Source organism: Pristiophorus japonicus, chromosome 5 (assembly GCF_044704955.1).
Source record: "Pristiophorus japonicus isolate sPriJap1 chromosome 5, sPriJap1.hap1, whole genome shotgun sequence".
NCBI classification, from domain to species: Eukaryota; Metazoa; Chordata; class Chondrichthyes; family Pristiophoridae; genus Pristiophorus; species Pristiophorus japonicus.
Window position 1 is genome coordinate 35,930,713 of NC_091981.1, and position 576,716 is coordinate 36,507,428.

A 576,716-nucleotide genomic window follows, 5' to 3' on the forward strand; every position below is an offset into this window, starting at 1 on the left:
TTATTCGATTCGTCAGGACACTAGCAATCCCTTACCTCTCTTAACAGCCTGGGATACATTCCATCCAGCCTGGTGATTTATCTACTTTCAAAGATGCTAAATCTCTTAATACTGCTTCTCTCTCTCTATGTTTATCCCATCTAATGTTTCACATCCCCTCTCCTGCTGCCACTCTCGTAGGCTCCTCTTTAGATGCTGCTACTCTCGCTGGCCTCCTGCCTCACTTGTGCTGCTCTCGCTGTCTGCCATTCTCAGGCCTCATTGTCTCTCTGCTCTTCTGGTCAGAGCCGAGATAGCTGCCAACTGAGCCAAGGCTGACACCAAATATGTGTCCAATTATTTTTGCTCAGGCTAAATCTGTATATATTTTAATTTGTTGCAGGAGTGCTCTCCTCAGTATCCTGAACAATATTTATCCCTTAACCAACATCATTAAAACAGATTATCTGCTCATTATCACATTGCTGTTTGTGGGAGCTTGCTGTGAGCAAATTGGCTGTCCCGTTTCCTACATTATAACAGTGACTACACTTCAAAAAGTACTTCATTGCCTGTAATATGCTTTGCGACGTCCTGAAGTCATGAAAGGCGCTATATAATTGCAAGTCTTTCTTCCTTTATTAATTCTGACGCGGTTTAAGATCAATATCAATTAATTGCAAAGTTGGGGTAAAGCGCATCATATGTTACAAAGTATCTTCACTCAAATTATTTTTAGGATTGTACTTTTAGTGAAATGCCATACATTTTTAAATTTTAATATGAATGTTTTAACATAAGCACATAAGAAATAGGAGCAAGTGTAGGCCATTTGGCCTCTGAAGCCTGCTTTGCCATTCAATAAGATCATGGCACAGGAAAATAAAGAGAAATGAAACATAAATATAACAAAGAATGAAATATCAACACTAAAGAAAAATGTATTTTTGTAGAATTTGGTGGATCCGCAAAAGCTTCAAATTTCCGATATTAATAAAATAAGAGGGGAAATGGAAGGAAAGTGGAAGTGTTACTTTTGAAAAAAAAAGTTAATTAATGGGAAGGGATTACTTTGGTATGGGTACTGGTTTGCTTTCAGTTGTCCTTCCTACAGTGCAAGGGGCCGGGCGATGGGAGCTCTGTGTGTTGGGGCTGGGTGGAGCTGGGTGATATTTGACCCGGGGGCTGTCTGTCTGTCTGTCTGTTCGTTTCCTGGACTTAGGCTTGTGGCTGGTTTTATTCACGCATTTGGGGGCCACTCGGTGAAGTCGCCAGCCCCGGTCCACCGGAGCACCCGCTCCTCCCTATTCTGAAGAAGAAGAAGCTGCGAGGTAAGAGGAGAGCGAAGCGCCGGGGAAGGAGAGTGAGGAGCGGCAGTGGCAGTGCGAGCCGGAGCCCGAGGTCAAAGCCCCAGCCCGGCCCCTCTGCCCAGACTTGTGCCGGCCGCCGGCTGGTGGGCAAGCTTTCTCTCTCTCCCGCCGGCCGCCGAAAGTTGTTACTTTTACTGAATGGGTTACATTGTTACAAGTAGCAGCTCAGAGACACCTCGGGCACACAGGGTGAGTGGGAGTCAAGTGTGCAGCGTTTTTCATTTTCATTGAACACTTTCATTTATTGGTTATACAAATATTGGAGATGGGGGAACAAAGGCTGCTTGACCTGTTGGAGGCGGGACATCATGTGTTGAAATCTCCAAGAAAATGCCAGAGATGGCTGCGCAAGATGTGTGTGTATGTGTGGGTGTAGGTGGGGATGGTGGTGGTGCCAGCGGGACAGAGAGCTGTGGGGAGTGGGTGTAGTGATAGCATTGAGGAGGGGGAATAGAAACATAGAAAATAGGTGCAGGATGGGGTGGGCGTAGTGATATCTGTGGGAAGGGGAATGCGGATGGGTGGTTGTAACGATAGCTGTGGGGAGGGGGAATGGGGGGGGGTGTAGTGATATCTGAAGGAAGGGGAATGGGGGGGTGGTGATAGCTGTGAAGAGGGGAATGGGGCGGGTGGGTGTAGCGATCGCTATGGGGGTTAATGATAGCTGTGGGGGGGTTGTAATGATAGCAGGGGGAGGGGGAATGGGGTGGGTGTAGTGATAGCTGTACGAGGGGGAATGGGGGAGTGGTGATAGCTGTGGAAGCGGGAATAGGGGGGGTGTAGCAATCACTGTTGGAGGGGGAATGGGGGATGTAGTGATAGCTGTAGGAATGGGGGTGGGTGTAGGGATCATTGTGGGGAGGGGAATAGCGATAGCTGTGGGGAGGGGGAAATTCGGGGGTGTAGCGATCGCTGTAGGAGGGGGAATGAGGGGGTGTAGTGATCACTGTTGGAGGGGGAATGGGGGTGGGTATAGTGATAGCGGGGAAGGGGGAATGGGGGTGCGTGTAGTGATCGCTATGGGAGGGGTGTAGGGATAGCTGTGGGAGTGGGATTGGGGGTGGGTGTAGCGATAGCGGGGGATTGGGGGTGGATGTAGCGATAGCAGGGGAAGGGGGAATGGGGATGGGTGTAGTGATAGCTGTGGGAGGGGGAATGGCGAGGGGTGTAGGGATAGCTGTGGGGAAGGGGAATGGGGGGGGGGGTGGTGTAGTGATCGCTGTGGGGAGAGCTGAGATAGCCCTGGAGAGTGGGGTTTGCTTATTCGAAATACTACTCCAAGCACAACTTATTTCAGTTGGCAAAATTAATCTTGTCCTAGTCTCTCGGGAGGTTGATTCCATATTATTGATGGCTGTTTTTGTGATCTAAACTTAAGGTTTTAACGATCAGGAATAATTAATGGACTGTTGGTCCTAAGTGCACGTGGAGCATTCTCCAAACCCAGTGATTTATGGTCCTCTTTAAGAGCCCTAGAACCTGGTGGGTAATTCATGTGGACAGTAATGACATGAAATGAAACACGCTGCTGGTATCAATGTAAATATGTGGATTGTACTTTCACAGGCAGAGCATTAGAGGTAGCACTGAAAAATTACCCTGACTAATTAAGCCAACTGTTAGACCTGCTGCCATTCAGATGAGACATTAAACTCAGGCCCTGTCTGCCTGCTTGGGTAGATGCAAAAAATCCCGTGGCTTTATTCAAAGAAGAGCATGGGAATTCTCCTGATGACCTGGCTAACATCTATGTCTCAACCAACGCCTGGGCATTTTTCTCATTGCTGTTTGTGAGATCTTACTGTGTACAAATTGGAAGCTGTGTTTCCCACAAAAGAGAGGTATTTTCCAGAGTACTTTTTCCCTTATTGTCCCTGGGTTTTTTCCTCTGCCGTTTGCCTCTCCCAGGAGATTACATAGCTGTAGCGAGGGGGGTGGGGGAGGGTTGGACTTGTCCAGCCATGATGCTCCACCAGTGTTCCCTTTAAGCTGTGTGGCCGTGCAGCTGTCTGGAACTCACGCACAGGCCACTTGCCAGTTTTACAATATGGAAAACCCTGCAAGTGCGGGAATTTGAATGGGTTGCACAGCCCCCCCCCCCTCAAAATTAAAGGGGCATTGATTCCCACCCAACTGGATATTACTGGCCCCCTCTGGTGGGTGTATCCTGCCAGTGGGGCAGGGATGGTGATGGAGATAGGAGATATGATTCTGCGAGGATGACTATGCCCAGAATTTTCTGGGGTGATAGCGGGCACGATTGGAGGCGGGCCGGGTGGGAATGTTAATTTTGGGAGCGGGCCGGGATCCAGCTGTCAACCCGCTCCCACCCGCCCTTCCCACAGGCCCATCTGACAGCGCAAACGATCACGACCAGCAGCAGTGGCAACCCAATTTAAATTATGGTCACATAGAAACATAGAAAATAGGTGCAGGAGTAGGCCATTCGGCTCTTTGAGCCTGCACCGCCATTCAAAATGATCATGGCTGATCATGCAACTTCAGTACCCCATTCCTGCTTTCTCTCCATACCCCTTGATCCCTTTAGCCGTAAGGGCCACATCTAACTCCCTTTTGAATATATCTAACGACAGGCCTCAACAACTTTCTGTGGTAGAGAATTCCACAGGTTCACAATTCTCTGAGTGAAGAAGTTTCTCCTCATCTTGGTCCTAAATGACTTACCCCTTATCCTTAGGCTGTGACCCCTGGTTCTGGACTTCCCCAATATTGGGAACATTCTTCCTGCATCTAACCTGTCCAATCCCGTCAGAATTTTATATGTCTCTATGAGATCCTCTCTCATTCTTCTAAATTCCAGTGAATATATGCCTAGTCGATCCAGTCTTTCTTCATATGTCAGTCCTGCCATCCCAGGAATCAGTCTGGTGAACCTTCGCTGCACTTCCTCAAGAGCAAGAATGTCCTTCCTCAGATTAGGAGATCAAAACTGTACACAATATGAGGTGTGGCCTCACCAAGGCCCTGTACAACTGTAGTAAGACCTCCCTGCTCCTATACTCAATTCCCCTCGTTATGAAGGCCAACATGCCATTTGCTTTCTTAACCACCTGCTGTACCTGCATGCCAACCTTCAATGACTGATGTACCATGACCCCCAGGTCTCGTTGCACCTGCCCTTTTCCTAATCTGTCACCATTCAGATAATATTCTGCCTTCCTGTTTTTGCCACCAAAGTGGATGACCTCACATTTATCCACATTATACTGCAACTGCCATGCACTTGCCCACTCACCTAACCTGTCCAAGTCACCCTGCAGCCTCTTAGCATCCTCCTCACAGCTCACACCGCCACCCAGCTCAGTGTCATCTGCAAACTTAAAGATATTACATTCAATTCCATTGTTTAAATCATTAATGTATATTGTAAATAGCTGGGGTCCCAGCACTGAACCTTGTGGCACCCCACTAGTCACTGCCTGCCATTCTGAAAAGGACCCGTTTATTCCAACTCCTTGCTTCCTGTCTGCCAACCAGTTCTCTATCCACATCAATATATTACCCCCAATACCATGTGCCTTAATTTTGCACACTAATCTCTTGTGTGAGACCTTGTCAAAAGCCTTTTGAATGTCCAGATACACTACATCCACTGATTCTCCCTTGTCCACTCTACTAGTTTCATCCTCAAAAAATTGTAGAAGATTTGCCAAGCATGATTTCCCTTTCATAAATCCATGCTGACTTGGACCAATCCTGTCACTGCTTTCTAAATGTGCTGCTATTACATCTTTAATAATTGATTCCAACATTTTCCCCACTATCAATGTCAGGCTAACCGGTCTATAGTTCCCTGTTATCTCTCTTCCTCCTTTTTTAAAAAGTGGGGTTACATTAGCTACCCTCCAATCCATAGGAACTGATCCAGAGTCAATAGAATATTGGAAAATGACTGTCAATGCATCCACTATTTCTAGGGCCACTTCCTTAAGTACTCTGGGATGCAGACTATCAGGCCCTGGGGATTTATCGGCCTTCAATCCCATCAATTTCTCTAACACAATTTCCTGACTAATAAGGATTTCCTTCAGTTCCTCCTTCTTGCTAGATCCTCAGTCCCTTAGCATTTCCGGAAGGTTATTTTTGTCTTCCTTAGTGAAGACAGAACCGAAGTATTTGTTCAATTGGTCTGCCATTTCTTTGTTCCCCATTATAAATTCACCTGATTCTGACTGCAAGGGACCTACATTTGTCTTCACTAATCTTTTTCTCTTCACATATCCATAGAAGCTTTTGCAGTCAGTTTGTACCTTCCCTGCAAGCTTACTCTCATGCTCTATTTTTCCCCTCCTAATTAAACCCTTTGTTCTTCTCTGCTGAATTCTAAATTTCTCCCAGTCCTCAGGTTTGCCGCTTTTTCTGGCCAATTTATATGCCTCTTCCTTGGATTTAACACTATCCCTAATTTCCCTTGTTAGCCACGGTTGAACCATCTTCCCTGTTTTATTTTTACGCCTGACAGGGATATACAATTGTTGAAGTTCATCGATGTGATCTTTAAATGTCTGCCATTGCCTATCCGCCGTCAACCCTTTAAGTATCATTCGCCGGTCTATCCTAGCCAATTCATGTCTCATACCATCGAAGTAATCTTTCTTTAAGTTCAGAACCCTAGTCTCTGAATTAACTGTGTCACTCTCCACCTTAATGAATAATTCTACCATATTATGGTCACTCTTCCCCAAGGGACCTTGCACAACAAGATTGCTAATTAATCCTCTCTCATTACACAACACCCAGTCTAGGATGGCTAGCTCTCTATTTGGTTCCTCAACATATTGGTCTAGAAAACCATCCCTAATAAACTCCAGGAAATCCTCCTCCACCGTATTGCTACCAGTTTGGTTAGCCCAATCTATATGTAGGTTAAAGTCATCCATGATAACTGCTGTACCTTTATTGCACACATCCCTAATTTCCTGTTTGAGGCCATCCCCAACCTCACTACTACTGTTTGGTGGTTTGTTCACAACTCCCACTAGCGTTTTCTGCCCTTTGGTGTTCTGCAGCTCTACCCATACAGATTCCACATCATCCAAGCTAATGTTCTTGCTTACTATTGCGTTAATCTCCTCTTTAACCAGCAACGCTACCCCACCTCCTTTTCCTTTCTGCCTATCCTTCCTGAATATTGAATACCCCTGGATGTTGAGTTCCCAGCCCTGGTCACCCTGGAGCCTGTCCCCGTAATCCCAATTACATCATATCCGTTAACAGCTAGTTAGTAGCTGGTTGCCAGACCCTTAAGAGAGGTTTTAGTTTATCTTTTAAAGGCCATAGGAAACACGCTGCTTAGGAACCACACCTGTCAACCTGAGGCAGGGTTCAGTGGTCACTACTCCAGTTGATTAGTTGACAACATCAAATGTACAGTAAAAGCTCCCACCTGGCAGATGATCACTTTCCTCGGCAGAAGCTGATTCTTACTACATTCCCAGCACAGATTCTGCAGGCTGCAGTCTTTCCAGCAAAGTCTCCATCTAGTCTCACCTCATTGAAAGAACCTCTCATACTATTGACAGATTGCTTCTGTCATCTCAACTTCTCCTGCCATTTGTTCCATCAGCTGTTTATACTGTCTCATCTTAGACCTCAGTCTGATCACAATGAGCCCAAACACCAGCAGCACCAGGCACACCAGCAGCAACAACAACAACACCAACCTTTTCCGCAGCCACCAGTTGCTGCACAGGACAGAGAGCATCAGCATCCAAGCACATTGCTGCCTGGGAAGCCAGGGATGGCCTCATCATAGCCAGATTTACTTTACCCTGGCTGCCACATAATACATCAGGTTGGCACTTATGTATGGCGAAAGAGTCAGACTGAACACTGTGAGCTCAAAGTAAAGTGTGACCGTAGTCTTTTACTGCAGGTCTCCAGAGTGCCTCTCCAACCTGTGAGGCCTCCTTAAATACCTGTGCTCCCAAGGGATTATGGGATCACTTGGGGATGAGCACTCTGGTGGCTGTAGAGAGTAAATACATGTTTACATATATAACAGGCACCACCCTACACCAACACCATAAAGCATCCCTACAATGTCCAAGCCATTCCTTTCACACTCACCACCATTGCGGGGGGTACCGTTATGTCTCACCATTCAGCAAAACTCACTAAGCCACTTACAAAAGTGCACACAAATCTGTCCAAGACTGGAAAGTGTTGAAAATAAAGATTTTTATATTTGACACCACATTAACGGAAACGTTACAAAAACATTGGATAAAACACCCAAGTGGATGCCCTTGTGAATCTGCTTGTGTGACATCTTTCTCTTCCGTGTGCCTCTACGAGGTGCTACCCCTGTGACTTCAGCAGAGGTAGAGGCAGCCTGTTCACTGCAACCAGGGAGCTGGAGAGCACCTTGCTGCACATCAGTGGGGCCATCCCTCTTCGAGAGGAGTCTCCACTGCTGTCCCTGTCTCCGGCATCTGCGCTTGCACATTTGTGAAGTGTGAGACACCAGGTGACAACACTACTTTACCTCGCGTGACACCCACTGAGGTGTGTGTATCTGCGCTGCTGCTGGGTGTGCTTATGTCTGGTGGCGGTGCAACCCTCAGAGGCTGGAGGCTCCTCTAAGGAGTCGTCTTCCTCCTCCTCCTGGACAGTGGGGGTGGGAGGGGTGGGGTGGGGCTGCTGTTGATGGATTTGTGGGAGAGTAAAGAGATAAGTTAGATAATGTCATACCAAGAATGGGTACAGATACCATTATGCACAAGATGACCATTCAGTGGCTGATGACATCAGTCCCCATGAGTGACTGCTGTATGCCATGTGGCTGTATGATATGTAATTCTGTCACCAGGTTGCTGAGATGGCCCCCTCTCTCTGGTCTCCCACCTCCAGCTTTTCGGTGACTCCAGATATTTCCAAAGCAGCCTCCCCTTCTGCTGTAAGGTTTGCAAATGATGGAGGGCAACTGCCAGTTCGCCCCCTCTCCCCCTTATTTTGGTATCTCTTCCTGTAAGGAGGGAAAGAAGAGAAGGTTGAGTGAGAGTGATGGAATGAATGCAAGGAATCGATGGGTTAGATCTTTAGAGGGTGTTTATAATGGAGTGGTGTGGCAATGCCAAGTGGCCTTGTGTGTTGTTAGGATGTGCAGGGATAGGCTTGGGAATGCAGGGTGATGGTAATTTGATGAGAGGCACAGCAGGTTGAAGCTGAGTGTGGCTTTGTACTTGCGTTTCCTGATCTATTGAAATCATTGAAACGTTTGCGGCACTACACCCAGGTCCTCCTGATCACATCCCTGCTGATGACCCCCTCTGCGATCTCCAAGTGGTTGGCTGTTTTGGTGTCCTGGGGAGGTGTCTTCCGCCCATTGGAAGGGAAGAGGACCTCCCTGTGTGCTTCGACTCCCTGCATAAGCATCTGGAGGGAGTCATTGGAGAACCTGGGTGCAGCTCTCTGCCTCTGTGCAGTCATTGTCAGTGTTTGCAGCACTCGAATGCTGCAGTGCACTGACAGCACTGTTACATTGACACTCAAATCCAATGTGGTCATGGCCCCTTTAAAGAACCTGGATTAAAACGCATCATCGATGACGTCATAAGACCCGCACCATTTAATTATGTTGGGTAATGTGCAGGGCGGGCTTAATAGGTAATATTGAGGAAAAGTCATTTTCAGCAGCGGGATGGAGCTAGCAGTGAGGTCATGACCCGCCATGTCCGTCGACTGCATCTGGCCCACCCAGGTAGGCAAAATTCCGCCCTATGTGTGGACCTTAGCCCCAACCCCCAGATGTTAGAGAGGAGCACCTTGCAGGGTCGATTGCCTCAGTTGTCATTCTGCTGTGTTAGCCATGGCTCAGTTAGTAGCACGCTAACCTCTGAATCAGAAGGTCGTGGGTTCAAGTTTCACTCCAGAGATTTGAGCACAAATTCTAGGCTGATACTCCAGTGCACCACTGAGGGAGTGCAGCTCTGTCGGAGGTGCTGTCTTTCGGAGGAGACATTAATTCGATATTTCGACTGGTCTTTGAGGGATGTAAAAGATTCCGTGACACTATTTTGAAGAAGAGCCACTAAAACAAATGATCTGGTCATTATCACATTGCTGTTTGTGGGATTTTGTGCAATTTGGCTGCCGCGTTTCCTACATTACAACAGTGGCTGTAAAGGGCATTGGGACATCGTGAGGTTGTGAAAAGCGCTCTGGAAATACAGGTTGTTCCTCTCAAGTCCGGGACGCTCTGATCCAGAACCACCCGTGTTTCGGCATCAGTTGAGTGCCTGGAGCGGGTACGGCGTGGCGGCGAGGCCGGCAACGGTGCCGCGGGTCTGGGGGTGGGGGGGGAGGAGTGGCGGTGCAGCAGGTCCGGGGGGCGGGGGGGATGGGGGGCGGTGCAGCGGGTCTGGGGGGGGCGCGGAGCGGTGCAGCGGGTCCGGGGGGGTGGGGTGAGGGGGCGGTGCTGCGGGTCCGGGGTAGGGGGGGTGGAGGTGGCGGTGCTGCGGGTCCAGGGGGGTCGGTGCTGCAGATCCGGGGGGGTGGGGGGTGTTGGGGGTTGGTGCTGCGGGTCCAGGCGGGGAATGGGGTCGGTGCTGCGGGTCCTGGGGGGTGGGATGGGGGTCGGTGCTGCGGATCCGGGGGGTGGGGGTTTGTGCTGCAGATCCGGGGGGGGGTGGCGGTCGGTCCTGCCGGTCCAGGGTTGGTCGGGGATGGGGGCGGTGCTGCGGGTCCGGGGGCGCGGATGGGGGTCAGTGCTGCGGGTCCGGGGGGAGGGGGGGTGGGGGTCGGTGCTGCGGGTCCGGGGGGGGGGGGTGTGGGGGTCAGTCCTGCCGGTCCACGGTTGGTGGGGGGGGGGGCGTTGCTGCGGGCCTGGGGGGTGGGGTGAGGGTCAGTGCTGCGGGGTTGGGAGGGGAGGGGGGGGTGTGTTGCGGTTCCGGGTGTGGGGGCGGGGGGCGGCGGTGCAACGGGTCCGGGGGAGGGCAGTGCTGCGGGTCCGGGGTGTGGGGGGGAGGGTGGAGGGGGCAGTGCTGCGGGTCCGGGGTGCGGGGGGGAGGGTGGAGGGGGCAGTGCTGCGGGTCCGGGGTGTGGGGTGGAGGGTGGAGGGGGCAGTGCTGCAGGTCCGGGGTGTGGGGGGGGAGGGTGGAGGGGGCAGTGCTGCGGGTCCGGGGTGTGGGGGGGAGGGTGGAGGGGGCAGTGCTGCAGGTCCGGCGGGGGTGGGTTAGAGTCGGTTCTGCAGGTCCGGGGTTGGTGGGGGAGGGGGAGGGTGGTGCTGCAGGTCTGGGGTGGAAAGGTGGGGGCGCTACTGCGGATATGAAGGTGGGGGGCAGTGCTGCAGGAGTGATTGGGGGGGGGCAGTGCTGCAGGTCCGGGCGGGGGCAGTGCTGCGGGTTTGGAGTGGGGGAGGGGTGGGAGGGGGGGGGGGAAAGAGGGGGCAGTGCTGCGGGTTTGGAGTGGGGGGGTGGGGGGTGCGAGAGGGGGCAGTGCTGCGGGTTTGGAGTGGGGTAGAGGGGGCAGTGCTGCGGGTTTGGAGTGTGGTGGTGGGGGGTGGGAGAGGGGGCAGTGCTGCGGGGTTGGAGTGGGGTGGGTGAGGGGGCGTTGCTGCGGGTTTGGAGTCGGGTGGTGGGGGGGGAGAGGGGGCAGTGATGCGGGTCTGGGCGGGGGTAGTGCTGCGGGTTTGGAGTGGAGGGGTGGGGGGTGGGAGAGGGGGCAGTGCTGCAGGTTTGGAGTGGGGGGGGTGGGGGGGAGAGGGGGCGTTGCTGCGGGTTTGGAGTGGGGGGGGTGGGGGGTGGGAGAGGGGGCAGTGCTGCAGGTTTGGAGTGGGGGTGGTGGGGGAGGGAGAGGGGGCAGTGCTGCAGGTTTGGAGTGGGGGGGGTGGGGGGGAGAGGGGGCAGTGCTGCAGGTTTGGAGTGGGGGGGGTGGGGGGCGGAGAGGGGGCGGTGCTGCAGGTTTGGAGTGGGGGGATGGGGGGGGGAGAGGGGGCGTTGCTGCAGGTTTGGAGTGGGGGGGTGGGGGGGGAGGGGGGGCGTTGCTGCGGGTTTGGAGTGGGGGGGTGGGGGGCGGAGAGGGGGCGGTGCTGCAGGTTTGGAGTGCGGGGGTGGGGGGGGAGAGGGGGCGGTGCTGCAGGTTTGGAGTGGGGGGGTGGTGGGGGAGAGGGGGCGGTGCTGCAGGTTTGGAGTGGGGGGGGTGGGGGGGGAGAGGGGGCGGTGCTGCAGGTTTGGAGTGGGGGGGTGGGGGGGGAGAGGGGGCGGTGCTGCAGGTTTGGAGTGGGGGGGGTGGGGGGGGAGAGGGGGCGGTGCTGCAGGTTTGGAGTGGAGGTGGTGGGGGAGGGAGAGGGGGCAGTGTTGCAGGTTTGGAGTGGGGGGGGTGGGGGGGGAGAGGGGGCGATGCTGCAGGTTTGGAGTGGAGGTGGTGGGGGAGGGAGAGGGGGCAGTGCTGCAGGTTTGGAGTGGGGGGGGTGGGGGGGGAGAGGGGGCGGTGCTGCAGGTTTGGAGTGGAGGTGGTGGGGGAGGGAGAGGGGGCAGTGCTGCAGGTTTGGAGTGGGGGGGGAGAGGGGGCGGTGCTGCAGGTTTGGAGTGGGGGGGTGGGGGGGAGAGGGGGCGGTGCTGCAGGTTTGGAGTGGGGGGGGTGGGGGGGGAGAGGGGGCGGTGCTGCAGGTTTGGAGTGGGGGGGTGGGGGGGGAGAGGGGGCGGTGCTGCAGGTTTGGAGTGGGGGTGGTGGGGGAGGGAGAGGGGGCGGTGCTGCAGGTTTGGAGTGGGGGGGGTGGGGGGGGAGAGGGGGCGGTGCTGCGGGTTTAGAGTGGGGGGGGTGGGAGAGCGGGCAATGCTGCAGGTTTGGAGTGGGGGGGTGGGGGGTGAGAGGGGGCGATGCTGCGGGTTTGGAGTGGGGGGGTGGGGGGGGAGAGGGGGCGGTGCTGCAGGTTTGGAGTGGGGAGGTGGGGGGGGAGAGGGGGCGGTGCTGCAGGTTTGGAGTGGGGGGGGAGAGGGGGCGGTGCTGCAGGTTTGGAGTGGGGGTGGTGGGGGAGGGAGAGGGGGCGGTGCTGCAGGTTTGGAGTGGGGGGGGTGGGGGGGAGAGGGGGCGTTGCTGCGGGTTTGGAGTGGGGGGGGTGGGGGGGGGAGAGGGGGCGGTGCTGCAGGTTTGGAGTGGGGGGGGTGGGGGGGGAGAGGGGGCGGTGCTGCAGGTTTGGAGTGGGGGGGGTGGGGGGGGAGAGGGGGCAATGCTGCGGGTTTAGAGTGGGGGGGGTGGGAGAGCGGGCAATGCTGCAGGTTTGGAGTGGGGGGGTGGGGGGGGAGAGGGGGCGATGCTGCGGGTTTGGAGTCGGGTGGTGGGGGGGGGAGAGGGGGCAGTGCTGCGGGTTTGGAGTGGGGGGGGTGGGGGGGAGAGGGGGCGTTGCTGCGGGTTTGGAGTGGGGGGGGTGGGGGGTGGGAGAGGGGGCAGTGCTGCAGGTTTGGAGTGGGGGTGGTGGGGGAGGGAGAGGGGGCAGTGCTGCAGGTTTGGAGTGGGGGGGGTGGGGGGGAGAGGGGGCAGTGCTGCAGGTTTGGAGTGGGGGTGGGGGGGGGAGAGGGGGCGTTGCTGCAGGTTTGGAGTGGGGGGGTGGGGGGGGGTGAGGGGGCGGTGCTGCAGGTTTGGAGTGGGGGTGGTGGGGGAGGGAGAGGGGGCAGTGCTGCAGGTTTGGAGTGGGGGGGTGGGGGGCGGAGAGGGGGCGGTGCTGCAGGTTTGGAGTGGGGGGATGGGGGGGGAGAGGGGGCGTTGCTGCAGGTTTGGAGTGGGGGGGTGGGGGGGGAGGGGGGGCGTTGCTGCGGGTTTGGAGTGGGGGGGTGGGGGGCGGAGAGGGGGCGGTGCTGCAGGTTTGGAGTGCGGGGGTGGGGGGGGAGAGGGGGCGGTGCTGCAGGTTTGGAGTGGGGGGGGTGGTGGGGGAGAGGGGGCGGTGCTGCAGGTTTGGAGTGGAGGTGGTGGGGGAGGGAGAGGGGGCAGTGCTGCAGGTTTGGAGTGGGGGGGGTGGGGGGGGAGAGGGGGCGGTGCTGCAGGTTTGGAGTGGGGGGGTGGGGGGGGAGAGGGGGCAGTGCTGCAGGTTTGGAGTGGGGGTGGTGGGGGAGGGAGAGGGGGCGGTGCTGCAGGTTTGGAGTGGGGGGGGTGGGGGGGGAGAGGGGGCGGTGCTGCGGGTTTAGAGTGGGGGGGGTGGGAGAGCGGGCAATGCTGCAGGTTTGGAGTGGGGGGGTGGGGGGTGAGAGGGGGCGATGCTGCGGGTTTGGAGTGGGGGGGTGGGGGGGGAGAGGGGGCGGTGCTGCAGGTTTGGAGTGGGGGGGTGGGGGGGGAGAGGGGGCGGTGCTGCAGGTTTGGAGTGGGGGGGGAGAGGGGGCGGTGCTGCAGGTTTGGAGTGGGGGTGGTGGGGGAGGGAGAGGGGGCGGTGCTGCAGGTTTGGAGTGGGGGGGGTGGGGGGGGAGAGGGGGCGGTGCTGCGGGTTTAGAGTGGGGGGGGTGGGAGAGCGGGCAATGCTGCAGGTTTGGAGTGGGGGGGTGGGGGGGGAGAGGGGGCGATGCTGCGGGTTTGGAGTGGGTGGGGGGGGGAGAGGGGGCGGTGCTGCGGGTTTGGAGTGGGTGGGGGGGGAGAGGGGGCAGTACTGCGGGTCCGGGGTGGGGAGGGGGGAGCGGTGCTGCGGGTCCGGACGGTGCTTCGGGTCCGGAGTGGGGGCGGTGCTGCCGGTCCGGGATGGGGCTGGGGCTGGCGGGACTGGGGTGGGGGGGGGTGGGGGGATGGCGATGCTATGGGCCCGGGAACGGCGTGGGGTGGGAGACACAACCTTCAAAAAGAGCCGGAGCGTGGCGAAGGCGTTCAGGAGCCTAGGCACTGTCATCGGGTACCGGTATGCCTGGGCTAGATGTGACCTCCCGTGGTTCGGCAAATTCTATGTTCCAGTACTGGTCAGGTCCTGAGGGTGCCAGACCAGGGAGGTCCAACTGTACTGTACAAGTCTCTCTTTCTTTGATACAATGGCTGGATCATTGCTGATAGGTCTGCCCGATTATCTTCCTGTTACTGAACTTAGTGGCTATTTCAGAAAGCTTTGAGTTAAACATTGTCACGTGTTGACCAGATAAGAGAGGAATGGTGAGCCCTTCTCCCTGGAAGGCTTTCGTGAACTAATTGGGTTTTAACATTAATCCAAAAGTATTCATGCTTAGGCCACAGATTAGCAGACTTAATTTAGTTTCACAATTTGCCCAAGATGAGATTTGAACTCTCAACCTCTAGCATCACTGGGCCTTTACTATTACCCAAGGCTACCAAAGCTATAGAAAGTACAGGTTTTCATTTGCACTCGCACAGATTAAACTACCTGTCTGCGCAGTACAGCTGGGAAAAAACTCAGGTTATCTATCCTTTAGCATGACTGAGTCAGTCATCATGAGATTTTTTCCCACAGGTTGAGTCAGTCTGTTACAAATTAAGTAAATCGAAGACCAATAAGAAAAACAAGTTCTCAACACTTTACATAGCTACTGTATGAGGAAATTCCAGCGGAAATGCAATACTTGCTTCACAGCGAGGGCATTGTCTAATTATATGAGTGGAGTGTGTTTTGCAGATGCTTGTGGCTTTTCAATACATTACAGTGTACTAGAATACTTGGTTCATGTATTCCTTGTTGAAGCGAAGGTACACTCACAAGGTACGTTAGTATGGGGCTCAGTGAATGTCTACAACGAAGGCTCGGTATTATTTATCTTCTCATCTTAGATATTGGATGTATACTCGAATAGAATTACATAGAAATTACAGCACAGAAGCAGGCCATTCAACAAGAACTTGAATTTATATAACACCTTTAACGTAGTAAAATGTCCCAAGGCCCAATAGGTCTGTGCCACTGTTTATGCTCCACACAAGCCTTCTCCCATCTTGCTTCATCTGATGCATTCAGCATATCCTTCTATTTCTTTCTCCCTCATGTACTTATCTAATTCCCCTTAAACGCATCTATGCTGTTTGCTTCAACTACTCCTTGTGGTAGCGAGTTCCACATTCTAACCACTCTCTGGGTAAAGAAGTTTCTTCTGAATTTATTATTGGATTAATTAGTGACTATCTTAAAATGATGACCCCTAATTTTGGAATTGCCCACAAGTGGACACATGAACCAGGTGCTCCCTATCCAACAGCACTGTGGGAGCATCTTCACCACACGGACTGCAGTGGTTCAAGAAGGTGGTTTACAACCACAATCTCAAGGGCAAGCAGGGAGAGGCAATAAATGCCGGCCTTGCCAGTCATGCCCACATCCTGAGAATGAATTTAAAAAAGCCGAAGGCAAGAAGGCAGATGGAGATGATACATTGAGCCCACTGCAACCCTCAGATGCTTTACACATTCCACTGCTAGAGACACCATGACCAGAAGGACACGCTATTACGCACACTCTGATCGTACCCCTGCAATCAGCCATTCTGGGCAGCCTATCGGGAGGCCTCAGTGAGCATACCGGGCCTCGCAGTCTCTACAGACCCAAGCTTGTACTCCCTGGCTCTGCACACTGAAGAGTCTCCTATCCCCCACCACACGCAGGCTGGAACAACTGCCACTGGTGCCTGCAAGAAGGTGCATCGCCTCCCCACCCACTGTGACAAAGAGCAAATCCTCCCCTCACCAAACAGACGGATGAAAGGTCTGAGGCAGATATGTCAATCAGAGGAGGTAATGTATGGACCGTGTCTGGCCGACCATGTGCGACAGCTTCAGCACACACCCAAACCATCTTCCAAAAAAGTTAGAATGAGACCACAAACTCACAATGTGCTTTCATTACCCACAAAGGGCACCTGATATTTATTGCAGCCAGAACCCCAGGGAACTGTCATCAAATTATCTTGATCCCCCAGAACAGTGCGTTGTTCCTATCAAACTGACGACTCCAACTCTGCCACTGCAACACTAAAGAAGCTCGACACTTGATCAGCAGTCCATCCATCGCCTTAAACATCCATTACCGGCGCACTGTGACTGCAATGTGTACTAGCTGCAGGATGCACTGCCGCAACTCGCCAAGGCTTCCTTGACAGCATCTCCCAAACCCACGACTTCCACCACCTAGAAGGACAAGGGTAGTAAGTGCATGGGAACACCAACACCTCTACATTCCTTTCCAAGTCACACACCATCCTGACTTGGACATATATCACTGTTCCCTCATTTTTGCTGGGTCAAATTCCTGGAACTCCCTACCAAACAGCAATGTGCGAGCACTTTCACCACTGCAGCGGTTCAAGAAGAAGGCCCACCACTATCTTCTCGAGGGCAACTAGGGATGGGCTTTGCTAACAACGCCCATATCCTGTGAATTATCGCATGACAAAACTGTTCAGTGATTTCACTAAATATTCTCATGGAAAAACATGTTTGTCAGAACTTGTTACAACAGCACTAAGATGCAAGTGTCACACCTGCAATGAGCAGGAAGGTAGCAGATGTACACCAAGTTTGCTACTCATATATAGATGTGCCTGTTTCTTTAATGGGAGAAAAAAAGCTGAATTCATGTTTTCAGACTTAAAGTTCAATTTTTTAACGTAGTGAAATGTCCCAGGGCAGTTCACAGGAGTATTATGAGACAAGAAAATTTGACACCGAGCCACATAAGGGGAAATTAGGGCAGGTGACCAAAAGATTGGTCAAAGAGGTAGGTTTTAGGGAGCGTCTTGAAGGAGGAAAGAGAGATAAAGAGGCGGAGAGGTTTAGGCAGGTTAGTCCAGAGCTTTGGACGTCAGCAACAGAAGGCATGACCACCAATGGTTGAGCGATTATAATCAGGGATGCTCAAGAGGGCAGCATTAGATGAGCACAGACATCTCGGTGGTGGTGGGGGGCGGGAGGTGAAGTGGTTGGAGGGGATCACAGAGATAGGGAGGGAGGGGCGAGGTCATGAAGGGATTTGAAATCAAGGATGAGAATTTTGAAATCCAGGTGTTGCTTAACCAGGAGGCAACAGTTATAGTTATTTTTGTTTCTTTAAGGCATTTTCTGCAGCACTGAGATACGTTAAATCTTTGTGCAGAATTCCACATTTGGTGTCAAATGAAAGGATTCTAATATCTATTCTATGACGTGGACTGCAATCTGTATAAGAAATTGCAATAATATCCTGTTAAGATAAAGAATTCAGTTACAGAATTATTTTGTGTCTGTGTGATGGGCGTGGAATGCTACAGTAATCGCTGGCTCCCTGTAAGATATATCTTCACTTGGCAACTGCGTCATCGGTGCTTCAGAAAGACGTACAGTAAGTTTTGCGGCAGCTTTGCTGGCAGGCGTCCATGTTTTACTGGGCATTGGTACAAGTCAGCCCTCAGTTCCCGTAAATGGCTGCAATAGAGTCACACTGTAGTCAGTCAGAAGAACAAGGCAGATAGATGCAAGTCTGTCACTGGCAGTCTTGTTAAGGACTGTTTGTCGAAAATGCTGTGTAAGTACAGGAGTTTATTGTAAATCATGTCAGTTTGTACAATTTACGCTCTATAGCATTTTGTAATTGGGGATGTGGGTGTTGATGTAAAACAGGTTTCAATGTGTGCTGCCTACTCACTCTGTTAGAAAGTTTTGTGCAGGAAGCTTTGAAACGATTACTGGGCGGGCCTGGTGCCTCCAATGTGTCAGATTTCTGACGCGGTGAGTTGTAACATCAGCTGCACTATTGGGGAAGGGGCTGAGAGGGGGTGATTCCATCCCCGGGTGTTGTGAGGGAAATCAAAGAGTGAATTAACTAACAACTGGTTCAGGAGCAGGAGAGTCTGTGCCATGATATGTCCCCATCCCCTGGAGTCTGGCACTGGGAGACTGTAAGCTCCTTCAGCCCTACAACACCCTGTGAACTCTGGGTTCCTTCAATTCTAGCTTCTAGCACATTCCCACCTCTTCCTTCGCCCCACCATCGGTGGCCGTGTCTTCAGCTGGCTAGACCCTAAACTCTGGAATCCCCTCCCTAAACCTATCTGCCGCTCTAGCTCTCCTCCTCCTCCGATGATCCGTAAACCCTCCCTCTCTGACCAAGCTTCTGCTCACCTGGCCTAATATCTCCTCTGTGACATGGTGTAAAATTTCAGTCTGATAACATTTCTGTGATTTTACTATTATGTTAAAGGCGTTGTATCAATGCAGTTTATTGTTGTTGAGCGAAAACTTCATTTAAAAAAAAAAATAATTCTCTGAATGCATGTGTCATTGGCAAGACGGGCATTTATTGCCCATCCTATTTGCCTTGAGAAGGTGGTGGTGGGCCGCCTTCTTAAACTGCTGCAGTCCATGTGGTTATTCTATGTAGTGGTTTGATATAACTGTGGCTTGCTAGACTACTTCAGAGGGAAGTTAGGAGTCAGGGTAAAGGCGGCAGGTTTCCTTCCTTAAAGGATATTCGTTAACTAGTTGTGTTTTTACGATAATCTGACAGTTTCATGACAATGTCCCCTCTAATTTGTTTCTGGTGCGTGGTCCCTTTAAATTTGCTGTGGTATGGGTGGTATCTTTTCCAGTGGCATTAGCTGATGAGTGGCCTGCACGAGAACTCCGATTGGTGCGCAGCCACGCACCTTAAGGGAACATTGGGCCCAAGTTTCCACATGATTCGCGCCTGATTTTTAGGAGCAACTGGTGGAGAACGGACTATTTTAGAAATCGCAATTCTCCACATTTTTTTTTCTGCAGTTCTAGTCAGGTAGAACAGTTCTAGTTTAGAACAGAATTTTTTCTTCAAAAGGGGGCGTGTCCGGCCACTGACGCCTGATTTGAAAGTTTCCACAGTGAAAATGTACTCCTAACTAAAGTAGAATGGAGCCAGTGAAGATTTTTGTAGAACTGAAAAAACCTGTTCTACACATTAAAAAATCAGGCGCAGGTTACAAATTAGGCGTCCAGAACGAGGTGTGGGGGAGGGGGGGGGAAGGGAACTCATTAAATTCTACAATAAATCCTTATTTATACTTCTACAAATATTATACAAATAAATCCAACCTGAATAAACATTTATAAGCCAAGAAAAGATTAAATAAACCATCTTCCTACCTGTGTGAAAGTGCTTCAGCCAGCGAGAATTCTGCAGCCGTTCGTGCGCTGAGCGGGAGGGGGAGAGAGAGAGAGAGAGAGAGAGAGAGAGAGAGGGAGAGGGAGGGGGAGGGGGAGGGAGGGAGAGGGAGAGGGAGGGAGAGAGAGAGAGAGAGGGGGGGAGGGAGAGAGAGAGAGGGGGGGGAGGGAGAGAGAGAGAGGGGGGGGAGGGAGAGAGAGAGAGGGAGGGAGGGAGAGGGAGGGAGGAGGGAGGGAGAGAGAGGGAGGAGGGAGGGAGAGAGAGGGGGTAGGGAGGGAGTGAGAGAGAGGGGGGGGAGGGAGGGAGAGAGAGAGAGGGGGGGGAGGGAGGGAGAGAGAGAGGGAGGGGGAGAGAGAGAGAGAGAGAGAAGGGGAGGGAGAGAGAGAGAGGGGAGAGAGAGAGAGAGAGAGAGAGAGAGAGGAGGGAGGGAGGGAGAGAGAGAGAGAGAGAGAGAGAGAGAGAGGAGGGAGAGAGAGAGGAGAGGGAGGGAGGGAGAGAGAGAGAGAGAGCGGGGGGGGCGGGGAGAGAGAGGGGGGGTGGGGGGGGAAGGGAGAGGTCAGGTCGGATCGGATCCAGTCCGGGAGTCGGGTCCAGTGGGGGGGGTCGGGTTGGGGAACAGGAGCGCGGGTCGGGTCAGTCGGGGGGGTGGGGGGGGGAGCGGGTGTCGGGTCTCGGGTTGGGGCGGGGGGGAGGGAGCGGGTGTCGGGTCGGGGCGGGGGGGGAGGGAGCGGGTGTCGGGTCGGGTCTGGTCAGCGGGGGGGGGGGGAGCGGGTGTCGGGTCGGGTCTGGTCGGCGGGGGGGGGGGGGGGAGCGGGTGTCGGGTCGGGGCGGGGGGGGAGGGAGCGGGTGTCGGGTCGGGTCTGGTCAGCGGGGGGGGGGGGGAGCGGGTGTCGGGTCGGGTCTGGTCGGCGGGGGGGGCGGGTGTCGGTCTTGGCGGGGGCGGGGAGCAGGAGCTGGCCATGGGAGGAGCCTTCTTCACGCAGCACCAGTGAGGCCATTGAGCCAGGGCTAGGGGCTGCGTGCTTCGGGCCCCTCCCACACAGTTCGGCGCCTGGAGCTACTGCACTTGCGTGCCGACTGTAGCGCATGTGCAGAGGTCCCGGCACTGTTTTCAGCGCCGGGACCTGGCTCCGCCCCCCCCCCCACAGCTCGCGCTGGCTGCGCCGAGGGCCAGAGGACCTGTAAGTAGGTGGAGAATACCGAGGATTTTTTTAGGCGCCGTTTTAGGCGCGAAAAACGGGGCGCCCGTTTTTTTTCTTGTGGAAACTTGGGCCCATTGTTTCATGTTTATGTTTACTGATAGCAGCTTTTTATTTCCCAATTTTTAAAAACTGAATTCAAAAATTGCCATGGTGAGATTTGAACTCATTCAAATTATTTGTTCAGGTTCTGCATTATTAGTCCGGTACTATAATCATTGCAGTAATAATATGAAGAATTGTTTAATTTTTCTTGGAAAAAAAAAGAATGAAAGGCTTACATTTATATATAACCTTTTCATGACCCCAGGACGTCCTAAAGTGCTTTACAGCCAATGAAGTACTTTTGAAGTGTAATCACTGTGACAATGTAGGAAATGCTTTTCTGAAAGGTTTACTATACTGATCTTACCTTTTAATATTGATCTTACAGTGTATCTGTTCTGTGGGTTATTGCATTCCAATTTCACATTCATCCTATTGATATGCTCAACATTTACTGTCGAGTAATATAAACTGCACTGACTGTAATAAACGGTGATAAAATGATGCCCAGCTGAGCCCTGTAGTGGCTGTATTGTGGGACAGTCTGCAAACTCTCAGGAAAGTGTGGAACTCTGTTTTGTGAGTATTAAAGACATAGCTGTAATAATCCAGAGGACTCTTCCTCAAGTGGGGCAGGATGGGGCAATGTTGCATTTCAAAATATTTTTTGTGAGTAATTGGTTCTGATGTGTCATGATAATTGCACTGATACAGTGATCTCGGGAGATTCAAAAGCACTTTATAATTGCTTTTGAAGTGTAGTCACTGTTGTAATGCAGGAAACACGGCAGCCAATTTGCGCACAGCAAGCTCCCACCTGTTGAATTAAAATGAAAAAGATTGCACTGATACAGAGACCTCGGGAGATTTGAAAGCACTTTACAATTGCTTTTGAAGTGTAGTCACTGTTGTAATGGTGGAAACACACATATTATAAAAAGGATATTGAGGCACTGGAGAGGGTGCAAAAAAGATTTACGAGGGTGATACCTGAACTGCGAGCGTATACCTATCAGGAAAGGATGAACAGGCTGGGTCTCTTTTCTCTTGAAAAAAGAAGGGTGAGGGGTGATGTAATAGAGGTCTTTAAAATTATGAAAGGTTTTGATAAAGCAGACCACGAAAGTGTGTTTCCACTTGTGGGGAAGAGCAAAACTAGAGACCATCATTATGAGATAGTCACCAAGAAATCCAATAGGGAATTCAGAAGAAACTTCTTTACCCAGAGAGTGGTGAGAATGTGGACATCGCTACCACAGGGAGTGGTTGAAGCGAATAGTATAGATGCGTGACGGAGGAATGGCAAGAGATCGTGGCGGAGGTGCGGTGAATGTTTGTGGTGGAGGAGCGGCGGGAGATCGCGGTGGAGGTGCGGCAAATGAGGGTATGGGGTCCAGATTCCCCGGATTCTGGGGAGGTCCCAGCAGATTGGAAAATTGCAAATGCAACACCCCTATTTAAAAAAGGAGGCAGACAAAAAGCAGGAAACTATAGACCAGTTAGCCTAAAATCAGTGATTGGGAAAATATTGGAGTCCATTATTAAAGAAGCAGTAGCAGGACATTTGGAAAAGCAAAATTCGGTCAGGCAGATTCAGCGGATTTATGAAGGGGAAGTCATGTTTGACAAATTTGTTGGAGTTCTTTGAGGATGTAATGAACATTAAGGGGAACCAGTGGTTGTGGTGTATTTGGACTTCCAGAAGGCATTTGACAAGGTGCCACATAAAAGGTTACTGCACAAGATGAAAGTTCACGGGGTTGGGGGTAATATATTAGCATGGATAGAGGATTGGCTAACTAACAGAGAACAGAGAGTCGGATAAATGGTTCATTCTCTGGTTGGCAACCAGTAACTAGTGGGATGCCGCAGGGATCAATGCTGGGACCCCAACTATTTACAATCTATATTAAAGACTTGGAAGAAAGGACTGAGTGTAACATAGCCAAGTTTACTGACAATACAAAGATGGGAGGAAAAGCAATGTGTGAGAAAAAATCTGCAAAAGGACATAGACAGGCTAAGTGGGTGGGCAAAAATTTGGCAGATGGAGTATAATGTTGGAAAGTGTGAGGTCATGCACTTTGGCAGAAAAAAATCAAAGAGCAAGTTATTATTTAAATGGCAAAAGATTGCAAAGTGCTGCAGTACAGCGGGACCTGGGGGTACTTGTGCATGAAACACAGAAGGATAGAATGCAGGTACAGCAAGTGATCAGGAAGGCCAATGGTATCTTGGCCTTTATTGCAAAGGGGATGGAGTAAAAAAGCAGGGAAGTCTTGCTACAGTTATACAAGGTATTGGTGAGGTCACACCTGGAATACTGTGTGCAGTTTTGGTTTCCATATTTACGAAAGGATATACTTGGTTTGGAGGCAGTTCAGAGAAGGTTCACTAGGTTTATTCCGGTGATGAGGGGGTTGACTTATGAGGAAAGGTTGAGTAGGTTGGGTCTCTACTCATTGGAATTCAGAAGAATGAGAGGTGATCTTATCGAAACGTATAAGATTATGAGAGGGCTTGACAAGGTGGATGCAGAGAGGATGTTTCCACTGATGGGGGAGACTAGAACTAGAGGGTATAATCTTAGAATAAGGGGCCGCCCATTTAAAACTGAGATGAGGAGGAATTTCTTCTCAGAGGGTTGTAAATCTGTGGAATTTGCGGCCTCAGAGAGCGGTGGAAGCTGGGACATTGAATAAATTTACGACAGAAATAGACAGTTTCTTGAATGATAAGGGGTTATGGGGAGCGGGTGGGAAAGTGGAGCTGAGTCCATGATCAGATCAGCCATGATCTTATTGAATGGCGGAGCAGGCTCGAGGGGCCTATGGCCTACTCCTGCTCCTATTTTTTATGTTGTTATGTTCTTATGTAAGAGCCGAGGGCCCAGGGGCAGCACGGGCCAGCCCACACTGCGCACTAGGTCTGTGCAGCAGAGCAGGTCTCCAGTCATCCTAGTTAACTCTTGCCACTGGATAAAGGCCTAGCTCTGTCGAGCCCGTGTGGTGGCTGATGTGCAACGGTCACCACACGTTAAAAAAAATCCATGCACAGGCATCGTCCACCCTTTCAACTGGAGTTCAGGACTGGAATATCGGGTCCTTCATTGAAACATCTGTGAACTCATGTGGAAGCAAGTCATCCTCGTTCGAGGGACCGCCTATGATGATGATGGCAGGAAACACGGCAGCCAATTTGCGCACAGCAAGGTCCCACAAACAGCAACGAGATAAATGACCAGATAATCTGCTTTAGTGATGTTGGTTGAGGGACAAATATTGAGCAGAACAACATGAAGAATTACCCTGCTCTTCCTCAGATTGGTGGCATGGGATTTTTGACATCCGTTTGAGAGGACAGATGGGGCCTCGGTTTAATGTCTCATCCAAAAGACAGCACTTCCAACAGTGCAACCCTACCTCAGTGCTGCACTGAAGTGTCAGCCTAGATTTGTGCTCAAGTCTCTGGAGTGGGACTTGAACTCATGACCTTCTGACTCAGAGGAGAGAGTGCTACCACTGAGCCATGGCTGACACCTGAGAGACATCTCTGCAGTGGAAATTGAGACTCCATATCTGACCGTTGTTCTAGCAAATAAAATGGTGGGCTAACGATCTCTTGGTCCAATGAAATGGGGGAATTAATTTATGTAAAAAAACTCCACATGAATGCAAAGAGAATGGTCCAATCGGAATCTGGATCAAAAGTAGCTGCTCTACAATGAGAGCTTTCTCTTACTAACTCCATGAGTTGACGTCCCACATTAAGAATGAGATATGTGCGATTCAAAACATTGCCAGTGGAAAAAAAAGCAAGGGGCAGAAATGCTTTGCTGCACAGAGCTGTAAAACAATCTATTATACCAGCTTCTTTCTGTTCCGGTTATGAGAAAGAAATACAAATTCAAAGGGCTGTTGGCACGCTCTTGCCATTATTTCCTTTCTCTCTACATTCATAGAGATTTGAAATGCCTTCCCTATTTTGTTAGCTGCGTGTCATGGTCCAGGAATACATCAGCTGTCTGACTGGCCATAACTTTCATAGTCACTCTGCAAGCAGTTGCTTCTGTGCCAGTTCCAATTTCATCAGCAATCTGTGCATGTTTATTTGTAGTATTGGGGTTACAAATTAATCCTCGGATGGAAAACGGGGCAAAACTAACCAATTTCACTGGGCTATGTCCTCCTGTGCCCCAGGGATGTGTGGAAAAACATCTGATGCCATATTGGTCTTGGTTGATTTTCAGACGTCCGAGGCGACTGCCTAAAACAGACGTTAGGCCCCGTGCATGTGCGAATGAGGGGCCTACCGCCTGAATCAGTCCCCTCCGAAGGATTGGGCGTCCCTGTTGGAGTAGGTACTGGGCCTGTTCCGCTCGTGTTTGCTATAGATGCTATATAAATGCAAGTTGTTGTAGCGTCTGGCTGCCAACAAAAAGGTTGATTTTTAAGGGTTGATCTGGAGGCGGGGGAGCAGGAATGCACCTCCCGGTTCCACAGCACTGCAGAGAGCCACTGCCGACCTGTGATCGGTCCCCACACTCGTTGTCCTTGTTCCTACCCCCCCAGGACTTACCTGAGGGCTGCTGTTGGCAAGGCAAGCACCCTGAAATTAAGCTGCGCCAAATAGGCGATCTGCCCATAGAGGTACAGTTTGCTTCTATTTATTGAATTGAGGCCTGAGGCCCAATTTCAAGCCTCCTGGTTAGATGCGTGTGCACCATCAGCAGTCCATAACCAATTTCCACCCCCTCATCTGCTCCCTGGGTCTTTTATACATTTCAGTGTTACCATTGCTCATAATTGAGAGGGCAAATGGGGCCTCAGTGTAAGGTCTCATCTGAAAGACGGCTCCTCCAATTGTGCAATGCTCCCTCAGTACTGCACTGGAGTGTCAGCTTTGATTATGTGCTCCAGTCTCTCAAGTGGAACTTGAATCCTCAATCTCTGACTCAGAGCCAAGAGCGCTACCACTGAGCCATGGCTGACACTAAAGTAATAATTTTGGAAGGGTCGGATAGGGACATTCACCTTCGAGCAGATGGGGATAGGATTGAGACTTAACTGAGTGTACTCCAAGCATCAAGGTGGCTGAGCCCTTTGATTATTGAAAGGATTCATGAATCCATGCAGTCAATTGCACAGCCTAAAGTGGGATAGGGGTGGAATTTCTTTTTATAATAAAGTATTCACTTTGGGGCCACACTACACTGTGGCAGGCGTCCAAGGCCTACGGCAGCCATTTTAGGGTCTTGCCCAGGTGAGTTCCCTTACGGGGCTGGCCAACAATATGGCCCTGGAGAATCAGTCGGACAGGATTAATGGAGCAGGCCCAAAAGCCCACTGCACCCACTGCACCCTGAGATTTCGGCAAAGCAGAAATTCATGGCCATATCACAGTTTTCCAACTTTGATGGGTTTCGCATATCAAATAGCTTTTTGTCTTGAGAGCAACTCTTATTGACCCTTGTGCATCTGCAAAGTTGACACGCAACCCACATTCAAAAGACAAGCGAGTACTTCTAATGTAATCAACATATAACATCTGGTTAGGGGCTGTGAAATCTCCACACAGATGTCAATATTTTGTGTATTCGTTCTACACCAGTCAAAGGCAACAGAATTCTTTTTTTTAAAAAAAACAGCAAACAAGCGTCTAATTTTAAATTTGCAATACTTGGCCCAGCTATTTGATGAGAATACTATGATTGGAAGCAAGTTGAAGCTTTGCATGTCACATTTGGCTTCAAGTAGGGCGGAATTGGTAAATTAATATTTCTGGTTGTGAAATCTTCAGAAGAGATGGAGAAAGGAAGGAGTGGTGATATGACTAACCAACGATACAAGTAGCTGCAATGCAATAGAAGGAAAGGTAATTGTTGAAGGTGATGTTCAGACTGAGTCACTGGATTCAACTGAGAATTAATAAGGAGTCTGCAGCAATACGGGGCGCCCATTATGGACTGTCAAATAGTAAAGAAAGAAAGACTTGCATTTATATGGTTTCTTTTACAATCTCAGGATGTCCCAAAGCAATTTACAGCCAATGAAGAACTTTGAAGTGTAGTCGCTGTTGCAATGTAGGAAATGTGAACGAGTGAGAAAGAAATATAGAAATTTGCAGACAATTCAAGGGAGGTTGTAAAGAATTAGCATTGTAATAATGGCTGTTTTCATTATCCAGATGTAAAGAAAGAACTTGCATTTATATAGCTCTGGGATGTCTCAAAGCACTTCACAGCCAATGAAGTACAGTCTCCACTGCTTATAGCAGGCTCGTTGGCGCGAACACAATTTACCCGCTATCCGCGTTGGGTGGTTTAAAAGGGTAGTGCTATTACACTACTCCACTATTGAACACGAACGTAGTAGATCATTGTTGAATAAGCTACTGCAGTCAGTGCTTAGTGTAAACTGCAACCACACACCACTTAAACAGGATTAAGTGTACAAGATACAAGCCTGACACCTGAAGGTTGGGATAACACTAACCATGATGGTCAGAATGAGGAGAGGTTAACAGAGTGCATTCAGGACCCCTTACTAAATTAATACATTAAAATTCAACAAGGAACAATTCAGTGCGATAGTTTGTAAATGACCAGAAGCTAGGCAAACACTCAGAGTGAGATGGAGTCTCTTCATAACATAAAGAGGTTTAGAGTTAAAATAGAGAACTAAATAACAAGTGAAACACAAAGGTACGTAGAGTGTAAAGAAAAATCACATTTGAGAGGGATGGAAAGCGATCAGATAAATTGGACAGGGAAAGTTGGTACATGAGTGTCCCAGAGACCCAGCATATTCATTTATTGGCTGTTTGCCCATCAAATATACATGCATTTAAAGTGGCTGCTTTTCTCAGCTACCTCCAATGGGCCAGTGGTAAAGTAGTACAGGTGTTGGAGCACCATTGTGTCACAGTGCTGAGGCCTGGTGTTAGCCACAGTGTTGTGAGTTCCCTCACAGCTTCCATGCCCCCTCATACATACAGAGGGAGCATCATCACTGGGCTGTGATGGCAGTGCAGTCAGATGTCAATACCATTGGATAGATTGGCATTGTTTGTACAAGCCAAGAGAAAGGGTTTGAACACAACTATGATATGGTCGCGTGGACATGGTCTTCTCCCTGTCTGAAAGTCAGAACAACGGGCTGTTTCTACATTCACAACTTATCCATTCTCTTCGGGCAAGTTGCATCCTATTCCCATCTGTCAAAGTGAAGGCAGTCCTGCGCATGCACTCAACATATCTGTCTGAGCCCACTTCCTGCACATGAAACATTTTAAAAAAACATAATCAGGGTCTCAGATTGGTGCCGTTGCAGAAACATAAGTACTTCCTCCACAGGAACAGCAGTTGATTTTTGTTTTCGGGGATTCAGTACTGAAATAACTTGGGTTACAATATTGCTCTGCGGAGTGCGATATATAAGGAGCGTGGTTGGTCTGCAATGACTTGGGGCAACAGAATACTTTTGGAGCATGTCCAATGCCGGAGGTTGGTGTCAAGAGGACTAGTATATGTCGAGAGAGGCTGAGCACAGGCCATTTGTTTCATTTGCTAAATGGTAGCCTTTTAATATTTACCAGTGCAATACCTTAATCTTTCTTGAAGCTCTTTTGAAGCTGGATTGCTTTCGTTTATCTTCCAAATTCCAAAATTAGTTAATCTCTCTGCAACTGCACTGATCTGAGCCCCTGATCATGTTTTTTTGTAAAGTGTTTCATGTGCAGGAAGTGGGCTCACAGACAGATATGTCAAGTGCTGATGAAGACTGTCTTTACTTTGACAGATGCGAATAGGATGCAATTTGCCCCGAAGAGAATGGATAAGTACAAGATAGTGGCCTAGAAATTGGTTATTGGCCGTTTTTGGGCACATGGCCAGTAGCGCGCACACAACACATGTCCCAACCAGGATGCCCCGAGGCCTGCCCAAAATTGGGCCTCGGGCGTCATTAACATTAATTGGATGAGTGTTGCACCTCTACAGACAGCTCGCCCATTTTTACATGTTGAATATTAGACCTCAACCAATACTTACAACAGATTATCTGGTCATTATCACATTGCCGTTTGTGAAAGCTTGCTGTGTGCAAATTGTCTGCGGTGTTTCCTACATTACAACAGTGACTACACTTCAAAAGTACTTCATTGGCTGTAAAACACATTGGGACATCCTAAAGTCGTGAAATGCACAATATAAATGCAAGTTCTCTCTTTCTAATCTCTCCGATCAGTGCACACCATCTGTTTTGCCCTGGTGAAGGCACTATATAAATGTAAGTTGTTGCAGTCTAAACCATCAGGAGGCCCACGAGAAAATGTATTTCCTCCTGATTTTTTTCTAGCGATTTACATGTTGTTTCCTGCTCTTCATCAAATAGTGCTATGGGATCTTATACATCCACCTTAGGGAGCAGACAGAGCCTTGGATTAACATCTCATCCAAAAGACAGTGGGGCCGAAATTCACTGTCCCCGAAGGGACGGCTACCGTGGAGTTTGACCGAAAAAAATCGATGGGCCTCCGCAGTCGGGTACTTTTCCCTCCCCGAGCCATATTCAGCTCAGGGAGGATTTGAGCGGTGTTCACTTCCGCCGGAAACGGTGCGGTGAAGCTGCTGTAAAGGAGGGTTTCCAGCGGTGAGCTCTGCAGCGTGCGAGGGACTACCACAGCGACATTCACCGAGGAAAAGGTAGGACTTTTCTCGGCAGTGCCCCCGCGAGGTTTTCGATGTGGAGCTCGAACGCGACATCGCTGGGGTCCTGTGGTAGTTAAATAGTTTTATTACTTATTATTGTTTTTATTTCATTTTCCAGCATGCATCTGCAGTATTTGTCTTTTGAAAAAGTTTTATTAATTATTCGTGTTTTTATTTCATTTTCCATGGTCCGCAGTATTTATCTCTTGATATAGTTTTATTAATTGTTTTGGCTCCATTAAACTTGCTGAGTGCTGCTCAGAGGTTTTCACATACCCCTGTACTTTTGTACAACTTTCAGGTCTGTCTCTTTAGTGGGCTGCAGAGACCTGCTTGGCAGGGTTCACCCTGAGGATGGGAGGAATGTTGGGAGGGTGACAACTGGTCAGAAGCAGGGTGGCACACAGGAGAAGGTGTCGCCATCAGCACTGTGCAGACAGGCAGCGGGCAAGGGAGGCAGCAGCCATGATATGTTCATTCTGCACCAGAGCAGTGTGCCCGCCATCTTCACCGGCCCGAATCAGGATTGCGGTTGGCTGCTTGAGGACAAGGGATGTCCCCTGTACACTTGGCTGCTCATTCCTCTGCGGAACTGCAGGGCAGCGCCAGAGCATGCCTACAATGACGCTCATTGTGCCACCAGGTGCATCATCGAGCAGTGCATTGGCATCCTTAAGCAGAGATTCTGGTGCCCGGACCACTCTGGTGGCACCTTGCAATACTCTCCTCAACGGGTCTCCATCATCGTCATGGTCTGCTGCATGCTGCACAACCTGGCCATCATGAGGGGTCAGCCGCTGGAGGTCAAGCCAGCAGTACCACCTGAGGAGGAGGAAGAGGAGGAGGTGCAGGAGGAGGAGGAGGATCCCCGTCGCCCCAGAGCTAGGAGGCGTCGACCCATCGCCACTCTGAAAGGGCTGGGTGCAGACTGGCCAGCACCTGACTGGGAGGGTGTGCCCTCACATATATGGAGGTGCCTGATACCTCCCCTGCAATCTCCCTCCATGCATTATGTACTGCCTGTCTGCCAGATTTCCCCATATCAGGAAACAGTATTCTTCTACTGTCCTCCACACCGTCCATCAGTGTCTCCAGCTCCATATCAGTTAACCTGTTGGCTCTCCTTGCACCTCTTACACCAGCCATTCTTCCAAACTGCTTCCCCCTCCTGGGCCTTGCTGCAAACTCCGGCCTTTAAAAAGGCCATGGAGCAGCTGACTCATTAGAAACCCTACCCTGCATGCTGAATTTCTCAGTGGTGATAACGCTCAAATGAAAACAGCCACACCACTGAAAAATCCACTTTGGAAGGGTTCATTAGCGCTGGAACCTATTTGTTCACTTTTGGAGCTGAATTTGGGGTGGCCCAGCCACGAAAGAATTTTGGCGCTAATGGCCACAAAAAGGTGGGGGGAGCACCAGCTTTCCAGCAGTACTGAATTTCGAGCCCAGCATTTCCTACAGCCCAGCACTCCCTCGAGAATGTCAGCCCTGGACTATGTGCTCAGGTCTCTGGAGTGGGACTTGAACCCACAAGATTTTACACTGTTGAATATTGGGGCTCAGCCAACATCTACAACAGATTGGGGGAGATAACCTGCTGGGGCCGGGACTTCCTGCACCCGGGCAGAGGTCCCGCCCCAGCTGCTGAATTGGGTCTGCTGCCCCTCAAAGGAAGTGGAGCGCAATCTCACACACTCCACTTCCTGTAGGGGCGGGTTCCTGGGCGATGCTGGGGCGAGTAGTGCAGCACGCTGAGGCGCTTCAACGCCCCTCCCCTTTGCTTAAAGGCGTCTGATAGCCTCCACTACACCACCAGGGCAATGTGGGACCGGGCCTGCAGCCCAGCACCCAAAACGGAGTGCCGGGCTGCATGATGGCGGCCGGCATCGCACAAAAATGCACGTAGGGAAGCCGACCCGAGAGTCGGCAAAAAAAAACAAGATACTGGCGGGCGGCGGGGGGCACAAGCGACATCCCCTTTAACTTACGCCCGTGAGCGGCTGTCGGCCAGGCCACGGGGCAATTTCCCCCACTGGCCGGTAGTGGGTCGACGCATGGTGCTGAGCGTTCGCTGTGCAAGGCGATGACATCATCGGCGGTTATGCGGCGGCCCAGAGCGCTGCCTGCAAACTCCCGGGTAATTTCCCGGGAGCCGGTAGCGCCCATTTCGCCCCTCCCCTGGAGGATCGAATGGGCCTCTGAAAAACGGCAATTTGGCTCCCATTATCTGACTCCGAGGCAAGAGTGCTACAGGTACCACTGAACCAAGGCCTCTGCACCCAGGCATGATGATTCAAAGCTGGATCATAATGGTAGTTTTGTGGAGCCCTTTAAAGACAAGTAGGGATGTAGCAGGGCAGAGAGATATAGCGCCAGATCAAAAAAGGAACAGTGAAAGAAGTATTCCTGATGACTAGAGCAGATCTGTAAAGTTTAAAGGAGTTTACCCTGCATCCTATTGATGGAAGATGATGCTTGCCTCTTCAAGTTTGTGTTTGAAAGTAGAATATCTAGCTAGTTGAGGTCTATCGTACAAAAGCAAAATACTGCGGATGCTAGAATCTGGTATAAAAACAGAAAATGCTGGAAATCTCAGCAGGTCAGGCAGCATCTGTGGAGAGGAAGCAGAGTTAACATTTCGGGTTGATGACCCTTCATCATCGAATACTGCTAGAATTTTCAGGGAAACAATGTGTGGTGTTGGAGGGGAGCCACAGTACTGAGGAACCAATGCTATCCATTCTGTGGAGCTGGTCTTGTAACTTTGCTGGTGCTTTGGTTTAGGAACTGATACTTGGAACTTTAATGATGAAACCAGCAAATTAAAACTGACCAAAGGGTTTCAAGCTGTTTCTTAAACTTACTTTCAAGCATAATGGCCTAGATCAGTGTTGTTCAATATGTTAGCCACGAGCCACATGTGGCCAATTGGGAAACCAAATGTGGCAAATTTCTGATTAGTAAATAAAAAATAAGGTATAGACACTGTGGTTTTTATGTGATCTCAATAATTATATTCATATGGTGTATGCATGTGAACTTTAACCTTTCTATGCGTTTGTTGGTAAAATGGTAAGAGGAAAAGCAGAGTGTGCGAGTGTCTTCTGATTGTTGGGACTGCTTTACTGCTTTGATTACTGAATGTTGGTAGATGCTTGTTAAGTAAATATATACATGTGAAATACGTTTTCCTGTGTTATGTGTAAGGTGTGTACCAGTAAAATTAGTGCATGTAGCTAAAACAGTGTCACCGTAGCCACATCTGTGGCTAGTCAGTGATTTCTATTGGACAGCGCTGGCCTGGGTAAATTGGAAGTGCTGAAATAGAAAATAGAAGTACTGTGGAAAGCAAATGTTAAGATAGCATAAAATCCAGCACTCGAATTGCTGAGAACTATTTCAAAACTAACTTCCAGAGTAGCTGTTGATCACTGGTGGGGGAATGCCGTGGACTGAAGTGTGAAAGAGGCTCAAAATAGGATATTGGACAAAGCAGTAGTTCTGTAATCCATAGTGGGCCTCAGAAGCCAATTAAAGAGCTGTGTAGATATTCTGGAAGGTGCAGGGGTTATAAGAGGAGGAAGTCATTTTTCAAGTAGAGTTGCCCTGGCAGATTTTGATTGACAACCTGCAGTGTGGTCTGTGGGGTGAATATGATCTCTCACATCCTCGCTGGTCTGCGAGGAGCTGGAGATGTTGCTCTGTATGATACTCAATATTTTAATGTCTTTATGCAATGTAACCCTTGGTCAGCTGTAGGCAGCCTGCTGCACGTATTGTGCAGGGTAATTGTGGTGGGGCTCTGTGCTTCCTGTGCTGTTTGCCAGTTCCGTTTCCATGTTTTATTTAACTGCTGTTGCTTTGTGCAACCATTTTCAGCACCCTACCAAACTTGGTATTGAGAAGGGGGTGGGGTGGGAGGTGGCACAGGTCTGGCTTTTCTGAGAAAGTTGGGCTGTGAGATTTAATGCACCTGTGTTAGAGCCCTTTCTCATTGCTTATATTTTCTGTCAGCCGCGCTCTTTAAAAAGATTTATCTCAGGATATTTATCAGGCTTATTTGCAAGAACAACCATCCTGGGATCCTCTGATTTTCTATTAATACTTCATGGCAATTAAAAAAAAAAATCTGACACCCTTAGAGATTCGCAGATTCCAGCTAAAAAGAGAGCCTCTCACTTGAGAAACAGCAGAAGAGATTGTGCCTAGTTATGTGTCAGCTATGGCTCAGTGGGTAGCACTCTTGCCTCTTGAGTCAGAAGGTTGTGGGTTCTAGTCCCACTCCAGGAACTTGAGCACATAAATCTAGGCTGACACTCTAGTGCAGTACTGAGGGAGCACTGCATTGTTGGCGGTGCCATCTTTCAGATGAGACGTTAAACCGAGGCCCTATCTGCTCTCTCAAGTGGAAGTAAAAGATCCCATGGCACTATTTCGAAGAAGAGCAGGAGAGTTATCCCCAGTGTCCTGGCCAATATTTATCCCCTAATCAACATAACAAAAAAACAGATTATCTGGTCATTATCACATTGTTGTTTGTGGGAGCTTGCTGTGTGCAAATGGGCTGCCGTGTTTCCTACATTACAACAGTGACTACACTCCAAAAGTACTTCATTGGCTATAAAGCGCTTTGAGACATCCGGTGGTTGTGAAAGGCGCTATATAATTCAAGTCTTTCTTTCTATGTGAATGTATATAAGCAAGAGGTGAGCACAGCATGCTGCTATATGAAACAGCTTGACTTGTAGAATCATAGAGCCCAACATTGCCCAAGCTGTTTTTTTCGGTGTAGTGACTGAAGTGCGCCGACTTTGCACACTGGAAAGGGCGGTAGAAAAAAGGGGCCCCATTCTGGCCGCTCTTCGTAATCCCCTGAGTCGTGGCGTGGCGTGCACTCTGAAGGGAGGGGTGGAGCCACAGGCCAGCACAGAAAGCACTGCTGGCACCTGCGCGCATGCTCCTGTCCTCCTGTGAGCAGGACCCGATGCTCACAGCCCCTATCCCCGGCCGAAGGGACGCCCGATCTCGCCGCATCCTATCCCTGGCCGAGTGGCGTCCTGCACCGGCCGGCTGGCCCGGCTGTGTTCCCGGGCAAGGTAGGACTTTGTTTTTATTTTTTATTTAGTGGCTATGCTTATGTTGCTGTGCTTGAGACTTTTGATTGGGGCGGGGGGGGGGGGGGCGGAGGAGGAGAGTTTTGGGGAGGGAGGGAGGAGAGTTTTGGGGGGTGGGAGAGAATGAGTGTATTGCGGGGGGGGGAGGAGGAGAGTTTGAGGGGGGAGAAAGAGTATTTTGGGGGAGAAAGAATGTCTCTCTGGCTAAACCCTCCCCCCCCGCCTCCCGTGGCATCGCAGCCAGCAGCTCGCATTTCTCCGGTAGGATTTACTTCATTTTTATTAGTATTTTAATTGTTTGAGCTTTTCCTTGCAATGTTTGGTGCTTGGTTGTTGAGGTCCTCTCTAGTTCCCTTCCCTCCCCTAATGTCTGCTGAATGTGCACTGCTTTTTCTTCACTGCCCGCAAGGTTTTTCAGAGCTGGCCACATACGCTGACCTAAGTCGATTTGGAGTAAGTTTTTGCTGGCCAAAGTGGCATAAATGGCCAAAACTGGCGTAAGTGTCTCGGAACGACCCCTTTTGGGAAAAAAAAACTGACCTAAAAAAATCGTACCTAACTGACTTACTCTGGAGCAAATTTTGGGGGGAAAATGGCATTTTTTAAACTTACGCCAGAAAAAGCAACTTACTCCGAAAAAAACTGATGCAAGTCATGGCAAGGATTGGGCCCTTAGAATCACACAGCACAGGAGGCCATTCAGCCCATCGTGCCTGTGCTGGCTATCTAATTAGTCCCACTCCCTTGCTCTTTCCACATCGCCCTGCAAATTCTTCTTTTCAAGTATATATTCAATTCCCTTTTAAAAGTTATTATTGAACCTGCATCCCTAACCCTAACCTTTCAGGCAGTGCATTCCAGATCTTAACCACTCGCTGCATAAAAACATTCTCCTCATCTCCCCTCGGGTTCTTTTGCCAATTACCTTCAATCGGTGTCCTCTGATTACCGGCCCAGCTGCCAGTAGAAACAGCTTCTCCTTATTTACTCTATCAAAACCCTTGTGATTATAAAGTAGATCTATAAGTAAGAGAACATTCTCCTTGTTGACAAGCACTTCAAATGTAGAACCCTATAGCCTTGACAGCACAGCTATGGTTCAAGGTAATGAAGGATTTTGGACTTTTCAATATAAAACCAAAAAAACAGTTTTAAGGAAACTGAAGGATTGACTAGAACCCTGGATTAATTACCTGGTAAAAACGCTGAATTTGGCTAAAAGAACGGTTAAACTAACTCTTCAATAAGGCATGCTGAGAAAGTTGACCACATTCTTATTCAGAGCACTGTCTGGAAGGTTAAAGATAAGACAACAGCGAGGCATTGAAAGTCTGAGAAGCTGCTGTAAACATCAGGGGCTGTAGTAAACAATGGAGAAGTACTAGAAGCTTGTTTTGCACCAGCTAGCATGGTATAAAACCAGCCATTTTAATAAATTTGGGGAGACAGCCAAGAAACCGACCAGAGACAACCCATTAAAACACCTCTCAAGATGTCGATCTTAGTCTCGTGAAGCAGAAGAATTCTGAGTTTTGCATTGTACTACTGACTTAAAGGTTGTATGGATCTCTATTTGTAAAACCTGTTGTATTTTAATAATAACACCAATAGTTAGAAAAGTAATAAACCTTGGTCGATTCTTAGCTCTCATTATCCTAAAGAGTTAAGCGGGTTGAAACGATACCTTACAGTAGGACCGTCTGAAGCAGAATGTTCTGTTTCCAGCATCATCATAGCGGTCTGGATTAAGCATAGCTCTATTGCTGCTGTATACAGAATCATGTAGAGAAATTAGAGCCCAATAGCATCTCTCTGCTTCTGTATGGGACAGACACTAGCATGGACATCTCATTTTGGTCAACATAGCTTTGGAATTGCTAGTCCTGTTAAGAAAAAAACGAGTGGGTTTTCGGTCAGCAAAAGAGATAGATAAGATCGCTTAAAAGCGACTCTGAAAATGTGCCAAACAGATGTCCATAAGTGGGGACAACTTGCTCAAGATAAGAAAGCATGGTGAAAAAAACATCCACGAAGACACCTCCGACGAGGCCTGTCGCATTGCCGATGCTAAATGTAAATGCCAGCTGAAGAAGTCTCGCTTGAAGAATCCAGATTCCCAACCTGGTGCGTCTGGGATCCACTGTTCAATCTGTGGATGCTCGTTCCCAGAAAAAAATAGGTCGCATCATTCAAGAAAGAACTCACTACAGAAAACAAGATGATATTCTGGCTGTCTTATTCGATATCAAAGGACGAATGATGATTCCATCACTGGGTGACTGCAACTGCATTGTTCTGCAAAACCCTTTGTGACATTCACTGAATTCATCTAAATAAAATGACTTAACTTTGAGTTTCCTGCCCCCTTCAAATGGCAAAAGTCAAAATGATCTTTTCGGAGGGGAAAGACCTACAAAATTGTATTATCTTTGAAAAGAAGTCCTTGGTCAGCTTTTTGACACAGAAACCAGCCATTCAGCCCAACCAGTTTGTGTGATCCAGTGGGAGATAATGCATTTTGAAAGGAAGAACAAGGAATGGGAGTAAATGACTGAAGGAAAGACACTGATAGGTGTGGATGAACAGAGTGAGCTAGAGGATCAAGTACTTAATTCCCTGAAAGTGAGTGCAGGTAGATGGGGCTATAAGATATGCCAACGACCTTATGGATTTCATAAATAGAGGCAAAGGGTTCAAGAGGAGAGAGATAATGATGATGAGAGAAAAGTGCACAAGCCTTTAAAATAGAAGATGCAGGCCCACGAGGAGAGAGTGGGGCAGTGGGATTGCTCTGACAAAGCTGGCACGGACAGGAGGGGCGAAATGGCCTCCTTCCATTCTGTAAATGTCTGTGGTTCTACAATCTGACTGTTTTGCATTGTCATTACAGCATTGGTATGTTGTGATCGTTATTAATTGATTGAATTTTATGTTTTTGGTATATTATGATTTATATAGATGCATGATGTAGAATCCAAAAATGAACTGCTGCATTTCCGTGACCAGCCTGGCAGGGGAAGATGGTAGAAGTCTCTGATTCCAGTGCAGAGGATGTTTGTGCAAGAATGGATGGCGTGTGTCAGCCTGGGTCCCAGCAGCAAGTACCATTCACATCGACTCACTCATTCATCAAGGTGCTGAAGTTACACCGCGAGGTCTTAGTTGGTCGTATCAAGAACACAGAGTGTGTGCTGGACAACTTGATGAAACATGAATACATTTCCAATGAAGAGGCTGAGCTGTCACAGCAGTATCCGACAAAAGCAGCCAAGGTAATGACTCAACGCTCTACACCTCTCAATGTTTGAATCTTTTTGCAGATCTCCCGCGGCTTTGCTCCTGATAAGTAGGAGGTTGTTTATTGAGAATGGATTTTTTTTTTAGTCACTCTCCTGTCTATTAGAAGTGTTCTATCAAGTTGTGTTACCAGGAAGCATTACGCATCTACATCGGGGTGTTCCTTGGATCTGAAAGCACCCGGGAGAGGGCCCAGGTCTGGCAGTCCTGGGATGGGTGATGTCAAGGTCCTGCAATGTTTTGAGAGGGCACCCGGAATCTTGGAGCATGGGGGAGGGTTTAAGCAACACCAGTGAGGGAGGTTGTGGAGCAGGTGCTGGGATTACTGGGATCGGGGTACAGGGATCTGTGAGCAGTGGGGAGGATGATCTGAGGGTCTGGGGTTATTTGGCGCAGTTCCGGAATCAGAGAGCACAGGGAGTATGAGTTAGGAATTTGTGAGCACTGAGGGGAGTGAGGGGCTTGGAGTTGACTTCACTGGGGCATAAAATCGGATGGGCTGTAAACCTGGCACCGACCGAAACACTCTCCATTCCCACCGTGCTGATTAAGTTAAAATTAGTCCCATCATGCCAGGTGTAAGCCAGAAATAAAGCATTAAGAATTCAGTCTATAGTTTCTTTCAAAGCAAAGAACCTCTCTGATCCTCATAGAATGAGAGGACAAACCCTTGTAATAGCCTTCACTGCAAAAATTGAATGGTGGGAAATTCTGCAAATTGCACATACTTAGAATACACAGATATAATTAGTAGCTCTGGTTTACTGCTGTGAGGTAAAAATATCCATTTGAGGTCCAGTCATTTGAAATAGTCAGAGGCCTTCAAGAAAGATATTTGGTGAAGGATTTAAAATCCGGAAAAGACAAGTCAGTACGCAAAACTTATTCATGTTGATATATAGAAGCACTGTGGTGCTCAGGACGTCTTGGGTTTCCAGTCTTGGTATCACTGAAAGAAAAGTAAGATCTTCTTGTACTTGGCCATAACGGGAATGACTAATACGCCTTTTCTTTTAAGCTAAGGCCCCAAATGCCTCATGGGTAAAGACGCCATCAGATGTAGCACTAAGAAAGAAAGACGTGGATGTACGTAGCGCCTTTCACGACCACCGGATGTCTCCAAGCATTTTACAGCCAGTGAAGTACTTTTGAAGTGCAGTCACTGTTGTAACTAAACCATGCAGACCAGGCTATTCCAGGCTTGGCTGATTTAGCTGATCTAAATCAGTTCTACTCCCAGCAATGTGCCTCAGCCTCAACCTCAGATAAGCACTCACTCCTGTACTAGTGCAACATTTTCCATTTCCCACAACAAAAAAGATTGCCAAGTTGGGTCAAATTAGGGACAGCTTTGAGCTGTCGATATAAGCCCACTGGGAATTGGATCGAGACTGTCCAAAACTGACCGTATATAGCACCTGTATTGTCAGATTGACTTATGACTCCTGGTGAAAGTATGCGTCAACCATTACACTGTAACTTGCTTTCTTTTAGGTTCGGAACATATTGGATTTGGTTGAGAGCAAGGGAGAAGAAACAGCAGAGTATTTCCTACACATTCTGTACCAGGCCAGTGAGGTTTACACCGACCTTAGCCCATGGTTGAAAGAAATAGAGTACCAGCCGTCAGAACACATACACACCAAATCAGTAATTATTACAGACGCTGGTAAGTATTTCCTGCACATATCCAATCAATTAATTTATTCAAAATCTTGCACCTATTCATGCTTCCCTTGAGCTTTTTCCATTGTAGATCCTGATGAAAACCTGCCACTCTGTAATTACACCTTGTTCCTGGTTGTGGCACTGTAGGAACACCACTGGCAGGAAAGTGTAATTGTAATTACAGCCTGACAAGTTTACATGGGCAGCTTGCTATAAATGTGGATATAGAAATTTATAATGCAAATACAAAAATAAGGACAGAATATACGATTTTTAAAATGGACCCTGGTCCAATTACCGTTGCTCTCGAATTGCCCCCTCCCCCACTCACCCGAAGACTACACTTGGGCTTCGCTCTTCCTGTGCAACACAATGGGCGATCGACCAGTTTATTAATTATACAACACTTTGAACTGTTAGTGATCTAACCTGCTGGATTGTACGCATCATTCTTTTTTCTCCATAGTTGTCTTCTTGCCATCACCTATGTAAAAGGCAGAAACAAAATTTACAATTTGTGTCTTATTAACATTTCATTATAATTTCCCCACCCCCTGCCCCCCTCCTCCCTGTGAGCTTGTCATGTGCCTGTGCTCTTGATCATATTTGGAGAGTGGCTCAGAAAGACCAAGAGAGAATGGTGAACATAGATGGGTCTGTCCATGAACAATACTCTTATCAAAACGGTAGCCTTAAGATGATATTTGGGAGATATATCGAATTTACTGCACAGAGACAAACCATTCGACCCAACTGGTCTATGCCGCCATTTATGTTCCACACGAGACTGCTCCGTTTATCTAACACTATCATCATATCCTTCTATTTCTTTTCCCCTCATCTGCTTATCTAGCTTGCCCTAAAATGCATCTATGCTATTTGCCTCAACTACTCCTTATGGTTGCGAGCTCCACATTCTTGCCACCCTTTGGGTAAAGAAGTTTCTCTGAATTTTCTATTGGATTTATTAGTGACTATCTTATATTTAAGGCCTCAAGTTTTGGTCTCCCCCACAAGTGGAAACATCTCTAGATCTGCCCTATAAACCCCCTTAGGTCACCACTCAGCTTTTTCACTCAGAGCCCCAGCCTGATCGTTTTTACCTCTCCGATCTGGTATCTATATCAACAGTTGACCAAAGTGGTATACAGGCCTGCTTGGATGTTTATGATTGACAGATTTAAAAATCGATTGTAATAACTTTTCATTTCTGTTTCTAGTGTGCCAGTACATTCAAAAGATTAAACATGATCTATGGCAGGACACAAAGTTCGTCACTTCGTATGTCCAGAAAGAGGACACCTTGCTGGATGATACTTACACTGAGACTCTGATGGAATTAATCAACGCAGTTAATGAAACCCAAGGAAACATCTCCCACCTGGAGGATCTGTTCAGTGACACTGGAGTCATCAATGAAGATGCAGAAACGGTGTTTGTAACTGGAGATGCTGGGGTTGGTAAGACCATACTGCTCCAGAGACTTCAGAACTTGTGGTCCAAAGGGGAGCTGTCCATTGATGTTAAGTTCTTCTTCAAATTTAGATGCCGACTATTCAACAGCTTTAAGGAGGAAGACAAGATCTCACTCAGAGATCTACTGTTCAAGTACAACTGTTACCCTGACAAAGACGCCAATGAGATATTCAGTTACATCCGGCAACACCCAGCTTCTGTTCTCTTCACACTGGATGGGTTTGATGAACTTAATGTGGACTGTGACCTAAATGATATCCCTGACATCTCATCGCCTTTTGACCCCACGCATCCTGTGGCTCTGTTGATGAACCTTCTCAGAGGAAAGTTATTAAAAGGTTCTAAAAAAATATTGACAGCAAGGACTGGCACAAACCTACCTCTGAGAATGGTGAGAAAGAGAGTGACACTGAAGGGCTTTTCCAAGGACCATTTGCTGCGGTATTTGAAGAAGTTCTTCAAAAACGAGACCCATCAAACTTTGGTTTTAACCCAGCTGGAGGCAAACCCTCACCTGTGCAGTCTATGTTCAGTGCCGTTGTTTTGCTGGATTATATTTAAATGTTACGAACACTTTCAGTCCACGTGTAGCTCCCAGGGCTTGTCGGATTATGTTACGCTGACTGACATCTACCTGTTGATGTTAGAGGTTTTCCTAAACCGTTCATTCAAGGTGGGATTTAACAAAAGAAATAACAGTCAAAGTGAGACCTTCAAAGCAAAGAGGGATGCATTAATGAGACTGGGCAAATTGGCAAAAGAGGGGATTGAAAACAGCAACTTCATCTTCAGTCAGGAGCAAATCTCAGCGGCCTACATCTCAGAGGAGGATTTACAGTTGGGCTTTGTCAAACCTGCAGGCCATTATGACGGATGTGGGAACCAATCGACTTATGAGTTCCTTCATTTGACCCTGCAGTCATTTTTCACTGCATTCTCCTTGGTGGTAGACGAGGAAATCAGTGCGAGGGAAACCATTAAGTTTTTTGCCAAATGTGATAGCCACATGACTGGAGCCCGGGTCAATGTTATTTTGTTACGATGCTTTGGCTATAACACGCACCACAGAAAGGCCCCATTTGAAACAAATGAGCATTTGCAGTTCACGACTCTTTTCCTTTGCGGACTATTGTCTAAAACTAAGAGGGACTTCTTCAAACATTTGGCTTCCGCGGGAAGTGTCCAAAGGAAGAGGTCGGCGCTCAAGGATTACCTTGCCGACTGTGTAAAGACACACTTAAAAAATCTTCCTCAGTCACCATTCCAGGAAATCCGTAAAGTGCAGGCCTTGCCCCGTTTTGTCTGGTTGATGCGCTACATTTTTGAAACCCAAAGCGAAGAGGTAGCCAATCTCGCAGCTAAGGGGATTTGCGCTGATTATATCAAACTTACCTTCTGCAATGCCTTCTCTGCCGACTGCAGTGCAATCGCAAATATCTTGCGCCATCGTAAAAAACCAATTGCACTTGAACTGGACAATAACAATATCAATGACCATGGAGTGAAAGAACTAATTCCTTGTTTCGATAAGCTCACAGTGGTTAGGTATGTTTTCATACATTTTCTTTCATTCTTCATGAAAAGGTTCTAACTCCCTGTATCAAAGTATTTGTTGTGTCATGTATATAGAAAGAAATGAAAGAAAGATCTTGCATTTATATAGCACCGTTCACGATCTCAATATAATCCCAACACTTTACAGCCAATTAAATAATGTTGACGTGTAGCCACTGTGTTAATGTAGGGAAATGTGGCAGCCAATTTGCACCCAGCAAAGTCCCACAAACAGCAATGTGATAAATGACCAGATAATCTGTTTTATTAAGTGATGTTAGTTGAGGGATAAATATTAGCAAGAAGCCAGGGGGAGAACTCCACTGCTCTATTTCAAAATAGTGCCGTGTGAACTTTTATGTCCACCTGAGAGGGCAGCCAGGGCATCGATTTAATATCTAATCTGAAAGATGGCATATCTGAAAGTGCAGCATTCCCTGAAAGAATTGCATTTATAGAGCACCTTTTGCATCCCCCAAGACATTCCAGAGTCCTTTACAGCCAATGAATTACTTTTGAACTGTAGCCACTGTTGTTATGTAGGTTAATATGGCACTCAATGTCATACACCAAGATCCCGCAAACAGTAGTTAGATCAATGCCAAGTTAATCTGTTTTGGTTTAGGGAAGAATGTTGGCCATCTGAACAGGCAAATGGAAGTTCAGTTTAATATTTTGTCAAAGTTGATGATGTACAACTCCATCAGTACTGCAGTGAAGTGTCAGATTAGATGATGTGTTGAAGTCTCTGGAATGGGGCTTGAACCCACAAGTTACTGACTCAGAAGAGAGAGTGCTACCAACTGAGCCAAGTTGATAGACAAAGATTCTGTCCATCTCGCATGTTAAAAGTGCGCCCTATAAAAAGCAAAGAAAATAGAAAGACTTGGATTTATATAGCGCCTTTCATGACCACGGGATGTCTCAAAGCGCTTTACAGCCAATGAAGTACTTTTGTAGTGTAGTCACTGTTGGAATGTGGGAAACACGGCACCCAATTTGTGCATAAGCAAGCTCTCACAAACAGCAATGTTTCATGACTAGATAAGAACTGAAATATCACCTTTTAACAAAATAGATACTTATTCCCCAATGCCCTACAAATGATTCCTTTTCCAGCATATATCCAGTTCCCTTTTGAAAATTACTATTGAATCAAGGATCAGTGCTTGGGACTCAGCCAGTTACCATCTATATCAATGACTTAGATGAGGGGACCGAGTGTAATGTATCCAAGTTTGCTGACGATACAAAGTTAGGAGGAAAAGTAAGCTGTGAGGAGGACACAAAGAGGCAGCAAAGGGATATAGACAGGTTAAGTGAGTGGGCAAGAACATGGCAGATGGAATATAATGTAGAGAAGTGTGAAGTTAGCCACTTTAGTAGGAAAAATAGAAAATCTGAATATTTTTTAAATGGGGAAAGAAATGGTGGGAAATATTGTTATTCAGAGGGACCTGGGTGTCCTTGTACATGAATCACAACAGGTTAATATGCAGGTACAGCCAGCAATTAGGAAAGCAAATGGTATGTTTGCCTTTATTAAAGGGCTGGAACCAGTGTCCTGGCGAATCGAATAACTGGGGCAGTGGACAGAGCTTTAAACTAATGAAGGGTGTGGGCAGAGGCGGTGGGAGGATTCAGGAAAGAGTAAATTTAAAAGCAGCAAGAGAAATGCCAAGGCTCCAGAGCAGAGTTTTGGGTAAAAATAAGCAGAGTGGGTCAGGAAGGAACAGAGAGAGTAACAAGGGTAATAGGGCATTATTGACTGAGGTGACATCAGGGAAAAATAGAAAAAAAGCCAAAGCTAAAGGCACTATATCTGAATGCGCGAAGCATTCGCAACAAAATGGATGAATTAATAGCAGAGATAGAAATTAATAGGTTTGATCTAATAGCCATTATGGAGACGTGGTTGCAAATTGACCAAGGTTGGGAACTAAATATTCCAGAATACTTAACTTTTAGAAGAGATAGGCAAAATGGAAAAGGAGGAGGGGTAGCCCTGATAATAAAGGATGGGATAAAGACAGTGGAGAGAAAGGATCTTAGCTCCAAAAATCAAGAAGTAGAATCAGTTTGGGTGGAGTTAAGAAACAGCAAGGGGCAGAAAACATTGGTGGGAGTTGTTTATAGGCCCCCAAACAGTAGTGGTAATGTAGGGCAGAGTATAAATCAGGAAATTAGAGGTGCATACAACAAAGGTAATATGGTAATCATGGGTTTAATCTACATATAGACTGGGCAAACCAAATTTGCAGTAATAGTGTGATGGACAAATTCATGGAATGTAATACAAGCTGGTTTTCTAAACCAGTACGCTGCGGAACCAACTAGAGAACAGGCTATTTTAGATCTAGTATTGTGCAATGAGAAAGGGTTAATTAATAACCTTGTAGGGAAGAGGGACCATAATATGATAGAATTTTACATTAAGTTTGAAAGTGATTTAGCTAAATCTGAAACTAGGGTCTTCAATCTAAACAAAGGAAACTACGTAGGTATGAGGGGAGAGTTGGCTAAGGTAAATCGGGAAACTACATTAAAAGGTATAATGGTAGACAAGCAATGGCTAGCATTTAAAGAATTAATACATAATTTACAACATACATACATTCCTTTAAGGCACAAAAACCCCACAAGAAAAGTGGTCCAACCGTGGCTAACAAGAGAAGTTAAAGATAATATTAGATCAAAGGAAGAGACTTATAATGTTGCCAAAAAGAGCAGTAAGCCTGAGGATTGGAAGGATTTTAGAATTCAGCAAAGGAGGATCAATAAATTGATAAAGTAAGGGAAAATAGAATATGAGAGTAAACTAGCGAGAGACATAAAAACAGACTGTCAAAGCTTCTCTAGGTATGTAAAAATAAATGTGGCTCTCCTACAGGCTGAGACAGGAGAAATTATAATGGGGAATAAGGAAATGATAGAGAAATTAAACAAATAATTTGTGTTTGTCTTCACGGAAGAAGATACGAAAAACATCCCAGAAATAGTGGAGTATCAGGATTCTAGCGAAAATGAGGAACTAAAAGAAATTAGTATGAGTAAAAAAAAAAGTATTGGAGAAGTTAATGGGACTGAAAGCTGATAAATCCCCTGGACCTGATGGCCTGCATTCTAGGATTTTGAAAGAGGTGGCTATAGAGATAATGGATGCTTGGTTGTCATCTTCCAAAATTTCATAGATTCTAGAACGGTTCCTGCAGATTGAAAGGTAACGAATGTAGGCCCACCATTAAGGAAAGGAGGGAGAGAGAAAACAGGGAATTAGAAACATAGAAACATGAAAAATAGGTGCAGGAGTAGGCCATTAGGCCCTTCGAGCCTGCACCGCCATTCAATAAGATGATGGCTGATCATTCACCTCAGTACCCATTTCCTGCTTTCTCTCCATATCCCTTGATCCCTTTAGCCATAAGGGCCATATCTAACTCCCTCTTGAATATATCTAACAAACTGGCATCAACAACTCTCTGCGATAGAGAATGCCAGAGGTTAACAACTGTCTGAGTGAAGAAGTTTCTCCTCATCTCTGTCCTAAATGGCTTACCCCTTATCCTTAGACTGTGACCCCTGGCTCTGGACTTCCCCAACATCGGGAACATTCTTCCTGCATCTAACCTGTCCAGTCCCGTCAGAATTTTATATGTTTCTATGAGATCCCCTCTCATTCTTCTAAACTTCAGTGAATACAGGCCCAGTCGATCCAGTCTCTCCTCATATGTCAGTCTTGCCATCCCGGGAATCAGTCTGGTGAACCTTCGCTGCACTCCCTCAATAGCAAGAACGTCTTTCCTCAGATTAGGAGACCAAAACTGAACATAATATTCCAGATGAGGCCTCACCAAGACCCTGTACAACTGCAGTATGACCTCCCTGCTCCTATACTCAAATCCCCTAGCTATGAAGGCCAACATGCCATTTGTCGCCTTCACCGCCTGCTGTACCTGCATGCCAACCTTCAATGACTGATGTACCATGACACCCAGGTCTCGTTGTACCTCCCCTTTTCCTAATCTGCCACCATTCAGATAATATTCTGCCTTTGTGTTTTTGCCCCCAAAGTGGATAACCTCACATTTATCCACATTATACTGCATCTGCCATGCATTGGCCCACTCACCTAACCTGTCCAAGTCACCCTGAAGTCTTTTAGTATCCTCCTCACAGCTCACACTGCCACCCAGTTTAGTGTCATCTGCAAACTTGGAGATATTACACTCAATTCCTTCATCTAAATCATTAATGTATATTGTAAAGAGCTGTGGTCCCAGCACTGAGCCCTGCGGCATCCCACTAGTCACTGCCTGCCATTCTGAAAAGGACCTGTTTATTCCTACTCTCTGCTTCCTGTCTGCCAACCAGTTCTCTATCCACGTCAATACATTACCCCCAATACCATGTGCTTTAATTTTGCACACCAATCTCTTGTGTGGGACCTTGTCAAAAGCTTTTTGAAAGTCCAAATACACCACATCCACTGATTCTCCCTTGTCCACTCTGCTAGTTACATCCTCAAAAAATTCTAGAAGATTTGTCAAGCATGATTTCCCTTTCATAAATCCATGCTGACTTGGACCGATCCTGTCACTGCTTTCCAAATGCGCTGCTATTTCATCTTTAATAATTGATTCCAACATTTTCCCCACTGTCAGGCTAACCAGTCTATAATTCTCTGTTTTTTCTCTCCCTCCTTTTTTAAAAAAGTGGTGTTACATTAGCTACCCTCCAGTCCAGAGGAACTGATCCAGAGTCGATAGACTGTTGGAAAATGATCACCAATGCATCCACTATTTCTAGGGCCACTTCCTTAAGTACTCTGAGATGCAGAGGATCCTGGGGATTTATCGGCCTTCAATCCCATCAATTTCCCTAACACAATTTCCTGACTAATAAGGATTTCCTTCAGTTCCTCGTTCTCGCTAGACCCTCGGTCCCCTAGTATTTCCGGAAAGTTATTTGTGTCTTCCTTCGTGAAGACAGAACCAAAGTATTTGTTCATTTGGTCTGCCATTTCTTTGTTCCCCATTATAAATTCACCTGATTCTGACTGCAAGGGACCTACATTTATCTTCACTAATCTTTTTCTCTTCACATATCTATAGATGCTTTTGCACTCAGTTTTTATGTTCCCAGCAAGCTTCCTCTCATACTCTATTCCCCCCTCCTAATTAGACCCTTTGTCCTCCTCTGCTGAATTCTAAATTTCTCCTAGTGCTGAGGTTTACCGCTTTCTCTGGCCAATTTATATGCCTCTTCCTTGGATTTAACACTATCCCTAATTTCCCTTGTTAGCCACGGTTGAGCCACCTTCCCCGTTTTATTTTTACTCCTGACAGGGATGTACAATTGCTGAAGTTCATCCATGTAATCTTTAAATGTTTACCATCAATCCTTTAAGTATCATTCGCCAGTCTATTCTAGCCAATTTACGTCTCATACCATTGAAGTTACCTTTCCTTAAGTTCAGGACCCTAGTCTCTGAATTAACTGTGTCACTCTCCATTTTAATAAAGAATGCTACCATATTATGGTCACTCTTCCCCAAGGGGCCTCGCACAACAAGATTGCTAATTAGTCCTTTCTCATTACACATCACTCAGTCTAGGATGGCCAAACCTCGAGTTGGTTCCTTGACATTTTGGTCTAGAAAACCACCCTTAATACACTCCAGGAAATCCTCCTCCACCATATTGCTACCAGCTTGGTTAGCCCAATCTATATGTAGATTAAAGTCGCCCATGATAACTGCTGTACCTTTATTGCACGCATCCCTAATTTCTTGTTTGATGCTGTCCCCAACCTCACTACTACTGTTTGGTGTATGTGCACAACTCCCACTAGCGTTTTCTGCCCTTTGGTATTCCACAGTTCTACCCATTCGGATTCCACATCATCCAAGCTAATGTCCTTTCTTACTATTGCGTTAATTTCCTCTTTAAACAGCAACACTACCCCACCTCCTTTTCATTTCTGTCTATCCTTCCTGAATGTTGAATACCCATGGATGTTGAGTTCCCAGCCTTGGTCATGCTGGAGCCATGTCTCCGTGATGCCAATTACATCATATCCGTTAACTGCTGTCTGCGCAGTTAATTCGTCCACCTTATTCCGAATACTCTTCGCATTGAGGCACAGAGCCTTCAGGCTTGTCTTTCTAACACACTTTGCCCCTTTAGAATTTTGCAGTAATGTGGCCCTTTTTGCTTTTTGCCTTAGGTTTCTCTGCCCTCCACTTTTACTTTTCTTCTTTCTTTTGCTTCTACCCCCATTCTACTTTCCTCTGTCTCCCTGCATAGGTTCCCATCCCCCTGCCGTATTAGTTTAACTCCTCCCCAACAGCAATAGCAAACACTCCCCCTAGGGCATTGGTTCCGGTCCTGCCCAGGTGCAGACCATCCGGTTTGTACTGGTCCCACCTCCCCCAGAACCGGTTCCAATGTCCCAGGAATTTGAATCCCTCCCTGCTGCAGCACTCCTCAAGCCACGTATTCTTCTGAGCTATCCTGCGATTCCTGCTCTGACTAGCACATGGCACTGATAGCAATCCTGAGATTACTACTTTTGAGGTCCTGCTTTTTAATTTAGCTCCTAGCTTCCTAAATTTGTCTTGTAGGACCTCATCCCTTTTTTTACCAATATCTTTGGTACCTATATGCACCACGACAACTGGCTGTTCACCCTCCCTTTTCAGAATGCCCTGCACCCGCTCCGAGACATTCTTGACCCTTGCACCAGGGAGGCAACATACCATCCTGGAATCTTGGTTGCGGCCGCAGAAATGTCTATCAATTCCCCTTACAATTGAATCCCCTATCACTATAGCTCTCCCAGTCTTTTTCCTGCCCTCCTCTGCAGCAGAGCCACCCACGGTGCCATGAACTTGGCTGCTGTTGCCCTTCCCTGGTGAGTCATCCCCCTCAATGGTACCCAAAGCGGTGTATCTGTTTTGCAGGGGGATGACTGCAGGGGACCCCTGCACTACCTTCCTTGCACTGCTCTTCCTGATGGTCATCCATTCACTATCTGGCTGTACCCTTTTCCTGCGGTAAGACCAACTCACTAAACGTGCTATTCACATCATTCTCAGCATTGTGCATGCTCCAGAGTGAATCCACCCGCAGCTCCAGTGCTGCAATGCGGTCCGTCAGGTGCTGCAATGCGGTCCGTCAGGAGCTGCAGCCGGATACACTTCCCGCACACGTAGTTTTCAGGGACATGACTTCCCACATAGTACAGGAGGAGCATAAGACGTGTCCGAGCTGTCCTGACATGACTTAACCTCTAGATAAACTTAGTTTGGCAACAACAAGGCTAAAAGGTTACTTACTGATATAGAAAAGAAAAAGAAAAACTACTTACCAATCACCAGCCAATCACTTACCCCCTTGGCTGTGACGTCACCTTTCAATTTCTTTCTCCTTTTTTGCCTTCTCGCCCTGCTGCAGCTGCACCAGCTGGCCTCCTCGATCTCCTGCTGGGCCCTTTTATAGGCCTCGAACGCTGCCCCGGACTCCCGCCTCCTCAACTGCCTCCTCGATCTCCTGCTGGGCCTTTTTATAGGCCTCAGTCATTGCCCCGGACTCCCGCCTCCTCGACTGCCTCCTCGACGAACGCTGGGCCCTTTTATAGGCCTCGGACGCTGCCCCGGACTTCCGCCTCCTCGACTGCCTCCTCGACGAATGCTGGGCCTTTTTATAGGCCTCAGTCACTGCCCCGGACTTCCGCCTCCTCGACTGCCTCCTCGATCTCCTGCTGGGCCTTTTTATAGGCCTCAGTCATTGCCCCGGACTCCCGCCTCCTCGACTGCCTCCTCGACGAACGCTGGGCCTTTTTATAGGCCTCGGACGCTGCCCCGGACTCCCGCCTTCTCGATGAATGCTGGGCCTTTTTATAGGCCTCAGTCACTGCCCCGGACTCCCGCCTCCTCGACTGCCTCCTCGATGAATGCTGGGCCTTTTTATAGGCCTCAGTCACTGCCCCGGACTCCCGCCTTCTCACCTGCCTCCTCGACGAACGGCCGAATGGCCATACTTCTTTTGTTCTCATGTTCTTGTGCTTCCACCACATTTTCAGGCAGTGCTTTGCAGATCATAACAACTCTCTGTGTAAAACAAATTCTCCTCATTTTCCCCTGGTTCTTTTGCCAATTATCTTAAATGTATGTCCTCTGGTTTTCGACCCTCCTGCCAATGGAAACAGTTTCTCCCTATCAACTCTATTAAAATTCTGCATAATTTTGAACACCTATTAAATCTCCTCTTAACCTTCTCTGTTCTAAGATGAACAATACCATCGTCTTTCTATTCTGCTCTTCCTGAGGAAATCAAGAATAGGATTACAAAGGTGGGTTTGAGCTGCTGGGTCCTCACTGTAAAGCAGAAGACACAATATTTGAAATCCAGGATAACCTTTGACTTGAGCACGATGCCGCAGTTGAGCGAAAGAGTGGCATATGTTTTTGTGATGTTCCCGCCGCTGCAGTCATCAATACACACTCACTTTCTGGAGTGCGTCTGCTACCCATTTCCTAACTTCTACTTAGTCCGCTTCACCCATCACATCACCCCTGTGCTCGCTGATCTATATTGGCTCCCAGTCCAGCAACTGCTTGATTTTAAAATTCTCAGCCTCGTGTTGAAATCCCTCCATAGTCTCTCCCCTCCCGATCTTTGGAACCTTCTTGAGCCCTCCAACCTTCCGAGAACTCTGTTTCTTCCAACTCTGGCTTCTTGCGCATCTCCGATGTCATTTCCCCCCACCATTGGCAACCATGCCTTCAGCTGTCTCGGCCCTAAGCTCTGAAATTACCTCCCAAAACCTCTCCTCCTCTCCACCTTTTCTTCCTCCATTAAGAAGCTCCTCCCAGTACAGCTCTCTCCTTTGGCATACTGCCAATTTTTGTTTGATTCCACTCTTGTGAAGTGCCTTGGGTGGTTTTACTACAATAAAGGCGTGTTAGAAATACAAGTTGTTATTATGAAAGATCAGCAACAAAATGAGAAGGATCTATGAACGTGTGCATCCTGTGACTCCTTTCACTTCTCTCGCACTACACTGTTATTTTGCATATAGATGTATGCAGAAAAGTATTTTGGTAGCTGTTATTCAAAAAGAAAATAGTTGGAAAGATGTGAAGGATATACAGAATGCTAAAGGCAAGGCTTGCGGATTGGATAGATATGTTTACAAACCACTTTAATTCAAAACAGAATTTTATATTCCACTGAATTGCCCATAATTCTATGCATTATAAGAGGGAGGTGCCTGTAAACTTAACAATGTTTCTCATCACCACCAGTTCTGTTGTTTTCCTGTTGCCTGGGAGCAGACATTTTATGTAGAACTCCCTCCTGTAACATTGTGAAGTTCAATCCACAGGCAGCAAGAATGGTATAATGTATTTGCTTCATGGGTTCTTGGCTTAAGAATTCATAGCAACACATTGCTATTAAGAACTAGTTGCATTATTATCAAAGGTTTAGCAATCAAACTGCACATTAGCGGCTCATATCTCATTGTGGATGACCTAGACTCAATTGACTGGGGATTTATTGAGTCTTGTGAGCATCACGTGATTGGCTAAGCCACTCACAATGCAACAGCTCTACAACGGTTTTAAATTAACAAATAAAGCTGTGTGGCACTAGAACCCACAAATGACCAAATATAACTTCGGGAACCTTAACCGATGCAACAGCTCTACAAACCTGTGAGCATGCTCACAGATGCATACATTACAAATGGGAACATTGGAGGGTGAATCTTTAAAGATCAGTTAACATGAAGGAAACATTGCAGTTGTTCTCTGACACGCTGAGTAACAAATTGGCTCAGAATTCCTTCATGCACAAACTTACTTATGGAATACATTCACAGGGCCCTTTCTTAAAGAATATAATCGATACACCCTCAGACCCCTACAAAAAGCGACTGCGATTTGGGAAGTCGAGTTGTTGGAGCATCGGCGTTTTTCTGCAGAATGGGCTCAAGAATTGAGAGATGAAAAACGGAGGTGATATCGCCCTACCACTGGCAGGAGGGTGTCATTACAACATGACAAGTTTACAGAGGCAAATTCCATTGTAAATATGTGCATAGGAATTTATTTATAAAAAAAAAAAATTGACACAAAAATATGACAAAAAGGTCACTTTGCTGTTTGTGGGAACTTCCTGTGTGAAAATTGGCTGCTGCGTGTCCTACATTACAACAATAATAACAATTTGCATTTATATAGCCCCTTTAACGTAGTAAAACATCCCAAGGCACTTCACAGGAGTGTTATAAGACAAAGCAAATAAATACAACAGTGACTACACTTCAAAAGTACTTAAAACACAAGAAAGAAATAGGAGCAGGAGTAGGCCATATGGCCCCTCGAGTCTGCTCCGCCATTCAATAAGATCATGGCTGTACTTCATTGGCTCGAAAGCACTTTGGGATGCCCTGAGGTCGTGAAAGGTGCAATATAAATGCAAGTCTTTCTTTCTTTACATTCCTATCCTATACATCATCAGACTATTATTTTTTTATTGTTACATGGAATATTTGCCCACATAAATACATGTGCCATTGCAGTAAAGTTTGAAGATAACTCTTCGGCTGTATGTCTATCTTTACCCAAAATGCAAAAATAACCAAATTGAGTACTTTTCAAGTACAAAATGGCCAGTAATTCGCCTTAATTCTGGCTGTATTATGACGAATAATCAATATGTGCATCTGCTTCTTTGGTCCAATTATCGCCCAGCCCTCTAACCCCACTTCACCTGAAGTCTACACTACTTCTCATGTGCAATGCCACAAGAGCTCGGCTCGCAACCATGTTTGTATTTTGTACGTGGTGTATAATTGCGATTGGTCATTCTAATGAGTTCTTTGTCATTAAACTCAGGTTGAGTGTAAACCAGGTCACAGATGATGGAGTTAAGGTACTGGCTGAAGAACTCACAAAGTACAAGATTATTAAAATCCTTGGGTAAGTCGAGAGTAAATATACTTGTGTACAATTAATGTGCAATGTTATGTGAGATCAATCTGAATTATAGCTGTAAACCCTCAGCCTACCGAGCTGCCACAGAACTGAATCCCTTTCAGCTGCTCCTGACTCTGTTGGAGTATCTGGGGTTGGGGTGAGATTACCGGGAAAAGGTGGGGCTGTGGGTTCCGTGGACCTTCTGGGCTGAGACCCAGATTTTCATGCCTCTTGCTCCAGCTTTACCTCCTCCTAGTGCCCTAGGCCCCGATGGGCTACACATTGGGCTGGTAGAAAATCGCTGCACATTTGTACGATAAGCACCGGTTTTGAAATGGTGGCTGTGATTGTTGACTTGTGTGCTGTCCCCTCCCCCAACCCATTTCATTTCAATACAAACAGTGACAAACAGGAACACACCCTTTGGTCCATTCAGCCTCTGGAGTACACCCCCGACCCGCAAAATATTTCTGAACTTACCTCCAGGCCCCCAGGCTGCTAGGGTCTCTAGGTGAACGCCTGCGTAAAGGCTCACGGATCCCAAGGACGCAGGCGGTTCGGAAGAGTCCCTGGGATCACATGGGCCAGGTCCTCCAATCACAAAGGAGGATTCCATTGCCGTCATTTCCGAACGGAATCCCCAAATAATTAAACAAGTTAGATAATTCAAATAATTATAAATGTTCTGATTTTCAAATTCAAATTAAAGTCCCTTCATTATAAGAAATAAAATAAAAATTATATTTTTTGAAAATAATTTGTAACACTTTAATCTGGGCCAATATTTGCATAAACTAATTTTAAGTGTTTGTGCATCATTTTTTATTTAAATTTTTTTAATTTAAGATTTATAATAACCCTTATGCTGTTGAAAGCAGGCCCTATGCCTGCTTTTACCAACCGTAAGAGTTTCATGGGCAATTGTTGGGCTGTTATTGGGCGATTAGCCCAACTCTGCCCCAACAAAAGCGATTTTCCAGTCAGTTCGTATGATCTGTCAAGGCATATCTTGACAGATTGCAAGTTCTGGATTTTCGCGCAAGTGCATGCGGAAACCCGGAAGTTGCGGGGCCTTTAAGAAGTATTAGGATGGCGTACGCTGAAGACACTGCAATTTCTGTCTCCATGTGATCTCCTGGGTGAGGTAAAACACCAGGTAAAAACTCAGGCCAATTTGTCGTGGGAAAATCTGAGACATTTCTCTCCGAGCCTTTTAGGCGATCAACACTAGTCCAGATCACTCTGGCCCTGATGTATGAGGTGATCTGCACCCAGGCAGAAACAGGTCCAGATCTCTCTAGAAGGAATTCAGCAAATCAGCAGCCATCGTGATCAGGATTATTGAGTATGCAAACGGAGAACCCGGCCAGTAATTCTGCTTTAACCGTAAAAAAGAAAGACTTGCAATGGCTTTCCTGACTTCATGACGTCCTAGAGTGCTTTACAGCCAATAAAATACTTTTGAAGTGTAGTCACTGTTGTAGGAAAGGCAGAAGCCAAACACAGCAAGGTCCCAGAAACGGCAAGGGGAAAAATGACCAAATAATCTGTTTTAGTGACGTTGATTGAGGGATAAATATTGGCCAGGACACTGGGGAGATTTCCCCTGCTCTTCTTTGAAATAGTGCCACGGGATCTTTTATGCCCACCCTGAGAGAGCAGACTCATCCAAAAGATGCCACCTCCCACAGTACTGCGCTCCCTCACTACAGCACTGAATTCTCAGCCTTTGATTTTCTGCTTCAGTCTCTGGAGCAGGACTTGAACTCATAACCTTCTGACTCAAAGGCAAGAGTGCTAACCACTGAGCCACAGCTAACACAAAAGTTTCATAATAGCTTTGATTACAGTTATCTCTGCAGCTGCAATAAACCAGACTAGATGTGGGGCTAACTTTCTTGGAAACATTGACCAGGTCAATGTGGGAAGTGTGAGGACATCCACTTTGAATCCAATAAAGACAGATAAAAATATTTTCTTAACGGTGAGAAACTACGAACTGTGGAGGAGCAGAGAGATTTGGGAATCCATATACACAAATCACAAAGCTAGTGCACAAATAGCAATCAAAACGGCTAATGGAATGTTGGCCTTTATCTAAAGAGATCTGGAATACAAAGTTATGCTTCATTTGAACCGAGCCTTGGTCAAACCCCATCTGGAGTACTGCAGTCAGCTCTGGGCACTGTATCTCAGGATGGATATATTGGCCTTGGAGGAGATTAAGCACAGATTCACTAGAATAATACTGGGACATAAAGAGCTAAATCATGAGAACAGGTTGCATTAAGTTGGTTTGTATTCCCTTGACTGTAGAAGGTTGAGTGGTGACCTGATCAAGGTGTTCAAAATGATAAAGGGATTTGACAGGGTAGATGCAGAGAAACTCCTCTAGTGGGGGAATCCAGAACAAATGGGCAAATCTTAAAATTAGAGCTAGGCCATTTAGGAGTGAAACCAGGAAGCAGTTTTTAACACACACTACTGGAAATCTGGAACTCTCCCAAAACGCTGTGGTTACTGGGTCAATTGAAAATTTCAAGACCGGTCAAAAGTTTTTGTTAGGTAAACATATCGAGGGGTATAGAGATAAGGCTGGTAAATGGAATTGAGGTACAGATCAGCCATGATCTAACTGAATGGTGGAACAGGCTCGAAGGTCTGAATGGCCTACTCCTGTTCCCATGTTCTGAATAGCTCACTCTGTCTCTAGTGGTGAAAAGCCTGTACTTCAGCATTGGGTTCACAGCTGCTCACTTGTTAGATACTTTGACAGTGTTGGGTCCTGCTTTGTTGTCCTGGTATGTTCAAAATCAAATGAATTTCGACCCTTAATTTTTACTTGCATTCACAGGATCTCAGTAAATATATAACAATTACTCCATATATAATAATTTTTCCTGAAGTAAAATCACAGAACAGCAAAGAATTGAAATTCAAACACAAGTGTCGGAACCTATTTCTATGACAACAAAATCCATGCGACGGGAGTCTTTTTTGTATTAGAAAATACATTGAGAATGTTACTTATTGTATCTCTGTCACTTGTGTTGACTGTCACTGGTAAGATTACTAGTAGTGATTATACCTGTCACTATGGGGCATAATCTTAAAATTAGAGCTAGGCCATTTATGAGTGAAATCAGGAAGCATTTTCTAACACAAACTGCAGTGAAAATCTGGAACTACGGGGCACTTCATGACCATCATGTCAATGCACTCTGTGAAAAGCATAACCGAGGCAATCATTCTGCAGAGAATGAATCTGTTTTTGAAGGGCCAGTGGGCAGGTTCTTGTCTCTATCGACTGGGCATTGAGTTTTGCCTAGGCCAGGCGCAGAGAGAAAAATCAGACGGGTGGAGATGAGGTTGTGGGGGGCGGGGGGGTTGGGTGGTGGTGAGTGGGAATAATGCTTGTCCAACAGAACCCAGCGGCTGTTCTTTCTGGCAATTGCAATTGCAGTGATCCTTTCCTGTCAGATTTTCCTCTCTGCGCTCCGCCCAGGCTCAACGCCCAGTCGATAAGAGACAAAAATCTATGTTTATGAAAAAGCGCTTTGAAAACATTTTTCTTTATTTTGCAGAAACACCTCACCACACCAGAGAATGCACATTTAATGCATGGCGTTAGATCAACCAAGTTTATGTATTTAAATTATATAGATTCAGATGCCAAAGATAAATCAACTTGTTGGTTTTATTAATAGCAACAGAAAGTGCAAACACATCTATCTACTTACTAGCAGGATATCCCTTGGGTCCACCTTTAATTCTACCCAATCCAGATGCATTCTCAGCACGGAATACCAAAGAATTATTGAAAGTGAGCCTATTTATACACCTAGATGGACAATGCCAGCTGACTTACTCTAATCCTATCAATTCTGAGATTATCATGTGATCATTATGTGCTATATGTCAATACACCTGTATATGGCAGTGTGTCACCACACATACACTCCATTCTCACTGGAATGTAGGCTTTGTTTAAGTAGAATTTTGCTTAGATATAAAATCATACCTTAACAGCTGAAACATACACATGTTGGCTCCAAACTAACGATAATACATACGCAAGTATTGGAAGGCAGACACCTTGGGCTGGATTTTTGGTTGGAGGCTTTTTCGGACGATAATGACGAGGGGGCGGTAAAGTTTGTGCCGGGAAATGGTTTGTGTCTGCAGCCACAAAATTCAGCAGCTGGGCCCTGAGTGTGGAGTGGAGCACTAAGGGAGGCATTCCACACCTCTCTTAGGGCACTAGGCCGGCTGAGCAACTGAAAATCCGTTGCTAAAGAGCCGGCCTTGGAGAGCTCTAAGAGAGACTTCTCTGAAGAAAAAGAAAATTGCCAAAAAAGCAAAAAAACATTCCCAATGCCTTGCTCACTCCACATATAGATAAATCGCAAAAATAAACTAATCACACTTACCTCATGTAGTCATTCCTTCCCTTGCTACGGCCGGAACAGCTCAGACTGCCAGCTTTCCCAGACGATCCCACTATGGTGCTCTACAGGGTGCTATGGGTCCCGCTCCAAACAAAAATCATAGCGCTGTCGAAACTGGGGGCGTTGCACATCGGCTCGACGCTCCCGGGCAGTACTGCTCAGCGCCCCCGCAAAACCGGCAGCTAATTTCTCGAAGGGGCGCTGGAGGTTGGCCGCCTGGCCGGAACTAATTTGCATACCCATTACTGCCCCTCTGGGGCGTCAATAAAGGCACAAGCCCAAAGAAAACCTAGCCCCATGTACTTAACATTCCCCAGCAGAATCCTAACAACCTAATCTAAACCATGTGTTAGCCACTATCACACTGAACACATTCTCACAATACAAAGATATTAATACTGACATCTGTAATGTTACAATATGTTTCCTGTTATATTATACACTATCCTATACATGGGTGCTCACTGAGTAAGTCCATGATTTATACCTGCAGACCAGCTTGTTCTCGAAGATGGTTATGGAGGGGATGGGTACCTTTTAGTTCTACCATTTTTTTCATTTGAGCCAGTCATAAACAATATTATTAAAAAAACTTGCATTTATATAGTGCCTTTCACGACCTCAGGACATTCCATCACATTACCCCTGTTCACAAACTCAAGGTAGTGAATGATGATGCCAGGGCAGATTGCAATTAATTGCCAGTATATGGTTTGCTCCACTGTTAAGTCACCTCTCTTAAACAAGGCGTGTTATTTTTCCAGCCTGTACAGGAATCAGATCACTGATGTTGGTGCCCTGTTTGTCGCCCGAATCATTGAAGAATGCCCAAATCTTCGAATGTTAAAGTAAGAAATGTGTTCAAAATTTACGCAAATTACTTGTGCTGTGTTTAATGTTAATGGTGACATTGAGGACAACCAATAGCAAACTGAAACTACAAAAACATTATATAAACACCAGGGAATGTTTGTAACTTTAGAAATGTAATTGGTTAATATTATAGCATCTCATAAACATCGCAAAACCCATTAAAGAAAAGAAAGAACTTGCACTTATATAGCAAGGATCTCCCAAAGTTCTTTACAGCCAATGAGGTATTTTTTGAAGTGTAGTCACTGTTGTAATGTAGCAACGAGGTCATGCCCAAATAATCTATTTTAGTGATATTGGTTGAGCGATCGATATTGATTGAGAAATCAATACTGGCCAGTACATCAGGGAGAACTCCCCTGCTCTTCTTCGAATAGTGCCACAGGATCTTTTAGAGAAGGCAGATGGGGCCTTGGTCATCTGAAAGACAACATCTCCGACAGTGCGGCACTCCCTCGGTACTGCACCGGAGTGTCAGCCTGGATGTTATGGGCTTAAGTCTATGAAGTTGGATTTACAACCACAACCTTCTGACTCAAAGACGAGAGTGCCACCACTGAGCCACAGCTGAAGTGTCGTTACCAAACAGCAGGTTAGTTTGATCATATAAAAGTTATATCAGTGCTACAGAATAATAGGACGTAGGTTTGTTCCTTTAACCGACTAGATGGGAAGTCCTTGTGTTCGTTCAGCAGCTGCTCTTAGGGAGGGAGAAACATTATTCAAATCCATTTTAATCTAACGGGAGTTGTCTTTCAAAGTCCTAAATCTGCTTAAAAAGACTATGAATTTCTCCAATAGCTGAGTGTGTTTCTCCAATGAGTCTCTGAGCCATTCTGACCATGAAGGTCACAATGTGAACTTCAGTCTTTACTGAGCTGCCTGACCCCAACCAGGGTACACATGGGGGAAATTACAATTGGCCTTAGCACCCCTAGATTAAGAAGATGAAAATTAGCCAAGGTTGCCACTTCCTGCTGCGATCCAGCAAGCATCCAGTGGAATCTGTGTCCGTTGCAGACTACCCACTGATAGTGTCATCTGTGGCTCAGTGGGTAGCACGCTTGCCTCTGAGTCACAGAGTTGTGGGTTCAAGTCCCACTCCAGGGACTTAAGCACAAAAAAAATCTAGGCTGACGCTCCAGTGCTGTGCTGAGGGCGCACTGCAGTGTTGGCAGTGCTGTCTTTCAGATGAGAGGTTAAACCAAGGCCCTTTCTGCTCTCTCTCAAGTGGATGTAAAAGATCCCATGGCACTATTTCAAACAAGCGCAGGGAAGTTATTCCCCGTGTCCTGGCCAATATTTATCCCTCGATCAAAAAAACAGATTATGTGGTCATTATCACATTGTGGTTTGAGGGAGCTTGGTTGTGCGCAAATTGCATTTCCTACATTACAACAGTGACTACTCCAAAAGTACTTCATTGGCTGTAAAGCGCTTTGAGATGTCCGGTGGTTGTGAAAGGCGCTATATAAATCCAAGTCTTTCTTTTTTATTATTTGATAGATATTGATTGGTATGATTGGTCAACAACTCCATTATTATTGTACCATGCGACTGCCAGGTTGGTAGAAGGTGAATAGATGGACCTTGCCCTCTTGTTGTCCAACAGTTCTTTAAAGAGAGGGGTGAAAACTGGCAAGAGCGAAATCAATATTGGGATAGAATTTCCGCAGGGTTCTCCCAATCTCTTTCCATAGCTTTGGCGAGAGATCAGAGGAAACCCTGGATAAATTGCATAAAGAGCCGGGTATGCCGTTTTTCCAGGGTTTCTGCTGAAGTTACGATGGGAGCTCATGAGAGCCCCACTGTAATTCTACACCAGGGATACTATCTCTCGAGGAAGAGGAAGACTAAGGGGCTGACCTTGGTGGACTCACTGCCCGCTGCCGGCGAGTTTTCTGAGCAGTCTCCCCTCCGAGCGAGTTTGGCGGAGGCCTCCCGCCGGTGGGGAGGGAAGACCACTGGGAACCGCTTGCCGACGACCGCTGGCGCGCAACGTGCGTAAGTGTCCTCCCGCCCGCCAAGCTGCCAGTTTGGTCCGAGCGCGAGTCCGATGCAGCAGGAAGGAAGCAGGTCTAACCTCAATGGTAAGTAAAAAGACCTGCAAAAAAAGATTAGTAACCTTCTTTTCTTAATTTTTTTCCCCAGTGATTCTGGTGGATGGGGTCCCCTGAAGGTTGTTCAGTGTTTCTTTTTTTATTTTTTGAGAATTTTTAATTTTTTATGTTCCACCCCCCCCCCAACCCCCCCAGCCCACCCTGGGCCCGAATCAATCCTCGGCGGTACTTTGCCGAGGATTGTATTTGCCGCCAAGATTGGGAGCTCCCACCCGCTGCCGCCCACATTCAGAGCGTAAGTCGCTTTTTTGCCGCCAGGCGGTCTTTCCAGGACTTTTCCATCAAACTCCCGACCAAAGTACCGTCAGGTAACTCAGCGGTCCTTTAGATGGCACTTGGGCGGAACTTAGCTTCCACCAAGTTCAGGGCCTAAGAATTTAAGAACATAGGAATTAGGAGCAGGAGCAGGCCATACGGCCCCTTCAGCCTATTCAACAAGATCTCCATATCCCTTGATTCCCCTGGAGTCCAAAAATCTATCTCTGCCTTGAATATACTCAACGATTCAGCATCCACAGCCCTTTGGGGTAGAGAATTCCAAAGATTCACAGTGAAGAAATTCCTCCTCATCTCAGTCTTAAATGGCCGACCCCTTATCCTGAGACTATAACCCCCTAGTTCGAGATTCCCAGCCCAGGGAAACAACCTCTCAGCATCTACCCTGTCAATCCCCCTCCGAATCTTATATGTTTCAATGAGGTCACCTACTCACTTCTCATTCTTCTACACTCCAGAGAATATAGGCCCAATCTACTCAATCTTTCCTCTTACGACAACCCTCTCATCCCAGAAGAGTCAAAGTGAGAATTGCTGAGACTGAGGACGGAATTTTGTTCGGGGGTGGGGGAGGGGGGGTCCCAAGGTGGGCAGGAAACCCAGAAGGCTGGGTTTCCCGCAGGCCCTGCCGATTTTACCAGCAGGGCCTAACTTGAATATGAGGCCTCGGTTTCCTGCCCGCAGCCACCCAGCTTGAGGGGCTGGCTGGTTGCGGGTAGGTAAGCCTCAGTTGTGAGGAGTTGATCTAGTAGAGGGATCGGCAGGAGGTGGGTCATGGGAGGGGGTGGGAAAGAGGATTGGCGGGAGGAGGGGGAAGAGAGGATCGGGCCCGGCCTCATTATCATCGTTGGAGGTGCGGGGGGAGGCCTCACAGTGGGGGTCGGAAGCCTGGGAAGGTGATCGGAGGCCTCCTGGGTCGGGAACTTGGATCTAGGAGGTAGGTATAAAGCTATTTATCTCCTGGATGGATGCAGCAGTCCCCTGTCTCTGTTTAACTGCCGGGTTTCACGAATGTATGAAACCTGTCCACAAGCAGTTAAAATCAAAATGGACGGGGAAAATAAAGGCTTCCAGCCTCATTACAATATTTAAATTGAGGTAACGCCCCCTGGCAGCGGGTTGGCTGCCCGCCCCCCGCCGTCCCGCCTCTGGCAAAGCCGGAAATGGGCGGGTTAAAGGCAGGATCAGGTCGGGATTCACATTTTTAACAATTTGACTGCCCCCAAGCTCCAAAGCCACCCATATTTTGATGGGAAAATTCCGGCCTTTTCCCCTCCGTGATTGTGATGACCCAGCACAAACCGGAGATCAAAATGTCTATTTACACAGTTCTTCGAGAATTTCACAGCCAATAATCCAGATCTGTCAAAGCAGAAGCTAGTTGAGAATGGAGAATTGAAGTGGCAGAACTGGGAAGAGGAGAAATCTTTCTGAAGCAAAGTGTTAGTTGAATTGGGCAAAGTTGAAAAACCTAACCATTGTCAGTGCCCATCATGGGTACATCGGAGCAGAGCAGGCCATTCAGTCCCTTGAGCCTGTTCCGTCATTCAATGGGATCATGGCTGATGTGATGTTACTCCATATACCCACCTTTGCCCCTCTTAATACCTTTGGTTAACAGAAATCTATCAATCTCAGATTTAAAATTAACAATTGATCTATTGATCAGCTGCCATTTGCAGAAGCGGCCATTTCCAAACTTCTACCAGCCTAGAGACAAGTCCTCTTCTAACTCTCTGCTGTATGGATACATTTTGTGAGCGGTGAAGAGTCAGGGGAAGGAAAAGAGGAAACTTCAGGTTTGATATTTGAGGCTGAAATAAAATACTTTACAAAATATTTAATATGAAAGTTTCCATCAATCTGCTTTTGTAGAATTGGACTCAACAAACTCACAAGCGAAGGAGGGAAATTATTAGCACAAGCAATTCAGAAAAACAAGGCCATTGAAGACGTAGGGTGAGTATAGAATATGGTCTTAATGCTCTTCTTGGTGTTCATAAAATAACAAGATAATTATGGATGTGGAAAACCACTCTGCTCATTTACGTTTGACCACCCTGAACAACCTCCGATTCACCCCATTGCAGCATCCAAATGTTTTTTAAATGGTTGTTTTTTTTTCTCTCTCCACCTTTCTATCTGAAAGTCCATTCCATGTGTGAATCACACTTTGTGCAGAGAAGATCTTGTTGACTTAGGGCCCAAGCTTGCCTTTTAAGAGGGTAGCTAGAGATAAACTATTTCCTCTGGTGGATGAGTTGAGAACAAGGAGGTACAACCTTAAAATTAGAGCTAGAGCATTCAGTGTGATGGCAGGCAGCACTTCTTCACGCAAAGGACAATGGAAATCATAGACTCATAGAAAGATAGAGCACTGAAGGAGGCCATTCGGCCCATCATGCCTGTGCTTGCTCTTTAAAAGAGCTATTCCACTTTAGTCTCACTCCCCTGCTCTTTCCCCATAGCCCTGCAAATTTCCCCCCTTCAAGTATTTTTCAATTCCCTTTTGAAAGTTCTTACTGAATCTGCTTCCACCACCCTTTCAGGCAGTGCATGACAAGTCATAACAGCTTTTTCCTCACGTTGCTTCTGGTTTTTTTGCCAATTACCTTAAATCTGTGTCATTGGTTACTGATCCTTAAGGAAGTGGCCCTAGAAATAGTGGATGCATTGGTGATCATTTTCCAACAGTCTATCAACTCTGGATCAGTTCCTATGGACTGGAGGGTAGCTAATGTAACACACTTTTTAAAAAAGGAGGGAGAGAAAACGGGTAATTATAGACCAGTTAGCCTGACATCAGTAGTGGGGAAAATGTTGGAATCAATTAATAAAGATGAAATAGCAGTGCCTTTGGAAAGCAGTGACAGGATGGGTCCAAGTCAGCATAGATTTATGAAAGGGAAATCATGCTTGATAAATCTTCTAGAATTTTTTGAGGATGTAACTAGTAGAGTGGACAAGGGAGAACCAGTGAGTGTGGTGTATTTGGACTTTCAAAACGCTTTTGACAAGGTCCCACACAAGAAATTGGTCTGCAAAATTAAAGCACATGGTAGTGGGGGTAATGTATTGACGTGGATAGAGAACTGGTTGGCAGACAGGAAGCAGAGAGTAGGGATAAACGGGTCCCTCTCAGAATGGCAGGCAGTGACTAGTGGGGTGCCGCAGGGCTCAGTGCTGGGTCCCCAGCTATTTACAATATACATCAATGATTTAGATGAAGGAATTGAGTGTAATATCTCCAAGTTTGCAGATGACACTAAGCTGGGTGGCGGTGTGAGCTGCGAGGAGGATGCTAAGAGGCTGCAGTGTGACTTGGACAGGTTAGGTGAGTGGGTAAATGCATGCCAGACGCAGTATAACGTGGATAAATGTGAGGTTATCCACTTTGGTGGCAAAAACATGAAGGCAGAATATTATCGAATGGCGGCAGATTAGGAAAAGGGGAGGTGCAACGAGACCTGGGTGTCATGGTACATCAGTCATTGAAAGTTGGCATGCAGGTACAGCAGGCAGTGAAGAAGGCAAGTGGCATGTGGGCCTTCTTAATTAGGGGATTTGAGTATAGGAGCAGGGAGGTCTTATTGCAGTTGTACAGGGCCTTGGTGAAACATAGAAACATAGAAAATAGGTGCAGGAGTAGGCCATTTGGCCCTTCGAGCCTGCACTGCCATTCAATGAGTTCATGGCTGAACATGCAACTTCAGTACCCCATTCCTGATTTCTCGCCATACCCCTTGATCCCCCGAGTAGTAAGGACTATATCTAACTCCTTTTTGAATATATTTAGTGAATTGGTCTCAACAACTTTCTGTGGTAGAGAATTCCACAGGTTCACCACTCTGGGTGAAGAAGTTTCTCCTCATCTCGGTCCTAAATGGCTTACCCCTTATGCTTAGACTTTGACCCCTGGTTCTGGGCTTCCCCAACATTGGGAACATTCTTCCTGCATCTAACCTGTCTAAACCCGTCAGAATTTTAAACGTTTCTATGAGATCCCCTCTCATTCTTCTGAACTCCAGTGAATACAAGCACAGTTGATCCAGTCTTTCTTGATATGTCAGTCCCGCCATCCCGGGAATCAGTCTGGTGAACCTTCGCTGCACTCCCTCAATAGCAAGAATGTCCTTCCTCAAGTTAGGAGACCAAAACTGTACACAATACTCCAGGTGTGGCCTCACCAAGGCCCTGTACAACTGTAGTAACACCTCCCTGCCCCTGTACTCAAATCCCCTCGCTATGAAGGCCAACATGCCATTTGCTTTCTTAACCACCTGCTGTATCTGCATGCCAACCTTCAATGACTGATGTACCATGACACCCAGGTCTCGTTGCACCTCCCCTTTTCCTAATCTGTCACCATTCAGATAATAGTCTGTCTCTCTGTTTTTACCTCCAAAGTGGATAACCTCACATTTATCCAAATTATACTTCATCTGCCATGCATTTGCCCACTCACCTAACCTATCCAAGTCACTCTGCAGCCTCATAACATCCTCCTCGCAGCTCACACTGCCACCCAACTTAGTGTCATCCGCAAATTTGGAGATACTACATTTAATCCCCTCGTCTAAATCATTAATATACAATGTAAACAGCTGGGACCCCAGCACAGAACCTTGCGGTACCCCACTAGTCACTGCCTGCCATTCTGAAAAGTACCCATTTACTCCTACTCTTTGCTTCCTGTCTGCCAACCAGTTCTCAATCCACGTCAGCATACTACCCCCAATCCCATGTGCTTGAACTTTGCACATTAATCTCTTGTGTGGGACCTTGTCAAAAGCCTTCTGAAAGTCCAAATGCACCACATCAACTGGTTCTCCCTTGTCTACTCTACTGGAAGCATCCTCAAAAAATTCCAGAAGATTTGTCAAGCATGATTTCCCTTTCACAAATCCATGCTGACTTGGACCTATCATGTCACCTCTTTCCAAATGCACTGCTATGACATCCTTAATAATTGATTCCATCATTTTACCTACTACAGATGTCAGGGTGACCGGTCTATAATTCTCTGTTTTCTCTCTCCCTCCTTTTTAAAAAAGTGGGGTTACATTAGCTACCCTCCACTCCATAGGAACTGATCCAGAGTCAATGGAATGTTGGAAAATGACTGTCAATGCATCCGCTATTTCCAAGGCCACCTCCTTAAGTACTCTGGGATGCAGTCCATTAGGTCCTGGGGATTTATCGGCCTTCAATCCCATCAACTTCCCCAACACAATTTCCCGACTAATAAGGATTTCCCTCAGTTCCTCCTCCTTAACTAGACCCTCTATCCCCTTTTATATCTGGAAGGTTGTTTGTGTCCTCCTTAGTGAATACCGAACCAAAGTACTTGTTCCATTGGTCTGCCATTTCTTTGTTCCCCGTTATGACTTCCCCTGATTCTGACTGCAGGGGACCTACGTTTTTCTTTACTAACCTTTTTCTCTTTACATATCTATAGAAGCTTTTGCAGTCCGTCTTAATGTTCCCTGCAAGCTTCTTCTCGTACTCCATTTTCCCTGCCCTAATCAAACCCTTTGTCCTCCTCTGCTGAGTTCTAAATTTCTCCCAGTCTCTGGGTTTGCTGCTATTTCTGGCCAATTTGTATGCCACTTTCTTACCTTTAATACTATCCCTGATTTCCCTTGATAGCCACGGTTGAGCCACCTTCCCTTTTTTATTTTTACGCCAGATGTAAAATTGTTGTCGTTCATCCATGTGGTCTCTAAATGTCTGCCATTGCCCATCCACTGTCAACCCCTTAAGTATCATTCATCAATCTATCCTAGCCAATTCACGCCTCATACCTTCAAAATTACCCTTCTTTAAGTTCTGGACCATGGTCTCTGAATTAACTGTTTCATTCCCCATCCCAATGTAGAATTCCACCATATTATGGTCACTCTTCCCCAAGGGGCCTCACACAACAAAATTGCTAATTAATCCTCTCTCATTACACAACACCCAGTCTAAGATGGCCTCCTCCCTAGTTGGTTCCTCGACATATTGGTCTAGAAAACCATCCCTTATGCACTCCAGGAAATCCTCCTCCACTGTATTGCTTCCAGTTTGGTTAGCCCAATCTATATGCATATTAAAGTCACCCATGATAACTGCTGCACCTTTATTGCAGTCTCGCCTGGAATAATGTGTTCAGTTTTGGTCTCCTAATCTGAGGAAGGACATTCTTGCTATTGAGGGAGTGCAGCCAAGGTTCACCAGACTGATTCCCAGGATGGCGGGACTGACGTATGAGGAGAGACTGGATCGACTGGGCCTGTATTCACTGGAGTTTAGAAGAATGAGAGGGGATCTCATAGAAACATATAAAATTATGATGGGACTAGACAGGTTAGATGAACGAAGAATGTTCCCGATGTTGGGGAAGTCCAGAACCAGGGGTCACAGTATAAGGATAAGGGGTAAGCCATTTAGGACCGAGATAAGGAGAAACTTCTTCCCTTAGAGAGTTGTTAACCTCTAGAATTCTCTACTGCAGAGAGTTGTTGATGCCAGTTCGTTAGATATATTCAAGAGGGAGTTAGATATGGCTCTGATGGCTAAAGGGATCAAGGGGTATGGAGAGAAAGCAGGAAAGGGGTACTGAGGCGAATGATCAGCCATGATCTTATTGAATGGTGTTGCAGGCTCAAAGGGCCGAATGGTTTACTCCTGCACCTATTTTCTATGTTTCTATGTTTCTGACACTAGAAGCAGCTTCTCCTTCATTACTCTATCAAATCCCTTCATGATTTTGAACATCTCTTATCAAATCTCCGCTTAACCTTTTCTGCTCTAAGGAGAACAACCCCAGTTTCTCTAGTCTCTCCACGTAACTAAAGTCTTTCATCCCTGGTTCCAGTAAATCCCCTCTGCACCTGCTCTAAGGCCTTGATATCCTTCCTAAAGTGTGGTGCCCACAATTGGCCACAAATCTGGAAAAAAAAAGAAAAGAAAGACTTACATTTACCTTTCACTACCACCGGACGTCTCGAGGCGCTTTACAACCAATGAAGTACTTTTGGAATGTAGTCACTGTTGTAATGTAGGCAACTAATTTACGCACAGCAAGCTCCCACAAACAGCAATGTGATAATGACTAGATAAACTTCATTTTTGTTATGTTGATTGAGGGATAAATATTGGTTCAGGTCACCGGGGATGACTCCCCTGCTCTTCTTTGAAATAGTGCCATGGGATCTTTTAGGTCCACCTGAGAGCAGATGGGGCCTCGGTTTAACGTCTCATCTGAAAGACAGCACCTCCGACAGTGCAGCACTCCCTCAGCACTACACTGGAGTTTCAGCCGAGATTTTTGTGCTCAAGTCCCTAAAGTGGAACTTGTACCACAACCTTCTGATTCAGAGGCAGTGTGCTACCCACTGAGTCACAGCTGACTCTGTCTCTTCCCCCAAAAAGCTGTCGCGGCTAGGTCAATTGAAAATTTGCTATTGGAGCACAGCAGAAGGAACATTATTCACACAAAGGGTAGTGGAAATCTGGAACTCTTTCCCATAAAATGCTGTTGAGGTTAGGGGTCAATTGAAAATTTCAAGTCTGAGATTGATAGATTTTTTATTAGATAAGGGAATTAAGGGATATAGAACCAAGGCAGGTAATTGGAGTTAAGATACAGATCAGCCATGATCCAATTGAATGACGGAACAGGCTTGAGGGACTTACTGGCCTACTCCTGTTCCTATGATCCTAGTAGCCTATACTTTACACCCTTTGTCCAACTTTTTACCTATTCCCAAGATTTATGCTTGAAACCCAACACATTGAACTTAACTAGTGGGCTTTTGTGCCAAACTTTGTCAGATGTCCTTTTGGAAGCCGAGTTTACCACATTGGCAGGCTTTCCACAGTTGTTGCCTCAAAAAAGTCACAGAAGTTGTTTGGACAGCACCTTGACCTTCTGACTGCTGCTATTCCTGATCAGATAATCTTCCAGTTTACTCCACTATTTTACACAGAGTTGAAACATAATTCAGGTTGAACCACCCCGTTGTTTTTTAAAGACAGTTCTGAAATGATTTAATTTCATTCCTTCAGCACAATAAAAAGATGAGAGATTTGAGATTCCGGGTCCAAACCTCACACAGGCACAAATTAGCAGCCAGTGACTGAATTCACAAATATGAGCAGCACAGTGACATCAAATGATTACATTGTCCTTTCTTTCTTATTTAGCTTGTGCCCCTTCGCTGAGCAGATTTAACCCTTGAACTGGCAGCAAATCTTTCATTCTGCTGCGGTTTGTTGAGTGGAACCTAGGCAAAACGATCTGGGTTGAATAGGAACAGGGATTCAGCCCCTCGAGCCTGCTCCGCCATTCAGTCAGATCATGGCTGATCTGTCCCTCAACTTCATCTACCCACCTTTGCTCTATATTCCTTGATACCCTTACCCAACAAAAATTGCCCGATCTCAGTATTGAAAGACCCAATTGGCCCCCAGCATTCACAGGCTTTTAGGGGAAAGAATTCAAGATTTCCTTTATCATTTGTGTAAAAAAAAAACTGCTTCCTGATTTCCCTCCTGAGTGGCCTAGCTCTAATTTTAAGATTATGTCCTCTTGTTCCTGATTCTCCCACTGGAGGAAATTGTTTCTCCATATGTACCCTATCAAATCCTTTTACCATTTCAAATACCTCGATCAGATCACCCATCAATCCTGGAGATAGTTGGTATGAAACCAATTTTACGTTCCATGTCTCCCCTCCTGTCCTTTTGTTGATTTATATTCTGCACTATCCTCTTTACTCGTCTTTGAAGGTCTCTGCTTGTGGAGCTTGGAGCCTTCGACTTAGTACTGCAAATTTGTCTGTACCTCATGGCCAACACCACTTTTCAACATTCACTTCTGTTCAGCAGTTTTCACACCAACTTCCTCCAATTTTTAAAATGCAGCTTTAAAAGAACACCCATTTAAAGTTGCATTTTGCCACAAGTTTTCTGGTTTTTTTCCAGCAGAAAATCTCCTTAAACAAACCAGCTCTGGAATTTTCTTTGTATCGAAATGAATGCAAAAAGAAAATCAAAGTCTCTCAGTTACATGAATCTAGCGCAAGTAATCTGCTGAACACTATCTATTTTGAAAGAAAAATGTGGAAGTATTTTCTACCCCTTATTTTCTTCCGTATATAATAAATAAATCATGGTAAAACACCTTGCAAGTCAGAACGATATCTTGCTTATCTGTGCTAATCAAAACTTGTAGGATCTGATAAGCTCATAATAAAGAATGAAACTGAGTCCTGTGTACAATGAGCAAGTGTGACCTTAGCTCCTTTAATGAGACTCCAGAGTGCAGGTACCTCGTGGGTGGCCTGCTTATATACCGTGCTCCCAAGGGATGCTGGGATGCCTTGGGATTGTAACAGGTAGGCCCTCTGGTGGTAGTGTAATACAGGTTGCAAGGGGTTAAATACATAACATCACTCCCCCGTGAAGTCAATAGTACACTTATTTACAGGGTGAGACGATCTGGGGCTTTTCGCTCCCTTGTCGATCGTCTCGGTACAAATGCGGGTGTGGGTGAGTTGGTTACTTCTTCACTGGGCTGCTGGGCAGCCGGCCTTGCTGGGCTGCTGGGGATGGTGAGGTCGGCTTCATGGTCAACCATGATGTCAGTTGCCACTTGTGTGTGTGTGTTGGAAGGTCAAAGTTGGTGGTGTCTTCTTCGGTTTGTTCGTAGCTGTTGGTGAACCGCAAATGTTTTCTGTACGTTATTGGTCAATTTGACCTGAAACACCCTACTCCCCTCTTTGGCTATGACCGTGCCAGCAAGTCATTTGGGACCATGTCCATAATTGAGTACAAACACAGGATCATTGATCTCAATATCGCGTGACAAATTTGCGCGGTCATGGTACACACTTTGTTGATGCCGCCTGCCCTCCACGTGATCATGGAGATCATGGTGGACAAGAGAAAGCTTTGTTTTGAGCACCCTTTTCATGAGCAGCTCAGCTGGGGGAACTCTGGTGAGTGAGTGGGGTCTGGTGCAGTAGCTGAGCAGCACTCGGGACAGCTGGGTCTGCAGGGAGCCTTCCGACACACGGTTCAAGCTTTGCTTGATGGTCTGAACTACCCGTTCTGCCTGGCCGTTGGATGCGGGCTTGAATGGGGCATATGTGACGTGCTTGATCCCGTTGCAGGTCATGAATTCATTGAATTCAGCACTGGTGAAACACAGCCCATTGTCGCTGACCAGGAAATCAAGCAGGCCGTGCATGGCAAACTTGGCTCGTAGGCTTTCAATAGTGGCCGTGGACGCACTTACAGACATTATCGCACATTCAATCCATTTTGAGTAAGCGTCCACGACAACCAAAAATGTTTTGCCTAGAAATGGGCCCGCATAGTCCACGTGGATCCTCGACCATGGTTTGGAGGGCCACGACCACAAACTTAGCGGTGCCTCTCTGGGTGCATTGCTTAACTGAGAGCAAGTGTTGCACTGGTTGCAATCTGACTCTATGCCAGGCCACCATACATGGGATCTGACTATGACTTTCATCATTACTATGCCTCGGTGGGTGCTGTGCAGTTCACAAATGAACGTATCTCTGCCTTTCTTGGGCAAGACCACGTGATTGCCCCACAACAGACAGTCCGCCTGCAGGGACATTCTGTCTTTGCGCCTGTGGAACGGCTAAATCACCTCCTGCATCTCCGCTGGGACGCTGGACCAGCTCCCACGGAGGAAACAGATTTTTACCAAGGACAGTAAAGGATCCTGGCTGAGCCAGGTCCTGATCTGGCAGGCCGTGACGGGGGAGTTTTCGTTCTCGAATGCATCCATTACCAAGAGCAAGTCCGCTGGCTATGCCATTTCCACCCCAGTGGTAAGCAATGGCAGCTGCATGTGCCCGGTCTGTGGCGGGATTACATAGTTGTATGCCGATAGCGTGAGCGCCCATCTTTGGATGCGTGCAGAGGCATTGGTGTTAATCCCTTTGCTCTCAGAGAACAGCAATATGAGCGGTTTGTGGTCAGTTTCAAGCTCAAACTTGAGGCCAAATAAGTACTGGTGCATTTTTTTTACCCCGTAAATGCATGCCAGAGCCTCTTTTTTCAATCATGCTGTAGGCCCTTTCGGCCTTATTCAAATTCCTGGACGCATAACCGACCGGTTTCAAAATCCCCGATTTATTAACCTGTTGTAACACACACCCGACCCCACATGACGACATATCGCAAGCTGGCACAAATCTTTTACAAGGGTTATACAGGACAAGCAGTTTGTTTGAACACAATAGATTTCTGGCTTTCTTAAAGGCAACCTCTTGTGAATTCCCCCATACCCAGTCGTCTCCCTTGCGCATGTAGGGGTTCTAGCAGGGTGCTTAACCCAGGTAGAAAATTACCGAAATAGTTAAGGAGTCCCAGGAACGACCGCAGCTCCGTCACGTTCTGTGGTCTCGGCGCGTTCTTGATGGCCTCCATCTTGGTGTCGGTGGGTCTGATGCCATCTGCTGCGATTCTTCTTCCTAAGAATTCGACCTCTGGCGCCAGGAAAATACACTTCGAGCATTTCAACCTGAGTCCCACGCGATCTAGCCCACTTAGAACCTCTTCCAGATTCTTCAGGTGTTCGATGGTGTCCCGACCTGTGACCAGTATGTCATCCTGGAAACCATGGTGCGTGGAACCGACTTTAGCAGGCTCTACATGTTCCGTTGGAAAATTGCCGCAGCCGAACGAATCCCAAATGGGCATCTATCATAGATGAACAGATTTTTGTGCGTGTTATATAAGAACATAAGAATTAGGAACAGGAGTAGGCCATCTAGCCCCTCGAACCTGCTCCGCCATTCAAAAAGATCATGGCTGATCTGGCCGTGGACTCAGCTCCACTTACCCGCCCGCTCCCCATAACCCGTAATTCCCTTATTGGTTAAAAATCTATCTATCTGTGATTTGAATGCATTCAATGAGCTAGCCTCAACTGCTTCCTTGGGCAGAGAATTCCACAGATTTACAACCCTCTGGGAGAAGAAATTCCTTCTCAACTCGGTTTTAAATTGGCTACCCCATATTTTGAGGCTGTGCCCCCTAGTTCTAGTCTCCCCGACCAATGGAAACAACCTCTCTGCCTCTATCTTGTCTATCCCTTTCATTATTTTAAATGTTTCTATAAGATCACCCCTCATCCTTCTGAACTCCAACGGGTAAAGACCCAGTCTACTCAATCTATCATCATAAAGTAACCCCCTCATCTCCCCATTCAAATAATATTCCCTTTTACTGTTTTTTTTTCCCAAGGTGGATGACCTCACATTTTCCGACATTGTATTCCATCTGCCAAACCTTAGTCCATTCGCTTAACCTATCTAAATCTCTTTGCAGCCTCTCTGTGTCCTCTACACAACCCGCTTTCCCACTAATCTTTGTGTCATCTGCAAATTCTGTTACACTACACTCTGTCCCCTCTTCCAGGTCATCTATGTATATTGTAAACAGTTGTGGTCCCAGCACCGATCCCTGTGGCACACCACTAACCACCGAATTCCAACCCGAAAAGGACCCATTTATCCCGACTCTCTGCTTTCTGTTCGCCAGCCAATTCTCTATCCATGCTAATACATTTCCTCTGACTCCGCGTACCTTTATCTTCTGCAGTATCCTTTTGTGTGGCACCTTATCGAATGCCTTTTGGAAATCTAAATGCACCATATCCATCGGTACACCTCTATCCACCATGCTCGCTATATCCTCAAAGAATTCCAGTAAATTAGTTAAACATGATTTCCCCTTCATGAATCCATGTTGTTGATGCAGGTGAGACCTTTCGAAGATTCCTCCAGCTCCTGCGTCATGTAGGCCGAGGTCAGGTCCAACTTGGTGAACGTCTTTCCTCCAGCCAGGGTCGCAAATAGGTCGTCTGCCTTGGGTAGCGGGTACTGGTCCTGTAGCAAAAAACGGTTAATTGTTACTTTATAGTCCCCACAAATTCTGACCGTGTCATCACCTTTGAGTACCGAGACAGTTGGACTGGCCCACTCGTTGAATTCCACCGGCACGATGATACCTTCTTGCTGCAGCCTGTCTAGCTCAATTTCCATTTTCTGTCGCATCATATCCGGTACCGCCTTGTGGTGGATGGGTCGTGTACCGGGAACCAAGTGGATCTGCACCTCCGCCCCCGAGAAGCTTCTAATGCCTGGTTCGAACAACAAAGGGAATCTGCTCAGAACTTGGGCATGAGGCGTCGTCAACGGACGAAAGCGCTCGGATGTCGTCCCAGTTCCAACGGATTTTTCCCAGCCAGCTTCTGCCAAACAGTGTGGGGCCATCCCCTGGCACGATCCATAGTGGGAGTTCGTGCACTGCTCCATCATAGGAGACTTTTACTTCTGCGCTGCCAATTACAGGGATCATCTTTTTGGTGTAAGCTTGGTGTGAATGGGGCTGAGCTTGGGCCTGTGTGCCTTGTTGCACCACAGCCTGTCGAAGGCCTTTTTGCTCATTATAGACTGACTCTCACCCATTTCCAGTTCCATGGATACTGGAATTCCGTTCAGTTCAACTTTCAGCATTATTGGTGGACATTTCGTGATGAATGTGTGTACCCCGTACACTTTTGCCTCCTCGGTTCGAGTCTCCGATTCAGTCTGATCCACAGTGGATCGATCTTCCTCTGCAATGTGGTGGTTTGCAGGGTTTGCAGCTCACCTGCACATTTGCTGGAGGTGTCCCATTGTTCTGCAACCATTGCACGCATCGTGCTTGAAGCGGCATTGATGGGGCCGATGATCACCTCCACAGCGCCAACAAGGTGTTAACTGCCTGGCATTAACGATTGATGGCGGACTATGTGTCATCTGAGGTCAGGCAGCAGCAGCCGGCGTGTACGTTCTGCCATGTATATTCCTGCTTGAAAACGATGTTACTTTATTCACAGTACTGGCCAAAACTTCTTTACTCTGCGAAATCTGTTTGGTATTGTCGCTGGTGGACATAAATGCCTGGGCTATCGTTACGGCTTTACTTAGATTCGGAGTATCAACGGTTAACAGTTTGCAAAGGATTGCCTCATGGCCAATGCCCAGTTCAAAAAAGTCTCTAAACATTTGTTCTAGAGACTTGCAAGACGCCTTAGTTCGGCGACATAGCTCGTCACTTCCTGGCCTTCCGACCTTTGACATGTGGAGAACCGATATCTCGCCATCAAAACGTTTTCCTTCGGATTTAGGTGCTCCCGGACCAGCGTACACAATTCTTCATAGGATTTAGCTGTTGGTTTTGCCGGGGCTAGGAGGTTCTTCATGAGGCCACAGGTTGTTGCCTTACAGACGGTAAGGAGGATCGCCCTTCGTTTGGCAGCGTTCTCGTCCCCTTCCAACTCGTTGGCCACAAAGTATTGGTCGAGTCTCTCCATGAAGGCCTCTCAATTGTCCCCTTCTGAGAACTTCTCCAGGATACCAACTGTTCTTTGCATTATTGCGCAGTTGATCGTTACCTTGTCGCCAATTGATAAGCTCATAATAAAGGATGAAACTGAGTACTGTGTATAATGAGCAAGTGTGACCTTAGCTCCTTTAATGAGACTCCAGAGTGCAGGTACCTCGAGGGTGGCCTGCTTTTATACCGTGTTCCCAAGGGATGCTGGGATCCCTTGGGACTCCAACAGGTAGGCCCCCTGGTGGTAGTGTAATACAGGTTGCAAGGAGTTAAATACATAACAGGATCCCAAAAGACTTTACGGTCATGTCCCCATTAAACCACCACTCTCTGCAGTGTATACAGCACTGAACCGATCATCTCACCACATTGTTAAATTCAAGTTTCTGATGATTTTTTGGGGTACTTACGAAGGGAAGGGATCTCAATGCTGGGGAATGGAACACTTGTCCCCTACTTGTCCACTGTGGGGGAGGGGGAGAATAAAAGATTTTTTACTAATCTCCAGTTTAACTGAATGTCAGTATCGGGTGCTCCTGAGGCAGATGTAGAACCTCTAGTCGCAAAATAAATAGCTCTCTGTTCTAAGCCCGGTGTCGGATGGGCAGACATAGAAACAAAGAAAGAGCGTGCATTTATATAGCGCCTTTCACAACCTCAGGATGTCTTAAAGCGCTTTATACCCAAAGAAGTGCTTTTGCAGTGTAGTCACTGTTATAATGTGGGAAACGCCGTAGGAAATTTGCATACAGTAAGCTCCCACAAACAGCGGGGAGATAAATCTGTTTTTAGTGATTTTGGTTGAGCGATAAATATTGGCCAGGACACCGAGGAGAACTCCACTGCTTTTCTGCAAAATAATGCTTTAGGATCTTTTATGTCCACCTGGTTTAATGACTTATCCAAAAGACGGCACCTCCGACAGTGCAGCACTCCCTCAGTGCACTGGAGTGTCAGCCTAGATTATATGCTCAAGTCTCTAGAGTGGAGCTTGAGCCCGAGACCTTCTGACTCAGAGGTGAGTGTGCTTCCAACTGAGTCACAGGTGACCCACCCACCCCCCCAACTGCACGCGTTTTTCTGTTTCCCACAATAATGACCCTGAGAGTGAGATTGTCAGTGGCCACCAGTACAAAACATCCTCACTGACACCTGGGAGTCCCTGGCCCAAGACCGCCCTAAGTGCATCCGAGAGGGCGCTGAGCACCTCGAGTCTCAACGGCGAGAGCACGGAGAAATCAAGCGCAGACAGCAGAAAGAGCGTGCGGCAAACCGGTCCCACCCACCCCTTCCCTCAACGACTATCTGTCCCACCTGTTACAGGGTCTGTGGCTCTTGTATTGGACTGTTCAGCCACCAAAGAACTCACTTCAGGAGTGGAAGCAAGGCTTCCTTGATTCCGGGGGACTGCCTATGATGATGAAAGCAAAAGTGAATCTTTGATACTACTGAAATGATCCTTGCTATACCATAACCTCATCACTACAGCAGTTAGAGCCCTTCAACCCAAATGTGGCTGCCAGGTACCAGCTCTTGGCAACAAAAAAGCAATCTTCTCAGATGTATCGTAGAATCTTGGATCACAGAAAGATGGCAGTCAGCCCATCGTGCCTCTGCTGATTCTTTGAAAGACCTAACTAATTAGTCCAACCCCACCCAATTCCCTTTTGAAACATATTGTTGAATCTGCTGCTACTACTCTTTCAGGCAGTGCACACCAGATCATAACAACTCGCTGCTTCAAAAAAATTCTCATCACCTCCCCCTGGTTATTTAATTTTAAATCTGTGTCCTCTGGTTACTGAGCCTCCTACCAGTGGAAATAGTTCCTCCTTGTTTACTCGATCAAAACACTCCATAATTTTGAACACCTCTATCAAATCTCCTTTCTTCTACAAGAAGAACAATCCAGGCTTCTCCAGTCTCTCCACATAACTGAAGTCGCTCATCGCTGCTACTATTCGAGTAAATCTCCTCTGCACTCTCTCCAAGGCTTTCACATCCTTCCCAAGTGTGCTGCTCAGAAGTGGACACAATACTCCAGCTGAGACCTAACCAGGGCTTTACAATAGTTGCTTTGAAGAACAGATACCGCGTTTAAACTCCAACACACTACACCTCAAAATGGTTCGCACTCACGGTGAACTTCCAGTTTCAGCAGTGCCAAAGTGGGAAGGCATCAATCAGAGGTCAGACGCTTGTTCTGAGGAAGAGGAAGAGAGAGAGAGAGAGAGAGAGAGCGAGAGAGAAAATCGGAAGAGTCACCCAAGGCTATCCCTATGAACCAGGTCATCGAGTAGTACTGCCATTGTTTTTTTATTCATTCCTGGATGTAGGCGTCGCTGACAAGGCCAGGATTTATTGCCCATCCCTAATTGCCCTTGAGAAGGTGGCGGCAAGCCTCCTTCTTCAAGTGCTGCAGTCCTTATGGTGAAAATACTCCCACAGTGCTGTTCGGGAGGGAGTTCCAGCATTTTGACCCAGCCACGATGAAGGAATAGCAATATATTTCCAAGTCAGGATGGTGTGTAACTTGGAGGGGAACTTGCAGGTGATGGTGCTCCCATGCGCCTGCTGCTCTTGTCCTTGCGGGTTTGGGAAGTGCTGCTGAAGAAGCCGTGGCGAGTTGCTGCAGTGCATCTTGTAGATGGTACACACTGCAGCCACGGTGCGCCAGTGGTGGAGGGAATGAATGTTTAAGATGATGGATGGGGTGCCAATTACGCGGGCTGCTTTGCTTTGGATGGTGTTGAGCTTCTTCAATGTTGTTGGAGCTGCACACATCCAGGCAAGTGGAGAATATTCCATCACACTCCTGACTTGTGCCTTGTAGATGGTGGAAAGGCTTTGGGGAGTCAGGAGGTGAGGCACTCACCACAGAATACCCAGCCTCTGACCTGCTCTTGTCGCCACAGTATTTTTGTGGCTACAAAACGACTGTCTGTCCCACCTGTGACAGAGACTGTAATTCCAGTATTGGACTGCACAGTCACCTGAGAACTCACTTTTAGAGTGTAAGCAAGTCTTCCTCGATTTCGAGGGACTGCCTATGATGATGATGATTTTTGTGGTTGGTCCATTTAGGTTTCTGGTCAATAGTGACTCCCAAGATTGATAGTAGGAGATTTGGTGATGGTAATGCCATTGGATCTCAAGAGGCGGTGGTTAGACTCTCACTTGTTGGAGATAGTCATTGCCTCGCACTTGTGTGGAGCAAATGTTACTTGCCACTTATCAGCCCAAGCCTGAATATCGTCCAGGTCTTGCATCATGCGGGCATGGACTGCTTCCCATTGTGCAATCATCAGCGAACATCCCCACTTCTGACCTTATGATGGAGGGTAGGTCATTGATGAAGCAGCTGAAGATGGTTGGGCCTAGGACACTGCCCTGAGAAACTCCTGCAGTGATATCCTGGGGCTGGGATGATTGCCGTCCAACAACCACAACCATTTTCCTTTGTGCTCGATATGATGCCAGCCATTGGAGAGTTTTCCCCCTGATCCCTATTGACTTCAATTTTACTAGGGCTCCTTGATGCCACTTTCGGTCAAATGCTGCCTTGATGTCAAGGGAAGTAACTCTCACCTCACCTCTGGAATTCAGTTCTTCTGTCCATGTTTGGACCAAGGCTTTAATGAGGTCTGGAGCCAAGTGGTCCTGGCAGCACCCAAACTGAGCATCGGTGAGCAGGTTATTGGTGAGGAAGTGCTGCTTGATAGCCCTGTCAACGACACCTTCCATCACTTCGCTAATGACTGAGAGTAGACTGATGGGGCGGTGATCGGCCCGATTGGATTTGTCCTGCTTTTGTGGACAGGACATACCTGGGTACTTTTCCACATTGTCGGGTGGATGCCTGTGTTGTAGCTGTACTGGGATAGCTGGGCTAGAGGCACGATAGTCGTGAGCAGGTCATCAACCCTTCCTTTTCATCAAAGAAAAAAAAGACACATTTAAATAGCCCCTTTCATGACCACCAGACATCTCAAAGCGCTTTTCAGCCAATTAAGTACTTTTTTAAAGTGAGTCACTGTTGTAATGTAAACATAGAAAATAGGTGCAGGAGTAGGCCTTTCGGCCCTTCGAGCCTGCACCACCATTCAATATGATCATGGCTGATCATGCATTTCAGTACCCCATTCCTGCTTTCTCTCCCTACCCCTTGATCCATTTAGCCGTGAGGGCCACATCTAACTCCCTTTTGAATATATCTAACAAACTGGCCCCAACACCTTTCTGTGGTAGAGAATTCCACAGGTTCACAGCCCTCTGAGTGAAGAAGTTTCTCCTCATCTCGGTCCTAAATGGCTTACCCCTTATCATTAGATTGTGACCCCTGGTTCTGGACTTCCCCAACATCGGGAACATTCTTCCTGCATCTAACCTGTCCAATCCCGTCAGAATTTTATATGTTTCTATGAGATCCCCTCTCACTCTTCTAAATTCCATTGAATACAAGCCTAGTCGACCCAATCTTTCTTCATATGTCAGTCCTGTCATCCCGGGAATGAGTCTGGTAAACCTTCGCTGCACTCCCTCAATAGCAAGAATGTCCTTCCTCAGATTAGGAGACCAAAACTGTACACAATAGTCAAGGTGTGGCCTTACCAAGGCCCTGTACAACTGTAGATCTTCCTGTTCCTATACTCAAATACTCTCGCTATGAAGGCCAACATGTCATTTGCCTTCTTCACCACCTGCTGCACCTGTATGTCAACCTTCACTGACTGCTGTACCGTGACACCCAGGTCTCCTTGCACCTCCCCCATACCAATCTGTTACCATTCAGATAATAATCAGCCCTCCTGTTTTTACCACCAACATTTATCCACATTATACCGCATCTGCCATGTATTTGCCCACTCACCTAACCTGTCCAAGTCACCCTGCAGCCTCTTAGCATCCTCCTCACAGCTCACACTGCCACCCAGCTTAGTGTCATCTGCAAACTTGGAGATATTACATTCAATTTCTTCGTCTAAATCATTAATGTATATTGTAAATAGCTGGGGTCCCAGCACTGAACCTTGCTGTAGCCCACTAGTCACTGCCTGCCATTCTGAAAAGGACCTGTTTATTCCTACTCTCTGCTTCCTGTTGCCAACCAGTTCTCTATCCACGTCAGTACATTACCCCCAATACCATGTGCTTTAATTTTGCACACTAATCTGTTATGTGGGACCTTGTCAAAAGCCTTTTGAAAATCTAAATACACTACATCCACTGGCTCCCCCTTGTCCACTCTACTAGTTACATCCTCAAAAAATTCTAGAAGATTTGTCAAGCATGATTTCCCTTTCATAAACCCATGCTGACTTGTACCGATCCTGTCACTGCTTTCCAAATGCGCTGCTATTGATTCCAACATTTTCCCCACCACCGATGTCAGGCTGACCGGTCTATAATTCCCTGCTTTCTCTCTCCCTCCTTTTTTTTTTAAAAGTGCGGTTAATGTAGGAAATGCAGCAGCCAATTTGCGCACAGCAAGCTCCCAAAAACAACAATGTTTTACTGATGTTGATTGAGGGATAAATATTGGCCAGTACACCGGGATAACTCCCTTGCTCTTCCTCAAAATAGTGCCTTGGAATCTTCGACATCCACGTGAGAGAGCAGACAAGGCCTCTGTTTAACATCGCATCTGAAAGATGGCAGTTCTGATAGTACAGCACTCCCTCAGTACTGCAGTGGAGAGTCAGCCTAGATGTTTGTGCTCAAGTATCTGAGTGAGTTTTGAACCCACAATCTTTTGACTCCAAGGTGAGGGTGCTATCCACTGAGCCATGGCTGATATAATCAGAGATAGTTCATGGCACAAGGAGAGGGGAAGGAAAAAGTTTTGATTTTTTAAAACATTCTTGTCTTGTACCCTCACAATTGTCGATTTCCAAAGTGCAGCTTAGATTCTGAATCCCAACAGTTAGTGAGAGGTGACTGCATTCATTTATTCACTGTTTAATCGTAGAGGGGTCTTTCTCTACAGCAATTACACGTAAAAAGAAAATGTTATTCGGCCCTGGGATTTGAAACTTGTTTGTAAGATAATGATTCTGTTATTTAATGTAGCAATTGATTAATGATGAAATGGTCACTTTGTACTCACACATTGTTTTGGCTCGAATCTGCAGTGAATGCCAATCTGATAACATTTGGATTGTATTACAGGATGTGGGGGAATCAGATCGGAGACTCGGGCGCTATCGCCTTTGCTGACGCTATAAGAAACCATCCTTCTTTAAAAGAACTCAGGTAATTACATTTTGATGACAAATACCTGCTTGCTCAGCACAGTTAACCCCGTGAGGACTGTAACCTTGCTGTAATGGTGATAGAATGTTGTTGAGCAGCCCAACCCAACTAGTGCTCTTGGCTGTGTGTGTGTGTGTGTGTGTGTGTGTGTGTGCTGCCCAGACCCCTCACCCAGCCCTCCTGGCTCAAGGAGGGCTTGTGGTGGATAAGACTCCATGTATTCTTTTCTAGAAACATGAGTGTCTTCTTTGGGAGGAGAGGAAGGGTCTCCTAGCCATTTCTAAGGTCCACTTCATGTCATGCACTGTTTACAAATACTAGAGATGCCAGCTGTGGCTCTGTGATTTGAACACGAGGATGAAAATTTTAGCTGTTCGGGGACCAAGAGGTCAGTGAGCACAGGGCGGATGGGTGACTAAAAGCTTGTTCCAACAGATAGGTTTTAAGGAACAGCTTAAAAGAGGAGAGAGAGAGACGTGCAGATTTAGGGAGGGAATTCCAGAGCTTAAGGCCTAGGGAGCTGAAGGCACGGCTTGCAACCCGCATCAAATGAGTGTGTGATGTGGGGGATTGGACCATTCTTTTACTACGCTGTCTAACATTAGATTCTTCAATCTGTCATTATGGTTCTTTAACGTGTATTAACAGCATTTGTGTCCTTTCTCCAGCCTGGCAGCCAATGGCATTTCCACAGAGGGCGGGAGAAGTTTGGCGGAAGCACTGCGAGAGAACCGTTCCCTGGAGGTATTTTGGTAAGAACAGTACAGCATCAGGAAACCCGGCTTTATCTGGTGAATAGCAGCATTTTGTCAAAGCTTTGTTCCAGTATCCACAAACTTTCTGATTATCCTTCTTAGCTCTTCGAAAGAAAGAATTTATATAGCGCCTTTCACAACCTCAGGACATCCCAAAATGCTTTCCAGCCAATGAAGTACTTTTGCAGCCACTGTTATAATGTAAGGAAATGCGGCAAGCTCTCACAAACAGCAATGAATTAATGATCAGATAATCTGTTTTAGTGATGTTGATTAAGGCACAAAATATTGTCCAGCGCACCATGGATAACTCACTGCTCTTCTTCGAAATAGTGGGATCTATTACCAGAGGGGGCAGATGGGACCTTGATTTAACGTCTCATCTGAAAGGCAGTACCTCCAATAGTGCAGTGTTCCCTCAGTACTGCACTGATGTGTCAGCCTAGACTGTGTGCTCAAGTCTATGGAGTGGAGCTTGAACCCACAACCTCTGACACCATGACAGTAGGACACGGGTTGGAACTAGCAAAATGCAAATTTAAGACTAATGCCAGAAAGTTATTCACACAGACTGATCAACGCATGGAATGGTTTTACCATACAATGGGGGAACAAGCACTGTTGTGTTTACTGTAACAAAGACAGAGAAAACTGGCAACATACTAAGGAATAGAATACACCCGAATTGTAGACCGTTCTCACCACCAGTTCTGATTGACTGGTTCTGTGTTTCCAGCTGTTCTCTGTTTTTATTCAAGGTTGCCACCATTTTGCTTCTAACTTGTTGTGTTTACTGTGTTTGGGCAACAATCGACTTCAGAGGCTTTTCACCTTTTCAACTTTTTCTTTGGTAAAATAGGTTGACAGAAAATCTGTTGAATGATGAAGTAGCAGGAATATTCGCAGAAGCACTCCGAGTGAACAAAAGCCTGCTTCATTTATGGTAAGTGTCAATGTGCATTCTTCAATACATTTGCTTTGTCCCCCATGTCCCTGTTAGCCAGGACTGCATTTTGTATCCAAGATGGGGTTGCACTTTTCCTGGAGATTTCATCACATGAACTCCCACCTCCAACCACCCCACCTGGTCAAGTAGCCTTTTTTCCCCATCTCCAATGTTGTTATAACTAATAAATTAAAGTGTTAAAAGAAAAAGGGGACAAAAACACACACTTTTTTTAATGACCCTATGATTTTTCTCCCAGGTCTCTCTCAGCAGTGTACAGGAGATTAATCTTTAATTCCTGGAGACTCGAGGACTTTCAGAGCTCAAGGCCTAGATGACTAAAGGCATGACCACCAATTGTGGGCAAAGGAAGTGGGAGATGCATAAGAGGACAGAGTTCTCTGAGGATTGTAGGGCTGGAGGAGGTTACAGAGATAGGGAAGAGATTTACAAGAATAGTTCCAAGGATGAGGGCCCTCAGTTATGTGGATAAACTGGAGAAGCTGGGATTGTTCTCCTTAGAGCAGAAAAGGTTAAGAGGAGATTTGATAGAGGTGTTCAAAATCATGAGGGGTCTGGGCAGAGTAGATAGAGAGAAACTGATCCCATTAGCAGAAGGGTTGAGAACCAGAGGACACAGAGTTAAGGTGATTGGCAGAAGAACCAAAGGCAACATGAGGGAAAACTTTTTTATGCAGCGAGTGGTTAGGATCTGGAATGCACTGCCTGGAAGGGTGGTGGAGGCAGATTCATTCGTGGCTTTCAAAAGGGAGTAGGATAAGTACCTGAAGGAAAAAAAATTGCAGGGTTACTGGGAAAGGGCAGGGGGGTGGGACTAGCTGAAGTGCTCTTGCAGAGAGCCGACACGGGCTTGATGGGCCGAATGGCCTCTTTCTCTGCTGCAATCATTCTATGATTCTATGAAGAGCAAGACCATGGAGGGATTTGAACACAAGAATGAGAATTTTGAAATTGAGGTGTTGTTGGACCGGGAGCCAATGTAGGTCAGCGAGCACAGGAATGATGGATGAATAGGACTTGGTGCGAGTTAGGATATGGGTAGCAAATTTGCATTGAGCTTCAGTTTACGAAGGATGAAAGATGGGAGGCCAACCAGGAGAGCATTGGAATAGTTGAGTCCAGAAGTAACAAAGATGGGCGATATTCCAGAGGTGGATGGAGACAGTCTTTGTGATGCAGTTGTAATGGACAACCCATTAGCCAATGTAATTACTTTCACTGACCTTCACATTTCGCAAAATGGAATTGAAATGCATTGTATGTTGATTTAATGAAGAAAATATTATTCAGAGACAATATTTAAATATACTATTTTGTTCACAGGCTGATAAACAACAAAATTACAGTGGTGGGAGCAAATCATTTCTTTGAGGTACTCAAAGAAAATGCAGAAATAAAAGAGATATGGTAAGGAAAATCACATTACCTGGGAATATCATAACATCTTACAGCACAGAAGGAGGCAATTTGGCCCATTGTGCAGTGTTGTGCTGGCTCTTTGGAAGAGCTATCCAATTAGCCCCATTCCCCATAGCCCTGCAAATGTTTCCATTTCAAGTATACATCCAATCCCTGGATTATCCGTATTGTCCTCCCTTTGAACTTGTAACATGGTGATTCTCTGTGCTGTGCACCAGTCCGTATCGGAGAGATTGGAAACGATTTTGCTCCCAGGCGAAATCATTTTGATAAAAAAAAAATGTTCCTGCTATATCAACTGGCCATTAGAGACTCTGGAGTACTTGTGTCCCCCAAAATGGGTGGGTTGGGAAAATTTTAAACTCTTAAACCTGGCCCCAACCTGCCCATTTCTGGGTGTAACAGAAGCGAGACGGGGCGGGCAGCTAACCCACTCCCAGGAGGCTGGTTGGCCATATAAATATTATAATGAGCTCAAGGGAGGCGAGGACAACTTCGGGGAAAGGTAAGTGCCTTTAAAGCACTACTTGCAGGCCAGGAGGAGCAGGAGTGTTCCACCCAGCTCAGCAAATTACCTACTTCCCTGCCATTGGACCCATTCCCCCCCACTCCCCATCCAACAAAGATCCCCGCCCCGATGGGTGATTCAACAACCCCCCCCCCTCCCCTGGGGATGGGGGATTGGACTTTCCCAAGATCCGGACCACCCCACACTCACACTAATGCAGCAGCAGGATCCTTACTTGCTCCTGCAGCCTCTGGAATGCTCTCCGCCCGAAAAGGAGCCAAGCCCGTCAGTCAGGCGGGGAACCTGAAGGACAAAAAGGCGCCACTACGGAGCATGTGGGGAAACTCCGTCTTCGGCCAAAACTCCTCCCTGCACCCCCACCCCCACCGCTCACTGAACCTGCCCCTGTCAATATTGGGGTCTCTGTTTTTTAATAAAATCCCTTTATTTTGCCGTAATCAGCAACTGAACCAGATGACGAGGTCAACGGTAAATGCTGCTGTGACTACAAGTCTATTGTTACGAATGAGTCAGCTTTAGATTTTAGCACCAGTTTTCACAGCTGCTTTACTGCTGTGCTGGTGTTTAGTAGTCTGCCCGACAACATTAAAGGGGTATCCACGCAACTCCGACAGTCTCAGGCAGTCATAAAGTGCTTTGAAAGGGTTCTGCAGCATAAATAGGTCATGATCCCTTGTATGTACCGAGCCTTTGGCTCAGTGGTAGCATTCCTGCCTATGAGTCAGAAGGGTACAGGGTTCAAACTCCAGACAGTCCCAGCGTGTGGAGACCAGAGCTCTGGCTCTGAAATCTGGGTTGACGTCCAGCGGGATTATCATGCCTGGTTGGAGGGGGGTTGTGTGGGAAGCTGCCCCTCATTGTACAGGTTATAGGAGTCCAAAAAACGCTCCCTCCATGTCTAAGTGGTTAGGGCCATGGAAGGAGTGTTCACGTTGCAGCTTGTCAGACAATTAATCAACCTGCAAATCCTTCCACTATTTCACACTGTTCTCCCAAGAGTGTGAAGATTCAAACATTGTTTTATCAGTAAAAGTAGTGTAGATCTATGTTCTGTCGCAAAGTCTTGTAAATAAGAAGTGTTTTGCGGTACTTTGTGGTTTTGTGGCTCTCTGGGACAGACGTTAACCTGTCTTCATTCCTTTCTAACCAGCTTGAACGGCAATGGCATATCTGCTGAAGAAGCCAAAAGGTTTGAGGAAGAAAAGCGGATTTTGCTGTGATTGACATTTTCTGTGCGATTAATGTACAGGAGACAACATACACTGTGAAGCTGAAAAATGCTCAGCCGTCGTAACGCTACCGATAGAACGGAAATAAAACTGCCAAGTGTTTTCTACGTGGGTTGCAGTGATTGAAACAATTGGACAATCTCACGGGACTGAAATTGTGCTGGAAAACCAGCATGTAAACCATGATATTTTCAATTGGCCCTTGAAGATATACTGAAAGTGACTTCAGGATTCATTGGATGCGAGCAGCCTGTAGTTTCTGACAGCAGTCCCAAGGTTTCATTGCAAAGGCCTGTGCAGAACCATGACATCTACCATTGAAAACTACTCTTCCACCACAGATTCAAATAATTTATACTGAAGCAATGTCGAATTGGCATTTCTGTCATTCAGACTCATGCCGGCAGCGGTTATTTATGGTTATTTCTGGTATAACATACTGGTGGATAATAAAATATAATTGTGGGAACGAATGGACTTAAATCTGTAATTTTTTTAAATATATAACTGCATTTTATACTTTATCTCCTTTTTAACACAGGAGAGGATACCTTAAAACTCTAACATTAGTACAGCAAAATGGCACAGAAAATTCGACGTGTTTTACCTGTTTTATATTAAAGTCACCAGTTTAGACTTGTAATAAGATTGAGCTGCACACATTTGGACTTGTTGCTAACAGCATCCCATTGACCGATCACTGAAAATATCCAGTCAATGATCGTCCACAAATCATCTTCCTTTCCCTCACTGGATGACTCTTGCGACCGGGATCGCTGCAGGCGTTATTGCTCCCGAAATTCTTCGTGCTGCGATCCCGGAAGTGCCTGCCTGTCACTGCACTAAGGGACTATTCCCAGCACTGGGCTTCCAAAGGAAGCCTCCATTCTGCTGTTGAAAATAAACTTCTCTTAATGGGGCCTATTAAGACCACTCAGCGTGTTAACCGGCCCAGTTAGATGAAGTGGGTCTGGTGACGTCATTCATGATGCATTTTCAGCGAGGATCTTTAAAGGGACCATGGCCACATTATACTTGAAGTTTAATCTAACATAGTGATGTCAATGCACTGCAGCAGTGGAGTGCTGCAAAAACTGACAATGACTGCTCAGAGGCAGAGGGCTGCATCCAGGTTCTCCGATGACTCTATCCATATTCTTATGGAGGGAGTCGGAGTATGCAGGGAGGTCCTCTTCCCTTCCGACGGGCAGAAGAGACCTCCCCAGGAGATGGTTGCAGATTGCAGAGGAGATCACAAGCAGGGATGTGCCCAGGAGGACTTCGATGCAGTGCCATAAACATTTCAATGATCTCATTAGATCAGGAAACGTTAGTACAAAGTCACTCTCAACTGCATCCTGCTGTGCCTCTCAACACATCCCCATCACTCTGTCTTCCCAACCTTACTCCTGCACATCCTTACTCACACCAACATACCTTGCACCTCCACCCATCCCTCTCTATCTATATTATCATATCCCCATCTCACTGGCCACCCCTCACATTCACCCTCATCTTAGTGCAATCATACCAATTAACAACACACTTGTGTGTTTTATCCAATGTTTATGTTAAATTTCTGTTAGCGTGGTGTCAAACATAAAAATCTTTATTTTTAGCATTTTCCGGTCTTAGACAGATTTGTGTGCACCTTTGGAAGTGGCTTAGTGAGTTGCAGTAAATGGTGAGACATAACGGTACCCCCCGCAATGGTGATGAATGTGAAAGGAATGGCTTGGTCATTGTAGGGATGCTTTATGGTGTTGGTGTGGGGTGATGCCAACCTGGTGCATCATGTGGTGGCCAGAGTGTACAGCGTCAAGTGAAGTAAATCTGGCCATGGTGAGACCATTCCTGTTCTCCCGGGCAGCAATGTGTTCGGGTGCTGTTGCCCTCTGTCCTGTGCAGCATCAGGTGATTGCGGAGAAGGTTGGTGTTGGTGGTGGTGCTGCTGGTGTTGGGGCTCATTGTGGTTCAATTCTGAAAACCAAGGTGAGACAGTATAAACGGTTGGTGGAATAGCTGGCAGGTGAAGTACAGATGACAGAGGCATTCTGTCAATGGTGAGAATTCTTCCAGTGAGGTGACACTGGATGGCGACTTTGCTGGATACACTTGCAGCCTGCACAATCTGTGCTGGAAATGGACTGAACAACAGCTTCTGCCTGAGGAAAGTGATCATCGGTCAGGTGGGTGCTTTTACTGTACATTTGATGCTGTCAAGTAATCAGCTGGGGTAATGACCATGGAACTCCCGCCTCAGGCTGACTGACGTAGTTCCCGAGCTGCGTGAATCCCGTGGCCTTGTAGGGAAATTTAAAAGTAATGAAAAATGGCTTTTCAGTGCCTGTCAGCTACACGATAATGATTTAAATTGGGTCCAGTTGGAACAGGTTGGCTCTGCGATAACCAACGCCCCTGGGGTAAAGCAGCATGGGAGTGAGATGACAGCGGGTTCCTGACCCGCTGTCAAAAATAACAACTTTCCCACCCGACCTACCACTGATCTCGTTTGCTACGACCCCAGAAATTTTGGCCCAGGTCCTCCCTGCCCACGTAGAAGGAAATAAAATGCATGCAAACACTTTAAAAAAAAATACAAATTGTGCCCTTTCCATCCAGGCCAAGATTTTTGGCCTGAAACCTGAACCCCCATAATGGCCTCAACATGGCATGATCCATCCCTCAACAAAGTATCAGATTGGATTAACCGCCCCTTCCTGCTAAAGAGAACTTGATAATATGTTGCATAAATGTTGTATTTTATCTTCCATCAAACTGCAGCTCAGTGGGTAGCACTTGCGCCAGTGAGTAAGAAGGTTGTGGGTTCCAGTCCCGCTCCAGAGACTTAAGCACGTGATCTAGGCATTCATTCCAATGCAGTACTGAGGGAGTTCTGCACTGTTACAGGTGCTGACTTTTGGATGAGACGTTAAATCATACTCCGTCTGCCCTCTCAGATATACGTAAAAGATCCCGTGGCACTATTTCGAAGAAGATAAATGTAGTCACTGTTGTAATATAAAAAATGCAGCTACCAATTTGCACACAGCCGTGTCCCACAAAGAGTGGGCCCATATCCTGGGCCAATATTTATCCCTCAATCAACATCACTAAAACAGATTATCTGGTCATTATCCCATTGCTGTTTGCTGTGTTGCCTATATTACAAGTGACTACATTTGCCTTCGAAATAGTGCCATGTGATATTTTCCATCCACCTGAAAGGGCAGATGGGGCCTTGGTTTTACGCCTCATCTGAAAGATGACACCTCCCACAGTGCAGCGCTCCCTCTTTACAGCACTGGAGAGTCAATCTGGATTATGTGCTCAAGTTCCTGAACACAGTAAGTTGTGTAACAGCGTGGTATTACTGTGCCGGAAGTGAGTCGACCCATTGAGGAAGTCTCTGATTATCTATAAGGAGATGGGAAGTTTTGTAGTTGGGTAGAAGCTTAGCTGTTTGGTGGAGGTTTGGTTTGATTTGAGGATTCAGTGCATCGTGACTGCTTATGGTGCCTCTGCAAAAAGTCAGCTTTTTAAGAGTTAAGAAGGATATCGGTCTGCTGTTTCAAATACCAGGGAAGAAGAAAATGAAGCAGATCAGCATTTAATATGGAGGAGACAGCTGTCCAGAAACAGCCGGTTGCCTCTTGCCTCGATCTCCTCACGGTGCATCGGGTGGAGTTAGTAAATGGAATTAAAAACACTGAGTGCATCCTGGATAACCTGCTCCAGTCTGGATACTTCACGTCGGAAGATAAGGAACTTGTACAGGAGAATAGAATTCGATATGACAAGGTACAAAGGCTGGCAAATCAGCGAGCCTCCACTCGAACAGAGCAGTTTCCTTTCATGTGACACTGTGGACTCGGCCAAAATTTCCCATTTCCCATTTCTCTCTTTCGCAGCAACCGTCTCTGTTGTATAGAGCGGTGTTGTATAGAGCGGTGTTGTATAGAGTCGTGTTGTATAGAGTCGTGTTGTATAGAGTCGTGTTGTATAGAGTCGTGTTGTATAGAGTCGTGTTGTATAGAGTCGTGTTGTATAGAGTCGTGTTGTATAGAGTCGTGTTGTATAGAGTCGTGTTGTATAGAGTCGTGTTGTATAGAGCGTGTTGTATAGAGCCGTGTTGTATAGAGTCGTGTTGTATAGAGCGTGTTGTATAGAACATGTTGTATAGAGCCGTGTTGTATAGAGTCATGTTGTATAGAACATGTTGTATAGAGCCGTGTTGTATAGAACATGCTGCATAGAGCCGTGTTGTATAGAACATGTATAGAACATGTTGTATAGAACATGTTGTATAGAGCCGTGTTGTATAAGAACATGTTGTAGCGTGTTGTATAGAACATGTTGTATAGAGCCGTGTTGTATAGAACATGTTGTCTAGAGCCGTGTTGTATAGAACATGTATAGAACATGTTGTATAGAACATGTTGTATAGAGCCGTGTTGTATAAGAACATGTTGTAGCGTGTTGTATAGAACATGTTGTATAGAGCCGTGTTGTATGGAACATGTTGTATAGAGCCGTGTTGTATAGAACATGTTGTGTAGAGTCGTGTCATATAGAACCGTGTTGTTTAGAGTCGTGTCGTATAGAGCCGTGTTGTATAGAACCGTGTTGTATAGAGCTGTGTTGTATAGAACATGTTGTATAGAGCCGTGTTGTATAGAACATGTTGTATAGAGCCGTGTTGTATAGAACATGTTGTATAGAGTCGTGTTTTGTCGAGCCATGCTGTATAGAGCCATGTCGTGTAGAGCCATGTCATATAGAACATGTTGTATAGAGCCGTGTTGTATAGAACATGTTGTATAGAACATGTTGTATAGAGTTGTGTTGTATAGAGCCGTGTTGTATAGAACATGTAGAGAGACGTGTTGTATAGAACATGTTGTATAGAGCCGTGTTGTATAGAACATGTTGTATAGAACCATGTTGTATAGAGTGTGTTGTATAGAACCGTGTTGTACAGAGTCGTGTCGTATAGAACATGTATAGAGCCATGTTGTATAAGAACATGGTGTATAGAACATGTTGTATAGAGTCGTGTTGTATAGAACATGTTGTATAGAGCGTGTTGTATAGAACCATGTTGTATAGAGCGTGTTGTATAGAGTCGTGTTGTATAGAGTCGTGTCGTATAGAACATGTTGTATAGAGCCGTGTTGTATAGAACATGTTGTATAGAGCCGTGCTGTATAGAACATGTTGTATAGAGCCGTGTTGTATAGAGCCGTGTTGTTTAGAACATGTTGTATAGAGCCATGTCGTATAGAACATGTTGTATAGAGTCATGTTGTATAGAGTCGTGTTGTATAGAGCTGTGTTGTATAGAGCCATGTTGTATAGAACATGTTGTATAGAGTCGTGTTGTATAGAGCCATGTCGTATAGAACATGTTGTATGGAGCCGTGTCGTATAGAACATGTTGTATAGAGCCATGTCGTATAGAACATGTTGTATAGAGCCGTGTTGTATAGAGCCGTGTTGTATAGAGCCATGTTGTATAGCGCCGTGTTGTATAGAACATGTTGTATAGAGTCATGTTGTGTCGAGCGATGCTGTATAGAGCCATGTCGTGTAGAGCCATGTCGTATAGAACATGTTGTATAGAGCCGTGTCGTATAGAGCCGTGTTGTATAGAGCCGTGTTGTATAGAACATGTTGTATAGAGTTGTTGTATAGAGCCATGTTGTATAGAACATGTAGAGAGGCGTGTTGTATAGAGCCGTGTTGTATAGAACATGTTGTATAGAGCCGTGTTGTATAGAACATGTTGTATAGAACCATGTTGTATAGAGCGTGTTGTACAAAACCGTGTTGTATAGAGTCGCGTCATATAGAACATGTTGTATAGAGCCGTGTTGTATAAGAACATGTTGTATAGAACATGTTGTATAGAGCCGTGTTGCATAGAACATGTTGTATAGAGCCGTGTTGTATAGAACATGTTGTATAGAGTTGTGTTGTATAGAGCCGTGTTGTATAGAGCCGTGTCGTTTAGAACATGTATAGAGCTGTGTCGTATAGAACATGTTGTATAGAGCCGTGTTGTATAGAACATGTTGTATAGAGCCGTGTCGTATAGAGTCGTGTTGTGTTGAGCCATGTCGTATAGAGCCATGTCGTGTAGAGCCATGTCATATAGAACATGTTGTATAGAGCCGTGTTGTATAGAACATGTTGTATAGAGTTGTGTTGTATAGAGCCGTATTGTATAGAACATGTAGAGAGGCGTGTTGTATAGAGCCGTGTTGTATAGAACATGTTGTATAGAGCGTGTTGTATAGAACCATGTTGTATAGAGCCATGTCATGTAGAGCCATGTCGTATAGAACATGTTGTATAGAGTCGTGTTGTATAGAGTCGTGTTGTATAGAGCCGTGTTGTATAGAACATGTTGTATAGAGTTGGTTGTATAGAGCCGTATTGTATAGAATATGTAGAGAGGTGTGTTGTATAGAGCCGTGTTGTATAGAATATGTTGTATAGAGCTGTGTTGTATAGAACATGTTGTATAGAGCGTGTTGTATAGAACCATGTTGTATAGAGCGTGTTGTACAGAACCGTGTTGTATAGAGCCGTGTCGTATAGAACATGTTGTATAGAGCCGTGTTGTATAGAGCCGTGTTGTATAGAACATGTTGTATAGAGCCGTGTCGTATAGAACATGTTGTATAGAGCCGTGTTGTATAGAACATGTTGTATAGAGCCGTGTTGTATAGAGTCGTGTTGTGTCGAGCCATGTTGTATAGAGCCGTGTTGTGTCGAGCCTTGTTGTATAGAGCCGTCGTGTCGAGCCTTGTTGTATAGAGCCGTCGTGTAGAGCCGTCGTATAGAACATGTTGTACAGAGCCGCGTTGTATAGAGTCGTGTTGAATAGAGCCGTGTTGTATAGAGCCGTGTTGTATAGAACATGTTGTATAGAGCCGTGTTGTATAGAGCCGTGTTGTATAGAGTCGTGTTGTATAGAGCCGTATTGTATAGAACATGTTGTATAGAACATGTTGTATAGAGTCGTGTTGTGTCGAGCCGTGTTGTATAGAGCCGTGTTGTATAGAACATGTTGTATAGAACATGTTGTATAGAGCCGTGTTGTATAGAACATGTTGTATAGAACATGCTGTATAGAGCCATGTCATGTAGAGCCATGTCGTATAGAACATGTTGTATAGAGCCGTGTTGTATAGAGTCGTGTTGTATAGAGCCGTGTTGTATAGTACATGTATACAGTTGTGTTGTATAGAGCCGTGTTGTATAGAACATGTAGAGAGGCGTGTTGTATAGAGCCGTGTTGTATAGAGCCGTGTTGTATAGAACATGTTGTATAGAGCGTGTTGTATAGGACCGTGTTGTATAGAGTCGTGTCATATAGAACATGTTGTATAGAGCCGTGTTGTATAAGAACATGTTGTATAGAACATGTTGTATAGAGTCATGTTGTATAGAGCCGTGTTGTATAGAACATGTTGTATAGAGCCGTGTTGTATAGAACATGTTGTATAGAACATGTATAGAGTCGTGTTGTATAGAGCCGTGTCGTATAGAACATGTTGTATAGAGTCGTGTTGTATAGAGTCGTGTTGTATAGAGCCATGTTGTATAGAACATGTTGTATAGAGTCGTGTTGTGTCGAGCCGTGTTGTATAGAGCCGTGTTGTATAGAACATGTTGTATAGAACATGTTGTATAGAGCCGTGTTGTATAGAACATGTTGTATAGAACATGCTGTATAGAGCCATGTCATGTAGAGCCATGTCGTATAGAACATGTTGTATAGAGCCGTGTTGTATAGAGTCGTGTTGTATAGAGCCGTGTTGTATAGAACATGTTGTATAGAGTTGTGTTGTATAGAGCCGTGTTGTATAGAACATGTAGAGAGGTGTGTTGTATAGAGCCGTGTTGTATAGAACATGTTGTATATAGCGTGTTGTATAGGACCGTGTTGTATAGAGTCGTGTCATATAGAACATGTTGTATCGAGCCGTGTTGTATAAGAACATGTTGTATAGAACATGTTGTATAGAGTCATGTTGTATAGAGCCGTGTTGTATAGAACATGTTGTATAGAGCCGTGTTGTATAGAACATGTTGTATAGAACATGTATAGAGTCGTGTTGTATAGAGCCGTGTCGTATAGAACATGTTGTATAGAGCCATGTTGTATAGAGCCGTGTCGTATAGAACATGTTGTATAGAGCCGTGTTGTATAGAGCCATGTTGTATAGAGCTGTGTTGTATAGAACATGCTGTATAGAGTCGTGTTGTGTCGAGCCATGCTGTATAGAGCCATGTCATGTAGAGCCATGTCGTATAGAACATGTTGTATAGAGTCGTGTTGTATAGAGTCGTGTTGTATAGAGCTGTGTTGTATAGAGCCGTGTTGTATAGAACATGTTGTATAGAACATGTTGTGTAGAGTTGTGTTGTATAGAGCCGTATTGTATAGAACATGTAGAGTGGCGTGTTGTATAGAGCCGTGTTGTATAGAACATGTTGTATAGAGCCGTGTTGTATCGAACATGTTGTATAGAGCGTGTTGTATAGAACCATGTTGTATAGAGCGTGTTGTACAGAACCGTGTTGTATAGAGTCGTGTCATATAGAACATGTTGTATAGAGCCGTGTTGTATAAGAACATGTTGTATAGAACATGTTGTATAGAGCCGTGTTACATAGAACATGTTGTATCGAGCCGTGTTGTATAGAACATGTTGTATAGAGTTGTGTTGTATAGAGCCGTGTTGTATAGAGCCGTGTCGTTTAGAACATGTTGTATAGAGCCGTGTTGTATAGAACATGTTGTATAGAGCCGTGTCGTATAGAACATGTTGTATAGAGCCGTGTTGTATAGAACATGTTGTATAGAGTCGTTGTGTCGAGCCATGTTGTCTAGAGCCATGTCTTGTAGAGCCATGTTGTATAGAACATGTTGTATAGAGCCGTGTTGAATAGAGCCGTGTTGTATAGAGCCGTGATGTATAGAACATGTTGTATAGAACATGTTGTATAGAGCCGTGTTGTATAGAGCCGTGTTGTATAGAACATGTTGTATAGAACATGTTGTATAGAGTCGTGTTGTATAGAACATGTATAGAGCCATGTTGTATAGAGCCGTGTCGTACAGAACATGTTGTATAGAGCCGTGTTGTATAGAACATGTTGTATAGAGCCATGTTGTATAGAGCCGTGTTGTATAGAACATGTTGTATAGAGTCGTGTTGTGTCGAGCCATGCTGTATAGAGCCATGTCGTGTAGAGCCATGTCGTATAGAACATGTTGTATAGAGTCGTGTTGTATAGAGTCGTGTTGTATAGAGTCGTGTTGTATAGAGTCATGTTGTATAGAACATGTTGTATAGAGTCGTGTTGTGTCGAGCCATGCTGTATAGAGCCATGTCGTATAGAACATGTTGTATAAAACATGTTGTATAGAGTTGTGTTGTATAGAACATGTTGTATAGAACATGTTGTATAGAGTTGTGTTGTATAGAGCCGTGTTGTATAGAACATGTAGAGAGGCGTGTTGTATAGAGCCGTGTTGTATAGAACATGTAGAGAGGCGTGTTGTATAGAGCCGTGTTGTATAGAACATGTTGTATAGAGCCGTGTTGTATAGAACATTTTGTATAGAGCGTGTTGTATAGAACCACGTTGTATAGAGCGTGTTGTATAGAACCATGTTGTATAGAGTCGTGTTGTATAGAACATGTGGCATAGAGCCATGTTGTATAGAGCCGTGTCGTATAGAACGTGTTGTATAGAGCCATGTTGTATAGAGCTGTGTTGTATAGAACATGTTGTATAGAGTCGTGTTGTGTCGAGCCATGCTGTATAGAGCCATGTCATGTAGAGCCATGTCGTATGGAACATGTTGTATAGAGCCGTGTTGTATAGAGTCGTGTTGTATAGAACATGTTGTATAGAACATGTTGTATAGAGTTGTGTTGTATAGAGCCGTATTGTATAGAACATGTAGAGAGGCGTGTTATATAGAGCCGTGTTGTATAGAACATGGTGTATAGAGCCGTGTTGTGTAGAACATGTTGTATAGAGCGTGTTGTATAGAACCATGTTGTATAGAGCCATGTCATGTAGAGCCATGTCGTATAGAACATGTTGTATAGAGCCGTGTTGTATAGAGTCGTGTTGTATAGAGCCGTGTTGTATAGAACATGTTGTATAGAACATGTTGTATAGAGTTGTGTTGTATAGAGCCGTATTGTATAGAACATGTAGAGAGGTGTGTTGTATAGAGCCGTGTTGTATAGAATATGTTGTATAGAGCCGTGTTGTATAGAACATGTTGTATAGAGCGTGTTGTATAGAACCATGTTGTATAGAGCCGTGTCGTATAGAACATGTATAGAGCCGTGTTGTATAGAACATGTTGTATAGAGCCGTGTTGTATAGAGTCGTGTTGTGTCGAGCCATGTTGTATAGAGCCGTGTTGTATAGAACATGTTGTATAGAGCCGTGTTGTATAGAGTCGTGTTGTGTCGAGCCATGTTGTATAAAGCCGTGTTGTGTCGAGCCTTGTTGTACAGAGTCGTGTCGTATAGAACATGTTGTATAAAGCCGTGTTGTATAAGAACATGTTGTATAGAACATGTTGTATAGAACATGTTGTATAGAGCCGTGTTGTTTAGAACATGTTGTATAGAGCCATGTCGTATAGAACATGTTGTATAGAACATGTTGTATAGAGCCGTGTTGTATAGAACATGTTGTATAGAGCCGTGTTGTATAGAACATGTTGTATAGAACATGTTGTATAGAGTCGTGTTGTATAGAACATGTGGTATAGAGCCATGTTGTATAGAACATGTTGTATAGAGCCGTGTCGTATAGAACATGTATAGAGCCGTGTTGTATAGAACATGTTGTATAGAGCCGTGTTGTATAGAGTCGTGTTGTGTCGAGCCATGTTGTATAGAGCCGTGTTGTTTCGAGCCTTGTTGTATAGAGCCATGTCGTATAGAACATGTTGTATAGAGCCGTGTTGCATAGAACATGTTGTATAGACCCGTGTTGTATAGAACTTGTTGTATAGAGTTGTGTTGTATAGAGCCGTGTTGTATAGAGCCGTGTTGTTTAGAACATGTTGTATAGAGCCGTGTCGTATAGAACATGTTGTATAGAGCCGTGTTGTATAGAACATGTTGTATAGAGCCGTGTCGTATAGAACATGTATAGAGCCGTGTTGTATAGAACATGTTGTATAGAGCCGTGTTGTATAGAGTCGTGTTGTGTCGAGCCATGTTGTATAGAGCCGTGTTGTGTCGAGCCTTGTTGTATAGAGCCATGTCGTATAGAACATGTTGTATAGAGCTGTGTTGAATAGAGCCGTGTTGTATAGAGCCGTGTTGTATAGAACATGTTGTATAGAGCCGTGTTGTATAGAACATGTTGTATAGAACATGTTGTATAGAGTCGTGTTGTATAGAACATGTATAGAGCCATGTTGTATAGAGCCGTGTCGTACAGAACATGTTGTATAGAGCCGTGTTGTATAGAACATGTTGTATAGAGTCGTGTTGTATAGAACATGTTGTATAGAGTCGTGTTGTGTCGAGCCATGCTGTATAGAGCCATGTCGTGTAGAGCCATGTCGTATAGAACATGTTGTATAGAGCCGTGTTGTATAGAGTCGTGTTGTATAGAGTCGTGTTGTATAGAGTCGTGTTGTATAGAGTCGTGTTGTATAGAGTCGTGTTGTATAGAGCCGTGTTGTATAGAACATGTTGTATAGAGTCGTGTTGTGTCGAGCCATGCTGTATAGAGCCATGTCGTATAGAACATGTTGTCTTGAACATGTTGTATAGAGTTGTGTTGTATAGAACATGTTGTATAGAACATGTTGTATAGAGTTGTGTTGTATAGAGCCGTGTTGTATAGAACATGTAGAGAGGCGTGTTGTATAAAGCCGTGTTGTATAGAACATGTTGTATAGAGCCGTGTTGTATAGAACCACGTTGTATAGAGCGTGTTGTATAGAACCACGTTGTATAGAGCGTGTTGTATAGAACCGTGTTGTATAGAGTCTTGTCGTATAGAACATGTTGTATAAAGCCGTGTTGTATAAGAACATGTTGTATAGAACATGTTGTATAGAACATGTTGTATAGAGCCGTGTTGTTTAGAACATGTTGTATAGAGCCATGTCGTATAGAACATGTTGTATAGAGTCATGTTGTATAGAGCCGTGTTGTATAGAACATGTTGTATAGAGCCGTGTTGTATAGAACATGTTGTATAGAGTCGTGTTGTATAGAGCCGTGTCGTATAGAACAGGTTGTATAGAGCCATGTTGTATAGAGCCGTGTCGTATAGAACGTGTTGTATAGAGCCATGTTGTATAGAGCTGTGTTGTATAGAACATGTTGTATAGAGTCGTGTTGTGTCGAGCCATGCCGTATAGAGCCATGTCATGTAGAGCCATGTCGTATGGAACATGTTGTATAGAGCTGTGTTGTATAGAGTCGTGTTGTATAGAGTCGTGTTGTATAGAGTCGTGTTGTATAGAGTCGTGTTGTATAGAGCCGTGTTGTATAGAGCCGTGTTGTATAGAACATGTTGTATAGAGTTGTGTTGTATAGAGCCGTATTGTATAGAACATGTAGAGAGGCGTGTTGTATAGAGCCGTGTTGTATAGAGCCGTGTTGTATAGAACATGTTGTATAGAGCCATGTTGTATAGAACATGTTGTATAGAGCGTGTTGTATAGAACCATGTTGTATAGAGCCATGTCATGTAGAGCCATGTCGTATAGAACATGTTGTATAGAGCCGTGTTGTATAGAGTCGTGTTGTATAGAGTCGTGTTGTATAGAGCCGTGTTGTATAGAACATGTTGTATAGAACATGTTGTATAGAGTTGTGTTGTATAGAGCCGTGTTGTATATAACATGTAGAGAGGCGTGTTGTATAGAGCCGTGTTGTATAGAACATGTTGTATAGAGCCGTGTTGTATAGAACATGTTGTATAGAGCGTGTTGTATAGAACCACGTTGTATAGAGCGTGTTGTATAGAACCATGTTGTATAGAGTCGTGTCGTATAGAACATGTTGTATAAAGCCGTGTTGTATAAGAACATGTTGTATAGAACATGTTGTATAGAACATGTTGTATAGAGCCGTGTTGTTTAGAACATGTTGTATAGAGCCATGTCGTATAGAACATGTTGTATAGAGTCATGTTGTATAGAGCCGTGTTGTATAGAACATGTTGTATAGAGCCGTGTTGTATCGAACATGTTGTATAGAACATGTTGTATAGAGTCGTGTTGTATAGAACATGTGGTATAGAGCCATGTTGTATAGAGCCGTGTCGTATAGAACGTGTTGTATAGAGCCATGTTGTATAGAGCTGTGTTGTATAGAACATGTTGTATAGAATCGTGTTGTGTCGAGCCATGCTGTATAGAGCCATGTCATGTAGAGCCATGTCGTATGGAACATGATGTATAGAGCCATGTTGTATAGAGTCGTGTTGTATAGAACATGTTGTATAGAACATGTTGTATAGAGTTGTGTTGTATAGAGCCGTATTGTATAGAACCTGTAAAGAGGTGTGTTGTATAGAGCCGTGTTGTATGGAATATGTTGTATAGAGCCGTGTTGTATAGAACATGTTGTATAGAGCGTGTTGTATAGAACCATATTGTATAGAGCGTGTTGTACAGAACCCTGTTGTATAGAGTCGTGTCATATAGAACATGTTGTATAGAGCCGTGTTGCATAGAACATGTTGTATAGACCCGTGTTGTATAGAACTTGTTGTATAGAGTTGTGTTGTATAGAGCCGTGTTGTATAGAGCCGTGTCGTATAGAACATGTTGTATAGAGCCGTGTTGTATAGAACATGTTGTATAGAGCCGTGTCGTATAGAACATGTATAGAGCCGTGTTGTATAGAACATGTTGTATAGAGCCGTGTTGTATAGAGTCGTGTTGTGTCGAGCCATGTTGTATAGAGCCGTGTTGTATAGAACATGTTGTATAGAGCCGTGTTGTATAGAGTCGTGTTGTGTCGAGCCATGTTGTATAAAGCCGTGTTGTGTCGAGCCTTGTTGTATAGAGCCATGTCGTATAGAACATGTTGTATAGAGCCGTGTTGTATAGAGCCGTGTTGAATAGAGCCGTGTTGTATAGAGCCGTGTTGTATAGAACATGTTGTATAGAGCCGTGTTGTATAGAGCCGTGTTGTATAGAATATGTTGTATAGAACATGTTGTATAGAGTCGTGTTGTATAGAACATGTATAGAGCCATGCTGTATAGAGCCGTGTCGTACAGAACATGTTGTATAGAACATGTTGTATAGAGCCATGTTGTATAGAGCCGTATTGTATAGAACATGTTGTATAGAGTCGTGTTGTGTCGAGCCATGCTGTATAGAGCCATGTCGTGTAGAGCCATGTCATATAGAACATGTTGTATAGAACATTTTGTATAGAGTTGTGTTGTATAGAGCCGTGTTGTTTAGAACATGTTGTATAGAGCCGTGTCGTATAGAACATGTTGTAGAGAGCCGTGTTGTATAGAGCCGTGTTGTATAGAGCCGTGTTGTATAGAACATGTTGTATAGAACATGTTGTATAGAGTCGTGTTGTATAGAGCCGTGTCGTATAGAACATGTTGTATAGAGCCATGTTGTATAGAGCCGTGTCGTATAGAACATGTTGTATAGAGCCGTGTTGTATAGAGCCATGTTGTATAGAGCCGTGTTGTATAGAACATGTTGTATAGAACATGTTGTATAGAACATGTTGTATAGAGCCGTGTCGTATAGAACATGTTGTATAGAGCCATGTTGTATAGAGCCGTGTCGTACAGAACATGTTGTATAGAGCCGTGTCGTATAAGAACATGTTGTATCGAACATGTTGTATAGAGTTGTGTTGTATAGAGCCGTGTTGTATAGAACATGTAGAGAGGTGTGTTGTATAGAGCCGTGTCGTATAGAACATGTTGTATAGAGCCGTGTTGTATAGAGCCGTGTCGTATAGGACATGTTGTATAGAGCCATGTTGTATAGAGCCGTGTCGTATAGAACATGTTGTATAGAGCCGTGTTGTATAGAACATGTTGTATAGAACATGTTGTATAGAGCGTGTTGTATAGAACCATGTTGTATAGAGCGTGTTGTATAGAACCGTGTTGTATAGAGTTGTGTCGTATAGAACATGTTGTATAGAGCCGTGTTGTATAAGAACATGTTGTATAGAGCGTGTTGTATAGAACATATTGTATAGAGCCGTGTTGTATAGAACATGTTGTATAGAGCCGTGTTGTATAGAGCCGTGTTGTATAGAGCCGTGTTGTTTAGAACATGTTGTATCGAGCCGTGTCGTATAGAACATGTTGTATAGAGTCGTGTTGTATAGAGCCGTGTTGTATAGAACATGTTGTATAGAGCCGTGTTGTATAGAACACGTTGTATAGAACATGTTGTATAGAACATGTACAGAGCTGTGTTGTATAGAGCCGTGTCGTATAGAACATGTTGTATAGAACATGTTGTATAGAGGCGTGTTGTATAGAACACGTTGTATAGAGCCGTGTTGTATAGAACATGTTGTATAGAGTCGTGTTGTGTCGAGCCATGCTGTATAGAGCCATGTCGTGTAGAGCCATGTCGTATAGAACATGTTGTATAGAGTTGTGTTGTATAGAGCCGTGTTGTATAGAACATGTAGAGAGGTGTGTTGTATAGAGCCGTGTTGTATAGAACATGTTGTATAGAGCCGTGTTGTATAGAACATGTATAGAACCATGTTGTATAGAACCATGTTGTATAGAGCGTGTTGTATAGAACATGTTGTATAGAGCCGTGTTGTATAAGAACATGTTGTATAGAACATGTTGTATCGAACATTTTGTATAGAGCCGTGTTGTATAGAACATGTTGTATAGAACATGTTGTATAGAGTCGTGTTGTATAGAGTCGTGTTGTATAGAGTCGTGTTGTATAGAGCCGTGTTGTATAGAGCCGTGTTGTTTAGAACATGTATAGAGGCGTGTTGTATAGAACATGTTGTATAGAGCCGTGTTGTATAGAACATGTATAGAGCCGTGTTGTATAGAACATGTTGTATAGAACATGTTGTATAGAGCCGTGTTGTATAGAACATGTTGTATAGAGCCATGTTGTATAGAGCCGTGTTGTATAGAACATGTTGTATAGAGTCGTGTTGTGTCGAGCCATGTTGTATAGAGCCATGTCATGTAGAGCCATGTCATATAGAACATGTTGTATAGAGTCGCGTTGTATAGAGTCGTGTTGAATAGAGCCGTGTTGTATAGAGCCGTGTTGTATAGAACATGTTGTATAGAACATTTTGTATAGAGTTGTGTTGTATAGAGCCGTGTTGTTTAGAACATGTTGTATAGAGCCGTGTCGTATAGAACATGTTGTAGAGAGCCGTGTTGTATAGAGCCGTGTTGTATAGAGCCGTGTTGTATAGAACATGTTGTATAGAACATGTTGTATAGAGTCGTGTTGTATAGAGCCGTGTCGTATAGAACATGTTGTATAGAGCCATGTTGTATAGAGCCGTGTCGTATAGAACATGTTGTATAGAGCCGTGTTGTATAGAGCCGTGTTGTATAGAGCCGTGTTGTATAGAACATGTTGTATAGAACATGTTGTATAGAACATGTTGTATAGAGCCGTGTCGTATAGAACATGTTGTATAGAGCCATGTTGTATAGAGCCGTGTCGTACAGAACATGTTGTATAGAGCCGTGTCGTATAAGAACATGTTGTATCGAACATGTTGTATAGAGTTGTGTTGTATAGAGCCGTGTTGTATAGAACATGTAGAGAGGTGTGTTGTATAGAGCCGTGTCGTATAGAACATGTTGTATAGAGCCGTGTTGTATAGAGCCGTGTCGTATAGGACATGTTGTATAGAGCCATGTTGTATAGAGCCGTGTCGTATAGAACATGTTGTATAGAGCCGTGTTGTATAGAACATGTTGTATAGAACATGTTGTATAGAGCGTGTTGTATAGAACCATGTTGTATAGAGCGTGTTGTATAGAACCGTGTTGTATAGAGTTGTGTCGTATAGAACATGTTGTATAGAGCCGTGTTGTATAAGAACATGTTGTATAGAGCCGTGTTGTATAGAGCCGTGTTGTATAGAGCCGTGTTGTATAGAGCCGTGTTGTTTAGAACATGTTGTGTCGAGCCGTGTCGTATAGAACATGTATAGAGTCGTGTTGTATAGAGCCGTGTTGTATAGAACATGTTGTATAGAGCCGTGTTGTATAGAACACGTTGTATAGAACATGTTGTATAGAACATGTACAGAGCTGTGTTGTATAGAGCCGTGTCGTATAGAACATGTTGTATAGAACATGTTGTATAGAGGCGTGTTGTATAGAACACGTTGTATAGAGCCGTGTTGTATAGAACATGTTGTATAGAGTCGTGTTGTGTCGAGCCATGCTGTATAGAGCCATGTCGTGTAGAGCCATGTCGTATAGAACATGTTGTATAGAGTTGTGTTGTATAGAGCCGTGTTGTATAGAACATGTAGAGAGGTGTGTTGTATAGAGCCGTGTTGTATAGAACATGTTGTATAGAGCCGTGTTGTATAGAACATGTATAGAACCATGTTGTATAGAACCATGTTGTATAGAGCGTGTTGTATAGAACATGTTGTATAGAGCCGTGTTGTATAAGAACATGTTGTATAGAACATGTTGTATAGAACATTTTGTATAGAGCCGTGTTGTATAGAACATGTTGTATAGAGCCGTGTTGTATAGAACATGTTGTATAGAGTCGTGTTGTATAGAGTCGTGTTGTATAGAGTCGTGTTGTATAGAGTCGTGTTGTATAGAGCCGTGTTGTATAGAGCCGTGTTGTTTAGAACATGTATAGAGGCGTGTTGTATAGAACATGTTGTATAGAGCCGTGTTGTATAGAACATGTATAGAGCCGTGTTGTATAGAACATGTTGTATAGAACATGTTGTATAGAGCCGTGTTGTATAGAACATGTTGTATAGAGCCATGTTGTATAGAGCCGTGTTGTATAGAACATGTTGTATAGAGTCGTGTTGTGTCGAGCCATGTTGTATAGAGCCATGTCATGTAGAGCCATGTCATATAGAACATGTTGTATAGAGTCGTGTTGTATAGAGTCGTGTTGTATAGAGCCGTGTTGTATAGAGTCGTGTTGTATAGAGCCGTGTTGTATAGAACATGTTCTATAGAGCCATGTTGTATAGAGCCGTGTTGTATAGAACATGTTGTATAGAGTCGTGTTGTGTTGAGCCATGTTGTATAGAGCCATGTCGTGTAGAGCCATGTCGTATAGAACATGTTGTATAGAGCCGTGTTGTATAGAGCCGTGTTGTATAGAGTCGTGTTGTATAGAGCCGTGTTGTATAGAACATGTTGTATAGAGCCGTGTTGTATAGAACATGTTGTATAGAACATGTTGTATAGAGTCGTGTTGTATAGAACCGTGTCGTATAGAACATGTTGTATAGAGCCATGTTATATAGAACATGTTGTATAGAGTCGTGTTGTGTCGAGCCATGCTGTATAGAGCCATGTCGTGTAGAGCCATGTCGTATAGAACATGTTGTATAGAGTTGTGTTGTATAGAGCCGTGTTGTATAGAACATGTAGAGAGGTGTGTTGTATAGAGCCGTGTTGTATAGAACATGTTGTATAGAGCCGTGTTGTATAGAACATGTTGTATAAGAACATGTTGTATCGAACATGTTGTATAGAACATTTTGTATAGAGCCGTGTTGCATAGAACATGTTGTATAGAGCCGTGTTGTATAGAACATGTTGTATAGAACATGTTGTATAGAGTCGTGTTGTATAGAACATGTATAGAGCCATGTTGTATAGAGCCGTGTCGTACAGAACATGTTGTATAGAACATGTTGTATAGAGCCATGTTGTATAGAGCCGTGTTGTATAGAACATGTTGTATAGAGTCGTGTTGTGTCGAGCCATGCTGTATAGAGCCATGTCGTGTAGAGCCATGTCGTATAGAACATGTTGTATAGAGCCGTGTTGTACAGAGTCGTGTTGTATAGAGTCGTGTTGTATAGAGTCGTGTTGTATAGAGTCGTGTTGTATAGAGTCGTGTTGTATAGAGTCGTGTTGTATAGAGTCGTGTTGTATAGAGTCGTGTTGTATAGAGTCGTGTTGTATAGAGTCGTGTTGTATAGAGTCGTGTTGTATAGAGTCGTGTTGTATAGAGTCGTGTTGTATAGAGTCGTGTTGTATAGAGTCGTGTTGTATAGAGTCGTGTTGTATAGAGTCATGTTGTATAGAGCCGTGTTGTATAGAACATGTTGTATAGAGTCGTGTTGTGTCGAGCCATGCTGTATAGAGCCATGTCGTATAGAACATGTTGTATAGAACATGTTGTATAGAGTTGTGTTGTACAGAACATGTTGTATAGAACATGTTGTATAGAGTTGTGTTGTATAGAGCCGTGTTGTATAGAACATGTAGAGAGGCGTGTTGTATAGAGCCGTGTTGTATAGAACATGTTGTATAGAGCCGTGTTGTATAGAACCACGTTTTATAGAGCGTGTTGTATAGAACCGTGTTGTATAGAGTCTTGTCGTATAGAACATGTTGTATAAAGCCGTGTTGTATAAGAACATGTTGTATAGAGTCGTGTTGTATAGAGCCGTGTTGTTTAGAACATGTTGTATAGAGCCATGTCGTATAGAACATGTTGTATAGAGTCATGTTGTATAGAGCCGTGTTGTATAGAACATGTTGTATAGAGCCGTGTTGTATAGAACATGTTGTATAGAGTCGTGTTGTATAGAGCCATGTCGTATAGAACATGTTGTATAGAGCCATGTTGTATAGAGCCGTGTCGTATAGAACGTGTTGTATAGAGCCGTGTCGTATAGAACATTTTGTATAGAGCCGTGTTGTATAGAGCCGTGTTATATAGAACATGTTGTATCGAGTCGTGTTGTGTCGAGCCATGCTGTATAGAGCCATGTCATGTAGAACCATGTCGTATAGAACATGTATAGAGCCGTGTTGTATAGAACATGTTGTATCGAACATGTTGTATAGAGTTGTGTTGTATAGAGCCGTGTTGTATAGAACATGTAGAGAGGTGTGTTGTATAGAGCCGTGTTGTATAGAACATGTTGTATACAGCCGTGTTGTATAGAACATGTTGTATAGAGCGTGTTGTATAGAACCATGTTGTTTCGAGCCTTGTTGTATAGAGCCATGTCGTGTAGAGCCATGTCGTATAGAAAATGTTGTACAGAGCCGTGTTGTATAGAGTCGCGTTGTATAGAGCCGTGTTGTATAGAACATGGTGTATAGAGCCGTGTCGTATAGAACATGTTGTATAGAGCCGTGTTGCATAGAACATGTTGTATAGAGCCGTGTTGTATAGAGTCGTGTTGTGTCGAGCCATATTGTATAGAGCCGTGCTGTGTCGAGCCTTGTTGTATAGAGCCATGTCGTGTAGAGCCATGTCGTATAGAACATTTTGTACAGAGCCGTGTTGTATAGAGTCGCGTTGTATAGAGTCGCGTTGTATAGAGTCGTGTTGAATAGAGCCGTGTTGTATAGAGCCGTGTTGTATAGAACATGTTGTATAGAACATTTTGTATAGAGTTGTGTTGTATAGAGCCGTGTTGTTTAGAACATGTTGTATAGAGCCGTGTCGTATAGAACATGTTGTATAGAGCCGTGTTGTATAGAGCCGTGTTGTATAGAGCCGTGTTGTATAGAGCCGTGTTGTATAGAACATGTTGTATAGAACATGTTGTATAGAACATGTTGTATAGAGTCGTGTTGTATAGAGCCGTGTCGTATAGAACATGTTGTATAGAGCCATGTTGTATAGAGCCGTGTCGTACAGAACATGTTGTATAGAGCCGTGTCGTATAGAACATTTTGTATAGAGCCGTGTTGTATAGAGCCGTGTTATATAGAACATGTTGTATCGAGCCGTGTTGTGTCGAGCCATGCTGTATAGAGCCATGTCATGTAGAACCATGTCGTATAGAACATGTATAGAGCCGTGTTGTATAGAGTCGTGTTGTATAGAGCCGTGTTGTATAGAACATGTTGTATCGAACATGTTGTATAGAGTTGTGTTGTATAGAGCCGTGTTGTATAGAACATGTAGAGAGGTGTGTTGTATAGAGCCGTGTCGTATAGAACATGTTGTATAGAGCCGTGTTGTATAGAGCCGTGTCGTATAGGACATGTTGTATACAGCCGTGTTGTATAGAGCCGTGTCGTATAGAACATGTTGTATAGAGCCGTGTTGTATAGAACATGTTGTATAGAACATGTTGTATAGAGCGTGTTGTATAGAACCATGTTGTATAGAGCGTGTTGTATAGAACCGTGTTGTATAGAGTCGTGTCGTATAGAACATGTTGTATAGAGCCGTGTTGTATAAGAACATGTTGTATAGAGCGTGTTGTATAGAACATATTGTATAGAGCCGTGTTGTATAGAGTCGTGTTGTATAGAGCCGTGTTGTATAGAGCCGTGTTGTTTAGAACATGTTGTATCGAGCCGTGTCGTATAGAACATGTTGTATAGAGTCGTGTTGTATAGAGCCATGTTGTATAGAACATGTTGCATAGAGCCGTGTTGTATAGAACACGTTGTATAGAACATGTTGTATAGAACATGTACAGAGCCATGTTGTATAGAGCCGTGTCGTATAGAACGTGTTGTATAGAACATGTTGTATAGAGGCGTGTTGTATAGAACACGTTGTATAGAGCCGTGTTGTATAGAACATGTTGTATAGAGTCGTGTTGTGTCGAGCCATGCTGTATAGAGCCATGTCGTGTAGAGCCATGTCGTATAGAACATGTTGTATAGAGTTGTGTTGTATAGAGCCGTGTTGTATAGAACATGTAGAGAGGTGTGTTGTATAGAGCCGTGTTGTATAGAACATGTTGTATAGAGCCGTGTTGTATAGAACATGTTGTATAGAACCATGTTGTATAGAACCATGTTGTATAGAGCGTGTTGTATAGAACATGTTGTATAGAGCCGTGTTGTATAAGAACATGTTGTATAGAACATGTTGTATAGAACATTTTGTATAGAGCCGTGTTGTATAGAACATGTTGTATAGAGCCGTGTTGTATAGAACGTGTTGTATAGAGTCGTGTTGTATAGAGTCGTGTTGTATAGAGTCGTGTTGTATAGAGTCGTGTTGTATAGAGCCGTGTTGTATAGAGCCGTGTTGTTTAGAACATGTATAGAGGCGTGTTGTATAGAACATGTTGTATAGAGCCGTGTTGTATAGAACATGTATAGAGCCATGTTGTCTAGAACATGTTGTATAGAACATGTTGTATAGAGCCGTGTTGTATAGAACATGTTGTATAGAGCCATGTTGTATAGAGCCGTGTTGTATAGAACATGTTGTATAGAGTCGTGTTGTGTCGAGCCATGTTGTATAGAGCCATGTCATGTAGAGCCATGTCATATAGAACATGTTGTATAGAGTCGTGTTGTATAGAGTCGTGTTGTATAGAGTCGTGTTGTATAGAGTCGTGTTGTATAGAGCCGTGTTGTATAGAGCCGTGTTGTATAGAGTCGTGTTGTATAGAGCTGTGTTGTATAGAGTCGTGTTGTATAGAGCCGTGTTCTGTAGAACATGTTGTATAGAGTTGTGTTGTATAGAGCCGTGTTGTATAGAACATGTATAGAGCCGTGTTGTATAGAGCGTGTTGTATAGAGCCGTGTTGTATAGAACATGTTGTATAGAGCCATGTTGTATAGAACATGTTGTATAGAGTTGTGTTGTATAGAGCCGTGTTGTATAGAACATGTAGAGAGGTGTGTTGTATAGAGCCGTGTTGTATAGAACATGTTGTATACAGCCGTGTTGTATAGAACATGTTGTATAGAGCGTGTTGTATAGAACCATGTTGTTTCGAGCCTTGTTGTATAGAGCCATGTCGTGTAGAGCCATGTCGTATAGAAAATGTTGTACAGAGCCGTGTTGTATAGAGTCGCGTTGTATAGAGCCGTGTTGTATAGAACATGGTGTATAGAGCCGTGTCGTATAGAACATGTTGTATAGAGCCGTGTTGCATAGAACATGTTGTATAGAGCCGTGTTGTATAGAGTCGTGTTGTGTCGAGCCATATTGTATAGAGCCGTGCTGTGTCGAGCCTTGTTGTATAGAGCCATGTCGTGTAGAGCCATGTCGTATAGAACATTTTGTACAGAGCCGTGTTGTATAGAGTCGCGTTGTATAGAGTCGCGTTGTATAGAGTCGTGTTGAATAGAGTCGTGTTGAATAGAGCCGTGTTGTATAGAGCCGTGTTGTATAGAACATGTTGTATAGAACATTTTGTATAGAGTTGTGTTGTATAGAGCCGTGTTGTTTAGAACATGTTGTATAGAGCCGTGTCGTATAGAACATGTTGTATAGAGCCGTGTTGTATAGAGCCGTGTTGTATAGAGCCGTGTTGTATAGAACATGTTGTATAGAACATGTTGTATAGAACATGTTGTATAGAGTCGTGTTGTATAGAGCCGTGTCGTATAGAACATGTTGTATAGAGCCATGTTGTATAGAGCCGTGTCGTACAGAACATGTTGTATAGAGCCGTGTCGTATAGAACATTTTGTATAGAGCCGTGTTGTATAGAGCCGTGTTATATAGGTCGTGTTGTGTCGAGCCATGCTGTATAGAGCCATGTCATGTAGAACCATGTCGTATAGAACATGTATAGAGCCGTGTTGTATAGAGTCGTGTTGTATAGAGCCGTGTTGTATAGAACATGTTGTATCGAACATGTTGTATAGAGTTGTGTTGTATAGAGCCGTGTTGTATAGAACATGTAGAGAGGTGTGTTGTATAGAGCCGTGTCGTATAGAACATGTTGTATAGAGCCGTGTTGTATAGAGCCGTGTCGTATAGGACATGTTGTATACAGCCGTGTTGTATAGAGCCGTGTCGTATAGAACATGTTGTATAGAGCCGTGTTGTATAGAACATGTTGTATAGAACATGTTGTATAGAGCGTGTTGTATAGAACCATGTTGTATAGAGCGTGTTGTATAGAACCGTGTTGTATAGAGTCGTGTCGTATAGAACATGTTGTATAGAGCCGTGTTGTTTAGAACATGTTGTATCGAGCCGTGTCGTATAGAACATGTTGCATAGAGTCGTGTTGTATAGAGCCATGTTGTATAGAACATGTTGTATAGAGCCGTGTTGTATAGAACACGTTGTATAGAACATGTTGTATAGAACATGTACAGAGCCATGTTGTATAGAGCCGTGTCGTATAGAACATGTTGTATAGAACATGTTGTATAGAGCCGTGTTGTATAGAACATGTATAGAGCCGTGTTGTATAGAGCGTGTTGTATAGAGCCGTGTTGTATAGAACATGTTGTATAGAGCCGTGTTGTATAGAACATGTTGTATAGAGTCGTGTTGTATAGAGTCGCGTTGTATAGAGTCGTGTTGTATAGAGTCGTGTTGTATAGAGTCGTGTTGTATAGAGTCGTGTTGTATAGAGCCGTGTTGTATAGAGCCGTGTTGTTTAGAACATGTATAGAGGCGTGTTGTATAGAACATGTTGTATAGAGCCGTGTTGTATAGAACATGTATAGAGCCATGTTGTATAGAACATGTTGTATAGAACATGTTGTATAGAGCCGTGTTGTATAGAACATGTTGTATAGAGCCATGTTGTATAGAGCCGTGTTGTATAGAACATGTTGTATAGAGTCGTGTTGTGTCGAGCCATGTTGTATAGAGCCATGTCATGTAGAGCCATGTCATATAGAACATGTTGTATAGAGTCGTGTTGTATAGAGTCGTGTTGTATAGAGCCGTGTTGTATAGAGCCGTGTTGTATAGAGTCGTGTTGTATTGAGCCGTGTTGTATAGAGTCGTGTTGTATAGAGCCGTGTTCTATAGAACATGTTGTATAGAGTTGTGTTGTATAGAGCCGTGTTGTATAGAACATGTATAGAGCCGTGTTGTATAGAGCGTGTTGTATAGAGCCGTGTTGTATAGAACATGTTGTATAGAGCCATGTTGTATAGAGCCGTGTTGTATAGAACATGTTGTATAGAGTCGTGTTGTGTTGAGCCATGTTGTATAGAGCCATGTCGTGTAGAGCCATGTCGTATAGAACATGTTGTATAGAGCCGTGTTGTATAGAGACGTGTTGTATAGAGTCGTGTTGTATAGAGCCGTGTTGTATAGAGCGTGTTGTATAGAGCCGTGTTGTATGGAACATGTTGTATAGAGCCATGTTGTATAGAGCCATGTTGTATAGAACATGTTGTATAGAGTCGTGTTGTGTTGAGCCATGTTGTATAGAGCCATGTCGTGTAGAGCCATGTCGTATAGAACATGTTGTATAGAGCCGTGTTGTATAGAGTCGTGTTGTATAGAGCCGTGTTGTATAGAACATGTAGAGAGGCGTGTTGTATAGAGCCGTGTTGTATAGAACATGTTGTATAGAGCCATGTTGTATAGAACATGTTGTATAGAGCGTGTTGTATAGAACCATGTTGTATAGAGCCATGTCATGTAGAGCCATGTCGTATAGAACATGTTGTATAGAGTCGTGTTGTATAGAGTCGTGTTGTATAGAGTCGTGTTGTATAGAGCCGTGTTGTATAGAACATGTTGTATAGAACATGTTGTATAGAGTTGTGTTGTATAGAGCCGTATTGTATAGAAAATGTAGAGAGGTGTGTTGTATAGAGCCGTGTTGTATAGAATATGTTGTATAGAGCCGTGTTGTATAGAACATGTTGTATAGAGCGTGTTGTATAGAACCATGTTGTATAGAGCGTGTTGTACAGAACCGTGTTGTATAGAGTCGTGTCATATAGAACATGTTGTATAGAGCCGTGTTGTATAAGAACATGTTGTATAGAACATGTTGTATAGAGCCATGTTGCATAGAACATGTTGTATAGACCCGTGTTGTATAGAACTTGTTGTATAGAGTTGTGTTGTATAGAGCCGTGTTGTATAGAGCCGTGTTGTTTAGAACATGTTGTATAGAGCCGTGTCGTATAGAACATGTTGTATAGAGCCGTGTTGTATAGAACATGTTGTATAGAGCCGTGTCGTATAGAACATGTATAGAGCCGTGTTGTATAGAACATGTTGTATAGAGCCGTGTTGTATAGAGTCGTGTTGTGTCGAGCCATGTTGTATAGAGCCGTGTTGTATAGAACATGTTGTATAGAGCCGTGTTGTATAGAGTCGTGTTGTGTCGAGCTATGTTGTATAAAGCCGTGTTGTGTCGAGCCTTGTTGTATAGAGCCATGTCGTATAGAACATGTTGTATAGAGCCGTGTTGAATAGAGCCGTGTTGTATAGAACATGTTGTATAGAGCCGTTTTGTATAGAGCCGTGTTGTATAGAACATGTTGTATAGAACATGTTGTATAGAGTCGTGTTGTATAGAACATGTAGAGAGCCATGTTGTATAGAGCCGTGTCGTACAGAACATGTTGTATAGAGCCGTGTTGTATAGAACATGTTGTATAGAGCCATGTTGTATAGAGCCGTGTTGTATAGAGTCGTGTTGTGTCGAGCCATGCTGTATAGAGCCATGTCGTGTAGAGCCATGTCGTATAGAACATGTTGTATAGAGCCGTGTTGTATAGAGTCGTGTTGTATAGAGTCGTGTTGTATAGAGTCGTGTTGTATAGAGTCGTGTTGTATAGAACCATGTTGTATAGAGCCGTGTTGTATAGAACATGTTGTATAGAGCCGTGTTGTATAGAACATGTTGTATAGAACATGTTGTATAGAGTCGTGTTGTATAGAGTCATGTTGTATAGAGCCGTGTTGTATAGAACATGTTGTATAGAGTCGTGTTGTGTCGAGCCATGCTGTATAGAGCCATGTCGTATAGAACATGTTGTATAGAACATGTATAGAGTTGTGTTGTATAGAGCCGTGTTGTATAGAACATGTAGAGAGGCGTGTTGTATAGAGCCGTGTTGTATAGAACATGTTGTATAGAGCCGTGTTGTATAGAACATGTTGTATAGAGCGTGTTGTATAGAACCACGTTGTATAGAGCGTGTTGTATAGAACCATGTTGTATAGAGTCGTGTCGTATAGAACATGTTGTATAAAGCCGTGTTGTATAAGAACATGTTGTATAGAACATGTTGTATAGAACATGTTGTATAGAGCCGTGTTGTTTAGAACATGTTGTATAGAGCCATGTCGTATAGAACATGTTGTATAGAGTCATGTTGTATAGAGCCGTGTTGTATAGAACATGTTGTATAGAGCCGTGTTGTATCGAACATGTTGTATAGAACATGTTGTATAGAGTCGTGTTGTATAGAACATGTGGTATAGAGCCATGTTGTATAGAGCCGTGTCGTATAGAACGTGTTGTATAGAGCCATGTTGTATAGAGCTGTGTTGTATAGAACATGTTGTATAGAATCGTGTTGTGTCGAGCCATGCTGTATAGAGCCATGTCATGTAGAGCCATGTCGTATGGAACATGATGTATAGAGCCATGTTGTATAGAGTCGTGTTGTATAGAACATGTTGTATAGAACATGTTGTATAGAGTTGTGTTGTATAGAGCCGTATTGTATAGAACCTGTAGAGAGGTGTGTTGTATAGAGCCGTGTTGTATGGAATATGTTGTATAGAGCCGTGTTGTATAGAACATGTTGTATAGAGCGTGTTGTATAGAACCATATTGTATAGACCGTGTTGTACAGAACCCTGTTGTATAGAGTCGTGTCATATAGAACATGTTGAATAGAGCCGTGTTGTATAAGAACATGTTGTATAGAACATGTTGTATAGAGCCGTGTTGCATAGAACATGTTGTATAGACCCGTGTTGTATAGAACTTGTTGTATAGAGTTGTGTTGTATAGAGCCGTGTTGTATAGAGCCGTGTTGTTTAGAACATGTTGTATAGAGCCGTGTCGTATAGAACATGTTGTATAGAGCCGTGTTGTATAGAACATGTTGTATAGAGCCGTGTCGTATAGAACATGTATAGAGCCGTGTTGTATAGAACATGTTGTATAGAGCCGTGTTGTATAGAGTCGTGTTGTGTCGAGCCATGTTGTATAGAGCCGTGTTGCATAGAACATGTTGTATAGAGCCGTGTTGTATAGAGTCGTGTTGTGTCGAGCCATGTTGTATAAAGCCGTGTTGTGTCGAGCCTTGTTGTATAGAGCCATGTCGTATAGAACATGTTGTATAGAACATGTTGTATAGAGCCGTGTTGAATAGAGCCGTGTTGTATAGAGCCGTGTTGTATAGAACATGTTGTATAGAGCCGTGTTGTATAGAGCCGTGTTGTATAGAATATGTTGTATAGAACATGTTGTATAGAGTCGTGTTGTATAGAACATGTATAGAGCCATGTTGTATAGAGCCGTGTCGTACAGAACATGTTGTATAGAACATGTTGTATAGAGCCGTATTGTATAGAACATGTTGTATAGAGTCGTGTTGTGTCGAGCCATGCTGTATAGAGCCATGTCGTGTAGAGCCATGTCATATAGAACATGTTGTATAGAGCCGTGTTGTATAGAGTCGTGTTGTATAGAGTCGTGTTGTATAGAGTCGTGTTGTATAGAGTCATGTTGTATAGAGCCGTGTTGTATAGAACATGTTGTATAGAGTCGTGTTGTGTCGAGCCATGCTGTATAGAGCCATGTCGTATAGAACGTGTTGTATAGAGCCATGTTGTATAGAGCTGTGTTGTATAGAACATGTTGTATAGAGTCGTGTTGTGTCGAGCCATGCTGTATAGAGCCATGTCATGTAGAGCCATGTCGTATGGAACATGTTGTATAGAGCCGTGTTGTATAGAGTCGTGTTGTATAGAGCCGTGTTGTATAGAGCCGTGTTGTATAGAACATGTTGTATAGAACATGTTGTATAGAGTTGTGTTGTATAGAGCCGTATTGTATAGAACATGTAGAGAGGCGTGTTGTATAGAGCCGTGTTGTATAGAACATGTTGTATAGAGCCGTGTTGTATAGAACATGTTGTATAGAGCGTGTTGTATAGAACCAAGTTGTATAGAGCCATGTCATGTAGAGCCATGTCATATAGAACATGTTGTATAGAGTCGTGTTGTATAGAGTCGTGTTGTATAGAACATGTTGTATAGAACATGTTGTATAGAGTTGTGTTGTATAGAGCCGTATTGTATAGAACATGTAGAGAGGTGTGTTGTATAGAGCCGTGTTGTATAGAATATGTTGTATAGAGCCGTGTTGTATAGAACATGTTGTATAGAGCGTGTTGTATAGAACCATATTGTATAGAGCGTGTTGTACAGAACCGTGTTGTATAGAGTCGTGTCATATAGAACATGTTGTATAGAGCCGTGTGTATAAGAACATGTTGTATAGAACATGTTGTATAGAGCCATGTTGCATAGAACATGTTGTATAGACCCGTGTTGTATAGAACTTGTTGTATAGAGTTGTGTTGTATAGAGCCGTGTTGTATAGAGCCGTGTTGTTTAGAACATGTTGTATAGAGCCGTGTCGTATAGAACATGTTGTATAGAGCCGTGTTGTATAGAACATGTTGTATAGAGCCGTGTCGTATAGAACATGTATAGAGCCGTGTTGTATAGAACATGTTGTATAGAGCCGTGTTGTATAGAGTCGTGTTGTGTCGAGCCATGTTGTATAGAGCCGTGTTGTTTCGAGCCTTGTTGTATAGAGCCATGTCGTGTAGAGCCATGTCGTATAGAACATGTTGTACAGAGCCGTGTTGTATAGAGTCGCGTTGTATAGAGCCGTGTTGTATAGAACATGTTATATAGAGCCGTGTCGTATAGAACATGTTGTATAGAGCCGTGTTGCATAGAACATGTTGTATAGAGCCGTGTTGTATAGAGTCGTGTTGTGTCGGGCCATATTGTATAGAGCCGTGTTGTGTCGAGCCTTGTTGTATAGAGCCATGTCGTGTAGAGCCATGTCGTATAGAACATGTTGTACAGAGCCGTGTTGTATAGAGTCGCGTTGTATAGAGTCGTGTTGAATAGAGCCGTGTTGTATAGAGCCGTGTTGTATAGAACATGTTGTATAGAACATTTTGTATAGAGTTGTGTTGTATAGAGCCGTGTTGTTTAGAACATGTTGTATAGAGCCGTGTCGTATAGAACATGTTGTAGAGAGCCGTGTTGTATAGAGCCGTGTTGTATAGAGCCGTGTTGTATCGAGCCGTGTTGTATAGAACATGTTGTATAGAACATGTTGTATAGAACATGTTGTATAGAGTCGTGTTGTATAGAGCCGTGTCGTATAGAACATGTTGTATAGAGCCATGTTGTATAGAGCCGTGTCGTATAGAACATGTTGTATAGAGCCGTGTTGTATAGAGCCGTGTTGTATAGAGCCGTGTTGTATAGAACATGTTGTATAGAACATGTTGTATAGAGTTGTGTTGTATAGAGCCGTGTCGTATAGAACATGTTGTATAGAGCCATGTTGTATAGAGCCGTGTCGTATAGAACATGTTGTATAGAGCCGTGTTGTATAGAGCCGTGTTGTATAGAGCCGTGTTGTATAGAACATGTTGTATAGAACATGTTGTATAGAGTTGTGTTGTATAGAGCCGTGTTGTATAGAACATGTAGAGAGGTGTGTTGTATAGAGCCGTGTCGTATAGAACATGTTGTATAGAGCCGTGTTGTATAGAGCCGTGTCGTATAGGACATGTTGTATAGAGCCATGTTGTATAGAGCCGTGTCGTATAGAACATGTTGTATAGAGCCGTGTTGTATAGAACATGTTGTATAGAACATGTTGTATAGAGCGTGTTGTATAGAACCATGTTGTATAGAGCGTGTTGTATAGAACCGTGTTGTATAGAGTTGTGTCGTATAGAACATGTTGTATAGAGCCGTGTTGTATAAGAACATGTTGTATAGAGCGTGTTGTATAGAACATATTGTATAGAGCCGTGTTGTATAGAACATGTTGTATAGAGCCGTGTTGTATAGAGCCGTGTTGTATAGAGCCGTGTTGTTTAGAACATGTTGTATCGAGCCGTGTCGTATAGAACATGTTGTATAGAGTCGTGTTGTATAGAGCCGTGTTGTATAGAACATGTTGTATAGAGCCGTGTTGTATAGAACACGTTGTATAGAACATGTTGTATAGAACATGTACAGAGCCGTGTTGTATAGAGCCGTGTCGTATAGAACATGTTGTATAGAACATGTTGTATAGAGGCGTGTTGTATAGAACACGTTGTATAGAGCCGTGTTGTATAGAACATGTTGTATAGAGTCGTGTTGTGTCGAGCCATGCTGTATAGAGCCATGTCGTGTAGAGCCATGTCGTATAGAACATGTTGTATAGAGTTGTGTTGTATAGAGCCGTGTTGTATAGAACATGTAGAGAGGTGTGTTGTATAGAGCCGTGTTGTATAGAACATGTTGTATAGAGCCGTGTTGTATAGAACATGTATAGAATCATGTTGTATAGAACCATGTTGTATAGAGCGTGTTGTATAGAACATGTTGTATAGAGCCGTGTTGTATAAGAACATGTTGTATAGAACATGTTGTATAGAACATTTTGTATAGAGCCGTGTTGTATAGAACATGTTGTATAGAGCCGTGTTGTATAGAACATGTTGTATAGAATCGTGTTGTATAGTCGTGTTGTATAGAGTCGTGTTGTATAGAGTCGTGTTGTATAGAGTCGTGTTGTATAGAGCCGTGTTGTATAGAGCCGTGTTGTTTAGAACATGTATAGAGGCGTGTTGTATAGAACATGTTGTATAGAGCCGTGTTGTATAGAACATGTATAGAGCCGTGTTGTATAGAACATGTTGTATAGAATATGTTGTATAGAGCCGTGTTGTATAGAACATGTTGTATAGAGCCATGTTGTATAGAGCCGTGTTGTATAGAACATGTTGTATAGAGTCGTGTTGTGTCGAGCCATGTTGTATAGAGCCATGTCATGTAGAGCCATGTCATATAGAACATGTTGTATAGAGTCGTGTTGTATAGAGTCGTGTTGTATAGAGCCGTGTTGTATAGAGTCGTGTTGTATAGAGCCGTGTTGTATAGAACATGTTCTATAGAGCCATGTTGTATAGAGCCGTGTTGTATAGAACATGTTGTATAGAGTCGTGTTGTGTTGAGCCATGTTGTATAGAGCCATGTCGTGTAGAGCCATGTCGTATAGAACATGTTGTATAGAGCCGTGTTGTATAGAGCCGTGTTGTATAGAGTCGTGTTGTATAGAGCCGTGTTGTATAGAACATGTTGTATAGAGCCGTGTTGTATAGAACATGTTGTATAGAACATGTTGTATAGAGTCGTGTTGTATAGAACCGTGTCGTATAGAACATGTTGTATAGAGCCATGTTATATAGAACATGTTGTATAGAGTCGTGTTGTGTCGAGCCATGCTGTATAGAGCCATGTCGTGTAGAGCCATGTCGTATAGAACATGTTGTATAGAGTTGTGTTGTATAGAGCCGTGTTGTATAGAACATGTAGAGAGGTGTGTTGTATAGAGCCGTGTTGTATAGAACATGTTGTATAGAGCCGTGTTGTATAGAACATGTTGTATAAGAACATGTTGTATCGAACATGTTGTATAGAACATTTTGTATAGAGCCGTGTTGCATAGAACATGTTGTATAGAGCCGTGTTGTATAGAACATGTTGTATAGAACATGTTGTATAGAGTCGTGTTGTATAGAACATGTATAGAGCCGTGTCGTACAGAACATGTTGTATAGAACATGTTGTATAGAGCCATGTTGTATAGAGCCGTGTTGTATAGAACATGTTGTATAGAGTCGTGTTGTGTCGAGCCATGCTGTATAGAGCCATGTCGTGTAGAGCCATGTCGTATAGAACATGTTGTATAGAGCCGTGTTGTATAGAGTCGTGTTGTATAGAGTCGTGTTGTATAGAGTCGTGTTGTATAGAGTCATGTTGTATAGAGCCGTGTTGTATAGAACATGTTGTATAGAGTCGTGTTGTGTCGAGCCATGCTGTATAGAGCCATGTCGTATAGAACATGTTGTATAGAACATGTTGTATAGAGTTGTGTTGTACAGAACATGTTGTATAGAACATGTTGTATAGAGTTGTGTTGTATAGAGCCGTGTTGTATAGAACATGTAGAGAGGCGTGTTGTATAGAGCCGTGTTGTATAGAACATGTTGTATAGAGCCGTGTTGTATAGAACCACGTTGTATAGAGCGTGTTGTATAGAACCACGTTTTATAGAGCGTGTTGTATAGAACCGTGTTGTATAGAGTCTTGTCGTATAGAACATGTTGTATAAAGCCGTGTTGTATAAGAACATGTTGTATAGAGTCGTGTTGTATAGAGCCGTGTTGTTTAGAACATGTTGTATAGAGCCATGTCGTATAGAACATGTTGTATAGAGTCATGTTGTATAGAGCCGTGTTGTATAGAACATGTTGTATAGAGCCGTGTTGTATAGAGCCGTGTTATATAGAACATGTTGTATCGAGTCGTGTTGTGTCGAGCCATGCTGTATAGAGCCATGTCATGCAGAACCATGTCGTATAGAACATGTATAGAGCCGTGTTGTATAGAGTCGTGTTGTATAGAGCCGTGTTGTATAGAACATGTATCGAACATGTTGTATAGAGTTGTGTTGTATAGAGCCGTGTTGTATAGAACATGTAGAGAGGTGTGTTGTATAGAGCCGTGTTGTATAGAACATGTTGTATACAGCCGTGTTGTATAGAACATGTTGTATAGAGCGTGTTGTATAGAACCATGTTGTTTCGAGCCTTGTTGTATAGAGCCATGTCGTGTAGAGCCATGTCGTATAGAAAATGTTGTACAGAGCCGTGTTGTATAGAGTCGCGTTGTATAGAGCCGTGTTGTATAGAACATGGTGTATAGAGCCGTGTCGTATAGAACATGTTGTATAGAGCCGTGTTGCATAGAACATGTTGTATAGAGCCGTGTTGTATAGAGTCGTGTTGTGTCGAGCCATATTGTATAGAGCCGTGCTGTGTCGAGCCTTGTTGTATAGAGCCATGTCGTGTAGAGCCATGTCGTATAGAACATTTTGTACAGAGCCGTGTTGTATAGAGTCGCGTTGTATAGAGTCGCGTTGTATAGACTCGTGTTGAATAGAGCCGTGTTGTATAGAGCCGTGTTGTATAGAACATGTTGTATAGAACATTTTGTATAGAGTTGTGTTGTATAGAGCCGTGTTGTTTAGAACATGTTGTATAGAGCCGTGTCGTATAGAACATGTTGTATAGAGCCGTGTTGTATAGAGCCGTGTTGTATAGAGCCGTGTTGTATAGAACATGTTGTATAGAACATGTTGTATAGAACATGTTCTATAGAGTCGTGTTGTATAGAGCCGTGTCGTATAGAACATGTTGTATAGAGCCATGTTGTATAGAGCCGTGTCGTACAGAACATGTTGTATAGAGCCGTGTCGTATAGAACATTTTGTATAGAGCCGTGTTGTATAGAGCCGTGTTATATAGAACATGTTGTATCGAGTCGTGTTGTGTCGAGCCATGCTGTATAGAGCCATGTCATGTAGAACCATGTCGTATAGAACATGTATAGAGCCGTGTTGTATAGAGTCGTGTTGTATAGAGCCGTGTTGTATAGAACATGTTGTATCGAACATGTTGTATAGAGTTGTGTTGTATAGAGCCGTGTTGTATAGAACATGTAGAGAGGTGTGTTGTATAGAGCCGTGTCGTATAGAACATGTCGTATAGAGCCGTGTTGTATAGAGCCGTGTCGTATAGGACATGTTGTATACAGCCGTGTTGTATAGAGCCGTGTCGTATAGAACATGTTGTATAGAGCCGTGTTGTATAGAACATGTTGTATAGAACATGTTGTATAGAGCGTGTTGTATAGAACCATGTTGTATAGAGCGTGTTGTATAGAACCGTGTTGTATAGAGTCGTGTCGTATAGAACATGTTGTATAGAGCCGTGTTGTATAAGAACATGTTGTATAGAGCGTGTTGTATAGAACATATTGTATAGAGCCGTGTTGTATAGAGTCGTGTTGTATAGAGCCGTGTTGTATAGAGCCGTGTTGTTTAGAACATGTTGTATCGAGCCGTGTCGTATAGAACATGTTGTATAGAGTCGTGTTGTATAGAGCCATGTTGTATAGAACATGTTGTATAGAGCCGTGTTGTATAGAACACGTTGTATAGAACATGTTGTATAGAACATGTACAGAGCCATGTTGTATAGAGCCGTGTCGTATAGAACATGTTGTATAGAACATGTTGTATAGAGGCGTGTTGTATAGAACACGTTGTATAGAGCCGTGTTGTATAGAACATGTTGTATAGAGTCGTGTTGTGTCGAGCCATGCTGTATAGAGCCATGTCGTGTAGAGCCATGTCGTATAGAACATGTTGTATAGAGTTGTGTTGTATAGAGCCGTGTTGTATAGAACATGTAGAGAGGTGTGTTGTATAGAGCCGTGTTGTATAGAACATGTTGTATAGAGCCGTGTTGTATAGAACATGTTGTATAGAACCATGTTGTATAGAACCATGTTGTATAGAGCGTGTTGTATAGAACATGTTGTATAGAGCCGTGTTGTATAAGAACATGTTGTGTAGAACATGTTGTATAGAACATTTTGTATAGAGCCGTGTTGTATAGAACATGTTGTATAGAGCCGTGTTGTATAGAACATGTTGTATAGAGTCGTGTTGTATAGAGTCGTGTTGTATAGAGTCGTGTTGTATAGAGTCGTGTTGTATAGAGCCGTGTTGTATAGAGCCGTGTTGTTTAGAACATGTATAGAGGTGTGTTGTATGGAACATGTTGTATAGAGCCGTGTTGTATAGAACATGTATAGAGCCATGTTGTATAGAACATGTTGTATAGAACATGTTGTATAGAGCCGTGTTGTATAGAACATGTTGTATAGAGCCATGTTGTATAGAGCTGTGTTGTATAGAACATGTTGTATAGAGTCGTGTTGTGTCGAGCCATGTTGTATAGAGCCATGTCATGTAGAGCCATGTCATATAGAACATGTTGTATAGAGTCGTGTTGTATAGAGTCGTGTTGTATAGAGCCGTGTTGTATAGTGTCGTGTTGTATAGAGCCGTGTTGTATAGAGTCGTGTTGTATAGAGCCGTGTTCTATAGAACATGTTGTATAGAGTTGTGTTGTATAGAGCCGTGTTGTATAGAACATGTATAGAGCCGTGTTGTATAGAGCGTGTTGTATAGAGCCGTGTTGTATAGAACATGTTGTATAGAGCCATGTTGTATAGAGCCGTGTTGTATAGAACATGTTGTATAGAACATGTTGTATAGAGTCGTGTTGTGTTGAGCCATGTTGTATAGAGCCATGTCGTGTAGAGCCATGTCGTATAGAACATGTTGTATAGAGCCGTGTTGTATAGAGACGTGTTGTATAGAGTCGTGTTGTATAGAGCCGTGTTGTATAGAGCGTGTTGTATAGAGCCGTGTTGTATAGAACATGTTGTATAGAGCCATGTTGTATAGAGCCGTGTTGTATAGAACATGTTGTATAGAGTCGTGTTGTGTTGAGCCATGTTGTATAGAGCCATGTCGTGTAGAGCCATGTCGTATAGAACATGTTGTATAGAGCCGTGTTGTATAGAGACGTGTTGTATAGAGTCGTGTTGTATAGAGCCGTGTTGTATAGAACATGTTGTATAGAGCCGTGTTGTATAGAACATGTTGTATAGAACATGTTGTATCGAGTCGTGTTGTATAGAACCGTGTCGTATAGAACATGTTGTATAGAGCCATGTTATATAGAACATGTTGTATAGAGTCGTGTTGTGTCGAGCCATGCTGTATAGAGCCATGTCGTGTAGAGCCATGTCGTATAGAACATGTATAGAGTTGTGTTGTATAGAGCCGTGTTGTATAGAACATGTAGAGAGGTGTGTTGTATAGAGCCGTGTTGTATAGAACATGTTGTATAGAGCCGTGTTGTATAGAACATGTTGTATAAGAACATGTTGTATCGAACATGTTGTATAGAACATGTTGTATAGAGCCGTGTTGCATAGAACATGTATAGAGCCGTGTTGTATAGAACATGTTGTATAGAGTCGTGTCGTATAGAGCCGTGTTGTATAGAGCCGTGTTGTTTAGAACATGTATAGAGCCGTGTTGTATAGAACATGTTGTATAGAGCCGTGTTGTATAGAACATGTTGTATAGAACATGTTGTATAGAGCCGTGTTGTATAGAACATGTTGTATAGAGCCATGTTGTATAGAGCCGTGTTGTATAGAACATGTTGTATAGAGTCGTGTTGTGTCGAGCCATGTTGTATAGAGCCATGTCATGTAGAGCCATGTCGTATAGAACATGTATAGAGTCGTGTTGTATAGAGTCATGTTGTATAGAGTCGTGTTGTATAGAACATGTTGTATAGAACATGTTGTATAGAGTTGTGTTGTATAGAGCCGTGTTGTATAGAACATGTATAGAGCCGTGTTGTATAGAACATGTTGTATAGAGCCGTGTTGTATAGAACATGTTGTATAGAGCCATGTTGTATAGAGCCGTGTTGTATAGAACATGTTGTATAGAGTCGTGTTGTGTCGAGCCATGTTGTATAGAGCCATGTCGTGTAGAGCCATGTAGTATAGAACATGTTGTATAGAGTCGTGTTGTATAGAGGTCGTGTTGTATAGAGCCGTGTTGTATAGAACATGTTGTATAGAACATGTTGTATAGAGTTGTGTTGTATCGAGCCGTGTTGTATAGAACATGTAGAGAGGCGTGTTGTATAGAGCCGTGTTGTATAGAGCGTGTTGTATAGAGCCGTGTTGTATAGAACATGTTGTATAGAGCTGTGTTGTATAGAACATGTTGTATAGAGCCATGTTGTATAGAGCCATGTTGTATAGAACATGTTGTATAGAGTCGTGTTGTATAGAGTCGTGTCGTATAGAACATGTCGTATAGAGCTGTGTCATATAGAGTGTGTTGTATAGAGCCGTGTTGTATAAGAACATGTTGTATAGAACATGTTGTATAGAACATGTTGTATAGAGCCGTGTTGTATAGAGTCATGTTGTATAGAACCGTGATGTATAGAGTCGTGTTGTATAGAGCCATGTCGTATAGAACATGTTGTATAGAGCCGTGTTGTATAGAGTCGTGTCGTATAGAACATGTTGTATAGAGCTGTGTTGTATAGAACATGTATAGAGTCGTGTCGTATAGAACATGTTGTATAGAGCCGTGTTGTATAGAGTCGTGTTGTATAGAGCCGTGTTGTATAGAGCGTGTTGTATAGAGCCGTGTTGTATAGGGCCTTGTTGTATAGAGCCGTGTTGTTTAGAACATGTTGTATAAAGCCGTGTCGTATAGAACATGTTGTATAGAGCCGTGTTGTATAGAGCCGTGTTGTATAGAACATGTTGTATAGAGCCGTGTTGTATAGAACATGTTGTATAGAACATGTTGTATAGAACATGTTGTATAGAGTCGTGTTGTATAGAACCGTGTCGTATAGAACATGTTGTATAGAGCCATGTTGTATAGAACATGTTGTATAGAGCCGTGTTGTATAGAACATGTTGTATAGAGCCGTGTTGTATAGAACATGTTGTATAGAGTCGTGTTGTGTCGAGCCATGCTGTATAGAGCCATGTCGTGTAGAGCCATGTCGTATAGAACATGTTGTATAGAGTTGTGTTGTATAGAGCCGTGTTGTATAGAACATGTAGAGAGGTGTGTTGTATAGAGCCGTGTTGTATAGAACATGTTGTATAGAGCCGTGTTGTATAGAACATGTTGTATAAGCACATGTTGTATAGAACATGTTGTATAGAACATTTTGTATAGAGCCGTGTTGTATAGAACATGTTGTATACAGCCGTGTTGTATAGAACATGTTGCATTGAGTCGTGTTGTATAGAGTCGTGTTGTATAGAGCCGTGTTGTTTAGAACATGTATAGAGCCGTGTTGTATAGAACATGTTGTATAGAACATGTATCGAGCCGTGTTGTATAGAACATGTTGTATAGAGCCATGTTGTATAGAACATGTTGTATAGAGCCGTGTTGTATAGAACATGTTGTATAGAGCCATGTTGTATAGAGCCGTGTTGTATAGAACATGTTGTATAGAACTTGTTGTATAGAGTTGTGTTGTATAGAGCCGTATTGTATAGAACTTGTAGAAAGGCGTGTTGTATAGAGCCGTGTTGTATAGAACATGTTGTATAGAGCTGTGTTGTATAGAACATGTATAGAGTCGTGTCGTATAGAACATGTTGTATAGAGCCGTGTTGTATAGAGTCGTGTTGTATAGAGTCGTGTTGTATAGAGCGTGTTGTATAGAGCCGTGTTGTATAGGGCCTTGTTGTATAGAGCCGTGTTGTTTAGAACATGTTGTATAAAGCCGTGTCGTATAGAACATGTTGTATAGAGTCATGTTGTATAGAGCCGTGTTGTATAGAACATGTTGTATAGAGCCGTGTTGTATAGAACATGTTGTATAGAACATGTTGTAAAGAACATGTTGTATAGAATCGTGTTGTATAGAACCGTGTCGTATAGAACATGTTGTATAGAGCCATGTTGTATAGAACATGTTGTATAGAGCCGTGTTGTATAGAACATGTTGTATAGAGCCGTGTTGTATAGAACATGTTGTATAGAGTCGTGTTTTGTCGAGCCATGCTGTATAGAGCCATGTCGTGTAGAGCCATGTCGTATAGAACATGTTGTATAGAGTTGTGTTGTATAGAGCCGTGTTGTATAGAACATGTAGAGAGCCGTGTTGTATAGAACATGTTGTATAGAGTCGTGTTGTATAGAACATGTTGTATAAGCACATGTTGTATAGAACATGTTGTATAGAACATTTTGTATAGAGCCGTGTTGTATAGAACATGTTGTATACAGCCGTGTTGTATAGAACATGTTGTATTGAGTTGTGTTGTATAGAGTCGTGTTGTATAGAGCCGTGTTGTTTAGAACATGTATAGAGCCGTGTTGTATAGAACATGTTGTATAGAACATGTTGTATCGAGCCGTGTTGTATAGAACATGTTGTATAGAGCCATGTTGTATAGAACATGTTGTATGGAGCCGTGTTGTATAGAACATGTTGTATAGAGCCATGTTGTATAGAGCCGTGTTGTATAGAACATGTTGTATAGAGCCGTGTCATGTAGAGCCATGTCGTATAGAACATGTTGTATAGAGTCGTGTTGTATAGAGTCGTGTTGTATAGAGCCGTGTTGTATAGAACATGTTGTATAGAACTTGTTGTATAGAGTTGTGTTGTATAGAGCCGTATTGTATAGAACTTGTAGAAAGGCGTGTTGTATAGAGCCGTGTTGTATAGAACATGTTGTATAGAGCCGTGTTGTATCGAACATGTTGTATAGAGCGTGTTGTATAGAACCATGTTGTATAGAGCGTGTTGTACAGAACCGTGTTGTATAGAGTCGTGTCATATAGAACATGTTGTATAGAGCCGTGTTGTATAAGAACATGTTGTATAGAACATGTTGTATAGAGCCGTGTTACATAGAACCTGTTGTATCGAGCCGTGTTGTATAGAACATGTTGTATAGAGTTGTGTTGTATAGAGCCGTGTCGTTTAGAACATGTTGTATAGAGCTGTGTTGTATAGAACTTGTTGTATAGAGCCGTGTCGTATAGAACATGTTGTATAGAGCCGTGTTGTATAGAACATGTTGTATAGAGTCGTGTTGTGTCGAGCCATGTTGTCTAGAGCCATGTCGTGTAGAGCCATGTCATATAGAACATGTTGTATAGAGCCGTGTTGTATAGAGCCGTGTTGTATAGAGCCGTGTTGTATAGAACATGTTGTATAGAGCCGTGTTGTATAGAACATGTTGTATAGAACATGTTGTATAGAGTCGTGTTGTATAGAACATGTATAGAGCCATGTTGTATAGAGCCGTGTCGTACAGAACATGTTGTATAGAGCCGTGTTGTATAGAGCCGTGTTGTATAGAACATGTTGTATAGAGTCGTGTTGTGTCGAGCCATGCTGTATAGAGCCATGTCGTGTAGAGCCATGTCGTATAGAACATGTTGTATAGAACCGTGTTGTATAGAGTCATGTTGTATAGAGTCGTGTTGTATAGAGTCGTGTTGTATAGAGTCGTGTTGTATAGAGTCGTGTTGTATAGAGTCATTTTGTATAGAGCCGTGTTGTATAGAACATGTTGTATAGAGTCGTGTTGTGTCGAGCCATGCTGTATAGAGCCATGTCGTATAGAACATGTTGTATAGAACATGTTGTATAGAGTTGTGTTGTATAAAACATGTTGTATAGAACATGTTGTATAGAGTTGTGTTGTATAGAGCCGTGTTGTATAGAACATGTTGTATAGAGCCGTGTTGTATAGAACCACGTTGTATAGAGCGTGTTGTATAGAACCACGTTGTATAGAGCGTGTTGTATAGAACCGTGTTGTATAGAGTCTTGTCGTATAGAACAGGTTGTATAAAGCCGTGTTGTATAAGAACATGTCGTATAGAACATGTTGTATAGAACATGTTGTATAGAGTTGTGTTGTATAAAACATGTTGTTTAGAACATGTTGTATAGAGCCATGTCGTATAGAACATGTTGTATAGAGTCATGTTGTATAGAGCCGTGTTGTATAGAACATGTTGTATAGAGCCGTGTTGTATAGAACATGTTGTATAGAGTCGTGTTGTATAGAGCCGTGTCGTATAGAACATGTTGTAGAGCCATGTTGTATAGAGCCGTGTCGTATAGAACGTGTTGTATAGAGCCATGTTGTATAGAGCTGTGTTGTATAGAACATGTTGTATAGAGTCGTGTTGTATAGAACATGTTGTATAAGCACATGTTGTATAGAACATGTTGTATAGAACATTTTGTATAGAGCCGTGTTGTATAGAACATGTTGTATACAGCCGTGTTGTATAGAACATGTTGTATTGAGTTGTGTTGTATAGAGTCGTGTTGTATAGAGCCGTGTTGTTTAGAACATGTATAGAGCCGTGTTGTATAGAACATGTTGTATAGAACATGTTGTATCGAGCCGTGTTGTATAGAACATGTTGTATAGAGCCATGTTGTATAGAACATGTTGTATGGAGCCGTGTTGTATAGAACATGTTGTATAGAGCCATGTTGTATAGAGCCGTGTTGTATAGAACATGTTGTATAGAGCCGTGTCATGTAGAGCCATGTCATATAGAACATGTTGTATAGAGTCGTGTTGTATAGAGTCGTGTTGTATAGAGCCGTGTTGTATAGAACATGTTGTATAGAACTTGTTGTATAGAGTTGTGTTGTATAGAGCCGTATTGTATAGAACTTGTAGAAAGGCGTGTTGTATAGAGCCGTGTTGTATAGAACATGTTGTATAGAGCCGTGTTGTATCGAACATGTTGTATAGAGCGTGTTGTATAGAACCATGTTGTATAGAGCGTGTTGTACAGAACCGTGTTGTATAGAGTCGTGTCATATAGAACATGTTGTATAGAGCCGTGTTGTATAAGAACATGTTGTATAGAACATGTTGTATAGAGCCGTGTTACATAGAACCTGTTGTATCGAGCCGTGTTGTATAGAACATGTTGTATAGAGTTGTGTTGTATAGAGCCGTGTCGTTTAGAACATGTTGTATAGAGCTGTGTTGTATAGAACTTGTTGTATAGAGCCGTGTCGTATAGAACATGTTGTATAGAGCCGTGTTGTATAGAACATGTTGTATAGAGTCGTGTTGTGTCGAGCCATGTTGTCTAGAGCCATGTCGTGTAGAGCCATGTCATATAGAACATGTTGTATAGAGCCGTGTTGTATAGAGCCGTGTTGTTTAGAACATGTATAGAGCCGTGTTGTATAGAACATGTTGTATAGAGCCGTGTTGTATAGAACATGTTGTATAGAACATGTTGTATAGAGCCGTGTTGTATAGAACATGTTGTATAGAGCCATGTTGTATAGAGCCGTGTTGTATAGAACATGTTGTATAGAGTCGTGTTGTGTCGAGCCATGTTGTATAGAGCCATGTCATGTAGAGCCATGTCGTATAGAACATGTATAGAGTCGTGTTGTATAGAGTCATGTTGTATAGAGTCGTGTTGTATAGAACATGTTGTATAGAACATGTTGTATAGAGTTGTGTTGTATAGAGCCGTGTTGTATAGAACATGTATAGAGCCGTGTTGTATAGAACATGTTGTATAGAGCCGTGTTGTATAGAACATGTTGTATAGAGCCATGTTGTATAGAGCCGTGTTGTATAGAACATGTTGTATAGAGTCGTGTTGTGTCGAGCCATGTTGTATAGAGCCATGTCGTGTAGAGCCATGTAGTATAGAACATGTTGTATAGAGTCGTGTTGTATAGAGGTCGTGTTGTATAGAGCCGTGTTGTATAGAACATGTTGTATAGAACATGTTGTATAGAGTTGTGTTGTATCGAGCCGTGTTGTATAGAACATGTAGAGAGGCGTGTTGTATAGAGCCGTGTTGTATAGAGCGTGTTGTATAGAGCCGTGTTGTATAGAACATGTTGTATAGAGCTGTGTTGTATAGAACATGTTGTATAGAGCCATGTTGTATAGAGCCATGTTGTATAGAACATGTTGTATAGAGTCGTGTTGTATAGAGTCGTGTCGTATAGAACATGTCGTATAGAGCTGTGTCATATAGAGTGTGTTGTATAGAGCCGTGTTGTATAAGAACATGTTGTATAGAACATGTTGTATAGAACATGTTGTATAGAGCCGTGTTGTATAGAGTCATGTTGTATAGAACCGTGATGTATAGAGTCGTGTTGTATAGAGCCATGTCGTATAGAACATGTTGTATAGAGCCGTGTTGTATAGAGTCGTGTCGTATAGAACATGTTGTATAGAGCTGTGTTGTATAGAACATGTATAGAGTCGTGTCGTATAGAACATGTTGTATAGAGCCGTGTTGTATAGAGTCGTGTTGTATAGAGCCGTGTTGTATAGAGCGTGTTGTATAGAGCCGTGTTGTATAGGGCCTTGTTGTATAGAGCCGTGTTGTTTAGAACATGTTGTATAAAGCCGTGTCGTATAGAACATGTTGTATAGAGCCGTGTTGTATAGAGCCGTGTTGTATAGAACATGTTGTATAGAGCCGTGTTGTATAGAACATGTTGTATAGAACATGTTGTATAGAACATGTTGTATAGAGTCGTGTTGTATAGAACCGTGTCGTATAGAACATGTTGTATAGAGCCATGTTGTATAGAACATGTTGTATAGAGCCGTGTTGTATAGAACATGTTGTATAGAGCCGTGTTGTATAGAACATGTTGTATAGAGTCGTGTTGTGTCGAGCCATGCTGTATAGAGCCATGTCGTGTAGAGCCATGTCGTATAGAACATGTTGTATAGAGTTGTGTTGTATAGAGCCGTGTTGTATAGAACATGTAGAGAGGTGTGTTGTATAGAGCCGTGTTGTATAGAACATGTTGTATAGAGCCGTGTTGTATAGAACATGTTGTATAAGCACATGTTGTATAGAACATGTTGTATAGAACATTTTGTATAGAGCCGTGTTGTATAGAACATGTTGTATACAGCCGTGTTGTATAGAACATGTTGCATTGAGTCGTGTTGTATAGAGTCGTGTTGTATAGAGCCGTGTTGTTTAGAACATGTATAGAGCCGTGTTGTATAGAACATGTTGTATAGAACATGTATCGAGCCGTGTTGTATAGAACATGTTGTATAGAGCCATGTTGTATAGAACATGTTGTATAGAGCCGTGTTGTATAGAACATGTTGTATAGAGCCATGTTGTATAGAGCCGTGTTGTATAGAACATGTTGTATAGAACTTGTTGTATAGAGTTGTGTTGTATAGAGCCGTATTGTATAGAACTTGTAGAAAGGCGTGTTGTATAGAGCCGTGTTGTATAGAACATGTTGTATAGAGCTGTGTTGTATAGAACATGTATAGAGTCGTGTCGTATAGAACATGTTGTATAGAGCCGTGTTGTATAGAGTCGTGTTGTATAGAGTCGTGTTGTATAGAGCGTGTTGTATAGAGCCGTGTTGTATAGGGCCTTGTTGTATAGAGCCGTGTTGTTTAGAACATGTTGTATAAAGCCGTGTCGTATAGAACATGTTGTATAGAGTCATGTTGTATAGAGCCGTGTTGTATAGAACATGTTGTATAGAGCCGTGTTGTATAGAACATGTTGTATAGAACATGTTGTAAAGAACATGTTGTATAGAATCGTGTTGTATAGAACCGTGTCGTATAGAACATGTTGTATAGAGCCATGTTGTATAGAACATGTTGTATAGAGCCGTGTTGTATAGAACATGTTGTATAGAGCCGTGTTGTATAGAACATGTTGTATAGAGTCGTGTTTTGTCGAGCCATGCTGTATAGAGCCATGTCGTGTAGAGCCATGTCGTATAGAACATGTTGTATAGAGTTGTGTTGTATAGAGCCGTGTTGTATAGAACATGTAGAGAGCCGTGTTGTATAGAACATGTTGTATAGAGTCGTGTTGTATAGAACATGTTGTATAAGCACATGTTGTATAGAACATGTTGTATAGAACATTTTGTATAGAGCCGTGTTGTATAGAACATGTTGTATACAGCCGTGTTGTATAGAACATGTTGTATTGAGTTGTGTTGTATAGAGTCGTGTTGTATAGAGCCGTGTTGTTTAGAACATGTATAGAGCCGTGTTGTATAGAACATGTTGTATAGAACATGTTGTATCGAGCCGTGTTGTATAGAACATGTTGTATAGAGCCATGTTGTATAGAACATGTTGTATGGAGCCGTGTTGTATAGAACATGTTGTATAGAGCCATGTTGTATAGAGCCGTGTTGTATAGAACATGTTGTATAGAGCCGTGTCATGTAGAGCCATGTCGTATAGAACATGTTGTATAGAGTCGTGTTGTATAGAGTCGTGTTGTATAGAGCCGTGTTGTATAGAACATGTTGTATAGAACTTGTTGTATAGAGTTGTGTTGTATAGAGCCGTATTGTATAGAACTTGTAGAAAGGCGTGTTGTATAGAGCCGTGTTGTATAGAACATGTTGTATAGAGCCGTGTTGTATCGAACATGTTGTATAGAGCGTGTTGTATAGAACCATGTTGTATAGAGCGTGTTGTACAGAACCGTGTTGTATAGAGTCGTGTCATATAGAACATGTTGTATAGAGCCGTGTTGTATAAGAACATGTTGTATAGAACATGTTGTATAGAGCCGTGTTACATAGAACCTGTTGTATCGAGCCGTGTTGTATAGAACATGTTGTATAGAGTTGTGTTGTATAGAGCCGTGTCGTTTAGAACATGTTGTATAGAGCTGTGTTGTATAGAACTTGTTGTATAGAGCCGTGTCGTATAGAACATGTTGTATAGAGCCGTGTTGTATAGAACATGTTGTATAGAGTCGTGTTGTGTCGAGCCATGTTGTCTAGAGCCATGTCGTGTAGAGCCATGTCATATAGAACATGTTGTATAGAGCCGTGTTGTATAGAGCCGTGTTGTATAGAGCCGTGTTGTATAGAACATGTTGTATAGAGCCGTGTTGTATAGAACATGTTGTATAGAACATGTTGTATAGAGTCGTGTTGTATAGAACATGTATAGAGCCATGTTGTATAGAGCCGTGTCGTACAGAACATGTTGTATAGAGCCGTGTTGTATAGAGCCGTGTTGTATAGAACATGTTGTATAGAGTCGTGTTGTGTCGAGCCATGCTGTATAGAGCCATGTCGTGTAGAGCCATGTCGTATAGAACATGTTGTATAGAACCGTGTTGTATAGAGTCATGTTGTATAGAGTCGTGTTGTATAGAGTCGTGTTGTATAGAGTCGTGTTGTATAGAGTCGTGTTGTATAGAGTCATTTTGTATAGAGCCGTGTTGTATAGAACATGTTGTATAGAGTCGTGTTGTGTCGAGCCATGCTGTATAGAGCCATGTCGTATAGAACATGTTGTATAGAACATGTTGTATAGAGTTGTGTTGTATAAAACATGTTGTATAGAACATGTTGTATAGAGTTGTGTTGTATAGAGCCGTGTTGTATAGAACATGTTGTATAGAGCCGTGTTGTATAGAACCACGTTGTATAGAGCGTGTTGTATAGAACCACGTTGTATAGAGCGTGTTGTATAGAACCGTGTTGTATAGAGTCTTGTCGTATAGAACAGGTTGTATAAAGCCGTGTTGTATAAGAACATGTCGTATAGAACATGTTGTATAGAACATGTTGTATAGAGTTGTGTTGTATAAAACATGTTGTTTAGAACATGTTGTATAGAGCCATGTCGTATAGAACATGTTGTATAGAGTCATGTTGTATAGAGCCGTGTTGTATAGAACATGTTGTATAGAGCCGTGTTGTATAGAACATGTTGTATAGAGTCGTGTTGTATAGAGCCGTGTCGTATAGAACATGTTGTAGAGCCATGTTGTATAGAGCCGTGTCGTATAGAACGTGTTGTATAGAGCCATGTTGTATAGAGCTGTGTTGTATAGAACATGTTGTATAGAGTCGTGTTGTATAGAACATGTTGTATAAGCACATGTTGTATAGAACATGTTGTATAGAACATTTTGTATAGAGCCGTGTTGTATAGAACATGTTGTATACAGCCGTGTTGTATAGAACATGTTGTATTGAGTTGTGTTGTATAGAGTCGTGTTGTATAGAGCCGTGTTGTTTAGAACATGTATAGAGCCGTGTTGTATAGAACATGTTGTATAGAACATGTTGTATCGAGCCGTGTTGTATAGAACATGTTGTATAGAGCCATGTTGTATAGAACATGTTGTATGGAGCCGTGTTGTATAGAACATGTTGTATAGAGCCATGTTGTATAGAGCCGTGTTGTATAGAACATGTTGTATAGAGCCGTGTCATGTAGAGCCATGTCATATAGAACATGTTGTATAGAGTCGTGTTGTATAGAGTCGTGTTGTATAGAGCCGTGTTGTATAGAACATGTTGTATAGAACTTGTTGTATAGAGTTGTGTTGTATAGAGCCGTATTGTATAGAACTTGTAGAAAGGCGTGTTGTATAGAGCCGTGTTGTATAGAACATGTTGTATAGAGCCGTGTTGTATCGAACATGTTGTATAGAGCGTGTTGTATAGAACCATGTTGTATAGAGCGTGTTGTACAGAACCGTGTTGTATAGAGTCGTGTCATATAGAACATGTTGTATAGAGCCGTGTTGTATAAGAACATGTTGTATAGAACATGTTGTATAGAGCCGTGTTACATAGAACCTGTTGTATCGAGCCGTGTTGTATAGAACATGTTGTATAGAGTTGTGTTGTATAGAGCCGTGTCGTTTAGAACATGTTGTATAGAGCTGTGTTGTATAGAACTTGTTGTATAGAGCCGTGTCGTATAGAACATGTTGTATAGAGCCGTGTTGTATAGAACATGTTGTATAGAGTCGTGTTGTGTCGAGCCATGTTGTCTAGAGCCATGTCGTGTAGAGCCATGTCATATAGAACATGTTGTATAGAGCCGTGTTGTATAGAGCCGTGTTGTATAGAGCCGTGTTGTATAGAACATGTTGTATAGAGCCGTGTTGTATAGAACATGTTGTATAGAACATGTTGTATAGAGTCGTGTTGTATAGAACATGTATAGAGCCATGTTGTATAGAGCCGTGTCGTACAGAACATGTTGTATAGAGCCGTGTTGTATAGAGCCGTGTTGTATAGAACATGTTGTATAGAGTCGTGTTGTGTCGAGCCATGCTGTATAGAGCCATGTCGTGTAGAGCCATGTCGTATAGAACATGTTGTATAGAACCGTGTTGTATAGAGTCATGTTGTATAGAGTCGTGTTGTATAGAGTCGTGTTGTATAGAGTCGTGTTGTATAGAGTCGTGTTGTATAGAGTCATTTTGTATAGAGCCGTGTTGTATAGAACATGTTGTATAGAGTCGTGTTGTGTCGAGCCATGCTGTATAGAGCCATGTCGTATAGAACATGTTGTATAGAACATGTTGTATAGAGTTGTGTTGTATAAAACATGTTGTATAGAACATGTTGTATAGAGTTGTGTTGTATAGAGCCGTGTTGTATAGAACATGTTGTATAGAGCCGTGTTGTATAGAACCACGTTGTATAGAGCGTGTTGTATAGAACCACGTTGTATAGAGCGTGTTGTATAGAACCGTGTTGTATAGAGTCTTGTCGTATAGAACAGGTTGTATAAAGCCGTGTTGTATAAGAACATGTCGTATAGAACATGTTGTATAGAACATGTTGTATAGAGTTGTGTTGTATAAAACATGTTGTTTAGAACATGTTGTATAGAGCCATGTCGTATAGAACATGTTGTATAGAGTCATGTTGTATAGAGCCGTGTTGTATAGAACATGTTGTATAGAGCCGTGTTGTATAGAACATGTTGTATAGAGTCGTGTTGTATAGAGCCGTGTCGTATAGAACATGTTGTAGAGCCATGTTGTATAGAGCCGTGTCGTATAGAACGTGTTGTATAGAGCCATGTTGTATAGAGCTGTGTTGTATAGAACATGTTGTATAGAGTCGTGTTGTGTCGAGCCATGCTGTATAGAGCCATGTCATGTAGAGCCATGTCGTATGGAACATGTTGTATAGAGCCGTGTTGTATAGAGTCGTGTTGTATAGAGCCGTGTTGTATAGAGCCGTGTTGTATAGAACATGGTGTATAGAACATGTTGTATAGAGTTGTGTTGTATAGAGCCGTATTGTATAGAACATGTAGAGAGGCGTGTTGTATAGAGCCGTGTTGTATAGAACATGTTGTATAGAGCGTGTTGTATAGAACCATGTTGTATAGAGCCATGTCATGTAGAGCCATGTCGTATAGAACATGTTGTATAGAGCCGTGTTGTATAGAGTCGTGTTGTATAGAGCCGTGTTGTATAGAGTCGTGTTGTATAGAGTCATTTTGTATAGAGCCGTGTTGTATAGAACATGTTGTATAGAGTCGTGTTGTGTCGAGCCATGCTGTATAGAGCCATGTCGTATAGAACATGTTGTATAGAACATGTTGTATAGAGTTGGGTTGTATAGAACATGTTGTATAGAACATGTTGTATAGAGTTGTGTTGTATAGAGCCGTGTTGTATAGAACATGTTGTATAGAGCCGTGTTGTATAGAACATGTTGTATAGAGCGTGTTGTATAGAACCACGTTGTATAGAGCGTGTTGTATAGAACCATGTTGTATAGAGTCGTGTCGTATAGAACATGTTGTATAAAGCCGTGTTGTATAAGAACATGTTGTATAGAACATGTTGTATAGAACATGTTGTATAGAGCCGTGTTGTTTAGAACATGTTGTATAGAGCCATGTCGTATAGAACATGTTGTATAGAGTCATGTTGTATAGAGCCGTGTTGTATAGAACATGTTGTATAGAGCCGTGTTGTATAGAACATGTTGTATAGAGCCATGTTGTATAGAGCCGTGTCATGTAGAGCCATGTCATATGGAACATGTTGTATAGAGCCGTGTTGTATAGAGTCGTGTTGTATAGAGCCGTGTTGTATAGAACATGTTGTATAGAACATGTTGTATAGAGTTGTGTTGTATGGAGCCGTATTGTATAGAACATGTAGAGAGGCGTGTTGTATAGAGCCGTGTTGTATAGAACATGTTGTATAGAGCCGTGTTGTATAGAACATGTTGTATAGAGCGTGTTGTATAGAACCATGTTGTATAGAGCCATGTCATGTAGAGCCATGTCGTATAGAACATGTTGTATAGAGCCGTGTTGTATAGAGTCGTGTTGTATAGAGCCGTGTTGTATAGAACATGTTGTATAGAACATGTTGTATAGAGTTGTGTTGTATAGAGCCGTATTGTATAGAACATGTATAGAGCCGTGTTGTATAGAACATGTTGTATGGAGCCGTGTTGTATCGAACATGTTGTATAGAGCGTGTTGTATAGAACCATGTTGTATAGAGCGTGTTGTACAGAACCGTGTTGTATAGAGTCGTGTCATATAGAACATGTTGTATAGAGCCGTGTTGTATAAGAACATGTTGTATAGAACATGTTGTATAGAGCCGTGTTACATAGAACGTATCGAGCCGTGTTGTATAGAACATGTTGTATAGAGTTGTGTTGTATAGAGCCGTGTTGTATAGAGCCGTGTCGTTTAGAACATGTTGTATAGAGCCGTGTTGTATAGAACATGTTGTATAGAGCCGTGTCGTTTAGAACATGTTGTATAGAGCCGTGTTGTATAGAACATGTTGTATAGAGCCGTGTCGTATAGAACATGTTGTATAGACCTGTGTTGTATAGAACATGTTGTATAGAGTCGTGTTGTGTCGAGCCATGTTGTCTAGAGCCATGTCGTGTAGAGCCATGTCGTATAGAACATGTTGTATAGAGCCGTGTTGAATAGAGCCGTGTTGTATAGAGCCGTGTTGTATAGAACATGTTGTATAGAGCCCTGTTGTATAGAGCCATGTTGTATAGAACATGTTGTATAGAGTCGTGTTGTATAGAACATGTATAGAGCCATGTTGTATAGAGCCGTGTCGTACAGAACATGTTGTATAGAGCCGTGTTGTATAGAACATGTTGTATAGAGCCATGTTGTATAGAGCCGTGTTGTATAGAACATGTTGTATAGAGTCGTGTTGTGTCGAGCCATGCTGTATAGAGCCATGTCGTGTAGAGCCATGTCGTATCGAACATGTTGTATAGAGCCGTGTTGTATAGAGTCATGTTTTATAGAGCCGTGTTGTATAGAACATGTTGTATAGAGTCGTGTTGTGTCGAGCCATGCTGTATAGAGCCATGTCGTGTAGAGCCATGTCGTATGGAACATGTTGTATAGAGTCATGTTGTATAGAGTCATGTTGTATAGAGCCGTGTTGTATAGAACATGTTGTATAGAGTCGTGTTGTGTCGAGCCATGCTGTATAGAGCCATGTCGTATAGAACATGTTGTATAGAACATGTTGTATAGAGTTGTGTTGTATAGAGCCGTGTTGTATAGAACATGTAGAGAGGCGTGTTGTATAGAGCCGTGTTGTATAGAACATGTTGTATAGAGCCGTGTTGTATAGAACATGTTGTATAGAGCGTGTTGTATAGAACCACGTTGTATAGAGCGTGTTGTATAGAACCATGTTGTATAGAGTCGTGTCGTATAGAACATGTTGTATAAAGCCGTGTTGTATAAGAACATGTTGTATAGAACATGTTGTATAGAACATGTTGTATAGAGCCGTGTTGTTTAGAACATGTTGCATAGAGCCATGTTGTATAGAACATGTTGTATAGAGTCATGTTGTATAGAGCCGTGTTGTATAGAACATGTTGTATAGAGCCGTGTTGTATAGAGCCGTGTTGTATAGAACATGTTGTATAGAGCCCTGTTGTATAGAGCCATGTTGTATAGAACATGTTGTATAGAGTCGTGTTGTATAGAACATGTATAGAGCCATGTTGTATAGAGCCGTGTCGTACAGAACATGTTGTATAGAGCCGTGTTGTATAGAACATGTTGTATAGAGCCATGTTGTATAGAGCCGTGTTGTATAGAACATGTTGTATAGAGCCGTGTTGTATAGAACATGTTGTATAGAGCGTGTTGTATAGAACCACGTTGTATAGAGCGTGTTGTATAGAACCATGTTGTATAGAGTCGTGTCGTATAGAACATGTTGTATAAAGCCGTGTTGTATAAGAACATGTTGTATAGAACATGTTGTATAGAACATGTTGTATAGAGCCGTGTTGTTTAGAACATGTTGTATAGAGCCATGTCGTATAGAACATGTTGTATAGAGTCATGTTGTATAGAGCCGTGTTGTATAGAACATGTTGTATAGAGCCGTGTTGTATAGAACATGTTGTATAGAACATGTTGTATAGAGTCGTGTTGTGTCGAGCCATGCTGTATAGAGCCATGTCATGTAGAGCCATGTCGTATGGAACATGTTGTATAGAGCCGTGTTGTATAGAGTCGTGTTGTATAGAACATGTTGTATAGAACATGTTGTATAGAGTTGTGTTGTATAGAGCCGTATTGTATAGAACATGTAGAGAGGCGTGTTGTATAGAGCCGTGTTGTATAGAACATGTTGTATAGAGCGTGTTGTATAGAACATGTTGTATAGAGCGTGTTGTATAGAACCATGTTGTATAGAACCATGTTGTATAGAGCCATGTCATGTAGAGCCATGTCGTATAGAACATGTTGTATAGAGCCGTGTTGTATAGAGTCATGTTGTATAGAGCCGTGTTGTATAGAACATGTTGTATAGAACATGTTGTATAGAGCCGTATTGTATAGAACATGTAGAGAGGTGTGTTGTATAGAGCCGTGTTGTATAGAATATGTTGTATAGAGCCGTGTTGTATAGAACATGTTGTATAGAGCGTGTTGTATAGAACCACGTTGTATAGAGCGTGTTGTATAGAACCATGTTGTATAGAGTCGTGTCGTATAGAACATGTTGTATAAAGCCGTGTTGTATAGAACATGTTGTATAGAGCGTGTTGTATAGAACCATGTTGTATAGAACCATGTTGTATAGAGCCATGTCATGTAGAACCATGTCGTATAGAACATGTTGTATAGAGCCGTGTTGTATAGAGTCATGTTGTATAAAGCCGTGTTGTATAGAACATGTTGTATAGAACATGTTGTATAGAGCCGTATTGTATAGAACATGTAGAGAGGTGTGTTGTATAGAGCCGTGTTGTATAGAATATGTTGTATAGAACATGTTGTATAGAGCGTGTTGTATAGAACCACGTTGTATAGAGCGTGTTGTATAGAACCATGTTGTATAGAGTCGTGTCGTATAGAACATGTTGTATAAAGCCGTGTTGTATAAGAACATGTTGTATAGAACATGTTGTATAGAACATGTTGTATAGAGCCGTGTTGTTTAGAACATGTTGTATAGAGCCATGTCGTATAGAACATGTTGTATAGAGTCATGTTGTATGGAGCCGTGTTGTATAGAACATGTTGTATAGAGCCGTGTTGTATAGAACATGTTGTATAGAACATGTTGTATAGAGTCGTGTTGTATAGAACATGTGGTATAGAGCCATGTTGTATAGAGCCGTGTCGTATAGAACGTGTTGTATAGAGCCATGTTGTATAGAGCCGTGTTGTATAGAACATGTTGTATAGCGCCGTGTTGTGTCGAGCCATGCTGTATAGAGCCATGTCATGTAGAGCCATGTCGTATGGAACATGTTGTATAGAGTTGTGTTGTATAGAGCCGTATTGTATAGAACATGTAGAGAGGCGTGTTGTATAGAGCCGTGTTGTATAGAACATGTTGTATAGAGCCATGTTGTATAGAACATGTTGTATAGAGCGTGTTGTATAGAACCATGTTGTATAGAGCCATGTCATGTAGAGCCATGTCGTATAGAACATGTTGTATAGAGCCGTGTTGTATAGAGTCGTGTTGTATAGAGCCGTGTTGTATAGAACATGTTGTATAGAACATGTTGTATAGAGTTGTGTTGTATAGAGCCGTATTGTATAGAACATGTAGAGAGGTGTGTTGTATAGAATATGTTGTATAGAGCCGTGTTGTATAGAACATGTTGTATAGAGCGTGTTGTATAGAACCATGTTGTATAGAACCATGTTGTATAGAGCCATGTCATGTAGAGCCATGTCGTATAGAACATGTTGTATAGAGCCGTGTTGTATAGAGTCGTGTTGTATAGAGCCGTATTGTATAGAACATGTTGTATAGAACATGTTGTATAGAGCCGTATTGTATAGAACATGTAGAGAGGTGTGTTGTATAGAGCCGTGTTGTATAGAATATGTTGTATAGAGCCGTGTTGTATAGAACATGTTGTATAGAGCGTGTTGTATAGAACCACGTTGTATAGAGCGTGTTGTATAGAACCATGTTGTATAGAGTCGTGTCGTATAGAACATGTTGTATAAAGCCGTGTTGTATAAGAACATGTTGTATAGAACATGTTGTATAGAACATGTTGTATAGAGCCGTGTTGTTTAGAACATGTTGTATAGAGCCATGTCGTATAGAACATGTTGTATAGAGTCATGTTGTATAGAGCCGTGTTGTATAGAACATGTTGTATAGAGCCGTGTTGTATAGAACATGTTGTATAGAACATGTTGTATAGAGTCGTGTTGTATAGAACATGTGGTATAGAGCCATGTTGTATAGAGCCGTGTCGTATAGAACGTGTTGTATAGAGCCATGTTGTATAGAGCTGTGTTGTATAGAACATGTTGTATAGAGTCGTGTTGTATAGAACCATGTTGTATAGAGCCATGTCATGTAGAGCCATGTCGTATAGAACATGTTGTATAGAGCCGTGTTGTATAGAGTCGTGTTGTATAGAGCCGTATTGTATAGAACATGTTGTATAGAACATGTTGTATAGAGCCGTATTGTATAGAACATGTAGAGAGGTGTGTTGTATAGAGCCGTGTTGTATAGAATATGTTGTATAGAGCCGTGTTGTATAGAACATGTTGTATAGAGCGTGTTGTATAGAACCACGTTGTATAGAGCGTGTTGTATAGAACCATGTTGTATAGAGTCGTGTCGTATAGAACATGTTGTATAAAGCCGTGTTGTATAAGAACATGTTGTATAGAACATGTTGTATAGAACATGTATAGAGCCGTGTTGTTTAGAACATGTTGTATAGAGCCATGTCGTATGGAACATGTTGTATAGAGTCATGTTGTATAGAGCCGTGTTGTATAGAACATGTTGTATAGAGCCGTGTTGTATAGAACATGTTGTATAGAACATGTTGTATAGAGTCGTGTTGTATAGAACATGTGGTATAGAGCCATGTTGTATAGAGCCGTGTCGTATAGAACGTGTTGTATAGAGCCATGTTGTATAGAGCTGTGTTGTATAGAACATGTTGTATAGAGTCGTGTTGTGTCGAGCCATGCTGTATAGAGCCATGTCATGTAGAGCCATGTCGTATGGAACATGTTGTATAGAGCCGTGTTGTATAGAACATGTTGTATAGAACATGTTGTATAGAGTTGTGTTGTATAGAGCCATATTGTATAGAACATGTAGAGAGGCGTGTTGTATAGAGCCATGTTGTATAGAACATGTTGTATAGAGCCGTGTTGTATAGAACATGTTGTATAGAGCGTGTTGTATAGAACCATGTTGTATAGAGCCATGTCATGTAGAGCCATGTCGTATAGAACATGTTGTATAGAGCCGTGTTGTATAGAGTCGTGTTGTATAGAGCCGTGTTGTATAGAACATGTTGTATAGAACATGTTGTATAGAGTTGTGTTGTATAGAGCCGTATTGTATAGAACATGTAGAGAGGTGTGTTGTATAGAATATGTTGTATAGAGCCGTGTTGTATAGAACATGTTGTATAGAGCGTGTTGTATAGAACCATGTTGTATAGAGCGTGTTGTACAGAACCCTGTTGTATAGAGTCGTGTCATATAGAACATGTTGTATAGAGCCGTGTTGTATAAGAACATGTTGTATAGAACATGTTGTATAGAGCCGTGTTGTATAGAACATGTTGTATAGAGCGTGTTGTATAGAACCATGTTGTATAGAGCCATGTCATGTAGAGCCATGTCGTATAGAGCCGTGTTGTATAGAGCCGTGTTGTATAGAGCCGTGTTGTATAGAGCCGTGTTGTATAGAACATGTTGTATAGAGTTGTGTTGTATAGAGCCGTATTGTATAGAACATGTAGAGAGGTGTGTTGTATAGAGCCGTGTTGTATAGAATATGTTGTATAGAGCCGTGTTGTATAGAACATGTTGTATAGAGCGTGTTGTATAGAACCATATTGTATAGAGCGTGTTGTACAGAACCGTGTTGTATAGAGTCGTGTCATATAGAACATGTTGTATAGAGCCGTGTTGTATAAGAACATGTTGTTAGAACATGTTGTATAGAGCCATGTTGCATAGAACATGTTGTATAGACCCGTGTTGTATAGAACTTGTTGTATAGAGTTGTTATGTATAGAGCCGTGTTGTATAGAGCCGTGTTGTTTAGAACATGTTGTATAGAGCCGTGTCGTATAGAACATGTTGTATAGAGCCGTGTTGTATAGAACATGTTGTATAGAGCCGTGTCGTATAGAACATGTATAGAGCCGTGTTGTATAGAACATGTTGTATAGAGCCGTGTTGTATAGAGTCGTGTTGTGTCGCGCCATGTTGTATAGAGCCATGTCGTGTAGAGCCATGTCGTATAGAACATGTTGTACAGAGCCGTGTTGTATAGAACATGTTGTATAGAGCCGTGTCGTTTAGAACATGTTGTATAGAGCCGTGTTGTATAGAACATATTGTATAGAGCCGTGTCGTATAGAACATGTTGTATAGAGCTGTGTTGTATAGAACATGTTGTATAGAGTCGTGTTGTGTCGAGCCATGTTGTCTAGAGCCATGTCGTGTAGAGCCATGTCGTATAGAACATGTTGTATAGAGCCGTGTTGAATAGAGCCGTGTTGTATAGAGCCGTGTTGTATAGAACATGTTGTATAGAGCCCTGTTGTATAGAGCCATGTTGTATAGAACATGTTGTATAGAGTCGTGTTGTATAGAACATGTATAGAGCCATGTTGTATAGAGCCGTGTCGTACAGAACATGTTGTATAGAGCCGTGTTGTATAGAACATGTTGTATAGAGCCATGTTGTATAGAGCCGTGTTGTATAGAACATGTTGTATAGAGTCGTGTTGTGTCGAGCCATGCTGTATAGAGCCATGTCGTGTAGAGCCATGTCGTATCGAACATGTTGTATAGAGCCGTGTTGTATAGAGTCATGTTTTATAGAGCCGTGTTGTATAGAACATGTTGTATAGAGTCGTGTTGTGTCGAGCCATGCTGTATAGAGCCATGTCGTGTAGAGCCATGTCGTATGGAACATGTTGTATAGAGTCATGTTGTATAGAGTCATGTTGTATAGAGCCGTGTTGTATAGAACATGTTGTATAGAGTCGTGTTGTGTCGAGCCATGCTGTATAGAGCCATGTCGTATAGAACATGTTGTATAGAACATGTTGTATAGAGTTGTGTTGTATAGAGCCGTGTTGTATAGAACATGTAGAGAGGCGTGTTGTATAGAGCCGTGTTGTATAGAACATGTTGTATAGAGCCGTGTTGTATAGAACATGTTGTATAGAGCGTGTTGTATAGAACCACGTTGTATAGAGCGTGTTGTATAGAACCATGTTGTATAGAGTCGTGTCGTATAGAACATGTTGTATAAAGCCGTGTTGTATAAGAACATGTTGTATAGAACATGTTGTATAGAACATGTTGTATAGAGCCGTGTTGTTTAGAACATGTTGCATAGAGCCATGTTGTATAGAACATGTTGTATAGAGTCATGTTGTATAGAGCCGTGTTGTATAGAACATGTTGTATAGAGCCGTGTTGTATAGAGCCGTGTTGTATAGAACATGTTGTATAGAGCCCTGTTGTATAGAGCCATGTTGTATAGAACATGTTGTATAGAGTCGTGTTGTATAGAACATGTATAGAGCCATGTTGTATAGAGCCGTGTCGTACAGAACATGTTGTATAGAGCCGTGTTGTATAGAACATGTTGTATAGAGCCATGTTGTATAGAGCCGTGTTGTATAGAACATGTTGTATAGAGCCGTGTTGTATAGAACATGTTGTATAGAGCCATGTTGTATAGAGCCGTGTTGTATAGAACATGTTGTATAGAGCCGTGTTGTATAGAACATGTTGTATAGAGTTGTGTTGTATAGAGCCGTGTTGTATAGAGCCGTGTCGTTTAGAACATGTTGTATAGAGCCGTGTTGTATAGAACATGTTGTATAGAGCCGTGTCGTTTAGAACATGTTGTATAGAGCCGTGTTGTATAGAACATGTTGTATAGAGCCGTGTCGTATAGAACATGTTGTATAGACCTGTGTTGTATAGAACATGTTGTATAGAGTCGTGTTGTGTCGAGCCATGTTGTCTAGAGCCATGTCGTGTAGAGCCATGTCGTATAGAACATGTTGTATAGAGCCGTGTTGAATAGAGCCGTGTTGTATAGAGCCGTGTTGTATAGAACATGTTGTATAGAGCCCTGTTGTATAGAGCCATGTTGTATAGAACATGTTGTATAGAGTCGTGTTGTATAGAACATGTATAGAGCCATGTTGTATAGAGCCGTGTCGTACAGAACATGTTGTATAGAGCCGTGTTGTATAGAACATGTTGTATAGAGCCATGTTGTATAGAGCCGTGTTGTATAGAACATGTTGTATAGAGTCGTGTTGTGTCGAGCCATGCTGTATAGAGCCATGTCGTGTAGAGCCATGTCGTATCGAACATGTTGTATAGAGCCGTGTTGTATAGAGTCATGTTTTATAGAGCCGTGTTGTATAGAACATGTTGTATAGAGTCGTGTTGTGTCGAGCCATGCTGTATAGAGCCATGTCGTGTAGAGCCATGTCGTATGGAACATGTTGTATAGAGTCATGTTGTATAGAGTCATGTTGTATAGAGCCGTGTTGTATAGAACATGTTGTATAGAGTCGTGTTGTGTCGAGCCATGCTGTATAGAGCCATGTCGTATAGAACATGTTGTATAGAACATGTTGTATAGAGTTGTGTTGTATAGAGCCGTGTTGTATAGAACATGTAGAGAGGCGTGTTGTATAGAGCCGTGTTGTATAGAACATGTTGTATAGAGCCGTGTTGTATAGAACATGTTGTATAGAGCGTGTTGTATAGAACCACGTTGTATAGAGCGTGTTGTATAGAACCATGTTGTATAGAGTCGTGTCGTATAGAACATGTTGTATAAAGCCGTGTTGTATAAGAACATGTTGTATAGAACATGTTGTATAGAACATGTTGTATAGAGCCGTGTTGTTTAGAACATGTTGCATAGAGCCATGTTGTATAGAACATGTTGTATAGAGTCATGTTGTATAGAGCCGTGTTGTATAGAACATGTTGTATAGAGCCGTGTTGTATAGAGCCGTGTTGTATAGAACATGTTGTATAGAGCCCTGTTGTATAGAGCCATGTTGTATAGAACATGTTGTATAGAGTCGTGTTGTATAGAACATGTATAGAGCCATGTTGTATAGAGCCGTGTCGTACAGAACATGTTGTATAGAGCCGTGTTGTATAGAACATGTTGTATAGAGCCATGTTGTATAGAGCCGTGTTGTATAGAACATGTTGTATAGAGCCGTGTTGTATAGAACATGTTGTATAGAGCGTGTTGTATAGAACCACGTTGTATAGAGCGTGTTGTATAGAACCATGTTGTATAGAGTCGTGTCGTATAGAACATGTTGTATAAAGCCGTGTTGTATAAGAACATGTTGTATAGAACATGTTGTATAGAACATGTTGTATAGAGCCGTGTTGTTTAGAACATGTTGTATAGAGCCATGTCGTATAGAACATGTTGTATAGAGTCATGTTGTATAGAGCCGTGTTGTATAGAACATGTTGTATAGAGCCGTGTTGTATAGAACATGTTGTATAGAACATGTTGTATAGAGTCGTGTTGTGTCGAGCCATGCTGTATAGAGCCATGTCATGTAGAGCCATGTCGTATGGAACATGTTGTATAGAGCCGTGTTGTATAGAGTCGTGTTGTATAGAACATGTTGTATAGAACATGTTGTATAGAGTTGTGTTGTATAGAGCCGTATTGTATAGAACATGTAGAGAGGCGTGTTGTATAGAGCCGTGTTGTATAGAACATGTTGTATAGAGCGTGTTGTATAGAACATGTTGTATAGAGCGTGTTGTATAGAACCATGTTGTATAGAACCATGTTGTATAGAGCCATGTCATGTAGAGCCATGTCGTATAGAACATGTTGTATAGAGCCGTGTTGTATAGAGTCATGTTGTATAGAGCCGTGTTGTATAGAACATGTTGTATAGAACATGTTGTATAGAGCCGTATTGTATAGAACATGTAGAGAGGTGTGTTGTATAGAGCCGTGTTGTATAGAATATGTTGTATAGAGCCGTGTTGTATAGAACATGTTGTATAGAGCGTGTTGTATAGAACCACGTTGTATAGAGCGTGTTGTATAGAACCATGTTGTATAGAGTCGTGTCGTATAGAACATGTTGTATAAAGCCGTGTTGTATAGAACATGTTGTATAGAGCGTGTTGTATAGAACCATGTTGTATAGAACCATGTTGTATAGAGCCATGTCATGTAGAACCATGTCGTATAGAACATGTTGTATAGAGCCGTGTTGTATAGAGTCATGTTGTATAAAGCCGTGTTGTATAGAACATGTTGTATAGAACATGTTGTATAGAGCCGTATTGTATAGAACATGTAGAGAGGTGTGTTGTATAGAGCCGTGTTGTATAGAATATGTTGTATAGAACATGTTGTATAGAGCGTGTTGTATAGAACCACGTTGTATAGAGCGTGTTGTATAGAACCATGTTGTATAGAGTCGTGTCGTATAGAACATGTTGTATAAAGCCGTGTTGTATAAGAACATGTTGTATAGAACATGTTGTATAGAACATGTTGTATAGAGCCGTGTTGTTTAGAACATGTTGTATAGAGCCATGTCGTATAGAACATGTTGTATAGAGTCATGTTGTATGGAGCCGTGTTGTATAGAACATGTTGTATAGAGCCGTGTTGTATAGAACATGTTGTATAGAACATGTTGTATAGAGTCGTGTTGTATAGAACATGTGGTATAGAGCCATGTTGTATAGAGCCGTGTCGTATAGAACGTGTTGTATAGAGCCATGTTGTATAGAGCCGTGTTGTATAGAACATGTTGTATAGCGCCGTGTTGTGTCGAGCCATGCTGTATAGAGCCATGTCATGTAGAGCCATGTCGTATGGAACATGTTGTATAGAGTTGTGTTGTATAGAGCCGTATTGTATAGAACATGTAGAGAGGCGTGTTGTATAGAGCCGTGTTGTATAGAACATGTTGTATAGAGCCATGTTGTATAGAACATGTTGTATAGAGCGTGTTGTATAGAACCATGTTGTATAGAGCCATGTCATGTAGAGCCATGTCGTATAGAACATGTTGTATAGAGCCGTGTTGTATAGAGTCGTGTTGTATAGAGCCGTGTTGTATAGAACATGTTGTATAGAACATGTTGTATAGAGTTGTGTTGTATAGAGCCGTATTGTATAGAACATGTAGAGAGGTGTGTTGTATAGAATATGTTGTATAGAGCCGTGTTGTATAGAACATGTTGTATAGAGCGTGTTGTATAGAACCATGTTGTATAGAACCATGTTGTATAGAGCCATGTCATGTAGAGCCATGTCGTATAGAACATGTTGTATAGAGCCGTGTTGTATAGAGTCGTGTTGTATAGAGCCGTATTGTATAGAACATGTTGTATAGAACATGTTGTATAGAGCCGTATTGTATAGAACATGTAGAGAGGTGTGTTGTATAGAGCCGTGTTGTATAGAATATGTTGTATAGAGCCGTGTTGTATAGAACATGTTGTATAGAGCGTGTTGTATAGAACCACGTTGTATAGAGCGTGTTGTATAGAACCATGTTGTATAGAGTCGTGTCGTATAGAACATGTTGTATAAAGCCGTGTTGTATAAGAACATGTTGTATAGAACATGTTGTATAGAACATGTTGTATAGAGCCGTGTTGTTTAGAACATGTTGTATAGAGCCATGTCGTATAGAACATGTTGTATAGAGTCATGTTGTATAGAGCCGTGTTGTATAGAACATGTTGTATAGAGCCGTGTTGTATAGAACATGTTGTATAGAACATGTTGTATAGAGTCGTGTTGTATAGAACATGTGGTATAGAGCCATGTTGTATAGAGCCGTGTCGTATAGAACGTGTTGTATAGAGCCATGTTGTATAGAGCTGTGTTGTATAGAACATGTTGTATAGAGTCGTGTTGTATAGAACCATGTTGTATAGAGCCATGTCATGTAGAGCCATGTCGTATAGAACATGTTGTATAGAGCCGTGTTGTATAGAGTCGTGTTGTATAGAGCCGTATTGTATAGAACATGTTGTATAGAACATGTTGTATAGAGCCGTATTGTATAGAACATGTAGAGAGGTGTGTTGTATAGAGCCGTGTTGTATAGAATATGTTGTATAGAGCCGTGTTGTATAGAACATGTTGTATAGAGCGTGTTGTATAGAACCACGTTGTATAGAGCGTGTTGTATAGAACCATGTTGTATAGAGTCGTGTCGTATAGAACATGTTGTATAAAGCCGTGTTGTATAAGAACATGTTGTATAGAACATGTTGTATAGAACATGTATAGAGCCGTGTTGTTTAGAACATGTTGTATAGAGCCATGTCGTATGGAACATGTTGTATAGAGTCATGTTGTATAGAGCCGTGTTGTATAGAACATGTTGTATAGAGCCGTGTTGTATAGAACATGTTGTATAGAACATGTTGTATAGAGTCGTGTTGTATAGAACATGTGGTATAGAGCCATGTTGTATAGAGCCGTGTCGTATAGAACGTGTTGTATAGAGCCATGTTGTATAGAGCTGTGTTGTATAGAACATGTTGTATAGAGTCGTGTTGTGTCGAGCCATGCTGTATAGAGCCATGTCATGTAGAGCCATGTCGTATGGAACATGTTGTATAGAGCCGTGTTGTATAGAACATGTTGTATAGAACATGTTGTATAGAGTTGTGTTGTATAGAGCCATATTGTATAGAACATGTAGAGAGGCGTGTTGTATAGAGCCATGTTGTATAGAACATGTTGTATAGAGCCGTGTTGTATAGAACATGTTGTATAGAGCGTGTTGTATAGAACCATGTTGTATAGAGCCATGTCATGTAGAGCCATGTCGTATAGAACATGTTGTATAGAGCCGTGTTGTATAGAGTCGTGTTGTATAGAGCCGTGTTGTATAGAACATGTTGTATAGAACATGTTGTATAGAGTTGTGTTGTATAGAGCCGTATTGTATAGAACATGTAGAGAGGTGTGTTGTATAGAATATGTTGTATAGAGCCGTGTTGTATAGAACATGTTGTATAGAGCGTGTTGTATAGAACCATGTTGTATAGAGCGTGTTGTACAGAACCCTGTTGTATAGAGTCGTGTCATATAGAACATGTTGTATAGAGCCGTGTTGTATAAGAACATGTTGTATAGAACATGTTGTATAGAGCCGTGTTGTATAGAACATGTTGTATAGAGCGTGTTGTATAGAACCATGTTGTATAGAGCCATGTCATGTAGAGCCATGTCGTATAGAGCCGTGTTGTATAGAGCCGTGTTGTATAGAGCCGTGTTGTATAGAGCCGTGTTGTATAGAACATGTTGTATAGAGTTGTGTTGTATAGAGCCGTATTGTATAGAACATGTAGAGAGGTGTGTTGTATAGAGCCGTGTTGTATAGAATATGTTGTATAGAGCCGTGTTGTATAGAACATGTTGTATAGAGCGTGTTGTATAGAACCATATTGTATAGAGCGTGTTGTACAGAACCGTGTTGTATAGAGTCGTGTCATATAGAACATGTTGTATAGAGCCGTGTTGTATAAGAACATGTTGTATAGAACATGTTGTATAGAGCCATGTTGCATAGAACATGTTGTATAGACCCGTGTTGTATAGAACTTGTTGTATAGAGTTGTTATGTATAGAGCCGTGTTGTATAGAGCCGTGTTGTTTAGAACATGTTGTATAGAGCCGTGTCGTATAGAACATGTTGTATAGAGCCGTGTTGTATAGAACATGTTGTATAGAGCCGTGTCGTATAGAACATGTATAGAGCCGTGTTGTATAGAACATGTTGTATAGAGCCGTGTTGTATAGAGTCGTGTTGTGTCGCGCCATGTTGTATAGAGCCATGTCGTGTAGAGCCATGTCGTATAGAACATGTTGTACAGAGCCGTGTTGTATAGAACATGTTGTATAGAGCCGTGTCGTTTAGAACATGTTGTATAGAGCCGTGTTGTATAGAACATATTGTATAGAGCCGTGTCGTATAGAACATGTTGTATAGAGCTGTGTTGTATAGAACATGTTGTATAGAGTCGTGTTGTGTCGAGCCATGTTGTCTAGAGCCATGTCGTGTAGAGCCATGTCGTATAGAACATGTTGTATAGAGCCGTGTTGAATAGAGCCGTGTTGTATAGAGCCGTGTTGTATAGAACATGTTGTATAGAGCCCTGTTGTATAGAGCCATGTTGTATAGAACATGTTGTATAGAGTCGTGTTGTATAGAACATGTATAGAGCCATGTTGTATAGAGCCGTGTCGTACAGAACATGTTGTATAGAGCCGTGTTGTATAGAACATGTTGTATAGAGCCATGTTGTATAGAGCCGTGTTGTATAGAACATGTTGTATAGAGTCGTGTTGTGTCGAGCCATGCTGTATAGAGCCATGTCGTGTAGAGCCATGTCGTATCGAACATGTTGTATAGAGCCGTGTTGTATAGAGTCATGTTTTATAGAGCCGTGTTGTATAGAACATGTTGTATAGAGTCGTGTTGTGTCGAGCCATGCTGTATAGAGCCATGTCGTGTAGAGCCATGTCGTATGGAACATGTTGTATAGAGTCATGTTGTATAGAGTCATGTTGTATAGAGCCGTGTTGTATAGAACATGTTGTATAGAGTCGTGTTGTGTCGAGCCATGCTGTATAGAGCCATGTCGTATAGAACATGTTGTATAGAACATGTTGTATAGAGTTGTGTTGTATAGAGCCGTGTTGTATAGAACATGTAGAGAGGCGTGTTGTATAGAGCCGTGTTGTATAGAACATGTTGTATAGAGCCGTGTTGTATAGAACATGTTGTATAGAGCGTGTTGTATAGAACCACGTTGTATAGAGCGTGTTGTATAGAACCATGTTGTATAGAGTCGTGTCGTATAGAACATGTTGTATAAAGCCGTGTTGTATAAGAACATGTTGTATAGAACATGTTGTATAGAACATGTTGTATAGAGCCGTGTTGTTTAGAACATGTTGCATAGAGCCATGTTGTATAGAACATGTTGTATAGAGTCATGTTGTATAGAGCCGTGTTGTATAGAACATGTTGTATAGAGCCGTGTTGTATAGAGCCGTGTTGTATAGAACATGTTGTATAGAGCCCTGTTGTATAGAGCCATGTTGTATAGAACATGTTGTATAGAGTCGTGTTGTATAGAACATGTATAGAGCCATGTTGTATAGAGCCGTGTCGTACAGAACATGTTGTATAGAGCCGTGTTGTATAGAACATGTTGTATAGAGCCATGTTGTATAGAGCCGTGTTGTATAGAACATGTTGTATAGAGCCGTGTTGTATAGAACATGTTGTATAGAGCGTGTTGTATAGAACCACGTTGTATAGAGCGTGTTGTATAGAACCATGTTGTATAGAGTCGTGTCGTATAGAACATGTTGTATAAAGCCGTGTTGTATAAGAACATGTTGTATAGAACATGTTGTATAGAACATGTTGTATAGAGCCGTGTTGTTTAGAACATGTTGTATAGAGCCATGTCGTATAGAACATGTTGTATAGAGTCATGTTGTATAGAGCCGTGTTGTATAGAACATGTTGTATAGAGCCGTGTTGTATAGAACATGTTGTATAGAACATGTTGTATAGAGTCGTGTTGTGTCGAGCCATGCTGTATAGAGCCATGTCATGTAGAGCCATGTCGTATGGAACATGTTGTATAGAGCCGTGTTGTATAGAGTCGTGTTGTATAGAACATGTTGTATAGAACATGTTGTATAGAGTTGTGTTGTATAGAGCCGTATTGTATAGAACATGTAGAGAGGCGTGTTGTATAGAGCCGTGTTGTATAGAACATGTTGTATAGAGCGTGTTGTATAGAACATGTTGTATAGAGCGTGTTGTATAGAACCATGTTGTATAGAACCATGTTGTATAGAGCCATGTCATGTAGAGCCATGTCGTATAGAACATGTTGTATAGAGCCGTGTTGTATAGAGTCATGTTGTATAGAGCCGTGTTGTATAGAACATGTTGTATAGAACATGTTGTATAGAGCCGTATTGTATAGAACATGTAGAGAGGTGTGTTGTATAGAGCCGTGTTGTATAGAATATGTTGTATAGAGCCGTGTTGTATAGAACATGTTGTATAGAGCGTGTTGTATAGAACCACGTTGTATAGAGCGTGTTGTATAGAACCATGTTGTATAGAGTCGTGTCGTATAGAACATGTTGTATAAAGCCGTGTTGTATAAGAACATGTTGTATAGAACATGTTGTATAGAACATGTTGTATAGAGCCGTGTTGTTTAGAACATGTTGCATAGAGCCATGTTGTATAGAACATGTTGTATAGAGTCATGTTGTATAGAGCCGTGTTGTATAGAACATGTTGTATAGAGCCGTGTTGTATAGAGCCGTGTTGTATAGAACATGTTGTATAGAGCCCTGTTGTATAGAGCCATGTTGTATAGAACATGTTGTATAGAGCGTGTTGTATAGAACCACGTTGTATAGAGCGTGTTGTATAGAACCATGTTGTATAGAGTCGTGTCGTATAGAACATGTTGTATAAAGCCGTGTTGTATAGAACATGTTGTATAGAGCGTGTTGTATAGAACCATGTTGTATAGAACCATGTTGTATAGAGCCATGTCATGTAGAACCATGTCGTATAGAACATGTTGTATAGAGCCGTGTTGTATAGAGTCATGTTGTATAAAGCCGTGTTGTATAGAACATGTTGTATAGAACATGTTGTATAGAGCCGTATTGTATAGAACATGTAGAGAGGTGTGTTGTATAGAGCCGTGTTGTATAGAATATGTTGTATAGAACATGTTGTATAGAGCGTGTTGTATAGAACCACGTTGTATAGAGCGTGTTGTATAGAACCATGTTGTATAGAGTCGTGTCGTATAGAACATGTTGTATAAAGCCGTGTTGTATAAGAACATGTTGTATAGAACATGTTGTATAGAACATGTTGTATAGAGCCGTGTTGTTTAGAACATGTTGTATAGAGCCATGTCGTATAGAACATGTTGTATAGAGTCATGTTGTATGGAGCCGTGTTGTATAGAACATGTTGTATAGAGCCGTGTTGTATAGAACATGTTGTATAGAACATGTTGTATAGAGTCGTGTTGTATAGAACATGTGGTATAGAGCCATGTTGTATAGAGCCGTGTCGTATAGAACGTGTTGTATAGAGCCATGTTGTATAGAGCCGTGTTGTATAGAACATGTTGTATAGCGCCGTGTTGTGTCGAGCCATGCTGTATAGAGCCATGTCATGTAGAGCCATGTCGTATGGAACATGTTGTATAGAGTTGTGTTGTATAGAGCCGTATTGTATAGAACATGTAGAGAGGCGTGTTGTATAGAGCCGTGTTGTATAGAACATGTTGTATAGAGCCATGTTGTATAGAACATGTTGTATAGAGCGTGTTGTATAGAACCATGTTGTATAGAGCCATGTCATGTAGAGCCATGTCGTATAGAACATGTTGTATAGAGCCGTGTTGTATAGAGTCGTGTTGTATAGAGCCGTGTTGTATAGAACATGTTGTATAGAACATGTTGTATAGAGTTGTGTTGTATAGAGCCGTATTGTATAGAACATGTAGAGAGGTGTGTTGTATAGAATATGTTGTATAGAGCCGTGTTGTATAGAACATGTTGTATAGAGCGTGTTGTATAGAACCATGTTGTATAGAACCATGTTGTATAGAGCCATGTCATGTAGAGCCATGTCGTATAGAACATGTTGTATAGAGCCGTGTTGTATAGAGTCGTGTTGTATAGAGCCGTATTGTATAGAACATGTTGTATAGAACATGTTGTATAGAGCCGTATTGTATAGAACATGTAGAGAGGTGTGTTGTATAGAGCCGTGTTGTATAGAATATGTTGTATAGAGCCGTGTTGTATAGAACATGTTGTATAGAGCGTGTTGTATAGAACCACGTTGTATAGAGCGTGTTGTATAGAACCATGTTGTATAGAGTCGTGTCGTATAGAACATGTTGTATAAAGCCGTGTTGTATAAGAACATGTTGTATAGAACATGTTGTATAGAACATGTTGTATAGAGCCGTGTTGTTTAGAACATGTTGTATAGAGCCATGTCGTATAGAACATGTTGTATAGAGTCATGTTGTATAGAGCCGTGTTGTATAGAACATGTTGTATAGAGCCGTGTTGTATAGAACATGTTGTATAGAACATGTTGTATAGAGTCGTGTTGTATAGAACATGTGGTATAGAGCCATGTTGTATAGAGCCGTGTCGTATAGAACGTGTTGTATAGAGCCATGTTGTATAGAGCTGTGTTGTATAGAACATGTTGTATAGAGTCGTGTTGTATAGAACCATGTTGTATAGAGCCATGTCATGTAGAGCCATGTCGTATAGAACATGTTGTATAGAGCCGTGTTGTATAGAGTCGTGTTGTATAGAGCCGTATTGTATAGAACATGTTGTATAGAACATGTTGTATAGAGCCGTATTGTATAGAACATGTAGAGAGGTGTGTTGTATAGAGCCGTGTTGTATAGAATATGTTGTATAGAGCCGTGTTGTATAGAACATGTTGTATAGAGCGTGTTGTATAGAACCACGTTGTATAGAGCGTGTTGTATAGAACCATGTTGTATAGAGTCGTGTCGTATAGAACATGTTGTATAAAGCCGTGTTGTATAAGAACATGTTGTATAGAACATGTTGTATAGAACATGTTGTATAGAGCCGTGTTGTTTAGAACATGTTGTATAGAGCCATGTCGTATGGAACATGTTGTATAGAGTCATGTTGTATAGAGCCGTGTTGTATAGAACATGTTGTATAGAGCCGTGTTGTATAGAACATGTTGTATAGAACATGTTGTATAGAGTCGTGTTGTATAGAACATGTGGTATAGAGCCATGTTGTATAGAGCCGTGTCGTATAGAACGTGTTGTATAGAGCCATGTTGTATAGAGCTGTGTTGTATAGAACATGTTGTATAGAGTCGTGTTGTGTCGAGCCATGCTGTATAGAGCCATGTCATGTAGAGCCATGTCGTATGGAACATGTTGTATAGAGCCGTGTTGTATAGAACATGTTGTATAGAACATGTTGTATAGAGTTGTGTTGTATAGAGCCATATTGTATAGAACATGTAGAGAGGCGTGTTGTATAGAGCCATGTTGTATAGAACATGTTGTATAGAGCCGTGTTGTATAGAACATGTTGTATAGAGCGTGTTGTATAGAACCATGTTGTATAGAGCCATGTCATGTAGAGCCATGTCGTATAGAACATGTTGTATAGAGCCGTGTTGTATAGAGTCGTGTTGTATAGAGCCGTGTTGTATAGAACATGTTGTATAGAACATGTTGTATAGAGTTGTGTTGTATAGAGCCGTATTGTATAGAACATGTAGAGAGGTGTGTTGTATAGAATATGTTGTATAGAGCCGTGTTGTATAGAACATGTTGTATAGAGCGTGTTGTATAGAACCATGTTGTATAGAGCGTGTTGTACAGAACCCTGTTGTATAGAGTCGTGTCATATAGAACATGTTGTATAGAGCCGTGTTGTATAAGAACATGTTGTATAGAACATGTTGTATAGAGCCGTGTTGTATAGAACATGTTGTATAGAGCGTGTTGTATAGAACCATGTTGTATAGAGCCATGTCATGTAGAGCCATGTCGTATAGAGCCGTGTTGTATAGAGCCGTGTTGTATAGAGCCGTGTTGTATAGAGCCGTGTTGTATAGAACATGTTGTATAGAGTTGTGTTGTATAGAGCCGTATTGTATAGAACATGTAGAGAGGTGTGTTGTATAGAGCCGTGTTGTATAGAATATGTTGTATAGAGCCGTGTTGTATAGAACATGTTGTATAGAGCGTGTTGTATAGAACCATATTGTATAGAGCGTGTTGTACAGAACCGTGTTGTATAGAGTCGTGTCATATAGAACATGTTGTATAGAGCCGTGTTGTATAAGAACATGTTGTATAGAACATGTTGTATAGAGCCATGTTGCATAGAACATGTTGTATAGACCCGTGTTGTATAGAACTTGTTGTATAGAGTTGTTATGTATAGAGCCGTGTTGTATAGAGCCGTGTTGTTTAGAACATGTTGTATAGAGCCGTGTCGTATAGAACATGTTGTATAGAGCCGTGTTGTATAGAACATGTTGTATAGAGCCGTGTCGTATAGAACATGTATAGAGCCGTGTTGTATAGAACATGTTGTATAGAGCCGTGTTGTATAGAGTCGTGTTGTGTCGCGCCATGTTGTATAGAGCCATGTCGTGTAGAGCCATGTCGTATAGAACATGTTGTACAGAGCCGTGTTGTATAGAACATGTTGTATAGAGCCGTGTCGTTTAGAACATGTTGTATAGAGCCGTGTTGTATAGAACATATTGTATAGAGCCGTGTCGTATAGAACATGTTGTATAGAGCTGTGTTGTATAGAACATGTTGTATAGAGTCGTGTTGTGTCGAGCCATGTTGTCTAGAGCCATGTCGTGTAGAGCCATGTCGTATAGAACATGTTGTATAGAGCCGTGTTGAATAGAGCCGTGTTGTATAGAGCCGTGTTGTATAGAACATGTTGTATAGAGCCCTGTTGTATAGAGCCATGTTGTATAGAACATGTTGTATAGAGTCGTGTTGTATAGAACATGTATAGAGCCATGTTGTATAGAGCCGTGTCGTACAGAACATGTTGTATAGAGCCGTGTTGTATAGAACATGTTGTATAGAGCCATGTTGTATAGAGCCGTGTTGTATAGAACATGTTGTATAGAGTCGTGTTGTGTCGAGCCATGCTGTATAGAGCCATGTCGTGTAGAGCCATGTCGTATCGAACATGTTGTATAGAGCCGTGTTGTATAGAGTCATGTTTTATAGAGCCGTGTTGTATAGAACATGTTGTATAGAGTCGTGTTGTGTCGAGCCATGCTGTATAGAGCCATGTCGTGTAGAGCCATGTCGTATAGAACATGTTGTATAGAGTCATGTTGTATAGAGTCATGTTGTATAGAGCCGTGTTGTATAGAACATGTTGTATAGAGTCGTGTTGTGTCGAGCCATGCTGTATAGAGCCATGTCGTATAGAACATGTTGTATAGAACATGTTGTATAGAGTTGTGTTGTATAGAGCCGTGTTGTATAGAACATGTAGAGAGGCGTGTTGTATAGAGCCGTGTTGTATAGAACATGTTGTATAGAGCCGTGTTGTATAGAACATGTTGTATAGAGCGTGTTGTATAGAACCACGTTGTATAGAGCGTGTTGTATAGAACCATGTTGTATAGAGTCGTGTCATATAGAACATGTTGTATAAAGCCGTGTTGTATAAGAACATGTTGTATAGAACATGTTGTATAGAACATGTTGTATAGAGCCGTGTTGTTTAGAACATGTTGTATAGAGCCATGTCGTATAGAACATGTTGTATAGAGTCATGTTGTATAGAGCCGTGTTTTATAGAACATGTTGTATAGAGCCGTGTTGTATAGAACATGTTGTATAGAACATGTTGTATAGAGTCGTGTTGTGTCGAGCCATGCTGTATAGAGCCATGTCATGTAGAGCCATGTCGTATGGAACATGTTGTATAGAGCCGTGTTGTATAGAGTCGTGTTGTATAGAACATGTTGTATAGAACATGTTGTATAGAGTTGTGTTGTATAGAGCCGTATTGTATAGAACATGTAGAGAGGCGTGTTGTATAGAGCCGTGTTGTATAGAACATGTTGTATAGAGCCGTGTTGTATAGAACATGTTGTATAGAGCGTGTTGTATAGAACCATGTTGTATAGAACCATGTTGTATAGAGCCATGTCATGTAGAACCATGTCGTATAGAACATGTTGTATAGAGCCGTGTTGTATAGAGTCATGTTGTATAAAGCCGTGTTGTATAGAACATGTTGTATAGAACATGTTGTATAGAGCCGTATTGTATAGAACATGTAGAGAGGTGTGTTGTATAGAGCCGTGTTGTATAGAATATGTTGTATAGAACATGTTGTATAGAGCGTGTTGTATAGAACCACGTTGTATAGAGCGTGTTGTATAGAACCATGTTGTATAGAGTCGTGTCGTATAGAACATGTTGTATAAAGCCGTGTTGTATAAGAACATGTTGTATAGAACATGTTGTATAGAACATGTTGTATAGAGCCGTGTTGTTTAGAACATGTTGTATAGAGCCATGTCGTATAGAACATGTTGTATAGAGTCATGTTGTATAGAGCCGTGTTGTATAGAACATGTTGTATAGAGCCGTGTTGTATAGAACATGTTGTATAGAACATGTTGTATAGAGTCGTGTTGTATAGAACATGTGGTATAGAGCCATGTTGTATAGAGCCGTGTCGTATAGAACGTGTTGTATAGAGCCATGTTGTATAGAGCCGTGTTGTATAGAACATATTGTATAGCGCCGTGTTATATAGAACATGTTGTATAGAGTCGTGTTGTGTCGAGCCATGCTGTATAGAGCCATGTCATGTAGAGCCATGTCGTATAGAACATGTTGTATAGAGTTGTGTTGTATAGAGCCGTGTTGTATAGAACATGTAGAGAGGTGTGTTGTATAGAGCCGTGTTGTATAGAACATGTTGTATAGAGCCGTGTTGTATAGAACATGTTGTATAAGCACATGTTGTATAGAACATGTTGTATAGAACATTTTGTATAGAGCCGTGTTGTATAGAACATGTTGTATAGAACATGTTGTATAGAGTTGTGTTGTATAGAGCCGTATTGTATAGAACATGTAGAGAGGCGTGTTGTATAGAGCCGTGTTGTATAGAACATGTTGTATAGAGCCATGTTGTATAGAACATGTTGTATAGAGCGTGTTGTATAGAACCATGTTGTATAGAGCCATGTCATGTAGAGCCATGTCGTATAGAACATGTTGTATAGAGCCGTGTTGTATAGAGTCGTGTTGTATAGAGCCGTGTTGTATAGAACATGTTGTATAGAACATGTTGTATAGAGTTGTGTTGTATAGAGCCGTATTGTATAGAACATGTAGAGAGGTGTGTTGTATAGAATATGTTGTATAGAGCCGTGTTGTATAGAACATGTTGTATAGAGCATGTTGTATAGAACCATGTTGTATAGAGCCATGTCATGTAGAGCCATGTCGTATAGAACATGTTGTATAGAGCCGTGTTGTATAGAGTCGTGTTGTATAGAGCCGTATTGTATAGAACATGTAGAGAGGTGTGTTGTATAGAATATGTTGTATAGAGCCGTGTTGTATAGAACATGTTGTATAGAGCATGTTGTATAGAACCATGTTGTATAGAGCCATGTCATGTAGAGCCATGTCGTATAGAACATGTTGTATAGAGCCGTGTTGTATAGAGTCGTGTTGTATAGAGCCGTATTGTATAGAACATGTTGTATAGAACATGTTGTATAGAGCCGTATTGTATAGAACATGTAGAGAGGTGTGTTGTATAGAGCCGTGTTGTATAGAATATGTTGTATAGAGCCGTGTTGTATAGAACATGTTGTATAGAGCGTGTTGTATAGAACCACGTTGTATAGAGCGTGTTGTATAGAACCATGTTGTATAGAGTCGTGTCGTATAGAACATGTTGTATAAAGCCGTGTTGTATAAGAACATGTTGTATAGAACATGTTGTATAGAACATGTTGTATAGAGCCGTGTTGTTTAGAACATGTTGTATAGAGCCATGTCGTATAGAACATGTTGTATCGAGTCATGTTGTATAGAGCCGTGTTGTATAGAACATGTTGTATAGAGCCGTGTTGTATAGAACATGTTGTATAGAACATGTTGTATAGAGTCGTGTTGTATAGAACATGTGGTATAGAGCCATGTTGTATAGAGCCGTGTCGTATAGAACGTGTTGTATAGAGCCATGTTGTATAGAGCTGTGTTGTATAGAACATGTTGTATAGAGTCGTGTTGTGTCGAGCCATGCTGTATAGAGCCATGTCATGTAGAGCCATGTCGTATGGAACATGTTGTATAGAGCCGTGTTGTATAGAGTCGTGTTGTATAGAACATGTTGTATAGAACATGTTGTATAGAGTTGTGTTGTATAGAGCCATATTGTATAGAACATGTAGAGAGGCGTGTTGTATAGAGCCATGTTGTATAGAACATGTTGTATAGAGCCGTGTTGTATAGAACATGTTGTATAGAGCGTGTTGTATAGAACCATGTTGTATAGAGCCATGTCATGTAGAGCCATGTCGTATAGAACATGTTGTATAGAGCCATGTTGTATAGAGTCGTGTTGTATAGAGCCGTGTTGTATAGAACATGTTGTATAGAACATGTTGTATAGAGTTGTGTTGTATAGAGCCGTATTGTATAGAACATGTAGAGAGGTGTGTTGTATAGAATATGTTGTATAGAGCCGTGTTGTATAGAACATGTTGTATAGAGCGTGTTGTATAGAACCATGTTGTATAGAGCGTGTTGTACAGAACCCTGTTGTATAGAGTCGTGTCATATAGAACATGTTGTATAGAGCCGTGTTGTATAAGAACATGTTGTATAGAACATGTTGTATAGAGCCGTGTTGTATAGAACATGTTGTATAGAGCGTGTTGTATAGAACCATGTTGTATAGAGCCATGTCATGTAGAGCCATGTCGTATAGAACATGTTGTATAGAGCCGTGTTGTGTAGAGTCGTGTTGTATAGAGCCGTGTTGTATAGAACATGTTGTATAGAACATGTTGTATAGAGTTGTGTTGTATAGAGCCGTATTGTATAGAACATGTAGAGAGGTGTGTTGTATAGAATATGTTGTATAGAGCCGTGTTGTATAGAACATGTTGTATAGAGCGTGTTGTATAGAACCATGTTGTATAGAGCGTGTTGTACAGAACCCTGTTGTATAGAGTCGTGTCATATAGAACATGTTGTATAGAGCCGTGTTGTATAAGAACATGTTGTATAGAACATGTTGTATAGACCCGTGTTGTATAGAACTTGTTGTATGGAGTTGTGTTGTATAGAGCCGTGTTGTATAGAGCCGTGTTGTTTAGAACATGTTGTATAGAGCTGTGTCGTATAGAACATGTTGTATAGAGCCGTGTTGTATAGAACATGTTGTATAGAGCCGTGTCGTATAGAACATGTATAGAGCCGTGTTGTATAGAACATGTTGTATAGAGCCGTGTTGTATAGAGTCGTGTTGTGTCGAGCCATGTTGTATAGAGCCGTGTTGTGTCGAGCCTTGTTGTATAGAGCCATGTCGTATAGAACATGTTGTATAGAGCCGTGTTGAATAGAGCCGTGTTGTATAGAACATGTTGTATAGAGCCGTGTTGTATAGAGCCGTGTTGTATAGAACATGTTGTATAGAACATGTTGTATCGAGTCGTGTTGTATAGAACATGTATAGAGCCATGTTGTATAGAGCTGTGTCATACAGAACATGTTGTATAGAGCCGTGTTGTATAGAACATGTTGTATAGAGCCATGTTGTATAGAGCCGTGTTGTATAGAACATGTTGTATAGAGTCGTGTTGTGTCGAGCCATGCTGTATAGAGCCATGTCGTATAGAACATGTTGTATAGAGCCGTGTTGTATAGAGTCGTGTTGTATAGAGTCGTGTTGTATAGAGTCGTGTTGTATAGAGTCATGTTGTATAGAGCCGTGTTGTATAGAACATGTTGTATAGAGTCGTGTTGTGTCGAGCCATGCTGTATAGAGCCATGTCGTATAGAACATGTTGTATAGAACATGTTGTATAGAGTTGTGTTGTATAGAGCCGTGTTGTATAGAACATGTAGAGAGGCGTGTTGTATAGAGCCGTGTTGTATAGAACATGTTGTATAGAGCCTTGTTGTATAGAACCACGTTGTATAGAGCGTGTTGTATAGAACCACGTTGTATAGAGCGTGTTGTATAGAACCGTATTGTATAGAGTCTTGTCGTATAGAACATGTTGTATAAAGCCGTGTTGTATAAGAACATGTTGTATAGAACATGTTGTATAGAACATGTTGTATAGAGCCGTGTTGTTTAGAACATGTTGTATAGAGCCATGTCGTATAGAACATGTTGTATAGAGTCATGTTGTATAGAGCCGTGTTGTATAGAACATGTTGTATAGAGCCGTGTTGTATAGAACATGTTGTATAGAACATGTTGTATAGAGTCGTGTTGTATAGAGCCGTGTCGTATAGAACATGTTGTATAGAGCCGTGTCGTATAGAACGTGTTGTATAGAGCCATGTTGTATAGAGCTGTGTTGTATAGAACATGTTGTATAGAGTCGTGTTGTGTCGAGCCATGCTGTATAGAGCCATGTCATGTAGAGCCATGTCGTATGGAACATGTTGTATAGAGCCGTGTTGTATAGAGCCGTGTTGTATAGAGCCGTGTTGTATAGAGCCGTGTTGTATAGAACATGTTGTATAGAACATGTTGTATAGAGTTGTGTTGTATAGAGCCGTATTGTATAGAACATGTAGAGAGGCGTGTTGTATGGAGCCGTGTTGTATAGAACATGTTGTATAGAGCCGTGTTGTATAGAACATGTTGTATAGAGCGTGTTGTATAGAACCATGTTGTATAGAGCCATGTCATGTAGAGCCATGTCGTATAGAACATGTTGTATAGAGCCGTGTTGTATAGAGTCGTGTTGTATAGAACATGTTGTATAGAGTTGTGTTGTATAGAGCCGTATTGTATAGAACATGTAGAGAGGTGTGTTGTATAGAGCTGTGTTGTATAGAACATGTTGTATAGAGCGTGTTGTATAGAACCATGTCGTATAGAGCGTGTTGTACAGAACCGTGTTGTATAGAGTCGTGTCATATAGAACATGTTGTATAGAGCCGTGTTGTATAAGAACATGTTGTATAGAACATGTTGTATAGAGCCGTGTTGCATAGAACATGTTGTATAGACCCGTGTTGTATAGAGTTGTGTTGTATAGAGTTGTGTTGTATAGAGCCGTGTTGTATAGAGCCGTGTTGTTTAGAACATATTGTATAGAGCCGTGTCGTATAGAACATGTTGTATAGAGCCGTGTTGTATAGAACATGTTGTATAGAGCCGTGTTGTATAGAGTCGTGTTGTGTCGAGCCATGTTGTATAGAGCCGTGTTGTTTCGAGCCTTGTTGTATAGAGCCATGTCGTGTAGAGCCATGTCGTATAGAACATGTTGTACAGAGCCGTGTTGTATAGAGTCGCGTTGTATAGAGCCGTGTTGTATAGAACATGTTGGATAGAACATGTTGTATAGAGTTGTGTTGTATAGAGCCGTGTTGTATAGAGCCGTGTTGTTTAGAACATGTTGTATAGTGCCGTGTCGTATAGAACATGTTGTATAAAGCCGTGTTGTATAAGAACATGTTGTATAGAACATGTTGTATAGAACATGTTGTATAGAACATGTTGTATAGAGCCGTGTTGTTTAGAACATGTTGTATAGAGCCATGTCGTATAGAACATGTTGTATAGAGTCATGTTGTATAGAGCCGTGTTGTATAGAACATGTTGTATAGAGCCGTGTTGTATAGAACATGTTGTATAGAGTCGTGTTGTATTGAGCCGTGTCGTATAGAACATGTTGTATAGAGCCATGTTGTATAGAGCCGTGTCGTATAGAACATGTTGTATAGAGCCGTGTTGTATAGAGCCATGTTGTATAGAGCTGTGTTGTATAGAACATGTTGTATAGAGTCGTGTTGTGTCGAGCCGTGTTGTATAGAACATGTTGTATAGAGCGTGTCGTATAGAACCATGTTGTATAGAGCCATGTCATGTAGAGCCATGTCGTATGGAACATGTTGTATAGAGCCGTGTTGTATAGAGTCGTGTTGTATAGAGCCGTGCTGTATAGAGCCGTGTTGTATAGAACATGTTGTATAGAACATGTTGTATAGAGCGTGTTGTATAGAGCGTGTTGTATAGAACCATGTTGTATAGAGCCATGTTATGTAGAGCCATGTCATATAGAACATGTTGTATAGAGCCGTGTTGTATAGAGTCGTGTTGTATAGAGCCGTGTTGTATAGAACATGTTGTATAGAACATGTTGTATAGAGTTGTGTTGTATAGAGCCGTATTGTATAGAACATGTAGAGAGGCGTGTTGTATAGAGCCGTGTTGTATAGAACATGTTGTATAGAGCCGTGTTGTATAGAACATGTTGTATAGAGCATGTCGTATAGAACCATGTTGTATAGAGCGTGTTGTACAGAACCGTGAACCGTGTTGTATAGAGTTGTGTCATATAGAACATGTTGTATAGAGCCGTGTTGTATAAGAACATGTTGTATAGAACATGTTGTATAGAGCCGTGTTGCATAGAACATGTTGTATAGAGCCGTGTTGTATAGAACATGTTGTATAGAGTTGTGTTGTATAGAGCCGTGTTGTATAGAGCCGTGTTGTTTAGAACATGTTGTATAGAGCCGTGTCGTATAGAACATGTTGTATAGAGCCGTGTCGTATAGAACATGTTGTATAGAGCCGTGTTGCATAGAACATGTTGTATAGAGCCGTGTTGTATAGAGTCGTGTTGTGTCGAGCCATGTTGTATAGAGCCGTGTTGTGTCGAGCCTTGTTGTATAGAGCCATGTCGTGTAGAGCCATGTCGTATAGAACATGTTGTACAGAGCCGTGTTGTATAGAGTCGCGTTGTATAGAGTCGTGTTGAATAGAGCCGTGTTGTATAGAGCCGTGTTGTATAGAACATTTTGTATAGAGATGTGTTGTATAGAGCCGTGTCGTATAGAACATGTTGTATAGAGCCGTGTTGTATAGAGCCGTGTTGTATAGAGCCGTGTTGTATAGAGCCGTGTTGTATAGAACATGTTGTATAGAACATGTTGTATAGAGTCGTGTTGTATAGAGCCGTGTCGTATAGAACATGTTGTATAGAGCCATGTTGTATAGAGCCGTGTCATACAGAACATGTTGTATAGAGCCGTGTTGTATAGAACATGTTGTATAGAGCCGTGTTGTATAGAGCCGTGTTATATAGAACATGTTGTATCGAGTCGTGTTGTGTCGAGCCATGCTGTATAGAGCCATGTCATGTAGAACCATGTCGTATAGAACATGTATAGAGCCGTGTTGTATAGAGTCGTGTTGTATAGAGCCGTGTTGTATAGAACTTGTAGAGAGGTGTGTTTTATAGAGCCGTGTTGTATAGAACATGTTGTATAGAGCCGTGTTGTATAGAACCGTGTTGTATAGAGTCGTGTCGTATAGAACATGTTGTATAGAGTCGTGTTGTATGGAGCCGTGTCGTATAGGACATGTTGTATAGAGCCATTTTGTATAGAGCCGTGTCGTATAGAACATGTTGTATAGAGCCGTGTTGTATAGAACATGTTGTATAGAACATGTTGTGTAGAGCGTGTTGTATAGAACCATGTTGTATAGAGCGTGTTGTATAGAACCGTGTTGTATAGAGTCGTGTCGTATAGAACATGTTGTATAGAGCCGTGTTGTATAAGAACATGTTGTATAGAGCGTGTTGTATAGAACATATTGTATAGAGCCGTGTTGTATAGAGTCGTGTTGTATAGAGCCATGTTGTATAGAGCCGTATTGTATAGAACATGTTGTATAGAGTCGTGTTGTGTCGAGCCATGCTGTATAGAGCCATGTCGTGTAGAGCCATGTCGTATAGAACATGTTGTATAGAGTTGTGTTGTATAGAGCCGTGTTGTATGGAACATGTTGTATAGAACCATGTTGTATAGAGCGTGTTGTATAGAACATGTTGTATAGAGCCGTGTTGTATAAGAACATGTTGTATAGAACATGTTGTATAGAACATTTTGTATAGAGCCGTGTTGTATAGAACATGTTGTATAGAGCCGTGTTGTATAGAACATGTTGTATAGAGTCGTGTTGTATAGAGTCGTGTTGTATAGAGTCGTGTTGTATAGAGTCGTGTTGTATAGAGCCGTGTTGTATAGAGCCGTGTTGTTTAGAACATGTATAGAGGCGTGTTGTATAGAACATGTTGTTTAGAGCCGTGTTGTATAGAACATGTATAGAGCCGTGTTGTATAGAACATGTTGTATAGAACATGTTGTATAGAGCCGTGTTGTATAGAACATGTTGTATAGAGCCGTGTTGTATAGAACATGTTGTATAGAGTCGTGTTGTGTCGAGCCATGTTGTATAGAGCCATGTCATGTAGAGCCATGTCGTATAGAACATGTTGTATAGAGTCGTGTTGTATAGAGTCGTGTTGTATAGAGCCGTGTTGTATAGAGTCGTGTTGTATAGAGCCGTGTTGTATAGAACATGTTCTATAGAACATGTTGTATAGAGTTGTGTTGTATAGAGCCGTGTTGTATAGAACATGTAGAGAGGCGTGTTGTATAGAGCCGTGTTGTATAGAGCGTGTTGTATAGAGCCGTGTTGTATAGAACATGTTGTATAGAGCCATGTTGTATAGAACATGTTGTATAGAGCCATGTTGTATAGAGCCGTGTTGTATAGAACATGTTGTATAGAGTCGTGCTGTGTTGAGTCGTGTTGTGTTGAGCCATGTTGTATAGAGCCATGTCGTGTAGAGCCATGTCGTATAGAACATGTTGTATAGAGCCGTGTTGTATAGAGTCGTGTTGTATAGAGCCGTGTTGTATAGAACATGTTGTATAGAACATGTTGTATAGAGTTGTGTTGTATAGAGCTGTGTTGTATAGAACATGTAGAGAGGCGTGTTGTATAGAGCCGTGTTGTATAGAGCGTGTTGTATAGAGCCGTGTTGTATAGAACATGTATTGAGCCGTGTTGTATAGAACATGTATGGAGTCGTGTCGTATAGAACATGTTGTATAGAGCCGTGTTGTATAAGAACATGTTGTATAGAGCCGTGTTGTATAGAACATGTTGTATAGAGTCGTGTTGTATAGAGTCATGTTGTATAGAGTCGTGTCGTATAGAGTCGTGTCGTATAGAGCTGTGTGATATAGAGTGTGTTGTATAGAGCCGTGTTGTATAAGAACATGTTGTATAGAACATGTTGTATGGAGCCGTGTTGTATAGAGCCGTGTTGTATAGAACATGTTGTATAGAGCCGTGTTTTATAGAACCGTGATGTATAGAGTCGTGTTGTATAGAGCCATGTCGTATAGAACATGTTGTATAGAGTCGTGTCGTATAGAACATGTTGTATAGAGCTGTGTTGTATAGAACATGTAGAGAGGCGTGTTGTATAGAGCCGTGTTGTATAGAACATGTTGTATAGAGCCGTGTTGTATAGAACATGTTGTATAGAGCGTGTCGTATAGAACCGTGTTGTATAGAGCGTGTTGTACAGAACCGTGAACCGTGTTGTATAGAGTCGTGTCATATAGAACATGTTGTATAGAGCCGTGTTGTATAAGAACATGTTGTATAGAACATGTTGTATAGAGCCGTGTTGCATAAAACATGTTGTATAGAGCCGTGTTGTATAGAACATGTTGTATAGAGTTGTGTTGTATAGAGCCGTGTTGTATAGAGCCGTGTTGTTTAGAACATGTTGTATAGAGCCGTGTCGTATAGAACATGTTGTATAGAGCCTTGTCGTATAGAACATGTTGTATAGAGCCGTGTTGCATAGAACATGTTGTATAGAGCCGTGTTGTATAGAGTCGTGTTGTGTCGAGCCATGTTGTATAGAGCCGTGTTGTGTCGAGCCTTGTTGTATAGAGCCATGTCGTGTAGAGCCATGTCGTATAGAACATGTTGTACAGAGCCGTGTTGTATAGAGTCGCGTTGTATAGAGTCGTGTTGAATAGAGCCGTGTTGTATAGAGCCGTGTTGTATAGAACATGTTGTATAGAACATTTTGTCTAGAGTTGTGTTGTATAGAGCCGTGTTGTTTAGAACATGTTGTATAGAGCCGTGTCGTATAGAACATGTTGTATAGAGCCGTGTTGTATAGAGCCGTGTTGTATAGAGCCGTGTTGTATAGAGCCGTGTTGTATAGAACCGTGTTGTATAGAACATGTTGTATAGAACATGTTGTATAGAGTCGTGTTGTATAGAGCCGTGTCGTATAGAACATGTTGTATAGAGCCATGTTGTATAGAGCCGTGTCGTACAGAACATGTTGTATAGAGCCGTGTTGTATAGAACATGTTGTATAGAGCTGTGTTGTATAGAGCCGTGTTATATAGAACATGTTGTATCGAGTCGTGTTGTGTCGAGCCATGCTGTATAGAGCCATGTCATGTAGAACCATGTCGTATAGAACATGTATAGAGCCGTGTTGTATAGAGTCGTGTTGTATAGAGCCGTGTTGTATAGAACTTGTAGAGAGGTGTGTTGTATAGAGCCGTGTTGTATAGAACATGTTGTATAGAGCCGTGTTGTATAGAACCGTGTTGTATAGAGTCGTGTCGTATAGAACATGTTGTATAGAGTCGTGTTGTATGGAGCCGTGTCGTATAGGACATGTTGTATAGAGCCATGTTGTATAGAGCCCTGTCGTATAGAACATGTTGTATAGAGCCGTGTTGTATAGAACATGTTGTATAGAGTTGTGTTGTATAGAGCCGTGTTGTATAGAGCCGTGTTGTTTAGAACATGTTGTATAGAGCCGTGTCGTATAGAACATGTTGTATAGAGCCTTGTCGTATAGAACATGTTGTATAGAGCCGTGTTGCATAGAACATGTTGTATAGAGCCGTGTTGTATAGAGTCGTGTTGTGTCGAGCCATGTTGTATAGAGCCGTGTTGTGTCGAGCCTTGTTGTATAGAGCCATGTCGTGTAGAGCCATGTCGTATAGAACATGTTGTACAGAGCCGTGTTGTATAGAGTCGCGTTGTATAGAGTCGTGTTGAATAGAGCCGTGTTGTATAGAGCCGTGTTGTATAGAACATGTTGTATAGAACATTTTGTCTAGAGTTGTGTTGTATAGAGCCGTGTTGTTTAGAACATGTTGTATAGAGCCGTGTCGTATAGAACATGTTGTATAGAGCCGTGTTGTATAGAGCCGTGTTGTATAGAGCCGTGTTGTATAGAGCCGTGTTGTATAGAACCGTGTTGTATAGAACATGTTGTATAGAACATGTTGTATAGAGTCGTGTTGTATAGAGCCGTGTCGTATAGAACATGTTGTATAGAGCCATGTTGTATAGAGCCGTGTCGTACAGAACATGTTGTATAGAGCCGTGTTGTATAGAACATGTTGTATAGAGCTGTGTTGTATAGAGCCGTGTTATATAGAACATGTTGTATCGAGTCGTGTTGTGTCGAGCCATGCTGTATAGAGCCATGTCATGTAGAACCATGTCGTATAGAACATGTATAGAGCCGTGTTGTATAGAGTCGTGTTGTATAGAGCCGTGTTGTATAGAACTTGTAGAGAGGTGTGTTGTATAGAGCCGTGTTGTATAGAACATGTTGTATAGAGCCGTGTTGTATAGAACCGTGTTGTATAGAGTCGTGTCGTATAGAACATGTTGTATAGAGTCGTGTTGTATGGAGCCGTGTCGTATAGGACATGTTGTATAGAGCCATGTTGTATAGAGCCCTGTCGTATAGAACATGTTGTATAGAGCCGTGTTGTATAGAACATGTTGTATAGAACATGTTGTGTAGAGCGTGTTGTATAGAACCATGTTGTATAGAGCGTGTTGTATAGAACCGTGTTGTATAGAGTCGTGTCGTATAGAACATGTTGTATAGAGCCGTGTTGTATAAGAACATGTTGTATAGAGCGTGTTGTATAGAACATGTTGTATAGAGCCGTGTTGTATAGAACATGTTGTATAGAGTCGTGTTGTATAGAGCCGTGTTGTATAGAGCCGTGTTGTTTAGAACATGTTGTATAGAGCCGTGTCGTATAGAACATGTTGTATAGAGTCGTGTTGTATAGAGCCGTGTTGTATAGAACATGTTGTATAGAGCCGTGTTGTATAGAACATGTTGTATAGAACATGTTGTATAGAACATGTATAGAGTCGTGTTGTATAGAGCCGTGTCGTATAGAACATGTTGTATAGAACATGTTGTATAGAGGCGTGTTGTATAGAACACGTTGTATAGAGCCGTGTTGTATAGAACATGTTGTATAGAGTCGTGTTGTGTCGAGCCATGCTGTATAGAGCCATGTCGTGTAGAGCCATGTCGTATAGAACATGTTGTATAGAGTTGTGTTGTATAGAGCCGTGTTGTATGGAACATGTTGTATAGAACCATGTTGTATAGAGCGTGTTGTATAGAACATGTTGTATAGAGCCGTGTTGTATAAGAACATGTTGTATAGAACATGTTGTATAGAACATTTTGTATAGAGCCGTGTTGTATAGAACATGTTGTATAGAGCCGTGTTGTATAGAACATGTTGTATAGAGTCGTGTTGTATAGAGTCGTGTTGTTTAGAACATGTATAGAGGCATGTTGTATAGAACATGTTGTATAGAGCCGTGTTGTATAGAACATGTATAGAGCCGTGTTGTATAGAACATGTTGTATAGAACATGTTGTATAGAGCCGTGTTGTATAGAACATGTTCTATAGAACATGTTGTATAGAGTTGTGTTGTATAGAGCCGTGTTGTATAGAGCCGTGTTGTATAGAACATGTTGTATAGAGCCATGTTGTATAGAGCCGTGTTGTATAGAACATGTTGTATAGAGTCGTGCTGTGTTGAGTCGTGTTGTGTTGAGCCATGTTGTATAGAGCCATGTCGTGTAGAGCCATGTCGTATAGAACATGTCGTATAGAGCCGTGTTGTATAGAGTCGTGTTGTATAGAGCCGTGTTGTATAGAACATGTTGTATAGAACATGTTGTATAGAGTTGTGTTGTATAGAGCCGTGTTGTATAGAACATGTAGAGAGGCGTGTTGTATAGAGCCGTGTTGTATAGAGCGTGTTGTATAGAGCCGTGTTGTATAGAACATGTATTGAGCCGTGTTGTATAGAACATGTATAGAGCCGTGTTGTATGGAGTCATGTCGTATAGAACATGTTGTATAGAGCCGTGTTGTATAAGAACATGTTGTATAGAGCCGTGTTGTATAGAACATGTTGTATAGAGTCGTGTTGTATAGAGTCGTGTTGTATAGAGTCGTGTCATATAGAGTCGTGTCGTATAGAGCTGTGTCATATAGAGTGTGTTGTATAGAGCCGTGTTGTATAAGAACATGTTGTATAGAACATGTTGTATGGAGCCGTGTTGTATAGAGCCGTGTTGTATAGAACATGTTGTATAGAGCCGTGTTGTATAGAACCGTGATGTATAGAGTCGTGTTGTATAGAGCCATGTCGTATAGAACATGTTGTATAGAGTCGTGTCGTATAGAACATGTTGTATAGAGCTGTGTTGTATAGAACATGTATAGAGTCGTGTCGTATAGAACATGTTGTATAGAGCCGTGTTGTATAGAGTCGTGTTGTATAGAGCCGTGTTGTATAGAGCGTGTTGTATAGAGCCGTGTTGTATAGGGCCTTGTTGTATAGAGCCGTGTTGTTTAGAACATGTTGTATAGAGCCGTGTCGTATAGAACATGTTGTATAGAGTCGTGTTGTATAGAGCCGTGTTGTATAGAACATGTTGTATAGAGCCGTGTTGTATAGAACATGTTGTATAGAACATGTTGTATAGAGTCGTGTTGTATAGAACCGTGTCGTATAGAACATGTTGTATAGAGCCATGTTGTATAGAACATGTTGTATAGAGCCGTGTTGTATAGAACATGTTGTATAGCGCCGTGTTATATAGAACATGTTGTATAGAGTCGTGTTGTGTCGAGCCATGCTGTATAGAGCCATGTCGTGTAGAGCCATGTCGTATAGAACATGTTGTATAGAGCCGTGTTGTATAGAACATGTAGAGAGGTGTGTTGTATAGAGCCGTGTTGTATAGAACATGTTGTTTAGAACATGTTGTATAGAGCCGTGTTGTATAGAACATGTTGTATAGAGCCGTGTTGTATAGAGCCGTGTTGTATAGAGTCGTGTTGTATAGAGCCGTGTTGTATAGAACATGTTGTATAGAACATGTTGTATAGAGTTGTGTTGTATAGAGCCGTATTGTATAGAACATGTAGAGAGGCGTGTTGTATAGAGCCGTGTTGTATAGAACATGTTGTATAGAGCCGTGTTGTATAGAACATGTTGTATAGAGCGTGTCGTATAGAACCATGTTGTATAGAGCGTGTTGTACAGAACCGTGAACCGTGTTGCATAGAGTCGTGTCATATAGAACATGTTGTATAGAGCCGTGTTGTATAAGAACATGTTGTATAGAACATGTTGTATAGAGCCGTGTTGCATAGAACATGTTGTATAGAGCCGTGTTGTATAGAACATGTTGTATAGAGTTGTGTTGTATAGAGCCGTGTTGTATAGAGCCGTGTTGTTCAGAACATGTTGTATAGAGCCGTGTCGTATAGAACATGTTGTATAGAGCCGTGTCGTATAGAACATGTTGTATAGAGCCGTGTTGCATAGAACATGTTGTATAGAGCCGTGTTGTATAGAGTCGTGTTGTGTCGAGCCATGTTGTATAGAGCCGTGTTGTGTCGAGCCTTGTTGTATAGAGCCATGTCGTGTAGAGCCATGTCGTATAGAACATGTTGTACAGAGCCGTGTTGTATAGAGTCGCGTTGTATAGAGTCGTGTTGAATAGAGCCGTGTTGTATAGAGCCGTGTTGTATAGAACATGTTGTATAGAACATTTTGTATAGAGTTGTGTTGTATAGAGCCGCGTTGTTTAGAACATGTTGTATAGAGCCGTGTCGTATAGAACATGTTGTATAGAGCCGTGTTGTATAGAGCCGTGTTGTATAGAGCCGTGTTGTATAGAGCCGTGTTGTATAGAACATGTTGTATAGAACATGTTGCATAGAGTCGTGTTGTATAGAGCCGTGTCGTATAGAACATGTATAGAGCCATGTTGTATAGAGCCGTGTCGTACAGAACATGTTGTATAGAGCCGTGTTGTATAGAACATGTTGTATAGAGCCGTGTTGTATAGAGCCGTGTTATATAGAACATGTTGTATCGAGTCGTGTTGTGTCGAGCCATGCTGTATAGAGCCATGTCATGTAGAACCATGTCGTATAGAACATGTATAGAGCCGTGTTGTATAGAGTCGTGTTGTATAGAGCCGTGTTGTATAGAACTTGTCGAGAGGTGTGTTGTATAGAGCCGTGTTGTATAGAACATGTTGTATAGAGCCGTGTTGTATAGAACCGTGTTGTATAGAGTCGTGTCGTATAGAACATGTTGTATAGAGTCGTGTTGTATGGAGCCGTGTCGTATAGGACATGTTGTATAGAGCCATGTTGTATAGAGCCGTGTCGTATAGAACATGTTGTATAGAGCCGTGTTGTATAGAACATGTTGTATAGAACATGTTGTGTAGAGCGTGTTGTATAGAACCATGTTGTATAGAGCGTGTTGTATAGAACCGTGTTGTATAGAGTCGTGTCGTATAGAACATGTTGTATAGAGCCGTGTTGTATAAGAACATGTTGTATAGAGCGTGTTGTATAGAACATGTTGTATAGAGCCGTGTTGTATAGAACATGTTGTATAGAGTCGTGTTGTATAGAGCCGTGTTGTATAGAGCCGTGTTGTTTAGAACATGTTGTATAGAGCCGTGTCGTATAGAACATGTTGTATAGAGTCGTGTTGTATAGAGCCGTGTTGTATAGAACATGTTGTATAGAGCCGTGTTGTATAGAACATGTTGTATAGAACATGTTGTATAGAACATGTATAGAGTCGTGTTGTATAGAGCCGTGTCGTATAGAACATGTTGTATAGAACATGTTGTATAGAGGTGTGTTGTATAGAACACGTTGTATAGAGCCGTGTTGTATAGAACATGTTGTATAGAGTCGTGTTGTGTCGAGCCATGCTGTATAGAGCCATGTCGTGTAGAGCCATGTTGTATAGAGTTGTGTTGTATAGAGCCGTGTTGTATGGAACATGTTGTATAGAACCATGTTGTATAGAGCGTGTTGTATAGAATATGTTGTATAGAGCCGTGTTGTATAAGAACATGTTGTATAGAACATGTTGTATAGAACATTTTGTATAGAGCCGTGTTGTATAGAACATGTTGTATAGAGCTGTGTTGTATAGAACATGTTGTATAGAGTCGTGTTGTATAGAGTCGTGTTGTATAGAGTCGTGTTGTATAGAGTCGTGTTGTATAGAGCCGTGTTGTATAGAGCCGTGTTGTTTAGAACATGTATAGAGGCGTGTTGTATAGAACATGTTGTATAGAGCCGTGTTGTATAGAACATGTATAGAGCCGTGTTGTATAGAACATGTTGTATAGAACATGTTGTATAGAGCCGTGTTGTATAGAACATGTTGTATAGAGCCATGTTGTATGGAGCCGTGTTGTATAGAACATGTTGTATAGAGTCGTGTTGTGTCGAGCCATGTTGAATAGAGCCATGTCATGTAGAGCCATGTCGTATAGAACATGTTGTATAGAGTCGTGTTGTATAGAGTCGTGTTGTATAGAGCCATGTTGTATAGAGTCGTGTTGTATAGAGCCGTGTTGTATAGAACATGTTCTATAGAACATGTTGTATAGAGTTGTGTTGTATAGAGCCGTGTTGTATAGAACATGTAGAGAGGCGTGTTGTATAGAGCCGTGTTGTATAGAGCGTGTTGTATAGAGCCGTGTTCTATAGAACATGTTGTATAGAGCCGTGTTGTATAGAACATGTTGTATAGAGCCATGTTGTATAGAGCCGTGTTGTATAGAACATGTTGTATAGAGTCGTGCTGTGTTGAGTCGTGTTGTGTTGAGCCATGTTGTATAGAGCCATGTCGTGTAGAGCCATGTCGTATAGAACATGTTGTACAGAGCCGTGTTGTATAGAGTCGTGTTGTATAGAGCCGTGTTGTATAGAACATGTTGTATAGAACATGTTGTATAGAGTTGTGTTGTATAGAGCCGTGTTGTATAGAACATGTAGAGAGGCGTGTTGTATAGAGCCGTGTTGTATAGAGCGTGTTGTATAGAGCCGTGTTGTATAGAACATGTATTGAGCCGTGTTGTATAGAACATGTATAGAGCCGTGTTGTATGGAGTCGTGTCGTATAGAACATGTTGTATAGAGCCGTGTTGTATAAGAACATGTTGTATAGAGCCGTGTTGTATAGAACATGTTGTATAGAGTCGTGTTGTATAGAGTCGTGTTGTATAGAGTCGTGTCGTATAGAGTCGTGTCGTATAGAGCTGTGTCATATAGAGTGTGTTGTATAGAGCCGTGTTGTATAAGAACATGTTGTATAGAACATGTTGTATGGAGCCGTGTTGTATAGAGCCGTGTTGTATAGAACATGTTGTATAGAGCCGTGTTGTATAGAACCGTGATGTATAGAGTCGTGTTGTATAGAGCCATGTCGTATAGAACATGTATAGAGTCGTGTCGTATAGAACATGTTGTATAGAGCTGTGTTGTATAGAACATGTATAGAGTCGTGTCGTATAGAACATGTTGTATAGAGCCGTGTTGTATAGAGTCGTGTTGTATAGAGCCGTGTTGTATAGAGCGTGTTGTATAGAGCCGTGTTGTATAGGGCCTTGTTGTATAGAGCCGTGTTGTTTAGAACATGTTGTATAGAGCCGTGTCGTATAGAACATGTTGTATAGAGTCGTGTTGTATAGAGCCGTGTTGTATAGAACATGTTGTATAGAGCCGTGTTGTATAGAACATGTTGTATAGAACATGTTGTATAGAGTCGTGTTGTATAGAACCGTGTCGTATAGAACATGTTGTATAGAGCCATGTTGTATAGAACATGTTGTATAGAGCCGTGTTGTATAGAACATGTTGTATAGCGCCGTGTTATATAGAACATGTTGTATAGAGTCGTGTTGTGTCGAGCCATGCTGTATAGAGCCATGTCGTGTAGAGCCATGTCGTATAGAACATGTTGTATAGAGCCGTGTTGTATAGAACATGTAGAGAGGTGTGTTGTATAGAGCCGTGTTGTATAGAACATGTTGTTTAGAACATGTTGTATAGAGCCGTGTTGTATAGAACATGTTGTATAGAGCCGTGTTGTATAGAACATGTTGTATAGAGTCGTGTTGTGTCGAGCCATGTTGTATAGAGCCATGTTGTATAGAACATGTTGTATAGAGTTGTGTTGTATAGAGCCGTGTTGTATAGAACATGTATAGAGCCGTGTTGTATAGAGCGTGTTGTATAGAGCCGTGTTGTATAGAACATGTTGTATAGAGCCGTGTTGTATAGAACATGTTGTATCGAGCCATGTTGTATAGAGCCGTGTTGTATAGAACATGTTGTATAGAGTCGTGTTGTGTCGAGCCATGTTGTATAGAGCCATGTCGTGTGGAGCCATGTAGTATAGAACATGTTGTATAGAGTCGTGTTGTATAGAGCCGTGTTGTATAGAACATGTTGTATAGAGTTGTGTTGTATAGAGCCGTGTTGTATAGAACATGTAGAGAGGCGTGTTGTATAGAGCCGTGTTGTATAGAGCCGTGTTGTATAGAGCCGTGTTGTATAGAACATGTTGTATTGAGCCGTGTTGTATAGAACATGTATAGAGCCGTGTTGTATGGAGTCGTGTCGTATAGAACATGTTGTATAGAGCCGTGTTGTTTAAGAACATGTTGTATAGAGCCGTGTTGTATAGAACATGTTGTATAGAGTCGTGTTGTATAGAGTCGTGTCGTATAGAACATGTCGTATAGAGCTGTGTCATATAGAGTGTGTTGTATAGAGCCGTGTTGTATAAGAACATGTTGTATGGAGCTGTGTTGTATAGAGCCGTGTTGTATAGAACATGTTGTATAGAGCCGTGTTGTATAGAGTCATGTTGTATAGAACCGTGATGTATAGAGTCGTGTTGTATAGAGCCATGTCGTATAGAACATGTTGTATAGAGCCGTGTTGTATAGAGTCGTGTCGTATAGAACATGTTGTATAGAGCTGTGTTGTATAGAACATGTATAGAGTCGTGTCGTATAGAACATGTTGTATAGAGCCGTGTTGTATAGAGTCGTGTTGTGTAGAGCCGTGTTGTATAGAGCGTGTTGTATAGGGCCTTGTTGTATAGAGCCGTGTTGTTTAGAACATGTTGTATAAAGCCGTGTCGTATAGAACATGTTGTATCGAGTCGTGTTGTATAGAGCCGTGTTGTATAGAACATGTTGTATAGAGCCGTGTTGTATAGAACATGTTGTATAGAACATGTTGTATAGAACATGTTGTATAGAACCGTGTCGTATAGAACATGTTGTATAGAGCCATGTTGTATAGAACATGTTGTATAGAGTCGTGTTATGTCGAGCCATGCTGTATAGAGCCATGTCGTGTAGAGCCATGTCGTATAGAACATGTTGTATAGAGTTGTGTTGTATAGAGCCGTGTTGTATAGAACATGTAGAGAGGTGTGTTGTATAGAGCCGTGTTGTATAGAACATGTTGTATAGAGCCGTGTTGTATAGAACATGTTGTATAAGCACGTGTTGTATAGAACATGTTGTATAGAACATTTTGTATAGAGCCGTGTTGTATAGAACATGTTGTATACAGCCGTGTTGTATAGAACATGTTGTATTGAGTCGTGTTGTATAGAGTCGTGTTGTATAGAGCCGTGTTGTTTAGAACATGTATAGAGCCGTGTTGTATAGAACATGTTGTACAGAGCCGTGTTGTATAGAACATGTTGTATAGAGCCATGTTGTATAGAACATGTTGTATAGAGCCATGTTGTATGGAACATGTTGTATAGAGCCATGTTGTATAGAGCCGTGTTGTATAGAACATGTTGTATAGAGTCGTGTTGTGTCGAGCCATGTTGTATAGAGCCATGTCATGTAGAGCCATGTCGTATAGAACATGTTGTATAGAGTCGTGTTGTATAGAGTCGTGTTGTATAGAGCCGTGTTGTATAGAACATGTTGTATAGAGTTGTGTTGTATAGAGCCGTGTTGTATAGAACATGTAGAGAGGCGTGTTGTATAGAGCCGTGTTGTATAGAGCGTGTTGTATAGAGCCGTGTTGTATAGAACATGTTGTATAGAGCCGTGTTGTATAGAACATGTTGTATAGAGCCATGTTGTATAGAGCCGTGTTGTATAGAACATGTTGTATAGAGTCGTGTTGTGTTGAGCCATGTTGTATAGAGCCATGTCGTGTAGAGCCATGTAGTATAGAACATGTTGTATAGAGTCGTGTTGTATAGAGTCGTGATGTATAGAGCCGTGTTGTATAGAACATGTTGTATAGAACATGTTGTATAGAGTTGTATTGTATAGAGCCGTGTTGTATAGAACATGTAGAGAGGCGTGTTGTATAGAACATGTAGAGAGGCGTGTTGTATAGAGCCGTGTTGTATAGAGCATGTTGTATAGAGCCGTGTTGTATAGAACATGTTGTATTGAGCCGTGTTGTATAGAACATGTATAGAGCCGTGTTGTATGGAGTCGTGTCGTATAGAACATGTTGTATAGAGCCGTGTTGTTTAAGAACATGTTGTATAGAGCCGTGTTGTATAGAACATGTTGTATAGAGTCGTGTTGTATAGAGTCGTGTCGTATAGAACATGTCGTATAGAGCTGTGTCATATAGAGTGTGTTGTATAGAGCCGTGTTGTATAAGAACATGTTATATAGAACATGTTGTATGGAGCTGTGTTGTATAGAGCCGTGTTGTATAGAGTCATGTTGTATAGAACCGTGATGTATAGAGTCGTGTTGTATAGAGCCATGTCGTATAGAACATGTTGTATAGAGCCGTGTTGTATAGAGTCGTGTCGTATAGAACATGTTGTATAGAGCTGTGTTGTATAGAACATGTATAGAGTCGTGTCGTATAGAACATGTTGTATAGAGCCGTGTTGTATAGAGTCGTGTTGTGTAGAGCCGTGTTGTATAGAGCGTGTTGTACAGAGCCGTGTTGTATAGGGCCTTGTTGTATAGAGCCGTGTTGTTTAGAACATGTTGTATAAAGCCGTGTCGTATAGAACATGTATCGAGTCGTGTTGTATAGAGCCGTGTTGTATAGAACATGTTGTATAGAGCCGTGTTGTATAGAACATGTTGTATAGAACATGTTGTATAGAACATGTTGTATAGAGTCGTGTTGTATAGAACCGTGTCGTATAGAACATGTTGTATAGAACATGTTGTATAGAGTCGTGTTATGTCGAGCCATGCTGTATAGAGCCATGTCGTGTAGAGCCATGTCGTATAGAACATGTTGTATAGAGTTGTGTTGTATAGAGCCGTGTTGTATAGAACATGGAGAGAGGTGTGTTGTATAGAGCCGTGTTGTATAGAACATGTTGTATAGAGCCGTGTTGTATAGAACATGTTGTATAAGCACATGTTGTATAGAACATGTTGTATAGAACATTTTGTATAGAGCCGTGTTGTATAGAACATGTTGTATACAGCCGTGTTGTATAGAACATGTTGTATTGAGTCGTGTTGTATAGAGTCGTGTTGTATAGAGCCGTGTTGTTTAGAACATGTATAGAGCCGTGTTGTATAGAACATGTTGTACAGAGCCGTGTTGTATAGAACATGTTGTATAGAGCCATGTTGTATAGAACATGTTGTATATAGCCATGTTGTATAGAGCCGTGTTGTATAGAACATGTTGTATAGAGTCGTGTTGTGTCGAGCCATGTTGTATAGAGCCATGTCATGTAGAGCCATGTCGTATAGAACATGTTGTATAGAGTCGTGTTGTATAGAGTCGTGTTGTATAGAGCCGTGTTGTATAGAACATGTTGTATAGAGTTGTGTTGTATAGAGCCGTGTTGTATAGAACATGTAGAGAGGCGTGTTGTATAGAGCCGTGTTGTATAGAGCGTGTTGTATAGAGCCGTGTTGTATAGAACATGTTGTATAGAGCCGTGTTGTATAGAACATGTTGTATAGAGCCATGTTGTATAGAGCCGTGTTGTATAGAACATGTTGTATAGAGTCGTGTTGTGTTGAGCCATGTTGTATAGAGCCATGTCGTGTAGAGCCATGTAGTATAGAACATGTTGTATAGAGTCGTGTTGTATAGAGTCGTGATGTATAGAGCCGTGTTGTATAGAACATGTTGTATAGAACATGTTGTATAGAGTTGTATTGTATAGAGCCGTGTTGTATAGAACATGTAGAGAGGCGTGTTGTATAGAGCCTTTTTGTATAGAGCATGTTGTATAGAGCCGTGTTGTATAGAACATGTATTGAGCCGTGTTGTATAGAACATGTATAGAGCCGTGTTGTATGGAGTCGTGTCGTATAGAACATGTTTTATAGAGCCGTGTTGTTTAAGAACATGTTGTATAGAGCCGTGTTGTATAGAACATGTTGTATAGAGTCGTGTTGTATAGAGTCGTGTCGTATAGAACATGTCGTATAGAGCTGTGTCATATAGAGTGTGTTGTATAGAGCCGTGTTGTATAAGAACATGTTGTATAGAACATGTTGTATGGAGCTGTGTTGTATAGAGCCGTGTTGTATAGAACATGTTGTATAGAGCCGTGTTGTATAGAGTTATGTTGTATAAAACCGTGATGTATAGAGTCGTGTTGTATAGAGCCATGTCGTATAGAACATGTTGTGTAGAGCCGTGTTGTATAGAGTCGTGTCGTATAGAACATGTTGTATAGAGCTGTGTTGTATAGAACATGTATAGAGTCGTGTCGTATAGAACATGTTGTATAGAGCCGTGTTGTATAGAGCATGTTGTATAGAGCCGTGTTGTATAGGGCCTTGTTGTATAGAGTCGTGTTGTATAGAGCCGTGTTGTATAGGGCCTTGTTGTTTAGAGCCTTGGTTAGACCCCAGCTGGAGTACTGTATTCAGTTTTGGGCAACCCGGGAATATATTGGCCTTGGAGGGCTTGCAGAGTTGATTCACCAGTATGATACTGAGGTTTAGAAAGTTTATTTATGTGGACCGGCTGCATAAACTTGTATGCCCTTGAGTTTAGATGATTGGGGGTGGGGGAGTGATCTAATCGAGGTATTTAAAATATCTAAAGGATTTGATAGGTTAAACACAGAGAAACTATTTCCTCTGGTAGGGTAATCAAGAACGAAGGGAAGTAATTTTGAAATTTGAGCTAGGCTATTCAGGAGTGAAATCGGAAAGCACTTTTCACACAAAGGGTAGTGGAAATCTGGAACTCGCTGCCCAAAAGGCTGTGGGTGCTGGGGGTTAATTGGAGCTTTCAAGATTGAAATCGATAGATTTTGGTTAGGTATGGGTTTCAAGGGATATGGCCTGAAGGCGGGCAAACGGAGTTGGGGTATGGATCAGCCATGATCTAATTGAATGGCGGAGCAGGCTCAAGGGGCTGAATGACCCACTCCTGTTCCCATGTTCACATCGGTGTTACTAAGCCTAATTAACCAGAATCCCTGCACTGTGGGGCACTTAGTGCTTATATTCTCAGGCATGCTTCTGCATTGTCCCCGTGGGAACCGTGTATTATTTGGGTTATTTACCATTTTTTTTGCATGGTAATCAGGAAGTCAAACTAAAATGAGTCTGGTTAATCTGCATGGCTGGGAATATGTAGCCTCCTGAACAGATGCTGAGCAGCAGGGTAATGCCTGATAACTAGGACATTTTTATTTCAATGTATGTATATGATATAATATAATACATAGGAAACAGTCAAAGGGGGAAGTACCTTGCATTGAAAATGCCTATAGTACCCACTCGGTTAACATTTCCTGTGCCACTGAGGTTTAATTTGTTTATTAAAGAAGAAGTGGAGATAACTTTTCTACACACTATGGAGACCAGCCATTTTAGGTAGAAACTATTGCACTGACATTAATAAAATAAGAACTTTCATTTATATAGCGCCTTTCACAATCTCAGGATGTCCCAAAGCACTTTACAGCCAATGAAGTACTCTTAAAGTGTAATGGTAGAAACGCAGCAGCTAATTTGCACACAGCAAGGTCCCACAAGCAGAAATGAAATAATGACCAGATACTGGGCCGAAATTTGCGGTCGGCAGCGTACCGCCGGAGTACACAAAAATACAAAAGTAGCTGCTGGCTCCGGAGTCTTTGGGTCCTGGGCCTACAGTCTTAAGCCTGCGTAAAGGCCCACGTAAAGGTGGGCAGAGGAAATGTTTCAAGGACACCCTCAAAGCCTCCTTGATAAAGTGTGGCATTCCCACCGGCACCTGGGAGTCCCTGGCCCGAGACCACGTTAGGTGGCGGAAGAGCATCTGGGAGTGCGTTGAGCACCGAGAGTCTCGTCGCCGAGAGCATGCAGAAAACAAGCGCAGACAGCAGGAGGAGCATGCGGCAAACCAGACTCCCCACCCACCCTTTCCTTCAACGACTGTCTGTCCCACCTGTGACAGAGACTGTAATTCCCGTATTGAGCTGTACACTCGCCTGAGAACTCACTTTTAGAGTGGAAAAATGTCTTCCTCGATTTGGAGGGACTGCCTATGATGATGATGATGAAGTGTCAGCCGGGATTATGTGCTTGAGTCTCTGGTAATGTGACCGCATTGATGAGCAACACTTTGCTGGGAATCCTGCAATTTGCCATTCAGGGGGCTTCCTATGTAACAATTGGGTGGCTTCAGTGCTGTTAAATCCAACTGAACAGTGAGCCCAGTGTTCTCACTTGGATACTGTCCAGTGTGTTTCTGAGTCCTAGCCTGATGCGAAACTGCTGTCATTTCAGTTGAACCATTTGCTGTTGGCTTTAAGCACAGATGCAGATAGGGGTCGGAGAAAGTCAAGGCTCGAGACCAGAGAGGGGGAGAGTACGATTAACAAAGCTATTGGAATGGAAGCAGAAGGATTTGCTGAAGTAAATAGTGAGAGAGTATTATCAGAGTAAAAAAGGGGAAGAAAGAGGCCATGTGGCTGTGAGAGATAAAATGAAAACATGTTGTAGAAAGGCTGAGGAATATCCAAAAAAATAAAATGAGAAACCAGGGAAAAGAGTAAGGATCAACATTCCAAAAACAGATGATCTTATTGCTGTTTGTGGGACTTTGCTGTGTGCAAATTGTCAGCCAAATATGCCTACAATACAACTACATATGTGACTACATATCAAAAACACTTATTTGGCTGTAAAGCGCTCTGTGACATCCTGAGGAAGTGAAAGGTGCAATATAGATACAAGTTCTTTCTCTTTAAACATTGTTCACCCCGACACTCATCTCGTTTAAATGGAAAATCTAAATCACATTCCGAATGGACATGATAACCTGCAACAAATTATAGTTGTTATTCTAACCTGTGTTGGTGCTAGTGCTGTCCTTAAAAGTTTATATTAAAAAACAACTGCCTCAAAACTGCCACCAAGCTCATGGTCTACAGAGCTGAAACAATACCCACCCTCCTGTATGGCTTAGAAACCTGGACAATGTACCTCAAGTCGCTGGAGAAATATCAGCAACGATGTCTCCACAAGATCCTATAAATCCCCCGGGACGACAGGTGCACCAACATCAGCGTCCTCGTCCAGGCTAACATCCCCAGCATTGAAGCACTGACCACACTCGATCAGCTCCGCTGGGCAGGCCACATAGTTCGCATGCCAGACACGAGATTCCCAAAGCAAGCGCTCTACTTGGAACTCCTTCACGGCAAACGAGCCAAAGGTGGGCAGCAGAAACATTACAAGGTCACCCTCAAAGCCTCCCTGATAAAGTGCAACATCCCCACTGACACCTTGGTGTCCCTGGCCAAAGACCGTCCTAAGTGGAGAAAGTGCATCCGGGAGGGCGTTGAGCACCTCGAGACTCAACGCTAAGAGCGTGCAGAAATTAAGCGCAGGCAGCGGAAAGAGCGTGCGGCAAATCAGTCCCATTCACCCCTTCCCTCAACGACTATCTGTCCCACCTGTGACAGAGTCTTGGCTCTCGTATTGGACTGTTCAGCCACCAAAGAACTCACTTCAGGAGTGGAAGCAAGTCTTCCTCGATTCCGAAGGACTGCCTATGATGATGATGATATTAAAAAACACAGTAGATACATCCAAATGACTTCAAGGCTACAATCTCACCCAAGCTTCACATTACCATGATAAATCGTTCAATCTTCTGAGGGTTATGGCATTATTTCACCTAGTATGACTCCCTGACAATCACTCCTGGAAATTCTTTAATGTTTACTCAGAAGTCTTAAATCCAGTCGCACTGCAGAAATCACACCAGAGCATTAAAAGTGTATAAAAAGAGAACGAAAGCCCATCATTTTCTGCTGGTTTTTCTGATCTTGATAACCTGGCCTCTTCCCCAAAGGGAGGAGATGGGGATTCACGGGCAGTGGCTAAACTACAGTAACTTTTCTCAGGATGTGCCTGTCTAGACCACTTCTCTAATGTTGCTGCCACTTACACTGTCCACATTTATCACAGGCTTCCCCCTATATGAGGCAAATGGCACTAACCGTTTGTCATCACCGTAGGGGTCAATTTCTGGAAGTTCAGAAGATTCTTCAACAAAATTGCACCTCGTTAATCCCCTGTATTTGTGAAATCTGCTCTTTGGTTTTGGTAATTGGATTCATCAAAGGCATCAAAATAGTGCCGTAAAGAGGAAGAGAGGAAGAGAGAAATGCACAATTAAAACTGTTGTGATTTCATAGGCTGCCGTTTAATCCTTAGCGTCTAACTATTGTTCGATTTTAGCCTGTCAAAAATATGTTAGCTAGCTTCGGTCTATTCGAGCAACGAAATGAGGAGACTTACCCTATTACGGTTTAATCAGACATCATTTATAGCGGGCAAACAACATTAACACCAATGCACCTGCTATAACCGGTGGGGACTATATTTAAGTAGCGCTCTTAAAGGGACAGACTGTGTTAAACACTGCTCCTTCTTTGCAACCAAACATCATAACCATGCTCCCGACCTAAGACTTAACCCGCCACAAGAGATCAGCTAGTCTCTAAGGGGGAGAAATTCGGCTGCGTAGTACCTCCTGTTGGCGCCTGGGGAGGTGCTAATGGGATGCTAAGGGGATAGCGACTGGGCATGGCGAATGCAGCGACGCCGCGAACTTCAGTGCTGGTTTAGCGTTGGCACTAACTCTTACCACCGGCGCTAATTCTTACTGCCTGGGTCTCTAGCGCCTCGCAGATCATGACATCATAAAATGTGCAGTGCCCCGTTATCGCCCCGGATGTGAAATTGCTGTATCGCCGGTCATGACCAACGGCAGGAAGAAGAGGCGTTGTCAACTTGGCTGGCCGCTTGGGGAGCGCTAATTAAAGGGAATGGTTTTCAGGTAGGCCAATCTTTATTATTTGCACCATCATCACCTTGGCAGTCCCTCGGAGTCGAGGAAGATTTGCTTCCACTCTAAAAATGAGGCCTTAGGTGGTGAACAGTCCAATACGAGAGTCACAGTCCCTGTCACAGGTGGGACAGATACTCGTTGAGGGAAAGAGTGGGTGGGACAGGTTTGCCGCACGCCTGCGTTTGGTGCCTACTCAAAGTTTTTGATATTTATTGCTGCAAGATGTCCAAGCCCTCCACTTTGTGAGAGTGGTTGGGGCTGTAATGGCAGTCATGCAGGTCACCTTGCAACGCAGAACTGCCGACAAATAGGTTGTGTTCCAAATTGTTCAGCGCTTTTCTGCTACCACCCCGCTCTCAGACTTTAGCGCCCTAAGAGACATGGTTAGCGCTTGAGTTAGCATTCCACTTACCTCTTGGAGTGCTAAAGCTGAATTTCCTGGCAGGAGAGCAGCATCAGCACCTGGTGCTACTTTTTCTACGTTTCAAAAGTTAACGCCCCAATGCGCTACAGAATTTCTAGCTCTAAATCTTACTAACATGCATTTATAGAAAACATTTAGCGTAACAAAGAAATGCCGTGGCAGGAGAAGAAAGGGAAAGGCTGCTGAGCCTTAGCTGGAAAGTTAAGAGAGATGGCTGAAGACTTGGTCAAACATTGGATTTTGAGGAGGTTATTGAAGGCAAAATGAGATCTAGAGTTACTGAGGGCTTTAGAGAGAGGTTTTCAGTAAATAGGGTTGAGGTGGCTGAACACTTTGTCACCAAGGGTTGAACAGAGAGAAAGAGAAGGCATGAGTTAGAGGCCGAGAAGAAACAGGAGGGACTGAATGACTGGAGAAGAGGTAAGTTGGGGCAAGGTCATCGGGGGGTTTTGTAGATAAGGACAAGCCTTTGAAATTCATGTGTTAGGGAACCAGTGTAGATCAGCAGGAATGGGAGAGATGGGCAATTGGAGCTTGGTGTGGGATAAATTATGGATGGCAGAGATTCTGGACAATTTCTCGAATATTATAACCCCTTGGCACATTATACACCATTTTGAAACTCTTTTGGTGGTAACATTAAGTTCGTTGATACATTTCCCTTAGGTGCGTGCAATCCTTGACATAATATACAGCAAAGGACATGAAGCTGCTGAATATTTTGTACATGTGATATACCTGGCTAAGGAGCTTTATCCAGAACTCCAGGATTGGATAAAGGAAATTCAGTATCAACCATCTGAACACTTACTGCGAAAACCAGTACTTCTCACAGATGCTGGTAAGTAATTATGTTATTAATGATACCGATATATATGTCTGCAAAGAGAAGATGGTATGGAGATCCCTGGCCAGTCATTCTCATTACTTGAGGGAGGAATTGTGGCAGAAGAAGGGCATCTAAAGTTTACAATATGGCAAAAGATATGTATAAATAAAGAATATACATTCCGATATGATTATGAAAATTACTTTCAAACTTCTGTGATTTCTTCATTTAGTTTGTCAGTATTCCGAAAAACTTCGGCGCCAATTGAAAAGAGAAACAAAGTTTGTCACTTCGTATGTCCAGAAAGAGGACACCTTGCTGGATGATACTTACACTGAGACTCTGATGGAATTAATCAACGCAGTCAATGAAACCCAAGGAAGCATCTCCCACCTGGAGGATCTGTTCAGTGACACTGGAGTCATCAATGAAGATGCAGAAACGGTGTTTGTAACTGGAGATGCTGGGGTTGGTAAGACCATACTGCTCCAGAGACTTCAGAACTTGTGGTCCAAAGGGGAGCTCTGCGCTGATGTTAAGTTCTTCTTCAAATTTAGATGCCGAATTTTCAACAGCTTTAAGGAGGAAGACAAGATCTCACTCAGAGATCTACTGTTCAAGTACAACTGTTACCCTGACAAAGACGCCGATGAGATATTCAGTTACATCCAGCAACACCCAGCTTCTATTCTCTTCACACTGGATGGGTTTGATGAAATTAATGTGGACTGTGACCTAAATGATATCCCTGACATCTCATCGCCTTTTGACCCCACGCATCCTGTGGCACTGTTCATGAATATTCTCCAAGGAAAGTTATTAAAAGGTTCCAAAAAATTATTGACAGCAAGAACTGGCACAAACCTACCTCTGAGAATGGTGAGAAAGAGAGTGACACTGAAGGGCTTTTCCAAGGACCATTTGCTGCGGTATTTGAAGAAGTTCTTCAAAAACGAGGCCCATCAAACTTTGGTTTTAACCCAGCTGGAGGCAAACCCTCACCTGTGCAGTCTATGTTCAGTGCCGTTGTTTTGCTGGATTATATTTAAATGTTACGAACACTTTCGGTCCACGTGTAGCTCCCAGGGCTTGTCACATTCCGTTACACTGACTGACATCTACCTGTTGATGTTAGAGGTTTTCCTAAACCGTTCATTCAAGGTGGGATTGAACAAAAGAAACAACAGTCAAAGTGAGACCTTCAAAGCAAAGAGGGGTGCATTAATGAGACTGGGCAAATTGGCAAAAGAGGGGATTGAAAACAGCAACTTCATCTTCAGTCAGGAGCAAATCTCAGCGGCCTACATCTCAGAGGAGGATTTAGAGTTGGGCTTTGTCAAACCTGCAGGCCATTATGACGGATGTGGGAACCAATCGACTTATGAGTTCCTTCATTTGACCCTGCAGTCATTTTTCACTGCATTCTCCTTGGTGGTAGATGAGGAAATCAGCGCGAGGGACACCATGAAGTTTTTCGCTGGACATGTTCCACCTGGAAGACAGCAGCAGGCACTCAGCCCTTCAGTCCCATGTTCCAATTCTGAGAGGAGCTGCAGAGAATTCTTGCTCGAGTTCAGAGAGCATTTTCAGCTAACTGCTTTTTTCCTTTGTGGTTTGCTTTCCAAGTCCAAGGCAGACTTATTGAATCACTTGACTTGCCAAAGAAAGGTTCAGAAGAAGAGATCGGCATTGAAGTCCTACCTTGTTGGCTGTGTGAAAACATACATGACCAATGGTTTCTATCAGATGCGAGCTGTTCCACGCTTCCTCTGGTTGTTGAGGTGCATATTTGAAATGCAGAGCAAAGATGTAGCCAGTCTTGCTGCCAAAGGGATTTGCAAAAATTGTATAAAGTTAACTTATTGCAATGTCTACTCAGCTGACTGCAGTGCAATCGCATTTATTTTTCGTGATCTTCAGAAAACAATCGCACTTGAACTAGACAATAACAACATCAATGACTACGGAGTGAAAGAACTAATTCCTTGTTTCAGTAAGCTTCGTGTCATTAGGTAAGATTTATAAACACTTTAAAGTCCTGCCTCCTATCCTTTCAGCTTGTGTACCTGTGTGTGTGTGAGTGCATCCATGTATACTTGGAAGAAGTGGAATGTAATTGTTAGTTTTCAGTTCTCTATAGATATTAGAGCTCTAAACAGGTCATTACAACAGTGACTACACTTCAATAGAAATTTAGAATTCAACAGCGGAGGACAAAGGGTTTAATTAAGAGGGGGAAAATAGAGTACGAGAGGAAGCTTGCAGGGAACATAAAAACTGACTGCAAAAGCTTCTATAAATATGTGAAGAGAAAAAGATTAGTGAAGACAAACGTCGGTCCCTTGCAGTTGGATTCAGGTGAATTTATAATGGGGAACAAAGAAATGGCAGACCAATTGAACAAATACTTCAGTTCTGTCTTCACGAAAGAAGACACTAATAACCTTCCGAATGTACTAGGGGACAGTAGGTCTAGTGAGAACGAAGAACTGAAGGATATCCTTATTAGGCAGGAAATTGTGTTCGGGAAATCGATGGGATTGAAGGCCGATAAATCCCCGGGGCCTGATAGTCTGCATCCCAGAGTACTTAAGGAAGTGGCCATAGAAATAGTGATACATTGGTGATCATTTTCCAACAGTCTATCGATTCTGGATCAGTTCCCATGGACTGGAGGGTAGCTAATGTAACACCACTTTTTAAAAAAGGAGGGAGAGAGAAAACAGGTAATTATAGACCGGTTAGCCTGATATCAGTAGTGGGGAAAATGTTGGAATCAATTATTAAGGATGAAATAGCAGCGCATTTGGAAAGCAGTGACAGGATCGGTCCAAGTCAGCATGGATTTATGAAGGGGAAATCATGCTTGACAAATCTTCTGGAATTTTTTGAGGATGTAACTAGCAGAGTGGACAAGGGATGTGGTGTATTTGGACTTTCAAAAGGGTTTTGACAAGGTCCTGCACAAGAGATTGGTGTGCAAAATGAAAGCGCATGGTATTGGGGGTAATGTACTGACGTGGATAGAGAACTGTTTGGCAGACAGGAAGCAGAGAGTTGGGATAAATGGGTCCTTTTCAGAATGGCTGACATTGACTAGTGGAGTGCCTCAGGCCTCAGTAATGGGACCCCAGTTCTTTGCAATATACATTAACGATTTAGATGAAGGAATTGCGTGTAATAGCTCCAGGTTTGCAGGTGACACTAAACTGGGTGGCGGTGTGAGCTGTGAAGAGAACGCTAAGAGGCTGCAGGGTAATTTGGACAGGTTAGGTGAGTGGGAAAATGCATGGCAGATGCAGTATAATGTGGATAAATGTGAAGTTATCCATTTTGGGGGCAAAAACATGAAGGCAGAATATTATCTGAATGGCGGAAGATTAGGAAAAAGTGAGGTTCAACGAGACCTGGGTGTCATGGTTCATCAGTCATTGAAAGTTGGCATGCAGGTACAGCAGGCGGTGAAGAAGGCAAATGGTATGTTGGCCTTCATAGCTAGGGGATTTGAGTATAGGAGCAGGGAAGTCTTACTGCAGTTGTACAGGGCCTTGGTGAGGCCTCACCTGGAATATTGTGTTCAGTTTTGGTCTCCTAATCTGAGGAAGGACATTCTTGCTATTGAGGCAGTGCAGCGAAGGTTCACCAGACTGATTCCAGGGATGGCTGGACTGACATATGAGGAGAGACTGGATCAACTGGGCCTTTATTCACTGGAGTTTAGAAGGGTGAGAGGGGATCTCATAGAAACGTATAAGGTTCTGACGGGACTGGACAAGTTAGATGCAGGAAGAATGTTCCGGATGTTGGGGAAGTCCAGAACCAGGGGACATAGTCTTTGGATAAGGGGTAAGCCATTTAGGACTGAGATGAGGAAAAACTTCTTCACTCAGAGAGTTGTTAACCTGTGGAATTCCCTGCCATAGAGAGTTGTTGATGCCAGTTATATTGGATATATTCAATAGGGAGTTAGATATGGCCCTTACAGCTAAGTGGATCAAGGGGTATGGAGAAAAAGCAGGAAAGGGGTACTGAGGGAATGATCAGCCATGATCTTATTACATGGCGGTGCAGGCGCGAAGGGCCAAATGGCCTACTCCTGCACCTATTTTCTATGTTTCTATGTTTCTAATAAAAGTACTTCATTGGCTGTAAAGCACTTTGCTATGGCCAGTGGTCGTGAAAGGCACCATATAAATGCAAGTCTTTCTTTCATCTGAACAAACAGGGAAATCTGCCATTGAATGTGTTTTGTCAAGAATTAACTGTACCTAGAATGTAACATGGAGTACAGTCATGTAGTGGATATGTTACTGGTCTAGTGATCCAGAGACCTAGACTAATACTCTAGCGAGCGTGAGTTCAGATCCCACCGTGGTAGTTTGAGAATTTGAATTCAGTTTTAAAAAAGTCTGGAAATAAAAAGCTGAAAACGTACTTTTCAGTAAAAGTGATCATGAAGAAATTGGATTGTCGTTAAAACCCAACTGGTTTAAAATGTTGTTCTTACCCAGTCTGGCCTATATGTGACTCCAATCCCACACCAATGTGGTTGACTCTTAACTGCCCTCTGAAATGGACAAGCTAGCCATTTAGTTGTATCAAGCTCGTGATGGGCAATAAATGCTGGCTTTGCCAGTGATATCCACATCGAGAATTAATTTAGAAAAAAGATAATAAGCTTTCTCTCATGCAAGAATCTGTACTGTCAAAGTAGACCTGCATAGATTTGATGCCCTCTGTGATATACAGGCCTAATAGTCTGAAGATGATTAATTCTGACTAATAATGCTCCCCAGGCCTCACAAAAATCCACAAAAAAATGTTTAACGGCCATTTTGTGAGCAGCCTCCATTGATCCCTTCAAGGACCACTGGTTAGGCCACCTAAGCCTGAGTACCAACATTAACAACAAATGTTATTTATATGGCGTCTTTAACGTAGTAAAACATCCAAAGGCGTTTCATAGGAGTGTAATAAAACAAGATTTGGCACCGAGCCACATAAGGAGAAATTAGGGTAGATGACCAAATGCTTGGTCAAAGAGGTAGGTTTTAAGCAGCGTCTTAAAGGCGGAAAGAGGTAGAGAGATAAAGAGATTAGGGAGGGATTTCCAGAGCTTAGGGTTTAGGTAACAGAAGGCATGGCCACCAATGGTTGAACAATTAATATCAGAGATGCTCAAAAAGCCAGAATTAGAGGAGCATAGATATCTCGGAGGGTTGTGGAGCTAGAGGAGATTACAAAGATAGGGAGGGGCGAGGTCATGGAGGGATTTGAAAACAAAGATGAGAGTTTTAAAATCGAGCGTTGCTTAACCAGGAGCCAATGTAAGTCAGTGAGCACGGGGTGATGGGTGAGCGGGACTTGGTGTGAGTTAGGACACGGGCAGCAGAGTTTTGGATGACCTCAAGTTTATATAGGGTAATACATGGGAGGGAGTGCAGTGGAATATTCAAGTCTCGAGGTAACAAAGGCATGGATGAGGGTTTCAGCAGCAGATGAGCTGAGGCAGGGACAGAGTCGGGCGATGGTGGTGGAGATAGGCGGTCTTAGTTATGTAAAGGATATGTGGTTAGAAGTGGGCAGAGTGTGGGCATCACCTGCTCCTCGCACTGGTATTGCAAACAGCTCCTACAATCTTCAGAGCGCCCTGATTTGCAAAGTCAAGTAGGTTTTGGGCGGGATTACTAGCTACTCATTTGCCAGCTCACCTGAAAATTGCATTAAGCAGGCATCAGGCGGCCAACAGGTGAACGAGTTTTGATGGAAAGGGGTCAAGCGGCACTTGAATATTAGGCCCACTTTTTCGGCCTCTTGGATTGAGAGTTCTTCAGTGTATTTTCTTTTGTGGAAGGAAGCAGCAGCGACCTGAGTGAGTGATAAAACTCAGGTTAATCTTGAACCCAAGTGCAGTGAGAAAGTGCCATAACACAGTCTGGAATTCAGTTAAATTCTGCACTAAGTTTGAACCTGCCATTTGGCTTATCCAGCTTTATCTGGTGAACAGCGGAATTTCTTCAAAGCTTCTTTGCAGTATCCTCAAGCTATCTGATTCATCGTCTTAGCTCTACAAAAGAAAAAAATTTGCATTTATATCGGACCTTTCACGACCTCAGAACATCCTGAAGCACTTTGCAGCCAATGAAGTACTTTTGCAATGTAGTCACTGTTGTAATGTAGGAAATGTGGCAGCCAATTTGTACACAGCAAGGACCCACGAACAGCAATGAGATAAATAACCAGATAATCTGTTTTGATGATGTTTGAGGGTTAAATATTGGTCAGGACACCAGGGATAGCGCTCCTGCTCTTCTTTGAAGTAGAGCCATGGGATCTTTTACGTTCATCGGAGAGGGCAGATGGGGCCTTGTTTTACCTCAATCATTCTAATATCTCCTATTGTGACTTTATTCAGGTTGAATGCAAACCAAATCACAGATGATGGAGTTCAAGTGCTAACTGAAGAACTTAAAAAGTACAAAATTGTTCAATTTCTTGGGTAAGTTCGCAAGATACAAAGATACTTCAAATTCTGTTTCTTCCCTTGAATCTTAGGAAGTACTGAGACAGATGGATAACATTATTTACTGCGTATAGATATTATCAATGTGTATTAAGGGTTTCAATAAAATGTTTACATTTCATTATATAGTGTGTGTATGGATGTGTGTGAAGTAGATGTTTTATTGTATACTATATTTCTATTCACCATATATAATCAATGTTTTAGATGGAGGCCTAGAGGGAGTAATATTGAAATTTACAGTTGATACCAAATTAGGAAGTATAAATGATTCTTCTGAAGACCAAATGAATATTGATAAGATGGGGAAATGGTCTAAAAAGTGTGAGATGGAATTTAATGTCAGTAAGTGTGAGGTAATACATTTTGGTTAAAAATATGACAGCAGTAATTATACTCTGAATGGAAGTAGGCTCAGTGCTGTGGAAGAGCAGAAGGATTTGTAGCTCCAGGTTCACAGGACCTTAAAGGTAGCACCTCAGGCTGATAAAGCTATAAAAAAAATTTAATTCTAGGTTTTATCACAAGGGGTATAGAATGTAATAGCCAATAGGGTTAGAGTACTGTTTTTTGGTCATTTATTCATTCCTGGGATATGGGCATCGCTGGTGTCCAACATTTATTGGCCATCCCTAATTGCCCTTGAGAAGGTGGTGGTGAGCCGCCGCCTTGAATTGCTGAAGTTACTCCCACAGTGCTGACATTGTTGCAGCGGTTTGGTACATTTGAGTGGCTTGCTCAGCCATTTCAGAGGGCAGTTAAGGGTCAACCACATTGCTGTGGGTCTGGAGTCACACATAGGCCAGACTGGGTAAAGACAGCAGGTTTCCTTCCCTAAAGGACATTAGTGAACCAGATGGGTTTTTACAACAATCCGGTAGTTTCCTGGTCACCATTACTGCTTTTTAATTCCAGATTTTATTTAATTAACTGATTGGGGCGGAGAAGAAAGAAAAAATAAACAGTAATTGCGCCCCGTTTCAGAAGGAGGGCAATTTCAGCCACCCCCTCATCTTTGTTTCGTTTTCTGTAACATTTTTTAAAAATCTAGGTAAAAGCAGCTTCTCATTTCCTGGTTCCCTGTCTGCTTAGACAGCTTGTTGATGTCACAGCAGATCACACTAGGGAATTCTCACTATAGAGCACTGAAATCACTTGAACACCTTTGCTTTGCTGCTGACCGTAAATCCCAGACCAATGGGACATAGATCAAATTAAACTGTCATCATGTAATTAACAACAACTTGCATTTATATAGCACCTTTAATGTAGTAAAATGTCCCAAGGCACTTCACAGGACGCTATCAAACAAAATTTGACACCAAGCCACATAAGGAGATATTTAGACAGGTGACCAAAAGCTTGGTTAAAGAGGGAGGTTTTAAGAAGCGTCTTTTAGGAGGAGGAGAGGGGTAGAGAGGGGAGAAGTTAAGGGAGGAAATTCCAGAGCTTAGGACCTAGACAGCTGAAGGCACGGGCGAAGGAACTGGGGAATGCACAAGAGGCCAGAATTGGAGGAGCGCAGAGATCTCGGAGGGATGGTGCAGGTACAGAGCTAGGTTGCTCATTCTGCATTAACAGAGCTTGAAATGATTGATGATTTGGGTGGTCTTGTTGCACATTACTGCCAAATTTTCTGTTTGGGACCCCAGTGTTTCCATTGTGTGACATTTTAAATTTGTATGTTTTTCCAGCTTGTACAAAAATCAGATTACTGACACTGGTGCCCAGTATGTTTCAACACTGATCAATGAATGTCCAAGTCTCATAAAATTGACGTAAGCAAACCTAATTTGTAAACTCACTTTCAAATATCAGTCTTCATGGTTATCGTAGATCATGTTATATAACAGCCTATTTTCATGGACTAAAGTGACATGGAAAGGTGTCTTACAAGTAGACACTGGTTGTTGAGAAAACAGAAAGCCTTGGGGAAAGTGTAAGTGGGTTACCAATGGGGGGTGAAATTGCCCCACGCTTGGTTTGGAGCATTTAATTCCAATGAAGTGATTTTTTTTCGCCGGCTGTAGGCAAACATAAGAACCCTGGAATGGGGTACTTTTAATTTTAAAAAGTCATCCAGGTGTTCGTTGGGCGGGAGGGAGGCGGGAGCAAGCCGCTGATGACATCAGCACGACACAGACGTGCCTCATCGCGCTAACGTGCCGCAACATCCCTCCCTTTCTCTTAAAGGGGAGGGCCGCTGCAAACTCTTCAGCCACTTCTGTGGCGCCACTGGGCCACCAGGGAGGATTTCGTCCGAACCAGCGTCCGCCATTGTCATGCCAACTGCAAAGTCGGCTAACAAAAATAAAAGATTGCAGCCGCGGTGCAAGGCCCTCTCCTTTTAGGGTGGACGGAGCGACCCGCAAGGCTGTCGGTGGCATCGCCCCGCACCAATCTCGCTCCCGCGGGGCAATTTCCCTCGCGAGGCATAAAGGGGTCAGCGCAGAGCGATAAGGGTTCGGCGCACATGGCGATGATGATGTTACCGGGTGCGCTGCCACCCGGGGTGAAAAGTAAGGGGCACAGTGCAAACCTGTTTGTGCTGCGCGTCATCCTGAGGGCAATTACGGGCAGGTCGCTTCCGGCACCTGTCCCCGGGCAAAAAGCACCTCCCAGAGAATCTAACGGGCCTTTCAGAAAGGGGTAATTACAGCCCCCAGGTTTCCAATAAAATAGCGCTCCCTCCAGCAAACCCAATTTGGCAAGTGACGAATAATGTTCTGCCCAAATTTATGCAGACAAGGAACAGAATTCTAAGGCAAGACATGTTCTGTGAGTAAATGTAACACAAACAAGGGAAGCGATGCATGAAGATTTGCTGTTGGTGTGCTGAGTAGTCATTTTTATGTCCCGAATGTAGTGTCCTTAGATGCTCTAGTAATGACTCCACGAGGCATTGTTGTACTTGAACTGTAGTGACCTTAGTCTATTATTAGTTAACTCCAGAGTGAGGATCACACCTGGTGGCCTTCTTTTTATACTAGGTCAGGCACACCTGTACAGGTAACCTATGAGTCTCCCACTGCTGTGCTCTCTGGTGGCACACCTTGTGATAGTAGCAACAGTAGCCATGTAGGATACATGACATCACTCCCCCCTGAGCCCTCAGTGCAAATTGTCTCTGCATTGATTGTGCACTGGGCTTAGCTCTATGTGGGCTCGGTCTGGTGGACCCTTGGCGGGTCACGTCAACCTTGGGTGAGTAGTTGGTGCAGTAACATGCTGGTGGTTGCTGTTTGTATATGTGTGTCCCTGACCACTCCATTCCCCACTCCCCCCCGCCCCCCACCAACATCGATTATGGTGGGGGCTCCTAACATTCATGTACATTCAAGTTCAGGTAAGTGGGTTTTGCATTTGTTTTTGTTTGTTTTTGTGTGGTTCCATGGTGCGTCAAGTACGTTAGATGCCTTATCGATGCAGTGACCGGTGCGTGAGGACAAGCTGGTCCCGGAGCTGCTGGGTTGTGTCCCTGCAGTTTGGTGGTGGCTCAGTGCCCGGTGCTGGCAGTGGGAACCCGGTTGGCTCGAGTTGCCTGCTCTCGGGACTGTTGCCGTGGTCCCTAGCGTCGGTCTGGTTCACAGATGTCTTTAACCTCCCCTGTCCTTTCTTTGCGCCCTGGGTTACAGCTGCTCCCTGAGGAGCTGTCGTGTAGCAGTGCACAGGGAACTGCTGACTCACTGGCCTGAGCGTCGTTTGGTTTGGGATCCTGGCTGGTGCCTGTTTCCTTCAGGGGAACAGTGGCGGGTGGCCCTACATCCAGAGGTATGGCCTTGGTGCAGTCTGCTCCTTCAGGCTCGTGGTAGTTGGTGCCATCGGGTGTCTGAGGGGTGGAGCTGATCAGGGGCATGGTATCGCTACCGGTGCCATCGCCCTGCTGAGGTCGCTTGCTCTGTAGCTCGTGTGTGTTGGCTGCTTGTGGCCACACTTCATAGTGCATGACTCTGGTCCCCAGGACGCAGGCTACAGCATTGGGGACCTGTGTGCACCCGATGGGTGTCTGCCCACTGCATTGGCTCGTGCAATAGAAATCCTGCATCGGACAACTTTTCCTTACTTATGATGGACACTCTCTGGGTCCGATCGCGATCGCGTGACTTTTCCTCGCTGGTTGCATGTGCACAGTTCAGATCATCAATTACACATTTTACATAATTGCGTGACTTTTCCTCGCTGGTTGCATGTACACAATACAGATTATCCATTACACATTTTACATGATCAGTTACATATTTTGTCTCTGACTTACAGTTCTTATTACATTGCTTGAGTGTGTAGAACTGTTCCTTTAATTGTAATGGGTTGCAGGCCTCCTTTAAGGGAGCCTTGCTTGCTTTACCCCAATCCGCTTCTCCGTTTGGTGCCATGTGTTGCTCCATCAGCGCTGCACCTCGTGGTCTGGCCGCGGCCATCTTTGACTTCAGCGCATCACCTCGTGGTTTGGGCGCCATCTTTCCTTTACCCCCGATGTCGACTGCGGTGATCCTCTTCTCCCTGGGTTCTGCCTCCGCCGTTGGGAAGTCGCTTCTGGATCCGATTTTCTTCCTCCGGAGTCCTGCCACTGGAGCCTGGAAGGTGCGTTCAGGTCGCCTCAGCTGGATCATCTCCACTCAGTTGTGTCTCGGGTGCTGTGCTGATCTGCTCTCCAGTGCCGGGTCCACCCTCAAGTGAGGGCTTGCTTTGCCTCTGAGCGTGGGGGACGTCGATCGCTGGAGGGATGAAATCTTCCCACTTCCAATGGATCTTCTCCATCCACCTTCTGCCGAGCAGCGTTGGTCCATCACCTGCAACAATCCACAGAAGTAACTTGTGCATCGCGCCATCATGGAGTACCTTTACATTCGCACTACCAACGACTGGGATAATTTCATTGGTGTAGGTGCGCAGCTTTGCCTGAACCGGGACCAACTCGAGTTGTTCCCCTTCTCTTGAGAAAGTAGAGTGGCTCATTATTCGTCCTTATAGTGAAGTATACTATCTCTTTGAATCAATCTCAGAAGTTTGTTCCCAGAAATGTAACCTTTACAAGTGTTAATATAAATAGGTACCAACAAGTGAGTTTGAAATACAGGTATTCTTACGCTATCCACACTGTTACACCAGAAGCTTTGGCCTGGATATCCAACTTAGATATTGACATTTGATTTGCTCTACTACTACCATACGAAAGAAGAAGACAATCAGAACACTTGGATACAAACTGAGCATTTCTGAGCAATTCCATAATCTTTCAATCCCAGTTTTAGTGAGGTGCTTTGATACCGAAAGGCACCTTAATGAAGAGAGGAAAATATTAAACTAATTGTTTTATCGTTTGTATATTTAAAGCATTGGATACAACAAGATTACAAGTGAAGGAGGGAAAATGCTAGCACAAGCTGTTCAGAAAAGTCAAACAATGAAACATATCTGGTGAGTAGGGGAATAAATGGAGAATAAAGTGTCTCATGTTGTTTTTGTCTTGTTATACTGAGCTGTTAAGCATGTTAAACATATTGTATATTTCAAAATCATGAGTGAAATAGCTTTGAAACTCTATTCCATTACTGAAAAGTTTATTTGCTTCCCTGTGTCTGCTAGGTCTATTTAGCCTTGTTCACATCATTGAGACACATAAATGACCATGTCTCTGAAAAGCTTTATTGCTACAGTCGTCTCACAGGTGTCTCATATTGTGGCTACTTTGCTCCTTTTAAAATAAAATTTAAATGTTACCTCTCACAACAGCCTCCCTGCTCAGCCTCCTGCCTATTGATGTCTAAGGCTCCTCCATTAATGCAGAATTGTGCAATGTACTTTATATACACATATTGGTGTAACTAAAAGCACTTGAAATATAACCCTGACTGCAAAAGCACAATCCACCAGCAATCTGTTAGGCTGGGCAAGTGATAGTGCAATACAATAATTCATTCAATTAACATCTATTTGGACTTGAAATTGATGTTAGAAAGAGCGAACTTTCACCACCTCAGGACATCTCAAAGTGCTTTACAGCTAATGAAATACCTTTTGAAGTGTAGGTAAAACGACGGCTAATTTGCACACAGCATGGACCCACAAACAGCAATGAGATAAATGATCTGTTTTAGTGATGTTGGTTGAAGGACAAATATTGATAGGACCCTGGGGAGAACTCCCCTGTTGTTCTTTAATTAGTGCCATGGGATCTTTTATATCAACCTGAGAGGGCAAACGGAGCCCCGGTCGAAAATACAGGACCTCTGACAGTGCTGCACTACACTGGAAAGTCCGCCTGGATTATGTGCTCAAATCTCTGGAGTAGGATTGAATCCACGACCTTCTGATTCAGAGGCAAGAATTATATCACTGAGGCAAGGTTAACACCCACTTTATTGGTTGTGCAGTAATGGAAGGAACCCTTAAGCAAGAGAAACTATTAGAGGAGCTCTTTTTCATTCAGCTATTTACCTGCAATTCATCGTGATTTACCAAATATAAATCTTGTGTTGTAACCTCTCTTTAAAAACTGCATTGATATTCTGAGAATGACTCTGTGGTATCATCACTAAAATTCATTGTAGCACTTTTCTGTCATTCTCTAATAATATTGGCCTGGACTCAGTGATACCACTCTTCCCTCTGAATCAGTAGATCATGCATTGAAGCCTGACTCCACAGACTTGGGCACAAATTCTGGGCTGACACTCGCAGTGCAGCACAGAGAAAAAAAACGCAACGCCTGTTGTTGTATCTCATTTAAGTACAGAGTTTAGGTAATGAATTGCTTACCATTTTACATTAGTTCATGAAGGTTTTCCAGGTGAATCTGCAGTGATTGTCGGTCTTGAATTCAATTGCAGGATGTGGGGAAATCAGATTGGAGACTCGGGTGCTGTTGCTTTTGCTAAAGCTTTAAGAAACCATCCTTCTTTGAAAGAGCTCAGGTAATCACATTCCTCAGGGGGTTTTAATGAGATAAACCAGACAAAGTCTCAAAATGGGTCAATGCTAATATCTCCACGGTGATTAACTCTCAAAAGACTGGAAGACCATCTTTGTTTGTATTTAACTAGTAATCGTTTACATTCACTATCTTTCTGATTTAGCCTTTCTGATAAATTCCAACAAATTCTGACCCTTTTTTGAACACTCCAATTCCCTCCCTAAACCTTTCCACCACTCCACCTCTCTATTCTCTTTTAAGACGCGCCTTAAAACCTAACACCTGTCCTAATATATGGCTCAGTGTCCATTTTTGCTGTGAAGCACCTTGGGACGTTTTACTATGTTAAACAGGCTACATAATTGTAAGTTGTTGTTGTTCACATTCTAAGCTTAGAAATGACATTGTATGATATTAGTATAGTTATGGTTTGGGCTTTTTACCAACACTTCTGTCTTGTGTTCATGGTGAAACAGTGTTTTCCATGAAGAGGCAGAGTCTCCTAGGATCTGGAACCTGCACCGTTACCTGTTCTGCGTGAGATAGTCTTCCTAGAATTAATAATTACCACTTAACTCTGGTGTCAACTGCATGAGATGCCTGTATATTCACCTGACTCCTTCAAAAAGCAGAAAATATCATGCCATCAGACCAATACATACAGGCTTAAACTAATATCAAATTTATTTACAGGTTGACGAAAACGTAGAGAGACTGTGAGACCAAGCAAGAAAGTACGATACTTAAAACCAATGAAATCGAATGAATCTACAAGGGGTGAAAATACCCTTTATCGATCAGATTTCTTGTAGTTTGTAAGGACTTTGGGATGGAACAGTTTTTTAAATAAATATTCACAGTATGACACTATATGAGCAACACAAATCTCAGTTCATCCACAGAGACTACATATTAAGCCACAAATAAAGAAATGAGAGAATTCTACAATAGTCTGAAGGTCTTTGAAATCAAAGTTATTTAGGCAACCATAAATACAATGGTGTGAACCAGTGCATAAAATAATGATGGTCTCTTGTCTCTCTCAGTTCCCCCATTCCTTGACCCGACCTGCTGAACTCACCTTCCTCGGCCGTCCCTGCTGGTCTTCAAAGGCTCTTCCTTCTTTCCGATATCACCTATCACTTCCTATTTTCTCTCAAAGCTCCACCAGTCTTGACTATCTTGCATTTAGACACTAAAGTGCTAAAACAAGTCAACAGCGCATTATATCTTCATCCGAACAGAACCACAGCCATTTTCTGTATAATCAATCATTATTTTTCTGTGGGATTAAAAAGCAATCCTACTTAGTGTAATACTTTATAAAGCCGATACACCATTCCCTGAAATCCCGGTGCTCGCCAGAAAATGGCTAAAAAGATCCGCACCTATCTTTTCCTGCTGCACCCACCAGAAATCCCGGTCCTGAGGCCTCCTCTTCTTGCACAATGGGGTGCGTTCATGTTGGGACGTCCGTAGGAGTCACGTGGGCCTGGACACCCAATCAGGGTAAAGTATTTTCTCATTCATAGTAATAGGAGTTTCGTAAGTCCGAAACTCCTATTACTATGAATGAGAAACACCCCCAAACACGACATAAAACATTTTAAAACACCTAACATAAATACATTATTGAAATTAAAGTTGATATAAATGTTTTGGAAACATTTATTTTTGCTGATTTAAAAAAATTTTTTAATTATGCTTTAAAATAAACTTACCTTAGTGGGCAGAGTTTTTAACATTAAAATGTGTTTTTAAAATTTAATTTTTATATTTTTTTTTATATGTTTTAAAATTCTTATGTTGGTAAAAGTAGGCTATGCGCCTGATTTTACCAGGCGCAAGAGTTTTAAGGACATTCGCAGGGCAAGAGATGGGCAAATAGCCCAATCTCTACCATGGGAATGTCCTTCTCCCTGAGGTGCAGAGGATCTGTCAAGCCAGAAACTTGACAGATCGGGAAAGCCAGTTTTCGGCGCATGCACATTGCGTGCCAAAAACCGGCTTTTGCAATGCCTTCCTGGGTCCGTACACACTCCGTACAAACTCCGTACGGACCCGGGGATGTCAGGATTTCAAGGCCACCATTTAATTAACTACATCTTTTTTTCCTCAGTCTTGCAGCCAATGGCATTTCCACAGAGGGAGGTAAAAGTTTAGCTGCAGCACTGAAAGACAACAGCTCCCTGAAGATACTCTGGTATTGGTTTTAATTCTGTATTTGTGGGATTAAACCCCCAGCTCAGCTGGAATGAAAGTCCTTTCTGGTAGCTGGGGCCTATGTAAAATTATTTTGGACAAGTGTCAATTTAATTCCTAATGGACATGGACGCACAGAACATAACTAATTTGGCATTAATTGACCCCAAATTTGGCAATCTCGCTCAATGGCGAATGGAAGCAATAGCGGGTGATATTCTGAAGTTGGCTCTGAAGCTTGCCATTGAAGCAGAACAGAAGGAACTTTCTTCACACAAAGGGTAGTGGAAATCTGGAACTCTCTCCCCCAAAAAGCTGTTGAGGCTCGGGGCAATTGAAAATGTCAAAACTGAGATTGATAGATTTTTGTTAGGTAAAGGTATTAAGGATATGGAACCAAGGCAGGCAAATGGAGTTAAGATGTAGATCAGTCATGATCTAATTGAATGGCGGAATAGACTCAAGGGGCTGGAATGGCTTACTCCTGTTTTTATGTTCCTACTGTACCTCTGGCTGTCCTTTACCTGACTGGCGGTAGTTTTAAGGAGTTGGATCAGTTAAGAAACAATTCCCTTCGTGAATTCTTTTAAAGAAACCCAACAACAACAAGGTTTTGCCCTGTTCCACTCCCAGAAATGTAGTCCAGTGATATGGGCGCATCAATTCCATAACGTTGTCACGGCACATATAACACGCAATAGGCGTGCGAACATCATTGATGCATACATCTCTGGGCCTGCTCTTTCCTAGGAAAAGTAATGCAGAATACTCAAAATAAAATGTCTAACATTAGGAATTGTGGAAAAGTCAAATATTTACACCTTCAAATCCCACAGCATGAGGCTCCAAACTCACAGTACAGGTAGAACGTTCGAAATCTGGAAACCTCGGGATTGAGGCCCTTCCGGATTTTAGGTATTTCTGGATTTCGGAACGTCTTTCCAACGTCCCAAGTCCGGAAACGCCTGGGCCGAGGTAAGGAGGAGGGAGTGTCGGCGGCAGAGCGGGGGGATTTGGCGGAGCAGAGTGGCGGTGGAGTGGGGGATTGGCGACGCGGAGCAGGTCAGTGGAGGGGGGAGGTCAGTGGTGGAGCGGTTGGGGGGGGGGGGTGTCGGCAGTTCCGGGTCAGGAGTCGGCGGTTCCAGGTTCGGCAGCATCAATGGCTGGGAAAATCCTGCATTGAAGACCTGCAAAAAAGGTAAGTACATTTTTTATTTTTTCATTCTTTTTCAGTGATTTAGTAGGTAAGGGTTTTGTGATTATTTATTTATTGTTTTTTTGAATTTTTGGGGGGTGTTTTTCCCCCTCCTTCGGCCCAACTTGCAGTGGGAATCGGTTTAAAAAAATGTCCAGATTTCAGAACTTTTTCCGGATTCCAGACGACCCCGCCACGGATCAGCCCTGTGTCCGGATTACGGAACATTACAAATTTCGGAACTCCGGATTTTGGACACTCAACCTGTGTTATGTTTTGTACTTTCCAACGTAGCAGTACAATAGTTAGGCCATTCAGGAGTGAAGTCAGGAATCACTTTTTCACGAAAAGGGTAGTGAAAATCTGGAACTCTCTTCCCCCAAGATGCTGGGATCAATTGATATTTTTAAGATTGAGATTGATAGAGTTTTGTTAGGTAAGGGTATCGAGAGATATGGAGCAAAGGCGGGTAAATGGAATTGAGATACAGCCAAGATATTATTGAATGGTGGAAATGGCTCGAGGTGCTGAATGGTCTACTCCTGTTCCTATTTTCCCTTTTCCAGATGTGTTTGGGTAATGGAATATCTACAAAAAAGGAAAATATTATTGAAAGAAAATGCACCAGAATATTGAAAATTGTCCTTTCAGGGATGGTATTTTCTTAATAATATTCCCTAACTTTGCCTAATAATTGTGCTTAAGCATTGTCAATGTCAAACCTCAGCTATCCATGGTAGACTTCAGTAATATTCTGGAAATGTGACTCTTCTAAATTAGGCTTACAGGAAATGAATTGGACGATGAAGCAGCGAGGTGCTTTGCAGATGTGCTCAAAGTAAACAGGAGCCTACAGTCTTTGTGGTACGTGTTCCAGATACGTTTGATTCCGACGGGTCTTTATATATTTCTGTGAAAATCATATTATGAGGGAGAAAGAGATCTTGTTGATTGGAAAGCAAGAAAGGACTTGCATAATGCGACACCTTTCATGACTTCAGGACATTCCAAAATGCTTTACAGTCAATGAAGTACAGTCCCCACCATTTATAGCAAGCACATTGGTGCTAATCTCCCTGATAAAGTGCAACATCCCCACTGACACCTGGGAGCCCCTGGCCAAAGACCGACCTAAGTGAAAGAAGTGCATCCAGGAGGGTGCTGAGCACTTCGAGTCTCATCGCTGAGAGCACGCAGAAATCAAGCGCAGACAGTGGAAAGAGCGTGCGGCAACCCAGCCCCACCCACCCTTTCCCTCAACGACTACCTGTCCCATCTGTGACAGGGACTGTGGCTCTCGTATTGGACTGTTCAGACACCTAAGGACTCATTTTTAAGAGTAGAAGCAAGTCTTCCTCGATTTCGAGGGACTGCCTATGATGATGATGATGGTGCTAACACGATTTGCCTGCTATCTGTGTTGGGTGCTTTAAAGGGTGCTATTACAATACTCTGCTATTGAACATAACTGTAGTAGATCACTACTGAATTGCAGGAAATTGAGTGTTTCTGCAAACTGTAATTCTACATGATTTAATGGTGATTAGAGAGGATGAAATTCACAAGGTACAAAAGGTAATTGGACCTTAATAAGGTACTATTTACTTCTGCTTGTTCTTGCAAACAATGCACCTAATCGAGGTGTGAACCTGTTTCTGCCCGAAATACAGAGAGCACTTAACACACTATAACCGGCAATTTTGAATCTGATTTTAATACAAACTGAATTTTGGTAGCACTTTTTGGCCAAATTAATTGATTGTCCAATTTAAATATGGCTGTTTTAAGTGCTAGGGACTGTACTTTTGAATCCAGGTCACTGTTGTAATGTAGGGCAGAAGATAGACTTGATATTTGGGATGGGGAATGTGGACATTGGGCTTTTTTGACAATCCGATAGCTTCATCGTACTTATGTTTTTTATTTCCAGGTTTTTTTTAAGCCGAATTCAAATTCTCAAACTGCCATGGTGGGATTATACTCACATTCTCTGGATTACTCGTCCAGTAACATAACTACTACACTACCATACCCAATATAACAGGCCAAAAATCCATAAAATATTAACAGGTGCTCGATTCGTGGTCACTATTCAAACAGGCTCCAGTTTCATGTTTTGTCTTCTAGTAACATCACAGGATATTAATCCATTCGTCAAAATAAAATCCAATAGTTGAAATGCCATTGTAAACGCAGGTCAATGGGGTTCTTTCTCTGAAACTGCACACTTCTTTTAGTTCCCAGGGAGATATGTGGTACAGTGTGTATTGAAGGTTCAGAATGGGTATATAAATAGATGGAATATACAATGAAGTTGGAGGGACGGCTGGGTGGGGTGCTTGGGTTGTTGTGCGCTCCTTCCACTGTTTGTGCTTGGCTTCCGCGTGCTCCTGGCGAAGAGACTCGAGATGTTTGGCGCCTTCCCGGATGCTTCTCCTCCACTTTGAGCAGTCTTGGGCCAGGGATTCCCAGATGTCGGTGGGGATGTTGCACTTTTTCCAGGAGGCTTTGTGGGTGTCCTTGAAGCATTTTCTCTGCCCACCTGGGACTCGCTTAGGAGATAATAAGATAGAGTGGGTATAGAACCAAAGGCAGTGAGACATAGGGAGAAGATATCCAGAAGCAGGCTATAGGAGATAAACAATGGGATATAGAGGTTATAAAGTGGAGGACGACAAGTTATAGAGGATACACAGTGGGACATAGAGGACACAAAATGGGATATAGAGGACACACAATGGGATGTAGAGGACACACAATCGGGATAGTGGGATATAGAGGACACACAATGGGGACAGTGGGATAAAGAGGACACACAATGGGATGTCTGGAGACACAATGGGGTACAGTGGGATATCTTCATAGAAACATAGAAAATAGGTGTAGCAGTAGGCCATTCTGCCCTTCGAGCCTGCACCACCATTCAATATGATCATGGCTGATCCTGCAACTTCAGTACCCCCTTCCTGCTTTCTCTCCATACCCCTTGAACCTTTTAGCCGTAAGGGCCATATCTAACTCCCTCTTGAATATATCCAACGAACTGGCATCAACAACTCTCTGCGGTAGAGAATTCCACAGGTTAACATGCCTATGAAAGCCAACATGCCATTTGCCTTCTTCACCGTCTGCTGTACCTGCATGTCAACTTTCAATGACTGATGTACCATGACACCCAGGTCTCATTGCACCTCCCCTTTTCCTAATCTGTCACCATTCAGATAACATTCTACCTTCCTGTTTTTGCCATCAAAGTGGATAACATCACATTTATCTACATTATACTGCATCTGCCATGCATCTGCCCACTCAGCTAACCTGTCCAAATCACCCTGTAGCCTCTTAGCATCCTCCTTACAGCTCACACTGCCACCCAGCTTAGTGTTATCTGCAAACTTGGAGATATTATATTCAATTCCTTTGTCTAAATCATTAATGTATATTGTAAATAGCTGGGGTCCCAGCATTGAACCTTGCGGTACCTCACTAGTCACTGCCTGCCATTCTGAAAAGGACCCGTTTATTCCTACTTTTTGCTTCCTGTCTGCCAACCAGTTCTCTATCCACGTCAATACATTACCCCCAATACCATGTGCTTTAATTTTGCACACTAATCTCTTATGTGGGACCTTGTCAAAAGCCTTTTGAAAGTCTAAATACACCACATCCATTGGCTCCCCCTTGTCCACTCTACTAGTTACATCCTCAAAAAATTCCAGAAGATTTGTCAAGCATGATTTCCCTTTCATAAATCCATGCTGACTTGGACCAATCCTGTCACTGCTTTCCAATCATCATCATAGGCAGTCCCTTGAATCGAGGATGACTTGCTTCCATGTCATAACGTTCACAGGTGTTTCAATGAAGGATCTAAAATTCCAGGTCCCGAACTAAATCTTGAAGGGTGGAAGATGCCTGTGTTTGGATTTTTTTAACATGTGGTGACCGTTGCACACCAGCCACCACACGGGCTTGACAGAGCTAGGTCTTGGTCCAGTAGCAAGGATTAACCAAGATGACTGGAGACCTGCTCTGCTGGACGGACCTACCGTGCACACATATTGGAGTGTGGACTGGCCCATGCTGCCCCTGGGCCCTCGCCTCTCCTGGGCCCCGATCACGTCCCTTTACAATCTCTCGCCGTTCCTTCGCCCTGACCTCGCCACTCCTGCTGTATCTGCCCACGCTCCAATCACCGACCTGGATCTTGGCGATGTCCCTTTTCACTGCCATTGCTCTCCTGCTCCAGCATGTGCTGCTCCCTGGAGTGGTATGCCACCACGCTGTTCCTTCCACTCCCTGGCCCGCTCCGATGGTGCTTGCAGGCCGGGGGCCGCTCAGCCTGCTGGGCTAGGCCACCACGCTGCTCCTTCTGCTCCCCGGCTTGCTCCGACGGTGCTCATGGGATATAGATGACACACAATGGGGACAGTGGGATACAGAGGACACACAATGGGGACAATGGGATATAGAGGAGATACAATGGGATATAGAGGAGACACAGTGGGGGATAGTGGGATATTGAGGACACAAAATGGGGGTAATGAGCCACAATACATGCATAATGGCGATATGGGATATAGGGAATGCATAATACATGTCAGTGAGATATAGAAGTTACATAGTGGGAGGCAGTGGGATTTGCAACTAATTCCATGCAAGTGGAATACCTCAGGCCAGGAATGAACTGACATTATCCAATATACTTTATCACGGTGTCAGCATCTACAGGGTCCAATCTGTGGCCCAGGTGGGTAGGTGAAGCCCACCAAAAGGGAGACAGGCCATCAAATGGCGGAAAAAAGCAGGACAAAATTAAAAGACCGTGTTTTTATTTCCAGGTTGATTAAGAACAACATTACACTGCTCGGAGCAAACAGTCTCATCGAAGCACTGAGGGAAAACAGCTCAATGCGAGAGATCTGGTAAGAAGAGTCCTGAGAAGCTGTGCAATATGCTGATAAGCAATCGAGTAACTTCACTGCTGAATTTCCCCTTTCTCTGTACTAAGATTAGTCAGGCTGAATTTATTTGAAGGAGCTGACAGTTGTCAAAAGCACATTTTTGTTAGCCCCTAGTAGCTGAAAATGTTTTTTTAGACAAAATTTTAAAACCTGTAAAATGGGGAGAAAGAGATAAGGGGGAAGTGCTAAAGAGGGAAGTATAGGCTAATGAATTGCACACAATCCTAAACATTTTAAATTTAAATATCTGTTCTTAGTCACTTTAGTTATCCCATTATTTATATTTGAACCTATGGGTTAGAAGTAACCTGGGAGCAGACATTTTGTGGAGAATTCCTTCCTCTTGTGACATCATAATGCCCTTCTCCATTCGCATCATGATTGGCGGGTTCTACCCAGAATCCATTCTCCTGCCTTCCTGATGTCACTGGAATTGCAAAGCAGGTGATACATTTCCCCTTTAATTGCAATAATGTACTCAATCATGTGTCTGTAGTCTTTGCACAACTGGGATTTCACCTTCACATTATAACAAAATGACTTCCATACAACACAATCGATTGCAAACACATGGCGCTAACCTACTTGAATATATAATACTTGGAGTCCTGTATATAATTCTACATAGGATTACATAGGGTATACAGCACAGAAACAGGCCATTTGGCCCAACCAGTCCATGCCGGTGTTTATGCTCCACTTGAGTCTCCTCTTGTCTTTTCTCATCTAACTCTATCAGCATAATCCTCTACTCCCTTCTCCCTCATATGCTTATCTAGACTCCCCTTAAAGACATCTATACTATTTGCTTCATGGTAGCGAGTTCCAAATTCTCACCGCTCTCTGGGTAAAGAAGTTTCTTCTGAATTCCCTATTTTATTTCTTGGTGACTAGAATTGTACATAGTACTCCAAGTGTGATCTAACCAAGGTTCAGTACAACTTTAACATAATTTCTCTACTTTTCAATTCTATCCCTCTAGAAATAAACCCTGGTTGCCATATTATAAAAAGGATAGAGAGTCACTGGAGAGGATGCAAAAAGGATTTACAAGGATGATACCAGAAATGCGAGGGTATACCTATCAAGAAAGGATGAACAGGCCGGGTCACTTTTCTCTTGAAATGAGAAGGCTGAGGGGTGACCTAATAGAGGCCTTTAAAATTATGAAAGTTTTTGTGAGAGTGGATACAGAGAGAGTGTTTCCACTTGTGGGTAGAGCAAAACTAGAGGCCATGAATGAATAGTATAGATACATTTAAGGGGAGGCTAGATAAGCATATGAGAGAGAAGGGAATAGAGGGTTATGCTGACAGTTAGATAAGGAAAGACGGGAGGAGGCTCGAGTGGAGCATAAATGCTGTCATAGACTGGTTGGGCCGAATGGCCTGTTTCTGTGTCGTATATCCTATGTAATCCTATGTACAATAGATCCTAATTGGATAGTTTGACACTCTGGGCACTGTTTCTACAGGCTGTAGGCCTTATCATTCAATTGTTGGATTGGGAGACCTGCCATGGCACCATCACTACAATATTACCAGGTGTGACATTCAGGTTAAGTGAGCAGCATCTTTAAGGAATAACTGCTTGGACAAGCTCGCCATCTGTTCCCAAACGTCCAGAGTGATAACATAAATTGGAGTCAAACGCATTGTCACATTACTTGCGTGACATCATCATGGCAAAATAAACATGATTATTCTCCTTCCCTGTACAAATAAAAGTCTACCAAACACTTTTACAGAAAACCCCCACATCATTTCAGCACTTCCCTCAAGTTAAAATAGGATTTGAGGTTTTCTTAATAACTCTTCATTTTCTAAAGTGTATTTCTATTTGTTGCAGTTTTTTTCTGAGCGAATGAAATTTCCATTTTCTGTCATGGTTGGCAGTCAGACGATACAGTGACAGTGGTTTGTGTCACACACATGTGGTCTTACATTTACCCAGGTTTTATTCAGGCAAACAGCACATGAATTTGCCTCATTATTTCTCTCTTAAATTGGCCTTATCATTTGTTTAAAGCTCACTATTTACCACACGATTCAACAAGTCTTGTCTCCAGTTACATTTTAGCTCTATAATACTCTCTTCGATTTTCTCTTTTTCTCCTTCTTTCGCTTATTCTCTATGCCTCACTTGCTCACCAGTTGCGTCTTATCTCAACATTGCATACAACCATCTGTTTCTGTGAACAACTTCACCTATACTCCTTAAACTCCAAATCATTAATCACACCCAGAATCAGATCAGCAACATAGGTGCTTATGCAGTAACTCAATTCCCATCATTATTCACACTCAGTGCTTTATTTAGCCCCTAGTGGTCAGTCACAGATTGGCAGGGGCAGGGAGTTGAGAAAACAGGGCTGATCCTCCATATTGGCTGTATTTTGTGACTGGTTATGAAAGAGAATGCAAATATGATTGGTTGAAAATATTTCACAAATTGCCATATTGTGGTTTATTTCTTGTGTCTGTCCCAAATTAGTCTGAAGAGCAATACAATATCCATTGAGGAAGCCGCAGCTCTTAAGGTCGAGCAACGAATTGTGTTCTGAACTGCATCTGCTGGGGCGGGATGTAGTGCTGATAACCCGCACTGAGGAGCTATCTCATCTGCAATACTGCCTGAGGAGAACAATGCAAATACTGTGCGGTGTGGTTCAATGTACACCAAATGACTCAAGATATTAAAAGTGAATACCACAATGTATCCTGGATTGTATGAATCGTACCTTGAAATGTAAAGTAAAGAAATGTATTGAACGGAACTGCGGTCAGCATCCAAATGTAATGTATGGAATTGCTGACCGCATCCAAATGTACTGAACTGCTTTCGAATGTATTGTGCAAATTTTTATATGAATAAAATATATTTTGAAATAAAAAAAAATATTAAAAGTGAATAGCTGCAACCCTTAATCTTGTGGAATGTACGCAAATCAGTATGCAAATACTACTTTTGTCAAGCTAATATTTTAGAAATAGAAAAAATATATTGTGCATTTTATAAAAATATATATGTATATAGTTTATTAAATTTTGTACATAGTTCCTGTCTACAGAACCTTACTTCCTGTTGTCACAATTTTGTTGTTTTTTTCTGTTAGAAATTCCTATGTCCATATTTACAATGGAAACAGCCTATGTAAACTTGTCACTATGTATTGCACAGCCTGACCACCAGGAGGTACTGTACTACTCCCACCCCTCCCCCCCCCCGCTCCCCCCATCACTGATAATGATTATAAATTAGAACTTTTTATTTCCCAAAACAGAATTATTGACAAATTGCCTCATTAGCAATACATATTTTATTTTTGGTAAGTTGGTTGTTTTTGGATAGAATAACATATGCACAACTAACTGCTTAGAGAAGCAACTCTCATTTTGTAAAATGTTACAATTTCACTGTCAATAATTACGGGTAGCTCTGTTCGAAGTTACTACAGCAGAAACATGAAACTATATTTAGGTCTGCGGCACTATCCCATTTGTCTGTCAATGTGTTTCATTCTCACCTTCCCATTATGCACTTACTGCTACCAAAGTTGTCCTGTTCCTGTGCTTCACCCTTGGGGTAATATTGATTATTTATAGTTCTTTATAGTTCTCAGTAATTTTTTTAAAAATCAATTGAAAAGAATGAAAAAAAACACAAAATGTTTATTCCAATTTTTGAGTTGTGAAATGTGAAAATGCAGACTCTTTTTAACGGCATCTGCCCACTAATAGCTTCAGCTTTTTTTAGATACATTACTCGCGGATCTTCTGTGGTGTTGCTCATGTAAAGCGGGAGTATAAAACTTGTGAGTTGTAGCTCAGTTGGTAGCACCCTTGCTTCTGAGTCAGAAGGTTGTGGGTTCAAGTCTCACTCCAGAGACTTAAGCACAAAACCTAGGATGGCACCACCCCGCTCCCAAAGCATTTCCGCCGCTCAGCCACTCCCAACACCACCCGGACAAATTAACAAAGTTACCGGGGCCAATTTCCCTCCATGGATTCGGGCGGAGAATAATCATTTAATTCGAATTATCTGACCCGTTTCGGGCGGAGGGCAATTTCAGCCACATAAACTTCCCCTAACCTGCATGATCATTTAATTGTAATCAGCTACATTTATCTCTACAGTCAGGGCATCTCAGCCAGTTAGACATGTGACCTTAAAGCAGACACACACAGCCTGTTTGGCCGGCGTTGGGGACGGCTATTGAGGGAACGCCTTCCCCTTTGGGTGAACTCAGTAAACAAGACAGAACGAAGAGGAACAACCCATTGAGCGATCTCTGCGGGGAAAAGAATGTCGTAATTTCCCGACTCGAAGAAAATCAATAATCGCAGACTTCAATTCTGCTGCATGCCACATAACGCCGAAAAGCTATGTTCTCGGACATTATCGTGGAAACAACAATCTTGAAGGAAGAAAGACTTTGAAGAACTGAAACACACAGAGTGTGTACAGTACAGCTGGGGGAATCCGGCAATTGTGAGAGTAAGATATCCGTAGCTCTAAGTACTAATGACTCCAGTACTCCTAAACTAACAAGGTTGAAATATTCAGCAATAGTAGTGCTTGGAGGTTAACAGGATTAAGCTGTGTTACTTTTTTAAAAAATCTGCAAATATTTTGTTCACCAAATGTCGCAGCCCAGTGATCTGAGGGCGTGTAATTTGCAACTCGCAGTTTGATTTCGTAATCGCGATGATCCTGTGGAGTAGTACTGAGTGATTCCTGTATTATTCAGTATTGCTGTCTTTCAACTGAGACATTAAACTCTGGCTCTGTTCCCCTACACCATTGGTTCAAGTGGACGTTAACGATCTCAAGCACTAATCCCGCTGTGTTCTAGACCCTATTCCTCCTTCAGTTAAATGCAACCAGTTCAGCTGCTCATTCATCTCACTGTCTGCGGAAGGTGGCTGCTCCAATCCTCTACCCGAGACTCGCCATCCTTCAAAAGTCATTATCAATGGCAGTCCCTCAAAACGAGGATGACTTGCTTCCACACCAAAAAAGTATGAGTTCACAGGTGTTTCAATGAAGGAACTAATATTACAGGTCCTGAACTACATGTTGAAGGGTGGAAGATGTCTGTGCGTGGATTTTTTTTAATGCGTGGTGGCAGTCACCATACGGGCTTGACTGAGCAAGGATTAACCAATACGACTGGAGACCAGCTCTGCTGCACGGACCTAGCGTGCACACATATCGCAGTGTGGGCTCGCCCGTGCTGCTCTGGGCCCTCGCCTCTTCTGGCTCCGATCACGATCACCTTCAAAATTAACTCATTATGGAACACGCTTTAAGCAGTATTTGGTCTTGTTGGGGAATCAGTCACAGGTTAAAACTGGCACTAAGACAGTGAGTATAGAGGTTAAATGAAATTTATTTAATTTTTTTTGCCTCACCCAGGGGAGTAGATGTCTGTGGTGTCATGATGCTCCGGCCAGCATGGTGTGCAGCCTTGATGGATCAGCTAGTCGTTGCTAGCCATTAATTTCGTATGTTCGCATGTAAAGGGTTGTCAAAGCTTGATGCTTTGCCACAAGAAGTGGTTGAGATGGAGACCAGTGCATTTTTTAAGGGAAAAGTGGATAAATATTTGAAACCAAGGAAGATAAAGAAGTGTAGTCACTGTTGTACTGTAGGAAACACAGCAGCCAATTTGTGCATAGCAAACTCCCACAAACAGCCATATGATAATGACCAGGTAACTTGTTATGTTAATTGAGGGATAAAATTGGCCAGGACACCAGGGATAACTCCCCTGCTTTTCTTCGAAATAGTGCCATGGGATCTTTTAAGTCTACTTGAGAGAGCAAACAAGACCTCGGTTTAACATCTCAGCTGAAAGTCAGACCCTCTAACAGTGCAACACTCCATCAACACTGCACTGGAGTGTCAGCATAGATTTTTGTACTTAAGTCACTGGAGTGGGACTTGAACCCACAATTTTCCTGACTTAGAGGCAAGCATGCTACCCACTGAGCTACAGCTGACACAGATACTGTGCTCTGGGGATAGAGCAGGGCAATGGGACTAGCATTTTGATTGCTTTAGCATAGAGGCTGCACAGACACAATAGGCTAAATGAATTCTTTCTGTACTATGATCCAAAGATGTTTCAACATGATAGTGCACTATCTAAATATCTGTTGTTATTAATTGCTCCGTGAAACTGTGTCACTTGTGTTTGTGTGGCCCAGATTTTGTGGTCTGCAGCAAACCAACGATCCCAGCCACTCATTACACTTGCCCACAGACTTTTTATGGGCTTTTGCACTGGAACTTGCGGTCAGTAGAGAGCCAAAACAGTGAGGCGCCCTCTACTGGGGATTTGGGACCTGTGTGAACGGGGCTAGCAATGGTGTATCTCCTTAACCAATCAGATTGAAGAAGAATCCTTACTGATGCATGTAGAGTTTGAATCAGGAAGTGTAGTTCGAATATTTAAGTCAATGTAAAATCATGTACATAAGTGAAATAAAAAGTGGGAACAAAAGATGGGATGGGGGAGGGGGGACTGGGTGGCTGGCAGGGGGCATGTGTAGCATAAGAAAGTTGGATTAAGTTATGTTGCTTAACTGGTTTTGGAAGTAGCCCCAATCGAGTACCATCCAACAATAAGCTCCTTCCAGCCAATGTTTGCTGATGGCGATAGTTTAAAAAGACAGAACTGAGAAAGATCTCCCTTCCTCCTCCAAGTTGTGCTCTAGTGACAGCTCATTCTGAGAGGAAGTTTTGAACTATATAAAGGTTTTACAGAGGGGAAGCTGCCACAAACACCCAGTATATGTGATCTGAGAGGAGACTGCTCTCTAATTTAAAAAAAAGCCTTCCTTGGTTAATCGTCAGTCTGACTGCTAGAGTTTACAAACAACAATAACTTGCACCTTTATCGTAGCAAAACGTTCCATGGCAATGTTACGGAGGTGGAAGTAGGTAGTCTTGGTGATGGAGCAGATGTGTGGTCGGGAGCTCATTTCGGGGTCAAACACAACACCAAGGTTGCGAACAGTCTGGCTCGGCTTCGGACAGTTGCCTGGAATGGAAACTGTACTCGGGGAACAGAGTTTGTGCCAGACCAAAGACAGCGGCTTCTGTCTTCCCAATATTAGTTGAAGGAAATTTTCTGCTCATCCAACATTGGATGTCGGACAAGTAATTGGACAAATCAGAGATAGTAGAGGGGTCCAGAAAGGTACTGGTGAGGTAGACCTGAGTGTAGTCAGCGTACATGTGAAACCTGATGATGTGTTTTCGGATGATATCATCGAGGGGCAGCATGTAGGTGAAAAATAGAAGGGGCCAAGGATAGATCCTTGGGTTACTCCAGAGGTAACGGTGTGGGAGTTGGAAGAGGCCTTTGCAGGTGATTCTCTGGCTATGATTTGATAGATAAGAATGGAACCATACAAGGGCAGTCCCACCCAGCTGGACGAAGGAGGGGAGGCATTGGAGGAGGATGGTGTGGTCAACTGTGTTGAAGACTGCAGACAGGTCGAGAAGGATGAGGAGGGATAATTTACACAATAAATTACACACAATGTAATTTGCGACTTTGATAAGGGGCATTTCAGTACTGTGGTGGGGCAGGAAACCTGATTGGAGGAATTCATACATGTAATTGTGGGAAAGATGGGCACAGATTTGGAGTGTCCAGGAATTAAATATTAACCTCCAAGACACTGTTGTGAGGGTTTATGGTGAAATGACCATTCAGGGATTTAAACAGGAGACTGAGAATTTTAAATCTGAAGCATTGGGGGACTGAGTCAATTTAGATCAATGAGGACAGGGGTGATGGGTTACTGAAACTTGGTGCATGTTAGGATACAGCGATTTTAATAAATGTGATTCCTTAGTCCAGAACTTTTGACTAAAATCTTTCTTAGGACAACACAATGTTAAGCAAAGAAAGGGTCAAAAGGTTTTGTGTTAAATGTGAGAAGTCTGTAACTAGAGAGAACAAGGCAGTAGAAAGCTGAATGAGATCACCATTATGTCTTCAAGTTATTCTCAACCCTTACAACGACCCACTGAAACTCAAGTGTTTAAAAGAGCAATGTATAAATGGCAGACTTGGATTATCTGATTGACAATCAACTATAGATATATATGAAAAAATTGACATAAGCCATACACTTCTTGCTCATAAACCTTACTTCCTACTGTCATGATATTTTGGGCATGTCAGAATCAACAATTATCATTCAATTTTTCTATGTTAACTGTCACAATGTAGTTGCAAGCTCTTGCTACTAGGTGGCTCTGTGGAATGAGATTCTGAAGTCTTTCTCCCAACTCCCTCACCATTTTGTATATTTTTTAAAAAACCCTCATATTTATTAACTGACACTGGTCAATTTACTAGTTTAAAATAACCATCCTAGTATTTTCTTCCTTTTTAGGAAAGTGGAATTTGAACTTCACTAAGACATGACATTACTATGGAGCAGACAGCAGCCCATAAACACACTTACCTCGATCTCCTCACGGTTCATCGGGTGGAGTTAGTGAATGGAATTACAAACACTGAGTGCATCTTGGATAACCTGCTACAGCTGGGATACTTCACGTCGGAAGATACAGAGTTTATACAGCAGAGTGCAACTCGACATGAGAAGGTACAGCTAGCCAGGAAATTATAGGTCATTTGTTTTCAATGAGCGGCCTGGATTTGGAGATGTGTGTAATCACTAGGTTAATTTAGTATGTTAATTGTAGCAAAAATATTGCTTAAGCCAAATTGATTTACTGTGTGTGATACTCTTCTTGTGTGATTCATCTCTAATTCATCTCACGAGTTACTCCCACTGCATCCAACACCAGTAACAGATCTTTAGCTCCCAGTACTTCATCCTTGTATTATACAGTTCCAGATACTCCCTCAAGGCACAAACCCCATATTTGCATGGACAGAATCTATAATGTCCCACTGCCTGTGTTTCACGGTTCAGGATGACACAGTATGAACATTTCACACCCTTATGATTTACTGAACTCCTAACTTCCTCCCTCGGAGCTTGTGATTCACCAAGTACACCATGCTCAAACTCACTCCTGAAATCCTTTGGGCTGCTTGCATGCTGAGGGCAGGGTGGGTGCTTAATGAAAACCTGCTGCATTATTTAAGAGAGACTGCACTGCCTCTTAGTCTTGCCTTCTCATCCTAGAAAGAACTTAAGGAAGGGGAAAGGTGAGGACACTCAAGTGCTCTTGAAAACCTCGAACGACAAACTTAACAATCTGTGAATGGAAAACACTTTATATCACATCGTACGGTCAGCAGTTGTGTGTCCTGTTACTTTTTTTAAGTAAACCATCCTTGTGGAATTGGATTTTACAAGGTTCCTAAGTTCTCTGTGTTGCATAACTCACAGGTAATCAACAATTAACTGTGCCTCATGGAACTCCTATCTAATATTAGTTACGAGTTACATAATGTGCCAGATCTTGCTGGCAGGCCATCTCGTGGCATGCCCGGTTAGTTAGCCGTTTTTCTGCAGCCTTCAGCTCAAACTTGCTGGAAGTGCAAGCTGATAATGGCGTGGCGAAGGCCACGGGGTATCTGGGACATCAGTGAACGGCGGGACCAATAGTATATCTCGTTAACCAATAACATTCAAGGTTTGAGAAAGAAACCGGAATGACTGAGAAGGAGGGTGAATTAAGAATGGGTAAATTATAGTCAAATCGGGTACAGAAGGAGAAATAAAGAGAGGAAATAAAGATTGGATTGAGGGAGATAAGAGACAGAAAGAAAAAGTAAGAAAAACTTTTTTTTAAATTTTGACAGTTTTAAAATCTCTCTAACAACAATTAACTACATACAGGAATGAGATTGAACAGTTTAAATTGTTCACTTTCTGGGTCAGAGGTTGCTTGGCATTGCATTGCATTAACTGTTATTGTTAAAAGGATTTTAAACTGTTAAATATGAACCATAACTTTCTGAAGTGAGTTTAATGGGTAATTAATGAGCAAATCCATCAACGATACTCCCCCTCACCCCTCCATTCTGCACATGCGCAGCAAAAAAAAAGACGTTTTTTATGTGACTGCTATGGGCACGCATGCCTAGCACAGCTCCTGGTGTGTGTGCATTTGGCCATTTTTAAAGAGCCAATTATGTATGAGAACTTTAATTCTCAGTGGCAAAATCAGAGCTGCAACATGCAATGCAGCTCAAAGACCAAGAATTTTTCACAGGACGAGTTAATGTAATTGAGGCCAGATGGCACGAGCTGGACACCAGCAGAGGTCACAAAAGTTTCACCAAAAGAAATGAAGAAACGCTGGAACCAACTTGCAGAAGATTACTGTGCAGTGGTGACCACCCTGAGGTCTGGATGCCAGTGCAAAAAGAAATGGCAGGACCTTGGTCAAGTAGTTAGTGTAAGTAATATTTTCATTTATTCACTGGAATTGCAATTGTAAATGTAACCATCTGTATATGTCCGACCTAGCAGAAAGACACCCTCTCTTTAAAAAGTTATATTTTCATCTTTGCAGAGGAAGGTGGCACACAACAAAAGAGAAAGAACTCGAACAGGAGGAGGCCCGGCAAATCTTCACCCACTGACGCCCTTGGAAGACAGGGTCGCTGCTTTGCTGGGTCCTGCCTGGAGAAAAGCAACCACTACTGCACAAGCTGGGCCCACACTCAAGGGAGAGGGTAAGTCCTGCAAATTCCACAGTCTGGCTTTGCAAAATGTTAAGTAATGCACAGGTTGGCCATGCTTCGGTTCATGGGGCTGTCTCCGTCAGCTACGCTTTGGTTGATGCAATGTGCTATCATTCATCGTGGTCCTTCAAATCAGCCTGCTAACTGTGCTGTGTGAGCCTACTCATGCCACCCACCCTGCTCCCCCTCCTCTGCTGCTAACCATTTGTCTGTTCTGTTATATTTTGCAGAACTTGAGGCCAACCCTGACTCGGCTGAAGCCGACGCAGAATAAAATTCAGGCGCGGATGAGCTTGAAGAGGAGAACATCTTCCAATCCCATCTTCCAGAACAAGAGCATGGGGGGAAGCGGGTGGGGGAGGGGCAGGGTAGGGGAAGGATGAAGCCCCCACTCTTGTAATCAATCTGGAGGAGGTGCAGGTACCGCCCATTGAGGTGCCAGCCCCTTTCCTGAGTGGTACAAGTGTTGGGACATTCCATGGTTTCTCACAGTCCAAGGCTGGGGATTCCAGTGGGGTGCAGCAAGGCACACCCAGGGACCCACCGTTCGAGGCTGTACATCCCTGTCTGGAGTAAAAATAAAACGGGGAAGGTGGCTCAACCATGGCTAACAAGAGAAATTAAGGATAGTGTTAAATCCAAGGAAGAGACATATAAATTGGCCAGAAAAAGCAGCAAACCTGAGGGCAGGAGAAATTTAGAATTCAGTAGAGGAAAACAAAGGATTTAATTAAGAGTGGGAAAATAATGAGAGGAAGCTTTCCGGGAACATAAAAACTAACTGCAAAAGCTTCTATAGATATGTGAAGAGAAAAAGATTAGTGACGATTAGGTCCCTTGCAGTCAGATTCAGGTGAATTTATAATGGGGAACAAAGAAATGGCAGACCAGTTGAACAAAGACTTTGGTTCTGTCTTCACGAAGGAAGACACAAATAACCTTCCGGAAATACTAGGGGACCGAGGATCTAGTGAGAAGGAGGAACTGAAGGAAATCCTTATTAGGCGGGAAATTGTGTTAGGGAAATTGATGGGATTGAAGGCCAATAAATCCCTGGGGCCTGATAGTCTGCATTCCAGAGTACTTAAGGAAGTGGCCCGAGAAATAGTGGATGTATTGGTGATCATTTTCCAACAGTCAATCGACTCTGGATCAGTTCCTATGGACTGGAGGGTAGCTAATGTAACGGCACTTTTTTAAAAAGGAGGGAGAGAGAAAACAGGGAATTATAGACCGGTTAGCCTGACATCAGTAGTGGGGAAAATGTTGGAATCAATTATTAAAGATGAAATAGCAGCGTATTTGGAAAGCAGTGACAGGATCAGTCCAATTCAGCATGGATTTATGAAAGGGAAATCATGCTTGACAAATCTTCTGGAATTTTTTGAGGATGTAACTAGTAGAGTGGACAAGGGAGAACCCGTGGATGTGGTGTATTTGGACTTTCAAAAGGCTTTTGACAAGGTCCCACACAAGAGATTGGTCTGCAAAATTAAAGCACATGGTATTGGGGGTAATGTACTGATGGATAGAGAACTGGTTGGCAGACAGGAAGCAGAGAGTTGGGATAAATGGGACCTTTTCAGAATGGGAGACAGTGACTAGTGGGGTGCCGCAGGGCTCAGTGCTGAGACCCCAGCTATTCACAATATACATTAATGATTTACATGAAGGAATTGAGTGTAATGTCTCCAAGTTTGCAGATGACACTAAGCTGGGTGGTGGTGTGAGCTATGAGGAGGACGGTAAGAGGCTGCAGGGTGACTTGGTTAGGTGAGTGAGGAAATGCATGGCAGATGCAGTATAATGTGGATAAATGTGAGGTTATCCACTTTGGGGGCAAAAACACGAAGGCAGAATATTATCTGAATGGTGGCAGATTAGGAAAAGGGAAGGTGCAATGAGACCTGGGTGTCATGGTACATCAGTCATTGAAAGTTGGCATGCAGGTACAGCAGGCGGTGAAGAAGGCAAATGGTATGTTGGCCTTCATAGCTAGGGGATTTGAGTATAGGAGCAGGGAGGTTTTACTGCAGTTGTATAGGGCCTTGGTGAAGCCTCACCTGGAATATTGTGTTCAGTTTTGGTCTCCCAATCTGAGGAAGGACATTCTTGCTGTTGAGGGAGTGCAGCGAAGGTTCACCAGACTGATTCCCAGGATGGCAGGACTGACATATGAGGAGAGACTGGATCAACTGGGCCTGTATTCACTGGAGTTTAGAAGGATGAGAGGGCATCTCATAGAAACATATAAAATTCTGACGGTACTGGACAGGTTAGATGCAGGAAGAATGTTCCTGATGTTGGGGAAGTCCAGAACCAGAGGACACAGTCTAAGGATAAGGGGTAAGCCATTTAGGACTGGGTGGGGGGGGGGGGTGGGTGCGGGTGGGGGGTGCGGGGGGGGGGAAGTAAGCTTCATGATGCATATTCTTTGTCTTCTAGACTCTCTCCAAAACTTCGCCTAAAAACAATGACTTCTTTCTGCGCTGATTTATTTTTAATGTGCGCTGATTTTTCTTCAGTGCCCAGAAGGTTTTTTGGGAGTGGTCACATACGCTGTCCTAGGAAAAATGTAAGTTGGCCAAACTTGCTTAAATGTGAAAAACTGGTGCAGACATCAGGTTACGCTCTGTATGACGCAAAAAAATACTAAGCTAAAAAAATCATAACTGAGTTACGCTGGCGAAGAAACTTTGGGGAAACTTGGATATTTTAATTTACCCGCCAAAAAAACGGCGCAGATAACTGGGGAAAATTGAACCCTTATTCCCCCGAATTTGCGAGACAATTTGTGACCTAATAACGGTGTGCGTTGTTCACATATCGTTATATTCACAGCCATGTTCCGCTCAATATTCGATTCCATAAGAACAGACTGTGCAGCATGGGACCATGGTTTCAGACGTCACATTAATACCAACCCTGCGCTCTACAGTGCAATACCATTAATGAGGGGAACATACGAGAAAGGAGGACAGGTAAAGACCAAATGGACCATCCAGCCCAACCCATCCAGAAATGGTGCAGCCTTCATGCATCATTATCCTCTTCCACCAGTCACAGACTCCTGAAGAGACAAATAAACATTTAAAAAAAAAAACCTTAGGCCACTTTAGGAAAAGCTCTGGGAAATTTACTCTCTAACCTCTTAAGCCAGCTGTAGCAACTCACATCAATAACTGAGTTGCCCTCACCTACCTTTCATAACTCGAGATATCCTACACTCTTAGAAACCTGCCCAGCTCCCTCTTAAAGGACAGCAGTGAATCCGTACTTGCCACGCGATTACTCTGTTCCATAGGCCGACGGTTCTTTGTGAAAATAAATACTTCCCGACATCAAACCTGGGAAAGGAGGATAGAATTTCTTGCATACTGCACAATTGCATTAGCATTGCAGAATGTGATCAATCACTGTTGGATCCACAAGGGCAATAGAATCAGTTTGTGCACAAACGTGGTATGCATTTGAGGTCCTGGTTTTTGAGCAGCTCATAGTTTGAAATTTTACATAATGATCATATTTTCACAGGTATATTTGTTTCTGCTCAATTGTACCTATTTTTAAGTGTTTGAAACATTGTACTTCACTACTTTAGTGAACTCAATTTGGATTAATGTGCTGTAATCCTAGAATTCCCTTTTGAGTTAGCAATATAGGAACAGGAGTAGGCCATTCAGCCCCTCAAGCCTGTTCCGCCATTCAATAAGATCATGGCGGATCTGTGTCCTATCTCCATCCACCCGCCTTGGCTCTATATTCCTTAATATCCTTAGCTAGGAAAAATCTATCAATCTCCAATTTAAATTTATTATTTCAGCTAGCATCTTCTGCTTTTTGTGGGAGAGAGTTCCATACTTCTTCCACCCTTTTGTTTGAAACAGTGTTTCCTAAATTCTCTCCTGATAGCTTGGTTCTGATTGTCTTAGATTTCCCCACCAGCAGAAGATGTTTCTCTCTAACTACCCTATCAATTCCTTTCAAAATCATAAAATCCTCAATCAAATCACCCTTTAAGCCATCTATATTCCAGGGAATACAAAAGCCTAGTTTATGTAATCTCTCCTCATCATCTAATCCTTGGAGCCCTGGTAACATTCTGGTCAATCTGCATTGCGCTCCTTACAAAGCCAATATATTCTTTCTAAGGTGTGATGCCCAGAACCGTACACAGTACTCCAGATGTGGACTTTGTATAGCTGTTGCAGAACTCGCTTTACATTCCAGTCCTCTAGTTATAAAGCCTAACATTCCATTCATCTTTTTTGATTATTTTTGTATCTGACTACTACATTTTGGTGATCTGTGTACATGGACCCATAAATTTCTTTGGACCTCGACTGTTCCTAGGTTTTCACCATTTTAAAGATACTCGGAGCTATCCTTCATTGGTTCAAAATGGATGACCTCACACGAACCTACGTTGAAATCCATCTGCCACTGTTTTGCCCACTGACTTAATCTTTCAGTGTCTCTTTATAATTTTATGTGCCTGGCTACATTACTTACTATGCCATCAATCTTTGTGTCATTGGCAAATTTGCAAAAAATGGCTCTCCGTTGCATTATCTAATTTATTAACAAATATAGTGACTAGTTTGAGGACCCAGCACAGATCCTTATGGGACAACATGAGTCACTTCCTTCCAATTTGAGTACATACCCATTACCCCTACTCTTTGACTTCTACCACCTAACCAATCTCTTAAGCAGTCAATATTTGTTTTCAATTCCATGAGCTTTAATTTTAGCTAACAGTCTCTTAAGTGTAACCTTATCTAATACCTTCTGATAGTCCATATGAACTACATTCATAAGCATTCCCCTGTCTACTACTTTTGGGACTTCCTCAAAAAATTCAGTTAGATTCAGTAGACATGATCTACCCTTTACAAATCCAAGTTGGCTCTCTCTAATTAGTTCAAGTTTCTTTAAGTGCTCAGTCACTCTGTTGTTAATTATAGATTCCAATAACCTCTCCACAATAGATGTTAGACTAATATGTCCAATATTTTAATGTTTTTATCTCTCTCAGCCTTCTTAAAAAATGAAGTTACAATTGCAATTTTCCAACCTAAAAGGACAATTCCTGAATCAAGAGAACTTTGGAAGATTATGGCTAAAGCAGTGATACTTCAGACACTTTTTGTCCATTTTCTCCCCATTTCTCCTGGGCGACACTTCAACAGGCTCCAGTCACTCGATTCTTCATGTGAAAGTCTAAAAGTCACTGTTGGCAGCATATTCATCATAGGGGGGCTTCACAATGTAGCTCAACCTTCACCACACACACACTTACACGCACACATACAATCTCTCTCACACACAGTCACACATACACACAATCACGCACATACTTTACACATGACAATAATTAAGTGTTTTTATTTGGTTTAAGATGTAACCTTCCTGAATTCCACCTTGGTACATTGGGCACTTAAACCTAGCTTTACTCACAGAACAAATATCCTAGTCTAACATGACACGTTTGTTGCAGAGATTGGGCAGGCTGTTTTGGGGCAATTGCTGAGGGAGTTGCCCAGGCCATTCAATTCAAATACAAATATCCCGTGTGACTTGTTTGATTGGCAACTTCTAAAAGACAGCTATTTCAATGACTGGGTCGCAATCAATACCAAACACCTCTGGATGCTTCCTGGTGCATGGATTGGTGGCAGGTTAGGTCTTTGGATGCTGCTGTGGTAGATTTTGCTGTTAGATACTCATCTAGTTTGCTTTGATTAGTGCTGGCTGTGCCTGTTAAGCTGGTTGGAGAAGGATCAATACTAAGAAATGGTTCAAGGCTAGGTTGATGAAACAGCCTTTAGTAATACAAATGCGTCTCATCTAGGATTTGATGTTTTTCCATTACGTTTACAAACAAACCATTTTGCAGGGGCTAAAACATTAAATTGATGCAACATGTACAGCAGAAAAAAATGAACCAGATTTAAAACTTGCCTGTGCAATCTTCCGTAATTCAGGTTCGAAAAACGCTGGATATAGTATCGGCTAAAGGAGAAGAAAGTGCAGAGTACTTTGTGTATATCTTGCATTGCGCCAAAGAAGTTTACTCAGATTTCCATCCTTGGTTGAAAGAAATTAATTACTGCCCATCAGACCACCTACTGAATAGACCAGTGCTGATTACAGATGCGGGTGAGTGAGTGTTTCACAAATGTATTCAGTTCCCGCGTCAATCAAACGATCCAGGGCCAAGAATTAATTCAACGATAACCAAATACCTTTATTGTCATCAGGCAATCTATTGTTGTGATTGTTCAGACAGTGACTGTGGCTGAGAGCCATTAGTCCATGGTGAGATAAATATTAGGACTGTAACTAGTGATTGCAGCATTGTAGAAACCCTAGAATACTCACAGAAAACATTGCAATTGGTGATAATTATCCCCTCTACATAAACAAATTTTCTCCAAGCAAATGCGACTGTCACATTACAGGTACAAATTTCATTAATGGTTACAAATTAAAATTATTAATAATAAAAATAATGGTAGTGTTTTGAACAGAGTAGTTGATTTGATTGGTGTCTGTACTGCTGAACCTCAGTATCCACTCCCTCCACCACTGGCACACCGTGGCTACAGTATGTTGATTATTTTGACAGCATCTCCTTTCCCTCCAAGAGCAGCAATATGGCGGAACACCATCACCTCCAACATACACCATCCTGACTTAGGCGTATAATTGCCATTCCTTTATCGTCATCGGGTCAATATCCTGAATTCCCTACCTAACACCACTGGAAGCACTTTCACCACACGGACTGCGGAGGTTCAAGGAGCAGACCCACCACCATCTTCTCACGGCAATTGAGGTTGCCAATGAAACCGGCTACAGCCCATGAACACGTACATAAGGAGATAAAAACAAATAGTGGTAATGTGTATCAATTTTTAAATCTTCTTTTCTCCTTATCCTTCAAGACGACCTGTACCCAATCCTCTGCTGCTATCAGGCAGTCTGCTCTCAGACCACTGCTAGTCACCTCTCTAGTAGTTCATGTCTCTTCTGGCTGCTGCCCAACCAGGATATCCTCATTCGATATTTGCTGTCCTCTGCAGAGAGATGCCAAATCTTCTAGCGAGCACCTTCCTTGGAGATCACATCTGAATCCATCATACACTCTGGCTGAGCATTATAAGAACATGCGAACAGGAGCAGTCCATTCAGCTGTCAAGCCTGTTCTGCCATTCAATTGGATTATGGCTGATCTGTATCTTAACTCCATCTATCCGCCTTGGTTCTATAACCTTGAATAGCTTTGCCAAAGAAAAACCTATCAATCTCCATTTTGAAATTATCAATAGACACAGCTTTTGGGAGAAAAGGGTTTCAGATTTCCACTACCCTTTGTGTGAAGAAGTGCTTTTTGACATCATCACTAAAAGGCCTAGCTCTAATTTTAAGATTATACCCCCTTGTTCTGGACTCCCCCACCAGAGAAAATAGTTTCTCCCTATCGATCATATCAATTTCTTTAATCATCTCAAACACTTCAAGTAAATCACCCCTTACTTAATCTTCTACATTCAAGGGAATACCTTGGGACCGAAATTGCCCCACTCCTTAAGGCCTGTTCCCACCGCAAATCGGCGGCCACGCTGTGGAGTGGAGTGGCCAACGACTTTTCATGGAATGGCTGCTGACAACCCAATTGCCCTTCCGAGGTTTCCCGGCGGTGTCCCGATTTTCGCTGCTTCCCCCCCCCTCGCTTCGCTGCTGCCAATCTGTGTTAAGCGCGTCATCGTGCGCATCGCCAATCTACCCCACCCCCCCCCCGATGGCGACATTCCCGTCTGAAAATCTTCGGCTCGTCCGGCGGTGCCAAAACCTGTTTTTTCCCGGTGGCCCAGTGAGGCTGTGGACTTCTGCAAATGTGGTGCGCCTTCCCTTAAAGGGGAGGATGCACTGCCGCTGCCGCCATGCTTTTTTTTTAATGTCGGCCCGACAATTAAGCCCCCGGCTGAAATCTTCCCTGGTGGCCCAGTGGGCTGAAGTTTTGAAATCGCAGATGCTCTCCCCTTTAGGTGAAGCGGTGATGCAGCACCGTGATGATGTCATCACGGTGGTCACTCCGCACCGCCCCCAACTTCTGCCCCTCCGGTGTTGCCCTTCGCCCCTCCGTTGTTGCCACCGCCGCGTATCCTCCCCTCTCGTGTAGTCACCGCCTCCATTAAGAGCGACTTCCGGATCTGAATTTAAAAAAAACAACAATGAGCGGAATTTCGTTCAAGGGGCGACCTCAACCACAGCTGCGATAAAAACCATTGAACGCCCCGTTTCGGGCGGGGGACATTTTCTACCCCCTCGTCTATGCAACCTTTCCTCATAATTTAACCTCTTTCGCTCCAGTGAATCAGTGCAACATCACCTCAAGTCAATATATCCTTCCTGAGCTGCGGTATCCAGAAATGAATCAATTAGTGCTTGATATCACTGCACTCTCCTTACAAAACAATTGCTTTTAAAGCAAAACACATCGGTGGTTATTTTATCATTCTGCTTATCCTCACATGAAACTAATCACATGGAGAGATGCACCACTTTTGTTCATTAATTCCTAATGAAATCCCCAGAACATTCAAGGAAAGCTTTATATCAAAGTGTAAAGTGCAGGAGATTCTAGTAACCTGATCAAGTTTAGGCTGTGCTATTTCTGTTAGCAATCTGAGTTAGATTTAGAACAAATCACTGCACAATGTTTATCAAATCTGTGGATTATTAATATATGCTTTGCTATTCTAGTACATTAAGGCAAAACTAATATGATTACACACTGCATTGGATTACAGTAAATATAATATTCTCCATGTTTGTGAAAAAAAATTAAGTTCAAGTAAACACCATGGAAAGTAATTACAAAAATAAACCTTCCTGCAATTACGTCATTGATATACCAGTTGCAAAACCTCTCACTAATGTATTCTGCTTGTCTTTCAGTTTGTCAGTATACTGAAAAGCTCCGCAATGAATTGCGACGAGATGCAAGGTTCGCTTCATCATATGTCCAAAAGGAGGATACTCTGTTTGATGACATTTACACTGAGACTCTGATGGAATTAATCAACGCAGTTAATGAAACCCAAGGAAACATCTCCCACCTGGAGGATCTGTTCAGTGACACTGGAGTCATCAATGAAGATGCAGAAACGGTGTTTGTAACTGGAGATGCTGGGGTTGGTAAGACCATACTGCTCCAGAGACTTCAGAACTTGTGGTCCAAAGGGGAGCTCTGCGCTGATGTTAAGTTCTTCTTCAAATTTAGATGCCGAATTTTCAACAGCTTTAAGGAGGAAGACAAGATCTCACTCAGAGATCTACTGTTCAAGTACAACTGTTACCCTGACAAAGACGCCGATGAGATATTCAGTTACATCCGGCAACACCCAGCTTCTGTTCTCTTCACACTGGATGGGTTTGATGAAATTAATGTGGATTGTGTCCTAAATGATATCCCTGACTCATCGCCCTTTGACCCCACGCATCCTGTGGCCCTGTTGATGAACCTTCTCCGAGGAAAGTTATTAAAAGGTTCCAAAAAATTATTGACAGCAAGAACTGGCACAAACCTACCTCTGAGAATGGTGAGAAAGAGAGTGACACTGAAGGGCTTTTCCAAGGACCATTTGCTGCGGTATTTGAAGAAGTTCTTCAAAAACGAGGCCCATCAAACTTTGGTTTTGACCCAGCTGGAGGCAAACCCTCACCTGTGCAGTCTATGTTCAGTGCCGTTGTTTTGCTGGATTATATTTAAATGTTACGAACACTTTCAGTCCAAGTGTAGCTCCCAGGGCTTGTCACATTCCGTTACACTGACTGACATTTACTTGGTCATGATTGAGGTCTTCCTTAACCATTCTCCTCAGGCCAATCTAAATAGGAAAAATGCCAGAAGCCAGATAAACGTGTTCACAACAAAAAAGGAAGCTCTAATGCGGTTTGGTAAACTAGCCCTAAAAGGCATTGAAAATAGCAATTTTGTATTCAGCCAGGAGAAAATTGCAGCGGCGAAGATTTGGGAAGAGGATTTACAGTTGGGCATCATCAAAACTGTAGGCCATTATAATGGATGTGGGAACCAATCCACATATGAATATATTCACTTAACACTCCAGTCATTTTTCACTGCATTTTCATTAGCTCTAGATGATGAGATCAGTTCACGGGACTTTCTCGCACTATTCAACGATGGTAATGTACCAACACCGTCGACCAAGAAATTTAGTGATGTGATTTTAGCTTTCTTCAGCCCTACGAGGCATTCCTCCACAAATGTCCTCAAGCCATTGAACGAACATCTGCAGTTTACCATGCTGTTCCTTTGCGGCTTGTTGTCCAACAGCAATATTGATCTATTGCTAAACCTTGCATCTCCCGCAATTGTTAAGGAAAAGCAGTCAGTGTTAACGTCCTACCTGTTCAACTGCATGAAAAAGCACTTCCAAAGCCTTCCTCGCTCACACTTTGAAGATGGCTGCAAGGTTCATGTCCTACCACGTTTCATATGGCTGATGAGGTATATATTCGAAATGCAGAATGGAGCAGCAGCCAAACTGGCAGCCAAAGATATCTGTGCTGATTACATAAAGCTGAACTATTGCAATGTCTCTTCCGCTGACTGTAGTGCTCTAGCGTTTATCTTGCGCCACATCCAGAGACCCCTGGCACTGGAGATGGACAACAACAACATCAATGATTACGGTGTGGAGCAACTGGTCAGCTGTTTCAGTCAGCTCACGGTCCTCAGGTAAACATCATCACCAGATATTGGTGTTTTCTGTTCCAGTAACATGGAACTGAGGTGCTTCCAATAGAACTATTATTCCTTGGGATGTTAGAATCTTACAGGATTAGGCTTCGCCTTAAGGTATCAGCCTTGGCTCAGTTGTTAGCAGTCTAACTTAAATCAGAAGATCGAGGGTTCAAGCCCCACTCCAGAGACTTAAGCACCTGACTGAGACTGATACTTCAGTGCAGTGTCCAGTTTCTCTCCGATCTCCCCTCATGCCCTCTCCAAGCCCATCTTGTCCATGAGACAACTTGCTCCCTTGACCATTTCCCACTAAACTGCTGACCACCCAACTTCCTGTTCTGGCCCCCATGTTAGCTGACATTGTTAACGGCTCTCTCCTCAGGTACTGTCCCCCTCCAAATCTACCCCTCTCCTCAAAAAAAACTCTCGACCCTTCTGTCCTTGCAAACGACGGCCCCATCTCCAACCTCCCTTTCCACTCCAACGTTCTTGAATGTGTTGTCGCTCCAAAAATCCGTGCCCATCTTTCCCGGAACTCCATCTTTGAATCCCTCCAAACAGGTTTCTGCCCCTGCCACAGTACCAAAATAGCTCTCATCAAAGTCATAAATGACACCCTATGTGAATGTGACAAAGGTAAACTATCCATCCTTGTCCTTCTGACACAGTTGACCACTCCATCCTCCTCCAATGCCTCTCCAGCATCATCCAACTGGGTGGGACTGCACTTACCTGGTTCCATTCTTATTTGGCTAATCATAGCCAGAGAATCACCTGCAACGGCTTCTCTTCACGCTCCTGCACTGTTATGTCTGGTGTCTCCCAAGGCTCTATCCTTGGCTCCTTCCTACATGCTGTCCCTCGGTGACATTATCCGAAAACATAGTATCAGTTTCCACATGTACGCTGATGACACTCAGCTCTACCTCACCATCACTTCTCCCCACTCCTCCACTGTCTCTAAATTGACACACTGTTTGTCCGACATCCAGTACTGGATGAGCAGAAATTTCCTCCAACTAAATATTGGATAGACCAAAGCCATTGTCTTTGGTTCCTGCTGCAAACTCCTGTCCCTAGCCACTGACCCCATCTCTCTCCCTAGCTTCTGTCTGAGGCTGAACCAGGCTGTTCACAACCTTGGTGTCATACTTGAACCTGAAATGAGTTTCCGACCACAAATCCGCGCCTTTACTAATACCACTTATTTCCACCTCCGTAACATTGCCCGAGACTACCCCTGCCTCAGCTCATCCGCTGCTAAAACCCTCATCCATGCTTTTGTTACCTCTAGTCTTTACTATTCCAACACACTCCTGGCTGGCCTCCCATTTACTATATCGAAACCATGCATGATAAAATCTCCTCTTAACATTCTCCTTCTAAAAGGAGAATAATCCCAGCTTCTCCAGTCTCTCCATATAACTGAAGTCCCCCATCCCTGGTCCCATTCTAGTAAAACTCCTCTCTAAGGCCTTGATGTCCTTCCTAAACTGTGGTGCCCAGAACTGAACACACTACTCCAGCTAAGGCCTAACCAGTGTTTTATAAAGGTTTAGCTTAGCTTCCTTGCTTTTGTACTCTATTGCTCTATTAATAAAGCCAAGGATCCCATGTGTTATCTTAACAGCCTTCTCAACTTATCCTGCCACCTTCAAAGATTTGTGTACATATACCCCCAGATCTCTCTGTTCCTGCACTCCCTTATTAAATTGTATAAGAACATAAGAAATAGGAGCAGGAGTAGGCCATATGACTCCTCAAGCCTGCTCCGCCATTTAATACGATCATGGCTGATCCGATCATGGACTCAGGTCCTCTTCCCTGCCCACTTCTCATAACCCCTTATTCCCTTATCGGTTAAGAAACTGTCTATCTCTGTCTTAAATTTATTCAATGTCCCAGCTTCCACAGTTCTCTGAGGGAGCAAATTCCATAGATTTACAACCATCTGAGAGAAGAAATTCCTCCTCATCTCAGTTTTAAATGTGTGGCCCCTTATTCTAAGATTATGCCCCCTAATTCTAGTCTCCCCCATCAGTGGAAACATCCACCTTGTCAAGCCCCCTCATAATCTTATACGTTTCGATAAGATCACCTCTCATTCTTGAATTCCAATGAGTAGAGGCCCAACCTACTCAACCTTTCCTCATAAGTCAACCCCCTCATCTCCGGAATCAACCTAATGAACCTTCTCTGAACTGCCTCCAAAGCAAGTATATCCTTCCTTAAATATGGAAACCAAAACTGTACACAGTATTCCAGGTGTGGCCTCACCAATACCCTGTATAACTGTAGCAAGACTTCCCTGCTTTTATATTCCATTCCCTTTGCAATACAGGCCAAGATTCCATTGCCCTTCCTGATCACTTGCTGTACCTGCATACTAATCTTTTGTGTTTCATGCACAAGTATCCCCAGGTTGTTTATATTGCCTCTCCTCCTTCTTCCTACCAAAACACATCACTTTATAATTCTCTGCATTAAATTTCATCTGCCATGTGTCTGCCCATTTTACCGGTCTGTCCATGTCCTCCCGAAGTCTGTTATTATCCTCCTCATTGTTTACTACATTTCCGAGTTTCGTATCATCCGCAAAGTTTGAAATTATGCACTGTATATGTAAGTCCAGGTCATTAATATATATCAAAAATATAATTCGAACATGTTATTCCTCAATCAACATCATTTATCTGCTAATTTATCTCATTGTACCTTGATTTGTTGAACTAATCTGTTTTTGAAGTTGCAACTGAAATAGCGTCTTTGCTTGGAACAATATTTATTGTTAAATTAGTCTGTTTCTAACATGCTTTTTAAATGAAACAGGTTGAGCGTGAATCAGATCACCGATCACGGAGTCCATATCTTGGTAAAAGAACTCAAAAAGCATCAGCAGATCAGATCACTCGGGTGAGATCCTAGTAGACCTGTGTAAACTTCTTCTCTATCTTGTTTTTGCTTTTCTTTTTCCAAGCTCCCCAACCCCATGTGTTCATGAGCAGCTGCAGAATCCTTCATTCCTTTTGGTAGCACAACTGCTCTGTGGCTTGGGTGCAAGATAACAACACTTCTGTCTCTCGGTTGAGACGTTAAACCGAGGTCCCGCTTGCCCTTATAGGTGGACGTAAAAGATTCCAAAGCACTATTTCGAAGAAGAGCAGGGGAGCTATCCCCAGTGTCCTAGCCAATGGTTATCTCTTATCCAACATGACTGAAACATATTATCTGGTCATTTATCTCAATGTTGTTTGTGGGACCTTGCCATGTGTAAAGTGGTTGCCACGTTTCCTTTAAAAAAAGCACTTTATTGGCTGTTAAGCACTTTGGGAAGTCCAGAAGATGTGAAAGGCGCTGTTTAAATGCAAGTTTGTTCTTATAGGGCCAGGCAGGTGGATTGCCAAAATGGGAATGCTTCATCTACCAGTTTATGTCTCATCTATCAAATTAAGAAAAAAATTTAATTTAAAGATAAGCGTACAACGGTTCACCTGTTGATTGATGGGTGTTAACTGCTCTGCTCTGGAATGTGAACAATAACAGGAGCAGCTTGCTTGAGCTGTCAGATTTAGATTCAGGGAGGCAGGAAGTATTGATTCATTCAAATGAAAATTAGATGGATTTCTTTCAGAAATTAATATTTTGGGCTACTGTACATGACTAATCTCCGACATGAAATATGGTAAATGTCAAATGTTTGAGAGAAACAGGTGAATTTGAACTAGGTATGGATGATGGCGTTTTTGGCAGAACTGGACAGATGTCAGGAAAGCTCTTCCTCATGCAAAGAGTGATCCACACATGCAATGGACTGCCAAACCCAGGAGTGAGGGACCCCAGTTATGTGGAGAGACTAGAGAAGTGGGATTGTCTCCTTGGAGCAGAATAGTTATGGGGAGATTTAATAAATGTGTTCAAAATGGTGAGGGGTTTTGATAGAGTAAATAAGGAGGAACTGTTTCCTCTAGTAGGAGGGGCGATAACCAGAGGATGCAGATTTAAGATCATTGGTAAAAGAACCAGAGGGGCGATGAATTATGATGATCTGGAATGCACTGCCTGAAAAGGTGGTGGAAGCAGATTCAATAATAACCTTTAAAAGTGATTGGATAAACACTTGAAAGGGAAAGATTTGGAGGGCATCCATTTGAGGAAAGATTGGATAGGCTAGGGTTGTTGAGGTGTATAAAATTATGAGGGGCCTCGATAGAGTGGATAGGAAAGACCTATTTCCCTTAGCAGAGGGGTCAATAACCAGGGGGCATAGATTTAAAGTAAGGGCTACGGCCAAGAGCTGGAAAGTGGGATTAGGCTGGATAGTTCTTTGTCGGCCGGCACTGACACAATGGGCTGAATGGCCTCTTTCTTTGCTGTAAATTTCCATGGTTTCTATGGCTACAGGGAAAGAACGGGCGAGTGGGACTAATTGGATAGTATAATAGGCCTAGTGGCCTCCTTCATTCAATGACACTGCTGGAATCATTTAAGAAACGATTGGATGCTGCCGTGGTGATTGTAGAGTGCTCTGAATGGATGAACTTAGATGGGCCGAATGAACTGCCTCGCCTGTAATTACCTCATGATGTTAGATTGATACTTGTTTTTGAACAGCTAAAGTCCAATTGCACCTGCTCCATTTCAGACTTTACAAGAATCGTATAACTGATGTTGGTGCGAGAGATATTGCTGAGCTGATCGAAGGTTGTCCCAGTCTTGTTTGTTTGAAGTGAGTCACTTCTACTGTGGTTACAAGTTCTTGCTCTCCTGAAAAAACACACTTCAGACAACTGCAAAACTATTCATCTTATGACTAACCAGACATTATGTTCAAACAGGATGGGAGCAAACCTGATTACCCATGAAGGGGGAACTTGCCTAGCTAAAGCAATCCAAAAAAGTAAAACTGTGGAAGAAATTGGGTAAGTTGGATAGCAGAGTGCAGTGGCTTGCAGTGGAGCTGAAATTTATACTAACTCAAGGCAACCAAAATATTAATGCCAAAATACTGTAAAGCTACTAAAACTGACATATTGGAAGAACGCTATATTTCCCCTGAGGAAATCTCTATTATGGCAGTGAATGACTTACACAATCTTCATGTGGTAAAAATTTGCCTGACATGTGTGATATGTTTTACCCTATGGAGACTCTTGTTAGAAGAAGTATATGAAATTAGGAGATTAAAACTTATATAATTAATGATTTCAGTTGGGTATTGCAGAGGCCTAGCAAACTTGACATATAGGGAGCTTTACTGGCTTCAGTTTTTAAAAAATCGAATGTGTTCCCTTGTTATGCTTCGGGTGATTCTTTCTATTTGTGGAATACTCAATAAAAAGAGCATCCCCCCCCTCCCCCCCTCCTTTTTCTGTGACCAACTCTTGCTCCTGTAGAGCAGATCAGATAGCTGGACCTTTTAGAGCAGTCAACTCCTCTGTTGCTGTGAAAGCTACTATGTATTTTAAAGAAAATAAAGAATCTGCATTTATATAGCGCCTTTCATCACAGGACATCCCAAAGTACTTCACAGCCAATTAAATATTATTGAAGTGTAGTTACTGTTGTAACGTAGGTAACGTGGCAGTCAATTTGCGCACAGCAAGGCCCCACAAACAGCGATAAAGTAATGACCAGATAATCTGTGTTTTTTAAAATGTTGATAAGGGATAAATATTAGCCAGGGGACCATGGAGAACTCCTCTGCCCTTCTTCAAATAGTGCCATGGGATCTTTAACGTCAACCTGAGAGGGAAAACGGGGCCTCGGTTTAACGTCTCATCTGAAAGAAAGCACCTCTGACAGTGCAGAATTCCCTCAGTATGGCATTGGAGTGTCAGCTTAGGGTTAGGCTGACCAAAGCGCTGCTTCTGTGCGACAGAGCAAACCCCTGAGCTTTTTAATGGCTGCCCTCGAAATGGGATGGGGGTTTTCCACATGGTAGATGAGCGTGTTAGATTTAGTCCTACTGTAAATAATCAATACAATGTTACCATTCAAATTAGACTCTGGACAAAGGAAGAAAGCTGTCCAAAGCATCTGTGTAGTAATAATAATAATAATAGATTAATTCAGTCCTCATTGCCATCCACGAGATGACATCAGTATATTTAATAATTGCTATTTAGAAAGCAAGCTAAAAATCTCTCAGACATAACATCCTACTCCACCAATTTGTTTATCGACATTTGTATCTCAAATCTAATATTTGCAATCCTGAAATTAACTTTATACACCTCAATTAGGTCTCCCCTCAGCCTCCTCTGTTCCAAAGAAAACAATCCTAGCCTATCCAATCTTTCCTCAAATGGATGCCTTCCAAATCTTTCCCTTTCTATTCTCTAGATTATTTTCCAATGATGGTGAGATAGAAGTGGTTTTCTACTAACGATACCAATGGAAAACTGTTGAATTCTTCAGATTTACGCTCTGTCAAAGTCAGAGAGAGTGGGAACATTGGTTATCTCTCATTGATTTCCTCTTTCCTCTTCCATTATCTCCCTACTCGCCTTTCGGACTCGACACCATGCCCTATGAGTCAGAGAATAGGAACAATGTAAGCCAAAACTAGCCTCAACATTACAAAAACAAAATACTGCGTTGCTGGAAATCTGACATTACTCCCCATCAGTCATTTTTTTTTTTACTTCACAATGCTGAATAGAGCTTCCGATCATTGATTAATCTTTTCCTTCCCTTCCCAGCCCACCAGAAGATTTCCACAGTCACAGGATGTGCCACCTAGCAGCTCCAACTGAGGAGCAGATTGCTGGGACATTTTGCATGTCAGAAACCAAGCCTTGTAAATGAGAATCCAGCACTGAGCATGTCAAATATCCGCTTGATCTTGTGGTAGCACTCTTGCCTCTAAGTCCAAAGATCATTGGTTCAAGCCCCACTCCAAAGACTAGAGTGCAAAATTTGCACTGTTACAGGAAAAATAAAAAAGCAAATTATTATTAAATGGGGCGAGATTACAAAATGTGAAGGTGCAGAGGGATCTGGTGGTCCTTGTACATGAAACACAAAAGGTTAGCATGTAGGTACAGCAAGTAATTAGGAAGGCAAATGGAATATTGGTTTTTATTTGCAAGGGGGATAGAATATAAAAGTAGGGAAGTTCTGCTACAACTGTACAGGGTGTTGGTAAGACCACACCTGGAGTACGGCGTACAGTATTAGTCTCCTCATTTAAGGAGGGATATACTTGCATTGGAGGCAGTTCAGAGAAGGTTCACGAGGTTGATTCCTGAGATGAGGGGATTGTCTTATGAAGAAAGGTTGAGCAGGTTGGACCTATACTCATTGGAGTTTAGAAGAATGAGAGGTGATCTTATTGAGTGCAGGGTAGATGCAGAGAGGATGATTCCCCTCGTGGGGGAATCTAGAACTAGGGGGCATAGTTTCAGAATAAGGGGTCGCCCATTTAAAATGGAAATTAGGAGGAATTTCTTCTCTCAGATGGTCGTGAATCTTTGGCATTCTCTACCCCAGAGAGCTGTGGAGGCTGGGTCATTGAATATATTTAAGGTAGAGATAGACAGATTCTTGAATGACAATGGAGTGAAGGGTCATGGGGAGCGGACAGGGAAATGGAGTTGAGGCCAAGATCTGATCAGCTATTGAATGACGGAACAGGCTCGAGGGGCCAAATGGCCTACTCATGCTCCTATGTCTTATGTTCTTATGTTAGTGATGCCATCTTTCAGGTGAGATGCTCAGTGGATATAAATGATCTGTTAACACTATTTGAAGAACAGCAAGGGAATCGTCCTGGGCAATGTTTATCCCTCAACCAGCACCACCAACATAGTAATTTCTTTCATTGCTGTGTGCAAATTGGTTGCTGCATTTGACTATATTATAACAGTGACTACACTTCAAAAAATAATTCATAATCTATGAAATGCTTTGGGACATCCTTTGGATGAAAGATGCGACATAAATGCAAGTTCTTTCAACATAAAAACCAGTGTTCGATCCAATTGTATTGAACACTTTTATCACAGTATATAAGAATGTAAGAATTAGGAGTAGGCCATTCGATCCCTTCAGCCTGCTCTGCCATTCAAGGAGATCATAGCTCATCTTTTACCTCAACTCCACTTTTCTGCACTGTCGCGATATCCTTTGATTCCCTTAATGTCTTTTTAAACCCATTCCTCTCTTTTACTTAGTTTGTAAATCTCAAAAAATATGCCAATGTAATTTAAGTTTTAATGATTGACAGGTTCTGGGGCAATCAGATAGGAGACAGAGGAGCTGAAGCATTTGCAGAGGCTTTGAAAGATCACCACAGTCTGAAGAATCTGAGGTAACGGAGTTCATTATCACGTGGCTGCCATGTCAGAAAGTTACATCCTCACATCGAGGTATGTTCTCCACCAAAAGAGATCTATGGGAAAAAAAGTAGACCCCTACCAGTCCTCTCATTGCCAAAGTATCGGAAGGTTGGCTTAAAAAGCGTGAATGGAGGAAAATATATCCTCGTATCTAACTCTGATTGGAAGCATTCCTGGATATTTGATCATGTGACATTCGACCATGTGTCATTTGTTCACAAGACTTCTACAAATGTTATTGCACTTGCCTTTATACAGGTCAGGTCCCCTGTGGTTGAGCTTATTTGCGTGTGGTTTCGCATCAGCAGATGCTGTGCAACAAGTTCCCACTAGCAGACGAAGAAGGGAAACTGAGGGAAGAGGAGAAACCCGAGGACCCCCCCCACCCCCCCCCAACCCGTTTCAGAGACCACCACCACCCCACCAGAATGCTGAAACCTATGATTCTCGACTGCCCAGCCTCCACCACGTGGTTGCAGCTCTCTGCCGGCGACATCATCGGGTGGTGTGGAGGTTGGGTTGCACTGCAGCATCTCCTGGGTCATGATTACAAAGATACTGGCCTACAATTAATCTCAATTAGTATTCCATGGGAAGAAAGGAAAATAACAGCGAGAGTTAACTCAAGTCAACACAGCTCTTTGGGATCTCCCTCTGTGATTGGTTCCAAATCCACATTGGTGGACATCTCTGTAACCTTCACCACCCTATAACCCTCCCTATCTCTGTAACCTTCCCCACCCTATAACCTTCCCCACCCTATAACCCTCCAACATCTCTGGAACCTTCCCCACCCTATAACCCTCCAACATCTCTGGAACCTTCCCCACCCATAACCCTCCGACATCTCTGTAACCTTCCACACCCTATAACGCTCCGACATCTCTGTAACCTTCCCCACCCTATAACCCTCCGACATCTCTGTAACCTTCCCCCACCCTATAACCCTCCCTATCTCTGTAACCTTCCCCACCCTATAACCCTCTGACATCTCTGTAACCTTCCCCACCCTATAACCCTCCGACATCTCTGTAACCTTCGCCACCCTATAACCCTCCGACATCTCTGGAACCTTCCCCACCCTATAACCCTCCGACATCTCTGTAACCTTCCCCACCCTATAATCCTTCGACATCACTGGAACCTTCCCCACCCTAAAACCCTCCGACATCTCTGTAACCTTCCCCACCCTATAACCCTCCGACATCACTGGAACCTTCCCCACCCTATAACCCTCCGACATCACTGGAACCTTCCCCACCCTATAACGCTCCGACATCTCTGTAACCTTCCCCACCCTATAACCCTCCGACATCACTGGAACCTTCCCCACCCTATAACGCTCCGACATCTCTGTAACCTTCCCCACCCTATAACCCTCCCTATCTCTGTAACCTTCCCCACCCTATAACCCTCTGACATCTCTGTAACCTTCCCCACCCTATAACCCTCCGACATCTCTGTAACCTTCCCCACCCTATAACCCTCCATCATCTCTGTAACCCTCCCTATCTCTGTAACCTTCCCCACCCTATAACCCTCCATCATCTCTGTAACCCTCCCTATCTCTCTAACCTTCCCCACCCTATAACCCTCCCCATCTCTGTAACCTTCCCCACCCTATAACCCTCCATCATCTCTGTAACCCTCCAACATCTCTGTAACCTTCCCCATCCTATAACCCTCCATCATCTCTGTAACCCTCCCTATCTCTCTAACCTTCACTACCCTATAACCCTCGGCATCTCTAACCTTCCCCACCCTATAACCCTCCCCATCTCTGTAACCTTCCCTACCCTATAACCCTCTGACATCTCTGCACTCCTCCAATTTTGGCCCTGATTTTGATTTCTCCACCTTCAGCTGCCTAGGCCCTAAGCTCCGGAATTCCCTCCCTAAGCCTCCCCACCTTTCTACCTCCTTTAAAATACTCCTTAAAACCTACCTTTTTGACCAAGTATTTGGTCACCTGTCCTAATCTCTTTACATGACTCAATGTCAAATTTTGTTTGATAATGCTCCTGTGAAGTACATTGGGACATTTTATTACCTTTTTAAAGGCGCTATATAAATATAAATTGCTATTGTTTTTGATTCCTTTCATTGAATTCTAAAACCTTATTAAGTCACAGTCAGAGCCTGAGTTCACTGCAAAAGAAAATCAATCACTTGTTTCCATATTTTTTCAGCCTTGCAGCAAACCAGATCTCATCAGAGGGCAGCATACACCTGGCCAAGGCACTCTGCAGCAACAGCTCACTGAAGACACTGTGGTATAAACAGGCACTTACATACAGGCTCAGCATGTTGATTGATGGTTGAATACTGAAGGCAATATTAGATATCAGACTAAAAGCAATCACTGAGAGACAAATGTACTTTTCTGTTCATTTTATTCCAAAAATAGTTGAGTAAAAGTCAAATGTTAATAACAATTTCTTATGGTCAGAATTACAAGTTTACAAGAAATTAGTTTTGAGATATTTATTTAAGAATATTCAGAACTTCCATAGTGTTATATTAAGGAGACATTTATAAGAAACGTACAAATGCATATTTAATTTAAAGCATTCTTTTGATTAAGAACCCAGTCATGTTGCTGCAAAGTTAAGGCCAAGGTTTAAATGCAGAAATTAATCTTAATCCATGTTCAATATAATAGCATTTGTGGACTTGGAGCGAAAGCTGGATTGTAACCAGTGACTATTAAGTTTAAAGAAATACCTAGTATTAATAACTAGCTTGTTTATAAGTACGGCAATGATTAATGCTCTGGAGTTATAATGTTTTATTACATCTTTTAAAATTTTGGATTACAAATCACCTCCCTGCCAAATTGGACGTGGATAGTTACATGCCTAGGAATTGCCTTGCAGCGAGATTCCCATCAGGAATGCAGACTTTGGATTGACAGTATTGTGATTTATTTTCCTTCTTGCAGGTTGACACAAAACGATTTAGACGATGAAGCAGCTGAAAGCTTTGGTGAAATGCTGAGAGTTAACTCATCTCTGGAAAAACTATGGTAATGCTTAATATACGTTCCTCCCTGCTGGGGACTTGCACTCTTTACACGTCACAGCACTGCACCACTGTAAAGGAGCATCGTAAGATTTTTTGTTTCGTTGCTTGGCTCTAGAGAAAGTGCAAAGAGCCGCCAAACTCCTGTTTGGTTCTAGCTGTCTCCTAGAATAGGAGTAGCTCTCGACCCACCCATTCAGAACAGAAATGATGTTTCCTTATTGCTGGCCGGCAGACCCCTTGCCTCTCCTGTTGGGGAAAGTTTTCACTGTGAGCCCAAATGCAACTTTTGTGCGACTGCATGTATGGATGATTACATATGCCCAGTTGCTTTAAGGTTGCCTTTATGATTCTCGAACCATATGCACCTAGATAGCACCTTTTTAAATATGGTACAATCTCCCAAGGGACTTCACAAAGTGGGGTGAGGGGAGCCAGATAACAAGTGAAAGTTGGGGAAAGAGTAAGGAGAGGCGACTGAAGAGGTAGGCTTGAGCCTTGTGTGAACAGCTGCAAAGAACTACAAAAATGGCCGAGTGCCAATGTTTCCTTCACACTGCACGTGCGCGAACGCTCCAAAGCGCACGCGCAGGGTTGCCGGCACGAAAAAAACTCATTTAAATGGTACCCGCCCCCTCCTACTTACAAAATCGGCGCGAGTGGTAGGCTCCGCCCCCTGGGCGCCGCGCCAAGCTGACATCGAGCTGCAAAGCGCTCGAGAATAGCGCGTTTTTTTCAGGCGCCGTTTTCGGCGCGAAAAACAGGCGCCCAGCTCGGAGGGGCACCTGTTTTGCCGCGTGTGGAAACTTGGGGCCTATGTCACCACCTGCAAATGTTACTACTGCAAAGCTAGTTGCTACTTTTCTATTGGTTACTACAATCTTTACTCTTTCTAGAAAAAAAGTAACATGCAGGTAAATGTGAATGTGCGGGGCTGGGTGCATTGAGGCGGAAGAAGCAAAATATGCAATAGAATGTTGAATACAGTAGAATGTCACTAATCCAAACTGGTGAAGACTGAAAGTAAATCAATCCAAGGATCCATCACTCAGAATCTGATGGTTATGATCCCAATGGCTGCATAGGAAAATAGTGAGAGCAGCTGTTTGAAGTTTTGTTCAGCGAGTGTGTTAAACACGTTGGCCTAGAAATTAGGCTCTGATAATTTTTGGGTGCAGATGCTTAGGGTGGGGGGGCGGTGGTAAGTTTGTGTCCACGGTGCCTGAATGGCGAGGTTCGAGGCTCTACAGGTATTGGGGCTCAGGTCTCTGTTCAATGCTACCGGAGAAGAGTCCCCCCCCCCCCCCCAGCCCAGTGAAGAGGACTCCAAGTTTGGGCTGCTGCTAGTGTAGTTAGTGAGGGGAGGGGTCAGGAGGAACACACCTGCTCCTCCCAGTTCCACATAAGTTACTTATCTTCTTTGTTGCAGATGTTTTGTACAGCTTTTTCCCCCATGTGCAGCTGGCTGCCTCAGGGCAAATTAATATGACGGAACAGCTGACTTCCCCTTTAGGCGCTAGGATGCCGGTTTCCGAGCATCAGACCTTCATTATCCCTGCAGCGCTACTGCCCCACAGTGCCCTAAGAGTAGCGCGGAACACTTCCCTTGGTGCTCCACTCCCCTCTTGGGGCACTAATAGCGAATACCCCACTTGGAGGCGGTAAACATCACCCGGCACTAAAATTAGCGTTCAGGCGATGTCACTGCCTCAAACCAGACTATAACAATTTTTTAGCCCATTAAGTTTTAAACTTGGAGATTTCTCGGGCCCGACCGACGGCAAGGGGGGCCTACCCCCCTGCCGTCGGGAATGGCTGCCTCAACTTCTGAGGCTTCCTGCAGCCTTCCCCCCACCCACCCCCCCCCCCCCCCCCGCCGGCGGGAACGGCTGCTGCCATTGGTCGGTCGGGCCCTCACTGCCTTTCCCCTCCCTGCCATCGGGAACGGCTGCCTCAACTTGAGGCTTCCTGCAGCATTCTCCCTGCCTGAAGCACTTTCACACAGGTAGGAACATGGTTTATTTAATCTTTTCTTTGCTTATAAATTTTTATTCAGGTTGGAATTATTTGGATAATATTTGTATAAGTATAACTAAGGATTTATTGTAGAATTTAATGATTTCCCTTCCCCCCCCTCCCCCCCACCTCGTTCTGGACGCCTAATTTGTAACCTGCGCCTGATTTTTTAATGTGTAGAAAAGATTTTTTCAGGCCTACAAAAATCTTCACTTGCTCCATTCTAAGTTAGTTTGGAGTACGTTTTCACTGTGGAAACTTTCAAATCAGGCGTCAGTGGCGGGACACGCCCCCTTTTGAAAAAGAAAATTCTGTTCAAAAGTGAAACTGTTCTAAATGACTAGAACTGCAGAAAACTTGAATGTGGAGAATTGCGATTTCTAAGGTACTCCGTTCTCCACCAGTTGCTCCTAAAAATCAGGAGCAAATCATGTGGAAACTTGGGCCCATTGTATCTAGCATATGTATGTGGTCTCAGTCAAATCACCAGGAATGTGATGAATTTTTTTTGCAGGTTGATTGAAAACAAGATAACAACCCGTGGTGCAACATGTCTCCTCCAGTCACTCAGAGGAAACACCGCCATAGATGAGATCTGGTAAGGCAAACATCTCAATCAGTGTTTCTGTTGCATCAGTGGGTGGCCACTTGATATTGAATTTTAATGAGCGTTAAGTCATATGGTCAGGCAACTGTCAATTCTACGTTATTTAACCAGTTGGCTCCTATTTCTCTTGAAGCTGTACACTCACTTCAGGCACCATACCTGTCCAGTTCCCCATCAACAGTCTTTATATGTCGACCTATTCAGAGTGTCGACAGGTTATGTAATCAGTGGGCAGGTATCCATGCCAACCCTAATATCCTGCCCTCCTCCCAGTGTCTGCACGCAGGTCCCTTCTTAGCCCAGGCTATTGCATCATAATTAGGATGGGAACCCCCTCTCTAGCTCAGTGGCACTGAGGCCAATTCTATCATACTCTTTGCCATTCCAAGCTGAGATCAGCTAATTCAACAGAGACTGACCAAGCCTGTGGCTCAGTGGTAGCATTGTTGTCTGAGTCAGAAGGTGCAGGTTCAAACCCCACCACTTCACACTGTTCTCCGAGGGAAGAGCGTGAGGATATGACATTAGATAGATTTCTTTCAGAAAATAATATTTTGAAACGCAGTGTATATATTAAAGACACGACGTTTAGCATGTGTAGCATTCCTGGGAGGAAAAAGGTGACTTTGGACCTATACTTCCCAAAGCTCCCCACCACTGGAGGTTTTTATCATGTCATTTCTGGATCTGTTGTAGACTAGTAGATAAAAGATCGATTGCTATGATTAGTCAACAACTCCATTATTGTTGTATCATGTGACTACATGGTAAAAGGTGAACTAGATGGACCTTGGTCTTTTTTCATTTAGTAATTCCTATGTTCCATGAAAACAATAACACAGACAAGGAATTGAACCTGGGACCTTCTGGTCTCTACGAATCAATCACCCACTGCCTTTACTAATTGATATATATTGGATGTGCTCAGGAATTCTGTACACAACCTGTTGTGAGCACGTCTCCTATTTCTCAACCCCACTACACCAACCAATGATGACAGCTTCTATATGCAGATGTATAATTTTCACTTGTGAAACCGGGTGTTACATTCTATCGAGATAATCTAATGCGATTTAAAAAAAATTGCCTTTGAATGCGTTATATAAAACTTGCTGGGGTGGAGGAAAGAGCGTTGGAGGCACCAATGACTGGGACTCAGGGAGTTGTGTTCCAAGATCAACCGTTTCATTGGTTCTGCCCTGACCTATCACCAAAGGATACAGGATTTCCGTCAAACTTCTAGTAAACTTATGGAAGTGAAGTGGGAGTGCCACCGAGTAAATTTCGAAACACGGCTTAAAAACGTGCTTCTGGCCTCCCGGGAATTAAATGGGCTGCAGGTGCGAAAACACCGAGACTCTGGCCAAAAAGAAGTGATGTGTTATGCCCAAGTGACGTGGTCATTCCCAGACAAGTGATGGAGTACGCATCATGATGTAAGGTCACCAACGCTGGTTGGACCTATTCTGAGAGAGTTCATCACATGACTTCCACCTGCCCCACCCCCACACTGCCGCCAGAGACCATCCTCGCCGCGCTCCACTTTCATTATTCAATTGGACGACTCTTGACTATCAGGCAAACAGTTACCCCCCCCCCCCCCCTCCCCACCCCATTTCTAATATTTTCATGAACATGTTCAAAGAAAATGCAAAAAAAGCACAATTTTTACAAAAACGTTTCTCCTAGGTTGCTTGCAGCAGTGTCTGGGTGATTAATCTTCCGTTCCTGGAAACTCCAAGATAATTGGGGAGAGTTGGCCACCCTAATAATGAAAGGATCCACTGCTGAGGCTGGAGCAGTTTGATCAGTCAGTGGTTGAGGTGATTAGAACTGCTGCACCTCAATACCAACAGGGGCAGAGGCACTTGCAAACCTTCCTGTATGCACTAGTCTACAATGGAGATTATAAACAGCACAGACTGGTAGTGCATTGAATTCGGTCAGACCTGTTATTTCTGGTGGTTTGCAGAATCGGCTATAGTTGGATCTGGTACAGAAACAGAAACTGCAGGGATCCAATTGCCCTGGGAGCCAATATAAATAGGACCTCAATCACTAAATTGTCTTGCATATGGTTGTATGTTACGAGCATTTGGGACATTTTTCATCTTTTTAAGGTTTCAAAAATGCTTCGAGGGAAGCGCATCTAATTCAGTTTGGAGATTTTGGTCTTGAGAAAAGTAACAAGTGGTAATTGTGTAATGATCTGTTGTTTCCTTTTCAGCCTAAAGGATAATCGAATTCCAAAGGAGGATGTTTGGCATCTTGTGAAAGACAAACGCATTGTCATCTAGACCACTGCTGTTTGCAGCGCTGAGGGACAGCTTGGCTCAGTTGGTAACCGTTTCCCCTCTGAATCAGGAGATTATTGGTTCAAACCCATCTCCAGAGACTTGAGCACATAGTCTAGTCTGACATTCCCAGTTCAGTAGTGAGGGAGTACTACATTGTCAGAGGTGCTGTCTTTCGGATGTGATGTTAAACAGAAGCCCCATTTGCCCTGTCGGGCATTATTTCAAAGAGCAGCAAACGAGTTCTAATCCAGTGTTCATGCCAATATTTAATCACCATCACTAAAACAGATATCATTTATTTCATTGCTGTTTGTGGGAGTTTACTGTGTGCAAATTGGCTGCTACGTTTTCTACGTTGCAACAGTGACTACATTTCAAAAGTACTTAATGGCTATAAAGTGCTTTGGGATGTCCTGAAGTCGTGAAAGAGACTATTTAAATGCAAATCAGTATTTCTTCTATGTTTTCTAGCCTTAGTTTAGTGAGTTCTAGTTTGAGACACGCACCTGCTTTAAATCAACCTGCGTTAAACTATACTGCCTCCGATCCGCCCAGTGGAGCTCTATGACTAAGCGATCACATACGTGTGCAGGTCTTTGCTGGATAAATTTTGCATGTTAGGAGAGAGCCGATGGAAGAGATGGGTCCTTGCTGACGTTTAAGAAGCTTAAAGGTCCAAGTTTATACAAGGCTGTTAGAGCTTTGAACCAGCTGAAGTACAGCTGCAACAGATACGATGTCAGATACTTTCACAGAATTGGCTTTATGCCACTTGCTGCATTAGGTGGGTGACTTCATTCCTGCTCAACATCTAAAAACAAGGCCCATTACAAGATGTTTGACAGGTATACAGCACATACACCAGAATGATACCAGGGCTAAAAGGGTTAAATTATGAGGACAGGTTGCAACAGTTTGGCTTGTATTCATAGAATGATACAGCACAGAAGGTGACCATTCGGCCCATCGTGCCTATGCCAGCTCTTTGAAAGAGTTATCCAATTAGTCCCACTCCTCTGCTCTTTCCCCATAGCCCTGAACATTTTTACTTTCCTTTTCCTAACAACTCACTGCATAATTGTGTTTCCTCATGTTGTCTCTGTTTTCTTTGCTAATGACCTTAAATCTGTGTCCTCTGGTTACTGTCATTCTGCCACTGGGAACTGTTTCTCCTTATTTACTCTATCAAAATCCTTCATGATTTTGAGCACCTCTATTAGATCTTCTCTTAATCTTCTCTGCTCTAAGGAGAACAACCCGAGTTTCTTCAGTCTCTCTACGTAACTGAGGTCTTTCATCACTGGTACCATTCTAGGAAATCTCCGCTGCACCCTCTCTCACTGCTTTCTGTCCCTTAGTCAATTTCGTATCCACAAAGCCACTGTCCCTTTAATCCCATGGGTTTCCATTTTGCTGACAAGTTTATTATGTGGTTCTTTATCAAAAGCTTTTGAGAGTCTATATACAAAACATCAATCACATTTCCCTCATCAAACCTCTTCCATTGCTTCATCAAATAACTTAATCAAGTTAGTCAAACATGATTTTCCTTTAATAAATCCATGCTGGCTTTTATTTATTAACCCATATTTTTCCAAGTGGCAATTAATTTTGTCTTGGATTATTGTCTCTAAAGGTTTCCCCAAGTTAGGCCTGACTGGACTCTAGTTGCCGGGTTTATCCCTGTCTCCTATTTGGAACAGTGGTGTAACATTTGCAATTCTCCAGCCCTCTGGCACCACTCCCATATCTAAGGAGGATTTAAAGATTGTGGCTGCAGTCTCTGCACTGTCTCCACCCTTGTTTCCCTCAGCAGCCGAGGATGCATCCCCCCCCTGCCCCCCCCCCCCAGACTGCGTGACTTCTCTACTTTGAGCGCTGCCAACCTTTTAAGTACCTCCTCTATCTATTTTTATCCTATCCAATTTCTCTACTACCCCTTTCTTTACTGTAACATTGGCAGCATCCCCTTCATTAGTGAAGAAAGATGCAAAGTACTCATTTAGTACTTCAGCCATGTCCTCTGCCTCCACAAGAAGACTTCCTTTTTGGATGCTAATTAGATCACATTTCAGGTATTTCTCCTCCTCTTTGCCCTTTACACTGCTATTTTCCCTGTCTATCTTAGGATAATTGAAGTCCCCCATTATCACTACTCTAAGGGCTAAACTTTTGCGATCTTTCTGCCCGATTTAAGGTTTTTAATGCATTACCGCCTGATTTAAGCTTGAGATCCAAACTTGCGCCTGTATACCGCCTGATTACCGCCGGCGGTAGTTTCGGGGTTCAATGAACACTGGTGGTAAATCCAGCTGCCTGCCCAGTAAATACAATCGATTTTCACTCATAAATATCATTTACCGCCCAGCGCTATTTTCGGCTTTAAAAAAAAAAAGTACCGCCCAAAATACCGCCGGCAATTAATAGCGCCATGAATCGGGTACACTTAAATACCCCTGACCCAGCGATATGGACGCCACTTGAGGGAGGCAATCATTCCATCGGGCTCATTTAATACCCAACCTGGGAGTATTTGATCCTGGCACACCCAACTGTGACATCTGTCACTTTGATAATCACACAAATTTACTCATATGAATGAAAGATAGGGTTCTGAGCCACTGCTGCTTTGACTTTTTCAAATTTATGATTGTAAAAAATATTTAAGCATCATTTATTGAGTATCATTTTATTATACAGATTTCCTGCTGGCTTAGTCTTTAAATCTGATTAACTTAAAACTACAAAATTGTATTCTTGTAGAGCAGTAATAAAGTTTTTCGTAATTAATTTTGGAGTTGTATTTTTAGTCTACAGTCACTCAATAAATGTAAAATTCTGTGGGCTCTGCTTTACTTTCAATGAACTCCATTTGACACTTTTGGTTACCCTTGGCATGCTCTGATACATGAATTTGCCACCTAAGCAGCTATGCTCTGATACTAACTTGATCAACTTTTTCCTCACTCTGACCTTGATTTGGTGAGTTGCTGGTTTAGTGGCGCAGATGCAAGAACCACCAACAGCCCCTTTCAACAAACTACCCTCCCCCAACCCTCTCCCATAATCCCAAGTGGCAACTTGTGCCGGCAGCTCACCAACTTTATTTAACACACTCCATGCATTTACGCACATGCACTCCAAACACATCTTAGTCTAACTTGCAATTCCCCCGATCTGATCCCTCTTATTTCTGAACTATTCTTTACTCTAATGCTGTTTGTCTCTCCCAGTGCTTGTATCTCCTTTCCTAATGTTTTATCCTGGTGCCCACCCCCCTGTCAAATTAGTTTAAACCTTCCCCCACATCACTAGTTGACCTTCCTGCGAGGACATTGGTCCCAGCCCTGTTAAGGTGCAACGCATCCATCTTGTACAGGTCCCTCCTGCCACAGAACTAGTCCCACAGCCCCAGGAATATGAAGCCCTCCCTCCTGTACCCTTTCTATAACTATGCGTTAACACTGGAAGTAATCCAGAGATTACCACCTTTTGAGGTCCTAATCTTTAAATTCCTTCCTCACTCCTGAAACTTTTCCTGCAGGACCCTCACTCTTTTTCCGACCTAGGTCATTGATACCAACCTGGACTACGACTTCTGGCTGCTCCTCTTCCATGCTCCTCCCCCACCCCCCCCAAGAAAGAAAGATTTGCATTTATAGAGCGCCTTTCACGACCATCAGCCAATGAAACATAGAAAATAGGTGCAGGAGTAGGCCATTCAGCCCTTTGAGCCTGCACCACCATTCAATGAGTTCATGCCTGAACATGCAACTTCAGTACCCCATTCCTGCTTTCTCGCCATACCCCTTGATCCCCCTAGTAGTAAGGAATACATCTAACTCCTTTTTGAATTTATTTAGTGAATTGGCCTCAATAACTTTCTGTGGTAGAGAATTCCACAGGTTCACCACTCTCTGGGTGAAGAAGTTTCTCCTCATCTCGGTCCTAAATGGCTTACCCCTTATCCTTAGGCTGTGACCCCTGGTTCTGGACTTCTCCAACATTGGGAACATTCTTCCTGCATCTAACCTGTCTAAACCCGTCAGAATTTTAAACGTTTCTATGAGATCCCCTCTCATTCTTCTGAACTCCAGTGAATAAAAGCCCAGTTGATCCAGTCTTTCTTGATATGTCGTCCCGCCATCCCGGGAATCAGTCTGGTGAACCTTCGCTGCACTCCCTCAATAGCAAGAATATCCTTCCTCAAGTTAGGAGACCAAAACTGTACACAATACTCCAGGTGTGGCCTCACCAAGGCCCTGTACAACTGTAGTAACACCTCCCTGCCCCTGTACTCAAATCCCCTCACTATGAAGGCCAACATGCCATTTGCTTTTTTAACCGCCTGCTGTACCTGCATGCCAACCTTCAATGACTGATGTACCATGACACCCAGGTCTCGTTGCACCTCCCCTTTTCCTAATCTGTCCATTCAGATAATAGTCTGTCTCTCTGTTTTTATCACCAAAGTGGATCACCTCACATTTATCCACATTATACTTCATCTGCCATGCATTTGCCCAATCACCAAACCTATCCAAGTCACTCTGCAGCCTCATAGCATCCTCCTTGCAGCTCACACTGCCACCCAACTTAGTGTCATCCGCAAATTTGGAGATACTACATTTAATCCCCTCGTCTAAATCATTAATGTACAATGTTAGCAGCTGGGGCCCCAGCACAGAACCTTGCGGTACCCCACTAGTCACTGCCTGCCATTCTGAAAAGTACCCATTTACTCCTACTCTTTGCTTCCTTTCTGCCAACCAGTTCTCAATCCATGTCAGCACACTACCCCCAATCCCATGTGCTTTAACTTTGCACATTAATCTCTTGTGTGGGACCTTGTCGAAAGCCTTCTGAAAGTCCAAATACACCACATCAACTGGTTCTCCCTTGTCCACTCTACTGGAAACATCCTCAAAAAATTCCAGATTTGTCAAGCATGATTTCCCTTTCACAAATCCATGCTGACTTGGACCTATCATGTCACCTCTTTCCAAATGCACTGCTATGACATCCTTAATAATTGATTCCATGATTTTACCCACTACCGATGTCAGGCTGACCGGTCTATAATTCCCTGTTTTCTCTCCTTCCTTTTTTAAAAAGTGGGGTTACATTGGCTACCCTCCACTCCATAGGAACTGATCCAGAGTCTGTGGAATGTTGGAAAATGACTGTCAATGCATCCGCTATTTCCAAGGCCACCTCCTTAAGTACTCTGGGATGTAGTCCATCAGGTCCTGGGGATTTATCGGCCTTCAATCCCATCAACTTCCCCAACACAATTTCCCGACTAATAATGATTTCCCTCAGTTCCTCCTTCTTAACTAGACCCTCTGTCCCCTTTTATATCTGGAAGGTTGTTTGTGTCCTCCTTAGTGAATACCGAACCAAAGTACTTGTTCGATTGGTCTGCCATTTCTTTGTTCCCCGTTATGACTTCCCCTGATTCTGACTGCAGGAGACCTACGTTTGTCTTTACTAACCTTTTTCTCTTTACATATCTATAGAAGCTTTTGCAGTCCGTCTTAATGTTCCCTGCAAGCTTCTTCTCGCACTCTATTTTTGATGTGTTGTAATGTGGGAAACACAGCAAACTCGCACAAACAGCAATGTGATAATGACCAAATAATCTCTTTTTGTTATGTTGTTTGAGGGCTAAATAGTGGGCAGGACACCGGGGATAACTCCCCTGCTTTTCTTCAAAATAGTGTAATGCGGTTGTGTCCACCTGAGAGAGCAGACTGGGCCTCGCTTTAACGTCTCATTTGAAAGACAGCACCGTTGACAGCGCAGCGCTCCCTCAGCACTACACTGGAGTGTCAACCTAGATTTTTGTGCCCAAGTCCCTGGAGTGGGCAGTCATTTGCCCCACGGTGCTGTGGATGAGCCCTAGTCTGCAATCCCCCGAGGTGTTGTCACCCTCAGTATTCAGTACTGAAAACCTTGTTTGAAAGCGCCAGACTTCTGGCGGATTCTTGCATTGCCTGTCTCTTTCTACCCTGTCAGATGGCCACCCTCTTACTATCCTCGAGTTGAAGAGTGGTCTAATCAAAGTGTTTAAAATGAGAAAGACATTCAATAGGGGGCATCCAGAACAAAGGGGCATAATCTTACAATTAGTGCTGGGTCATTTAGGAGGCACTTCTTTCACACAAAGGGTAGTGCAAATCTAGAATTCTCGCCCCTAAAAGGCTTTAATTGCCAGAACAAGACTGTGATCGACAGATTTTATGTTGGATAGGGGTATCAAGGGATATGGAGCAAAAGTGGGTAAATGGAGGTGAGGTTACAGATCAGACATAACCTGTTTAATTGACAGAACAGGCTCAAGGGACTGAATGGCCTTCTCCTGTTCCCATGTTTAGCTTCAACATTTCTGGGTTAAGTGAAATCCCAACCAAGAATAAACTGCCAGCCAACCAGCTAACATTCGGAATAACAAACTTGACATTTTTCGAAGAACAACATCTCTGCGACTGGAGACGATGGAGCAAGGAAACAGCCATATATCATTTTAATCCCATTTTATATAGGTGTGATAACCTGTTTTATTACAAACTGCACCATCACCAAACAAGACTGAATGAGGACAATCCTATTAATGAGTCCACAGAAAAGGATAGATTGAAGGAAATGTGCAGAAAAGTGTAAATTTTAACCTCTTAATTACCTCTTAGGTAAAACCTGCTTCAACCACTCATTATATTGCTAACACTGAATCTCTGAAGGACCATTTATAGTTCAGATGCTCAGCTTACCACATATAGTCAGTTTCTTCATATGAATCTTTCCCACATTACAATAGTGGCTACACTTCAAAAGTACTTCATTGGTACTTTGAGACATCCTGAGTTTGTGAAAGATGCTACATAAATGCAAGTTATTCATTTTCAATAATAGAATTTTGAGTGATTTATACAATCACTACATAGTGCATAACATATTTCATTGTACTCTAGCACATGTTGTCAAGTGTAATAGTGGGTATATATATATCTATATCTATATATATAATAGATAGAGATATATTATGATGTGGACATACTATATATAATATGCAACTTTATATGATTTATATATTTAATAAAATGAACACATGATAAAATAGTATTATAGTATACATTTTAACATTTGTGCCACTTACAGATTAATATTAGCTGTTCCAATTGTTTTAGATCAAGGTTGATCAGTAGAAAATACAGTATCTTATTTCTAACAATGCATCATTGCAGCTAGCATTTAGAGTAAGTGCTTGTTTGTAGTGTACCTAGTCCTTTACCTTTTAAAATGGAGAAGGACCAAATCACATAGTGCAGGACACGAGCAGACTGAAGAAGTGAAGAGGAGGTGGATCAAATCGTAGTGACAATCACCGGTTGTAGGGTACCAGTGGGGAAACCAAGGTTCAATTACTAGTGTTTGTGTCGATGTGCTGGCAGTTATATGGAGCAAGTATGTGCCTGGACTGGACTGTTGCATCGGTTGTAGAGTGCATCAAAAAGAAATGTTCCAGATAGAATTATTGAAAAATACAGCACAGAAGGAGGCCATTCAGCCCATCGTGCCTATGCCGGCTCTTTGAAAGAGCTATCAAATCAGTCCCATTCTCCTGCCCTTTGCCCATAGCCTGACACATTTTTTCCCTTCAAGTATTTTTCCAATTCCCTTTTGAAAATGATTAATGAATCTGCTTCCACTATACTTTCAGGCAGTGCATTCCAGATCATAACAACTCGCTGTATAAAAAATAAAAAAATTCCCCTCATGTCACCTCTGGTTCTGTTTACTAATTACCTTAAATTTGTGTCCTCTGGTTACCGACCCTTCTGCACTGGAAACCATTTGGAAACAATGGAGATATTTTTAAGGAACCTGTTTTGTCATCATTACTGATGCTCTCATGCACCAGCCAATATCTGATTTAAAAGCAATAAAAATGGATAGTTTTAGTCACAACTGGTGGCCTGAGATACCAGGGGAGGGATGGAAAATGGGACAACAATCTTGAGTTGCCGTTGCCCTGCTGGTTTTGGCCGCACATCGAGGTAAAAGAGACGCTCTAACTTGGTACCAGATCCCCATTGGATGTCAACTCAGTAAAGCCAAGCCGTGTGAGATCCCACCCCACATCGCCAGAAGCCCATCTCACATCAGTATAACTCCAGTCCACTGCACAACCAAAATTTAAAAGAACCCAAGCAGTCTCTTGGGAAATTTGGATGGAATCTTTTTAACATAACTAGGAATTGGAGGCCTTAAACGTCCTCCATCCAAACAATGAAGATTAGCTGACTAGGACAGCAGCATTCGACAAGGGTCCAACCACGTTCGCAGAGCTTCTCTGTGGCTGACCTTACTCCAACCTGCAAGGATTTGCAGCTGGAATTCCCATCAACCACCTGCACATCTTGTTCCACAGAGACTGGTCTGAGACTGGTATCTGTGTTTTAACTGCAGGTACGGAGCTGAAGGCCTCAAAATAGTAACAAAAACATTGAACGTCGAACCAAAAGCATCCAGAATAGTCCTAATGCAGTCCCTTCCTTACACGACCCATTACAGACACGTCCTAGTGTGTGAGGAACATTAGGAACAGGAATACGCCATTCAGCACTTTGGGCCTGCTCCGCCATTCAATCAGATCATGGGTGATCTGCACCTCAACTCTCTTTTATCACCTTTGCTCCATATCCCTCGATATATGTAAGAATATTAATGTTTTTATAGTCTTTTAATACAGTACAAAAAATGCAACAGAATGGGTTTAAATTGTATCCTTGCAGATCTTTTGATGACTGAGAACATTGGAGAAGAATGACATTTTAGACAATGGAACAGGTTATTGACCAGGAGGAACCCCCACTCCCCCCCATATCTATTTGATTACCTTGTAGGAAAAATACATCAGATAAACAAAACCTTGATATTATATCGGCTCCTGCATGCTGAAGGAAAGGGACAGTTAGAAGGATTGTTCATTTACACTTGACCATCACAACAAGAACTCAGCTCCAGGTCTACTGGAGATTATTTGAACACCTGCCTACTTGATTACACCATAGACACTATGAGAAAACAGGTGAAGTGACAATTAAACCTGGGTTGTCTTTGGAGGAACCTATTGTTGACAAGCCACTGCCCAGAGGCGTGGTTCAAAGTTAAAGGGGCCAAATTTGCCCTTTTCTATAAGGCCCTTGGTCGGCTGAAAGTTGCGGCCATGGGTTGGTGTGGACTGGCCGCCAAGTCTCCGCGGAGGGGCTGCTATTTTATAAATTGCCATTCCTCAGGTTTGGAGCGATGTAGGGGACCACACCGCCTATTTCCCCGTCGCATCGTGCACCGACCCCTTCCCGAAATTGCCCCTCAGGAAATTGCCCCTCAGGAAATTGCCCCGCAGGAGCAGCACCGCCGCCGGTTGGTGCCACTGACAGCTTTTGCTGGCGGTGCCCTTTCTATGGCTGGGTGGCATGGCCCCCCTTACAGGGGAGGTGGCGCAGCTGGCGACTCCATGTTTTTTTTTGTCGGCCATCTGCCAGATCGGGCCAACTATTATCTCTCCCCCGGGTTACCAACAAGCAGTTTGGCACCCCCTCTTGGATGCCAGGCTGTTGGCCCGACCAAAACTCTCCCTGGTGGCCCATTATTTGCCACTAAAGTGGCTGCAGAGTTCGCAGCAGCCCCCTCCTTTAACTGAAGGGGAGGGATGTAGTGACCCGTCAGCGCGATGACATCATCAGCGCGGAACCGATGCCTTGCATCATTGGTCACTCCAACACGACCTCACTTCCGCCCCGATAATGCGGCCATTTCCGCCCCGCTCCAAGGAAAAGCACTAGGTGCTGAATTTCTCCGGATTGGCCACCCTGGCGCACTTCAAGAGCAGTGGGTGCAACTCGTTTTGTGCAGTGGGCAGTTTTGGCCCCAAAGTCTTTTAAAGCTAAGCAGAAGTTCGAGTTGAGGAGAGACACAGCTCTGCCACGACTGATCCAACCTCCTGGCGGCACCACTTCATTTGGAATCTTCATGACTGCTCACTACCCCTCAGCTTCATGCCTCGATGCAGGCTGATAGATTGTGAAGTAGATCACCGAGCTACACAAAAAACCATGCTACACTACAACAGCAAATATCAAAATATTTGGAATCATCGCGACAAGCTTGGACCAGCCATGAGTATATAAGGACTTTTGTTATGGGGTTAATCCAAGATTGACATTTGATTTCCAAAAGATCATGCATTTTTGGAATTCAGATGGTGTTTTATTGTTCTTAATACAATTCTAAATCATGCATAGACCCAAGATGATATTTAATTCTAACTTCAATTTTCCTAGTGTGTAATAAATGATTCCTTTCTTTATCAAGCCATGACTTGTGCCTGGTTTTACGAAAATGAGCCCCTTAAGTTAACTATAAAATTATAAACTATATTGACTCAATTTTCCCCAGTTATCTGCGCCATTTTTTTGGCGCGCGCCACTTTTTTTGGCGTAAATTAAAATATCCAAGTTCCCCAAAGTTTCTGCGGCAGCATAACTCAGTTACGATTTTTGTAGGTTAGTATTTTTTTGTGCCATAGGGGGAGTAATCTGATGTCTGCGCCAGTTTTTCACATTTAAGCAAGTTCTGCCAAATTACATTTTTCCTCGGACGGCGTATGTGACCACTCCCAAAAAACTTTCTGGGCACTTAAGAAAAACCAGCGCACATTAAAAAATCACGCAGAACGACGCCATTGTTTTTATACGAAGTCAAGAAGACAAAGAATATGCATCATGTCGCTTAATTTTTTTCCAACTCAAAAGGGAGAAAATGGAAGTCTAATGCAATTATTTAATTTTGGATTTTTTTCAAAGTGCCATGCCACCACCGAACGTCTCCTCACCGGGCTCGAGGGTTGGAGTGTCGGCCGGCAGAATCACTCCCTCGACCGGACACAGGGGCTCGGCTTCAAAAGTAGTCTGAGGGGGCGGCACTATACAGCAGCTTCAATAGAAGCCCGGGGAGGATGGGGAGGGGGTTAGTGGTGGACGGTGAGCCCCTGTGTCCGGGTGAGCGAGCGATTCTGCCAGTCAACCCTCGAGCTCGGTGAGGAGACGTTCGGTCAGTGGTGGTAGGGGGATGGTATTTTGAAAAACTTCTGAAATTAAAGAATTGCATTTGACTTCATATGCCCCAAATGTCCTTATTGAATGCCTAGTTTCCCATTCTAAGCAAGCCTATTGCGCATGCGCAGATCAGGGTGTAGTCTATACTCGGGCATCGACCTTGGGGAGAGAGAGAGGGGAGATGTTTTAACTCATTGTCCTGCTGTTTTAAGCTTCTTGCAAAGATATAATTTAATTATGGCGGCAATATTGACAATGCCATACCTCGTGCAAGCCTTCTGCATGAAGGTGCTGCGGAGGAGATGATTGATTTGACATCATCGCCACATAAAAGGTTACTGCACAAGATAAAAGTTCACGCGGTTGGGGGTAATATATTAGCATGGATAGAGGATTGGCTAACTAACAGAAAACAGAGTCGGGATAAATGATTCATTCTCTGGTTGGCAACTAGTAACTAGTGGGGTGCTGCAGGGATCAGTGCTGGGACCCCAACTATTTACAATCTATACTAACGACTTGGAAGAAGGGACTGAGTGTAACGTAGCCAAGTTTGCTGATGATACAAAAATGGGAGGAAAAGCAACGTGTGAGGAGGACACAAAAAAATCTGCAAAAGAACATAGACAGACTAAGTGAGTGGGCAAAAATTTGGCAGATGGAGTATAAAGTTAGAAAGTGTGAGGTCATGCACTTTGGCAGAGAAAAAAATCAAAGAGCAAGTTTTTAGTTAAATGCAGAAAGATTGCAAAGTGCTGCAGTACAGCGGGACCTGGGGGTACTTGTGCATGAAACAAAAGGATAGTATGTCGTTACAGCAAGTGATCAGGAAGGCCAATGGAATCTTGGCCTTTATTGCAAAGGGGATGGAGTATAAAAGCAGTGAAATCTTGCTATAGCTATACAGGGTATTGGTGAGGCTACATCTGGAATTTTGGTGTGGTTTTGGTTTCCATATTTAAGGAAGGATATACTTGCATTGGAGGTTGTTCAGAGAAGGTTCACTAGGTTGATTCCAGAGATGAGGGGGTTAACTTATGAAGATAGGTTGAGTAGGATGGGCCTCTACTCATTGGAGTTCAAAAGAATGAGAGGTGATCTTATCGAAACATATAAGATAATGAGGGGGCTTGACAAGGTGAATTCAGAGAGTATATTTCCACTCATAGAGGAAACTAAAACGAGGGGACATAGTCTCAGAATAAGGGACCGCCCATTTAAAACTGAGATGAGGAGGAATTTCTTCTCTCAGAGGGTTGTAAATCTATGGAATTCTCTGCCCCAGAGAGCTGTGGAGGCTGGGTCATTGAATACATTTAAGGTGTAGATAAATAGATTTTTGAGAGATAAGGGAATAAAGGGTTATGGGGAGCGGGCAGGGAAGTGCAGATGAGTCCATGATCAGATCAGCCATGATCTTATTAAATGGCGGAGCAGACTCAAGGGGCCAAATGGCCTACTTCTGCTCCTATTTCTTATGTTCTTATGTAATGACCAGATAATCTGTTTTTTAGTGACATTGTTTAAGGGATAAATATTAACCAGTACACTGAGGGAAACTCCCCTGCTCTTCTTCAAAATAGTGTCATGGGATCTTTTACATCCACCTGAAAAAAGTAGATATGACCTCAGTTTAACATCTCATCCGAAAGAGGGCATCTCTGACAGTGCAGCACTCACTCAGCACTGCACTGGACTGTCAGCCTGGATTTTGTGCTCCAGTCTCTGGAGTGGAACGTGCACTCACAGCCTATGACTCAGAGACGAGAGTACTATACTTGAGAAGGAAAAATTTGCAGTGCTATAGGCAAAGTTCCCTCTAATTTTTCTTGGGCCTTACAGCCCCTTTAACAGGCTGGGTGGCGCGTTCAACATTCTGCACATGCATGGTTTTTCGATTTAAAAGCCGGTGAGTTAGCTGTGCAGGACTTCAAGACCACTGCAAGGCTACGCAGCTTAAAGGGAACATTAGCTATTGGGTGAGGCCAGGGGGGTCGGACTGATTGAATAACTCATTCAAAGAGCTAGCATGCACCATGAGCCAAATGGCCTCCTTCTTTGTTGCAAGATTCTGAGTTCCCAACCAACTGTCTCAGCATCTCATGCCATCTTCCAGAACTTCAACAATTGTATATGCCTGTCTGGTGTAAAAATAAAACGGGGAAGGTGGCTCAACCGTGGCTTATAAGGGAAATTAGGGATAGTGTTAAATCCAAGGAAGAGGCATATAAATTAGCCAAAAAAAGCAGCAAATCTGAGGATTGGGAGGAATTTAGAATTCAGCAGAGGAGGCCAAAGGGTCTAATTAGGAGGGGGGAAATAGAGTATGAGAGTAAGCTTGCAGGGAACATAAAAACTGACTGCAAAAGCTTCCATAGATAAGTGAAGAGAAAAAGATTAGTGAAGACAAATGTAGGTCCCTTGCAGTCAGAATCAGGTAAAGTGATAATGGGGAACAAAGAAATGGCAGACCAATTGAACAAATACTTTGGTTCTGTCTTCACGAAGGAAGACACAAATAACCTTCCGGAAATACTAGAGGAATGAGGGTCTAGTGAGAAGGAGGAACTAAATAAAATTCTTATTAGTCAGCAAATTGTGTTTGGGAAATTGATGGGATTGAAGGCCAATAAATCCCCAGGGCCTGATAGTCTGCATCCCAGAGGATTTAAGGAAGTGGCCCTAGAAATAGTGGATGCATTGGTGAACATTTTCCACATACTGTAGACTCTGAAGAGGGCATCGGTGAGCTGGGTGATGCATCTGTGGGCGGCCGACTGCGAGATGCCACAAATGCCTGCTGAAGATCCCTGGAAGGAGCCTGAGGTGGAGAAGTTGAGAGCACTGGTGATTTTGACAGCCACTGGTAAGGAGTGTCCACCAGGTCCTCTGGGTCTGGGCTGCAGGACTTGCTCCAGCAAACTGTAAATTGTCTGCGACGACCTGGCGTGATAGCCTGAGTTTCCTTTGGTACTGCTGCTCAGTCATGTTGAGGAAGCTCATCCTCTGCCTGTATACCCTGTGTTGGGGGTGTCGCCTCCGGCACAGTACTGCACTGCGCTGATGCTCTCTGTCCTGTGGAGCATCAGGTGGTTGAGGAGAAGGTTGGTGGTGGTGTTGTTGTTGTTGTTGGTGTTGCTGGTGCTGCTGGTGTTGGGGCTCATCGTGGTCCGATTCTAAGGACCAATCGTAACCGACCTGATAGGGAGCATTCCAACATCCGCGACCACATTCACGGTGCTGGATAAATCGAACGGGCTCTGGTCAATTCCCCTCAGAAGAGAGGACCAGTACAAGTTCGTCTTCACATTTAAAGAGCAACAATATACCTGGACATGCCTTCCCCAGGGTTTCCACAACCGCCCCTCCATCTTTCACCAGTGTATGGCCAACAGTTTAAAGGGTTTCAGCAGGCCCCAGCAGTTGGTGCAGTATGTAGATGACCTGCTTTTGTTCTCCAACGAGGGGGAGGAGCATGGTCTGCTGCTGGCTGAGCTGCTGGAGCTGGTGGAGGACAGCGGGTTCAAGGTCAATCCCAAGAAAGCTCAGATCGGTCAGAAGGAAGTGAAATTCCTCGGGCTGACCGTGAGGGCTGGGGAAAGGGCTATAGACGAGGCCAAACGGAAGGCGGTACAGGAGTTACCAGTCCCCACGACCGTGACGGGGGTGAGATCCTTCCTCGGGTTCACGAGGTACTGCAGGGATTTTATTCAGAATTACGCCACCACGGCAATCCCTCTACTTTGGCTCCTCCACAAGGGAGTGGGATGGGAGTGGGATGAGGACTGCACGGCAGCGTTCAATCATCTCAAGGGAGACCTGCAGACGGCATCCACATTAGGTGCGATTAATGGTGGGGGGGACTTCTTTTTAGAAGTAGCAGCCAGCGGGGACAGCTTGAGCGCGGTGCTGCTCCAGGACCGGCACGGCAAACTGCGACCCGTGGCGTACTCCTCAAGAGTCCTCACAGATGTAGAACGGGGATACTCCAATTACGAGAGGCATCTCCTTGCCACGCATTGGGCCGTGAAGCACTCCCAGCTCTTCACGGGGTCATCCCAGATCATTCTACTGACCCACCATGCCCCCACTCAGACGTTATTAGCTGGGGGGATAAAGGACGGCACGGTGAGCAGTGCTCACGTTGCTCACTGGACTTTATCGCTCTCACAAATGCATCTGAGAGTGCAAGGCCTGTGTGAGCACAAGCTGGCAGCTAACATGATCTATGCAGAGGCGGCCCATAAGTGTACGGTCGAGGGAGTATGGGACGTAGTCATAGGATTTCAGGCCGGGTTACACCCCATGGGTCGTGAAATATATGTCGACGAATCTATTTCGGTGGTAGCAGGGGAGCGTTTCACCGGATGTGGGATTTATGACCTGACGGCAGGCATTGCAAGGGCCATTAAACTCCCGAGCACCGTGAGCGCCCAGCAGGTCGAACTGTCGGCAGTGGTGTATGTCGTTACCCACACCGACAAGTTCCCGACCCCATACACCATCTGCTCGGATTCCACGTTCACATGCAATTCGTGCACCGAATACTTGGCCAGCTGGTCTCGTCACGGTTTCACGTCCGCAGACAGGAAGCTCTTCGCTCAAACCACTGTTACAAAGGATCTTAGAGGCCATGGGAACCCAGGGAAGCCAGAACCTTCATAAAGTAAAGGCCCATTCCAAGACAGAGCCGAGAGTGGAAGGCAACCAAAAGGCTGATGGGTTAGCCAAGGAGGGAGCCAAAAACAGAGAGTTTTCGCGCCCATACAGGTCCAGCCCAGTAGCAGCGATCCGGGACAAAGGGGGGACAGAAGGGAGTGTAGGGGTAGCATTGGATCCGGACTGGAGGAAAGTCCAGGCACAGGATCCCGTCCTCAAGGTTGTCCTGGAGTAGCTGGCTAGGGGAGAAAAGGTAGAAGGCCCGTTCGGGGTAGTGGGCATTACTTTAAAGGAGGGAATGCTTTTCAGGGGAGATCAGTGGATGGTTCCAGAACAGCACCAGAGGGAATTCCTCCAGATAGCCCACGGGAGACCAGGAGCGGGATACCCAGGGCTGGAGTCTACCTGGCAGAGGATAGAACAGGCAGGGTGGTGGCCACAACTGAGGGAGGATGTCCGCGATTTTTGTGCTGACTGCCTGGTGTGCTCAGCGAACAACTCCAATCCCCAGAAAAAAGAGGTTCCCATGGGACACACAAGAAGGGTAGAGAGACCATGGCAGTCAGTACAGGTCGATTACATCGGGCCATTGCCCACCGTAACGTGTGGTTACAAGTACTGTTTGGTCCTAGCGGCCGTTTTCTCGAAGTGGGTTGAAGCCTTTCCTTGCCGATCAGCCACGGTGTTGGAGACGGCAAGGATCTTGGTGAGGGAAGTGTTCTCGAGGTGGGGACAGCTGAAGATGATGGAGTCCGACCAGGGGAGCCACTTCACAGGGCAGGTCATGCAGGCTATCTTGAAATGGCTAGGGATAGAAGGGAAATGGCATGTGGCTCACAACACACAGTCATCGGGGGTTGTGGAGCGACTTAATCGGACCAAAGAAAGGCTACAGAAAGAAACAGGACAGTCCCGGAAAAAGTGGTTTGAGGTCCTGCCGTTTGACTTGATGGGGGTCCGAGCCAGCCTCTCCAGAAGCACAGGGTATTCCCCGCATGAACTCCTGACTGGTAGGGTCATGTGCACGCCCACCCATGTTCTGGCGCTGGTTCCCACAGCGGGACAGGTGAGAGAGGTAAACCGGGACAAGGTTGTCAAGGATTTGTTCGAGCACTTGAAACAGGTTCATTGGCAAGCTGACAGCAACATGGGGAAGCAGCACTGGAGCAATTGGTTGTTGCTCGAGCCCCGGAGAACCCACGAGTGGAAGGTAGGGGATCAGATCATGGTCCGCAATTAGGCTCAGGTGGGCACGTGTGAGCCTTTGTACATGGGACCCTACAGCATCATTGATAAGGCCAGTCCCATGGTGTACGCGGTTAAGCTTCCGAAGCGCACAAAGTGGTTCCATGTGAACCAGTGCAAGTTGTTTAACCCGGGGGAAAGAGCGAGAAACAGAAAGAAGCACCAAGGCGCTATAAACAGCATGGTGGACGCAGGTCTTCCTCCCATAGTTTGGGACAGTGAGGAGGCCGATGTGGTGGTGGTTAGGATGAATAGCAGGATCCCACAGCCGAGAATGCCGTGGTCACCTCCTTACGCACCACCGAGGAACCATAAAAGGCCCAGGTCGTAGAGACCTAGCGGGGCCACCCAGAGACGGGTGGCGATTTATATAGTTTCCTTCTCAGTTTCGTGTTTTACAAAGTATGTTTTGATGAAGCCAGACCTGTGGAGGTATACCCTCTCACAAAAAGGTTGTTGTTTCTTTGTATCTTCACAGGAAGCCGAGAGAAAGATGGAGACAACCCTGGTAATCGTTCTTTGGAGCTTGGCCGGAACAGGGTACAGCAGGAGGGGAGACACCGAGTTGTCCTTCCTCTACGGATGTACTGGAGGGAACAGACCCACCCTCACACAGGGGGGTCGGACAGGGGACACGGATGGGATGGCAGCCTACTTCCACGAGGGAAGGAGGCCAGGGTGGCTGGGGTCTATTTCGACGAAAAAGTCCAGCCACGTCAGGTTCACATACGGGGAGGTTTCCATACCGTGTCCCAGACTCAAGGTCACAGCCACACGGGTTAGGGTGACCGAGGGCAAGCGCATATGCTTGAAGTGCAAGGGACCCATTACCCTGGGACGGTGGTGGTGGCTGAGGAAATTTTGTCAGGACACGGGGAACCAGACAGTGGACTGGGAACGACTGGGGAACGATATGTACCGACAGATCACGGGGTCAAAGGGTCGAGTGGATGTGTGCTGGGACAAGTGGTGGAAGGAGGAACAGGGAATTTGTGTGTGTATGTGGGGGTCAGAGAAGATCTGCCCAGCGGGTGTGTCGATTGCCTTTTCGAGTCAATGGCAGGACGCCGGGGTTGGGATCAGATGGGATCGGAGTATGGACTCCTGCGTGATCCCAACACAATAAAAGCCACTGAACGTGTAGCACACAAGAGGAAGCCCCTGCCCACAGCTCCACTGGTACAGGTGACAGAAGTTAGGTGTCCCGCCACCACACCAGGCCCTGGGAATGGTTTAGTTTTAGTCCCGACCGGAAAGGTTTTATTCCAGGAGTCACATTACACAGTCGCATCGGTCATGTTAAACCTAACCGCGGCACATCTGCCCGAGTGGTGTCGAAAAGAAACTGAGCAGCTGTATGAGGCGCTGATTAGAGAAATGTTCCGCCAGTTCTTTGAACTCAGTTACGGGGATGTGAGTCGGGAAAGATTGTACGATATGGGAGTGAGGGATAACGTTAGTCCGGGGAGGCAGAGGCGATGGGTGCTCAATGATGTTGCTACGGCGTTTAGCGCGGGTACATCTCTCACCAACAGCTGCAGATCAGTGGTTTAAAGGACCAGCTGCGGAAAATCCTGGGGGAAGGGAACGCGGTGGTAGGGTCGGAGTTCGAGGAGGACCAGGCAATGACTGTCCATTTAAAGGAGGTTATCACAGAGCTGGAGACACACGCAAAGACTGTAAATGCATTAATACGGGAGGACAGGAATGCCTCGGTGCAGGCAGCATGAAACGAAGTGTGCGTGTTGTACGGTGCCTGGTTGCTGAGCGAGGGGCACAGTAATTTAGAGGACCTCCAGCAAGGTCACGTCCCGTCATGGATCAGCAACCAGCACCTCGCAGCGCTCAGCCCGTACAGTAATTCGATGAGCCCGTCTCAGCTGCGTCTAGCCTCTGAAGCCTACTCAGTCCCAGTGGATTGCGGTCGGTCCAACCACTCAATCATGGGGATAGTGTTGCGTATGCCGGTAATGTGTGGGACATCACAACCAGCGCCGGTATACAGGGTGGAGAACATTGGGGTCGTACGGGATGGGGTGCACGTGCGGTATCATACAGTCCCACCATTTGTTATCAAGTGGGAGCACGCCATGCCCGGCACTGACCTCAAGGGGAGCCAGAGCAGGGGTGCACACGTCATATTGTGTCCCCAGCATTTGAACGCGTTCGATCGGCCAGAGTGCGGGTTTGAATCCGAGAGTCGAGAGCCCATCAATGGCCCCATGGAGGTGAGGGCCCAGAGCCACGTTCCACCTCAGGTAGCATCTGTGGGCGACAGGACATACTGCATAACCACGAGTGTGGACCGGTATCGAGTGCACCGGGACACTTGGTGTCCGACAATGACAGCACTTTCTGCTTCAAATCTCATGCCGAAGTTCAAGTGGCACAGCAATGTATTACTCCGATCCCAGAGCCATCCACGGTACACATTATGGTAAACGACACGATCCCGAACCTGCAACAGTACATTACCCAGTTCGGGTATCAGATTCCTTTTCTGGCGGGATGCCTGACAATGTTATTAAAGGCCATTGAGCTAACCCCAAAAACATTATTTCACACTGGAACAGACAAACCAGGACACAGGGGAAAGAATTCAAGGGATAAATGCCCCACCCTGGTGGGACCTTGGTATCAGTGTGGAGGTTCCTCCGTGGATCCAGATATGCTCACATGCTCTCGTCATTGTACAGTTTTTGATTGTGATATACCTGTTGTGTATTTCTTGTAAAAAGAGAAGTCAGATGCTCCGGAGTCGATGGGAGGCCGTAGTTAACGAACCGTGAATGTAACGTTCTGTATCTCCATGGTAACAGTACGATGCACGGTTGTATTTCAGGGATGTATATTCGGGGTGTTTTAAAAGTAAAAAGGGATAGGATTGGTTGGGAACCACGAGGCTTGCTCACCAGCGGACGTTGATATGTTCTAGAAGACTCTTGAAATATCATAGGGGGGACTGTAAGGACTGTAAGCAACGAATCCCCAAGGATCTGGACATTGTGTTTTAATCCCCAAGAATTTGCGTTTTAATATTTTTCTCACTGCAGAAAAAGCTGGAAGCTGTTTGTGGGAGGGGCCCAGGTGCGGCTCCATGATGGACTTAGAATGATGGGCAGGGGTTTTGGGAAGACAATGGCCAAGCTAAGGCAATTTATCGCAGGTGATGAGCAGATGGACTGTGTTTTGTTTAGCAATGTGAACTCGTCAAGTGAACTGATCAGTGATCGAGCTATTACCTGGATGAGATACCAGAACAATAGAAAGTCATTTAGCCCAGTCTGCTCGGAAGTGAAACCTTCACTGGAAAAACAGGGAACCTTGAAATAAAAGAAGAAAACTTTATTGAGCTAAAAGCAGAAGACATACCCACAGGAAGTCTCACCTCGAAACAAACTTTATTCGGCCTGAAAGTACGGACGGACATAAAAGAGGCCGTGTGGCCACTCTCTCTCTCTCTTGCCTCGCTGCTTTGCCTCTACAAGAATCCAACCCTTCATGTGGGACGGAGAGAAGAAACCAGAAGAGACATCTTTTCATCGGAAACAGCAGCAAGTGAGCCAGAGAATCGGTTAGCATCATATCTGCGCACACATCTTTTAATATCACAACGACGATGTGAGAGGGTATGGTGCGTTCTCCCAACCAATATCCTAGGCGTTTTCAGGGGAGGTGTTTTAGACGTGGATACTTTGCGTTCGGGGCCTGTTTAGATAAGTCAGACTGTGTGTTGTACTGTGTTTGTTTGTATTACACTACCAGGGTGTGTTTCTACTTGGTGCAGCTGTGTGTTTTAACTTTAATAATAATATTGCCAGTTCTCGGACCAAGGTAGCCATCCCTGACTCATTCACCTGTTCAGTACAGTAATAATTCCCAGTGTTAGAACTATTGCAAAGTGGGGGAGCTTCGAAAACACCTGCGGGAAACCACTTACAGCTGGGAGGCAGGGGATGGTGGGAGCCATTTGCGGGGCTGTGGAGAGGGAGCAGGGGAATGGGACTGTTGTGTGGCTCGAGCAAAGTTCCAGCATAGTCATAATGGGCCGAATGGCCTCCTTCCGTGCTGTATGAGTCCATGGCTTGTCACAGAGTCATCACCCTCTGGAACAAACGTGTGCAACATATGGTGAGGAACAGAGGATGAGTGCTGGGGCACTACAGTCATTTAACAGGGGAAGTTGAAAGGTTTCTGAGCAGTTATAGGGAGTGAGAGGCCACTTTAGATTGTGATGGTACTGGAGCAGCAATGCTCTCCCTGGAGCCTCAGGGAGTTGTAGAGCAATTGCCCAGAGTTTTTTTTTCCTGAATTGGCCACGTTCCTTTGTATGTGCCAAGAGATAGCGTTACTGGAGGTGGGATAGGAGCAGGCGAGGTTCTGCTGTCTGAGAGTCTTTATCTACTGATGGTCTTTTTGGAGATTTGTATGTGCAGACTGAGGATTGTCTCTGGGCCCTGTCTGGTGTGTGACTCAGAGAGTTCACCCAGCCAGTGGCTCAGTCCAAGGACAATCCCCAGTCTGCAACCCCCCCCATCGGAGAACGCATCTCTCCCCCTTTGTTCCTTGCTATGATCTGTGCACAAATCAGGAAACACACAGTAAGTTTGTTAATCTTCATTGCACCTTTATTTCCAGATGTTAAACTTCTCACATTTAAGTTGTTGAAATAACGTGACTTGAAACATAGATGACGGACAGGAAAAGTCCCACTGTTCCATCCAGCCTGTCCCACACAACTGCGATGCTCTGTACCAGCAGACAACATTTGACGATGATTTGAAACCAGTCAGCGGCTTGTCCCGAGTTCTCACTTTTGTGTCGCTCCGGCTTGCACAAACACTGTCGCCAATCTGTTTTTGAAAGCGCCAACTGTGATCCCTTTCATTTGCCATTCCTTTGGGCCCTGCCATACTCAGTGGATTGGAATTGAGTTAAAGAGCCAGCATTGATTGGATGAAACATCAGCTCCTAAACATTAATGGGCCAAATGGGAGGGTTGAAGGGGGGGATGCGGTTGGGGATGGGGACCTAATTATCGGGATGCATCGGCACAATTTACCCAGCTCCCGTGCTGTGTAAACTTTGAGCACACTCCAGAACTCAGTTTGTTGACATCCAAAGACAACCCAGAATGAGGAGACTCCATTCACTTCCCTCGCAACAAGACACAAGAGACAACCAGGTGGCTTGAAAATGCTGTCACTTGAAGAATGACGAGGAGCTTACAAGGGAACAGTTTACAAGGGAGCTGACCTTCAGTCGGGCGTTCTCCACACACTGCTGGCAACTAACCAAGTAGATGAGGACGATGAGAAAGGAGGCTTAAGTGACCAGACAGACGTGAGAAAGTGATTATTACCCATGGGTACATCCTAATCTGATGGGCATTTCATCTCAAGAGCCAGGCCACCAATCAGAAGCTGGCAAGGTCCAAATCCAGATCTGCTGATTCAGTTTCCTGTTTGGATCTGGCACTGGTGTCCATGAATAACACTGACTTTGATCAATTTGTCCTGGGAGTTGGAGAGTCTGTTCCCATGCAGGGCCCACACTTCTCACCCTGACTACCAGTTGGTCAGTGTCCAACCGTGTGTGGAGCATGTTGGAACGAAACATAACGATTTCCTTAAAAAAAGTAGGCTTGTCTTTATAATCTGGAAATGATTCCTGTGGGCTTCTGAAGTCAGACCGGCAATATTCAACACGCGGGTGTATGAGAAGCACGGTTTGTGAGGCAAGGAAAGGGTTAACCAGAACCACCATATGCTGCAATTTTCTGTAGCATCCTGGAGATCAGGCAACCCCTGAGCAACAGAATCCAGAAACTAAAGAACGAAAGACTGTCCAGCCTCCGCCTGACTGCCTGAGGACCTCGAGCAGATTGGCGATTGTCCGGTGATATGAGTAAGTCCATCGATCTGGTAAGCCCCAGTGTGCTGAAGATATTCTGGACTATCACAGTGTGGATCATCCAATTGTTAGGGTGAACCACATTGCGGCTGACTGCGCCGACTGTAGTATTGTCCACCCCGCCCGAAAGGACTCCAGGGCGGGAACTACCCAAAACTACTGCTCAATACACGCAGCTTGCGCTCAGGCCCCCAGTGGCATCCAGGCCTCTCCCCAGTGACGTCTGGGCCTCTCCCCGGAGGAGTCCGGGCGTTCGGGCCCCCTTTGGGGACGACTGGGCCTCTACTTCCCCACGGTGCTCCGGGTGTGGTCTGCCTCGGGCTTTGTGCAGCTGCAGAGGGCTGGCAGCGCCCATGGAGCAGTGCCAAGGGAGTAACCTACTATTGACTTACATCTTAAACTTTTAATAAACTTTTAATCAACTTTTAAACTTTTAATCAACTTGAGCAACTTTTAAAACAATTTGGGAAAACTTTTAAACTTTTAAACAACTTGGAGGAATTAGTTTAAAACCTCTGGAGAAAGTTTTAAATAATTTTGGAAAACTTATTTTTTAAACTTTGGAAGAAACTTTTTAAAACATCCCCCGGAACACCAGCGGACAACTGACCTTCCTAATGCCTGCCCCCAACCAAGCCTCGGGACACCTACAATCAAGGGCGCTACTCGGCGCCGAGCTTGCAGCCAACATCTCGCCGCAGGCAATTAGACTCATACAGCAGTGCCTGGTCTCCAGTCGTCTTGGACCCCTTTGCCACTGGACCAAGACCTTGCTCAGCTAAGCCCGTGTGGTAGCCGATGTGCAACGACCACCCCACGTTAAAAGAACTCACGCACAGGCATCTTTCACTTTGTTAACGTCAGGACCCTCATGGAGAACTCCAACAGCGACAGGATAGAACGTCTCACCTCCATAGTTGCCCGGGAACTTAGGCGCTTTGACATCGACATCGCCATCCTAAGCGAGACCCGGCGGGCAGGGGAAGCCTAGCTCAAGGAACAAGGTGGAGGTTACACCTTTTTCTGGAAAGGAAAACCAGAGGAAGAACGGCGCCTTCACAGAGTCTGTTTCGCCATCAAAAGTGAGCTGGTCGGCCGCCTCAAAGACTCCCGCTGCGGGGTTAACGAACGCCTCATGACTCTTCGACTCACCCTATCCCGGAACCGATGCGCCATGGTCACCATTGCGTAGGCCCCTACACTCGATGCAATGGATGAGACCAAAGAGGGTTTTTATTCCAACCTCGAAACATCCCTGTCCCGCGTCCCCGCGGGCGACAAACTGATCCTCCTCAGTGACTTCACGCCAGGGTCGGCAAAGACACAGCCCTCTGGGATTGGCAGAGAGGGCATAGAGAAAGCCAGCGGTACCCTACTCCTGACAAAATGTCTAGAACATGAACTTCTCATTACTAACACCCTGCTCCGACAGAGGGACAAATACAAGGCATCGTGGCAACACCCTCGCTCCAAATACTGTCACCTGCTCGACTGTCATCGTCCGAGCCAGGGATTGCAAGTATGTGCGCATCACCCGCGCCTTGACAAGAGCTGACGACTGCTGGACGGACCACCGCCTAATCCGATCCATCATCGACAATAAAAAGCCCCAAAGCGGAGGGGACAGCAGAAGCAGTGCCACAAAAAAGTCAATGCAGGGGCACTTAAAGACCCAGCAAAGAGAGACCTATACAGCCAGCACTTCACAGCTAACCTGGCATGCCTTGATGACCCTGAGATGCTGAATGCCCACAGCGCTTGGTCTGCCCTCCAGGCCTCCATAACCAATGCCTGTGAAGAGACACTTGGTCACTCAACCAGAAAACACCAGGACTGGTTTGATGAGAATTATCAGGAGATCCAAGAACGAATAGATCGCAAACGCAGAGCATTTCTGAGCCTCAAGCAACAACCCAACATGGGGGCAGCAAAGTAACATTACAGATGGCTCAAGGCTGAGGTCCAACAAAAAACCCGGGAACTAACAAAAAGGTGGCGGATGGAGAAAGCACAGGAGATACAGCAGCTGGCCGATAGCCATGATATGCGAGGATTCTTCATCGCAGTCAAGACCAACTACGGTCCAAACTTCCAAGGCCACATAATCATCATCATAGATAGTCCCTCGGAATCAAGGAAGACTTGCTTCCTCTACTGAAGTGAGTTCTTTAGTGGCTGAACAGTCCAACATGAGAGCCACAGACCCTGTCACAGGTGGGACAGACATTCGTCGGGGGAAAGGGGGGTGGCACTGATTTACCACACGCCCCTTCCGCTGCCTGCGCCTGACCTCTTCACGCTCGCAGCGTTGAGATTCGAAGAGCTCAACACACTCCCGAATGCTCTTTCTCCACCTAAGGTGGCCTGCAGCCATGGTCTCCCAGGTGTCAGTGGTGATGTCACACTTCACCAGGGAGGCTTTGAGGTGTCTTTGCAACGCTTCCGCTGCCCACCTTTGGCTCGTTTGCCATGAAGGAGCGCTGCATATAGCGCTTGCTTTGGGAGTCTCATGTCTGGCATGCGAACTAAGTGGCCTGCCCAGCAAAGCTGATCGAGTGCGGTCAGTGCTTCAATGCTGGGGATGTTAACCTGGGCGATGACACTGATGTTAGTGCCTCTGTCCTCCCAGGGGATTTGAAGGATCTTGCGGAGACATCATTGGTGATATATCTCCAGCGACTTGAGGTGTCTTCTGTACATCGTCCATGCCCCTGAGCCATACAGGAGGGCAGGAATTACTACAATCATGTAGACCATGAGCTTGGTGGTAGATTTGAGGGCCTGGTCTTCGAACACTCTTTTCCTCAGGTGGCCAAAGGCTGCGCAGGCACACTGGAGGCGGTGTTGAATCTCCGCATCAAAGCCTGCTTTTATTGATAAGAGGGTCCCGAGGTAAGGGAAATGGTCCACGTTGTCGAGGGCCGCGTCGTGGATCTTGATGATTGGGGGACAGTGCTTTGCGGTGATGACAGGCTGGTGGAGGACCTTCGGCCGCCTGAGAAAAAGACTGTTCAAAGACCAGGCCCTCAAATCTACCACCAAGCTTTTGGTCTACAGGGCTGGCGTAATACCCAACCTCCTGTATGAGTTAGGGGCATGGACAATGTACAGAAGACACCTCAAGTCGCTGGAGATATATCATCAACGATGCCTCCGCAAGATCCTACAAATCCCCTCGGAGGACAGGAGCACCAACATTAGCGTAATCTTCCAGGTTAACATCCCCAGCATTGAAGTACTGACCACACTCGGTCAGCTTTCCTGGGGAGGCCACATAGTTCGCATGTAAGAAACGAGACTCCCAAAGCAAATGATCTATGCAAATGAGCCAAAGGTGGACAGCGGAAATTTTGCAAGGACACCCTCAAAGCCTCCCTGATAAAGTGTGACATTGTCACTGACACCTCGGAGTCCCTTGCCAAAGACCGCCCTAAGTGGAGAAAGGGCATCAGGAGGGCGTTGAGCAACTCAAGTCTCAACGCCAAGAGCGTGCAGAAATCAAGCGCAGACAGCGGAAAGAGCATGCGGCAAACCAGTCCCATCCTCCCTTACCCTCAACGACTATCTGTCTCACCTGTGACAGACTCTGTGTCCCTCATATTGGACAATTCAGCCAGCAAAGTACTCACTTCAGGAGTGGAAGCAAGTCTTCCTCTATTCCGAGGGACTGCCTATGATGATGATGTCCAACCCGGCCAAATGTGGCAGCAAGAGTGACACCCTGTCGTTCAAGCACCAATGGGAATAAACACGTCAACTTGACAGTGGGACCCAAGAGGAGGTTCCCACACTGTAGAAATATCGGACTAACGTCGTACAGTCTGTCTGTAGACATGCTGACTTGCCCGGCACTGAGACTGAAAATGTACACTGTCCTATTGGACCATTTACATCCCGAGCCTGCTGATCACTGCTTGGGGAGGTGGAGCTGGAATGGGTATCGAAGGTTACCTCCCTGCATTCCAAGTCCTAATCGGGAATGATGGACTAGCATGGTACAAAGGACATTACGGTCCGGATAGAGCCTTGTAAAGGCTTATGGAGGTGAATGATTACATCGGATTACAGCACAGAAACAGGCCATTCGGCTCAACCAGTCCATGCTAACGTTGATACTCCACTCGAGCCTCCCCCTGTCTCCCCTCATCTAACTATCAGGATAACTCTCTATTCACTTCTCCCTTATATGCTTCTTAATCAATCATCATAGGCAGCCCCTCGGAATCGAGGAAGACTTGCTTCGCCTACTAAAGTGAGTTCTTTCGTGGCTGAACAATCCAACATGAGAGCCACAGACCCTGTCACAAGTGGGACAGACATTCGTCAGGGAAAGGGTGGGGTGGCACTGATTTACCACATGCTCCTTCCGCTGCCTGCGCCTGACCTCTTCACACTCGCAACGTTGAGATTCGAAGAGCTCAATGCCCTCCTGGATGCACTTTCTCCACCTAAGGCGGTCTTCGGCCAGGGTCTTGCAGGTGTCGGTGGTGATGTCACACTTCACCAGGGAGGCTTTGAGGGTGTCTTTGTAACGTTTCCATTGCCCACCTTTGGCTCGTTTGCCATGAAGGAGCGCCGCATATAGCGCTTGCTTTGGGAGTCTCGTGTCTGTCATGCGAACTAAGTGACCTGCCCATGTTGGGGATGTTAGCCTCGGCGAGGTCACTGATGTTGGTGCATATGAAGGATCTTTCAGAGACATCATTGGTGATATATCTCCATCGTCTTGAGGTGTCTTCTGTACATCGTCCATGCCCCTGAGCCATACAGGAGGGCGGGTATTACTACAGCCATGTAGATCATGAGCTTAGTGGTAGATTTGAGGGCCTGGACTTCGAACACTCTTTTCCTCAGGTAGCCGAAGGCTGCACTGGAGGCGGTGTTGAATCTCCGCATCAACATCTGCTTTTGTTGATAAGAGGCTCCTGAGGTAAGGGAAATGGTCCAGGTTGTCGGGGGCCACGCAATGGAACTTGATGACTGGGGGACAGTGCTTTGCGGCAAGGACAGGCTGGTGGAGGACCTTTATCTACCACCAAGCTCATTATCTACAGGGCTGTAGTAATACCCTCCTGTATGGCTTCGGGGCATGGACGATGTACAGAAGCCTCCTCAATTCGCTGGAGATATATCACCAACGATGTCTTCGCAAGATCCTACAAATCCCCTCGGAGGACAGGTGCACCAACATTAGCGTCCACGTCCAGACTAACATTCCTAGCACTGAATCACTGACCACACTCGGTCAGCTTCGCTGGGCAGGCCAGAGTTCGCATGTCAGACACGAGATTCCTTAAGCAAGTGGACTATGCGGAAATCCTTCACGGCAAATGAGCAGCAGAAACGGTGCAAGGACACCCTCAAAGCCTCCCTGATAAAGTGCAACATCATCACTGACACCTCGGAGTCCCTGGCCAAAGACCGCCCTCAGTGAAGAAAGTGCATCGGGAGGGTGATGAGCACCTCGAGTCTCAACGCCAAGAGTGTGCGGAAATCAAGCGCAGACAGCGGAAAGAGAATGCGGCAAACCAGGCCCACCCAGACTTCCCCTCAATGACTATCTGTCCCACCTGTGACAGAGACTGTGGCTCTCTTATTGGACTACTCAGCCACCAAAGTACTCACTTCAGGAGTGGACGAATGTTTTCCTCTATTCCGAGGGACTGCCGATGATGACGATGTCCACATTGGCCAAATGTGGCAGCAAGAGTGTCACCCTGTCATTCAAGCAGCAATGGGAAGCAACACGTCAACTTGAAAGAGGGACCCAGGAGGGGGTCCCACACTGTAGAAATACCAGACTACTGTCATACAGTCTGTTTGTAGACAGGCTGACTTGCCCCTCACCGAGTCTGAAAGTTTACAATGTCCTATTGTACTATTTGCACCCCGAGGCTGCTGATCACTGTTTGGGGAGGTGGAGCTGGAACGGGTTTCGAAGGTTGCTGCCCTGCATTCCAGGTCCTAATCGGGAATGATGGACTAGATGGTCCAAAGGACATTACGGTCTGGATAAAGCATTCTAAAGTCTTATGGAGGTGAATGATTACATCGGATTACAGCACAGAAACAGGCCATTTGGCTCAACCAGTCCAGGCTAACGTTTATACTCCACTCGAGCCTCCCCCTGTCTTCCCTCATCTAACTATCAGGATAACTCTCTATTCACTTCTCCCTTGTCTGATTATCTCAATCAATCATCAGAGGCAGTCTCTCGGAATCGTGGAAGACTTGCTTCCACGACTAAAGTGAGTTCTTTTGTGGTTGAACAGTCCAACACAAGATCCACAGACCCTGTCACAGGTGGGACAGACATTTGTCGGGGGAAGTGGTGGTGGCACTGATTTACCACACGCCCCTTCCGCTGCCTGTGCCTGACCTCTTCACGCTCGCAGCGTTGAGATGCGAAGAACTCAACGTCCTCCTGGATACACTTTCTCCACCTGGGACGGTCTTCGGCCAGGGTCTCCCAGATGTCAGTGGTGAGGTCACACTTCACCAGGGAGGCTTGAGGGTGTCCTTGTAACGTTTCCGCTGCCCACCTTTGGCTCGTTTGCCATGAAGGAGCGCCGCATATAACGCTTGCTTTGGGAGTCTCGTGTCTGGCATGCAAACTAAGTGGCCTGCCCAGCGAAGCTGATCAAGTGTGGTCAGTGCTTCAATGCTGGGGATGTTAGCCTGGGCAAGAACACCAATGTTGGTGTGTTTGTCCTCCCAGGAGATTTGAAGGATCTTGCGGAGACATCGTTGGTGATATATCTCCAGCGACTTGAGGTGTATTCTGTACATCGTCCATGCCCCTGAGCCATACAGGAGGGCGGGAATTACTACAGCCATGTAGACCATGAGCTTACTGATAGATTTGAGGGCCTGGTCTTCAAACACACTTTTCCTCGGTGGCCGAAGGCTGCACTGGCGCACTGGACGCGGTGTTGAATCTCCGCATCACTGTCTGCTTTTGTTGATGAGAGGCTCCTGAGGTAAGGGAAATGGTCCACGTTGTCGAGCCGTGGATCTTGGTGACTGGGGACAGTGCTTTGTGGCAAGGACAGGCTGGTGGAGGACCTTTGTCTTACGAATGTTTAGCATAGGGCCCATGCTTTCATGTGCCTCAGTAAATACGTCGACTAGAACCTGAAGTTCAGCCTCAGAATGTGCGCAGGCGCAGACAGCATCCGCGTACTGTAGCTCAATGACAGAGGTTGGGGTGATCTTGGTCCTGGCCTGGAGGCAGCGTAGGTTCAACAGCTTCCCACTGGTTTTGTAGTTTATTTACACTCCAGCGGGGAGCTTGTTGACTGCAAGGTGGAACATGGCCGCCTGAGTCTGCGCACATTGTGAGGCTGAACTCCAGAATAGAGTCGACGTATTTACTAAGACATACGAAAGCATGGGTCTTATGGTAAACAACCGTAAGATAAAGTTCCTCCACCAGCCTGTCCTCGCCGCACAGCACTGTCCCTCAGTCATCAAAATCCACGGCGCGGCCCTCAACAACATGGATCATTTCCCATACCTCGAGAGCCTCTTGTCAACAAAAGCACACAGTGATGCGGAGATTCAACACTCCCTCCAGTGCGCCAGTGCAGCCTTTGGCCGCCTGAGAAAAAGACTGTTCGAAGACCAGGCCCTCAAATCTACCACCAAGCTCTTGGTATACAGGGCTGTCGTAATGCCCAACCTCTCGTATGGCTTAGGGGCATGGACGATGTACAGAAGCACACCTCAAGTCGCTGGAGATATATCACCAACGATGTCGCCGCAAGATCCGACAAATCCCCTCGGAGGACAGGCGCACCAACATTCGTGTGTTCGTCCAGGCTTACATCCCCAGCATTGAAGCACTGATCACACTTGGTCAGCTTCACTGGCAGGCCACAAAGTTCGCATGTGTGACACGAGATTCCCAAAGCAAGTGATCAATGCGGAGCTCCTTCACGGCAAATGAGCCAAAGGTGCGCAGCTGAACCGTTGCAAGGACACCCTCATAGCCTCCCTGATAAAGTGCGACATCATCACTGATACCTCGGAGTCCGTGGCCAAAGACCGTCCTAAGTGGAGAAAGTGCATCGGGAGGGCGTTGAGCACCTCGAGTCTCAATGCTGAGAGCGTGTGGAAATCAAGCGCAGATAGCGGAAAGAGCATGCGGCAAACCAGTCCCACCCTCCCTTACCCTCAACGACTATCTGTCCCACCTGTGACAGAGTCTGTGGCTCTCATATTGGACTATTCAGCCACCAAAGCACTCACTTCAGGAGTGGAAGCAAGTCTTCCTCTATTCCGAGGGACTGCCTTTGATGATGATGTCCACCCCGGCCAAAGGTGGCAGCAAGAGTGTCACCCTGTCGTTCAAGCACCAATGGGAATAAAGTCGTAAACTTGACAGTGGGACCCAGGAGGGGTCATACTGTCTGTCTGTAGACATGCTGACTTTTCCCTCACCGAGTCTGAATGTCTACAATGTCCTATTGTACCATTCGCACCCCGAGGCGGCTGATCACTGTTTGGGGAGGTGGAGCTGGAACGGGTTTTGATGGTTGCTGCCCTGCATTCCAGGTCCTAATCGGGAATGATGGACTAGATGGTCCAAAGGACATTGCGGTCTGGATAAAGCATTCTAAAGTCTTATGGAGGTGAATGATTACATCGGATTACAGCACAGAAACAGACCATTTGGCTCAACCAGTCCAGGCTAACGTTTATACTCCACTCGAGCCTCCCCTTGTCTTCCCTCATCTAACTATCAGGATAACTCTCTATTCACTTCTCCCTTGTCTGATTATCTCAATCAATCATCATAGGCAGTCTCTCGGAATCGTGGAAGACTTGCTTCCACGACTAAAGTGAGTTCTTTTGTGGCTGAACAGTCCAACATGAGAGCCGCAGACCCTGTCACAGGTGGGACAGACATTCGTCGGGGGAAGTGGTGGTGGCACTGATTTACCACACGCCCCTTCCGCTGCCTGCGCCTGACCTCTTCACGCTCGCAGCGTTGAGATGCGAAGAACTCAACGTCCTCCTGGATACACTTTCTCCACCTGGGACGGTCTTCGGCCAGGGTCTCCCAGATGTCAGTGGTGAGGTCACACTTCACCAGGGAGGCTTGAGGGTGTCCTTGTAACGTTTCCGCTGCCCATTTGGCTCGTTTGCCATGAAGGAGCGCCGCATAGAACGCTTGCTTTGGGAGTCTCGTGTCTGGCATGCAAACTAAGTGGCCTGCCCAGCAAAGCTGATCAAGTGTGGTCAGTGCTTCAATGCTGGGGATGTTAGCCTGGGCAAGAACACTAATGTTGGTGCGTCTGTCCTCCCAGGGGATTTGAACGAGACATCGTTGGTGATATATCTCCAGCGACTTGAGGTGTCTTCTGTACATCGTCCATGCCCCTGAGCCATCCAGGGGGGCGGGAATTACTACAGCCATGTAGACCATGAGCTTACTGATAGATTTGAGGGCCTGGTTTTCAAACACTCTTTTCCTCAGGTGGCCGAAGGCTGCACTGGCGCACTGGAGGCGGTGTTGAATCTCCGCATTACTGTCTGCTTTTGTTGATGAGAGGCTCCTGAGGTAAGGGAAATGGTCCACGTTGTCGAGCCGTGGATCTTGGTGACTGAGGACAGTGCTTTGTGGCAAGGACAGGCTGGTGGAGAACCTTTGTCTTACGAATCTTTAGCATAGGGCCCATGCTTTCGTATGCCTCAGTAAATATGTCGACTAGAACCTGAAGTTCAGCCTCAGAATGTGCGCAGACGCAGACGGCATCCGCGTACTGTAGCTCAATGACAGAGGTTGGGGTGATCTTGGTCCTGGCCTGGAGGCAGCGTAGGTTAAACAGCTTCCCACTGGTTTTGTAGTTTATTTACACTCCAGCGGGGAGCTTGTTGACTGCGAGGTGGAACATGGCCTGCTGAGTCTGTGCACATTGTGAGGCTGAACTCCAGAATAGAGTCGACGTATTTACTGAGGCATACGAAAGCATGGGCCTTACGCTAAACAACCGTAAGATAAAGTTCCTCCACCAGCCTGTCCTCGCTGCACAGCACTGTCCCCCAGTCATCAAGATCGACGGCGCGGCCCTCAACAACATGGATCATTTCCCATACCTCGAGAGCCTCTTGTCAACAAAAGCACACAGTGATGCGGAGATTCAACACTCCCTCCAGTGCGCCAGTGCAGCCTGTGGCCGCCTGAGAAAAAGACTGTTCGAAGACTAGGCCCTCAAATCTACCACCAAGCTCATGGTCTACAGGGCTGGCATAACATCCAACCTCCTGTATGGCTTAGGGGCATGGACGATGTACAGAAGACACCTCAAGTCGCTGGAGATATATCACCAACGATGTCGCCGCAAGATCCGACAAATCCCCTCGGAGGACAGGCGCACCAACATTCGTGTGTTCGTCCAGGCTTACATCCCCAGCATTGAAGCACTGATCACACTTGGTCAGCTTTGCTGGGCAGGCCACAAAGTTCGCATGTGAGACACGAGATTCCCAAAGCAAGTGATCAATGCGGAGCTCCTTCACGGCAAATGAGCCAAAGGTGCGCAGCTGAACCGTTGCAAGGACACCCTCATAGCCTCCCTGATAAAGTGCGACATCATCACTGACACCTCGGAGTCCGTGGCCAAAGACCGTCCTAAGTGGAGAAAGTGCATCGGGAGGGCGTTGAGCACCTCGAATCTCAACGCCGAGAGCGTGCGGAAATCAAGCACAGACAGCGGAAAGAGCATGCGGCAAACCAGTCCCACCCTCCCTTACCCTCAACGACTATCTGTCCCACCTGTGACAGTCTGTGGCTCTCATATTGGACTATTCAGCCACCAAAGCACTCACTTCAGGAGTGGAAGCAAGTTTTCCTCTATTCCGAGGGACTGCCTTTGATGATGATGTCCACCCCGGCCAAAGGTGGCAGCAAGAGTGTCACCCTGTCGTTCAAGCACCAATGGGAATAAAGTCGTCAACTTGACAGTGGGACCCAGGAGGGGGTCCCAGACTGTAGAAATACCGGACTACTCTCATACTGTCTGTCTGTAGACATACTGACTTGCCCCTCACCGAGTCTGAATGTCTACAATGTCCTATTGTACCATTCGCACCCCGAGGCTGCTGATCACTGCTTGGGGAGGTGGAGCTGGACAGGGTCTCAAAGGTTACTGCCCTGCATTCCAGGTCCTAATCGGGAATGATGGGCTAGCATGGTGCAAAGAGCATTACGGTCCGGAAAAAGCCTTGTAAAGGCTAATGGAGGTGAATGATTACATAGGATTACAGCACAGAAACAGGCCATTCGGCTCAACCAGTCCATGCTAGCATTTATACTCCACTCGAGCCTCCCCCTGTCTCCGCTCATCTAACTATCAGGATCACCCTCTATTCACTTCTCCCTTATATGCTCCTCAATCAAAGATAATGGCAGTCCCTTGAAACGAGGATGACTTGATTCCACACCAAAAAAAGATGCGTTCACAGGTGTTTCAATGAAGAACTCGAACTACATCCTCAAGGGTGGAAGATGCCTCTGCAGGGATGTTTTTAACATCTGGTGGCCGTTGCACACCAGCCACCACACGGGCTCGACAGAGCTAGGTCTTGTCCAATGGCAAGGGTTAACCAAGACGACTGGATACCAGCTCTGCTGCAATGGACCTAGTGCGCACACATATCTCATCTAGCCTCCCCTTAAATACATCGATACTATTTGCCTCAACTACTTCTTGTGGGTAGTGAGATCCACATCTCACCATTCTCTGGGTAAAGAAGTTCCTTCTGAATTCCTAATTGATTTGTGGGTGACTATCTTATATTGATGCCCTCTTGTTATGCTCTACTAGTGAAAACATTCTCTCTGTATCTACTCTATCAAAACCTTTCATCATTTTAAAGACCTCTATTGATTACCCCTCAGCCTTCTTTTATCAAGCAAAAAGAGACCCGGTCTGTACATCACTTTCTGATAGGTTTACCCTCGCATTTCAATATCATCCTTGTAAGTCGTCTCTGCACCCGCTCCAGTGCCTTTATATCCTTTCTGTAATATGGTGACCAGAATTGTACGCAGTGCTCCAAGTGTGGTCTAACCAAGGTTTGATACAAGTTTAGCATAACTTTACTACTTTTCAATTCTATCCCTCTAGAAATAAACCCCAGTGCCTGGTTTGCTTATTTTATGGCCTTGTTAGCCTGTGTCACAAATTTTATCAATTGGTGTATTTGTACTCTGAGATCCCTTTGTTCCTCTACCCCACCCACACTCGCACGATCCAAATAATAAGTGACCTCCTTATTCTTCTGACCAAAATGTAACACCTCACATGTTTGTGTTGAAATTTATTTGCCAATTATATGCCCATTCTGCAAGTTTATTAATGTCCTCCTTTATAATTTGTTGCAGTCCTCCTCAGTATTGACTACCCTCCAATTTAGTGTCATCGGCAAATTTAAAAATTGTGTTTTTGATTCCAAAGTCTAAATCATTAATATAAATTGGAAACAACATTGGTCCCAGCACTGATCCTTGTAGAACACCACTACCCACATTCTGCCACTGTCAATAGCTACCCTTTACCCCTACTCTCTACTTTCTGTCTTGAGGCCAGCGAACTATCCATTCTGTTACTTGTCCCCTGACTCCACCTTCTCTGATCTTATATTTTAGTCTATTTGGTGGTAACTTATTGAAGGCTTTTTGAAAATCTAGATAAATGACATCTACTGCATTACCCTTATCTACTCTCTCTGCTACCTTTTCAGTGAGGCTGGTCAAGCAAGACATTTCCTTTTGAAATCCAGGCTGCTATTCATTATTATATTTTTGTTTTCTAGATGTGCTTCTATTTTCTCCTTTAGTAGGGATTGCATTATTTTTCCTACCCCCCCGATGTTAAGCTGACTGATCTATAGTTCCCTGGACATGTTTCATCTCCCTTCTTAAATATAAGAAAGGATTGGTGATGGTGAGTGGAAGGAGCCTATAGATGGGGTGGGCTACAACATCAAGAGGGGGAAGGTTTAGAAACAAGTATCTTTACATTTCCCGGGCTTAGGTCACCCACATTCTGGCGGCTTCCATACAGCCGGAGCCATGCTCGGAACACCACCTGGTGTGGGCAGAGCTCGCTCCGCTCCGTGAATGGGTGTGGGGTCTGCACATTGGCATTTTTAAAACCTGCTGCTTGAGGGTGAGCTGTTTTGGGATTAATTCCATCAATTCTGCGATTCATTCCATCAATTTTGGGAATGGTGAAGGTTCTGCTGCAGCACCTCCTTGGGTCATGGAGCCTCATGTTGCATGGCCAAGGTCAATGGCGATGCAAGACCCACTGGATGATAGACCCTGCTCCTATATTGAGGGCACCCACACAGCTTGTTGCTGCAGTAGATGCTCTCTGAAGGTGGTCCTCACTCTGACAGGGATTGCTCTCTCAACTCACCTGCGAAGCATTAGGTTGCTGGTCAGTAAAGCCGGCCCCAGTGATGGTGGGGAATTCGGGACATGCGCCAAACCCTACAGAAAGGTCCGCCAGACCCCAAATGTGGGCGGACCAGGACTAGTTGCACTGGGCAGTAAACTTCCTTCTGATACCTTCTCGACTGAAGTTCACCAGATAACAGTAAAGTGCAAGGTGTGAAAGCAGGGTCGGGAGACACTATGGATGCTGTCTACCTTGGCCTTAACTGAAGGGTGCATATTAAGTCTACCCTGGAAATTGGTCGGATAAATACAGCAACAGCCTGAGTAAACCCCAAGTAAAGACTCAACCCGCCAAGTGAAGGGACTTCTGGAACCCACAGTTTCAGACTCATCACCCTTGTGTTAAATACATGAAAAAGCCCAAACGACTGGAGGTGCTGGTCCGACTCAGGCTCCCAGTTTACTATCAACCTTCCCTGTCGGTTCATCCCGCCTTTGGAAACGATTAGCTAAGAGCTCATGAATACGAAGGCCGATTGAGTTCGACCCTCCAGACATGAGCCCCAGCCTCTTGGGGGAGGTGCCACTGAGGCAGACATAGCCCCTCCCTGGGAGTGACAGCACTTGGAACCTAGATGTCCCACAGGAATTGGGAGAGATCCTGTCACCAGTCGGCACGGACTCCTCCGAGCCAGCTGGTGCCACGGGAGGACACTTCCTCTTCATTTTGAGAAGTCTCAGGGCAACAACCGGAGTGTCCCTTCTTGAGACTTTCCTGTTTAGTCCCGAGGTGGACCCCTGGCCGGCACTGGTTGGAGTAGACTGGGCTTTACCCGTTGCAATGCACTTAACCCCGAGCAGTGCCAGACTGAGCCTGGAGTTGGAACACGGTTGTGGCTTGATGCCGATGCAGGGACATGAGGGCTAGATGGGTCTGTGGCGGTGGGGGGGAGGGGATTGGGGGGGGTGGGGCTATTGGGCAACAAATTAAAAGAAATTAAAAGATGTGGAGTTGGCACTGAGAAATGGATGGACACAGAGGGATGGCGTGAGGAGAATTTCAGTCGCAGCGCTCCCTGTTTTTGTGCTATCTATGCTGAGATTGATTTAATTTCTGTCACGATGTGTTCTCTCTTGTGTCTCTGATCCACTTGTCCTTGTGGTTTAGTTACTCACAACTTTCATCTGTAGGTAGTTTCATCAAACCGCCCGTTTCCTCTCTCTCATCCTGACGCCAACCGTCTACCTCGAGCAGAAGAAGAAATTACAGATTTAAAAAATCACTGGATCGCAACAAGACAACTACAGATACTATCGAGCTACCCTTGTATAGTAAACCATTTAAGCTGTAAATGCTTATTGCAGATTCTGGGTGTAAAACATATCGACTTGTTTCTTTTCATGTAATGTTACTGGCCACACATTCTGATGCCACCTGAGTATTAAAGGTTCTGGACCTTCGAACACTCCTCCTCAGGTGGTTGAAGGCTGCGCTGGCACACTGGAGGCGGAGTTGAGCCTTCGGCTGCCTGAGGAAGAGAGTGTTCTCAAATCTGGCACCAAGCTCATGGTCTACAGGGCTGCAGTAATAGCCACTCTCCTGTATGGCTCGGAGACATGGACCATATACAGTAGATTCCTCAAGTCGCTGGAGAAATACCACTAACGATGTCTCCACAAGATCCTGCAAATCCCTTGGGAGGACAGAAGCACCAACATCAGTGTCTTCTATCAGGCCAACATCCCCAGCATCGAAGCACTGACCACACTCGACCAGCTCCGTTGTGTGGGCCACATTGTTCGCATGCCTGACACAAGACTCCCAAAGCAAGTGCTCTACTCGGAACTCCTAGATGGCAAGCGAGCCCCAGGTGGGCAGAGGAAACGTTTCAAGGACATCCTCAAAGCCTCTTTGATAAAATGTAACATCCCCACCGACACCTGGGAGTCCCTGGCCAAAGAGCACTCTCAGTGGAGGAAGAGCATCCGGGAGGGCGCTGAGCATCTCGAGTCTCATTGCCAAGAGCATGCAGACAGCAAGCATAGGCAGCGGAAGGAGCGTGTGGCAAACCAGTCTCAACCACGCTTTCCTTCAACCACTGTATGTCCCACCTGTGACAGAGACTGTAATTCCCGTATTGAACTGTTCAGTCACCTAAGAACTCACTTTTAGAGTGGAAGCAAGTCTTCCTCTATTTCGAGGGCTGCTCATGATGATGAAAGATTCTGGAGTTGGGCAATGTACACCTTCTTCAGATTCAGAGAGATGGTCCAGAATGGCTGCAATGCCATCAGGTGAAACAGGATCACTGGCAAAAAGAGCTACTCTGACATAATCGGAGGGATTTTGGTGGCAGTACCTGAGCCAGCTGATAACTGGGAGGAGGTCCTTTTCAAGGACCCAGGGATTGGCTAGGTCAGAGGGCACCAGTAACACCTGGGACAAGAGATTCTCATCGACTCCTTGTCCCACAGATTATCCCAGGGTCCAGGACCGTCTGATCAGAACAACTAGCGTTCACTGAACAGTTATCAGTTTCCAGGATTTGAGCATTGATGTCTGCATGGTCACTGCTGTTCCCCACTCTGACTTTCACGGACAATTATACAAGCTGGAATAAACAAACCTTCTACAGCAACACCCTTCCGACTGTCACAAAAACATAGAAACATAGAAAATAGGTGCAGGAGTAGACCATTCGGCCCTTCGAGCCTGCACCACCATACAATATGAACATGGCTGAACATGCAATTTCATTCTTGCTTTCTCTCCATACCCCTTGATCCCTTTAGTCATACTGGCCTCAACAACTTTCTGTGATCGAGAATTCCACAAGTTCACAATTCTCTGAGTGAAGAAGTTGCTCCTCATCTCGGTCCTAAATGGATTACCCCTTATCCTTAGAGTGTGACCCCTGGTTCTGGACTTCCCCAACATCGGGAACATTCTTCCTGCATCTAACCTGTCCAATCCCGTCAGAATTTTATATGATTCTATGAGATCCCCTCTCATTCTTCTAAATTCCAGTGAATATAAGCCTAGTCGATCCTGTCTTTCTTCATATGTCAGTCCTGCCATCCCGGGAATCAGTCTGGTGAACCTTCGCTGCACTCCCTCAATAGCAAGAATGTCCTTCCTCAGATTAGGAGACCAAAACTGTACACAATATTCAAGGTGTGACCTCACCAAGGCCCTGTACAACTGCAGTAAGACCTCCCTGCTCCTATACTCAAATCCTCTCACTATGAAAGCCAACATGCCATTTGCCTTCTTCACCGCCTGCTGTATCTGCTTGCCAACTTTCAATAACTGACACCCAGGTCTCGTTGCACCTCCTCTTTTCCTAATCTGTCACCATTCAGATAATATTCTGCCTTCCTGTTTTTGCCACCAAAGCGGATAACCTCACATTTATCCACAATATACTGCATCTGCCATGCATTTGTCCACTCATCTAACCTGTCCAATTCACCCTGCAACCTCTTAACATCCTCCTCACAGCTCACACTGCCACCTAGCTTAGTGTCATCTGCAAACTTTGAGATATTACATTCAATTCCTTCGTCAAATCATTAATGTCTATTGTAAATAGCTGGAGTCGGAGCACTGAACCTTGCGGTACCTCACTAGCCACTGCCTGCCATTCTGAAAAGGACCCGTTTATTCCGACTCTTTGCTTCCTGTCTGCCAACCAGTTCTCTATCCACGTGAATACATTACCCCCAATACCATGTGCGTTAATTTTGCTCACTAATCTCTTGTGTGGGATCTTGTCAAAAGCCTTTTGAAATTCCAAATACACCACATCCACTTGTTCTCGGTTGTCCACTCTATTAGCTACATCCTCAAAAAATTCTAGAAGATTTGTCAAGCATTATTACCCTTTCATAAATCCATCTGATCCTGTCACTGCTTTACAAATTTGCTGCTATTACATCTTTAATAATTGATTCCAACATTTTCCCCACTACTGATGTCAGGCTAACCGGTCGATAATTCCCTGTTTTCTCTCTCCCACATTTTTTAAAAAGTGGGGTTACATTAGCTACCCTCCAGTCCATAGGAATTGATCCAGAGTCTATAGAATGTTGGAAAATGACCACCAATGTATCACTATTTCGAGGGCCACTTCCTTAAGTACTCTGGGATGCAGACTATCAGGCCCTGGGGATTTATCGGACTTCAATCCCATCAATTTCCCTAACACAATTTCCTGACTAATAATGATTTCTTTCACTTCCTCCTTCTTGCTAGACCCTCGGTCTCCGAGTATTTCCGGAATGTTATTTGTGTCTTCCTTAGTGGAGACAGAACCAAAGTATTTGTTCAATTGGTCTGCCATTTCTTTGTTCCCCATTATAACTTCACCTGATTCTGACTGCAAGGGACCGACATTTGTCTTCACTCATCTTTTTCTCTTCACATATTTATAGAAGCTTTTGCAGTCAGTTTTTATGTTCCCTGCAAAGCTTATTGTCATACTCTATTTTCCCCCTTCTAATTAAACCCTTAGTCCTCCTCTGCTGAATTCTAAATTTCTCCCAGTCCTCAGGTTTGCTGCTTTATCTGGCCAATTTATATGCCTCTTCCTGGGATTTAACATTATCCCTTAATTCCCTTGTTAGCCACGGTTGAGCCACCTTTCTCATTTTATTTTTAGGCCAGACAGGGATGTCCAATTGTTGAAGTTCATCCATGTGATCTTTAAATTTCTGACATTGCCTATCTACCGTCAACCCTTTGAGTATCATTTGCCAGTCCATCCTAGCCAATTCACGTCTCATACCATCGAAGTTACCTTTCTTTAAAAGTTCAGGACTCTAGTCTCTGAATTAACTGTGTCACTCTCTATCTTAATGAAGAATTCTACCATATTATGGTCACTCTTCCCCAAAGGGCCTTGCACAACAAGATTGCTAATTAATCCTCTCTCATTACACAACACCCAGTCTAGGATGGCCAGCTCTCTAATTGGTTCCTCGACATATTAATCTAGTAAACCATCCCTTATACACTCCAGGAAATCCTCCTCCACCGTATTGCTACCAGTTTGGTTAGCCCAATCTATACGTAGATTAAAGTCACCCATGATAATTGCTGTAACTTTATTGCACACATCCCTAATTTCCTGTTTGATGCCATCCCCAACCTCACTACTACTGTTTGGTGGTCTGTACACAACTCCCATGAGCGTTTTCTGCCCTTTGGTGTTCCGCAGCTCTACCCATACAGATTCCACATCTTCCAAGCTAATGTCCTTCCTTGCTATTGTGTTAATCTTCTCTTTAAGCAGTAATGTTACCCCACCTCCTTTTCCTTTCTGTCTATCCTTCCTGAATATTGAATATCCCTGGATGTTGAGTTCCCAGCCTTGGTCACCCTGGAGCCATGTCTCCGTAATCCCAATTACATCATATCCGTTAACAGCTATCTGCGCAGATAATTCATCCATTTTATTACGAATGCTCCTCGCATTGAGACACAGGACCTTCAGGGTTGTTTATTTAACACTCTTTGTCCTTTTAGAATTATGTTGTCATGTGGCCCATTTTGATTTTTGCCCTTGATTTCTCTGCCCTCCACTTTTCCTTATCTCCTTTCTAACTTTTGCTTCTGGCCCCATTTTACTTCCCTCTGTCTTCCTGCATAGATTCCCATTCCCCTGCCTAATTTGTTTAAACCCTCCCCAACAGCACTCGCAAACACTCCCCCTAGGACATCAGTTCCGGGCCTGCCCAGGTGCAGACTGTCCGGTTTGTACTGCTCCCACCTCCCCCAGAACCGGTTCCAATGTCCCAGAAATTTGAATCCCTCCCTCTTGCACCATTCCTCAAGCCACGTTTTCATCGTAACTATCCTGCTATTTCTACTCTGACTAACACGTGGCACGGGTAGAAATCCTGAGATTACTACCTTTGAGGTCCTACTTTGTAATTTAACTCCGAGCTCCGTAAATTCAGCTTGTAGGACTTCGTCCCATTTTTTACCTATATTTTTGGTACCTAGATGCACCACAATAACTGGCTGTTCGCCCTCCCCCTCCAGAATGCCGTGCAGGCACTCCGAGACATCCTTAACCGTTGCACCAGGGAGGCCACATACTTTCCTGGAGTCTCGATTGCGGCTGCAGAAACGCCTATCTATTTGCCATACAATAGAATCCCCGACCACTATAGCTCTCCCACTCTTTTTCCTGCGTTCCTGTGCAGCAGGGCCACCCATGGTGCCATGAACTTGGCTGCTGCTGCCTTCTCCTAATGAGCCATCTTCCCCAACAGTATTCAATCTATTTTGGAGGGAGATGACAGCAGGGGACCCCTGCACGACCTTCCTTCTCCTGCTCTGACTGATGGTCACCCATTCCCTATCAGCCTTTGTAACTTTAATCTGCGGTGTGACCAACTCATTAAACGTGCTATTCATAACATCCTCAGCATCGCGGATGCTCCAGAGTGAATCCATGCGCAGCTCCAATGCCGCAATGCGGTCAGTCAGGAGCTGGACACACTTCCTGCACACATAGTAATCAGGGACACTGGAAGTGTCTCTGATTTCCCACATAGCACAGGAGGAACATGACATGCATGTGGGCTCTCCTACCATGACGTAACCCTTAAGTTAACTTAATTTGGCAACAATGCCTACCGAAAGGAAAAAGAAAAACACTCACCAATCCACCAGCCAATCACTTACCCGCTTGTTTGTGACGCACACTTTGATTTTGATTATTTTAAAACTTTTTGTCCCTGCTCCTGTGGCTCCTCTGACTCTCGGGCCCCTTTTATTGGCCTCTCATTCCTCCCGCTCCGGCTCCTGTGGCTCCCCCGACTCTTGGGCCCCTTTGCTGGGCCTCTCGATCCTCCCGCTTTGCTCCTGTGCCTCCCCCGACTCTTGGGCACCTTTTCTGGGTCCCTCATTCCTCCCGCTCCTGCTCCTGTGGTTCTTCCAAATCACGGTCCCTTTTATGGGCCTCTCGATCCACCCGCTCCTGCTCCTGTGGCTCCTCCGACTCTTGGGCCCCTTTTATGGGTCTCGCAATCCTCCCGCTCCTGCTCCTGTGGCTCCTCCGACTCTTGGGCCCCTGTTATGGGCCTCTCATTCCTCCCGCTTCTGCTCCTGTGCTCCTCCGACTCTCGGGCCCCTTTTCTGGGCCTCTCGATCCTCCCACTTCAGCTCCTATGGCTCCTCCGACTCTCGGGCCCCTTTTGCTGGGCCTCTAGATCCTCCCACTCCAGTTCCTGTGGCTCCTCCGACTCTCAGGCCCCTTTTATAGGTCTCGCAATCCTCACGCTCCTGCTCCTGTGGCTCCTTCGAGTCTCGGGCCCCTTTTCTGGGCTTCTCGATCCTCCCACGCCTGCTCCTGTGGCTCCTTCGAGTCTCGGGCCCCTTTTCTGGGCCTCTCGATCCTCCCACGCCTGCTCCTGTGGCTCCTTCGAGTCTCGCGCCCCTTTTATGGGCCTCTCGTTCCTCCTGCTCCTGCTCCTGTGGCTCCTCCGAGTCTCGGGCCCCTTTTATGGGTAGCCAGGTAGCGATGATTCTATTGTTCACGCTCTGTTTATCAGGTTTTCTAGCCGACCACATTCACTCCGAGAGATCAGCCAGTTAGTCACAGTCACCTTTCCGTCACTTAAACTGGTTGTCCAGCATCCTGCCTCAAATTGAGCCAGATTACAAACCTATTGTGATGTCTAATTTCACAGTGATGAGTTGTGAGAGGGTCAGGTTTGTGATGTGATGTCACGGTTTGACCTGTCCAGTTAAAGGGGCCTCACCTTGTTTAGCCAAAATCCCTTGGGCTCTAGTTTACAATGACTGGATATGCTAGAATACAATAACAGGTTTCCACGTGGTTATCAACAAGAGAATTGTGTATGCGGGCGATGGGCAGAGATGGCATTGTTTGCCTTCTCCGTGCCCCCTTCTCTCAGAGGGGCCCAGTTACATTTGTGACTATTGATCATCGTACAGACTGTCCTGAGCAATGAGCGATCTAGCTGTGATAAATAGTTGTCTACATTTGCAGAACAGGGAGTGAGCACCAAACTCAAGGGCTGGGAGGAGCTGGTCAGCGACGGACCAGAGCGTGAGGCTCAGTAACCATCTGTAAGCAGGCTGCAGGCCCCAGACTACCTATTAACAACACCATGGAAGACCTACCAATAACAAAATGAACTATTCCACCCTCCTGTATATCAGTATTACTGTATCTGTTTTATCCAGCAAGGATTCTGACCTCTTGTGCATCCCCGATTTTAATCACTCCAACAGTGGCGACCTTGCCTTCAGCTGGTGCAGTCCTAAGCTCTGGAATTCTCTCCCTAAACCTCTCTGCCCATCTATCTCTCTCTCCCCCTTGAAGACCCTGCTGAAAACCTGCATCTTTGCCCAAGGTATGGGTCATCTGTCCTAATGTCCCCTTATGTGGCTCAGTGTCAAATTTTGCTGATAACACTCCTGTGAAAGGACATTTTATCACATTAAAGGCGCTATATAAATCCAAGTTAGTGTTGTTGATTCAAGGTCTTGTGGAGAGGAGAGGAGGTGAATTGATTGGTGAGAAATAAAAATATTGATATTGTTGATAATTCAAAAGCACTTGCGTCAAAAGAAAGCGTTGCTGTCCGTGAGTCACTCGTGAACTTCTCCCGAGAGAGCAGGAGAATGGACAGCCTCCACCAATGCTGCTGGGAAAATGGCAGCAAGGAGGTGCTCCAGAGCATGATGTATTTTATCTGTCTTTCCCCTTCTCCCTGTGTGGAAGGTGGGATCGGGCCCGTTTGCAGCACATCTCCTCGCCCACTTCCCAAGTACTGCCGCTGAGATGGGGATGGAAGTAATGTGTGAATCCTGACCTTGACCCCCAGACCCACTTCTCTCAGGTGTGTTGGAGCCACCATGGTTTATGGTTTTACAATTTATTTTTGCCTACACCTCAAAGGGAAAAATAATATACCTGTCCAAATCAAAATGGGATGGAGATGTGTTTAAGCAGAATACTAACATTTCAGTGCACTGTATGGTTGCAGATGCAGATCCCAACTAGCGAAGGAGAGCTCAAGACAGGCTCAGAGTGTTTAATACTATGTCAGATTAGTTAACATATATTAGCATGGATAGTGGATTGGCTAACTAATAGAAAACAGAGAGTCAGGATAAATGGGTCATTATCTGCCTGGCAAATTGTAACTAGTTGGGTGCCACAGGGATCAATGCTGGGGCCTCGACTATTTACAATCTATATTAATGACTTGGATGAAGGAACCAAGTGTAATGTAGCCAAATTTGCTGATGATACAAAGATGGGTGGGAAAGCAAGTTGTGAGGAGCATGCAAAGCATCTGCAAAGGGTTAATAATAGGCAAAAATTTGGCAGATGGAGTATCATGTGAGAAACTGTGAGGTTATCTATGTTGGTCGAAAAAATAAAAAAAGCAAATTATTACTCAAATGGGGAAAGGGATTTGGGGGTCCTTGTACATGAAACACAAAATGTTAGCATGCTGGTACAGCAAGTAGGTAGAAAGGCAAATGGAATGTTTTATTGCAAGGGGGATGGAATATAAAAGTAGAGAATTTCTGCTGCAACTTTTGGTGAGACCACACCTGGTGTACTGCATACAGTATCAACTGGGTTGATTCCTGAGATGAAGTGGTTGTCTTATGAAGAAAGGTTGAGCAGGTTGGGCCTGTACTCATTGGAGTTTAGAAGAATGAGAGATGATCTTATTGAAACATATCATTCTGAGGGGGCTTGACAATGTAGATGCAGAGAGGATGACAGCACTTTCTGCTTCAAATCTCACGCCGAAGTTCAAGTGGCACAGCAATGTATTATTCCGATCCCAGAGCCATCCACGGTACACATTACGGTAAACGACACGATCCCGAACCTGCAACAGTACATTACCCAGTTCGGGTATCAGATTCCTTTTCTGGTGGGACGCCGAAAAATGTTATTAAATGCCATCGAGCTAACCCCAAAAACATTATTTCACACTGGAACAGGCAATCCAGGACACAGGGGAAAGAATTAAAGGGATAAATGCCCCATCCTGGTGGGACCTTGGTATAATTGTGGAGGTTCCTCCGTGGATCCAGATATGCTCACATGCTCTCGTCATTGTACAGTTTTTGATTGTGATATACCTGTTGTGTATTTCTTGTAAAAAGAGAAGTCAGACGCTCCGGAGTCGATGGGAGGCCGTAGTTAACGAACCGTGAATGTAACATTCTGTATCTCCGTGGTGACAGTACGATGCACGGTTGTATTTCAGGGATGTATATTCGGGGTGTTTTAAAAGTAAAAAGGGATAGGATTGGTTGGGAACCACGAGGCTTGCTCACCAGCGGACGTTGATATGTTCGAGAAGACTCTTGAAATATCATAGGGGGGACTGTAAGGACTGTAAGCAACGAATCCCCAAGGGTCTGGACATTGTGTTTTAATCCAAGAACTTGCATTTTAATATTTTTCTCACTGCAGAAAAAGCTGGAAGTTATTTGTGGGAGGGGCCCAGGTGCGGCTCCATGATGGACTTAGAATGATGGGCAGGGGTTTTGGGAAGACAATGGCCAAGCTAAGGCAATTCATCGCAGGTGATGAGCAGATGGACTGTGTTTTGTTAAGCAATGTGAACTCGTCAAGTGAACTGATCAGTGATCGAGCTATTACCTGGATGAGATACCAGAACAATAGAAAGCCATTGAGCCCAGTCTGCTCGGAAGTGAAACCCATCACTGGAAAAACAGGGAACCTCGAAATAAAGGAAGAAATCTTTATTGAGCTAAAAGCTGAAGACATACCCACAGGAAGTCTCACCTCGAAACAAACTTTATTCGGCCTGAAAGTACGGACGGACATAAAAGAGGCCGTGTGGCCACTCTCTCTCTCTCTTGCCTCGCTGCTTTGCCTCGACAAGAATCCAACCCTTCATGTGGGACGGAGAGAAGAAACCAGAAGAGACATCTTTTCATTGGAAGCAGCAGCAAGTGAGCCAGCGAATCGGTGAGCATCATATCTGCACACACATCTTTTAATATCACAACCATGATGTGAGGGGCTATCGTGCGTTCTCCCAACCACTATCCTAGGCGTTTTCAGGGGAGGTGTTTTAGACGTTGGTACTTTGCGTTCGGGGCCTGTTTAGACAGGTCAGACTGTGTGTTGTACTGTGTTTGTTTGTATTACACTACCAGGGTGTGTTTCTACTGGGTGCAGCTGTGTATTTTAACTTTAATAAAAGCATTGCCAGTACTCGGACCAAGGTAGCCATCCCTGACTCATTCATCTGTTCAGTACAGTAATAATTCCCAGTGTTAGAACTATTGCAAAGTGGGGGTGCTTCGAAAACACCTAAGGGAAACCACTTACAGCTGGGAGGCAGGGGGTGGTGGGAGCCATTTGCGGGGCTGTGGAGAGGGAGCAGGGGAATGGGACTGTTGTGTGGCTCGAGCAAAGTTCCAGCATAGTCATAATGGGCTGAATGGCCTCCTTCCGTGCTGTATGAGTCCATGGCTTGTCACAGAGTCATCACCCTCTGGAACAAACGTGTGCAACATATGGTGAGGAACAGAGGGTGAGTGCTGGGGCACTACAGTCATTTAACAGGGGAAGTTGAAAGGTTTCTGAGCAGTTACAGGGAGTGAGAGGCCACTTTAGATTGTGATGGTACTGGAGCAGCAATGCTCTCCCTGGAGCCTCAGGGAGTTGTAGAGCAATTGCCCAGAGTTTTTTTTTCCTGAATTGGCCACGTTCCTTTGTATGTGCCAAGAGATAGCATTACTGGAGGTGGGATAGGAGCAGGCGAGGTTATGCTGTCTGAGAGTCTTTATTACTGATAGTCTTTTTGTAGGTTTGTATGTGCAGACTGAGGATTGTCTCTGTGCCCTGTCTGGTGTGTGACTCAGAGAGTTCACCCAGTCAGTGGCTCAGTCCAAGGACAATCCCCAGTCTGTAACCCCACCATCGGAGAACGCATCTCTCCCCCTTTGTTCCTTGCTATGATCTGTGCACAAATCAGGAAACACACAGTAAGTTTGTTAATCTTCATTGCACCTTTATTTCCAGATGTTAAACTTCTCACATTTAAGTTGTTGAAATAACGTGACTTGAAACATAGATGACGGACAGGAAAAGTCCCACTGTTCCATCCAGCCTGTCCCACACAACTGCGATGCTCTGTACCAGCAGACAACATTTGACGATGACTTGAAACCAGTCAGCGGCTTGTCCCGAGTTCTCACTTTTGTGTCGCTCCGGCTTGCACAAACACTGTCGCCAATCTGTTTTTGAAAGCGCCAACTGTGATCCCTTTCATTTGCCATTCCTTTGGGCCCTGCCATACTCAGTGGATTGGAATTGAGTTAAAGAGCCAGCATTGATTGGATGAAACATCAGCTCCTAAACATTAATGGGCCAAATGGGAGGGTTGAAGGGGGGGATGCGGTTGGGGATGGGGACCTAATTATCGGGATGCATCGGCACAATTTACCCAGCTCCCGTGCTGTGTAAACTTTGAGCACACTCTAGAACTCAGTTTGTTGACATCCAAAGACAACCCAGAATGAGGAGAATCCATTCACTTCCCTCGCAACAAGACACAAGAGACAACCAGGTGGCTTGAAAATGCTGTCACTTGAAGAATGACGAGGAGCTTACAAGGGAACAGCTTACAAGGGAGCTGACCTTCAGTCGGGCGTTCTCCACACACTGCTGGCAACTAACCAAGTAGACGAGGACGATGAGAAAGGAGGCTTAAGTGACCAGACAGACGTGAGAAAGTGATTATTACCCATGGGTACATCCTAATCTGATGGGCATTTCATCTCAAGAGCCAGGCCACCAATCAGAAGCTGGCAAGGTCCAAATCCAGATCTGCTGATTCAGTTTCCTGTTTGGATCTGGCGCTGGTGTCCGTGAATAACACTGACTTTGATCAATTTGTCCTGGGAGTTGGAGAGTCTGTTCCCTTGCAGGGCCCACCCTTCTCACCCTGACTACCAGTTGGTCAGTGCCCAACTGTGTGTGGAGCATGTTGGAATGAAAAATAATGATTTCCTTAAAAAAAGTAGGCTTGTCTTTATAATCTGGAAATGATTCCTGTGGGCTTCTGAAGTCAGACCGGCAATATTCAACACGCGGGTGTATGAGAAGCACGGTTTGTGAGGCAAGGAAAGGGTTAACCAGAACCACCATATGCTGCAATTTTCTGTAGCATCCTGGAGATCAGGCAACCCCTGAGCAACAGAATCCAGAAACTAAAGAACGAAAGGCTGTCCAGCCTCCGCCTGACTGCCTGAGGTCCTCGAGCAGATTGGCGATTGTCCGGTGATATGAGTGAGTCCATCGATCTGGTAAGCCCCAATGTGCTGAAGATATTCTGGACTGTCTCAGTGTGGATCATCCACTTGTTAGGGTGAACCACATTGCGGCTGACTGTGCCGACTGTAGTATTGTCCACCCCGCCCGAAAGGACTCCAGCGCGGGAACTACCCAAAACTACTGCTCAATACACACAGCTTGCGCTCGGGCCCCCAGTGGTATCCAGGCTTCTCCCTAGTGACGTCTGGGCCTCTCCCGGTGGAGTCCAGGCGTTCGGGCCCCCTTTGGGGACGACTAGGCCTCTACTTCCCCGCGGTGCTCCGGGTGTGGTCTGCCCAGGGCTTTGTGCAGCTGCAGAGGGCTGGCAGCGCCCATGGAGCAGTGCCAAGGGAGTAACCTACTACTGACTTACATCTTAAACTTTTAATAAACTTTTAATCAACTTTTAAACTTTTAATCAACTTGAGAAACTTTTAAAACAATTTGGGAAAACTTTTAAACTTTTAAACAACTTGGAGGAATTAGTTTAAAACCTCTGGAGAAAGTTTTAAATAATTTTGGAAAACTTCTTTTTTAAACTTTGGAAGAAACTTTTTAAAACATCCCCCGGAACACCAGCGGACAACTGACCTTCCTAATGCCTGCCCCCAACCAAGCCTCGGGACACCTACAATCAAGGGCGCTACTCGGCACCGAGCTTGCAGCCAACATCTCGCCGCAGGCAATTAGGCTCATACAGCAGTGCCTGGTCTCCAGTCGTCTTGGACCCCTTTGCCACTGGACCAAGACCTTGCTCAGCTAAGCCCGTCTGGTAGCCGATGTGCAACGACCACCCCACGTTAAAAGAACTCACGCACAGGCATCTTTCACTTTGTTAACGTCAGGACCCTCATGGAGAACTCCAACAGCGACAGGGTAGAACGTCTCACCTCCATAGTTGCCCGGGAACTTAGGCGCTTTGACATCGACATCGCCATCCTAAGCGAGACCCGGCGGGCAGGGGAAGCCCAGCTCAAGGAACAAGGTGGAGGTTACACCTTTTTCTGGAAAGGAAAACCAGAGGAAGAACGGCGCCTTCACAGAGTCTGTTTCGCCATCAAAAGTGAGCTGGTCGGCCGCCTCAAAGACTCCCGCTGCGGGGTTAACGAACGCCTCATGACTCTTCGACTCACCCTATCCCGGAACCGATGCGCCATGGTCACCATTGCGTAGGCCCCTACACTCGATGCAATGGATGAGACCAAAGAGAGTTTTTATTCCAACATCGAAACATCCCTGTCCCGCGTCCCCGCGGGCGACAAACTGATCCTCCTCAGTGACTTCACGCCAGGGTCGGCAAAGACACAGCCCTCTGGGATTGGCAGAGAGGGGATAGAGAAAGCCAGCGGTACCCTACTCCTGACAAAATGTCTAGAACATGAACTTCTCATTACTAACACCCTGCTCCGACAGAGGGACAAATACAAGGCATCGTGGCAACACCCTCGCTCCAAATACTGTCACCTCCTCGACTGTCATCGTCCGAGCCAGGGATTGCAAGTATGTGCGCATCACCCGCGCCTTGACAAGAGCTAACGACTGCTGGACGGACCACCGCCTAATCCGATCCATCATCGACAATAAAAAGCCCCAAAGCGGAGGGGACAGCAGAAGCAGTGCCACAAAAAAGTCAATGCAGGGACACTTACAGACCCAGCAAAGAGAGACCTATACAGCCAGCACCTCACAGCTAACCTGGCGTGCTTTGATGATCCTGAGATGCTGAATGCCCACAGCGCTTGGTCTGCCCTCCAGGCCTCCATAACCAATGCCTGTGAAGAGACACTTGGTCACTCAACCAGAAAACACCAGGACTGGTTTGATGAGAATTATCAGGAGATCCAAGAACGAATAGATCGCAAGCGCAGAGCATTTCTGAGCCTCAAGCAACAACCCAACATGGGGGCAGCAAAGTAACATTACAGATGGCTCAAGGCTGAGGTCCAACAAAAAACCCGGGAACTAACAAAAAGGTGGCGGATGGAGAAAGCACAGGAGATACAGCAGCTGGCCGATAGCCATGATATGCGAGGATTCTTCATCGCAGTCAAGACCAACTACAGTCCAAACTTCCAAGGCCACATAATCATCATCATATATAGTCCCTCGGAATCAAGGAAGACTTGCTTCCTCTACTGAAGTGAGTTCTTCAGTGGCTGAACAGTCCAACATGAGAGCCACAGACCCTGTCACAGGTGGGACAGACATTCGTCGGGGGAAGGGGGGGTGGCACTGATTGACCACACGCCCCTTCCGCTGCCTGCGCCTGACCTCTTCACGCTCGCAGCGTTGAGATTCGAAGAGCTCAACACACTCCCGAATGCTCTTTCTCCACCTAAGGTGGCCTGCAGCCAGGGTCTCCCAGGTGTCAGTGGTGATGTCACACTTCACCAGGGAGGCTTTGAGGTGTCTTTGTAACGCTTCCGCTGCCCACCTTTGGCTCGTTTGCCATGAAGGAGCGCCGCACAGAGCGCTTGCTTTGGGAGTCTCATGTCTGGCATGTGAACTAAGTGGCCTGCCCAGCAAAGCTGATCGAGTGTGGTCAGTACTTCAATGCTGGGGATGTTAACCTGGGCGATGACACTGATGTTGGTGCCTCTGTCCTCCCAGGGGATTTGAAGGATCTTGCGGAGACATCATTGGTGATATATCTCCAGCGACTTGAGGTGTCTTCTGTACATCGTTCATGCTCCTGAGCCATCCAGGAGGGCAGGAATTACTGCAATCATGTAGACCATGAGCTTGGTGATAGATTTGAGGGCCTGGTCTTCGAACACTCTTTTCCTCAGGTGGCCAAAGGCTGCACTGGCGCACTGGAGGCAGTGTTGAATCTCCGCATCAAAGCCTGCTTTTATTGATAAGAGGGTCCCGAGGTAAGGGAAATGGTCCACGTTGTCGAGGGCCGCGTCGTGGATCTTGATGATTGGGGGACAGTGCTTTGCGGTGAGGACAGGCTGGTGGAGGACCTTCGGCCGCCTGAGAAAAAGACTGTTCGAAGACCAGGCCCTCAAATCTACCACCAAGCTTTTGGTCTACAGGGCTGTAGTAATACCCAACCTCCTGTATGACTTAGGGGAATGGACAATGTACAGAAGACACCTCAAGTCGCTGGAGATATATCATCAACGATGCCTCCGCAAGATCCTACAAATCCCCTCGGATGACAGGAGCACCAACATTAGCGTCCTCGTCCAGGTTAACATCCCCAGCATTGAAGCACTGACCACACTCGGTCAGCTTTCCTGGGGAGGCCACATAGTTCGCATGTCAGAAACGAGACTCCCAAAGCAAATGATCTATGCAAATGAGCCAAAGGTGGACAGCGGAAACGTTGCAAGGACACCCTCAAAGCCTCCCTGATAAAGTGCGACATTGTCACTGACACCTCGGAGTCCCTTGCCAAAGACCGCCCTAAGTGGAGAAAGGGCATCAGGAGGGCGTTGAGCACCTCAAGTCTCAACGCCAAGAGCGTGCAGAAATCAAGCGCAGACAGTGGAAAGAACATGCGGCAAACCAGTCCCATCCTCCCTTACCCTCAACGACTATCTGTCTCACCTGTGACAGAGTCTCTGGCCCTCATATTGGACAATTCAGCCAGCAAAGTACTCACTTCAGGAGTGGAAGCAAGTCTTCCTCTATTCCAAGGGACTGCCTATGATGATGATGTCCACCCCAGCCAAAGGTGTCAGCAAGAGTGTCACCCTGTCGTTCAAGCACCAATGGGAAAAAACACGTCAACTTGACAGTGGGACCCAAGAGGAGGGTCCCAAACTGTAGAAATATCGGAATACTTTCGTACAGTCTGTCTGTAGACATGCTGACTTGCCCGACACTGAGACTGAAAGTGTACACTGTCCTATTGGACCATTTACATCCCGAGCCTGCTGATCACTGCTTGGGGAGGTGGAGCTGGAACGGGTATCGAAGGTTACCTCCCTGCATTCCAAGTCCTAATCGGGAATGATGGACTAGCATGGTACAAAGGACATTACGGTCCGGATAAAGCCTTGGAGCTGAATGATTATATCGGATTACAGCACAGAAACAGGCCATTCGGCTCAACCAGTCCATGCTAGCATTTATACTCCACTCGAGTCTCCCCCTGTCTCCCCTCATCTATCAGGATAACTCTCTATTCACTTCTCCCTTATATGCTTCTCAATCAATCATAGGCAGCCCCTCTGAATCGAGGAAGACTTGCTTCGACTACTAAAGTGAGTTCTTTCGTGGCTGAACAATCCAACATGAGAGCCACAGACCCTGTCACAAGTGGGACAGACATTCGTCAGGGAAAGGGTGGGGTGGCACTGATTTACCACATGCTCCTTCCGCTGCCTGCGCCTGACCTCTTCACACTCGCAACGTTGTGATTCGAAGAGCTCAATGCCCTCCTGGATGCACTTTCTCCACCTAAGGCGGTCTTCGGCCAGGGTCTCCCAGGTGTCGGTGGTGATGTCACACTTCACCAGGGAGGCTTTGAGGGTGTCTTTGTAATGTTTCCACTGCCCACCTTTGGCTCGTTTGCCATGAAGGAGCGCCGCATAGAGCGCTTGCTTTGGGAGTCTCGTGTCTGGCATGCGAACTAAGTGACCTGCCCATGTTGGGGATGTAAGCCTCGGCGAGGTCATTGATGTTGGTGCGGATGAAGGATCTTTCAGAGACATCATTGGTGATATATCTCCATCGACTTGAGGTGTCTTCTGTACATCGTCCATGCCCCTGAGCCATACAGGAGGGCGGGTATTACTACAGCCATGTAGATCATGAGCTTAGTGGTAGATTTGAGGGCCTGGACTTCGAACACTCTTTTCCTCAGGTAGCCGAAGGCTGCACTGGCGCACTGGAGGCGGTGTTGAATCTCCGCGTCAACATCTGCTTTTGTTGATAAGAGGCTCCTGAGGTAAGGGAAATGGTCCAGGTTGTCGGGGGCCACGCCATGGAACTTGATGACTGGGGACAGTGCTTTGCGGCAAGGACAGGCTGGTGGAGGACCTTTATCTACCACCAAGCTCATTATCTACAGGGCTGTAGTAATACCCTCCTGTATGGCTTAGGGGCATGGACAATGTACAGAAGCCTCCTCAATTCGCTGGAGATATATCACCAACGATGTCTTCGCAAGATCCTACAAATCCCCTCGGAGGACAGGTGCACCAACATTAGCGTCCACGTCCAGACTAACATTCCCAGCACTGAATCACTGACCACACTCGGTCAGCTTCGCTGGGCAGGCCACAGAGTTCGCATGTCAGACACGAGATTCCTTAAGCAAGTGGACTATGCGGAGCTCCTTCACGGCAAATGAGCCAAAGGTGGGCAGCAGAAACGGTGCAAGGACACCCTCAAAGCCTCCTTGATAAAGTGCAACATCATCACTGACACCTTGGAGTCCTTGGCCAAAGACTGCCCTCAGTGAAGAAAGTGCATCGGGAGGGTGATGAGCACCTCGAGTCTCAACGCCAAGAGCGTGCGGAAATCAAGCGCAGACAGCAGAAAGAGAATGCGGCAAACCAGGCCCACCCAGACTTCCCCTCAACGACTATCTGTCCCACCTGTGACAGAGACTGTGGCTCTCTTATTGGACTACTCAGCCACCAAAGTACTCACTTCAGGAGTGGACGAACGTCTTCCTCTATTCCGAGGGACTGCCTATGATGACAATGTCCACCCTGGCCAAATGTGGCAGCAAGAGTGTCACCCTGTCGTTCAAGCAGCAATGGGAAGCAACACGTCAACTTGACAGAGGGACCCAGGAGGTGGTCCCACACTGTAGAAATACCAGACTACTGTCATACAGTCTGTTTGTAGACATGCTGACTTGCCCCTCACCGAGTCTGAAAGTTTACAATATCCTATTGTACCATTCGCACCCCGAGGCTGCTGATCACTGTTTGGGGAGGTGGAGCTGGAACGGGTTTCGAAGGTTGCTGCCCTGCATTCCAGATCCTAATCGGGAATGATGGACTAGATGGTCCAAAGGACATTACGGTCTGGATAAAGCATTCTAAAGTCTTATGGAGGTGAATGATTACATCGGATTACAGCACAGAAACAGGCCATTTGGCTCAACCAGTCCATGCTAACGTTTATTCTCCACTTGAGCCTCCCCCTGTCTCCCCTCATCTAACTATCAGGATAACTCTCTATTCACTTCTCCCTTGTCTGATTATCTCAATCAATCATCATAGGCAGTCTCTCGGAATCGTGGAAGACTTGCTTCCACGACTAAAGTGAGTTCTTTTGTGGCTGAACAGTCCAACACGAGATCCACAGACCCTGTCACAGGTGGGACAGACATTCGTCGGGGGAAAGGGGGGTGGCACTGATTTACCACACGCCCCTTCCGCTGCCTGTGCCTGACCTCTTCACGCTCGCAGCGTTGAGATGCGAAGAGCTCAACGTCCTCCTGGATACACTTTCTCCACCGAGGACGGTCTTCGGCCAGGGTCTCCCAAGTGTCAGTGGTGAAATCACACTTCACCAGGGAGGCTTTGAGGGTGTCCTTGTAACGTTTCCACTGCCCAACTTTGGCTCGTTTGCCATGAAGGAGCGCCGCATATAACGCTTGCTTTGGGAGTCTCGTGTCTGGCATGCAAACTAAGTGGCCTGCCCAGCGAAGCTGATCAAGTGTGGTCAGTGCTTCAATGCTGGGGATGTTAGCCTGGGCAAGAACACTAATGTTGGTGCGTTTGTCCTCCCAGGGGATTTGAAGGATCTTGCGGAGATATTGTTGGTGATATATCTCCAGCGACTTGAGGTGTCTTCTGTACATCGTCCATGCCCCTGAGCCATCCAGGAGGGCGGGAATTACTACAGCCATGTAGACCATGAGCTTACTGATAGATTTGAGGGCCTGGTTTTCAAACACTCTTTTCCTCAGATGGCCGAAGGCTGCACTGGCGCACTGGAGGCGGTGTTGAATCTCCGCATCACTGTCTGCTTTTGTTGATGAGAGGCTCCTGAGGTAAGGGAAATGGTCCACGTTGTCGAGCCGTGGATCTTGGTGACTGGGGACAGTGCTTTGTGGCAAGGACAGGCTGGTGGAGGACCTTTGTCTTACGGATGTTTAGCATAGGGCCCATGCTTTCATAAGCCTCAGTAAATACGTCGACTAGAACCTGAAGTTCAGCCTCAGAATGTGCGCCGACGCAGACAGCATCCGCGTACTGTAGCTCAATGACAGAGGTTGGGGTGATCTTGGTCCTGGCCTGGAGGCAGCGTAGGTTCAACAGCTTCCCACTGGTTTTGTAGTTTATTTACACTCCAGCGGGGAGCTTGTTGACTGCGAGGTGGAAAATGGCCGCCTGAGTCTGCGCACATTGTGAGGCTGAACTCCAGAATAGAGTCGACGTATTTACTAAGGCATACGAAAGCATGGGTCTTATGGTAAACAACCGTAAGATAAAGTTCTTCCACCAGCCTGTCCTTGCCGCACAGCACTGTCCCCCAGTCATCAAGATCCACGGCGCGGCCCTCAACAACATGGATCATTTCCCATACCTCGAGAGCCTCTTGTCAACAAAAGCACACAGTGATGCGGAGATTCAACACTCCCTCCAGTGCGCCAGTGCAGCCTTTGGCTGTCTGAGAAAAAGACTGTTCGAAGACCAGGCCCTCAAATCTACCACCAAGCTCTTGGTATACAGGGCTGTCGTAATGCCCAACCTCCCGTATGGCTTAGGGGCATGGACGATGTACAGAAGACACCTCAAGTCGCTGGAGATATATCACCAACGATGTAGCCGCAAGATCCGACAAATCCCCTCGGAGGACAGGCGCACCAACATTCGTGTGTTCGTCCAGGCTTACATCCCCAGCATTGAAGCACTGATCACACTTGGTCAGCTTCACTGGCAGGCCACAAAGTTCGCATGTCAGACACGAGATTCCCAAAGCAAGTGATCAATGCGGAGCTCCTTCACGGCAAATGAGCCAAAGGTGCGCAGCTGAACCGTTGCAAGGACACCCTCATAGCCTCCCTGATAAAGTACGACATCATCACTGACACCTCGGAGTCCGTGGCCAAAGACCGTCCTAAGTGGAGAAAGTGCATCGGGAGGGCGTTGAGCACCTCGAGTCTCAACGCCGAGAGCGTGCGGAAATCAAGCACAGACAGCGGAAAGAGCATGCGGCAAACCAGTCCCACCCTCCCTTACCCTCAACGACTATCTGTCCCACCTGTGACAGAGTCTGTGGCTCTCATATTGGACTATTCAGCCACCAAAGCACTCACTTCAGGAGTGGAAGCAAGTCTTCCTCTATTCCGAGGGTCTGCCTTTGATGATGATGTCCACCCCGGCCAAAGGTGGCAGCAAGAGTGTCACCCTGTCATTCAAGCACCAATGGGAATAAAATCGTAAACTTGACAGTGGGACCCAGGAGGGGTCATACTGTCTGTCTGTAGACATGCTGACTTGTCCCTCACCGAGTCTGAATGTCTACAATGTCCTATTGTACCATTCGCACCCCGAGGCTGCTGATCACTGTTTGGGGAGGTGGAGCTGGAACGGGTTTTGATGGTTGCTGCCCTGCATTCCAGGTCCTAATCGGGAATGATGGACTAGATGGTCCAAAGGACATTACGGTCTGGATAAAGCATTCTAAAGTCTTATGGAGGTGAATGATTACATCGGATTACAGCACAGAAACAGGCCATTTGGCTCAACCAGTCCATGCTAACGTTTACACTCCACTCGAGCCTCCCCCTGTCTTCCCTCATCTAACTATTAGGATAACTCTCTATTCACTTCTCCCTTGTCTGATTATCTCAATCAATCATCATAGGCAGTCTCTCGGAATCGTGGAAGACTTGCTTCCACGACTAAAGTGAGTTCTTTTGTGGCTGAACAGTCCAACACGAGAGCCGCAGACCCTGTCACAGGTGGGACAGACATTCGTCGGGGGAAGTGGTGGTGGCACTGATTTACCACACGCCCCTTCCGCTGCCTGCGCCTGACCTCTTCACGCTCGCAGCGTTGAGATGCGAAGAACTCAACGTCCTCCTGGATACACTTACTCCACCTGGGACGGTCTTCGGCCAGGGTCTCCCAGATGTCAGTGGTGAGGTCACACTTCACCAGGGAGGCTTGAGGGTGTCCTTGTAACGTTTCCGCTGCCCATTTGGCTTGTTTGCCATGAAGGAGCGCCGCATAGAATGCTTGCTTTGGGAGTCTCGTGTCTGGCATGCAAACTAAGTGGCCTGCCCAGCGAAGCTGATCAAGTGTGGTCAGTGCTTCAATGCTGGGGATGTTAGCCTGGGCAAGAACACTAATGTTGGTGCGTCTGTCCTCCCAGGGGATTTGAAGGAGACATCGTTGGTGATATATCTCCAGCGACTTGAGGTGTCTTCTGTACATCGTCCATGCCCCTGAGCCATCCAGGAGGGCGGGAATTACTACAGCCATGTAGACCATGAGCTTACTGATAGATTTGAGGGCCTGGTTTTCAAACACTCTTTTCCTCAGATGGCCGAAGGCTGCACTGGCGCACTGGAGGCGGTGTTGAATCTCCGCATCACTGTCTGCTTTTGTTGATGAGAGGCTCCTGAGGTAAGGGAAATGGTCCACGTTGTCGAGCCGTGGATCTTGGTGACTGGGGACACTGCTTTGTGGCAAGGACAGGCTGGTGGAGGACCTTTGTCTTACGAATCTTTAGCATAGGGCCCATGCTTTCGTATGCCTCAGTAAATATGTCGACTAGAACCTGAAGTTCAGCCTCAGAATATGCGCAGACGCAGACGGCATCCACGTACTGTAGCTCAATGACAGAGGTTGGGGTGATCTTGGTCCTGGCCTGGAGGCAGCGTAGGTTAAACAGCTTCCCACTGGTTCTGTAGTTTATTTACACTCCAGCGGGGAGCTTGTTGACTGCGAGGTGGAACATGGCCTGCTGAGTCTGTGCACATTGTGAGGCTGAACTCCAGAATCGAGTCGACGTATTTACTGAGGCATACGAAAGCATGGGCCTTACGCTAAACAACCGTAAGATAAAGTTCCTCCACCAGCCTGTCCTCGCTGCACAGCACTGTCCCCCAGTCATCAAGATCCACGGTGCGGCCCTCAACAACATGGATCATTTCCCATACCTCGAGAGCCTCTTGTCAACAAAAGCACACAGTGATGCGGAGATTCAACACTCCCTCCAGTGCGCCAGTGCAGCTTTTGGCCGCCTGAGAAAAAGACTGTTCGAAGACTAGGCCCTCAAATCTACCACCAAGCTCATGGTCTACAGGGCTGGCGTAACATCCAACCTCCTGTATGGCTTAGGGGCATGGACGATGTACAGAAGACACCTCAATTCGCTGGAATATATCACCAACGATGTCGCCGCAAGATCCGACAAATCCCCTCGGAGGACAGGCGCACCAACATTCGTGTGTTCGTCCAGGCTTACATCCCCAGCATTGAAGCACTGATCACACTTGGTCAGCTTCGCTGGCAGGCCACAAAGTTCGCATGTGAGACACGAGATTCCCAAAGCAAGTGATCAATGCGGAGCTCCTTCACGGCAAATGAGCCAAAGGTGCGCAGCTGAACCGTTGCAAGGGCACCCTCATAGCCTCCCTGATAAAGTGCGACATCATCACTGACACCTCGGAGTCCGTGGCCAAAGACTGTCCTAAGTGGAGAAAGTGCATCGGGAGGGCGTTGAGCACCTCGAATCTCAACGCCGAGAGCGTGCGGAAATCAAGCACAGACAGCGGAAAGAGCATGCGGCAAACCAGTCCCACCCTCCCTTACCCTCAACGACTATCTGTCCCACCTGTGACAGAGTCTGTGGCTCTCATATTGGACTATTCAGCCACCAAAGCACTCACTTCAGGAGTGGAAGCAAGTTTTCCTCTATTCCGAGGGACTGCCTTTGATGATGATGTCCACCCCGGCCAAAGGTGGCAGCAAGAATGTCACCCTGTCGTTCAAGCACCAATGGGAATAAAGTCGTCAACTTGACAGTGGGACCCAGGAGGGGGTCCCAGACTGTAGAAATACCGGACTACTCTCATACTGTCTGTCTGTAGACATACTGACTTGCCCCTCACCGAGTCTGAATGTCTACAATGTCCTATTGTACCATTCGCACCCCGAGGCTGCTGATCACTGCTTGGGGAGGTGGAGCTGGACAGGGTCTCAAAGGTTACTGCCCTGCATTCCAGGTCCTAATCGGGAATGATGGGCTAGCATGGTGCAAAGAGCATTACGGTCCGGAAAAAGCCTTGTAAAGGCTAATGGAGGTGAATGATTACATAGGATTACAGCACAGAAACAGGCCATTCGGCTCAACCAGTCCATGCTAGCATTTATACTCCACTCGAGCCTCCCCCTGTCTCCGCTCATCTAACTATCAGGATCACCCTCTATTCACTTCTCCCTTATATGCTCCTCAATCAAAGATAATAGGCAGTCCCTTGAAACGAGGATGACTTGATTCCACACCAAAAAAAGATGCGTTCACAGGTGTTTCAATGAAGAACTCGAACTACATCCTCAAGGGTGGAAGATGCCTCTGCAGGGATGTTTTTAACATCTGGTGGCCGTTGCACACCAGCCACCACACGGGCTCGACAGAGCTAGGTCTTGTCCAATGGCAAGGGTTAACCAAGACGACTGGATACCAGCTCTGCTGCATGGACCTAGTGCGCACACATATCTCATCTAGCCTCCCCTTAAATACATCGATACTATTTGCCTCAACTACTTCTTGTGGGTAGTGAGATCCACATCTCACCATTCTCTGGGTAAAGAAGTTCCTTCTGAATTCCTAATTGATCTTATATTGATGCCCTCTAGTTATGCTCTACTAGTGAAAACATTCTCTCTGTATCTACTCTATCAAAACCTTTCATCATTTTAAAGACCTCTATTGATTACCCCTCAGCCTTCTTTTATCAAGCAAAAAGAGACCCGGTCTGTACATCACTTTCTGATAGGTTTACCCTCGCATTTCAATATCATCCTTGTAAGTCGTCTCTGCACCCGCTCCAGTGCCTTTATATCCTTTCTGTAATATGGTGACCAGAATTGTACGCAGTGCTCCAAGTGTGGTCTAACCAAGGTTTGATACAAGTTTAGCATAACTTTACTACTTTTCAATTCTATCCCTCTAGAAATAAACCCCAGTGCCTGGTTTGCTTATTTTATGGCCTTGTTAGCCTGTGTCACTAATTTTATCAATTGGTGTATTTGTACTCTGAGATCCCTTTGTTCCTCTACCCCACCCACACTCGCACGATCCAAATAATAAGTGACCTCCTTATTCTTCCGAACAAAATGTAATACTTCACATGTTTGTGTTGAAATTTATTTGCCAATTATATGCCCATTCTGCAAGTTTATTAATGTCCTCCTTTATAATTTGTTGCAGTCCTCCTCAGTATTGACTACCCTCCAATTTAGTGTCATCGGCAAATTTAGAAATTGTGTTTTTGATTCCAAAGTCTAAATCATTAATATAAATTGTAAACAACATTGGTCCCAGCACTGATCCTTGTAGAACATCACTACCCACATTCTGCCACTGTCAATAGCTACCCTTTACCCTTCCTCTCTGCTTTCTGTCTTGAGGCCAGCTAGCTATCCATTCTGTTACTTGTCCCCTGACTCCACCTTCTCTGATCTTATATTTTAGTCTATTTGGTGGTAACTTATTGAAGGCTTTTTGAAAATCTAGATAAATGACATCTACTGCATTACCCTTATCTACTCTCTCTGCTACCTTTTCAGTGAGGCTGGTCAAGCAAGACATTTCCTTTTGAAATCCAGGCTGCTATTCATTATTATATTTTTGTTTTCTAGATGTGCTTCTATTTTCTCCTTTAGTAGGGATTGCATTATTTTTCCTACCCCCCGATGTTAAGCTGACTGATCTATAGTTCCCTGGACATGTTTCATCTCCCTTCTTAAATATAAGAAAGGATTGGTGATGGTGAGTGGAAGGAGCCTATAGATGGGGTGGGCTACAACATCAAGAGGGGGAAGGTTTAGAAACAAGTATCTTTACATTTCCCGGGCTTAGGTCACCCACATTCTGGCGGCTTCCATACAGCCGGAGCCATGCTCGGAGCACCACCTGGTGTGGGCAGAGCTCGCTCCGCTCCGTGAATGGGTGTGGGGTCTGCACATTGGCATTTTTAAAACCTGCTGCTTGAGGGTGAGCTGTTTTGGGATTAATTCCATCAATTCTGCGATTCATTCCATCAATTCTGGGAATGGTGAAGGTTCTGCTGCAGCACCTCCTTGGGTCATGGAGCCTCATGTTGCATGGCCAAGCTCAATGGCGATGCAAGACCCACTGGATGATAGACCCTGCTCCTATATTGAGGGCACCCACACAGCTTGTTGCTGCAGTAGATGCTCTCTGAAGGTGGTCCTCACTCTGACAGGGATTGCTCTCTCAACTCACCTGCGAAGCATTAGGCTGCTGGTCAGTAAAGCCGGCCCCAGTGATGGTGGGGAATTCGGGACATGCGCCAAACCCTACAGAAAGGTCCGCCAGACCCCAAATGTGGGCGGACCAGGACTAGTTGCACTGGGCAGTAAACTTCCTTCTGATACCTTCTCGACTGAAGTTCACCAGATAACAGTAAAGTGCAAGGTGTGAAAGCAGGGTCGGGGAAGCACTATGGATGCTGTCTACCTTGGCCTTAACTGAAGGGTGCATATTAAGTCTACCCAACCGCCCTGGAAATTGGTCGGATAAATACAGCAACAGCCTGCGTAAACCCCAAGTAAAGACTCAACCCACCAAGTGAAGGGACTTCTGGAACCCACAGTTTCAGACTCATCACCCTTGTGTTAAATACATGAAAAAGCCCAAACGACTGGAGGTGCTGGTCCGACTCAGGCTCCCAGCTTACTATCAACCTTCCCTGTCGGTTCAGCCCGAGGAAGCTTCCTGGAGGCATCCCGCCTTTGGAAACGATTAGCTAAGAGCTCATGAATACGAAGGCCGATTGAGTTCGACCCTCCAGACATGAGCCCCAGCCTCTTGGGGGAGGTGCCACTGAGGCAGACATAGCCCCTCCCTGGGAGTGACAGCACTTGGAACCTAGATGTCCCACAGGAATTGGGAGAGATCCTGTCACCAGTCGGCACGGACTCCTCCGAGCCAGCTGGTGCCACGGGAGGACACTTCCTCTTCATTTTGAGAAGTCTCAGGGCAACAACCGGAGTGTCCCTTCTTGAGACTTTCCTGTTTAGTCCCGAGGTGGACCCCTGGCCGGCACTGGTTGGAGTAGACTGGGCTTTACCCGTTGCAATGCACTTAACCCCGAGCAGTGCCGGACTGAGCCTGGAGTTGGAACACGGTTGTGGCTTGATGCCGATGCAGGGACATGAGGGCTAGATGGGTCTGTGGCGGTGGGGGTGAGGGGATTGGGGGGGGTGGGGCTATTGGGCAACAAATTAAAAGAAATTAAAAGATGTGGAGTTGGCACTGAGAAATGGATGGACACAGAGGGATGGCGTGAGGAGAATTTCAGTCGCAGCGCTCCCTGTTTTTGTGCTATCTCTGCTGAGATTGATTTAATTTCTGTCACGATGTGTTCTCTCTTGTGTCTCTGATCCACTTGTCCTTGTGGTTTAGTTACTCACAACTTTCATCTGTAGGTAGTTTCATCAAACCGCCCGTTTCCTCTCTCTCATCCTGACGCCAACCGTCTACCTCGAGCAGAAGAAGAAATTACAGATTTAAAAAATCACTGGACCGCAACAAGACAACTACAGATACTATTGAGCTACCCTTGTATAGTAAACCATTTAAGCTGTAAATGCTTAATGCAGATTCTGGGTGTAAAACATATCGACTTGTTTCTTTTCATATAATGTTACTGGCCACACATTCTGATGCCACCTGAGTATTAAAGGTTCTGGATCTTCGAACACTCCTCCTCAGGTGGTTGAAGGCTGCGCTGGCACACTGGAGGCGGAGTTGAGCCTTCGGCTGCCTGAGGAAGAGAGTGTTCTCAAATCTGGCACCAAGCTCATGGTCTACAGGGCTGCAGTAATAGCCACTCTCCTGTATGGCTCGGAGACATGGACCATATACAGTAGATTCCTCAAGTCGCTGGAGAAATACCACTAACGATGTCTCCACAAGATCCTGCAAATCCCTTGGGAGGACAGAAGCACCAACATCAATGTCTTCGATCAGGCCAACATCCCCAGCATCGAAGCACTGACCACACTTGACCAGCTCCGTTGTGTGGGCCACATTGTTCGCATGCCTGACACAAGACTCCCAAAGCAAGTGCTCTACTCGGAACTCCTAGATGGCAAGCGAGCCCCAGGTGGGCAGAGGAAACGTTTCAAGGACATCCTCAAAGCCTCTTTGATAAAATGCAACATCCCCACTGACACCTGGGAGTCCCTGGCCAAAGAGCACTCTCAGTGGAGGAAGAGCATCCGGGAGGGCGCTGAGCATCTCGAGTCTCATTGCCAAGAGCATGCAGACAGCAAGCACAGGCAGCGGAAGGAGCGTGTGGCAAACCAGTCCCAACCACGCTTTCCTTCAACCACTGTATGTCCCACCTGTGACAGAGACTGTAATTCCCGTATTGAACTGTTCAGTCACCTAAGAACTCACTTTTAGAGTGGAAGCAAGTCTTCCTCTATTTCGAGGGCTGCTCATGATGATGAAAGATTCTGGAGTTGGGCAATGTACACCTTCTTCAGAATCAGAGAGATGGTCCAGAATGGCTGCAATGCCATCAGGTGAACCAGGATCACTGGCAAAAAGAGCTACTCTGACATAATCGGAGGGATTTTGGTGGCAGTACTTGAGCCAGCTGACACCTGGGAGGAGGTCCTTTTCAAGGACCCAGGGATTGGCTAGGTCAGAGGGCACCAGTAACACCTGGGACAAGCGTTTCTCATCGACTCCTTGTCCCACATATTATCCCAGGGTCCAGGACCGTCTGATCAGAACAACTAGCGTTCACTGAACTGTTATCAGTTTCCAGGATTTGAGCATTGATGTCTGCATGGTCACTGCTGTTCCCCACTCTGACTTTCACGGACAATTATACAAGCTGGAATAAACAAACCTTCTACAGCAACACCCTTCCTACTGTCATAAAAACATAGAAACATAGAAAATAGGTGCAGGAGTAGGCCATTCGGCCCTTCGAGCCTGCACCACCATACAATATGATCATGGCTGAACATGCAACTTCATTCCTGCTTTCTCTCCATACCCCTTGATCCCTTTAGTCATACTGGCCTCAACAACTTTCTGTGGTCGAGAATTCCACAAGTTCACAATTCTCTGAGTGAAGAAGTTGCTCCTCATCTCGGTCCTAAATGGATTACCCCTTATCCTTAGAGTGTGACCCTTGGTTCTGGACTTCCCCAACATCGGGAACATTCTTCCTGCTTCTAACCTGTCCAATCCCGTCAAAATTTGATATGATTCTATGAGATCCCCTCTCATTCTTCTAAATTCCAGTGAATCTAAGCCTAGTCGGTCCAGTCTTTCTTCATATGTCAGCACTGCCATCCCGGGAATCAGTCTGGTGAACCTTCGCTGCACTCCCTCAATAGCAAGAATGTCCTTCCTCAGATTAGGAGACCAAAACTGCACACAATATTCAAGGTGTGACCTCACCAAGGCCCTGTACAACTGCAGTAAGACCTCCCTGCTCCTATACTCAAATCCTCTCACTATGAAAGCCAACATGCCATTTGCCTTCTTCACCGCCTGCTATATCTGCATGCCAACTTTCAATAACTGACACCCAGGTCTCGTTGCACCTCCACTTTTCCTAATATGTCACCATTCAGATAATATTCTGCCTTCCTGTTTTTGCCACCAAAGCGGATAACCTCACATTTATCCACATTATACTGCATCTGCCATGCATTTGTCCACTCATGTAACCTGTCCAATTCACCCTGCAGCCTCTTAGCATCCTCCTCACAGCTCACACTGCCACCTAGCTTAGTGTCATCTGCAAACTTGGAGATATTACATTCAATTCCTTCATCAAATCATTAATATATATTGTAAATAGCTGGAGTCCCAGCACTGAACCTTGCGGTACCTCACTAGCCACTGCCTGCCATTCTGAAAAGGACCCGTTTATTCCGACTCTTTGCTTCCTGTCTGCCAACCAGTTCTCTATCCACGTGAATACATTACCCCCAATACCATGTGCGTTAATTTTGCTCACTAATCTCTTGTGTGGGATCTTGTCAAAAGCCTTTTGAAATTCCAAAAACACCACATCCACTTGTTCTCGGGTGTCCACTCTATTAGCAACATCCTCAAAAAATTCTGGAAGATTTGTCAAGCATTATTACCCTTTCATAAATCCATCTGATCCTGTCACTGCTTTATAAATTTGCTGCTATTACATCTTTAATAATTGATTCCAACATTTTCCCCACTACTGATGTCAGGCTAACCGGTCGATAATTCCCTGTTTTCTCTCTCCCACATTTTTTAAAAAGTGGTGTTACATTAGCTACCCACCAGTCCATAGGAATTGATCCAGAGTCTATAGAATGTTGGAAAATGACCACCAATGTATCACTATTTCGAGGGCCACTTCCTTAAGTACTCTGGGATACAGACTATCAGGCCCTGGGGATTTATCGGCCTTCAATCCCATCAATTTCCCTAACACAATTTCCTAACTAATAATGATTTCTTTCAGTTCCTCCTTCTCGCTAGACCCTCGGTCTCCGAGTATTTCCGGAATGTTATTTGTGTCTTCCTTAGTGGAGACAGAACTAAAGTATTTGTTCAATTGGTCTGCCATTTCTTTGTTCCCCATTATAACTTCACCTGATTCTGACTGCAAGGGACCGACATTTGTCTTCACTCATCTTTTTCTCTTCACATATTTATAGAAGCTTTTGCAGTCAGTTTTTATGTTCCCTGCAAAGCTTATTGTCATACTCTATTTTCCCCCTCCTAATTAAACCCTTAGTCCTCCTCTGCTGAATTCTAAATTTCCCCCAGTCCTCAGGTTTGCTGCTTTATCTGGCCAATTTATATGCCTCTTCCTGGGATTTAACATTATCCCTAATTTCCCTTGTTAGCCACGGTTGAGCCACCTTTCTCATTTTATTTTTAGGCCAGACAGGGATGTCCAATTGTTGAAGTTCATCCATGTGATCTTTAAATTTCTGACATTGCCTATCTACCGTCACCCTTTGAGTATCATTTGCCAGTCCATCCTAGCCAATTCACGTCTCATACCATCGAAGTTACCTTTCTTTAAAAGTTCAGGACTCTAGTCTCTGAATTAACTGTGTCACTCTCTATCTTAATGAAGAATTCTACCATATTATGGTCACTCTTCCCCAAAGGGCCGTGCACAACAAGATTGCTAATTAATCCTCTCCCATTACACAACACCCAGTCTAGAATGGCCAGCTCTCGAATTGGTTCCTCGACATATTGGTCTAGTAAACCATCCCTTATACACTCCAGGAAATCCTCCTCCACCGTATTGCTACCAGTTTGGTTAGCCCAATCTATACGTAGATTAAAGTCACCCATGATAATTGCTGTAACTTTATTGCACACATCCCTAATTTCCTGTTTGATGCCATCCCCAACCTCACTACTACTGTTTGGTGGTCTGTACACAACTCCCATGAGCGTTTTCTGCCCTTTGGTGTTCCGCAGCTCAACCCATACAGATTCCACATCATCCAAGCTAATGTCCTTCCTTGCTATTGTATTAATCTTCTCTTTAAGCAGTAACGTTACCCCACCTCCTTTTCCTTTCTGTCTATCCTTCCTGAATATTGAATATCCCTGGATGTTGAGTTCCCAGCCTTGGTCACCCTGGAGCCATGTCTCCGTAATCCCAATTACATCATATCCGTTAACAGCTATCTGCGCAGATAATTCATCCATTTTATTACGAATGCTCCTCGCATTGAGACACAGGACCTTCAGGCTTGTTTATTTAACACTCTTTGTCCTTTTAGAATTATGTTGTAATGTGGCCCTTTTTGATTTTTGTCCTTGATTTCTCTGCCCTCCACTTTTCCTTATCTCCTTTCTAACTTTTGCTTCTGGCCCCATTTTACTTCCCTCTGTCTTCCTGCATAGATTCCCATTCCCCCTGCCTGATTTGTTTAAACCCTCCCCAACAGCGCTCGCAAACACTCCCCCTAGGACATCAGTTCCGGTGCTGCCCAGGTGCAGACTGTCCGGTTTGTACTGCTCCCACCTCCCCCAGAACCGGTTCCAATGTCCCAGAAATTTGAATCCCTCCCTCTTGCACCATTCCTCAAGCCACGTATTCATCTTAACTATCCTGCTATTTCTACTCTGACTAACACGTGGCACTGGTAGCAATCCTGAGATTATTATCTTTGAGGTCCTACTTTGTAATTTAACTCCGAGCTCCGTAAATTCAGCTTGTAGGATTTCGTCCCATTTTTTACCTATATTTTTGGTACCTAGATGCACCACAATAACTGGCTGTTCGCCCTCCCCCTCCAGAATGCCGTGCAGGCACTCCGAGACATCCTGAACCGTTGCACCAGGGAGGCCACATACTTTCCTGGAGTCTCGATTGCGGCTGCAGAAACGCCTATCTATTTGCCTTACAATAGAATCCCCGACCACTATAGCTCTGCCACACTTTTTCCTGCGTTCCTGTGCAGCAGGGCCACCCATGGTGCCATGAACTTGGCTGCTGCTGCCTTCTCCTAATGAGCCATCTTCCCCAACAGTGTTCAATCTATTTTGGAGGGAGATGACAGCAGTGGACCCCTGCACGACCTTCCTTCTCCTGCTCTGACTGATGGTCACCCATTCCCTATCAGCCTTTGTAACCTTTATCTGCAGTGTGACCAACTCATTAAACGTGCTATTCATGACATCCTCAGCATCGCGGATGCTCCAGAGTGAATCCATGCGCAGCTCCAGTGCCGCAATGCGGTCAGTCAGGAGCTGGACACACTTCCTGCACACATAGTAGTCAGGGACACATAGCACAGGAGGAACATGACATGGGTGTGGGCTCTCCTACCATGACGTAACCCTTAAATTAACTGAATTTGGCAACAATGCCTACCGAAAGGAAAAAGAAAAACACTCACCAATCCACCAGCCAATCACTTACCCGCTTGTTTGTGACGCACACTTTGATTTTGATTATTTTAAAACTTTTTGTCCCTGCTCCTGTGGCTCCTCTGACTCTCGGGCCCCTTTTATTGGCCTCTCGTTCCTCCCGCTCCTGCTCCTGTGGCTCCTCCGACTCTTGGGCCCCTTTTCTGGCCCTCTCGATCCTCCCGCTTTGCTCCTGTGGCTCCTCCGACTCTTGGGCACATTTTCTAGGTCCCTCATTCCTCCCGCTCCTGCTCCTGTGGTTCGTCCAAATCACGGACCCTTTTATGGGCCTCTCGATCCTCCCGCTCCTATTCCTGTGGCTCCTTCGACTCTCGGGCCCCTTTTATGGGTCTCGCAATCCTCCCACTCCTGCTCCTGTGGCTCCTCCGACTCTTGGGCCCCTGTTATGGGCCTCTCATTCCTCCCGCTTCTGCTCCTGTGCTCCTCCGACTCTCGGGCCCCTTTTCTGGACCTCTCGATCCTCCCACTCCAGCTCCTATGGCTCCTCCGACTCTCGGGCCCCTTTTCTGGACCTCTCGATCCTCCCACTCCAGTTCCTGTGGCTCCTCTGACTCTCAGGCCCCTTTTATGGGTCTTGCAATCCTCCCGCTCCTGCTCCTGTGGCTCCTTCGAGTATTGGGCCCCTTTTCTGGGCCTCTCGATCCTCCCACACCTGCTCCTGTGGCTCCTTCGAGTCTCGGGCCCCTTTTATGGGTATCCGGGTTGTGATGATTCTATTGTTCACGCTCTGTTTATCAGGTTTTCTAGGCGACCACATTCACTCCGAGAGAGATCAGCCAGTTAGTCACAGTCACCTTTCCGTCACTTAAACTGGTTGTCCAGCATCCTGCCTCAAATTGAGCCAGATTACAAACCGATTGTGATGTCTAATTTCACAGTGATGAGTTGTGAGAGGGTCAGGTTTGCATTGTGATGTCACGGTTTGACCTGTCCAGTTAAAGGGGCCTCACCTTGATGCAACTGTGTTGAGCCAAAATCCCTTGGGCTCTAGTTTACAATGACTGGATATGCTAGAATACAATAACAGGTTTCCACGTGGTTATAAACAAGAGAATTGTGTATGCGGGCGATGGGCAGAGATGGCATTGTTTGCCTTCTCCGTGCCCCCTTCTCTCAGCGGGGCCCGGTTACATTTGTGACTATTGCTCATCCTACAGACTGTCCTGAGCAATGGGCGATCTACCTGTGATAAATAGTTGTCTACATTTACAGAACAGGGAGTGAGCACCAAACTCAAGGGCTGGGAGGAGCTGGTCAGTGAGGGATCAGAGCGTGATGCTCAGTAACCATCTGTAAGCAGGCTGCAGGCCCCAGACTACCTATTAACAACACCATGGAAGATCTACCAATAAGAAAATGAACTATTCCACCCTCCTGTATATCAGTATTACTGTATCTGTTTTATACAGCAAGGATTGTGACCTCTTGTGCATCCCTGATTTTAATCACTCCAACAGTGGCGACCTTGCCTTCAGCTGGTGCAGTCCTAAGCTCTGGAATTCTCTCCCTAAACCTCTCTGCCCATCTATCTCTCTCTCCCCCTTGAAGACCCTGCTGAAAACCTGCATCTTTGCCCAAGGTATGGGTCATCTGTCCTAATGTCCCCTTATGTGGCTCAGTGTCAAATTTTGCTTGATAACACTCCTGTGAAAGGACATTTTATCACATTAAAGGCGCTATATAAATCCAAGTTAGTGTTGTTGATTCAAGGTCTTGTGGAGAGGAGAGGAGGTGAATTGATTGGTGAGAAATAAAAATATTGATATTGTTGATAATTCAAAAGCACTTGCGTCAAAAGAAAGCGTTGCTGTCCGTGAGTCACTCGTGAACTTCTCCCGAGAGAGCAGGAGAATGGACAGCCTCCACCAATGCTGCTGGGAAAATGGCAGCAAGGAGGTGCTCCAGAGCATGATGTATTTTATCCGTCTTTCCCCTTCTCCCTGTGTGGAAGGTGGGATCGGGCCTGTTTGCAGCACATCTCCTCGCCCACTTCCCAAGTACTGCCGCTGAGATGGGAATGGAAGTAATGTGTGAATCCTGACCTTGACCCCCAGACCCACTTCTCTCAGGTGTTTTGGAGCCACCATGGTTTATGGTTTTACAATTTATTTTTGCCTACACCTCAAAGGGAAAAATAATATTACTGCACAAATCAAAATGGGATGGAGAAGTGTTTAAGCAGAATACTAACATTTCAGTGCACTGTATGGTTGCAGATGCAGATCCCAACTAGCGAAGGAGAGCTCAAGACAGGCTCAGAGTGTTTAATACTATGTCAGATTAGTTAACATATATTAGCATGGATAGTGGATTGGCTAACTAATAGAAAACAGAGAGTCAGGATAAATGGGTCATTATCTGCCTGGCAAATTGTAACTAGTTGGGTGCCACAGGGATCAATGCTGGGGCCTCAACTATTTACAATCTATATTAATGACTTGGATGAAGGAACCAAGTGTAATGTAGCCAAATTTGCTGATGATACAAAGATGTGTGGGAAAGCAAGTTGTGAGGAGCATGCAAAGAATCTGCAAAGGGATATAAACAGGCAAACATTTGACAGATGGAGTATAATGTGAGAAACTGTGAGGTTATCCATGTTGATAGAAAAAATAAAAAAAGCAAATTATTACTTAAATGGGTAAAGGGATTTGGGGGTCCTTGTACATGAAACACAAAATGTTAGCATACCGGTACAGCAAGTAAGTAGAAAGGCAAATGAAATGTTTTATTGCAAGGGGGATGGAATATAAAAGTAGAGAATTCCTGCTGCAACTTTTGGTGAGACCACACCTGGTGTACTGCATACAGTATCAACTGGGTTGATTCCTGAGATGAAGTGGTTGTCTTATGAAGAAAGGTTGAGCAGGTTGGGCCTGTACTCATTGGAGTTTAGAAGAATGAGAGATGATCTTATTGAAACATATCATTCTGAGGGGGCTTGACAGTGTAGATGCAGAGAGGATGTTTCCCCTCGTGGGGGAATCTAGAACTAGGGTGGATTGTTTCAGAATAAGGGGTCGCCCATTGAAAATGGAAATGAGGAGGAATTTCTTCTCTCAGAATGAGTGAATCTTTGGAATTCTCTGCCCCAGAGAGCTGTGGTGGCTGGTCATTGAATATATTTAAATTGGAGATAGACAGATTTTTGAACGATAAGGGAGTCAAGGGTTATGGGGAGCGCGCAGGGATGTGGAGTTGAGGCCAAGATTAGATCAACTATGAGTTAATTGAACGGTGGAGCAGGCTTGAGGGGCCAAGTGGCCTACTCCTGCTTCTAGTTCTTATGTTCTCCCAGATCTACTTCTCCTCCTCAATGGGGTCTCAGTGACTGCAGTAAGGCTGGGACAAGGACGTTGTTTTGGCGCCGAAGCCACAGCTGATGGCCGAGCAGGAAGTTCCACAACAGCACAGAGCCTGGACGGACTGGCTGCCGACTGCATCACCTCAGCATGGGCGGTAGCACTCTGTGGTGGATGGGTTGCAGAGAGCGGCAGTACCCTTTCTATAACTATGCGTTAACACTGGAAGTAATCCAGAGATTACTACCTTTTGAGGTCCTGCTCTTTAACTTCCTTCCTCACTCCTGAAACTTTTCCTGCAGGACCCTCACTCTTTTTCCTACCTAGGTCATTGATTCCAACCTGGACTACGACTTCTGGCTGCTCCTCTTCCATGCCCCTCCCCCACCCCCCCCAAGAAAGAAAGATTAGCTGTTGTATAGCGCCTTTCACGACCATCAGCCCATGAAACATAGAAACATAGAAAATAGGTGCAGGAGTAGGCCATTCGGCCCTTTGAGCCTGCACCGCCATTCAATGAGTTCATGCCCGAACATGCAACTTCAGTACCCCATTCCTGCTTTCTCGTCATACCCCTTGATCCCCCTAGTAGTAAGGACTACATCTAACTCCTTTTTGAATATATTTAGTGAATTGGCCTCAACAACTTCATGTGGTAGAGAACTCCACAGGTTCACCACTCTCTGGGTGAAGAAGTTTCTCCTCATCTCAATCCTAAATGGCTTGCCACTTATCCTTAGACTGTGACCCCTGGTTCTGGACTTCACCAACATTGGAACATTCTTCCTGCGTACAACCTGTCTAAACCCGTCAGAATTTTAAACGTTTCTATGAGATCACCTCTCATTCTTCTGAACTCCACTGAATACAAGCCCAGTTGATCCAGTCTTTCTTGATATGTCAGTCCCGCCATCCCGGGAATCAGTCTGGTGAACCTTCGCTGCACTCCCTCAATAGCAAGAATGTCCTTCTTCAAGTTAGGAGACCAAAACTGTGCACAATACTCCAGGTGTGGCCTCACCAAGGCCCTGTACAACTGTAGTAACACCTCCCTGCCCCTGTACTCAAATCCCCTCGCTATGAAAGCCAACATGCCATTTGCTTTCTCAACCGCCTGCTGTACCTGCATGCCAACCTTCAATGATTGATGTACCATGACACCCAGGTCTCGTTGCACCTCCCCTTTTCCTAATCTGTCACCATTCAGATGTCTCTCTGTTTTTACCACCAAAGTGGATAACCTCACATTTATCCACATTATACTTCATCTGCATTTGCCCACTCACCTAACCTATCCAAGTCACTCTGCAGCCTCATAGCATCCTCCTCGCAGCTCACACTGCCACCCAACTTAGTGTCATCCGCAAATTTGGAGATACTACATTTAATCCCCTCATCTAAATCATTAATGTACAATGTAAACAGCTGGGGCCCCAGCACAGAACCTTGCGGTACCCCACTAGTCACTGCCTGCCATTCTGAAAAGTACCCATTTACTCCTACTCTTTGCTTCCTGTTTGCCAACCAGTTCTCAATCCACGACAGCACACTACCCCCCATCCCATGTGCTTTAACTTTGCACATTAATCTCTTGTGTGGGACCTTGTCGAAAGCCTTCTGAAAGTCCAAATAAACCACATCAACTGGTTCTCCCTTGTCCACTCGACTGGAAACATCCTCAAAAAATTCCAGAAGATTTGTCAAGCATGATTTCCCTTTCACAAATCCATGCTGACTTGGACCTATCATGTCACCTCTTTCCAAATGCACTGCTATGACATCCTTAATAATTGATTCCATCATTTTACCCACTACCGATGTCAGGCTGACCGGTCTATAATTCCCTGTTTTCTCTCTCCCTCCTTTTTTAAAAAGTGGGGTTACATTGGCTACCCTCCACTCCATTGGAACTGATCCAGAGTCTTGGAATGTTGGAAAATGACTGTCAATGTATCCATTATTTCCAAGGCCACCTCCTTAAGTACTCTGGGATGCAGTCCATCAGGTCCTGGGGATTTATCGGCCTTCAATCCCATCAACTTCCCCAACACAATTTCCCGACCAATAATGATTTCCCTCAGTTCCTCCTTCTTACTAGACCCTCTGACCCCTTTTATAACCGGAAGGTTGTTTGTGTGCTTCTTAGTGAATACCGAACCAAAGTACTTGTTCGATTGGTCTGCCATTTCGTTGTTCCCCGTTATGTATTCCCCTGATTCTGGCTGCAGGTGACCTACATTTGTCTTTACTAAACTTTTTCTCTTTACATATCTATAGAAGCTTTTGCAGTCCGTCTTAATGTTCCCTGCAAGCTTCTTCTCGCACTCTATTTTTGATGTGTTGTAATGTGGGAAAGACAGCAAACTCGCACAAACAGCAATGTGATAATGACCAAATAATCTCTTTTTGTTATGTTGTTTGAGGGCTAAATAGTGGGCAGGACACCGGGGATAACTCCCCTGCTTTTCTTCAAAATAGTGTAATGCGGTTGTGTCCACCTGAGAGAGCAGACTGGGCCTTGCTTTAACGTCTCATTTGAAAGACAGCACCTCTGACAGCGCAGCGCTCCCTCAGCACTACACTGGAGTGTCAGCCTAGATTTTTGTGCCCAAGTCCCTGGAGTGGGCAGTCATTTGCCCCACGGTGCTGTGGATGAGCCCTAGTCTGCAATCCCCCGAGGTGTTGTCACCCTCAGTATTCAGTACTGAAAACCTTGTTTGAAAGCGCCAGACTCCTGGTGGATTCTTGCATTGCCTGTCTCTTTCTACCCTGTCAGATGGCCACCCTCTTACTATCCTCGAGTTGAAGAGTGGTCTAATCAAAGTGTTTAAAATGAGAAAGACATTCAATAGGGGGCATCCAGAACAAAGGGGCATAATCTTACAATTAGAGCTGGGTCATTTAGGAGGCACTTCTTTCACACAAAGGGTAGTGCAAATTTAGAATTCTCGCCCCTAAAAGGCTTTAATTGGCAGAACAAGGCTGCGATCGATAGATTTTTTGTTGGATAGGGGTATCAAGGGATATGGAGCAAAGGTGGGTAAATGGAGGTGAGGTTACAGATCAGACATAACCTGTTTAATTGACAGAACAGGCTCAAGGGACTGAATGGCCTTCTCCTATTCCCATGTTTAGCTTCAACATTTCTGGGTTAAGTGAAATCCCAACCAAGAATAAACTGCCAGCCAACCAGCTAACATTCGCAATAACAAATTTGACATTTTTCGAAGAACAACATCTCTGCGACTGGAGAGGATTGAGCAAGGAAACAGCCATATATCATTTTAATCCCATTTTATATAGGTGTGATAACCTGTTTTATTACAAACTGCACCGTCACCAAACAAGACTGAATGAGGACAATCAAATTAATGAGTCCACAGAAAAGGACAGATTGAAGGAAATGTGCAGAAAAGTGTAAATTTTAACCTCTTAATTACCTCTTAGGTAAAACCTGCTTCAACCACTCATTATATTGCTAACACTGAATCTCTGAAGGACCATTTATAGTTCAGATGCTCAGCTTACCACATATAGTCAGTTTCTTCATATGAATCTTTCCCACATTACAATAGTGGCTACACTTCAAAAGTACTTCATTGGTACTTTGAGACATCCTGAGTTTGTGAAAGATGCTATATAAATGCAAGCTATTTATTTTCAATAATAGAATTTTGAGTGATTTATACATCACTACATAGTACATAACATATTTCATTGTACTCTAGCACATGTTGTCAAGTGTAATAGTGGGTATAAATATATCTATATCTATATATATAATAGATAGAGATATATTATGGTGTGGACATACTATATATAATATGCAACTTTATATGATTTATTATATATTTAATAAAATGAACACATGATAAAATAGTATTATAGTATACATTTTAACATTTGTGCCACTTACAGATTAATATTAGCTGTTCCAATTGTTTTAGATCAAGGTTGATCAGTAGAAAATACAGTATCTTATTGCTAACAATGCATCATTGCAGCTAGCATTTAGAGTAAGTGCTTGTTTGTAGTGTACCTAGTCCTTTACCTTTTAAAATGGAGAAGGACCAAATCACATAGTGCAGGACACGAGCAGACTGAAGAAGTGAAGAGGAGGTGGATCAAATCGTAGTGACAATCACCAGTTGTAGGGTACCAGTGGGGAAACCAAGGTTCAATTACTAGTGTTTGTGTCGATGTGCTGGCAGTTATATGGAGCAAGTATGTGCCTGGACTGGACTGTTGCATCGGCTGTAGAGTGCATCAAAAAGAAATGTTCGAGATAGAATTATTGAATAATACAGCACAGAAGGAGGCCATTCAGCCCATCGTGCCTATGCTGGCTCTTTGAAAGAGCTATCAAATCAGTCCCATTCTCCTGCCCTTTGCCCATAGCCTGGCACATTTTTTCCCTTCAAGTATTTTTCCAATTCCCTTTTGAAAATGATTAATGAATCTGCTTCCACTATACTTTCAGGCAGTGCATTCCAGATCATAACAACTCGCTGTATAAAAAATAAAAAAATTCCCCTCATGTCACCTCTGGTTCTGTTTACTAATTACCTTAAATTTGTGTCCTCTGGTTACCGACCCTTCTGCACTGGAAACCATTTGGAAACAATGGAGATATTTTTAAGGAACCTGTTTTGTCATCATTACTGCTGCTCTCATGTACCAGCCAATATCTGATTTAAAAGCAATAAAAATGGATAGTTTTAGTCACAACTGGTGGCCTGAGATACCAGGGGAGGGATGGAAAATGGGACAACAATCTTGAGTTGCCGTTGCCCTGCAGGTTTTGGCCGCACATCGAGGTAAAAGAGACGCTCTAACTTGGTACCAGATCCCCATTGGATGTCAACTCAGTAAAACCAAGCTGTGTGAGATCCCATCCCACATCACCAGAAGCCCATCTCACATCAGTATAACTCCAGTCCACTGCACAACCAAAATTTAAAAGAACCCAAGCAGTCCCTTGGGAAATTTGGATGGAATCTTTTTAACATAACTAGGAATTGGGGACCTTAAACGTCCTCCATCCAAACAATGAAGATTAGCTGACTAGGACAGCAGCATTCGACAAGGGTCCAACCACGTTCGCAGAGCTTCTCTGTGGCTGACCTTACTCCAACCTGCAAGGATTTGCAGTTGGAATTCCCATCAACCACCTGCACATCTTGTTCCACAGAGACTGGTCTGTGACTGGTAGCTGTGTTTTAACTGCAGGTACGGAGCTGAAGGCCTCAAAATAGTAACAAAAACATTGAACGTCGAACCAAAAGCATCCAGAATAGTCCTAATGCAGTCCCTTCCTTCCGCTACCCATTACAGACACGTCCTAGTGTGTGAGGAACATTAGGAACAGGAATACGCCATTCAGCACTTTGGCCCTGCTCCGCCATTCAATCAGATCATGGGTGATCTGCACCTCAACTCTCTTTTATCACCTTTGCTCCATATCCCTCGATATATGTAAGAATATAAATGTTTTTATATTGTTTTAATACAGTACGAAAAATGCAAGCAGAATGGGTTTAAATTCTATCCTTGCAGATCTTTTGATGACTGAGAACATTGGAGAAAAATGACATTTTAGACAATGGAACAGGTTATTGACCAGGAGGAACCCCCCTCCCCCCCATATCTGTTTGATTACCTTGTAGTAAAAATACATCAGATAAATAAAACCTTGATATTATATCGGCTTCTGCATGCTGAAGGAAAGGGACAGTGAAAAGGATTGTTCATTTACACTTTGTAAAAGACCACACAGAAAAGGATCGATCACCATAGTAGCTTGACCATCACAACAAGAACTCAGCTCCAGGTCTACTGGAGATTATTTGAACACCTGCCTACTTGATTACACCATAGACACTAAGTGACAATTAAACCTGGGTTGTCTTTGGAGGAACCTATTGTTGACAAGCCACTGCCCAGAGGCGTGGTTCAAAGTTAAAGGGGCCAAATTTGCCCTTTTCTATAAGGCTCTTGGTCGGCTGAAAGTTGCGGCCATGGGTTGGTGTGGACTGGCCGCCAAGTCTCCGCGGAGGGGCTGCCATTTTATAAATTGCCATTCCTCAGGTTTGGAGCGGTGTAGAGGACCACACCGCCTATTTCTCCGTCGCATCGTGCACCGACCCCTTCCCGAAATTGCCCCTCAGGAAATTGCCCCACAGGAGCAGCACCGCCGCCGGTTGGTGCCACTGACAGCTTTTGCTGGCGGTGCCCTTTCTATGGCTGGGTGGCATGGCCCCCCCTACAGGGGAGGTGGCGCAGCTGGCGACTCCATGTTATTTTTTGTCGGCCATCTGCCAGATCGGGCCAACTATTATCTCTCCCCCGGGTTACCAACAAGCGGTTTGGCAACCCCTCTTGGATGCCAGGCTGTTGGACCGACCAAAACTCTCCCTGGTGGCCCATTATTTGCCACTAAAGTGGCTGCAGAGTTCGCAGCAGCCGCCCCCTTTAACTGAAGGGGAGGGATGTTGTGACCCGTCAGCACGATGACATCATCAGCGCGGAAGTGATGCCTTGCATCATTGGTCACTCCAACACGACCTCACTTCCGCCCCGATAATGAGGCCATTTCCGCCCCGCTCCAAGGAAAAGCACTAGGTGCTGAATTTCTCCGGATTGGCCACCCTGGTGCACTTCAAGAGCAGTGGGTGCAACTCGTTTTGTGCAGTGGGCAGTTTTGGCCCCAAAGACTTTTAAAGCTAAGCAGAAGTTCGAGTTGAGGAGAGACACAGCTCTGCCACGACTGATCCAACCTCCTGGCGGCACCACTTCACTTGGAATCTTCATGACTGCTCACTACCCCTCAGCTTCATGCCTCGATGCAGGCTGATAGATTGTGAAGTAGATCACCGAGCTACACAAAAAACCATGCTACACTACAACAGCAAATATCAAAATATTTGGAATCATCTCGACAAGCTTGGACCAGCCATGAGTATATAAGGACTTTTGTTACGGGGTTAATCCAAGATTGACATTTGATTTCCAAAAGATCATGCATTTTTGGAATTCAGATGGTGTTTTATTGTTCTTAATACAATTCTAAATCATGCATAGACCCAAGATGATATTTAATTCTAACTTCAATTTTCCTAGTGTGTAATAAATGATTCTTTTCTTTATCAAGCCATGGCTTGTGCCTGGTTTCTTTATGAAAATGCGTCCGTTAAGTTAACTATAAAATTATAAACTATATGGACTCAATTTTTACCAGTTATCTGCGCCATTTTTTTGGCGTAAATTAAAATATCCAAGTTCCCCAAAGTTTCTGCGGCAGCATAACTCAGTTACGATTTTTGTAGGTTAGTATTTTTTTGTACCATAGGGGGAGTAACCTGATGTCTGCGCCAGTTTTTCACATTTAAGCAAGTTCTGCCAAATTACATTTTTCCTCGGACGGCGTATGTGACCACTCCCAAAAAACTTTCTGGGCACTTAAGAAAAACCAGCGCACATTAAAAAATCACGCAGAACGACGCCATTGTTTTTATGCGAAGTTTTCGAGGGAGTCAAGAAGACAAAGAATATGCATCATGTCGCTTAATTTTTTCCAACTCAAAAGGGAGAAAATGGAAGTCCAATGCAAATATTTAATTTTGGATTTTTTTCAAAGTGCCATGCCACCACCGAACGTCTCCTCACCGGGCTCGAGGGTTGGAGTGTCGGCCGGCAGAATCACTCCCTCGACCGGACACAGGGGCTCGGCTTCAAAAGTAGCCTGGGGGGGTGGCACTATACAGCAGCTTCAATAGAAGCCCGGGGAGGATGGGGAGGGGGTAGTGGTGGACGGTGAGCCCCTGTGTCCGGGCGAGCGAGTGATTCTGCCAGCCAACCCTCGAACTCGGTGAGGAGACGTTCGGTCAGTGGTGGTAGGGGGGTGGTATTTTGAAAAACTTCTGAAATTAAAGAATTGTATTTGACTTCGTATGCCCCAAATGTCCTCATTGAATGCCTAGTTTCCCATTCTAAGCAAGCCTATTGCGCATGCGCAGATCAGGGTGTAGTCTATACTAGGGCATCGACCTTGGGGAGAGAGAGAGGGGAGAAGTTTTAACTCATTGTCCTGCTGTTTTAAGCTTCTTGCAAAGATATAATTTAATTATGGGGGCAATATTGACAATGCCATACCTCGTGCAAGCCTTCCGCATGAAGGTGCTGCGGAGGAGATGATTGATTTGTCTTCATCGCCACATAAAAGGTTACTGCACAAGATAAAAGTTCACGGGGTTGGGGGTAATATATTAGCATGGATAGAGGATTGGCTAACTAACAGAAAACAGAGTCGGCTAAATGATTCATTCTCTAGTTGGCAACTAGTAACTAGTGGGGTGTCTCAGGGATCAGTGCTGGGACCCCAACTATTTACAATCTATACTAACGACTTGGAAGAAGGGACTGAGTGTAACGTAGCCAAGTTTGCTGATGATACAAAAATGGGAGGAAAAGCAATGTGTGAGGAGGATTACAAAAAAATCTGCAAAAGAACATAGACAGACTAAGTGAGTGGGCAAAAATTTGGCAGATGGAGTATAAAGTTGGAAAGTGTGAGGTCATGAACTTTGGCAGAAAAAAATCAAAGAGTAAGTTATTTAAATGGTGAAAGTTTGCAAAGTGCTGCAGTACAGCGGGACCTGGGGGGTACTTGTGCATGAAACAAAAGGATAGTATGTCGTTACAGCAAGTGATCAGGAAGGCCAACGGAATCTTGGCCTTTATTGCAAAGGGGATGGAGTATAAAAGCAGGGAAATCTTGCTGCAGCTATACAGGGTATTGGTGAGGCTACACCTGGAATTTTGGTGCAGTTTTGGTTTCCATATTTAAGGAAGGATATACTTGCATTGGAGGTTGTTCAGAGAAGGTTCACTAGGTTGATTTCAGAGATGAGGGGGTTGACTTATGAAGATAGGTTGAGTAGGATGGGCCTCTACTCATTGGAGTTCAAAAGAATGAGAGGTGATCTTATCGAAACATATAAGATAATGAGGGGGCTTGACAAGGTGAATGCAGAGAGGATATTTCCACTCATAGATGAAAGTAAAACGAGGGGACATAGTCTCAGAATAAGGGACCGCCCATTTAAAACTGAGATGAGGAGGAATTTCTTCTCTCAGAGGGTTGTAAATCTATGGAATTCTCTGCCCTAGAGAGCTGTGGAGGCTGGGTCATTGAATACATTTAAGGCGGAGATAAACAGATTTTTGAGAGATAAGGGAATAAAAGGTTATGTGGAGCGGGCAGGGAAGTGGAGGTGAGTCCATATTCAGATCAGCCATGATCTTATTAAATGGCGGAGCAGACTCAAGGGGCCAAATGGCCTACTCCTGCTCCTATTTCTTATGTTCTTATGTAATGACCAGATAATCTGTTTTTTAGTGACATTGTTTAAGGGATAAATATTAACCAGTACACTGAGGGAAACTCCCCTGCTCTTCTTCAAAATAGTGTCATGGGATCTTTTACATCCACCTGAAAAAAGTAGATATGACCTCAGTTTAACATCTCATCCGAAAGAGGGCATCTCTGACAGTGCAGCACTCACTCAGCACTGCACTGGACTGTCAGCCTGGATTTTGTGCTCCAGTCTCTGGAGTGGAACGTGCACTCACAGCCTATGACTCAGAGACGAGAGTACTATACTTGAAAAGGAAAAATTTGCAGTGCTATAGGCAAAGTTCCCTCTAATTTTTCTTGGGCCTTACAGCCCCTTTAACAGGCTGGGTGGCGCGTTCAACATTCTGCACATGCATGGTTTTTCGATTTAAAAGCCGGTTAGCTGTGCAGGACCTCAAGACCACTGCAAGGCTACGCAGCTTAAAGGGAACATTAGCTATTGGGTGAGGCCAGGGGGGTAGGACTGATTGGATAACTCATTCAAAGAGCTAGCATGCACCATGAGCCAAATGGCCTCCTTCTTTGTTGCAAGATTCTGAGTTCCCAACCAACTGTCTCAGCATCTCATGCCGTTTTCCAGAACTTCAACAATTGTATATGCCTGTCTGGTGTAAAAATAAAACGGGGAAGGTGGCTCAACCGTGGCTTATAAGGGAAATTAGGGATAGTTTTAAATGCAAGGAAGAGGCATATAAATTGGCCAAAAAAAGCAGCAAATCTGAGGACTGGGAGGAATTTAGAATTCAGCAGAGGAGGACAAAGGGTCTAATTAGGAGGGGGGAAATAGAGTATGAGAGTAAGCTTGCAGGGAACATAAAAACTGACTGCAAAAGCTTCTATAGATATGTGAAGAGAAAAAGATGAGTGAAGACAGTCAGAATCAGGTAAAGTGATAATGGGGAACAAAGAAATGGCAGACCAATTGAACAAATACTTTGGTTCTGTCTTCACGAAGGAAGATACAAATAACCTTCCGGAAATACTAGAGGAACGATGGTCTAGCGAGAAGGAGGAACTAAAAGAAATTCTTATTAGTCAGCAAATTGTGTTCGGGAAATTGATGGGATTGAAGGCCAATAAATCCCCAGGGCCTAATAGTCTGCATCCCAGAATACTTAAGGAAGTGGCCCTAGAAATAGTGAATGCATTGGTGACCATTTTCCAAAATTCTATAGACTCTGAAGAGGGCATCGGTGAGCTGGGTGATGCATCTGTGGGCGGCCGACTGCGAGATGCCACAAATGCCTGCTGAAGATCCCTGGAAGGAGCCTGAGGTGGAGAAGTTGAGAGCACTGGTGATTTTGACAGCCACTGGTAAGGAGTGTCCACCAGGTCCTCTGGGTCTGGGCTGCAGGACTTGCTCCAGCAAACTGTAAATTGTCTGCGACGACCTGGCGTGATAGTCTGAGCTTCCTTTGGTACTGCTGCTCAGTCATGTTGAGGAAGCTCATCCTCTGCCTGTATACTCTGTGTTGGGGGTATAGCCTCCGGCACAGTGCAGCACTGCGCTGATGCTCTCTGTCCTGTGGAGCATCAGGTGGTTGAGGAGAAGGTTGGTGGTGGTGTTGTTGGTGTTGTTGGTGTTGCTGGTGTTGGGGCTCATCGTGGTCCGATTCTGAGGACCAATCATAACGGGCCTGATAGGGAGCATTCCAGCATCCGCGACCACATTCACGGTGCTGGATAAATCGAACGGGCTCTGGTCAATTCCCCTCAGAAGAGAGGACCAGTACAAGTTCGCCTTCACATTTAAAGAGCAACAATATACCTGGACATGCCTTCCCCAGGGTTTCCACAACCGCCCCTCCATCTTTCACCAGTGTATGGCCAACAGTTTAAAGGGTTTCAGCAGGCCCCAGCAGTTGGTGCAGTATGTAGATGACCTGCTTTTGTTCTCCAACAAGGGGGAGGAGCATGGTCCGCTGCTGGCTGAGTTGCTGGAGCTGGTGGAGGACACCGGGTTCAAGGTCAATCCCAAGAAAGCTCAGATCGGTCAGAAGGAAGTGAAATTCCTCGGGCTGACCGTGAGGGCTGGGGAAAGGGCTATAGACGAGGCCAAACGGAAGGCGGTACAGGAGTTACCAGTCCCCACGACCGTGTTGGGGGTGAGATCCTTCCTCGGGTTCACGGGGTACTGCAGGGATTTTATTCAGGATTACGCCACCACGGCAATCCCTCTACTTTGGCTCCTCCACAAGGGAGTGGGATGGGAGTGGGATGAGGACTGCACGGCAACGTTCAATCATCTCAAGGGAGACCTGCAGACGGCACCCACACTAGGGGCGATTAATGGTGGGGGGGACTTCTTTTTAGAAGTAGCAGCCAGCGGGGACAGCTTGAGCGCGGTGCTGCTCCAGGACCGGCACGGCAAACTGCGACCCGTGGCGTACTCCTCAAGAGTCTTCACAGATGTAGAACGGGGATACTCCAATTACGAGAGGCATCTCCTTGCCACGCATTGGGCCGTGAAGCACTCCCAGCTCTTCACGGGGTCATCCCAGATCATTCTACTGACCCACCATGCCCCCACTCAGACGTTATTAGCTGGGGGGTTAAAGGACGGCACGGTGAGCAGTGCTCACGTTGCTCACTGGACTTTATCGCTCTCACAAATGCATCTGAGAGTGCAAGGCCTGTGTGAGCCCAAGCTGGCAGCTAACATGATCTATGCAGAGGCGGCCCATAAGTGTACAGTCGAGGGAGTATGGGACGTAGACATAGGATTTCAGGCCGGGTTACACCCCATGGGTCGTGAAATATATGTCGACGAATCTATTTCGGTGGTAGCAGGGGAGCGTTTCACCGGGTGTGGGATTTATGACCTGACGGCAGGCATTGCAAGGGCCATTAAACTCCCGAGCACCCTGAGCGCCCAGCATGTCGAACTGTCGGCAGTGGTGTATGTCGTTACCCACACCGACAAGTTCCCGACCCCATACATCATCTGCTCGGATTCCACGTTCACATGCAATTCGTGCACCGAATACTTGGCCATCTGGTCTCGTCGCGGTTTCACATCCGCAGACAGGAAGCTCTTCGCTCAAACCACTGTTACAAAGGATCTTAGAGGCCATGGGAACCCAGGGAAGCCAGAACCTTCATAAAGTAAAGGCCCATTCCAAGACAGAGCCCAGAGTGGAAGGCAACCAAAAGGCTGATGGGTTAGCCAAGGAGGGAGCCAAAAACGGAGAGTTTTCGCACCCATACGGGTCCAGCCCAATAGCAGCGATCCGGGACAAAGGGGGGACAGAAGGGAGTGTAGGGGTAGCATTGGATCCGGACTGGAGGAAAGTCTAGGCACAGGATCCCGTCCCCAAGGTTGTCCTGGAGTAGCTGTCTAGGGGAGAAAAGGTAGAAGGCCCGTTCGGGCTAGTGGGCATTACTTTAAAGGAGGGAATGCTTTTCAGGGGAGATCAGTGAATGGTTCCAGAACAGCACCAGAGGGAATTCCTCCAGATAGCCCACGGGAGACCAGGAGCGGGATACCCAGGGCTGGAGTCTACCTGGCAGAGGATAGAACAGGCAGGGTGGTGGCCACAACTGAGGGAGGATGTCCGCGATTTTTGTGCTGACTGCCTGGTGTGCTCAGCGAACAACTCCAATCCCCAGAAAAAAAAGGTTCCCATGGGACACACAAGAAGGGTAGAGAGACCATGGCAGTCAGTACAGGTTGATTACATCGCGCCATTGTCCACCGTAACGGGTGGTTACAAGTACTGTTTGGTCCTAGCGGCCGTTTTCTCGAAGTGGGTTGAAGCCTTTCCTTGCCGATCAGAGACGGCAAGGATCTCGGTGAGGGAAGTGTTCTCTAGGTGGGTACAGCTGAAGATGATGGAGTCCGACCAGGGGAGCCACTTCACAGGGCAGGTCATGCAGGCTATCTTGAAATGGCTAGGGATAGAAGGGAAATGGCATGTGGCTCACAACACACAGTCATCGGGGGTTGTGGAGCGACTTAATCGGACCAAAGAAAGGCTGCAGAAAGAAACAGGACAGTCCCGGAAAAAGTGGTTTGAGGTCCTGCCGTTTGACTTGATGGGGGTCCGAGCCAGCCTCTCCAGAAGCACAGGGTATTCCCCGCATGAACTCCTGACTGGTAGGGTCATGTGCACGCCCACCCATGTTCTGGCGCTGGTTCCCACAGCGGGACAGGTGAGAGAGGTAAACCGGGACAAGGTTGTCAAGGATTTGTTCGAGCACTTGAAACAGGTTCATTGGCAAGCTGACAGCAACATGGGGAAGCAGCACTGGAGCAATTGGTTGTTGCTCGAGCCCCGGAGAACCCACGAGTGGAAGGTAGGGGATCAGATCATGGTCCGCAATTAGGCTCAGGTGGGCACGTGTGAGCCTTTGTACATGGGACCCTACAGCATCATTGATAAGGCCAGTCCCATGGTGTACGCGGTTAAGCTTCCGAAGCGCACAAAGTGTTTCCATGTGAACCAGTGCAAGTTGTTTAACCCGGGGGAAAGAGTGAGAAACAGAAAGAAGCACCAAGGCGCTATAAACAGCATGGTGGACGCAGGTCTTCCTCCCATAGTTTGGGACAGTGAGGAGGCCGATGTGGTGGTGGTTAGGATGAATAGCAGGATCCCACGGCCGAGAATGCCGTGGTCACCTCCTTACGCACCACCGAGGAACCATAAAAGGCCCAGGTCGTAGAGACCTAGCGGGGCCACCCAGAGACGGGTGGCGGTTTATATAGTTTCCTTCTCAGTTTCGTGTTTTACAAAGTATGTTTTGATGAAGCCAGACCTGTGGAGGTATACCCTCTCACAAAAAGGTTGTTGTTTCTTTGTATCTTCACAGGAAGCCGAGAGAAAGATGGAGACAACCCTGGTAATGGTTCTTTGGAGCTTGGTCGGAACAGGGTACAGCAGGAGGGGAGACACCGAGTTGTCCTTCCTCTACGGATGTACTGGAGGGAACAGACCCACCCTCACACAGGGGGGTCGGACAGGGGACACGGATGGGATGGCAGCCTACTTCCACGAGGGAAGGAGGCCAGGGTGGCTGGGGTCTATTTCGACGAAATACTCCAGCCACGTCAGGTTCACATACGGGGAGGCTTCCATACCGTGTCCCAGACTCAAGGTCACAGCCACACGGGTTAGGGTGACCGAGGGCAAGCGCATATGCTTGAAGTGCAAGGGACACATTACCCTGGGACGGTGGTGGTGGCTCAGGAAATTTTGTCAGGACACGGGGAACCAGACAGTGGACTGGGAACGACTGGGGAACGATATGTACCGACAGATCACGGGGTCAAAGGGTCGAGTGGATGTGTGGTGGGACAAGTGGTGGAAGGAGGAACAGGGAATTTGTGTGTGTATGTGGGGGTCAGAGAAGATCTGGCCAGCGGGTGTGTCGTTTGCCTTTTCGAGGCAATGGCAGGACGCCGAGGTTGGGATCAGATGGGATCGGAGTATGGACTCCTGCGTGATCCCAGCACAATAAAATCCACTGAACGTGTGGCACACAAGAGGAAGCCCCTGCCCACAGCTCCACTGGTACAGGTGACAGAAGTTAGGTGTCCCGCCACCACACCAGGCCCTGGGAATGGTTTAGTTTTAGTCCCGACCGGAAAGGTTTTATTCCAGGAGTTGCATTACACAGTCGCATCGGTCATGTTAAACCTAACCGCGGCACATCTGCCCGAGTGGTGTCGAAAAGAAACTGAGCAGCTGTATGAGGCGCTGATTAGAGAGATGTTCCGCCAGTTCTTTGAACTCAGTTACGGGGATGTGAGTCGGGAAAGATTGTACGATATGGGAGTGAGGGATAACGTTAGTCCGGGGAGGCAGAGGCGATGGGTGCTCAATGATGTTACTACGGCGTTTAGCGCGGGTACATCTCTCACCAACAGCTGCAGATCAGTGGTTTAAAGGACCAGCTGCGGAAAATCCTGGGGGAAGGGAACGCGGTGGTAGGGTCGGAGTTAGAGGAGGACCAGGCAATGACTGTCCATTTAAAGGAGGTTATCACAGAGCTGGAGACACACGCAAAGACTGTAAATGCATTAATACGGGAGGACAGGAATGCCTCGGTGCAGGCAGCACGAAACGAAGTGTGCGTGTTGTACGGTGCCTGGTTGCTGAGCGAGGGGCACAGTAATTTAGAGGACCTCCAGCAAGGTCGCGTCCCGTCATGGATCAGCAACCGGCACCTCGCAGCGCTCAGCCCGTACAGTAATTCGATGAGCCCGTCTCAGCTGTGTCTAGCCTCTGAAGCCTACTCAGTCCCAGTGGATTGCGGTCGGTCCAACCACTCAATCATGGGGATAGTGTTGCGTATGCCGGTAATGTGTGGGACATCACAACCAGCGCCGGTATACAGGGTGGAGAACATTGGGGTCATACGGGATGGGGTGCACGTGCGGTATCATACAGTCCCACCATTTGTTATCAAGTGGGAGCACGCCATGACCGGCACTGACCTCAAGGGGTGCCAGAGCAGGGGTGCACACGTCATATTGTGTCCCCAGCATTTGAACGCGTTCGATCGGCCAGAGTGTGGGTTTGAATCCGAGAGTCGAGAGCCCATCAATGGCCCCATGGAGGTGAGGGCCCAGAGCTATGTTCCACCTCAGGTAGCAGATGTGGGCGACAGGACATACTGCATAACCACAAGTGTGGACCGGTATCGAGTGCACCGGGACACTTGGTGTCCGACAATGACAGCACTTTCTGCTTCAAATCTCATGCCGAAGTTCAAGTGGCACAGCAATGTATTATTCCGATCCCAGAGCCATCCACGGTACACATTACGGTAAACGACACGATCCCGAACCTGCAACAGTACATTACCCAGTTCGGGAATCAGATTCCTTTTCTGGCGGGATGCCTGACAATGTTATTAAATGCCATCGAGCTAACCCCAAAAACATTATTTCACACTGGAACAGACAAACCAGGACACAGGGGAAAGAATTCAAGGGATAAATGCCCCACCCTGGTGGGACCTTGGTATCAGTGTGGAGGTTCCTCCGTGGATCCAGATATGCTCACATGCTCTCGTCATTGTACAGTTTTTGATTGTGATATACCTGTTGTGTATTTCTTATAAAAAGAGAAGTCAGACGCTCCGGAGTCGATGGGAGGCCGTAGTTAACGAACCGTGAATGTAACGTTCTGTATCTCCATGGTAACAGTACGATGCACGGTTGTATTTCAGGGATGTACATTCGGGGTGTTTTAAAAGTAAAAAGGGATAGGATTGGTTGGGAACCACGAGGCTTGCTCACCAGCGGACGTTGATATGTTCTAGAAGACTCTTGAAATATCATAGGGGGGACTGTAAGGACTGTAAGCAACGAATCCCCAAGGATCTGGACATTGTGTTTTAATCCCCAAGAATTTGCGTTTTAATATTTTTCTCACTGCAGAAAAAGCTGGAAGCTGATTGTGGGAGGGGCCCAGGTGCGGCTCCATGATGGACTTAGAATGATGGGCAGGGGTTTTGGGAAGACAATGGCCAAGCTAAGGCAATTTATCGCAGGTGATGAGCAGATGGACTGTGTTTTGTTAAGCAATGTGAACTCGTCAAGTGAACTGATCAGTGATCGAGCTATTACCTGGATGAGATACCAGAACAATAGAAAGCCATTGAGCCCAGTCTGCTCGGAAGTGAAACCCATCACTGGAAAAACAGGGAACCTCGAAATAAAGGAAGAAAACTTTACTGAGCTAAAAGCAGAAGACATACCCAGAGGAAGTCTCACCTCGAAACAAACTTTATTCGGCCTGAAAGTACGGACGGACATAAAAGAGGCCGTGTGGCCACTCTCTCTCTCTCTTGCCTCGCTGCTTTGCCTCGACAAGAATCCAACCCTTCATGTGGGACGGAGAGAAGAAATCAGAAGAGACATCTTTTCATCAGAAGCAGCAGCAAGTGAGCCAGCGAATCGGTGAGCATCATATCTGCACACACATCTTTTAATATCACAACCACAATGTGAGAGGGTATGGTGCGTTCTCCCAACCAATATCCTAGGCGTTTTCAGGGGAGGTGTTTTAGACGTAGATACTTTGCGTTCGGGGCCTGATTAGATGTCAGACTGTGTGGTGTACTGTGTTTGTTTGTATTACACTACCAGGGTGTGTTTCTACTGGGTGCAGCTGTGTGTTTTAACTTTAATAAAAGCATTGCCAGTACTCGGACCAAGGTAGCCATCCCTGACTCATTCATCTGTTCAGTACAGTAATAATTCCCAGTGTTAGAACTATTGCAAAGTGGGGGTGCTTCGAAAACACCTAAGGGAAACCACTTACAGCTGGGAGGGCAGGGGGTGGTGGGAGCCATTTGCGGGGCTGTGGGGAGGGAGCAGGGGAATGGGACTGTTGTGTGGCTCGTGCAAATATCCAGCATAGTCATAATGGGCCGAATGGCCTCCTTCCGTGCTGTATGAGTCCATGGCTTGTCACAGAGTCATCACCCTCTGGAACAAACGTGTGCAACATATGGTGAGGAACAGAGGGTGAGTGCTGGGGCACTACAGTCATTTAACAGGGGAAGTTGAAAGGTTTCTGAGCAGTTACAGGGAGTGAGAGGCCACTTTAGATTGTGATGGTACTGGAGCAGCAATGCTCTCCCTGGAGCCTCAGGGAGTTGTAGAGCAATTGCCCAGAGTTTTTTTTTCCTGAATTGGCCATGTTCCTTTGTATGTGCCAAGAGATAGCATTACTGGAGGTGGGATAGGAGCAGGCGAGGTTATGCTGTCTGAGAGTCTTTATCTACTGATAGTCTTTTTGTAGGTTTGTATGTGCAGACTGAGGATTGTCTCTGTGCCCTGTCTGTTGTGTGACTCAGAGAGTTCACCCAGTCAGTGGCTCAGTCCAAGGACAATCCCCAGTCTGCAACACCCCCCCATCGGAGAACACATCTCTCCCCCTTTGTTTCTTGCTATGATCTGTGCACAAATCAGGAAACACACAGTCAGTTTGTTAATCTTCATTGCACCTTTATTTCCAGATGTTAATCTTCTCACATTTAAGTTGTTGAAATAACGTGACTTGAAACATAGATGACGGACAGGAAAAGTCCCACTGTTCCATCCAGCCTGTCCCACACAACTGCGATGCTCTGTACCAGCAGACAACATTTGACGATGACTTGAAACCAGTCAGCGGCTTGTCCCGAGTTCTCACTTTTGTGTCGCTCCGGCTTGCACAAACACTGTCGCCAATCTGTTTTTGAAAGCGCCAACTGTGATCCCTTTCATTTGCCATTCCTTTGGGCCCTGCCATACTCAGTGGATTGGAATTGAGTTAAAGAGCCAGCATTGATTGGATGAAACATCAGCTCCTAAACATTAATGGGCCAAATGGGAGGGTTGAAGGGGGGGATGCGGTTGGGGATGGGGACCTAATTATCGGGATGCATCGGCACAATTTACCCAGCTCCCGTGCTGTGTAAACTTTGAGCACACTCTAGAACTCAGTTTGTTGACATCCAAAGACAACCCAGAATGAGGAGACTCCATTCACTTCCCTCGCAACAAGACACAAGAGACAACCAGGTGGCTTGAAAATGCTGTCACTTGAAGAATGACGAGGAGCTTACAAGGGAACAGCTTACAAGGGAGCTGACCTTCAGTCGGGCGTTCTCCACACACTGCTGGCAACTAACCAAGTAGATGAGGACGATGAGAAAGGAGGCTTAAGTGACCAGACAGACGTGAGAAAGTGATTATTACCCATGGGTACATCCTAATCTGATGGGCATTTCATCTCAAGAGCCAGGCCACCAATCAGAAGCTGGCAAGGTCCAAATCCAGATCTGCTGATTCAGTTTCCTGTTTGGATCTGGCGCTGGTGTCCGTGACTAACACTGACTTTGATCAATTTGTCCTGGGAGTTGGAGAGTGTGTTCCCTTGCAGGGCCCACCCTTCTCACCCTGACTACCAGTTGGTCAGTGTACAACCATGTGTGGAGCATGTTGGAATGAAAAATAATGATTTCCTTAAAAAAAGTAGGCTTGTCTTTATAATCTGGAAATGATTCCTGTGGGCTTCTGAAGTCAGACCGGCAATATTCAACACACGGGTGTATGAGAAGCACGGTTTGTGAGGCAAGGAAAGGGTTAACCAGAACCACTATATGCTGCAATTTTCTGTAGCATCCTGGAGATCAGGCAACCCCTGAGCAACAGAATCCAGAAACCAAAGAACGAAAGGCTGTCCAGCCTCCGCCTGACTGCCTGAGGTCCTCGAGCAGATTGGCGATTGTCCGGTGATATGAGTAAGTCCATCGATCTGGTAAGCCCCAAAGTGCTGAAGATATTCTGGACTATCTCAATGTGGATCATCCACTTGTTAGGGTGAACCACATTGCGGCTGACTGTGCCGACTGTAGTATTGTCCACCCCGCCTGAAAGGACTCCAGCGCGGGAACTACCCAAAACTACTGCTCAATACACACAACTTGCGCTCGGGCCCCCAGTGGCATCCAGGCTTCTCCCCAGTGACGTCTGGGCCTCTCTCCGGTGGAGTTCAGGCATTCGGGCCCCCTTTGGGGACGACTAGGCCTCTACTTCCCCGCGGTGCTCCGGGTGTGGTCTGCCCAGGGCTTTGTGCAGCTGCAGAGGGCTGGCAGCGCCCATGGAGCAGTGCCAAGGGAGTAACCTACTACTGACTTACATCTTAAACTTTTAATAAAATTTTAATCAACTTTTAAACTTTTAATCAACTTGAGAAACTTTTAAAACAATTTGGGAAAACTTTTAAACTTTTAAACAACTTGGAGGAATTAGTTTAAAACCTCTGGAGAAAGTTTTAAATAATTTTGGAAAACTTATTTTTTAAACTTTGGAAGAAACTTTTTAAAACATCCCCCGGAACACCAGCGGACAACTGACCTTCCTAATGCCTGCCCCTAACCAAGCCTCAGGACACCTACAATCAAGGGTGCTACTCGGCGCCGAGCTTGCGGCCAACATCTCGCCGCAGGCAATTCGGCTCATACAGCAGTGCCTGGTCTCCAGTCGTCTTGGACCCCTTTGCCACTGGACCAAGACCTTGCTCAGCTAAGCCCGTGTGGTAGCCGATGTGCAACGACCACCCCACATTAAAAGAACTCACGCACAGGCATCTTTCACTTTGTTAACGTCAGGACCCTCATGGAGAACTCCAACAGCGACAGGGTAGAACGTCTCACCTCCATAGTTGCCCGGGAACTTAGGCGCTTTGACATCGACATCGCCATCCTAAGCGAGACCCGGCGGGCAGGGGAAGCCCAGCTCAAGGAACAAGGTGGAGGATACACCTTTTTCTGGAAAGGAAAACCAGAGGAAGAACGGCGCCTTCACAGAGTCTGTTTCGCCATCAAAAGTGAGCTGGTCGGCCGCCTCAAAGACTCCCGCTGCGGGGTAAACGAACGCCTCATGACTCTTCGACTCACCCTATCCCGGAACCGATGCGCCATGGTCACCATTGCGTAGGCCCCTACACTCGATGCAATGGATGAGACCAAAGAGAGTTTTTATTCCAACCTCGAAACATCCCTGTCCCGCGTCCCCGCGGGCGACAAACTGATCCTCCTCAGTGACTTCACGCCAGGGTCGGCAAAGACACAGCCCTCTGTGATTGGCAGAGAGGGGATAGAGAAAGCCAGCGGTACCCTACTCCTGACAAAATGTCTAGAACATGAACTTCTCATTACCAACACCCTGCTCCGACAGAGGGACAAATATAAGGCATCGTGGCAACACTCTCGCTCCAAATACTGTCACCTGCTCGACTGTCATCGTCCGTATGTGCGCATCACCCGCGCCTTGACAAGAGCTGACGACTGCTGGACGGACCACCGCCTAATCCGATCCATCATCGACAATAAAAAGCCCTTGGCGGAGGGGACAGCAGAAGCAGTGCCACAAAAAAGTCAATGCAGGGACACTTAAAGACCCAGCAAAGAGAGCCCTATACAGCCAGCACCTCACAGCTAACCTGGCGTGCTTTGATGACCCTGAGATGCTGAATGCCCACAGCGCTTGGTCTGCCCTCCAGGCCTCCATAACCAATGCCTGTGAAGAGACACTTGGTCACTCAACTAGAAAACACCAGAATTGGTTTGATGAGAATTATCAGGAGATCCAAGAACGAATAGATCGCAAGCGCAGAGCATTTCTGAGCCTCAAGCAACAACCCAACATGGGGGCAGCAAAGTAACATTACAGATGGCTCAAGGCTGAGGTCCAACAAAAAACCCGGGAACTAACAAAAAGGTGGCGGATGGAGAAAGCACAGGAGATACAGCAGCTGGCCGATAGCCATGATATGCGAGGATTCTTCATCGCAGTCAAGACCAACTACGGTCCAAACTTCCAAGGCCACATAATCATCATCATAGATAGTCCCTCGGAATCAAGGACGACTTGCTTCCTCTACTGAAGTGAGTTCTTTAGTGGCTGAACAGTCCAACATGAGAGCCACAGACCCTGTCACAGGTGGGACAGACATTCGTCGGGGGAAAGGGGGGTGGCACTGATTTACCACACGCCCCTTCCGCTGCCTGCGCCTGACCTCTTCACGCTCGCAGCGTTGAGATTCGAAGAGCTCAGCACACTCCCGAATGCTCTTTCTCCACCTAAGGTGGTCTGCAGCCAGGGTCTCCCAGGTGTCAGTGGTGATGTCACACTTCACCAGGAAGGCTTTGAGGTGTCTTTGTAACGCTTCCGCTGCCCACCTTTGGCTCGTTTGCCATGAAGGAGCGCCGCACAGAGCGCTTGCTTTGGGAGTCTCATGCCTGGCATGTGAACTAAGTGGCCTGCCCAGCAAAGCTGATCGAGTGTGGTCAGTACTTCAATGCTGGGGATGTTAACCTGGGCGATGACACTGATGTTGGTGCCTCTGTCCTCCCAGGGGATTTGAAGGATCTTGCGGAGACATCATTGGTGATATATCTCCAGCGACTTGAGGTGTCTTCTGTACATCGTTCATGCTCCTGAGCCATCCAGGAGGGCAGGAATTACTGCAATCATGTAGACCATGAGCTTGGTGATAGATTTGAGGGCCTGGTCTTCGAACACTCTTTTCCTCAGGTGGCCAAAGGCTGCACTGGCGCACTGGAGGCAGTGTTGATTCTCCGCATCAAAGCCTGCTTTTATTGATAAGAGGGTCCCGAGGTAAGGGAAATGGTCCACGTTGTCGAGGGCCGCGTCGTGGATCTTGATGATTGGGGGACAGTGCTTTGCGGCGAGGACAGGCTGGTGGAGGACCTTCCGCCGCCTGAGAAAAAGACTGTTCGAAGACCAGGCCCTCAAATCTACCACCAAGCTTTTGGTCTACAGGGGTGTAGTAATACCCAACCTCCTGTAATACTTAGGGGAATGGACAATGTACAGAAGACACCTCAAGTCGCTGGAGATATATCATCAACGATGTCTCCGCAAGATCCTACAAATCCCCTCGGATGACAGGAGCACCAACATTAGCGTCCTCGTCCAGGTTAACATCCCCAGCATTGAAGCACTGACCACACTCGGTCAGCTTTCCTGGGGAGGCCACATAGTTCGCATGTCAGAAACGAGACTCCCAAAGCAAATGATCTATGCAAATGAGCCAAAGGTGGACAGCGGAAACGTTGCAAGGACACCCTCAAAGCCTCCCTGATGAAGTGCGACATTGTCACTGACACCTCGGAGTCCCTTGCCAAAGACCGCCCTAAGTGGAGAAAGGGCATCAGGAGGGCGTTGAGCACCTCAAGTCTCAACGCCAAGAGCGTGCAGAAATCAAGCGCAGACAGCGGAAAGAACATGCGGCAAACCAGTCCCATCCTCCCTTACCCTCAACGACTATCTGTCTCACCTGTGACAGAGTCTCTGGCCCTCATATTGGACAATTCAGCCAGCAAAGTACTCACTTCAGGAGTGGAAGCAAGTCTTCCTCTATTCCGAGGGACTGCCTATGATGATGATGTCCACCCCGGCCAAAGGTGGCAGCAAGAGTGTCACCCTGTCGTTCAAGCACCAATGGGAAAAAACACGTCAACTTGACAGTGGGACCCAAGAGGAGGGTCCCACACTGTAGAAATATCGGACTACTTTCGTACAGTCTGTCTGTTGACATGCTGACTTGCCCGACACTGAGACTGAAAGTGTACACTGTCCTATTGGAACATTTACATCCCGAGCCTGCTGATCACTGCTTGGGTAGGTGGAGCTGGAACGGGTATCGAAGGTTACCTCCCTGCATTCCAAGTCCTAATCGGGAATGATGGACTAGCATGGTACAAAGGACATTACGGTCCGGATAAAGCCTTGGAGCTGAATGATTACATCGGATTACAGCACAGAAACAGGCCATTCGGCTCAACCAGTCCATGCTAGCATTTATACTCCACTCGAGTCTTCCCCTGTCTCCCCTCATCTATCAGGATAACTCTCTATTCACTTCTCCCTTATATGCTTCTCAATCAATCATAGGCAGCCCCTCTGAATCGAGGAAGACTTGCTTCGACTACTAAAGTGAGTTCTTTCGTGGCTGAACAATCCAACATGAGAGCCACAGACCCTGTCACAAGTGGGACAGACATTCGTCAGGGAAAGGGTGGGGTGGCACTGATTTACCACATGCTCCTTCCGCTGCCTGCGCCTGACCTCTTCACACTCGCAACGTTGTGATTCGAAGAGCTCAATGCCCTCCTGGATGCACTTTCTCCACCTAAGGCGGTCTTCGGCCAGGGTCTCCCAGGTGTCGGTGGTGATGTCACACTTCACCAGGGAGGCTTTGAGGGTGTCTTTGTAATGTTTCCACTGCCCACCTTTGGCTCGTTTGCCATGAAGGAGCGCCGCATAGAGCGCTTGCTTTGGGAGTCTCGTGTCTGGCATGCGAACTAAGTGACCTGCCCATGTTGGGGATGTAAGCCTCGGCGAGGTCATTGATGTTGGTGCGTATGAAGGATCTTTCAGAGACATCATTGGTGATATATCTCCATCGACTTGAGGTGTCTTCTGTACATCGTCCATGCCCCTGAGCCATACAGGAGGGCGGGTATTACTACAGCCATGTAGATCATGAGCTTAGTGGTAGATTTGAGGGCCTGGACTTCGAACACTCTTTTCCTCAGGTAGCCGAAGGCTGCACTGGCGCACTGGAGGCGGTGTTGAATCTCCGCGTCAACATCTGCGTTTGTTGATAAGAGGCTCCTGAGGTAAGGGAAATGGTCCAGGTTGTCGGGGGCCACGCCATGGAACTTGATGACTGGGGACAGTGCTTTGCGGCAAGGACAGGCTGGTGGAGGACCTTTATCTACCACCAAGCTCATTATCTACAGGGCTGTAGTAATACCCTCCTGTATGGCTTAGGGGCATGGACAATGTACAGAAGCCTCCTCAATTCGCTGGAGATATATCACCAACGATGTCTTCGCAAGATCCTACAAATCCCCTCGGAGGACAGGTGCACCAACATTAGCGTCCACGTCCAGACTAACATTCCCAGCACTGAATCACTGACCACACTCGGTCAGCTTCGCTGGGCAGGCCACAGAGTTCGCATGTCAGACACGATTCCTTAAGCAAGTGGACTATGCGGAGCTCCTTCACGGCAAATGAGCCAAAGGTGGGCAGCAGAAACGGTGCAAGGACACCCTCAAAGCCTCCTTGATAAAGTGCAACATCATCACTGACACCTTGGAGTCCTTGGCCAAAGACTGCCCTCAGTGAAGAAAGTGCATCGGGAGGGTGATGAGCACCTCGAGTCTCAACGCCAAGAGCGTGCGGAAATCAAGCGCAGACAGCGGAAAGAGAATGCGGCAAACCAGACCCACCCAGACTTCCCCTCAACGACTATCTGTCCCACCTGTGACAGAGACTGTGGCTCTCTTATTGGACTACTCAGCCACCAAAGTACTCACTTCAGGAGTGGACGAACGTCTTCCTCTATTCCGAGGGACTGCCTATGATGACAATGTCCACCCTGGCCAAATGTGGCAGCAAGAGTGTCACCCTGTCGTTCAAGCAGCAATGGGAAGCAACACGTCAACTTGACAGAGGGACCCAGGAGGTGGTCCCACACTGTAGAAATACCAGACTACTGTCATACAATCTGTTTGTAGACATGCTGACTTGCCCCTCACCGAGTCTGAAAGTTTACAATATCCTATTGTACCATTCGCACCCCGAGGCTGCTGATCACTGTTTGGGGAGGTGGAGCTGGAACGGGTTTCGAAGGTTGCTGCCCTGCATTCCAGGTCCTAATCGGGAATGACGGACTAGATGGTCCAAAGGACATTACGGTCTGGATAAAGCATTCTAAAGTCTTATGGAGGTGAATGATTACATCGGATTACAGCACAGAAACAGGCCATTTGGCTCAACCAGTCCATGCTAACGTTTATTCTCCACTCGAGCGTCCCCCTGTCTCCCCTCATCTAACTATCAGGATAACTCTCTATTCACTTCTCCCTTGTCTGATTATCTCAATCAATCATCATAGGCAGTCTCTCGGAATCGTGGAAGACTTGCTTCCACGACTAAAGTGAGTTCTTTTGTGGCTGAACAGTCCAACACGAGATCCACAGACCCTGTCACAGGTGGGACAGACATTCGTCAGGGGAAAGGGGGGTGGCACTGATTTACCACACGCCCCTTCCGCTGCCTGTGCCTGACCTCTTCACGCTCGCAGCGTTGAGATGCGAAGAGCTCAACGTCCTCCTGGATACACTTTCTCCACCGAGGACGGTCTTCGGCCAGGGTCTCCCAAGTGTCAGTGATGAAATCACACTTCACCAGGGAGGCTTTGAGGGTGTCCTTGTAACGTTTCCGCTGCCCACCTTTGGCTCGTTTGCCATGAAGGAGCGCCGCATATAACGCTTGCTTTGGGAGTCTCGTGTCTGGCATGCAAACTAAGTGGCCTGCCCAGCGAAGCTGATCAAGTGTGGTCAGTGCTTCAATGCTGGGGATGTTAGCCTGGGCAAGAACACTAATGTTGGTGCGTTTGTCCTCCCAGGGGATTTGAAGGATCTTGCGGAGACATCGTTGGTGATATATCTCCAGCGACTTGAGGTGTATTCTGTACATCGTCCATGCCCCTGAGCCATACAGGAGGGCGGGAATTACTGCAGCCATGTAGACCATGAGCTTACTGATAGCTTTGAGGGCCTGGTTTTCAAACACTCTTTTCCTCAGGTGGCCGAAGGCTGCACTGGCGCACTGGAGGCGGTGTTGAATCTCCGCATCACTGTCTGCTTTTGTTGATGAGAGGCTCCTGAGGTAAGGGGAATGGTCCACGTTGTCGAGCCGTGGATCTTGGTGACTGGGGACAGTGCTTTGTGGCAAGGACAGGCTGGTGGAGGACCTTTGTCTTACGGATGTTTAGCATAGGGCCCATGCTTTCATATGCCTCAGTAAATACGTCGACTAGAACCTGAAGTTCAGCCTCAGAATGTGCGCCGACGCAGACAGCATCCGCGTACTGTAGCTCAATGACAGAGGTTTGGGTGATCTTGGTCCTGGCCTGGAGGCAGCGTAGGTTAAACAGCTTCCCACTGGTTCTGTAGTTTATTTACACTCCAGCGGGGAGCTTGTTGACTGCGAGGTGGAACATGGCCGCCTGAGTCTGCGCACATTGTGAGGCTGAACTCCAGAATAGAGTCGACGTATTTACAAAGGCATACGAAAGCATGGGTCTTATGGTAAACAAACGTAAGATAAAGTTCCTCCACCAGCCTGTCCTCGCCGCACAGCACTGTCCCCCAGTCATCAAGATCCACGGCGCGGCCCTCAACAACATGGATCATTTCCCATACCTCGAGAGCCTCTTGTCAACAAAAGCACACAGTGATGCGGAGATTCAACACTCCCTCCAGTGCGCCAGTGCAGCCTTTGGCCGCCTGAGAAAAAGACTGTTCGAAGACCAGGCCCTCAAATCTACCACCAAGCTCTTGGTATACAGGGCTGTCGTAATGCCCAACCTCCCGTATGGCTTAGGGGCATGGACGATGTACAGAAGACACCTCAAGTCGCTGGAGATATATCACCAACGATGTAGCCGCAAGATCCGACAAATCCCCTCGGAGGACAGGCGCACCAACATTCGTGTGTTCGTCCAGGCTTACATCCCCAGCATTGAAGCACTGATCACACTTGGTCAGCTTCGCTGGCAGGCCACAAAGTTCGCATGTCAGACACGAGATTCCCAAAGCAAGTGATCAATGCGGAGCTCCTTCACGGCAAATGAGCCAAAGGTGCGCAGCTGAACCGTTGCAAGGACACCCTCATAGCCTCCCTGATAAAGTACGACATCATCACTGATACCTCGGAGTCCGTGGCCAAAGACCGTCCTAAGTGGAGAAAGTGCATCGGGAGGGCGTTGAGCACCTCGAATCTCAACGCCGAGAGCATGCGGAAATCAAGCACAGATAGCGGAAAGAGCATGCGGCAAACCAGTCCCACCCTCCCTTACCCTCAACGACTATCTGTCCCACCTGTGACAGAGTCTGTGGCTCTCATATTGGACTATTCAGCCACCAAAGCACTCACTTCAGGAGTGGAAGCAAGTCTTCCTCTATTCCGAGGGACTGCCTTTGATGATGATGTCCACCCCGGCCAAAGGTGGCAGCAAGAGTGTCACCCTGTCATTCAAGCACCAATGGGAATAAAGTCGTAAACTTGACAGTGGGACCCAGGAGGGGTCATACTGTCTGTCTGTAGACATGCTGACTTGTCCCTCACCGAGTCTGAATGTCTACAATGTCCTATTGTACCATTCGCACCCCGAGGCTGCTGATCACTGTTTGGGGAGGTGGAGCTGGAACGGGTTTTGATGGTTGCTGCCCTGCATTCCAGGTCCTAATCGGGAATGATGGACTAGATGGTCCAAAGGACATTACGGTCTGGATAAAGCATTCTAAAGTCTTATGGAGGTGAATGATTACATCGGATTACAGCACAGAAACAGGCCATTTGGCTCAACCAGTCCATGCTAACGTTTATACTCCACTCGAGCCTCCCCCTGTCTTCCCTCATCTAACTATCAGGATAACTCTCTATTCACTTCTCCCTTGTCTGATTATCTCAATCAATCATCATAGGCAGTCTCTCGGAATCGTGGAAGACTTGCTTCCACGACTAAAGTGAGTTCTTTTGTGGCTGAACAGTCCAACACGAGAGCCGCAGACCCTGTCACAGGTGGGACAGACATTCGTCGGGGGAAGTGGTGGTGGCACTGATTTACCACACGCCCCTTCCGCTGCCTGCGCCTGACCTCTTCACGCTCGCAGCGTTGAGATGCGAAGAACTCAACGTCCTCCTGGATACACTTTCTCCACCTGGGACGGTCTTCGGCCAGGGTCTCCCAGATGTCAGTGGTGAGGTCACACTTCACCAGGGAGGCTTGAGGGTGTCCTTGTAACGTTTCCGCTGCCCATTTGGCTCGTTTGCCATGAAGGAGCGCCGCATAGAATGCTTGCTTTGGGATTCTCGTGTCTGGCATGCAAACTAAGTGGCCTGCCCAGCGAAGCTGATCAAGTGTGGTCAGTGCTTCAATGCTGGGGATGTTAGCCTGGGCAAGAACACTAATGTTGGTGCGTCTGTCCTCCCAGGGGATTTGAAGGAGACATCGTTGGTGATATATCTCCAGCGACTTGAGGTGTCTTCTGTACATCGTCCATGCCCCTGAGCCATCCAGGAGGGCGGGAATTACTACAGCCATGTAGACCATGAGCTTACTGATAGATTTGAGGGCCTGGTTTTCAAACACTCTTTTCCTCAGGTGGTCGAAGGCTGCACTGGCGCACTGGAGGCGGTGTTGAATCTCCGCATCACTGTCTGCTTTTGTTGATGAGAGGCTCCTGAGGTAAGGGAAATGGTCCACGTTGTCGAGCCGTGGATCTTGGTGACTGGGGACAGTGCTTTGTGGCAAGGACAGGCTGGTGGAGGACCTTTGTCTTACGAATCTTTAGCATAGGGCCCATGCTTTCGTATGCCTCAGTAAATATGTCGACTAGAACCTGAAGTTCAGCCTCAGAATGTGCGCAGACGCAGACAGCATCCGCGTACTGTAGCTCAATGACAGAGGTTGGGGTGATCTTGGTCCTGGCCTGGAGGCAGCGTAGGTTAAACAGCTTCCCACTGGTTCTGTAGTTTATTTACACTCCAGCGGGGAACTTGTTGACTGCGAGGTGGAACATGGCCTGCTGAGTCTGTGCACATTGTGAGGCTGAACTCCAGAATAGAGTCGACGTATTTACTGAGGCATACGAAAGCATGGGCCTTACGCTAAACAACCGTAAGATAAAGTTCCTCCACCAGCCTGTCCTCGCTGCACAGCACTGTCCCCCAGTCATCAAGATCCACGGCGCGGCCCTCAACAACATGGATCATTTCCCATACCTCGAGAGCCTCTTGTCAACAAAAGCACACAGTGATGCGGAGATTCAACACTCCCTCCAGTGCGCCAGTGCAGCCTTTGACCGCCTGAGAAAAAGACTGTTCGAAGACTAGGCCCTCAAATCTACCACCAAGCTCATGGTCTACAGGGCTGTCGTAACATCCAACCTCCTGTATGGCTTAGGGGCATGGACGATGTACAGAAGACACCTCAATTCGCTGGAGATATATCACCAACGATGTCGCCGCAAGATCCGACAAATCCCCTCGGAGGACAGGCGCACCAACATTCATGTGTTCGTCCAGGCTTACATCCCCAGCATTGAAGCACTGATCACACTTGGTCAGCTTCGCTGGCAGGCCACAAAGTTCGCATGTGAGACACGAGATTCCCAAAGCAAGTGATCAATGCGGAGCTCCTTCACGACAAATGAGCCAAAGGTGCGCAGCTGAACCGTTGCAAGGGCACCCTCATAGCCTCCCTGATAAAGTGCGACATCATCACTGACACCTCGGAGTCCGTGGCCAAAGACCGTCCTAAGTGGAGAAAGTGCATCGGGAGGGCGTTGAGCACCACGAATCTCAACGCCGAGAGCGTGCGGAAATCAAGCACAGACAGCGGAAAGAGCATGCGGCAAACCAGTCCCACCCTCCCTTACCCTCAACGACTATCTGTCCCACCTGTGACAGAGTCTATGGCTCTCATATTGGACTATTCAGCCACCAAAGCACTCACTTCAGGAGTGGAAGCAAGTTTTCCTCTATTCCGAGGGACTGCCTTTGATGATGATGTCCACCCCGGCCAAAGGTGGCAGCAAGAATGTCACCCTGTCGTTCAAGCACCAATGGGAATAAAGTCGTCAACTTGACAGTGGGACCCAGGAGGGGGTCCCAGACTGTAGAAATACCGGACTACTCTCATACTGTCTGTCTGTAGACATACTGACTTGCCCCTCACCGAGTCTGAATGTCTACAATGTCCTATTGTACCATTTGCACCCCGAGGCTGCTGATCACTGCTTGGGGAGGTGGAGCTGGACAGGGTCTCAAAGGTTACTGCCCTGCATTCCAGGTCCTAATCGGGAATGATGGGCTAGCATGGTGCAAAGAGCATTACGGTCCGGAAAAAGCCTTGTAAAGGCTAATGGAGGTGAATCATTACATAGGATTACAGCACAGAAACAGGCCATTCGGCTCAACCAGTCCATGCTAGCATTTATACTCCACTCGAGCCTCCCCCTGTCTCCGCTCATCTAACTATCAGGATCACCCTCTATTCACTTCTCCCTTATATGCTCCTCAATCAAAGATAATAGGCAGTCCCTTGAAACGAGGATGACTTGATTCCACACCAAAAAAAGATGCGTTCACAGGTGTTTCAATGAAGAACTCGAACTACATCCTCAAGGGTGGAAGATGCCTCTGCAGGGATGTTTTTAACATCTGGTGGCCGTTGCACACCAGCCACCACACGGGCTCGACAGAGCTAGGTCTTGTCCAATGGCAAGGGTTAACCAAGACGACTGGATACCAGCTCTGCTGCATGGACCTAGTGCGCACACATATCTCATCTAGCCTCCCCTTAAATACATCGATACTATTTGCCTCAACTACTTCTTGTGGGTAGTGAGATCCACATCTCACCATTCTCTGGGTAAAGAAGTTCCTTCTGAATTCCTAATTGATTTGTGGGTGACTATCTTATATTGATGCCCTTTACCCCTCCTCTCTGCTTTCTGTCTTGAGGCCAGCTAGCTATCCATTCTGTTACTTGTCCCCTGACTCCACCTTCTCTGATCTTATATTTTAGTCTATTTGGTGGTAACTTATTGAAGGCTTTTTGAAAATCTAGATAAATGACATCTACTGAATTAACCTTATCTACTCTCTCTGCTACCTTTTCAGTGAGGCTGGTTAAGCAAGACATTTCCTTTTGAAATTCAGGCTGCTATTCATTATTATATTTTTGTTTTCTAGATGTGCTTCTATTTTCTCCTTTAGTAGGGATTGCATTATTTTTCCTACCCCCGATGTTAAGCTGACTGATCTATAGTTCCCTGGACATGTTTCATCTCCCTTCTTAAATATAAGAAAGGATTGGTGATGGTGAATGGAAGGAGCCTATAGATGGGGTGGGCTACATCAAGAGGGGGAAGGTTTAGAAACAAGTATCTTTACATTTCCCGGGCTTAGGTCACCCACATTCTGGCGGCTTCCATACAGCCGGAGCCATGCTCGGAGCACCACCTGGTGTGGGCAGAGCTCGCTCCGCTCCGTGAATGGGTGTGGGGTCTGCACATTGGCATTTTTAAAACCTGCTGCTTGAGGGTGAGCTGTTTTGGGATTAATTCCATCAATTCTGCGATTCATTCCATCAATTTTGGGAATGGTGAAGGTTCTGCTGCAGCACCTCCTTGGGTCATGGAGCCTCATGTTGCATGGCCAAGCTCAATGGCGATGCAAGACCCACTGGATGATAAACCCTGCTCCTATATTGAGGGCACCCACACAGCTTGTTGCTGCAGTAGATGCTCTCTGAAGGTGGTCCTCACTCTGACAGGGATTGCTCTCTCAACTCACCTGCGAAGCATTAGGCTGCTGGTCAGTAAAGCCGGCCCCAGTGATGGTGGGGAATTCGGGACATGCGCCAAACCCTACAGAAAGGTCCGCCAGACCCCAAATGTGGGCGGACCAGGACTAGTTGCACTGGGCAGTAAACTTCCTTCTGATATCTTCTCGACTGAAGTTCACCAGATAACAGTAAAGTGCAAGGTGTGAAAGCAGGGTCGGGGAAGCACTATGGATGCTGTCTACCTTGGCCTTAACTGAAGGGTGCATATTAAGTCTACCCAACCGCCCTGGAAATTGGTCGGATAAATACAGCAACAGCCTGAGTAAACCCCAAGTAAAGACTCAACCCACCAAGTGAAGGGACTTCTGGAACCCACAGTTTCAGACTCATCACCCTTGTGTTAAATACATGAAAAAGCCCAAACGACTGGAGGTGCTGGTCCGACTCAGGCTCCCAGTTTACTATCAACCTTCCCTGTCGGTTCAGCCCGAGGAAGCTTCCTGGAGGCATCCCGCCTTTGGAAACGATTAGCTAAGAGCTCATGAATACGAAGGCCGATTGAGTTCGACCCTCCAGACATGAGCCCCAGCCTCTTGGGGGAGGTGCCACTGAGGCAGACATAGCCCCTCCCTGGGAGTGACAGCACTTGGAACCTAGATGTCCCACAGGAATTGGGAGAGATCCTGTCACCAGTCGGCACGGACTCCTCCGAGCCAGCTGGTGCCACGGGAGGACACTTCCTCTTAATTCTGAGAAGTCTCAGGGCAACAACCGGAGTGTCCCTTCTTGAAACTTTCCTGTTTAGTCCCGAGGTGGACCCCTGGCCGGCACTGGTTGGAGCAGACTGGGCTTTACCCGTTGCAATACACTTCACCCCGAGCAGTGCCGGACTGAGCCTGGAGTTGGAACACGGTTGTGGCTTGATGCCGATGCAGGGACATGAGGGCTAGATGGGTCTGTGGCGGTGGGGGGGAGGGGATTGCCGGGGGGGGGGGCTATTGGGCAACAAATTAAAAGAAATTAAAAGATGTGGAGTTGGCACTGAGAAATGGATGGACACAGAGGGATGGCGTGAGGAGAATTTCAGTCGCAGCGCTCCCTGTTTTTGTGCTATCTCTGCTGAGATTGATTTAATTTCTGTCACGATGTGTTCTCTCTTGTGTCTCTGATCCACTTGTCCTTGTGGTTTAGTTACTCACAACTTTCATCTGTAGGTAGTTTCATCAAACCGCCCGTTTCCTCTCTCTCATCCTGACGCCAACCGTCTACCTCGAGCAGAAGAAGAAATTACAGATTTAAAAAATCACTGGAACGCAACAAGACAACTACAGATACTATTGAGCTACCCTTGTATAGTAAACCATTTAAGCTGTAAATGCTTAATGCAGATTCTGGGTGTAAAACATATCGACTTGTTTCTTTTCATATAATGTTACTGGCCACAGATTCTGATGCCACCTGAGTATTAAAGGTTCTGGATCTTCGAACACTCCTCCTCAGGTGGTTGAAGGCTGCGCTGGCACACTGGAAGCGGAGTTGAGCCTTCGGCTGCCTGAGGAAGAGAGTGTTCTCAAATCTGGCACCAAGCTCATGGTCTACAGGGCTGCAGTAATAGCCACTCTCCTGTATGGCTCGGAGACATGGACCATATACAGTAGATTCCTCAAGTCGCTGGAGAAATACCACTAACGATGTCTCCACAAGATCCTGCAAATCCCTTGGGAGGACAGAAGCACCAACATCAGTGTCTTCGATCAGGCCAACATCCCCAGCATCGAAGCACTGACCACACTCGACCAGCTCCGTTGTGTGGGCCACATTGTTCGCATGCCTGACACAAGACTCCCAAAGCAAGTGCTCTACTCGGAACTCCTAGATGGCAAGCGAGCCCCAGGTGGGCAGAGGAAACGTTTCAAGGACATCCTCAAAGCCTCTTTGATAAAATGTAACATCCCCACCGACACCTGGGAGTCCCTGGCCAAAGAGCACTCTCAGTGGAGGAAGAGCATCCGGGAGGGCGCTGAGCATCTCGAGTCTCATTGCCAAGAGCATGCAGACAGCAAGCACAGGCAGCGGAAGGAGCGTGTGGCAAACCAGTCCCAACCACGCTTTCCTTCAACCACTGTATGTCCCACCTATGACAGAGACTGTAATTCCCGTATTGAACTGTTCAGTCACCTAAGAACTCACTTTTAGAGTGGAAGCAAGTCTTCCTCTATTTCGAGGGCTGCTCATGATGATGAAAGATTCTGGAGTTGGGCAATGTACACCTTCTTCAGATTCAGAGAGATGGTCCAGAATGGCTGCAATGCCATCAGGTGAACCAGGATCACTGGCAAAAAGAGCTACTCTGACATAATCGGAGGGATTTTGGTGGCAGTACCTGAGCCAGCTGATAACTGGGAGGAGGTCCTTTTCAAGGACCCAGGGATTGGCTAGGTCAGAGGGCACCAGTAACACCTGGGACAAGAGTTTCTCATCGACTCCTTGTCCCACAGATTATCCCAGGGTCCAGGACCGTCTGATCAGAACAACTAGCATTCACTGAACTGTTATCAGTTTCCAGGATTTGAACATTGATGTCTGCATGGTCACTGCTGTTCCCCACTCTGACTTTCACGGACAATTATACAAGCTGGAATAAACAAACCTTCTACAGCAACACCCTTCCGACTGTCACAAAAACATAGAAACATAGAAAATAGGTGCAGGAGTAGACCATTCGGCCCTTCGAGCCTGCACCACCATACAATATGAACATGGCTGAACATGCAATTTCATTCCTGCTTTCTCTCCATACCCCTTGATCCCTTTAGTCATACTGGCCTCAACAACTTTCTGTGGTCGAGAATTCCACAAGTTCACAATTCTCTGAGTGAAGAAGTTGCTCCTCATCTCGGTCCTAAATGGATTACCCCTTATCCTTAGAGTGTGACCCCTGGTTCTGGACTTCCCCAACATCAGGAACATTCTTCCTGCAGCTAACCTGTCCAATCCCGTCAAAATTTTATATGATTCTATGAGATCCCCTCTCATTCTTCTAAATTCCAGTGAATATAAGCCTAGTCGATCCTGTCTTTCTTCATATGTCAGTCCTGCCATCCCGGAAATCAGTCTGGTGAACCTTCGCTGCACTCCCTCAACAGCAAGAATGTCCTTCCTCAGATTAGGAGACCAAAACTGTACACAATATTCAAGGTGTGACCTCACCAAGGCCCTGTACAACTGCAGTAAGACCTCCCTGCTTCTATACTCAAATCCTCTTGCTATGAAAGCCAACATGCCATTTGCCTTCTTCACCGCCTGCTGTATCTGCTTGCCAACTTTCAATAACTGACACCCAGGTCTCGTTGCACCTCCTCTTTTCCTAATCTGTCACCATTCAGATAATATTCTGCCTTCCTGTTTTTGCCACCAAAGCGGATAACCTCACATTTATCCACAATATACTGCATCTGCCATGCATTTGTCCACTCATCTAACCTGTCCAATTCACCCTGCAACCTCTTAACATCCTCCTCACAGCTCACACTGCCACCGAGCTTAGTGTCATCTGCAAACTTGGAGATATTACATTCAATTCCTTCGTCAAATCATTAATGTCTATTGTAAATAGCTGGAGTCTGAGCACTGAACCTTGCGGTACCTCACTAGCCACTGCCTGCCATTCTGAAAAGGACCCGTTTATTCCGACTCTTTGCTTCCTGTCTGCCAACCAGTTCTCTATCCACATGAATACATTACCCCCAATACCATGTGTGTTAATTTTGCTCACTAATCTCTTGTGTGGGATCTTGTCAAAAGCCTTTTGAAATTCCAAATACACCACATCCACTTGTTCTCGGTTGTCCACTCTATTAACTACATCCTCAAAAAATTCTAGAAGATTTGTCAAGCATTATTACCCTTTCATAAATCCATCTGATCCTGTCACTGCTTTACAAATTTGCTGCTATTACATCTTTAATAATTGATTCCAACATTTTCCCCACTACTGATGTCAGGCTAACCGGTCTATAATTCCCTGTTTTCTCTCTCCCACATTTTTTAAAAAGTGGGGTTACATTAGCTACCCTCCAGTCCATAGGAATTGATCCAGAGTCTATAGAATGTTGGAAAATGACCACCAATGTATCACTATTTCGAGGGCCACTTCCTTAAGTACTCTGGGATGCAGACTATCAGGCCCTGGGGATTTATCGGCCTTCAATCCCATCAATTTCCCTAACACAATTTCCTGACTAATAATGATTTCTTTCACTTCCTCCTTCTTGCTAGACCCTCGGTCTCCGAGTATTTCCGGAATGTTATTTGTGTCTTCCTTAGTGGAGACAGAACCAAAGTATTTGTTCAATTGGTCTGCCATTTCTTTGTTCCCCATTATAACTTCACCTGATTCTGACTGCAAGGGACCGACATTTGTCTTCACTCATCTTTTTCTCTTCACATATTTATAGAAGCTTTTGCAGTCAGTTTTTATGTTCCCTGCAAAGCTTATTGTCATACTCTATTTTCCCCCTTCTAATTAAACCCTTAGTCCTCCTCTGCTGAATTCTAAATTTCCCCCAGTCCTCAGGTTTGCTGCTTTATCTGGCCAATTTATTAGCCTCTTCCTGGGATTTAACATCATCCCTTAATTCCCTTGTTAGCCACGGTTGAGCCACCTTTCTCATTTTATTTTTATGCCAGACAGGGATGTACAATTGTTGAAGTTCATCCATGTGATCTTTAAATTTCTGACATTACCTATCTACCGTCAACCCTTTGAGTATCATTTGCCAGTCCATCCTAGCCAATTCACGTCTCATACCATCGAAGTTACCTTTCTTTAAAAGTTCAGGACTCTAGTCTCTGAATTAACTGTGTCACTCTCTATCTTAATGAAGAATTCTACCATATTATGGTCACTCTTCCCCAAAGGGCCTTGCACAACAAGATTGCTAATTAATCCTCTCTCATTACACAACACCCAGTCTAGGATGACCAGCTCTCTAATTGGTTCCTCGACATATTAATCTAGTAAACCATCCCTTATACACTCCAGGAAATCCTCCTCCACCGTATTGCTACCAGTTTGGTTAGCCCAATCTATACGTAGATTAAAGTCACCCATGATAATTGCTGTAACTTTATTGCACATATCCCTAATTTCCTGTTTGATGCCATCCCCAACCTCACGACTACTGTTTGGTGGTCTGTACACAACTCCCATGAGCGTTTTCTGCCCTTTGGTGTTCCGCAGCTCTACCCATACAGATTCCACATCATCCAAGCTAATGTCCTTCCTTGCTATTGTGTTAATCTTCTCTTTAAGCAGTAATGTTACCCCACCTCCTTTTCCTTTCTGTCTATCCTTCCTGAATATTGAATATCCCTGGATGTTGAGTTCCCAGCCTTGGTCACCCTGGAGCCATGTCTCCGTAATCCCAATTACATCATATCCGTTAACAGCTATCTGCGCAGATAATTCATCCATTTTATTACGAATGCTCCTCGCATTGAGACACAGGACCTTCAGGGTTGTTTATTTAACACTCTTTGTCCTTTTAGAATTATGTTGTAATGTGGCCCATTTTGATTTTTGCCCTTGATTTCTCTGCCCTCCACTTTTCCTTATCTCCTTTCTAACTTTTGCTTCTGGCCCCATTTTACTTCCCTCTGTCTTCCTGCATAGATTCCCATTCCCCTGCCTAATTTGTTTAAACCCTCCCCAACAGCACTCGCAAACACTCCCCCTAGGACATCAGTTCCGGGCCTGCCCAGGTGCAGACTGTCCTGTTTGTACTGCTCCCACCTCCCCCAGAACCGGTTCCAATGTCCCAGAAATTTGAATCCCTCCATCTTGCACCATTCCTCAAGCCACGTATTCATCGTAACTATCCTGCTATTTCTACTCTGACTAACACGTGGCACGGGTAGAAATCCTGAGATTACTACCTTTGAGGTCCTACTTTGTAATTTAACTCCGAGCTCCGTAAATTCAGCTTGTAGGACTTCGTCCCATTTTTTACCTATATTTTTGGTACCTAGATGCACCACAATAACTGGCTGTTCGCCCTCCCCCTCCAGAATGCCGTGCAGGCACTCCGAGACATCCTTAACCGTTGCACCAGGGAGGCCACATACTTTCCTGGAGTCTCGATTGCGGCTGCAGAAACGCCTATCTATTTGCCTTACAATAGAATCCCCGACCACTATAGCTCTCCCACTCTTTTTCCTGCGTTCCTGTGCAGCAGGGCCACCCATGGTGCCATGAACTTGGCTGCTGCTGCCTTCTCCTAATGAGCCATCTTCCCCAACAGTATTCAATCTATTTTGGAGGGAGATGACAGCAGGGGACCCCTGCACGACCTTCCTTCTCCTGCTCTGACTGATGGTCACCCATTCCCTATCAGCCTTTGTAACTTTTATCTGCGGTGTGACCAACTCATTAAACGTGCTATTCATAACATCCTCAGCATCGCGGATGCTCCAGAGTGAATCCATGCGCAGCTCCAATGCCGCAATGCGGTCAGTCAGGAGCTGGACACACTTCCTGCACACATAGTAGTCAGGGACACTGGAAGTGTCTCTGATTTCCCACATAGCACAGGAGGAACATGACATGGGTGTGGGCTCTCCTACCATGACGTAACCCTTAAGTTAACTTAATTTGGCAACAATGCCTACCGAAAGGAAAAAGAAAAACACTCACCAATCCACCAGCCAATCACTTACCCGCTTGTTTGTGACGCACACTTTGATTTTGATTATTTTAAAACTTTTTGTCCCTGCTCCTGTGGCTCCTCTGACTCTCGGGCCCCTTTTATTGGCCTCTCATTCCTCCCGCTCCGGCTCCTGTGGCTCCCCCGACTCTTGGGCCCCTTTGCTGGGCCTCTTGATCCTCCCGCTTTGCTCCTGTGCCTCCCCCGACTCTTGGGCACCTTTTCTGGGTCCCTCATTCCTCCCGCTCCTGCTCCTGTGGCTCCTCCGACTCTTGGGCCCCTGTTATGGGCCTCTCATTCCTCCCGCTTCTGCTCCTGTGCTCCTCCGACTCTCGGGCCCCTTTTCTGAGCCTCTCGATCCTCCCACTTCAGCTCCTATGGCTCCTCCGACTCTCGGGCCCCTTTTATAGGTCTCGCAATCCTCCCGCTCCTGCTCCTGTGGCTCCTTCGAGTCTCGGGCCCCTTTTATGGGCCTCTCGTTCCTCCTGCTCCTGCTCCTGCTCCTGTGGCTCCTCCGAGTCTCGGGCCCCTTTTATGGGTAGCCAGGTAGCGATGATTCTATTGTTCACGCTCTGTTTATCAGGTTTTCTAGCCGACCACATTCACTCCGAGAGATCAGCCAGTTAGTCACAGTCACCTTTCCGTCACTTAAACTGGTTGTCCAGCATCCTGCCTCAAATTAAGCCAGATTACAAACCTATTGTGATGTCTAATTTCACAGTGATGAGTTGTGAGAGGGTCAGGTTTGTGATGTGATGTCACGGTTTGACCTGTCCAGTTAAAGGGGCCTCACCTTGTTTAGCCAAAATCCCTTGGGCTCTAGTTTACAATGACTGGATATGCTAGAATACAATAACAGGTTTCCACGTGGTTATCAACAAGAGAATTGTGTATGCGGGCGATGGGCAGAGATGGCATTGTTTGCCTTCTCCGTGCCCCCTTCTCTCAGAGGGGCCCAGTTACATTTGTGACTATTGATTATCGTACAGACTGTCCTGAGCAATGAGCGATCTAGCTGTGATAAATAGTTGTCTACATTTGCAGAACAGGGAGTGAGCACCAAACTCAAGGGCTGGGAGGAGCTGGTCAGCGACGGACCAGAGCGTGAGGCTCAGTAACCATCTGTAAGCAGGCTGCAGGCCCCAGACTACCTATTAACAACACCATGGAAGACCTACCAATAACAAAATGAACTATTCCACCCTCCTGTATATCAGTATTACTGTATCTGTTTTATCCAGCAAGGATTCTGACCTCTTGTGCATCCCCGATTTTAATCACTCCAACAGTGGCGACCTTGCCTTCAGCTGGTGCAGTCCTAAGCTCTGGAATTCTCTCCCTAAACCTCTCTGCCCATCTATCTCTCTCTCCCCCTTGAAGACCCTGCTGAAAACCTGCATCTTTGCCCAAGGTATGGGTCATCTGTCCTAATGTCCCCTTATGTGGCTCAGTGTCAAATTTTGCTGATAACACTCCTGTGAAAGGACATTTTATCACATTAAAGGCACTATATAAATCCAAGTTAGTGTTGTTGATTCAAGGTCTTGTGAAGAGGAGAGGAGGTGAATTGATTGGTGAGAACTAAAAATATTGATATTGTTGATAATTCAAAAGCACTTGCGTCAAAAGAAAGCGTTGCTGTCCGTGAGTCACTCGTGAACTTCTCCCGAGAGAGCAGGAGAATGGACAGCCTCCACCAATGCTGCTGGGAAAATGGCAGCAAGGAGGTGCTCCAGAGCATGATGTATTTTATCCGTCTTTCCCCTTCTCCCTGTGTGGAAGGTGGGATCGGGCCCGTTTGCAGCACATCTCCTCGCCCACTTCCCAAGTACTGCCGCTGAGATGGGGATGGAAGTAATGTGTGAATCCTGACCTTGACCCCCAGACCCACTTCTCTCAGGTGTTTTGGAGCCACCATGGTTTATGGTTTTACAATTTATTTTTGCCTACACCTCAAAGGGAAAAATAATATACCTGTCCAAATCAAAATGGGATGGAGATGTGTTTAAGCAGAATACTAACATTTCAGTGCACTGTATGGTTGCAGATGCAGATCCCAACTAGCGAAGGAGAGCTCAAGACAGGCTCAGAGTGTTTAATACTATGTCAGATTAGTTAACATATATTAGCATGGATAGTGGATTGGCTAACTAATAGAAAACAGAGAGTCAGGATAAATGGGTCATTATCTGCCTGGCAAATTGTAACTAGTTGGGTGCCACAGGGATCAATGCTGGGGCCTCGACTATTTACAATCTATATTAATGACTTGGATGAAGGAACCAAGTGTAATGTAGCCAAATTTGCTGATGATACAAAGATGGGTGGGAAAGCAAGTTGTGAGGAGCATGCAAAGCATCTGCAAAGGGTTAATAATAGGCAAAAATTTGGCAGATGGAGTATCATGTGAGAAACTGTGAGGTTATCTATGTTGGTCGAAAAAATAAAAAAAGCAAATTATTACTCAAATGGGGAAAGGGATTTGGGGGTCCTTGTACATGAAACACAAAATGTTAGCATGCTGGTACAGCAAGTAGGTAGAAAGGCAAATGGAATGTTTTATTGCAAGGGGGATGGAATATAAAAGTAGAGAATTTCTGCTGCAACTTTTGGTGAGACCACACCTGGTAAACTGCATACAGTATCAACTGGGTTGATTCCTGAGATGAAGTGGTTGTCTTATGAAGAAAGGTTGAGCAGGTTGGGCCTGTACTCATTGGAGTTTAGAAGAATGAGAGATGATCTTATTGAAACATATCATTCTGAGGGGGCTTGACAATGTAGATGCAGAGAGGATGACAGCACTTTCTGCTTCAAATCTCACGCCGAAGTTCAAGTGGCACAGCAATGTATTATTCCGATCCCAGAGCCATCCACGGGACACATTACGGTAAACGACACGATCCCGAACCTGCAACAGTACATTACCCAGTTCGGGTATCAGATTCCTTTTCTGGTGGGACGCCGAAAAATGTTATTAAATGCCATCGAGCTAACCCCAAAAACATTATTTCACACTGGAACAGGCAATCCAGGACACAGGGGAAAGAATTAAAGGGATAAATGCCCCAACCTGGTGGGACCTTGGTATAATTGTGGAGGTTCGTCCGTGGATCCAGATATGCTCACATGCTCTCGTCATTGTACAGTTTTTGATTGTGATATACCTGTTGTGTATTTCTTGTAAAAAGAGAAGTCAGACGCTCCGGAGTCGATGGGAGGCCGTAGTTAACGAACCGTGAATGTAACGTTCTGTATCTCCGTGGTGACAGTACGATGCACGGTTGTATTTCAGGGATGTATATTCGGGGTGTTTTAAAAGTAAAAAGGGATAGGATTGGTTGGGAACCACGAGGCTTGCTCACCAGCGGACGTTGATATGTTCGAGAAGACTCTTGAAATATCATAGGGGGGACTGTAAGGACTGTAAGCAACGAATCCCCAAGGGTCTGGACATTGTGTTTTAATCCAAGAACTTGCATTTTAATATTTTTCTCACTGCAGAAAAAGCTGGAAGTTATTTGTGGGAGGGGCCCAGGTGCGGCTCCATGATGGACTTAGAATGATGGGCAGGGGTTTTGGGAAGACAATGGCCAAGCTAAGGCAATTCATCGCAGGTGATGAGCAGATGGACTGTGTTTTGTTAAGCAATGTGAACTCGTCAAGTGAACTGATCAGTGATCGAGCTATTACCTGGATGAGATACCAGAACAATAGAAAGCCATTGAGCCCAGTCTGCTTGGAAGTGAAACCCATCACTGGAAAACAGGGAACCTCGAAATAAAGGAAGAAAACTTTATTGAGCTAAAAGCTGAAGACATACCCACAGGAAGTCTCACCTCGAAACAAACTTTATTCGGCCTGAAAGTACGGACGGACATAAAAGAGGCCGTGTGGCCACTCTCTCTCTCTTGCCTCGCTGCTTTGCCTCGACAAGAATCCAACCCTTCATGTGGGACGGAGAGAAGAAACCAGAAGAGACATCTTTTCATCAGAAGCAGCAGCAAGTGAGCCAGCGAATCGGTGAGCATCATATCTGCACACACATCTTTTAATATCACAACCATGATGTGAGGGGGTATCGTGCGTTCTCCCAACCACTATCCTAGGCGTTTTCAGGGGAGGTGTTTTAGACGTAGATACTTTGCGTTCGGGGCCTGTTTAGACAGGTCAGACTGTGTGTTGTACTGTGTTTGTTTGTATAACACTACCAGGGTGTGTTTCTACTGGGTGCAGCTGTGTATTTTAACTTTAATAAAAGCATGGCCAGTACTCGGACCAAGGTAGCCATCCCTGACTCATTCACCTGTTCAGTACAGTAATAATTCCCAGTGTTAGAACTATTGCAAAGTGGGGGTGCTTCGAAAACACCTAAGGGAAACCACTTACAGCTGGGAGGCAGGGGGTGGTGGGAGCCATTTGCGGGGCTGTGGAGAGGGAGCAGGGGAATGGGACTGTTGTGTGGCTCGAGCAAAGTTCCAGCATAGTCATAATGGGCCGAATGGCCTCCTTCCGTGCTGTATGAGTCCATGGCTTGTCACAGAGTCATCACCCTCTGGAACAAACGTGTGCAACATATGGTGAGGAACAGAGGGTGAGTGCTGGGGCACTACAGTCATTTAACAGGGGAAGTTGAAAGGTTTCTGAGCAGTTACAGGGAGTGAGAGGCCACTTTAGATTGTGATGGTACTGGAGCAGCAATGCTCTCCCTGGAGCCTCAGGGAGTTGTAGAGCAATTGCCCAGAGTTTTTTTTTCCTGAATTGGCCACGTTCCTTTGTATGTGCCAAGAGATAGCATTACTGGAGGTGGGATAGGAGCAGGCGAGGTTATGCTGTCTGAGAGTCTTTATTACTGATGGTCTTTTTGTAGGTTTGTATGTGCAGACTGAGGATTGTCTCTGTGCCCTGTCTGGTGTGTGACTCAGAGAGTTCACCCAGTGAGTGGCTCAGTCCAAGGACAATCCCCAGTCTGTAACCCCACCATCGGAGAACGCATCTCTCCCCCTTTGTTCCTTGCTATGATCTGTGCACAAATCAGGAAACACACAGTAAGTTTGTTAATCTTCATTGCACCTTTATTTCCAGATGTTAAACTTCTCACATTTAAGTTGTTGAAATAACGTGACTTGAAACATAAATGACGGACAGGAAAAGTCCCACTGTTCCATCCAGCCTGTCCCACACAACTGCGATGCTCTGTACCAGCAGACAACATTTGACGATGACTTGAAACCAGTCAGCGGCTTGTCCCGAGTTCTCACTTTTGTGTCGCTCCGGCTTGCACAAACACTGTCGCCAATCTGTTTTTGAAAGCGCCAACTGTGATCCCTTTCATTTGCCATTCCTTTGGGCCCTGCCATACTCAGTGGATTGGAATTGAGTTAAAGAGCCAGCATTGATTGGATGAAACATCAGCTCCTAAACATTAATGGGCCAAATGGGAGGGTTGAAGGGGGGGATGCGGTTGGGGATGGGGACCTAATTATCGGGATGCATCGGCACAATTTACCCAGCTCCCGTGCTGTGTAAACTTTGAGCACACTCTAGAACTCAGTTTGTTGACATCCAAAATGAGGAGAATCCATTCACTTCCCTCGCAACAAGACACAAGAGACAACCAGGTGGCTTGAAAATGCTGTCACTTGAAGAATGACGAGGAGCTTACAAGGGAACAGCTTACAAGGGAGCTGACCTTCAGTCGGGCGTTCTCCACACACTGCTGGCAACTAACCAAGTAGACGAGGACGATGAGAAAGGAGGCTTAAGTGACCAGACAGACATGAGAAAGTGATTATTACCCATGGGTACATCCTAATCTGATGGGCATTTCATCTCAAGAGCCAGGCCACCAATCAGAAGCTGGCAAGGTCCAAATCCAGATCTGCTGATTCAGTTTCCTGTTTGGATCTGGCGCTGGTGTCTGTGAATAACACTGACTTTGATCAATTTGTCCTGGGAGTTGGAGAGTCTGTTCCCTTGCAGGGCCCACCCTTCTCACCCTGACTACCAGTTGGTCAGTGTCCAACTGTGTGTGGAGCATGTTGGAATGAAAAATAATGATTTCCTTAAAAAAAGTAGGCTTGTCTTTATAATCTGGAAATGATTCCTGTGGGCTTCTGAAGTCAGACCGGCAATATTCAACACGCGGGTGTATGAGAAGCACGGTTTGTGAGGCAAGGAAAGGGTTAACCAGAACCACCATATGCTGCAATTTTCTGTAGCATCCTGGAGATCAGGCAACCCCTGAGCAACAGAATCCAGAAACTAAAGAACGAAAGGCTGTCCAGCCTCCGCCTGACTGCCTGAGGTCCTCGAGCAGATTGGCGATTGTCCGGTGATATGAGTAAGTCCATCGATCTGGTAAGCCCCAATGTGCTGAAGATATTCTGGACTGTCTCAGTGTGGATCATCCACTTGTTAGGGTGAACCACATTGCGGCTGACTGTGCCGACTGTAGTATTGTCCACCCCGCCCGAAAGGACTCCAGCGCGGGAACTACCCAAAACTACTGCTCAATACACACAGCTTGCGCTCGGGCCCCCAGTGGTATCCAGGCTTCTCCCTAGTGACGTCTGGGCCTCTCCCCGGTGGAGTCCAGGCGTTCGGGCCCCCTTTGGGGACGACTAGGCCTCTACTTCCCCGCGGTGCTCCGGGTGTGGTCTGCCCAGGGCTTTGTGCAGCTGCAGAGGGCTGGCAGCGCCCATGGAGCAGTGCCAAGGGAGTAACCTACTACTGACTTACATCTTAAACTTTTAATAAACTTTTAATCAACTTTTAAACTTTTAATCAACTTGAGAAACTTTTAAAACAATTTGGGAAAACTTTTAAACTTTTAAACAACTTGGAGGAATTAGTTGAAAACCTCTGGAGAAAGTTTTAAATAATTTTGGAAAACTTATTTTTTAAACTTTGGAAGAAACTTTTTAAAACATCCCCCGGAACACCAGCGGACAACTGAACTTCCCAATGCCTGCCCCCAACCAAGCCTCGGGACACCTACAATCAAGGGCGCTACTCGGCGCCGAGCTTGCGGCCAACATCTCGCCGCAGGCAATTCGGCTCATACAGCAGTGCCTGGTCTCCAGTCGTCTTGGACCCCTTTGCCACTGGACCAAGACCTTGCTCAGCTAAGCCCGTGTGGTAGCCGATGTGCAATGACCACCCCACGTTAAAAGAACTCACGCACAGGCATCTTTCACTTTGTTCACGTCAGGACCCTCATGGAGAACTCCAACAGCGACAGGCTAGAACGTCTCACCTCCATAGTTGCCCGGGAACTTAGGCGCTTTGACATCGACATCACCATCCTAAGCGAGACCCGGCGGGCAGGGGAAGCCCAGCTCAAGGAACAAGGTGGAGGTTACACCTTTTTCTGGAAAGGAAAACCAGAGGAAGAACGGCGCCTTCACAGAGTCTGTTTCGCCATCAAAAGTGAGCTGGTCGGCCGCCTCAAAGACTCCCGCTGCGGGGTTAACGAACGCCTCATGACTCTTCGACTCACCCTATCCCGGAACCGATGCGCCATGGTCACCATTGCGTAGGCCCCTACACTCGATGCAATGGATGAGACCAAAGAGGGTTTTTATTCCAACCTCGAAACATCCCTGTCCCGCGTCCCCGCGGGCGACAAACTGATCCTCCTCAGTGACTTCACGCCAGGGTCGGCAAAGACACAGCCCTCTGGGATTGGCAGAGAGGGGATAGAGAAAGCCAGCGGTACCCTACTCCTGACAAAATGTCTAGAACATGAACTTCTCATTACCAACACCCTGCTCCGACAGAGGGACAAATACAAGGCATCATGGCAACACCCTCGCTCCAAATACTGTCACCTGCTCGACTGTCATCGTCCGAGCCAGGGATTGCAAGTATGTACGCATCACCCACGCCTTGACAAGAGCTGACGACTGCTGGACGGACCACCGCCTAATCCGATCCATCATCGACAATAAAAAGCCCCAAAGCGGAGGGGACAGCAGAAGCAGTGCCACAAAAAAGTCAATGCAGGGACACTTAAAGACCCAGCAAAGAGAGCCCTATACAGCCAGCACCTCACAGCTAACCTGGCGTGCTTTGATGATCCTGAGATGCTGAATGCCCACAGCGCTGCCCTCCAGGCCTCCATAACCAATGCCTGTGAAGAGACACTTGGTCACTCAACTAGAAAACACCAGGACTGGTTTGATGAGAATTATCAGGAGATCCAAGAACGAATAGATCGCAAGCGCAGAGCATTTCTGAGCCTCAAGCAACAACCCAACATGGGGGCAGCAAAGTAACATTACAGATTGCTCAAGGCTGAGGTCCAACAAAAAACCCGGGAACTAACAAAAAGGTGGCGGATGGAGAAAGCACAGGAGATACAGCAGCTGGCCGATAGCCATGATATGCAAGGATTCTTCATCGCAGTCAAGACCAACTACGGTCCAAACTTCCAAGGCCACATAATCATCATCATAGATAGTCCCTCGGAATCAAGGAAGACTTGCTTCCTCTACTGAAGTGAGTTCTTTAGTGGCTGAACAGTCCAACATGAGAGCCACAGACCCTGTCACAGGTGGGACAGACATTCGTCGGGGGAAAGGGGGGTGGCACTGATTTACCACACGCCCCTTCCGCTGCCTGCGCCTGACCTCTTCACGCTCGCAGCGTTGAGATTCGAAGAGCTCAACACACTCCAGAATGCTGTTTCTCCACCTAAGGTGGCCTGCAGCCAGGGTCTCCCAGGTGTCAGTGGTGATGTCACACTTCACCAGGGAGGCTTTGAGGTGTCTTTGTAACGCTTTTGCTGCCCACCTTTGGCTCGTTTGCCATGAAGGAGCGCCGCACAGAGCGCTTGCTTTGGGAGTCTCATGTCTGGCATGTGAACTAAGTGGCCTGCCCAGCAAAGCTGATCGAGTGTGGTCAGTACTTCAATGCTGGGGATGTTAACCTGGGCGATGACACTGATGTTGGTGCCTCTGTCCTCCCAGGGGATTGGAAGGATCTTGCGGAGACATCATTGGTGATATATCTCCAGCGACTTGAGGTGTCTTCTGTACATCGTTCATGCTCCTGAGCCATCCAGGAGGGCAGGAATTACTGCAATCATGTAGACCATGAGCTTGGTGATAGATTTGAGGGCCTGGTCTTCGAACACTCTTTTCCTCAGGTGGCCAAAGGCTGCACTGGCGCACTGGAGGCAGTGTTGAATCTCCGCATCAAAGCCTGCTTTTATTGATAAGAGGGTCCCGAGGTAAGGGAAATGGTCCACGTTGTCGAGGGCCACGTCGTGGATCTTGATGATTGGGGGCAGTGCTTTGCGGTGATGACAGGCTGGTGGAGGACCTTCCGCCGCCTGAGAAAAAGACTGTTCGAAGACCAGGCCCTTAAATCTACCACCAAGCTTTTGGTCTACAGGGCTGTAGTAATACCCAACCTCCCGTATGACTTAGGGGAATGGACAATGTACAGAAGACACCTCAAGTCGCTGGAGATATATCATCAACGATGTCTCCGCAAGATCCTACAAATCCCCTCGGATGACAGGAGCACCAACATTAGCGTCCTCGTCCAGGTTAACATCCCCAGCATTGAAGCACTGACCACACTCGGTCAGCTTTCCTGGGGAGGCCACATAGTTCGCATGTCAGAAACGAGACTCCCAAAGCAAATGATCTATGCAAATGAGCCAAAGGTGGACAGCGGAAACGTTGCAAGGACACCCTCAAAGCCTCCCTGATAAAGTGCGACATTGTCACTGACACCTCGGAGTCCCTTGCCAAAGACCGCCCTAAGTGGAGAAAGGGCATCAGGAGGGCGTTGAGCACCTCAAGTCTCAACGCCAAGAGCGTGCAGAAATCAAGCGCAGACAGTGGAAAGAACATGCGGCAAACCAGTCCCATCCTCCCTTACCCTCAACGACTATCTGTCTCACCTGTGACAGAGTCTCTGGCCCTCATATTGGACAATTCAGCCAGCAAAGTACTCACTTCAGGAGTGGAAGCAAGTCTTCCTCTATTCCGAGGGACTGCCTATGATGATGATGTCCACCCCGGCCAAAGGTGGCAGCAAGAGTGTCACCCTGTCGTTCAAGCACCAATGGGAAAAAACACGTCAACTTGACAGTGGGACCCAAGAGGAGGGTCCCACACTGTAGAAATATCGGACTACTTTCGGACAGTCTGTCTGTAGACATGCTGACTTGCCCGACACTGAGACTGAAAGTGTACACTGTCCTATTGGAACATTTACATCCCGAGCCTGCTGATCACTGCTTGGGTAGGTGGAGCTGGAACGGGTATCGAAGGTTACCTCCCTGCATTCCAAGTCCTAATCGGGAATGATGGACTAGCATGGTACAAAGGACATTACGGTCCGGATAAAGCCTTGTAAAGGCTTATGGAGCTGAATGATTACATCGGATTACAGCACAGAAACAGGCCATTCGGCTCAACCAGTCCATGCTAGTGTTTATACTCCACTCGAGCCTCCCCCTGTCTCCCCTCATCTATCAGGATAACTCTCTATTCACTTCTCCCTTATATGCTTCTCAATCAATCATAGGCAGCCCCTCTGAATCGAGGAAGACTTGCTTCGACTACTAAAGTGAGTTCTTTCGTGGCTGAACAATCCAACATGAGAGCCACAGACCCTGTCACAAGTGGGACAGACATTCGTCAGGGAAAGGGTGGGGTGGCACTGATTTACCACATGCTCCTTCCGCTGCCTGTGCCTGACCTCTTCACACTCGCAACGTTGTGATTCGAAGAGCTCAATGCCCTCCTGGATGCACTTTCTCCACCTAAGGCGGTCTTCGGCCAGGGTCTCCCAGGTGTCGGTAGTGATGTCACACTTCACCAGGGAGGCTTTGAGGGTGTCTTTGTAATGTTTCCACTGCCCACCTTTGGCTCGTTTTCCATGAAGGAGCGCCGCATAGAGCGCTTGCTTTGGGAGGGTCGTGTCTGGCATGCAAACTAAGTGACCTGCCCATGTTGGGGATGTAAGCCTCGGCGAGGTCACTGATGTTGGTGCGTATGAAGGATCTTTCAGAGACATCATTGGTGATATATCTCCATCGACTTGAGGTGTCTTCTGTACATCGTCCATGCCCCTGAGCCATACAGGAGGGCGGGTATTACTACAGCCATGTAGATCATGAGCTTAGTGGTAGATTTGAGGGCCTGGACTTCGAACACTCTTTTCCTCAGGTAGCCGAAGGCTGCACTGGCGCACTGGAGGCGGTGTTGAATCTCCGCGTCAACATCTGCTTTTGTTGATAAGAGGCTCCTGAGGTAAGGGAAATGGTCCAGGTTGTCGGGGGCCACGCCATGGAACTTGATGACTGGGGACAGTGCTTTGCGGCAAGGACAGGCTGGTGGAGGACCTTTATCTACCACCAAGCTCATTATCTACAGGGCTGTAGTAATACCCTCCTGTATGGCTTAGGGGCATGGACAATGTACAGAAGCCTCCTCAATTCGCTGGAGATATATCACCAACGATGTCTTCGCAAGATCCTACAAATCCCCTCGGAGGACAGGTGCACCAACATTAGCGTCCACGTCCAGACTAACATTCCCAGCACTGAATCACTGACCACACTCGGTCAGCTTCGCTGGGCAGGCCACAGAGTTCGCATGTCAGACACGAGATTCCTTAAGCAAGTGGACTATGCGGAGCTCCTTCACGGCAAATGAGCCAAAGGTGGGCAGCAGAAACGGTGCAAGGACACCCTCAAAGCCTCCTTGATAAAGTGCAACATCATCACTGACACCTTGGAGTCCTTGGCCAAAGACTGCCCTCAGTGAAGAAAGTGCATCGGGAGGGTGATGAGCACCTCGAGTCTCAACGCCAAGAGCGTGCGGAAATCAAGCGCAGACAGCGGAAAGAGAATGCGGCAAACCAGGCCCACCCAGACTTCCCCTCAACGACTATCTGTCCCACCTGTGACAGAGACTGTGGCTCTCTTATTGGACTACACAGCCACCAAAGTACTCACTTCAGGAGTGGACGAACGTCTTCCTCTATTCCGAGGGACTGCCTATGATGACAATGTCCACCCTGGCCAAATGTGGCAGCAAGAGTGTCACCCTGTCGTTCAAGCAGCAATGGGAAGCAACACGTCAACTTGACAGAGGGACCCAGGAGGTGGTCCCACACTGTAGAAATACCAGACTACTGTCATACAGTCTGTTTGTAGACATGCTGACTTGCCCCTCACCGAGTCTGAAAGTTTACAATATCCTATTGTACCATTCGCACCCCGAGGCTGCTGATCACTGTTTGGGGAGGTGGAGCTGGAACGGGTTTCGAAGGTTGCTGCCCTGCATTCCAGATCCGAATCGGGAATGATGGACTAGATGGTCCAAAGGACATTACGGTCTGGATAAAGCATTCTAAAGTCTTATGGAGGTGAATGATTACATCGGATTACAGCACAGAAACAGGCCATTTGGCAAAACCAGTCCAGGCTAACGTTTATACTCCACTCGAGCCTCCCCCTGTCTTCCCTCATCTAACTATCAGGATAACTCTCTATTCACTTCTCCCTTGCCTGATTATCTCAATCAATCATCATAGGCAGTCTCTCGGAATCGTGGAAGACTTGCTTCCACGACTAAAGTGAGTTCTTTTGTGGTTGAACAGTCCAACACAAGATCCACAGACCCTGTCACAGGTGGGACAGACATTCGTCGGGGGAAGTGGTGGTGGCACTGATTTACCACACGCCCCTTCCGCTGCCTGTGCCTGACCTCTTCACGCTCGCAGCGTTGAGATGCGAAGAGCTCAACGTCCTCCTGGATACACTTTCTCCACCTGGGACGGTCTTCGGCCAGGGTCTCCCAAGTGTCAGTGGTGAAATCACACTTCACCAGGGAGGCTTTGAGGGTGTCCTTGTAACGTTTCCGCTGCCCACCTTTGGCTCGTTTGCCATGAAGGAGCGCCGCATATAACGCTTGCTTTGGGAGTCTCGTGTCTGGCATGCAAACTAAGTGGCCTGCCCAGCGAAGCTGATCAAGTGTGGTCAGTGCTTCAATGCTGGGGATGTTAGCCTGGGCAAGAACACCAATGTTGGTGCGTTTGTCCTCCCAGGGGATTTGAAGGATCTTGCGGAGACATCGTTGGTGATATATCTCCAGCGACTTGAGGTGTATTCTGTACATCGTCCATGCCCCTGAGCCATACAGGAGGGCGGGAATTACTACAGCCATGTAGACCATGAGCTTACTGATAGATTTGAGGGCCTGGTCTTCAAACACTCTTTTCCTCGGTGGCCGAAGGCTGCACTGGCGCACTGGAGGCGGTGTTGAATCTCCGCATCACTGTCTGCTTTTGTTGATGAGAGGCTCCTGAGGTAAGGGAAATGGTCCACGTTGTCGAGCCGTGGATCTTGGTGACTGGGGACAGTGCTTTGTGGCAAGGACAGGCTGGTGGAGGACCTTTGTCTTACGAATGTTTAGCATAGGGCCCATGCTTTCATGTACCTCAGTAAATACGTCGACTAGAACCTGAAGTTCAGCCTCAGAATGTGCGCAGGCGCAGACAGCATCTGCGTACTGTAGCTCAATGACAGAGGTTGGGGTGATCTTGGTCCTGGCCTGGAGGCAGCGTAGGTTCAACAGCTTCCCACTGGTTTTGTAGTTTATTTACACTCCAGCGGGGAGCTTGTTGACTGCGAGGTGGAACATGGCCGCCTGAGTCTGCGCACATTGTGAGGCTGAACTCCAGAATAGAGTCGAGGTATTTACTAAGACATACGAAAGCATGGGTCTTATGGTAAACAACCGTAAGATAAAGTTCCTCCACCAGCCTGTCCTCGCCGCACAGCACTGTCCCTCAGTCATCAAAATCCACGGCGCGGCCCTCAACAACATGGATCATTTCCCATACCTCGAGAGCCTCTTGTCAACAAAAGCACACAGTGATGCGGAGATTCAACACTCCCTCCAGTGCGCCAGTGCAGCCTTTGGCCGCCTGAGAAAAAGACTGTTCGAAGACCAGGCCCTCAAATCTACCACCAAGCTCTTGGTATACAGGGCTGTCGTAATGCCCAACCTCCCGTATGGCTTAGGGGCATGGACGATGTACAGAAGCACACCTCAAGTCGCTGGAGATATATCACCAACGATGTCGCCGCAAGATCCGACAAATCCCCTCGGAGGACAGGCGCACCAACATTCGTGTGTTCGTCCAGGCTTACATCCCCAGCATTGAAGCACTGATCACACTTGGTCAGCTTCGCTGGCAGGCCACAAAGTTCGCATGTGAGACACGAGATTCCCAAAGCAAGTGATCAATGCGGAGCTCCTTCACGGCAAATGAGCCAAAGGTGCGCAGCTGAACCGTTGCAAGGACACCCTCATAGCCTCCCTGATAAAGTGCGACATCATCACTGATACCTCGGAGTCCGTGGCCAAAGACCGTCCTAAGTGGAGAAAGTGCATCGGGAGGGCGTTGAGCACCTCGAGTCTCAACGCTGAGAGCGTGTGGAAATCAAGCGCAGATAGCGGAAAGAGCATGCGGCAAACCAGTCCCACCCTCCCTTACCCTCAACGACTATCTGTCCCACCTGTGACAGAGTCTGTGGCTCTCATATTGGACTATTCAGCCACCAAAGCACTCACTTCAGGAGTGGAAGCAAGTCTTCCTCTATTCCGAGGGACTGCCTTTGATGATGATGTCCACCCCGGCCAAAGGTGGCAGCAAGAGTGTCACCCTGTCGTTCAAGCACCAATGGGAATAAAGTCGTAAACTTGACAGTGGGACCCAGGAGGGGTCATACTGTCTGTCTGTAGACATGCTGACTTTTCCCTCACCGAGTCTGAATGTCTACAATGTCCTATTGTACCATTCGCACCCCGAGGCTGCTGATCACTGTTTGGGGAGGTGGAGCTGGAACGGGTTTTGATGGTTGCTGCCCTGCATTCCAGGTCCTAATCGGGAATGATGGACTAGATGGTCCAAAGGACATTGCGGTCTGGATAAAGCATTCTAAAGTCTTATGGAGGTGAATGATTACATCGGATTACAGCACAGAAACAGACCATTTGGCTCAACCAGTCCAGGCTAACGTTTATACTCCACTCGAGCCTCCCCCTGTCTTCCCTCATCTAACTATCAGGATAACTCTCTATTCACTTCTCCCTTGTCTGATTATCTCAATCAATCATCACAGGCAGTCTCTCGGAATCGTGGAAGACTTGCTTCCACGACTAAAGTGAGTTCTTTTGTGGCTGAACAGTCCAACACGAGAGCCGCAGACCCTGTCACAGGTGGGACAGACATTCGTCGGGGGAAGTGGTGGTGGCACTGATTTACCACACGCCCCTTCCGCTGCCTGCGCCTGACCTCTTCACGCTCGCAGCGTTGAGATGCGAAGAACTCAACGTCCTCCTGGATACACTTTCTCCACCTGGGACGGTCTTCGGCCAGGGTCTCCCAGATGTCAGTGGTGAGGTCACACTTCACCAGGGAGGCTTGAGGGTGTCCTTGTAACGTTTCCGCTGCCCATTTGGCTCGTTTGCCATGAAGGAGCGCCGCATAGAACGCTTGCTTTGGGAGTCTCGTGTCTGGCATGCAAACTAAGTGGCCTGCCCAGCAAAGCTGATCAAGTGTGGTCAGTGCTTCAATGCTGGGGATGTTAGCCTGGGCAAGAACACTAATGTTGGTGCGTCTGTCCTCCCAGGGGATTTGAAGGAGACATCGTTGGTGATATATCTCCAGCGACTTGAGGTGTCTTCTGTACATCGTCCATGCCCCTGAGCCATCCAGGAGGGCGGGAATTTCTACAGCCATGTAGACCATGAGCTTACTGATAGATTTGAGGGCCTGGTTTTCAAACACTCTTTTCCTCAGGTGGCCGAAGGCTGCACTGGCGCACTGGAGGCGGTGTTGAATCTCCGCATTACTGTCTGCTTTTGTTGATAAGAGGCTCCTGAGGTAAGGGAAATGGTCCACGTTGTCGAGCCGTGGATCTTGGTGACTGAGGACAGTGCTTTGTGGCAAGGACAGGCTGGTGGAGAACCTTTGTCTTACGAATCTTTAGCATAGGGCCCATGCTTTCGTATGCCTCAGTAAATATGTCGACTAGAACCTGAAGTTCAGCCTCAGAATGTGCGCAGACGCAGACGGCATCCGCGTACTGTAGCTCAATGACAGAGGTTGGGGTGATCTTGGTCCTGGCCTGGAGGCAGCGTAGGTTAAACAGCTTCCCACTGGTTTTGTAGTTTATTTACACTCCAGCGGGGAGCTTGTTGACTGCGAGGTGGAACATGGCCTGCTGAGTCTGTGCACATTGTGAGGCTGAACTCCAGAATAGAGTCGACGTATTTACTGAGGCATACGAAAGCATGGGCCTTACGCTAAACAACCGTAAGATAAAGTTCCTCCACCAGCCTGTCCTCGCTGCACAGCACTGTCCCCCAGTCATCAAGATCGACGGCGCGGCCCTCAACAACATGGATCATTTCCCATACCTCGAGAGCCTCTTGTCAACAAAAGCACACAGTGATGCGGAGATTCAACACTCCTTCCAGTGCGCCAGTGCAGCCTTTGGCCGCCTGATAAAAAGACTGTTCGAAGACTAGGCCCTCAAATCTACCACCAAGCTCATGGTCTACAGGGCTGGCGTAACATCCAACCTCCTGTATGGCTTAGGGGCATGGACGATGTACAGAAGACACCTCAATTCGCTGGAGATATATCACCAACGATGTCGCCGCAAGATCCGACAAATCCCCTCGGAGGACAGGCGCACCAACATTCATGTGTTCGTCCAGGCTTACATCCCCAGCATTGAAGCACTGATCACACTTGGTCAGCTTCGCTGGCAGGCCACAAAGTTCGCATGTGAGACACGAGATTCCCAAAGCAAGTGATCAATGCGGAGCTCCTTCACGGCAAATGAGCCAAAGGTGCGCAGCTGAACCGTTGCAAGGGCACCCTCATAGCCTCCCTGATAAAGTGCGACATCATCACTGACACCTCGGAGTCTGTGGCCAAAGACCGTCCTAAGTGGAGAAAGTGCATCGGGAGGGCGTTGAGCACCTCGAATCTCAACGCCGAGAGCGTGCGGAAATCAAGCACAGACAGCGGAAAGAGCATGCGGCAAACCAGTCCCACCCTCCCTTACCCTCAACGACTATCTGTCCCACCTGTGACAGAGTCTGTGGCTCTCATATTGGACTATTCAGCCACCAAAGCACTCACTTCAGGAGTGGAAGCAAGTTTTCCTCTATTCCGAGGGACTGCCTTTGATGATGATGTCCACCCCGGCCAAAGGTGGCAGCAAGAATGTCACCCTGTCGTTCAAGCACCAATGGGAATAAAGTCGTCAACTTGACAGTGGGACCCAGGAGGGGGTCCCAGACTGTAGAAATACCGGACTACTCTCATACTGTCTGTCTGTAGACATACTGACTTGCCCCTCACCGAGTCTGAATGTCTACAATGTCCTATTGTACCATTCGCACCCCAAGGCTGCTGATCACTGCTTGGGGAGGTGGAGCTGGACAGGGTCTCAAAGGTTACTGCCCTGCATTCCAGGTCCTAATCGGGAATGATGGGCTAGCATGGTGCAAAGAGCATTACGGTCCGGAAAAAGCCTTGTAAAGGCTAATGGAGGTGAATGATTACATAGGATTACAGCACAGAAACAGGCCATTCGGCTCAACCAGTCCATGCTAGCATTTATACTCCACTCGAGCCTCCCCCTGTCTCCGCTCATCTAACTATCAGGATCACCCTCTATTCACTTCTCCCTTATATGCTCCTCAATCAAAGATAATAGGCAGTCCCTTGAAGCGAGGATGACTTGATTCCACACCAAAAAAAGATGCGTTCACAGGTGTTTCAATGAAGAACTCGAACTACATCCTCAAGGGTGGAAGATGCCTCTGCAGGGATGTTTTTAACATCTGGTGGCCGTTGCACACCAGCCACCACACGGGCTCGACAGAGCTAGGTCTTGTCCAATGGCAAGGGTTAACCAAGACGACTGGATACCAGCTCTGCTGCATGGACCTAGTGCGCACACATATCTCATCTAGCCTCCCCTTAAATACATCGATACTATTTGCCTCAACTACTTCTTGTGGGTAGTGAGATCCACATCTCACCATTCTCTGGGTAAAGAAGTTCCTTCTGAATTCCTAATTGATTTGTGGGTGACTATCTTATATTGATGCCCTCTAGTTATGCTCTACTAGTGAAAACATTCTCTCTGTATCTACTCTATCAAAACCTTTCATCATTTTAAAGACCTCTATTGATTACCCCTCAGCCTTCTTTTATCAAGCAAAAAGAGACCCGGTCTGTACATCACTTTCTGATAGGTTTACCCTCGCATTTCAATATCATCCTTGTAAGTCGTCTCTGCACCCGCTCCAGTGCCTTTATATCCTTTCTGTAATATGGTGACCAGAATTGTACGCAGTGCTCCAAGTGTGGTCTAACCAAGGTTTGATACAAGTTTAGCATAACTTTACTACTTTTCAATTCTATCCCTCTAGAAATAAACCCCAGTGCCTGGTTTGTTTATTTTATGGCCTTGTTAGCCTGTGTCACTAATTTTATCAATTGGTGTATTTGTACTCTGAGATCCCTTTGTTCCTCTACCCCACCCACACTCGCACGATCCAAATAATAAGTGACCTCCTTATTCTTCCGAACAAAATGTAATACTTCACATGTTTGTGTTGAAATTTATTTGCCAATTATATGCCCATTCTGCAAGTTTATTAATGTCCTCCTTTATAATTTGTTGCAGTACTCCTCAGTATTGACTACCCTCCAATTTAGTGTCATCGGCAAATTTAGAAATTGTGTTTTTGATTCCAAAGTCTAAATCATTAATATAAATTGGAAACAACATTGGTCCCAGCACTGATCCTTGTAGAACATCACTACCCACATTCTGCCACTGTCAATAGCTACCCTTTACCCTTCCTCTCTGCTTTCTGTCTTGAGGCCAGCTAGCTATCCATTCTGTTACTTGTCCCCTGACTCCACCTTCTCTGATCTTATATTTTAGTCTATTTGGTGGTAACTTATTGAAGGCTTTTTGAAAATCTAGATAAATGACATCTACTGCATTACCCTTATCTACTCTCTCTGCTACCTTTTCAGTGAGGCTGGTCAAGCAAGACATTTCCTTTTGAAATCCAGGCTGCTATTCATTATTATATTTTTGTTTTCTAGATGTGCTTCTATTTTCTCCTTTAGTAGGGATTGCATTATTTTTCCTACCCCCCCGATGTTAAGCTGACTGATCTATAGTTCCCTGGACATGTTTCATCTCCCTTCTTAAATATAAGAAAGGATTGGTGATGGTGAGTGGAAGGAGCCTATAGATGGGGTGGGCTACAACATCAACAGGGGGAAGGTTTAGAAACAAGTATCTTTACATTTCCCGGGCTTAGGTCACCCACATTCTGGCGGCTTCCATACAGCCGGAGCCATGCTCGGAACATCACCTGGTGTGGGCAGAGCTCGCTCCGCTCCGTGAATGGGTGTGGGGTCTGCACATTGGCATTTTTAAAACCTGCTGCTTGAGGGTGAGCTGTTTTGGGATTAATTCCATCAATTCTGCGGTTCATTCCATCAATTCTGGGAATGGTGAAGGTTCTGCTGCAGCACCTCCTTGGGTCATGGAGCCTCATGTTGCATGGCCAAGCTCAATGGCGATGCAAGACCCACTGGATGATAGACCCTGCTCCTATATTGAGGGCACCCACACAGCTTGTTGCTGCAGTAGATGCTCTCTGAAGGTGGTCCTCACTCTGACAGGGATTGCCCTCTCAACTCACCTGCGAAGCATTAGGCTGCTGGTCAGTAAAGCCGGCCCCAGTGATGGTGGGGAATTCGGGACATGCGCCAAACCCTACAGAAAGGTCCGCCAGACCCCAAATGTGGGCGGACCAGGACTAGTTGCACTGGGCAGTAAACTTCCTTCTGATACCTTCTCGACTGAAGTTCACCAGATAACAGTAAAGTGCAAGGTGTGAAAGCAGGGTCGGGGAAGCACTATGGATGCTGTCGACCTTGGCCTTAACTGAAGGGTGCATATTAAGTCTACCCTGGAAATTGGTCGGATAAATACAGCAACAGCCTGAGTAAACCCCAAGTAAAGACTCAACCCACCAAGTGAAGGGACTTCTGGAACCCACAGTTTCAGACTCATCACCCTTGTGTTAAATACATGAAAAAGCCCAAACGACTGGAGGTGCTGGTCCGACTCAGGCTCCCAGCTTACTATCAACCTTCCCTGTCGGTTCAGCCCGAGGAAGCTTCCTGGAGGCATCCCGCCTTTGGAAACGATTAGCTAAGAGCTCATGAATACGAAGGCCGATTGAGTTCGACCCTCCAGACATGAGCCCCAGCCTCTTGGGGGAGGTGCCACTGAGGCAGACATAGCACCTCCCTGGGAGTGACAGCACTTGGAACCTAGATGTCCCACAGGAATTGGGAGAGATCCTGTCACCAGTCGGCACGGACTCCTCCGAGCCAGCTGGTGCCACGGGAGGACACTTCCTCTTCATTTTGAGAAGTCTCAGGGCAACAACCGGAGTGTCCCTTCTTGAGACTTTCCTGTTTAGTCCCGAGGTGGACCCCTGGCCGGCACTGGTTGGAGCAGACTGGGCTTTACCCGTTGCAATGCACTTCACCCCGAGCAGTGCCGGACTGAGCCTGGAGTTGGAACACGGTTGTGGCTTGATGCCGATGCAGGGACATGAGGGCTAGATAGGTCTGTGGCGGTGGGGGGGAGGGGATTGGGGGGGGGGCTATTGGGCAACAAATTAAAAGAAATTAAAAGATGTGGAGTTGGCACTGAGAAATGGATGGACACAGAGGGATGGCGTGAGGAGAATTTCAGTCGCAGCGCTCCCTGTTTTTGTGCTATCTATGCTGAGATTGATTTAATTTCTGTCACGATGTGTTCTCTCTTGTGTCTCTGATCCACTTGTCCTTGTGGTTTAGTTACTCACAACTTTCATCTGTCGGTAGTTTCATCAAACCGCCCGTTTCCTCTCTCTCATCCTGACGCCAACCGTCTACCTCGAGCAGAAGAAGAAATTACAGATTTAAAAAATCACTGGATCGCAACAAGACAACTACAGATACTATTGAGCTACCCTTGTATAGTAAACCATTTAAGCTGTAAATGCTTAATGCAGATTCTGGGTGTAAAACATATCGACTTGTTTCTTTTCATGTAATGTTACTGGCCACACATTCTGATGCCACCTGAGTATTAAAGGTTCTGGACCTTCGAACACTCCTCCTCAGGTGGTTGAAGGCTGCGCTGGCACACTGGAGGCGGAGTTGAGCCTTCGGCTGCCTGAGGAAGAGAGTGTTCTCAAATCTGGCACCAAGCTCATGGTCTACAGGGCTGCAGTAATAGCCACTCTCCTGTATGGCTCGGAGACATGGACCATATACAGTAGATTCCTCAAGTCGCTGGAGAAATACCACTAACGATGTCTCCACAAGATCCTGCAAATCCCTTGGGAGGACAGAAGCACCAACATCAGTGTCTTCGATCAGGCCAACATCCCCAGCATCGAAGCACTGACCACACTCGACCAGCTCCGTTGTGTGGGCCACATTGTTCGCATGCCTGACACAAGACTCCCAAAGCAAGTGCTCTACTCGGAACTCCTAGATGGCAAGCGAGCCCCAGGTGGGCAGAGGAAACGTTTCAAGGACATCCTCAAAGCCTCTTTGATAAAATGTAACATCCCCACCGACAGCTGGGAGTCCCTGGCCAAAGAGCACTCTCAGTGGAGGAAGAGCATCCGGGAGGGCGCTGAGCATCTCGAGTCTCATTGCCAAGAGCATGCAGACAGCAAGCACAGGTAGCGGAAGGAGCGTGTGGCAAACCAGTCCCAACCACGCTTTCCTTCAACCACTGTATGTCCCACCTGTGACAGAGACTGTAATTCCCGTATTGAACTGTTCAGTCACCTAAGAACTCACTTTTAGAGTGGAAGCAAGTCTTCCTCTATTTCGAGGGCTGCTCATGATGATGAAAGATTCTGGAGTTGGGCAATGTACACCTTCTTCAGATTCAGAGAGATGGTCCAGAATGGCTGCAATGCCATCAGGTGAACCAGGATCACTGGCAAAAAGAGCTACTCTGACATAATCGGAGGGATTTTGGTGGCAGTACCTGAGCCAGCTGATAACTGGGAGGAGGTCCTTTTCAAGGACCCAGGGATTGGCTAGGTCAGAGGGCACCAGTAACACCTGGGACAAGAGATTCTCATCGACTCCTTGTCCCACAGATTATCCCAGGGTCCAGGACCGTCTGATCAGAACAACTCGCGTTCACTGAACTGTTATCAGTTTCCAGGATTTGAGCATTGATGTCTGCATGGTCACTGCTGTTCCCCACTCTGACTTTCACGGACAATTATACAAGCTGGAATAAACAAACCTTCTACAGCAACACCCTTCCGACTGTCACAAAAACATAGAAACATAGAAAATAGGTGCAGGAGTAGACCATTCGGCCCTTCGAGCCTGCACCACCATACAATATGAACATGGCTGAACATGCAATTTCATTCCTGCTTTCTCTCCATACCCCTTGATCCCTTTAGTCATACTGGCCTCAACAACTTTCTGTGGTCGAGAATTCCACAAGTTCACAATTCTCTGAGTGAAGAAGTTGCTCCTCATCTCGGTCCTAAATGGATTACCCCTTATCCTCAGAGTGTGACCCCTGGTTCTGGACTTCCCCAACATCGGGAACATTCTTCCTGCATCTAACCTGTCCAATCCCGTCAGAATTTTATATGATTCTATGAGATCCCCTCTCATTCTTCTAAATTCCAGTGAATATAAGCCTAGTCGATCCTGTCTTTCTTCATATGTCAGTCCTGCCATCCCGGGAATCAGTCTGGTGAACCTTTGCTGCACTCCCTCAACAGCAAGAATGTCCTTCCTCAGATTAGGAGACCAAAACTGTACACAATATTCAAGGTGTGACCTCACCAAGGCCCTGTACAACTGCAGTAAGACCTCCCTGCACCTATACTCAAATCCTCTCACTATGAAAGCCAACATGCCATTTGCCTTCTTCACCGCCTGCTGTATCTGCTTGCCAACTTTCAATAACTGACACCCAGGTCTCGTTGCACCTCCTCTTTTCCTAATCTGTCACCATTCAGATAATATTCTGCCTTCCTGTTTTTGCCACCAAAGCGGATAACCTCACATTTATCCACAATATACTGCATCTGCCATGCATTTGTCCACTCATCTAACCTGTCCAATTCACCCTGCAACCTCTTAACATCCTCCTCACAGCTCACACTGCCACCTAGCTTAGTGTCATCTGCAAACTTGGAGATATTACATTCAATTCCTTCGTCAAATCATTAATGTCTATTGTAAATAGCTGGAGTCCGAGCACTGAACCTTGCGGTACCTCACTAGCCACTGCCTGCCATTCTGAAAAGGACCCGTTTATTCCGACTCTTTGCTTCCTGTCTGCCAACCAGTTCTCTATCCACATGAATACATTACCCCCAATACCATGTGCGTTAATTTTGCTCACTAATCTCTTGTGTGGGATCTTGTCAAAAGCCTTTTGAAATTCTAAAAACACTACATCCACTTGTTCTCGGGTGTCCACTCTATTAGCAATATCCTCAAAAAATTCTAGAAGATTTGTCAAGCATTATTACCCTTTCATAAATCCATCTGATCCTGTCACTGCTTTACAAATTTGCTGCTATTACATCTTTAATAATTGATTCCAACATTTTCCCCACTACTGATGTCAGGCTAACCGGTCGATAATTCCCTGTTTTCTCTCTCCCACATTTTTTAAAAAGTGGGGTTACATTAGCTACCCTCCAGTCCATAGGAATTGATCCAGAGTCTATCGAATGTTGGAAAATGACCACCAATGTATCACTATTTCGAGGGCCACTTCCTTAAGTACTCTGGGATGCAGACTATCAGGCCCTGGGGATTTATCGGCCTTCAATCCCATCAATTTCCCTAACACAATTTCCTGACTAATAATAATTTCTTTCACTTCCTCCTTCTTGCTCGACCCTCGGTCTCCGAGTATTTCCGGAATGTTATTTGTGTCTTCCTTAGTGGAGACAGAACCAAAGTATTTGTTCAATTGGTCTGCCATTTCTTTGTTCCCCATTATAACTTCACCTGATTCTGACTGCAAGGGACCGACATTTGTCTTCACTCATCTTTTTCTCTTCACATATTTATAGAAGCTTTTGCAGTCAGTTTCTATGTTCCCTGCAAAGCTTATTGTCATACTCTATTTTCCCCCTTCTAATTAAACCCTTAGTCCTCCTCTGCTGAATTCTAAATTTCTCCCAGTCCTCAGGTTTGCTGCTTTATCTGGCCAATTTATATGCCTCTTCCTGGGATTTAACATTATCCCTTAATTCCCTTGTTAGCCACGGTTGAGCCACCTTTCTCATTTTATTTTTAGGCCAGACAGGGATGTACAATTGTTGAAGTTCATCCATGTGATCTTTAAATTTCTGACATTGCCTATCTACCGTCACCCTTTGAGTATCATTTGCCAGTCCATCCTAGCCAATTCACGTCTCATACCATCGAAGTTACCTTTCTTTAAAAGTTCAGGACTCTAGTCTCTGAATTAACTGTGTCACTCTCTATCTTAATGAAGAATTCTACCATATTATGGTCACTCTTCCCCAAAGGGCCTTGCACAACAAGATTGCTAATTAATCGTCTCTCATTACACAACACCCAGTCTAGGATGACCAGCTCTCTAATTGGTTCCTCGACATATTAATCTAGTAAACCATCCCTTATACACTCCAGGAAATCCTCCTCCACCGTATTGCTACCAGTTTGGTTAGCCCAATCTATACGTAGATTAAAGTCACCCATGATAATTGCTGTAACTTTATTGCACACATCCCTAATTTCCTGTTTGATGCCATCCCCAACCTCACTACTACTGTTTGGTGGTCTGTACACAACTCCCATGAGCGTTTTCTGCCCTTTGGTGTTCCGCAGCTCTACCCATACAGATTCCACATCATCCAAGCTAATGTCCTTCCTTGCTATTGTGTTAATCTTCTCTTTAAGCAGTAATGTTACCCCACCTCCTTTTCCTTTCTGTCTATCCTTCCTGAATATTGAATATCCCTGGATGTTGAGTTCCCAGCCTTGGTCACCCTGGAGCCATGTCTCCGTAATCCCAATTACATCATATCCGTTAATAGCTATCTGCGCAGATAATTCATCCATTTTATTACGAATGCTCCTCGCATTGAGACACAGGACCTTCAGGGTTGTTTATTTAACACTCTTTGTCCTTTTAGAATTATGTTGTCATGTGGCCCATTTTGATTTTTGCCCTTGATTTCTCTGCCCTCCACTTTTCCTTATCTCCTTTCTAACTTTTGCTTCTGGCCCCATTTTACTTCCCTCTGTCTTCCTGCATAGATTCCCATTCCCCTGCCTAATTTGTTTAAACCCTCCCCAACAGCACTCGCAAACACTCCCCCTAGGACATCAGTTCCGGGCCTGCCCAGGTGCAGACTGTCCGGTTTGTACTGCTCCCACCTCCCCCAGAACCGGTTCCAATGTCCCAGAAATTTGAATCCCTCCCTCTTGCAGCATTCCTCAAGCCACGTATTCATCGTAACTATCCTGCTATTTCTACTCTGACTAACACGTGGCACGGGTAGAAATCCTGAGGTTACTACCTTTGAGGTCCTACTTTGTAATTTAACTCCGAGCTCCGTAAATTCAGCTTGTAGGACTTCGTCCCATTTTTTACCTATATTTTTGGTACCTAGATGCACCACAATAACTGGCTGTTCGCCCTCCCCCTCCAGAATGCCATGCAGGCACTCCGAGACATCCTTAACCGTTGCACCAGGGAGGCCACATACTTTCCTGGAGTCTCGATTGCGGCTGCAGAAACGCCTATCTATTTGCCTTACAATAGAATCCCCGACCACTATAGCTCTCCCACTCTTTTTCCTGCGTTCCTGTGCAGCAGGGCCACCCATGGTGCCATGAACTTGGCTGCTGCTGCCTTCTCCTAATGAGCCATCTTCCCCAACAGTATTCAATCTATTTTGGAGGGAGATGACAGCAGGGGACCCCTGCACGACCTTCCTTCTCCTGCTCTGACTGATGGTCACCCATTCCCTATCAGCCTTTGTAACTTTTATCTGCGGTGTGACCAACTCATTAAACGTGCTATTCATAACATCCTCAGCATCGCGGATGCTCCAGAGTGAATCCATGCGCAGCTCCAATGCCGCAATGCGGTCAGTCAGGAGCTGGACACACTTCCTGCACACATAGTAGTCAGGGACACTGGAAGTGTCTCTGATTTCCCACATAGCACAGGAGGAACATGACATGGGTGTGGGCTCTCCTACCATGACGTAACCCTTAAGTTAACTTAATTTGGCAACAATGCCTACCGAAAGGAAAAAGAAAAACACTCACCAATCCACCAGCCAATCACTTACCTGCTTGTTTGTGACGCACACTTTGATTTTGATTATTTTAAAACTTTTTGTCCCTGCTCCTGTGGCTCCTCTGACTCTTGGGCCCCTTTTATTGGCCTCTCATTCCTCCCGCTCCGGCTCCTGTGGCTCCCCCGACTCTTGGGCCCCTTTGCTGGGCCTCTCGATCCTCCCGCTTTGCTCCTGTGCCTCCCCCGACTCCTGGGCACCTTTTCTGGGTCCCTCATTCCTCCCGTTCCTGCTCCTGTGGTTCTTCCAAATCACGGACCCTTTTATGGGCCTCTCGATCCACCCGCTCCTGCTCCTGTGGCTCCTCCGACTCTTGGGCCCCTTTTATGGGTCTCGCAATCCTCCCGCTCCTGCTCCTGTGGCTCCTCCGACTCTTGGGCCCCTGTTATGGGCCTCTCATTCCTCCCGCTTCTGCTCCTGTGCTCCTCCGACTCTCGGGCCCCTTTTCTGGGCCTCTCGATCCTCTCACTTCAGCTCCTATGGCTCCTCCGACTCTCGGGCCCCTTTTGCTGGGCCTCTAGATCCTCCCACTCCAGTTCCTGTGGCTCCTCCGACTCTCAGGCCCCTTTTATAGGTTTCGCAATCCTCACGCTCCTGCTCCTGTGGCTCCTTCGAGTCTCGGGCCCCTTTGCTGGGCCTCTCGATCCTCCCACGCCTGCTCCTGTGGCTCCTTCGAGTCTCGGGCCCCTTTTATGGGCCTCTCGTTCCTCCTGCTCCTGCTCCTGTGGCTCCTCCGAGTCTCGGGCCCCTTTTATGGGTAGCCAGGTAGCGATGATTCTATTGTTCACGCTCTGTTTATCAGGTTTTCTAGCCGACCACATTCACTCCGAGAGACCAGCCAGTTAGTCACAGTCACCTTTCCGTCACTTAAACTGGTTGTCCAGCATCCTGCCTCAAATTGAGCCAGATTACAAACCTATTGTGATGTCTAATTTCACAGTGATGAGTTGTGAGAGGGTCAGGTTTGTGATGTGATGTCACGGTTTGACCTGTCCAGTTAAAGGGGCCTCACCTTGTTTAGCCAAAATCCCTTGGGCTCTAGTTTACAATGACTGGATATGCTAGAATACAATAACAGGTTTCCACGTGGTTATCAACAAGAGAATTGTGTATGCGGGCGATGGGCAGAGATGGCATTGTTTGCCTTCTCCGTGCCCCCTTCTCTCAGAGGGGCCCAGTTACATTTGTGACTATTGATCATCGTACAGACTGTCCTGAGCAATGAGCGATCTAGCTGTGATAAATAGTTGTCTACATTTGCAGAACAGGGAGTGAGCACCGAACTCAAGGGCTGGGAGGAGCTGGTCAGCGACGGACCAGAGCGTGAGGCTCAGTAACCATCTGTAAGCAGGCTGCAGGCCCCAGACTACCTATTAACAACACCATGGAAGACCTACCAATAACAAAATGAACTATTCCACCCTCCTGTATATCAGTATTACTGTATCTGTTTTATCCAGCAAGGATTCTGACCTCTTGTGCATCCCCGATTTTAATCACTCCAACAGTGGCGACCTTGCCTTCAGCTGGTGCAGTCCTAAGCTCTGGAATTCTCTCCCTAAACCTCTCTGCCCATCTATCTCTCTCTCCCCCTTGAAGACCCTGCTGAAAACCTGCATCTTTGCCCAAGGTATGGGTCATCTGTCCTAATGTCCCCTTATGTGGCTCAGTGTCAAATTTTGCTGATAACACTCCTGTGAAAGGACATTTTATCACATTAAAGGCGCTATATAAATCCAAGTTAGTGTTGTTGATTCAAGGTCTTGTGGAGAGGAGAGGAGGTGAATTGATTGGTGAGAAATAAAAATATTGATATTGTTGATAATTCAAAAGCACTTGCGTCAAAAGAAAGCGTTGCTGTCCGTGAGTCACTCGTGAACTTCTCCCGAGAGAGCAGGAGAATGGACAGCCTCCACCAATGCTGCTGGGAAAATGGCAGCAAGGAGGTGCTCCAGAGCATGATGTATTTTATCCGTCTTTCCCCTTCTCCCTGTGTGGAAGGTGGGATCGGGCCCGTTTGCAGCACATCTCCTCGCCCACTTCCCAAGTACTGCCGCTGAGATGGGGATGGAAGTAATGTGTGAATCCTGACCTTGACCCCCAGACCCACTTCTCTCAGGTGTTTTGGAGCCACCATGGTTTATGGTTTTACAATTTATTTTTGCATACACCTCAAAGGGAAAATTAATATACCTGTCCAAATCAAAATGGGATGGAGATGTGTTTAAGCAGAATACTAACATTTCAGTACACTGTATGGTTGCAGATGCAGATCCCAACTAGCGAAGGAGAGCTCAAGACAGGCTCAGAGTGTTTAATACTATGTCAGATTAGTTAACATATATTAGCATGGATAGTGGATTGGCTAACTAATAGAAAACAGAGAGTCAGGATAAATGGGTCATTATCTGCCTGGCAAATTGTAACTAGTTGGGTGCCACAGGGATCAATGCTGGGGCCTCGACTATTTACAATCTATATTAATGACTTGGATGAAGGAACCAAGTGTAATGTAGCCAAATTTGCTGATGATACAAAGATGGGTGGGAAAGCAAGTTGTGAGGAGCATGCAAAGCATCTGCAAAGGGTTAATAATAGGCAAAAATTTGGCAGATGGAGTATCATGTGAGAAACTGTGAGGTTATCTATGTTGGTCGAAAAAATAAAAAAAGCAAATTATTACTCAAATGGGGAAAGGGATTTAGGGGTCCTTGTACATGAAACACAAAATGTTAGCATGCTGGTACAGCAAGTAGGTAGAAAGGCAAATGGAATGTTTTATTGCAAGGGAGATGGAATATAAAAGTAGAGAATTTCTGCTGCAACTTTTGGTGAGACCACACCTGGTGTACTGCATACAGTATCAACTGGGTTGATTCCTGAGATGAAGTGGTTGTCTTATGAAGAAAGGTTGAGCAGGTTGGGCCTGTACTCATTGGAGTTTAGAAGAATGAGAGATGATCTTATTGAAACATATCATTCTGAGGGGGCTTGACAATGTAGATGCAGAGAGGATGACAGCACTTTCTGCTTCAAATCTCACGCCGAAGTTCAAGTGGCACAGCAATGTATTACTCCGATCCCAGAGCCAGCCACAGTACACATTACGGTAAACGACACGATCCCGAACCTGCAACAGTACATTATCCAGTTCGGGTATCAGATTCCTTTTCTGGTGGGACGCCGAAAAATGTTATTAAATGCCATCGAGCTAACCCCAAAAACATTATTTCACACTGGAACAGGCAATCCAGGACACAGGGGAAAGAATTAAAGGGATAAATGCCCCATCCTGGTGGGACCTTGGTATCAGTGTGGAGGTTCCTCCGTGGATCCAGATATGCTCACATGCTCTCGTCATTGTACAGTTTTTGATTGTGATATACCTGTGTGTGTATTTCTTGTAAAAAGAGAAGTCAGACGCTCCGGAGTCGATGGGAGGCCGTAGTTAACGAACCGTGAATGTAACGTTCTGTATCTCCGTGGTGACAGTACGATGCACGGTTGTATTTCAGGGATGTATATTCGGGGTGTTTTAAAAGTAAAAAGGGATAGGATTGGTTGGGAACCACGAGGCTTGCTCACCAGCGGACGTTGATATGTTCTAGAAGACTCTTGAAATATCATAGGGGGGACTGTAAGGACTGTAAGCAACGAATCCCCAAGGGTCTGGACATTGTGTTTTAATCCAAGAACTTGCATTTTAATATTTTTCTCACTGCAGAAAAAGCTGGAAGTTATTTGTGGGAGGGGCCCAGGTGCGGCTCCATGATGGACTTAGAATGATGGGCAGGGGTTTTGGGAAGACAATGGCCAAGCTAAGGCAATTTATCGCAGGTGATGAGCAGATGGACTGTGTTTTGTTAAGCAATGTGAACTCGTCAAGTGAACTGATCAGTGATCGAGCTATTACCTGGATGAGATACCAGAACAATAGAAAGCCATTGAGCCCAGTCTGCTCGGAAGTGAAACCCATCACTGGAAAACAGGGAACCTCGAAATAAAGGAAGAAAACTTTATTGAGCTAAAAGCTGAAGACATACCCACAGGAAGTCTCACCTCGAAACAAACTTTATTCGGCCTGAAAGTACGGACGGACATAAAAGAGGCCGTGTGGCCACTCTCTCTCTCTTGCCTCTCTGCTTTGCCTCGACAAGAATCCAACCCTTCATGTCGGACGGAGAGAAGAAACCAGAAGAGACATCTTTTCATTGGAAGCAGCAGCAAGTGAGCCAGCGAATCGGTGAGCATCATATCTGCACACACATCTTTTAATATCACAACCATGATGTGAGGGGGTATCGTGCGTTCTCCCAACCACTATCCTAGGCGTTTTCAGGGGAGGTGTTTTCGACTGGGTACTTTGCGTTCGGGGCCTGTTTAGACAGGTCAGACTGTGTGTTGTACTGTGTTTGTTTGTATTACACTACCAGGGTGTGTTTCTACTGGGTGCAGCTGTGTATTTTAACTTTAATAAAAGCATTGCCAGTACTCGGACCAAGGTAGCCATCCCTGACTCATTCATCTGTTCAGTACAGTAATAATTCCCAGTGTTAGAACTATTGCAAAGTGGGGGTGCTTCGAAAACACCTAAGGGAAACCACTTACAGCTGGGAGGCAGGGGGTGGTGGGAGCCATTTGCGGGGCTGTGGAGAGGGAGCAGGGGAATGGGACTGTTGTGTGGCTCGAGCAAAGTTCCAGCATAGTCATAATGGGCCGAATGGCCTCCTTCCGTGCTGTATGAGTCCATGGCTTGTCACAGAGTCATCACCCTCTGGAACAAACGTGTGCAACATATGGTGAGGAACAGAGGGTGAGTGCTGGGGCACTACAGTCATTTAACAGGGGAAGTTGAAAGGTTTCTGAGCAGTTACAGGGAGTGAGAGGCCACTTTAGATTGTGATGGTACTGGAGCCTCAGGGAGTTGTAGAGCAATTGCCCAGAGTTTTTTTTTGTTGAATTGGCCACGTTCCTTTGTATGTGCCAAGAGATAGCGTTACTGGAGGTGGGATAGGAGCAGGCGAGGTTATGCTGTCTGAGAGTCTTTATTACTGATGGTCTTTTTGTAGGTTTGTATGTGCAGACTGAGGATTGTCTCTGTGCCCTGTCTGGTGTGTGACTCAGAGAGTTCACCCAGTCAGTGGCTCAGTCCAAGGACAATCCCCAGTCTGTAACCCCACCATCGGAGAACGCATCTCTCCCCCTTTGTTCCTTGCTATGATCTGTGCACAAATCAGGAAACACACAGTAAGTTTGTTAATCTTCATTGCACCTTTATTTCCAGATGTTAAACTTCTCACATTTAAGTTGTTGAAATAACGTGACTTGAAACATAGATGACGGACAGGAAAAGTCCCACTGCTCCATCCAGCCTGTCCCACACAACTGCGATGCTCTGTACCAGCAGACAACATTTGACGATGACTTGAAACCAGTCAGCGGCTTGTCCCGAGTTCTCACTTTTGTGTCGCTCCGGCTTGCACAAACACTGTCGCCAATCTGTTTTTGAAAGCGCCAACTGTGATCCCTTTCATTTGCCATTCCTTTGGGCCCTGCCATACTCAGTGGATTGGAATTGAGTTAAAGAGCCAGCATTGATTGGATGAAACATCAGCTCCTAAACATTAATGGGCCAAATGGGAGGGTTGAAGGGGGGGATGCGGTTGGGGATGGGGACCTAATTATCGGGATGCATCGGCACAATTTACCCAGCTCCCGTGCTGTGTAAACTTTTAGCACACTCCAGAACTCAGTTTGTTGACATCCAAAGACAACCCAGAATGAGGAGAATCCATTCACTTCCCTCGCAACAAGACACAAGAGACAACCAGGTGGCTTGAAAATGCTGTCACTTGAAGAATGACGAGGAGCTTACAAGGGAACAGCTTACAAGGGAGCTGACCTTCAGTCGGGCGTTCTCCACACACTGCTGGCAACTAACCAAGTAGACGAGGACAATGAGAAAGGAGGCTTAAGTGACCAGACAGACGTGAGAAAGTGATTATTACCCATGGGTACATCCTAATCTGATGGGCATTTCATCTCAAGAGCCAGGCCACCAATCAGAAGCTGGCAAGGTCCAAATCCAGATCTGCTGATTCAGTTTCCTGTTTGGATCTGGCGCTGGTGTCCGTGAATAACACTGACTTTGATCAATTTGTCCTGGGAGTTGGAGAGTCTGTTCCCTTGCAGGGCCCACCCTTCTCACCCTGACTACCAGTTGGTCAGTGTCCAACTGTGTGTGGAGCATGTTGGAATGAAAAATAATGATTTCCTTAAAAAAAGTAGGCTTGTCTTTATAATCTGGAAATGATTCCTGTGAGCTTCTGAAGTCAGACCGGCAATATTCAACACGCGGGTGTATGAGAAGCACGGTTTGTGAGGCAAGGAAAGGGTTAACCAGAATCACCATATGCTGCAATTTTCTGTAGCATCCTGGAGATCAGGCAACCCCTGAGCAACAGAATCCAGAAACTAAAGAACGAAAGGCTGTCCAGCCTCCGCCTGACTGCCTGAGGACCTCGAGCAGATTGGCGATTGTCTGGTGATATGAGTAAGTCCATCGATCTGGTAAGCCCCAATGTGCTGAAGATATTCTGGACTGTCTCAGTGTGGATCATCCACTTGTTAGGGTGAACCACATTGCGGCTGACTGTGCCGACTGTAGTATTGTCCACCCCGCCCGAAAGGACTCCAGCACGGGAACTACCCAAAACTACTGCTCAATACACACAGCTTGCGCTCGGGCCCCCAGTGGCATCCAGGCTTCTCCCCAGTGACGTCTGGGCCTCTCCCCGGTGGAGTCCAGGCGTTCGGGCCCCCTTTGGGGATGACTAGGCCTCTACTTCCCCGCAGTGCTCTGGGTGTGGTCTGCCCAGGGCTTTGTGCAGCTGCAGAGGGCTGGCAGCGCCCATGGAGCAGTGCCAAGGGAGTAACCTACTACTGACTTACATCTTAAACTTTTAATAAAATTTTAATCAACTTTTAAACTTTTAATCAACTTGAGAAACTTTTAAAACAATTTGGGAAAACTTTTAAACTTTTAAACAACTTGGAGGAATTAGTTTAAAACCTCTGGAGAAAGTTTTAAATAATTTTGGAAAACTTATTTTTTAAACTTTGGAAGAAACTTTTTAAAACATCCCCCGGAACTCCAGCGGACAACTGACCTTCCTAATGCCTGCCCCCAACCAAGCCTCGGGACACCTACAATCAAGGGCACTACTCGGCGCCGAGCTTGCAGCCAACATCTCGCCGCAGGCAATTAGGCTCATACAGCAGTGCCTGGTCTCCAGTCGTCTTGGACCCCTTTGCCACTGGACCAAGACCTTGCTCAGCTAAGCCCGTCTGGTAGCCGATGTGCAACGACCACCCCACGTTAAAAGAACTCACGCACAGGCATCTTTCACTTTGTTAACGTCAGGACCCTCATGGAGAACTCCAACAGCGACAGGCTAGAACGTCTCACCTCCATAGTTGCCCGGGAACTTAGGCGCTTTGACATCGACATCGCCATCCTAAGCGAGACCCGGCGGGCAGGGGAAGCCCAGCTCAAGGAACAAGATGGAGGATACACCTTTTTCTGGAAAGGAAAACCAGAGGAAGAACGGCGCCTTCAGAGTCGGTTTCGCCATCAAAAGTGAGCTGGTCGGCCGCCTCAAAGACTCCCGCTGCGGGGTTAACGAACGCCTCATGACTCTTCGACTCACCCTATCCCGGAACCGATGCGCCATGGTCACCATTGCGTAGGCCCCTACACTCGATGCAATGGATGAGACCAAAGAGGGTTTTTATTCCAACCTCGAAACATCCCTGTCCCGCGTCCCCGCGGGCGACAAACTGATCCTCCTCAGTGACTTCACGCCAGGGTCGGCAAAGACACAGCCCTCTGGGATTGGCAGAGAGGGGATAGAGAAAGCCAGCGGTACCCTACTCCTGACAAAATGTCTAGAACATGAACTTCTCATTACCAACACCCTGCTCCGACAGAGGGACAAATACAAGGCATCGTGGCAACACCCTCGCTCCAAATACTGTCACCTGCTCGACTGTCATCGTCCGAGCCAGGGATTGCAAGTATGTACGCATCACCCACGCCTTGACAAGAGCTGACGACTGCTGGACGGACCACCGCCTAATCCGATCCATCATCGACAATAAAAAGCCCCAAAGCGGAGGGGACAGCAGAAGCAGTGCCACAAAAAAGTCAATGCAGGGACACTTAAAGACCCAGCAAAGAGAGCCCTATACAGCCAGCACCTCACAGCTAACCTGGCGTGCTTTGATGATCCTGAGATGCTGAATGCCCACAGCGCTTGGTCTGCCCTCCAGGCCTCCATAACCAATGCCTGTGAAGAGACACTTGATCACTCAACTAGAAAACACCAGGACTGGTTTGATGAGAATTATCAGGAGATCCAAGAACAAATAGATCGCAAGCGCAGAGCATTTCTGAGCCTCAAGCAACAACCCAACATGGGGGCAGGAAAAGTCCCACTGCTCCATCCAGCCTGTCCCACACAACTGCGATGCTCTGTACCAGCAGACAACATTCGACGATGACTTGAAACCAGTCAGCGGCTTGTCCCGAGTTCTCACTTTTGTGTCGCTCCGGCTTGCACAAACACTGTCGCCAATCTGTTTTTGAAAGCGCCAACTGTGATCCCTTTCATTTGCCATTCCTTTGGGCCCTGCCATACTCAGTGGATTGGAATTGAGTTAAAGAGCCAGCATTGATTGGATGAAACATCAGCTCCTAAACATTAATGGGCCAAATGGGAGGGTTGAAGGGGGGGATGCGGTTGGGGATGGGGACCTAATTATCGGGATGCATCGGCACAATTTACCCAGCTCCCGTGCTGTGTAAACTTTTAGCACACTCCAGAACTCAGTTTGTTGACATCCAAAGACAACCCAGAATGAGGAGAATCCATTCACTTCCCTCGCAACAAGACACAAGAGACAACCAGGTGGCTTGAAAATGCTGTCACTTGAAGAATGACGAGGAGCTTACAAGGGAACAGCTTACAAGGGAGCTGACCTTCAGTCGGGCGTTCTCCACACACTGCTGGCAACTAACCAAGTAGACGAGGACAATGAGAAAGGAGGCTTAAGTGACCAGACAGACGTGAGAAAGTGATTATTACCCATGGGTACATCCTAATCTGATGGGCATTTCATCTCAAGAGCCAGGCCACCAATCAGAAGCTGGCAAGGTCCAAATCCAGATCTACTGATTCAGTTTCCTGTTTGGATCTGGCGCTGGTGTCCGTGAATAACACTGACTTTGATCAATTTGTCCTGGGAGTTGGAGAGTCTGTTCCCTTGCAGGGCCCACCCTTCTCACCCTGACTACCAGTTGGTCAGTGTCCAACTGTGTGTGGAGCATGTTGGAATGAAAAATAATGATTTCCTTAAAAAAAGTAGGCTTGTCTTTATAATCTGGAAATGATTCCTGTGAGCTTCTGAAGTCAGACCGGCAATATTCAACACGCGGGTGTATGAGAAGCACGGTTTGTGAGGCAAGGAAAGGGTTAACCAGAATCACCATATGCTGCAATTTTCTGTAGCATCCTGGAGATCAGGCAACCCCTGAGCAACAGAATCCAGAAACTAAAGAACGAAAGGCTGTCCAGCCTCCGCCTGACTGCCTGAGGACCTCGAGCAGATTGGCGATTGTCTGGTGATATGAGTAAGTCCATCGATCTGGTAAGCCCCAATGTGCTGAAGATATTCTGGACTGTCTCAGTGTGGATCATCCACTTGTTAGGGTGAACCACATTGCGGCTGACTGTGCCGACTGTAGTATTGTCCACCCCGCCCGAAAGGACTCCAGCGCGGGAACTACCCAAAACTACTGCTCAATACACACAGCTTGCGCTCGGGCCCCCAGTGGCATCCAGGCTTCTCCCCAGTGACGTCTGGGCCTCTCCCCGGTGGAGTCCAGGCGTTCGGGCCCCCTTTGGGGATGACTAGGCCTCTACTTCCCCGCAGTGCTCTGGGTGTGGTCTGCCCAGGGCTTTGTGCAGCTGCAGAGGGCTGGCAGCGCCCATGGAGCAGTGCCAAGGGAGTAACCTACTACTGACTTACATCTTAAACTTTTAATAAAATTTTAATCAACTTTTAAACTTTTAATCAACTTGAGAAACTTTTAAAACAATTTGGGAAAACTTTTAAACTTTTAAACAACTTGGAGGAATTAGTTTAAAACCTCTGGAGAAAGTTTTAAATAATTTTGGAAAACTTATTTTTTAAACTTTGGAAGAAACTTTTTAAAACATCCCCCGGAACTCCAGCGGACAACTGACCTTCCTAATGCCTGCCCCCAACCAAGCCTCGGGACACCTACAATCAAGGGCACTACTCGGCGCCGAGCTTGCAGCCAACATCTCGCCGCAGGCAATTAGGCTCATACAGCAGTGCCTGGTCTCCAGTCGTCTTGGACCCCTTTGCCACTGGACCAAGACCTTGCTCAGCTAAGCCCGTCTGGTAGCCGATGTGCAACGACCACCCCACGTTAAAAGAACTCACGCACAGGCATCTTTCACTTTGTTAACGTCAGGACCCTCATGGAGAACTCCAACAGCGACAGGCTAAAACGTCTCACCTCCATAGTTGCCCGGGAACTTAGGCGCTTTGACATCGACATCGCCATCCTAAGCGAGACCCGGCGGGCAGGGGAAGCCCAGCTCAAGGAACAAGATGGAGGATACACCTTTTTCTGGAAAGGAAAACCAGAGGAAGAACGGCGCCTTCAGAGTCGGTTTCGCCATCAAAAGTGAGCTGGTCGGCCGCCTCAAAGACTCCCGCTGCGGGGTTAACGAACGCCTCATGACTCTTCGACTCACCCTATCCCGGAACCGATGCGCCATGGTCACCATTGCGTAGGCCCCTACACTCGATGCAATGGATGAGACCAAAGAGGGTTTTTATTCCAACCTCGAAACATCCCTGTCCCGCGTCCCCGCGGGCGACAAACTGATCCTCCTCAGTGACTTCACGCCAGGGTCGGCAAAGACACAGCCCTCTGGGATTGGCAGAGAGGGGATAGAGAAAGCCAGCGGTACCCTACTCCTGACAAAATGTCTAGAACATGAACTTCTCATTACCAACACCCTGCTCCGACAGAGGGACAAATACAAGGCATCGTGGCAACACCCTCGCTCCAAATACTGTCACCTGCTCGACTGTCATCGTCCGAGCCAGGGATTGCAAGTATGTACGCATCACCCACGCCTTGACAAGAGCTGACGACTGCTGGACGGACCACCGCCTAATCCGATCCATCATCGACAATAAAAAGCCCCAAAGCGGAGGGGACAGCAGAAGCAGTGCCACAAAAAAGTCAATGCAGGGACACTTAAAGACCCAGCAAAGAGAGCCCTATACAGCCAGCACCTCACAGCTAACCTGGCGTGCTTTGATGATCCTGAGATGCTGAATGCCCACAGCGCTTGGTCTGCCCTCCAGGCCTCCATAACCAATGCCTGTGAAGAGACACTTGGTCACTCAACTAGAAAACACCAGGACTGGTTTGATGAGAATTATCAGGAGATCCAAGAACAAATAGATCGCAAGCGCAGAGCATTTCTGAGCCTCAAGCAACAACCCAACATGGGGGCAGCAAAGTAACATTACAGATTGCTCAAGGCTGAGGTCCAACAAAAAACCCGGGAACTAACAAAAAGGTGGCGGATGGAGAAAGCACAGGAGATACAGCAGCTGGCCGATAGCCATGATATGCGAGGATTCTTCATCGCAGTCAAGACCAACTACGGTCCAAACTTCCAAGGCCACATAATCATCATCATAGATAGTCCCTCGGAATCAAGGAAGACTTGCTTCCTCTACTGAAGTGAGTTCTTTAGTGGCTGAACAGTCCAACATGAGAGCCACAGACCCTGTCACAGGTGGGACAGACATTCGTCGGGGGAAGGGGGGGTGGCACTGATTTACCACACGCCCCTTCCGCTGCCTGCGCCTGACCTCTTCACGCTCGCAGCGTTGAGATTCGAAGAGCTCAACACACTCCCGAATGCTCTTTCTCCACCTAAGGTGGCCTGCAGCCAGGGTCTCCCAGGTGTCAGTGGTGATGTCACACTTCACCAGGGAGGCTTTGAGGTGTCTTTGTAACGCTTCCGCTGCCCACCTTTGGCTCGTTTGCCATGAAGGAGCGCCGCACAGAGCGCTTGCTTTGGGAGTCTCATGTCTGGCATGTGAACTAAGTGGCCTGCCCAGCAAAGCTGATCGAGTGTGGTCAGTACTTCAATGCTGGGGATGTTAACCTGGGCGATGACACTGATGTTGGTGCCTCTGTCCTCCCAGGGGATTTGAAGGATCTTGCGGAGACATCATTGGTGATATATCTCCAGCGACTTGAGGTGTCTTCTGTACATCGTTCATGCTCCTGAGCCATCCAGGAGGGCAGGAATTACTGCAATCATGTAGACCATGAGCTTGGTGATAGATTTGAGGGCCTGGTCTTCGAACACTCTTTTCCTCAGGTGGCCAAAGGCTGCACTGGCGCACTGGAGGCAGTGTTGAATCTCCGCATCAAAGCCTGCTTTTATTGATAAGAGGGTCCCGAGGTAAGGGAAATGGTCCACGTTGTCGAGGGCCACGTCGTGGATCTTGATGATTGGGGGACAGTGCTTTGCGGTGAGGACAGGCTGGTGGAGGACCTTCCGCCGCCTGAGAAAAAGACTGTTCGAAGACCAGGCCCTCAAATCTACCACCAAGCTTTTGGTCTACAGGGCTGTAGTAATACCCAACCTCCCGTATGACTTAGGGGAATGGACAATGTACAGAAGACACCTCAAGTCGCTGGAGATATATCATCAACGATGTCTCCGCAAGATCCTACAAATCCCCTCGGATGACAGGAGCACCAACATTAGCGTCCTCGTCCAGGTTAACATCCCCAGCATTGAAGCACTGACCATACTCGGTCAGCTTTCCTGGGGAGGCCACATAGTTCGCATGTCAGAAACGAGACTCCCAAAGCAAATGATCTATGCAAATGAGCCAAAGGTGGACAGCGGAAACGTTGCAAGGACACCCTCAAAGCCTCCCTGATAAAGTGCGACATTGTCACTGACACCTCGGAGTCCCTTGCCAAAGACCGCCCTAAGTGGAGAAAGGGCATCAGGAGGGCGTTGAGCACCTCAAGTCTCAACGCCAAGAGCGTGCAGAAATCAAGCGCAGACAGCGGAAAGAACATGCGGCAAACCAGTCCCATCCTCCCTTACCCTCAACGACTATCTGTCTCACCTGTGACAGAGTCTCTGGCCCTCATATTGGACAATTCAGCCAGCAAAGTACTCACTTCAGGAGTGGAAGCAAGTCTTCCTCTATTCCGAGGGACTGCCTATGATGATGATGTCCACCCCGGCCAAAGGTGGCAGCAAGAGTGTCACCCTGTCGTTCAAGCACCAATGGGAAAAAACACGTCAACTTGACAGTGGGAGGGTCCCACACTGTAGAAATATCGGACTACTTTCGTACAGTCTGTCTGTAGACATGCTGACTTGCCCGACACTGAGACTGAAAGTGTACACTGTCCTATTGGACCATTTACATCCCGAGCCTGCTGATCACTGCTTGGGTAGGTGGAGCTGGAACGGGTATCGAAGGTTACCTCCCTGCATTCCAAGTCCTAATCGGGAATGATGGACTAGCATGGTACAAAGGACATTACGGTCCGGATAAAGCCTTGGAGCTGAATGATTACATCGGATTACAGCACAGAAACAGGCCATTTGGCTCAACCAGTCCATGCTAGCGTTTATACTCCACTCGAGCCTCCCCCTGTCTCCCCTCATCTATCAGGATAACTCTCTATTCACTTCTCCCTTATATGCTTCTCAATCAATCCATAGGCAGCCCCTCTGAATCGAGGAAGACTTGCTTCGACTACTAAAGTGAGTTCTTTCGTGGCTGAACAATCCAACATGAGAGCCACAGACCCTGTCACAAGTGGGACAGACATTCGTCAGGGAAAGGGTGGGGTGGCACTGATTTACCACATGCTCCTTCCGCTGCCTGCGTCTGACCTCTTCACACTCGCAACGTTGTGATTCGAAGAGCTCAATGCCCTCCTGGATGCACTTTCTCCACCTAAGGCGGTCTTCGGCCAGGGTCTCCCAGGTGTCGGTGGTGATGTCACACTTCACCAGGGAGGCTTTGAGGGTGTATTTGTAATGTTTCCACTGCCCACCTTTGGCTCGTTTGCCATGAAGGAGCGCCGCATAGAGCGCTTGCTTTGGGAGTCTCGTGTCTGGCATGCGAACTAAGTGACCTGCCCATGTTGGGGATGTAAGCCTCGGCGAGGTCACTGATGTTCGTGTGTATGAAGGATCTTTCAGAGACATCATTGGTGATATATCTCCATCGACTTGAGGTGTCTTCTGTACATCGTCCATGCCCCTGAGCCATACAGGAGGGCGGGTATTACTACAGCCATGTAGATCATGAGCTTAGTGGTAGATTTGAGGGCCTGGACTTCGAACACTCTTTTCCTCAGGTAGCCGAAGGCTGCACTGGCGCACTGGAGGCGGTGTTGAATCTCCGCGTCAACATCTGCTTTTGTTGATAAGAGGCTCCTGAGGTAAGGGAAATGGTCCAGGTTGTCGGGGGCCACGCCATGGAACTTGATGACTGGGGACAGTGCTTTGCGGCAAGGACAGGCTGGTGGAGGACCTTTATCTACCACCAAGCTCATTATCTACAGGGCTGTAGTAATACCCTCCTGTATGGCTTAGGGGCATGGACAATGTACAGAAGCCTCCTCAATTCGCTGGAGATATATCACCAACGATGTCTTCGCAAGATCCTACAAATCCCCTCGGAGGACAGGTGCACCAACATTAGCGTCCACGTCCAGACTAACATTCCCAGCACTGAATCACTGACCACACTCGGTCAGCTTCGCTGGGCAGGCCACAGAGTTCGCATGTCAGACACGAGATTCTTTAAGCAAGTGGACTATGCGGAGCTCCTTCACGGCAAATGAGCCAAAGGTGGGCAGCAGAAACGGTGCAAGGACACCCTCAAAGCCTCCTTGATAAAGTGCAACATCATCACTGACACCTTGGAGTCCTTGGCCAAAGACTGCCCTCAGTGAAGAAAGTGCATCGGGAGGGTGATGAGCACCTCGAGTCTCAACGCCAAGAGCGTGCGGAAATCAAGCGCAGACAGCGGAAAGAGAATGCGGCAAACCAGGCCCACCCAGACTTCCCCTCAACGACTATCTGTCCCACCTGTGACAGAGACTGTGGCTCTCTTATTGGACTACTCAGCCACCAAAGTACTCACTTCAGGAGTGGACGAACGTCTTCCTCTATTCCGAGGGACTGCCTATGATGACAATGTCCACCCTGGCCAAATGTGGCAGCAAGAGTGTCACCCTGTCGTTCAAGCAGCAATTGGAAGCAACACATCAACTTGAAAGAGGGACCCAGGAGGGGGTCCCACACTGTAGAAATACCAGACTACTGTCATACAGTCTGTTTGTAGACATGCTGACTTGCCCCTCACCGAGTCTGAAAGTTTACAATATCCTATTGTACCATTCGCACCCCGAGGCTGCTGATCACTGTTTGGGGAGGTGGAGCTGGAACGGGTTTCGAAGGTTGCTGCCCTGCATTCCAGATCCTAATCGGGAATGATGGACTAGATGGTCCAAAGGACATTGCGGTCTGGATAAAGCATTCTAAAGTCTTATGGAGGTGAATGATTACATCGGATTACAGCACAGAAACAGGCCATTTGGCTCAACCAGTCCATGCTAATGTTTATTCTCCACTCGAGCCTCCCCCTGTCTCCCCTCATCTAACTATCAGGATAACTCTCTATTCACTTCTCCCGTGTCTGATTATCTCAATCAATCATCATAGGCAGTCTCTCGGAATCGTGGAAGACTTGCTTCCACGACTAAAGTGAGTTCTTTTCTGGTTGAACAGTCCAACACGAGATCCACAGACCCTGTCACAGGTGGGACAGACATTCGTCGGGGGAAAGGGGGGTGGCACTGATTTACCACACGCCCCTTCCGCTGCCTGTGCCTGACCTCTTCACGCTCGCAGCGTTGAGATGCGAAGAGCTCAACGTCCTCTTGGATACACTTTCTCCACCGAGGACGGTCTTCGGCCAGGGTCTCCCAAGTGTCAGTGGTGAAATCACACTTCACCAGGGAGGCTTTGAGGGTGTCCTTGTAACGTTTCCACTGCCCACCTTTGGCTCGTTTGCCATGAAGGAGCGCCGCATATAACGCTTGCTTTGGGAGTCTCGTGTCTGGCATGCAAACTAAGTGGCCTGCCCAGCGAAGCTGATCAAGTGTGGTCAGTGCTTCAATGCAGGGGATGTTAGCCTGGGCAAGAACACTAATGTTGGTGCGTCTGTCCTCCCAGGGGATTTGAAGGATCTTGCGGAGACATCGTTGGTGATATATCTCCAGCGACTTGAGGTGTATTCTGTACATCGTCCATGCCCCTGAGCCATACAGGAGGGCGGGAATTACTGCAGCCATGTAGACCATGAGCTTACTGATAGATTTGAGGGCCTGGTCTTCAAACACTCTTTTCCTCAGGTGGCCGAAGGCTGCACTGGCGCACTGGAGGCGGTGTTGAATCTCCGCATCACTGTCTGCTTTTGTTGATGAGAGGCTCCTGAGGTAAGGGAAATGGTCCACGTTGTCGAGCTGTGGATCTTGGTGACTGGGGACAGTGCTTTGTGGCAAGGACAGGCTGGTGGAGGACCTTTGTCTTACGGATGTTTAGCATAGGGCCCATGCTTTCGTATGCTTCAGTAAATACGTCGACTAGAACCTAAAGTTCAGCCTCAGAATGTGCGCAGACGCAGACAGCATCCGCGTACTGTAGCTCAATGACAGAGGTTGGGGTGATCTTGGTCCTGGCCTGGAGGCAGCGTAGGTTCAACAGCTTCCCACTGGTTTTGTAGTTTATTTACACTCCAGCGGGAAGCTTGTTGACTGCGAGGTGGAACATGGCCGCCTGAGTCTGCGCACATTGTGAGGCTGAACTCCAGAATAGAGTCGACGTATTTACTAAGGCATACGAAAGCATGGGTCTTATGGTAAACAACCGTAAGATAAAGTTCCTCCACCAGCCTGTCCTCGCCGCACAGCACTGTCCCCCAGTCATCAAGATCCACGGCGCGGCCCTCAACAACATGGATCATTTCCCATACCTCGAGAGCCTCTTGTCAACAAAAGCACACAGTGATGCGGAGATTCAACACTCCCTCCAGTGCGCCAGTGCAGCCTTTGGCCGCCTGAGAAAAAGACTGTTCGAAGACCAGGCCCTCAAATCTACCACCAAGCTCTTGGTATACAGGGCTGTCGTAATGCCCAACCTCCCGTATGGCTTAGGGGCATGGACGATGTACAGAAGACACCTCAAGTCGCTGGAGATATATCACCAACGATGTAGCCGCAAGATCCGACAAATCCCCTCGGAGGACAGGCGCACCAACATTCATGTGTTCGTCCAGGCTTACATCCCCAGCATTGAAGCACTGATCACACTTGGTCAGCTTCGCTGGCAGGCCACAAAGTTCGCATGTGAGACACGAGATTCCCAAAGCAAGTGATCAATGCGGAGCTCCTTCACGGCAAATGAGCCAAAGGTGCGCAGCTGAACCGTTGCAAGGACACCCTCATAGCCTCCCTGATAAAGTGCGACATCATCACTGACACCTCGGAGTCCGTGGCCAAAGACCGTCCTAAGTGGAGAAAGTGCATCGGGAGGGCGTTGAGCACCTCGAGTCTCAACGCCGAGAGCGTGCGGAAATCAAGCGCAGATAGCGGAAAGAGCATGCGGCAAACCAGTCCCACCCTCCCTTACCCTCAATGACTATCTGTCCCACCTGTGACAGAGTCTGTGGCTCTCATATTGGACTATTCAGCCACCAAAGCACTCACTTCAGGAGTGGAAGCAAGTCTTCCTCTATTCAGAGGGACTGCCTTTGATGATGATGTCCACCCCGGCCAAAGGTGGCAGCAAGAGTGTCACCCTGTCGTTCAAGCACCAATGGGAATAAAGTCGTAAACTTGACAGTGGGACCCAGGAGGGGTCATACTGTCTGTCTGTAGACATGCTGACTTGTCCCTCACCGAGTCTGAATGTCTACAATGTTCTATTGTACCATTCGCACCCCGAGGTGCTGATCACTGTTTGGGGAGGTGGTGCTGGAACGGGTTTCGAAGGTTGCTGCCCTGCATTCCAGGTCCTAATCGGGAATGATGGACTAGATGGTCCAAAGGACATTACGGTCTGGATAAAGCATTCTAAAGTCTTATGGAGGTGAATGATTACATCGGATTACAGCACAGAAACAGGCCATTTGGCTCAACCAGTCCATGCTAACGTTTATACTCCACTCGAGCCTCCCCCTGTCTTCCCTCATCTAACTATCAGGATAACTCTCTATTCACTTCTCCCTTGTCTGATTATCTCAATCAATCATCATAGGCAGTCTCTCGGAATCGTGGAAGACTTGCTTCCACGACTAAAGTGAGTTCTTTTGTGGCTGAACAGTCCAACACGAGAGCCGCAGACCCTGTCACAGGTGGGACAGACATTCGTCGGGGGAAGTGGGGGTGGCACTGATTTACCACACGCCCCTTCCGCTGCCTGCGCCTGACCTCTTCACGCTCGCAGCGTTGAGATGCGAAGAACTCAACGTCCTCCTGGATACACTTTCTCCACCTGGGACGGTCTTCGGCCAGGGTCTCCCAGATGTCAGTGGTGAGGTCACACTTCACCAGGGAGGCTTGAGGGTGTCCTTGTAACGTTTCCGCTGCCCATTTGGCTCGTTTGCCATGAAGGAGCGCCGCATAGAACGCTTGCTTTGGGATTCTCGTGTCTGGCATGCAAACTAAGTGGCCTGCCCAGCGAAGCTGATCAAGTGTGGTCAGTGCTTCAATGCTGGGGATGTTAGCCTGGGCAAGAACACTAATGTTGGTGCGTCTGTCCTCCCAGGGGATTTGAAGGAGACATCGTTGGTGATATATCTCCAGCGACTTGAGGTGTATTCTGTACATCGTCCATGCCCCTGAGCCATCCAGGAGGGCGGGAATTACTACAGCCATGTAGACCATGAGCTTACTGATAGATTTGAGGGCCTGGTCTTCAAACACTCTTTTCCTCGGTGGCCGAAGGCTGCACTGGCGCACTGGAGGCGGTGTTGAATCTCCGCATCACTGTCTGCTTTTGTTGATGAGAGGCTCCTGAGGTAAGGGAAATGGTCCACGTTGTCGAGCCGTGGATCTTGGTGACTGGGGACAGTGCTTTGTGGCAAGGACAGGCTGGTGGAGGACCTTTGTCTTACGAATCTTTAGCATAGGGCCCATGCTTTCGTATGCCTCAGTAAATATGTCGACTAGAACCTGAAGTTCAGCCTCAGAATGTGCGCAGACGCAGACAGCATCCGCGTACTGTAGCTCAATGACAGAGGTTGGGGTGATCTTGGTCCTGGCCTGGAGGCAGCGTAGGTTAAACAGCTTCCCACTGGTTCTGCAGTTTATTTACACTCCAGCGGGGAGCTTGTTGACTGCGAGGTGGAACATGGCCTGCTGAGTCTGTGCACATTGTGAGGCTGAACTCAAGAATAGAGTCGACGTATTTACTGAGGCATACGAAAGCATGGGCCTTACGCTAAACAACCGTAAGATAAAGTTCCTCCACCAGCCTGTCCTCGCTGCACAGCACTGTCCCCCAGTCATCAAGATCCACGGCGCGGCCCTCAACAACATGGATCATTTTCCATACCTCGAGAGCCTCTTGTCAACAAAAGCACACAGTGATGCGGAGATTCAACACTCCCTCCAGTGCGCCAGTGCAGCCTTTGGCCGCCTGAGAAAAAGACTGTTCGAAGACCAGGCCCTCAAATCTACCACCAAGCTCATGGTCTACAGGGCTGTCGTAACATCCAACCTCCTGTATGGCTTAGGGGCATGGACGATGTGCAGAAGACACCTCAATTCGCTGGAGATATATCACCAACGATGTCGCCGCAAGTTCCGACAAATCCCCTCGGAGGACAGGCGCACCAACATTCATGTGTTCGTCCATGCTTACATCCCCAGCATTGAAGCACTGATCACACTTGGTCAGCTTCGCTGGCAGGCCACAAAGTTCGCATGTGAGACACGAGATTCCCAAAGCAAGTGATCAATGCGGAGCTCCTTCACGGCAAATGAGCCAAAGGTGCGCAGCTGAACCGTTGCAAGGACACCCTCATAGCCTCCCTGATAAAGTGCGACATCATCACTGACACCTCGGAGTCCGTGACCAAAGACCGTCCTAAGTGGAGAAAGTGCATCGGGAGGGCGTTGAGCACCTCGAATCTCAACGCCGAGAGCGTGCGGAAATCAAGCACAGACAGCGGAAAGAGCATGCGGCAAACCAGTCCCACCCTCCCTTACCCTCAACGACTATCTGTCCCACCTGTGACAGAGTCTGTGGCTCTCATATTGGACTATTCAGCCACCAAAGCACTCACTTCAGGAGTGGAAGCAAGTTTTCCTCTATTCCGAGGGACTGCCTTTGATGATGATGTCCACCCCGGCCAAAGGTGGCAGCAAGAGTGTCACCCTGTCGTTCAAGCACCAATGGGAATAAAGTCGTCAACTTGACAGTGGGACCGAGGAGGGGGTCCCAGACTGTAGAAATACTGGACTACTCTCATACTGTCTGTCTGTAGACATACTGACTTGCCCCTCACCGAGTCTGAATGTCTACAATGTCCTATTGTACCATTCGCACCCCGAGGCTGCTGATCACTGCTTGGGGAGGTGGAGCTGGACAGGGTCTCAAAGGTTACTGCCCTGCATTCCAGGTCCTAATTGGGAATGATGGGCTAGCATGGTGCAAAGAGCATTACGGTCCGGAAAAAGCCTTGTAAAGGCTAATGGAGGTGATTCATTACATAGGATTACAGCACAGAAACAGGCCATTCGGCTCAACCAGTCCATGCTAGCATTTATACTCCACTCGAGCCTCCCCCTGTCTCCGCTCATCTAACTATCAGGATCACCCTTTATTCACTTCTCCCTTATATGCTCCTCAATCAAAGATAATAGGCAGTCCCTTGAAACGAGGGTGACTTGATTCCACATCAAAAAAAGATGCGTTCACAGGTGTATCAATGAAGAACTCGAACTACATCCTCAAGAGTGGAAGATGCCTCTGCAGGGATGTTTTTAACATCTGGTGGCCGTTGCACACCAGCCACCACACGGGCTCGACAGAGCTAGGTCTTGTCCAATGGCAAGGGTTAACCAAGACGACTGGATACCAGCTCTGCTGCATGGACCTAGTGCGCACATATATCTCATCTAGCCTCCCCTAAAATACATCGATACTATTTGCCTCAACTACTTCTTGTGGGTAGTGAGATCCACATTTCACCATTCTCTGGGTAAAGAAGTTCCTTCTGAATTCCTAATTGATTTGTGGGTGACTATCTTATATTGATGCCCTCTAGTTATGCTCTACTAGTAAAAACATTCTCTCTGTATCTACTCTATCAAAACCTTTCATCATTTTAAAGAGCTCTATTGGTTACCCCTCAGCCTTCATTTATCAAGCAAAAAGCGACCCGGCCTGTTCATCACTTTCTGATAGGTTTACCCTTGCATTTCAACATCATCCTTGTAAGTCGTCTCTGCACCCGCTCCAGTGCCTTTATATCCTTTCTGTAATATGGTGACCAGAATTGTACGCAGTGCTCCAAGTGTGGTCTAACCAAGGTTTGAAATCCAAGTTTAGCATAACTTTGCTACTTTTCAATTCTATCCCTCTAGAAATAAACCCCAGTGCCTGATTTGCTTATTTTATGGCCTTGTTAGCCTGTGTCACTAATTTTATCAATTGGTGTATTTATACTCTGAGATCCCTTTGTTCCTCTACCCCACCCAGACTCGCACGATCCAAATAATAAGTGACCTCCTTATTCTTCTGACCAAAATGTAATACCTCACATGTTTGTGTTGAAATTCATTTGCCAATTATATGCCCATTCTGCAAGTTTATTAATGTCCTCCTTTATAATTTGTTGCAGTCCTCCTCAGTATTGACTACCCTCCAATTTTGTGTCATCGGCAAATTTAGAAATTGTGTTTTTGATTCCAAAGTCTAAATCATTAATATAAATTGGAAACAACATTGGTCCCAGCACTGATCCTTGTAGAACACCACTACCCACATTCTGCCACTGTCAATAGCTACCCTTTACCCCTACTCTCTGCTTTCTTGAGGCCAGCTAGCTATCCATTCTGTTACTTGTCCCCTGACTCCACCTTCTCTGATCTTATATTTTAGTCTATTTGGTGGTAACTTATTGAAGGCTTTTTGAAAATCTAGATAAATGACATCTACTGCATTACCCTTATCTACTCTCTCTGCTACCTTTTCAGTGAGGCTGGTCAAGCAAGACATTTCCTTTTGAAATCCAGGCTGCTATTCATTATTATATTTTTGTTTTCTAGATGTGCTTCTATTTTCTCCTTTAGTAGGGATTGCATTATTTTTCCTACCCCCCGATGTTAAGCTGACTGATCTATAGTTCCCTGGACATGTTTCATCTCCCTTCTTAAATATAAGAAAGGATTGGTGATGGTGAGTGGAAGGAGCCTATAGATGGGGTGGGCTACAACATCAAGAGGGGGAAGGTTTAGAAACAAGTATCTTTACATTTCCCGGGCTTAGGTCACCCACATTCTGGCGGCTTCCATACAGCCGGAGCCATGCTCGGAACACCACCTGGTGTGGGCAGAGCTCGCTCCGCTCCGTGAATGGGTGTGGGGTCTGCACATTGGCATTTTTAAAACCTGCTGCTTGAGGGTGAGCTGTTTTGGGATTAATTCCATCAATTCTGCGATTCATTCCATCAATTCTGGGAATGGTGAAGGTTCTGCTGCAGCACCTCCTTGGGTCATGGAGCCTCATGTTGCATGGCCAAGCTCAATGGCGATGCAAGGCCCACTGGATGATAGACCCTGCTCCTATATTGAGGGCACCCACACAGCTTGTTGCTGCAGTAGATGCTCTCTGAAGGTGGTCCTCACTCTGACAGGGATTGCTCTCTCAACTCACCTGCGAAGCATTAGGTTGCTGGTCAGTAAAGCCGGCCCCAGTGATGGTGGGGAATTAGGGACATGCGCCAAACCCTACAGAAAGGCCCGCCAGACCCCAAATGTGGCCGGACCAGGACAAGTTGCACTGGGCAGTAAACTTCCTTCTGATACCTTCTCGACTGAAGTTCACCAGAGAACAGTAAAGTGCAAGGTGTGAAAGCAGGGTCGGGAGACACTATGGATGCTGTCTACCTTGGCCTTAACTGAAGGGTGCATATTAAGTGTACCCAACCGCCCTGGAAATTGGTCGGATAAATACAGCAACAGCCTGAGTAAACCCCAAGTAAAGACTCAACCCACCAAGTGAAGGGACTTCTGGAACCCACAGTTTCAGACTCATCACCCTTGTGTTAAATACATGAAAAAGCCCAAACGACTGGAGGTGCTGGTCCGACTCAGGCTCCCAGCTTACTATCAACCTTCCCTGTCGGTTCAGCCCGAGGAAGCTTCCTGGAGGCATCCCGCCTTTGGAAACGATTAGCTAAGAGCTCATGAATACGAAGGCCGATTGAGTTCGACCCTCCAAACATGGGATCCAGCCTCTTGGGGGAGGTGCCACTGAGGCAGACATAGCCCCTCTCTGGGAGTGACAGCACTTGGAACCTAGATGTCCCACAGGAATTGGGAGAGATCCTGTCACCAGTCGGCACGGACTCCTCCGAGCCAGCTGGTGCCACGGGAGGACACTTCCTCTTAATTCTGAGAAGTCTCAGGGCAACAACCGGAGTGTCCCTTCTTGAGACTTTCCTGTTTAGTCCCGAGGTGGACCCCTGGCCGGCACTGGTTGGAGCAGACTGGGCTTTACCCGTTGCAATGCACTTAACCCCGAGCAGTGCCGGACTGAGCCTGGAGTTGGAACACGGTTGTGGCTTGATGCCGATGCAGGGACATGAGGGCTAGATGGGTCTGTGGCGGTGGGGGTGAGGGGATTGGGTTGGGGGGGGGGGGCTATTGGGCAACAAATTAAAAGAAATTAAAAGATGTGGAGTTGGCACTGAGAAATGGATGGACACAGAGGGATGGCGTGAGGAGAATTTCAGTCGCAGCGCTCCCTGTTTTTGTGCTATCTCTGCTGAGATTGATTTAATTTCTGTCACGATGTGTTCTCTCTTGTGTCTCTGATCCACTTGTCCTTGTGGTTTAGTTACTCACAACTTTCATCTGTCGGTCGTTTCATCAAACCGCCCTTTCCTCTCTCTCATCCTGACGCCAACCGTCTACCTCGAGAAGAAGAAATTACAGATTTAAAAAATCACTGGATCGCAACAAGACAACTACAGATACTATTGAGCTACCCTTGTATAGTAAACCATTTAAGCTGTAAATGCTTAATGCAGATTCTGGGTGTAAAACATATCGACTTGTTTCTTTTCATGTAATGTTACTGGCCACACATTCCGATGCCACCTGAGTATTAAAGGTTCTGGATCTTCGAACACTCCTCCTCAGGTGGTTGAAGGCTGCGCTGGCACACTGGAGGCGGAGTTGAGCCTTCGGCTGCCTGAGGAAGAGAGTGTTCTCAAATCTGGCACCAAGCTCATGGTCTACAGGGCTGCAGTAATAGCCACTCTCCTGTATGGCTCGGAGACATGGACCATATACAGTAGATTCCTCAAGTCGCTGGAGAAATACCACTAACGATGTCTCCACAAGATCCTGCAAATCCCTTGGGAGGACAGAAGCACCAACATCAGTGTCTTCGATCAGGCCAACATCCCCAGCATCGAAGCACTGACCACACTCGACCAGCTCCGTTGTGTGGGCCACATTGTTCGCATGCCTGACACAAGACTCCCAAAGCAAGTGCTCTACTCGGAACTCCTAGATGGCAAGCGAGCCCCAGGTGGGCAGAGGAAACGTTTCAAGGACATCCTCAAAGCCTCTTTGATAAAATGCAACATCCCCACCGACACCTGGGAGTCCCTGGCCAAAGAGCACTCTCAGTGGAGGAAGAGCATCCGGGAGGGCGCTGAGCATCTCGAGTCTCATTGCCAAGAGCATGCAGACAGCAAGCACAGGTAGCGGAAGGAGCGTGTGGCAAACCAGTCCCAACCACGCTTTCCTTCAACCACTGTATGTCCCACCTGTGACAGAGACTGTAATTCCCGTATTGAACTGTTCAGTCACCTAAGAACTCACTTTTAGAGTGGAAGCAAGTCTTCCTCTATTTCGAGGGCTGCTCATGATGATGAAAGATTCTGGAGTTGGGCAATGTACACCTTCTTCAGAATCAGAGAGATGGTCCAGAATGGCTGTAATGCCATCAGGTGAACCAGGATCACTGGCAAAAAGAGCTACTCTGACATAATCGGAGGGATTTTGGTGGCAGTACCTGAGCCAGCTGACACCTGGGAGGAGGTCCTTTTCAAGGACCCAGGGATTGGCTAGGTCAGAGGGCACCAGTAACACCTGGGACAAGCGTTTCTCATCGACTCCTTGTCCCACAGATTATCCCAGGGTCCAGGACCGTCTGATCAGAACAACTCGCGTTCACTGAACAGTTATCAGTTTCCAGGATTTGAGCATTGATGTCTGCATGGTCACTGCTGTTCCCCACTCTGACTTTCACGGACAATTATACAAGCTGGAATAAACAAACCTTCTACAGCAACACTCTTCCGACTGTCATAAAAACATAGAAACATAGAAAATAGGTGCAGGAGTAGGCCATTCGGCCCTTCGAGCCTGCACCACCATACAATATGATCATGGCTGAACATGCAACTTCATTCCTGCTTTCTCTCCATACCCCTTGATCCCTTTAGTCATACTGGCCTCAACAACTTTCTGTGGTTGAGAATTCCACAAGTTCACAATTCTCTGAGTGAAGAAGTTGCTCCTCACCTCGGTCCTTAATGGATTACCCCTTATCCTTAGAGTGTGACCCCTGGTTCTGGACTTCCCCAACATCGGGAACATTCTTCCTGCATCTAACCTGTCCAATCCCGTCAAAATTTTATATGATTCTATGAGATCCCCTCTCATTCTTCTAAATTCCAGTGAATATAAGCCTAGTCGGTCCAGTCTTTCTTCATATGTCAGCACTGCCATCCCGGGAATCAGTCTGGTGAACCTTCGCTGCACTCCCTCAATAGCAAGAATGTCCTTCCTCAGATTAGGAGACTAAAACTGTACACAATATTCAAGGTGTGACCTCACCAAGGCCCTGTACAACTGCAGTAAGACTTCCCTGCTCCTATACTCAAATCCTCTCACTATGAAAGCCAACATGCCATTTACCTTCTTCACCGCCTGCTATATCTGCATGCCAACTTTCAATAACTGACACCCAGGTCTCGTTGCACCTCCTCTTTTCCTAATCTGTCACCATTCAGATAATATTCTGCCTTCCTGTTTTTGCCACCAAAGCGGATAACCTCACATTTATCCACATTATACTGCATCTGCCATGCATTTGTCCACTCATGTAACCTGTCCAATTCACCCTGCAGCCTCTTAGCATCCTCCTCACAGCTCACACTGCCACCTAGCTTAGTGTCATCTGCAAACTTGGAGATATTACATTCAATTCCTTCGTCAAATCATTAATATATATTGTAAATAGCTGGAGTCCCAGCACTGAACCTTGCGGTACCTCACTAGCCACTGCCTGCCATTCTGAAAAGGACCCGTTTATTCCGACTCTTTGCTTCCTGTCTGCCAACCAGTTCTCTATCCACATGAATACATTACCCCCAATACCATGTGCGTTAATTTTGCTCACTAATCTCTTGTGTGGGATCTTGTCAAAAGTCTTTTGAAATTCTAAAAACACTACATCCACTTGTTCTCGGGTGTCCACTCTATTAGCAATATCCTCAAAAAATTCTAGAAGATTTGTCAAGCATTATTACCCTTTCATAAATCCATCTGATCCTGTCACTGCTTTACAAATTTGCTGCTATTACATCTTTAATAATTGATTCCAACATTTTCCCCACTACTGATGTCAGGCTAACCGGTCGATAATTCCCTGTTTTCTCTCTCCCACATTTTTTAAAAAGTGGGGTTACATTAGCTACCCACCAGTCCATAGGAATTGATCCAGAGTCTATAGAATGTTGGAAAATGACCACCAATGTATCACTATTTCGAGGGCCACTTCCTTAAGTACTTTGGGATGCAGACTATCAGGCCCTGGGGATTTATCGGCCTTCAATCCCATCAATTTCCCTAACACAATTTCCTAACTAATAATGATTTCTTTCAGTTCCTCCTTCTCGCTAGACCCTCGGTCTCCGAGTATTTCCGGAATGTTATTTGTGTCTTCCTTAGTGGAGACAGAACCAAAGTATTTGTTCAATTGGTCTGCCATTTCTTTGTTCCCCATTATAACTTCACCTGATTCTGACTGCAAGGGACCGACATTTGTCTTCACTCATCTTTTTCTCTTCACATATTTATAGAAGCTTTTGCAGTCAGTTTTTATGTTCCCTGCAAAGCTTATTGTCATACTCTATTTTCCCCCTCCTAATTAAATCCTTAGTCCTCCTCTGCTGAATTCTAAATTTCCCCCAGTCCTCAGGTTTGCTGCTTTATCTGGCCAATTTATATGCCTCTTCCTGGGATTTAACATTATCCCTAATTTCCCTTGTTAGCCACGGTTGAGCCACCTTTCTCATTTTATTTTTACGCCAGACAGGGATGTCCAATTGTTGAAGTTTATCCATGTGATCTTTAAATTTCTGACATTGCCTATCTACCGTCACCCTTTGAGTATCATTTGCCAGTCCATCCTAGCCAATTCACGTCTCATACCATCGAAGTTACCTTTCTTTAAAAGTTCAGGACTCTAGTCTCTGAATTAACTGTGTCACTCTCTATCTTAATGAAGAATTCTACCATATTATGGTCACTCTTCCCCAAAGGGCCGTGCACAACAAGATTGCTAATTAATCCTCTCCCATTACACAACACCCAGTCTAGGATGGCCAGCTCTCGAATTGGTTCTTCGACATATTGGTCTAGTAAACCATCCCTTATACACTCCAGGAAATCCTCCTCCACCATATTGCTACCAGTTTGGTTAGCCCAATCTATACGTAGATTAAAGTCACCCATGATAATTGCTGTAACTTTATTGCACACATCCCTAATTTCCTGTTTGATTTCATCCCCAACCTCACGACTACAGTTTCGTGGTCTGTACACAACTCCCATGAGCGTTTTCTGCCCTTTGGTGTTCCGCAGCTCTACCCATACAGATTCCACATCATCCAAGCTAATGTCCTTCCTTGCTATTGTGTTAATCTTCTCTTTAAGCAGTAACGTTACCCCACCTCCTTTTCCTTTCTGTCTATCCTTCCTGAATATTGAATATCCCTGGATGTTGAGTTCCCAGCCTTGGTCACCCTGGAGCCATGTCTCCGTAATCCCAATTACATCATATCCGTTAACAGCTATCTGCGCAGATAATTCATCCATTTTATTACGAATGCTCCTCGCATTGAGACACAGGACCTTCAGGCTTGTTTATTTAACACTCTTTGTCCTTTTAGAATTATGTTGTCATGTGGCCCATTTTGATTTTTATCCTTAATTTCTCTGCCCTCCACTTTTCCTTATCTCCTTTCTAACTTTTGCTTCTGGCCCCATTTTACTTCCCTCTGTCTTCCTGCATAGATTCCCATCCCCCTGCCTGATTTGTTTAAACCCTCCCCAACAGCACTCGCAAACACTCCCCCTAGGACATCAGTTCCGGTCCTGCCCAGGTGCAGAAGTCCGGTTTGTACTGCTCCCACCTCCCCCAGAACCGGTTCCAATGTCCCAGAAATTTGAATCCCTCCCTCTTGCACCATTCCTCAAGCCACGTATTCATCTTAACTATCCTGCTATTTCTACTCTGACTAACACGTGGCAATGGTAGCAATCCTGAGATTACTACCTTTGAGGTCCTACTTTGTAATTTAACTCCGAGCTCCGTAAATTCAGCTTGTAGGACTTCGTCCCATTTTTTACCTATATTTTTGGTACCTAGATGCACCACAATAACTGGCTGTTCGCCCTCCCCCTCCAGAATGCCGTGCAGCCGCTCCGAGACATCCTTAACCGTTGCACCAGGGAGGCCACATACTTTCCTGGAGTCTCGATTGCGGCTGCAGAAACGCCTATCTATTTGCCTTACAATAGAATCCCCGACCACTATAGCTCTCCCACACTTTTTCCTGCGTTCCTGTGCAGCAGGGCCACCCATGGTGCCATGAACTTGGCTGCTGCTGCCTTCTCCTAATGAGCCACCTACCCAACAGTGTTCAATCTATTTTGGAGGGAGATGACAGAAGTGGACCCCTGCACGACCTTCCTTCTCCTGCTCTGACTGATGGTCACCCATTCCCTATCAGCCTTTGTAACCTTTATCTGCAGTGTGACCAACTCATTAAACGTGCTATTCATGACATCCTCATCATCGCGGATGCTCCAGAGTGAATCCATGCGCAGCTCCAGTGCCGCAATGCGGTCAGTCAGGAGCTGGACACACTTCCTGCACACATAGTAGTCAGGGACACTGGAAGTGTCTCTGATGTCCCACATAGCACAGGAGGAACATGACATGGGTGTGGGCTCTCCTACCATGACGTAACCCTTAAATTAACTTAATTTGGCAACAATGCCTACCGAAAGGAAAAAGAAAAACACTCACCAATCCACCAGCCAATCACTTACCCGCTTGTTTGTGACGCACACTTTGATTTTGATTATTTTTATACTTTTTGTCCCTGCTCCTGTGGCTCCTCTGACTCTCGGGCCCCTTTTATTGGCCTCTCGTTCCTCCCGCTCCTGCTCCTGTGGCTCCTCCGACTCTTGGGCCCCTTTTCTGGCCCTCTCGATCCTCCCGCTCCTGCTCCTGTGGCTCCTCCGACTCTTGGGCACATTTTCTAGGTAGCTCATTCCTCCCGCTCCTGCTCCTGTGGTTCGTCCAAATCACGGACCCTTTTATGGGCCTCTCGATCCGCCCGCTCCTGTTCCTGTGGCTCCTTTGACTCTCGGGCCGCTTTGAGTCTCGCAATCCTCCCGCTCCTGCTCCTGTGGCTCCTCCGACTCTTGGGCCCCTTTTCTGGGCCTCTCGATCCTCCCACTCCAGCTCCTATGGCTCCTCCGACTGTCGGGCCCCTTTTCTGGACCTCTCGATTCTCCCACTCCAGTTCCTGTGGCTCCTCTGACTCTCAGGCCCCTTTTATGGGTCTTGCAATCCTCCCGCTCCTGCTCCTGTGGCTCCTTCGAGTATTGGGCCCCTTTTCTGGGCCTCTCGATCCTCCCACACCTGCTCCTGTGGCTCCTTCGAGTCTCGGGCCCCTTTTATGGGTATCCGGGTTGTGATGATTCTATTGTTCACGCTCTGTTTATCAGGTTTTCTAGGCGACCACATTCACTCCGAGAGAGATCAGCCAGTTAGTCACAGTCACCTTTCCTTCACTTAAACTGGTTGTCCAGCATCCTGCCTCAAATTGAGCCAGATTACAAACCGATTGTGATGTCTAATTTCACAGTGATGAGTTGTGAGAGGGTCAGGTTTGCATTGTGATGTCACGGTTTGACCTGTCCAGTTAAAGGGGCCTCACCTTGATGCAACTGTGTTGAGCCAAAATCCCTTGGGCTCTAGTTTACAATGACTGGATATGCTAGAATACAATAACAGGTTTCCACGTGGTTATAAATAAGAGAATTGTGTATGCGGGCGATGGGCAGAGATGGCATTGTTTGCCTTCTCCGTGCCCCCTTCTCTCAGCGGGGCGCAGTTACATTTGTGACTATTACTCATCCTACAGACTGTCCTGAGCAATGGGCGATCTACCTGTGATAAATAGTTGTCTACATTTACAGAACAGGGAGTGAGCACTAAACTCAAGGGCTGGGAGGAGCTGGTTGCAGGCCCCAGACTACCTATTAACAACACCATGGAAGATCTACCAATAATAAAATGAACTATTCTACCCTCCTGTATATCAGTATTACTGTATCTGTTTTATCCAGCAAGGTTTCTGACCTCTTGTGCATCCCCGATTTTAATCACTCCAACAGTGGCGACCTTGCCTTCAGCTGGTGCAGTCCTAAGCTCTGGAATTCTCTCCCTAAACCTCTTTGCCCATCTAGCTCTCTCTCCCCCTTGAAGACCCTCCTGAAAACCTGCATCTTTGCCCAAGGTATGGGTCATCTGTCCTAATGTCCCCTTATGTGGCTCAGTGTCAAATTTTGCTTGATAACACTCCTGTGAAAGGACATTTTATCACATTAAAGGCGCTATATAAATCCAAGTTAGTGTTGTTGATTCAAGGTCTTGTGGAGAGGAGAGGAGGTGAATTGATTGGTGAGAAATAAAAATATTGATATTGTTGATAATTCAAAAGCACTTGCGTCAAAAGAAAGCGTTGCTGTCCGTGAGTCACTCGTGAACTTCTCCCGAGAGAGCAGGAGAATGGACAGCCTCCACCAATGCTGCTGGGAAAATGGCAGCAAGGAGGTGCTCTAGAGCATGATGTATTTTATCCGTCTTTTCCCTTCTCCCTGTGTGGAAGGTGGGATCGGGCCCGTTTGCAGCACATCTCCTCGCCCACTTCCCAAGTACTGCCGCTGAGATGGGGATGGAAGTAATGTGTGAATCCTGACCTTGACCCCCAGACCCACTTCTCTCAGGTGTTTTGGAGCCACCATGGTTTATGGTTTTACAATTTATTTTTGCATACACCTCAAAGGGAAAAATAATATACCTGTCCAAATCAAAATGGGATGGAGAAGTGTTTAAGCACAATACTAACATTTCAGTGCACTGTATGGTTGCAGATGCAGATCCCAACTAGCGAAAGAGAGCTCAAGACAGGCTCAGAGTGTTTAATACTATGTCAGATTAGTTAACATATATTAGCATGGATAGTGGATTGGCTAACTAATAGAAAACAGAGAGTCAGGATAAATGGGTCATTCATTATCTGCCTGGCAAATTGTAACTAGTTGGGTGCCACAGGGATCAATGCTGGGGCCTCGACTATTTACAATCTATATTAATGACTTGGATGAAGGAACCAAGTGTAATGTAGCCAAATTTGCTGATGATACAAAGATGGGTGGGAAAGCAAGTTGTGAGGAGCATGCAAAGAATCTGCAAAGGGATATAAATAGGCAAACATTTGGCAGATGGAGTATAATGTGAGAAACTGTGAGGTTATCCATGTTGATAGAAAAAATAAAAAAAGCAAATTATTACTCAAATGGGGAAAGGGATTTGGGGGTCCTTGTACATGAAACACAAAATGTTAGCATGCTGGTACAGCAAGTAAGTAGAAAGGCAAATGGAATGTTTTATTGCAAGGGGGATGGAATATAAAAGTAGAGAATTCCTGCTGCAACTTTTGGTGAGACCACACCTGGTGTACTGCATACAGTATCAACTGGGTTGATTCCTGAGATGAAGTGGTTGTCTTATGAAGAAAGGTTGAGCAGGTTGGGCCTGTACTCATTGGAGTTTAGAAGAATGAGAGATGATCTTATTGAAACATATCATTCTGAGGGGGCTTGACAATGTAGATGCAGAGAGGATGACAGCACTTTCTGCTTCAAATCTCACGCCGAAGTTCAAGTGGCACAGCAATGTATTATTCCGATCCCAGAGCCATCCACGGTACACATTACGGTAAACAACACGATCCCGAACCTGTAACAGTACATTACCCAGTTCGGGTATCAGATTCCTTTTCTGGCGGGACGCCGAAAAAATGTTATTAAATGCCATCGAGCTAACCCCAAAAACATTATTTCACACTGGAACAGGCAATCCAGGACACAGGGGAAAGAATTAAAGGGATAAGTGCCCCACCCTGGTGGGACCTTGGTATAATTGTGGAGGTTCCTCCGTGGATCCAGATATGCTCACATGCTCTCGTCATTGTACAGTTTTTGATTGTGATATACCTGTTGTGTATTTCTTGTAAAAAGAGAAGTCAGACGCTCCGGAGTCGATGGGAGGACATAGAAACATAGAAAATCGGTGCAGGAGCAGGCCATTCAGCCCTTCTAGCCTGCACCGCCATTCAATGAGTTCATGGCTGAACATGAAACTTCAGTACCCACTTCCTGCTTTCACGCCATACCCCTTGATCCCCCGAGTAGTAAGGACTTCATCTAACTCCCTTTTGAATATATTTAGTGAATTGGCCTCAACTACTTCCTGTGGTAGAGAATTCCACAGGTTCACCACTCTCTGGGTGAAGAAATTTCTCCTTATCTCGGTCCTAAATGGCTTACCCCTTATCCTGGTTCTGGACTTCCCCAACATTGGGAACATTCTTCCTGCATCCAACCTGTCCAAACCCGTCAGAATTTTAAACGTTTCTATGAGGTCCCCTCTCACTCTTCTGAACTCCAGTGAATACAAGCCCAGTTGATCCAGTCTTTCTTGATAGGTCAGTCCCACCATCCCGGGAATCAGTCTGGTGAATCTTCGCTGCACTCCCTCAATAGCAAGAATGTCCTTCCTCAAGTTAGGAGACCAAAACTGTACACAATACTCCAGGTGTGGCCTCACCAAGGCCCTGTACAACTGTAGCAACACCTCCCTGCCCCTGTACTCAAATCCCCTCGCTATGAAGGCCAACATGCCATTTGCTTTCTTAACCGCCTGCTGTACCTGCATGCCAACCTTCAATGACTGATGTACCATGACACCCAGGTCTCGTTGCACCTCCCCTTTTCCTAATCTGTCACCATTCAGATAATAGTCTGTCTCTCTGTTTTTACCACCAAAGTGGATAACCTCACATTTATCCACATTATACTTCATCTGCCATGCATTTGCCCACTCACCTAACCTATCCAAGTCACTCTGTAGCCTCATAGCATCCTCCTCGCAGCTCACACTGCCACCCAACTTAGTGTCATCCGCAAATTTGGAGATACTACATTTAATCCCCTCGTCTAAATCATTAATGTACAATGTAAACAGCTGGGGCCCCAGCACAGAACCCTGCGGTACCCCACTAGTCACTGCCTGCCATTCCGAAAAGTACCCATTTACTCCTACTCTTTGCTTCCTGTCTGACAACCAGTTCTCAATCCACGTCAGCACACTACCCCCAATCCCATGTGCTTTAACTTTGCACATTAATCTCCTGTGTGGGACCGTGTCGAAAGCCTTCTGAAAGTCCAAATATACCACATCAACTGGTACTCCTTTGTCCACTTTATTGGAAACATCCTCAAAAAATTCCAGAAGATTTGTCAAGCATGATCTCCCTTTCACAAATCCATGCTGACTTGGACCTATCATGTCACCATTTTCCAAATGCGCTGCTATGACATCCTTAATAATTGATTCCATCATTTTACCCACTACTGAGGTCAGGCTGACCGGTCTATAATTCCCTGCTTTCTCTCTCACTCCTTTTTTAAAAAGTGGGGTTACATTGGCTACCCTCCACTCGATAGGAACTGATCCAGAGTCAATGGAATGTTGGAAAATGACTGTCAATGCATCCGCTATTTCCAAGGCCACCTCCTTAAGTACTCTGGGATGCAGTCCATCAGGCCCTGGGGATTTATCGGCCTTCAATCCCATCAATTTCCCCAACACAATTTCCCGACTAATAAAGATTTCCCTCAGTTCCTCCTCCTTAATAGACCCTCTGACCACTTTTATATCCGGAAGGTTGTTTGTGTCCTTAGTGAATACTGAACCAAAGTACTTGTTCAATTGGTCTGCCATTTCTTTGTTCCCCGTTATGACTTCCCCTGATTCTGACTGCAGGGGACCTACGTTTGTCTTTACTAACCTTTTTCTCTTTACATACCTATAGAAACTTTTGCAATCCGCCTTAATGTTCCCTGCAAGCTTCTTCTCGTACTCCATTTTCCCTGCCCTAATCAAACCCTTTGTCCTCCTCTGCTGAGTTCTAAATTTCTCCCAGTCCCCAGGTTCGCTGCTATTTCTGGCCAATTTGTATGCCATTTCCTTGGCTTTAATACTATCCCTGATTTCCCTAGATAGCCACGGTTGAGCCACCTTCCCTTTTTTATTTTTACGCCAGACAGGAATGTACAATTGTTGTAATTCATCCATGCGGTCTCTAAATGTCTGCCATTGCCCATCCACAGTCAACCCCTTAAGTATCATTAGGCAATCTATCTTAGCCAATTCATGCCTCATACCTTCAAAGTTACCCTTCTTTAAGTTCTGGACCATGGTCTCTGAATTAACTGTTTCATTCTCCATCCTAATGCAGAATTCCACCATATTATGGTCACTCTTCCCCAAGGGGCCTCGCACAATGAGATTGCTAATTAATCCTCTCTCATTACACAACACCCAGTCTAAGATGGCCTCCCCCCTAGTTGGTTCCTCGACATATTGGTCTAGAAAACCATCCCTTATGCATTCCAGGAAATCCTCCTCCACCGTATTGCTTCCAGTTTGGCTAGCCCAATCTATGTGCATATTAAAGTCACCCATTATAACTGCTGCACCTTTATTGCATGCACTCCTAATTTCCTGTTTGATGCCCTCCCCAACATCACTACTACTGTTTGGAGGTCTGTACACAACTCCCACTAATGATTTTTGCCCTTTAGTGTTCTGCAGCTCTACCCATATAGATTCCACATCATCCAAGCTAATGTCTTTCCTAACTATTGCATTAATCTCCTCTTTAACCAGCAATGCTACCCCACCTCCTTTTCCTTTTATTCTATCCTTCCTGAATGTTGAATACCCCTGGATGTTGAGTTCCCAGCCCTGATCATCCTGGAGCCACGTCTCCGTAATCCCAATCACATCATATTTGTTAACATCTATTTGCACAGTTAATTCATCCACCTTATTGAGGATACTCCTTGCATTAAGACACAAAGCCTTCAGGCTTGCTTTTTTAACACCCTTTGTCCTTCTAGAATTTTGCTATACAGTGGCCCTTTTTGTTCTTTGCCTTGGGTTTCTCTGCCCTCCACTTTTCCTCATCTCCTTTCTGTCTTTTGCTTTTGCCTCATTTTTGTCTCCCTCTGTCTCCCTGTATAGGTTCCCATCCCCCTGCAATATTAGTTTAACTCCTCCCCAACAGCACTAGCAAACACTCCCCCTAGGACATTGGTTCCGGACCTGCCCAGGTGCAGACCGTCCGGTTTGTACTGGTCCCACCTCCCCCAGAACCGATTCCAATGCCCCAAGAATTTGAATCCCTCCCTGCTGCACCACTGCTCAAGCCATGTATTCATCTGCGCTATCCTGCGATTCCTACTCTGACTAGCACGTGGCACTGGTAGCAATCCCGAGATTACTACTTTTGAGGTCCTACTTTTTAATTTAGCTCCTAGCTCCTTAAATTCTTTTCATAGGACCTCATCCCTTTTTTTACCTATGTCGTTGGTACCAATATGCACCACGACAACTGGCTGTTCTCCCTCCCATTTCAGAATGTCCTGCACCCGCTCCGAGACATCCTTGACCCTTGCACCAGGGAGGCAACATACCATCCTGGAGTCTCGGTTGCGTCCGCAGAAACGCCTATCTATTCCCCTCACCATCGAATCCCCTATCACTATCGCGCTCCCACTCTTTTTCCTGCCCTCCTTTGCAGCAGAGCCACCTACGGTGCCATGAACTTGGCTGCTGCTGCCCTCCCCTGATGAGTCATCCTCCCCAACGGTACTCAAAGCAGTGTATCTGTTTTGCAGGGGGATGACCACAGGGGACCCCTGCACTATCTTTCTTGCACTGCTCTTCCTGCTGGTCTTCCATTCCCTATCTGGCTGTGGACCCTTCTCCTCCGGTAAGACCAACTCACTACACGTGATACTCACGTCATTCTCAGCATCGTGGATGCTCCAGAGTGAATCCACCCTCAGCTCCAATTCCGCAGCGCGGACCGTCAAGAGCTCAAGGCGGATACACTTCCCACACACGTAGCGCCCAGGGACACCGGAAGTGTCCCCGAGTTCCCACATGGTACAGGAGGAGCATATCACATGGCCGAGCTCTCCTGCCATGTCTTAACCTTAGATACCCTTAAATTGGTAATAACAATGTTGCAGTTCACTTACTGATATAAAAAAGAAAAGAAAAGCTACTCACCAATCACCAGCCAATCACTTACCACATTGGCTGTGATGTCACTTTTTGATTACTTTCTACTTCTATTTTGCTTTCTCTCCCGCTGTAGCTGCACCGGTATGCTTTTGACAGGTCGCTCCCCTCTCACCAACTGCCGCTGGCTCTCGATCTCCCGCTGGGCTTTTGACAGGTCGCTCCCCTCTCACCAACTGCCGCTGGCTCTCGATCTCCCGCTGGGCTTTTGACAGGTCGCTCCCCTCTCACCAACGTAGTTAATGAACCGTGAATGTAACATTCTGTATCTCCGTGGTGACAGTACGATGCACGGTTGTATTTCAGGGATGTATATTCGGGGTGTTTTAAAAGTAAAAAGGGATAGGATTGGTCGGGAACCACGAGGCTTGCTCACCAGCGGACGTTGATATGTTCGAGAAGACTCTTGAAATATCATAGCGGGGACTGTAAGGACTGTAAGCAACGAATCCTCAAGGGTCTGGACATTGTGTTTTAATCCCCAAGAACTTGCATTTTAATATTTTTCTCACTGCAGAAAAAGCTGGAAGTTATTTATGGGAGGGGCCCAGGTGCGGCTCCATGATGGACTTAGAATGATGGGCAGGGGTTTTGGGAAGACAATGGCCAAGCTAAGGCAATTCATCGCAGGTGATGAGCAGATGGACTGTGTTTTGTTAAACAATGTGAACTCGTCAAGTGAACTGATCAGTGATCGAGCTATTACCTGGATGAGATACCAGAACAATAGAAAGCCATTGAGCCCAGTCTGCTCGGAAGTGAAACCCATCACTGGAAAACAGGGAACCTCGAAATAAAGGAAGAAAACTTTATTGAGCTAAAAGCAGAAGACATACCCACAGGAAGTCTCACCTCGAAACAAACTTTATTCGGCCTGAAAGTACGGACGGACATAAAAGAGGCCGTGTGGCCACTCTCTCTCTCTCTTGCCTCTCTGCTTTGCCTCGACAAGAATCCAACCCTTCATGTCGGACGGAGAGAAGAAACCAGAAGAGACATCTTTTCATTGGAAGCAGCAGCAAGTGAGCCAGCGAATCGGTGAGCATCATATCTGCACACACATCTTTTAATATCACAACCATGATGTGAGGGGGTATCGTGCGTTCTCCCAACCACTATCCTAGGCGTTTTCAGGGGAGGTGTTTTAGACGTGGGTACTTTGCGTTCGGGGCCTGTTTAGACAGGTCAGACTGTGTGTTGTACTGTGTTTGTTTGTATTACACTACCAGGGTGTGTTTCTACTGGGTGCAGCTGTGTGTTTTAACTTTAATAAAAGCATTGCCAGTACTCGGACCAAGGTAGCCATCCCTGACTCATTCATCTGTTCAGTACAGTAATAATTCCCAGTGTTAGAACTATTGCAAAGTGGGGGTGCTTCGAAAACACCTAAGGGAAACCACTTACAGCTGGGAGGCAGGGGGTGGTGGGAGCCATTTGCGGGGCTGTGGAGAGGGAGCAGGGGAATGGGACTGTTGTGTGGCTCGAGCAAAGTTCCAGCATAGTCATAATGGGCCGAATGGCCTCCTTCCGTGCTGTATGAGTCCATGGCTTGTCACAGAGTCATCACCCTCTGGAACAAACGTGTGCAACATATGGTGAGGAACAGAGGGTGAGTGCTGGGGCACTACAGTCATTTAACAGGGGAAGTTGAAAGGTTTCTAAGCAGTTACAGGGAGTGAGAGGCCACTTTAGATTGTGATGGTACTGGAGCAGCAATGCTCTCCCTGGAGCCTCAGGGAGTTGTAGAGCAATTGCCCAGAGTTTTTTTTTCCTGAATTGGCCACGTTCCTTTGTATGTGCCAAGAGATAGCGTTACTGGAGGTGGGATAGGAGCAGGCGAGGTTATGCTGTCTGAGAGTCTTTATCTACTGATGGTCATTTTGTAGGTTTGTATGTGCAGACTGAGGATTGTCTCTGGGCCCTGTCTGGTGTGTGACTCAGAGAGTTCACCCAGTCAGTGGCTCAGTCAAAGGACAATCCCCAGTCTGTAACCCCACCATCGGAGAACGCATCTCTCCCCCTTTGTTCCTTGCTATGATCTGTGCACAAATCAGGAAACACACAGTAAGTTTGTTAATCTTCATTGCACCTTTATTTCCAGATGTTAAACTTCTCACATTTAAGTTGTTGAAATAACGTGACTTGAAACATAGATGACGGACAGGAAAAGTCCCACTGCTCCATCCAGCCTGTCCCACACAACTGCGATGCTCTGTACCAGCAGACAACATTTGACGATGACTTGAAACCAGTCAGCGGCTTGTCCCGAGTTCTCACTTTTGTGTCGCTCCGGCTTGCACAAACACTGTCGCCAATCTGTTTTTGAAAGCGCCAACTGTGATCCCTTTCATTTGCCATTCCTTTGGGCCCTGCCATACTCAGTGGATTGGAATTGAGTTAAAGAGCCAGCATTGATTGGATGAAACATCAGCTCCTAAACATTAATGGGCCAAATGGGAGGGTTGAAGGGGGGGATGCGGTTGGGGATGGGGACCTAATTATCGGGATGCATCGGCACAATTTACCCAGCTCCCGTGCTGTGTAAACTTTGAGCACACTCTAGAACTCAGTTTGCTGACATCCAAAGACAACCCAGAATGAGGAGAATCCATTCACTTCCCTCGCAACAAGACACAAGAGACAACCAGGTGGCTTGAAAATGCTGTCACTTGAAGAATGACGAGGAGCTTACAAGGGAACAGCTTACAAGGGAGCTGACCTTCAGTCGGGTGTTCTCCACACACTGCTGGCAACTAACCAAGTAGACGAGGACGATGAGAAAGGAGGCTTAAGTGACCAGACAGACATGAGAAAGTGATTATTACCCATGGGTACATCCTAATCTGATGGGCATTTCATCTCAAGAGCCAGGCCACCAATCAGAAGCTGGCAAGGTCCAAATCCAGATCTGCTGATTCAGTTTCCTGTTTGGATCTGGCGCTGGTGTCCGTGAATAACACTGACTTTGATCAATTTGTCCTGGGAGTTGGAGAGTCTGTTCCCTTGCAGGGCCCACCCTTCTCACCCTGACTACCAGTTGGTCAGTGTCCAACCGTGTGTGGAGCATGTTGGAATGAAAAATAATGATTTCCTTAAAAAAAGTAGGCTTGTCTTTATAATCTGGAAATGATTCCTGTGGGCTTCTGAAGTCAGACCGGCAATATTCAACACGCGGGTGTATGAGAAGCACGGTTTGTGAGGCAAGGAAAGGGTTAACCAGAACCACCATATGCTGCAATTTTCTGTAGCATCCTGGAGATCAGGCAACCCCTGAGCAACAGAATCCAGAAACTAAAGAACGAAAGACTGTCCAGCCTCCGCCTGACTGCCTGAGGACCTCGAGCAGATTGGCGATTGTCCGGTGATATGAGTAAGTCCATCGATCTGGTAAGCCCCAGTGTGCCGAAGATATTCTGGACTGTCTCAGTGTGGATCATCCACTTGTTAGGGTGAACCACATTGCGGCTGACTGTGCCGACTGTAGTATTGTCCACCCCGCCCGAAAGGACTCCAGCGCGGGAACTACCCAAAACTACTGCTCAATACACACAGCTTGCGCTCGGGCCCCCAGTGGCATTCAGGCTTCTCCCCAGTGACGTCTGGGCCTCTCCCCGGTGGAGTCCAGGCGTTCGGGCCCCCTTTGGGGACGACTAGGCCTCTACTTCCCCGCGGTGCTCCGGGTGTGGTCTGCCCAGGGCTTTGTGCAGCTGCAGAGGGCTGGCAGCGCCCATGGAGCAGTGCCAAGGGATTAACCTACTACTGACTTACATCTTAAACTTTTAATAAAATTTTAATCAACTTTTAAACTTTTAATCAACTTGAGAAACTTTTAAAACAATTTGGGAAAACTTTTAAACTTTTAAACAACTTGGAGGAATTAGTTGAAAACCTCTGGAGAAAGTTTTAAATAATTTTGGAAAACTTATTTTTTAAACTTTGGAAGAAACTTTTTAAAACATCCCCCGGAACTCCAGCGGACAACTGACCTTCCTAATGCCTGCCCCCAACCAAGCCTCGGGACACCTACAATCAAGGGCGCTACTCGGCGCCGAGCTTGCGGCCAACATCTCGCCGCAGGCAATTATGCTCATACAGCAGTGCCTGGTCTCCAGTCGTCTTGGACCCCTTTGCCACTGGACCAAGACCTTGCTCAGCTAAGCCCGTGTGGTAGCCGATGTGCAACGACCACCCCACGTTAAAAGAACTCACGCACAGGCATCTTTCACTTTGTTAACGTCAGGACCCTCATGGAGAACTCCAACAGCGACAGGGTAGAACGTCTCACCTCCATAGTTGCCCGGGAACTTAGGCGCTTTGACATCGACATCGCCATCCTAAGCGAGACCCGGCGGGCAGGGGAAGCCCAGCTCAAGGAACAAGGTGGAGGATACAGCTTTTTCTGGAAAGGAAAACCAGAGGAAGAACGGCGCCTTCAGAGTCGGTTTCGCCATCAAAAGTGAGCTGGTCGGCCGCCTCAAAGACTCCCGCTGCGGGGTTAACGAACGCCTCATGACTCTTCGACTCACCCTATCCCGGAACCGATGCGCCATGGTCACCATTGCGTAGGCCCCTACACTCGATGCAATGGATGAGACCAAAGAGGGTTTTTATTCCAACCTCGAAACATCCCTGTCCCGCGTCCCCGCGGGCAACAAACTGATCCTCCTCAGTGACTTCACGCCAGGGTCGGCAAAGACACAGCCCTCTGGGATTGGCAGAGAGGGGATAGAGAAAGCCAGCGGTACCCTACTCCTGACAAAATGTCTGGAACATGAACTTCTCATTACCAACACCCTGCTCCGACAGAGGGACAAATATAAGGCATCGTGGCAACACCCTCGCTCCAAATACTGTCACCTGCTCGACTGTCATCGTCCGAGCCAGGGATTGCAAGTATGTGCGCATCACCCGCGCCTTGACAAGAGCTGACGACTGCTGGACGGACCACCGCCTAATCCGATCCATCATCGACAATAAAAAGCCCCAAAGCGGAGGGGACAGCAGAAGCAGTGCCACAAAAAAGTCAATGCAGGGACACTTAAAGACCCAGCAAAGAGAGCCCTATACAGCCAGCACCTCACAGCTAACCTGGCGTGCTTTGATGACCCTGAGATGCTGAATGCCCACAGCGCTTGGTCTGCCCTCCAGGCCTCCATAACCAATGCCTGTGAAGAGACACTTGGTCACTCAACCAGAAAACACCAGGACTGGTTTGATGAGAATTATCAGGAGATCCAAGAACGAATAGATCGCAAGCGCAGAGCATTTCTGAGCCTCAAGCAACAACCCAACATGGGGGCAGCAAAGTAACATTACAGATGGCTCAAGGCTGAGGTCCAACAAAAAACCCGGGAACTAACAAAAAGGTGGCGGATGGAGAAAGCACAGGAGATACAGCAGCTGGCCGATAGCCATGATATGCGAGGATTCTTCATCGCAGTCAAGACCAACTACGGTCCAAACTTCCAAGGCCACATAATCATCATCATAGATAGTCCCTCGGAATCAAGGAAGACTTGCTTCCTCTACTGAAGTGAGTTCTTTAGTGGCTGAACAGTCCAACATGAGAGCCACAGACCCTGTCACAGGTGGGACAGACATTCGTCGGGGGAAGGGGGGGTGGCACTGATTTACCACACGCCCCTTCCGCTGCCTGCGCCTGACCTCTTCACGCTCGCAGCGTTGAGATTCGAAGAGCTCAGCACACTCCCGAATGCTCTTTCTCCACCTAAGGTGGCCTGCAGCCAGGGTCTCCCAGGTGTCAGTGGTGATGTAACACTTCACCAGGGAGGCTTTGAGGTGTCTTTGTAACACTTCCGCTGCCCACTTTTGCCTCGTTTGCCATGAAGGAGCGCCGCACAGAGCGCTCGCTTTGGGAGTCTCATGTCTGGCATGTGAACTAAGTGGCCTGCCCAGCAAAGCTGATCGAGTGTGGTCAGTACTTCAATGCTGGGGATGTTAACCTGGGCGATGTCACTGATGTTGGTGCCTCTGTCCTCCCAGGGGATTTGAAGGATCTTGCGGAGACATCATTGGTGATATATCTCCAGCGACTTGAGGTGTCTTTTGTACATCGTTCATGCTCCTGAGCCATCCAGGAGGGCAGGAATTACTGCAATCATGTAGACCATGAGCTTGGTGATAGATTTGAGGGCCTGGTCTTCGAACACTCTTTTCCTCAGGTGGCCAAAGGCTGCACTGGCGCACTGGAGGCAGTGTTGAATCTCCGCATCAAAGCCTGCTTTTATTGATAAGAGGGTCCCGAGGTAAGGGAAATGGTCCACGTTGTCGAGGGCCGCGTCGTGGATCTTGATGATTGGGGGACAGTGCTTTGCGGTGAGGACAGGCTGGTGGAGGACCTTCCGCCGCCTGAGAAAAAGACTGTTCGAAGACCAGGCCCTCAAATCTACCACCAAGCTCTTGGTCTACAGGGCTGTAGTAATACCCAACCTCCTGTATGACTTAGGGGAATGGACAATGTACAGAAGACACCTCAAGTCGCTGGAGATATATCATCAACGATGTCTCTGCAAGATCCTACAAATCCCCTCGGATGACAGGAGCACCAACATTAGCGTCCTCGTCCAGGTTAACATCCCCAGCATTGAAGCACTGACCACACTCGGTCAGCTTTCCTGGGGAGGCCACATAGTTCGCATGTCAGAAACGAGACTCCCAAAGCAAATGATCTATGCAAATGAGCCAAAGGTGGACAGCGGAAACGTTGCAAGGACACCCTCAAAGCCTCCCTGATAAAGTGCGACATTGTCACTGACACCTCGGAGTCCCTTGCCAAAGACCGCCCTAAGTGGAGAAAGGGCATCAGGAGGGCGTTGAGCACCTCAAGTCTCAACGCCAAGAGCGTGCAGAAATCAAGCGCAGACAGCGGAAAGAGCATGCGGCAAACCAGTCCCATCCTCCCTTACCCTCAACGACTATCTGTCTCACCTGTGACAGAGTCTCTGGCCCTCATATTGGACAATTCAGCCAGCAAAGTACTCACTTCAGGAGTGGAAGCAAGTCTTCCTCTATTCCGAGGGACTGCCTATGATGATGATGTCCACCCCGGCCAAAGGTGGCAGCAAGAGTGTCACCCTGTCGTTCAAGCACCAATGGGAATAAACACGTCAACTTGACAGTGGGACCCAAGAGGAGGGTCCCACACTGTAGAAATATCGGACTACTTTCGTACAGTCTGTCTGTAGACATGCTGACTTGCCCGACACTGAGACTGAAAGTGTACACTGTCTTCTTCGACCATTCAAATCCCGAGCCTGCTGATCACTGCTTGGGTAGGTGGAGCTGGAACGGGTATCGAAGGTTACCTCCCTGCATTCCAAGTCCTAATCGGGAATGATGGACTAGCATGGTACAAAGGACATTACGGTCTGGATAAAGCCTTGGAGGTGAATGATTACATCGGATTACAGCACAGAAACAGGCCATTCGGCTCAACCAGTCCATGCTAGCGTTTATACTCCACTCGAGTCTCCCCCTGTCTCCCCTCATCTATCAGGATAACTCTCTATTCACTTCTCCCTTATATGCTTCTCAATCAATCATAGGCAGCCCCTCTGAATCGAGGAAGACTTGCTTCGACTACTAAAGTGAGTTCTTTCGTGGCTGAACAATCCAACATGAGAGCCACAGACCCTGTCACAAGTGGGACAGACATTCGTCAGGGAAAGGGTGGGGTGGCACTGATTTACCACATGCTCCTTCCGCTGCCTGCGCCTGACCTCTTCACACTCGCAACGTTGTGATTCGAAGAGCTCAATGCCCTCCTGGATGCACTTTCTCCACCGAAGGCGGTCTTCGGCCAGGGTCTCCCAGGTGTCGGTGGTGATGTCACACTTCACCAGGGATGCTTTGAGGGTGTCTTTGTAATGTTTCCACTGCCAACCTTTGGCTCGTTTACCATGAAGGAGCGCCGCATAGAGCACTTGCTTTGGGAGTCTCGTGTCTGGCATGCGAACTAAGTGACCTGCCCATGTTGGGGATGTAAGTTTCGGCGAGGTCACTGATGTTGGTGCATATGAAGCATCTTTCAGAGACATCATTGGTGATATATCTCCATCGACTTGAGGTGTCTTCTGTACATCGTCCATGCCCCTGAGCCATACAGGAGGGCGGGTATTACTACAGCCATGTAGATCATGAGCTTAGTGGTCGATTTGAGGGCCTGGACTTCGAACACTCTTTTCCTCAGGTAGCCGAAGGCTGCACTGGCGCACTGGAGGCGGTGTTGAATCTCCGCGTCAACATCTGCTTTTGTTGATAAGAGGCTCCTGAGGTAAGGGAAATGGTCCAGGTTGTCGGGGGCCACGCCATGGAACTTGATGACTGGGGGACAGTGCTTTGCGGCAAGGACAGGCTGACGGAGGACCTTTATCTACCACCAAGCTCATTATCTACAGGGCTGTAGTAATACCCTCCTGTATGGCTTAGGGGCATGGACAATGTACAGAAGCCTCCTCAATTCGCTGGAGATATATCACCAACGATGTCTTCGCAAGATCCTACAAATCCCCTCGGAGGACAGGTGCACCAACTTTAGCGTCCACGTCCAGACTAACATTCCCAGCACTGAATCACTGACTACACTCGGTCAGCTTCGCTGGGCAGGCCACAGAGTTCGCATGTCAGACACGAGATTCATTAAGCAAGTGGACTATGCGGAGCTCCTTCACGGCAAATGAGCCAAAGGTGGGCAGCAGAAACGGTGCAAGGACACCCTCAAAGCCTCCTTGATAAAGTGCAACATCATCACTGACACCTTGGAGTCCTTGGCCAAAGACTGCCCTCAGTGAAGAAAGTGCATCGGGAGGGTGATGAGTACCTCGAGTCTCAACGCCAACAGCGTGCGGAAATCAAGCGCAGACAGCGGAAAGAGAATGCGGCAAACCAGGCCCACCCAGACTTCCCCTCAACGACTATCTGTCCCACCTGTGACAGAGACTGTGGCTCTCTTATTGGACTACTCAGCCACCAAAGTACTCACTTCAGGAGTGGACGAACGTCTTCCTCTATTCCGAGGGACTGCCTATGATGACAATGTCCACCCTGGCCAAATGTGGCAGCAAGAGTGTCACCCTGTCGTTCAAGCAGCAATGGGAAGCAACACGTCAACTTGACAGAGGGACCCAGGAGGTGGTCCCACACTGTAGAAATACCAGACTACTGTCATACAGTCTGTTTGTAGACATGCTGACTTGCCCCTCACCGAGTCTGAAAGTTTACAATATCCTATTGTACCATTCGCACCCCGAGGCTGCTGATCACTGTTTGGGGAGGTGGAGCTGGAACGGGTTTCGAAGGTTGCTGCCCTGCATTCCAGGTCCTAATCGGGAATGATGGACTAGATGTTCCAAAGGACATTATGGTCTGGATAAAGCATTCTAAAGTCTTATGGAGGTGAATGATTACATCGGATTACAGCACAGAAACAGGCCATTTGGCTCAACCAGTCCATGCTAACGTTTATACTCCACTCGAGCGTCCCCCTGTCTCCCCTCATCTAACTATCAGGATAACTCTCTATTCAGTTCTCCCTTGTCTGATTATCTCAATCAATCATCATAGGCAGTCTCTCGGAATTGTGGAAGACTTGCTTCCACGACTAAAGTGAGTTCTTTTGTGGTTGAACAGTCCAACACGAGATCCACAGACCCTGTCACAGGTGGGACAGACATTCGTCGGGGGAAGTGGGGGTGGCACTGATTTACCACACGCCCCTTCCGCTGCCTGTGCCTGACCTCTTCACGCTCGCAGCGTTGAGATGCGAAGAGCTCAACGTCCTCCTGGATACACTTTCTCCACCGAGGACGGTCTTCGGCCAGGGTCTCCCAGATGTCAGTGGTGAAATCACACTTCACCAGGGAGGCTTTGAGGGTGTCCTTGTAACGTTTCCACTGCCCACCTTTGGCTCGTTTGCCATGAAGGAGCGCCGCATAGAACGCTTGCTTTGGGAGTCTCGTGTCTGGCATGCAAACTAAGTGGCCTGCCCAGCGAAGCTGATCAAGTGTGGTCAGTGCTTCAATGCTGGGGATGTTAGCCTGGGCAAGAACACTAATGTTGGTGCATTTGTCCTCCCAGGGGATTTGAAGGATCTTGCGGAGACATCGTTGGTGATATATCTCCAGCGACTTGAGGTGTATTCTGTACATTGTCCATGCCCCTGAGCCATACAGGAGGGCGGGAATTACTACAGCGATGTAGACCATGAGCTTACTGATAGATTTGAGGGCCTGGTCTTCAAACACTCTTTTCCTCAGATGGCCGAAGGCTGCACTGGCGCACTGGAGGCGGTGTTGAATCTCCGCATCACTGTCTGCTTTTGTTGATGAGAGGCTCCTGAGGTAAGGGAAATGGTCCACGTTGTCGAGCCGTGGATCTTGGTGACTGGGGACAGTGCTTTGTGGCAAGGAGAGGCTGGTGGAGGACCTTTGTCTTACGAATCTTTAGCATAGGGCCCATGCTTTCATATGCCTCAGTAAATACATCGACTAGAACCTGAAGTTCAGCCTCAGAATGTGCGCAGACGCAGACGGCATCCGCGTACTGTAGCTCAATGACAGAGGTTGGGGTGATCTTGGTCCTGGCCTGGAGGCAGCGTAGGTTAAACAGCATCCCACTGGTTTTGTAGTTTATTTACACTCCAGCGGGGAGCTTGTTGACTGCGAGGTGGAACATGGCCGCCTGAGTCTGCGCACATTGTGAGGCTGAACTCCAGAATAGAGTCGACGTATTTACTAAGGCATACGAAAGCATGGGTCTTATGGTAAACAACCGTAAGATAAAGTTCCTCCACCAGCCTGTCCTCGCCGCACAGCACTGTCCCCCAGTCATCAAGATCCACGGCGCGGCCTTCAACAACATGGATCATTTCCCATACCTCGAGAGCCTCTTGTCAACAAAAGCACACAGTGATGCGGAGATTCAACACTCCCTCCAGTGCGCCAGTGCAGCCTTTGGCCGCCTGAGAAAAAGACTGTTCGAAGACCAGGCCCTCAAATCTACCACCAAGCTCTTGGTATACAGGGCTGTCGTAATGCCCAACCTCCCGTATGGCTTAGGGGCATGGACGATGTCCAGAAGACACCTCAAGTCGCTGGAGATATATCACCAACAATGTCGCCGCAAGATCCGACAAATCCCCTCGGAGGACAGGCGCACCAACATTCGTGTGTTCGTCCAGGCTTACATCCCCAGCATTGAAGCACTGATCACACTTGGTCAGCTTTGCTGGGCAGGCCACAAAGTTCGCATGTGAGACACGAGATTCCCAAAGCAAGTGATCAATGCGGAGCTCCTTCACGGCAAATGAGCCAAAGGTGCGCAGCTGAACCGTTGCAAGGACACCCTCATAGCCTCCCTGATAAAGTGCGACATCATCACTGACACCTCAGAGTTCGTGGCCAAAGACCGTCCTAAGTGGAGAAAGTGCATTGGGAGGGCGTTGAGCACCTCGAGTCTCAACGCCGAGAGCGTGCGGAAATCAAGCGCAGATAGCGGAAAGAGCATGCGGCAAACCAGTCCCACCCTCCCTTACCCTCAACGACTATCTGTCCCACCTGTGACAGAGTCTGTGGCTCTCATATTGGACTATTCAGCCACCAAAGCACTCACTTCAGGAGTGGAAGCAAGTCTTCCTCTATTCCGAGGGACTGCCTTTGATGATGATGTCCACCCCGGCCAAAGGTGGCAGCAAAAGTGTCACCCTGTCGTTCAAGCACCAATGAGAATAAAGTCGTAAACTTGACAGTGGGACCCAGGAGGGGTCATACTGTCTGTCTGTAGACATGCTGACTTGTCCCTCACCGAGTCTGAATGTCTACAATGTCCTATTGTACCATTCGCACCCCGAGGCTGCTGATCACTGTTTGGGGAGGTGGAGCTGGAACGGGTTTTGATGGTTGCTGCCCTGCATTCCAGGTCCTAATCGGGAATGACGGACTAGATGGTCCAAAGGACATTACGGTCTGGATAAAGCATTCTAAAGTCTTATGGAGGTGAATGATTACATCGGATTACAGCACAGAAACAGGCCATTTGGCTCAACCAGTCCATGCTAACGTTTATACTCCACTCGAACCTCCCCCTGTCTTCCCTCATCCAACTATCAGGATAACTCTCTATTCACTTCTCCCTTGTCTGATTATCTCAATCAATCATCATAGGCAGTCTCTCGGAATCGTGGAAGACTTGCTTCCACGACTAAAGTGAGTTCTTTTGTGGCTGAACAGTCCAACACGAGAGCCGCAGACCCTGTTACAGGTGGGACAGACATTCGTCGGGGGAAGTGGTGGTGGCACTGATTTACCACACGCCCCTTCCGCTGCCTGCGCCTGACCTCTTCACGCTCGCAGCGTTGAGATGCGAAGAACTCAACGTCCTCCTGGATACACTTTCTCCACCTGGGACGGTCTTCGGCCAGGGTCTCCCAGATGTCAGTGGTGAGGTCACACTTCACCAGGGAGGCTTGAGGGTGTCCTTGTAACGTTTCCGCTGCCCACCTTTGGCTCGTTTGCCATGAAGGAGCGCCGCATAGAACGCTTGCTTTGGGAGTCTCGTGTCTGGCATGCAAACTAAGTGGCCTGCCCAGCGAAGCTGATCAAGTGTGGTCAGTGCTTCAATGCTGGGGATGTTAGCCTGGGCAAGAACACTAATGTTGGTGCGTCTGTCCTCCCAGGGGATTTGAAGGAGACATCGTTGGTGATATATCTCCAGCGATTTGAGGTGTCTTCTGTACATCGTCCATTACCTGAGCCATCCAGGAGGGCGGGAATTACTACAGCCATGTAGACCATGAGCTTACTGATAGATTTGAGGGCCTGGTTTTCAAACACTCTTTTCCTCAGGTGGCCGAAGGCTGCACTGGCGCACTGGAGGCGGTGTTGAATCTCCGCATCACTGTCTGCTTTTGTTGATGAGAGGCTCCTGAGGTAAGGGAAATGGTCCACGTTGTCGAGCCGTGGATCTTGGTGACTGGGGACAGTGCTTTGTGGCAAGGACAGGCCGGTGGAGGACCTTTGTCTTACGAATCTTTAGCATGGGGCCCATGCTTTCGTATGCCTCAGTAAATATGTCGACTAGAACCTGAAGTTCAGCCTCAGAATGTGTGCAGACGCAGACGGCATCCGCGTACTGTAGCTCAATGACAGAGGTTGGGGTGATCTTGGTCCTGGCCTGGAGGCAGCGTAGGTTAAACAGCTTCCCACTGGTTCTGTAGTTTATTTACACTCCAGCGGGGAGCTTGTTGACTGCGAGGTGGAACGTGGCCTGCTGAGTATGTGCACATTGTGAGGCTGAACTCCAGAATAGAGTCGACGTATTTACTGAGGCATACGAAAGCATGGGCCTTACGCTAAACAACCGTAAGATAAAGTTCCTCCACCAGCCTGTCCTCGCCGCACAGCACTGTCCCCCAGTCATCAAGATCCACGGCGCGGCCCTCAACAACATGGATCATTTCCCATACCTCGAGAGCCTCTTGTCAACAAAAGCACACAGTGATGCGGAGATTCAACACTCCCTCCAGTGCGCCAGTGCGGCCTTTGGCCGCCTGAGAAAAAGACTGTTCGAAGACTAGGCCCTCAAATCTACCACCAAGCTCATGGTCTACAGGGCTGGCGTAATATCCAACCTCCTGTATGGCTTAGGGGCATGGACGATGTACAGAAGACACCTCAATTCGTTGGAGATATATCACCAACGATGTCGCCGCAAGATCCGACAAATCCCCTCGGAGGACAGGCGCACCAACATTCATGTGTTCGTCCATGCTTACATCCCCAGCATTGAAGCACTGATCACACTTGGTCAGCTTCGCTGGCAGGCCACAAAGTTCGCATGTGAGACACGAGATTCCCAAAGCAAGTGATCAATGCGGAGCTCCTTCACGGCAAATGAGCCAAAGGTGCGCAGCTGAACCGTTGCAAGGACACCCTCATAGCCTCCCTGATAAAGTGCAACATCATCACTGACACCTCGGAGTTCGTGGCCAAAGACCGTCCTAAGTGGAGAAAGTGCATCGGGAGGGCGTTGAGCACCTCGAATCTCAACGCCGAGAGCGTGCGGAAATCAAGCACAGACAGCGGAAAGAGCATGCGGCAAACCAGTCCCACCCTCCCTTACCCTCAACGACTATCTGTCCCACCTGTGACAGTCTGTGGCTCTCATATTGGACTATTCAGCCACCAAAGCACTCACTTCAGGAGTGGAAGCAAGTCTTCCTCTATTCCGAGGGACTGCCTTTGATGATGATGTCCACCCCGACCAAAGGTGGCAGCAAGAGTGTCACCCTGTCGTTCAAGCACCAATGGGAATAAAGTCGTCAACTTGACAGTGGGACCCAGGAGGGGGTCCCAGACTGTAGAAATACCGGACTACTCTCATACTGTCTGTCTGTAGACATACTGACTTGCCCCTCACCGAGTCTGAATATCTACAATGTCCTATTGTACCATTCGCACCCCGAGGCTGCTGATCACTGCTTGGGGAGGTGGAGCTGGACAGGGTCTCAAAGGTTACTGCCCTGCATTCCAGGTCCTAATCGGGAATGATGGGCTAGCATGGTGCAAAGAGCATTACGGTCCGGAAAAAGCCTTGTAAAGGCTAATGGAGGTGAATGATTACATAGGATTACAGCACAGACACAGGCCATTCGGCTCAACCAGTCCATGCTAGCATTTATACTCCACTCGAGCCTCCCCCTGTCTCCGCTCATCTAACTATCAGGATCACCCTTTATTCACTTCTCCCTTATATGCTCCTCAATCAAAGATAATAGGCAGTCCCTTGAAACGAGGATGACTTGATTCCACACCAAAAAAAGATGCGTTCACAGGTGTTTCAATGAAGAACTCGAACTACATCCTCAAGGGTGGAAGATGCCTCTGCAGGGATGTTTTTAACATCTGGTGGCCGTTGCACACCAGCCACCACACGGGCTCGACAGAGCTAGGTCTTGTCCAATGGCAAGGGTTAACCAAGACGACTGGATACCAGCTCTGCTGCATGGACCTAGTGCGCACACATATCTCATCTAGCCTCCCCTTAAATACATCGATACTATTTGCCTCAACTACTTCTTGTGGGTAGTGAGATCCACATCTCACCATTCTCTGGGTAAAGAAGTTCCTTCTGAATTCCTAATTGATTTGTGGGTGACTATCTTATATTGATGCCCTCTAGTTATGCTCTACTAGTGAAAACATTCTCTCTGTATCTACTCTATCAAAACCTTTCATCATTTTAAAGACCTCTATTGGTTACCCCTCAGCCTTCTTTTATCAAGCAAAAAGAGACCCGGCCTGTTCATCACTTTCTGATAGGTTTACCCTCGCATTTCAATATCATCCTTGTAAGTCGTCTCTGCACCCGCTCCAGTGCCTTTATATCCTTTCTGTAATATGGTGACCAGAATTGTACGCAGTGCTCCAAGTGTGGTCTAACCAAGGTTTGATACAAGTTTAGCATAACTTCACTACTTTTCAATTCTATCCCTCTAGAAATAAACCCCAGTGCCTGGTTTACTTATTTTATGGCGTTGTTAGCCTGTGTCACTAATTTTATCAATTGGTGTATTTGTACTCTGAGATCCCTTTGTTCCTCTACCCCACCCACACTCGCACGATCCAAATAATAAGTGACCTCGTTATTCTTCCGAACAAAATGTAATACTTCACATGTTTGTGTTGAAATTTATTTGCCAATTATATGCCCATTCTGCAAGTTTATTAATGTCCTCCTTTATAATTTGTTGCAGTCCTCCTCAGTATTGACTACCCTCCAATTTTGTGTCATCGGCAAATTTAGAAATTGTGTTTTTGATTCCAAAGTCTAAATCATTAATATAAATTGGAAACAACATTGGTCCCAGCACTGATCCTTGTAGAACACCACTACCCACATTCTGCCACTGTCAATAGCTACCCTTTACCCCTACTCTCTGCTTTCTGTCTTGAGGCCAGCCAGATATCCATTCTGTTACTTGTCCCCTGACTCCACCTTCTCTGATCTTATATTTTAGTCTATTTGGTGGTAACTTATTGAAGGCTTTTTGAAAATCTAGATAAATGACATCTACTGCATTACCCTTATCTACTCTCTCTGCTACCTTTTCAGTGAGGCTGGTCAAGCAAGACATTTCCTTTTGAAATCCAGGCTGCTATTCATTATTATATTTCTGTTTTCTAGATGTGCTTCTATTTTCTCCTTTAGTAGGGATTGCATTATTTTTCCTACCCCCCGATGTTAAGCTGACTGATCTATAGTTCCCTGGACATGTTTCATCTCCCTTCTTAAATATAAGAAAGGATTGGTGATGGTGAGTGGAAGGAGCCTATAGATGGGGTGGGCTACAACATCAAGAGGGGGAAGGTTTAGAAACAAGTATCTTTACATTTCCCGGGCTTAGGTCACCCACATTCTGGTAGCTTCCATACAGCCGGAGCCATGCTCGGAACACCACCTGGTGTGGGCAGAGCTCGCTCCGCTCCGTGAATGGGTGTGGGGTCTGCACATTGGCATTTTTAAAACCTGCAGCTTGTTGCTGCAGCAGATGCTCTCTGAAGGTGGTCCTCACTCTGACAGGGATTGCTCTCTCAACTCACCTGCGAAGCATTAGGCTGCTGGTCAGTAAAGCCGGCCCCAGTGATGGTGGGGAATTCGGGACATGCGCCAAACCCTACAGAAAGGTCCGCCAGACCCCAAATGTGGGCGGACCAGGACTAGTTGCACTGGGCAGTAAACTTCCTTCTGATACCTTCTCGACTGAAGTTCACCAGAGAACAGGAAAGTGCAAGGTGTGAAAGCAGGGTCGGGGAAGCACTATGGATGCTGTCTACCTTGGCCTTAACTGAAGGGTGCATATTAAGTCTACCCAACCGCCCTGGAAATTGGTCGGATAAATACAGCAACAGCCTGAGTAAACCCCAAGTAAAGACTCAACCCACCAAGTAAAGGGACTTCTGGAACCCACAGTTTCAGACTCATCACCCTTGTGTAAAATACATGAAAAAGCCCAAACGACTGGAGGTGCTGGTCCGACTCAGGCTCCCAGCTTACTATCAACCTTCCCTGTCGGTTCAGCCCGAGGAAGCTTCCTGGAGGCATCCCGCCTTTGGAAACGATTAGCTAAGCGCTCATGAATACAAAGGCCGATTGAGTTCGACCCTCCAGACATGAGCCCCAGCCTCTTGGGGGAGGTGCCACTGAGGCAGACATAGCCCCTCCCTGGGAGTGACAGCACTTGGAACCTAGATGTCCCACAGGAATTGGGAGAGATCCTGTCACCAGTCGGCACGGACTCCTCCGAGCCAGCTGGTGCCACGGGAGGACACTTCCTCTTAATTCTGAGAAGTCTCAGGGCAACAACCGGAGTGTCCCTTCTTGAGACTTTCCTGTTTAGTCCCGAGGTGGACCCCTGGCCGGTACTGGTTGGAGTAGACTGGGCTTTACCCGTTGCAATGCACTTAACCCCGAGCAGTGCCGGACTGAGCCTGGAGTTGGAACACGGTTGTGGCTTGATGCCGATGCAGGGACATGAGGGCTAGATGGGTCTGTGGCGGTGGGGGTGAGGGGATTGGGTTGGGGGGGGGGGGCTATTGGGCAACAAATTAAAAGAAATTAAAAGATGTGGAGTTGGCACTGAGAAATGGATGGACACAGAGGGATGGCGTGAGGAGAATTTCAGTCGCAGCGCTCCCTGTTTTTGTGCTAACTCTGCTGAGATTGATTTAATTTCTGTCACGATGTGTTCTCTCTTGTGTCTCTGATCCACTTGTCCTTGTGGTTTAGTTACTCACAACTTTCATCTGTCGGTAGTTTCATCAAACCGCCCATTTCCTCTCTCTCTTCCTGACGCCAACCGTCTACCTCGAGCAGAAGAAGAAATTACAGATTTAAAAAATCACTGGATCGCAACAAGACAACTACAGATACTATTGAGCTACCCTTGTATAGTAAACCATTTAAGCTGTAAATGCTTAATGCAGATTCTGGGTGTAAAACATATCGACTTGTTTCTTTTCATGTAATGTTACTGGCCACACATTCTGATGCCACCTGAGTATTAAAGGTTCTGGATCTTCGAACACTCCTCCTCAGGTGGTTGAAGGCTGCGCTGCGCTGCACTGGAGGCGGAGTTGAGCCTTCGGCTGCCTGAGGAAGAGAGTGTTCTCAAATCTGGCACCAAGCTCATGGTCTACAGGGCTGCAGTAATAGCCACTCTCCTGTATGGCTCGGAGACATGGACCATATACAGTAGATTCCTCAAGTCGCTGGAGAAATACCACTAACGATGTCTCCACAAGATCCTGCAAATCCCTTGGGAGGACAGAAGCACCAACATCAGTGTCTTCGATCAGGCCAACATCCCCAGCATCGAAGCACTGACCACACTCGACCAGCTCCATTGTGTGGGCCACATTGTTCGCATGCCTGACACAAGACTCCCAAAGCAAGTGCTCTACTCGGAACTCCTAGATGGCAAGCGAGTCCCAGGTGGGCAGAGGAAACATTTCAAGGACATCCTCAAAGCCTCTTTGATAAAATGCAACATCCCCACTGACACCTGGGAGTCCCTGGCCAAAGAGCACTCTCAGTGGAGGAAGAGCATCCGGGAGGGCGCTGAGCATCTCGAGTCTCATTGCCAAGAGCATGCAGACAGCAAGCACAGCTAGCGGAAGGAGCGTGTGGCAAACCAGTCCCAACCACGCTTTCCTTCAACCACTGTATGTCCCACCTGTGACAGAGACTGTAATTCCCGTATTGAACTGTTCAGTCACCTAAGAACTCACTTTTAGAGTGGAAGCAAGTCTTCCTCTATTTCGAGGGCTGCTCATGATGATGAAAGATTCTGGAGTTGGGCAATGTACACCTTCTTCAGAATCAGAGAGATGGTCCAGAATGGCTGCAATGCAATCAGGTGAACCAGGATCACTGGCAAAAAGAGCTACTCTGACATAATCGGAGGGATTTTGGTGCAGTACCTGAGCCAGCTGACACCTGGGAGGAGGTCCTTTTCAAGGACCCAGGGATTGGCTAGGTCAGAGGGCAGCAGTAACACCTGGGACAAGCGTTTCTCATCGATTCCTTGTCCCACAGATTATCCCAGGGTCCAGGACCGTCTGATCAGAACAACTAGCGTTCACTGAACTGTTATCAGTTTCCAGGATTTGAGCATTGATGTCTGCATGGTCACTGCTGTTCCCCACTCTGACTTTCACGGACAATTATACAAGCTGGAATAAACAAACCTTCTACAGCAACACCCTTCCGACTGTCATAAAAACATAGAAACATAGAAAATAGGTGCAGGAGTAGGCCATTCGGCCCTTCGAGCCTGCACCACCATACAATATGATCATGGCTGAACATGCAACTTCATTCCTGCTTTCTCTCCATACCCCTTGATCCCTTTAGTCATACTGGCCTCAACAACTTTCTGTGGTCGAGAATTCCACAAGTTCACAATTCTCTGAGTGAAGAAGTTGCTCCTCATCTCGGTCCTAAATTGGTTACCCCTTATCCTTAGAGTGTGACCCCTGGTTCTGGACTTCCCCAACATCGGGAACATTCTTCCTGCATCTAACCTGTCCAATCCCGTCAAAATTTTATATGATTCTATGAGATCCCCTCTCATTCTTCTAAATTCCAGTGAATCTAAGCCTAGTCGGTCCAGTCTTTCTTCATATGTCAGCACTGCCATCCCGGGAATCAGTCTGGTGAACCTTCGCTGCACTCCCTCAATAGCAAGAATGTCCTTCCTCAGATTAGGAGACCAAAACTGCACACAATATTCAAGGTGTGACCTCACCAAGGCCCTGTACAACTGCAGTAAGACCTCCCTGCTCCTATACTCAAATCCTCTCACTATGAAAGCCAACATGCCATTTGCCTTCTTCACCGCCTGCTATATCTGCATGCCAACTTTCAATAACTGACACCCAGGTCTCGTTGCACCTCCTCTTTTCCTAATCTGTCACCATTCAGATAATATTCTGCCTTCCTGTTTTTGCCACCAAAGCGGATAACCTCACATTTATCCACATTATACTGCATCTGCCATGCATTTGTCCACTCATGTAACCTGTCCAATTCACCCTGCAGCCTCTTAGCATCCTCCTCACAGCTCACACTGCCACCTAGCTTAGTGTCATCTGCAAACTTGGAGATATGACATTCAATTCCTTCGTCAAATCATTAATATATATTGTAAATTGCTGGAGTCCCAGCACTGAACCTTGCGGTACCTCACTAGCCACTGCCTGTCATTCTGAAAAGGACCCGTTTATTCCGACTCTTTGCTTCCTGTCTGCCAACCAGTTCTCTATCCACGTGAATACATTACCCCCAATACCATGTGCGTTAATTTTGCTCACTAATCTCTTGTGTGGGATCTTGTCAAAAGCCTTTTGAAATTCCAAAAACACCACATCCACTTGTTCTCGGGTGTCCACTCTATTAGCAACATCCTCAAAAAATTCTAGAAGATTTGTCAAGCATTATTACCCTTTCATAAATCCATCTGATCCTGTCACTGCTTTACAAATTTGCTGCTATTACATCTTTAATAATTGATTCCAACATTTTCCCCACTACTGATGTCAGGCTAACCGGTCGATAATTCCCTGTTTTCTCTCTCCCACATTTTTTAAAAAGTGGGGTTACATTAGCTACCCACCAGTCCATAGGAATTGATCCAGAGTCTATAGAATGTTGGAAAATGACCACTAATGTATCACTATTTCGAGGGCCACTTCCTTAAGTACTCTGGGATGCAGACTATCAGGCCCTGGGGATTTATCGGCCTTCAATCCCATCAATTTCCCTAACACAATTTCCTAACTAATAATGATTTCTTTCAGTTCCTCCTTCTCGCTAGACCCTCGGTCTCCGAGTATTTCCGGAATGTTATTTGTGTCTTCCTTAGTGGAGACAGAACTAAAGTATTTGTTCAATTGGTCTGCCATTTCTTTGTTCCCCATTATAACTTCACCTGATTCTGACTGCAAGGGACCGACATTTGTCTTCACTCATCTTTTTCTCTTCACATATTTATAGAAGCTTTTGCAGTCAGTTTTTATGTTCCCTGCAAAGCTTATTGTCATACTCTATTTTCCCCCTCCTAATTAAACCCTTAGTCCTCCTCTGCTGAATTCTAAATTTCCCCCAGTCCTCAGGTTTGCTGCTTTATCTGGCCAATTTATATGCCTCTTCCTGGGATTTAACATTATCCCTAATTTCCCTTGTTAGCCACGGTTGAGCCACCTTTCTCATTTTATTTTTAGGCCAGACAGGGATGTCCAATTGTTGAAGTTCATCCATGTGATCTTTAAATTTCTGACATTGCCTATCTACCGTCACCCTTTGAGTATCATTTGCCAGTCCATCCTAGCCAATTCACATCTCATACCATCGAAGTTACCTTTCTTTAAAAGTTCAGGACTCTCGTCTCTGAATTAACTGTGTCACTCTCTATCTTAATGAAGAATTCTACCATATTATGGTCACTCTTCCCCAAAGGGCCGTGCACAACAAGATTGCTAATTAATCCTCTCCCATTACACAACACTCAGTCTAGGATGGCCAGCTCTCGAATTGGTTCCTCGACATATTGCTCTAGTAAACCATCCCTTATACACTCCAGGAAATCCTCCTCCACCGTATTGCTACCAGTTTGGTTAGCCCAATCTATACGTAGATTAAAGTCACCCATGATAATTGCTGTAACTTTATTGCACACATCCCTAATTTCCTGTTTGATGCCATCCCCAACCTCACTACTACTGTTTGGTGGTCTGTACACAACTCCCATGAGCGTTTTCTGCCCTTTGGTGTTCCGCAGCTCTACCCATACAGATTCCACATCATCCAAGCTAATGTCCTTCCTTGCTATTGTGTTAATCTTCTCTTTAAGCAGTAACGTTACCCCACCTCCTTTTCCTTTCTGTCTATCCTTCCTGAATATTGAATATCCCTGGATGTTGAGTTCCCAGCCTTGGTCACCCTGGAGCCATGTCTCCGTAATCCCAATTACATCATATCCGTTAACAGCTATCTGCGCAGATAATTCATCCATTTTATTACGAATGCTCCTCACATTGAGACACAGGACCTTCAGGCTTGTTTATTTAACACTCTTTGTCCTTTTAGAATTATGTTGTCATGTGGCCCTTTTTGATTTTTGTCCTTGATTTCTCTGCGCTCCACTTTTCCTTATCTCCTTTCTAACTTTTGCTTCTGGCCCCATTTTACGTCCCTCTGTCTTCCTGCATATATTCCCATCCCCCTGCCTGATTTGTTTAAACCCTCCCCAACAGTGCTCGCAAACACTCCCCCTAGGACATCAGTTCCGGTCCTGCCCAGGTGCAGAAGTCCGGTTTGTACTGCTCCCACCTCCCCCAGAACCGGTTCCAATGTCCCAGAAATTTGAATCCCTCCCTCTTGCACCATTCCTCAAGCCACGTATTCATCTTAACTATCCTGCTATTTCTACTCTGACTAACACGTGGCACTGGTAGCAATCCTGAGATTATTATCTTTGAGGTCCTACTTTGTAATTTAACTCCGAGCTCCGTAAATTCAGCTTGTAGGACTTTGTCCCATTTTTTACCTATATTTTTGGTACCTAGATGCACCACAATAACTGGCTGTTCGCCCTCCCCCTCCAGAATGCCATGCAGGCACTCCGAGACATCCTTAACCGTTGCACCAGGGAGGCCACATACTTTCCTGGAGTCTCGATTGCGGCTGCAGAAACGCCTATCTATTTGCCTTACAATAGAATCCCCGACCACTATAGCTCTCCCACTCTTTTTCCTGCGTTCCTGTGCAGCAGGGCCACCCATGGTGCCATGAACTTGGCTGCTGCTGCCTTCTCCTAATGAGCCATCTTTCCCAACAGTATTCAATCTATTTTGGAGGGAGATGACAGCAGGGGACCCCTGCACGACCTTCCTTCTCCTGCTCTGACTGATGGTCACCCATTCCCTATCAGCCTTTGTAACTTTTATCTGCGGTGTGACCAACTCATTAAACGTGCTATTCATAACATCCTCAGCATCGCGGATGCTCCAGTGTGAATCCATGCGCAGCTCCAATGCCGCAATGCGGTCAGTCAGGAGCTGGACACACTTCCTGCACACATAGTAGTCAGGGACACTGGAAGTGTCTCTGATTTCCCACATAGCACAGGAGGAACCTGACATGGGTGTGGGCTCTCCTACCATGACGTAACCCTTAAGTTAACTTAATTTGGCAACAATGCCTACCGAAAGGAAAAAGAAAAACACTCACCAATCCACCAGCCAATCACTTACCCGCTTGTTTGTGACGCACACTTTGATTTTGATTATTTTAAAACTTTTTGTCCCTGCTCCTGTGGCTCCTCTGACTCTCGGGCCCCTTTTATTGGTCTCTCATTCCTCCGGCTCCGGCTCCTGTGGCTCCTCCGACTCTTGGGCCCCTTTGCTGGGCCTCTCGATCCTCCCGCTTTGCTCCTGTGGCTCCTCCGACACTTGGGCACCTTTTCTAGGTCCCTCATTCCTCCCGCTCCTGCTCCTGTGGTTCGTCCAAATCATGGACTCTTTTATGGGCCTCTCGATCCTCCCGCTCCTATTCCTGTGGCTCCTTCGACTCTCGGGCCCCTTTTATGGGTCTCGCAATCCTCCCGCTCCTGCTCCTGTGGCTCCTCCGACTCTTGGGCCCCTGTTATGGGCCTTTCATTCCTCCCGCTTCTGCTCCTGTGGCTCCTCTGACTCTCGGGCCCCTTTTCTGGACCTCTCGATCCTCCCACTCCAGCTCCTATGGCTCCTCCGACTCTCGGGCCCCTTTTCTGGACCTCTCGATCCTCCCACTCCAGTTCCTGTGGCTCCTCTGACTCTCAGGCCCCTTTTATGGGTCTTGCAATCCTCCCGCTCCTGCTCCTGTGGCTCCTTCGAGTATTGGGCCCCTTTTCTGGGCCTCTCGATCCTCCCACACCTGCTCCTGTTGCTCCTTCGAGTCTCGGGCCCCTTTTATGGGTATCCGGGTTGTGATGATTCTATTGTTCACGCTCTGTTTATCAGGTTTTCTAGGCGACCACATTCACTCCGAGAGAGATCAGCCAGTTAGTCACAGTCACCTTTCCTTCACTTAAACTGGTTGTCCAGCATCCTGCCTCAAATTGAGCCAGATTACAAACCGATTGTGATGTCTAATTTCACAGAGATGAGTTGTGAGAGGGTCAGGTTTGCATTGTGATGTCACGGTTTGACCTGTCCAGTTAAAGGGGCCTCACCTTGATGCAACTGTGTTGAGCCAAAATCCCTTGGGCTCTAGTTTACAATGACTGGATATGCTAGAATACAATAACAGGTTTCCACGTGGTTATAAACAAGAGAATTGTGTATGCGGGCGATGGGCAGAGATGGCATTGTTTGCCTTCTCCGTGCCCCCTTCTCTCAGCGGGGCGCAGTTACATTTGTGACTATTGCTCATCCTACAGACTGTCCTGAGCAATGGGCGATCTACCTGTGATAAATAGTTGTTTACATTTACAGAACAGGGAGTGAGCATCAAACTCAAGGGCTGGGAGGAGCTGGTCAGTGAGGGACCAGAGCGTGAGGCTCAGTAACCATCTGTAAGCAGGTTGCAGGCTGCAGACTACCTATTAACAACACCATGGAAGATCTACCAATAAGAAAATGAACTATTCCACCCTCCTGTATATCAGTATTACTGTATCTGTTTTATACAGCAAGGATTGTGACCTCTTGTGCATCCCCAATTTTAATCACTCCAACAGTGGCGACCTTGCCTTCAGCTGGTGCAGTCCTAAGCTCTGGAATTCTCTCCCTAAACCTCTCTGCCCATCTATCTCTCTCTCCCCCTTGAAGACCCTCCTTAAAACCTGCATCTTTGCCCAAGGTATGGGTCATCTGTCCTAATGTCCCCTTATGTGGCTCAGTGTCAAATTTTGCTTGATAACACTCCTGTGAAAGGACATTTTATCACATTAAAGGCGCTATATAAATCCAAGTTAGTGTTGTTGATTCAAGGTCTTGTGGAGAGGAGAGGAGGTGAATTGATTGGTGAGAAATAAAAATATTGATATTGTTGATAATTCAAAAGCACTTGCGTCAAAAGAAAGCGTTGCTGTCCGTGAGTCACTCGTGAACTTCTCCCGAGAGAGCAGGAGAATGGACAGCCTCCACCAATGCTGCTGGGAAAATGGCAGCAAGGAGGTGCGCCAGAGCATGATGTATTTTATCCGTCTTTCCCCTTCTCCCTGTGTGGAAGGTGGGATCGGGCCCGTTTGCAGCACATCTCCTCGCCCACTTCCCAAGTACTGCCGCTGAGATGGGGATGGAAGTAATGTGTGAATCCTGACCTTGACCCCCAGACCCACTTCTCTCAGGTGTTTTGGAGCCACCATGGTTTATGGTTTTACAATTTATTTTTGCCTACACCTCAAAGGGAAAAATAATATACCTGTACAAATCAAAATGGGATGGAGATGTGTTTAAGCAGAATACTAACATTTCAGTGCACTGTATGGTTGCAGATGCAGATCCCAACTTGCGAAGGAGAGTTCAAGACAGGCTCAGAGTGTTTAATACTATGTCAGATTAGTTAACATATATTAGCATGTGGATTGGCTAACTAATAGAAAACAGAGAGTCAGGATAAATGGGTCATTATCTGCCTGGCAAATTGTAACTAGTTGGGTGCCACAGGGATCAATGCTGGGGTCTCAACTACTTACAATCTATATTAATGACTTGGATGAAGGAACCAAGTGTAATGTAGCCAAATTTGCTGATGATACAAAGATGGGTGGGGTGTGATAACCTGTTTTATTACAAACTGCACCATCACCAAACAAGACTGAATGAGGACAATCCTATTAATGAGTCCACAGAAAAGGACAGATTGAAGGAAATGTGCAGAAAAGTGTAAATTTTAACCTCTTAATTACCTCTTCAACCACTCATTATATTGCTGACACTGAATCTCTGAAGGATCATTTATAGTTCAGATGCTCAGCTTACCACATATTGTTATTTTGTTCATATGAATCTTTCCCACATTACAATAGTGGCTACACTTCAAAAGTACTTCATTGGTACTTTGAGACATCCTGAGTTTGTGAAGGATGCTATATAAATGCAAGCTATTTATTTTCAATAATAGAATTTTGAGTGATTTATACAATCACTACATAGTACATAACATATTTCATTGTACTCTAGCACGTGTTGTCAAGTGTAATCGTGGGTATATATATATCTATATCTATATATATAATAGATAGAGATATATTATGGTGTGGACATACTATATATAATATGCAACTTTATATGATTTATTATATATTTAATAAAATGAACACATAATAAAATAGTATTATAGTATACATTTTAACATTTGTGCCACTTATAGATTAATATTAGCTGTTCCAATTGTTTTAGATCAAGGTTGATCAGTAGAAAATACAGTATCTTATTGCTAACAATGCATCATTGCAGCTAGCATTTAGAGTAAGTGCTTGTTTGTAGTGTACCTAGTCCTTTACCTTTTAAAATGGAGAAGGACCAAATCACATAGTGCAGGACACGAGCAGACTGAAGAAGTGAAGCTGAGGTGGATCAAATCGTAGTGACAATCACCAGTTGTAGGGTACCAGTGGGGAAACCAAGGTTCAATTACTAGTGTTTGTGTCGATGTGCTGGCAGTTATATGGAGCAAGTATGTGCCTGGACTGGACTGTTGCATCGGTTGCAGAGTGCATCAAAAAGAAATGTTCGAGATAGAATTATTGAAAAATACAGCACAGAAGGAGGCCATTCAGCCCATCGTGCCTATGCTGGCTCTTTGAAAGAGCTATCAAATCAGTCCCATTCTCCTGCCCTTTGCCCATAGCCTGGCACATTTTTTCCCTTCAAGTATTTTTCCAATTCCCTTTTGAAAATGATTAATGAATCTGCTTCCACTATACTTTCAGGCAGTGCATTCCAGATCATAACAACTCGCTGTATAAAAAAGAAAAAAATTCCCCTCATGTCACCTCTGGTTCTGTTTACTAATTACCTTAAATTTGTGTCCTCTGGTTACCGACCCTTCTGCACTGGAAACCATTTGGAAACAATGGAGATATTTTTAAGGAACCTGTTTTGTCATCATTACTGCTGCTCTCATGCACCAGCCAATATCTGATTTAAAAGCAATAAAAATGGATAGTTTTAGTCACAACTGGTGGCCTGAGATACCAGGGGAGGGATGGAAAATGGGAGAACAATCTTGAGTTGCCGTTGCCCTGCAGGTTTTGGCCGCATATCGAGTTAAAAGAGACGCTCTAACTTGGTACCAGATCCCCATTGGATGTCAACTCAGTAAAACCAAGCTGTGTGAGATCCCATCCCACATCACCAGAAGCCCATCTCACATCAGTATAACTCCAGTCCACTGCACAACCAAAATTTAAAAGAACCCAAGCAGTCTCTTGGGAAATTTGGATGGAATCTTTTTAACATAACTAGGAATTGGGGACCTTAAACGTCCTCCATCCAAACAATGAAGATTAGCTGACTAGGACAGCAGCATTCGACAATGGTCCAACCACGTTCGCAGAGCTTCTCTGTGGCTGACCTTACTCCAACCTGCAAGGATTTGCAGCTGGAATTCCCATCAACCACCTGCACATCTTGTTCCACAGAGACTGGTCTGTGACTGGTAGCTGTGTTTTAACTGCAGGTACGGAGCTGAAGGCCTCAAAATAGTAACAAAAACATTGAACGTCGAACCAAAAGCATCCAGAATAGTCCTAATGCAGTCCCTTCCTTCCGCTACCCATTACAGACACGTCCTAGTGTGTGAGGAACATTAGGAACAGGAATACGCCATTCAGCACTTTGGGCCTGCTCCGCCATTCAATCAGATCATGGGTGATCTGCACCTCAACTCTCTTTTATCACCTTTGCTCCATATCCCTCGATATATGTAAGAATATAAATGTTTTTATATTGTTTTAATACAGTACGAAAAATGCAAGCAGAATGGGTTTAAATTGTATCCTTGCAGATCTTTTGATGACTGAGAACATTGGAGAAAAATGACATTTTAGACAATGGAACAGGTTATTGACCAGGAGGAACCCCCCTCCCCCCCCATATCTGTTTGATTACCTTGTAGTAAAAATACATCAGATAAATAAAACCTTGATATTATATCGGCTCCTGCATGCTGAAGGAAAGGGACAGTGAAAAGGATTGTTCATTTACACTTTGTAAAAGACCACACAGAAAAGGATCGATCACCATAGTAGCTTGACCATCACAACAAGAACTCAGTTCCAGGTCTACTGGAGATTATTTGATAACCTGCCTACTTGATTACACCATAGACACTATGAGAAAACAGGTGAAGTGACAATTAAACCTGGGTTGTCTTTGGAGGAACCTATTGTTGACAAGCCACTGCCCAGAGGCGTGGTTCAAAGTTAAAGGGGCCAAATTTGCCCTTTTCTATAAGGCTCTTGGTCGGCTGAAAGTTGCGGCCATGGGTTGGTGTGGACTGGCCGCCAAGTCTCCGCGGAGGGGCTGCCATTTTATAAATTGCCATTCCTCAGGTTTGGAGCGGTGTAGGGGACCACACCGCCTATTTCTCCGTCGCATCGTGCACCGACCCCTTCCCGAAATTGCCCCTCAGGAAATTGCCCCTCAGGAAATTGCCCCACAGGAGCAGCACCGCCGCCGGTTGGTGCCACTGACAGCTTTTGCTGGCGGTGCCCTTTCTATGGCTGGGTGGCATGGCCCCCCTTACAGGGGAGGTGGCGCAGCTGGCGACTCCATGTTATTTTTTCGTCGGCCATCTGCCAGATCGGGCCAACTATTATCTCACCCCCGGGTTACCAACAAGCGGTTTGGCACCCCCTCTTGGATGCCAGGCTGTTGGCCCGACTAAAACTCTCCCTGGTGGCCCATTATTTGCCACTAAAGTGGCTGCAGAGTTCGCAGCAGCCCCCTCCTTTAACTGAAGGGGAGGGATGTTGTGACCCGTCAGCGCGATGATGTCATCAGCGCGGAACCGATGCCTTGCATCATTGGTCACTCCAACACTTCCGCCCCGATAATGAGGCCATTTCCGCCCCGCTCCAAGGAAAAGCACTAGGTGCTGAATTTCTCCGGATTGGCCACCCTGGCGCACTTCAAGAGCAGTGGGTGCAACTCGTTTTGTGCAGTGGGCAGCTTTGGCCCCAAAGTCTTTTAAAGCTAAGCAGAAGTTCGAGTTGAGGAGAGACACAGCTCTGCCACGACTGATCCAACCTCCTGGCGGCACCACTTCACTTGGAATCTTCATGACTGCTCACTACCCCTCAGCTTCATGCCTCGATGCAGGCTGATAGATTGTGAAGTAGATCACCGAGCTACACAAAAAACCATGCTACACTACAACAGCAAATATCAAAATATTTGGAATCATCTCGACAAGCTTGGACCAGCCATGAGTATATAAGGACTTTTGTTATGGGGTTAATCCAAGATTGACATTTGATTTCCAAAAGATCATGCATTTTTGGAATTCAGATGGTGTTTTATTGTTCTTAATACAATTCTAAATCATGCATAGACCCAAGGTGATATTTAATTCTAGTGTGTAATAAATGATTCTTTTCTTTATCAAGCCATGGCTTGTGCCTGGTTTCTTTACGAAAATGAGCCCCTTAAGTTAACTATAAAATTATAAACTATATTGACTCAATTTTCCTCAGTTATCTGCGCCATTCTTTTGGCGCGGCCACTTTTTTTGGCGTAAATTAAAATATTCAAGTTCCCCAAAGTTTCTGTGGCAGCATAACTCAGTTACGATTTTTGTAGGTGAGTATTTTTTTGTGTCATACGGGGAGTAACCTGATGTCTGCGCCAGTTTTTCACATTTAAGCAAGTTCTGCCAAATTACATTTTTCCTTGGACGGCATATGTGACCACTCCCAAAAAACTTTCTGGGCACTTAAGAAAAACCAGCGCACATTAAAAAATCACGCAGAACGACGCCATTGTTTTTATACGAAGTCAAGAAGACAAAGAATATGCATCATGTAGCTTAATTTTTTTCAAACTCAAAAGGGAGAAAATGGAAGTCTAATGCAATTATTTAATTTTGGATTTTTTTCAAAGTGCCATGCCACCACCGAACGTCTCCTCACCGGGCTCGAGGGTTGGAGTGTCGGCCGGCAGAATCACTCCCTCGACCGGACACAGGGGCTCGGCTTCAAAATTAGCCTGGGGGGGCGGCACTATACAGCAGCTTCAATAAAAGCCCGGGGAGGATGGGGAGGGGGTTAGTGGTGGACGGTGAGCCCCTGTGTCTGGGCGAGCGAGTGATTCTGCCAGCCAACCCTCGAGCTCGGTGAGGAGACGTTCGGTCAGTGGTGGTAGGGGGGTGGTATTTTGAAAAACTTCTGAAATTAAAGAATTGCATTTGACTTCGTATGCCCCAAATGTCCTCATTGAATGCCTAGTTTCCCATTCTAAGCAAGCCTATTGCGCATGCGCAGATCAGGGTGTAGTCTATACTAGGGCATCGACCTTGGGGAGAGATAGAGGGGAGAAGTTTTAACTCATTGTCCTGCTGTTTTAAGCTTCTTGCAAAGATATAATTTAATTATGGGGGCAATATTGACAATGCCATGCCTCGTGCAAGCCTTCTGCATGAAGGTGCTGCGGAGGAGATGATTGATTTGACATCATCGCCACATAAAAGGTTACTGCACAAGATAAAAGTTCACGGGGTTGGGGGTAATAAATTAGCATGGATAGAGGATTGGCTAACTAACAGAAAACAGAGTCAGGATAAATGATTCATTCTCTGGTTGGCAACTAGTAACTAGTGGGGTGCTGCAGGGATCAGTGCTGGAACCCCAACTATTTACAATCTATACTAACGACTTGGAAGAAGGGACTGAGTGTAATGTAGCCAAGTTTGCTGATGATACACAAATGGGAGGAAAAGCAATGTGTGAGGAAGACACAAAAAAATCTGCAAAAAAACACAGACAAACTAAGTGAGTGGGCAAAAATTTGGCAGATGGAGTATAAAGTTGGAAAGTATGAGGTCATGCACTTTGGCAGAAAAAAATCAAAGAGCAAGTTATTATTTAAATGGAGAAAGATTGCAAAGTGCTGCAGTACAGCAGGACCTGGGGGTACTTGTGCATGAAACAAAAGGATAGTATGTCGGTACAGCAAGTGATCAGGAAGGCCAATGGAATCTTGGCCTTTATTGCAAAGGGGATGGAGTATAAAAGCAGGGAAATCTTGCTTCAGCTATACAGGGTATTGGTGAGGCTACACCTGGAATTTTGGTGCAGTTTTGGTTTCTATATTTAAGAAAGGATATACTTGCTTTGGAGGCAGTTCAGAAAAGGTTCACTAGGTTGATTCCGGAGATGAGGGGGTTGACTTATGAGGAAAGGTTGAGTAGGTTGGGCCTCTACTCATTGGAGTTCAGAAGAATGAGAGGTGATCTTATCAAAACATATCGGCTTCTGAGGGGTCTTGACAAGGTGGATGCACTGATGGGGGAGACGAGAACTAGAGGGCATGATATTAGAATAAGGGACCGTCCATTTAAAACTGAGATGAGGAGAAATTTCTTCTCTCAGAAGGTTGTAAATCTATGGAATTCACTGCCTCAGAGCTGTGGAAGCTGGGACATTGAATAAATTTAAGACAGAAATAGACAGTTTCTTAAACAATAAGGGGGTAAGGGGTTATGGGGAACGGGCAGGGAAGTGGAGCTGAGTCCATGATCAGATCAGCCATGATCTTATTGAATGGCGGAGTAGGTTCGAGGGGCCGTATGGCCTTCTCCTGTATCTATTTCTTATGTTCTTATGAGGAACCTCAGAGCATGTAAGATGATGGGCAGGAGGCCTTACCCACATCGGGTATATCGAGACAGGTGTTCATACCTGCACCTGAGTGATGCACACTGTGTGAGAAGGCTGTGATTCCTCAAAGAAGTTGTAACCGAGATCTGTGAGTTAATAAAAGCAGACCTGCAACCTAGAAGCATCAGGCGGACTGCTTTGTCAGTTGAAGTGAAGGTTACAGCTGCACTTTTATTTTATGCATCTGGATCAATCCAGGCCACAACTGGGGATGTGTGCGCCGTATCTCAACATGCAACACATATCTGCATTCGGCAGGTGACTGCTGCACTATATGCCCGGAGAAATGACTACATAAAGTTCCGCATGACCGCCCAGGCAATGCGTGACAGGGCTGTGAGCTTCTCCAGGATTGCTGGTATCCCAAAGGTACAAGGCTACACTAATTGTACCCACATCGCATTGCGAGCACCTTTGGAGGATTCTGAGATGTACAGGAACAGAAATGGCTTCCACTCCATGAATGTGCAGCTCGTATGTGACGACATGCATCGTATCATGTCAGTTGATGCGAGATACCCTGGGAGCACCCACGACATGTTCATCCTATGCGAGATCGCTATATCTGCAATGTTTTAGCAGCAGCCAGCACGGCAAAGCTGGCTGCTGGGAGACTAAGAATTCGGCCTCGCCACCGGGCTCATGATGCCCCTACGTGTAACCCAGACGGAAGCTGACCGGGAATACAACATGTCGCACATTGCAATGCGCAGCTTAATAGAGAGGACCATTGGCATCTTGAAATCGAGTTTCCGATGCCTGGACCATTCCGGAGGCTATTTGCAATACTCCCCTGAGACTATCGGTCAGTTCACTGTTGTGTGCTGCATGCTGCATAACTTAGCCATCATGAGGCAGCAGCGGCTGATAGTAGAAGACCCACCTGAGGTGAGAGCGGCTGATGATGAGGAGGAACATGCAGAGGATGAGGAGGAGGAAGAGGAAACCATGCAACTACTTGAACCCGGAGCACGACGGTGGAGGAGGGCGCGCCGTCGTGTCCCTTTAACGATTGCTCGAGCCTTGCGCCAGCAGCTCATCCATGAACACTTTGCTGCCTGAAGGCTCAGCGGCAACTATTCCACATGGACCATGTTTACTGTTTGGACCTGTTCCGTAATGTTGTGTTGTGTTAATGGAACAAATGATGGAAATGATTCGTCTTTAGTTCAAAAAGTTGTGTTAGTAATGGAACAAATAATGGAAACGATTCAGTTATAACTTAAAATATATTTTATTCAAAAGTTTAATACTTGTTTGTACTTAACTTTAATAAAAATATTCTTGTATCAAACTTTAAAGTTTTCAGTTAAGATCACTTACAAACTTTTAAACTTGTAAATTTACATAACTTACAAAAATCTTTTAATTTTAGAACAGTAACAACAATAACAACAAGGGCAAAGAAAGGCTGCAGCAATCTCTCCTCCACCTTATTCTAAAACCGCCCGCTGTGCTTGGTCTTGTTGACTCCACCCTTGCCCGCAGGCAGTGGTGCAGCGTTTCTTGGGATGGTACCGAGCTTATTTTTTCGAGCATCTTGGGTAATGCGCATTTCTTGATAGGGGACATGGGCAGGCGGTAATGTGGAAGGCCCGGTTTGGGCCTCTTCAGGTCTGGGGATTGGAGTGGGAGTGGCAGTTGATTCTGTCAATGGGCGTGGGGTCTGGGCGTGTTCCCTTATTGCAGCAGCTAACTCCGACATTCCCTCCCTCATGTGCCCTGACAGTGTGTCAACTACCTGCAACATTCCCTTCCCCATGTTCACCGACATTGTATCAGCTGCCTGCGATATTCCCTCCCTCATGTTCCCGGACAGTTTTTCCATTTCTCGTGAGTGTTGTTACTTCTCCCGACAGCCCCGATACCTCACCAATCACCCTACTGGTGGTGTCCAGGAGTGATTGCATAACCGCACAGGACCAGGACCGCACTCATTGCCAACATCTGTCAGATCCTGCACCCCAGGAGAGCGCTGTCAAGCTCTCCTGCCCCTCTTCACCCTGGGTGTGCCTCGCTGCACCCCACTGGGACCCGCAGCCGCGGACGATGGGGCCCTGGGTGTGCCTCACTGCACTCCACTGGAATCCCCAGCCTCGGACTGTAAAAACCATGGAATGTCGCAGCACTTGTACCACTCAGGAAAGGGGCTGGCATCTCAATGGGTGGTACCTGCACCTCCTCCAGAGTGAGTACAACAGTGTAAGCTTCATCCTCCCCCTCCCCCTCACCCCCATGCTCTTGGTCTGGAAGGTGGGATTGGAAGATGTTCTCCTCTTCAGGCTCATCCACGTCTGAATATTCTTCTGCATCGTCTTCAACCTCGTCAGGGTTGGCCTCAAGTTCTGCAAAATATAATGGAGCAGACAAATGGTTAGCAGCAGAGGAGGGGGCAGGGTGGGTGGCACGAGTAGGCTCACACAGCGCAGGCAGCAGGCTCATTTGAAGGACCATGATGAATGATAGTACGTTGCATTAACCGAAGCGTAGCTGACAGAGATATTCCCATGAACCGAAGCATGGCTAGCCCGCGCAGTATTTAACATTTAGCAAAACCAGACTGTGGCATTTGCAGGACTTACCCTCTCCCTCGAGTGTGGGCCCAGCTTGTGCAGTGCTGGTTGCTTTTCTCCAGGCAGGACCCATCAAAGCAGCGACCCTGTCTTCCAAGGGTGTCAGTGGGTGAAGATTTGCCGGGCCTCCTCCTGTTCCGAGTTCTTTCCTTTTTGTTGTGTGCCATCTTCCTCTGCAAAGATGAAAATATAACTTTTTAGAGAGGGTGTCTTTCTGCTAGGTCGGAAGTATGCAGATGGTCACATTTACAATTGCAATTCCAGTGAATAAATCAAAATATTACTTGCACTAACTACTTGACCAAGGTCCTGCCATTTTTTTTGCACTGGCCTCCAGACCTCGGGATGGTCACCATTGCACAGTAATCTGCAAGTTGGTTCCAGCGTTTCTTCATTTCTTTCGGTGAAATGTTTATGTGACCTCTGCTAGTCTCCAGCTCATGCCATCTGGGCTCAATTACAGTAACTAGTGCCTCCACTTCGTCCTGTGAGAAATTCTTGGTCCTTGAGCCGTGTTGCATATTGTATTGCAGCTCCGATTTTTCCACTGAGAATTAAAGTTCTCACACACAATTGGCTCTTTAAAAATGGCCGGAGCTGTACTAGGCATGTGCATCCATAGCAGTCACGTAAAAAGCTTCTCTTTTTTCCCCCCGCATGCGCAGAAGGGGGGGTGGGGGTCATTGTTTTTTCGATGCAGACATTAGGCTCCACCCCCAAAGCTAGAGGACAGGCTGCGCGGGGTCAATTAAAAAAATTAGAACGGGGAAACTTGCTAATTATTTTTTGGGGAGTAGTTGAGGCCAAAAGAAACGAGCAAAACTCTTGCAATATGCCAAAAAATGACACTGGGGAAAATTGAGCCCAAACTTTGAGGAGATTAAAAGGCATTTCCCCAAATTAAAGTGTATAATCACTTTGCACCTTTTTGCTCCCACAGCCTAAGGGTCATAAAACACACAAGTTAAACTCTGCGAAAATGGGACAACAAATGCTTGAGAGAAACAAAACTTCACTCAGTGAGGAACTTTAGCTACCTTCAAGAAGAGGTACCATGAATGGCCTGGACAGGCAGTCGCTCACTATTCCTGGGAAGATCTTTACACGTGGATTTCTAGATATCGTCCTGCTCTACATGTGATCTTAAGATTAATATTTTGAAATAATAATACACATAGTTAATTGTCAGACATATTACTGTCTCTAGCTTTCACAAATCTCTTATTAAAAAGGATGAAGATGATCCCAATATTCTTACATAATACAAATGATGCAAGCTATGACTGTTCTTTAAATAGCAGATGAATGCAAGAAGAGTTAAAGTCATAGATAACAAGGGATGAATGTGCATTTGCTGGCCCCACTATTCAGCTGTGCCTGTTTTTAGCATAGCCACCAGCAAGAAATGATTAACTAGCACACAAAGCTTGACCTTTGTTAATCCCTGGGGAGCAGGGGGGTGCGTGGAGGAAGTATTAATTTTTATTGCATCACCATGGCGATGCAAAAGGTAACGGGTGAGAACTTTTCTGGGTTATTGTGACAACGAGCCTTGGCCTGATTGAAAGGGCGGCTTGTACTAAGGTCTACACACCCTCACGAATGCACAAAGTTTGTTGGATCAAAGCACAGTAGAAACATCTACCCAAGGATGACCTGGGAGTTGGACACATAGAAACATAGAAAATAGGTGCAGGACTGGGCCATTCGGCCCTTCGAGCCTGCACCACCATTCAATATGATCATAGCTGATCATGCATTTCAGTACCCCATTCCTGCTTTCTCTCCATACTCCTTGATTCCTTTAGCCGTGAGGGCCACATCTAACACCCTTTTCGATATATCGAACGAACTGGCCCCAACAACTTTCTGTGGTAGAGAATTCCACATGCCCATAACTCTCTGAGTAAAGAAGTTTCTCCTCATCTCAGTCCGAAATGGCTTACCCGTTAACCTTAGACTGTGACCCCTGGTTCTGGACTCCCCAACATCGGGAACAATCATCCTGCATCTAACCTGTCCAATCTCGTCAGAATTTTATATTTTATACCCCTCTCATGCTTCTAAATTCCAGTGAATATAAGCCTAGTCGATTCAGTCTTTCTCCATATGTCAGTCCTGTCATCCCGGGAATCAGTCTGGTGAACCTTCGCTGCACTCCCTCAATAGCAAGAATGTCCTTCTTCAAATTAGGAGACCAAAACTGTACACAATATTCAAGGTGTGGCCTTACCAAGGCCCTGTACAATTGTAGTAAGATAAGACCTCCTTACTCCTATACTCGAATCCTCTCACTAGGAAGGCCAACATGCCATTTGTCTCCTTCACTGCCTGCTGCACCTGTATGCCAATCTTCAATGACTGATGTACCATGACACCCACCTCCCCCTTTACCAATCTGTCACCATTCAGATAATAATCAGCCTTCCTGTTTATACCACCAAAGTGGATAACCTCACATTTATCCACAATATACTGCATCTGCCATGCATCTGCCCACTCACCTAACCTGTCCAAATCACCCAGCAGCGTCTTAGCATCCTCCTCACAGCTCACACTGCCACCCAGCTTAGTGTCATCTGCAAACTTGGAGATATTACATTCGTCTAAATCATTAATGTATATTGTAAATAGCTGGGGTTCCAAGACTGAACCTTGCGGTACTCCACCAGTCACTGCCTGCCATTCTGAAAAGGACCAGTTTATTCCTATTCTCTGCTTCCTATCTGCCAACCAGTTCTCTATCCACGTCAGTACATTACCCTCAATACCATGTGCTTTAATTTTGCACACTAATCTCTTGTGTGGGACCTTGTCAAAAGCCTTTTGAAAGTCTAAATACACCACATCCACTGGCTCCCCCTTGTCCACTCTATTAGTTACATCCTCAAAAAAATTCTCGAAGATTTGTCAAGCATGATTTCCCTTTCATAAATCCATGCTGACTTGGACCGATCCTGTCACTACTTTCCAAATGCGCTGCTATTACATCTTTAACAATTGATTCCAACATTTTCCCCACCACCGATGTCAGGCTGACCGGTCTATAATTCCCTGTTTTCTCTTCCCCCCTTTTTTTTTAAAAAGTGGGGTTACATTAGCTACCCTCCAGTCCATAGGAACTGATCCAGAGCCTATAGAATGTCGGAAAATGGTCACCAATGCATCCACTATTTCTAGGGCCACTTCCTTAATTACTCTGGGATGCAGACTATCAGGCCCTGAGGATTTATTGGCCTTCAATCCCATCAATTTCCCTAACACAATTTGCTGACTAATAAGGATTTCCTTTAGTTTCTCCTTCTCGCTAGACCCTCATTCCTCTAGTATTTCCGGAATGTTATTTGTGTCTTCCTTCGTGAAGACAGAACCAAAGTATTTGTTCAATTGGTCTGCCATTTCTTTATTCCCCATTCTCACTTTACCTGATTCTGACTGTAAGGGACCTACATTTGTCTTCACTAATCTTTTTCTCTTCACATATCTATAGAAACTTTTGCAGTCAGTTTTTATGATCCCTGCAAGCTTACTCTCATACTCTATTTCCCCCCTCCTAATTAGACCCTTTGTCCTCCTCTGCTGAATTCTAAATTCCTCCCAGTCCTCAGATTTGCTGCTTTTTTTGGCCAATTTATATGCCTCTTCCTTGGATTTAACACTATCTCTAATTTCCCTTGTAAGCCATGGTTGAGCCACCTTCCCCGTTTTATTTTTACACCAGACAGGCTCATACAATTGTTGAAGTTCTGGCAGATGGCATGAGATGCTGAGACAGTTGGTTGGGAACTCAGAATCTTGCAACAAAGAAGGAGGCCATTTGGCTCATGGTGCATGCTAGCTCTTTGAATGAGTTATCCAATCATTCCTACTCCCCTGGCCTCACCCAATAGCTAATGTTCCCTTTAAGCTACGTAGTCTTGCAGTGGTCTTGAGGTCCTGCACAGCCAACTCACCGTCTTTTAAATCGAAAAACCATGCATGTGCGGAATGTTGAACGCGCCACCCAGCCTGTTAAAGGGGCTGTAAGGCCCAAGAAAAATTAGAGGGAACTTTGCCTATAGCACTGCAAATTTTTTCTTTTCAAGTATAGTATTCTCGTCTCTGAGTCATAGGCTGTGAGTGCACGTTCCACTCCAGAGACTGGAGCACAAAATCCAGGCTGACAGTCCAGTGCAATGCTGAGTGAGTGCTGCACTGTCAGAGATGCCCTCTTTCAGATGAGATGTTAAACTGAGGTCATATCTACTTTTTTCAGGTGGATGTAAAAGATCCCATGACACTATTTTGAAGAAGAGCAGGGGAGTTTCCCTCAGTGTACTGGTTAATATTTATCCCTTAAACAATGTCACTAAAAAACAGATTATCTGGTCATTACATAAGAACATAAGAAATAGGAACAGGAGTAGGCCATTTGGCCCCTTGAGTCTGCTCCACCATTTAATAAGATCAAGGCTGATCTCATCATGGACTCATCTCCACTTCCCTGCTCGCTCCCTATAACCCTTTATTCCTTTATCTCTCAAAAATCTGTTTATCTCCGCCTTAAATATATTCAATGACCCAGCCTCCACAGCTCTCTGGGGCAGGGAATTCCATAGATTTACAACCCTCTGAGAGAAGAAATTCCTCCACATCTCAGTTTTAAATGGACGGTCCCTTATTCTGAGTCTATGTCCCCTAGTTTTAATTTCCTCTATGAGTGGAAATATCCTCTCTGCATTCACCTTGTCAAGCCCCCTCATTATCTTATATGTTTCGATAAGATCACCTCTCATTCTTTTGAACTCCAATGAGTATAGGCCCATCCTACTCAACCTATCTTCATAAGTCAACCCCCTCATCTCTGGAATCAACCTAGTGAACCTTCTCTGAACAGCCTCCAATGCAAGTATATCCTTTCTTAAATATGGAGACCACAACTGTCGGCAGTACTCTAGGTGTGGCCTCACCAATACCCTGTACAGTTGTAGCAGGACCTCTCTGCTTTTATACTCTATCCTCCTTGCAATAAAGGCCAACATTCCATTTGCCTTCCTGATTACTTGCTGTACCGGCATACTAACCTTTAGTGTTTCATATACAAGGACCCCCAGGTCCCTCTGTACTGCAGTATCTTGCAATTTTTCTCCATTTAAATTATAATTTGCTTTTCTATTTTTTCTGCCAAAGTGGATAACCTCACATTTTCCCACATTATACTCCATCTGTCAAATTTTTGGCCACTCACTTAGCCTGTCTATATCCCTTTGCAGATTTCTTGTGTCCTCCTCACAAATTGCTTTCCCACCCATCATTGGCTGTAAAACGCTTTGGGACATCCTGAAGTTATGGAAGGTGCTATATAAATGCATAAGTTCATTCTTTATATATCCAACTAGACTTGAAAACCTGTGCTGAAGTGCATTTTGGTGATCACTTGGCTTTTGGATTCAAGCCTGGTTATTTGTGTGAACATACCCAAGAGCGTTAAAAAACAACACGCTTCATCACCATGTTCCTGCGTCAGCATCTCATCTTCAACTTTGTTGTTTCCACTTTCTCAAAGTAGGTACACAATAATCATATTTTTATATAGTCAATTTATTGATTTTTTTAATGTTGATTTGTTTGTGATAGCTCTTCTTCCTCCCAGAGGTGGAGACATCATCACCCCTAAAGGCAGAGCAAAGTTTACAAGGTTTCTTGCAACATTATTAGCTGCTAGCAATTATTACTCAGTTCAGATTTTTACCGCACAGACTTTCTGGTGCCCAGCTATCAAGGAGAGGTGATAGTATATATGCAAGTGCACCTTTTTTCTTTTTGACTAATGGAGAATGATGGAACATTTTCCTACTTTTGGCACTCACGGTTAGCATTGAGCATTTCCATGTCAGGAAGTAGGTTCTCCAACAATGTGCCATAACCCCAGCCATGGAAGAGCACTCCCTTGCTATACTAATGTGACATTAGCCTTTTCTACAGGATCCTTCTCTGAGCAAGAGTGCCGGAATGCGGTCAATATTACATTGCAAACCCGCGCTCATTAGAAGCCAAGTCGAGGCTTCTCCCAAGCTGATTTGGTCGACGCGTCGGATCCATAATGCCAGAAGAGAGAGGATCTTATTCTAGGCTGGATCAGAGGCCTGGTCCCAAGGGATGAATGTTAACCCACCGCACCACTCAGTCCTTGTAAAATCACCTATTATTAAAGAGGTCTCAATCTTCAGGGAAACACAGGCTTGTTCCCTGGGTTAACCCTAAATCACCACATCATCAAGACGAGGGAACATGGTCCATTCTGACATCACTTCCTTTGTATAACAGTGTGTACAAAGTGCCGATACACCATAGGTCCCAAATTCAGTTCGAACCATCCAGGGTGAATTCCGCTTTTCCACGTGTCGTCTGAAAACGGGATTGGAACGCCATCACTCGCCGCTACCTGCATTGAACTTGCTTCATGTGTGTGTGTCTGTAGTTCGGGCAGGAAGGTCCAGTTATATCCCAGGGTTCCAGCAAACCTATCCCAGTTTTTTTAAGATCAAACACTGAGCCATTCACACATCTCTCACAAATGGCTACAGCTGCACAGTTACAGTGCAAAAAAATGTATAGAAAACAATAACATGAACAAATTAATCGGCGTGTACTTTCAAATCAAAAACAAATGTAGAAAGACACAAACTAATTACCATACAATTAAACATTGGCCGTATACAAAAAGAAAAACATTTTTTAATCCTCCTGTGTGTCCTTTGGCACACCACGTCCAAATGGCAACAGAGCCAGTCCACAGGGAATTCGGAATAAAACCCAGGAAGGAGATGAGGGATATGGCGTCACTGAATCTGTAGCCATCATTTGTAAAAAAACAGAAGATAAGTTTTCCTATTCAACAGTCTAAAGAAGCAGCAATTATCATCGTACTCTTTAAGTATCTCCTCGCCTTTTAGGAATTCAGTCACAGCCCCTGTTTATTTGAACAAGTTGTTCCATTTACAGAAGTGACAGGAAAACCTGATGAAAAAACAAAAAATAAAATGAATTACACATACTTTAGAGAGTTCTGACATTTAATACAGGAAACTGAAATGTGGTTCATCACCAGTTACATCTCTAATATTAGGCAGAATGTGTAGAGAAAGCAAAGACAATTATGCATCCGCTTCATGGATACCCTAATCACCTGGTTTCAAATTAGATAAGAGGGATGACTTTAAAACAAAGGAAAGTGCACTTTAGCTCATTGTCTTAGGCACAGTTAGGATGAAATGACCACAGCTCAGCACATTACAGTCATTGCCAGCCTGTTAAAGTGATGCCAGTACAGGGCCACAGAACATCTTTCACATTTTAGCATCTAATTTCAATATTTGATACTGAGAGATCAAATTAACTAGTGCTTAGATACAGATTAAAGCTTTCTCTACACAGCCCATCAAACAGTCGCACATCAAGTACAGCACAGGCTAGAGGCCGAGAAATGCTCCCTCTACACTTCCCCATCAAACACACCCAGGTCAGGTACAGCAAAAACAGGATTTCTGCCAAAGGGCTAAAGGATGGCAAAATATTACAACTTATTCAAATTGGGGAAAAGGGGATGGAGAAGGAAGTGATAGGTCAATTGGGAATGGGACAGGGAATTATGGGTCAATTAAGGATGGGACAGAGAATTTTAAGTCAATTAGGGATGGAACAGAGAATTATAAATTAATTAGGGATGAGACAGGAAATCAGAGGGCAATCGGGTAGGATAGGAAACTATAGGTTAATTAGGGAAGGGATAGGAATAATAGAAGGAATGAGAGAATATAGATATAAAAAATGGCTTAACAAATTGGGACTTTTTCCCAGCAGGTAATATAGAGATTTTCAATATTATGAAAGAATGCGAGAGGGTAAAGATGGTGTTAATTGATTGATGAATCAATAAGGCGACCGCAGCGACTCAGGATAATCACTAGAAGAATGAAGGAGGAAGATAGAAGATTTTTTTCACATATAGGTTTATGAGAACATGGAATGCTTTATCACAAGTGGATATTGAAGCAAAGACAGTAACACATGAAATGAAATTGGATAATAGTGTGAAAAGGGAAGAATATAAAAAGATACAGGACAAGGACAGGAAGATGGAGGTAGAATGGACAGCTCCATTTAAAGAGCTAGCACCAGCAGAGGCCAAATGGTCTCCTTCAGAGTTATAATTCTGATGAATCCTTTAGTTCACACTCTAAAGCCTTTAAAAGCCCTTTACACTCACTCTTACCCCTCCCCATCCTAAAGTGCCCACATCTAAGGGTCAATGTTCCCGGTAATTGTTTTGGGTGCGTGGCCCCTTTAAGGTTTTCAGGGCTCTTCCTACATTCCAACAGTGACAGCACCTCAAAAGTACTTAATTGGCTGTAAAGCACTTTGAGACGCCCCGAGGTCGTCAAAGGCAAATTCTTTTAGCTCTAAATATATATTTTAAATTGTTATTAAACTGACAAATTTAATGAATTTCCTTCACCTCAGAGTCAAATTTATTCTCAAGATAAAGGCAAAAAACAAAACACGCAATTATTGGCTCGCTCTGCAATAACTTGAAGTGATTCACTCAGCTCTTATTTCAGTAGAACAGCAAGGCTAATGGCCTGGAATTCTTTGTACACGTATGAAGTCATGAGGCTAAGCATGGAAAGCAGTTCCAGCACTCTCCAGTAAACCAGGTTGCAGCTGGGGTCAGATGCCTCTATGGAACTAATACATTCTCTCAGGCATCCAATCACCTTTGGAGAGAGACAAGAGGCAGCTTAACTCATTATCCAGCAATACTGCGCATTCAAAAATGTCATTCTTACTCGCGAGTTGTCAATTTTCAAAAATAAACGGTAAATTAGTTTCTAAATGCTTTAAATACAGGGTATTGGGAATTCAATGAGTGATTGACTGGTGACAGGTTGCAAGAGATTTTCCAATTTAGTTTACATAAAACTCAACTCTAGCAACAAATCTTGCCCAGAGCCATCACTGGATTGATATGACTACAACTGAAACACACTTATTAACAGGCAGATTACGCGGGTGGTGAGGGCTAAGTTTCAGACGGGATTCCCGCATGCGGTGGAGTTTTAACTCCACAGAGTGCAACTTTTGGCCTTGACAAGCTCCCTGCCCAGAAGTCAGCCTGATTGATGGGCTTTGGCTTCCAGTTGGGCGTGGGTGGACTCCGAAACAGGTGTCAGGACCAGATAGGCCTGATCCATGATCCTGGGGGAAGGGCCATCCAGTCTCAGATAAGTCTGATCCCCGGCTCCGTCAAGGTGGGGGGGGCCAATCCCGAACTATGGGGGGGGGGGAGGGGGTGCATTCCGATCCCAGTGGGCTAGGGTCCAGTTCTGGGAGAGGGGGTGCGGATACTATCCCCAACCCCCAGGGTCTTTGTATGGGGTGGGGGGGGGGGGGAAGAGAGAAAGAGTACTGATGCAGGTGGGGGGGGTGGGGGGGGCGATGATTTCTGATGCGGGGGGGGCAATGAGTTCTGATGCGGGGGGGCAATGAGTTCTGATGCGGGGGGGGCAATGAGTTCTGATGCGGGGGGGGCAATGAGTTCTGATGTGGGGGGGGCAATGAGTTCTGATGCGGGGGGGGGGAAAGAGAATGAGTTCTGATGCGGGGGGGCAATGAGTTCTGATGCGGGGGTCAATGAGTTCTGATGCGGGGGGTCAATGAGTTCTGATGCGGGGGGGGCAATGAGTTCTGATGCGGGGGGGGCAATGAGTTCTGATGCGGGGGGGGCAATGAGTTCTGATGCGGGGGGGGCAATGAGTTCTGATGCGGGAGGGGGCAATGAGTTCTGATGCGGGAGGGGGAGAGAATGAGTTCTGATGTGGGGGGGGAAGAAAATGAGTTCAGATGCGGGGAGTGCAATGGGGGAGAATGATTTCTGATGCGGGGGGTGGGGAGAATGAGTTCAGATGCGGGGAGTGCAGTGGGGGAGAATGAGTTCTGATGTGGGGGGGAGAATGAGTTCTGATGTGGGGGGGAGGATAGAGTTCTGATGCAGTAGGGGGTGGGGGGCGGATAGGAAGCTTAGGGAGCCGGGAAAAAGCACACCTAGTCCACAAGCAATGCTGCAAAAACACTTACCTTCTCTCGAAGCTGTTCTCCCCTCCTTTGAGCTGCCAGATTTCCCAAGGCCTGGGAAGCCTAGCAGGCCACAGTTGAACTTGCAAAACAGCTTAAATCCAACCTCATTTAAATTGCTAACCTGCCTGCCCCTTGTCCCGCCTCCAATTGTATGGGCGGTTGGGATGTGGGTTTGAGATTTTTTTTACATTTTAACCTCTGACCTAACCCCAACACACCCATTTTTGGGTGTTAAAATCCAGCCCTTTATTATTGAAGTTAACTGCACAACGAAAATATAAACTGTCAAATCATCAGATTTGCCATCAGGTTAAGTCGTTAGAAGGTTACATAATACATACTTCTCCATAACACAAGACTACAACAACAACAACTTGTATTTATATAGCACCTTTAATGTAGTAAGACATCCCAAGGCGCTTCACACGACTGTTATAAGAAAAAACAAATAAATTTGACACCAAGCCACATAAGAAATAATTACGGCAGATGACCAAAAGCTTGGTCAAAGAGGCAGGTTTTAATGAACATCTTAAAGGAGGAAAAAGAGATGGCGAGGCGGAGAAGTTTAGGGAGGGAGTTCCAGAGCTTAGAGCCCAGGCAGCTGAAAGCACGGCCACCAATGGTTGAGCAGTTATAATCAGGGATGCTCAACAGGGCAGAATTTGAGGAGTGCAGACATCTCAGGACGTTGTGAGGCTGAGGGAGATTACAGAAATAGGGAGGGGCGAGGCCATGGAGTGATTTGTAAATAAGGATGAGAATTTTGAAATCGAGGTGTTACTTAATCGGGAGCCAATGTAGCACAGTGGTGATGGGTGAATGGGACTTAGTGCGAGTTAGGACACGGGCTGCCGAGTTTTGGATGACTTAAAGTTTACGTAGGGTAGAATGTGGGAGACCAGCCAGGAGTGCATTGGAGTAGTCAAGTCGAGAGGTAACAAAGGCATGCATGAGAGTTTCAGCAGCAGATGAGCTGAGGCAAGGGCGGAGACAGGAAATTTTACGGAGATGGAAATAGATAGTTTGAGTTTTGGATATGTGGCTGGAAACTCATTTCAGGGTCAAATATGACACCAAGGTTGCGAACAGTCTGGTTCAGCCTGAGAGATATGCTAGGGAAAGGGATGGAGTCGGTGGCTAGGGAACGCAGTTTGTGGCGGGGACCAAAGACAATGGCTTTGGTTTTCCCAATATTTAATTGGAAAAAATTTCTGCTCATCCATTACTGGATGTTGGACAAGCAGTCTGACAATTTAGAGACCATGGAGGGGTCGAGGGAAGTGGTGGTGAGGTAGAGCTGGGTGTCGTCAGCGTACATGTGGAAACTGTCGCTCTGTTTTTGGATGATGTCTCGAAGAGGCAGCAGATAGATGGGAAACATGAGGGGGCCAAGGATAGATCCTTGAGAGAAATCAGAGGTAACGATGTGGGAGTGGGAAGAGAAGCCATTGCAGGTGATTTTCTGGCTATGATTAGATAGATAAGAATGGAGTCTTATAAGAGTGTTATTCGATAGGAATTTCTTACTTCACATTCATAATTGGCTACAAATTTATAATCAAAAAAATTATCCTCTTCGATCTTCATCATAGAACCCCTTCTCCCAACTGCTAATTGGACCACATATGATCCACTTCCTCCCCTAAAACACATACTATTCACTGGATGATTGAATGAACAACCTGCTTACCGACTTGGTAATGGTGGGTGCACAAGAGTGGACTGAAGTGGTTTGTTGTCTGAATTTTCCCTCCTCCCCTAACTCAATGGAACTTTTAAGGTTTCTACTCTTTTCCCCCTCAGCCATCAGGGATCAGGGATTGCATACTTGACACAGCATCCTTCTTCTCTATGGCAAAGCCCGATGATATACCACTATAGTACATCACCACCGCTGCACCCCCACTCCTACCAACTCCCCTGTAAAATCATACAATTTAGAGACAAGTTATTCTCAGTCCAAATGTATCCTGCGGGGCCAATGTATTACATTGAGATCGAGATGTTCCCCCAACCCGGGTCAGATTTTCTGCAGAATATACATTTGCTCGCTGCAAAACTTGGTTTGGGTTTGCCGCAGAAACTGACCTTGAGGTAGTTCAGAATTCTAAGGGCCTCGGTCACGTCCCAGCAGGGCCAAGTAAAGAATTAGGAAGTTAGGAGTAAAAAGGGAAGATCAGGTGAAACATTTCTACTTAAAGTAGTAGAATAGGTTATCAGGAAGACCATAAAGATAAAGGGCAGTAAAGATGGGCAACTAAATGTATTCTTGGAGAGAGAAGGGATGGAGGATTACGGCGAGAATGCAGGTAGGTGAGACAAATTAAAATGGTAAGCACATTGGGATCAATAGCCTAACCCTCTTTCTAAAATTATTGGGCCCTAAATTGCAGCCTCTCTGGGTGCGAATGATGTGCGCATGCGCCCGAGGAGACCCCGCAAGTTCCAGGTTTAGGCATGCGCCTAATCCCCGGGTTGCGGGAACATCTGAAACTCAATGTAATATGTTGGCCCCGCAGGATACATTTGGACTGCAATGTGTCAAAATTTCCTTTGACCGATTGTACGAATGTGAATGTAAAGGGCCGCTGCGGGTGGAGAGTTGGGCTATTTGCCCAACTCTTGCCCAGTGAATGTCCTTAAAACTCTTACTCCTGGTAAAAGCATAAGGCATACTTTTACCAGCATAAGAGATAGAAAAAATAAATCTTATGACTAATTTTTATATTTAAAACCCTGTCCATTAAGGTAAGTTTATTTTTAACACTATTAAAAGGTTTTTTTTTAAAATATTTTTCTAAAACATTTAATTTAATTAAATATCTATCATTTTAAATAAGTGAGTTGTTTTTTTAAATTTATGTATTGTGTTTTCTGTGGGTATTCCCATTTATAGTAATGGGAGCTCCGTACAAACGGAAGTGTCCGTTCCTCCGGGACCACCAGGTATTTTGGTAATTTTTTTTGTGGTAGGAGGCATCCGCCCGCGGGAAGCCTCCGACCGCAAATTCCGGGCCATTATGTTTAACAAGGTGGTGAGGGGGTCAGAGTTTCCCAGGTTTTTTTTCTCAAATTGGCCCAGATTTCTATCTGGCATTTCACCTCTCCCAGGAGATCACCTGGTTTGGGGTGGGGTGGGGTGGGGAGTGTATATATTGCGATACACAAGGTGCAAGACAGGCTGGATGGATCAGAGGGTCTTTTCCTGTCTGTGATTGATCATATATTTGTTAGTTTGAATCTCATCATCCACACAAAAGTCCAATTGCCTCAGTTAAATGAGATTCAGTGCTTTTCAAGATCGATGATTAGAAAATGAGAGCATGTATGACAGACGACTGCATGAAGCCTGAACCCAATTGCATCTCCTGCTGACCAATCATGCTCATGGAGAAATGTGCTCCAAGGCCCACACAAACCCTACCGTTTGTGATGGAAGAAATTGGATAGAGACCTGAAAGTTAATTTGGAAAAGTCGATCCATCCCTCTTTTTGCCCCCAAAAAACATTTTATCAGATGACCAATGCTCCAACCTTTTGATTGTAGAGTTTTATCTTGGATTCACCCCCCACAAAACAAAACAATTTGGATGATCCTATGCTGCTCAAAACTTGCCCAATTCAATCTATGCTGATATAAAACTAATCATTATTATGACCTGGAATGCACTGGCTGAAAAGGTGGTGAAAGCAAATTCAATAGTAACTTTCAAAAGGGAATTGGATACATAAAATGGAATGCACAGAAGCAGGTCATTTGGCCAACTGGTCTATGCCAGTGTTTATGCTCCACATGAGCCTCCTCTAACCCCTCTTCATCTCACCACATCTGAATAACCTTCTATTCCTTTCTCCCTCCTGTATTCATCAAGTATACTTGAAGAGGAAAATATACTTGAATAAGGATATATACACACACACCTAAAAAGGGAAAATTTGCAGGACTATGGGAAAAGAGCAGGGAGTGGGACTAATTGGACAGCTCTTTCAAAGAGCTGGCACAGGCATGATGGGCCGAATGGCCTCCTATGTGCTGCAAGTTTCTATAAAGCCAGTCACATTGTACGTCATATTACAGTGGCAGCCTGTTGCGGCTGTCAAACTTTCATCGTCTGTCCCATAGCCTGCGGCTGGATACCGCAATAAGGGAACATTTCATTATGTCTGAAAAATGCACAGCGTTGAATTGTGATCAATCGGAATGGACGCAGCATCCTTCACAATCACAACTCAAACACAGGCAAGTTTTACAGCAACAGGAAACATTTCATATTTCAGGACATTTTCAATTCTAATTAAAAGTATTCAAGGCATGGAACGGAAAGTGAATCATTTCAACGAACATCCCGGGTTAACAGGCTCTTGGACCAATGACTAACTGTGCGCATAAATAACCAAGATTCATTAGGTGAAATGAAGTCAAATGCCTTCAATAAATGTGAATGGCAGAGCAGGAATAGAACTTTAAACGGGAACAAATCGCTTCAATCAGAAATACCGGAGACAAATCATCTCTTCTCTGATAATTGGTAACTGCTAAAACAATTAGATTCAGAAAATCATTTTGGAATCCTAACACGCCTTGTCCGCGCACACTCTCTGAATAGAGTTAAATTACCCATCTGCCAGTTTAGATATACGTAAGCTCATTTCCAGTCTGAAGCATTTTCATATTCAGGGCAAATTCACTGAATGCGAATGAGAGCTGAATTGTTGAAGACATTACAAACATCCTATTAGCACGTTTGATATCGTTAAAATGCTTCAGATCAAAAAGCATTCCATGAATCCCATTAAGAAGCCTTCCAGAGACTTCAGTAACTGGAAGTGACTTGTGTCTCAATACACCATCAGTCAAACAGGCAAAAAACAATCGAGATAACAGATCAATACCGAGGAGATGGAACATTTTGTGGAGACGAGGCTTGCAAAGGCATTACCTTATAGCAACAGCAAACAGTCAGTGCCGTTCATCTGTTAATCTGATGGGTGCTCAGGACATGACCTATTGACTTCAAACCAAGAGTCTATACATCTGGAGAGAGAAAAGCAGACACACATTACTCTTATGTCAAGTTAACACTAGACACTGCCTACCAGAAAGAAAGCATATTCTTAAAGGACAATAATCTGTAAATGTGGAAGATGGCAGATAACATAATGGAATCGTCACACAGCCAAGTTTATGAGGAATGTCCCATTTCAAAGGAGTATGGTACCTTGCAAATCTCCTGAGGACAAATCATTTTCTCATCTCTTTCTGTATTCCTGCTTTTCCTCCCAGCGTGCCTAATGTCTCCCTTCTTTAATGTGCAGTCCCACATCCCCCTTTGTATCTCCCATGACACATGTTATTTCCTGGCTGGCAGAAAGACGAGATTACAGTGTTGTGAGGAGGAAACACTTGGCAGTACCGTCAAAAGGCCAGCGCAGAACATTACCTCACCGTGGTCAAAAAATACACATAGCCTACACTAGCACATTGTTGCACTGTGTTGTATTAACTGACATTGTGAACTTTGATGGAGAGAGGAGGCTAGTGTACTTAAAGGGAATATTTCCTCATTGCATAGAATGTACATGGTCTTTGAAAGGAGCAGTGTGGTGGGCCAAATGGAGAAAGAGAGGTTACATTCATTGTCCATCTTGTGAAAAGTGGCGAGTATCACTGGGAACCCTAACTCTAACTAATTGCCACTGTGCAGGAGTCCCTCCCTGAGGCCCTTTACCTCCCTCTCCTCCTGTAAGAGCCTCTTCATTATCTAAGCTTATGGTAACCCCGTCCTTCTTTAGCTTGGTGGTCTTTTTCCCCGTGGCTGTAAAGTGCTTGGGGATGTTTTTCTGTGTTAAAGGTGTTATATAAATGCAAGCTGTTCTTGCTGATGATGGATTCTATAATTGCATTCACTGTGCTCAAAAGCAAAAACAGGACACCCATCCCAATCCCATATTGATTTCTCCATCATGTACAGTGTTCAGGGGAATGTTATTTTTTTGGTGCTTCTGTACCAATGCAAGCTACAAAGGACAAAAAGGCACTGAGCAAAAGACCTAAATAACAACGGCTAAAATTGGGTGAGTTGTGGGGGGGTGGGGGAAGAAACGAGATGTAGGTAACGGATCTTACAGATCTCAAGGAGGAGGACACTTTTCTTAATGTTTTCTTCGAACTTGAAACCAAGCACATTTTTTTAAACAATTTTCCACAACGTATCTTGAATAAATAGTAGCTCATGGTTGAGATGCTCCCTGTTGCAAATCAATGAGAGAGTCTTATAGTGAAGAGCAAAATATAATGAATTCCTGACAACTTGCACTTGTAGTTATTGTGAGGTCTCTGCTCATGCCATAGATTAATCTTTAGCTAAAAGTGGGGCAAGGAGACCTGCTTCGAAGCCACTGGCAATGGCACTGAGTCAACTGTCAATAAAATATGGCTCAGTGTAGGGTTTCCAACAATGTTCCCTCTAATTTTATGATGCGTGGTCCCTGTTGTAGACATTAGGCACCTGCTGAATATATAAAACACTAGGCATTAGGCACCTGCTGAATTATATCTAAACTCATATAAGTTTAAAGCGGCCACATATAAAATGGCTGCCCAAGCATGATGGGAACCCCGTTAGTCAAGTAATGAACTGGGACTGACCGAGCAATGACTGAGCAATGACCCTGTGAGGCCCACTACCAGGAATGCCTTGGATACAAGATAATTATAATGAACCAGTGATTTCACACAGCCGAAGCCCGAGGAAGAGAGATAAGGGGAGAACCAGCCTCACATAATGAGGTAATTAATCAGCCCGAGCTGACAAAAACCGAACATGCAGTTCCTGAGGTATCAGGGGAATTCTATTGGGTTAAAGAAACCTATATGTAATCTATAATCATTATGATTGGATTGTGTCCAGCCAAAGTGGGCTGAGTAACTGTAGTAAACTGTTGTAAAACATATAAAGATCCATGAAACCCTTTGTTCTGCGGAGTGAAGTGCCTGGATCCAGTCCTGAGGCTTCCTCCCCGCTGGCATTAATAAAGGCCGCATTGGCATTGGAACCGACTCTGAGTGTTGAGTGATTCTTCTGAGAAAACATTCACGCTAACAGTGGCGTAGTCGGCAGGATTTCCCGGAGTCGCTGGACGCCCTTGGAAAAACCCGGGTGAGTATAAAAAACAATTTTTAATTTTTAATTATAAATGGTGCGGAAGGTGGAAGCCGGTTGATCGACACGAGAAGACGGTCTAATATCTCAAATGCCTAGCCTGAGCCTGAATTAAGAGGACTTTTGTCCCACATGACGGCCAGGAACCAAGTAGGCGTAGGGAACACACTTAGACCGTGGGATCGTGATACTGAAAGACATCTTCTGGACCCAATAGTGTGGTTTGAAATATACCCCGGGGGAGAACCAAGCGGTGTACAGCGGCTAACGGAATCCAAACCTGTGAACAGGGTCGAACCAACGGGCAGAGCGGTGGTAGGTAGTCGTTAAGGATATGTAGAGCACTGCGGGAATTGCTTAAACGCGTTTTAAGAATTGTATAAGTTTGTGTAACAGCAGACTTGTGACCTGACAGCAGCCCAGAGATGGTCTACTACAAGTTGTGCGAGGTATAAGGCAAACCTCTGAGAGTAGATTCCTAACGGTTCTAGTCCTACCCAGGAATGGCCAGATAAAGCAGATAAACTCGAGTGGGAATCAGAAGGGTCCCTTACCCGCCATCTGGTGGAAAAGCAAAAGAAACTAATCGAGAAAATGATTAGAGCAGGGTGGGACCCTCAGGACCTGCCAGCAGCCCAATGGGAATGGTGGGTGAAGGAACGGAAAAACCAATACCGGTAGTCCACTACAATAGTTATGTGAGGAATTATTTAGATAAAACTACGAATTCCCTGAAAAGTCATGGATCCAAAAATAGAGCTGGCCAAAATATCGATAGGAAAGAAGAGAGAATGTTGTAAATGTCTGGTCGTTGAGTGAGAGTCTCTGTGTGATTTTGTGACTGCGGAATGAATTTTTATGTTGTCATGTTTCTGAAAGCCTAGTTGGAAGAGGAATGCAAGTGTCTGTTTATTTTAGCTAACCCTTTGTACTGTTGTCCTGTATGTGGGAAGTTTTAAGACATTTTAAGTTAGAAACGCAGGTGTGGATTTATTCGGATGATAAGTTACGGAGCTAGGAAATGTACAAAGGATAGGTTTGTTGAGCAAAAGATAAAAAAATACATGGTCCTGGTGGTTAAAAAAAATAATTTACTTGTCAAAAGAAAACATGCAATGATTGATTACATTGGATTGAAAGACATAAATTTAGTCTCGGAATGAGATAAAGAATGCCTTTTAAGAAAGCTTCTAGCTCAAAACAACAAAAAAAAGGTTTTAAATAAAGATTGAAATTACAAAGTTTGAATTGGGATTTTGAGATATTCAGAGAAGGCACAGAAAATACTGAGGTGGATTCAAAAAAATATATTAAATTAAATCTGATCAGGTCAAACTCCTGGGCGAGTGGCGAACTATCTGCGAAGGTGTAAAAGGAACTTTTGGAAAATGTTAAAAACAGCAAGCTTTAGCAGTTTAGAAGAGACATTTTAACGACTTTGAAACTGGAGCATTTTGAGATAACGAAAAGCAGCCCTCAAACCCTCAAAGCTGGACTCCATTCCAGTTATGGAGAAAAGAAAAAGATAAAGACGCCACTTTGAAAGTAAATAAATGATTTTAAATTAACAAATGTGTTTGTGATGGAAAAAGACATAACTTACTAAATACTAGTTGATGTTTGCTGTGAAAAAGATATTGGTTTAATTAGAAGAAAAAAAAATTGGAAGAGGTACAAAACACTCTACATGGATTCAAATTTTAAATTATGAGAAAGTTTCAATGCAGTTTGAAAATATTTCCAAAATGGAACTGGCACAGAAGTTTAGATTTTGTGCTGAGAGAGAAATTAAAAAAAAAAAATTGAATTTCAGTAAACAAAATTGATATTAAAAATGTGTGGTCTCGTTTTAAATCAATTAAAAAAAAATTCTTTGGCAAGTACTTGAATTAGAAGTTAAGAAAACATTGGAGTTTACTCTAAAATGCCGTCTTCCCTGATGAGAAGATTTTTATTATGACCACTTTACTAATTTATGCTGTTTAACAGATTCCTAATTTCTAAGCAAGTTTTGAAGGCACAAAGACTTAAAAAAAAAGACTTTTTCGGATGATTACGTGAAGTCACGTAATGACATCAGGCTTTCTTACAAACCTGTAAAGGAGTTAACCCTTTCCATTGACAGCTGTTTTATACTGGACATTATTAATTTGGATTTCTTAATAAAATAAAGACTCACCTGACAGACAGAGGAAATGGTGGGATATGCAGAATAAAAATAAAACGGAACTAGCTGGTCAAGAGTTAAAAGCTAAGATAAACAGGCTGGAAGAGATGTTTTTAAAAAAAAAAACAGGACTAGACGTATAGTGCAGTGCGCAGCCACAGCACCATCACCTCTGGCAATAGAGCCAATGTACCCCACGGTGGGTAGGTGTAGTCCACAAACCCAACCTAACGGTAAAGCAGACAGCGATGTTTGGAGGAATAATGGTGGCACTGGTGTTGATTGGAGTTTGGATAATATTTAGATGGGTCATCGTGCAGGCTCGAGCACAGCAGGCTCAAACGCAAAACCGACGGCAGCCCAGACAGGGACATGAAGGGATAGAGATGGTACGACTATAAAGAATATGGTTAACCTAATCCTTACCTTCGATTCCACAGAGTGACAGCGACACAAGTAGACCAGAACCTAACACCTGGTGACGACCAGGCTATCTGTTTAAAATTTTCAGATAAAACACTCACCAAGATGGGACCGCAGTGGTGACTTCGACACTGGGGATTCATGTTACTGGGAACCTCAAGACCCACGCAAACACTGGATGATACCAACGGATTGCAGCGCACTCAGGAAATAAACAACTACATGAACTATGGAGTTTTATTCAATTTGACGGACGGAGTATGTGTCCCAGCGACTAAAGATTGGAGCGAGGACAGGACTTATTTTAATGCATGGTTACAAGTAAATCCTAATAAGAACCGGGTATGTGTACAGTGCTCCACGGGTATAAGGAGCAGCTGCATTAAACAGAGGGATGTCAAAGGGCCCGATGAATGTACTTTCGGCATAATTTGCGCGCCTCCGGGACAGTCCCAGCAATCAGTCATCCGCAAAAAGGGAGTGGGGCTGTGTGGGTACTACGAGGAGGTGGGGCGGCTGCAATATCATTGTGTGTATGTTTCTCACCCCCTCCAACACCGCGCCCCATAAGAACCACTACATTGCCCGAGGAACTGCCTTGTCCCATAACTACTAAGGGACCAGAGAATGGGATTGTAATGTACAACGAAGGGGAATTATTGTATGATAATGTTAAACATGAAGTTGTCCCTGTCCTGATCAATATTTCAGGCATCCAGATGCCGGAATACTGTACAGAACAGTCAAGGAAGATGTACAATGTATTAAGTAAAGTTGTAACGCAGCAGGCTGCCGATGCAATGGGTGCCAGTAGATTCCGGGGACAGGGGTCAGCCCCCAGGATAAAGAGGGAAATAGTTAATGATATTGCCACCGTTTTCAATACAGGGACCTCCGTAGTAAACTCGATAGATTATACAAGGGTTAAATGAGAGGGTGGAACAGCTTAGAGGGGTGATGAAGGGGTTATTAGAGAGGGTGGAGCAAAACCAGGAAGACCAAGCCAACCTAGGAAAGGAGGGTGCCGAAATCCAGTTGGATGACATCTCAGTCCTGGAAGCTCACGCCAAAACCATCAATCATCTCATTGATAGAGAAAAAGAAGATACAGGAAAGCAAAGACAGGGGCAACTCTGTCACGCTTATGGTCTGTGGATGGTGGAACAGATCCGCCACAATCTCGACCAGATCCAACGCGGGGAAGTACCCAATTGGATAGACAGTTCACATTTGGCTCAGTTGGCTAACCAGAGGGGGACACTGGATAATTGTACTCTGAAGGGACTGACCCGAGTATACCCAGCAATTCCAGACTGCCAGATTGGAAGGAATACTGGGATAGGGATAGTCCTGATGATCCCCATAGCCACGCCAGACTCAGGACCGTTCCCCCTGTACCAACTAGAGAATATCGGAGTAATACGGGAAAATGTCTCCATACGTTACTATCTGACCACCACCTCCGCCGTTCGTCGAAACAACATACTTACCGGGATTTCCCTAACAGATTGCAAGCAAAGGGGGGGGGGGGGGGGAAATCACAGTATGCCCTCACCCGGTAGGCCGAGGTGAGCTAGACGAGTGCGGGTTTAACCGAACCGACGGGTGCGTACTAGAAATAGTGCCCGCACACAGACACTTCGCGAGGGCAGGCTACGGAGGGAAGGGAAGATACTGCGTCTCTACCACAGAGCGTTCATCCAGTATAATGACCTGCAGTGCCCTATACCACAGCCAAACTTTTGCTTTACGCCACTACGACCTGTCACAATTGGGCAAGCGCATATCACCCAGTTTAGGCGCCGGAAGTCCGAAGTTATTGAGGTAATCGATCAGCTCCATGATCATTTGCAGGATTATGACGAGCCAGATCAGGTCCCTATCCCACATCTAACCGAAGTATTATGAGAGTTGAGGCTCAGAGTGGGTCAATCCGTAAAGCTCTACCACCAACTGCAAACTAAAATCAAAGTACTGGAAGAAGATATCGATGTAGACTTACAAAGTCAGAGTTGGTGGAGAAAGGTCTGGGACTGGGGAATAAATGTGAACATCCATCCTTGGATTCGAATAATTTCACACATACTGGTCGGGATACAATTGATCTTAGCAGTAACATGGGGCATAATGGCCTGCCAGGTATGCAGGCACCAGGCACGACGAAGAGGGATCCATGACCGGTCCCCAAATACTAAACAAGCCTGTCTAATAAAGGGGCAGGAGGATTTGGCCTTTGTCAATTTGATTTAAGCAACCGGGACTCCTGAAACCACGTGACTGGCCAGGATGTTGAGGCAGGGAGTACAGGGCCGTGCACAAAATCTAATAAAAGTAGGGCGGTCGGTTAAAGGGGGACTAGGACTAGTCCCTTTACCGAAAGGAGGGAATTGTTGTAGGCATTAGGCACCTGCTGAATATATAAAACACTAGGCATTAGGCACCTGCTGAATTATATCTAAACTCATATAAGTTTAAAGCGGCCACATATAAAATGGCTGCCCAAGCATGATGGGAACCCCGTTAGTCAAGTAATGAACTGGGGCTGACCGAGCAATGACCCTGTGAGGCCCACTACCAGGAATGCCTTGGATACAAGATAATTATAATGAACCAGTGATTTCACACAGCCAAAGCCCGAGGAAGAGAGATAAGGGGAGAACCTGCCTCCTATAACAAGGTCATTAATCAGCCCGAGCTGACAAAAACTGAACATGCAGTTCCTGAGGTATCAGGGGAATTCTACTGAGTTAAAGAAACCTATATGTAATCTTTAATCGTTATGATTGGATTGTGTCCAGCCAAAGTGGGCTGAGTAACTGTAGTAAACTGTTGTAAAACATATAAAGATCCATGAAACCCTTTGTTCTGCGGAGTGAAGTACCTGGATCCAGTCCTGAGGCTTCCTCCCCGCTGGCATTAATAAAGGCCGCATTGGCGTTGGAACCGACTCTGAGTGTTGAGTGATTCTTCTGAGAAAACATTCACGCTAACAGTCCCTTTAAGTGGCTGTGTGACCCATTAAAATTTTTGCGCGTGAGCGGTTTCTCCCATTTAAAAGCCGGTGAATGACCTGCGCAGGATCTCCAGCTTGCCGCGCGGCTTAGTGGGAACATTGGTTGCCAACCTTCCCAGTTTTCCCTGGAGTCTCGAGGAGCTGAACATTAATCTCCTGGACACTGAAGAAAATTCATAGGGACATTAGAAAAAACTATATATTTTTTTAATCATTTTCTTTGACCACTTTCAATTATTAGTTATAAAAATATTAGAAATGGGGGAAAAAGGCTGTTTTGAGACTGCGTGGAGCGATTGGAGGTGGGAGGTCATGTGATGAAACCTCCAGGAATACGGCCAACCAGAGTTGGCAACTGTGATTTGCCTGTGAAATTATCCTCGTCCATTCCGTCAAGGAGCTAACTATCCTTTACTGCTCAGTGACTGTATGAAAACAACCCCACTATTAAGGATTACGAATCTGAACTTTCTTGGACACAGTGAGTTGGGAGCCAGTGAATATTTCAGTGAATTTAACCATTTACGCAGTGATCTCTTGAAATGACCTGCTCAAAATGTTCCAAAGTACACTGGTGATACTCAAAGGCCATCGCTGCTGCATGTTGGAAGATTTTGTCAATACAGTATTGAGAGAGTTATCAGGATTTCGATCAGAAGTCTCCTCCTTGGGTGCAAGAGCCCTTGGCATTCAAAGGCATGCACTGCAGCAACAATCTCGGCTCCTCGGCCAACTTACCCTTTATGGTAGATGCATAGACAAGGCAGGCGTGCAATGGTGTCTCCCTGCTGCAGCTCTTCAAGGCATATTGCACATTCTCCAGTATCTTTACTCAGTACATCCTCTGCAGAGAAAAAAAATCATAAGTGACATTACTACAAACAAATAGGCTCTTGATTGTCAATGCATTAATATCATTCTGAGCTTGCATCAGCAGAGGCCCAACAGCAAGTTGGTGTGACAAAGTTCTGAAAGGAAGTCTTTGCTAAAACACCATCAGTTAAGTGTGTTCGACACAAGTCGTCCTGAGTCAACCCTCTAGATGTACTGTGTGTAAGGAGAAGGTCCTGTTAATACATATTGCACATACAGGATTGACTGCTGCTTAAGTAGATAAAGATATGTTCTGCAGGAACTATAACCACCAAGCCCATTAGCACACCCTAATGGCTTCTTCATATTACAAGACTGCATCCAATTGGCATTGACTTGTGGATCACCCCCAGCTGCAGATTGTGGTAGTGCTGGCCAGCACTTTTCTGACTTGATGGGTTATCAGCATGAATGTATATGTGGGTGTGTGCACATGGTTGTGTACTTCTGGATATATACTTGTCTGTGTGGAAGGGGAAGAGATCGGTTTCAGTATAATGTTTTACTATATGTATTTACTGGTATAGTAAGAGTGGACTTTATTTATGAGCAGACCCACTTGTGTCATTCTTCCACGGGCCGAATTGGGAGCCAGTGGGGCCCACGGGCAGAGGGTTGTGAATCTGTGGAATTCGCTGTCTCAGAGAGCTGTGGAAACTGGACATTGAATAAATTTAAGACAGAAATAGATAGTTTCTTAAACGATAAGGGGTTATGGGGAGCGGGCGGGGAAGTGGAGCTGAGCCCATGATCAGATCAACCATGATCTTATTGAATGGCAGAGCAGGCTCGAGGGGCCCTATGGCCTACTCCTGCTCCTATTTCTTATGTTCTTATGAATACAATCCCTTTAAGGTTGGTACGTTAATTGATCCCTATTGAGCATGTGTTAAGTATACAAGAGGCTGATCAAAGAGCTCAGGGCACAGCCACTGTGGCAATGATCAGGTTTCAGAGCATTTGTTTCACAAACTCAGTAAATGACTTCCTGAAATGGCACCAGTAGAGGGGGCTGCCTCTCTCCGCTTTGTCCTGAGGAGCCACGGGGAAAGCAAAGCAAATGAGATCAATGTAATCGGCGAGTCACTGATGCTCAGCACTAAACCTGCCAGGATTCTGCAATAGGACGTGACTCACCGGCTACGAGAAAACCAGGATACCAGACTCTGAATCAATTAACGTACTGAACTTAAAGGGGACATTTTAAAGAATGATTTTTATTTTTAATTTTCCATTGGGAATGTGCTATCACCACAACAACAACTTCCATTTATATAGCGCCTTTAAAGTAGTAAAACGTCCCAAGATGCTTCACGGGAGCATTATCAGATAAAATTTGACACGGAGCCACATAAGGAGATATTAGGATAGGTAAATAAAAGATTGATCAAAGAGGTAGGTTTTAAGGAGCGTGTTAAAACAGGATAGGGAGGTGGAGGGGCAGAGAGGTTGGGGAGGGAATTCCAGAGTTTGTGGCCTAGACGACTGAAGGCACAGCTGCCAATTGTGGTGTGAAGGAAATTGGGGATGCACAAGAGGCCAGAATTGGATGAATGCAGAGTTCAAGGAGGGTTGTAGGGAGCTTGCAGATAGGGAGAGGGATGAAAATGAGGATGAAAATTTAAAATTTGAGGCAGTGCTGGACCAGTAGCCAATGCAGGTCAGTGAGCACAGGAAAGATGGGAGAATGGGGCTTGGGTCGAGTTAGGATATGGGAAGGCAAGTACCACAACATATCTAAGAAGAAACTTTAAAAGGAGGATTTTTATTGGGATTTTGCCATTGGGAGTGAGCTTTCACTGATTTGTAGTCTCAATCTCAGGCCCTAAATATTAAGGCAGAATCCAAGTTTCTTTGCTTCAACTTGAGACGTCATACCTCGTTCTTAGCTCTCTTTCGGATGAGACGTTAAACCGAGGCCCCGTCTGCTCTCTCAGGTGGACCTAAAAGATCCTATGGCACTACCTGTACTTCAAAGAAGAGCAGGGGAGTTATCCCTGGTATCCTGGCCAGTATTTATCCCTCAATCAACAAAATAAAAACAGATTATCTGGTCATTATCACGTTGCTGTTTGTGAGCGTTTGCTCTGTGCAAATTGGCTGCCGCATTTCCTACATTACAACAGTGACTATACTCCAAAAAGTACTTCAGTGGCTGTAAAGTGCTTTGAGACGTCCAGTGGTTGTGAAAGGTGCAATATAAATGCAAGTCTTTCTTTCTGTACAAGGGCCTGGTTTAGAATGAGTTTCCACTGGGTTTCAGCTGCTTCACCAGTTATGCTGCCGGGCTGGGTCAGTAAAACGTATAGCGAGGTGCAGCGATGAAGGCAATCCCCGGCGTGGGAGGGAGATCAGAAAATGAAACAATTGTCGCACTGCTCACTTATTTCATGTATACCACAGGCAGGTGTTTAGGTTACAGTAAATGCTCAGGTGCTCACCGTACACCTCTCACTGCACACACATCCTCCTGCCTCAGTGAACGGAGATGAACTCAGAGGTCCAGTTGTAAATTCTGCCACCGAGGGATTTTAATATGAGCAGCGACCACTAACAGCGGTTACACACACTGCTTCCCATTACATCTACACTTCAAACACACTCACCGCCTCCAGCTCAGTGACCCAAAGTCACGTGGTTTTTGTTGGTCTCTTATTTTTAAAACCTCTCATCTTGATCTAACTGGCTTTAAAAAGCCCTTTGAATGAATGCAGAGGTTCAAGGGCGCAGTCAGGGTAACAGTCACATATCCCTCGTACATCACCATCACTGGAGCCCACAACCCAGACTAAGCCCCTCGATTACAGTGTGTCTCCATAACAAGTGGAGACATATCGCAGCAACAGGAGTAGGCCATTCAACCCCTCGAGCCTGTTCCCCACCATTCAGTTACACCATGGCTGATCTGTGTCTCAATGCTATTAACCAACCTTTGATCCCTATCTCTTGAAACCCTTAAATAACAACAATCTATCGCTGGCAACGTGGAGTACAGTGTGTATATATATATATATATATTTGAGCTATATATATATATATATATATAGATATATAGATAGATATAGATATAGATGTGTGTGTGTATGTGCCTAGAGCCGTGTATATATATATATATATATATTATATACACACACACACACGTGTGTTTTATATGTATATATGTATGTGTGTGTATGCAGTATATATAATATCTAGGTGTGTGTAGTGTATATTACATATATACGTGCATGTGTGTATGCCACATATGTGTGTGTGTGTGCACAAGTGCATATTTTATATGCACATATGTGTGTGTATATATTTCATATATGCGGTTGTAGTCATTTAGACAAATAAATTTTTCTTATTCAATCACTAAATCAGTGGCCCTGATGTCACCACAGAATAGGAATTCAAGACCAATTACACAGGCTGATTATTTTCTCTCTACCTCCATTGTTTATGGGCACTGGCATGAATTGTAACACACCCACTACAGACTCCAGTGAGATCAGCTAATTCAGCACAGAATGGAGGATCAAACGTGTCAGGCAACCAATGGCAGGCGTGTGAGAGTGGGGCAGTGGGAGACGGGAGGTCATATGATGAAACCTCCAGGAATAAATCCAACCAGAGTTGCCGACTCTATGTGGGACTCGAGGCCTGCAGTGACAGTACTCAATTACATTAATGCTTCAGCACTGCTAGAAGCTAAACCAGATAAAGTGCAACATCCCCAATGACACCTGGGAGTCTCTGGCCAAAGACCGCTCTAAGTGGAGGAAGTGCATCCGGGAGGGTGCTGTGCTCCTCGAGTCTCGTCGCCGAGAGCATGCAGAAATCAAGTGCAGACAGCGGAAAGAGCGTACAGCAAACCTTTCCTTCAACCACTGTCTGTCCCATCTGTGACAGAGACTGTGGTTCTCCTATTGGACTGTACAGTCACCTAAGAACTCATGCTAAGAGTGGAAGCAAGTCTTCCTCGACCCCGAGGGACTGCCTATGATGATGATGATGATGAAGAAACCAGCATCTTACACACAGTCCTCCTGTCCAGTGACACTCTTCAATCTGGTTATTTGCAAATGCAGAGTGTGCTGAGCAAAACTGAAAGGGGAACCAGTCCTGGAACATTCACTCCAAAAAGCTCCCATTTCTGCTACGTGTTGAGTTGAACACAGCTGGAGTTAATAAGAACATAAGAAATAGGAACAGGAGTAGGCCCCTCGAGCCTTCTCCGCCATTCATTTCCTCTGAGCTGCAAAATACAAAAGAGGAACCACCCTGGTGAAAAAAACCTGTTTGGATAAAGATAGACAATTGTGGCTTGAGAAGCGAGAAGAAGCCAAAAGGGCAGGAGTCAGGTTTATCTTCGCGTTAGAAACACTGCCAAAGTGAGGTGGGATTAAAAATAAGAAAAGCTTGACATGTTAAAAGGCCATTCAGCCCATCAAACCCATTCATTCTACTGTCCATACATGACTCCCCCAATCATGGACTCTGTCATCCCAACCAGCTTAATCTCAATATTCTCTTCCTAGCCCCCACGTGAATCAAAGAGGTTTACTGACGGCTGCATTACCTTCAACCCCCTTCCTTATCTATGACTTTATGACTTTATCTGATCGCCTGCTTCGGAACGTAGGATCGTGTGGTGGCTGTGTCTTTGTTGATAAACATATCCCCCCAAGGTCTGGATATGTCCTGGTCACTTGTCACTCTGAACTCCTTCCAATGTAAATATATCTTTTTTCAGGCAAATGTGACCAAGACAGGACACTGTAGCCCAGAACTGGACACAACAGTGAACTACACCATCATCATCAAACTTGTTCTGACTTGCAAACCAATGCCCACTAGATTAATTTGTCTAATTAACATTTTTTTTTAAAAGAACATATGCTCAGGGCATATAAGCTCAGCTAAAACAAGCAAATCCAACGTGTAAACTTTTATCTCAGATGTCTTTGTTGGAAACAAAAATGTAAACACACTTCTGCTCGACTAACTGCTATTGTTCAGTACTACAACAACAGCTTGCAATTATATAGCACCTTTAATGTAGTAAAATGTCCCAAGGTACTTCACAGGAGTGTTATAAAACAAAATTTGACATCGAGCCACATAAGGTGACCAAAAGCTTGGTGAAAGAGGTAGGTTTTAAGGAACAACTTAAAGGAGGAGAGAGATGATGAGAGGTTGAGGGAGGGAATTCCAGAGCTTAGGGCCTAGGCAGCTGGAAACAATACCACAATGCACTGCTCGAAGCTCCTGAGCAGCTGACTGAAATAGTGGTCATTTTGTATATTAAATTGGGAAACTCTTGCATTAATAGCGCGGGTGTGTTCCCTGGCTGATTTTGAACTAACCACTATATTATTGATGCCATAATTACATGTTGTAGTATGGGAGCAGCACAAGAAACCTCAAATATAACCATTGAGAACAAGTTAATCTTATGATACACTGTTTTTAAATTTGAAACTGGATTATTGGATTAGAAAGCTTCGGTTGAATGCAGAATTTTGGATTTCCCCAATATTAATAATATTTCCGTTTTGAAACATGTCTTTTGGAGCTCTTTTTTAAAAAGATGGTTTTTTTTTACCTTTTTCTCTCTCCATTTTCTCTTCCCCCTCAATCCTCTATCAGATAATAGGCAGGTGACCTGCTTCCAGATCTCCATTGATAATTTGGGGGGAATTTTAACCCCCAAAAAACAGGTGTCAGGTGGGAGGCTAAAGTGTTAAAAATTGAATCCTGACTCCAACTCGTCCACTTCCAGCTTCAATGAAGGCGGAGCAGACAACTAACCCGCTGCCAGGAGGCGTGTCGTCCATTTAAATACTATAATGAGGCTGGCCTGCCAGATTTAACCGGCATTTCAAATTTAACCCGAGGTCGGGTTTCTCAGGCCTCGGGTAGCCCACCAGCCAAAGTAGGGCGAGGACTGCTGGATCCAGGAGGTGAGTGCGTTTACACTTAACTCCTGGACTCAGCGTCCCAGCCTCGCCGACCCCGAAGCCTCAGATCCCCCGATGCTTCTCTCCTCCCACCAACCCCCCAGCCCCTGATCCTCTCTCCCTGCCCACCGATCTTCCTCCAGCCCCCGACCACCCACCGCTGTGGCCTAGTGCTGCAGGCCTACCCGCCTGCAGCCGACCAGCCTCTCCTGGGAAACAGGCCGGTGAAAAGTTAATCAGCCCCTGCTGTTAAATTTGACAGGGCCTGGGAGAAACCCATTCTCCCGGGTTTCCCTACCGCTTCCTAGTCTCCCCACTCCCAACCCGCCTCCTGATTAAAATTCCAGCCCTTGTTTAAGGCTTGGCTCAGTGAGTAACCCTCTCGCCTCGGAGTCAGAAAGTTGTGGGTTCAAGCCCCACTCCAGAGACTTGAGCACATATTCTAGTTTGACACTGCACTGCAGTGCTGAGAGTGCTGCACTTTTGGCAGGCTTATCTTGGCAGTGGTAGCTCCACTGGAGGCGGTACAATTGCAGTGTGAGAAGTTTACATAACAGTATCGATTATAAATTGCACTGTCGGGCGGGGCAGTACTGAAGGAGTGCTGCACTGTTGGAGGGGCAGTACTGAGGGAGTGCTGCACTGTTGAAGGGGCAGTACTGAGGGAGTGCTGCACTGTTGGAGGGGCAGTACTGAGGGAGTGCTGCACTGTTGGAGGGGCAGTACTGAGGTAGTGCTGCACTGTTGGAGGGGCAGTACTGAGAGAGCGCCGTACTGTCGGAGGTGCTATCTTTTGAATGAAACATTAAATCGAGGCCACTTCTGCACTCTCAAGTGGACGTAAAAGATCCCATAGCGCTATTTCGAATAAGAGCAGGGGAGGTCTCTCTGGTGTCCTGATCAATAATTATTCCTCAACCAATATCACTAAAAAGAAAACAGATTTTCTGGTCAGTGCTGCACGGTAGTTGGCTGCTTACAAGAGTGACTACATCTCAAAAGTACTTCAATGGCTGTAAAGTATTTCAGAACATCCCAAGGTCATGAAAGACACGATATAAATGCAAATTCTCTCTTTTCTTTTACCTTCTCCCAGCGGACCACCTGTCCCTCCCCCTCCATCCAATTTACCCATCTCAGTACCTGAACCAAAAAGCAGATACTGTAGAGAGCCGCAGATGCAAATCAGCATTCTTATCTCTGGGGAGCACGCACATGTTGGTACCTCACCACCAAACTGCCTTCCTACCTTTCCTTCCTGTCTGGAAAGCACATTATGATCACATTGAGATGAAATTAAAAAACTAAAAATTCCTTACAAAGTGTGATTGTCAGAAACAATACCAAAATGCACTGCTCCAACTTACAAAGGAGAATAATATGACTGAAGTAGTGGTTATATTGCATATTGATTTTTGAAACTCTATTACATTAACAGTGCACGTGTTGCCGAGTTGGTTTCGAACATTATTGATCCCTTTGTGTAGATTCCTAATTGAGCTAGGGCTCACTTGAAGAGTATTTTCTTTTCCCCTGCATGTGGCAGAGGTGTGAAGCCTTTAAATGGCTCGTCTCCTGTCAGAGGTGCTTGGTTTATGCCAGTGCTTGGAAAATTCTTACACTGCAATGGCCGTCAAAGGTTTAAAAGTGATGCTGATCATCCAAGTATTTAGAGATGCAAAAGGCGATTGTCCATTGTTACCTTGTGGGTTATTAATAGCACAGGACAAAGCAATCTGCTTGATTGGCACCCCTACTGGTTTAAACATTCACTCCCTCCACCATCGGCGCACCGTGGCTGCACTGTGTACCATCTACAAGATGCACTGCAGCAACTTGCTAAGACTTCTTCAGCAGCACCTCCCAAATCCACGACCTCCACCACCTAGACCAAGGGCAGCAGGTTCATGGGAACATCATCATCTCCAATTCCCCTCCAAGTCACGCACCATCCTGACTTGGAAATATATTGCCATTCCTTCATCGTTGCTGGCCAAAATCCTGGAACTCCTACCCATCAGCACTGTGGGAGCACTTTGACCAGACAGACTATAGCGATTCAAGACGATAGTTCACCAACATCTTCTCAAGGGCAACTAGGGATGGGCAATAAATGCTGACCTTGCCAGTGTTATCCACATCCCAAAAATAACAAAAAAAGTTAGCAGTTAATGACAGTAATGGCGAGATAGTGATAGTAGTGATGAGTTAACGATAGTAATGGTCACGTGATCAGTGGGGAAATATTTACAATGTTTCTGGATTACTCCACTTCAAGCCTTGGTGATGGTTTCCCCAAGGATATTTGGGCCTATCATCGAGTTCCTGGAAGGACTCCATTTAAAATCTTGGTATTTTTGCCAAAGCACCATGCACAAGTTGGCAACTTTTCCAGAATTGGAGAAGGAAAGAAAACTTTGATCCCATCTTCTACACATGAGCTCATCAATGCCATAGTCATTGCTTCCAGCAGAAGGGTGGGATAGGCTTTCCATGCTGTGGTCCACAGTGCCATGTAGCTCTCATTTGCTCTCTGACAGTAGGGGTTGGTAAAGTGCAGTGGGTGTACCAGTGCTTCTGGGGATGGAGGAGGGTGTTTGGGATGGGGATTTCCCCCATCAGTACACCATCAGCAGGTACTGACATGCATTTTTCTTCCAGCAGACTCCTGGGCCACTGAAGACTGCATCGCTTTGCCAGGTTTTCATACTTCCCCTCTCCAAATTAACTCACCTGCTTTAACTCTTCACACGCTCTCTGGGTCTCATATTTCTTTAATTTCTCTCATCGTGTTTCCTCACTTCTACCATCACTTAGTTAACCATTTTCTGTTCTCACCTAACCACATTACAGCTCATCTTTTCCTTTTTCTGTGCCAGCCATGGCTCAGTGGGTAGCACTCTCACCCCGCAATCAGAAGGTCAAGGGGTCAAGTCCCACTCCAGAGACCCGAGCACAGAATCAAGGCTGACACTCCAGTGCAGTGCTGAGGGAGCGCTGCACTGTCGGAGGTGGCGTCTTTTGGAGGAGACATTAAACAGAGGCCACGTCTGCCCTCTCAGGTGGACATTAAAGATCTCATGGCACTGTTCAAAGAAGAACAGCAGAGTTCTCCCCTGTGTTGTGACCAATATTTATCCCTCAACCAACACTGCTAAAAAAAAACATTATCTGGTCATTATTACATCGCTGATTGTGGGATTTTGATGTGCGCAAATTGGCTGCCACATTTCCTAATTTACAACAGAAACATTGCAAAAGCACTTAATTAACTGTGAAGTGCTTTGGGATGTCCTGAGGTCACGGATGGCTCTATAAGCAGGTTCTTTCTTTCGCTAATTACAAGAACTTTTTGAGCAACATAGGAAAACTGAAGTTTTAAAGAATGAGAGGGGATCTCATAGAAACGTTTAAAATTCTGCCGGGGTTAGACAGGTTAGATACAGGAAGAATGTTCCCAATGTTGGGGAAGTCCAGAACCAGGGGTCACAGTCTAAGGATAAGGGGTAAGCCATTTAGGACCGAGATGAGGAGAAACTTCTTCACCCAGAGAGTGGTGAACCTGTGGCATTCTCTACCACAGAAAGTTGTTGAGGCCAATTCACTAAATATATTCAAAAAGGAGTTAGATGTAGTCCTTACTACTAGGGGGATCAAGGGGTATGGCGAGAAAGCAGGAATGGGGTACTGAAGTTGCATGTTCAGCCATGAACTCATTGAATGCCTTGCAGGCTCGAAGGGCCGAATGGCCTGCTCCTGCACCTATTTTCTATGTTTCTATGGTTCTATGATATGTTTACACCTCTTTCGCGAACTTGGTTTCTTTTTATAAGCTGTTCATCTGTAATGTTTTCTGGTACTGATGGGGGGCAGTGTCTGAAATGTTAACCTCTCACTTCTTTTCACAGATACCTTGCTGAACGCTTCCAGCATTTTCTGCTATTTGATCCAACATCTTCCTGACTGCAGGTGCTTTAGCTGCCCACTTGAGGGCGCAGTCAAGCATATGCAACCCTCTACATGGGCACAAGTCCGAGTTAGAACATAGAACATAAGAATTAGAAACAGGAGTAGGCCATCTAGCCCCTCGAGCCTGCTCCGCCACTCAACAAGATCATGGCTGATCTGGCCGTGGACTCAGCTCCACTTACCCGCCCGCTCCCCATAACCCTTAATTCCCTTATTGGTTAAAAATAAATCTATCTGTGATTTGAATACATTCAATGAGCTAGCCTCAACTGCTTCCCTGGGCAGAAAATTCCACAGATTCACAACCCTCTGGGAGAAGAAATTCCTTCTCAACTCGGTTTTAAATTGGCTCCCCTGTATTTTGAGGCTGTGCCCCCTAGTTCTAGTCTCCCCGACCAGTGGAAACAACCTCTCTACCTCTATCTTGTCTATCCCTTTCATTATGTTAAATGTTTCTATAAGATCACCCCTCATCCTTCTGAACTCCAACGAGTAAAGACCCAGTATACTCAATCTATCATCATAAGGTAACCCCCTCATCTCCGGAATCAGCCGAGTGAATCGTCTCTGTACCCCCTCCAAAGCTAGTATATCCTTCCTTAAGTAAGGTGACCAAAACTGCACGCAGTACTCCAGGTGCGGTCTCACCAATACCCTGTACAGTTGCAGCAGGACCTCCCTGCTTTTGTACTCCATCCCTCTCGCAATGAAGGCCAACATTCCATTCACCTTCCTGATTACCTGCTGCACCTGTAAACTAACTTTTTGGGATTCACGCACAAGGACCCCCAGGTCCCTCTGCACTGCAGCATGTTGTAATTTCTCCCCATTCAAATAATATTCCCTTTTACTGTTATTTTTTTCCAAGGTGGATGACCTCACATTTTCCGACATTGTATTCCATCTGCCAAACCTTAGCCCATTCGCTTAACCTATCTAAATCTCTTTGCAGCCTCTCTGTGTCCTCTACACAACCCGCTTTCCCACTAATCTTTGTGTCATCTGCAAATTTTATTACACTACACTCTGTCCCCTCTTCCAGGTCATCTATGTATATTGTAAACAGTTGTGGTCCCAGCACTGATCCCTGTGGCACACCACTAACCACCGATTTCCATGCCGAAAAAGACCCATTTATCCCGACTCTCTGCTTTCTGTTAGCCAGCCAATTCTCTATCCATGCTAATACATTTCCTCTGACTCCGCGTATCTTTATCTTCTGCAGTAAACTTTTGTGTGGCACCTTATAGAATGCCTTTTGGAAATCTAAATACACCACATCCATCGGTACACCTTAATCCACCATGCTCGTTATATCCTCAAAGAATTCCAGTAAATTAGTTAAACATGATTTCCCCTTCATGAATCCATGTTGCGTCTGCTTGATTGCACTATTCCTATCTAGATGTCCCGCTATTTCTTCCTTAATGATAGCTTCTGAATGTTGGGCTCATCAGGCTATTATGGTTAGTCCAACTGTGCTAATGCTCAGAGAACTGGGTAAGGTGCAGAAGGTAGAACCTTCCTGGGATCAGAGTCTGAAATGAATCCAGCCAAGACTGATGAGATTCAAGTGTTCTTTCTTGTATGGGTCTGCGATTCCTAAATTAGTGAGAGTTTCCCCATGGACAACAGCCCGTAATACAAACCTGCCAGCAAATTCATCAATATTTGGGCAGGCTCGCTCATGGGAGTGGCTGTGGGAAATAGAAATAATGCTCGCATGCAATTGGGAGTGCTCAAATTCTGTTTGAATTCCTCTGTGGCCTTGACCCTCCCTATCTCTGTAACTTCCCCCAGCCCTCCCGGAACTCGGCATTCCTCCAATTCTGGCTTCTTGTCCACCCCCACTTCCTTGGCCCCACCATTGGCTGCCGTGCCTTCAGCTGCTTGGGCTCTAAGCTTTGGAATTCCCTCCATAATCCTCTCTGCCTGCTTTAATACGCTCCTTAAAAGCTGCCTCCTTGACCAAGCTTTTTGATGACCAGGCCCAATATCTCCTTCGGTGGCCTGGTGTCAGGTTTTGTCTGATTACGCTCCTGTGAAGTGCCTTGGGGCGTTCTACAATGTTAAAGGCACTATATAAATGCAAGTTGTTGTCGATCACATGGAAGATGTGTTAACAGTGAGTAATGTACAAGAGAAGACTGAAGACTGAACAACACCACGAGGCTTGATTATATCAGTTCTAGGCTGACTCCGTACGATGCTAACGGGGAAAGAAATATTCCATTCCTCAGCACTCTTATTCTAATCTAATCAGCACAAAAACTCCCCCTTCTCGGAAAAGGGCCTATCTGATGCCTCCTCAGGCCAGCAGATGGAACCTGCTAACTTGGACTTCGATGCAGCAGACTTGGTTGTGACTTAAATCCAACACTGCAGTACTTTTTTTTTTAAAAGCACCCGTTTCAAGGTCAACGTAATTATAAATAAACCCATAGGTGGCACAATCACTGTCTGTATGTGGTAGTAAAAAGCACATCACATTCTGCAGGACTCTAATCTCTCTCATTGAGGTCATGGTCCAACAGGGCTATAAATGTCATAGTCCTGTATAATTCCTTCAACACTGTGTAACATAAAGTAATCGTTTAAACGGGTCTATCTTTGACTTGGAGGGCATTCAGTTCAGTCCAATGGCCCTTAATCGCAGTAATATGGGAGAATAGAAATTACAGCACAGAAACAGGCTTGGCCCAACTGTCTACGCTGTCTCCACATGAGCCTCCTCTTGCCCCTCTCCATCTAACCCCATCACCATAACCTTCTATTCCTTTCTCCCTCATGTGCACGCCTAGTGGTAGCAAGTTCCACGTTGTAATCACTCTCTGGGTAAAGAAGTTTCTCCTTATTGAATTTATTAATGACTATCTTATATTTATCACTGCTAGTTATGGTCTCCCTCACAAGTGGAAACATCCCCTTTATTTATTCACGAGCTGTGTGCAACATTGGCAAGGCCAGCATTTATTGCCCATCCTTAATTGCTCTCGAGAAAGAGAAATTGCCCTTCTTGAATACAACTGAGTGGCTTGCTAGACCATTTCAGAGGGCTGTTATGAGTCAACCACATTACTGTGGGTCTGGTGTCACATATAAAGCCAGACAGGGCAAGGACGGCTGATTTCCTTCTTTAAAGCACATTAGTCAACCCGATGGGTTTTTAAGGCAATTTGGCAGTTTCATGGTCACCATTGCTGATACTACCTTTTTATTCCCGATTTTATTTAATTAAATTTAAATTCCCAAGCTGCCGTAGTGAACTCACAACTCCGGACCATTTGTCCAGGCGTCTCTACATCTACTCAATCAAACCCCTTCATAAATCCAAATGTTGGAGTCCATTATTAAGGAAAGAGTAGCAGGACATTTGGAAAAGCAAAATTCAATCAAGCAGATTCAGCATGGTTTTATAAAAAGGAAATCGTGATTGACAAAATTATTGGAGTTCTTTGAGGACGTAACGTGCAGGGTGGATAAAGGAGGAATCAGTGGATGTGGTGTATTTGGATTTACAGAAGGCATTCAATAAGGTGCCAAATAAAAGGTTACTGCACAAGTTAAAAGTCGGAATAAATGGGTAATTTTTTGGTTGGCAAACAGTAACTAGTGGGGTGCCGCAGGGATCGGTGCTGGGGCCTCAACTATTTACATAGAAACATAGAAAATAGGTGCAGGAGTAGGCCATTCGGCCCTTCGAGCCCGCACCGCCATTCAATGAGTTCATGGCTGAACATGCAACTTCAGTACCCCATTCCTGCCCTCTCGCCATGCCCCTTGATCCCCCTAGTAGTACGGACTACATCTAACTCCTTTTTGAATATATTTAGTGAATTGGCCTCAACAACTTTCTGTGGTAGAGAATTCCACAGGTTCACCACTCTCTGGGTGAAGAAGTTTCTCCTCATCTCAGTCCTAAATGGCTTACCCCTTATCCTTAGACTGTGAACCCCTGATTCTGGACTTCTCCAACATGGGGAACATTCTTCCTGCGTACAACCTGTCTAAACCCGTCAGAATTTTAAATGTTTCTATGAGATCCCGCTCATTCTTCTGAACTCCAGTGAATACAAGCCCAGTTGATCCAGTCTTTCTTGATATGTCAGTCCCGCCATCCTGGGAATCAGTGTGGTGAACCTTCGCTGTACTCCCTCAATAGCAAGAATGTCCTTCCTCAAGTTAGGAGACCAAAACTGTACACAATACTCCAGATGTGGCCTCACCAAGGCCCTGTACAACTGTAGTAACACCTCCCTGCCCCTGTACTCAAATCCCCTCGCTATGAAGGCCAACATGCCATTTGGTTTCTTAACCGCCTGCTGTACCTGTATGCCAACCTTCAATGACTGATGTACCATGACACCCAGGTCTCGTTGCACCTCCCCTTTTCCTAATCTGTCACCATTCAGATAATAGTCTGTCTCTCTGTTTTTATCACCAAAGTGGATAACCTCACATTTATCCACATTATACTTCATCTGCCATGCATTTGCCCACTCACCTAACCTATCCAAGTCACTCTGCAGCCTCATAGCATCCTCCCCACAGCTCACACTGCCACTCAACTTAGTGTCATCCGCAAATTTGGAGATACTACATTTAATCCCCTCGTCTAAATCATTAATGTACAATGTAAACAGCTGGGGCCCCAGCACAGAACCTTGCGGTACCCCACTAGTCACTGCCTGCCATTCTGAAAAGTACTCATTTACTCCTACTCTTTGCTTCCTGTCTGCCAACCAGTTCTCAATCCACGTCAGCACACTACCCCCAATCCCATGTGCTTTAACTTTGCACATTAATCTCTTGTGTGGGACCTTGTTGAAAGCCTTCTGAAAGTCCAAATACACCATATCAACTGGTTCTCCCTTGTCCACTCTACTGGAAACATCCTCAAAAAATTCCAGAAGATTTGTCAAGCATGATTTCCCTTTCACAAATCCATGCTGACATGGACCTATCATGTCACCTCTTTCCAAATGCACTGCTATGGCATTCTTAATAATTGATTCCATCATTTTACCGATGTCAGGCTGACCGGTCTATAATTCCCTGTTTTCTTTCTCCCTCCTTTTTTAAAAAATGGGGTTACATTGGCTACCCTCCACTCCATCTATATTAATGACTTGGATGAAGGGACGGAGTGTAATGTAGCCAAATTTGCTGATGATACAAAGATGGGTGGGAAAGCAAATTGTGTGGAGGACACAAACAATCTGCAAAGGGATATAGACAGGCTAAGTGAGTGGGCAAAAATTTGGCAGATGGAGTACAATGTGGGAAAATGTGAGGTTATCCACTTTGGCAGGAAAAATAGAAAAGCAAATTATAATTTAAATGAAGAAAAATTGCAAAGTGCTGCAGTACAGAGGGACCTGGGGGTCCTTGTGCATGAAATACAAAATGTTAGTATGCAGGTGCAGCAAGTAATCAGGAAGGCAAATGGAATGTTGGCCTTTATTGCAAGGGGGATAGAGTATAAAAGCAGAGAAGTCCTGCTACAACTATACAGAGTATTGGTGAGGCCACACCTAGAGTACTGTGTACAGTTTTGGTCTCCGTATTTAAGGAAGGATATACTTGCATTGGAGGCTGTTCAGAGAAGGTTCACTAGGTTGATTCCAGAGATGAGGGGGTTGACATATGAAGATACTCATTGGAGCTCAGAAGAATGAGAGGCGATCTTATCGAAACATATAAGATAATGAGGGGGCTCGACAGGATGGATGCAGAGAGGATATTTCCACTCATTGGGGAAACTAAAACTCGGGGGCATAGTCTCAGAATAAGGGGCCGCCCATTTAAAACTGAGATGAGGAGGAATTTCTTCTCTCAGAGGGTTGTAAATCTGTGGAATTCTCTGCTCCAGAGAGCTGTGGAGGCTGGGTCATTGAATATATTTAAAGCGGAGATAGACAAACCTTTGAGCGATAAGGTAATAAAGGGTTATGGGGAGCGGGCAAAGAAGTGGAGCTGAGTCCATGATCACATCAGCCATGATCTTATTAAATGGCGGAGCAGGCTCGAGAGATCAAATGGCCTACTCCTGCTCCTATTTCTTATGTTCTTATGTTTTCCATTAGACTCCTCAGTCATCTCTTTCCAAGAGAAAAGAGTCCCAGCATGTTTAGCCATTCTGATAAGTATATCCTCTCAGTTCTGATATCATCCATTTGCTTTTTATATTTATCCATATTTCCCTTGAAAGTGTAATGGTCTCGGCTACAACTATTCCCTGTGGAAAAGCAGTCCATGACCCGACTGCATAAAGATATTTCTCTGAACATCTCTATGCCACACAGAATCAAGAGAGAGAGAGATATCAAGCGTCTTATTGAGGTCAGAGGCAGGTTAATCTCGCTGGTATTTGCAAACATTTCAAAATGGCCACTGCGTACAGCAGTACGGACATGCAACAGCATTGCACCATAATGTGAATGCAAAACTGTGCCAGAATAAATAGCAGCTGAAGCCTCTTGGGGTTGTGAATTTACTTATTGCACTTGAGGATTATGACCTGGGTTTTCCGTCCTCATGAGGAGACTTACATCACCTCAAAGCCTGCTCCACAGCCTCGCTTTGTGCGAGAGCCAAGTCAGATTGTTCAGATTACAAGTGTACAGTATTACATGATGCTGTGTGCTTACTGTCTGTATAAACAAATGTAATCAAATATACTTCTGGCTGCAGCCAGGCAGAGAGTGTGGTGTCCCTGCACCTTACTACAAACTCACACGATGCATGTACTGCAGACACAGTCACTATGTGACCTTAACCTTTATTCCCAGGACCAAGGAGCGCTGACCCTGGGTGGGACCTCCCCTTTTATACCTGGAAACCCAGGTGAGGAGTGTCTCCCACAAGTTCACCCCCTGTGGTCAGGGTGTGCATTACTAGGGTATAAGTACAGTGTACAGCAGTTGCATGAAGGTTAGTTACATGAAGATTACCGTTGCATGATGGTTACATACATGACATCACCTCCCCCCTTTAGTCTTTTTGTGTCAAAGGTCAAGTCTTTCAGGTGATCGATGCTCTCTCATGGAGCGCTGCAGTTGTGGCTCTGGTGGCTGAGCCTCGGCATGCGTCTTTGTCACCTGAGGTGATTCCGGCCTGTCCGGGCTGGCTGCAGGGACTGTGCATGCTGTGGACTGTCCTTGTTGCTCGTCCACTGGCAGTGGTGTGGGTGACATCTCATGCTCTTCTTCAGGTTCCTCCGTGTCTGTGCTGAACCTTTTTTTTTACTTGTTCCAAGTGTTTGCGGCATATCTGCCCATTGTTTAGTCTGACCACTATGACCCTATTCCCTTCCTTGCCAATTACTGTGCCCTCAAGCCACTTGGGTCCCAAAGCATGGTTAAGAACAAATACCAGGTCATCCATTTCGATACACCTCCCCCTTGAGTTTCGAACATGGAACTCGGTTTGGGACTGGCGCTTGCCCTCAACAATGTCTGCCAGGGCTGGGTGAATGAGGGACAGCCGCGTTTTAAGCGTGCGTTTCATGAGGAGTTCCGCTGGCGGGACTCCCGAGAGCGAGTGCGGGCGGGACCTGTAGGCCAGCAGGAGGTGCGATAGGCGGTACTGAAGGGAGGGTCTTTGGATGTGTAGCATGCCCTGGTTTATGACTTGGACCGCACGTTACGCCTGGCCATTGGAAGCCGGCTTGAACGGCGCTGTCTGGACATGTTTGATACCATTGCCCGACATAAATTCCTGGAATTCATGGCTGATGAAACACGGGCCAATGTCGCTGACCAGGATGTCCGGCAAGCCGTGGGTCACGAAAACCATACACAGACTCTCCACGGTGATGGATGTCATGTACGAGTTTAATATGATGCACTCAATCCATTTAGAGTATGCATTGGCAACAATCAGGAACATTTTCCCCATGAACGGGCCCGCATAGTCTACGTGAATACGTGACCATGGCCTGGTGGGCTAGGGCCACGGGCTGAGTGGGGCCTCCATGGGGCCATTGCCCAGCTGGGCACACGTCGTGCACCTGCGAACCCAGTGTTCCAGGTCTGAGTCAATCCCCAGCCACCATACATGTGACCGGGCAATGGCCTTCATTAACGATGTCAGGGTGCTCGCTCTGGAGTTCCTTGATGAATGCTTCCCTGCCTTTCTGGGGCATGAGCACACGACTGCCCCATACCAGGCAGTCGGCTTGGATGGAGAGCTCAACCATCCGTCTCTGAAACGGTCGGACCTCCTCGGGGCACGCCCTGTGTGTGGGCGCCCAATCCCCAGTCAGGACACATTTCTTTATCATAGATAGGAGGGGGTCTCTGTTGGTCCAGAGTTTGATCTGTCAGGCTGTGATGGGGGAGCCTGCGGTGTCAAAAGCCTCAACGGCCATGACCATCTCAGCGCTTTGCTCCGCTATCCCCTCGGTGGTGGCTAGTGGGAGCCTGCTGAGTGCATCAGCGCAATTTTCAGTGCCTGGCCGGTGCCGTATGGTGTAGTCATACGCAGCTAGCGTGAGAGCCCATCGCTGTATGTGAGCTGACGCATTGGCATTGACAGCTTTGCTGTCGGACAACAGGGATGTTAACGGCTTGTAGTTCGTTTCTAGCTCGAACCGTCTACCGAAAAGGTACTGGTGCATCTTTTTCACACCGTAAACACAAGCGAGTGCTTCCTTTTCGACCATGCCGTATCCACGTTCTGCCTGGGAGAGCGACCTGGAGGCATAAGCCACCGGTTGGAGTCGGCCGTCGTCATTACCCTGCTGCAACACACACCCAACCCCGTAGGACGTTAAAACCAGTTTTTTACAGGGGTCATACAAAGTCAACAGTTTGTTGGAACACAGCAGATTCCTCGCCTTATTGAAAGCCCGTTCTTGAACGTCCCCCCAAAGCCATTCACAACCTTTACGCAGGAGCATGTGAAACGGCTCCAGCAATGTGCTCAAGTTCGGCAGAAAGTTCCCGAAATAGTTCAAAAGTCCTGGGAATGATCGTAACTCCGACGTGTTGCCGGGCCTGGGCGCCCGACGGATCGCCTCCATTTTTGATTCAGTGGGCCGGATCCTGTCTGCGGCAACCCTCCTGCCCAAAAACTCGACCTCTGGGGCCAAAAACACACACTTGGCCTTTTTCAGCCGCAAGCCTATCCGGTCCAGTCGGCGTAGCACCTCCTCCAGGTTGTGGAGGCGTTCCTCGGTGTCTCGACCAGTCATAAGGATGTCGTCTTGGAATACGATTGTTCCAGGAATGGATTTGAGCAAGCTTTCCATGTTCCGCTGAAAGATAGCTGCTGCCGAACGAATGCCAAACGGACACCTGTTGGAGATAAATAATCCCTTGTGCGTCGTGATGGTGGTCAGAAGCTTGGAATCGTCAGCCAGTTCCTGAGTCATGTAGGCCGGTGAGGTCCAGCTTCGTGAACAGCTTTCCACCTGCCAGCGTGGCAAAAAGGTCCTCCGCTCTCGGGAGTGGGTATTGGTCTTGCAGCAACACTCGGTTGATGATGGCTTTGTAGTCGCCACAAATCCTGACCGAGCCATCTGCTTTAAGGACGGGAATGATGGGAATTGCCCAGTCGCTGAATTCAACGGCCGAAATTATGCACTCTCTGAACAGCCTGTCCAATTCACTTTCAATTTTCTCACGCATCACATACAGCACCGCTCTGGCTTTGTGGTGCACTGGTCTGGCGTCTGGAGTGATACGTATCACTACTTTAGTGCCCTTGAACATTCTGACACCAGGTTGAAACAGTGACCCGAATTTTTGTAGGACCTGTGACCATGTACTTCGCTCCACAGATGAAATGGCGTGCACATCCCCCCATTTCCAATTCATCTCAGCTCGCCAACTCCTCCCCAAGAGCGCGGGGCCATTTCCTGGGACGATCCAGAGTGGCAGCCGGTTCTGTGATCCATTATGTGTTACCACCAAATTTGCACTGCCCAGCACTGGGATGATCTCTTTGGTGTACATCCGTAGCTGCGTGTCAATGCATTCCAGTTTGAGCCTGCTAGCTCTGTGTGGCCATAGTCTCTCAAATTGCTGGGCGCTCATAAGTGACTGACTAGCTCCCGTATCCAGCTGCAAGCACACCGGGATGCCATTCAATAAAACTTTCATCATCATGGGTGGCATTTTAGTCTATGAGCTGTGGACGTCAGCCACGTGAACCCGCTGAACTTCAGCATCCGTGGCTTTTCCCCAGACATCATCCTGCATTGCAGACTCCTCGTCTGGTTCCTCTGTCTCGCAGAATAGCCATGCCACAGTCTTTTTGCACATCCTGGCCAAGTGTCCACTGTCGTTACAAATCCCACAGGTATATTGCTGAAACTTGCAGCTTTTCGAAGTATGTCTACCCCTGCACCTCCAGCATGAGCTGAGATTGTTGTTGACAAAGGGACTGTTACCAGGCATTCCTCTCTAATTGCCCATTTGGTTGTTTCTAAGCACTCTGATGGTGGGTGTTAATGGTCCCATCGCGGGACGCATTGTTCCTCGTGATGGCGTGAATTGCCGATCCCCTTTCCATTGTCCCTTTTGCGGGCCCGCCCTAGAGTCTGTTGCTGCCTGGGCGGTTTCGAAATGCCCTTGCCTGCCTGCAGGGTCCCTAGCCGCGTTCACAATGTTAACTCCCTGGTCCATCGCCACGTTGGGACCAGGGCTGCACACGTAAATTAGCTTGGTCTCCTCTTCCCCTACCATGAAGGTCTGAGCTATCAACGCCGCCCCTTCTAAAGTCAAGTCCTTGGCCTCTATGAGCTTCCTGAAAATCCCGGCATGATTAATGCCCTCAATGAAAAAGTGCCTGAACATCTCCCCCCTGAGGGTGTCTGTGAACTTAGAGACTGGCCAAGCACCGCAGGTCCGCAACGAAGTTCGAGATGTATTGTCCCTCCCGACGCCGTTGTGTGTAGAACCGGTGCTGGACCATGTGTACGCTACTCGCCGGCTTGAGATGCTCACTGATCAGCTGGCTGAGCTCTTCAAAGGACTTATCTGCTGACTTTTGGGGTGCGAGCAGGTCTTTCATCAGCGCATACGTCTGTGGTCTGCAGCTGTTCATTAGATGCGCCCTCTGTTTGTCAGCCGCTGTCGTTCCCAGCCAGTCCTTCGTGACAAAGCTCTGCTGGAGTCTTTCCACGAAGTCGTCCCAGTCCTCACCCACACAGTAACGTTCCTCTGTGCTACCAGTGGCCATCCTCGTGGTTCGGTGATTCCCGTTTCTCGTCGCCAAATGTGGTGTCCCTGCACCTTATACAAACTCACACGAGGCCTGTACTGCAGACACAGTCACTACGTGACCTTAACCTTTATTCCCAGGACCAAGGAGTGCTGACCCTGGGTGGGACCTCCCCTTTTATACCTGGTAACCCAGGTGAGGAGTGTCTCCCACAAATTCACCCCCTGTGGTCAGGGTGTGCATTTCTAGGGTATAAGTACAGTGTACAGGAGTTGCATGAAGGTTACAGTTACATGAAGATTACCGTTGCATGATGGTTACATACATGACAGAGGGTTCCTGAAATATCCCAGAATGTTTATTATAATTTTCATCCGTAAATACTAACCACCCCTATTCCCATCACACACACAATTAAACCCCTCTATCAACTTCTCTCCTACATAGTGATAGGGCGAGATGTTACTGCCCAACGGCCTTCTCGCCATCAACACATCAGGAGCCACCATTCAGCTGCCCAACTGTTGTAAAACCCTAAAATGGTTTACTAATGTCACTAATGTCCTTCAAGCAGTGGAATTTGCAATCCTAACTAGGTCTGGCCTACATGTGACTCCAGTCCCGCACTACGTGATTGGCTCAGGGCAACCAGAGATGTGATGTCACCCACATCCCAAGATCAAATGCACAGAACAAGAAGCCTGCCACTTAGGCCGGTTTTCCTTTTCCTTTCCCCCTTCGCATGATTTGCCCAGATATGTATGTAATCTAGGCACCAGGCCTGCCCCTACCTCAGTCCCAGTCCCCCAGTCAACAGCCCCTTTTCCAGCTCCTGCCCCACCCCTGACCCCTGCTGAGCTCCAGTTCCAGCCCCAGCCCCTTCACCTGAGAAAACCAGAGTACAAACATCAACAAAACATTGGCTTCAAATCTGGGTTTCCCAGACCATGACTCAATGTTTTGGGGCTGCAGCCAACAATATCTCCCTCATTTCAATCATGATACGTCACAACTGAATGCTGAAAATTAAGATGCTCTTATTACCATTCTCAAAAAAACAGGGTTGCACCTTCAGAGGTGCCGACTTTCAGATGAGATGTTAAACAGAGGCCCTGTTGCCCTCTCAGGTGGATGTAAAAGATCCCATGGTACTATTTCAAAGAGGAACAAGGGAATTCAACTAACAGATTATCTGGTCATTTATCTCATTGCTGTTTATGGGACTTGGCTGTGGGCAAATTAGCTGCTACATTTCATACATTACAATAGTGACTATACTTCAAAAGTTATTAATTGATTGAAAAGCGCTTTGAGACATCCTGAGTTCGTGAAAGGTGCTCTATAAATGCAGGTCTTCCTTTCACTATATGCCACTGGATTTTCTGTCGATTAGGGCATTTTGCGGGGTTGTAATAACAACAGCACAGTATAAGTTAATCACAGACTAGTCTCAGGATTGGGTGATTTGTCAATTATTTCTGAAAACTATCCCATATCCCATATCTGGGCATTGGGATTTGCCCAGAAATGGCCCCTGATATTTATAAAATATCAACAATATTTGGAGTCTTCTGGCAACAACTGGAGACTCTTTGTGTTAGACTTGTTCAGCCTTCATGTACATATCAAATAGACAACAATTCCAGAATTACTGGTTTTGAGATTGGCCAAGAAAACGGTGGTTTACTCCGAGCTTGTTGACAAAGCATCAGCTGGATGTAAATGGATTAGGAGCTTGCTAAGTCTTGACTGAGGGCCCTGCTGTGTTGTGATGAAGTTGCCCGAGGCTCTGGTGCACCTGCATTTTAACCACGTTTACCAAAACTTATTTCTAATCCAGAGCTGTGTGAACACGGAAAGCTCCCTTCCGGCTTAGTGCATAGCTACACATGCCGGCCGTGTCTTTCTGTCATCGGGCGGTTCCCGATGTTCTACTTGGGTGGACCAAAACCACTGGTCAACATTGGAGTTGCTTTATGTTGCATCCTTGCAATGGGCACCATGCAACGGCTTGGAGGGGAGGAGCGATCGAGTCCTGGATGGTGGGTTTCACAAGGCTGCTGTCCAATAGCAACAAATGTGTTACCACATATTTTATTAAGGTAGACATTGATGGAGAACTTTGAAGAGAAAGAGATCTCCCTACGCTTCCCTTACACTTTAGTATTAGGGTTGTCAATGCTGGTTGGACCTATTCCTGGAGGTTTCATCACATGACCTCCAATCCCCAACCACTCCACCTGGTTAAACAGCCTTTTTTTCCCTTGGGGTTTCCAGAACAATCCTGGAGGGCTGCTAACCCTACTTAGTATAGAGAAGGGCGAGAAGCAAGAGTTTGGAACTACATTGAGGAGAGGGGACTTCCTAGGTGGCTGGGAGGAGACGCAGAAGCAATTCAGCAATGGGGAACTTGAGACATCAGGATGTGGTGCAGGACTACGTTGCCTGGACCACATACTATGGCCGCCCGTGGGTTGGAATGACTATTCCATTGGCGACATTCAAACTAATCACCAGAGAAAATTATACTGACTTCAAATAATGGCGATCATTGGCATTGTAGAGAGGCATAGATATTCTATTTAAATAGGAATCATAGAGCAAGGGCAATTCCAATGTACGTATTGTACAGATGGAGTTGTGTGCACCCAGCTGTCTATTTTTGCCACCTAGCTGTTCCTGGTCGAAAATTTGGCCGTGTTCTCCCAATTTAGCACCAGGTGATTGATGACTGTGCTGGCGAATGATATTGGTTTGTACTCTACACTGAGCTTGAGCTGACCGATGATGCTGAGAGCTTGTTACTTGCTACCAGCCCAGAGGCAGCAACCCTGGTACCACTGCAGCTGCAATGTGTGGCCACAGAACAAGGTGACTGTTCTTGAAAGCTTTGTGCATTGTATAAATAACTTAGGAGGTGCTTTAAAAATTGGAAAGACTTGTTTTTTTATAGCGACTTTCACAACCTTGGGATGTCCCAAAGCACGTCACTGCTTTTTGTGCTCAAGTCTCTGGCATGGGACTTGAACCCACAACCTTCTGACTCAGAGGCAAAAGTGATACAAACTGAGCCACGGCTGGCACCTAAAACCGCAGAATGTTCATTTTGTAGTTCCCAACCAAGTCCTTTCCCCATTCGCTCTGCCAGTCACCTCTACAGAACAGTGACATCAGCCTCTCTCTGTGCTTGAGAGAACGGTTTTGCACATTATGAAGGTCAGATCCTGCTGAGTCATCTCGATGAAGCTGACAAATGCAGGTTCATCACTGGTTTGCTCCAGACTGTTGGCTGCCTCTGTAACACTTTGATCATTTCAGCTCCAAGCAAGCTGTTGTACACTCCATTACTTTTGCTTAACTGTTTCCTGCCCACCATTCAAACTCCACTCCAGAGACTTCAGCCCATAATCTAGGCTGACACTTCAGTGCAGTACAGGTACAGCGTCGAAAATCCAGAAGCCTTGGGACCAAGGCCGCTCCGGCTTTTGTGTCAGCGGGGGAAGAGGTCGGCAGTGGCCCGAGGCGGGTAAGAGGTCGGCGGGAGAGAGGTCAGCGGTGGCCCGAGGCAGGGGTCCGGATTCGGGAACATTTTCCGTATTCCGGACAACCCCACCACGGATCGTCCCGGTGTCTGGATTCCGGAACAGTACGGATTCCTGAACTCCGGATTTTCAACGCTGTACCTGTACTGTGGGAGTGCTGGGCTGTCGGAGGTGCCGTCCTTCGGATGAGATGTTAAACCGGTCTCTCAGATGGATATAAAAGGTCCCATGGCAATTTTTTCCAAAGAAGAGTGGGGGAGTTCGCCCCGGTGTTCTGGCCAACATTTATCCCTCAACCAACACCTAAAACAGATTATCTGATGATGAATCTCATTTCTGTGCGCAAATTGTCTGCCACTTTTCCTACATTACAACAGTGACTGCACTTCAAAAGTACTTCATTGGCTGTAAAGTGCTTTGTGCTGTCCTGAGGTCACGAAAGGCGCTATATAAATGCAAGTTCTTTCTTTCACCCCCAAAGCTGTTGTGCACAAGTTTAAATTCTATCAAAAACAGTAGGCGTTATATATGCAGCCTATAGATAGTCTCTGTGTAGTCACTGTATAGTTGCAGAAGATGGAGACTTGTTACCTGATGTACTGTCGATAAGGTTTACATTGTGTATATACTATGCTGGCACCACCAGAGGGTGCAACTGGTGGAGACCGGGGTTTCTTGCCCCTGTGGCAGAGGCTGCCCACCAGAGGGCACTGCAGTGGGAGACCTGAGAGTCACCTGCATAGGTGTGCAGGGCCCAGTATAAAAGGCTGCCCACCATGCTTGTGCCTCATCTGGAGTTACAAATAAAGGACCAAGGTCATTACAGTTTGAGTACAACACATTGCCTGGAGTCATTCATAAGTGCATTACAGACATAACAGTAGAATTGTTTCACATCGGGACATTTGTGTAATGCAATCAGAAGCGCTTGCTCACAGAGGGATCAGCTACAGAGGCAGAATGAATTATGTAGTATTTTCATTTTAATTAGGACTTCCTCTGTAAGGCTCCCCTCTCCCCGTCCCCGAGCTCTCCTGTGCAACAATCTGCTGACACAATACACAAGTCCCAAATGTGCCTGGTTTACAAAACTTTCCCAGTGTGAGGGTCTTTTACACAACACCTCCCCATCTCATCCTTCCCCATTCCATCGTAATGACCTGTTTAACGAGCAGAGCTCTCAGTAAAGCGCCATTCTCTCCCCACTCAACACAAAGTCCCACGGAATCACTCGGTACTTTGCTTCATAAATAAAGTGTGAATGAAAGGCTTGAAAGGGCACGACCGCATCACTCTCCGACTAACTGGCATCTGAATGTGTCGGGGGATCAGGTTATATTTTAAAGGTGGCCTTGCAAGTGTAATATAGGACAACCGAGGATGGAGTACTGTTTAGAAGCAAAAGAAAGTATAGCTAGTGACTGCCAAAGATGCAGGCACTCTCTTTAGATCTCAGTGTTCAGATTAGTTTCCTCTTTCTGTACTATTTTAAATACTTCTCCTTTGTGCTGCAGTTTGCTAACTGGTTTGCCACTTGCAGTTCAAGATGTTTAAGCCATTGCAACTCACTTTAGTATAAAGCTGACTTGCTGACAAATCAATGGTTGTGGCAATTCATTGCTGCAGCCTTTGAACATCAAGCTCTTTATACTGTATAATCAGTCAATTTATTTTGTGACAAACATATTAAATAAATTAGAAGAAAGAAAGACCTTGTATTTATAATAGGCCTTTCATGACCTCAGGTGTTCCCAAAGTGCTTTACAGCCATTGAAGTACTTTTGGAGTGTAGTCTCTGTTGCAATGTAGGAAACGCAGCAGCCAATTTGCGCACAGCATGTTCCCACAAACAGCAATGTGATAATGACCAGATAATCTGTTTTAGATGTTGGTTGAGGGATAAATATTGGCCAGGACACCAGGGATAACTCCCCTGTTGCTCTTCGAAATAGCGCCGTGGGACCTTTTAAGCCCACCTGAGGGGACAGACGGGGCCTCAGTTTAACGTCTCATCCAAAAGACAGTGCAGCACTCCCTCAGCACTGCACTGGAGTGTCAGCCTGTATATTGTGCTCAAATCTTTGGAGTGGCACTTGAACCAACAACCTTCTGACTCAGGGGAGAGAACGCTACCACTTTACCACAGCGGATTAGTTCCTGTATACGTACACTTATTTTTAAAAAACCACACTGGGCTGTAAATTTCAGCCTCTCCAGGTACGCACGATATGCACACGCGCCCAAAGAGGTCACACAAGTTCCTGGTTTAGGTGTGCACTGCGCATGCGGCCTAAACCCAGCACTTGCGATCTGTCAAAATAGTCAAAAATGACTAATATTTATATTAAAAATCCTATCCATTAAGGTAAGTTTATTTTTAACACTATTAAAACATATTAAAAAAGTGTAAAATAAAATTCAAAAACATTTAATTTAATTAAATTTCTATTCATTTTAAATAAGTGAAGTGTTTTTAAAATTTATGTATTGTGTTTTATTTAGTTTTGGGGGTATTCGCATTGATAGTAATGAGAGCTCCATACAAACAGAACTCACCATTATTATCAATGGGAATATGACATTTTCATTGGTGGTCTAGGCCCATGTGATCCCAGAATGCACATATGCTCCTGGGATGCGTGGGCCTCTGCATTGACCTGTGCAGCTAATGTTCGTTCTTCCGGGACAACCAGGTATTATCGTCATTTTTTGTTGAGGCCGGAGGCATCTGCCCGCGGGAAGCCTCTGGCAGTAATTTCTGGCCCATTGGAAATGCAAAAACCTATTGTAAAATCCCAGTGCATTAGTCACACTGATACAACAGCTGAGTGTGTAACTCTTAACCTGCCAGAAAATACTTGTGATTTATGGACCAGTGTGAACAAGTTATAGCATCAAGGTTATGAAAAACTGCTGAAGTGCAACTTACAAACCAAATTTTTCCATGTAGACGCAGATTTTATACTTCTGAAAATATTTAAAAGGTCAGATTGCAATGATGAAATATTGCACAAGAAACTTCAAGAAGATTTGTAAATACAATACTGAATTGCAATGTTTAATTGAGATAGATGTTTTTATTAAAATTATCTCTATTAGGGGACCTTAAATTTAGATTTTGGCCGTTCTCGGGTGATGTCAGAAAATAATTCTCCGCACAAGTGCTGGAGGAAATCTGGAAAACTCTTCCCCAAAAAGCTTCTGAGGCTCAGTCAATTGAAAATTTCAAAACTGAGATTGTTAGATTTTTGTTAGGCAAGGGTATCAAGGGATATGGAATCACGGTGGCTAGACGGAGTTAAGATAAAGATCAGCCATGATCTAATTGAATGGCGGAACAGGCTCGACGGGCTAAATGGGCTACTCCTATTCGCAGGACACTGCTTTAAACCTTGAAATCGCAATGTCTATGATTGCCTACATTCATCTTCATCATCAGCAACAATGTACATGTATATAGCTCCTCTGACGTAGGAAGATGTCCCAGATGTTTCATACGAGGCATAAGGAAAAAACAGACACTGGAGTTAATAGGAGGGTCGAAGCTTGGTCAAAGAGGTGAGATTTAAGGAGGGACTTAAAGGAGGAGAGGGAGATGGAGGCGTTTGGAGAGCATTAGGCCTAGATTGCTGAAGGGATAGTCGCCAATGACGGGGTAAAAGGGGGGGGGGTTGGGAATCAGAAAAGAATGGAGTCCGAGAGAGATTCCGAGGGAGTGGGGCTGTAGGACTGAAATAGTTTAGAGAGATAAGGAGGGGTAAAGCTGTGGAGGGGAAATTAAACACGAGGATGATGATGTTCAGTTTGAGGCGTTAGTGAACCGGGAGTCAATGTAGGTCAGTGAGGACGGGGGCAGGGTGATAGGCAAGTGGGGCTTGGTGCGAGACTGGAATCGAGCTGCAGAGTTTAGGATGAGCTGAAGTTTAGAGAAGCTGGAGATTTGAGGGCCAACTAGAAGAGCATTGGAGTAATCGAGTGAGGTGGGGGGGGGGGGGGGCGGAGGGGGTGTGGACAAAGGATTCATTTTGAACAGAAAACTCTGACAGTCACAGCAGTGAGCAGCTACGTTTGGTTATGCAGCAGATTGTTTCGCCCCTTGCACCTCAGTCTCCCAAACCACACTATCCATCTTCACTGCAATGTCGGATGAGTCCAATCTGCGGTTATCGCCACACAGACATCATCAATACTCCTCACCCAATCAGGCAGACAATGTTCTCCAGTAGTGAAGAATTTGAGGCACAATTGTAATGTATGTTCACAGGTTTGTAGAGCTGTTGAACAAAAATAGTTGTAGAGCTGTTGATTCACTGGTACGCTCGCGGCCTTCCGCGAGAGGTGGGCACTGGAGAGACTGGAGTGCATCATCACCCCTGGCAACCAAATTTGAATTTGAATTAAGTTACTGTCAAAAGTTTAATTTGTTTAATGTGTTGGTTTTGGTGCCCCCACCCCCTTTAATCAGGGGCACTTGATTTATAGATGCAATTAAAATAGTTGTAGAACTGTTGATCCATCGATACGCTCGCAGTCTTCCGCGGGAGGTGGCCACCGGAGGGACTGGAGTGCATCATCACCCCCGGCAACCAAATTTTAATTTGATTTTAGTTTCGTAAAAGTTTAATTTGAAATTTGTGGGTTCGAGTGCCCTTGCCAAAATGGGGCGCTTGATTTTACATTTTACTAAAATAGTTGTAGAGCTGTTGCATTGTGAGTGGCTTAGCCAGTCATGTGATGTTCACAAGACTCAATAAAACACCAGCCAGTTGGGTCCAGGTGATCCACAATGTGAGCCTGGCGGATGAACTGGTAATGTGTAATGTGATTGTTAAACCTTTGCTAATAAACCAACTAGTTCTCAATGGCAATATGTTACTATGAATTTTTAAGCAAAGAACTCTTGAAGCAAAAACATTACAACAATAAATTCTAATTACTCGCAACAGGAAACAACTACAGGTCAAAACCAAGCTGTCCTGTGGTTATTTTTTCACAATTTCTTATTAATTTGCAATTAGACTGGGAACTGCTAAAATAGACCAATCTGCCTGGTGTCGTACGGAGTTGTCCAGACCAGCAAGTCCCAGGTTTAATGTCCATCCTATGCTGCTGATCATACTCAGGCAGCAGCTGCGGCATTACAACTGGCCTCCCCATCCCTGTGGAAGAGAGGGTAAAAGCTAGCCTGGGTTCTACTCCAGTCATCCCTGCTGCAAAGTGTGTGCTTGTGGTCAATGAACGAGAACAGCACTGAGATCGGAGGTGATGGTGTCCAATGCCAAATAGTTTGCTGACACTCGAGGTCCATTCTCACAAAGGGAGGCTGGCCATGTGTGAGTTGCTAAATGTCTGACATTGGGGCTGTGACCCAAGTAAGGGTTGGCACCTTCAAAAGAGGGTGCAAATAGTGATGCTGACTCTGGTTGAATATATTCCTGGAGGTTTCGCCAATGACCTGCTGCCTTCAACCACCTCACCCCTTCTCCCAACCTCCCATTTCAAGTTTTTTTTAGAACCAACACAAATGTGTTCAAAGGAAATTTAAAAAAACACAATTTTTAACCTCCCCCCCTCTGATAGTTCTCTCGGGTTGCTTGGCAAAGTGTCCAGGAGAATAATTTTTAATTCTTGGAGACTACAAGGCAATCCTTCCTGGATGGTTGGCAACCCTATACCAGAGTCAGGACGGGTGGCGGAGAGAGAACCGAACAAGATTCACATGTAGGGTGGGCAGGTCGGAGGGCACTTGGGCTTGGCGACATCAGCCATTCACAAGTCTGGGATGTGCAAGATCACTGGTAAAGTATCTCTAACAGCTCGGTCTCATCTTGGGAGCTATGGTACTCTCTGGCATAGAGTCCTCTGGTGCCCATCATCTCATTCTAGTGGCATCTCTGGTTAAGAGCTGGATGGGATGGACAGGAATGTAAGTTACTTTTGATTTACTTTAGGATATTAGGTTGAATGGACCATCTGCCATGAGTGGTGACCTCCTTGTTGGGAGGACATTTGTAGATGCAGTTGGTGGCCCCAATCACCAGCATCTACGAAACAGAGCAAATTGCAAATTTCACATCTGATGGATTCAATGGACCAGAGTTAACTTGCACTGCCCAATACTTACTGAGCGCAGAGTGTTACAGTGCGCCCCCAATCAAACGCACCGGGTACCATAAACTAGCACATGCCCCCACCTGTCATATGCACTTTGTACCATGAACTAGCACATGCCACCACCTGCCATATGCACTGGGTACCATAAGCTGGCAAGTGCCCCATCCACCAAACTCACTGGGTACCGCACAATTGACCATGCTCTCACGTACCGTAAACTGCAACATACCCCCCGTCATGCACTCTGGGTCCTGTAACCTCACACATGTCCTCCGTCATGCATGCTACATTCTATAAACTCGCACATGTCCTCACCTGGGCTTCTCCATAGGTAGATAGGCATAAGTTACGAACACCCTGGCAAGTCGAGGTCGATGACAGGTCAAGATGCTGATTTATTTTTCAGAGTACGTGACTGAACAGAACCAGCAATTCCAGCCCCACTGACCTGTGAACTTAAACCCTTCAGACCCAAGTTAATTCAGTAAAATCATAGGATTGTTGAATTTTAGTTTCTTATGTGAGACTTAATCAAACGCCTTAATAGTAATAGCTGCCATTTTTAGCATATGTCACACCAAGTGATGGTATAGTGCAACATCCTGAAACGTGACAGTATACAACGCCCTAAATATCAACCCACTTTCATTTTCAGCTGGCAGTGAGAGATTAAAGGCTGGAGCCAACACACAGCCCCAATGAATGACTGAATAAAACAGATGGCAACAAGTGGCAAAAATAAATGAAGTTGATAGACGCATCACTAAACTTCAAGTTACACAGTTTCACCAGGAAAACTTTGCAAGGCTATGGGGAAAAGAGCGGGGAAGCGGGATAGCTCTTGCAAAGAGCCGGCACAGGCTCGATGAGCTGAATGGAGCATATTCCTTCGCAGTCAGATATAAATCTAGCATATGGGCCAGGAGAAGAACCAAAACTCCAGTACATTTTTATATATATATATATAAATAAAAGGAATCCTAAAAAACTGCAGTAGAGACATTACCAGGCCCATGACTGAGACACAAGGAAATATCCAGCTTAACAATAAAAAAAGAAAGATTTATATAGCACCTCATCACTTTCTCAGAAATAACAACATTGATGTACATGAATATAAGCAACTTTTAACAAAGTAAAATGTCCCAAGGCAATTGATGGGAGTGTTATCAGAAAAAATTTGACACTGAGCCACAAGATATTAGGACAGGTAACCAATGGCTTGGTCAAAGAGACAGGTATTAAGAAGTGTCTTAAAGGTGGAGGGAGAGATGGCGAGGTTTCAGGAGGGAATCCCTGAGCTTAGGGCCTAAACAGCTGAAATGCCCACGAGTGCTTCACTTAAAATGATTTGCAATGACTTATGTCAGCAAATAGCACCAACTTTTCACACAGCAAGATCCAACTGTTGTGACAACTTCATCACTTAAAGCTAGTAGTGAACTGCAAGTCAGTGCTTGGAATCTTTGTCCTGTCAAACAAGAACCTACAAAATCAGATTTAATTTTTTTTAAAAACAACCTTGGAAAAGTCATAAATTATCAACAAACGAAAATGACGGGCAGTAAAAGGCCAGCTGGTCCATCAAGCCTGCGTCACACGCATGGTGGTTGGAGAAGCATAACTAGAAGCTACCTACCCCTCCCCGACTACACCATGTAATCTCCTGGGAGCAGCAATCCTCCTCCCCCACCCCAAAAAAACCCAATACGGGAGAAAAAAAAAAATCATGAAAATTCCTTTCCGCCCCCTCAGCCGATCAAAACCAAAGCAGATTAAAATTCAATTAAAGGCACCTTAAGAAAGAACAGCAAGGAACAGGGGGAGATCACCTGCAAATGTTTTAGTTGAGCTGAGTCACATTGTTGAACATAAGAGCATAAGAAATAGGAGCAGGAGTAGGCCATTTGGCCCCTCGAGCCTGCTCCGCCATTCAATAAGATCATGGCTGATCTGATCTTGGCCTCAACTCCAATTTCCTGCCCACTCCCCTCGAGTTCCTTATCGTTCAAAAAATCTGTCTATCTCTACCTTAAATATATTCAATGACCCAGTCTCCACAGCGCTCTGGGATAGAGAATTCCAAAGATTCCTGACCCTCTGAAAGAAGAAATTCCTCCTTATTTCTGTTTTAAATGGGCGACGCCTTATTCTGAAACTATGCCCCCCGGTTCTAGATTTCCCCACGAGGGCAAACATCCTCTCTGCATCTACCCTGTCAAGCCCCCTCAGAATCTTATACATTTCAATAAGACCACCTCTCATTCTTCTAAACTCCAATGAATATAGGCCCAAGCTGCCTTCATCTCAGGAATCAACCTCGTGAACCTTCTCTGAACAGCCTCCAATGCAAGTATATGCCTCCTTAAACAAGGAGACCAAAACTGTACGCAGTACTCCCAGTGTGGTCTCACCAATACCCTGTACAGTTGTAGTAGGACTTCTCTGCTTTTATACTCCATCCCCCTTGCAATAAAGGCCAACATTCCATTTGTCTTCCTAATTACTTGCTGTACCTGCTGTTGAATGCTGTTCAGTTTAACTCTTTGCAGCATGTGATTGACATCTTTTCCAGTTCATTAATTGTGTTTATTATTTTGAATCTTTGCACTTGCCTTTTCCTTTACAATTGCTTGAAAAGCTCTTAAGGCAACTTTTCACAAGCATGCAAACGGTTACTTGCTTTCTGGTCTTTTTCTAAAATCTACATTCTGAAGTAAAGTGATTTGATTCCATGTTGTTTGAGTTGCTGCTCTTTTGTAATTGGACCCTTATTTTTGACGTATTTTCATCAGTGTTGACGCTTTGAACATTATTCATACTAAAAGTGTTAGACTGAAGACTATTAGGTCCGTGCAGCAGTTCTCCTGGGTAATCTTTGCCAAGACTTAGCTCTGTCAAGCCAGTGTGGTGGCTGGTGTGCAACGGCCACCACACGTTAAAAAAGTGCACACACAGGCATCTTCCACCCTTCAGGAAGTTCGGGTCCTTCATTGAAACACCTGTGAACTCAACCTTTTTTTGGCATGGAAGCAAGTCATCCTCGTTTCAAGGGACCGCCTATGATGATGATGATGATGTACCTGCATGCTAACTTTTTGTGTTCCATGTACAAGGGCCCCAAGATCCCTCTGTACTGCAGCATTTTGTAATCTCTCTCCATTGAAATCGTGATAATTAGAACATACTGTAAATGTCTGCAATAAAGAAGAACAGAGAAGACTGTTTACATTGACAGGGTCTTGTAATAAACAAAATGGGACATAAATAGAGATAAACCATGCAACTGGTGAGCAGCCAAGTGGCTGATCTTCTGAAGGGAGAAGACCAGCAAAGAAAGAACATAAGAAATAGGGGCAGGATTGGCCACTTGGTCCCTCGAGCCTCCTCCGCCATTTAATAAGATCATGGCTGATCTGATCTTGGGCTCAGCTCCACTTTTTGCCCACTCCCCATAACCCTTCACCCCTTTATCATTCAAAAACGTTATCTTCAGGTTAAGCCAGAGTTATCGTGAGATTCTATGTTTATTAATTGATGAAACAAATGCACCCAAATAGTTTTTAATGAATGAGCATTACATATATAAAGGAACACCCCTCTTGTGTTTCTGCTATCTCTGTTCTCAGGATCCTTTTTGAGGGCTCACACTCGTCTCTGAGTCACAAGGTCGCAGGTTGATGTCCCATTCCAGGACTTGAGCGCATTATCTAAGCTGACACTTCAGTTCCAGTACTGAAGGAGTGCTGCACTGTTGGAGGTAATGTCTTTCGGATGAGACCTTAAACCAACTGCCCTCTCAGGTGGATGCAAAAGATCCCATGCCACTATTCAAAAAAGAGATGGGGAGTTCCCCTGTATACATATACACACCCAAACATTTTCATGGTCTTGAGAGAGAGAGAGAGAGAGAGAGAGAGAGAGAGAGAGAGAGAGAGAGAGAGAGAGAAAGAGAGAGCGAGAGAGAGAGAGAGAGAGAGAGAGAGAGAAAGAGAAAAAGAGAAAAAGAGAGAGAGAGAGAGAGAGAGAGAGAGAGAGAGAGAGAAAAAGAGAGAGAGAGAGAGAGAGAGAGAGAGAGAGAGTGTGTCTGGGGGGGGAGAGAGAGAGAGAGAGAGAGAGAGACTGGGGGAGGGAGAGAGAGAGAGACTGGCGGAGAGTGGGTATGGAGAGGGAGGGAGGGCGAGGAGGGGGAGAGCGAGGAGAGGGAGAACGAGAAAGAGACTGGGTGAGAGAGAGGGAGAGAGGGAGAGAGAGAGAGAGGGAGAGAGAGGGAGAGAGAGAGAGAGAGGGAGTGAGAGAGGAGAGGAGGTCAGGAACTCAGTTGGGGCAGGGCTGAGGGGGGTAAATAGCACAGCGAGCACAGTGGGGATAACGGAAAAATGTGATCCAGGTCTAAAAGGTGGAGGTGGGGTGGAGAGCAAGCATCTGATCCAGGTGGTAAGACGAATCACGATCCTCCAACCCCACTCCTTTACAACCGCTCCACATTCTCCCTCTCCTCCCCTACACCTGGTTGATGTCTTGGAAAGTTTGGTGCATGTGTGGCAAGTGACATCATTGGACTGGATGAAATCTGGAAGTCACGACACTCTCACTATTCACTTTCCAATAAACCTGTTAACAATGCGTGATCCACTGACAATGTGCCATCTGTGGTGGCATGGGGCGGGGTGGGGGGGTGAGAGGTCAAGAACCTGTAGGGGAGGAACTTGGGCAGGGGAGAAGGTCAGGATCCTGGAAGGGGGGGGGAGGGGCCAAGTCTGAAACCTAGGCAGGGGGAGGTCAGGAACTTGGGTGGGGGCGGGAGAAGGTCTTAACCCACGAAGCTAAGCCGTGCTTGTTCCAAGTGACCTCTTGTCTATCTGGAGTCAGCAGTCAGAATGGCTCAAATTACACTTTGCAAAGTCACTGATTACGTAGGCAGGGAGGATCTAATTACACTTTCCAGAAAAGCTGCTGAATGTGACTTATCCTCCAAGGGGGCCAATCAGCAGTTAGGACCTGTCATCAAGGGACCCAAGCTTTAGGTGTTGCAAATTAACAGTTCCTTAAAAAACTGAATCCCGACCAGAATCCGCCTCTAACCCACTCGCTTCCAGTTATAATGGCAGCAGCACGGGCAGCCAACCTGCTTCCAGGAGGCGGGGCACCCATTTAAATATTATAATGAGGCTGGCATGCCTCAGATTTAACCAGCAGGTTCACATTGGGTTTTGTAGTTATCAGGAAATCCGACAGCTAATGGAAGGTGAGGACTGATGGCTCCAGGACGTAAATGCCTTTACACATAGCCCCTGGATCCAGCGTCCCTGCCTAACACACTCTGTGATCAGAGAGAACCCCCCCCCCCCACCCCCACTGAGAGGCCTCTGATCCACACCCCCCCACAACCCCCTCCCCGATAGGCCTCAGATCTCCTTCCCGCCCTCACCCCTCCTCGCCCTCCCTGCCCCCAAGAGGCCTCTGATCTCTCCCACGAGGCCATCAATCGCCTTCCCGGCCATTAAATTCAGAAGGGCCTGTGGAAACCTCTTCTCCCAGGGTTTCCTGACCGCTTTCTAGCTCCCCTTCCCTCACCCGCCCCCCGATCCCAATCTCCCAATTAAAATTCCGACCAACATGTCAATTTTTATCCAAAAGATCGATTAAGTTTAATCACCTGTAAAATATTGATTTTGTTTTGGGGAGAAGGATAGAAAGTACAAAAGATTAAGTCGATCTGTTTCTGGAGAGTAAAACAGTGATATTTGCTTATATTCTCCATTAGATAACAAAACCAACCCCATTAGTCATGGTACAGGATTTGCATCATTTCACAAGCAACCAACCATTGAAAGAGATGGGATTATTTAATGTCGCTACTTGTCTCAGTCCTGATAATGATCAATTTGATCTGTTCCATCTCCTTTTCCCCACCCCAAAACAATACGGCAATTCATTCAATAAATGGCCAAACAATATGCCAATTCATTCAATGGCCAAACAATATGCCAATTCATTCAATAAATGGTACATGAATTGATTTTTACTCACTGCATTGAAAAACAAAATGTTAAAAACTCCCAAATGATTATTCATTCCCCGCCAATCTTTTTTGATGTGACATGCCATTGTGCACAGCAAGCACAGGGTGATCGTTTCACTGTAGAGACAATTTGTAGCTGGGAGAATTAAACATACACTCGCTATGCTTAAAAGCAATCTGCTTTAAGCATGATCTGCCTGAAATTTTTAAACAAATCCATGGTCACTGTAGATTAAAAGTTTTAATACAAGTAGAAAGAGTCTGGGGACAGGAATGGGGACGGTAAGATGCTCTGTGACTGGTTTCACGTTAAACTGTGCCGTGTTTATATCTAAAATGACAAACAAGGAATTTTTAAGATTATCTGCTGCTATTCGATCAAGTTTGATATTTGACAAGGGAGATCAAAAAGAAAAATGACTTGCATTTCTGTGGTGCTTTTCATGATCTCAGGACATTCTAAAGTGCTATACAGCCAATGAAGTACTTTTGAAGTGTAGTCATTGCTGTAAAGTGGGGAAACGCAGCAGCCACAGTGCACAGCAAGCTCCCACAAAGAGCAATATGATAATCAGGGAACATAGATTGAAACTAGCTAATTGCTAGAGTTGATTGTAAAGAAATAAGAACATCCCAGAAACTGAGCAAACAATATGGAAATAGAACAAGCGGATAAACTGTTGACTGGGCAGTCTAACATCCGATAGATGAACTTAAATGAGGGACAGCAGCTGCAGAAGCAGCATTAAGCAATGTGCAGGATTCTGTACAATTACGGTGAAGCTGGTGATGATTAGGGAGAATGCTTACGTGTTGTGGTGTGGTGCATAGCATTACAGGTGTGGAAACTGGATCTTGAATACTCAGTTAAGATGATTGGAGCTGCTCGAGTTATGGGGCTAGAGACACATGCAAAAAATGAACTGGACAAGAAAAGTGACTAAGGAGAGAGTCACCCAATCTATGTTTGATCTTGCCAATATAGAGCGGATTGAGGATCTAGGCTCCTTTTCTTCCCTCCCCTGAAGACATCAACTGCCGCTGACGCACGTTTCCATGGGAACAGTTGCCTCATCCAAGTAGTCGCTCTCCTTGTGAGACAGTGAGTGTTGGTAGACTATTCCACCATGAGAGGCATTGCAGCCAACACCAATCCTGTCCTCAATGGGTATCAAGTCTCTCTCTGTGGCTTACAGTTCCACACCACTTGGGGAATCTGCCTGATTTGATTTTTGGTCTGTGTTCTGTTAGCCAATCTCAGCTGGGACAACTAGGCTAGATAAAGGCTCACAAATGAAAATGGCCCATTCTTTTTATTTCTTTATTAGGATGTGAACAACACTGACTAGTCAGTATTTGTTCCTCACCCATAGTTGCCCCGAGAAAATCGAGTCAACTGGAATCGCTTGCAGGGCCGGACCGGGTAAGGACGGCAGGTTCCCTTCCCTGAACCAGCTGGGTTTTACGACAATCCAATTGATGGCCATTGTCTGCTGCTCGCCCATAACTTGTCCGATTTATTTGAATGGTGGGGTTTGGACCCATGACCTCTGGGTTGCGAGTTCAGTACCATAACTGCAAGGTTACCGTAATCTCATACAGGTGAGATGTCACAGAGCTGTCAACGCCAACGGAACTAAGATCCCAGCAAAGGTCATCACATTCAGGAGAGGAAAATGGAGGCGGGGTGGGAGGGGGAGACAGTTTGTACACAGCATATTGATCTCAAAATATACTTTCACTCAAATGTCAAAGGCTTGTGTTACACACGAGATTGCTGAGTTAGGTCATCAGTAAGGTGTGGGTGATGGATTACAATACACAATATGCTGCAGTCAGTTAGTTCTGATGAAGAGTTTGGACTGTGCAAAGCTGGCTCATACTGCAATGGGCAATTCTGCCCATTAATATTTCACTGCTGCTCTTCCTAATCCTCATCCCCTGGTCACGGATTCTCACAGCAAATTGCTGCTTCAGCCTCACACCACGCTCACACCTCACGATGTAAGCTTCACACTCCATCTCAATCCCTTCGCCTTTTGTTGCAGATCATAAAAATTAGACTCATTTATTCCCATTGTACTGGTGACATTTATCCTAATTTAATCACACTGATATTCTGCATTTTATTTTCTGCTTTCAGGCTTACTCTTTATCTCAATCTCCTTTTTAGCTCTATTGTTTTATCTAATTAAAGTTGTGTCTGTGTTTCTTTAAAGCAATCAGCTTGCTAACATGAGATGTAAAGCAATTGGTCATATGGCTACTATTGACCAATGAGAGTGCTTAAATATGTACAGATAGGTGTGCTTTTTAAACCTCATTTCAAGATTCCCCTAATCTCGACACCGGTCTTCAGTTTAAGTATTGTAAAGCGATAATGCAACAGGTTCAAAAACAGCATGCATAACTTAATGAAGAACAAGATACGATTGCATGGTTACCCCAAGGCCCACGAAGGCCTCTTTCTTCCAGGTCCCTTTGACAAACACCTCTCTCCAGAGTTCTGTCCTTACCCTTTTGCTCAGGCTATACCAGATCCACTCCAAAGATCAGGACTCAACGATCGCACACCAATATCATCGAAGATAATCTCGACATTTATTGTATTGCCCAGGAAATGTTGGTTCCTGCTATTTATAGACATCAAGATGCAGTCAGTGAGTTCACAACTCTGGGGTGGAACCCGCATAGAGTGGTGTCTGAGTCTGAAAGGTCACAGATTACTGGGCAACTGATGGGATTCCGGGTGATTAAAAGGCGCTTTTTAAAGGCTGTTTTGCTTTCGGAAAAAAAAGGGGAGAGATTTTTTTTAAAGTAAACCTTTGCGTATAACTGAGGTAAACCGGGAGAAAAAAAAAAATCATTGTTTACCTTTACAGTAACTAAATACATAATGCCTTTCAAAAATAAGCTGAATAGGTTGCAAAAAACCAAGAGCAAAACAGTGGAATTCCTCAACCGCTGTTGTTTTGTGAGATTATTTTGATCGTCACCAGCTTGATCTGCCATGTAGAGGGGTTAAAAAGCAGTCAAGATTTAATAAGCAATAAAGCTGTGTGCAGGACACCATTCGACTGACCAGTGATGGTCAGATGATGCCGCTGCACCATCGTAAAGGCCATTCAATCAATATTCTGCACAATTCAGTAACGATGATAGGAACACATTAGTGACAACGGATGGACTTCAATAATGCTGTGCCTCCATTTTATTAGAAGGCAATGCCAATATGAAAAAGCACTTTATTGTATCATCTCTTCACGGCCTATATCATCACATTTAAAAGTATCAATCAAAATGGAGAACCGCAGCACAAGGTGCAGCCAAGTGCTCTATTTGATTCAAGGCTGGGGACATCATCTTTTCCCCGACAGAAGGGATGGAAAAAGGGCTTTAGTTCTGAGGTGCGTCTTGCTACAGGTAAAAATCTTAATTGATTTCTTAACACTGAGACACAGGAATGAATAGAAACAAAACTCACAGTTACTATAAAACAAAGACTTTACAATTTGCAGGCTGACACCAGCCAGTCCATAGGGAAACCTTACTTCATTCCAGTATATAACAGCCTTCAGCACTCACAGTGTCGATTAATAGATGAGGCACAAGTGTTTTGCTATGTCAGTAGAGGTTTCTCTGGAATTATGGACCTTTAGAAGGATAAACGTGCACATATTGTAATCACAGTTGTTATTTAAGCAAACGGGGCAGCAAATTCACGCACAGCAAGGTTCCGCAAGCATCAACGAGATAAGTGACCAGATCATCTGTTTTAGTAATGTTGGTTGAGGAATAAATATTGGCCAGGGGGAACTCTCCTGTTTTTCTTTGAAATAGTACCATGGGATCTATTCTATCCACCTCAATAGGCAGTTTAATATCATTTGAAAGACGGCAACCTTTGACAGTCCAACACTGTACTGAATTGTCAGCTTAGATTATGTGCTCAAGTCTATGGAGTGGTGCTTGAACCAGAAGTGAGAATGCTACAGTCAAGTTGATAAGATCCAAGACCACCCCAACCTCTGTCGTCGAGCTACAGTACGCGAACGATGCCTACGTCTGCGCACATACAGAGGCTGCACTCCAGGACATAGTCGACATATTTACTGAGACATAAGAAAGCATGGGCCTTACGGAAACATCCGTAAGACAAAAGGTCCTCCACCAGCCTGTCCTCACCACACAGCACTGCCCCCCAGTCTTCAAGATCCACGGTGCGGCTCTGGACACCGTGGACCACTTCGCATATCTCGGGAGATTCCTATCAACAAGAGCAGGCATCAACGAGATCCAACACCGCCTCCAGAGCGCCAGTGCAGCCTTTGGCCGCTTGAGGAAAAGTGTATTTGAACACCAGGCCCTCAAAACTGCCACCAAACTCATGGTCTACAGGGCTGTAGTAATACCTGCCCTCCTGTATGGCTCAGAGACATGCACCATGTACAGTAGACACCTCAAGTTGCTGGAGAAATATCACCAACGATGTCTCCGCAAGATCCTACAAATCCCCTGGGAGGACAGGCACACCAACATCAGCATCCTCATTCAGGCTAACATCCCCAGCATTGAAGCTATTATGTACTTAACTGTCATTGTAACCCATGTATAAACTGACCTAAGTTGTACACCGTGAGAACATTGACCACTAGGTGGTGAACTTGTGGGAGACATTCCTAACCTGGACTTTCAGGTATAAAAGGGGAAGCTCCACCCACCTTCATCATTTCAGTGCTGGCTAATAAAGGTTACTGGTCACAGAGTGACCTTCTCTCAAGTATGGGCCTCGTGTGCATTTATACAGTATAGTAAGGACATATTATTGGCGACGAGAAACTGGGATTTAAACCATGTGAGCATGGCCACTAGCAGCACAGACGAGAGGTACTGTGTTGGTGATGATTGGGACGATTTTATTGAGAGACTACAGCAAAGTTTTGTCACTAAGGAATGGCTGGGACAGGATTCGGCCGACAAACACAGGGCTCATCTCCTGTCGGTTTGTGGATCCAGGACGTACTCCCTGATGAAGGACCTTCTAGCGCCAGAGAAGCTGGCGGGCAAGACTTTTGAAGAGCTCAGTAAGTTGATCAGGGAACACTTTAAACAGGTGAGCAGCATGCTCATGGCGAGACACCGGTTTTACACGCACCGGCGGCGAGAAGGGCAAAGCGTTCCTGGCTTCGTGACAGATCTCCGGCGACTGGCGAGCCTATGTAAGTTCCCAAGTGCATGCAGAGCGGAGATGCTGTGAGACTTTTTTTATTGAGGGCATCGGGCACGCTGGGGTTTTCAGGAAACTGATTGAGACCAAAGACTTGACCCTGGAAACGGTGGCTTTGATGGCCCAGACATTTATCTCATGGGAGGAAGAGACCAGAATGATGTTTGACAAAAATCTTGGTTTAAATGCAGCCAATGGACAGGGAGTCAACATTGTTAACGCGGCACACAGTTCTCCAGGCAGACAGGGGCAATCGGACATGCCCGAGCATGTAGTCAAACCCAAAGGGGGAATTCAACTGAGACAATGGCTAGCTGAACGGTGATTCATGCCATCGCAAGGGACAACGTGGTCAGTAATGGGGCCGTCAACACCTGTCAATGGTGCACTTAAGGACAGTTACAGAGACAGTCAGATACGATCGACTGGTAATGGACCTTTTGTTTGGAGGCGTGGAGGCAAACACACAGCCAGAGCTTGCAGGTATCAGCAATATACCTGCAGAAACTGCAATGTCAGCAGTCACTTGGCGCGTATGTGCAGCAAGCCTGCGGCCAGGTTGATGTACGAGGAGGACGGGGACGATATAAGCCCTACGGGGCCAAATGGACACTGGGGGAAATTGCTGGAAGCTGAAGTTCAGCGAGTTCATGTGGAGCACATATATACAGTTCATACAGCAGCACGCCACCGATAATGATGAAAGTGCTCCTCAATGGCATCCCAATATCAATGGAGCTAGACACAGAGGCCAGCCAGTACCTGATGAGCATCAAACAGTTCGACAATTGTGGACGTCCAAGGCCAGGAGGCCAAAATAATTGCCAATTGACGCACAGCTACGGACATATGCAAAGGAGATCATTCCGATGCTAGGTAGCGCCATGGTAGTCGTGACCCACAAAGATTCAGAGAACAGGTTGCCACTCTGGATTGTCCCGGGGGATGGTCCCGCACTGCTGGGGAGGAGTTGGCTGGCTGTCATGAACTGGAAATGGGGTGATGTCAATGCAATTTCTTCTGTGGAGCGAATATCATGCTCACAGGTCCTGGACAAATTTGACTCACCATTTCAACCCAGAATTGGCACTTTCATGGGGACCATGGTAGTGATTCACATAAACCCGGACGCCAGGCCAGTACACCACAAGGCCAGAACGGTGCCGTACGTGATGCGGGAAAAGATAGAAGGCGAATTGGACCGCCTGCTGAGGGAAGGCTTCATCTCGCCGGTTGAATTCAGTGACTGGGTGAGCCCGATTGTGCTGGTGCTCAAGGCAGATGGGTCGGTCAGGATATGTGGTGATTTCAAGGCCACCATCAATCGGGTGTCACTCCAAGACCAGTACCCGCTACCGAGAGCGGAGGATCTCTTTGCGACGCTATCCGGTGGCAAACTTTTTTCAAAATTGGATCTGACCTCAGCTTACATGACCCAGGAGCTGGCGAGTGAGTCGAAGAAGCTGACCACCATCATGACACACAAGGGGTTGTTTGAGTACAACAGATGCCCGTTTGGGATTCGCTCGGCCGCCGTGATCTTTCAACGAAATATGGAAAGCCTCCTCAAGTCGATTCCAAGGACAGTGGTTTTTCAAGACAACATCCTCATCACGGGTTGTGATACTGAAGAACACCTCCGCAACCTGGAGGAGGTGCTACGCAGACTGGACCAGGTAGCTCTGCGACTGAAAGAGGCGAAGTGCATCTTCCTAGCTCTAGAAGTAGAATTCCTGGGGATGAGGGTAGCAGCAGACGGGATCAGATCTACTGCGTCCAAAACAGAAGCGATCCAGAGAGCACCCAGACCCCGTAACACGACGGAGCTGCATTCATTCCTGGGGCTCCTGAACTATTTTGGTAACTTTCTTCCCAAATTGAGCACGGTGTTAGAGCCGCTACACATACTCCGACGCAAACGTCACAAATGGGTTTGGGGGGACAGCCAGGAAAGGGCTTTTGATGGAGCACGAAATTTGTTATGCTCCGATAATCTGTTAACGCTATATGACCCATGTAAGAAACTCGTTTTAACGTGCGACGCGTCGTCCTATGGGGTCGAGTTGCAGCATGTTAATGCCAAAGGTCAGTTACAGCCGGTAGTTTATGCCTCCAGAAGTCTGTCCCAGGCAGAATGGGGCTACGGGATAGTAGAAAAGGAAGCGCTTGCATGTGTATACGCTGAAAAAAAAAAATGCACCAGTACCTGTTTGGCAGAAAATTTGAGCTGGAGACAGATCACAAACCCGTAACGTCCCTTTTGGCCGACAACAAGGCCATAAATGCAAATGCATCGGCCCACATACAGAGATGGACACTCACGTTAGCTGCCTATGACTATACAATTCGGTACAGACCGGGCACTGAAAACTGCACCGATGCACACAGCAGGCTCCCACTAGCTGCCACCGAAGGGTCAACCGAGCATGCTGCTGAGATGGTCATGGTTGTTGAAGCTTTCGAAAGCGAAGACTCACAAGTGACAGCCCATCAGATTAAAGTCTGGACAAAATAAATACCTGCTACTGTCTTTAGTCAAGAAATGTGTCCTGAATGGGGACTGGGCAGCCACATACGGGGCATGCCCTGAGGAATTCAAACCATTTCACAGGCACAAGGATGAACTCTCGATTCAGGCCAATTGCCTCCTGGAAACCGAGCAGTCATGCCCCAGATGGGCAGAGAGATATTCATCAGAGAACTCCACAATCAGTACCCAGGCATTGTCATGAAGAAGGCAATTGCCATGTCACACGTTTGGTGGCCAGGGATAGGTGCAGACCTGGAACTGTGTGTTCGCAGGTGCAACACGTTTGCCTAGCTGGCAATGTGCACAGGGAAGCCCCCCTTAGCCCCTGGTCCTGGCCCGCCAAGCCATGGTCATGCATCCATGTGGACTACACAGGTCCTTTCATGGGAAAAATGTTTTTGGTTGTAGTAGACACCTACTCCAAATGGATCGAGTGTGACATTCTCAATTCAAGCACATCCTCTGCCACGGTAGAAAGTCTATGGGCAATGTTCACTGCCCATGGTCTACCGGACGTCTTGGTCAGCGACAATGGCCTGTGCTTTACAAGCATTGAATTCCAGGACTTCATGACAGGAATTGGTATCAACCATGTCAGAACGGAACTGTTCAAGCCGGCCTCAAACGGCCAGGCGGAACGAGCAGTGCAGATAATCAAACGGGGGATGCTCAGAATCCAAAGGGGTTCCCTACAAAGCCGCTTATCAGGCCTCCTGTTGGCCAATAGATCCCGACCACACTCGCTCACAGGGGTCCCACCCGCAGAGGTGCTAATGCAAAGGACGCTCAAAATCAGGTTATCGCTTATACACCCCACCATGAAAGAAATTGTTGAGAGCAGGCGCCAGTCACAATGTGACTACCATGACGGGAATGCGAGGGCGTGATGTATTGATGTCAATGACCCTGTCTTTGTCCTCAACTACGCTGCAGGGCCTAAATGGCTCGCAAGCGCTGTGGTTGCCAAAGAGGGGAATGGGATTCTGATAGTTCAACTTACCAATGGACAAATCTGCTGCAAACACGTGGGTCAAACAAAAAGGAGGTTCAGCAACCCCTTAGAAGAAGCAGAGGAAGAACACGATGTAGAGTTCACTCCTCCACAGGTGACCGAACACCGGAACCAAGCGGAGGAGAGCCCAGTCACTGTGGGCAGTCCGGACAGGCCTGAGGCACCGCAAGCAGCAGACACTCAGGCCAGTGCCCAACAATCGGAGCCCCAACTCAGGCGCTCTACAAGGGAGCGTAAACCGCCAGAGAGACTTAACCTGTGATCCCAATAAGACTTTGGGGGGGAGGTGATGTCATGTATTTAACTGTCATTGTAACCCATGTATAAACTGACCTAAGTTGTACACCGTGAGAACATTGACCACTAGGTGGTGAACTTGTGGGAGACACTCCTAACCTGGACTTTCAGGTATAAAAGGGGAAGCTCCACCCACCTTCATCACTTCAGTGCTGGCTAATAAAGGTTACTGGTCACAGAGTGACCTTCTCTCAAGTATGGGCCTCGTTTATTCTGTATAATAAGGACATATTAGATGCACTGACCACACTCGATCAGCTCCGCTGGGCAGGCCACATAGTCCGCATGTCAGACACGAGACTCCCAAAGCAAGTGCTCTACTCGGAACTCCTTCACGGCAAACGAGTCAAACGTGGGCAGCGAAAACGCTGCAAGGACACCCTCAAAACCTCTCTGATAAAGTGCAACAACCCCACTGACACCTGGAGTCCCTGGCCCAAGACCGTCCTAATTCTGAGAGGGTGCTGAGCACCTCGAGCCTCAACACAGAGAGCATGCAGAAATCAAGCGCAGACAGCGGAATGAGTGTCCGGCAAACCAGTCCCACACATCCCTTCCCTCAACGACTATCTGTCCCAACTGTGACAGAGTCTGTGGCTCTCGTATTGGACTGTTTAGCAACCAAAGAACTCACTCGATTCCGAGGGACTGCCTATGATGACTCATGTATTAATGTCAAGGGGATCACAAGGATTCAGTCCTGTATTCACTGATAATGATTATGAATGTGCTTTATATTGGGCCTGAAATTGCACTCCCCATGGGCGCCTATGAGGTGCATACAAGCCTGTGGGGTCCCCTCAAGTTCCGGGTTTAGGTATGCGAAGCGCATGCGCCTAAACACGGCACTTGCAATCTGCCCAAAATTATTTTGACAGATTGCACGCATCCGAAATTAAAGGGCCTCCATGGGTGGAGAATTGGGCTTTTTGCTGCTCAGCGAATGTCCTTCAAATTCTTACAATTGATAAAAGCAGTTTCAAGGCCTGCTTTTATCAGTGTAAGACATTAAGTGCAGAAAAATACATTTTAAAGAATAATTTAAACATTTAAAATCCTGTTAAATAAGGTACGTTTATTTTTAGACCGTTTAAAACATGTAACTTTATTTTTCAAAAAATACTTTTTTTATTTTAAATAATTAAATTCCATTTTTATTAATTTGAAATATGTGATGTTTTTTTAAAAGTTATTTTCAGTGGTTCTGGGGGTATTCCCATTCATACTTATGGTGGTTCCGTATATACAGAACTCACATTAGTATGAATAGGGATCCCCCTACTCTGATAGGTTGGGCCGGCCCACGTGATCCCAGTGATGTGTCCGAAATCCATATGCTCCTGGGATACGTGTGCGTCTACGAAGGTCTTCGCATAGAGGCCCAGGAACAGAAATCTCCGAACCTCTGGGAACACCAGGTACTTTCGGAGAAAGTTTTGCGGTCGGTGCCGTCCGCCCGCAGGAAGCCTCCGCCCGCAATTTCTGGTCCATTGAACATGGAGAACAGTGCTCTGATCTGAAGCTCCCCGACATTGGCACAAACCGGTCATAACCACGGAGTTGTGTTTCAAATATGTAAGTCGTTCCTGTAAAAAATACTACAATTCTTTCTGAATCATTTGGAGCTGATCTCCCTTCGCGAAGCTTAGCTACCAGATTATTGAATTAGTAATGGAGATGAGTCTGCTATTGTGTAAACTTATCACTGATGTAGAAGGCCTGTATTATACGGTTAATGACAGGTCCAAACCAAAAATCCCTCTGTACTTAAAAATACTCAAGGTGAAGAGCCTGTTGTGACACAATAAGTAATGTCTATTCAACTTCCTGTTCTGTATATTAATACAGTACGTGTCTGAACTGACTCACTCAATCTTCTTTAGCCTTACAGGAATCTGATCTGCATACCAGAAATGTCATTAACAAAAAGACTGGGAACACTTGCTGTAAAGGACCATCAGTGAATAGCGGCTCTTCATTCTCTCTCATATTTTTATATATTAGACAGATTTCAAATGGGACATGGAGCTCATGAATCTACCATGCTTGACAGTCGATTCTCTACATCACTATCCACGAGAAAGCTGTCAGCCATGGCTGAGTGGTAGCACTCTCACCTCCAAGTCACAAGGTTGTGAGTTTGTCCCATTCCAGAAACTACACTGATCTCAGTTAAAAATTCACCGCAGAGAAAAAGCACAAAGCAGTCTGTTTGGATGCTCGCAGTCCCACTGCTAAATTAGTATGCTCCACCCTCGCTTTCCACCCACAATGCATACCAATTTCGACACCTTTTAATCTGAGGGCCTTTAAACTTGATTACTGATTATGGTAGGAACAGAATGATGTAAATTAAAGAATATTTAAGATAGTGTCATAGTACATGGATGTACGAAAAACTGATGATCTTGTCATTCATCTCATTACTTTTTGAGAGAGCATGCTGTGCGCAAATTGTCTGCCGCATTTCCTACCCATTCATTATCCTAGGCAGTCCCTCGAAATCAAGACAGACTTGCTTCCACTCTAAAAGTGAGTTCTGAGGTGACTGAACAGACCAATATGGGAATTACAGTCTCTGTCACAGGTGGGACAGACAGTCATTGAAGGAAAGGGTGGGTGGGGAGTCTGGTTTCCCGCACGCTCTTTCCGCTGCCTGCGCTTGCTTTCTGCATGCTCTCAGCGATGAGACTCGAGGTGCTCAGCGCCCTCCCAGATGCTCTTCCTCCACTTAGGGCGGTCTTTGGCCAGTGACTCCCAGGTGTCGGTGGGGATGTTGCACTTTATCAAGGACAACACTTCAAAAGTACTTAATTGGCTGTAAAGTGCTTCAGGACCTCCTGAGGTCATGAAATGTGCTATATAAATGCAAGAAATACATTGTTTTATTATTATATAGCATCACACGGCTAGTTCAACAGTTTTACATTTTACTTTTTCAGGGGAAATGACTGAGAATTAAACTATTACCCAACTATATTAACATGAAGCATCAGAAGGTCAGTCAAACCATTAAACTCAATCTTTCCAACAGCACCGGTACAATTTATATTCCTAATGACTGTACCCAATTTCTAAGGTCCGGAGGGAGCTGGATGGCCAGAGGCAAAACTTCCAATAACCTAAGATGACACTTTCTCCCTGACCCCTGAAGGTAGCAGAGTAAAGGCTCCAGGATATTAATCCATCAGATGTCACTGGGTTTACAATAGGCAGATGATATCTTAATACTCTGTTCACCTGAACTGTGTGAAAACACTCACGGTACAATTATAGATTCTATGCATCCAAAGGCTGATAATCCAAAATAAAAGCAGAAAGCGCTGGAAATATACAGCAGGCCAAGTTAACATTATGAACGCAAAAAAAGAGCTTGTTTAGCTCTTCAGCTCTTCAAGTTCAATTTTGCCAGCTTCAACATAGATAGCATTGGGGCATTTAATCCCAAATGCAGAGGATCAGTAACCTCCTCTAGCCCTACAGCTCTCCGATATCTCTGCGCACCTCTAATTCTGGCCTCTTGCACATTCCCCAATTCTCATCGGTCCACCATTGATGGCCGTGCCTTCAGCTGCCTAGGCCCTAAGCTCAGTTTGCCCACATTCAGCCTGACAGTAATCACAGCTATTGCCCATTAATACCCAAGATCCCCAAAGATCTCCACCATTGGAGTATTCTTTGCGTCATGTCTGGGTCTGCTATGTGCACGGTGAGTAGGTGCCAAGTAAGACTGTACCATGTGATTGGGCAATTACTGAACGTTCACCAGCCTAATTGAGGGAACTGTTCCAGCATCTCCGTGATTTAATCCCAAAATTGAAAGGCAAGGAAAACAGTGGGAGGGGGCAAAGGGAGTGAGGGTTTAATCTTACTTTTGGCAGATTTTCAATCCTATCCGGAGTTTTCTTTTCCCAAAAGTGGGAAGGAGAAACAGAACATTAGAGGGAAACCGAGTGTGACTGTGAATGTGGGGGGAGTGGACGTATGCAAGAGTGTGAGGGAAAAGAACAATTGCAGGTACGCACAAATCTGGCACTCCTGCACGGTGATGTGAAAGTACGGGGGTCATTTTCACTTTTATCGTCTGGGCAGCAATCAGGTTGAGCGGATTGCCTGCTCAATAGAAAGAAGATTAGGCAGGTTCTACAACGAACGGGCAATTGGCTCTGCCAGGTTAAAGTGATAATTACCCCCTTTGTAACTTATAGTTGCCCATTCCCCAGGTCAGATCATATGTTCAAATTTCTCCTGATACACTTTTGACTGACTCCACGAGGCAATGTGTTGTACTCAAACTGTAGTGACCTTGGTCCTTTATTCGTAACTCCAGAGTGAGGCACAAGCATAGTGAGCAGCCTTTTATACTGGGCCCTGCACACCTATGCAGGTGACCCTCAGGTCTCCCACCGCAGTGCCCTCTGGTGGACAGCCTCTGCTACAGAGGCAGGAAATCCCAGTCTCCACCAGTTGCACCCTCTAGTGATGCCAGGATACTATATACACAGTGTAAACCTTATTGATAGTACATCAGGTAACAAGTCTCCCTATTATGCAACTATACAGTGACTACACAGAGAGTATATCTCTATAGTCTGCATATATAACAAGTTTATTACCCCAAGATCGAGTTGGGAAAGATTCACCATTTTTGGGGGGACTACAAATCATTTGGATTAGACACCTGTTTTCTCTCAATTACCCCCGATGTCCGTAGTGTGCCTATTCTGACTGACAGTGCTCCTGGCATGAAAGGGGTTCGGCAAATGGTGTGACTGGACCACTCCCATGGAATATCAAAAGGGCGTATGTGAAAAGGAGAGGGCAACCTTCTCCGACCTTCACCAGGAACTCTTCACCGTACAACTGCAAAGCCTGCAGGCAGCTGTGTACATGAGTCCCAGATGGAAGGGGGATATCTGGCAAGTGACTGATGTGACAGTGAGCTGGTTAATGTCCATATCCCTGGCTGGAGCCTCTGGGTGCAAATACCACTCAAAACCAAGGGGACAAATAGTGAGAGTGTAGAAACATCCTCTGCTCGGTGTCTTCACACAACAGCACGGAGAAGATCAGGAGCTCACCACATGATTTTTAAAAACAACATCAGCAAAGCTCACCACGGGCCTAGACACCCCATCAGCCCAGGTACTTACCCATACAGGCACGGCCCTTTCCTTCCAAAGTGCAATGATTCATTAACAATAGGTTTTTTGGCTCACCCAAAAGGTTTAGGGGGAGAAATTCGGTTGCACTTCTGTTGTGCCGTTAATCCAGGCGGAGCAGTACTTTTAACGCCTTGAAAAAGTTTGCGCCTCCCGCCCAGAAATTCGTCAGAATCGGTTGAAGAGCTGACATGGGCGATAAACCAGAGTTGTGGGGGGCCATAACGAAAGTTTGGTTGGTACATTTTGCGGACCCATTGCGCATGCACGGAACTCCGAATCATATCCCGGGAAAAGCCGAGTCTTAAAGGTGCAGTATGGTAATACACCCATTAAAGTTTTTAAAGTCACTTGTTTTCAACCTGCATTGTTGTGTCTGTCTGCCGCTGCAAACTCGGAGGCTCACGCACCGTGCTCTATGTAAATGTTGCACTGACTGTGACCTCTGAGGGAAGGGCTTCCTCATCCCTTTAAGTAGTCACCAGTTAATGATTCTGCAAACCTGTACAGACTGTTTTTCCAGATGTTGTTATTGGAGGGTGCTCAATGAGGCGCACGGACCAAATTTAACGGCCGGAGCACAAGCGTGCGCGTTGCACCAGTTATACGTCACGATCGGAGTGAGTGTCAGCAGCTAGGCGCTAATGGTTTGCGCCCCTGGTGAGCCTCTAATGAACTGTCCATCAGGGCGCCTAAAGCTACGCTCCTGGTCACTAAGCTCTAATGCTTGCATTAACGCCCCTTCTGGCCACTAATTGAGGCTATAGACAACCGAAAATCCAGTCCTTAGTTCTTAAGGCATTTAAAAAGCCTCCTTATGGAGTTAAAAAACATGTTACGAAAGGCGTCAACCATAGCTCAGTTGGTAGCACTCTTGTCTCTGAGTTCAAAGGTCATGGGTGGTCAAGCCTCACGCCAGAGACTTGAGCCCATAATCTAGGCTGACACTCCATTGCAGTCAAAGGTTTCACCTTTCAGATGAGACATTAAACCGAAGCCCTGTCTGCCCTCTTGGGTTAGGGCTGCCAACTTTGGTTGGACATATTCCTGAAGGTTTCATGACCCCCTGCCTCCAACCACCCTGCCTCCACGCAGACGCCATTGTTTGCCAGACACTGCCACCTCACAGCGCATCACCCTCTCATGCCAATTGGAAAACAAACAGGTTCTTCGCAACCAGGTTAGATGATGCTTGATTGTCAGTCAAACAGCCTTTTCACCAGTCTCCAATATTTTTATAATTAATAAGCGTTCAAAGAAAATTAAAACAAAAATCATTATTTTATTTAATGCCCCAATGATTTTTCTTCTGAGGTTGCTCCTAGAAATTAACCTTAAATTCTGGAGCCTCCAGTACAATCCTGGAGGGTTGGCAACCGCAACTCAAGTGGACGTAAAAAATCCAGAGAAGAAATCGAAGAATAACAGGGGAGTTCTCCCCGGGATCCTGGCCAATATTTATCCCTCAACCAACATCACTAAAACAGATTATCTGGTCATTATCACATAGATGTGGGACCTTTCTGTGTGAAAATTGGCTGCCACGTTTCCTACATTACAACAGTGGCTGTTAAGCGCTTTGGAATGTGAAAGGTGCTATAGAAATGCAAGTTCTTTCTTTAAGCTCTATTTTTCTGAAGGATTAAGAGATTGGAGAGAATCAGAAATTATTTTCACAAATGAAAGTAGAGTTTATATTTCATTGCAAAAGGTCATATTATATTCTTAGATCTCATTGTTTACAAACAAAAGCATTGCTCTTCAGTTGCTAGGCTAACCAATCCCTTGCTCCAATGACGTTTACAGTTCACAAGGGTTGAACTATCTCTCTAGTGTCATCCCTTATTGATGGTAACGAACAATAACACAGCAAACACCATCTGATTGGCAGCAGCACACTACTGAGAAACAGGTTATATGAGCACAGAGCTAATGATAAAAAAAACACACTCACACAAAGACCATAGAAAAACAATGTTCCAAAAATAACACAGGTATGCCTGCCAGAAAAAATCAGTTGGGCAATAGAATCTGCTTGGTGTTATTTCCTGGATCGGGAAAGAGGTGCCCTTTGGGAGTTGAAGGATAGCTTGTTGTCCTAGAACAGAAGTGTTATACCATGTAATGTATTTTGCTACGGTAGATCTGTGTTCAAATTGGCTTGTGCCTTTAAGACCATAAGGCCGAACTGCTGTTTACACACGTATTCCATAATGATGTTGAATTAACCAAGTATGGAGATGAAAAAGACCTACGATTCAGACTCGATACTCCGCATGTCCAACCAATTCATAGATGCGCTGAACTTTCTTAAAACCTATCTCTTTGATCAAGCTTTTGGTCACCTTTCTGAAATCTCCTTAGGTGGCTCGGTGTCAAATTTTCTTTGATGACACCCATGTGAACTGCCTTGGGACGTTTTACTATGTTATAGGTGCTATATAAATGCAAGTTGTTGTTGTTATATAGCCAAACGAGTAGAATCCAAGTCAGATGAAGTCATGATCAAACTGTATCATCAGTAGTGTGTCCGGTTCAGATCGCCAAGACACAACCTAAACATTCAAGTGCTGGAGACAGTGCAGAGAATAACTACAGGACTGATCCCTAGTGGTAGAGGTTGGAGATATGAAGAAAGACTGGAGAGACTTGGGCTTTTCAGGAAATGTCTGAGAGGTGATCTTAGAGGTATACAAGACAGTAAGTGGTGTGGAAAATGTAAATCCACAATCTTATTTTAAATAGTAGGAATAGAACAAATGGTTCAAATGAGTAAAAAGTAACTTTAGGATGGATATCAGAAAGTTCTTCTTTACTCAGAGAGAGGTCAACACTTGGAATGTACTTCCTGCAGAGTGGTGGAAGTAAAAAGACTTGGATGCATTTAAAAAACAAGTGGGTTCTCCAATGGAGAGACAGAGGGTGAGTCAGCTGGGCCAAATGGCACTCCTCAGACCAATACATCTTGCAAATAAACCTTGTTAATACGCTAGGATCTGCTGATGTTGTGAGGGAAACTAATTAGGATGAAAGTACACAGATACTACCCATTACAAAAATATGGCACCCCTATTCCTGAATATCCTGGTCTCTCATTCTGCTTCCTGATGGTTGGTTCTCAAAACCACGTGATAGTCTGGACCTATCTAACTCACATACCAAGGGGATAATGCAGGAAAGTGGAGTTGAGGTCAAAGATCAACCATGATCCTATTGAATGGCAGAGCAGGCTCAAGGGGCCGAATGGCCTACTCCTGTTCCTATTTCTTATGTTCTTGTGTCTAATATTTCCCAATTGTCTTCAATAATCACCTTATTTCTATGCCTTTTTAAGTTCCTCTACCTCCCTCTCTAAAGTCAGCAATTTCTGCATCTTTTTGCCCATCTATTAAACATGGCTTGTTCTTTCATAAATATCCCACAGCAAATACACCTCATGACCTCCACCTGACATTTACTTCTTTCCTCTGTTCCCGTTTAGATCTTATTTATCTTGCTTGCCTCATTTTTGCGTCTGATTTCTTTGTCATTTCCCTTTACCCATTCATAGAGGGTGCACCTGACAAGGTAAACTAAAAGGGGGTCAAGTTCAGTACTCCACATTTACATTTATATATTCTTGCTATAAGTGTAAAGTTGCTATGGTAACGTAAACAGTGTTTTGAGTTGTTATTATAGTGACAGCAGTCAGTGAATCCTTCTCTCCAAGAAAGATTGAATTTAGTCATGTGTTGAGACCAAAACCTGCAAATTACCCTGTCAAATGGTTTATGTTTGATATGGACTGTGCTATATTAATCTTACATTTGTTTTATTATAAATTGGTTAAAAATACACAACAGAGGAGGCGTATATGCAAACAATTGCATTTGAAGAGCAATTGGGTAGGATGTTGAGGGTAAATTGTGTATTTTTAATTAGCACACCGAGTTGCTTTAAGATCTAACCTCAATCAAATCCCCTCTTAACCCTTCACAAGTCCCAAAGGCAAGAGCCCCAAGTTTCTCTTCTGGCTAACTAAATTTCCCTTCATCCATAGTATCATTTTAATGAATCATTTCTGCAAACTCTCCATGGTCTTGACCAAGATTTATATCAGTTTAATATGATATATTCTAAAAAAGCCATATTATAAAAAGGTTATAGAGGCACTGGAGAGGATACAAAACAGATTTACAAAGATGGTACCACAACTGCAAGGTTATACCCATCAGGAAAGGATGAACAGGCTGGGTCTCAGAAGGCTGAAGGGTGACCTAATAGAGATCTTTAAAATGATGGAAGGTTTTGATAGAGTGGATACAGAGGAGCCGAAATTGGCCTCTTGTGGGCCTGCTGTTAACGGAGGCGCTAATGGAACGCAAAACGTTTTTGCCCGGGCACGGCGAGAACAACGCCCCTCATGGAGTTGGGTGGGGGTTTTGCAGAGACACGACGAGGTAGCACCTTGCTCCTGCCGGAAGCGCAGCGCCCCGTTACCGCCTCGGAAGTGAAATTCAGCCGCGCACCCTCACTTACCGCCTGGCGGTGACAACGACAGCTTCAGCTGTCGAGCTGGAGTCAGGAGTCGGCTGGAGGAGCACTATTTAAAGGCGCAATCCTGATTTTTAAAAATTGTGTCGGCCATTACTCTTTGCCGCTTGCTAACACATAGGCAGAGTGGCTGGTGGACAGATCACAGTGATTTTGACTCCAAATCAATGTTCTGCCTCCTAACTATTCCCCTGTATCATTCAGGGCAGATTTCATAACAGTTATCTTGTTTCATGGAGGCTGCGTTGGCACTCGACCTCCTGCTCTGATGTCACTGTCGGAGGATACTTAGGCAGAGAGAAAGGCAGAAGGACATGGAGCAAGAAAGGGAGCGGCACAGGGAGTGGGAGAAAGGCAGGGAGAAAGACAGCAAAATGTGGCCAGAGGGAGAAGGTCCAACAGGGCTGGCAACAGGAGACCTTACCCTCCCAGGGTATTCCAGTAGCAGTTCTCCTACATCAATTTCACTGAGGAACAGTGTGTTTGAAGACTGCACTTCAGCAAGAACATAGTCACAGAGCTCTGCCATCTGCTGCAATCAGACCTCGAGCCTCAGACCAGGTTGGGAACAGCTCTCAGTGACAGTCAAGGTCACCATCACACTCAATTTATACGCCAATGGATCCTTCAAGGGAGCGACAGGAGACATCTCTAACATCTCCCAGTTTTCCGTCCATTGCTCCATCCACGAGGTCACAGATTCTCTGTACAGAAGGAGGAGGGACAACACGAGCGTGCATGTGGTTTTGCCAGGATAGTGGGCTTCCCCACAGTGCAGGGCGTCATTGACTGCACCCATGTCGCTTTGAGGTCTTCCGTAACCGCAAAAGCTTCCCACTCACTGAATGTGCAGTCGATTTGCGACCACACAGGCAGAATCCTCACCGTGAATGCCCACTATCCTGGCGGCAGCCTTAATGCCTTAATCCTGCGCCAGATCGGTGCCAGCTCTGCTCCAGCCACCACATCAAGCTCACGGCTGCCTACTCGGAGACAAGGGCAATCCACTTGGCTCATGACTCCCCTCCACAACTCCAACACACCTGCCCAGCACTCATACAATGAAAGCCATGCCGCCACCAGGAACATCACTGAGCAGACCATCGGAGTGCTCAAGCAATTTTTCCGCTGCCTTGACCGCTCGGGAGGAGTCCTCCTGTACTCGCCTGAGCGGGTGTCTCTATTTGTCGTCGTCTGCTGCATGTTGCACAACCTGGCCATCAGGAGGGCGCAGCCATTGTCACCAGGCATAGCTGCAGCACCCAAGGAGGAGGAGGAGGAGGAGGAGGAGGAGGAGGAACAGGAGCAGCAACAACAGCGATGGAGGAGGCAGTGAGCCCATCGCCATTGTGTAAGGGAGGCGTGTGACTCACTGACTGTCTCATCAGAGTTCGGTTCCAGTGAATTACATCCCACTTCCTGGTTCCTCTGGATATTCCCATCACCACACCCATTTTTCCTTCCATACCAAAGCCCCAAAACTGAAATGATGGACAACAGCAAAGATTAAATATTCCAATCAAAATTCATATCACACCAATAAGCAGATGAGAGAGAGAGGGGAATAGAGGGCTATATTAGAGTTACATGAGGAGGGATGGAGGAAGCTCGAGTGGAGCATAAATGTCGGCATGGACTGGTTGGGCCGAATGGTCTATTTCTGTGCTGTATATTCTATGTAATTCTTTACATCATATAATCTGGTAAGTAATTAAATAATAAGGTTGAGCATCAACATTAATTTTGAATATGTTGCACTGATGGGTAGATTGCAAAGTGGTTCCACAGCATCACAATAAACCAGGTCTTTCTTTCCAAGTATTCTGATGAAGGGTTAGAAACAAAATGCAAACCCATCTTTCTCTTTCAGATTCTGACCGACCTACTGTGCATTTCCAGTATTTCTTTATTTTAGACCCATAGAAGTTTACAAGCGCACATTTAGTCCATCAAGTCTGTGCTGGCTCTTTGCTAGACCAACCTAGAACTAATCCTACTGTCCTGTCATCTTCCCATAGACCTGTTTTTTCCTTTGCTTCGTATATTTATCCATATTTCCCTTGAAAGATGCAATGGTCTCTGCCTCAACCACTCCATGCGACAAAGCATGATGACATTTCTCTGAAATGCTCTCCTCACTCACTTTGTGACAATTTTAAATTGATGATTCCTCATCACCCCAACCAGAGGAAATAGTCTTTGTCTGTTTTTTGCTCCATCTTCTTCTTCTTTCATATGGTAGCAGCAAAGCAAATCAAACGTCAATATCCAAGCTGGATATCCAGACGAAAGCTTCCGCTGTAACAGCATGGATATCTTGTCAGCTGCCCGTGAATTTCCTCTGAGGGCAGTGCTCAATGATGTGCTCCAGGATCTGATTAGGAGCTCCACAGTCACATGATGGGGATGCATTAATCTTCCATCTATGGAGAAGGTGGCAGCATCTAGCATGACCAGTTCTGAGGCAGTTGATGGTTGTCCACTGTTTGTGAGGAACGTTTGATCCTTCAGGTTGTACTGTGGGGTCCTCGATAAGGAATCCGTTCCGTATGTCGCAGTTCTTCCAAGCATTTTGCCATTGGTCATCAAGGCTGAGGGGAGATCACTGAAGGGCTTTGGCGACAGTCCAAAATGGCCGTCTAGATTTGAGACGGGTTGGTGGTAGGTTGTTCAAGTCGGCCTGGATCAGCATGACTTTGTTGGTGTAGTGGTTGTATTCTCTAGAGACTGCATATTTGCGGCGTAGGTGTGGTGGTGCGATGTTTGCAAGCACGGGGAGCCAAGGTGTTGGTGTCGCTAAAAGCGTACCGGTGATAATTCTCATCGTAGAATTTAGCTCCATTAAAATGGACCACAACTTTAAAAAGTTCGATTAAACCTCTTCTTAGCCTTTGATGCTCCAGTGGAAATAGATCTAGTTTCCCATCCCTGTCATCATCCTGGTAAATCCACAGTGTGCTCTCTATGGATTTAATCTCCTTACTATAGTGTGGTGCCAAACACAGAACAATGGCCTAACCAATGATCTGTGTAAAATCAACATTACTTTTTTTAGTCTTTTCTTTGCGCCCGTTTATAAAACCTTTCAGATTTCCAGCATTCACGTTTTTTTTTTCTTTTCGCCTACTGGCTAGCCACGGATCAGGATGATGAGTGAAGCACACTAGATCCCAGATGAGACATCATCAGCGAAAAACACACCAATGGAGATTCAAAATTCTCGACCTTTGTTTGCTGATACCAGGAAAACCAAAGAACATCGAATCTGTCCTTCCAAACTTGGACTGTATCTGGAGAGAGTAATTTTGAACTATGCACCAATAGGGAGAGTAATGCTGATAACTCGTCTATCACTGGTGACATCAAGCATTGAGAGTAGCGCATCAGAAACATACAGCTCCTTGGTGCTAAAGTACTAAAAGGCCAGAGTGATAACGGATATTACACACACATTCGCTACTGGATATAAATCTCCTGAGAACACTGTACTGAAACACTGCACTGTGAAAAGAGAATTCACGAAGAACTAAACAAATGCTTGCTTTAATATAATTAGATTAGAAAGCAGCTGATGTTGCATCAATTGCAACAATGGTTTGCTTTCTGAATCTGACAAGTGCTTTCTTTGTTGACATCATTTAAATGGAATCAATAAATAGAGGCAAAACATATTTTCAAAGCCTGTTTCAATAGGCAGCAGATAAAATTCCTATTCAGATGCATATTTAAAGAAAAATGATTGCCTTGAGCATTGCTGTGGGGAGCAATGGCCAATGGCATTAATTTATATCAGGATTAATTTCATTCTTTTCATGAGGGAGGTTTCAAGTGTTAAAAGGCTCAATTTGAACTCTGAGGGGTGGGGGGTGGGGGGTGGGGGGTGGGGTGGTTGGTAGGCGAACATGGCAAAACAAGTGGCCGCTCGACCAGGAGTGGCAGCAGGCAGGCTTGGCCCATTTTAATGGCTAGGCCTCATTAGCATAGTGCTTGCCGGCCTCCTGACCAAAATAGTCCAGGGGAATGGTCCCCGGTACAAGACAAGTGCTCCGGCAGGTGAATCCCGATTGGGGAAAGGGGAGCACGGGGCAGGGAAGACATAAGGCTTCCTGGGGGCCTAGAGGGAAACTCCTGCCCCTCCTGGTCGACAAGCAAGCGTTAAAAAAAAATTAAACTTACCCCCTGTCCTGCTGATGTTCCAGACAGGTTGGACATGGTGGGAAGCCACCAATGCTCCCTCGCTCAGACCTCAGGTTAAATTGGCAGATCAGGCCTCAATTCCAGCAATTCCGACATTACAACACTGACTACACTTCCAAAGTACTTCATTGGCTGTAAAATGCTTTGGAGGTGTCCAGTGGTAGTGAAAGACACTATATAAATCCAAGTCTTTCTTTCTTTCTATTGGAGCCGGGTCTGCATATTTAAAGAGGACCCTGCCAATTTAGGTGTCCTTGCCGCCTGTAATTTAAAAGTACAGTTGGCTAGATCAGGGTGGGAAAGGAGTGGGTAAGTCCCTCGCTCCACTTCAACTGTCTAAAATTGAGCTAAAATTGAGCCCCATATCTAAAAAGATGTTCTGAAGATTCTAGCTGAGATGAGGAGGAATCTCTTCTCTCAGAGGGTTGTACACACACACGGCATGGTGATGTGTGGAGAACCCACACCTCTCTGCAGCTCGCCCTCTCGGAACAATTTTCCCTAGTTTGGGCTTGTTAAGCCCGCCCAGCGAGGTTCCCGGCCAATTAACAGAAAGCGGGTCTGATGACATCATTTGATGATGCGTTATCAGCCGGTTTCCTTAAAGGGACCATGTCCACATTCATTTTGACAGTTCTCCTGTCACTGTTCTGCAGCATTGAGGTGCTGCAAACACTGACGATTGCTGCACAGAGCTGCACGACTGCACCCAGGCTCTCCCATCACTACTTCCAGATGCTTATGGAGGGAGTCACAAGGAGGTCCTCTTCCCTTACAATGGACATAAGAGACTTTCCCAGGACACCAACGCAGCCTGGTTGCACATTGCACAGGACGGCAAAGCAGGAATGTTATCAGGAGGACCTGGCTGCAGTGTCGCAAACCTTTCAATGATCTCAGTAGATCAGGAAACGTTACTGCAAAGCCGCACTCAATCTCATTCTGCTGTGCCACTCATTACATTCCCATCACTCTGCCTTCCCTACCCTACCCTACCCATTCTTACTCACACCAACTTACCTTGCACCTCCACCCATCCCTCACTCTTCATCTACATTATCACATCCCCATCTCATTAGCCACCCCTCACACTCACCCACATCCTTGTCCAATCATATCAACTAACAACACACAAGGCTAAGCACTTGGGTCCGTTAGCCAATGTTAATGTAAAGTTTATGTTGATGTGTTGTCAAACATTGAAATCTTTATTTTCAACACTTTGCGTTCTTGGACAGATTTGTGGGCACCTTTGGAAGTGGCTTTGTGAGTTGTAGTGAATGGTGAGACATAAGGGTACCCCCCACAATAGCGATGAGCATGAAAGGAGTGGCTTGGGCCTTGCAGGGATGCTTTATGGAGCTGGTGTGGTGCCAACTTGGCGCATCAAGTGGCTGATGTGGGGTGGTGCCAACCTGGCTCATCACGTGAAGTAAATCTGGCTATACTGAAGCCATCCCTGGCAGCAATATGGGTGGGTGCTGATGGCCTGTGTCCTGTGCAGCATTAGGTGATTGCGGAGAACATTGATGTTGTTGTTGGTGGGCTTAGTGATGTTGGTGTTAGGGCTGATCGTGGTGGAATTTTGAGGACCAAGGTGCGATTTTAACAAGGATACCGATGCAGCTGGAATAGATAGCAAGTGAGGTTGAGATGACAGAAGCGATCTGTCAATGGTGAGCGAGATTGTTCCAAGGAGGTGACAGTGGATAGAGAGTTCACTGCAAACACTTCCAACCTGTGTACAGCTTTAAAGTGTCTTCCAAATCCTGAAGGTTTCAACTTATGACATTGGAAAGTGAACAGCTATGAAATGGTAACTTTTATACCACTTCTGCAACTGTCAACTAGTCAAGGCAATGGAGAGCCATTGAGAACACAACACACTTACCTGGGCATGTTCCATGAGGAACGGAAACACGTCAAATAATTGGTACAATGGTAAGTGGCTGGTTAAAATCCTTTTAACCAACCTTAAAGGACCTGTTAAGCATCTTAATTGACTGGCCCACTGCTTGCTGTCGGGTCTGCGATCCACACACAGACCCGGCACTTGATAAACTGACACAGAGGCAGGTTCAGAGTGGACTTCCGACCATTTTGACAGCAGGCCCACCTCCAAACCCGCACTCGCAGGGCTGGTAAGATTCTGGCCAAAGAGTGGAAGGAAAACAATAAGACAGACGAGGAAGGAAGCAGAGAAATAGTTACAGATAAGACTTCTTTTTATCCATGAGCAATGCCAGGGAAGATCAACTAGTACCCAGCTACTCAGCAGCTTTTAAAGGTTGTATGAACCATTTGATACAGTAAGCATTTCCTTTCCCTCCATTAAATGAATGCAACCAAATCCAACTGAAAGATATCCGTGATGAAATGTTTTATTTGGATATACTGAAGGAACTGGAAACTTTTTCTAGGCCTCACATGGTACGGTTGGAAAAGCACCTTCAAGCTAGGATCGGTCACTTGTATACTAGAAGAATGGCCTCTCAGCTATTAGATACTAGCTCAGTTCCCAGACTGAATGGAGATATCCGTTGGGCTTCCACTTCTCATTCAATGGGAAGGGAAACTATCCAAGCTTACTACACAACTGAATTAAATCTGTACCAGCCTGACAATATGCAGAGAGATGTGTGTGGGCTGGGACTCCCCGATCAGAGGACCACAGCACAGAGGCAATAGCTAAATGCTGAAGGAAGAAACAGCGCAGAAGAAAGTAGAATCAAAAATCACCCAGCATTCCCGTTCTTTATCAATTAACAAACCTACAACCGATGCAGCAAGTCAGTTAACGGGAATCCAAAAATGGAGAAACACTTTGATCATTACAGAAACAACAACCAAACAAACTGCTTACACAAATTGAAGCTTCTCTCAGGATAGGATTATTTCTTTCATCAGTGCAAACCGATTTTTAGATTTGATCAAGACATAGTCTGCGATGGTACTGCCCTATATTTCAGCTGTTTTAACTGTACTCTATTATCTTCTGACCTCCAGCTGACTGGAAGATGGTATATTTGCATATGGAAATGAAATTATTCGCTCTCCATGCTGTCTTACTATTTCAGGGAGCCCAAATAAATCACCACTAGCCGACCCATCACCTCACCTTGCTAATATGTGGCGTTTCCTGCATAATTAGTCGTCAAACAAGCGTCATTTTTAATCTATCCCGACTGGCCTACTGATCTTTCACACAATACACTGGTGACACCTGGACACTCTTAAGATAGGTGTTCTTACTGAGCCTGATGTACATCTGGACTGCGTGTACCCAAAACAGGAGCGGCCCAATAACCATTAGTCTCACTCCACAAAACACCCATCCCAGAGGAGAAAACAAACAAAGGTTTCTCTGCTGGTGAAAAAGCCACACACAGCACATCAAAGGTTATGCTGTGCCACAGTGCCAAAATGAGCTACACAGTTGCTCACTATAGCGGCCATATAGGTGAGGGTGACAGCTCAAAGTGGTTCTTTGGTGGTGCGTTCAATGGCCTGTACAAATCGATGCTCAGCATATTCAGTAGAATGAAGCTCCTTACCGTTGTAGGTCACCCTTGGTTTGGTCAGACACATGACAAGGTGCAAATCCATTTCATCCGTAGAAATAAACTTCGAGCACACAGGACACTTGAAACCTGGTTTAACGAAAAAAAGAATAAATTAAACTTGATACAAATTTAGATAAATGGGAAATGTCTATATTTGATGGACAAACACTCTCTTATATTGGTCCATAGGCATCTATGACACACTCAAGCACAAATAAAACCTGAGGCGCAACTGCCCGACAAAATTTGTACAAGCAAAGGTAACCCATTGCAGAAGGCAGTGCAAGCTGCTTTGTACCATATTGTAAGTGCTTTTCAAAATAAACTGTATTTAAAAGAGAGAGTAATTAGGAGATTCAGTCAGTGCAGAGAATATGAGTTCTGTAACTTGGATGCAATAATCCACGGTTACTCCAATGGACCACTCAACAGTTGAAAATTAGCATGCTTGCCAATTTTTTTTTCTTATCACTGTTGGAGAAATGCAAGTTGAAACAAGCACTTATACATCACCACAATGACAGAGTGACACCACAAAGTATTTGTAACTGCTTTTCCTGGGGCTCGCATTAAAATACACTTCTTCTGGCATAAGAGCTAGTGAATAGGAGACACATGTCACAGTAGCAGTGCAGTCTCCCCAATTTAGAGATTGGCTATAACCCACATATAATCCAGGGTCTTGAGCAAATAAATCTAGGCTGACAGTCCAGTGCAGTGCTGAGGGAGTGCTGCACTGTCGGAGGTGCTGTCTTTCGGATGAGACATTAAACTGCTCTCTCAGGTGGATGCAAAAGATCCCAGGGCACAAGAAGAGCAGGGGAGTTATCCCTGGTGTCCTGGCCAATATTTATTCCTCAATCAACATAACAAAAAAACAGATTATCTTGACATTATCACATTGCTGCTTGTGGGAGCTTGCTGTGCACAAATTGGCTGTCGCGATTCCTGCATTACATCAGTGACAACACTACAAAAGCACTTCATTGGCTGTAAAGCACTTTGAGATGTCTGGTGGTCGCGAAAGGCGCTATATAAATCCAAGTCTTTCTTTTTCATGTCAACTTGTTCTACCATGAATGCAGAACTTTGTCATATTACAATCTGGACAATTAGGTTCATCACAGCACCTGGCAAAATCACCTGCCAATCGAACACTTCTCAACACAAAGGCCCAGATTGTTCTGGAGCGTGCTCTGTTAATCAGACTTGTTCCTACTCATCAAGGTTTGAAAGAATTTTGCCCACAAAGTTGCTGGAAGTGCGAGCTGATAACGGCACAGCGAGGGCAGCAGGGCATCTGGGGCTTTGGTGAAGAACGGGACAAATGGTGTATCTAACCAATGAGATTGAGCAGTAAACAGAGGAAGGACTGAGAAGGAAGGTGAATTAAAGTGGGTCAATTCAATGTCAAATCAGTTATAGTAAGAGAAATAGAGAGGAAAGAAAGATTGGATTAAGGGTGAAAGAGAAAAAAGACAGAAAGAAAAAGTAAGAAAAAAAAATGCAAACATTTTAATTTTTTACATTTTTTTAATTTTCAAGAATTCACAATCTGAAGGAATGAGACTTCACATTTTTAATTGTTCACTTTCTGGGCAAGAGAGGCAGTCATTAACAATTATCACATTGTTGTTATAAGTGTACTTGCACTAATAATTACTCGACTTAACTTTCTGTGGCGAGTTTAATGGGCAATTAATGTGTAAATGCAGCAACTTCATAAAAATCACAGGGAGGTTAAGACGAGATGCCATTTTCGTGAAGCTAATGATGGAGCGGCACAAATCGGCCAGAAACTGTGGCAATTTACAATTCACAGAGTATCTCTTCCTCGCCACAAGTTGTTGGCCAATTTGCACATTAATAATGGCTTGTGTCGCTCAGATGTCATTACTGTTTTCAGTAAAATCTGGCCGAGTTTCGCTGTTAGAAGATCCTGCTTGCATCTGAGTGTAGACTTTTCTATTTTTCAAAAAGGAATTCAAAGTCTGTTGTTATAGTTTATTGCAGCAATAAACTATTACAACAACAACATGCATTTATATAGCACCTTTAACATAGCAAACGACCCAAGAATGCTGCATAGGAGCGGAATCACACAAAAATAATTGACATCGAGCCAAAGGAGGAGGAATTAGGATAGGTGACCACATGCTTGGTCAAAGAGGTAGGTTATCAGAAGTGCCTTGAAGGAGGAGAGAGAGGTAGCGAGGTTTCGGGAGGGAATTCCAGAGCTTAGGCCCTAGGCAGCTGAAGGCCCAATCACCAATGGTGAAACAAAGGAAGTCAGAGATGCATAAGAGGCCATGCAGCCCATGAAGTCACACATCTCTCACACATTTTAGAGGGTGAATAAAATAGCTCGTTTACTGTCTTCATGATAAACGCATTTGGCAAAGCATCCCTCATTCATCAATAAACTGCACTGAAAGACAATGAGTCACTACTACATGGCACTATGATCAAAGTGATATAGCCGCTGATAGTTCAAACAAAACAAGGCTTGCAAAACCAAAACTTTCCATCAGGCAATGCCCCTTGCATTCAGAGGTTTGATGCTTTCCTTTCAACCCGATTGTTAATAGCTAACTGAAGAGTACTTACATCAAGTCCCCTGATCTATCTGCTTGCAATCTAAACCAGATCAACGCTTGGCTACAGTGAATGCACACACATAACATGCAGTTAATTGATGGGCATCATTTGTTAAATTGAATGATTTTAAATATTCCAATTTTACTTCAATAAATCCAGTATTTCTCGTGAATAGAATACATTAAAAATCTTCTGTCGTCCTTTCCCATTATAAATACCTATGACCACATTTATAATGGAAACGGTCTATGTAAACATGTCACGCTGTAATAGAGAGGCTACAATGCCACCACTGGCAGGAGGGTGTAATTACAGCGGGACAACTTCACAGAGGCAATTTCCATTATAAATAAGGGCACAGGCATTTAGAATAGATATGTAAAAATAAGGGAAAATGTATGACTTTAAAATGGGGATTGAATTACATTTGTACACCCCGGCCCATTTGTTCCTCCTGCCCTTTAACCCCACCACCTGAAGACAACATTGGTCTCCAGTCCGTATGTGTAATGTCAATGGGCAATCAACTAGTATGTGTAATTTATAATACGTAATTCTCCGTAGAACAAAGCTTTGTCATTCTGCCAAGGCCACAACATGAGAAACAGCCAAGCAGCACACATTTATTCATATAACAGAGAGCACATTTTATAAGTAAGATTGTCAGATGAAAGCTCAACTCAGTTAATGATTGATAAACTGAACATTCTCATATTACCCAGCACTAAAATATAGGGACACTTAAAGAGCATAAACTTGTTTAGAGAAGAACAGAAAATGCTGAAAATATTCAGCAGGTCAGGCTGCATGTGCAGAGAAAGAAAGAGAATTAACGTTTCAGGTCAATGACCCTTCTGCAGTTCTGATAAAGGGTCATCAACCTGAAACATTAACTCTGTTTCTCGGCTTATGTGGTTGTCATGTGAAGGTTAGCCACACCACCACTGGCCACGTCTGTCCCCTCAGGTGGACGTAAAAGATCCCTTGGTACTTTTCGAAGAAGCTCAGGGGAGTTCTCCCCGGTGTCTTGGTCAATATTTATCCCTCAACCAACCTCACTAAAAACAAATCACTGCTCTTTTAACTCATTGCTGTTTGTTCACAAATTGGATGCCGCAATTCCCTACATTACAACGGTCACTACATTTCAAGTTCTTCATTGGCTATAACTCTCTTTGGGACGTCCTGAGGGCGTGAAAGGCGCCATGTAAATGCAAGTTCATTCTTTCCATAATTCTCAAATAACACTGCTGGGAGTGAGTTATTCAGGTCTCTCACTCAAATGAAACAAATGTGCTTGCTATTCCATCAACCTTCACATGACAACCGCATAAGCCTTTTACGTGGTACAATTAAAAATAACAACTTCCATTTATATAGCACCTTTAACATTCTAAAACATCCCAAGGCGTGTCACAGGAGCATTATCAAACGCATAAAGAAATATTAGATCAGGTGACCAAAAGCTTGGTCAAAGAGGTAGGAATTAAGGATCGTCTTAAAAGGAGGAGAGGTAGAGAGGCGGAGAAGTTTAGGGAGGGAATTCCAATGCTTAGGGCTGAGACAGCTGACGGCATGGTTGCCAATGATGGGGTGAAGAAAATCAGGGGTGCACAAGAGGCCAGAATTAGAGGGACACAGAGATCTCAGAGGGTTGTAGGGCTTGATGAGGTTACATAAGAAGGGGCGAAGCTATGAAGGGATTTGAACACAGGATGGGAATTCTAGGCGATAAATTTTTAAATTACTTTTGTGATCCAAATGGTTGGTTATGGTGGGACTTTTGCTTCAGGTCGTACTGCAGACAACTACACAGTGCTAGTCATTGTAATGGTTCACTTGTCTCTTGGCTGACGAGTCTGGAGCTCATCAATAGACAAACCCAATGCACGAGGGTCTTATTAGCTTACTATTCCAATGCTCTCCTGGCTGGCCTCCCAGCTTCCACCCTCTGTAATCTTCAGATCATCAAAAACTCTAAAGCTCATAGCCTAAATTGCACGAATCCCGTTCTCCGACCACCCATGCCCTCGTTGACCTACATTGGCCCTCGGTACCGCTTCGCATCGATTTTGTATTCTCATCCTTGTGTTCAAATCCTTCCATGGCCTCACCGCTCCCCGTCTCTGTAACCTCCTCCAGCCGCCCCTGATATGTCCTTACTATACAGTATAAATGCACACGAGGCCCATGCTTGAGAGAAGGTCACTCTGTGACCAGTAACCTTTATTAGCTTGCACTCAAGTGGTGAAGGTGGGTGGAGCTTCCCCTTTTGTACCTGAAAATCCAGGTTAGGAGTGTCTCCCACAAGTTCACCACCTAGTGGTCATTGTTCTCACAGTGTACAACTTAGGTCAGTTTATACATGGGTTACAATGATGGTTGAGTACATGAAAGCTCCCTACCCCAGCCGCCCCCTCCCCCCACCCCCCGCCCCCAAACCCAGGTCCAAAGGCAAAATTAGGACTGCCGGTTCAAGAGAAATCTGTGCAGCTCTGCTCCTGTGGTCTTGGCAAAACAAACACAAATTTTACTAAAGGCACTTAAGAGATTTAGGTGGCAAGTCAGCACTTACAAACCAAACATTAGCATTACGCTCTCCACCCAAAGTTTGGCAGGATCAGGCCAGGTCTGGAGAGAATTCAAATTTATTATTTGGAATGCCATTCTCCCATAGACAATTCTTACCCACTTTTTGTTAGTCTTTTCCATCCAACTCTAGATTTCACACAATCCAACAACTCTGAATACACGGTATTCCGTTTCCTCAGGAGTAAACCGCTCGTTAAAACTGGCGATGATTTTCATCGAGCTGGCTGAGTTCCCATCATAATTACAATAATATCTTTATTTCACCTCCCCTGATCTGCTTGACTAGAAGGCAAGGCATTTTCTACACCTGGATCAGCCTTTCAGTGCCTCCAATAACCTTTCAGAGATTGCTCTAGTGCTTATCCTGGACAGCGGACAGCAGCTAACTGCAGGCAAAACTTTACTATTTTAATTATTCATTACCCCTTACTCTTTCCAGGAAATGACATCCACAAATACAATATCAACGAGAGCAAACCACCAATGTGTTTAACACCACACAGCTTATTCCCCCTTCAATGCCTAAGGAATGATAAAACTGCTAGTTAATTTTTGATATCCTTTGAGGAGATTAGAGTACTTCTCTTCAGTTCCACAATACAAAAACCAAAAGCAGAAGAATTCCAAGCCATCAATTCATATTTTATCTCTTGGCATACTGAGCTTGCTAGTTGTTTGGTCAGTTACAGTAAATTCATAATATGTATTCCAGATCCTTGAACAACAACTTGAATTTATATAGCGCCTTCAAACTAGAAAAATGTCCCAAGGCACCGCACAGGGGCGTTATCCAAAAAAGAAATGGGAGGCTGGGGCAAAGCAAGCAATATTAGATAGGGTGACCAAAAGCTTCATCAAAGTGGTAGGATTTAAGAAGGGCCTTAACGGAAGAAAGGGAGGAGGAGAAACAGATGGGTTCCAGGAGGGAATTTCAGAGCGTGGGGCCCAGGCAGCCAAGTATGCGGTAAAGCGAGGGGGATGCACAAGAGGCCAAAGTCAAAGGAACAGGGAGTTTGGAAGGAGGTTGTAGTGTTGAAGGAGATTACAGAGATTAGGGAGGAGCGAAGCCTTGAGAGATTTAAACTCAAGGATGAGAATTTTAAATTTTAAATTTGAGTTGTTGGGAGACCGAGCACTGATATAGATCAGTGATGTCAGGGCAGCAGAGTTTCCGATAAGCTGGAGTTTATTGAGGATAGAGGATGGGAGTCTGGCCAGGAGAACATTGGAAGAGTTGTGTCTTGAAGTCACAAGGTCATGCATGAGGGTTTCAACAGTAAATGAACTGAGGAGGTCAATGTTATGGAGGTGGAAATAGGAGTTCTTTGTAATGGAGAGGCTATGGGGCCAGAAGGTCAGATTGGGGTCATATAGGACATCAAGGTTGCAAACACATTGATTCAGCCCGAGACTGGAAGCTGACCCAATATCTATAGATCATGTCGCCAAGGAGTAGCATGTAAATGAGTAAGAGGAGGGGCCAAAAATCATTACTTGGGGGAATTTGGAGTTGACAGTATGGAGACAGGAAGAGAAGGCATTGCTGGAGATGCTCGGGGTACAATTGGATAGCTAAGACTGGAACCCAGCAATGGCAGTCCCATGGGCTTTGGAGGAGGACGTTGTGGTGTTGTGAAGATGAGTGTTAGACTCACTAGGGTCGATCTGCGCAAATTACTGAGAGTGCACTATGTGCAGACTGACAAGCTAGTCTCCACAGTAAGGTAGACCCCATGGGTGAATAATAGGCCCTAGATTCCTTCTATCAGGGAACAGCAATGCAGCATTAGCAAAGGGAAGGTGGAGGTCCAAGACCCAGCTCGGCCGATCTCTCTGGCTGAACATAGGAACATAGTAACATAGAAACAGGAGTAGGCCTGAGGATTCAGCCCCTCAAGCTGGCTAATTTGTATCTTAACTTCAACTATCTACCTTGGTTCTGTAACCCTTAATACTCTTGCCTAACAAAAATCTATCAATTGCCCCAGCATTAACGGCTTTTTGAAGGAACAAGTTCCAGATTTCCACTACGCATTGTATGAAGTGCTTTCTGACATCACCCTTGAACAGCCTAGCTCTAATGTTAAGGTTATGCCCCTTTGTTCTGGACACTCCCACCAAAGGAAATAGTTTCTTTCCAATGTTCCTGTAAAGCTGCACGGCCAAACAGCGATCTGGACGTGCCTTGCAGGCTGCTCATGGCTTTTAAGTGAAAAAAACGCGCATGCACAGAAATTTGAGTGGGTGCATAACCCGTTAAAAGGGCTGCACACCCAAAACAAAATTAGCGAGAACATTGTTTCTCTTTATCTACCCTATCAAATCCTTTAACTATCTTAAACACCTCAATTAGATCACCCTATAATCTTCTATACTCAAGGGAATACAAGTTTAATCGATGTAACCTCTCTTCATAAGTTATCCCTTTTAGCCCCAGTATCATACTGTTGAATCTATGCTACACCCACTCCAAGACCAATATATCCTTCCTGAGGTGCAGTGCCCAGAATTGAACATAGGGGTTGAACCTCTCTTATCTGGTACTCTTTTATCCGGCAACCTCCCTTGACCAGCATCATTCCCGGCCCCGGGGGGGGTGCGGGGGCACATGCGCAGAACCCGTTTTGCATGCTCACTCTTCACTTCCTGAGCATGAGAGCAGGGGCGATGCCGGCGAAGCGACACTCCCACTGCTGCAAGCGGAGACTTCCTCTCCACGGTACAAATGTGGCGTGTGCTGCCCGCAGAGTAAACGACATCCTGGAAACAATACAACACATCCTCAGGGGCATGAGCGCTGTCATCAAGACCGGATAAGTCGAGGGTCAACGTGACCTCCTGTCGTCCGGCAAATCCTCTTATCCGGCAAAGGCTAGGTCCCGACAGTGCCGGATAAGAGAGGCTCAACCTGTACTCCAGATGGGGTTGACCCAGAGCTCTGTACAGCTGTAACTTTGTATTCCATCTCTCTTAAGGTAAAGGCCAACATTCAATTAGCCTTTTAAATTATTTTTGTACCTATCTACTAGCTTTTAGAAATTTCTGTACTTGGACCCCTAAACATCTGTTTATCCACAGTTCCTAGCTGCCCACCATTTAGAAAATACTCTGATCTATCTTTCTTAGGTCCAAAGTGGATGACCATATTGAAATCCATCTGCCACAGTTTTGCCCGCTCATTTAATCTATCAATGTCCATTTGCAACATTCTGCTCCCACTTACACTAGTTACTGTACCACCTAACTTATTTTCATCAACAAACTTAGATAGATGGCTCTCTATTCGTTCATCCAAATCATTTATAAATATAGTGAAAAGCTGAAGCCCCAGTGCAGATCCCTCGGGATCACCAGTCACACCCTGCCAATTTGAGTACATACCCATTATCCCTACTCTCCGTCTCCTACCCCCTAACTAATTCCCTAAGGACCTGTTAACTTAATGTAAATGGTAGGGAGGATAAAGGAATTTTTACTCAAAGATATAATAGAAAAACATAGAATCATAGAATAGTACAGCACAGGAGGCCACCATTCAACTCATCCTGAAACCATAAATATAATAGAGTAGGCAGCATAGATTTCAAAAGGGAATGTCATATGCTTGACCAACCATACTGAATTATTGCGACGAGATCTGACGAGGGGTCATCGACCTGAAACGTTAACTCTGTTTCTCTCTCCACAGTTACTGCCTGACCTGCTGTGTATTTCCAACGTTTGTTTTTATTTCAGATTTCCAGCATCCGCAGTATTTTGCTTTTGTATTATCGAATTATTTGAAGAAGTAACAGAAAGATTGACAAGGGTAATTCAGTAGATGTAATATATTTGAATTTTCAAAAGACCTTTGATAAGGTACCGCATAGTGGACTCATGACCCAAGGTCAGAACATGTAGAGTCAGGGGACAAATAGCTACGGATAGCAAGCTGGCTAAAAAACAGAAATCAGAGGGTAGGGGGCCAAATTGCCCCTTTTTATAGCCCCATTAGCACCTCCGGGATCACTAATGGGGCGCAATTGTATTTTTGCCCGGGGGAGGGGGGTGCCCCTGGGGAAATTGACCTGGAGGTTTGGGGGGGGCGCTGTCCCACCAGCTCCACACCCTGGGCCAGAGCACAACCGGCGATAACATCATTGCCGTGTGCACTGACCCCTCACCGCCCCGCGGGGGAAATTGCCCCGCAGGTCGCGAGGCTGACATGGGCGCAAAGCTGGTGGATATCTGTCACCGGGACGCCCCTTAAAGGGGAAGTCTTTCGCGCCCCGGGCCGCCATTTTTATTTGTCGCTGACTCTTGCATCGACCTGATAATAGCGGACCTCGCGTCGACATTGTGCAGCCCAGCACCCTGCTTTGGGTGCCCGGCTGCTGGCCTGGTTAATTGCCTCCCTGGTGGCCCAGAGGCAGTCACCAAAAGGCCTGCACAGTGTGCAGCGGCCCTCCCCTTTAATTGAGCATCCATGATGCGCTAGCCTCCTCCGTGCGGCGCTGGACTCAGCCGGAGACAGCGCTCCGCTTCCTTTGAGGGGCACACGGCCCAATTCCACATTGGTAGTGTGACTTACGGGCTGGGCGCAGGAGGTGCCGGCCCCAGAAGGTTACCGCCCCCAATTGGGGCGAAGGGCAATTTCCGGCCCTATGAGTTAAAAGCAGTTGTTCAGACTGCAGGAAGGTGAGAAGTGGTGTTGGTTTCAAAGGGATCGGTGCTGGCCGGGACCATTTGAGGGAGCAGCGTGCCACAATATACCACTGCAGGGAGCAGTGCGTGCTGCTGCAGAAGGGCAACGGCTGACTGCAGTGTGGGCAGGTACAGCAGGAGGGCGAAGGAGCAGCAAGAGCTTGTAGATGGAAGTGACTGGGCCCAGGAGAGGTGTGAGTTTGGGGCTCAGAAAAGGCGAGGGCCCAGGGCTAGCACGGGCCAGCCCACACTGCGATATGTGAGCGCACTAGGTCCGTGCAGCAGAGCTGGTCTCCAGTCGTCTTGGGTAATCCTTGTCACAGGACCAAGACCTAGCTCTGTCAAGCCAGTGTGGTGGTTGGTGTGCAACGGCCACTACACGTTAAAAAAATCCACGCCCAGGCATCTTCCACCCTTCAACATATAGTTAAGGATTTGGAATATTAGGTCCTTCATTGAAACACCTGTGAACTCATTCCTTTTTGGCATGGAAGCAAGTCATCCTCGCTTCGAGGGACTGCCTATGATGAAATGATTTGCACTTGGGAATCAGAAGTACAATTTCAAAATTTGCCAACAACACAAAATTGTGGGTGTATTTAAGACAGAGAAGGACGGCGACAAAATACAGGAAGCCATTAATAACCTTACAGAACGGGTGTGTAATTATCAGATGAATTTCAATATAGGTCAGTATGAAGTGGTGCATTTTGATAGGAAGAATATGGAGGCCATGCATCGGTCATGGATGAGGAGTCTAAACAGGGTAGTGGAGCAAAGGGATCTGTGGGTACAGATACACAAATTACTAAAAGTAGTGGTGTAGGTTAAAAAGGCTTTTAAAAAAATTAACAATCCGGTTCATTGCTAGAGGGATAGAATTGAAAAGCAGAGATGTTATGCTAAACTTGTATAGAACCTTGTAGTACTGTGCACAGTTCTGGTCTCCAATATATAAAAAAGATAGTTTTGGAAGATCATGACTAATGCATCAACAATTTCCTCACCTACTTTTAATACCCTGGGGTGAATATCAATGGGTCTTGGAGATGAGTCTATCTTAATTGTCCTGGCCAATATTTATCCCTCAATCAACATAACAAAAACAGATTATCTGGTCATTATCACATTGCTGTTTGTGAGAGCTTTGTGTGTACTAATTGGCTGCCGCGTTTCCTCCATTATAACAGGGACTACACTTCAAAAAGTACTTCATTGGCTATAAAGCGCTTTGGGACATCCGGTGACTGTGAAAGGTGCTATAGAAGTGCAAGTCTTTCTGTTTTTCTTTCTTTTAATCTCATCAGTTTCTTCAGCACCATTTAAAAAAAAACTTATACTAAATCTAGTTAGTTCCTCCCTTGATTGATTTTTATTATTTCTTTGTAGCTCTTTATCCTCATCCTCGACTGTGAAGACCGATACAAAGTAGCTATTTCGTAAGTCCGCTATTTCCTGCTTTCAAATTACAATATCACCGGCATCTGTCATTACGGGTCCACGTTACTTTTAGCCATCCTCTTTCTCGTAATATATTTGTAAATACCTTTAGTGTTGTCCTTGCTACCCCTCGCATTCCCTTTTTGCAGTTCTTACCACTTTCTTTGTAACCCTCTGTTGTTCTTTTTATCTTTATCTCTCCCAGTCCACTGGATCTCTACTGTTCTTTGCCTTTGTATAAGCCCTTTCTTTTATTTTTATACATCTCTCACTTCCCTTTTTTGCCAAAATTGCTTAATTGCAGATCTAGAGCTCTGCCCTTTAGGGGTATATACAGGTCTTGTTTTCTATCAAATACTTTTTTGAATACCTCCCATGTTCATCTATTGTTTTATCCGTTAATAGTTCTGCCTATTGTGCTCAATTCCTGGGTTATCCCTCCAAAGTCAGCGCTATCTAAATTTAAAATCTTGGTTCATGACTCTCTCAAACCTAATAATCAAACTCTTTATTGTGTTATGGTTACTGTTAGCTAGGTGTTCCCTTACCATTCAGTAGATGTAGAACTTAGGAACTAACCAAGGTAAAGGCATTTAAAACTAAAAATGTGGTCATACAGAGCAAGGATAGCGACACTGCAGCCTTCTCACCAATATGTCCTGAAACTGTCGTTCAACTTAATACAATAAATCATTATGAATAAACAGTGCTGCCAGCGTACAAACTTTTTTTTTGCAGGTTTAAGTGACACGCTCAGTAATGAGCAGGAATCAAGAGTGTTCGCTTGGACACCTCTTCAGAAATAATCAACTTGACGAGCAGATTGTAACGGAATGAACAGCAGCAGCGGCATTTATGTAGTGCCTTCAATGCTACAAGACGTTTCACAGAGACATAAGGAAAAATAGACAGCACCCAAAAGCATTTGAGTCATTGGGGGAACAGAAGTCAACTTAGCTCATTGAGGACAGGGATGATGGGCAAGCAGTACTTGGTCCATGAGAGGATATGAGCAACAGAGTTCTGGATGAGTTGGTCTATGGAGCATATGAGGGATTCAGGGCCAGATGGGCTGAGGTATTGACAGATGGGGGTAATGTTATAGAGTGGAAGCAGATGGTGTTGCAATGGAGAAGGATATAGGATTGTCCGGGGTCAAACAGGATCCAAGGGAGGTAGAACTGAGTGTCATTAGCATACATGTAGAAGCTGACCCCATCTCTGCAAATGATGTAACCAAGTGGAAGCAAATGGGCTAAGAAGGAAAAAACAAAAAGACTTGCATTCATATAATGCCTTTCATAACCTTGCAATATCCCAAAGTGCTTTAAAGCCAATTAAGTCATCTCAAAGTATAGTCACTGTTGTAATGTAGGAAACGCGGCAGCCAACTTGCATACAGCAAGGTCTCACAACCAGCAATGTAATCATGACCACGTAATCTACCAGGACATTGGACAGAATACTCCTGCCATGAGATCTTTTACATCCACCCGAGACCGCAGACGGGGCCTCGGTTTAATGTCTCATCCAAAAGACGGCACCTCCAACAGTGCAGCACTTCCTCAGTACTGGAGTGTCAGCCTAGATTTTCTGCTCAAGTCTCTGGACTGGGACTTGAACCCACAACCTTCTGACACAGAAGTGAAAGTGCTACCACTGAGCCAAGGCTGACACCAATGAATGGATCCTTAGAGATCCTCTATGACAGGATAGAGAAGAGAGAAACCACGTGAGAGTAGTCCCATGGGCTAGACAATGGAGAAGAGGTGTTCATAGAATCATACAGGAGGAGATCATTTGGCCTATTGTGCCCATGCCAGCTCTTTGAAAGCTATTCAATAAGTCCCATTCACTTGCTTTTTCCCCACGGACCTGTGTTGGAGGAGGATTGTGCGATCGACTGTGCCAAAGGCTACAGACAAGTCAAGGAGAGATAATGCTCTATGGTCACGGTCACAGTCAATACAATGAGAGGGGAAAAAACCCAATTGAAGTGATTCCAACAGAACAATGGACATTGACCTGTGAGTTGACAACAAATGAAGACAATGAATAGAAAAGGGAGGTTGAAGATGGGGTGGTAGCTAGTGAGGGCAGAGGGGTTACGGTGGTAGTTCTGAAAGGGAGGTAGGCAGTACCAAAGAAGAGGGGATCATTTATGTTAGCTAGCATGGAGGCCAGGAAGTAGTTGTTTGGTCAGCAGTTTATGGAGAATGAGGTCAAGAGAGTAGGAGGAAGGACTCAAATGTTTGGAGAGGGCAAGAAGGGAAATAGGGGGAAAACTACAGAGAGCTGGGGTTTGGGGTTGCAGTGGGATGGGCTGTTACAAATGTCAGGTCTGCATTAGATACTCTTTTGGATTCAGCAACAGCAGACAAGCCTGTAGCCGAACCCCCAAACCCTATATTCAGGAGTTTACCCTTACTGCTCAATAGTTAGTCCTAAGATAGCGTGACCCAGGGCCGTAACAGCGAGATCCCCTCATTGTGTGCACCAGATACTGTAATCTGCCCCTGTGTGTTTTTCTCCTTTCTTCTGGAGGATAGACTAATAAACATTCTAGCAAGGCAAATGCAATTGTAACGCAAGAATTTTACCTGTAATATATGACTGAATGGTCTTCACTAAATTGGATATCAATTTCACATCGCTCCTTGTAACATAGAAAATAAGAAAAGGCATTACTCTACGCCTGTCAATGAGCTAATCTCACTTTACAGATGAGCAATTCCTGAAGCTATCTTTTATCTTACAGTACATTTGAGCCCTGATTGCTTTCCAATTCCAACTTCTGCCAATACAGGAAGCCATAGACTTGATTTCTGACCTTGTCCCAGCTCTGGATCAGGGATTGGCTAGTTGAGCTGTCAATTAAAACTGCTACCATGGATCCTAACCCTTCTGCCCATGGCATCTTTCTGGCCTACACTATGCTCAGTGAAGAGAAGCCATTCTAACATTACAGCCCATTTCCTCTCTGGAATGTGGTAAAAAAACCTCTGTCTGAAACGGATATGGTGAGCAAGAAACACAATTCTGTTAGTCGCGTCAGCTAGAATAGGCTATTGGATCGAATATGCTTTCCCAGATAGCTTGTGGGTCATGTGCATTTAACTCCTTGTGTGCTGAATTTAACTGTATAGCAGCATCCTAATATAAAGTAGCCCAAAATTTGTCCCAGGCCAAATATATTGGAATATGTCAGGGTCACTGGGTGAGATTTGGGATAGTGGAAAAAAGAGGGAGGGAACTAATGTAGGCAGCTGAATAGATGGTCTCTACTTTGGTGATCAATAAATCCTTAAGCCCCTCACACGTTGTTAGAGGTGAGGGTGGAGGGAGACAGGGAACAGGGCTTAAGGAAATGATTGGGAGTATAGCAAAAGAATCTGGGGTTATAGTTATCCTGCAGGCCAATCCTGGAGTAGTGACAATTTGGCAGAGGAGAACATGGCCTGTTAAGAGCATGATGTGGTGAAGCGAGTTCTGGCAATGAATGGCTCAGCCAGTTGCATACCCGATACACTCACTTTTGCACTTCTGGGAGTTGAGGGAGCAAAGATGGGGGCTGTACCCAGAAACTGATCAGTATGGGAGAAGGCTTTGCTGAGGATAAAGGCTTTGAAAGAAGAAGACGTGAAAGATTTATTGAGCAGAACAGCTGCAGAGGTACCGTGGCAAATGGAAGGCCAAAGGCTTGGCAGTTGGGAGCTTCAAAATGTGGTTAGAAGTGACGGAAGGTGAAGCATTTTCGATGGGCGGATGTAGGATCAAGTGGCATTGAAGGATGGACAAAGGATGTGGGTGGTACAGGATACAAGGAAGTGGGCAGAGATAGCCTTGTTGGTGATCGAGATCACGGAAATTTCTCAAGTATACAGGACTTACGAGAAAATCTGCAATGTTCACCATATTTATTGCCGAAAAATACTAACAACGTATTTATATAGCGCCTTTAATGCAGTAAAACGTCTCAAGGCACTTCATACGAGTGCTCTAAGACAAACAATTTGACACCGAGTCACATAAGGAGAAATTAGAGCAGAAAGAGCTAAGTTTTAAGGAGCATCTTCAAGGATGAAAGAAAGGTAGAGAGCTGGAGAGGTTTAGGGACAGAATTCCAAAACTCAGGGCCTCGGCAAACAAAGGTACGGCCAGCAATGGTTGAACGATTAAAATCAGAGATGCTCAAGAGGGAAGAATTAGAGGAGCGCAGATATCTCGGGGGGTTGTGGTGCTGGAGGGGATTACAGAGATAGGGAGGGGCAAGGCCAGGGAGGGATTTGAAAATAAAGATGAGAATTTTGAAATCAAACCAGAAGCTAATGTCAGTCAGCAAACACAGGGGTGATGGGTGAACAGGACTTGGTCTGAGTTAGGATACAGGCAGCCATTTTTGGATGACCTCAAGTTTACGTAGGGTAGAATGTGGGAGGCCAGCTAGGGGTGTGTTGAAGTAGTCAAGTCTAGGCATGGTGAGAGTTTCAGCAGCAGATGATCTGAGGCAGGTGCGGAGACAGGCAATGTTACGGAGGTGGAAATAGGCGGTCTTAGTTATGCCGTGGGTATGTGGTCGGAAGCTCATTTCATGGTCCAACATAACACCAAGTTTGCGAACAGTGTGGTTCAGCCTCAGATAGATGCTAGGGAGAGGGATGAAGTCAATGGCTAGGGAACGGAATTTGTGGTGAGGACCGAAAACAATGGCTTCGGTCTTCCCAATATTTATTTGGTAGAAAATTTCTGCTCATCTAGAACTGGATGTTGGACAAGCAGTCTGACAATTTAGAGACTTTGAGGGCCCAAGATTCCCCAGGAGTTGCTCCATCTTTTTTTGGAGCAACTAGGTTTTTTTTTGAAGTAACTTAAAAATTGCAATTCTCCCCATTTAAGTTGCTCCAGTGTAAGTGAGTTAGTTCAGTTTTTTTTTTAAGTTCAGTTTTTTTTCTCCCAAAATGGGGCGTTACAGTTCAGTAAGCCTGTTTTGGCCATTTAAATAAGTTTAGCCAAAAACTTACTCCAAACTAAGTTAGGCCAGAATAAGTGGCCACTTTTGTAGCAGGAAACACGATATATTAATTATTTAGTGACTGGTAGCAAAAGATTTGAAGGAAAACTCCTGTTTGACAAGCGATTCAATTCTGTACTATAGACTGAAACAATTTTTTATTTTTCAGGGTTCTGAAAAACACTGCGGTGAATTAAGAGATCAGCGCAGGTAGCCTCCATATGACAGTGTTATGATAGGAATGCTCGTTTTTTTTAAAATCCCAAGCAGCGAAACTGGACAGGGTGTAGGTGCTATCAGGCTGATTAAACTGAGTATATTTTTAGTAAAGATAGCTAGATATTAAAGTAGTGGAAAATCTTTGAAGATTCTTTTCTCCCCCGGATCAAAACTCTTTCCCCTACACCCTGCCCCCCCCCCACCCCCCGATCAAAACTCTTCCCCTCCCCACCCCATCCCCATCAAAATTCTTCCCCTTCCCCCCCCTCCCCCCCAAAAAAAAACTCTTTCCCTTCTCCCCCCCCCTGCCCCCAATCAAAACTCTTCCCCCCACCATCATGTCTCTTGTAGCCCTCAGCGTGGGAAGGCAGTGGCCGGCCACTCGGCCCGGGATAGGGGCAGCGAGCATCGGCCCCACCCACACAGCCTGCATCACACACTCTCAGATTCTGGGGGCAATGAGCTACTACGCATGCGCGCACACTCCAGCGCGCATGTGCAGAAGTCCTGGCACTGTTTTCAGTGCCGGGACCTGGCTCTGCCTCCGAATCTAGTTGCCACGCTACGCCATCATCAAGGAGTGGCTGGGGAGCGGCCAAACTCGGCCCAAAGATTTTTGCCGCCCTTGGAGTTCTACAAAAGCGGCGCACCTCTGGTGAGTGCGCCAGAAACCTGTACTGGCCAAATTTGGGCCCTGTGAAGGGGTTGAGAGAAGTGGTAGTGAGGTAAAGCTGGGTGTCATCAGCGTACATGTGGAAACTGACACTCTGTTTTCAGATGATGTCGCCAAGGGGCAGCATGTAGATGAGAGGTAGGACTAACGCTATATGAGCTGCAAGTTGCAAATAGCGGTAACCAGAGCCAAGGCTTGCCAAATTCATCTACCTCAAAATGACCATTCAGGTACACCCAATTAATTTCCTACCAATTACAAGCTTTGTTTGGCATACTAGTCATCAGCCATTCTGACCAAGGTTAATTCAAATGAGGCCATTCAGACAGAGCAGAATTACCAGGGATATGCACTGTACACACTGTCTTTCACATGTTGCATTTACTAACAACTAAAACAACGTATTTATATAGAAAATGTCTCAAGGTGCTTTAGAGGGTGTGTGGGGGGCGGGGGCTGGCGGGTGTGGCGGGGTCGCGAGAACAAATGAATGTATAGGAATAAATAAAGGAACGAGCACCGAGGGAAAGATTAGGAGATTAGGACAGGTGGTCATAACCTTAGTTGAAAAACATGTTTTTTTTCACAAGAGGTATTGAGTAAAGAGGATAGTCAAAGAGGTTGTAGAGAAAGAGTTGGGCCCAGGGTCTGTCGGCAAAAATGGGGCAAGTAAAAAGATACAAAAGGACCGAGTTGGAAGTGGAGGGCTGTGGGGTCAAATACAAGGCCGGAAAAAGTTGCAATGCTGGGAGGGTCCAGGCCATGGAGGGGTTGGAAGGCAAGGATGAGAATTTTACATGGTGGTGGGACCGGGGTCCAATGTAGCTCCGTGGGTGGGGGACAGGATACACAGGATACAGGCAGCTGTGCTTTGGACCAGTTGCAGTTAAAGAAGAATGCAAGGTGAAAGACAATGATCGACAAACACAAGGGTATCAATTGAGGAGGAGCTGAAGTAGAGGTGGAAAATGCTGTGGTGGAGAGGAGCACTTTTTGGTAACGGGAAGGATGTGAGGTTGTCCCTTTCTCTCCAAGCCTCTTATTGCCAGCTTTTTATATAATAAAATATTTCTATTTTTGTTGGACCTCCTACAGAAGCTCCATTGGTGTAGCATTTCTCTGGGATATTTTTATTCTTATTGGATTTTTTTCCCAACCCCACCTGCCTCACTGTCGCGCTTTGTAAATGTCTACCTACTTGTCACAGTACAGCTGGGTGCTGCAGTCCCAGAATGCAGCATACCATTCGCCTCTTTGAAGCGCTTTACCCAGTGCTCGCAGCGGAGTCAATCCCTAACCCGGCTGAGGATAATTGTACCGCCATTACTGATTTCCTAGCCAAGATTGGCTAACCCAACACAAATCAAGGATCCTAACTCGTACCAAGTCCCATTCATTGATTGCTGTGTTCGCTGACCTTTCAGATACAGCAACATCTCAATTTAAAAATTTTCGTCCTGGTTTTTAAATCCGTCCATGGCCACGCCTGTCCTTATTTCTATAATCTCCTACAGCACTACAACCCTCAGCAGTGCCCCAATTGTGGCACTTGCACATCCCTGATTTTCATCGCTCTACCATTGGCCTTCAGCTACCTAAGCCCCAAGCTCTGCAATTCCCTCCATAAACCTTCCCACCTCCTTTAAGATATCTTTAAAACCTACCTCTCTGACTAAGCTTTTGGTCACCTGTCCTAACATGGCTTGGTGTCAAAGTTTAATAACGCTCCTGTGAAGCGTATTGGAACGTCTTACAACATTGAAGGAGCTATATAAATGCAAATTGTTGTTGATTGAATAAGCGATGTTGCTGGTGTATATGGCCCAGTAACATTGCTGGGGCACGAGGGAAAGGCACTAGGGAAAGACTAGAATATTGTTTTTATTTTCATTATGGCAAAAACAACAAGAAAAGACGAGGAAAGAGGAGAAAACAGATTTAAAATAAAAACAAATGGAAATGGAGTTAAACAGGCTTCAGTTGTTCAAAAATATTCTGTGATCCTTTTTTTCCAGTCGCATGATGAAGCAACCCCCCCCAAGGGCTTGCTTACAAGAGCTTGAAATATTCTCCCAATGACGTAATTCTTTCAAAGGAGTGATAACTGATTTCCTGCACTGCCATGCTCATTACAATCGAGGTGCTTTTCTTGGGCTGGAATTAAAGCAAACTGCTGAGGCAGTGTAGAGGGAACTTGCAAACATTAGCAGATAGTGAGGATGAGAAGAACCAACTTCCTCACAGTTGTAATCTATGATGTTTTTCTCCAAGATACTTTTCCAATTCAGTCGGGATGCAAGAAAGTAGACACCTTAAAGATCTAAACGATATGCCTCTACAATATCCCTTGGTAAGGTGTTCCAAAAACCAACTGCTCTCTCTCTGCTTTCTTACTTCCCCCACCTGATTCCAACTCTCATTATAATAATGTCTCCTTGTTCTGCAGTTTTGCATTGTCAAATATCCCCAACTGATCCTCTACATCCCGAAACCTTATTAATTTGAAAATTTTAATTGCCCTCTCCAATGAGAGTCTATTTTTGGATGTTGTACTTCCTAATCCTCTAATTGTTCCAGTATCTCTCCTCTGTGACTTTTTCCAACCCCAGATACATCCTTCCTTGTCGTGAGGGGCTCAGAACAGCACACAATACTCCAAGTGCGGCCTGGCCAATGTGCTCAACAGTGGCATGGTAACGTCCTTCAAACTAGACTCTATTCTTCTTTTTACACAACCTCGGAGCCCATTTGCTTTCTTGACACTATGCAGACATTGGCTTAATGTCATGAGGAATCAGACCCCTTTGACTCCAGATCCCTTTGTTTATTCTCAGTATTCCCTCATTAATCCTATAATCCCTCTGCTCCTACATATCACCAAGTCTGTGGCTTTATATTTCTCCAGATTAAACTGCATCAGCCAATCATCTGCCCACCTCCCCAAACAGTCCGAACCCCCTCTTCCACCATGTTACCTATTCCTGCTATTTTGGTGTCATCCACAAACTTTGAGAGAACGCTGCCAATACTCCTTCCCCTGAATATTTATGAAAATGATAAGGATCCAATAATTGGAAAATTCTATTTTCCACTCAGACATCCCTCAGCTTGAGAAGTGCAAGAATAAAAGAAAATTACTCCAAACCACTAAAAGCAATGAAGACAAAAATCTAATACAGCATAATGATTTTTAAACCCCTGGGGACACGCTTCATATGTTGTGAATCAACTTCAGCTAGTATGACTGCAATAACCAAAGATGTATAAATTCGCAACACCATCCCTCGCTCTTCCCCCCACCCCCCATGACCCTGCCATCTCACACAGCCTTAACACCCTGCATTCAAATGGTGAGTTCGAGGCGCCCTGGATTTTAGGCCTCAGACTTCATCATAATGCACCGAGGTAGGAGACTGCACAGGTAAATGCTCCAAGTTTGGGCCGCTGCACATTAAGTGGTTGGATCGGATCGTAGGGGTCTGGGTAGCCTCAGAGTCCGTGATGGGGGGGGACAGGGAGGGAGATCGTGGACCTCAGGTGTATGGTTATGTGGTCGGGGGAGGATGATCGGAAGTCAGGGCCAAGGTCTCGATGCTGGGGCTCTCAGGACCGACCGGGAGTGGCGGTGACTATGGCAAGCACTTAACCTTTTAGTTTACTTACATGATGTTTAGAGTTGGTTTCCTCAGCGCTGGCTCTGGCTACCTCAGGGCAAACCAATGTTGGAGCGGGGCCTGAGGCAGACGTTGTATATGCTAATAGCCCAGGGCCTGCTTCAGGCGTGAGTAAAGGATACCATTTATTGATCCTTTCCCAAAATGGAGGGCGGCGCCTTCCTGGTCAGAAGTGTGCTCGTGCTTCCTGCCCGCCATTTTGGTGTCTTTCAAGGTTGAGTTGCACCTACAAAATCGGGCACCACATGGCCCAATTTAACCCCAAAATGTTTATAAAATGAGAACTCAATTAAAACCTGACCTTAAAATAATAAACTGCAGATGATGCAAAGAAATGATTGGATCAGAAATGATATCAAAACATGGTCAAAGTATTGATCCTCTGAAGCTAAACAAGACCCGCTGGAAATCTGCTTCACATCTCTTGCATTATGTGAATGGGCAGAAAAATTCAATTATAATCAATTCCAGCTCCCTCGGGATAGCAAGCAGGGCTGGAGTCGTATCATGACGAAGCTCTGATTAATCTTCCAATCATTCAGTGCATCTCACTCAACATGGCAACCACCTCCGAGCTACAGCCACTGTCTATTCATTCTGCCGTGAACGGCTGCATTACACACATCACTGGGATTGTATAGTACCCGTGCCGTGCGTGTATTCAAAACAGCTTTTCAAATCTAATCCTCAACCACAAAAACAGAACTAAAACATAAACACTGCCTTGCAAAAGTTCAACTTGCCAAGATGCCAGCGCTGAGCTGATTTTCCCAGATGGATCTGAAGGAGATGCTCTTTGCTATTGATTGCCATCTCGTATCAGAGCAGTGACCAGAGATAGTGACGAATGATCAGCCACTCACTCAGCATATAGCACAAGGACAGTCATGGAGCTTCAGTGGTGCGACAACAGCATTTTATATTTGATATATGCAGATAATCTACTGCTATATATCTGTGTCCCCACTGGGGGTCCCATTACAAGCTTAGACTGGTACTGCTCCAATGCCCTTTGACCTATATATTTCACCTCCAAGACCAAATTAGTCTCATTCTTCTTCACCACTTTACGTTCCTTGGTGAGCACTGGTCAAGCTTTGGGAGGGGTAGGGGTGGCTGGGTTTATCAATGGCTGATACAAAAGCTCCCATCAGTAACACAAGGGTCAACAAAATGCCTCATGCAATGCGTACCACACTTCAGTAGACTTCACCACTGAAGTCCTGCAGTAGACAATATGTTAGGTGAGGCCACAAAGCTGGTAAACTCTTGCATCTGGATTGTGGTTTCGAGAAGGTCCATTCCTTGGTGATAGATACTGACTGCAATCACCTTCAATGCCTTTGGGATTCCCAGAGGAAAGTCTCCAACATGGGCACTGACCTATTAACCTTCTCCTATACAATGCACCATATTGCATTCCAGTACTGAGAATAGACTAGAGGTGAAAAATATCCGCCTGGGTCAAGGTGCTCTGGAAAATAGCCCAGAGGTTATCTACACTGTACGGTCAAATCAAATCAAATTCACAATCATTTGGGCTCCCCTCTTGGCGTAGGTGAAAAGGTGACTGGGAGAAGATTGTCAACAACATGCACAGCCTGGGCATCTTCCCAATGAGCAACAAGAAAACCCCAAACACTTCTACAGCCTGAAATCAACACATGTAATGTGACACTGTAGATTGGTGTTCAAAAGGTCTAAGTCCTAGCTTTCAGGCATTGCCAGAAACAAAATAAGTCATAATTCAAGGTAAGAGAAGAAAGAGATGGACTTAAAAAGTGAATCTAGGAGATGTAATTCCCTGAACCTACCTTTCTAATCTTTGCTACTTTTATATACATTCTGGCAGGGATGCATTTATGGCCGTCCCTCGATGCCCCAAGTGCATTTAGGAGTCAAGCATATAGAGTGGGACTGGAGCCATAAGTAGGTCCAGAAGGTTCCCTTCCCTGAAGGACATTAGTGAACCAGTTGGGTTTTTACAACAATCCAGCAGTTTTCATGGTCATTTTATCTAGCACCAACCCACAAATTTAGAGAATTCAATTTCACAACTCGTCAGGGTGGGATTTGAACGCACGATCTTGGGTTGCTAGCCCAACACCACAACCACTGGGCTATCATATTCTGAACACTATAGTTACAATTTATTCAGCAATTTCCATGCTGAACCTGTGGTTTTCTTCTGATTCACACTTGGCTGACATGAAATTTTAATGGTGTTTACAGAAGGCCAAATGTCTCGTGCACCATTCTTCTAAGTAGAGTCGGTTGAAGCTGTAACATGCCAAAGGTCTTTTAAGTTCTATTGTTATTTCACTCTTCGATCAATGGTCTTTGCTTAAGGTTCTCTCTTTTGTAACTGTTGGACTACATAAACTATCACATTCCCCTTTCTTGCATTATTTATCACCTCGCTTTCAATTCTTCATCCTTAATCGCCTTTTATTCCAATGTTTAATTTAATACTTGCAAGTCTGATATCGGAGAACAGATGAATTTATCAACAACTCTCCAGTTTAAAATTTCTCCTACAGTAAAAGCCATTGAAGAAAAAAAAAAGACTCCCAGGACAAGCTTTTAGATTACTGAACCTCTCTCCCCACCACCCCCGCCCCCCCCACCAAACCAATCAGATGTTATCAACTGAAATTAAGAGGTGCGCTCTAAAGATGATGGGGACAAGGGGGGCGGGTGGTGAGAGGAGAGCATAAATTACAACTAATATGCTTTTTTTCTAACAATGAAATAGCCAGTAAGGATCCATACTGGATATTCCAATTATTTCAATATCGATTCGCACACTGATATCCCACATCAACCTGCAGTAGGGATATCAAGTACTATACAGTTGCCCTGCTGGCTCAGTAGGTAAATACACATCTTCGTATGGAATTAAGCCATACACACCAAGAAGAGTTTGGTGTCAACCATGGCTCACTTGGTATCTCCCCTCAGAGTCAGAAGGCCACGGAATCAAACGCCACTGCAGAAACCTGAGCCCATAATCCAGGCTGACATTCCCAGTGCAGTACTGAGGGAGTGCTGCACTGTCAGAAGTGCCATCTTTCAGATGAGGTGTTAAACCGACACCGGTGGATGTAAAAGATCATATATTGCTATTCAAAGAAGAGGGGAGTACTCTTCAGTGTCCTGGCTAGTATTTGTCCCTCATGCAACATCACTAAAACAGATTATCTACTCAGTATCACATTACTGTTTGTGGGACCTTGCTGTGGGCAAATTGGCTGCTGCCTTTCCTACATTACAACAGCGACTACACTTCAAAAAAATGCTTCATTGCCTGCAATGTGCTCTGGGACAACCTGAGGTGATGAAAGGTGTTATATAAACTCAAGTCTTTTCCTTTCCGTTCACTTATGGTCTGGGTTGGTCTTGGCCAGCACAGCAAGGTATGACAATTTGCATCAACAGCTCTGGCAGGGTTCAAATAAAATCAGGAGCACTTCCTGTTCTCAGGGAGATGCACAAGGTACTCAAGGACAGGGCAAGTCTGATGACATGCACTAAGAGTGGCCTACGAGGAGTCTTCCAGCAGCCATGGGACCGTGCTCAATACAAATCACCACCTTCAGGGGAGGGAGGAACAAATGGGGAGGAAAATAAGGGCAACTGTTTAGTTAAAAAAATACACATGTCAGCACAGTGCTGATCATTTTTTATTTAAGTATTATCCATGGGGACCTCCTAGCAAGTTGATACATGGCGATGTCACTGCTAAAGAGAATAACAAAAACTCATAAGGGATTTCTATATGAATGAATCAGCCTGGTATATTCTCAACACTAAAGTTTGTTCTTGATGCTAGAAACCTTCCACTCGTTATGCATTTGCACTGTCTCAGGGCAACGAGGGAGGGCAATAAATACCGGCCTTGCCAGTGATGCCCACGTCGCGAGAATGAATTAAAGGAAACAAATTTAGTTGTCAGTAGAATGAAATGACAAGAGCAGCTGATGGCTGCCAACATTGCCTGCTGACGGTCTCAGTCGGCATAATGTCCTGGGCACTTGCTTGATATCATTTGTGGCACGACTTCCATGCTCTGAACATCAGTAGCTATCATTTACTCCTATTCCTTTGCTCCTGCAAACTTTTATAACTAGAAAACTAAAGACAGCACAGGAAACAGCTGCACCTGCACTCTTTCTGTCAGAGAATTACTTTGTATTCTGGTTCTTAATTAGCTAAACCTCAGGTAATTGGTTTGCTTTTTTCCCCCCTCATGTGTAATTAGCCAATTAGTAACAAGATGATGCAGACTTTATGTGGGTTCACACCCGAGGTCATTTGAGCAGAAACAAAGAACTTGCATTTAAACACCAGCTTTCTTGATCTCAGGATGTCCCAAAGTCTTTGCAGGCAATTCAGTACTTTTGAAGTGCAGTCACTGATGTTCTCCAATGGCCTCCTTTGTACCTTGTCAAAGACTTTCTGAAAGTCCATATACATCACATCCACTGCATCCCCCATCTACCATATCTGTCACCCCCTCAAAGAACTCAATCAGATTTTGTCAAGCACAATCTTCCTTTCTGAAATCCATGTTGGCTGCTTCTAATTATTTCCTCTTCATCTTAATATTTAGTACTTTCATCTTCAATTAATAGATTCCAAAAATTTCCTTACCACAGATGTTAAACTAACTGGTCTGTAAAGACCCAGTTTAGCACTGACGCCCCTTCTGAAAATATTATCCAGTCCTCTGGCACACATCCACTCTCAATAGAACTTTGGACTTGGAAGGAGGGACTGAGTGTAACGTAGCCAAGTTTGCTGATGATACAAAGGTGGGAGGAAAAGCTATGTGTGAGGAGGGCACAAAAAATCTGCAAAAAGACATAGACAGGCTAAGTGAGTGGCCAAAAATTTGGCAGATGGAGTATAATGTTGGAAAGTGTGAGGTCATGCACTTTGGCAGGAAAAAAAAGTAAAGAGCAAGTTATTATTTAAATGGAGAAAGATTGCAAAGTGCCGCAGTACAGCGGGACCTGGGGGTACTTGTGCATGAAACACAAAAGGATGGTATGCAGGTACAGCAAGTGATCAGGAAGGCCAATGGTATCTTGGCCTTTATTGCAAAGGGGATGGAGTATAAATGCAGGGAAGTCTTACTACAGCCATATAAGATATTGATGAAGCCATACCTGGAATACTGCGTGCAGTTTTGGTTTCCATATTTATGAAAGGATATATTTGCTTTGGAGACAGTTCGGAGAAGGTTCACTAGGTTAATTCCGAGGGGGGGGGCGGGGGGGTTGACTTATGAGGAAAGGTTGAGTAGGTTGGGCCTCTACTTATTGGAATTCAGAAGAATGAGAGGTGATCTTATCGAACCGTATAAGATTATGAGGGGGCTTGACAAGGTGGATGCAGAGAGGATATTTCCACTGATAGGGGAGATTAGAACTAGAGGGCACGATCTTACAATAAGGGCCGCCCATTTAAAACAGAGATGAGGAGAAATTTCTTCTCTCAGAGGGTTGTAAATCTGTGGAATTCGCTGCCTGAGAGCTGTGGAAACTGGGACATTGAATAAATTTAAGACAGAAATAGACAGTTTCTTAAACAATAAGGGGATAAGGGGTTATGGAGAGCGGGCAGGGAAGTGGAGCTGAGTCCATGATCAAATCAGCAATGATCTTATTGAATGGCGGAGCAGGCTTGAGGGGCCGTAAGGCCTACTCCTGCTCCTATTTCTTATGTTCTTATGTTCTAACCTGAAAATGTGTTTTTAACAAAGAACAGTATGAAGTAGAAGTGTTAGAGGTGTACAACTGTGCTCGGTCACATGATCAGATTCTGAAGAAATGTAAATGACCTCCCAAAGGACGAACGAGAATGAAAAATAACTTGTGACCTGACATCATGACCCAGGAGTGATGAGGTATGTTTGTTTTTTTCAATGTATCTGAGGAAAATTCTATTTATACCATGGACTGCTTCCTATTGCTAATATTTGTTCTATAATATTCAAATAATAAAATATTGAGACTTGGATTACTTGTGCCTTTACACAAAGGGTCGTGGAAATCTGGATTTCTCTCCCCCAAACCCCCGCCCCCCAGGTCATTAGCTGATTAGGGTTTGGGTGTGTGTGAGTGAGGGAAAGAAAGATAGCGAGTGAGAGAGAGAGCTTGCATATGTAAGAGAGCAAGTAAACAAAACAGAGAGAACTGAGAGCAAGAAGCAAGAGCGAGCGCAAGAGCGAGAGTGAGCACGAGAGCAAGAGAGCGCGCAGAGAGAGCACTGAGAGAGAGCGCAGAGAGCGAGCACCAAGAGTGAGTGAGAACCAAGAGTGAGAGAGAGAGAGGATCATGTGAGAGAGAGAGAGAACTGAGATTGAGAGAGAGAACAGAGAGCGAGAGCGAGAGAGAACAGAGAGGGAAAACGAGAGCCAAGAGGGAGAACGAGAACGAGAGCCGAGAGGGAGTGAGAGGAAACGAGAGCGAGAGAGAGCAAGGACCATGAGCGAGAGCGAACAAGTGTGGGTGAGAGGGAACGAGAGCGAGTGTCAGATCTATTCCCTTATTGTTATGTAAGTGCAATGTAGCCACAGCAGTGCACTGTACAGATTGCAAATCTAGGGTCAGCTGTGGGGTGAAAGAGGCGAGAAAGGCAATTTGCTCCATGGATACTTGGGCTGCTACACTGACATTTCACAGCAGACAGATGAAAAAACAAAACTGGTCAAATATTAACCAATGGTTGGTCGGCAGTGGCTCCCGTCTATCACCCATTCCTGCCATACCCCACAGGGTGAGATTGTGACCTCAGTGAGCAGAAGAACGGGATGGACACCTCTCACTTTCTAACAGCCAGTTACCCTTCTTGGCCAGGTTACATCACTGATGCTGAGGCGACCGGGCGAGAAATTCTTGCCTAATTTTTTTTAACGAAAACATTGGATAAGAGCAGAGTTTAAGACAGCGGTCCATCCTTCACCGTGAGAAGTCTGACTATCTGGGATGATTTAGTACTTTACTCCTATCAAAAAAATGACGAGTGTGTGATGCATTTAACACAGTTAAATGGTAGTTGCTGTTAGATAGGAAGGGACTGCAGTTAGCAAAACTATTTGCTCTGTATATATGACAACATCAACAATATCTGTAGAGTTTATAAAGCAAACCATTTCTGCTTTTCTCTAGCAGGAAGAAAACAAATCAGGATTTTTTTTTACAAGCTTCTAGTTACTTAGGACAAAATTATGACCCTCAAATATTAGCTATGACAGAACACGTGTAAGCAACAGTCAATATTATAACAGGGTCAAGGATACAGGAAAATGGAAAGTGCTGTCAATAGAATTGCAGCTTTTGCATTTTGTCACACTCTTTAAAATAAAAAAATTCTGTTAAACAGCATTTTGATTTTCCATTGTAAGGCAAGTGAATACATGTCACAAACCTTTGATACATGGCTACCTTGTTGAGTATTCATTGCAAGATAAAGATTCTCTACACACCACCAGAATAAAACCTAGTCTAAGTGGATCTAGCCAAGTACTCAAGAGTACATGTGCAAATGTCATCATGACTTTGCAGATAAACGGCACTGCATGTGGTCTCCTGCTCCCATAGCAACAACAGGGACCCCTGGTAAATAACACACTCCAGGGTTCTCGGTAAATATTGGCATATTCCTGGGGACCGGCTGTAAATACTAACGCACACCTGGGGACACCATGCAAATATCGGCATACTCCCAATCGACCCCCCGAAAATTCTGACTCATTCCTGGGAACTTCCTTTAAATACTGACACACTCCCGGGGATTCCCTGTAAATATTGACATTCACCCAAGCACCCACTGTAAATACTGACACCGTCCCGGGGAAATATTGACAGGCTCCCAGAGGAACCCCCTACAAATATTGACACTCTCCCAGGGACCCTTTGTAAATACTGCCACACTCCCAGGGATCCCCTGCAAGTATCGACACTCTCCCAGGGACCCCCTGCAAATAAAAATGCACCCCAGGGAACCCCTGCAAATACTGACGCACTCTCAGGGACTCCCCTGCAAATACTGACGCACTCCCAGGGATCCCCTGTAAATAGTGAGATGCTCCCCGGGAGTGGGACCCACTGTAAACTACTGAAACGTCCCAGGGACCCCTTGTAAATACTGACACTCTCCCCAGGGACCCCCTGTAAATACTGACATGCATCCAGGGACCCAATATAAATACTGACACATTTCCGGGGCATCCCTGCAAATACTGAAATGCCCCGGGGACTCCCTGTAAACACTGACATTCCCCCAATTGGAAAGCTGTGGTGATAACCTGACGTTCCATTAATATTTCCAGCACTTCAATTGATTCCTTCTTGTAGCATGAGCATCATAAACAAGTGTAAAACCATTGCTGGAAACAATGCCATGGGCTGCTTCAATTTAATTACTTTTCTTGTTAAATATCTTGTAAGTTTGAGAAATCTAGGATTAACACCGAACAAATAACTCCTACTTCCCAAGGGAAATGTGCAGTCTCATACGAAGGGTGTGTGTGTATGTGCGACAATGTACTGAATTAATGTGGTTAGTTCATATTTCTAAGGCTGTCCTCTTTAATTTGCAAAGCAGCTGCTCTTGCCACAGTGTTTGCGGGCGGGTAAGTGGAGCTGAGTCCACGGCCAGATCAGCCATGATCTTGTTGTGTGGCGGAGCAGGCTCGAGGGGCTAGATGGCCTACTCCTGTTCCTAATTCTTATGTTCTTATGTTAAAAGGACTCTGAAATCCATTCCTAAGTCATACTTTATGACTCACAAATACTATTAGTCTGACAAATAGACTTAACTTGCTCCTTTAGAAGCTTTACACATATACGCACTCTGCTCTCCTCGGCCATCTCTTGCCTGCCTCTCCTCAAAAAGGGACAAATTTTACCTCCCGACAGTTTAAGCAGTCACTGAGCGAGTGCTGCACTGATCCCAGTGCACTATTTTGAAGAAGAGCAGGGAGAGTTCTCCCAGGTGTCCTGTCCAACATTTATCTGTCAATCAACATCACTAAAACAGATCTTCCATTCATTATCTCATTGCTGTTCGTTGCGGCGCACAAATTGGTGGCCGTGTTTCCCACAGAGCAACAGTGACTACACTTCAGTGGCTGTAGAGCTTTGGGATGTCCTGAGGTTGTGAAAGGCGCTATATAAATGCAGATTCTTTTTTTCATCACCCATTCTCATTAACCAAGGATGCCTGGACTGTCAAAGCTGACAATCTCTCCACAACTGCTGACAGTATCAGTTTGTAACTTCTGTTGCTGAGGAGCTTTCATTCCCTGCCCGACATTCGATCCTCCAGAGAACAAAACAAACTCAAAACTGAAAACCAAGTGATTGGAAGCGACAGATAGCCATTAAGCTAACACTTCCTGTCACCAGCCACACACTGTAGCTAACACTTCCTGTCACCGGCCGTACACAGCAGCTAACACTTCCTGTCACCAGCCGGACACTGCAGCCAACACTTCCTGTCACCAGCCGTACACTGCAGCTAACACTTCCTGTCACCAGCCGTACACAGCAGCTAACACTTCCTGTCACCAGCCGTACACAGCAGCTAACACTTCCTGTCACCAGCCGTACACTGCAGCCAACACTTCCTGTCACCAGCCGTACACTGCAGCCAACACTTCCCGTCACCAGCCGTACACAGCAGCTAACACTTCCTGTCACCAACCGTACACAGCAGCTAACACTTCCTGTCACCAGCCGTACACTGCAGCCAACACTTCCTGTCACCAGCCGTACACTGCAGCGAACACTTCCTGTCACCTTCCACCCTTGTTTACAATACAGCCTGCAACAATATTGTTTTCAGTCAATTAGGATTACTTAAGCATCATATGATATATAGCTTATAGCACCTAGCATTGCCTTGTACTTGTGGAGCACTTGACCCTGGAGTCAGAAGGGCTTTTATCATGAAACAAAGAACTTGCATTTATAGAGTGCCTGTCACAACCACCAAACGTCGCAAAGCGCTTTACAGTCAATGAAATACTTTTGTTGTGTAGTCACTGTTGTAATATTTCTCGTATTGGACTGTACAGCCACCTAAGAACTCATGTTAAGAGTGGAAGCAAGTCTTCCTCGATTCCAAGGGATTGCCTATGATGATGATGATAGGAAACACGGAAGGCAATTTGATAAATATTGGCCAGGGGAGAACTCTTCGAAATATTGCTGTGGGATCCTTTACGTCTACCTGAGAGGGCAGACGGGGCCTTGGTTTTTCATATCTGAAAGACGGCACCTCCGGCAGTGCAGCACTCAGTACTGTACCGAAGTGTCAGCCTAGAATATGTGCTCAAGTCTCTGCAATGGGACTTGAACACATGACCTTCTGACTCAGAGGTGAGAGTGCTACCCCTGAGCCAAGGATAATACCTTGTGCGTCAGGAAATGTTCCCCCCAGCGCCATTGCTCCTCCTCGCCTACAAGACTGTAGGAATAAGGGAAGACTATTCAATCCAGTGAGCTCCAGGACCCAAGACCATTTGCATTTTATTGAAGCATAGTTTCGGCTAAGTACACAAGTTCAGATTGGGTCCAGGGTCATGTCAAGGTCAGCTATTTGTTCTGCATCTAAAGCCAAACCTAGAAATAAAAAAACACTGGAAGTGGGCACGCAGGTACAGCAGGCGGTGAAGGCGGAAAATGGTATGTTGGCCTTCATAGCTAGGGGATTTGAATACAGAAGCAGGGAGGTCT

The 576,716-nt window shown here is 45.4% G+C and overlaps 4 protein-coding genes across 18 annotated transcripts in view; 3 read left to right on the forward strand and 1 right to left on the reverse strand.

The window, feature by feature from the left end:
* The first annotated feature begins 1,135 nt into the window (after positions 1–1,135).
* On the forward strand, positions 1,136–87,182 carry nod1 (nucleotide-binding oligomerization domain containing 1). 5 transcript variants are annotated; one of them, XM_070880516.1, is made up of 13 exons: positions 17,668–17,781; positions 29,030–29,340; positions 37,422–37,735; positions 39,255–39,429; positions 40,649–42,449; positions 53,362–53,445; positions 58,655–58,738; positions 63,035–63,118; positions 81,737–81,820; positions 82,489–82,572; positions 83,435–83,518; positions 84,866–84,949; positions 86,641–87,182. In XM_070880516.1, the coding sequence occupies exons 3-13, from the start codon at positions 37,484–37,486 to the stop codon at positions 86,708–86,710; spliced, it is 2,886 nt and encodes a 961-aa protein (XP_070736617.1). In that variant the 5' UTR covers positions 17,668–17,781; positions 29,030–29,340; positions 37,422–37,483; the 3' UTR covers positions 86,711–87,182. The 5 variants fall into 5 exon arrangements, with proteins under 5 accessions (XP_070736619.1, XP_070736622.1, XP_070736621.1 ...); XM_070880518.1 differs by lacking the exons at positions 17,668–17,781; positions 29,030–29,340 and adding an exon at positions 1,136–1,310; XM_070880520.1 differs by lacking the exon at positions 63,035–63,118 and having other exon boundaries at positions 17,666–17,781.
* Positions 87,183–90,334: 3,152 nt separating this feature from the next.
* On the forward strand, positions 90,335–212,771 carry LOC139264293 (nucleotide-binding oligomerization domain-containing protein 1-like). The gene is made up of 11 exons (XM_070880533.1): positions 90,335–90,520; positions 187,989–188,163; positions 188,384–190,163; positions 194,567–194,650; positions 196,369–196,452; positions 200,009–200,092; positions 201,505–201,588; positions 203,707–203,790; positions 205,765–205,848; positions 209,826–209,909; positions 212,442–212,771. Exons 1-11 carry the CDS (start codon positions 90,335–90,337, stop codon positions 212,509–212,511), a joined length of 2,799 nt encoding a protein of 932 aa, XP_070736634.1. The 3' UTR covers positions 212,512–212,771.
* A 1,384-nt stretch (positions 212,772–214,155) lies between these two features.
* On the forward strand, positions 214,156–265,222 carry LOC139264291 (nucleotide-binding oligomerization domain-containing protein 1-like). 11 transcript variants are annotated; one of them, XM_070880525.1, is made up of 13 exons: positions 221,018–222,987; positions 223,167–223,216; positions 226,629–226,803; positions 229,609–231,415; positions 234,251–234,334; positions 236,064–236,147; positions 236,257–236,340; positions 239,649–239,732; positions 241,950–242,033; positions 242,702–242,785; positions 245,312–245,395; positions 247,632–247,744; positions 265,204–265,222. In XM_070880525.1, exons 1-12 carry the CDS (start codon positions 222,558–222,560, stop codon positions 247,699–247,701), a joined length of 3,120 nt encoding a protein of 1,039 aa, XP_070736626.1. In that variant the 5' UTR covers positions 221,018–222,557; the 3' UTR covers positions 247,702–247,744; positions 265,204–265,222. The 11 variants fall into 11 exon arrangements, with proteins under 11 accessions (XP_070736630.1, XP_070736631.1, XP_070736629.1 ...); XM_070880524.1 differs by lacking the exon at positions 265,204–265,222 and adding an exon at positions 256,497–258,038; XM_070880523.1 differs by lacking the exon at positions 265,204–265,222 and adding an exon at positions 254,079–256,473.
* A 198,396-nt stretch (positions 265,223–463,618) lies between these two features.
* Positions 463,619–576,716, reverse strand: part of znrf2b (zinc and ring finger 2b) — a 204,294-nt gene continuing 91,196 nt past the window's right edge. Inside the window, exons 2-5 of the mRNA XM_070879832.1 lie at positions 545,070–545,165; positions 481,662–481,767; positions 473,098–473,192; positions 463,619–465,037 (exon numbers count right to left, since the gene is read on the reverse strand). Coding sequence (XP_070735933.1) covers positions 473,135–473,192; positions 481,662–481,767; positions 545,070–545,165 — 260 coding nt within the window. The 3' untranslated portion in view covers positions 463,619–465,037; positions 473,098–473,134. The remainder of the gene's footprint in view (positions 465,038–473,097; positions 473,193–481,661; positions 481,768–545,069; positions 545,166–576,716) is intronic.

Bases quoted from the DNA above. Each gene is read 5' to 3' on its own strand.
- nod1 (XM_070880518.1), top strand. From the start codon at position 37,484: ATGGTAGAAGTCTCTGATTCCAGTGCAGAGGATGTTTGTGCAAGAATG. The intron at 53,446-58,654 runs GTAAGTCGAGAG...TTATTTTTCCAG, and splicing joins AAGATTATTAAAATCCTTGG to CCTGTACAGGAATCAGATCA. The intron at 58,739-63,034 runs GTAAGAAATGTG...CTGCTTTTGTAG, and splicing joins CCAAATCTTCGAATGTTAAA to AATTGGACTCAACAAACTCA.
- LOC139264291 (XM_070880525.1), top strand. From the start codon at position 222,558: ATGGTACATCAGTCATTGAAAGTTGGCATGCAGGTACAGCAGGCGGTG. The intron at 226,804-229,608 runs GTGAGTGAGTGT...CTTGTCTTTCAG, and splicing joins AGTGCTGATTACAGATGCGG to TTTGTCAGTATACTGAAAAG. The intron at 236,148-236,256 runs GTGAGTCACTTC...ATGTTCAAACAG, and splicing joins CCCAGTCTTGTTTGTTTGAA to GATGGGAGCAAACCTGATTA.
- LOC139264293 (XM_070880533.1), top strand. From the start codon at position 90,335: ATGGAGGAGACAGCTGTCCAGAAACAGCCGGTTGCCTCTTGCCTCGAT. The intron at 201,589-203,706 runs GTAATCACATTC...TTTTTTCCTCAG, and splicing joins CCTTCTTTGAAAGAGCTCAG to TCTTGCAGCCAATGGCATTT. The intron at 205,849-209,825 runs GTACGTGTTCCA...TTTTATTTCCAG, and splicing joins AGGAGCCTACAGTCTTTGTG to GTTGATTAAGAACAACATTA.